Source organism: Drosophila gunungcola, unplaced genomic scaffold, assembly GCF_025200985.1.
Source record: "Drosophila gunungcola strain Sukarami unplaced genomic scaffold, Dgunungcola_SK_2 000001F, whole genome shotgun sequence".
Classification (NCBI taxonomy): Eukaryota; Metazoa; Arthropoda; class Insecta; order Diptera; family Drosophilidae; genus Drosophila; species Drosophila gunungcola.
In genome coordinates this window covers 5090956-5577942 of record NW_026453197.1, presented here as the reverse complement: position 1 = coordinate 5577942, position 486987 = coordinate 5090956, and the positions used below count along the sequence as shown (strand labels likewise).

Below are 486987 nucleotides of genomic sequence, written 5' to 3'. Positions count from 1 at the left end.
TAAAACTAAATTAAAATATTATTTGCTATTATTTTCTTACTTTAGACGCCTAACAAAATTTACTGTCTTGCTACTTAGAAATGTTCTCTTTTCTCCTTTTTTTATCTAGACACAATAAAACTCTTTTTAAGATATACAATTATTTAATACTTTATTAAAAAACGTTGCTTAACATAATTTTTTTTACTATTAATAAAAAGAAAAAAAACTGTTTATGATGCCAGAGTAATAAAAATTAAATGCAAAAAAAAATTTTTTTTGGAATTTTATATATATTTTTCTAAGTTATAACAAATATATCTGTCCTGAATACCAAATCAGGTTTTGTTTCTGTTTACTTGTTAATTTTAGTAACGGGAATTCTTTAAATAGGCTTTACTGTATGAGCTTCCGATTTTTCCATTGCCGCTACTGATACTTCGCCCGTTTCCTTAACCCTTTGCGTGTGTTGAATTTTCAGCTATGTAATTCGTTGCATTTTATTGCGTGCCTGTGAGTGTGAATTATTTATGGGGGTTGCTCCTGGGGACATTGCTCCTGCACTTGCCACAGAGCCAAAACAGAACTGGACAGAAGCTTTTCCTTTTCCCTCAATTTTCCCGCTGCTGCTGCTTAAGTTTAACGAAGTGTTAAATGGCCAGGAGCAGCCAGCCAGGGGTTAAGAAACGGGGTCTGCTTCGATTTCATCTCATCGGTCGCTGGTCAACGCCTTTTTATCGAAATTTGTCACGCACGGGGAAATTTTTCCGCTTCTTTTTGTTGGTCTAGATTAATAGAACGAAAAAGATTTTCATTTGGAAAATGTTTGCTACATGAGTCGCATGAATGACAGCTCCACAGAAAAGTGTCGAAAGGGCAAGGAGTTTCCATGTTGATACGGCTCAAAGCACACGTGTGTGGGCTAATACCTTTCGATGACAAAAATTGCATTACTTTTACTTTCTGCCCACAAAGAAGGAAAGGATGGAGCTTAAGTAGTTTACTTCATTGTTTGCCTATAAATACCAGGATAAAGGGGAACATGATTTTTGGGATTGTCGTTTTTGTCGGTGATAAATGTGAATCATTTCGATAGACGTTTATTGAATAAAGACAGAAAATGTGGATAAACTTTAATCGCCTTAAGTTTAGGAAATAAATTTTGTGGAATTTCTACGCTTTAAAATTTAACATTTTCCAAGATATAAAAAGATAAAAGGAATTTTCGTAAGACAAAAAACTGTTTAGACTCTAAATAAAAAAATTAAAAAAAAAAAACAAGGAGGAAAGAAAACTTTGGCAGTCCAAAGTTATTACAAATAAAATATTCTATAAAACAAATATATTTCGATATTTATTCGTGTGATAGATGTTTAAAATCAATGACCGTTCTTATAGATGCTACATATATTTGACTGATTTTTATAATTTTAAAACAGTAATTGTAGTGCTCCATTACTTTATCTCTAAGTATATATGTATGTAGTCTTCTTCAAAAAACTAAGTAGTGTTATAATACAATACAACTTGCTCAACCAAAAGGTGGTATTATTTTAAACAAAAATATATATTTCTATTTATTACACTTTAAATACAACACTAAGGTACCTAAAGAATTTTCAACATTTTCCCCTTGTGTACTCTTTTCCAGAAACCAGGAATCAATAATGACCACACAATAAGTTAATAGCTTCATTTACCGACAACGAACCCTCTACTTGTGGTTGATAGAGGGAAGTTAGTTGGGTATCTCTTCTTCCCTGGCTTCTTCTTCTGTTCGAATCTAATGACCGGCAATTTGCCAAACACCCAAGGCCCGAACCATTTTAGAGTGTTGCAAAGAAATTAGCCATCATTTAGTGTAATGAGCATAATAATAGCAAATAATGGCCGACCACTAATGCCACCGGGAGCCACAAACCACCACAAAGGAGCCCGAGTCGATCCACCATTTGATTAAACAAAGATTGACTGAAGTGCGATTAACTTGGTGATAGGGCGAAAAGTGTTATAAACGAGCTGCAATTTGTACGAAAAAGAAGCCAGCGATGTAATGAAAAATACATATTAAGCAAAAAATCCAAGGCCATGAGAATTACTCAATTAATTCAGCTCGGTCTGCCAATAATCATAAATAAACTCCCACATAACCTACTCTGGCTACACTTTTTATTATTTTCGTTCTCCTCCTCGGTAAATTTAATAAAGAATAATTACAAGGAAACCAATATCACCAAAGACCCAAAAAGAAATATGTAAAGAGAAAAATAATTAACAAAAAACGCCACAACAGCAGGCAGTTCCTTATGCCAACACCAACACAAATATACGCACAAATGGCTTGTAATTAACATATAAATTAAAGACTAATACATATTTACGTAGCAATAAAATGCTTAAATTGCTGACTGAGCACATGTACTCATTCAACCAGGATTTGAGCAGTACTCGTTGCATAAAAATGTTTAAGATTGTGTGAATAGAAAATATTTACGAAGAATATCCGATTTTTGGTCAAGTCATAAAAAATTAAGCTTTATTTAACTTAACTAATCATTATTTTATGTGAACAAAAATAAAGCAAATATATAAAATTAAGTGCCATTTTTGATGAACAATGTAAATTAAATATAAGCTATAGTGGCGACAATACACACTTGATTCAAAAAACACCGAAAATAAATTTAATTTAAAATAAAATAAATATAAATTCTTTTTCCAAAGGGTGATAATTAAAAATGGAATTGACGCCAAATCAATTTCCGTAGTGACATTTAAAAATCAGCGAACAAAGGCTGAATCAATGGACTGCCTCAAATAATTTTCTCCATATTAGTTGACATTCTCCATACCCAAGGGGTGAGTTGAAAATGGAGATGGTTGGCTGTTTGGTTTAACAGCAACCAAATGCAAGACAGACAGAAACAGCAAATAAAATAAAACACATTTACACCAAAGTCATTCATTTGCGAAGCACATTCGTAAAATCGTCCATCGCATTGTTTTATGTCAGCTTCATCAGCAGCAACTGAAACCGAACTGGGACATCATCGAATGGGGATTCAATTGTGCTGAACAGAAGCAGTAAAACCCACAGTAAGCCGAGAAAGGATATGTCGAATATTGTATTTCCTACAAGTTTTACACAGCTCGACGACAAGTAAACACAGTTTGCTGTTAGAAAACATTAGTATTGCCTTTCATGTAAGACATCAAAATAAAATCATACATGTTTCTTGACAATAAAGTAAATAAACTGCTTAAAAAATAAACACGCAAATGGTTGTAAATGGCATTAGCAATAATTTTTCGGTAATGTATTTATAAGCATATACTTATTATAGGTAAATTATAGGTTATTTTGTATTATTGATTTTTAGTTTATTTACTAATTTTTTTGTTTAATAAATTTGCAAAAAATGTAGTCTATACTTTTAAAAGTCACCACAGATCCAAAACTCTTTCGACAGACCGATCTGCTCTCTATATAGACCATGAACCATCATTTCCTTCGACATCAACCGCATTGATGAGCGTAGGAAGCGCCAATGCTGATGATGACGATGACGTCGATGACGACGATACTTCGGTTTGGCTGCAGTTTTTAACATGGCACGTTCCTTTCTCCCCAAAAGCCCCTCGGTGATTGCAACAAAATGCTGACGGATTCGGCACTTCTACACATGGACAAAACATCGAAAACAAATTGAGACAGCTACATCGAAAACAAGAACCGATTCTAAAACTCAAAGCAATTGTAAAGTTAAAAATATATCAAATACTTTGTGTTCAATGCAATTGGAAAAAGTGAGAGATTTTATTAAATTGTTTCACTGTTTATTTGTTCAAAAAAAATAGAAATACAAAAGCATATACTTATTAAAAATTAAATATAACAACAATTTTTTTTTTTATGTTTAAAGACATTTTTTATTGTTTGTAACAGTATCTTTTTTTTTTAATTTTTGCGCCATGAAATAATTTGTTTAAAAATTTGAAATGTTTATTTACATTTGTTTCCTATTGTGTAAAGGTTATAAAAGGATCTACAGTGAAAACTAAAACCCAAATAGCCTCCAGTTGCCATTTGTTGGTTCATCTCGTTTACGGCTTTGTCGTTTTCGTTAGCGTCGTGTATTTGCAAAGGTTCCTTTTTTCGATGTGTTTTAAAATGCATTTGCTGTGGGCTGGCGAGGACTAAAAAGTAGGTCGCCTCCTTTTTTAAATTATTGAGAAGGGTCCCTGGCGTTTGACTGACGTAAAAATTGAATTTTTTTGGATGTGAAATTAGGCTATAGTATAAGTAAAAAAAAAAAAATTGTTGATAAAAATGTAGAGATAAAATTTAAATTTCAATACTGATTAAAACAAAAATATAAAAGAATAAATTCTGAAGTTTTGATTTGTTCAAATTAAATATTTATAATTATTTTGTAGAACATACACAAATTCTCTCGTAAAAAACAAAATAATAAATTAATTTATTAAAGGAAAGTTGGCTCTTAAATATATTTTTTAAATGCAGTTTTAATTTAATGAAAACAGCATTAATTAAAAATACTAATTTTTTTTCACTTACCAATATGGTATTTTCCAAATCAAAGCTGGAGTAAGCTAACTTTAAAGTACCTATCTAAAACTGTAAAGAACTTAAGCCCTCTTCATTATCAACTCCGAGAAATTTATCTTAAATTCGAATCCGATTACAACTTTATTCAATTTGGTGGCCGTTTTTCCCTTTTCGAAAGATTATCTTTGGTTTCCCATCAACCACATCAAATGCTTTCTGTGCCCCTTCCGCCTCGCAAAACTTCAATCAAGCAAGGGACCGCAAATCCCGAAAATCAGTCACAATTATTACACCCACTGCAAAGGGAGGTTATCCATCTCCTCTTCCGCCCCTTTTTATTAAGCCTTCTATTTGAAAACAAAACCAAGGAGGAAAGCCTCTGGAACAAGGCTAAAACTATCCCCTATAACAAATAGGAACCGAAAGTGGGTTGGTTTTAGGGGGTAAAAGTTGGTTGGCTGATTGATAGACAAGGAGACAGTCACCGACACCATCGACGTCTATGGTTCCACTCTATCCCGGTCTTTTGAGCTACGTCCCCCTCACCGCTCTCCGCTCTCCGCTTCCCCCTCGGTTGTTGTCAATTAACGTACGAAAATGACTTCCGCTTTGATTGTGCCCCCCGTCCATTTTCCCTTTCCCCTTCGTCCTTCGCAACCTCATCCATCGATCGAATGTCAACTGGTTGACTGCCTGCCTAACTGTCACAGCCTGTTTCCGTTTCCGATTAAAGCTTTGGCAAATAGTTTTGAGAGTGCTGCCCTCGATACTCCTCCCTCTTTATTGTTGGTGAAAGGTTTCATTTGAAATGATTTCTGTAATTGTTGCCCGGGCCTCATCATCATCAATCGCTTGATTAATGACCGGTTAATTGTGCATTTTATAAAAGGGAGCTCGATACATTCATTTTTTTTTTTTGCTGGTCCCTCAAATGTTTATTGGAAAACGTTTTGTGTAAGGAACTGAAATTAAATCATGTTAGCTTGTTCTTCAAAATTCATTTATTAAATTTCTGCGATTAGGTTAAGTACTTTTTTCAAAGGGATTCCCGTTAAACTTGAAATCGACTATTATTTTTAAAAAGGACACTTAATTTCGAGTACATCCGAAAAAAAAAATTATAGAAAAGGTTTAGCTCGTTAAGCATTTTACAGTGAGAAGCAGACATTGAGCTTTCAGTTTCTGTCATTTTTATACCCTTGCAGAGGGTATTATAATTTCAGTCAGAAGTTTGCAACGCAGTGAAGGAGACATCTCCGACCCTATAAAGTATATATATTCTTGATCAGCATCACTAGGCGAGTTGATCTAGCCATGTCCGTCTGTCCGTCTGTCCGTCTGTCCGTCTGTCCGTCCGTTTATATGCAAACTAGTCTCTCAGTTTTAAAGCTATCTGCATGAAACTTTCCCAAAAGTTGTCTTTCTATTGCAGGTAGTATATAAGTCGGAACGAGCCGGATCGGACGACTATAGCATATAGCTCCCATAGGAACAATCGGAAAAATAAATGAAAAAAAATTATAACTTTGCTGTTTTTTAATTTTTTGTTTAGTTCTTCGACATATAGTAATGGTAAAATATTTCCGATTTACGGTTTAAATTTCATCAAAATCGGACGACTATAGCATATAGCTCCCATAGGAACAATCGGAAAAATAAATGAAAAAAAATTATAACTTTGCTGTTTTTTAATTTTTTGTTTAGTTCTTCGAGATATAGTAATGGTTTAATATTTCAGATTTACGGTTTTAATTTCATCAAAATCGGACGACTATAGCATATAGCTCCCATAGGAACAATCGGAAAAATAAATGAAAAAAATTATAACTTTTCTGTTTTTTAATTTTTTGTTTAGTTCTTCGACATATAGCAATGTTTAATTATTTCAGAATTATGGTATAAATTTTATCAAAATCGGACGTCTATAGCATATAGCTCCCATAGAAATAATAAAAATATATAAAAATAACTATCTAATAATTGAGCTGCAAATTATCATAGTTTCAATGTTTTTTTTTAGCACATACTCAAATAAATCATAATTTAAATGTTTTCAAAAGTATTTAATTAATGCAATAGCTGCAAGGGTATATGAACTTCGGCTTGCCGAAGTTTGCTTTCCTTCTTGTTTCAATATTTATTCGTCTATGACCAAAAATCAAAAATAAATGTACATATATATTTAATAGGATGGAAACAAAAAAAAATATATTATTTTACTCTGTCACTGCACCGTAAGTAATTTCATTAAAATTTTAAAACTTCTGTATAGTAATGGTTGTCTATCCAAATATCTGGATACCATCCACTGTATTTTAGTCCGCTTCATTCCTTGAAAAACTCTATTTAAATGATTCTCGGCAATTCAGAGTCGCAGGGCATCACTTATACCTTAGACGACACCTTTAGGGAACAAGCAAAGCATGAAATTAGGCAAACAACTTTACCAAGCCAAACAACAGCAAAAACACAGAAGAGAAAAGGTCGCGCCTAGCTGAAAAAAAAGATGTCAAAGAAATAAAGACAGTGGCAGACTGCGAAAACAGCAAACAAAACGAAACGCACTGAAGCACTGACAACGCAAGAAGAGCCCAGCAAAGGACGTGCACTCAAAAAAAAATATTATACAAATTTATTTTAACAAATGTATTTAAAAGTATTTAGCTAAAGGAGAACACGATAACAAAAACCTTACGTAAATGTAATTTGTAAAACTTTATTTAACTTAAAACTTCTTTAGGGATATTGGTTGAAGTGGTTGTATTAATAATAATATTTATTTAAATATTTAACATTAATTTATTTATGTTTATTGACTCACTGGCTATGGGATTGGTGCAATAATTTAAATAACAAAATGAATTTTATTCTAAGATCTATGTATGAGTTTTATACTGATGCTGTATTAGTTGAGATTAAGCGTAAAATAAAATTATTAACATTTAATTTAACATAGAGTTTAAAAATATGCATAAAGAATGCATGCGGCTAATTGGAAAGCCGCTTGTCGCTGCTATTTACTGTCGGCCTATAAGTTTTTTAACACATCTTACCTTAATACAAAACAATTTTAAAATGAAAACTTAGTGCCACTGCTTTTTTTTTTAAGTGTGGAAAAAAGGATGGTCAGTGAGAGAAGAAAGGGGTGCTGAAAAGTGTAACGATGGAAAAGTGGGGGCAATGAAAAGCTGAAAACGTTGCAGCCGCAGTGCAGACGACGCAAACAGAACGCCTAAGTAATTGCAGAATAAACAAGCATCAACAAAAGATTAAGACGCGCTCAGAGCCACGCCCATACGCCCACCCACAAAGGGGCTCAGCCAAAATAAATAATCCGAAGAAAACTAAAACAAAAAAACAGAAGAGTTAAGAGCAGCGACCATTGCAAATATTTTGTTTGTTTTGCAGTTGCAACATTTATCTTCCTACTTACACCAAGAATAAAAGATTAAACTATTTATTAACATAAAATGCATGCGTTTATGGAAAAACATTTTTCAGACTTTTTTTGTTTCTTAACCTTTATTATAATAAATAAATATAAATGTAAAAACTTTAAATAAATTTAGCTTTGAAGATCGTTCGTTTATGATTTTGAGTATATGGTCTTAAAATTAAAAATATACTACCATTACATTTTTAAAACATAAACGATTTCACAAAAAAAAATTGGGGTACCAATATTTTGACAGCATTAAAACAAAAAGTTTTTAATACAGCAAAGTTAAACAGCTTGCAAAAGATTTTAAAAGTGGCAAGAGTGTAACGTGCTATATATATGAAGAGATGAGAAAGAAAAATTTAACGTTATGACTAAATGACGTGACTTTTTACAAGACAAGTACAAGAATAAAATAAATAGAAAAGGAAGTGGGAACTTTGTCAACATTTTGTGGTCGATGTGCAAATGAAACTTAACGCAAAAAGTGGTCATTAGACACCCCACTCACCTTCCATCCACCAATAGTTGAAAAACTTGTCGTTGCAAAAATTTGGGCAAAACTCCTTGTAACTCTTCGCTTCCCTCAATCGCCAGAATTTCTTTAGATTTTGGAAAGCACAAATTTTTAGCGCAAAAAAGTTTTAACAACTGCGTTAAGAAAATAGAGGAAATGGAGTTTAAAGGCTGCTTTGAAACGTTAAGCAATTTGCCAGCTTCATGCACATTTCCCCAGCTACCCCTTACATTACCCCTTTTGGATGGGTCTTGGCCTTGGCCAATTCTGGTCTAACAGTTAAGTGCGGGATTAAGAAAATATAAACATTTGTAAGGATTTAGCCAAAAGTTTGCCTTTTGGCCCGTTTGCTTTTGTTGCCATTCTTTTTTTTTATTATTATTGTTTTGGATTATTTTGCTATTTTTACAGAGTTTCTTCCTGTATTTATTTTTCGGAGGTCAAAACTGCAGTTTTTAGTTGAGAGAGTTGAGAGTTGGAAATAAAGTTAATGGGTATTTAAATACATCACTAGGGTAAAAACAAACAGAAAGTGTGTTATTAAAAAAGTATGCTACAAAAAATTGCAAGTGTCTTTCCGCACAACAAATTTTGTAATATTTTAGGGCGCTTTACAAATTTTAAAGATTTGCCTCACACAGCAACATATTTCAACTTCGCTATTTATTTCCCCTCTGTAAATGGTAATCATTTTTATGACCCGAGTGCTAACTCAAGAATTTCATATCCACAAACAACACCCATTGCACTGAATGGACCATTTGGCCGATGACTTGTAGACAAGAATCGTAAAATATCAACGTCAATAACTTTTGCCAAAGGCTGTCATGAAGCCAAAGGATATGCGGCGAGAAAATGGCGGTAGGGAGATTTTCTGCCAACGACTGTCCATGTACGTTGCATCCAGCACATCCAAAACCTAAAACGGAGGCAAATGGAAAATCGTGTGGCAAACGCTTTGCGACACGAAATGAAGAATGAAGAGCCCTTGGAGGCATTTGGTCCATGCCACGCCCCCTGGCAAATGCAAACGCAAACGCAGACAAAGCAAAGAAAAGGGCAGCATTATGCGTGCGGATAACTCTGGAGCGGCAGTTCTTTTTGCCCAGAGGCGTCAGTCATTCACATATGGACCAGAAGCATAGCTACCATATTGATGATGCACTTGCTGTGGCCAATGCACCCCCAGGCGTCGTCTACTGCTCATTTTTTCGCTGCTGTTGCTTCCCCGAAGAGCTACACTTAAAGCAATACTAGATCATTTATATATACAAATAATTTTCTTGTTACTAAAAATGAAGAGAAAATGTTGTAAAACCTTAACCCAAATAAAAAAAGTATGAAATTGTCAAAATTAAGTTTTTCCTAAAAGGTATAGTTTTTAGCAAACAAGATAAGAAGCAATCTTCCAGAATCCAAAATTTATATACGCTTGTAAAAAAAATAATATATATGTTTAAAGACAATGATAAATGATAAGAAAAAGAAAAATAAAATAAATAAATATTCATTAATTTAAGACCAAATTTATAATTTTTTCTATGGAATAGATGGGAGGATAAATAATAGAATCTGTCCCCCGGTTTCTGCTAGTGCAGTCGAAGTTTAGTGCATTTTTGTTTTTTTCTTTTTTACGTTATGCAGTTGGCAGTCTGATTCCAGGGGCGTTGGAGTCTGAGCCCTGGGTCTCGGAGGCGCAAAATGTTTGCACAAAGGCTTAAGGCAAACAAAGCTGAATCAGCAGGGCAGAGGCGACTACTGTCTGTCAGCAGCCACTCTCCACTGTACGGGAAAACAATGCGAGGGGAGGGCCTGGGTGACAAAAGCACAGACCGGGGTCGAAAAGAAATATCCATTGACGGGGAACGAGGGTCAACCAATCCTCCCCCCCTTCTATTTTACTTCTTTTTTTTTTCATCGCAAACAAATGAAAGTGGATCCACTTGAGCGCAGCAAATGAAGTGCCATAGTTGGTTGGCGGGACACTCGAGGGAAGGAGTTCAAAAAAAGGAGGTGGACGGACGGGTACAAGGAGCAATAGCAGCATGATCGGACAGTAAAAGTGCAACGAAAGCGAAAAAGCGTACATGAAGCAAAGACAAAAAAATAAGGAAAGCAAATGCACACAAAATGTCGATGTTAGTCATACAAATGATACAAGCAGAGTACAGTGAAGAACAGTTTTGAGGGATAGTATGTAAAAAGATAAGGTAATTATACCCAAATCATATTGGTTTCTTTCCCAATATTATTTTCAATGATTGTTATTTTATTCTTTATCTAATTGTTAGCTTTACAATAAGTTTCAAGTTGTACGTTGTTTAAATGTTACTACAAATGACTTTTATTTTATTTACTTACTACAGCAAAGACGTTGGCAAATTAAAATTGTATTTTTTATGAATTGTATGGTATGTATTTCTAACGATTAGAAATTCTAACTAACTAACGAACAGTAGTTCAAACTTATAGTATTTCGGCTTTCGCTTTTATAAAAGAAAAGGTATTAAGCAATTATACAAATGTACGGTATGCATTTTAAATGTGACTTAAAAAAACATACATTGGAACACCCAGAAGTCAATAAGTGCAGCCAGTTTTCACTGTACCCCTTTCAAAGTGTGGGCAGGCGAGAAAGTTTTGTTGGCAGCAGTGTCATATGTGTTGCACACTAGTTGATGATGCTGCTGACGTTGCGAGGAGAGGATAGGTCAGGATTCGAGGGGTTGGGAAAGGTACAAGTAGTGGGTATATCCCATTGGGCTGCTTACATTGGATGAGCTGCGCTGGAGCACAATTTTCAAGAGATACGTCAATATTTGACAAGTCGTCATTGTCGTTGGCTGCTCCATCCCCTGATTTTCCACCTCTTTTCCCACTCACCAGCCATATTTTCCTGCTCGACGTCATCGTTGTGTATTATGCGCTATATTCGCTTGCTACTTGCTGCTCCTGGTTTCTCGCTTTCCCAAATGTGTGTTTGCTTGCAGTTTCCCTCTGTGTACCGCTTTTATATTTGTCATGGATACTTATGCAGAGTTCTTTTGATTTATAGTTTTAAAATACAAATTGTATTGTCAGACGACTTAAACTTGTATGTAAATTAAATTAAATCAATTAATAAAATATGGTTGTAGCTTTAATGTATATATGAAACAAACTTATTGTAAATCTGTTTTAATTTCTTAAATACTATCATTTGATGATAATTATGGTAAAATGGTTATTGAAGAAACTGTGAAAAACTTTAAATTAAAACCAATTAAGATTTTAAAACTAGATCGACACCCACAATTTGATCTTAAGAATAAACGTAACGCGAGAAAATTAAAAATGTCAGTTTGCCACAAGTAATTTTAATCAAACTCAACAAATGAGCTTGAGCCTTAAAAATTCAAAAAACAATTAAAAAAAAATTCAAAATTTTTAAGGCCAACAATTTTAACATCTCCTAAGTTTTATATGTCATAAGTCATTTACCTTTTTGTACGTGCGGGTTTCTTAACCATTAAAAAGCTTTCAAACAGCTTGGCTTATTAAAAGTGCCTTGCAACTTCTTCCCTCCCTTCGAGGTGAAAAAACACATGAAACCGAACTCAAAACTCCATAAGCCCCAAGCTAAAACTCTATTGAACTTTTTAGTGTGGAGAACTCGTGAGGATGATGAGCCGGCAAATCATTAAGAACGCACTTAAACAATATTTATCGAACTTAACTTTGAGATTGATTGCTTTTTTTTAAGATAAGCTTGATTCCAAACATATATTTTATGATTTTAAATACAATTGGTAGCGATTCTTTCTTAGTTTTAACTAACCATTTGAATAATAATGCGATTGAAGATTGAAGAAATGCCCAACGCGTTGAGTGAACCAATAATAATTTAAACCAATTTTAACATTTGCTTGCTGAATAAAGAAGACTGAAATTAATTCAGCCTGAGACACAGTTATTACTACGTTTTTTAGATAAAAATATTGTTTTGAGTGCATTGCTCGGGACTGAAAGGAACACCTCAAAAGCTGCTACTCAATAGCGACAGAGACAGAAACCAACATATACAGGCAGGCAGCCGATGAAGAGGCAGCATCTGGTGGTACTCATGTTGCATTTGTTGCTGTTCAGCTCACCTAAATGCAATGGCAAAAGTTTTATGTTCGAAACACGAGCCGGCAGACAACAACAGCCAGGACTAGGACTAAGCCCACTTCCGCAAGCATTAACGATGCACGCCCATGGGTCGGGGAGATATAGCTGCATAATGGAGTCTGGAACCAGCCAATGACCATTAGATGGGGCCCAGTTGCCGGGGGCGAAGTTTGTCTAGCGGAGTGTCCTGGCCATTGGAGGGACAATAAGGCAAAACGAGTTATTAATAAACAAGATTGGGATGTCATCGAAACATGACTGAAATTAAAATACCCTTTTCTGGCTTAAGCAGGTCAATACTTATTAGAACAAACAATTAGAAAAATTGCCTAGGTCCCATAAGTAAAGGTATTTTTATACCGAAACCTGGCTGGTATTTTTGTTGTCGGTTCTGTCCATTTCTTTATTTATTGCTCATTACAATTGTCTTATTTCCGTCTTGCTCTCTCTTAAGTAAAAGCGCATAGTCCGAAAAAAAACTTCTGCAAAGAATGAGGCCAATGTGGTTATACATTATTAATATTAAACTTCTCTGATTCGAAAGCATCAAACACAAACAAAACGGAACTACTCAATAGGTATAATATTGACAGCAGTTGATTATGGCATATAGATCGCAGGGCAATCTCAATAATTTCTAACAAAACAAACAACCCAACAATGCCTGATTGGCTTATGGTAAGTGTATTATAAACAAATATGAAGTGGGATGAGCAAAATACACCGGCCTAATACAGGAAACGGAAGTGCCGACAAACACACACACATTTGAGCAACAGCACACAGAGAGAATGGAAGGATGAGAGACGAAGGGGAACAGACGGAGTGATAGGCAAACTAAATGCGAACAAATATTGCAAAAGTTTTTGCTATAGCACATAAATTTCTGTCATGGGCATCATTAATTAGCGCCCCATAACCAACACCACCTCAGCCAAAAAAAAAAAACGAGATACATTAGCTCAAAGCGGAAGTACAGTCGCGTTAACATAAACAAGCAGGCGACGAGCAGAAAAAACCCAGAGTTGCGAAAAGTTAAATTAAGTTGGATAGTTATTTTGTTTTTTTATTTTTCCGTTTATGAATATCCACTTGACATGAAATTTCAAATTGAAACCATCAATCATGGTGCTGAAAGTCACAGAGATGAAAGGATTCTAGCAACTAATGAAAACCAAACACAGCAGGTGATGGTGATATGTTATTAGAAAGAGGAGCAGGTGCAGATGAACGAGGAACACAAAACGCTGTCGTTGCATTTTGTGGCGCCTTTTACTTTACTTGACTTTTTGTTCGTTTTCCTCTTTTTTTTGTGTTCAGCTGGTTGCATTTTTTTTTTTTTTTTGCATTCTGTTTGCGCGGCGGTATCAGTGTAGTAATCAGAAATTTTAATCAAGAGGAGAGTTGCCCTTCTCGTCATTTGCCTTCTGATGCCGCCTTAACGCTTCACTTAGCCTAGGTCCCAGCATCGAGGTAAACATTGCAATTATGTCGAGCACAAAAGACTAGCGCGATCCAGGTGTGTTATGATTAAAAAAACAGGGTATAAAAGAGGGTAAAATGAAAGAAGTCTGTATTAGTACTTTATGAGAAGCGCAGAGAGGCCCTGCAAAGGCCTGCTTTATATCAACGATATCGTGTTGCACCCATAGGAACGATCGAAAAACTCATGGGAAAATCGACAAAGCTTTATTTTTTGTTGACGTAGTTGCTTGCATAAATACCTAAATATAGTCGTTTAATAAAAAATTTTACTTTTGTAAAACAGCAAAAGTATATAAATTTCGGTTTCCCAAAGTTCTTTGTTTATGAATTAATAACTGATTTCATGTAGCGTTGTTTTTTTTTTTGAGTGTAGGAATATCGTACCAGAAAGATTAAAAAATATTGTTTAAGAATAGTCTATCTCTTACACTGCGCAAAATATTGGGATAGATCGTATGGTTAGTACGGCGATATAGTCAACCAATTTTGAGCAAATATCTATGGATAGGTTTTAAACACTATAAAAACGTTATTTTTTGCAAGCACCAGCTTTTTATACTCAAATAAAAAAAAACAGTGAAATTATATAAAGCTTATGTTGGTTTGAATACAAAAACAGAAGTTATTTAATGCATTGCCTAAATCTCCTAATTACTAGATTTTAATAGTACATAATACCCTGCTCTCAAAGTGTCTTTAAATTCACCTTTCGGCAAGAAAATCCAGCTCACAAACCAAAAAGCGAAAATTCTTGTGGTTGACCACACATGCACACCCAACAAAAATACGGCACCCAAAAACAATTGAAGAAAAGTAAACAAGGCAAACCAAAATAGCAAAATAAACGCATTCGAACAAAAGTCGCACGAAGGAAAGAAAATCAGGAGCGGAAGTATAGATATAGATGTGGCTGGGAAGGGGGGGGGAGGATGTTTTCATGCAAAACAGCCACGTGCAAAATGGCGCACAGCTGCCAAGCGGAAGTGGATGTGCCCTCAGCCCCTCGTCTGCATGGCGAATTTTCCATGTGGAGTGCCTTTTGTGGTTATGATGAATATGAATGCTATGTGATTGCATTAGCAACTTCAACTTCTCGTCCGACCCCCAGCTCTCTGGCATTCACTACACGACATGACAACACACTCATTTTCACATAATGCCAAGCTAAAGGAGGGGTAATTGAGGATGGGTGGCAAAATAGGGTGGGGAGTTTCAAAATGGAAGGCCGTTGGCCAACAAGCGGAAGCGTTTTGAAAAATGTGTTTAGTGTGTGACAAAAGACGGAGAAAGCTTGGTCCGAATGAATAGAAGTGCAAACTTCTTGGGAAGACTACAAAAAAAGGGTAGATTTTCGTCCTAAAAACTAAAAACAATTACCGATTAAATATGTATTTTTTTTAAAAACCTTTTAATCAAAAACTTTAGATTATATATATTTAAAAGAATAATAATAAAAAATGGCATTTTATTTTTAAAATTACTAAAGATGTTTTAGAATATTCTGCAAAAAAATGTACTTAGCTGTTGAGAAATCTGTTCATTCGAATTAAAGTTATAGCCTTTTAAAAATGTTTACCCATTACAGTTTCAATTTTTGTAGGGTTGAAACGCCTTAAACTAAAAAAAACTTTTTCATGAAAACTTCAATTATTACCAAGAAATTATTTTATATGTAGGTGGCCCCTTGTACAGGTCTTAAAACCAGATATAGTTCCAATGTGGTTCACAAAACGCACCTCGAAATACTTTCAGATTTATCCACAAGCGGAAGTGCACTGCAGGAAAATGCAGCGCTAAATAAACCGGAGCCCATATCCTTGTTTTGCCTACCCGTCTGGTTAGCGTCCTGTTTGCGGTCAAAAACTTCACTTAGTGGCATTTTAGTTTACTTTTTCCCATTCGTTTGTGACTTTCTTTTTTGCATGTGTTTATTTAAATTATGTTGTGCGATTTCTAGACTTCCGTTGGCTCAATTAGTGGTCGGTTAGTTACGGACACTGCCTTCCGCCATCAAAACACACACTAAAAAAGGAGAGGAAACGTGTGTACACCCTCGCACACTCATAATATCATTCGAGCAAGTTTCCGACATTTTTGCTGCATTGCGTTTCATATTAAATGTGATTACTCCTCGCCCAATGCCCAGAAGATTGGCAGGACCCAGGGACAGGAAGTCCGCCATCCAATGAACCGTTAAGCAAACGCATTGTGGGCGAGGGGTGTGGCAGGCGGAAGGTGGAGGGCAGAAGGAGTTCCCTCCTCACGCTCGCCCTCGAAATAACCGCCAATTCATTTGAGTGCCGTTGTCGAATTGGCAACATTTGCTGCTGGCCTCCCCGTTTTTGGTCCTGGGGGATGTCGGTCAAAAAGGGTTATGGTTTACCTTACACAGATACCCAGGTACGATAGCGGGTAAAATAATAGAAGAAAACAATTTTAAAGAGATTTATTATACGGGATAGCGTTCCCCCAGAAAGTATCTAAAAAGATATTAGGAAAGCATATATTATATTTATGGTACATTGTCTTTTTTTTAATTGGTTATTCTTTTTATACAGCAGATTCTTCTTATCCAGACATAAAATTCATTTTTTCATACATTTAAAGACACTATCTAGTTTAAATGCAGTTAGCCCAAATCCTTTCATTCTAGTTTTGAACTGTTTATTTTAAGGTCTGATAATATTTGTTTTATACCTGTCTAATATTTGTTGTATACCTGTCTATTCCTATATTATCAAATGTTGAACAAGGTGTATAACTAGTTGTTTTTTAAACCAGCTTACATTTTTCCGAATGTTTTCCTTCGAATTTTTATATATCAGGCGTAGTTTGGGTTAAATCGGTCTAGTAGCACTCTTGGTGACCTTTAGGAACAGAAAATGATTTTCCTCGCTACCAAGATCTCTTTTGTCGTATCCACTGCATAATTTAGTTTTGGAAAATTTATTTAGAAATTAATGTACTATTGATTTGACCGGCACTGTTCATTCACATGTGCCTGAGTGGTGGTGCACAGCCAAAACAATCATAAAAATGCCTTAACCCAGTGACTGGCGAGCCATCAACATTTGATTGAAAAAGTCTCCGACCCCGAAAAGCAAAGGAAGGGCTGGAGAATCGTCATCAGTTGGAGATTTGATTGCATTTGCTCAGCCCACTCTCCTCCACAAAAGAGGATATCATATTCGAACGCCTCTCTCCTAAGGCACTCAAATTTTACGACACTTAATTTAGTACTGCATATTAAAAAAGATAATAAATGCTTCCGCATGTGAAAGATTTTCCCGTTTTTTTCCTGGTGAATTATTAAATTATTTGTTGATTATGAATATGTAAAAAGGTCAGAGTGTTCCGAGGGGAATTTTATTCAAAAGGTAATGTTCATTAGCCAATTGAGCTGGGTAGTGAAATTTTATTTACAGTGCTTGGGCTGCATAAATCATGAATTGTTTACAGGGAATGAGTGAAGAATTTTTTAGGGTTCATGTTATTAAATCCACTTTTGTCGCAGGGATCTTCGTCACAGTATTGTAAACTTCTAACTGAAATTAAAATTCCGTCTGCAAGGATATTAAAATAGTATGTTAATATGAAATTTAAATTGTATATATGTTTATTATTAATTTTCAAGCATTATTCTTAAAGAGTTAATAATTACAACAAAAAAAAGGTAATGCATTTTTGGCCGACCTTGACCAATTTTTCTTTCAAATATAAACAGCTTGGTAATTAAAAATGACGACCAAAAAAGGCACTATTTTCAGCTCATTGTGTTTACATTTTGGCAATCAAATACAGAACACAGATTTAACTCAGTTACTGACCTCATTCGCTCCCCCTATATCGTTATAGTTATCTGTACCTCTCTTTTCTAATTCTGTGTGAGAACATATTGTGTTTTGCACACGCGATGCAGTCGAAACAAATTGGTTTCATTAACTTTTACTATAGCATTTTGGCCCGCTTGATGGCAATAAATTGTTATCTACTCCACATGATGTTCCCTGTTGCTGTGATCCTCCTGCCACCTTTGAAAGCCCTTCTAGCTGGTAGCTACTTCAGGCTAAATGCCAATACATATTCATTTTGTTGCAAAATTTTCGCACATATGCAGTTGTCCTGCGGAGCGAGAGAGACCGGACGAACGAGTGAGTGAGTGGGAAACAGAGTGTAACGGTTTGAAAATTGTGTGGGGAATCAGTTTTACAAAATTGAATTTATTTCGCTTGCGATGCAGCAGCCTCAGCCAAGGGGACATGCATTGTAAGAAATAGTACAAGTTTTCTGAAAATATTGTTCAACAATAAATGTTCAGCATGTTTTATAAAAAATTGGGTTAAAAATGAAAAAATACCAATCAACCATAAATAATTGTTTACGACCTGGCTCTATAGAATTGTTAAGTGGCTCAGACCTAACATATTAAAATAACATTCCTTGTAAACTTAATTTATAAAGGCAATTATATCCAGGAACGTTTTTTTCGATCTTATTATTACTATGTTAATTTTAAATTCGTCAGCTAATTAAATACAAAAAATGTGTTCGCTTTTTGCACAAAACATAGTTGTAAAACTAAACTGTTTATCAGAGTTTTAAAGTATAATACAAATCATTTTTAAATAAGGAAGACATAGGCGCCACGGTATTGGCCTTAATTTTTTCGTAAAAAAATTTTAAGAGCATTGCAAGTTACGCTTGCTATGGCGTGTCTATTAATTTGCTAATACACTAGCACAAAAATGAAAGTGGTTAAAAAAATACTAAAACTAAAAGATTTCCTACCCTTAATTTTGTGGCAGTGTATGCTAGAGGGAGGATCCCCTCGATGTGTTTGCTGGTGTGTGGTGCTATAAGTATCAATAAGTCCAACGGCAACATCAGCTGGCGTGTAACTAAGAAGGATAAGTGCTCCGCTCCGCTCTGTTCTACTCGAACCATTCCATCGAAATTTTCATTATTATTTTTACGGGGCCTCTATCTAGCATATGCATCCATCTATCTGGCCATCTTTTTTCCGTCCCCTGGCTCTATAACAATTGTTTAGTGGCTCTGGAATTTATAGCTCTGTTTGTGCGCCACCAATGGGGCTATAAATTGAAATGTGTTCCCCGCGCGGAAGCCACCGCATAATGTGGTAAATAATTGCAAAATTTAGAAAGTCCTTAAATTGAAGACTACCAAAAAAAAAATTAGAAAAACTATTATTTGGTTTTAGAAGGGTTTACAAAATAATCGAAATAATTTATGCTAAATACTAATAACATTTTAATATCTAAACTAATTTAATTTGAAGGATATTTTCTTGGAGGATATTTTAGTTATTCAAATTGGTTTAAAGGAATAAGCAGTCCAGCCATATTATAATTTTTCAAGAGATCAAACGAAAACCGAGTTATTTTGGTTTTGTTGTAAAAAATAACTTCCCTTACGAGCAACATATGAACCGCAAGGATCTCGAGGAGTTAGGTACACACAAAGTCTATAAACAACTGCGAAAGTTGTTCCGGGCCGCAGCCACGAAAATACCAACAACCAGAAAGGAGACACAGAAAGCTTTTAATGCCCAAAGTGTAGTAAATATCAGACAGGATGAGGAGTAAGCAGAAGGAGCAGCATAAAAGCCACAGACAGGAAGTAAACTCACAACGAGTCTGTGTTCCTGGCAATGAATTGCAAATTTCATAGAAATTGTTTTCAAGCATTTAACATGGCGTATGCGTAACGCATTCTCAGCCTGAGCGTTCGAACTCCTTTGTTTAACCCGTTCCACATACCCTTAGCCCTCGAATGATTCCATTGACTTGATAACAACAGAGAAAAGAGAAAAAGCAACGGATGCAGACGTCAACTGAACATCGTTTTTATTGGTTTGTTTATTTGTAGCTCAAATTTTTATGATTTTTCCTCACTTGTTCGTAGCTGCTAAACTGATTTCCATGGGGAAATCATAAGGATACGCTCGGCAAGTACCTTATTCAGTTTCGGTTTTTGTTGTTTTTGTGTTCCTTTGATTTGGATCCCTGCTATCCGAGATGTTTGATTTTCTTTAGTTTAGTGAGCTGCTTTATCGCAGTTTAAGGCTGCTTTGATTAAACAAGATTTTTGTTCGCGGGATATTGAATGGATGCATCGTAAACAGCTAACAAAAAGGATCTAACGACAACAAATCTTTTGAGAATAGACAATATATACTTGGGGTTCGCGAACAAAAATAGTTTTTTAAATTTGTTTTTTTGTATGGTTTAATTGTTTGTTTATGGGACATTTTGAAGCTTTCTTAAATATATTAAATATGTAAAATATAAAAATAATTTGTAGTCAAACACACAAGCACAAAATAGTTTCATAACCCTGTTCTTCTATTTGAGCATATAACCAAAGAATAAATGCGTTTTGAGTTATTTTGTCGAACAACCGCATACAGTAATTTTTTACATTTTTAAATCCCTAAGCTTGCCTGTCGAAAATGCGAAATCAACTTTAATTAGCTAGAAGCGCCGGGCGGAAATGCATGCAAGGGCTTAAGTAAAATGGACTTTTAAATCAACCGCACAGGACTTTGATCCCTCGTTCCTGATGCCGGATAATTGCATCTTAGCCACGCCCAGTTGGTTAAGCAGAACGCCCAACTCAATTGAGCCAAACACTATTAAGGAACAGATGCCGGAGGTAGACTGCTCTCCCAAATGAAATGTAAAGAAAATGTTATTTATGGCCAATTTCACGAGTGTCTGGCGCTGTTCCTCCTGCGGAAAGTGCAACTCCTCCTGTTGCTCATGTCCTGGCAAGCTGCAGGGGATAGCTTTTGGCCAGGAGGATTCTCCCCTCTGATCACCTCGAATGCGTGCGTGTTTGAAGCCTCCACATCGACGAGGAATGCAATCTGTAATGCAAAAGGCGAATCAAACGTATTTTGCTGAACCTGCGCCAGCACCACTGTTGCCAATTCAGCTCTTTTTAAGCCAAGTCTTGCATGTTAATCTTTGATTGCTATGATTATAAAAACATTAACTTATATTGTAGTTACGGCTTATGTGATAGATTTTATATTTGTTCATACTTACATTATAACATATTAATTGGTGATATTTAAAATATAAAAAAAAACAAACTAAACCATTTTTTGTTTAACAAAAAAGAAAACAAGAGAGGAAAAAAACACAAATAATAACATATTATAAAATATAATGTATACTAAATAAAAAGGCAAGTTAAAATATGATAAACCTAAAATATGTTAAGTTTCATTTTAGTTCTCAGTCATCTCTACCACTTTTATCGCTAATCATTATTTGTCTACTGGCAAAATGCAGGGAAAAATTAAAACATGTTTAACATATTTTATACCTGGTTATCGTAGAGTTATGGTAAATATAATTTTATATACTAAATACATCGAATACCGCTCTGATTAAATACAATTTTTTTTAGCAATCTGATATAAACCTAATAATTGTTCGCTGTATTTTAATTTTACCGATTATTTGTGATCGGCGTACTTAGTAGATTACTTTTACAAGTGATTTTAATTTGACATTATAGGGATTTCTGTTTATCTCAGTGCACACATGTACGCACATATGCAGTCGCTGTCTGTGGATCTCTCCATCTGCCTTCACTTCTCCGATTTCCTCCCTGCCTGTCGGATTCTCTTGGTGCTTGGGAATCGAATGCAGGTTAAATGAAAATGTTATTTCATTTGGCCGCCACTTAGAGTGTCGGAAATTGAAATTTATATCCGTGTTTCTGGCCAGAATGCGAAGGACGACCCAACTGGGAAGTAGCAGCGGAAGAGAAGTAGCCCATTGAGGACCGAATTCATTCCATTGTGGTTTATTGCCCCGATTGCTCAGCTGCTACCAAACTCAGACAGCCAATCGGCCCTTTTGCCTTGCAAATGTACAATTGTTGCCACGCCTCCCTTTTGGGCTCCAACGCCCCGCATTTTGAGGCTAATGCTATGTGACATTTTTAGACGATACATTAATAACGAATTTATTCCTCAACTTTGTTTAAATTTATTGTTCTCCGATATTCTCTCATCTGTGACTCGATTTCAAAGGGATTCTTCTATGTACAGTGGATAACAACTCAACTACATATAAAAATAATAAAACAAACAAAAAAAAATAATGCAAAACAATTTTTTTAATTGGTATGTTTTAAATAAATCTTGTCTTAAAAACTTTAAGAACATAAAAAGATCAATAGAGGTTTTAATAGTTTGAGTTAATCCTTATTCATTAATTTGATTCATTGATTATTTAAAATCCAAATTAAATATTGAATATACATAATTAGAAAACATTATTCAGCTACTAAATAAAATTAATTAAAATAGACTTTAAATATTTATTGATTTAAAAGAATTTATATTTAGTTCTAAGTCTGAGATTTGCATATTGTATATTTGTATATTTAATTGTTAACTTGTTAAATTTTATAATAATTTTAATGTATTTCTCTTTCGTTTGCAATATGGCATGTGTGTTTTTGAAATTAAGCATATGATAAAATCTTGAAATAAGTTTTATTTTTATTTAAAAGTTGTAGTAGACCTGTTTAGAAATATAACTTTATCAATCATTGCTATATACTTGCATCCTTTGTTTAGATTTATTGTTATTTTCGGATTACTTGCATTATGTAAACATAATGGGCGATTTCACCCTTTTAGGAGATAGATTCGATCTACACAGCACTGCTGGATATAGATTCCATTTTCCGACTGGTGCCTGTACAATTTAATTAACTTTCAGCAGATGTGTCTCCTATCAATTGAATTGCCCTGCTGTTGTTCTTCTCGGTTGATTGTTTTAGTTTAGATGTGAGAGGAATTTCATTGTCACATGCTGGTCAAATGCCCGTTCAGTTAGTTACATATATTTACATGAGCCATGCAACGAGATTACTCCTAATTGCATTTGGGACCAAGACAACAAATAAAATGTTTAAATGGCATCTGTTTTCAGATTTAACCAAATTTAAACCGAACCCTTAGGAGGAAAAGAATGGAATGGAAATCGACGTCCTTTCAAGTTTATTATTCAATTTTCTTGTTTTGTGCCGGTTTTGGTAGTTTAACTAGTATGCAAAAAACAAAAAAAAAAAAACAAAAAAAAAATAAAAAACAAAAAAAAAACTTTAACTAAATAAATTTATTGTAAAACTTAAAAAATCAAGTTCTTAGAAAAGACCAAGGAATTCTTTAGGAACCAGTTTCGGATAATCTAAGAAGTATTTATGTGGATATTAGTTTCAGAACGAAAATAATATTTATTTTTAATTTATGTTTGATTGGCAATCATATTGAGATTATGAAATTGCCATTCTAAGCTAGGTTTTTGTATACCCTATGTTAAATTTCGAGATCTAAAAAGTCGTACAAGACCATATAAAAAAAAAATGATAGTTTAGTTTAAGTCCCAATGTCTAAACATAAGTATTGTTCAAAATGAAATGTCTAAGCTGCACGCTTTTTTTTTTTTTGGCCAAGTGAGCGAGCTGCTGATGTTGTCAAAACAAATGCGCACTATCAAGTTGGCCCCTGAAAGTCCATAAACACGTGCCACTTTGGAGACATCATCTCGTCTGCCATTTCAGCCCGGCTAGCGCCTGAATCCCTTCACACATTTCTCTGAGCCCCTGCTTTTATGCCCACGTGCCAAGCGACGTGTTGCAAATTATTTCGACATCTGATTTTAAGCGGAAAACAAGAGATAGAGAAACCAAACGGGTCGAGGGAACACTGGACAAGAGATTTTCGCCTTCACTCTTCCTGGGTCTAAGCGCAAAATTACTGGCCAAAAGGGACAACAGTTGAGGAGGCCAAACGTACAGGGACAGGACTCGAATTCTCCATTCTCCATCCTCGATTCTGCCATAGCTCGGTTTTTTGGGGGCCACTTATGGCCTTTCTGTGTAAACTTTTGAGTGCATTTTTCGTTGCAGTCCAAACAAAAGACCGGAGAGCAGTGTGGGACTGGGATACCCGGCAAAATGGCGCATTATGGAACGTTAGTCCACTTGCACTGGGAGAAATCCACAACAAGAGCAAACAAATATATAACTTTTGTCCCAAGTGACGCATTAAATGTATGTACTTTCTAGCAGGTATCCAAGGTACAAGGTTATTCGACTGTATAAGGTTCCCAGCCAAAACTCAATGAAGGCGAGCCCTTTTCGATGTCCTCAGGTGATATGAAATCGTGACCAATAAAGCTATTTATTTTCCACCAAAAACGAAAACCCAGCGTCAAAGATGAGTCGTCTAGAGTTCCGTCCTTATTCCACTTAAAGCATTTTACGGGCTTTTTTCAAAATCCTTGGGAAATTAAATCATCTTTTCAAAAATGACTTAAGAAAATGTTCAAAAATGTTCAAATATGTTTCAGCCAAAGGTTTAAAATTAAATAAATTATCCTTAACATAAGTTCAAACAGAAATATACTTTTTCCAAAAATTTTGGGAGACTTAATAAGCCTAGCTGAAGTATCCTGGTCCTCGATATTTATTTTGCAATTTCTACGGGATTACAACCGGAGTTTTATTTGAGTTTAATGTTCTTCCTCTTAAAATCTTTATATCACGTGCTATAATATAACGACAACTGTCATCATCATAAATCATCTCTTTTGACCCAAACTTTTTAGCCAATCTTACATTTGGACCACTAACTTATTTTTAATTACATTGTTACCTAAAATCCAAAATAACATAACGACATTTGTTGTTTCTTTCAGTGCTATCAAAAGTTCGAGTCTTCACAGCTGAAGTCCAAGGGGTGAAGGCAAAGGAGCGGCGCCAAAAGAGGCGGTACAGTACTGGCGAAGCTCCATCAGAAAGTGGTGCAGTTGGTGACATTTGCATGAACATAAAAAGCTCATGCACAGCAATTTGCGACTTTGCCAGTGACATTAAACGTGGACAGCAGCAGCAGTTCAGCAGCTCCAAGTTTTGGGTATCTGGAATGGGTTGGGATTTTGGATGGAGCGGTGCATAAATGCAGAGTGGTCAGGGGCTCATTTCAAATAAGACAGAGGCGGGCACAAAGGGGTTCACAAACTAAAGCAGTACTAAACAAATTAATAAAGAAACAGCCGTACCTTTCGACGAAGTGGTTTTCCTACCATCAAATTGTAGGCCCCATTTCTGAAGGGAAACATGTTTTCTAATTAAATATTTAGGTTTTTAAAATACAATTTTAAGCCAAATAAATATTGCATCATTTAATGAAATTATGAACAACAAATAAATTATATTGCAATTTAAATAAAATTAATAACATTCATTTCAAAATTTAATAGAAACAACACTTTTGGGAATTTTTCATCCTTATAAGAAACAGGCTAGTTTGCTTAGATCAAGATTAAATTATGAGCTCGGTATACAATGGTATACAAAAATATATAAAATTTCCTTCCCCTTTAAAATAAAAAAATTCGTACGCATCTGCTAATCGAGACTCCCTCGCAATGCATACAAATAGACACATGAAGGTGGGGGTTTGTGGTTGGGCAGACAACACTTTGCACACTTCATTAGATCGCAAGTGAAAGATAATGGAAGGCGACCGAAACAATGCCCCGAAAAATGATGTGTTAACTGCAGCGTTAAAAATCTAGAAAAATAAGCGAAGCAGCGAACGTTAACCTGAAACAGCCACGAGGCACAATTTAGTACATACAGTCCAAGGGAAGCGAGGGTGGAGAAATGGATTTCTTTGCCTTTTCATTCTCTGGATTTTCTGCTGATGTTGCGTAAAATAAAATGTGCAATTTATGCCGCCCCCCAAAGTGTTGAATTTTAAATTTCCCTACAAGTGCGAGGACTTAAAGACCCCAACACCCTTCAAGTTCAGCCAACAATGGCCAGACATTGATTTCTTATCGTGCGCCTGCCTCGGAGCTCGGATACTACACACATCCTGCAAAGTCATTTTGATTTATTGGCAATGATTTTCCAACTTATTGAACAGATTAGATGGGCGTGTTTTAGTTTCCCTGCAAAGTGCCAAACAATTTGTTTATGTTTGGACTTGGACTTGGCTTCCTCGATTCTTCTTCCCCGCCATTAAATGCAGGAAAATCCTGAGACGAAATTGAAAATTTTCAGTTCGTTTCTGGTAGAGCAACTTTTCCAAATGAAATGACAATTGGCCAGACCAGACTGAGCCGAACCCAACCAGAAAGGAAGACAAGATGCATCCCCTGCCCTGAGCTTATTAAAATTGTGCAGGGCAAGTCAAATTTCGTTGAAGGGATTTTCTCCAATTTGTTGCTGTCCGAGTGCAACGAAAAGCAGATTGAATATAATAAGTATGAAATAGCTATAAATATCATATTGCGAAAAATAGTCAGCAGCAGGCAACAGGACACCGCACACCGATAAAGAAGTAAAAATATGAAAAGGAGTAAGGAGGAGGACACATCATCAACCTCATCCTGATGATAATGTTGATAACAACCAATAACGCTGCAGACAAACGCAAAATGCTGGTTAAAAGATCTGGATTGTTATTTACCCTGCAAATATATCTTTACTGTTAAAATACATTACTTTGGTAAAAGAACAAAAACTATATTTCCATTTCCATATTTAATAGTCGGTTTGCAATATTAATTTTTTTCCAATACAATAGCAGTAGGGAGAAAAAAAATTGTTTATTTTTCATATGCTTTTGTTTGTCAATACATAACATGTTTTTTTGAGAAGAGGGTATTAACAAAAGTACATTGAAGTCGGCTTTGCCATTTCCATTCACTTTTAGCCATGCTTTTCCCCAATATATAATTGAATTCTAAGCCAACGCAAACATCTCCAGAGAAATAAGTCGACGAAGGATGCAACTGCAACTTCCATACCCTCTCCTCATCTAAAATATAATAGAAAAAATTCTATGCTGGCTATACGGTGGCGCAAATAAAAAAAAGATAAAAGAAATTCAATCAGAATTTGCTGCTGCAGCTGACCACAGAAGAAAGCTGAGAAAAGGGAGATGGAGATGTAGCGAAAGCAAATCGGCTCAAGATATTGTATAAATCATGAACCACAACATTCGACTCCCTGCCCCCAAGAACCCCGCGTGTCGGCATCCATAATTATGTGGCAAATTGGCGGTTTGACAATGCAATTGAATGCAAAATGTTTGAACAATGAACTGCAAAAACTCGCTGATGGGCCGGAAATTGAACATTTTCTATTCCCCCCTTAAAACCAAACCCCATTAATGAATGTTTCTCATTTTACTCGTAATTCAGAGTATCGGGAACATTGTAGCCACATCGATCCAATGGCCATTCGCTAATTATTCACAATCGGAAAATGTGCCAAGTTAGATGGTTGAAGGGCAGGCTGAAATAATTGTGTTTTATAAACACATTTTGAAATAGAGACTTTTTGTAAATATGGACTACCAATAATATTATCTAACGGTCTTTACCATTTTCGGATGATAATTATGATGAAATTGAGAGTTTATGTCCATTAGGTTTTATATCCGTTTAGTATTCGTAGGTATTTTCAGCAACGCCAAATATTTAATGGTACATACAAATTTATAGAGGTATCAAATAACATAAATTATCAAACCACAACTGTTTTTAATGCTAGTATATAAGTCAATGTTATTCACATCACAAAAACTCTACTTCTCTGTATAAGAACATAGCTGTTTTTTTGATAAAACATATAATTTTAATTTTAAATATTAAAAACGGCTCCTATATTAGATGCAATTTTTAGCCAGTCAACCCACATTAATACTTATCACTCTGGTTTAAAATTTTGTTTATTCATTATAATTTGAACGAATTTGCCAATCAACTGTTTAAACTGAACTTAGTGTGGGAATTATTGACAAAGTTGTCGAGTTATATTTTTGTTTTTGCTGCGCAATTGAAACCAGTTGAGCTACACTGTTAAATTTTACTCACCAAAATTAAGCTCAAAAAGCTTCTGGAAGCGAGAAGTTAATTTAGCATGAAGAAGCTGCAAAAATGTGACAATTTGTTCAAGAGAATGCAGCTTTTAATGCCAAGGGTGACAGAAAGGATTGATAATCTTATCTTTTTTAAATAGCAAGTTTGTAACTTCAATACAGAAAGCTATTTTTCCTTTCAAAAAGGATTTGTAGCTCCCCAGACGGCTGCTATTATCGCAGAATTTTCCTCTTAGACCGAAAATTGGCATGGCAACAGACAAAAGAGGTAGACACAATGAGTCGATTGCTCAAATAACATGCAACACAACAAGCAATCAGTGTTCACAAAAAAAAAGTAAAGGAACAGACAGCAAGTAAAGTTGCAAAGGACGAAACAACAATATAGAAAGGATTAATAAAACTACTCAAGGTCTTTGAGCTCTCGCCAAGATAAAAACCCACATCGATGGGAATGTATTTGTGAAAACATTTATTTTTAAATGTGTAAATTAAGAGAGATCCTCTATATAAATAACAAGATTTTTTAAATTCATAAAAATGTATCTATGATTAATAATAATTTTGTAGAAACAAAAAACAAAAGTTATAAATATATACATAATTTGAATAAGTTAATATTAACAACTGAAAGAAAAAATCCGTTCAGTTTTTATTTGAGTTAATTTCAGTCAACTAAAACTTAAGATTCATAAATTAAATCAAGAATAATGCAAACAAAAAAATGCTAATCACATAAAGCTTTCTTTTTATTTTCTAAGCCGTTTGCCAATACAATAATAACTCTCGTTTTTAAAATACACCTTTCGATCTATCGGATGAGTGCAAAAACGCACGATCAATTGTGTCTCTCACCTCGCAAATAAAAGTTCAATAACCCAAATCAGAGAACTGTGTCACTATGCAATTTAATTTCATTATCTGAACTAATTTCAATTTAAGAAAAAATTCAATAGTTCAACCGTTGTCAATTCACAACACCAACAACAATCAATGGACCCATAACGGCGGTACAGATATATATTCGACCGCCTACGAAGCTGCTGATCAAAACAAAATAGTTTTATTTTCAGCGACCCCAATGCGTGGATCGCTTATTTGACATAACAAACAAATAACTCGTTCCGAGTTTCACTCAACTAATGCCAGTTGGTGAGTGAATGAGCAAAGCTTTTCTTGGCGATCCCACTCGAAAACAAGTTGCAATTGGGGAGAGCGCGAAAACAAACCCAAAACTAATTTCAGTTGTTCAACGTCCGCCAAACTGATCAAACTGAAAGAATCTCGTCTATTTTTTCAAACTTAAGTTCATAACAATTTAAATATTGTAGCAAATATGCTGAAACAACTGGTTGGTGTTCTCCTTATTGCCTTGTGCTTGATGCACAGTGGTAAGTGAATTTTCATTTTTGGTGACATTTCTGACGGGAAGTAATATATACATAGGTATATGTAAATTACAAATTAAACTAATCTGTGTCAAAAGAAAACCAGTTTTGAGTGAAAGCTTAGAAAAAGGATTTTAGATATGGGCTACAAGAATGTATTTAAAGTGTATTTATGAAAACTTAGAAATATTATTTATAGAATCATTCTATAAGAAGTTAATAAATACTTTTTCAATGGAAAAAGAATGAATTAAATGGAAACTTTTAATGGCGTTCAAAAATTTCCATTAATTAACAAAACAAAATAATCAATTCTATTTTGTCATCCAAATTAAATCATCATTAAATCAACCAAAAAAAAAAATAATTTAAAAAATGTTTGCCGCCAGCGATTTTTAATATAAGTACATATTTACGCAGCTTAACAAGATTTAAAAATACATATACTCACGTACATTTGCGTACGTTTTTAAATTGAATATAGGAATGACTTCATAGTTGAGAAATTACAGGGGTCTGGAGAATCTTGTGGGTATTGAGTTATTGTTTATTCGGCTGAGGGCGTTGCATAAGGCAAACGAGTGAGATCGAGAGGGAAGTGGAGATCTCAAACTGGTTACAAGCTAAGCAAATTCAAAGCGGCGACCTTGACAAAGCCTTTGCGGTGAATTTATAAATATTTACTGATTTTTCATTCATTTCTGTCTACTCCAGCATCGGCCATCAAATGCTACCAGTGCAAATCCCTGACGGATCCCAACTGCGCCAAGGATAAGATCGATGCCTCCTCTAACATCCGTTCGGTGGATTGCGATAGTGTGCCCAAACCGAACACCATGGATCAACTGCAGCCAGTGACCAGGTGCAACAAGGTGGTGACCAGCGGTGAGTGAAATTTCACGAAGATTACCTCTTGCATACTGATTCCAATATTGGAGACGCACGCACCTTGAGCGCAATAAACACTTTTATAAGACGTGATGTCACCCGGACGAACTACTCAAGATCCAAAAGAGGGGGGAGGTCGCGTTCAAATTAACATATGGCAAACAAAACACAAACTGAGAAATCGTATGCAAAGCAGATACAGTGCGTTGCTCAAGCGGAAAAAGATGGGATTTGAAAACTCAACCAATATAGTTTGTCAATACAAACTTATGCTAAACTTTTAAGAAGTAAAGTTAATGGTTAAAAAAAATATAAATAAAAATGACTCGCTTTTTTGGTAAATTTAAATAAAACTCAAAGACCGTATATAGTTATATTGAGTTAATAAGATTAAAAAAAAAAATTAGAAAACACTTTTAAAGTGTGACAAGTTTGTTGTTCCAATTTTAAGCGAAAATGTATTTAATCATTTGTTTATAGCTTTAGGTGTACTGTGTTATGAGTCATTAGAAGTAAACAATTAACTTTCAATACTTTATCACATATAGAGCTATAATTTGCAGTGCATTGTTAGGACCCGTGTGAAGTATGACCTGCTAGTTGTTGTAAAAGATGCAATATTTGAATATTAATATTTGTTCAACTGCAGTCCTTTTATTGCATGTCTTAGCGGCGTTTTCAAAGGGATAGATACAATTGGTATCTTAACAAATGAGTAATACGCAATACAACGCCTTTAATTTAGCACTAGTAAATTCCATTTCTTTTGGTTTTAATATAAAATTTTTTACTGTAAACTAAAATGTTGGCAAAAGCAAGGCAATGATTGTTTCAAAGTTATTATATAAGAAAAATTATATTTTTCGAATTAGTAAACAATCATTTTTAAAAATCAATTCTTAAACCTTTGGGTTTTTTAAATAAAAACAAAAATAAATATAAAATTTTGACATTTAAAGACCATTATTCATACAGTTCCATTAAAAAAAATATTGACTATATTAATGGGGCTGTTCCTCTTTAGTAAATATTCTATGCAAACATAATATCTATGAATTATAAATTTCTTTCCACAGACCGTGCTGGAACTATCGTATCCCGGGATTGCCACTTTGAATCCATCGGGCAGAAGGAGAACGAGTGCACGGTGACCCACAGCCGCCAGGTGGAAAGCTGCTTCACCTGCAAAGGTGACTTGTGCAACGCCTCCGGTGCAGGACGCTTTTTGGCTATCAGTGCAACTGCCATCCTGGCGATTTTCGCCCTTCATATGAGCTTGTGAGGCGATTCCAAAACCGATCCAGGAATTTTAAAAATAAATGTTGATAACATACCTGTACAAAAAAAAATATAAATTGTTAATTAAAATCTTGAATAAAATAAAATAAAGTTAAACAAAGGTTGTTTTTTTATAAGATTTTCGGATATAGTAATTGGTAATTAGCCGAATATGATTAAAATTGCTCGCAGGATAGGATATTTAAAAAGTCTTTCTGCTAGAAAAGTTGGTTCTTCCGATGCAAACTAGCTAAAAAATCAATAAGAAAACTTTATTTAGTTATTTTTAAGTGTTATATGTTCTTAGTTATATTTTTGTTGGTCACACTTACATTTTATATATAAAACTATAAGCCTGAATCAAGAAAGACAATTTTTGATTAATGTGCTAGCTAAACAGTAAATAAATATTTAAAAATCTAAAAAAAAATTGAACAACTTTTAAAAACTTGCACTTTTAAAAAATTTTGCTTTTTCTAATGAAAGTATTTTTTTTCTAATAGACAAAGGTCAAACCAATTCTACCAAGACAGCGTTTTTAGTAATTTGATACAAAGTTAAAAAAAAACAAGTATTATTATCAAAAATAAACAATCGGATATATTTTCGTTATTATTTGACCACATGGCAAAGTGCAAACATTTGGCTTTTGAATATTATACTCGAAATACTTTAGAGATATTTGTAGCGCAGGTTGGTTGCAGAAAAATTTGATTCAAATCTCAAAAATGTCTTTTAACAACAAAAAAGGGGAGGCACTGATTTTCTAATAACTTCTCTAAAAAAAATCTAAAAATTGTTGAAGGGAAAAATAACCAAATTACTTGCTGCAAAAAAAAAAAAAACTTTTGACCCTAGGAATAAATTTAGATTTACAATTCAAAATTTGTTAAACAAATATGTATATACTTTACTTAATGTGTATTTTTAGTGTAACACACTGTGAATAATCAACGTTATTTTCCATACATTTTGAATCGTTCATGAAGCTTCGTCTTTAATTTCTGCCAAATATAGGGTACAATAATTCGATCCGCGAGCTTTTGAAAACTATTTTGATTCCGGTTTTACCTACATATGTACAATGTAAATTGTACATAAAAATATTGACTGTGCAATATCTTGTACGGATATTAAAAGATGCAAAAGGTTTATCTAGGAATTCAGACATGCCTTGTATGTACATATGTGCTTAGCATAATTGATCACATTTGACAGCTAAATAAAAATAATAAATAATATTAACCGCTTTAAAGGATTTTCTTTTAATACCTGTTGTAGTTATTGAGCTCCATGCGCATCTGATCAAAGTTTAGCATAATATTGCTAAGAAAATAGTCCATATGCATGAGTCTGTGGTCAACGTCGAAATCGATATCCATCAGTCCAATAGAAGTGTTCATTCCAATTAGTTACCGTTTATTTGACACAAAAACATAAATAATACTGCGGACAAAGTCTACAAAATAAAATGGCGACAACGGGACTTGATACTTCGCAACTGGAAAAAAAAAACACCCAAGGCTCGACACAAAACGCCCACAAACAATTCTTTAAAAAAAAACACTTTTTAATCCTTTACCTATAAAATCCTAAGCATTTAAGCTGTTCGTATTAAAAACAATTAACAAATTAAAATCCGAGCCACGCGCACAAGAAGAACAAAAGGAAAGGAAGAAGGAATTAGAGATGGGAGAAAAAGTCGCACAGCGAGGCTTTTATCGACAATGCAGCCCTGCATGCTTCCACTCATATGAGGCAAATTAAAAATATGTAGCATATATGCTGTTCCCTAAATTAAGGAAATATAAGAGCTTTGGAATCTGACAATTGTTTATACATTCATCTAAATGAAGTTAAGAAAGAAAAGTTTGACAATCCAATAATATTTTATTTTTTAGTATTTTCTTGGTGCAAGAGTATATTGTTACCGATATTTGGTGGTTCCCTAAACTTTCATCGCCAGGACAAGCGTAATTTTGTCTTCTTTGAGAAGATAATCTTTCTTTTCAAATTTTGTGAATTGTAACAGTCTTATTGCAAGCTCTTACTAATTGTAAAATTTTCTACAAGGAAAAAAAATTTTTTGATGCCGGTAGCCAATTTCATATTGCATTTATTTTAAATGTTGTATCTACAAATTTTTGTTTAGCTTTCGATGATTATAAATTATTTGGCAGTAATAAAATTTTAAAAATAGTAAATATGATTTCCTTTCGTAATGCCAAACAAGTAAACGATAACTGGATAGTTGGTGTGTAAATCTTTTATTTCAATTACAAAAATGTTCTAATTGTCTTTGCATTACAATAAAAAATTGTAAGCCTGCTGGCGACTACAACTAAGGGGTTTCTTTGTAAAAACACGTTACAAAATACAAGTAGAGGGTGGAGATTACAAGGTTGAGCTTACGAAATAGGGAATGTCACGTGCGTAAGATACTTGTGGACGGAAATAGGTTTCCAAGCTTAAGTTACAATTCGAGTCGTTTATAGAAAGGCACTTGATTACACATCGCTCATTTTTGCAAGACTATCGTACTTTAAAGAAGGGATAAGCCAGATTTAATAAACTCTGTTGGAGTTCCTAAGTTGAATTGCTGAAACAAGGAGTTGGCAACTGCTGCGATAATACTTTTACAGAACTGCTTATCTACTGACTTTCGGCTTTTTAAATAAGATTCCAACAATTTAGAAACATAATTTTGGACAATGAGTAAAGTTGGTTATTTTTGTAACAGATAGCAAGTTAAAGTTAAAAAAATATGATATGATATATTAAATACTGCAGTTCCCAACGGTTGTAATCTCTCATTTTGTTTACACTCTAATACCATGTCACCTTAAGGTAACGTGTAAGGAAGTTTAAAAATTGCATTGATTGTTAAGTTTTTGTCATAACTCTTGTGATGCAAATTATGAAAGCTTTAAAAGAAATCAAATCTTATTAAACATGGAATCCTACGTTCAGTACTGCTGTCCCTAGCTAATATGATGCATTATAGATCTGGAACTTGTTTTTAACATCTGGAAAATCCATTTTTTAAAGTCAAGACAGTCTTGTTTCAAAGGAGCGACCAAAGGAGGCGTGGCATTGGCTACAACTGGAGAAGGTAGATCTCTCCAACTATTGCCGCAGCAGATGCGCCACAAGCACGGAAACGAGTGTTCCGGAAAGGACTGCCATCCAGCCCAGGCGATGAACTCCCGCCGAATTGCAGCCGTCCTTGCTGTTGCACGTGCAGAACTCCATGAAGATGTTGTAGCTGCCGGTGCGCATCAGACAGAAGCGTTCGTCGCCCTCGATTCCGGGCTCGCCCATGTAGGCGCAGCTGCGGAAGTAGCGCCACTCCCCGTGCACCTTCTGCCGGATCTTGCGGCACATCGTCGGCCGCACGCCCTTCAAGTGCTCCAGTTCCGGCGCCTGTTGGCAGTCCGTGATCGCCAGGGTGCTGTTGTCGAAGGGATCCCCGCATTTTGGGTCGTTATCGCTGCGGCAATCCCAGCATTTGATCGCCTGGCCTGCAAAGTAGCACATTTTCGGGTTTCATTCGGTCACCAACGGTTGCGCAGGCGCAGGCGCAAGTGCAATGTTTGTCTTTAACTAACCTATTTGCAGCAGACAGCAGAGCACAAGCACGGCCAGCACACATTTTTCCAGGGATTTCATCGTTTTATTTGGGTTTTTCGTTGCGTTTCAATTGATTGAATTTTTGGGCGTGTAAATAGCAGTGTGACCGCGGCAGGGATGTTTAATAATACCACAACTTTTATCGCAGACACGAACCATGGAGTTGAACATTGATTAACAAAAACTGGGTGGCAATATTGTTCAGACATAAAGCCATCGTTTTGTTATTTAAAATGCTATTTCAGTTTTATAACTATTATGTCATTTTAAATACAAATTGATTTGTAACAGCCACATAATAATAATTAGTAATTTGCCAACGAATCTTTGAAAACATATTGTACAATTGCAGAAAATGTTATTTTAAAAATTAAATTCCGACATAACATATTATTTTTTTCGCATCTTCAGATAAATTACAATAATATAGGAAGGCTATATTTAGTTGCTGGAGAGGGGTCAATTGGTTACATTCTGTTGCTTTGTTATGAAATGCATTATCTAGTTAACCATTCGGTCTACTTTTTGAAATATTTCGCAGACCGGTTGAACCTTATCGATAGCTGCAGGGAAACCATCGATAGTATCGAAGAAGCATCGATTTTTGTTCCATCTCTATCAGTCCACCTTATTTGTTATTTTTTTGGCCTAATCGCATTTTATTTAAGTTAACCGAAGCGCACAAAGCAGTTTTAAGTTGAAGATGACCTCCCTGACCCGCTGCGCTTTCCTGCTCCTCACGCTGGCCATCTGCGGTGGGTAATAGCGCCCCAGTCGTAAAAATCCCAATTGCCACCTTTTAATCTCGGCTTTGGGTGTGGCTTGGCAAGTGTTTTCGAGCAGGGCAGTTGGAATTAATCAGCGAATCTTTGCAGGCAGCCTGGCCATTCGGTGCTTCCAGTGCTCCTCGGACCAGGACCGCAAAGGACACGACAGCTGCGGCGCCTACAAGCGATTCAACCGCACGGAGCACATCTCCATTGAGTGCAACAGCGACGAGAGCCACATGCCAGGATCCTTCTGCATGAAGGTCGTGCAGCAGGGTCCGAGGGGATTTATCTGTGAGTTGGGGAACTTTACTACTAATTCCACTGATTCATGGCTATTGTGATACTAGTAAATAACACACTTGATTAAGACTAAGCCGTCCATATTAGATGAGTGCCACTTTCTTCCTAACCTTCCTTTAAATCGATTTGCAAGACGTGCAGTCCTCATAGGAATGAATTTATCCTTTATTATTAGTTCCCAGGAAAAAGCACGCTTGTTTTAGGCTAAGACCGTTTTCTCGACCTCACCGTGAGCTAAACGTTTTAATTTGATGTTTCTTTGAGATAAATAAAACCAAAGGAGAATCTAACTACTTTAAAAACCTTTAGCTGATTTGGTTGTGTGTTGTCAACTAAATGTTTTTCTTATTTTCCATAGGGGACGGTCGGTGGCGTCAGGTCATCCGACGGTGTGCCTCCGTTTCCGATACCGGAGTGACAGGCGTCTGTAACTGGGGCGTCTACGAGAACGGCGTTTACTGGGAAGAGTGCTACTGCTCCAGCGACAGCTGCAATGGCTCCAGTCTTATCCAAATGCACGGATCTCTGCAGCTTCTGTTGGGTTTCCTGCTAATTGGCGCCATCTCCAGGATCATCAGAAGTTAATAGGAAAGATAGACTCTCTTTCACCAAAAATAAGAAAACAGTGCCTTTTCACCATTCCATTTGTATTATTTTTTAAACTGAATTTCACTTTTGATAGCAGCAATGTAATCCGTCCACTTATTGATGTCTAAAATTAAGTTAAAATGTTATACGCGCTTGTATACACTAAGGATAAGATAATAGAACACCGCGGCAGGTCAATTTTAAATATTATAAAAGCGTAAACTAATCTTTAAATAATTTTAAAACTTTTTGTTATGACACGCAAAAAATTTTACCATAAAAGAAAATCGCTTTTATATTTAAATATTAAGAATAACAACCTGCCTTATAAAAACCATAAACTGCAAAAGTTTTCCACCCTTTATACACACGAAATCTCGATATAAAAATCAAAACAATCGAAATATATACATATCAAGCTAAAGCTACTTCAGTATTTATCACTTTGGCTAAGAGCACAACCAGTTTGCGTTTCCATCAATGTTCTCAGGCCATATTCTGACCAACCGGCCCTCGGATCTTTGGTTACTGCGGTAAAAACGGTGGTGGAGCCATCCTCAAATGTTTTCATGGCATAAAAGGACTTTCCCTCCTCCAACCAAACTCGCACTTCACCAGTAGAATCGGCAGCCAATGATGCATCCTTCCAATCGTTACCGAGATTTTGTCCATACTAAAATGGAGTTAAAGTTAATTTTAGATTGTGTACTTACCTTAAGAAGCACTCACCCATTGCCTATATAAATCCAGGGGCTGATTCTTTTGGGTCCATCTTAGCACTTTCAGATAGAACACCATGAAATTGTGCACATTCTCCTTGATCCTGATCGATGGACTCTGATGGAACCTGACCAGCTCCTCCAGGGTGCTCCTGCATATCTCACGATCCTTTGGCCTTCCGAGGGTCTGGCAAATGGCCAGTGCAATTCGACGCAGGCACTCGAACTCCTCGTCCAGCAGCTCCTGCCTCAACATGGAAAAATTTGGGCTGTTGTACAAACTTAAAGAAGAATTTATAAAGTATAGTGAAATGGCAGGGTTTTTGTTTGTAGTTTAAGGAAAAGGGTGTCTGAAGTAAAAGACTTTTGTGTCAATTAAATATATGGACTTATAACAAATATATCCATTTCGAAATCATTAGCTTATTGCTCTGTTGTAAAACATGAATTTTTAGTGAAAGATTTCTATGAATTTCCATAATGAAACAAGAAAATATTTAATTTTTAAAACATTTATTTTTTATATGTCTTTGATCTTGTCAGGTTGTTTCCTTTTCAATATTTTAATTTAACATTAACTTACTTTATTTTGTTATATTTTGGTATTCATTTTTAATTTTCTTTTATTTTTATGTTGTTATTACTGAATACTGTTTATTATACGTATTGCCCAACTGTATGAAGAAGAATTGCGCGTCTGTTAACACTTTCACATCTTAAAATAGTATGCTAAAATTTCAATTTACTCATTTTTATATCAGTATATATGCATATGTCTTCTCGTACACTAAAATCGACTTTTTGCTAAGCTTAGATGGTAATTTATATAGATCATATGATGATAAAAATCATGTAAATTTACCTACATAGCAAAGAATAATTTTTCTATAAATGAGTGCAGAGAGAACAAGGAAAATACAATTTATTTCGCTAGGTGCATGAGAGACAAATGAGATTTTTTAATGCCAAGTCCCTAGGGGTTACCGATGAACTCTTTGAGTTCCATCGGACCATCTGGCTGTCTACCGTTCCCTATACAACTTCCCTTTTTTTGCTCCGAACGAAGTGAGAAAAATTTGCTCAAAGTTGATCCTTTTTTCAAAACTTATGAGATCATGAATGATGGGATAATGGTTTGATGTAGGGTTAAAAAGCCAAAAATTAGGCAACCTAACAAATGCATTAAGATTGCGTTTATGCGGTTGAAGTTAATGAGAAGCTTGTAAATGTTGTAAGCTGGAAAACAATGTATTGAACTAAGCGATTGATAATTCTCACTTAAAATAGGAATTAAATGAAAATGCACGGAAAATGAATATATCTTGTGAATTCATTGATTTTACATTTTATGGAAATGTTTTGAAATCAAATAATTTTTGAATTTATTCATATTTATTACAATTTTTGGTTTATTTAAAAAAAAAAAAGCTTTGGGAATATTTTTCACAAGATTTTAATTCCGATTTTCTATAAATAGCATGAATTCCGCATAAACGCATTTAATATTTAAACAACATTGACAGACACATACACACAAACATTATTTAAGACTATATTAAACATTAAGCGGTTTACTTTTCGCTAACTGTTTGCTGTTGTCCCTAAGACTGTGTAAACAAAATCACAAGTTAAGCAGATCGGGGGAGAAAATCCACTACACCACAATGGGGGTACGACCATCCAGGGTTTTGCTATCCGTCAGATTCGATGACAGCGAACAGGATGTGTTGTTCTCGTCCTCGAGGACCTGCAGATGGTACGGAGGATTATGCAGCTGCACCTGCTCGGTGATCGTGATGGCATCACTGCAGGACAGCATTGGTGACTCCAAGTTCTGGGGTATCAAGAGCAGACCGCTAGGATGAGCCGGTGATGGGGTGTGGATCGCAAAGAGGGAGCTACTGGCCGTGGATGTGTTGCTGGAAAGTGGCAGCAGTAGCTCCACCTCCACTGGCGGCGATGGGCTGTTCACCTGGGTCACCATCGTCTCCTCCTCGCTGCTGGTCAGCTCATGCATCTGGGCCACCGTTTGATGAATCCTCACGTGCTCCGCGTCATCCAAATCGTTGAGTTGGTAGTACAGATTCAAACTGTCATCCAAAATGGGCGCAAAGAGGCGGCGAAACTGGGCGATCAAGGCCGCCTCCTCGGATCCTGGCTGCTCTCCCTTCAGGGTAATCATCTCCTCCGGTTCTGCTTGGTGGAAATCAAATTCAATGGCATCCTCCAACACGGTGGTGGTGCCCTGCCTCTCATCCACTTCTATTGAGCAATCTTTAACACTTCGTTGGCCTCGTCAGACTTTGCCCTTGGGCGATTTTAATTTGGTTGGCGTGCTGAAAAATTGATAAATTTATTGTTATTTATACAAGTTATTATTTTGGTTTATTTTAAATTTGAGAGAGAAAAATTACAATGGTTCTTATGAAAGCATTCTTATAACCTGATATAAATAGTAAAGATATTGATTTTCATTTATTGACTTGCACTATTTATAATGTTCCAAATAAAAATTAAAACTAAAATTGCATCTAAAATAATATAATATATAATATAAGATTGTTGTAAAAACTATATTTCTATTCTGTTTTTACCAAATTGTATTTGAGTATAGCAGCTACATCAGAAGATACTTTGTAGAAAATTATGTTGTGTCATATATGACTAACCTGGTCTCATCTTTGCCAGTTTGTGTTTGCGCCGTGGAAACCGTATTCTTGCTATAGGGCGCTTGAAACGAGGTTGACGTTATGGTAAAATATCCTCCCGGCTTTGGCTTCAAATGCCTGTTGTTCATCTGCATGTGCACAGTCTTCATGAACTCGATTTGGTGGGCCAGCTTCTGGACTTGTTCCTAACGAAAGATGCAATTTGATTGACTTTTACATTTATTTTCTTTATTTATTATTAGCTTACCTTTAGTTCCTCGTTCTCCTGATAAAGATCAGGCGACTCTTCTGGGACCAGACCGACTCCATTCAGGGAAAAAGAAGCTGTTATGCTCCTAACCTTGGCCTTCTGATCCCACTTGTCGCCCTGTCCCTTCAAAACTCGCAAAATCTTTGGCCCGAAAACAAGGGCAATGGTGGTGGTCGTCGAAAGCTGGGTGCGCACAAATCCCAGCATATATTTGTAATCGGGTCCGGCGTTTGGAAAAAGCATGACACTGTTGGGAAAGAAATTAAAAAATAATTAATTAATTTACAAAATATTTTAGAGTATATAATAGTTGCAAGTCATTAAGGGGATTTGCAATCTGTATGAGAATTTTAAAGTGTAGCTTTTTGAGAACACAAATTCGCATTTTTAATGTATTGGTAATTTTATTAAACAACAAAAGAAAGGTCGAATATTTCTCAGTCATTTTTGTTTTTATTTCCAATTTTTGGATCATGAATTAACAAACATTATATTGACATTGACATTAAACTTAAAATGACATTGCAGAAATTAAAAAAAAAGTATAGTTGTGATGTTTACTTCTCATTTAATTAGAAATAAAAATATTATTTTGTAAATCAACTTTTAGAAAGTTTAAGCAAGTTCTTAAAAATTTAAGAGTAAATATTTGTTCGTCTTGTATAATACCCTTTTAAAACCATCCCTTCTATCCAAAAACTATTTTTGTTGAATAATTTTTCGCACCTTTTGTAGGAGGCCAATTAAGGCTATCTAGAATACTAACCCAACCCGATGTGGATTGGCTTAGGTGCGTGTCATAGCAAGTGTTCCAACAAATTGCATTAATTATAAGGACTTCATCAAAGGGATTTCTGTTGCGAAACGCATCAAACCAGCAGACAACTTGAAACCGGGTAGAATGCCCAGGAATGTCTATGTAAACAAAGCGGCAGACAGATGGAAGCCCGTATAGTGGGGGACCGGCATGCGAGTCCTTCCAGACCAACAAAAAGGATTACAGTGCGAGCACGAGTGCGCACAAAGCAAAGGAATTTAATTAAAAGCGCGCCGCGTAAGTCGGGCAGCTTTACATTTCCCCTAATGGACGCGACGCGTCCTCCAACAAGTGTCAACTGTTATAATTCAATTCAGTTGAGGATTCCCCTTTAGATCAAAATAAACAAAGGGGAACATCTAATCGATTTAAAGTCATTTTTTTAAGTTGCACGTTGAAAGCTCTTAGTTTAAGTATAAGCTAAGCAACTTTCGGCAAGCCGAAGATTTTATACCCTGCAAATATTCCTAAAAACTGTTAATTTCAAATTAAATGCGATTATTATTTGATGGCAGCTATATTATAACGTCTTTCGATATTAACAAAATTGAATGCGTTATTCTGATTTATTAAACTAAAATGTTAAAAAAAAATTTTCGATTTCCATTGTTCCCATAAGAGTTTTATTATATAGTCATCCGATTTTATAAAAAAGAACTACAACAAAAAAAAAATTAAAAAACAGCTTACAATGCGTGACTGCTATAGGTTGTAGGCAACTCAAGAGATGGATACCATATCATATAAAACAAAGATTCAAAAAAGTTATAAAGTTAAAAGTTAAAATTTGTTTTTCAAATTTGGACTCTGAGTTTTGTTGCTTCTTATTTAGATTCTCTATTAAGATCTTAGGCAGATTTCAATAAATCCAGAATAATATTTTAAAAAACAAATATTTTCAATATTATTTTAAGGGCCATTGTTGAAAACTTCTATTAAAAACCTTGTTGTTAATGTCTAAAATTCAAATATACTCGCACATAGCACAGAATGTTTCTTGATATTGAAGCTTACCGAAGCTGATATAGCTGCTTTTAAACAGCGTTGATTAAAAATCAGTGCTAATGCTAATAGGTACAGCCCTGATAACAATGCTTTTCGTTTTTCGTTTCGTTAAGTGATCTTCTCTGAGGTTATCATTCGAAGCTATGCTTTAAAAGGCGACTTATCATTTGACAGAGACCGTAGTTTCAATTTCGCCACAAACAAGAATGCGTCGTCTGCAAGAAATACTTTCAATCCTGTGTCTTCTCCTGGCCACTTACCAAGTTCTTGGAAATAATTGCCTTAACTTTCGAGGCCACAGTTGCGTACCGCGTCATAGGTGCCCGCATTATATGGGTTTCACAACTCTAATACAAGGCAACTATGGATGCCCATCCACGAATATCTGCTGTCGCAATCAAAATATATATGTAAATTGCCATTGTATGCGGTTATGTGAACGAGTGAACTAACATTTGGCTGCCATTTTAGTCTTACAGGTCAGACGTGGTCAGCAATGAGGCGGTGAGCCCCGATTGCGGATGGGTCAACAGCAGAGGCGTGACCTTCGCCATAGATGATCTAGTAGACCTGGCCCAGGAGGCCGAGTTCCCATGGATGGTGGCTTTGCTCGAAGTAAATGGCAAATATGTAGCTGGCGGCGCCCTGATCTCTTCCGATTTGGTCATAACGGCCAGACACGTAACCCATAACTATAACGCAAACCAGCTAATTGTGCGGGCTGGCGAATGGGATTTTGAAACGAAAACCGAGCAACTGTCTCATGTTGACGCTCGCATCCGGTTGATTGTTCGTCATCCTGATTATATCGAAGAAACCGGAGCCAATAATGTCGCTCTTCTGTTCCTTGAAACACCGCTACGACTCACAAGGCACATTAACCCAATCTGCCTGCCGGCGGAGGATTGGCACTTTGATAACTCCCGCTGCATCTTCAGTGGGTGGGGCCACCAGTCTTTTAGCGAATACAGATACATGAACATTTTAAAGAAGATGGAGTTCCAGGTGGTTCCCGGCGAAATGTGCCAGGACCAAATTTGGCCGAATTACTCAAACCGTTTCCAGCTCGACAACAGCCTGATGTGCGCGGTTGGGAGACGTACATTAGGCGGTGGCATGGTTGGTTCTCCGCTGGCCTGTCGCCTTCAAAATGATCCCCAGCGGTACGAGCTGGCCGGCATTTTCAACTTTGCCTTTAACAGCAAAATCCCAGTCGTTTATACCAATGTTGCCAAACTTCGAAGTTGGATTCTCCTGGAGGCCCTAACAAATATCTTTTCAGATAGGGAACAAACGCAAATTAACGCGAGAAATAACGTTTAGGTCAGTCAATCTACAATAAATAATTTCAGCTTGAGGCCTCCAGAAAACAAGTTTTTTAATTTAGCTGAAAAATGCTGTTATAAATACAAACATGTATAGACAGATGAAAACGGCAGGATCGACTCAGCTGGTGATGCTGATTACTAATTTATATACTTTATGAGGTCGGATATGTCTCAATCCAAACCAACTGTTCAGTTTGGAAAAAAAAACTTCATAAACTTCGCTTATATAGTATTCTAAAGGCCTTAAAATCGGAAATCCAAAAATGTAATTTGCCCTAAAAATCTTGTACATTTAATATCACTTGAATGAATCGTTGGATTGGGATGATTTTGGGTTTTCTTAGACTACATTTTCTAAATAAAACTTTATTTTGTTTTACTGCAATCTCTAGTAATCCAACAGACTTGTGAGAACTTTTGTATTCTTATTTGAATTTCATTTGATTTAAAACCTTTTAGGTTACCATTGAAGACGATTCACTAATCCGTAAAATGCCAATAAGTAACATTTTTCTCAGAGTATACTTACTGGAACACCACCATGGCGATATTGACAAGGGCAATGTTGTAGATGGCATACGAGATGAGCCGCGCCTCGTTGTACAAACTCTCTGCATTCCGCACGTTATAACACACCCGGATGCCCCAGGCCAAAAAGAATACTTCTCCGATGGCCAAACTGTGATCCCACCAATTGTAGGAGCACTGCTTGAACTTCAATCGACTCTGATCTAAGATCTGGAAAAATATAGAAAATAATTATTAATGAAAAAGTAATTCTGAGTATAATACATCAATGTGAAAAATCACAATCTATCATATATATATATATATATATTTAGATACTATAACATTTAATTATGTTGAACCGAGAACATTTAAAAAGTGTATTAATTATTACGGGATATATAAGTGTTGAATGGTTGACACAAATTAAACTAAAGTGCTTCTATAAATGTTATTCAAACTTTTCAAGCTAAACATATAATTTACTTACCACTTCAGCGTTCGGCGTGGCTGAAATAGTCCAAGTTCCCAAGTAGATAAGCATAACTAATAGAATGGGAACCATCCACTGCAAAAGTTGCTGGTCATTAAGTTTTATTTTGTGTGCCGACTTGACGCGATAAGTCAACGAAACTCTGTAAATCGATTAAAAACTTAAAAATCAGTTTGTCACTATAAAGATAGTCCTACCGCCAAGTTTTCATAAGCAGCGAAGTGTAGGTGATGCAAAAACCCATGTGCCGTGTCCATTTGGTTGCAATACACCAAGTAGTGTCCAAATAGGGAAATATGGCTACCATCTATAAATACAATTTTAAGGCATTACATATAACACAACTAAACAATGATGCGGTTGTTATTAAGAAAGATAAAACAGCGCAGGAAAGAAACTCATTTACAAAATATTTCGAATAACTAAGTAGTTAATATTGGGCTTTAAAAAGTAGAAATTCAACCAGAACCCATATAACAATATAATCTATTGTTTTGTAATAACATATATAATATATAATTTGACATTAAAATTTGATATACTTTAGAAATAATCCATTCAATTTTTTTAAGTTTTTAACCATTTTCCGGATCCTTTTTCCGGTCACCACCGCCTACGCCTTCTTCCAAGTCCGATGGCCTTCGATCTTCCGTTTTAACCGAAGGACGCGAGCACTGCTCGCAGTTCTTCATATCCGGCGAAAACTCCTCAATCTGGATGGTGGACTCGAAGAATCTGTACCTCTTGTGTATGAGGGTGGTGGCCTCCTCGAGGATCAGCTGGGGATCGGCGTCCTTGGAGATGGCCAAATGGGCGGACAAAGCAATCTTATTGATGGACAGGGCCCAAATCCTCAGGTTATGGACATGCTCTACACCCGGAATGGAGAGAAATGTTCGCTTCACTTCCTCGTAGTCCATGTAGTCCGGCGTGGCCTCCATCAGGACCATGAGTACGTCCTTTAATATTTTGAATGTGACTACAAGAACCAGCACTGAGAAGACGAACGTGCACACGGAGTCCATAAACGCCCATTTCGGCTCAAAGTATATAATCAATGCGGCCACAAAAACCCCAATGCTCTGAATAAGATCCCCTATCACATGGATCAATGCCGCCCGCACATTGATATTTTGTTCAACCTTCACGGGGAATTGGGCAGACACCGACCTTCCCATCAATATGAGACCCTTTTGAGAGCCCAAGTCAGCTTCTTTCACTTGCTGCGACTCAATTGCCTCTGACCGCTTGAACTTGCCCGGAGTAAAATGCGAGTGCCCGTGGCTTAAGTGCACTGCCATTATTATGTTAAATAATATGGCCAACGCCGAGGTGATCAGCATAATTTTGGCCTCCAGATCGAACTCTTGGTTTACCCACCGCATAATGGCCATATACACAAGGATGCCTGCGATAGGATGAGAATAATTCAAATTACAGATTGAAAATTATTGGGAGGTTTATTCTATAAAGTTTTCTTCAAGAAGTAAAAGACAGGACAAACGCTTTTCTTTCAGAACCCCGACTATTGGATAACCATTACTCTGTTATTTCAATTTCAAAATAAAATGCCTCCGGCAGCAATATATTCGTTAGGCAAAGTCAAAAGCGTCATCTTTTGTAGATAACATAAAAGTAAAAAACAATTTCGGAAATAGTGGTTCGATTTGAACATTTTTTGCTGTGTCAAAAGATTAAAATTAAATATTATTATAGCGTGAGCGTTTCGAGTTAAATAATTTTAAAATTAACTAGCGCTGATAGGATCTGTAGCTTGTATAGTTTTCACCCTCTTTAATTTTAGAAGTAACGATTATTGAAATTAAACTTTGTTAAATTTAAAGCATTTTATCTTCCGGGGACAATATTTACCATTCACCTGTGATTACCCAGATAAAAAATACGGATATCATGGCTCCGATGACCTCCGCCCGATACCATCCAAAGTTGAGCCGCTCTGACGAGGGCCTGCCAGCCAGATACAAGGCGAACAGAGAGATGAGGAACGAGGCCAGATCCGTTAGCAAATGGGCAGCATCCGTGGCGATGGCCAGACTATTGGAAACAACGCCTCCGACAATCTCGACAATCATGAAAACGAAACACAGAATGCAGGCGATTATAAGCTTGCGTCTGGCGGGCTTATCCACTCCAGTGTGTTGCGATTTCTTGAAGTGGCAGTGGTCTTGCCATTTCGTGGTAATATGCGAGTGCCCCGTAATTGTGAGAGTTCTTTGCGAATCGCTATTAGCATGCTTTTTTTGCTCGGAATTCTCTAAAGTCTTTTCTGCACTGTTTTTTTCAGGTATTTCCGCGTTCATTTCTTCAGTTTTTTGTGGTCTTGTTTGAGGGTCTATTGTCGTCGTATCTACATCTTCAGGTGTTTGATTGAATGTCGGTTGATTGATCGTCTCATTTTCTGCTGCATAATTAAGATTACGACAAAATGGAACATTTAAAATATTTATGTACTTATGCTTTTCTTCATTATCCGGATGTGGCTTCGCCTCCACTTCATCCGCTTTCATTTTAGTGGTGGCAGAAACCTGTTTGGGTTGTATGACAATTGGTTTTGGTCTTCTCCAAGATTTGGGCTTGGAGGCTTCCTCAATTTTTCGCAATTTCTCAAGAAACTTAGCCGATTCTTCCCCTGATTCGCCATCACTTATTTGTTTTTGATTGGATTTTGTTTCTCCAGTTTTTGATTGTGAAAAACCATAATGATCTGTTCGTACGAGACTTTCATTTGAACTTTCTGTCGAAGATTTTATATTTGCCGTTTCATTCTTTTTAAAGTTTTTTCTATTTTCTGAGACATCCTTTAATTGAATGTTTGTAGTAGGATTTGCCTCGTCCCTTTTAACTAAATCACTTTCGGGCGGAACGGTTACAGTTTTTGAGTCCTTTGTCCAGGAAAACCTTTTTATGAGCAGAGTAGCCCAACTTTCTTCACTTTCTAGTTTTGTTTGTTCAGGCCTTGATGATTTAGCTTTTTCACGATTCTCACCCGTTTGCGAACCCTGCTCGGCTTGCTCTTTTGGTATCACTTTTCGGGTTGACATTTTGCTATGTTTACCTTCTTCTGGACGATCCTGCCACTCGGAGCGACGTCTACTCGTCCCCGGACTTTCGTCTATATCGGGAGTCTTGACCATTTCCTTTATCGCCTCATGCAAGTCCTCTTCATTTTCCTCCTCAGAATCTTTATCTTTTGAATGACCATTTTGTTCCTTCAGTGATTTCTTGCTCATATTTCGTTTCTATCAATTTACAAATTTTTTTTTTTTTGATTTTCATTTGTTCATTTTGATAAGAAAATCGGGTAACAATATTATTTTCGCACAACTCTTTAAGTTTTTTTTTCAATTCAACCTCTTAACCCATTTGTCGTTTTTGTTTGAAACTACTAGTGTTGGCATTGTGTGTGTGTTTTTTTAGGGTGGTTTTTGTTAAATGTGTCCACTGGGGGACTAAGCATTGTTGTGTAGCTAATTTAACCTAATTCTTAAAAAGAGAAAGGGGAATTGGAAGCCAACAATTTTAATTAGGTAACCGCTGTATGCTCTTCTTTGGGTAAAATCGTACAGCTTTTATTTTCAAAGCTTTTTTTTAATTGTTAAAATATTAATTTAATTTAAAATGGGCCTGACAAAAAATCATACTAATTTTTTAGTGATATAATGAGATAGATGATAGCTTACCAATTATAGTCTTGTGATAAAATTTTCTTAAAAATAATAAAACACAAAATCTGTTTCTGCTTGATTTGCATAAAGAATAATCAACTAGATTTTATGTTTTTGTATTATAAGACCGACAATTGTGTCAACTACTTTAATCAACAAGCTAAATCAAATAAAAAACCTATTAAATGGTTGAAAAATCTAAAAAGAAGAAATAAATATTACTCATCCGCCATTCCATACCCTTTCGAAAAGTAAGTGCTTAAAAGTCGCATTTAAAAACCCATAAGTGGGACTTTTATGTTGTGGATTGTTCGCAGATCCCTTTACCGCCAGAAATAAGAGTGGGATAAGGACCAAGCCAGGAACACACATGTGGGTTAATTATGAATGAGCGCGTGCCGACCACGTTGGGCCTTTTGTCGCATTAGCAACATTGTTTTCAAATGGCCTTTGTGTGTTTGTCCCCTCCCTGCGCTTTCAGCCGCCTTAATGTGCTAAGAGCGTTGTCCCAAATGACCCGAGTACTCACCTCCAGATACATGATGGCGCAGCCGATGAGCGTGATCATCAAGAAAATGGGGCTGGCCACCTTGAAGACCTTGACGCGACGATGCCGGAAGAGATAGCCGGCGAGAACGAAGGTGCCACAGGCACAGCCAATAGATATGGTCAACAGGGATATTCTGAAGGAGCGGAAAGAAAGGCATTTACAAGGACGATGCTTAGCTTTGATGTCAGTAAACATACACTAGTGATGGGAAGTCGTTACCTGGATTTCTTTGTATTTTCTTGGTATATTCTCATAAGTAGGCAGATAAAACGAGTGTTCTAACTATAATGTACTGTCTTCAAGCTTACTTTTAATAAAAACCAGCCAGCTAAGAGGGTATTCCATTTAGGATATGATTAATTTTGTTTGATTTACACTTGTGCGTTCAACTTTATACTTTATTAGGTTTCAATTGGTTTTAAATATCTTGTTATTGGCTGTTAAATGTATTTCCTTTAAGAAAATTCTCTTTCAATTCATTTTTAACTTAAATTATTATATTTGATATTACCCACATAAAGCCAAAAAAATGTATTTATAAAATAATACTGCATTGCTCCTTTTCTCTTTATTTGTTTACCGAGTAGAACAATTTACCTTCTCTTGCAATATCATGCTGTAAACCTTTCACTTTAAGTATGCCCACTCTCCCCACCACTGGTAAACAATCAAGGATACCCACCTGAATGGCCAGTGGTAGTTGGCCAGACATGGCTCCGGACCCGTGCACGTGTCGCAGCCGGGGGCGCAGGCCAAACACTTGAAGACGTCCGTATAGTAATTGCTTATGTTGTCCTGCTGCTCCTGCCAGGCAATCTCCATGATGGTGCCGTTGAATCCGTCCGGATGCCGCAGCGAGTAGTATCCCGCGCGGCAAAGGCACTGGTAGGAGCCCCTGGCCCAGCTGCTGCTGCCGCTTAAAGTGGTCAGTAGTTTGCCGCCGCTTATAGACGGAGCCTCCGCACTCGGCTGACGGTAGTCGCACTGTCAAAAGGCAAACAAATGCACTTAGACTCAATAATAGTTGTGAAGACCATTACCAAAAAACTAAAGTTTTATATACAAATAGCCAATTTTAGACCAATAATTGTTTATAAATGAACTTGAATTGCCACATTATCTTAAAGTTTCTAAAAATGAATTAAGAATAAATAATTAAATACATATGCAATTACACCATACTATAGAAGTAAATTTAAATTTTAAAAATAAAACAAAATATATCATAAAAGGTGCGGTTTTAGTTTTTTTTATGTTTCATATTTTTTTTTTGCTAAATAAAAATTAAATAATATAATAATATAATATAATAATATAATATATATAATATATATATATTTTTTTTTTGCTAAATAAAAATTAAATAATATAATAATATAATATAATATAATATAATAATATAGTGCCTATTTAAACTTTCAACAAAAATCTGGTCTTGCCCCAAGATACATGGTATTAATTCAAATTTAAATAAAGTTCAGTCACTTACCACCATGGAGGTGCGATGACACTTGTGGGAGCTGTGGAAGGCCTGCAGATCGTTGATGGTGCCCTCGTCCAGGACTCCCATCCTGCCGCCCAGGAACGGGGATCTACGCGCCGTGAGTCGATGCTGTTGCTGCAGCTGCTGCATTTTCTGGCGGCGACTGCCGAACTGATAGGGCTCCGCCTCGCACTGGTTAACCCGCAGGGTGGACACGTCGATGTCGATGCTGATGAAGCCCCTTAGTCCGTGGCGACCAATCGGCGGGATGGCGATGCTGTAGGACACCAGCCAGCGGCTGAGGGAGCACGAGAAGTACGGAAAGGTCCACCAGCCCTTGTAGTAGTTGTTTGGCGGACTGGGCGCGAATTTTGGCGAGCGAAGGGTGGGTGAAGAGCTCTCATCGTCGAACCTGTGCAGGAGATTCAAAATTAATTTGGTGCTGCCATTTTTGCAAAAAGCTAAAATATTGTTAAATATTTTGTAAGGGCTTTTAGCATCTTACAAAGTCACCTAAATGTTGATGATTTTATTGACTAATAAATACATTCAAAATTATTGTAATGGGTCAATTTTGGAGAGCAATAATACATATGTTTGAATGGCAAAAAATTTGATTTATTGTTTATTCAGTAAGAATAACACTAAAGCCAACAAATGGTTTCTTTAAATTCAAAGTATAGTAGTTTGAGCGTGGAACCATATAATTTGCTCTAGAGTAATTCGCAATAAAATGCAAAGGAAAAAATGTTTTGCTTTCAATTTTTGTGTTCAATCTAAAATTCCGCCAGCACTGAATGTTTGGTACCTACCAGGGATAACTGCCTGCGGGTTTCTTCCCAATTTGCAGACTGTCCTCGTCGTAACGCTGCGTTTCCGCCTGTCCCCCCTTCACCCACCAAACGTACGACTGCACCACTCCATTCGTCAGATTAAGGGCCAAAATGCGGGCTCCTGTTATAAAGTCATCGGTGAGCAGTCCCTTCGCCAAAGCATCCGACAATCCTGCAAATTATAAGAGACATACAGACAGTACATAAGCATTCTGGGTCAAAATGTTATTTCAATAATTGGTGGCGGAAATTAAATGAAAGTACGCACAAGGTAATTAAAAGTCGTACTTGGATTTCGCATGAAAATGAATTGGTCGTGTCACTTCGCCACTCGTAATTGCTGATTATAGCGCTCGAATTGCCAGATTTTAATTATTTATGGCGCAAAGGTTGCGGCTCGCAATTTTGGCCTGGCATCATTTCGATCGCCAAGTGGGAAACTCGATTCCATTGTTAATTTCGCTACTGCCGACGTAATTCGTTTGATTGCTTACGTATTTTCGCAATTATTCATACGTATTTTTGTAATTTGGAAATTTAATGTTACTAACTCTCTATTAACAATACTAGTAAAGTATATATTTTTAGTCAGGATCATAATTCGAACCGCTCTACCATTGTCCATTCTACGCAAACTAGTGTCTACAACTTGTGAACGAGTCGGGGTTATTTGGTCTTAAAATTTTACTCTTTTCGACACATTTCTACTATGTTCAAATATTTTCTTATATTGAAAATTTCAAACATTTTAAATATCGTTCCTGAAACGGGAAAATAAATACTAATATTTTATATCCCTCCAACCAAAAATTGCCTTTGATTTGTTAATTAAAGCGGAATTTTAATTAAATAAATTCTGAAATGTGGCCAATTTGTGGGATGCTATGATATGCATGCACATTTATTATGCATGTGCAATTAAATGGGTTAATCGCGTTACGAAGGCTTGCGCATTGTTAGCCTATCTCGATGCAATTTCAGAAACTTAAAGCGCTTAACGCGAGACATCTGTTATTGTTATTGCGACCTTGGAACAGTCATTAAAAGCCACAGCTGTTGTTGCAGTTCTGCTTTCGGCCTTGGCGAAAGTGTCAACCCAACAACAATGATTAATATGCGCGGCAGGACATCAGAGGCCTTCTCTTTCTTCGCCTTTCCCTCTCGCTTTCACTCCTTACTTTGCGAGTATGGGAGTGTGTGGGCGGTGACTGTCAAAAGCTAATATTTTTGTAAAACACGCTCGCCCATTGCTTTCAGTGCTGACAGCTTATCAGCAAAAAAAAAAACCTTAAAAATAGCTAAACTTCAAACACTGCGTAAAAACTATATTTTTTTTTTCTTTTTTAATTTATTTTTATATGTTAGTTAAAACCAAATCTACTTTATAACGAAAAGTGAATGGGAAAAATATGGTTTCCTTAATGTTTATTAGCCAAAGATTAATACATTTCTTATTATATAGTAAAAAATAAATAGTTAAAAAAATTAAATAAATAGGAAGGAAAAAAAAAACTAAATTATTATAGGAAGTAGGCTGATAAATAAATAAAAATCCATTTTTTGAGCTATATTGCCTTTATATTTGGTTAAATTATAAAAAAACTCAAAAAATTTTAAAAAAATTAGCACTTTTAGCAAGAACAATAAGTTAAATTTTCCGAAAAAAAAAGCTGAAGCGAAATCACTGATGTTTGACTTTTAGAGAAAAGGGAAAAGGGAGGGAAAGAAAGCGAAACGAGAATTGTTTACAAAGTAAACTTATTTAAATTCGATTACCGCAACTTCCGTTGTACTTTCTTTATTTTTATGTTTTAGTATGTATAGGGTTTGCTTATTTTCCTGTTTGTTTTTGCTGTTGCTACTATGGAAGGTACGCGTAACATCTCGGAAAGTTTTCCTCCCCTTCATCCGGGAGAAAGCAACATAAACGTGCATTTTCTTAGTTGGTAAACTTGTTGGATACGGCGGAAAGGGAGTGAAACTGAAGCAAAGGATCTGTGATATGTCAGTTTGGCACGTGAGTTAAACGAAAGTGTATGTTTATTGTTTACAAAGCTTACTTTCATTTCTAGCGTTATAAAATTAAGTGTAAATTGGGGAAGGTTTGGGCTACATTATATGCTACATTGGATATTTTTAAGCGCTTTTAAAATAAAATAACGCTTTTTAAGACAACTTTGGTACAAGTCAATGTAAATGCTTTTTAGTTTTGGTTTTTGGTAATTTATTTGTATAGAAGTTATTGTAGTGAACTGAAATTTATATTTAAAATGTTCATTACTAAACAATAAATATAAAATTAAAACGGCGGAAAATAGGTTTAAGTACCGATACAACGATTTTTTCACTGTATAGACATATGTGCACACTATCTATACTGTCTATCCGTTTCCTTACCGCTATCGTGAAAGATGTGGTCGGGACAAAACGCTTATGGTAAACAACCTTTCGAAATGGCTGTCAGTCGGGTTTCACTTGAGAAGGTAGCATACTGCGACAGACGAAAAACGGAATGATGTGCTGTCTCATACGTGTGTGTTTGCAGATGTCAGGTGTTTCAGAAATAATTAAATTTACCCGAGATTCGGTTTACCTGAAAACGGAGTTCAGGGGGCAATATTCTGGTGCTCTTTCGGGACTAAAAGCGCAAATGAATTTTTTCCATTTACAAATTGTGAGGTGTTTGTATTTAATAATACATTTAATAGTGCTTCTGTTGGGTACATATTTCTAAATTTATTTACATTTAACATAAGTTTTGTTCTTTACAAAAATTAATTGGTTAAGGACAAAAATGTGAATTAAATACGAAACAAAATTGCAAGTAAGTTTTTATACAAAAAGACAACCCTACTAAAAAAAATGTTAGCCCCAAGTTGTTCTCAAGCAACGTAGGGGTCGAAAATGTTAAGGAACTCGGTTGACCTTAAAGAATTTTGACCTAATAGTTTTATGTTTCCTTAAAATTGAAAGGACTATTTAAGCCTTAAAGCTCGTTGTGCAGTTGGGCGCTTGTCAAGCCGGTGATATCCCTTTGAGTGGCTGCCGCTGTTACCCCTTTTAAATTGGCTTACATTTATTCGATGTGCGAGGGCACTTAGGAATAATTTATGCGCCACATCAAAATTTCAAGAGTCAAAACAGTCGGCCAAGGGTTAGATAGAAGCAAGTGCCAAAAATGTGTGTACAAGTGGCTTCCCTCCTGTTGCTCCTGCACTCAACAGGATGATGGAACAATAACAACGGCAGCAACAAAAGGCACCAATTTGCCTTCCCTTTATACGATTTTCACTGACACGTCTCACCTTTTTGAGCACGAACAGAGCGAGTGACGGCAAGAAAACCCAGATATAGCTATATGGCAGGCGAGAGGCTGACTGCTTCGAGGCGGTGTGGAAATCATGACCATAATGGCAACTTCAGCGCTCAAACACTTCCAGCTCCCCTTATTATCCCGATCCGAAGCCGACCCAACAACCAGAGACCCAGCGATGAGTTCATTGTGCGTTTTGTGCTCCGGCTCGCCCTTGACTATGCATGACACACTGATATCATTTTATTGGTTGATTTATACACTTTGAGAAAAATGCGACATCCATACCACTAAACATAAGAGTTGATGAAATTGTCCCACATTAAAATCACACAAAGTTTTGAACCTTGCAGATTCCGTTTGAAAATTGTTTAAATATGTCTACTGTCTGAATTATCCTGTAGATAATTCTGTATAATTTTGTTTAAAAAAAAGAGAACTTAACTCAAGATATGGTCCTCTTTGATAGTGGGCAAAACTTTTCAAGCCAAGTGAAAAGGGGACATGTGTTTGTATTTTGTATTTAAAATCGGAAAATAAAAAAAACCGGTTTGGGTTGTGCACAAAGAGAAAAAATTTACTCTCAACTTATAATGTGGTATAATTTGGTGTTTGATCTCGAAACTTTCGGTAAGATCGACATTTAACGTCAGTTAGAATGTTTTTTTTATCAAAGGCAACAGTAGGTATGAGTGATATTTTTTGAATCAAAAGCGCAGAAGTAAAAGGATTTTAAAATTTGCATACAAGTTTTGACCACCGTTAACCATTTTTCTACATGAATAGTATTTAAAAACAAAAACCCATTTTGTTTTTTATAAAAATAAAAATAATAATTTGAATTTAAAAATTTAATTTCTAACTTTTAAATAAAAATTGTAACTTAAAGTATTCCGAATTTCTTTCAGTCCATCACTTTGTTGAGCATTGTCAAGGCTGCTGTTGGGCGACTGGCAACTGGGATCAGAATGAAAGTCTTGTCCTGACAGTCGCGCGACAGCATTGGGGTTGACAACGAACGACGCACTTGTGGCGCATCAAGCAATGCCGACGCTTCGTCCTTTTTCCAATCTCCCGGCGACCTCCCCCGGCGGCCACAAAACACCACCCCTACCTCTCATCCTGCCCCACACTCAGTTCACATGCACTGTCCTTAGCCGTTGTTGGTCCCAATGTTAACGTTGTTGCTGTAGATTTAATTTAAAGTTCACATTGTGCGTTGTGTCATCTGTCGCATTCGTTCTTGTTCTCCACTGTGATTTAGCCACGAAGCTTTTACAGGAACATCGCCAGCGAGAACAAATGAGGGGCGGTAGAAAACAGGGGATCCAAAAGGAACAGATTTTTGTGAAATTAAGCAGGGACATGTATGGCAATAAGTACAAATATACACAGCGTTTTACAAGGTTCGAGGGCTAAATGAAATCTTTACACAACAGAAGGGAATCAGATTTCCACTTAAGGGATATGAGAAATTGTGTTTGAATTTGGGAATCCAAAAAAAATTTTTGTTTAAAATAAGTTCTCTGAATTCTAAGAGGATCTTTAAGAAAGCATAATACGAAACACAACGAGTTTTTTCTGACGTCTACGGGGACTTTCATTTGGTTATATTAATTTGGAAATGGCAAAATATGAATGCAATGAAAATCTTTTTATTTAATAGTCCTATTTAGCTTAAAATTAAACATGAGACTTTGTACCTTGCTCTTCCGTTTCACTTAATTTCATCAAACTAAAATCTGAAAACTCTAGAAAATCCTTAACTGTCATAAAATAAATTCCCACCGGGCCCAAAATAACTTTAAATGTCCGCCATTCAATAAAAAAGTTGTGGAACTGAATCCATATCGATACAGTTAAGTCCACGCACACTTCTGAACACGCGTATTGACTTTGGTGTATAAATTTTCCCAGCGGGAAAATGACATTCTGCTGCGATAGCAGACCAAACATCGCCCACACGCAAACAAAAACAAAATCAATAATCGATGATGGAATAAAAAATACATATGAGGACAGTAAGGTAGGTGGGATTATTTCTGTAAACACTCACCGCCATGTCGAATAATGCCGACTTCCTGGAGTATCGAGGCGGCCAAATCGGCTTTCTGTCTGGAGCTCTCAAATCTTTCCGAGTTGATGGGCACTTGAAGGGGGCGAAATAGGGTCGAGATGCACAATGTCCCCAAATTTTCGGTGGCAATGTCGTGTATTGTAACCAGCGATTGTTCGATGGCCGTCTGTTAACGATAAGGGAACCGGCCATTATTATTGTTATTATACATATCTGAATGGGCTTAAAATGGGGTTGAATGAGACTACATATGCATGGTCAAAAAAATTCTTTTAATTAAAAACCTTTAAACTTTTAAAGAAACCACTCAAAAATAAAATATTCTTTCTAGACTAGACTAAAGTTAAACTCAAATTACTATTGTAATAATAAAAATTGTAGTTAATAAGTAACATTAAAAAAAAATGTTTACACATGATAATTAATGAATGGATTTTCTAATTTTATTTAATTTTAATATTAATTTCCTTTTTTCTTAAGGAATAGAGCTTTAATCAGTATTGTGTTTTAAAATTTTAAACACAAATCTGTTAGATTTTCTATTATTATTAATTTATTTTCTAACTTTTTTGCAGTGCCTATTCATATTTTGCGGCTACCCTAATCATTTTTTGTTGTCTATTCAAGTCTTGGTTTTTTTGCGTCGGCCTGCCGCTGACAAACGCATTAAAAATACATTTTAGGTTAAACAAAAATTCATGGAGCTCGACCATTATTCCGTCATTTTTCTTTTAGACCCTTTTATCGTTTGAGTGGAAAATTACGTTATTGGCCTTTCTTTTTATTCTATAATTTTTCGTTGCCGTCTAGGTAGCCAGAAAGTTTGCTTTGTTTTGACTTTAAATTGTTAATAACAAAAGAACAACTTTAAATTGAAAAGTTAAGTCGGAATTTTCACTTGAAGCCTGTATTGTTAGGGGAATGTTTTGTCTGCTGTTGAAAAAGACAATCAGGGAAAGGGGAATGAAGAGCAAGTGCTGGTGTTTAAGTCCAATTAAGTTTTCCCTGAAGAACTTTCCACAATTAAGTATCTGCACCATATTTCGCTCGGCTTAACTGCTAACCATTTAACCTAATTAACTGGGCTCATTATGTGCACACAAACCGCAGGGCAATACGCGAAAATCGTTTTCGAATTCGACTTTGGGAGCTATAAATAAATAAATAAATAAATATAGTAATGAATTTAAAGTGTTTATAAATAATACGTGAACAGTGTCAAAAACATAGTTTTCAACATAATAATTTAAATGGTAATTATTTTAGTTTTATTTTTATATTGCCTGGTATACTTTTCTAGAACAAATGTATTCAACAGCTCTTATCGTCTTTCATTGAGCATTATTAAGTGCACACTAAATAGTCACTTGGTAAATTTTGGTTTGGAATGGGAAATTTCAAGAAGACTTGAGTCTGCAATCGCAATTCAATTAAATTTAGCTGACGGCCTTAAGGTGCACCTCTAACGCAGCAATGGGTTTAAAGTCCCCCTTTCTCGCTCTTGTGAAACACTTATTCTCATTATCTCAATTGCACTCCTGTGTAATTGGGGCTTAAATAAGGTTAGCACTAGGCAACACAGAATGGCTGGCATCTGTGAATACACTGTTCAATTTGTGAACGTTTTTAAAACTTTTACTTTTTCATGGCTTTTAAACTAAAGCAAATAATTACAGTGGTTAGATGGGTTTGAAAATTAAATTATGATAACAACTGGCAATTAAATTGCTTGATATAAAATTCAGTGTCTACAACCAGAACAGAAATAAACTGATTATAGACCGATACCGAAACGGAAAGTTTAATTTTAACACCTGGTACCTATTCATTCGAATGAAGTGTTTCGCGTGAAGTGTTAATGATGAAATAGGTTTGATTCGTAGATAAAAAATGATAAGCATAAATTAAAACATTTTAGTAAAACCAAAAACCCAAACGAAAATAACTAGATGTTATGTTTTAAATAACTTTATTCCTTATATTTCATAGATTGGGTACCGTTTTCCTCCCATAAAAGTGCGAATGTCAATGTCGTTTTTCATACATATTTTTAATAGCTTCATTCGAATTAAGGTTTCTCTTGAATTTTAGATTAGCCTTTGAGTATAAAGTTGTTGTCCGTTGAATTAGATAAGCATACAAACTTACCCGTGTGACTGTGTTGCCATCTCCGATTCGCACGAAGTTCTTAAATGGATCCTCCAGAATATCCCAGTTGCCTGGGGACTTAACCCCTCCGACTGCTGATGTCAATGACGTGGTGGCCGTGGAAGATGTTGCTCCGGCTGCCGTTGTAGTCGTCGTGTAGTTGTCCAACGTTGTTGCGGTGGCCTCGGGATTTGTGGCAGTTGTTGCAGCAGCCGCTTGTTTTGCAAATGCGACCAACAGCAACAAGTGCAGCCACAAAAGAGGGACGGACCGCGTCGTTAGCCAAGTGTCGCTGGCCACTTGTTGCTGCCCCTGGCAGATGACATCTGGAGGACCTGCCACGCCTCCCGCCCCTTCTGATCCCTTGCCCGCCGCCTGCTTCTTCTTCTTGCGCCTTACCGCATTGTGCCAGCATCTCATTGTTGTTTTCGCATTTGCAACTGCAAGAGAAGGGCACAGAAAGGGTATAAATGATTTATGTTTAATTAACAAAAGTAGATTAAATTAAAATATGTTATCTTGGCCAAAAAAAAGTTAAATCAAATGTTATAACCCTTAAATATATATTCCAAATAGATAGTGATATAGCCTTATATTTAATTTCATAGATCAAAGTCTTAAAGCAAACCTTTTTTACAATATCTCTTAAACTTTTTTCACATTATTTCAACAATAACTCATAGGACTTGCACAAAAAACGAACTGAACTTCGATCGACTGGGTGCACAAATGTACATATTTTTTTTTGCCGGGCCATTATTATGCCTTCCTACAAATGACAGCCATTTTTCTGTGTTTAAAAGCACTGCAAATAGAAGGGAAAAAGTGGCGTTTTTATTAAAAGGATGTGTAGGAGTTACCTCTTTCAATATGGAAAAGCCATTTTTATGGCAGCCCCCATTCCTTTTGATTGAAACATGTGCAGACCGAAGTGGTCTGAAATTTAAGCCAAAACTTTCTTCCATCCCTCTCAACTCAAATGCAAAATATGTGTAGCTTTTCCATCTTTTCTACGCGTTTTATTTGATATTTACATTTCGCTCGCTTTCACTGTGGCGAGGTGGAAATGGGTCGTGTCTGAAAGTGTTTTCCACCCATTCCACTTATTTTATTTATGTCTTCGGTATTTATTTACGAGTTGGTTTCATTCAGAGCCAGGGCGTTTCAGGTAAGCAAGTCGCTATCTGTCCATGAACTTACTTCCCTGTCATCTCTTTCTTCACTTTATGACTTACTCGAGTTCCCTTTGGGTTTTGTTTACACTTGTCCTGGCCACAAATAAATAAATCAACAATTTATTTATGTATCGGCTTAGTCATTTTTTGTATGCCAAAAGCAAAAGTGAAACTGATGACGGATAATTGGGAATGGAGAAAGCAAATTGGCAAATGTTTTCACTTTAAGCCAGCTTATGAGCATATACATTTAATTTTTCTTTTCGGAAAATAAGTATTTTAAAGTGGAATAGTAAAGAGATTTAGACAAAGCCCAATTAGTCTTTACTGCAACTGCTAGCTGCATGGTCCTTAAGCATAAAAAATGTTTTTAGTTTTGAGCCAATATATGAAAGTTTATGAAACAGAAATGGTTTTTTCTATATTCAATATGTATTTTTCTTTCCATAAGAAGTATCCGCACAGACAGAAATTTATATATTTTAATTGAATCCTTTCGTTATGATATATACTATATACAATTTAAAATGCGTTAGCTTATATCTGTACTTTTATTAACCTCAAACATTGAGCTTTAAAGTTATCATTGAGTGTACTAGGATATTTTTGAATGCGATAAAAGGGATGACTTTCATACGGAAAAATTATTATTAAAAAATAAAAAAATTTTTGTAATTTTAAAAGATACACTTCAAAATGCCAGAATGATTCCTTGTTTGTGCAACAACCCCTTCAATCATCTCGTATCCAGTTTCTAATGCTGTAAGCACCATTTTGCCCCAAACTCTATTTGCTATGGCCATTTCTTGATATATGGTAAATATTTATAAAAAAAATTTGCAGCCATTTGAACTTGACTGACGACAGCATGTGGATTATGATGATGATGATGGTGGGGTGGGATTATTATTATGCCGCCCACAGCGCTCCATGTTTATATTTATTGTTTACATTCGGAAAAGCCCCCATTTTCTATTGCTGGTCGCGTTTTTTTGCGTTTCATGGGCATGACTAAGCAGCGATCCCTGGAAAAGGAACACACACATACCAAACGCTCTAGACAGGCAGCGATGCCGAAGAAATATGAGCAATAAGTGGGTAGCTTTCGACTGGCTTTGGCACCAGGAGTTCGTGGCCAAACTGGAAAAAAAAAGACTTGTAAGCGGAAATGCTGTTGAACATGGCTGCCAGTTGTTGTTCATCTTTTTTATTTGCAGGCTAAAATAAACATGAACAGGGACAAAAAGACGAAAGCCCCTCTAAATCTGTTCCGAGTATATATGTATATATGTATGGATGTGGAATATATTTATATGAATTAAACACTCTCTGCAGCGAATTCCAGGCTAAAGCAGAGTTTTTTTAAAATTCCTACACTTGGAAAATTTCGTTTTTTAAAGAGCACCCTTTTTTCAGAAATATATGAATATCAATTAAGAGTTAAGAAAAAAGTCGGAATATTTGGAAAATATTATAGAAATATTTTTTTTTAATAATTTAACTCAAATCAAGTATGGTTGATACTTAAAAAGCATTTCTGGTTCATTCGTAAGGCAATTATGAATTAAAAGTGATGTCATGATTCAAAAGTTATCAGTATTTTAATAAAATATTTTTAATCAGAGTAACTTATTGATGATGTGTACACCTAAAATAAGTTAAAAAAGTAGCATTTAAGTTTAAAGTTTTTACCTACAGATTTTATTTTGGAACAGAAAAAAAACAAAAAATCTAAGCTGAACTAGAAATTTGAAATAAATACAATTGTAAAATATTTGTGATCTGGACTCTCTGAAAATGTTAAATCTTAAACTCCTTATCATTATCATTATTAAAAGCAAAAAAATTTTATAATTTCAAAGCATCAGCGTAACTAAATAAAAAAGTTATGAGAGATAAGGAAGAATGAAACTACCATATGTAAATGAGAATAAAAATACATGCAGTTCGTGTCCCTCAAAAACTTTTTTAATGTTTTTATTTTGAGTCCTCCAGCTTGTCTCATTTGTTGTAGCTTGCAAAAACATTTTTTGGTCTTCTTTCACCCTTTTTTGACTTTATGAATAACGAATTTTATTTATATTTCGCCAGATTTGTGGGATATGTTGCAAAAAGGTGGTTTGTTTGGTTGAAGCTAAAATTCATTTGGGGTGGTTGCATGTGTTTTCGATCCTATAAAGTGATCAGAACCCATTGGGAATTAAAATTTTTTTTTGTTATTCAGAAAATAGCAAACTTCTTTTCGATCCTCCTACTTTTCTAGAAAATGTAGCCCATCTGAAATGAAAATCATTTTCCACTTTGCATGCTATGAATATAATCTAAGAAAATGTTTCTATTTGCCCCATATTATCCAAATTAAGCCTGTGGCTAATGCCTATACTGGTCCTTAGGGGTCCTGCCAATCATTTTGGCAACGCCTATCAAGCATTTCAAATCTTTGGGACAATTTTCCGTTACCGGCTAAATCCGGTTTTCCCGTTGAATTAGCCAAGGTCGAGAAAAACTCCTGAGGCTTGCATTAATTTAATGAGGTTCCTTCTGCCTTTGATTTGCCTGCGGTTTTTCTTTTTTACGACCATCCCAATTTTTTTTTGGTCCGAGTGTCGGCAGACGTTGAAGGAAATGAAACGTTTCAACGCCTTTTCACTGGCTTTTCTTGCCGGCTTTCCTTTCCTTTGCCTTCATTTGCCAACCGCCTGCGGTCAGAACGTCACAACTCAACTGGAATAAGTGAAGTTGTCAGTTGGCTGTTTTGTTGTTCCTGGGATTCCTTAAGCTGTTGGACTGTCATGTCATGTGTTTTGCATAATGCTCTGGACTCGATTGAACATTTGATTTGACATGGATCCACTTTGGCTTTTGTGGGAAAATTAGGTTGTAAAGATTGGTTCGAAGATTAAGTTTATCAGTGCCCGATTTGCCAAGGGTCTTCAAAATATGTATGCAACTTATTCTGCCAGTCTAATATTTGGGATAATATCAGAAATATGTTAAACTAGCAAAATCGAAAATATACTGCCAAGAAATCTTTTAACGATCGTATGCATAGTAAAAATTCAAATACAATTTTGAATAAGTTTTTTAAGTCTTTAAATTACAATAATTAAAAATTCAAAAATTTTAGTATTATTAGGCATTATTTACAGACTTTTAATATTTACATATTTCTTTTCTCTCTAGATGACCTAACCTCTTAACTAAATTGCCATTTATCAAATCAGCTCCGAAAATATACAGGAAAATATACAGGAACTTAGATAACAGCCATTTTATAAAGTCATAAAAAGGAAAACTCACAATAAGCTAAGCGAATTGAGAATGGTCGGCAAGAATAAAATGGGAGGCAAACCAAAAGTCATAAAAATCAAATCATTGCAGAGCTGAAATCATCGCATATGAGCGGGATAAATGCATTTCAATGGATTGCCAGATGCTTGTCGTCCTGTTTAGCGGGCACTTTCCGGCACATAAAGCACATGAAATTATTATGATCGAAAATCAATGACAAAGAAAACTGACAAAATCAGCAGAATGTGACTAAATCGCACAATTGCTGAGGGAGCGGACTGAATGAAAGGAGCTTTTTACTGGCGATCCCTAAATGGGGCTTAAAGGACGCTTGACCCTCCCCCAAGCACTGTTCCCATTTTAAGAGACGCACAAATGTGTAAAGCAGATAAAAACGTGCTTATGAAAAGGTCCCAGAAGGCATAGATATAGTTTATGCGATGAAAGGCAGCCCCATGGACCCCAAAATAAAGCCACTGGCCGAGAAGCAATGGAGTGGGAGGGCTGCCAAAGAGCTCAAAGTTTGTTGACTTTTTTCCTCAAATGAGGAAGTAATTTAACCCGTTTCCATTAACAAAAGTTAACTTTCATGTCTGCAACTTTGGACAGGTGCAAGTGTTTTTCCTGTGGCCTTTAAGGCAAACAAGTCGAAAGGCAACAGAAAGTGTCGTAGAAGCTGCAATGATATCAACCGAGAGCAGCAACAGCATATCAATACTTATTAGCTTAGTTAATAAGTTATGTTTTGATAAAAACGAGTGTTGTAATTACAGAAAACACTAGAACATGTATTTGGTTGTAATCTGTTTTTTAATTTCATAACAAAGTTATTTAACTATGAAAACTAGTAAATCTAAACTAACATCATATATATATATATTTTTTGTTTGGTACTTAGACTTGGCATTTATAATTATATTTAAGTAACACAATAAATTGTTGAGTAACTACTGTTGTTGAGTGATTATTAATGGCTGCGTTTTGAATTTCTCCGATTTGGAGTTATTTATTCATATTTATAGTAACTATTCCTACCTAACATAACTATTTTTAAAGTAACAAAACCATTATTTTTGAAAGTAAACTTTTAACAAAATCAGAATCTTAGCGGTCTGGCATGAAGCATCTTTTTTACCTCTGAAATCCATGCCAATGTCAATTTGTTAAGAACTTATGAAGGTCAATTGAAAAGCAATAGTAATATTAACAAGATGTTGCAAAAACAGACAAACCAGCTCAATAGACAACTGTAACAGTAAGACCAAAAGCCAAATGTACAATATTTTTCTAAAACGCAGCAACTTATAAACATGTTGACAAATTTTGTCTCTGCTCGTTTTATTCGCATTTTATTGTTTTTCCTTTTTTTTTGGATCTCGGCCCTTTTAAACGCATGATGTCATGTGAAACAAGAAAGAAAGCAAACTTCTGCAAGCCGAAGTTCATATACCCTTGCAGCTATTGCAAGAATTAAATATTTTTTAAAACATTAAAATTATGATTTACTTGCGTATATGTTTGAAAACATTGAAGCTATGATGATTTGCACCTCCATTATTAGATAGTTTTTTATATATTTTTATTATTTCTATGGGAGGTATATGATATAGTCGTCCGATTTTGAAATTTAAACCGTAATTCTGAAATATTTTACCATTACTATATGTCGAAGAACTAAAAAAAAAATTAAAAAACAGCAAAGTTATATTTTTTTTTTTTTTTTTCGATTGTTCCTATGGGAGCTATATGATATAGTCGTCCGATTCGGCTCGATCCGACTTATATATTACCTGCAATAGAAAGACAACTTTTGGGAAAGTAGCATGCAGATAGCTTTAAAACTGAGAGACTAGTTTGCGTAGAAACGGGCGAACAGACGGACGGACAGACGGACATGGCTAGATCGACTCGCCTAGTGATGCTGTTCAAGAATATATAAACTTTATAGGGTCGGAAATGTCTCCTTCACTGCGTTGCAAACTTCTGACTGAAATTGTAATACCCTCTGCAAGGGTATAAAAATGCGCTGAAGAACACAACTTGAAACTGGCGGGAGGAATGCGAAAAAAGTAGTGGGTGGCCAAAAGGGGAGCCTCACTAAAAAAGACTTAGTACAAGCAGCTGAAATAGAACGGAATTCGGGAGCAGCTGCTTTTGATGTCTTTACCCAGATAGCTGGAGGCGCTGGTCGGGAAGGAGGTTTTGACATTGCATTGCCCTTACGGCATAAATATTATGTATAGTGTACTTTATAGTATAGTATACACAAGGAGCAGGAGCCCACAAAGCTGGGTAATGCTAAGTAATAATACTGAAAAAGTTTTAGGCATTGCGATTCCTATATTATTTTCGTTTCACGAAAGAACCAAGAAAAAACTAGGTTTTACCTATAAACTGGATATATACTTATAAATTGTCAAAATTCTTTTTTATAAATTCCTACTTTAGTTTGAATTGTTAAAATATTTTATGGTACAATTGAATACGCTCAAAGTACATTTAATATATAAATATATATAAAAAAAATAGTTAGTGATTTTATTTCCATTTGTCCCAATTTATTTCGTTCTCCATCGGAAATCCTCTTTTAAAATATAAATCAAAGTTCATTCCCCGTGGAGCTCCAAAAATTTTATAGCTTACGCATGTCTTTTTATTACCTTACTATAAATAAAAAAGTTATGGTAATATTAAATTATTACGACATATCCATTCGACAGCTCAAAATACAATTACAAGTTACTTATATGTAAATTGCATGACCCACCAAAAGACTCCAAATATATATTTAAGTAACCAGCATGAAAGGGTCTTCGTTAGACGACAGCTTCAGTGTCGCCATCGTCGCTGTCGCCGTGTCAACTGCAGTTTGCATATAAATTAGTGTAATTAAATGTCGAACAAGCAATGCTATAAAGTTACAATAACAAAACTGTGGTTAATTGTGCTTTTGATGCTTTGACAATAAGTATAAAGTAAGGAGGGAAAAGGAACAAAAAGTAAGAGTGTGGTTATAAAACGTAATGACTCAACTTGATGGTACTTCAAATGCAGCACCGCCATAGCTCAAGTGCAGTCGTCGCTTTGGCAAGGAATATTATGGCCTCGCAAAAAGTTTTTTAAAACGAAAGAGTAAGGATCAATCGTGAAAAAATTATTTTATTTCAGCCTTGAACAACTTTTTTGATTTAAAGATAAGGTAAATAATTTCCCGAAAACTACAATTTTTAATATGTTTTTATTGTTTGATTTTATTAAATGTTTTTTTAACCAAATGGACACATAATAGAGAGATGTATATATCTATATGTTTTCTTAAAAATGGTATCCTAAAACCACTTTTATCAATTAAAGAAAATATTTATTTAAAATTTCTTTAAAGCCCAAATCCAATGTTTCAAATCTCGAATAACCAAAAATTGGTATTAATTTCTCCACTTTTCGCACGTTTCGCACTTTGGCGACCATTAAGTGCAGAAGCTGCCTTTAGGGACAGAAGACTGGCTTGTTTGCAACAGCTTCTTGGCACTTTTAAAAGGATTTTCCAACGTCAGTGTGTAGAAGGCAAGCAAAATTAAAATGGAAGCGCAAATTTGTTTCTGTTTGAAGGCAACTCTTTGGCGTTTGACTTTAGGGCTACGCCCCTGGACGCCCACTGGGAAATGCAAATGAATCTGCCCAAACAGTTTACAAAAATGCACGCCCTTGTGGATGCCACGCCCCTTGCTCTGGGTTTTCGACAAACCATTTTTGTTCACTTTGTCGGTATTTAGTTCTTTGCCTTGTGTAGGGAATAAAATGCAGATATATATATATATATATATATATAGATTTGAGTAATGAGAAAAGTTGGAATTGAGGGCAGCAAGGATTATTCATTAGCAGTGGCTGTGGCTCGGTTTTCAGCTGTTTTATGATTGTTTTTTGAAGTTTCCTTGCATCGCTAATTGCTGAATTAATTTGCTTTAGATCACAACTTATTCAGAAAAGTTTACCTTAAATGTAAATCATTAAAATTTGTTTTTCTTATAATGGTTATGCGGTAAATAATATTTAAAAGCGTTGCAAATCTTTTTAAACAACGCAGTAACATATATATATACAAAATTATAATACCCTCTGCCAGGGTATAATTTGTAATTCAGATTTTAAAATAACACTTTAAGACACGGCCTTTAAAATATTAATTTTAATTTAAAAGTAATGAGCCAACATAATATTAAAACTATTCTAAAATAAAAGGTGCACAATAAAATATAGTATTACTTGTTGCCCTTTTAACAACTACTAAAATATGTTCAATTAACTAATTATTTTTGCAACCTTGTTTCATTGAATATGTAAACAATTAAGAGCTATGTAGCTTTTCCCATTTAGATTATTGTTTTTCATTGCGGCCCATGACAGGACAATAACATTGTTATGCCACTTTGTCGTTAGGAGAAAACAATCGGCACATAATAAAGAAAGCTAATATAAGTCATTTGAGCTGAAGTTTGAGGGTTCGTGTTGACTGTTTCTTTACATGGCGATTAAATAACAATTTCATGACACCATACAAGAAGTAACATTTGTTTAAATATCTATTAATTTCGTAAGTCATTAATATTTATTGTCGATGCCAGGCGGAACCATGTGGCTCTTTTTTTTTTTTGTTCTTTACTGACGAGTATGTTTAACACCAGGGTAAACTCTGCCGGGAAATGAATAAGCAGCTAATAAGCCTTAAGAACACAAGCAGAATACCAGCACAAATGCACAAACACTCACGCCCATAAGTTCGTATACACATATGGCCTTTGCGAGGTTTATTATTTTCCCATCTCCCTATATTTTATCATTCCTTGTCAGCTGGTAGGGCATTATCGTCAGCCATCGAGAGCTATGATTGATGTGGAAAAGCGAATAAAGGCAGCCATATACTTAAACCAAGCAAACAAGGCTTTGTTTAATTAAAGGGCTACGATTTAACATCAAAGTTATACGGGTAACAGTGACTTGAGAAGATTTCTGTTGATCATTAATATGACATGAGTTTTCATTTGTAAATTTTTTATGTAAGAAATTAAACCAAGCAAAAAATTAAGGTCCAATTTAACTGTTGCATAAAGTCACACAATCATGTTGTTTAATCTTACGGAAACTTAGTAAATAGCCATTGTTACGGCACAAGATGGCAAACAACATTTGCCTCTAAATAACTATATACGTTTACGTATCTAATTTCCGACTCAGATATGACCAATTAGTTATAAAGCCTGGTTCTACAAATTTTCAACCTGTTAATATCAATGAAATAATTATTTTCAATTAAATCTTTCCCTTTTTCTAATTTTGCCATCAAACAATACTTTGTTATTATCAACAATAGCCACTAGCACTAGCCTTAAAGGCAAAATGATTTAATGCGATTAAAATTAGGGTACGTCAGGAAATAATCTTGTGACACAAAATTAGTCTATTAATAATGAAAGTGAATTGTTCATGTCAAATATTATTGCATTAGTTTGAGTGCAACTGGTTATATTAAATGCGGTAAATTTGAAGTCATCATAATTTGTAGCAGCATATTGTTTGAATTTAAAAGGTATATTTCGGATCATTGGTATGCATAATTATACTAAGGGTTGAGTCTGGTGGTTCAAAGTCTTCTCCAGGATCACAGCCCTGAATATTTATTTTAGTCTCAAGTGGAAAAGAAGGTGAACGAACGCATACACACAAGCTCGCTAAAATCCATCAATATTTATGTTAAGCATTTGTAGCATGCTTTTTCGCCAAGTCTAAGCCTTAAAGCCATTTAATTTTATTACACTTTGCGGACTTTAAGGGGCCAACGAGCGGTTAAAAGGTCTCCTCTTCTACAACCCCAAAAACTCATCGAGTAAATAATTTAACGGATTCAATTATGTACAATAATTTGGCATATACTCCACCCAAATTATATATACCCATGTATCCTGGGGCCTGGGCTAAATTTAAATCTCTTGAGGGGTGGTTGAGGCTCTCATTTTGATAATACATTTGATGAAGTTGAATATCTATTCCATACTTAGGGTAGCTGCTTGAAGTTGTTGAATGAATTATGAAAATTGGGTTAATTGTGTATTTTTGTGAATATGAAAAAAGGTTGTGGGCTGTTAAAAACCCTGACTTGGAGAAATGAGCTGGAGTTTTATAAGTTAACTTCATCAAGTTAACCTACAATTACGATTTATATTAATATTAATATAACTTTCTAATTAGCTTTTGTTATAAAACAATACCTTTTAATGGCCTGATTTTTCGATTGCATAAGATGAGAGTCACAGAAAAACTCATCACTTTTCTTATTTCTATTAACTTACCTCCTTTACCCGAAGCTCAATTCATGACTCTGACTTTTCTTTGCCTCTTTCAAAGTCAAAGACAGCTTTTCTTCCTTTTATATTTTTTCGTATCGTTTTATTTATTTGATTTCTTTGTATTAGTTATCACTGCCTTTGTTATTTTCACTCTATTATATTCTTCCACTTTAACGTTTTTTTTTTATTGTTTTGCGCTATACAATTTGGTGTGGAGCTGCTTACTTCTATGGTTACACAAATATTTGAATACATTTTGAAAATGGTATTTACCATTGTCAGCCTTCTAAATGTGTGAGGGCGTAGATTTGGCTCGTTACTTTGAAATAGGCATTATTTCAAGTTATGCTTTGTTTGCTTATTGAGTTTATGGGTAATTTATGCTGAGTTTATTATTGGCTTAAAATTCATTGAAGTGTAGCAAATATTTGTAGATTGTGTCAATTTTATTTTAGGAAAACAAATTTCTTTTATAAAAAACTTTTAGATTTCTGGCTAATAAATACATAGAATTCCAAATATTTTGCAAGGTTAAAACTAACACTTGAAAGTTGATCATGAAGTTGAACAATTAATGTTTTAAGTTGCTTAATCTTTACAAATATCGAGCGACATTTTGTGTAACCATTGTCTTTGTGGCGGCTTCCCGAACGCTCTTTACACCAAAAATGTAACACTGACAGACAGTTTTAAAAGTTCACTCCAGTTGATCTGGTTACAACCGATTCATAACTAAGTTATTTTATTTAAAAATACTTCCCTGTCAAAAATCGCATTCCTGCTCTTTGCAAGGTAGTTTGCAATTAATTGCAAATGCCAGTGGCATTTCTTAACTAAGCATCAGTGGAGCCGAGCACATATTATCGTTAATAATGAATGGAACTGAAAGTTTCGCACAGCAGACAAGGACAACGGAGAAAAGTTGTGCAAAAACTTTCTGATAGAGCAAAAAACTTTTAAATATACTCAAAATTTGCCAGCGGCAAATCTCGCGAGGAATTTGTTTGCTGGTTAGTACTTCGTAAATTGCCAGCAGCTGAGCTGATATATTTATGAATATAGCCGTGAACTGTCGCTAATTAAAAACCTAATTGAAGCTGCCGAGGAACCTGTTGCCGCCTCATTAGTGCGGAAATTTTCATCGGTTTGCCCGTCGGCAGCAAAGTTAATTACAATTTCTCATTCCGATGTAAATTTTATAGCTCAACAAATTGCCAACAGCGCATTAAACGCAATAAGACAAAAAATAAGAAAAAGGCAAAATAACACTGAAGAAGAAATGGAACAGAAATGCAAAGCAATTTGTAGTAAATAAAAAGCGGAATGCTGAAATGGCGCCCAAATACGCAACTCAAACAGGAAGACAAACTTTTCACGCCCCCACAACAAACTCCCTTATATTATACACGTGTATGTATGTATATACACTCACCCAGGGCCAATCCACACAGATGGGGCCAATACATTGAAGGGGTAGTCGGGGGACTTTGATTTTCATGACCAAGTGAAAGCAAGACGTGAATAAGAAGACGAACAAATGCTGGGAAAACCAGTAAAAGCACTTTCTTTTTGGCATGCAGAAGGTTGAATGCTCTTAAAAACAGTGAAGTTTGTTATAGGGAAAGTTGCAAGGACTTCCGCAGCGGTAAAAGCAAAAAAAAAATATTAAAAAAAGTGAACTATTGAAGGAGATGACTTCTTTCTATAATATGTGGTAAAAAAACACAATAGTTTACAATAAATTTAGCTTATGGAATTGAATTCTTTAAAATGAGCTACAGTCAGCTACGGTCAGCATTATCGAAAAAGAGGTGTTCATTAAAAGGCTTCGTTGATATACATAGTTTTTGGGGTCTCATTTTCTTAAGAGTATCTTAAAAGTATTTTGAAATCCTAAAAAACCGGGTTAAGCTTTGAACCTTTTAAAAAAGAAACTTGAAATAGAAAAAAAATTGTGTTTACTTAATCTTTAATCATGCCAATGTATTTGAATTTATTGAAATAAGACATTGAAAATTTGAGTAAGGCTAATGAAAGTACAAATTTATAATTGGAACAGGTCCTCCTAGACTTTAATGCAAAGCTTGCGAAATTCTTGAGTTTAACAAAGCGCTTCAAAAACAACCTGCAAATAAAAGTCAGAGGCAGACACACCATTTCTGTCTAGGTGAAATTTATGTATTTCTTATTTTTTCTGCCGTTTTACTTTTTGTTTTTTTGGGCAGACGCCCACACGGCGCCAAACTGCGCAGTCTGCTTTTCTTGGTTATTCAACAGAGGTTGTAACAAAACAATTTTGTTATTTCTATTTGCTTAAATTGTTTTAGTTTTATATTTGGTACTTGTTTAATATTTACACTAGCTAAACCTTTTTTTTTTTGCCGATTTTTGTTAGTTTTTCTTGGAACTTATAGGAAAAAATTAAATTTTTTGTTATGTTATTATGGTTTCTTTAGTTCTTAAACATTGGTTTTCAAAGCGACCGCACAAAAACTTTCGTTTTCCTTAACAACAACACGAGCCACTGAGGCTGAAACACCCACACACTCACTCTCGCACACTTAGGCTCTCTTAAAACGATATAGTTTACCGTTATTCCGCTAGGGCACAACCGACACACTCGAAACTCCGCCACGAACTGTCCCGTTATCCATGGCTCCTGCTGAAGGAAAAGTTGGCCTCGTGCTTTTTCGCTCTCTCGTCATCTTTTTCCTCCCGGCAGCCCTCACCCTCTCTCTCTCGCTCGTCTGTTATCAGTTTGATTTGATTTCGCCACGCAGTCCTCGCACAATTTGCCTGCGCTTGGCCAAGGGTGACTGCGTCCTCAAGGATGTTGGCAAATTCACCACACTTGTCGCTCGGCTCTCTCTCTTGCTCTTTTTTGCCGCCACCTGTCTCTTTTTGGCGATTCTGTCTCGCTCGGACAGACACCTGTAGTGTGAAAGCTTTCAATTTGTGTCAGTGTTGTCATGATAATGTCAAAAATTTGCTTACATCAATTTACATCCTTAATTCTGACCGATACTTACAAACAAAACTAAATACTCCAAAATTCTTATTAAAAAAAAACATGTTTTTAATTGTTTCAAGATACAATAGACAATACAAATGTCTAAAATTATTGAACGTTAGAAACAAATATTTTTTATCAATTTTAAATTCCTATATTTTTGTTTTAATAATAATGATTAAATATTTCAGAATTAAAATCGGGAGACTTTTTCATACAGTTTAGTGAAAAATCGGCATAGCTTCACTGTTTAGTTTTGAATAAATAATGTTTAATTTTTTGCAATGGCTTTCCAAACTTTGCTTACTTTCTTGTTCTTTTTTGTTTAATAATATCTAAAATAAATGTTACAAGCGCATCACTATAAAATGTAAATTTAGTTTTCTAAATTTAAGAATATTTTTTTTTCTCCACATGTAAATTAAGTACTACCGAATTCTTTATTGAACTAACCGAATAAAGAAGCCGAAGTGAGGTTGGCTTACCCCAAACGATTTATAAATAAAATTCGCATTCATTCAACACACTAAAATGGTGGACCCACCGGGAGGTCTTTTCATGAACTCCTTTCCCCGAAAAACCATTACATTTTTAGCCTCAATTACTCAACAACAGCAACAACCTGTTGTCATTTGTCTGCTTGGGCTCCCTTCTTTTCTGGCCCTCCGTGTTTCCTGAATGACCACTGCATCAAGCGTTTCAGTATAAAATTCACTCCCGACCAAATGAACCCTTAAAAGTGCTTTGACATTTCACATTGCCTAGCTGGGGTCACGTGGCTGATGCTGAACTCTTCACTTACTACTTAAAAAATGGCGAAAACGTTTTCCGTTATAAGGGAACAAACAAATGCCTGATTAATTATTATTAGTTTAAATTTTGCTTATGAATTTTGATAAGTTTTTAAAAAATATGTAGCATACTTTTCAACAAAACTTTACTAGAGCTATATTATACCGAACAATTACAAATTTGGACTTGTTATGTCTTTGAAAGTACTTTCATTAACCTTGTAATATTTTCCCAAATATATACAACGCAAGGATTATTAGTATTTTATTTTAAAACAATATGTATTCTTGCATACTAAAATTATTTTATACTTATTTGTGATAAATATTATTATTTTAAAGAACTGAATCTTAAATCTGGCAAATTAGAGCATATTTTTTTAGGCTGCCAAGATCCTGTTCCCACTGTGATTTCATACCGTTCTTATTTCGTTGAAAAGCAAACCATTTTGGCTTTAACCTACTCTGGTTTTGACTCCCTTACCCTTACCTTAGCTAACCTGACCCCTTGTATCCAGCCATGTCCCAGAAAGACTGCCAGCAACAGTTGACGTAATTTGCAGGTAATATGTGTGTTGCCTGTTGCTTCTGTTTCCAGCCATTTGTGTGACCAGGACAACCACATTTCATCCCCTGTCTCCCCAGGTCCCTGTGGCTCTTTATTTATTTCTCCTCCATGGAGGGCTCGTGTGCAAACGAGCCAATCGAGCCACATATTGATTTACATGTTCAGGATGTGTTCTAGTAGACATTGAAACCAAACAGATAGCAAAAAACCATACCTAGTATAACTTATAATTAAAAATATACCATATTTTCACATAACATTTCAATGGTAATTTTAAAATGTTATAATAATCATGCAAGAACAAGGTGTTTCTTACATATATGGAACAGATTATTTTTAACACAATTTTTTCTATATATTGAAAAGACCAAGGTATATTGCAATACAAAATTTCAAGAACTCTAACTTAAAATGTTTTTTTTGAATAAGTTTTTAAATTAAAATTTGTTTATTGATCGTAAGTGTAAGCCTTTCTGAACATTTTCAGTGCATTAATAAATTGTGAAATGTAAGAAACGCAGTATGTCTAGCTGGGAAATGTGTAAGAAAAAGAGACGGAAAGTGTAACAAAAAAATCAATTAAATTGAATACTCTTTGCACATGATGGCAATTAATTGCGTTTCTTTGCTACACTTAGGTGGTCAATTTGCCCTATTTTTTGTGACAATAGAATCAACCAAATCGTAATGCAGTTTACAATCTAACCTCATTCCTATCAAATGATTTGCATACAAAATGGGAGGGAAAACATATTTCTGCTCACATTTCCGCTGCACTAAACGTGATTGAAAGCGGAAATTGCTTCATGTTCTTTTTTTTGTTGCCGCCGAGCATCCTTTCTCGTCCCTATTTTCAATTTTCCCCCTGTTTCTGGCTTCCGTTTGATGGCCGCAAACTGTGGACTGGGTGCGGAAAAGAGGCCCTGACTGATGACTGGCAAATCGGGTTTTCAATTGACATTTGACAGAAATTGCGTTAGTAACCTCTGGTGCCAAGCCTCACCCCTCTTTTGGCATTCTTCACGGGGAGTCCAAAGTGTTGGATGATGCGATTATCACGGAACCTAACAGAAGCCTTCGTTCCCTTGTAGATTAACTCTGCAGTTCGTTTTGGGTACTCTGAAAAGTTATCTTGGGCTGAGTGATTTATGGTAAATGTCGGAAATGGTTTTCAAATTTATTGGCTGTCCCTATAATTAAACAGTCAAAATTTACTCAGCAGATGTATTAATCTAATCGAATGTAGATTTTAAACGATTTCGTTTTAAAAATACATGATCTAATTTATTCCCTCTTTGATATAATATTCTTCAAGCATTTCGGAGGAATAAGGTCATGTTTTTTTATTTGTCAGCATTTATATTTAACAAATCAAAGCAATTATAAAGTTCTTCTCATTTTACCAAAAGACCCTTTCTAAAGCTAAATATTATATTGGCAAAAAACAATTGGTTTTCATATTTAAAAACAAAATGCAAATATTTTTTTTTGTTTATGATAGTTTAATTTAAAATTGTAGCAATATTCTTGTAACTGTATACTCAAGCCACATATATATAATAACATTAATAAATTTCATTTTTAACCGATTCTCTTTCACTGTTCCATAATTAGTAGAGTGTTTTCTGTTCGACTTTTCACAGATTGTTTCATAAAAGGGGGACATAATAAGGGATAAAAAGTTAAATTTAAAAAACTTTGTAATTGAGTTTGACTGGACGCTTTACGACATCAGGCCCTCGTTGCGCAAAATTGCAGTCATGTCAAATTGCAGCAAGACAATCAAATAGGATGTGGCTGCACTTACAGTCTGAAAAACTAAATGTATGAGTTCACCGAAATTAAAGGTGTATGCACCCAAATTCTCACCGAGAAAATAAAAGTGTAGTCCAGGGCAAACAATCCTATGCCATTGAACTGGAAAAAGCCCTCCCAGTGAAGAAACTGAAGTGTGAACGATTTCATTTTGTTGTAGAAGAGATCGTTGCTCAGCATAAAGGCCGGTTTCTTCTGCATTATTTCGTGGACTATCATCGCCGATTGTTTCGAGTGATTATTGGCATTGCAGCACAGTCGAAGCACAATATATGCAACAACCATGGTCGTAAAGCTCCAAATCACATACAAATAGGTCATGTAATCGAGCAGCCGACTCTTTCCGCCGACTATAAAGTTGACCTTGGTCTCCAGAAAAATCCCAAAAATGCTCACGACAAAACAGGCCGCCATATAGGGTACGCACTGTGGACCAAACTCGCCATTTGTAATTACGCTGAGCGACAGGATTTTGTCGTGCAGCTTGAAGAGATCTGGTAAATTGGCCTCCGAGGTAGTTCTAATTTTAAAGAAATTAATTGAGAGATTTATAGAAATTTATCAGACTTTTATTAACTTAAGGCTGTATTTTTAAAATAATATCGGGTAGTAGTTGCCATTTAGTTGCTAGTTTATTTGAATTTCTTGGATAAATAAAATAAAATCAACTTAACTAAAACAAAACAAAAACAAAGGAACAAAAATCAGACAGATTATAAGTTGCCCAGTGCAAAGGTTCTCCGGTTAAATATAATAATTATCCTAAAAAAAAAAAAAAATAATGAATATTATTTAAATGTCCTCTTCTGCAAAAATATTTAAACAAATAAATGAAAAAGTAAATAAGTATATCATAGTTGCATTTTAATATAAATTGAAAATACTAAGAAAAACTGGTAACCAAACAACGGTTGTAACCATTAATCAAACGTTTCTATTGTGAAACCTTAGCCGCCAAATCGTTTTCCCTCTTACCCTGTATTTTCGGCGATGGTGGCATTGTCATAATCAAAATCATCCTCGTCCTCGTCGTTGCTGGTGTCCATTTTGTCGTCATCGTTCTTTTGTTGGCCCACTTGGCGTTTCATTTCGCCGGCCAACTTGTGCTCAATGCCAAATTTCGTCCTGCCGTCCATGGACGTAATCGGCGTTATGGTCTTCCGCTCCTTTTTGCCCTCGCTCTCGATATCGAACACGGTGAGGGGGGCGTGGCGATGGCGCGCCTCCTGGTTAATCTTCTCGAACAGCGTGTTAATCTGCTCGAAGCGCTGCGAAATGACCGACACATGATAGATGAACTCGCCCTGGATGATGCTGCCGGCCAAGTACGGGAAACTGGACACCATGAACGGAATAAAGGCAAAGTGGCCAAAGGTGCTGTTGGCGGAAAATGCGGAAAATTTGGCTTTGGTTAAAGAGCTGTAAGATTGGCCATTGATGGTCGCGTTTGAGTTTTTATGCAGTAATTAATTAATTAATCACCGAAAAATTTCTATAAAACAATGTTCAGAAAATCAAAAGTTCGAAAACATTGTGTGGTAGTTATTATTCTACAAATTAAACATCAATTAAAACTCGTAGGGATATTCACTAAAGATTTTCGGCAATGGGGTAAAAATGCAAAACAGGAATACTCACAGATACAGGGATCTAACGTCATAGTACAAGGCAAAGGTAAAAACGCAGAACAGGAACAGCCAGGTGAAGTGGTAGATCACACTGTGCTTCACCGCGGTGACCTTGACCTTGTTCATTTCCGCCAGCCGCTGACATTTCTGGACATCAGCGTCGATGACGTTCAATCGCTCGTCAAACTGCAGGAAAAAGTCCTTGCGTCGATAAAGGCTCATCAGGGTAATTGTGAGATATAGGAAGGCTCCCAAGTGCATGAAGAGGTGGTTGCTCAATTTGCAAACACTATTGCACGCGTCCAAAAAACATAGCCCAAAAACATGACTCAGGTTAATCAGAAGGTAACAGGCTATATACAAAACAGGCACAATATACATCATGGCATAATCGACAATAAAGTTGGTTTCCGATTGCTGGCGATTCAGTGGTATGAGGCCTATGACCTGAAATATATAGAAAAGTCGTTTAAATATATAATTATGTATAAAACGAATTATTTGTTACCATTGAAAACCAATTTATAATTTGAATCATTTTGCTGGCTTTATATTGAACGCCGTAATTTGGTAACCTTTTCCCTTAAGATCTCTTTTTGTACTGCCGCTGCCTGGTCGGTTATAACTCCAATAGGGTTAGCAATTACCTTATGTACTCGCTCAGTTATTGGCATAATGAAAACGCTTATACACAGTGTCAGTATAGAATAATGCGCATATGTTTATGATAAATATCTTCAGAGGGGAGCCTAAAATGCTTTTAGCTTATTAAATGTGAACCGAACTGTACACCATGAGAAATTATTGAGTGGAAATTAAGTTTGAAGGCTAGTGAATATTATTGTGCTTACATGGTATTTTTATAAAATTTGTTGTATCTAGGAAATATTGTGTCTAAGCGTTTACAAGACTTTGTTTTGTTTTTTTTGTTTTTATTTATAAGATTCCAGAAATGTATAATAGAACCAATAGGAAAAATAGCTAAAAATTTGTCTATTTCATAAACTTGAGCGGACCACTCAAAAATTGAGTTCATATTAATTTTTTTGAGTGCTTTAACAATTGATCAAGTAATTTATTGATTAATAACATTGTTGGCTAGTCTACACTGCAAGGTATTTGTTATAAAGATAACAAACTATTAAACTTACTCAGTTCACAAATTAAATTATTTATAAAGTCCTGTATTTAAAAATTACCTATTAATCTATAATGATTTTGTCATCTGCAAATTCCCAGGATATTTACACACACTCGTGTTCCTTTCCTGGCTTTTGTTTTGAGTCCTTGAAATTTAATAATTTCCACATATTTTCACCGTATTTTACTTGCTAATTAAACAATTATAAGTAAGACCCGCCTAACACTAAATTAACAACTAAGACAACACCGACAACAACCCCTTCCCTTCGCTCTTAACCCTCGTCTTGCCAACTAGCTAAGACGTTTCTCGCCTCAGAAAACCAATTAAAAGCAAAGCCCTTCCTGGCAGCAATAACTGGCGACAGGGGACGCAGCAAGGTGGGGGAATGTGGGCCCAAGCCATGAGATGATAAAATGCAAATTTCCCCTGAGTTGGGCATTGAGCAGGGAGGCGGGGGTGCGGATAGAGGGGCTGATGGGGCTTACAACAGTTACAACTAAAACAAAACGGCAATGGCAACGTGTAAGGTGTTTGCCGCCTGCTGTATGCCTTTTGGCCCTCTTAGTTAATAATTGAGTTTGCATCGTAGGCACGCACCAACCAGCATTCACGCACACATATTCAGCAAGGGACTTTACGAAGAAATGGGTAAAGAGAAGGACGAACGTCCTTAGCATCTTACTTATGCTCATGCACGCCCCATGGACCGCAGAAAGGGCGGGATGAATATGTTCTAGAGATGGAAAAATAATTGCCACGCTGCATTAGGGAATCTATAAAAATCGTAGTACTGTAGTACTAGTAAATACTGTTTGTTCGTATGGCTTTAATAATGTTTATATTTATTGTATATTTGGCCTTATAAGTTCTGCAGTTTTTGCCTGCGCGACTTCTTTTATTGTGTTGGGATTTAATTTTTTTTTACCTAGCCTGGGCATGTTACCATCTTTAGGCCGTGGACACATGCTTTGCCTGTGAAACAAAGCTTGTTAATATTTGCCTGTGAAGAATGTCGGCCCCGAAATGCGTATTTTGCTCAACGCCTTATCATCGGAGGCTTTTCCGGAAAGGTCTTTTAAAACGCTGCTGAGTTGCTGCTGCATGCAAATTTGATGCGCACATTAGATTAGTTTATTGTAGTGCTTGGTAGTGATTGTTATTGCCTGTGGAGTCCGTAATAAAACCGCCCATCACTGCTGGCAAACTCTCGAAAGTGTTACCACTGCGCTTTATAGACGCCAATCCGTTGAGATTCCTTGGGGCCTCTCGGATTTACCCGACTTGGGTTGCTTTATTTTGTTTTGTATTCGCTCCCCTTGGCGGTATCAATAAAATTGCGGTCATAAACTGTGACCATAATGGTCTTCAGTCGCTGCCACGCCCCCTTGGAGCCAAGTCACTCAATAATGTGGCACACTTAGTTGCCTCTCTTTCAACATTTGCCGGTCTTATATTGGCTTTCCTTTTTTTTTGCATTTTGCTGCCCTGTAATGAGCTTGTTTGCTCAAGATTTGTATCCAAAGATTTGCCTAAACGTTATTTGCTTCCTTCAGTTGGCTGTGGGGGAGTTTAGGATTTGAATTTGGGTGCTGCTAAAGTGGAACATCTTGGTCCTGTTCAACCAAGGAACGAACCATGTGGGCTGGGCAAAAATTATTTTAGGCCCCTGGGGTTTCACTGGCGTGTTGAAGTATTTCGCATACTTGCTTTATGGGAGACCCTCATTTGGTAAGTTATTCGTAGGCGAAAAGTTCTTAAGTGGTTGTAAAAACATGAAAATTATCTTCTTAATGATTGAAATCTTCTATCTAAATCTTCTAAATTTAAAACGAAGAAATTTAAAACACAACAAATTCATTGAAGATGTCCGTTTTGAAATATATTTTTGAATGTTATTAAAACTTAACAAAATTAAATTTTGTTTTTGGTTGTGTTAAACCCGTTTATTGGAATTTAAAAAGGGATAAATATTACTTGCTTACAATAATAACAATTGTTTAAAATAGTAACAATTTAATAATCAATTATATGACTGCATACTTTTGTAATGTTTTATTACCTAAAAAGGCATAATAGTGAAACAAATTTGTGTCGTGTTTAAAAATTTTCAAGTTATACCTGAACGTTTTAAAGCTTAGTCGATTTGCTCCTTCTTCCGGTGGCTTAGTGACATGTAAACCGGGTTCGAGCTAGTAAAGCCACACAGACATATCAGACACATCAGCCGAGATAGGTTTAGCCAACTTTCCCGCTCTTTTTGGCCTGCCGCATTTGTCAATTTGTTGTTTTGGGTGCGTTCCCTGCTGTTGTGGCAGGCAGCCGTTGACTGTTAATGACTTTTGGCAACTCAACCAGTCAGGGAAGTTTATGACAAATACTAATATAAATTCACTTAAGTACAATTGCAGTTAAGGATATAGTAAGTGTGTAAGGAAACTAAACAAGAGATTACCAACTACTATTGGAGAAAACCGAATTTTGATTTATACAAATAAAATATAAGGATTAACTAATTTAAGTTATTTAAAAATATATTGTGTTAATACAGAAAATAACACCGCATTTAAAACATTTCCCGACCCCGAAAATAAATGCTACTTACAAAAAATCAGTGTTTTTTTAAAGGACTTACATATTTAACCGCGGCTGTATGATGTGACAAGTGTGTGTTTCCTCGTTTATGTGTTTGCTTTATCTTAGTTCAACGTTGCGTCAAACTTAACTAGCCAAACAATTATTTCCAACGCTCTTGTGTTATACCCGTCTCTTTCTGCATTTCTATTCCGCATTGCTGCTATCTCTTTCGCTTCCGTCCAGAAGCCAAAAGTGCTTCTTATTGCTTGTTACATAAATATTTCATTAAAAGCCATTCATAACCAAGCATTCGGTGTTGACAGCCGCCTCCCACCATTATCGCCCACCACGTGTCCAGCCCGAGCGAGGCGACGAAAGAGACGGCTGCAGGCGAGTGAGAGAGACGGGGCGAGCGCGGAGAAAGGCAGAGAAAGCTTTTCACCACAATTCTGTGTAAACAAGTCGCTGGTGTGTTGGGATTGTTCCTGCAGCTTCTGTGCAACGCCGTTCACATTAAAATGTCAAATGCCAAGGATGGGGCTGGGCCAAATTCAATTCGAGCTACAAGTTGACTGGAATATAAAAGTGTTTAGTGGTGGCCCCCTGGGTATCTGTGACATTTTAGTTTTCAGCCCTCGAGACTTATCAGCACAGTCTATAAAAGCTTTCAATTTATCTAAATGTACTTCACCCAATTGAAAAATATATTTTTTTTTTTTGGGGACTTTGAGACTTAAATGTAAAATTAATTTTACAATGTCAAATTTTTAGTTGATTTAAATTTTTGAAATATCAAACAAACAATTATGATTATAAAAAAAAATGTTCGCTTATTCTGTATTTTGGAAAATTTCTACTTACTCAACAGCATTAAAGGTAAAAGTGACTTTCGCTTGAAATTTGCGTTTCGAAATGCTTACATTCAGTTTAAAAAAAGTCAATCCAAAAAATTGTTTGGAAAATATTGAGTATTCCACATATACAACTTAAAATAAGTTATAGACAATACTCGAACCCACGCTCGCCTAAAACTATGCTATCTGAGATTCTAAAATCAGTTTTATGGCGAAAACTTTTACTGATTTGATTGCCGTTGCCGTCAGCGTCAGCTGATCGGAATGGATCGTGGGGTTTCGGAAGAACAATCACCCATCGGGCCTAGGCCTAGTCGCGCGTTAAGCGTTCAGCGCATCGGTTGTCGCCGACTTCAAATCGCATTATGTCTGCCCAATTGGAGGGTAACAATGCCAGTGAAAATAATAACAATAGCGTCAAGGATGTCAGACTCCTGCTGCTGCCAGAGACTTCATCGGTTGGCAATCCGACAAGTGTCATTTCCCGCACTCAATTGCAGAAGATTTTCATTGATGACCTGACACGGCCTGGAGATGTGGGGAATGTGAGGAGGAAACGTGTGTGGCGGGTGCCCTGGTTTATTTTGCTGATGTGTTTAATGCAGGTTCGATTTTATGCAGTTGCTCCACTTGCTCGATTTCGTCTTCTTTTATTTTTTACTTGCCCGCAACGTGGCGTATGAGTGATGTGTATATAATTCAGAAAATAATTTGTTAGCGATGGAGAGCTTTAAACATATAAGAGAATATATTCATTCTATAAGTTCGTAATCTAATAAATTACCTGTTAAGGTGCCAAAGGTGAAATTATTTGTAGTGCGTTTAAAAAACGTATTGATTGCGAAAAATTCAATTGTTAATTCAATGTCGTGTGTGTTTAAATGAAACTTGATTGTTGCAAAGTGTAGGATTTTACTTTGATTATATAAAGAACTTAATTGTCAGAAACATGTAACTCTAAGAATTTAATTTTATTCCGACTCATATTTTACTAAACAAAGTAAGCAGCAGTTTTCTTAAAAATGTTTGTTTATAATAACGCGTCTTATAATAATGGCTCATTGATTTGATTTGTTTTAAACAAAACCATTCCTTTGTTTTGTTTGGGTTACCGGCGCATGGTGCCACTGTGTGAGTGTTTCATAAATTATTCCTCCTCAATTCATTTGAATTTTCATTCACTGGAAAATTGTTTCAACTTTTATTTGTTTGTGGTTTGGACCAAGCGGAAATTAATTGATAAATTGGATTTATATATATTTTTTTTTTTTTGAGATGCTGGCTTTTCTTTTTTGATTCAGATGCTAAGTTAATTAAACCGTAAACAACTGAGAGCCAACAATCTTATAAATTAATCAAAATGTACAATTTTGAAATTTGTATGTGAAAGTCTATTTGATTGAATTAAGGCAATCGATATTGTTAATCAAACTTTAGAATATGAATTTATTTGTCGTATATAACTAATACAGTTTTTGAAGTTTTTGACTTCTTAGTAATCCAAATTTAAAGTGACATTAGTAATATGTTTAAGACGACTTGGCCTTGCTTAATTAGTTATTGAAGCTATTTTCAGTGATTCTGCCATCTAGTGTTCCACCGCTTAATCACTAATGGGCTCTTGGCCAATACCGCTCCCTAACAAAGTCCCACAAGTGTGACCCATTTGGTGCAAGACTCATTAATTGATACCACGATGCATGCGTAAAATACTCAGTCTGCACACTCAGTTGTGCCGATCGGTGATCGGCAAGGTTTCATTGTGATGCCCAACCCACAACTCTGTAATGATTGCACAATCGAACGCGTCGCTGGACGGATTTAGCTATATTGCCATTTTAGTCATCGAATCGATCGAATGTTGCAACTTGCAGCTCTGGCATTTGTCATATTTGGTGGGATCGGGATGCATGTTGCACCGATTTGGTGTCACAGCCGTGTTTTGCGGCTGCTGTCAAGTCATGCGGCGCACATTGTGCGGCATCTCAACTCAACACTCGCACTTCTCAGTTGGCCAAGTGTCGATCGGTTGAGCGAAAGTGACAGGCAATTGCCATGACACTGTTCAGCAAAGTTGAGGGAGCTTCGATATGGCAAAGGCAACTGACTTTGACCAAGTCAGATAAAAGATAAATAGATCTTATATTTGGCTTTCCATTATATACTGCGAAAATGAAGTACTTTTAACCCTACATTGTTACTTGTATCTGCATTTTACGATAGCTACCATTACCAACAAACTCATGTGTAGAAAAATGTCAGATATTGTTTATCAGAATTTTGTGAATTTTAAGGCTATCAACTGATTAATCATTAACTAAACAGTTACGTATAAAAAAAATGTACACAGCCTGTTGAATAGAATGAATAAATTTTAAAAACGGATACTAGATTTGCATACTTCCCTGTAGTTGATTAATAAAACAGAATTTTGATTTCAAATATCTTGTAGTACGGTGCGGTGTAATTAGAGTTCTTCCCTCTGTCTTTTTTTACAATCCACCAGATATCATTGCATTCGATTGCTAATGAGTGCATGCAAAAAAGACTGATCTTTAAGCCGGAGTGGAGCGGGGAGTGCTGGCGATTACTGACCTATATGCTGCTCCACTCCGATTATTGGCATCTGACCCTCAACATTTGTCTACAGGTGAGCACGAACTACCGGTCGAATGCAAGTTATTGCGTTAATTTAATACAAAATTTTGGAAAATTTATTTTATGTTACTGTATACATATAACACATGTATAAACATTAATTTTATTCTTCCTTTTTGATGGAGGAACCGAAAAGTTTACACAGTCAAATATTTTTGTTAGGTGTCAAGAATATGTAAATATTTGCCTTTGAATGAAGAAACACCATAACATTGGCATATTTTCATCTAACGTTTTAAGCTTTAAGTTGAAGCTTTAGTGATTAGTCTAAGGTAAAAAAAATAAAACAATATATTTTTAATTAACTTTCAAGCTTTAAATTTAAGTTTTTAAACCTGAATCTTAGAGTATTGTTACATATAACGTTACTTTTGTTGACTTTTTAAATGAAATAACTATATAAAAAAGCTTATCGATTGATTTTAATTTAGTAATGTATATAACTTTATTATTTTCAACGTGTAAATTAATTTTTATTAACTAAGCCCCACCCAATAAGGCTGAGAAATACATTTGCAGTTTACATCTTTGTAAAATTCACCTGTTGTTGCTCCGCTAGTAATGGTTAATGTCCCTGCCAGTGCTTTATAGGTATCTGTCTGGAAGTGGAGCAGGGTCACTGTCGCCTGGCCGTGGTCTATATAGTGGGAGGCGGTGCCGGTTCGTTGGCCAACGCCTGGCTGCAGCCCCATCTCCTCCTGATGGGGGCCTCCGCCGGGGTCTACGCCATGCTGGGAAGTCATGTGCCGCACCTGGTTCTGGTCAGTCAGCTGGAAACCGCAATTTAATTTTGATTTAATGTTTACACGATTCCCACTTCGTCGAATAGAACTTTTCGCAGTTGTCGCACCGCTTCGCCCGCATCGCCGCCCTCTTGATCTTGTTCCTCAGCGATGTGGGCTTCACAATATACCACTTTCGCCACAATCACAATCGCAATCCGCGTATCAGTCTGGAGGCCCATATTGGTGGAGGCGTGGCCGGAATTCTGTGCGGTTTCATCGTCTACCGACGCGCCCGACAATCATCTCAAAAGGCCATTTACTTTTAGTCTCAAATTAAATAAATTATAATAAACTGTTAAGTTTTAGAATAAACATCTTTCATTCACAGTCAGTTTCCCCTTAAAACTTACTTTAAGTTGTTTATTAATTTTTATTTGTATTTATATATATTTGATCTGAACATGTTAATCTCATTTTAAAAGGCCCATAAATATGCAATATGAACATTTGTAAACAAAGTTTATCCTAATCACTTAATTAAGTCCATCAAGACGGAAAACTGAAAACTTTAAAAAAGAAAACATTAAAATTATTTTTCTATGTAAAGAACATGGTGTGCCATTATACTGAACTTTAACTTCAACAAGTTCAAAAACTATTTCTTTTTGTTATTATTCTGTCAAGCACACTGTCTGTCCTGAATTGAAGAGTCAGCAAATATTCGTTTTATTTCTATTATGGACTGTCTATATTGTTTGGTCACAAAAACCGTTGTAAACTTGTTATTCTTCGGTGTTTTGAATAAACAATAATTTTACACCTCATAAAAGGGTGGGCAATTTTTTATTGCTGATTTTTATGTGCTGTTTACTTGCCACTCAACTAATTGGCCTACACTTGTTAACTGAATGCCTTCTATGGTGAATTAATTGATTACTCATCAAGTGGCTTGGTTAATTAATGATATTGGAGACAGGAATTTAGAGGCAGGTATTTCATAAATATTCTGTAAGAAATTTCGATGTGAAATGTAGCTATGTGGCTGACACTGATGCATTAATATTAATTTGTTGCAATTAGTTATGTGGACAAATTTGCAACAAGGCTAAAAAAAATAAATATTTATAAAGCACTTACCCTGTTTATTTTAGAAATCATTTGGATTTTATTCTTTTATTTTAAATGTTAATTTAATGTTGTAGTGGCGACTCATTCATTATTATTTAATTATTATTCAGCACGTATGTTAGTATTTTCTTTTCCAAACACTTGTTGTTTTACTTAATCCTTTTGATAAGAGCAATTAGAGCCAGTTTTAATTGTTTGTATTAAATGAATTTAATATATATTTCTCCTTATTATAAACTTAATTAATATACTTGTATGTTATAAATGCCGTGCAGTATGTCTTATGTTTCGTTTTCAAAGAAATAACTGTAATTTTCTATAATACAACTTAGTGTCTAAATAAGGCCTAAATTACCCCTTAGTTAGCATGCAATCTATAAACTACTGCTACGAACTGACGCTTAAGCACTATACACTCCCTGGGGGACTACAATCATGGAGGATATCTAAACTAACAGTCTAATGGGCCGCACTTGACGCCCACTTCGGTGCACTTGCATTCCAGGCACTGGCTGGATAATTCCACGATAATCCTGCCAACCCGATACATGCGTCCGTATATGTTACAGCCCGCCAACTTGAGCTGACCAAGGGGATCATCGCCCCCTAGAAATCCTGCTGCTCCTCCAGTCCTTTCCCCCGAACCTGAACCTGAACCTGAACCCGAACCTAAGCCCAAGCCCGATCCCTGGAGCATATCCTCCGGGGATGATGCTGCTGGTGGAGCTGTCGTCGGCGGTCGTGTTGCATGTTGGTAATGGTGGAATTGCTGCGGTGGGGGCTCATGTTGCTGCTGTTGCTGCGGTGCCTGCAACGCCTGCTGCTGCGGCTGCAATCGGTGCGGTCTAACCTCATAGCTGGTATCCATGAAGGGCAATTTGTCGAACGGTGAGTTTAAAAATGGATGCAGTGTGCCCCTCGTTGTTGTGGGCTGCCCCGTGGTTGTGGCCGCCGATGCCGATGCCGTTGTTACTGGTGGGGCTCTAGTTGTTGCTGCCGTGCTCTGGCGTCGCGTGGCACTCTGGACTTTGCGTCTGTTGCCGGTGGTCTGTTTGTTTTTCGTTTTACTATTTCCCTTTTTGGCCGGAGCACGTGTTGTCGCTGGTGGCCGACCTGCGGTGGATTTTGCTGCCGTGCTTGTCGTTGTTGTTGCTGTTGGTGTTGCTGCTGCTGCTGTTGTTGGTATTGCTGCTATTGTTGGCGTTGCTGTTGGCAGTTGCTTAAATGCCGGCACTGTGCTGCTCACCACTTCCTCTTTGGACAACTCCATGCCAAGCAGCTCTTCCAGTAGCTTATCTAATTTATTGATTTCATATTTATCTATCGAGGTGGCTTCCTTTTCCTTTTCCGTTGTTGTTGTTGCTGTTGTTGTTGGCTTTGTTGTCGTTATCGTTGTTGTGCTGCTGGTGGTTGACGATGTAGATGATGCTGTTGAGTTGCTAATACTGTAAGTGACAGTCTCAATATGCTCTTCAATCGGCTTCTTGTTCGCCTTGTCAACGATTAGTTCATCGAGATTGGGCGAAGGCTCTGTGTGTATGACATCTTTAAAGGGATCGGGTGTAGTGATTTCTGTATAAAAAAAATCAAGACAAGTGGATATTTTTAGTTAAACCTGGATAAGGGTAGTTTTTCAATCGTTTAAATTTCCAAAGCACCATACCCCAAACTAACACTTAACTGACATAGATTTTTAGAGCTTATTTTTCTTTGGTAGACCTAGACACACTTTATAATCAGCTGTGTTATTGACGTTATAAAATTATAAATAATTACTATTTTAATTCATTACGATTAATATATCCTAAAGAATGGTTGGCGAATTATATATATTTATTATATATATTATTAAAAGTTAGAAAAACCTCGATTGAAGTCAGAGTAGTTTGCAAAAACTTTTGTCTTTGAAAATATAAACCCAAACCCAAATTTAGCCAACTGAATTATTTTTAGATATGATACAAGAATAAAATAATTCAATTTTGCTCACCTATCGAAGCAGTGTCGTTTGCTTGTGTCCCCGATGTTGTGATTTCGATAATGTGATGCGTCACATGGAAGTTGTCAAGAGGCCCATTGATTTCACTTGAGGTGACATGTTCCTGAAGGACCTCGCCATCGATGACCAGCGGTTCCTTGGGCATGAACCCTCCCTCCGTTTCGGTGGGTGGTGAGAACCCATTGTGAGGGGGCGGCACCACCGGCTGATCAAAATCAAAGTTCACGTAGGCAGCACTGCCTTCATATTTACCACCCACATGAACAACTGGTTCTGGGGCGGATTCAACTGCTGGCACTTCCACATTGAACTTGTACTTATAGGCAGCCTGATCCGGCTGAGATTGCGAGAACAGAGCTACCGAATCATCCATGGTATCATACCCCACCACATCCATTTTATCCGAGGCCACCGTCTGTTGATAGAAGTTGGGCGAATACTTCTCCTTGGAAACCGTTTCCACAGCATCGGTTGGGAGAAAAGGGATTATTTTTAAGTTCGGTAGACTGGGTGGCAATGTGGGTTCACCGCTGGTATCCAAAGGTTCGGCTTCCAAAATACTCGGGTTAGTTTTGATTACCAGAGGCTTTGGAGTGCTTGTAATATAGGGTTTAGGCTTTGGCTTAAACTTGGGTTTGCCGGTGGTTCGAATGGTGGTTGTTGTTGTCGTCGTAGTTGTTGGTTTTGGATTGGAAGTTATCGAAGTTGTGGGTATTGGAGTTGTGGGCTTTGGAGTGGTTGATTTTGGAGTTGTGGGCTTTGTAGTCGTTGGTTTAGGTGATGTGGGTTTTGTTGTCGAAGGTTTCGGAGTTGTGGGTTTTGGAGTAGTAGGTTTCGAGGTGGTAGTGGTTTTCCTTGTGGTCTTTAGCTTGGGTTTAACCGTAGTGCTTGGCTTCGTTGTGGTTTTTACATTGGTATCTAGTACTGCTCGCTGGGTGGTGCTGACACTTGGTTTCTCTGTGCTTTTGGTGGCGTTGACCCTCTTTTCCGCTGTTCTGTGGGTCACCGGCTGACCATATTTGCTGGTCACCACCAGCATGGGCGGTGTAACCGTGAGGTTGGCCAGTTTCGAGTTTATTCGCGTGTGAATTGGCTTGCCACTAGCCAACGGTCGGAACATGGGTGGTGCATGCACAGTGGTTGGTCTCTCAGTGCTTGTGGTTGTACTTGTCGAGGTCTGATTGAGTGGCTCTTCGAGCATACCAGACAGACCATCCATAAAGGCGTTGAACAAACTGGGTTCTTCTTTTGCTGGGGCCACCACATCCTTGGCTGGTGCTGGCCAAATTCCGGCATTCGCCAAACCAATTTGTTGAGCCTCCGCTGGTAGTTCACCCACTGCCATTTCTCCGTTGTCCAACTGTTCATCGAAATCCTCTGCAACGCGTTTTATACTATTTGTGGAAGGAATAACGCCATCTTCGGGCGAATTAAGGGTGGTACTGCTCTCCAGATAGGCTTCTGTCTTGGGGCCCAGCTCCTCATCATCGGGACCCAGCAGTATGTCCATCCAGGAGAGTGTGTTCTTGACCGTCGTTGATTCTGGCTGGCCTACTCCTTCGTTTTCCGTGGTGGGACCCAAAATCAAGTCCAAGAAACTCAGAGCTGTAGTGCTGCTCCCCTCTGCACTGGGTTCTGTTCTCATTGAAGGTGGTGCCTGGGTGGTTCTCATGCCCACAAGGTCTAAATTGTTGGCCAGCATTTTGTTGTTGTTACCATCAATAAACTCGAGACCTTCGCGAAGAGTGTCCATTATGCTCTTTTCACTACTGGCCTCCACGTGACTTCCCGAGGCAGCTCTCGTGGGATGACGATCGTGGGGATATCTTTCGGCCATTGAGTCTTGTGGCCTTAAAGCTGGCACCCTTTGCTCCGTTGGCTCATCCTTGCCGAAGAGCATGTTGTACAGATTGAACTGTCTGGAGTTGTGCGATCTGCGATAATCCCGCTGGCTGCCACAATCGTAACTGGATGGACAGCACTGACCCTTCGGCACCACCGGAATGCAGTTCTTCAGAGCCGGCGAGCACTTTTTCGGAGCACAACGCCGCGTTCCACGGATGCAGAAACATATGTCGCACGGCCTGTCCGCATCCGACCGCATCTTCTGACCCTCCGCGTAGAACTGGGCGCCCACAGTGCAGCCTCGATTGCGCTGCAGGCGCTGCGACATGCGCTGGAAGTGCTTGTTCGAGGTCTTCCTGTAGCGCACTTCCTGCGACGATTTTCCGGAGGTTTTGCTGCTGCAGTCATACCTCACCGGACAGCAGGTGGAATCCACAAATATGGGCTTACAGCCCTCCACGGGCAGCATGCATTTCGGCTTCACACATTTCTCGGTACCGCCTAAATATGAAGATATAAAAAATAAAATAGTTTCCATATTACATTTTTATACCACAGTGTATTTAATTCAGAGCTGCTCCAATGCTGCCTTATGGCTGTACCATACTAACAAAACTGCACGCAAATTCAAGGAAAAGATAAAAACAAATTGGCGATTGAAAAAAAAACGCAATAAAATTGTTTAAGCTTTGCCTCGGGCTTATCAGTAAAGAAATAATTACTATACAACACCAATATACAATACTTATGTTAATAGTTATGTTAAACCTACATATGTTAAGTAACATGAACTGTAAGAGGATCTCTCTGAGAGAGTCATTCTGGAACTTTCGATGTGAGCGAGCGAAAGCAATATGACGTGTTAAAATAAGGAGACATATGTATAAAGAAAATAATAAAGAATCAGTTGATAAGCGCCTCCCACAAGTGTATATACATATGTACATAATACCAATGCTCTCATTGTACATGGGCTTGAGCACCCCTTACTTAAATAGTTTTACCTAGGTAAGTACATTAATATAAGTAGTACTTTTTCACAATGGGTAACTTTGGGACTTCGGAATTTGGGTACTTAATTAGTTTTATTGTTTTTCTGTATATGCGTAGACAAATAATCCCGCCCCATTTGTAGGTTATTTTAAGTTTTCGATTCAAATGATTGCATATTCAGAAACATGAGAAAATATAATTCGGCATTTAAAAGGTTTAAGACATGAAAATTAAGTAATTTGTGATTTGAGTTCAAAGTGGAATCAATTAAATCAAAAATAAAATTTAAATTTAAAATGAATTAATTAAAATAATGTCTACTGTTATTTGTACCTAGAAAATGTTGTTTGCAAATGGACTGTATTTGAATACCACTATAAAAATGGGTTCTGTTTTTTTTTTTTGTTTTAACTCACCTATGCAATAACAGTAGCTGCACAGATTCGAAGATGACATCGCCGAGCCAGATTTATAGACGGTACCATTTTTCACACAGACTGCAAGACCCATAATCAATTTAATATACTATTCTCCATTGAAAACATAGGTAATCAATTACATACCGAACAGATCCGTGTCGGAATCATCGGAGCGTCTTTGAAGCATATTATCGTTGACCACCCGATCGATGGACTCCCTTTCATAGTGATCCAAGTAGGCGATGATGCGGCGCTTGGTGGGTATTTTGTAGAAGGCATCCAGTCTGGCGCAGGATAGATATGGGCAGCAGGTGCTCTTTTTCTGGACCACCACACAGCCCCTGGGCGGCGGCATGGGCATTTCGGGGCAGACCTTCAGTCGACACACTAGCGTCTTTCGGTTACACTGGCAGTTCAGGCACTTCTCCATGCTCGGCACCACCGATTTGTCCGCGAACCAAGTGCCATTGTGATGACAGCCTTAAGGTAAATGGAAAAAAGCATTAATAGCAGATTCCATCAAAGAGTGTTTTGGGTAAAAATGTTAATTTATGTGATATGTAACTTTTTTTTTTATTATGTCCTGAACTGTTCATTTAACAATAACAAATCGACCTTTCCCAGTAACAGCTTTTAAAACAAAAACATTTTTGAAGATTTTTAATCAGTTGATTTTAAGATTTTTTAAAAATTTTGTGTTAATAAAGTTTAAATTAATTTAAAATTGTTAAATTTTCTAACGTTTTCAAAAATCAATTCAAAGTAATTAATTTTGTTTCTTTTTTACAGTCTAAAATAAATATATTATCAAAACGGGCGCTAATTGGTATTTCTTAAATGAAACTGGAATGGTAATCCTGACAAATGAATTTAAAATATGTGATGCAAAGTTTTCCCCTTAATCAGCTTCGCATCTCACTTAATTCCACAAAATTTCACAGACTTTATCCGCTAGTACCGTACTCACCTGTATTCGGCGTGATAAACGCGTCCAGCTGTGCGGGCCAAAGCAGAAGTAATGCCGCCGATAATATGCTGACTAAGCGCAGCGTCATCTTCGGTCGTTCCCGTTGCGTGGATGTGGATGTGGATGTGGATGTCGATGCCGCCGAAGAGCATGAATAATGCAACAAAGTCAGAGCCAGAGCTAGAGCTAGAGCCGACTTTGGACTTGGGCCGGCCAAGAGTCCCGACTGCGAGTCCCCCTTGGTATATCTATAACTACGTCTTCCAGATGCGGCAGGGCAGCGCTCCGACTTGTCTGGCAGAGTCCAACTCTAATGCTCCGAATGTGTGTCACGCAGAGGCAACTTTCGAATGACAGCGGCGAACGGTGCGCATGCGCATGCCCATTTGGCTTAGACCAAATTAAGCCGAGCTGGAAATTACCCGCACAATTTGCCGGAGCATTGCCACAGGTCGTCGATCGTCGCTTGTTGTTCGTTGCTCGTTGCTGGTTGCTGGTTGCTGGTTGCTTGTCGCCAGTGCCAAAGTTCTGCCACACTTTTAATGAACCATATGCGCGGCGTTACAAAAAGAAAATTTGTTCGCTTCACAGCTGCAAAGATAGGCAAAGACGGAGACGGAGATGGGGGTAAGTGGTAGTCATTAGTTATACGAGGTTGGATAATGCCAGCGAAACTATGCAACAGGTTGCCTGGGCCAACAGCTTCATTTGAATAAACATTTTTAGAGAGCTAAATTGACGCGCGTACTACAAGATGTGCGAGAGATGGCTGAGATTAGGTAAGAAATGATATCTAAGCAACTTCTGTAGAAGCCAAAGTTGGTCTAGTCTAAGTTACAAACTTGTTTTTATAGTTGGCTTATAAGTTTATTAACTTAATTACATTTTACAGTAAATATAAAGCCGATGATTTTATATATAACTGTTTTCTTATGGTACTTTAAACCTAATGAACCAATTTATTTATAAACACAACTGCATTTACAAATGCATCTAATTATTTCTCTAAATAAACAGTTGAAAAAAAAGTAAAATTCAACTTTAAAATGTATTCCAATCATTTTAGACCATTTATGAAGATTAAATCTCAACCTAACATTAATAAAACTTGCAATTAGTTTTCCCTTAAGCTTGAGCGCTTGTAGTTTTAGGCCAAGGGATTAATAGTGCTTAAATAGTTAATTCACTTATACAAGTCTTTCCTGATACTCCAGCTTTCTATTCTTACTGAAAATAGCTGAACAAGAAACAGATCTTTCAGTATTTCCATCTTAATTCCTCCAATAACTTCACCTCATTTTATCGCTTTGTTTATCCATTTGCCCCTGCACTCGAGTGCTTGGCATTAATTCTCACACGGAAATGGGCCAAACGCAAATGCTGCCAAAATCTATAAATAAATACACGAATAGAGAAGGCAATGGCGTCTAAGTGACACCGAGCAGCAGTCATAAATAATACTACTCAAAATGAGAGGGGCTTGAAGAACTAGTCTGGCCGAAGAAGAGTTTCAGCCTGCAAGAATCCACTTCACACTCCTCGAAATCCAGCCAGACGAGAGTTGCATGCAAACGCAACAACTGGAAAACAGCCAAACAAACATGAAAATCAAATAAAGCCAGGCGAATGGCGGTCATTGCCAGCGCAAGATCCACCGACTGCCAGACTTCTGGCAACCGAGTTGTCCAAGAACTATCCCCATCCAATGGATACCAAGTGCCAATAGCCAAGAGCCAGCTAGCAACTAACAACAAACAACAAACAACAATGTTGTCCACGGACCACTCCGAACTGGCCACTGCAGCCACTTTCATTAAGAACGTGATTAGCAGCGAAAACTCACTGGCATGCAAATGCAAACGAAAAGTCTGGAAAGAACCGAGAACATTTTGGGGATCTGCATTAGAGGAAGTTTGGATACTCTGATGAAAATTAAAATACAAGCCCATCAAGGGATTAAATTTATATAGCCCTCTAAGTATATTAAAGTCAAATTTCAAAGAAACTCGTTCAAAAAGCAAACACCCAGGGAAAAAAATTTAGGCTCATTTTTAAAAAAGGGAATTTTTCCTAAAATCAAGAAAATTTGATTTCTGAGTGAATTATTTAGGTATGTTAAATACCATTAAATTATTTGTATAAGTATTTCTTTATTTTAAATAACCAATGTTAGCTTACAAATATATGTGTTTCTTACATTTTCCCCCACTAAATTTTTAATCATCGTTATTTACAAATCGACAATGGTTTCCTCAATTTACAAGCTGTATTTAGCGCCTTAATTATTATTATTAATTTCGCAGATTATTAATAATCTATAAGCTGTAACGACGAACCATTTAATTTATGATTTATTACATAATTTATTTCAAATACATTATAAAATGTTCTAACAAGTGGCACATAACATGGAGAGATATGGTATATGACCATTTTTAAACTAAGAAATCATACAATTTATTATACTTGTTTAAAGAAAAATTGTTCAAATAGTCAGGAAAGGCAAGTCAACAGCAATACCCCGACTGATCGCTGAAGGAACTTAAGCTCGAATGCGCAGAGCTTCTTCGCTTAATTGGAGCTCTCTTTGCATACTGGATTGGTGAGTCCGCTTCGGTCGTCTTTTGGCCTTGCACAATTTAGTCGCAGCAGTTGGTTCTCATGACAACTTTTAATCAAGTCATTATCTGAATGTCAGGCCACAGCAGATCTATGCTGGAGAAACTTTCACGAGGCACGAAAAAAAAGCAGAAGTCACAGAATACAGCCGAACGGCAAGCACCGAAAAGAATTTCAGTTTCACACAATAAATCAGCTGCAGTTGACTTTTATTTTGTTGTGGTTGACTCTGCTTTTAATTGAGAGCCACTTGAGGCTCATTTGCATGCCAGTCTCGTGTACTTGGCCATGAAAGTGGAGGCATAGAACACAGGCATTACAGGCTGCAGCTGGGATAATTGTGGATCGAGGCGAAATCTCTCTTTCGCTGAGGTTGGCCTAGGGCCTCAAATTGCAGCCGGTGAAAATCCGCAACTTAATTACAGATTTTCCAAAAGCGATTTGCATCGGGGCCGGGGCCAACATAATTCCATATTTTCCGCAGAAGAACTCCAGTTCGCCACGCACTCGCAAATAATATCAAGAATCTTCATGGGTATCCCACTCACTACATTCAGAACGTGTGTAAACCCAGTCGCCTCATAAATAAATTACAGTAATTACATGGGCAAAGACAAAACCAAGCCAAAAGAAAGCGAGGCTGTGGGAGCAAATGCCACTCAGGTGTCCGAGACCAAGAACCTCCATAATGGGGCCAAGCAATTACGCCCAGACAACTTTATTTATACACCTTTTTGTATTTTGGCCTGGCCATACACTGAGCCAAATAAATCAACTCATTTATTAGACTGCCCCCGGTATCCAAGCGAAAGTGTTGAGATTAAAGCTCTTTGATTACTTGATTAACTAATCACAATGAAGAGTTAGTTTGGCATCTTCAACGCAGTTTACGGGTGCTTCGAAGAAATTAAAAGTTTTTAGGGTTTCAGTTTCATTAACCTAGTTGGAAGAGTTTGTAAAGAAAATTTTGGACAATGGTCTTAGAAAATAAATTCTGCAGAGAACTGTAAATGGCAAAGACGAATTCGAATTAAAGAATTTCTCCATCGAAAGTTAACCAGTGTTGTTTTTACATTCGTTTAGGAAAATGGTATGTCATTCTGGGATTCCATTCGAAAATGACATTGTGAAACTTAAACAGAAAAAGAACACAGTAGCATATGAAGATAACATTTTTACTGACATTCAGTTTACATTAAATTAGAACAAAAATAACATGTAACATATTCTAAGCAGAAAAATAAGTAATTTACTAAAATCTGCAATTAATTTAAGCATTAATAGCTAGAGCTCAACTTAATTTCTCCTTCGAAGAGTGAAGACACTGATGCTCAGCCAAAGAAATCAACCCAATTAACTAGTTCCACTGTCCCAAATCGCCACAAAGCCACTTGGCTGACAATAAATTCTCTATTTGAGCCAAAATAGAGCTCGAAGTCGAACTGTAGCCGTGACATCGATTCGGCAACAATAAAATTGGGTATTGAGCATTCGCATCTGATAGATACTTTGTTGGCCACTCCGACCATTTGACACAGTAGCAACGCCCCACTGACAGATTTATTTATCTTGCTTTTCGGGAAGGCGATGGAGAGCACACCCTCCATATTTGGACGTTGATTTGTGAAAGGCGAAAAGGGAAAAGCAAAACCAAACTGGAGTGCAACATTTTGCCTTGTTTTCAGTTGGCTCTAGATCTGGGCTTCGTTTTCTGACTACTGGGCATATTTTTGGGCGCATTCTAAACTTATAATTTGTAACAACTTTCACCGAGCGATCGTGGCAGGCACAACTAGCACTTAGGATTATGTAAATCTCGCCCAGCTAAAAAATTTAATAACAATGGAAAGCTCAGGAAAGAGAAGTATGGATGGCAAGAGAAATACGACGCCCGAGATCGAGATCGAGATCTGGGCCTATTTTCACTTTTGCAAATGGTCTAAGAACACGGAACATGAATAGAAATCGAAGTCAGTGCGAGTCAATGAGCGATTGTTCAGAATTGAAACGTGAGCATGACTACACTAGTCAGCAAAAATAGCAAATCTATGTCTGATCACATTCTGGAGTTGAAAAAATAAGGCATTTTACCAAATGATCACAAAATTTTAAACTAATTATTGAAAATGTTCTATATAACCATTAATTTGTTAAGGCATATCTTTTCCAAACTTTTTCAATAAAGCTTTCTTGAAATTATATTATTATTATTATTATTATTAAGAATAATTCTAATTTAAATTAATTGTTTTACATTGAAGTGTAATTGTCTTTCCTTTCCCAAGAATTTATAATGCTTTTAATAACTACATATGCAAATGAGCTCGTGTGTGCGGCTTCATCATAGAGTGAAATTTGTGTCATCATAATTGAAGAAATGCCAACACGCTTCATCTTCAGTTCCACAGCAAGAGAATAAATTTGGCAATACATGAGCCGTTGAAATAATTCCAGCATGAAGTATAAACTTCTCTGCTACAAAAAAAAACTAAACAAAAAAACCTGACTACAGACTGTCAGAGCCATCAACATGTGTGGCTCATTAAATATGCTGCGAACACACAACACACAAGTACAAGAAAAGCAGCAGAGAACGAAAGAGTTTGAACAATTTTCATGTCCAACTCTATTGATGCAACTACCTCTTCTGGAGGCTTACACGAAAAACAATTTTGTACAAATATTAATAGGTTTAATACTCAAATAAAATTTATTTTAAATAATATGTAAATACAATAAATTTAAAGATATTTAAAGGACTCAATTTTAATTTGTATATTTAAAAAAAAAACTGCCAAACAGTAACAAGTAAATTTTATCTGGTAAGCTTACTTAAACTATAAATTGTTGAGCCAATTTTGCAAAACCTGTGTTCTATGGGTAACATTCTTAACCTTAAATATTTGGTACATCTTTAAAGAATACAAAGAACTTTTGTAAAAATGTTATAAAAAAATGTATATGGATAGGATTGTATCCATCCATAATTTAGTTGTGTTTAACAATAAATGCAATATAGTGATCATAAAATCTTTAATTTCGATACGGTTTAGCTAGCTTCACATTAATAGAGCAAAGGTTCTAAGATGTAAGCTTGGTGCTGTTTTTTGGCGAGGTGTACCCATATACCTCTCCCTGGCCGCAGACAAATGCCTGTCATTTAGTGGACGTCAAACATGTTCGACCTAGCCCCTTGAGCTCCTGATTCCCCTGAATCCCGCTCCTCCTTTGCCTTTTTCCAGCCAGCGATCGACTATCTGGCTCCGCTCCTCATCCCAAGTTATTAAAGCCGCAAGGGCCCAATAAATGGGCGTCGTTTATGCACCTCATCATCAGCGATTGCACAGATCGCAGTTCTGTGTTTTTTTTGTATTTTTTTATTCGCTCGCCCTGCTGTTGTTCGGCCAAGCGGAAGTTGTTAAATGAAAAGGCAGAAACGGGCATGAAAATGGGAAGAGGTGTCGCCGTTGCCTGAGCGGAACGAAGAGCAAATGCTCTTGGAAGAAGCTCATGCTCATGCCCATGGACATGTCCTCGGGAGGAGTTGGTCTGGTGTCTGGGAGGTGGAGATGTCATGTTAATTCCAGATTCCTGGAAGCCGTGAATTTGTATGTTAGACCTAAGTAAATGCAGGTAAGTGGGTTTGTACTGTTTTAAAAGGAAAAATTCTAAAAGGAAACCCTTACAAAAGTTTTAAAATTAAATTAATTATTAAATACATTACAATAATAACAGAGGACCTTAAGGTAACCAAGTAAACCATTTTTTAAATAAAAAAAACACTTCTGTATATAATTTTCATTTGTAAGCAAGTCGAACATCTTATTTAGTTTAATTTAAAATATTTTATTTAGAAAAGTTAAAACTTTATATATTTTTATAGGCTAGCGCTAGCATTTAAAGATCATACCCCTAAGCCTACTTAAATTCTTTGCATTTCATAGAACCCCATTGAGCTGGCTCTTGCGTACCATTAGTCATAAAATTTAATTGAATTTCTTTCGGGCGGTTGAATGAAGTAATAGTTAACTTGTTAATTAGGAGTGTCCAGAGGCCGGCAGTTACATGCAGGCCAAACCCTCAGCGCGCAAGAAAGATAACTAAACGTGGAGATCGGGTGAAAGTCAAGTCAAGTCGTCGCCGTCTCCCGACATCTCCTTCACTCTAATGAAACTAGAACAAACTGCACGATTGTGGCAAATGGATAAAAAAAAATACAGAAACACTGCAGAGCTGGGAAGGTTTTTGTGTCGTCCAGCTAGCACCTTTCACAAAAGCCGAAACCATCAGCGAACCCACAACGAAAAAGCGCCAAACAATGAACTCAAAGTTCTTAATACCCCTAAATACCTATTGGCAAATCGATGTCGCCCTGCTCTGGTTCTATTAGAGGGAAAATTATCGATTCGTGATTCAGTCCGAACAGCGTAATAAAATTGTCAACATGACAGGCTGCGATTCCTATTTATAATGCATAAATCAAGCAGCAGACGGAACGTGCGCTTTTATGTTGCATTACTTTTCCCACAACTTAATGATGCGACTCCTGGGGCAAATTCCGAGTGATTTGAGCTGGAGATGAGACTTTGATAGCTTCTGGCCTAAATTGTTTTTATTTAGTTAAAATTAACGTTAAGTAAATATAAACATTACATAGCTGTTTGATGATTCACTTTAAATATCTATAAAAAAAACTACATTGTAAAGTTTTTCGTAAGGAAAATTACCAATATTTATAAATCATACAATAACATTAAGACATTTATAAAGTTTTTGGCTTAACAGTTTTACCTTTAATGTAATCTTAAAATATTAAATACATATTAAACAATCAAATAAATTCCTTATATAAGCGCCATGCAATGATACATCCCAGAAAGCATCAACAAACATTAAATACTAGTAAATTAAATCACTTATGTTGTTTTAGATATATGAAAACTTCATTTCGGTCACAAAACACAATCATAATTCTCCATAATTCACGCTCATCTCTAGGCCAAAGCCAACGACCGGACAGAGTTTGTGGCAAACTTGTTCTGACTTTTGTTACAATTGGTGACTCCTTTCTTTTTGATTCTACTTTCTAGCGCTGTAAGACAATGCACCATAAAACTGCAGTGGAGACCTGATCGCTGTTTTTGCCCACTTGATTCCCACTCCACCCATTTCCATTTCAGTTGCCATGCAAATTTCTGCCTTGTGTTTTGTGTTGTTTCCCCGTCTCGAATGTTTTCCTCTTTCCGGGCACATTTGTCAAGGTGTCTTGTAAACATGGAACCCAAGAAACCCAAGGAACCCAAAAGAACCCAAAAGAACCCAGAGCGAAGCACCGTTAGATCAGATGCAGAAGGCATGCTTATATAACGCATTGCGCCAGCCGAATTTGTATGTTTTATTGGTTACCTCTTTAGGCCATAAATGGTAGTGACAAAAGTCGGAATTTATGGCCTGCTGACAGTTCTGATAAATAACCCAAGGCCCGGCTTTCAGTTGGTAGCTGGGGTACGGGACTTTAGACTTGGGCCAGGGCGTGTTGCAGGTGGGGAAATCACCTAAGAAAGCCATAAAATGTTTTATCTCCTACTATGTTCTTGGGGCACATCGTCGTGAGGAGCCTGGAGTTAATTAGTTAGGAATAAATGGCTTTTAAAATTCCTCCTCTTTTGGGGAGTTAACTGGGAAGGCGTTTCGGGAAATGTGCCTACAGTAGCTAACGAAAATTCATGGGTTCACGTTTTATTGGAGAACAGAACACAACTCATTGGAATGCTGCTTTATTCTCTTATTTATTACACTAACATACTTCTTTTGGAACCATAATGTGCCTAGGACAAGCAATTTTGAAAAGAAAACGTATTAGTAGTACAATATATAATTAATGAATGGTTTTGTTTTATTTATTTACTTTAATCATATACCCAACGAAGAATTTGAACTGTTGTTATTTTGAGGTTATCAATAAAAAGGTAATTATGTTAATATACCTTTCACATAAAAGAAACCCGCTCAGACAATATTAAATATAGATAAATTTAACAATTGGCTTGGTAACATAATACTTTTATTTATATTCACGAATAACTTTTTAAAAATTAGGGGCTTTTCTTGTTAGTCCCTTATAAACTTATATATATAAATAACTTTGGCTGGATATCCCTCTGATTTTTTTTTTGAGTCTACACTCCATAAATGCTTTCCTTTTTAATTTTAATAATAACACAATAAAATTTGTTTAAATATATTTATTGAAAAATTAGAGATATCAAAACAGTTGTAAACAAATCCTGATTGTTTTCCGTGTGCTGTTCTGATTTTGTTCGGATTGTGGAGACACAAAAGAAAGAGTTTCTCCTCATATGGCCAGGCTCAGTTGGTTCGGTTTTTTCGCTGCTTTATTTATACGAGCACTCTTTTTTAGCTGGTTGCCTCACCGTTTTCAATATCAGATTACGTGCGGGCTATCTTTTGTTGTTGGTCGGCGACCGGGGGCTTTCCTTAAGAGCTGCAGCGCTTTTCGGCATATCAGATGTTGCTAATGTGGCTCTGCTAACTGGGGTCCGGGCTCTAGCGCTCCACTTGAAAAGAAGAGCCTAGAGTCGAGATACAAGATACTTTTTTCGACCTTGAGATGGCGGTCGAAACCAAGCACCCGGCCCTGATAATCGCATTTGTGGCACACCCTGTTCTACAAGATTATCGCCAAATGCAGCGGGGCGTGGACTGATGACCAAAGGGCATCCAGGAAGTTCATTTTATATCCTAAAGATATCGGATGGCTTATATCATGGTCATTAAATTTAATATCTTACTAAGGTTTTTGACTTTAACTAACAAGCTTGTAAACTCGAAATAGAATCGTATATCTTATGAACAAATCAAAGTTTATTAGATTACCGCTAGATTAAACCTGTCCACTGAGATAATTTATGTTACCCTAAACTTTTCTCAGAACCAGTCCTATTTGTTATAGTCTCTACTTTCTTTTTTAAAAAACAATTAAAGTAAGGGCTTGAAAAATGATAAGTTATTTATAGATTTATTTGCCAAGATGTTAAAAGTTTTCCTTTTCGATTTAGGTCATGTAACTCCTACCTATGACGTATGTAGTGTATTTCGACTTCGAGTTAAAGATTTTATATGGCCTAATGAAGCTTTCTTCCCGTCTTCTGCCTTGAGCTTGTAGATTTCCTTTATCGCTCGGGTTCTTTTTCTACATTTTCAATTGCAGGCAATTAGCAAATTCTCTTTGGGTCTGCTTTAATGACCGTCTAACGTAAAATGTCGTCTACACTGGAGTTTTATAGCTTCCGCTTTGCATTATCAAATATTATTGGTGTTGTTCTACCGCTTCTTATAACCTTTTCCTTCTTCTTATTCCTGCTGTTTGCAATTGCATGTCGTCACGTCAGGCCCCAAGAAGTGGCAAGAAGAAGCTGAAGAATCGGCGCAGCAGCTGGTGGAAAAAAAAAACCCTTGGATATCTAATGATGATCATTAGGAGCGGTACTGTAATCACACAGAAGCCAAACTCCCAGCTAAACCTAAAGTCAGTCCCCCTTCTTCTTCATCCTCTCCGACAGCTTCTTCTTGCTTTTTGTCAACATGAAACGGTAATTTCTTAAACAAAAAAATAACAACAACATCGGAGGCAGCAGCTGTGAAGCAAAAGATTACTCTAAGCATTTTAACACAGAAAAAAAAATCGAATCTAATCTTCAGCGTGATTTTTATATCCATATAGGTTTATGTTTCCCAAAAAGTATTTATGAAATGGAGAAAAGCCAAATTAGTTCTGAATAAGTGAACTGATACATGACAATAAATTTATTTAATAAAATATTTTATTTATTTATTTTAGTATTAATTTTACATTATGCTTTCATATACTATCAGTATCATAAATGCACATTTAGAATAAATTATGAGCTTGGCAATAAAATGTGAAACACACTAAACAGTTAAAATTGGAATCAATGATAAAAGTACATTTTTAAGCAATTTAAAATAAATCAAATAAAGAGACATTTTTCTTTTTGCGCAGTGTAATTAAAGCCAATGCAACCTACATTCTCTCCCTTGAATCTCCACACTCTCGGTCTCTTTTCCTTCTGGTTCCTCTGGTTTTCAAGCGCTCAGTGCGTTTTTGCGGCTGTGCGACCAACGTAACGGCTTCGATTAGTCTTAGGAAGTCGCCTAAGTTTTGTCGTCGGCGCGTTGGGCTCATCTTCCCCCTATCTCCCCCTTTTTCTCACAGTGCGCCCCACTGATGCGACTTTTTCTTTGGTTTGTTTGCCTCTGCTGCTGGCATTTTAACAGTTAAATGCTTAGTTTACATCATTAGCATGCCGTTTTCAGATGTTTCTTCTCTTTTGCCTAATAAATAAACAATTTAGTACCAGCTTCTTCTTCTGTCGCCGACTATGGATTTAATTGGTCATACTGAGCATTATTTAATTTGCGTAGATTCGCAGAGAATTAGAATCATTTGATTAACTTTGTACAGTTGGGATTTTATTTGCGGTTGAGGAAGGGAAAATTACAGGAGAGTTTCTAATTTTGAATAGAAAGTGATCAACTCATTTAGAAATTCTTAAGAAATTTTAAATAATGACTAATAAAACAATTTATATTTATTGGGAATGTTAGATTTTGAAATCTAATTTTGTCTGTTCCCACGAAAATAATAATGAATTCACGTTAATTTGATAACAACAAAACACATAAACAGAAATTAAATCAAATAAAATATATTTACGTATATAAGCCGAGTAAAATATGTAAAATAAAAATGTACATTTCCAGTGTAAGTTAAAAATCAAACACCTCAAAAAATTTGTATTTATTCCTAGTTTTTCCTCAATTGTTGCACACTCCAGAAAGTTCGTTGCCTTAGTCTTTCGTTTGTGCTTGTAAATTATGAATTTTCATGTTTTTCTTTACGCTTTGATAAGTTCATGAGCACGTTATCAATTTATTGTTGTAGCACTCCCCCTTCCAGAATATCTGATAAACAAAAACTTGGCCTCATTATGAGTGTCTTCCAAGAACTGAATTAAATTGTAGATTTTCTTTTACCGCAGTCATTACACCCAGATTAACACACAGGAATCATTGCCTTCGGTTAGTTCGTTGCCTGAGTCTTTCGTTTCTGTGTGACTTAGCTTTTGTTTTTGTCTCCGCAAGAATGGGTGCACTGAAGCATGGACTTTTGGCTCCGGCTGCAGGTTTGTATGTTTATTTGTTTATCTGGCCACCAACTCGGTGGGTTCTATTAACATTGTAAACAATACCGTTAACACGAAACGACACGTAAGGCAAAAGCTTTTGGCAGAGTGAGCGAAACAGCTACATGAAATGTGCCGCAAGAATTTGCCAAGTTGGTGGGCAAAGAAGGAAATGCCGACTTGCCAACTGCATATTTTACCAACCCCAACTCCCCGTGGCAATGCATCAAAGAATTGAACAACAAGAACGGCTACGTAAAAAAAGCGTGAAAAAGAGGCGACAGGAAAAACGGTTTGAGGAAAACACTTATTAAATTTTAGCATGCCCAGAGTGCGCATAGAGGCGGCCGAGAACCGCAACAACGACCTCAGAAACGACTGGGAAGTTCCCGTGCTTGCCCAGCGATGCATTCCCGGAGTTCCCCGCCAGTTCACATACCTGTCTAAGGTGAGGTTTTCCAATATCCACTGAACTGTTGTGGGGCACCAAAACAAAAATATGACTCCACCGATTGCTATTCTGTCGATTTTTGTTGTTTGCTTATGTTTGCTTATGCTTGCACTTCACCGCCACTCGGGGGTTCGATCATCCTTGACCACAAGAAGAGTCTTTTTTTTCATTAATTTATTACAGTCTCCACACACTCCGATCCGTTTTGTCGTTCTGAACGCGTCGCGTGCTGTTTTCCAACTGAGGCCCCAGCAACAAGTTCGAGTTGCTTTTAAGAAAAAGCAGTCGAAAGAAAGTTGTCTGCATACTGAATTCTGTTCGAGCGCGCCAAAGATTCTCGTTCGAAAGCTGCAGCGAAAGAGATTCCCTGAAGAGAGAATCTGCTAAGAGAGTTTTCCCCCCAAACGAAGGGAGATTAATTAGTGGTTGTGCGGCTGATAAGCATGAAATGTCCACAATCCACAGTTTGTTGGCCAATTAAAAATTAGATTTCGCTTAAGATTTGTCCACGAGATTGGGTAGAGTTCGCGGAACGATTGCAAAGATAGATATTTCATGGTGTATTTTTTTTTTGGGAAGATAAGCTGTCAACAATATTTTAAAAAGGGTTGAATGACCTAGAAAGTTAAAAACTATCTATACTGGTAAAATTTTAAATATTCTGTAGTAAAAAATAATATAACTTTTATTTGATGTGAAACAAATTAAAGCTTCAAACCATTTTTAACTTTTAAACGCATGCATTTTAAAAGTTTACTAACATTTTAAAAGTATTAGGCTGCAACTCTTTTATTAAACCAGAATTTTAGTGATTTGCCTAATTTAATTTCAATAAAAATATCTACCTTAAGTATGACTTTCGTTCATGGCTTACTCACAACTCATTTTAATATTCCGTTCACCTCTTTACCAATTATAAAAACCATTTTGAGTTTCCCAGCCACAGAAACCCGGCAAAAAAATATATAACAATAAAATCGTATGTGTGTATATACATATAAAAGACCATAAAGCACAGACATTCATTCCGATGCCAAATGCCGACGCCAATAAAGCCCCCAAGTAAACAATTCCAGGCATTACTCCATTACTCATAATGGCGCAGCCAAATGTCGCGGTCGCATCCTCATCCTCATCTTCTCCAGCGATTGGGGGAGCAGCGAGAAGGGGGTGGAACGGGATTCTGGAGTCGAAGGAGCACCCGCCCATGTTGTTCCCCAGGTTGCATAAATCTGCTCGATTCATAACACGAAGATTGCAAAGGAAGCAAAGAAATCTGGCCTTGCCTTGACTTTGGTGGAACTTTTTTCTTTTGTTCTGGCCGGTGATGTGATCGTGAACTTGTTGTTTAAGAAAAATATATTTTCGTTGGTATTAATAGATGTTTTATCACTTTATTAAGATAAAATAATACATTTTGCCATTTGCTAAACACTTTCTTGACTGAAAATTTTAATACAATATTTTCTATTTTCCTATCCACAAATTTAACTATTTTAAAAAGTCTTTTTAAATTTTTCACTTTTATCTCTATTTGTATTATCAGTAATAAATAACTTTAATTAATTTTTTGTCTAATAAAAGCTGACCTTAAGGTTTTTAAGATTGATGAATAAATGTATTTCTTAGTAGTCAACCTGTCTCCATTTTCATAAGCAAGTTATTTGCTTTACTTTCGTTTTCTTTAAAATAATTGTTTATTAAGGTAATAAAATCTTATCTTAAGATATTTTTACGGGCTATAAACACTCTTTGGAATATTAAGATGAATGATATGAAACTCTCTCTATGAATGTGGACAATAAAGTTGAGTTTTAATATTTTTGGAATGCCAGTTAAGTCACTGTAGCATCTCTAGTCCCCACCATCCGCTTCCTTTATCAGCCTTGTCTTCATCGATCGCGTCGGAGATTTTGTCTGACTGGTCGCGGGTCCGTCGAAGGGTCTGCCGTTGTGGCTCTTGTTCTGGGGCTTGTTCCTCTCGATCTCGATCTCAATTTTTGGCTCGATCTCCCTGTTCGTTCCCGTTGAGTCTTCGCTTTGTCTTGACTCCTGGCAGGCAGTTTCGTTCGGAATCGGACTGTGACTCGGAATCGAAGGCGTGCCCAGCCTGGTGAATAAAAACAAAATAATATAGAATGAAATATTTATCGCCATTAGAGCCTGATTAGCTGCGGGCGTGTTCTGGTCATCGTTCTCCCTGCCACGTTCCGCTCCCTTGGCCGCCTTCCCCTCCCTGCCATTTCGATGTTCTGGTGCGCGAAGCTGTTTTGGGGGGCAGTTAATAAGCTTTTCTGGTGTGATTGTGATGAGAAATTGATATGTTCATTCAATTATGTGCTCTGGTCGTGTCAATAAACTGATTGCGATCGTGTCCAGCAACTTGTCGACCAATTAGTTTCCCAACGAGACCTGCCCGATCAATTTGATTGATAAAACGGAGGCCGGTTTGGGAGGAGTGGCTGGGATGAAATGAAATCTGGACGTGCTGAAGCCCACATCAAAATGAGCAGAATTTAAAAGCAAAAGTCATCTCATGGGCTAAGTGCGATGCGGAGAATGGTTCTGCGAATGACTGTGCAATAAGAAAATGGAAAGTTGGTTCGAGACTTATATGCTAGAAATAAGATCTTGTTTATTGTATTTAAATTTTCACTTTATAGAAAATATACAAGTTTTTTTTTATAATTTGCCTTTAAGTGTCACAAAACGAATTTTTAAAATCTAAGTTATACCAAGAATCAACCAAAATAAACATTTTAAGCCTGCATGTGATTTCCTGGTACTTTTTTTTTAAATTACCATGACATGATATATATTAATTACATTATCTTGCTTCTTTCGAAACATTTTTAACATTATCGGCAGCTACTTACATTGTCATTATACAATAACTTTAACTTCTGTATATATATATTTTAAGTACATTATCTTAGTTATTTCGAAACGTATTTAACCTTATCGGAGATACTTACACTTTAACTTATGAGCACCAATAAATTAAGTTTTGTAATGTCCAATTAATACCATATTGAGATAAGATTGCTTGGTATGTTCCCAGTCTCTCAGATTTAGAGTTTAAATAACTAAACAAATCTAAAACATTTCCAAATGTTTTCTTATGTTTTATGTAGCTACAGTTGGAATTAAGTTGTTTCGCGACAAAATCTAATTTGGTTATCATTTGGTTGTAAAATGATTGCATAAGGAATTAAGTCAAATTGGTATTTTATTATTTACTTATAACCTAACATACCCTAATATTCCGCAACGATGAATAATCGCTTGAAAGCGGTCCCAAAATAGAAAATATCGTGTGATATAGGCAAGTGGTTTCTGATTTTACAAATGCCTAAAATTCAAGATTTTGTTAAACTGGTAACTCTGAGAAAATACAAATTTTAAAACTTATTTTTTGTTGCAAATACAAGGCGTAAAAACGTAGTGTTAAAAAACAATGGATTAAGCAGCTTGCTCGTTCTTAAGTGTGCTTTTAATAAAAAGCATATGAAAACTAAGAAATTTTTGAAAATACTTTATTCAGCTTATATTTTAAGTTCGGGAATTCATATCTTTTGATTGGCTGCTATCCAGGAAATAAACGAGGATACCTGCACATAGACCGACGGCGAGTTGACCTGACCACAGGGCAGCTTTCCCCAGGACACAATGCCGATGAGGACATTGCCCTGGACCAAAGGACCACCCGAATCCGAGGTGCAGAAGCTAGTGCCCCCAGTTAGAGGTCCCGTGCACAGGTTCGTGTTGTGGACATCCTGACCCTTGGTGCCCAATGCCTTCGCACAGGAATCGAGGCTAATGATGGGAATATTCTTGGCCTCCTGGAGAACCTTCGGATAGGAGGGGCTGTTGGTTTTGCTGGTGCTGCCCCAGCCGAAGAGGTTGGCCGATCCCGTTGGCCTGGCGCCGGCCGCTGGCAGCTTGACAGGAGCCACTGCGGCGGTCCAAACAAAGGCGGTGGGCGTGTAGATCAGGCCGATATCGTAGGGAACGGTTCCGCCGGTATACAGATCGTTGATCACATAGTGAGTTATTTGCCGTTTTTGGGTGGTGCTAGCTGTTCCGGCCACCGCAAGGCTGCCGGCCACCAGTGTGCTGCCCAGGACCTGGTTTCTGTTGGCCAGGCAGTGAGCGGCAGTTACCAGCCAGTTGGCATTCAGGATGCTAGCCGCGCAGTAGTGGGTGCCACCGTACTGCATGGACACAATGTAGGGAGCACTACCAGCCGACGCTGCCGTGCCGCCCACCACGCGTCCTTCGGGTTGGGCGAAGGCGAATCCCGATCCTTGGCAGAGTCCCAGGGCCAGGAGGAGGTAACTGGCCAAGGAGCGATGGCGCCACCTTGAGTTATGCTGTCCGTTCGCAATCATTGTTTTCGCGGAACTGTTTACATCGCCTGCATTGACTTGGCTTTTTAAATGAAATCAAGATAAGGACTTTCACGCGAGCCCACCATAAAATAGATAGGGGTTTCAATTAGGGCCGTTGTCATTCAGATAAGCTCCTAATTTAATTAAAGATTAGAAGACGTCCAAGCAGGTATTTGTATATATAGTATATATACTTTGTTTTACGCTCTTGTAGTGATTGACTGCATAGATGTTCAAACATTGCAAGTCTCAAGTTTGTGATTTTATTCTATATTCACAAAAGTACTGTTATATCTCAAGTTTGTCAATTAATTCCAAATTTTGTTGGAATTCCCCTCCGACACGAAACGTTTATAGCTTTGGCAGATAATTTTTTTCTTTTGTCGGTGATTTTTTAATGCCCCGATTTTTGGATATTTTCTTCCAGATATCAGGAAATGTAATCTGACATGAAAAAATTCCTACTAAAGTGTTTTTTTTAAATCATTTTCATTTTTAAGTAGATTTAAAATCAAAAAAGTTGAAATCTACAATTAAATATAGTTTATTTTTAGGTATTTCATATTTAAAAATAAAACTATATTACATTCAAGAATTTTAATGTTTCAATATACTATGCCGTTTTTCTCTGGGTGTAGATATTATTTAATTGCCAACTAAGCTTTAAATCTTATCTATTTAAAGTAAAATGACCATTACAAAAGTTTATAGAAAAGCTTTTTTCCTTCGTTGACTGTGTTAAAAATGCCTAAAGGCGGTTATTTGAAATCGATTTACTGAAAATGATAAAGTAAATGTTTCTATTTTTTAATAAAACGCAAAGAAGTCCTTTAAATTTAAACAGTATTATTTTGATAGGAAATCGTTTTTTTTTTTAAGAAAAACATATCAGATCAGTAACAACCCTTTGCTCATAGTTTTTCGGTTCCTACGACATTGATAGGATTAACAAACTTTAATGTATTGTCATTGCAATGCGAAGTCTCATGTTTAAGTCACTGGCCACTGGTGGCACAACTTTATTTGCTTTTATTGACGAAATTAATTTAAATTCGACTCTTTAGGGCACCTGTTGGTTGGCCGATATCCAGGAAATAAACGAGGATACCTGCACATAGACCGACGGTGAGTTGGCCTGACCACAGGGCAGCTTTCCCCAGGACACTATGCCGATGAGGACGTTGCCTTGGACCAAAGGACCTCCCGAATCCGAGGTGCAGATGCTGACGCCGCCGGTCAGAGGACCAGTGCAGAGATTGGTCGAATGGACGTCGCTGCCTTTGGTGCCCAGGGCGGTCTCGCAGGAGCTCAGCGAGATGATGGGCACATTGCTGGCCACCTGGAGGGTGTTGGGGTAGGAGGCGGTGTTGGTGGTGCTGGTGCTGCCCCAGCCGTAGAGATTGGCGGTGCCAGTGGGCACCACTCCGGCTGTGGGCAGCGTTACGGCGGCCACAGCGGCGGACCACACAAAGGGGGTGGGCGTGTAGACCAATCCGATGTCGTAGGGAACGGTTCCACCCGTGTACAGATCGTTGATCACGAAGTAGGTGATGCTCCGCGTCTGCGTGGTGCTGGCTGTTCCGGCCACCGCGTTGCTGCCCGCCACCAGGGTGCTCCCCATCACCTGGTTGCTGTTGGTCAGGCAGTGGGCGGCCGTTACCAGCCAGTTGGCATTCAGGATGCTAGCCGCGCAGTAGTGGGTGCCACCGTACTGCATGGACACCGCGTAGGGAGCACTGTTCGTCGCCGCCGCACTGCCGCCCACGACACGCCTCTCCGGCTGGCCAATGGCCACACCGGACACCTGGCACAGGCTCAGGATCAGCGGGATCACACTGGCCAGCGTTGTTTGCTGTCCGTTCGCTATCATAGTTTTCGCGGAACTGTTTACATCGGCCTTTATCGCGGGCGGTTTAAATTAATTCGCGATACTAAATTTCGCCAGCGCCAGCAGATAAGGCTTTCAATTACGGCCCGTGTTCTTCAGATAACCGCTTAAATAATTTAAGATTAAGCTACGCCCGAGAAGTGATTCTTTGTGAGAAGTACGTCAACTTGCAGCGATAGGCTGGGAAAATAACAACATTAATATCTCAAGTATTCCAATCCTCCTTTGTGAACTTTATTATTTTGAAAGAAAAATATTTATATTTAAAAATCATTATACACCTTTTTGGTGTTCCTGCGCGTGCTTTTGTGGTGAATATATTAGTTTACTGTTTACAATTTTCTTGGGATAACCCTTTTTATAAATTATAAACATTATTTTAAATTTCATATATATTAATATATTTTAAAATCTTCTATACATAAATAAAAAGAACAGGTACTTGAACATTTAGCTTCTGCGTTTCAACTTTCACCGAGCTTTTAAATTTGTTTTTTCACCTGTGCACCTTTCTAATATTTATTTGTATGGGCATTCACAATTCAGTATTTTCGGTATTTCCCGCCAGCCCTGGTCACAAGAGGTGGAGAAACAGCGATGTTGTTGGCGGAAAACATAAATGCTTCATCGATGTTTGAAATAAATTAAAACTTGTTTCAAATATGTATTCTTAAACATGTACACATTTTTATAATTTTCTTGACAATAAATTTATATATATCAGGATGGCAGAATCTACACGAAATAAGATTTAACTTTTTTTTAATACTTCTTAGAGAAGGAGAAACATCGATTTTCCCTGTCAAACATCGATAGGACCGATATTTACAAGCATCGATGTTTCTCCACCTCTAATGGAGCAACTGACTCAGAAGTAAGAAGAAGAGACGATTTGCTGGCCGTAATTTTTCCACGACTCAACCAAGCGATTACAAGAGTTTATCCGACCGGAATTCGGCCTTTTTAAAAACGGAATCATTTAGAAAGCAAGTCCATCGATCAAGAGCCGTGGTTCCAGCGAAATCGCAGTGCGAAAAGTTGCCGAAAACCGCTGGCCCAACCCCATTATAAACAGAGAGGAGGGGTGGAGAGTGGAGAGTGCGCAGCCGAGGAGTGTGGAGAGTGGAGAGCGGAGCGAGAAGAGAGGTCAGCCAACCCGTAATTAAGAAAAAGTAGACACGTACGTGGAAGATGTCATCCGGAGATTTCGGCAATCCGCTGCGGAAGTTCAAGCTGGTCTTCCTGGGCGAGCAGAGTGTGGGGAAGACCTCCCTGATTACGCGATTCATGTACGACAGCTTTGACAACACGTACCAGGCGACGATCGGGATCGACTTCCTCTCGAAGACCATGTACCTGGAGGACCGCACGGTGCGCCTGCAGCTGTGGGACACGGCGGGCCAGGAACGGTTCCGCTCCCTGATCCCGTCCTACATTCGCGACTCCACGGTGGCCGTCGTCGTGTACGACATCACCAACACCAACTCGTTCCACCAAACCTCCAAGTGGATCGATGACGTGCGCACGGAACGGGGCAGCGACGTCATCATCATGCTGGTGGGCAACAAGACGGATCTCTCGGACAAGCGCCAGGTGTCCACCGAGGAGGGAGAGCGCAAGGCGAAGGAGCTGAATGTGATGTTTATCGAGACGAGCGCCAAGGCCGGCTACAATGTGAAGCAATTATTCCGACGGGTGGCTGCGGCACTGCCCGGCATGGATTCCACGGAGAACAAGCCGTCGGAGGACATGCAGGAGGTCGTGCTGAAGGACTCGCCCAACGAGACGAAGGATCCGGAGGGCGGCTGCGCCTGCTAGAACCGGTTGAGCCGAACCAACCCGAACCAACAGCAATCCTCCCCTTTGAACAGCAGGAGCAGGAGCAGGAGATCGGCCAACAGCACTAGTGTACACAGGTGTCAGGTGTATGTGGCTGGATCTGCGGCGGATTCCTCAACATCTATACACACATACACACTTTACGTTTAAGTTTATTTATAAAGTAACAAATGATAGCAAAGGCAAATAGACTAAACAACAATTAACGAAATCGGCTAACTAATTAATGTTAATTGAGCAGCAGTGCAGGCGAGCTAATCCCGAGCGTAGGTGAATGCTAACTCATTGACACGAGATCAGGGATCAAGATCAGAGTAATATTTGCGAGTTAGCTACCAGTTAAGAATATAGTGTTGTGCATTTCCGATACCCCAAAAGTCCCAACACCCAACCATGTACTTATGCCAGGCCAGGCGGTCCGGGGTCCTCCGACATTCCAGCTCTCGGCACCTCCAACAGTCGTAGATACCACGCAGCCAGCCTGTGTTCAATGATTCCACCAGCCAGGCACTTTGTTTCCAATTTTAGACCCCGTTCTGTTCTGTTTGCGGCTTTTGTTTCGCCCATCTCGGTTCGGTTTTCGGTTTTTTAGCACAGCGTGCGCGACTGCTAACTGGAAATTTTGGATGGCATAGGACTTGGCCACGTGCATCTTATGAATAAATATACACAGATATATAATATGTATTTTTATGACTAAAACTGAAACAGACAGGCAGCACGAGCAGAGAAAACACTTAACAATATTATTAACGATTTTTGCTTCGATTAGCGAGAGAACTTTGTGCATTTTTTACGCGAAAAGCAAAAGCTTACAAAATTGATAATTGAATAAAAACATAAAACTATGGATGCAATTTTTAATAAATCAAATTATGAAAATGAAAAGTATACAATATATTAGCAATAAATTAAAACATAAAACAAGCCCAAAGCATGACTCATATGGGTGCTGCTGACATCCCCATGCCCTCCCAAACGTACGGTTCCAATTTATTTGGGGCGTCGTATCTTATCTATAAATTTTAGGTTGCGATGCCTATTCGAATCGTTCCTGAATGAACTGCACACCTGTGCTGGCATGACTAGCCCAAAAACTTCTCAGGAGTTCCACCAGAAATTACAGTGTAATGGGCTTAGTGTGGATCGTAAAGATAGGCCTCCGTTTCGTGGGAACTTAATAATCTTGTAATTAACTTGTTCATTCATTGTTATTTTAAATCACAAATTCAATTTAAAAGTCATAAATTATGACTCAAATGTTTACGTTATGTTTTCTATACATATTTTATTTTTGTGCTTTATCTGTTCTGAACAGATGGTAGTTCATCATTTATTCATGAACATAAACTGACCTAAACCAAAACATAACACATACAAAATTAATTAGGTTTGGTTTTGGTTTTTATTTGTGAATTCCGGTTTCATAAGCGTAAATACATAGAAAGAACAAAAAATGCGTACTTGCTTTGCTATGCAAATTTTAAGTATACCTTTGATAAATAGATCGAAGTAGAGTCTTAGAAGCTGTCCTCGTTGGCGATGAATTCGTCGCGAATCTTCTGCAGCTTGGTAATTAGCTCCGCCACGGAGACCTCGCCGTGCACCTTGTTGTCCCGGGTGCGCACGTTCACGGTGTTCGACGAGCGCTCCTTGTCGCCCACCACCAGGATGAAGTTGAACTGGGCCAACTGAGCATTGCGTATCTTCTTGTTCATTGTGTCGCCGGCATCGCAGTCCGCCTCGCTCATGAATCCGGCATCGTGAAGCTGATCCCGGACAGACTGGGCGTATTGGTCGTAGGCAGGACCCACTGGCACCACCATCACCTGGCGTGGCGACAGCCAGAAGGGCCACTTGCCGGCGAAATTCTCCGTGAGAATGGCGATCATGCGCTCCACTGAGCCGAGGATGGCGCGATGGATGATCACCGGACGCTTCTTCTCGCCATCGTCGGCGATGTAGCTGAGATTAAAGCGAATGGGCAGCTGGAAGTCCAGCTGGATGGTGGCGCATTGATGGGCGCGCTTCAGTGCATCCATAATCGTAATATCAATCTTGGGGCCGTAGAAGGCACCATCGCCGGGGTTCTCCTTCCAGGGCATTCCGAACTCGTTGAGCGACTCGGCCAACGCCTTCTCGGCATCGTTCCACTGCTCCAGCTCGCCCAAATAATTGTCGGGGCGCGTGGACAGAACCAACTGGAAGGAGAAGCCGAAGATGGTGTACACGTGCTTCAGGAACTCCAGGCAGCCCTTCATCTCGCTCTTGATCTGCTCGGGGGCACAGAAGATGTGCGCATCGTCCTGCTGGAAACGACGCACGCGAGTCAGTCCGGTCAAAGCACCAGACAGTTCGTTGCGATGCAGCACACCAAAGTCGGCCATGCGCAGCGGCAACTCTCGCCACGACCGGTTGCGGTTATCGAAGATGAGGCAATGTCCGGGACAATTCATGGGCTTCAGCGCGAACTTCTCCTTCTCGGCCTCGAAGGAGAACATGTTCTCGGCATAGTGCTCCCAGTGGCCGGAGGTCATCCACAACTTGGCGTTGTAGATGTTTGGGGAAATGACCTCTTGGAAACCGCGTTTCCTGTACTCCGCCTTGATGAACCCAATGAGCGTATTGTATATGTGTGCTCCTCGCGGCTGGAAAAAGCACGAGCCCGGCGACAACTCATGGAAGAAGAATAGCTCCTGCTCGCGACCGATCTTGCGATGATCCCGCTTGGCCGCCTCTTCCTGCAGCTTCTCCCACTCCTTAAGCTGCTTGGGATCGGGGAACGAGATGCCGTAGACGCGCTGCAGAGTCTCGGCGTCGGCCTTGCCCTCCCAGTACGTGGAGGAGTTCTTGGTAATCTTCAGGGCCTTCACCTTGCCGGTGTGGCGGACATGGGGTCCGCGGCAGAGATCGATCAGAGAGCCGCATTTGTAGACAGTGGTGCGATCGGTGGTCACCTTTTCGTTGAGAATACGCACCTTAAACTCATTGTACTTGAACATCTCCAGCAGGTCGGACTTTTTCATCTCTAGGCGTTCGAAGTTCTGCTTCTCCTTTACGATTTGCTTGACCAAAGACTCCATGGCGCCGTAGTCGTTGGTAGAGATCTAATAAGGCAGCAATTTAGCTTATTTATTTATCAAGAAGGACTGCAACTACTTACACCCTCGCCTTCCAAATGCATGTCGTAATAGAAACCATTTTCGATTGGCGGCCCATAACACAAGTGTCCGCCGTAGATGCGCTCCATGGCCTCGCCCATGATGTGGGCGGAACTGTGCCAGAAGACGGCCTGCGCCTCGGGATCGTCGAATTTGAGCAGCTGAAGCGTGCAGTTGCCCTCAAGGACGCGGTCGAGGTCCCAGACCTCGCCATTCACCTTGGAAATCACGGTGTTGTCGGCCAAACCCTGGCTAATGCCGCGTGCCACCTCGTACGGAGTGCTCTCCCAGGAAGTGGCGTCCACCTGCTTGCCATCGGGCAGGGTGACCTTGATAGCCTCCCTCGTCTTGGCCGCCAATTCGGCCGCATATTCTGCCTTGCATTTCTCCCAGAAGACATTGCGCTCCTCGATGTACTGCGGCAATGGATTTAGTTCTGAAATAGACATAGCAGGGATTAGTTTAATTGTGGTATGGTACTTTAATGCTATTGCTAAAAGGTTGTCACCTGTAACTTGTAAAATTTAAAAGGATATTTTGTTTTTCTGCATGGTTATATTACAGGGAAAAGGGTGTATAAGTTATATAGGTAGTCGATATTACAAGAGTTTTTTGGCCTTATACCTCGGTAGAAAAACGTTTTTTTTTTAACATAGATAAAAAGGGGAACTAAAAGGTGTAGGTGAGTCAGCATACGTGCGACTACTAATGGATTGTAAAGGTAGACCTTTTTTTTCAAAAATACAGTAAGTAAAGGGTATCTTATAGTTAAGACTTTTTATTTATTTTCCATTAGCTAACGACCAAAATATATGAAAAGATTCTATAGGATTTACGCTTTAGATGCACTACGTATTTAACAAGAAGGCAGTGGTAACAAGTATTTTACTGTCGGGGTATTATTAAATTTTATTTTGCATTAACCCTTACCCTTGCGAGTGTCTGCACCACCGGCCGGCTTCTCCTTTTTCTCCTTCTTCATCTTGGCCGCCTGCAAATCCATGGGAAAAAATCAATATGACGAAAATTTAAAGTGGCTGGAATTTCTGCTACGTATGCAATCAAGTAAACGCTTTTTTCGGTATCTACTTTCGACTGATGTTCTTGGTGTTTGAACAATTGTGGACTAAAAGCAATGGAAATGACAAGACGCTTTTAAAGTATTTTTTCGTGGAACCTATGTATCTCTTGTTATCGAGCTGTGTATTTTTAAGAGTATCTTCTTTACATTTTAGCTGATGCAATAGCTGGATTCAAAGTTGAATGGTTGTTAGTGACGTCACATTAACCGGCACTGATTCATTGCACACAAACAAACACACACACACAAAGCATTTACACGTGCCAGTATTAGACACTTATATCGAAGTTAGGGTTCAATTCTTTAGAGCTTAAAACACCAACCAAAGTTGCGTAGTTGTGTTGTTGTTCTTTCAATTGTTGTTGTTGCTGTTGTTTTGGTGAATTCGGCTGCGTCTGAATTTTCGGCAAAATTCGCTGGCAAATGCGGGTTAAGTTGCTATAATATCTGCCGCCCTGGGGCGCAAACTTCAACATAACTCGGCTATCTAGCACTTCTAATACACTCGAATGCAGTCCGAAAAGAGTTTAACATGCCTTTTGCTTGTTCAAATCCAAGTTATTTAGTTCCGTCACCACGTTGTCACCCATTTTTTACGAAACAAATTAAGCAGAGGAGGTGTGGGTAGTGTTACCAGGTGGCGAAAGAGCTTTTGCACCGAAAGTTGGCGTTGAAGTGCATCAGTGCAATTATAAATGCTTAGTTCCCACTTAGTCAATTGATTCATGTTGAAAAAATTTTACTTATCGTACAAATTTGGTCATTTCTATATATACCCATAAAACCTATTCGAAAGTGAACGTGTAATTTAATTTTAAACTCATTTATACATAAAAGTTATTCGATATTTTCGAATTGTGTAAATTTGGTAAATATAGATCGTAAAACAAAAAAAAAAAATAAAGTTCAAAAATGCTTAAATAGTCTAATATTTTAAGACAATCTTCAACTTTTTTATAAAAAGGAGGGCCAAATTTTCATTATGAAAGAATACACCCATCGTTTAAGCTTTGTTTCAGTGTCTTAGCGTGAAAAAAGCCAAGTTGGCCACACTTCGTTTGGAACACCGAAAATAACGGTCAGCTGTTATCGCTTTGGCGCCAACTCGAGTTCGAAAATGGCCCCAATTCGAGTCCTGCCTTTCGGGTCAACTATTGATTTTCTCACAGTGCTGACATAATTTCCTTGCCATCGAGTGCAGTCGTGTTTACGTAGCGTGTTCCGCTTCAAATTGGCCAAGCGATCTGAAAATTTCGGTCTGAGCGTTACGGGAAAAGGCGACAAGATTGCACACCTACTGGAAAACCCCCTGCATCAAGGCAACGGTGGAACGGCGGACCGTCTGGGCGTGGACTTCGAGTTCTACATGGCCTCGAAGGTGCACCCAAGTCCGGGGGCGGCGCGCAGCGTTTGGGCCCTGCCCCTGACCGCCTCCTCCTCCTGCAACATGGTCGTGGCGGAGGAGGATGGCCACGCCCACGCCGACGACATCCACCTGGATCACCGGCCGCACTCGCCTCCCTTAGCGGGACGCGGGGAGGGCGGAGGACACGGCGGCGGAGACGTGGAGGACCATGAAAACGTGTTGCTCTTCGAGGGACTGGATGGGGCAACCACCGTGAATCTGGACGACATCTTCGACATCATCAAGAACGGGGAGGTCAGCGAGGTGGAGAACCTGGTGGACAAGTTCGGCCTGGAGTGTTTGTCGGCCCGGGATCGTCATGGCTACACGCCCGCCCACTGGATAGCTCTGAACGGGAATGTCCAGCTGATGAGGTACCTTATCGAGCGCACTGCCCCCATTGATCTGCCCTGCCTGGGAACGCAGGGTCCGAGGCCCATCCACTGGGCGTGCCGGAAGGGCCACGTCTCCGTCGTACAGGTTCTCCTCCAGGCCGGAGTAGCCGTCAATGCGGCGGACTTCAAAGGACTGACCCCGCTGCACCTGGCCTGCATGTACGGTCGCACAGCCACGGCCGCCTATCTGCTGGGCATGGGAGCGCTGAACAGCCTGACGGACATCAACGGCGATACGGCGCTGCATTGGGCGGCCTACAAGGGGCATGCTGACCTGATGCGACTGCTCATGTACTCCGGCGTGGAACTGCAAAAAACAGACAACTTCGGGTCGACGCCGCTGCACCTGGCTTGCCTCTCCGGTAACATGACCTGTGTGCGCCTGCTGTGCGAGAAATCGCAGCTGGATCTGGAGCCGAGGGACAAGAATGGAAAGACGCCCATCATGCTGGCCCAGGCTCATCAGCACCAGGATGTGGTGCGTCTGCTCTACGGCGAGGTGAAGAAGAAGTCCCGCTGGATTCCCTCGGTTTCGGAGAGCTGGGGCTGGCTCTTTGGCGGTGCGGGAGACTCCAAGGGACCGCTGTTCCTGTTCCTCTTCTCGGTGCTGCTGTGGGGCTACCCCATGTACATGATCCGCGCCATCCCCATCACGTGGAACATACTGAGGCGGTCGCACTATTGCTTCATCTACTGGAACGCGGTGATGTGGATCAGCTGGGCGATTGCCAACCGTCGGGATCCGGGGTACATACCACTCAGTTCGGATGCCTACTATCGGGCCATCAAGCAGATCCCGTACTTCGACAAGCTGAAGAAGCGGAACGTGATGCTGACCAGGCTGTGCCACAGCTGCCGGTGCCTGCGTCCGCTGAGGGCCAAGCACTGCCGCGTGTGCAACCGGTGCGTCTCGTACTTCGATCACCACTGCCCCTTTATCTACAACTGCGTGGGACTGCGCAACAGGATGTGGTTCTTCCTGTTTGTCCTATCGGTGGCCGTCAACTGCTCCTTCACCATATACTTTGCCTGCTACTGCGTCATGATTGAGGGCTTCACGATGCTTTATGTCCTGGGTCTCATCGAGGCGGTTGTGTTCTGCGGACTAGGTTGGATACTCACGTGCACTTCGGTAGGTGCTTATTTTCCAGAGAAATCCCATTGCTCAGCTCTTTGTGCCCCTACAGATCCTGCACGCCTGCATGAACCTCACCACAAACGAGATGTTCAACTACAAGCGATATCCGTATCTGCGGGACAAGCGCGGTCGCTACCAGAATCCATTCTCGCGCGGACCCATCCTCAATCTGCTGGAGTTCTTCGTATGCCTGCCGGATAGAGGCGATGACAACGACCTTCTGCTGGAGGATAACATTTGATTAAGGATCTAGGATCGAGCCCCTGCTCGCCGGCGCAAGCTGCCCGTGCGTGGATAATGATGCGAGGAGGCAGCCAGAGACCCACTCGGGTAGGCTGCCAGTTTGGTTTTGCTCCGCAGGCTTTGTGCTTATTCGAATGCTTCCAAATTCGAACCGCAAGTCAGCAAGTGCGTGTTTTATCATCTACAATTGCAATCTAGGTATCATTGAGGAAGGAGGGGATTACAAAAGGTAGCCCAATTAAAATCAAATCAATTTACACTACTCCAAGTTGCAATTACTTCATTAGAAACCGACAAATTCCCTTCCGCACTGATGTCCAAGCATCGGCCAGCCGAGCTTTTCGCTTTTCCAACTTGTTACCTTAAAGCCTCGGATAAGAATACGCTTCTCACATTAGTTTTTGTACAAAATTGTTATGTATAAAATGTGTTATTTAATGATCTCTATATATTATATACCTACTATAATAATAAATGGTGTAAAAGTTCACTAAATGGCTAGGCAGGGGCAAGCCACTCGCGAGTGCCCGCACCAGTTTGTTCATTTTGTGTTCGGGGAATTGCACAAGTAATACTAGCAGAAGATCAGATCGGAGAATATATATATGTAGTGGGTACACTTTGGCATGTATCTTGGGTGATGGGAGTCTAGAATGAATCGATATTTTGTATGGTTAGTGTGTGCAGTATGCTTAGCTCTCGAAGCAAAAGTCGTAGTTTTCCGGGTCCTCGGGAATGGGCGGTGGGTCCTTGCTGATGTCCACACCCTCGGTGTCCAGCAGGCGCAGCTTAATCTCCATGGACAGCAGGGTGTCGAAGTCCTCGTTCTTTTGCTTGCTCACCATCGGCTGGCAGAGCAGGGCATTAATCCCGTCCGTCCAGTAGTTGAATATGCTCTCGTCAGGCGCCACAAAATCCAACGTGGAGTGCTCCATATTCTCGAACGTAATGGAAAATGCCAGATTTACGGCGGACTTCCTAATGCGAGTTTCTTTCATGTGCGGACATTCCTTGCCCTCCAGCAACTGCTTAATCTCACTGATGGGCAGCTTCTTGGGCAGCTCCTCCATGGTGGGTATGTTCTTCTCATCGCAATCGCCGTAATGAATGACCTTGTGGTTGGGCGAGAGGCGGGCGTACCAGAACTTATCCTTAGTTCTGGTTCCTCGCAAATATTTTGCGAAACGTGTGCCTATCACAAAAGTAATTAGTATTATAAAAATATATTTATTCATGAGAGCGTCCTACCTTCAACCAAAAACGAAAGCCGCTGCTGTTTGATGAGTTCCAGTATATGCGGCGATATCTTCTCTTTAAGCTTTACAATCGCCGAGGCAGTGGAATCGCATTCCTCCTTTGACGTGCGCTCCTGCTGACGCAGCGTTGTGATCTGCTGATAGGTTAGCAAGGCGATCTTGTTGCGAAAATCCTCCAAGTTCTCGGGCCTGAGCTTGAGAGTGCGCTGGATCTGCTCCCGCACCACGCTAAAGGTGGTGGTGAAGTCCTCGGCAGTGGCCCGCATATCCTTCCATGTGCGATTCAGCGTAATCACACAGATGCAGAAGAATTCCTCAAACGGCGAGTCATGGGTGAAGAACATGGGTTGGAAGTCGCCGGATTGCTCTGCTGGCGGCTCGCCAATGCGCAGGATGTCGCACAGCACTTTGACCAGCTCGATGGAGGTGCGTCCGAACGGACACTCGTGCTCGTCCGCACGGCACGAGTTCTCACGCACAATCTTTGCATACTGCTGAGTGTAGTTGCGGGCAAAGTACACCATGCAATCCAACGCCAATATGCCTGAAAGATTAGTGTTTAAATATAATGTAAAGCAACTATAACACGGTAGTGATTTCTTACCCGGTGGTGTCTCAATGAAATCCTGGGCAGGATTGATGTCGCATTTGAATCCCAGCTTTTTGTAGTACTGCGAGAAGTTCACGTTGCCAGCTCCGGATCCACCACCACGTCGGATGTGATCGTCATTCTGGTTCAAAGCGTTGGTATGATCGTCGAAGGCGATCCGACGCAGCTCCTTGATCTTCTCATGGGCATCCTGGTCCTGGGCATTCATCTTCATGCGCATCCGCTTCTCCAGCAGGCCGAGGGTCAGAGTTTGCAGCACATACAGCTGGTGGGTCATCTCGGTGCCCAGACCGTTGCCAATGAGGGCCAGGCGGAACTGCTTGGCGCTGATGGTGTGTGCGATGGTCCTTCGGCGGGCTTCGTCCGCTTTGACAAACAGGGCGTTTAGCAGGGCGATGGCATTCTGGCGCATCACTGGAGAGTTCACCTCCTGCAGAAGTCGCAAAATGTCCTGCAACTTGATGTCCTCGGCAACCAGGACGTGCTTATTGCTGCACATCACAATGTTCTCCAGGTTGGACAGGGCGCTCTCACCGCAGTTCGTGGGATACTTCTGGAAGTTCCTCACAATCTCGATGTTGCGAGCCACGAACGAGTTTTCCGGCACTTCCCAGGACACCGTGCCGTGCTCCATCAGCTCCACGAAGCTGGCCAGGCTGTACTTGAGAATGTCCTCGTTTGTCTGTCCGCCATCCTCGATCATCTTGATGAGCGTGTCGAGACCCTTCTCCTTGATGAACTCCAGGGCGAAGGTGTGATCGGTGCTCAGCGAGGTCAGTTCCTTGAGGCGCTGCGCCTTCTCCTGGGGATTTCCGTTGAGCAGGACCTCCATGGCATCGCTGGCCGTTTTCGACGGTGAGTACTGCAGCCGCAGTACGGAGCCGTTCTTGATCTCATTCCGGTTCTTTTCGGTCACATACTTTTGATTGTTGGACTCGCAGAACTGAAGGGCGTAGTTCTGGTGATCACTGATGGCCCAACCATTGCATATGTCCTGGATTTTGCCTCGAATGGGTAAAAAAGAGATGAGTATACGATAAAATCGACTTCCTGTCTAATTTAACGTTCTGAATTTTAATGAGGAATGGGCAATGGGAGGGCGCTGACATCACGATAACACTTGAATTTATAGTAAAGGGCGTTGGTTTGATGCGTTTTGTCTTCTGTGTTTCTTGCCTTTATATCAACCAAAATTTTAATTTACTCCTTTAAGTTAGCCTATTTAACTTGATTTAAATAAGTTTTCCATAGTAGAAGTGCCTACCAAGCCTGTAATCTTAGTTATTCTCTTTTATTTACTCACTTGCCAGGGGATGCCTTTGATCCAGGTTTATCAACTGCGCCATATGGTTCTCTCGCTCCACCGCTATCTTCACAATGTGTGAATCCTTAACCGTCGTCTTTTTGGGTATCATTTTGAAACTTTTTCAACCAGCGAGAACGGCAATTATTATTGTTTTTTCTGCGTAAACTAATCTCCCGATGTTGATTAATCAAAGACAGTGTGGCCAGATGTTATAGCAAATAAAATGTTGCTATTTTTCTTACCAAAAATACCGTTGCGATATTCAGCATTAGTAACACTAGGCGCGAAGAAATTTTGGTTTTTAAATATCTTTTTCATGATAAGACCAACTAAACATATAAAATTAATTTTAGTTTAAAAATTGTTTAGGTTTTCCTACCTAGTCAATACTTTGATTTTTATATATCAGTTAATATATAAAGACTATAAAATAAAATTGCTTGTATTTTACTTCTCAAAAGTAAAATTAGTTAAGCCTTTGACAACCATTTATTTTAAAGTCAACAATTTTATCAATTCACCTACAACCTTAACATTAATACTATTTCCCAGCAGGCGATACTTTTGTCGATTCGTTGTTTCTGCGGGAAACTCGAATTCTTCGGGAAAACTCATCAGACGGGCCACTTCGCGAGGTGTGAAATAGCGCAGTTTCACTTGATGCAAGAGATCCAATCGCTGCTGCAAAACCTCCTCCGATTTCCCGGTTTCCTGATTACTTTCGTCGATTTCCTTGACCAGCTCAAAGATCCGATGGGATTCCGCCTCTGACAAGGGTGTAAATGCAGATCCCGTGCCCTCGGTATAGTGGGTGTAGCCCTTCGTAAAGCACATGGATCTACTTTGCGTGGGATGGATTATGTCCATGACCATAACCCTTTTGGTTAAAACATCATCGGGCACTAGGAAATCGGAAGTTACATTTTTGTCCAAGATCTGAGATATTTGGGAGAGAATCTGATCCCCGGTCTTGACCCCTGGCATTTCCTCCAAGATCTTGCCGCCAGCAAATGGAAAATCCTGATTTTTGCGGGCAATGCAATAGTAGCGATATCGGGTATTTGGAACATTAAATTGTGTGGGCGTCAGTATGAACTCCCGCCAATGGAATTCCGCCTTCTCCAGAGCCTCAATAAACTGATTCCTCGCCTGCGAGCTCTCAAATCCCTTGACGTTTTCCATGAGGATGTACTGTAGGTCTTTGCACTCCGGAATGAGCGAACAAAGGTGAGTAAGTGCGTCCGACCGCTTGTCCTCCGTGTCCCTTTGCAACCCTTGGCGAGTGTGGGGCTGGCAGGGCGGGGACATCAGAAGCAGGTTGGCCTGCAGTTTCGCAACTTCCTTTGCATTCAGACTCTGGATATTCCTGGTTTTTACGACATTACTGCCGTAGTTATGCGCATAAACAGCATTGGCCACAGTGTTCACATCCATGGCGGCCACAATTTCTCCTTCTAGTTGCGCGTCTGATGAGGAATTTTTTAATTGTATATTTTACTAAAGTTGCCCAACTCACATTTAAATGCATAATGCATGCCGCCAATGCCGCTGAACAGTTCTAAAACCCGAAATCCCATTGCTAATAAATACTTTTGTTTACAAACTACACGTTTCGGCTTAACCGTTTACCAACACTGCGGTCAACATCTGGTTGCCCGCGTTTCGGTGTGAATGAGTTTAGGAAGAAGAAGAATATCAACACGTGCCGCTTACATTTGTTTAACTTTTCTCAATTAAACGCAAAATGATTAAAATTAAGCGAAAACCAGCACCTCCGCCGGTTGAGCAGGACTCGGACAGTGATTCCAGCATTGAAGCAGAGGAGCCGCAGGATGTGGATATCCAGGAGGGGCCAGTTACCGACAGCAGCGATGAGGAAGCTGCCTCCAGCAGTAAAAAACAGCCGAAGAAGGAGGAGTCTGGTGAGGATGTAGACGAGGATGAGGACGAAGACGACGAGGAGGACGACGATGAGGACGATGATGATGACAAGAAGACACGCATTCCGGTCTTGAATCCGCTCAGCCTGATGCGCAACAAGGAGCAGCGTTTGGCCCTCTACAAAAAGATGAAGAAGGAGAAGCACAAGAAAAAGATGCAGGAGCGACGTGCCCGCCGCAAGGCAGGAGTCCCTGCCAATCCGGGCCACACCATAGAGAGCCTGCGCGAGAAGGACCAGACAGAGGTGGCCAATCTCAACGACTCCGACAACGAGGAGCTGCAAAAGGAGCTGGAACTGGACGATTTTAGCTCGTACTTCGAGCGCTCCTACGAGCCCAAAGTGCTGATCACATTCGCTGACAATCCGGTGACTAAGACGCGCAAATTTGGGCTTGAACTGTCGCGCATATTCCCCAACGCTCTGGTGAAGATCAGGAACAAGTCGTCGGTAAAGAAGATCTGCAAGAGCGCGGAGCGCGAGGAGTTCACAGACGTGGTGATCATCAACGAGGATCGCAGGAAGCCGAATGGCCTGCTGGTCATTCATCTGCCCAACGGCCCCACTGCACACTTCAAGCTGTCCAACGTGAAGCTCACCTCGGACATAAAGCGCGACCACAAGGAGATAACCAAGCACAGGCCAGAGGTGATCCTGACCAACTTTACCACCCGTTTGGGTCTGACAGTGGGCCGCATGCTTGGCGCCCTGTTTCACCATGATCCAGAGTTCCGTGGCCGCCGTGCCGTGACGTTCCACAACCAGCGAGACTACATATTCTTCCGCCACCACCGCTACGAGTTCTCCAAGGAGGGCAAGCGCGTCAAGCTGCGCGAACTGGGGCCGCGTTTCACCCTGAAACTGCGCTCCCTGCAGGAGGGAACCTTCGACAGCAAGACCGGCGACTACGCCTGGATCATCAGCAACAAGCGGCACGCCATGGAGTCCCGACGACGCTTCTTCCTCTAGTTGTATTTCGGGGCATTGTATTTAGGTATAGAGAGCTTAATAAACCAACTGATAATACAAACATAATAGCTCGTTTGAATAGAGAAGATGATAACCATTAGCGACCGCCAGATTGTTTTGTCGGGGATAAAATAAAATACAAATTGCTTAGCCTAATAAATGTGCAACACTCAACAGTTAACCAATTGGCACACTACGAGACGACCGTGCTCCGCCAGCAGCTACATGGTGGGGCACTGAGGACCGGGACCGCCGGCGGCTACGGCCGACGCGGGATCGCCGAAGGGCAGGTCGCCGCCCGTCTCGGCCAGAATCTCTGCCGGCGGCTGGCCGTAGTCTTGCAGTTTGCGCATGTCGTCCAGCACCACGCGGAACTTCTCGCGCTTCACGGCGGCCGAATCGTCGGCCTTCTCGCTCTGTAAATGCCCCTCGATCACCTTGTACAGCTCCATTTGCTTCTGGTATCTGCGCATAAGCGATATTTTATAAGTGCTGATCTACTGGAGTTGGTTGAGCGCATACCTCTCCTTGTCCTCAGCCGAAATCTTGGCGTCGTTCTCCTCGAGGTACTTGGGGTACTTCTCCAGCAGCTCCCGGATGCTGGGCAGCAGGATCTCCGCCGAAAGCAGGCTCTGCATCATGCCCTCCATAAAAGGCAGGAACATGTTACCATCGCCTCCGCCAGCCTGCTAGGAGAGGATAAGTTTGAGGGTGTCAAGTGTACGTTAAATGAAGCGTACCCCGTCCAGGTTCAGGGAGCCAAACATGCTGGCGATATCGTTCTCGGAGGCGGGAGCGGCCAGGTCCTCGGAGCCCTCCTGCAGGCCCTTGAGCGCCTGCGAAATGCTATCGGAATACTTGGAGACATCCTCGTCCGTGGCCGAGTTCTCGCCGCTCAAGGTGAGCGCAGCTGCCTCGGCCATCTTCTTGAACCCGGCCATGATCTGGTCGGGATCCTGGGGCAGGGGCGGTATGTCGCCAGTGGGCGTGTTCGGGCCTCCGAAGAGCGTGTTCATGCGATCGGCCAGCACCTTGGCCTGCTCACTGAAAAGCGGGTTACAGGTCAGAATACAAAGTTCAACTGCCCAGATGAAATTCCCCCAGTGACTCACATGAAAAACGCATCGGGATCCTCGGAGCCCTCGGCTCCTTCGGTGGTCGCCGCATCCGAGGACGAGGCCTTCTCCTTCTTGTCGCCACCGCTTTGGTCGAAGTCCTGCAGCGCACCTGTGCAAAAAGTGGGCGACGTAGGGCGCATTATGTAAGGGGTCGGAAATGGATCTCCAATTGAATATCCGGCTTGTACTCACTGTCCAGCAGGTCGTTTAATTCATCGCCGTTCTTCTTTTCCTCGGACATTGTGTAATTTCGGGCAGTTTTTTACCTGATTTCGAGGTGGGTGGGAAATGGTAAAAAATAAAGACCGACCAAACAGTGGGACCGCACAGCTGATCCTGGAAAATCCCAAAGTCAGCTGAACAGGTGTGGCTACACTGCACTCTAAATTTAGTGAGACCGTAAAACGCATAACGGCTTTTCAAATAACTATAATTCTTAAAAGATTATTGCTATAAATAAAAACCGATATTTCGTTAAATGCCTAAAAAAACCACTGGCTTAAAAGGATACTAAAATTTGGCAATACCAAAGCTATTTGGTATCTTTCACTGAAATATCTAACAGCCCTTACAACTTTTTATAATCAACTAAAGCTTTACTTGCTTTATTAAAAGTGGTTTAAGGACAATAAATTCAGTGAATAGTGACAGTAATGTTTCTTAAAGTAAAGGATGTAACTTTAAACTTCTAGTTTAATTTATTTTTAACTTTCTTTAGTTTAACTTTATTTTTACACCATATACACACAATTTAAAGTTTATAATTTTAAATAAAATTAAAATTAAATAATAAGAAAATAATAAGAATATATAGCTTATTTTGAATAAATTTATATTGCTGAACTATAATGAAAATCGATTGTTTTTTTTCATTGCAACTTTAATAAAACTAATGAATTTAAACAGCCACTAGTCGAAAATAAATTTCATGGCAAAATCATAGCTCAACTAAACAAATTTATAAAATAAAACGCATTTAGATTGGAGGATTTTGTATGTAATTGATAGCTAAACAGAAATAGTAAACTTCGTTTTAGCAGGAAGCACTTAAATATCCCTCTTGCCGAACAAAATGAGACAATCCAAGGACATTAGTCGAAGATTATCTAAAATAATCACCCAAAATATTTACGCTTCTTCTGCGAAACTCTCAGCCAATCTCCCCGGGAATCGCACCTTGCTGTGCGTCGACGGAGATCGGCGACCAAACTGCGACCAGAACCCAAACCGCACATAGTGAGTGGTGCTGGGTCGCAAATTCCATCAAGGTCACGGCGCGACGATGATGCGCGACCAATTCCGAAACCAGAACGTTACACCCATGGCCGGGACACATGGATTTTTCAGTAGGGAGTCCACTCCCGCCCGAAGGTCACCTCTCCGGAGGAACCCCGCTTGGTTTTTTCGATTCCTCTCATATGGTCAATTGGCTGGGCTGGGCTGTTTGCGACTCTAACCGCACGGTTTACCAAAAGAGCAAGACGAATCTTCGATTCGGTACGCCCACGCAGCGAAGTATTGTGGTAAATTTGTGTTTTCTTCTCACATTTGGGGCGGAGTTTTCGACGTTCTTGTTCCCGGTTCCCGGTTCCTAAAAATACCCAGCATGGGCGGAGCTTCGTCTGAAATAATGCATAATATGGTGTTTTATTTGCGGCTTAGGGTGGGACAAACCGCCCGAAACTCGTACATTTTCTATAGCATTATGGAAATAGTATTTTTCAAGGGATGTAATCCGTTTTCTTTCACTTTTAGGTACTCTTACTCTTTTAACACGTTTCCCTAAAAAGGGCAAAATTAGTGTTAAACTTCTCTTTATATGCAAAACAATAAAAATATCGTTCAACTTAAAATTACCAGGAACCTAAAGAGTTCAGTAAAGTCAAGACAACCGTCAAAAAGTCAAAAACAAAAGTCGAAAACGTAAAAACCCTTTTGCTGGCTTAAACAACAGAATTGGTCCACACTCACACCCGATCGCAATAAAAAAAGACTCGCTCTTTTTTGACATAATTTTTAATGCACAATTGGTTGGCCATAAAGTTGTTTATTTGGCTATAATTGGTTGCTGGATTTCGGGCTTACCTGTACCTTCGGCCCACGCACACTATATAACTTCCCTGTTCCCCAGAAGAGTGCTAGAACGGAACCCAAAATGCACATCCGAACCGTCATAAAATGCACATCAGCACATCCTCACTAGCAATTCACTTCCTCCCTCCAGGACGAACACATTTTTTCGGGAACTTTGCGAGGATTTAATGTATAACCTTTCCACATATTGGCTGCAATTTCACGGTCGCTGATTGCAACGTTATTTTTTCGACTTTTCCTCATCCTTCCAGCGAAAGAGGCGCGATTTTACGATCCACTGATCAGACCATAATGGATTCCGCGATTGTTTGGTAATGGCAATGATTGAGGTTTTATATCCACATCACAGAGGTTGTAGTTTGTGGCGTGTGTCCTCAAATAGTATTTATGGTAATAAGAGAATAACGATATAAATATATATAAACAATAATATTATTTACCAAGTGATAGTCTTGTTTTTAAATTTCAGTTTTGACATACAGTTTTTTAAATCTATAATTTTAGGCACACACAGAAAACTAATTGCATTTATTTGTTAAATTTCTAGGTGTCATTAAGTGATTAATACATTTTATTTAATTTATCTATATATAAATTATAAATTCACAAAATGGTTATTGCATTAAAAAAAAGGGTTTACAATCAATTTAAATTATGTTTCTTATAACTTCAGTAAACCAGTTATTAAATTTCGCAGTGATCTCTATAAGTTTTTGTATGGTGGTTCCTATTTTTTGACAAATATTTAATGACATGTATTAAATTTAAATAAAATGTATTTAAATAATGATTCATTGGTTATCAGGTGTATTACACATTGTACGGTCAATATAGGCTCTTAATAAAAAAATATATAAAGAAAATATATATTTATAGGTACAACTGGATGTTAGTTTGTTAATGCTATTCATATATTTTTATGTTTCTGATCCTGGCGATCGCGTTATCTTTTGATATTTGGGCCATAGTAAATGCGATTACAAGGCTGGCAGACTTTCCTGGAAAATTCCCAGTTTTCCTTTGAAATCAGCTCCCCCGAAAAAGTGGTGAAGACAACTGGTCGCAGCTTCCCAAAAGATGCAATACCAGCTTCAGCTTCCATCCACATCCACAGCCACATCCACCATTGCGCAATGGGGCGAGCTCTTCATGCTCTGACACCCATCGCTCTCCATCAAAGTGCCCATGCAAATGAGCCCCTGCGTCTGTCGCTGTTTTTCTTTTGTTTTTTTTTTTTTGGTCCGGAGATTGGGGCGGAGGGTCGTCTGCTCCAGATGATGTGGGTTGATGTGACTGCCCCTGGTCGCTGTTCTGTTTGATTAAGCGGAAATTAAGTGTGCGTTTCGGTTGCAGCCTCCCAATTCGCCATGCCCTGCCTTTTTATCTAGAACCGCTAACCGCTGCACATATTTTTTATGTTCCTCGATCGATTTGGTGTGTCACAGTTTACGAAATGTTGCTGGTGCGACCTCTGTTTAAATGCTTTTTATTAAAGTGGTAAAAAATGTACCCTTAATAAGACCAATCTCATTAAATAGAGAGAGTTAGCGTTTGCTTAGAATGCAAAAAGGCTTTTTATGCTGTTGAAAACCAAAATTTTAAAACCCTTTTGTTATTTTAAGGGGCAACCGAAATTCCTCTCTTGCTTCTGTAACTTTTATCTTTGCTAGGCTTTAATCAATATTAAGAAGCACGAGTGGGTTGTATAAATTATTTGTTTAAAAAAATGTATCAAGAATTGGTAAATACCAAAGATCCTTAAATGATTTGTTTTATTAAGATGTTAATAAAAATGTTTAAGATGTCAATTTTTTTATTTATTGCAAGCTGATAATATTTTCAAAAGAAACAAATAAGGACTCGCCCTGGAAATAAGTTAATAAACTAATTTAATAAATTGAAATTCAAATTTTTTACAGGAACATATGCAAATCTATTTTTCTATTCTATCTTCTCATTCCCAATTAACACTATTAAATTTAAAATGAACAAAGCGTGTTGGATGACATTAAAATATAATAAAGAAGTATTTAAAGTGATACTGGCATATTTTTTTAAATATTATCCAAACACCATTTCTTTTTTAACCATATCATCAGACCACCCGATTAAATAAATATAAAGCTCACATTTTGGCCATAAGCAATTTGTTCTTGGTTCACATCCTCGGTAATTTATATCTCAAGACTCTTGCGGACTAATGTATTAATAATCACAGGCTCTGGAAATCATTTTCCATTTGCAATGCATTTTTGAAAAGGAAACGCAGCCCAGGGCCAGTGATTAATGAAACAATTGAATAATTTTATTTAAATTCGCATATATCCGATGCGAGCCGTGGCTAATGGACAAACGCCGCCGAAGATCCCCAAATCCAAGTCCGAGCACAGAATCCAAAGAAAGAGTCGATAGTCGAGAGCCGCGAGATGTGAGAAAAACGGCACCTACTTTGTGGACTCTACTCCGAGAAAACTAATGATGTTGGTTGGATAAACTCGTAATCGAATGTATGCTCGATCCACGATCGATGCTGATCGACTACAAAGCAGAGCAATTACAAATCGGAGAACTGGACAACAGGTTGCTGGCTGATGGATGGAGGAGGGATGGGATCGGAATTGGGATTGGGATGGGAAATGTTTATAGCGATGGTGAAGGAGATGGAACCACTCGGCGGACCCGGCCGGAAAACAAATTAATCTTGTTGACGTCGCGGCCTCGTCACTTTCTTCGGCAGGTCGACGAGGGCCCAGGTGTTTGATCTCGACCTGATGCTGATCTGCTGATCTGCTGATCTGCTGTTGGACAACGATGGGTTGCGCCTACCTTTGCGCCTTCTGTTTAATGATCAATTTGTTGGCCTCCGTCTCAGATGTGTGCCGACAGCGTTTAGCAGTCGATTGGCCGGGATTTTGTTTTGTTTAGCCTCCTCAGCTCCGTTTGTTGTGCCCCAGGCTAATGAGTTTCTCGAAAGTGGGTGTAAGTGGCAGGGGCTCCCCTTTTGCCCCTGGGATAAGGAAGCACTCCTTCGGGCACAATCCCACATGACCTGCAAAATTTCCACCAGACTGTGTGACGTCGAAATACACAGGGAAAGACAACACTTTAATTTTAAATTTTAAATTCTTTTTACAGCATATTTTATAGTAACAAAGGGCCTTAAGTAAGAACGTTTTTAGTTTTGTGTGATAAATTCTCCCCAATTATAGATGCCCTAAGATCTTTTCAAAATAATTTATAAGCCTTTAACTTGAGAATTATAATATATATATAAATAAATAAAATGTATAAGGAAAAATCAATTTTTAATTATTCAATGTTAATAATTAGATAAACATATATATTTGCAAAATCATTATTAAAATTGACCTAATAGTGTTGTTTTAAAACAGTAATGGTTTCTTGTTAGGCAACTTAAATCCATAAATAAAGTACGCTAGCAAATATAATATTTCTAATTGAAAAAGTTTACATAATGCATTAAACGAAAGGTTGCAATATTTTAATTTTTCATTCAAACAAATTACTTTATTGTTAAGACAAAATAGGAACCAACTTTAAATAAATTTAAACAAATTTTAATCAATATAATATTCTAAAGTGAACTTTAACGATTGATTGTGAGTATTCCCTTCTTGTGCATACCCTGCAAAACATGATTTTAACCGAATGTGCAAAATTATAGAAGACCGCAGAGTGTTTTTCCCTGAGTGCATGACGAATGTCGTGCGGTCGGAGTGCCAAAACCATACGATTGTGGGCAGGGGCGCGAAGTTCCTCCGATCGAGCCATATGAAAGATGCTAATTTGCAGACAAAGCAGTTCGGCGGAAGCCACCTCGCGACCCACAAACAACTAATGCCTTCAATTAGCCCGGCTAAACTGCTACCAAGAGCAAGGGTTAATCGCCCGGAGATCGGGAAAGGCCCTCATCCTCGGCCTTCCGCCCCCTTTTTACGGTGGGCGGGGGCTGCGTTAAGCCGCAGCATTTTCTTTTTTTTTTTTTTTGTGGCCCAGACTACCTGAGATTCCTTGGCCCGGTTTAGCGTGTTCCACCCAAAATGCCATGGCAAATCGTTTACAAATGTTGATCAATAAAACGTCGGACTGTAATGCGATTATCCGCTATAATCGTGCGATCAACACTCGAGAACTTTTCCCAAATATTTGAAAAAGTCAACTGGCGATCCGCGGGATCCAGGATTCAGGACGCAGGATGCTGGATGACCAGGATCCAGGGCCTAAGCTGGTGCGACTTTCCCTCTAATCTCGCACTTTGCCGCTATTTGTTTGCATGCTTTAGCGGGGATTTCGATTTACAATCGCTCCGGAGAAAAACTCAGCTCGGGAGTTTCAGAGGGCTGGTCTTGGGATGGGCCGTGACCAGGGAGCCTCTGTTGGGACTCGTATTTACTAAAACTAACTGCGGATTAGCAAAAAGTCAATCGCCGCCTGCCAGTCGGTCGAACGAGTGGAAATATTTGAGGATCAACGCAGAACCAGAGGATCAATAGTGGACTTAAGATGTGAGCCAGGAGGAAAATAAAACTAATGGTGTCTCGAAATGTTGTTCTCTCTAAATTGTTTCACTCTTAATGTTGGATATTTAATAAAACTTAAGTTAATCCTTATCTATATGAATCTTAATTTGAATTACACCTGTTACATACTTTTCAACGAATACAGTATACCTATAACGGGTATAAAAACTCAAAAAGATATTTGATAACTTATGTGGATGTCTTTATAACATAACTATATGTATATATGTTATCATTTCAAAATGATATACAAAAATTAAATTGAATCTTTTTGAAAGTATGCTTAAATATTTATTGGTTTAGATACAACAAATCTTAATTATTAATCAAATATTCATTAAAATTAAGTTTAACAGATTGACTGAAATGTAAAATTATTAAATATTTAAAAAAAACCCTTCATTGGTATTCACCAAACTTAATTTTCGTTGTAATTTGAATCCAAAAAAAAGGTAACTGAGGATAATAGATGATGCTTTTAGACATGGCATGCCATGGTACGTTAGGATGCTCTGTCCAGAAATTCCTAATTTCTAGAAATCATGGCTCTAAATAGTTCATTATCTAAGCATCCCGTAGGGCGTTCTACGAGAAGGGCCTTCTGTGGGCGGTGGACTGTGGGCATGGAAATTCGATGCACACCACACACCACAGCATCCAACGGAGCAGCAACAACAATCGCAGAGGGACTGATAAAGACATTAGGCGCAGGGAACGTGAAACAATCAAGGCCGTTCCAATGTGTGACAACAGACCACATTACGTCTGGCCAAAGCGAATCGATTGCCAAACACAAACAGCAGCGGAAATCGAGAGGAGAACAGTTGGGAGAAATACGTTAAGATGCCGACGACTTGGGCATACCCATCAAATAGAGAATGTTTTTAGTAAAAGCCCCACATTAACATAAAAAGGTATTCTTGATATTGTTTCGTTTAATTCTTAAATCTGAATTTCATTTTTGTTTGTGAATTATATGATTGAACTTTATTACTTTTAAATGGTATTCTTTAGTCTATAGCCTTGCGAAAAAAAACCCATTGCGAAACGTTGCATAACTTAAAATAACTTAAATCATATAAAGCCAAAAGTAAAGGTCAAAGGATCAAAGCTAAAATATAAACAGACAATCTATATATATTTCTGTTTAAATATATGTTTGTACTATAAATTTTTCTTAAGATTTTTTTAATTGACCCATCAATTTAAAATTAAATAAATTTATATCTATAGCTTTGTTCAATTTTTGCAAGTTTGAACGCTTATTTATATTAAGATACTTTTAAACACATAGTTATATATTAAACCGTCATAGTTATAATTAAATTTGGATAACTTTTGATTATAACAGTTGACTTAGTTAAAAAATGTACAAAATTGGTAACTAAAAACTTTATTAAGGTGTCTTGCCCATTTAAATTTTAAACTCATGTTTGGATAAGAGTTAAAAACAAAAACTTATATGCTGCAATAAGTTAAAGTTAAATATAAACTTTAAACTTAACGAGGGTGTGTAATCTAAAAATGGGGACAAAGAAATTGCACAATCTATTCAATGTTGGGATCGATTATAGCGGCATTTGTTTGCGTCGATTGGGCGCACGAGCCTCTCGAGGTAGATCCTCCAAATCAGATGCGATCCTAGGAGTTTGGAGTTTTAGCTGCGCAGGTACAAGAGCGATCCGCTGGCGAAAGTTGAAAGTTGACGATCACAAGATCACAAGGAGGATTTTCATTCATAGCACCCTGGGTGGCATCATAAAAAGTCTCTTAGCATCGCTATTCATCGCACGGATGTGTCTTCATTTTCCCGCTGGCCGATTCGTGGAATTGCGAGCGAAGCTGACTCGCAGCATTTATGGCACCAATGCCTCCTACTGCTTCCTGCATTTCAACAAGGACCGTTCCCTGCTCTAGGGTTCGATCCTGTTGCAGGATCGCCTCTTTCCAGGCGTTGATAGCGCGATATTAGCGTTATATGAGTGGCCTATTCAGCGTTCATTGTCTGGCTAAATTGTGAAATCAACAAGGATCGAATCGGATGGTGGGTTATTGATCGGGGGTATTGAGGCGCCTCTTGATTTCCACTTTGCCTCTCCAATTGAATGTCTAGAGTTGACAGTTAACTATCAAGGTCAACGGGCCAAGGTCGTCGGGGTTTTTGCTATCCTGCCAGGCGAAAATGTCCTCGCTCCTCACTGGGTACTCCGAACTCCTCCCGTTGGGTTTGCTTAACCAAACTCCCAACGGGCAGCCACACCGAGCAGTAGAAACCCAACCTTTGTTGGCTTGCGGCCTCCGTTGTCCTTGCTCGGATCTGCTATGGATCTGCGTCTGGAGGATTCGCATTCGTTACGTTACGTTTCTCTGGGCCAATTTCCTCGCTGGCGTTCCGACCGGAGTCCATCATTAATTCTTCCAACACTTGGCGCTCTTCATTGTTCGCTGTAGTTTCGGCGGCTCGTTGTTATCCCGCTCAGCGCTTTCTTTTCCAGCGGTTTTATTCAACATCTTTTTGAGGGCCTCTGTTGCGTGAAATTCCACAATTAATCAAACTCACGGGCAACCCATAAAACAGGGTCGCAACGATGCCATCACCTTAAGCACCGGAGCATAATGGTTTCAAAAGCGTGACAAGGATATGCCTATGGTTAGGACGTTTTTTTTTAACCCTAACGCTGAACGGTTAATTGGAAACTAACTAAACACAATTAATCAACATAAGATGGTACAAATTCTTAGCTTTTTGTTAAATAATAGTACGATCTAAGTAATTTAATATGTTGATCCACAATTATACGATAATTTTCATTCACAAGGTATTTTTTCATAAGGTGTTAGAAAATCAAATGCAAAGTAAAATAATACTTTTTTAGGCACAACAATTTTGAATTATAACTTATAAGTTCTGTTAACCGGTTCCGTTTTCTATCTTTAACTGTCAGAAAAGTGTCTGCTTTCGTACCTATATAACTTAAACACCCTAATGAGGTATCAATAAAGGATATATTACGCTTGTAAAGAGTGTTAAATGCGTACTCGATTGCATTATGAGTGCCAGTGAATATCTAATTTGATTTCCGGGTTCGAGTGGAACCCGAAAGAAAATCTCATATCAGTATTTACGAAGAATGAACGAATGAATCCGAACTATTTAGGTAAATCATTCGAAACTGACTTGCATTATTCCTTATAACGAGGAATCGATAAAGGATATATTACGCTTGTAAAGTGTATAATGCGTGTTGGATTGCATTAGGTGTACCACTTAATGTTTTCTTTAATTTCCGGAAACCAGTGTAACCTCCCAAGAAATACACCTTATAAAGGCAAAAATCATGTTCAGAATTGGAATGGAGTGCCAAGTGCCAAGGAGCTTGTGTGATATTGGGGTTCCCTCCTTCTCGTATACCCCATCCCAAGTTCTCTCCCAATCTCCCCCGTTCCACATCAATTTTCGTGTTGAGACGCCCCCCGGCGCTGAGCGAGACGGGTGCCCTATTTAGGCTTGCGAGTGGGAGCGAGAGGCCGTCGTCGAGCGGTCTGCGATTGGTCCGCGTGGTGGTTACCTGCCAAGTGGCATGGGATATGGCCGACGTCTGGGCCGCGGCTTCACAGAAAGGCAACGATCTTGGCCGGCGTTCGGATGGTGAAGTCAGTCAGGCACAGACTGCGCAACGAGTCACACCGCATCTCGTCTTCGTCTTAAGATTCTCGTGCCCTAAGATTCTCGATCTGTAACTAATCGGTTAGTCAAGACCTCGCAACGCCAACTTATGACTTTGACTTTGAGTGTCAAGAAATCGTCTAGAACTTAAGTGATATTATATTGTACCAAGTGATACACGAACTCCAAGACTGAGTTTCCGTCGGTTTTGTGCCGGGACAACTTCGCGGTTCTTGGAGCTCCAGAAACTATGACCGTAACCGCCTTTGCTGCCGCCATGCACAGACCCTTCTTCAATGGATATTCTACCATGCAAGGTAAGTTGCTATGATTTTTATTCATCAGCAAGTTCCCAGATGTCTTTAGGTTAATTAGAATGATAGATAGATTCTGGGTCAACTAAATTTATGAATTTTAAATGTAGTTTTTGATTGGAACCACTCTAAGCTTTGTCTTAAGGTTCAAGACTCATTGAGATCTTTTAGATACAAGTTCAATTTCCTTTAAGATTTTTTCTTTATGATTTCTTTTAAAGTTCTCCAAACTTTGTGAGAAATAAGTCTTAATCCACTCGAGAAACTTAAAACTTTAAACCACTCTGAGCTTTGTCTTAAATTGTTAAGTATTTTATAGATCTTATAACTTTAGTTTGTCCAGACTCCTTGAGCATCGTGTTAACTTTTGAGCTTTGTGTTCATATCTTTATAACTTTCTTTAATCCAGATTCATCCAGAATCGTATGCACTTTGAGCTTTGTCTTTGAGATGACATATCTCATCAGATTTCCACCTCTCGTAGTTCCCTTAACACACTGCTCACATCCCTGCCAAAATTCTCAGTTCTCAGTTTGATCCAAGGCCGTCGGCGACTCTCTAATGGCCATTAGTTTGCTCGGCGGGAGAGTCGCGCGCCTCTGACCTTCGACCTTAGCTGCGAGTTTCCCTCTTCCCTCTTCCCGGGAAGTCAACGAAGTCGTAAATCAAGTGACACGCGCTCTGCGCTACCTAGCAAATTGGAAAAGCCTCTAAAATTTCCATTTCGATTTCCTCCTCTGCCATTCCAGACATGAACAGCGGCCAAGGGCGCGTCAATCAACTAGGTGGAGTCTTCATCAACGGTCGTCCTCTGCCCAATAACATTCGTTTGAAAATCGTCGAGATGGCCGCCGATGGCATACGGCCCTGTGTGATCTCCCGCCAACTGCGCGTCTCCCACGGCTGCGTATCGAAGATCCTGAATCGCTATCAGGAGACAGGCTCCATCCGGCCGGGAGTGATTGGTGGCTCCAAGCCGAGGATCGCCACACCCGAAATCGAGAACCGCATTGAGGACTACAAGCGCAGCAATCCCGGCATGTTCTCCTGGGAGATCCGGGAGAAGCTGATCCGCGAGGGTGTGTGCGACCGGAGCACGGCTCCCTCCGTCTCGGCCATTTCGCGCCTGGTGCGTGGTCGCGATGCTCCGCTGGACAATGATCTGTCCTCTGCCTCCGGTTCTCCGGCCGGCGGCGTTACCAAGGCCTCCAGCTCTTGCGGCTCCGATGTTTCGGGTGGCCATCACAGCAACAGCAACAATAACAAGCACTCCGATGAGGAAATCTCGGACTGCGAAAGTGAGCCGGGCATCGCCCTGAAGCGCAAGCAACGCCGCTGCCGGACCACCTTCTCGGCCTCCCAGTTGGACGAGCTGGAGCGCGCCTTTGAGCGCACCCAATATCCGGACATCTACACCCGTGAGGAGCTGGCACAGCGCACCAATCTCACGGAGGCCCGCATCCAGGTGTGGTTCAGCAATCGACGGGCTCGTCTCCGCAAGCAGCACACCTCCGTGTCGGCCGGAGCCCCTGGCGGAATGGTCTCTGTCAGCCATGTGCCCACCGCCACCACGTCGCTGCCCAGTGTGGTCGCCAGTGTGCCCAGCATGGCGCCGCTGGCCATGATGCCCGGCTCCCTGGACGCCGCTGGCTCTGTCTACCAGCAGCAGTACGATTTCTACGGCAGTGCCGCCAACATTTCCGTGGCCGCCGCCGCCGCTCCCATGGGCGGCAGCAATCTCTCGCCGGGAATCACCACCACGCCGCCGCACCATCATCAGTTCTACAATCCAAATGGCAGCACGGCCAGCTACCTGATGGCGGGCGAGAATGGCCATAGCACCACACCCACCGGCAACATCATTGTGTCCGGCTACGAGACGCAGTTGGGCTCTGTCTACGGAACGGAGACGGAAACCCACCAGACGACCATGCCGCGCAACGAGAGTCCCAACGAGTCGGTGTCCTCCGCCTTTGGCCAGCTACCGCCCACGCCCAACAGCCTGTCGGCGGTGGTTGGTGGTGGTGGTGGTGGTGGTAATGGCGGGGTGACCTCCAGTGGGGGCAGCTCGGTAGCCGATCCCTCGCAGTCGCTGGCCAATGCCAGTGCTGGCAGTGAGGAGCTATCGGCCGGTGGCCTCAAGGTGGAGACGGTGGATCTGGTGGCAGCAGCAGCGGCTGCGGCCAGTCAGTCGCAGTTGTACGGTGGCTGGAGCTCCATGCAGGCCCTGCGTCCCAATGCCCCACTCTCGCCGGAGGACTCGCTGAACTCCACCAGTTCGACCAGCCAGGCCCTGGAGATGACCACCCACCAGATGTTCCATCCGTATCAGCATGCGCCACAGTATGCCACCTATCCACCATCGGCAACCGGACATGCCCACTCGCATCCGCATCACGGACATCCGCATGCCCATGCACCGCATCCGCATGCACATCCGCACGCGCATCCGCAGTACGCGGGCGGACATCCGCACTATCCGCCACCCACTTCGTCGTCGCACTTCATGCCGCAGAACTTCAATGCCGCCGCCTTCCCATCGCCCTCGAAGGTCAACTACTCGACGATGCCGCCACAGCCGTTCTATCATTCCTGGTACTAAAATAGGATATCCATATTCCACCTCCTCCTCCAAAAGAAGCAGGAGCAGGAGCAGGAGCAGGAGCAGGTGTCACCAGGAACAAGCCGCCAAAGATGTAAATAGCTGGGGAGGAACATGAACACAACAAAATTTCTGAATGGGGCAGTACTGATGTTTTCCATGTGGCAAAACATCTGACAGACTCGCCCCACTCCAAAATAGTTCCAATTCGTAATCCTTAGCCTAGTAAATAGTACCCACTAAGGTGTAGAACATAAGACATAGGACATAAGAATATAGCCTAAGTAGCAAGTGCCTTGAAAATAAATATCTATGCTAATTTATCCCGTATTCCATGGTCTTTCACTCGAAAATGCTCGCAACCATTCAGCAGCCTTGACACGCTTCTGTTCGCAGCGGGAAATGGAAAATGGGAAATGGAAAATGGGAAATCCTCTGGGCCATTAGAGCCTTTAAGTAGCTGCGCTTTCCACGGACCTAGCTGGAGATCTACAAACGGTCACCCGGGGAGACTCGTCTCGGAACTGGCGATCCAACTGTGCTGCGTGGGCTGTTTAGTTTCCGGAAAAAAAAAGAGAAAACAGCCCAAAACGAGAAAACTCTGATATGAGAGTGGCGAAGACAACTCCAACCAAGGTGTTAATTGCCCCCTCGATTCCATCGAACGGCTGAGTAATTGCCCTCGTTCGGACTTACCTCAAATTCACACCTCATCGCCGGGGATCAGCCCATCCTACGTGTCCGAGCAATGGCAATTGATGAAGTCATTATCCTTGAATCCTCAACTCCAGACAGCTCAGACAGCCTCAGAAGGCTCTACTGGCTCTATTATTTTAATCTAGAAAGAACTCCTTTTCGCAGTTTGTTTTTCCTTTAACCAGAGAGAGAGAGAGAGAGGAAAAGTAAATATTGACTTTGCAATCGACTTAGGAATCGGCGGGACGGTAGTTTTTCCAGGTACACGACAAGATTAGCAAAGAAAATTGCACAAAATCCGTATCTAGATCTAGTTGATTTCGTCCTTTTAAGAACCATAATCCCATAATCTCAAGATTTTCATCTTCATATCTGATCTATTAGGCCATTTGCAGACAACATCTAAGCCAATTTAATAACTGTTATGAGGTAGAAAAAAATCATGAGCTAAATAACAGTCTACATAGAACAGCATAAACTTTAATTATAATAATAATAAAAAAATTTACATTTTGATATTTTTAATGATGTAGTCATTTACGTTATTTTTTTATAAAAATAATAACACACCTATTATTCTAGATTTTTTTGTTTTAAATCAATTGTGAATTTAATTTTATTTAATTAAAAATACAAATAGCTGTTGGTCTTTTATTTTTATTTTGACAACTCAGGAATAACAGTTATTCAATTATTTGTATAATAAAAATCAAAAATACAAGTCAAAATTCGAGTAGCTTTTGAACCTCTTTTAACTTAAAACAATGGAAAACGCACTTTTAATATATGGATCTTTCATCTGGAATATCATGTCCATATTTCCATATGTCCATAATTCTCCATTTAAAAAATCGATCTTGTTATCTGACTTATTTGGTCATTTGCAGACAGCATCTAATGCCAATTTAATAGCACCCAAAGTCACCAACTGGGTTAATAAACCAATTACGGCTTTAATTCGTTACCCACTGAGCTGGGGAGAAAATTCTCAGCAACAGTAGCAAAAAGAAAGCTTCGATCGGGAAATGATTAAATCCGAAATATTACGCATTAATTTTCGGTAGCGATACAAGAATTACCCAGCAAAGCTGCCAGAGGAAAAGCTCGACGATGTGGCCTCCAAAACGCGGAGACAGCTGTGGCGATAATGGAAGTTGGGGCTACGACTGCCCAAAGATCATGGACAGGCCCTGTATGCCCTCCCCTAAGCCATGATTAATGGGCTGGCTGAGTGTTGAACATCAAAGGCAGGGAAAACAGTAATTTACAACGACGCGACTCGAGATGAAATTTAATTTAATTTTTTTATTAATTGTTGCTGGATGCTGGATGTCGGTTCGGATCTGGGGCGGCAGGTCCCGATCGAGATCTACCTGCCGATGATCGGTGATGGACCAATAAACCCAGGCGTTGCCTGGCACATAAGCAGCGCAAAACCTCAAAATATTTACTCGACTGCAAGGCAGACTAAACCGAAAGTGGGATTTGCGAGTTTGCGAGTTTGCGAATCAAAAAGTCCAGTTCCAGGAGTTGGCCAAAAGGTTGCGAAAGGATTTGTAGCGTCGTTGTAGCTGGCTGTCCCGCTCGCACTCTACCCTTGCCACTGCCAGGATTAGGTTTCGTTTCGGAAATAATCCTTTGCTGCCAGGAAGAATGCAGTAAACGCACAGCCCTTCGACCAGGACCAGGTCAACTCGTTTTTGGCCCGTTTACGACGGAGTCATAAACTTTTATTTGCTGTCATTCTTCGTCCTCGTGCGCGGTGCTCATCGCTCAGCCAGGACTCGAACCCCTTTCCGCGCAGGATAACGAGTCCTTTCGCAGGCAAGAGTTAAGCGAGGAGAGTAGGAAAGGCTTAGCTTTCAGTCAGTCAGCCAGTCAGTCAGTCAGTCAGTGAGTCAAAGTCAGGTAGAGGTCCTATGTCGGGTTAGGTAGAGTCCTGTCTCCTCAGTTCCGAGCTGCAGCCGATAATCCCTGCTAATGAGGTGTCCTGCCAAAGAGTATCGAGATATTCGAGGTGGATGAAAGTCCCAAAGTCAAGGATAATAGGGGAATAAAGGGGATTACACAAAATGTAACGAAACAATCCAATTGAATGAAGCAATTATACTTGAAAAATAGTCAATTCCCTAATTGAAAGAGTATTGCTCAATAAAAGCACTACCACAACATTGATAGAGCTAAGTTGTAGAATAATATTGTCCATTGAATTTTATGATAATCTACAAAATAATGGTAATAATATTGAATTTTTTGATATTCTATAAAATAATGGTAATCTAGTTTTTTAGACTACCTCGATTACATTTTAATCATGTGATGCCACAAAGATCAATTTTCTTTTATCTATGCTTCTTATGTCTTGTTAAATAATAGAACGTTAAAAAAAAATCTTTACAAATTTTAATAGACATCTTCACAACAATAGTAATATTGGAAAATAGAGAGTGTTTTAAAATATCCCAGCATTACAATGGCTAAAATTGATTCGCTTAAAATTAAGTTAGTTAAAATGCTATAGAATTTTGTTGACCAATGAGTTCACTTTCAAGGATTTCCTGATTGAGATATTATGATTGTCCTATCTGCAACCCTCTGCGATTCATTTATCAGCAAAGACACTTGCACACCACGACCCATCCAAACAGTTGCCAGCCGTATTGGCAAACATTTCGGTTTGGTCTGTCGGTCCAACTACTCGTACTGTGATCCCTGTCATCGCCGCTGTAGAAGGAGATCGAACAGCGTATCCTGTGTGCCCTCGACCTCGACCTCGAGCTATCCCACTGACTTGCAACGGACTGGGAGTCGAGCGCATGCTGTTAGCGCATAAATTGATTTGTCAAATCGGGGCGCACAAGGACATTGCCATCATTAACGATGATTGCCTAGGACCCTAGGACTCTAGGACTCTAGTACCGGACCCGTATCCGTATCCTGGCGAAGGTCGTTGCGCAGTCGGTGCCAACGACTTGGACTTTGGGCATTGTCAACACTTTGTGCGTACCACCAACTGTTTCTGTTGCTCTGTCGCCGTCTCTCTCGTTCGCCGGCTAGCCGTCTCTTTCGTAGGCGAAATAACGTACATAGTTGGAGTTTTATTAATAAACACCTTGCTAGAGGGAAAGCGGTACGGCTGTATTTCCCACTCGCTCTTTGATCTTTCGAAGTCACATCGTAATCGATTCGGAATGCCTGGCGGGATCTCTTGCTCCTTCTCCTTCTGCTTTTCCTTTAAGAACTTGTCAGCTTCCTTTTGGCATCTGCGCCCAGCAAGTGTCTTCTGTCCAAGTCGGCTGCTGAGCGGTTCCATTTGCACACGGAGTGCCAAAGTTAACGTGGCCGGAACGGTTACGCTACTTTCCATTTCCACCAATTAAGCGGAGCTGCCAGCCGGATTGGCCGGCTAATTTAGGTTGTATTGGGATTGGGATTTGTAAAAGAAGCTCGGCTGGGGGGTTAACAAGGTGTGGCATTGTGAGGAAAGGTTGCGAAAATAATACCTTATGTTTGCATAAATTGACCTTGAGAATTTTGGTCGTAAGCTGATTTACAATCGGTGTTTAAAACTCGTTCAACATTAGGATATTGAGTCGGAAAATTATAATAAAATTATAATAAGCTATAAATTGTATAGCGACTAATCCTAAGATTATAAGTTTATCAAATAATACTTGGATCTAACATCTGTTTAATAGTTCTAGAAAAAAAACTAGTCGTATGATACAAATTTATAAGGAATACAATAATAATTATAATAAATAGTAGCAACATAATCTAAAAAGTAGTAAATTATATTCATGAATTTCCACCTTTTGGCTCCTCTAAGTGGGTTTGTAAACAGTTTAAAATAGGAATAGGTATGTATATATTTAATTCGATTAAACAAATTACTCTCTCATGTCGATAAAGAGTCTACAGACATTGTAACAAAAGCTGTTAATGAAGTAATTTATTTATCTTTTATCACAACTTAAGTTCAGCTTTGCACTCGATTTTTTTTTGTTCGCAAGTGCCTTAGTGTTAACTTAATGTGTGGTAATTTCATTTTATATAATTGATACTGCAAAAGCTTTAAATTACTCCCCATTTGGAAAAGATAGCATCTGTAAGCTCGAACTGAGCTTGTTGCATTTACCTTCCGCCCGAGACAGGTGCCTTTACCACCTCATCCCACCTCATGAACACACACAATAGCTCAAAGCCAATTTCAGGTACAATACAAGCAGTCTAAGCCATCCAATTGAGCATTTGGCCAAATGGTAATGCGCTTGCCTCCATGCCGACATTATTATTAATGATAAACACAAGTCGCCCTTTCGCGGCGGCGGGGAAAATAATGGATAACTCTACTTTAAACACTGAGCAGAAGAAAAGCGGGTTTTCCAAAAAAAAAGAAGAGGAATATTACCTTATTTCCAAAGTTTAGTTTTATTTTAAATATTATGTAATTTCAATCACAACCTGAAACATTTAATCAAATTCAATTTTTCTATTTCAATCTTAACAAATCAATTTATGATCAGGAAATTATATATATATCATGTTTGCTTCCTAAACTTTTTTTTTTTGTAGCAAACCACTTTTTGTAATTCTAAAAATGTAATGAAAAAAATATTGCAAAAGAACAAAAACTGTATTTTTTAATATGTAATTAATTCGATGAATTTTGTTCAAACAGAAAGCTGCAAAGTTGCAAAAAATAAGAACGGCCCCTTTGTGCGATTTTAACATCTAAGAACTGAAAATCTTATTTTACAAACCATTGTTGCATTATAAGATTCAAAACCTAATAAAATACAAATCCTAAAATGTTGAAATGTTTTAAAACTTAAAGGAGAAATAATAGCAAAAATCAGAAACATTAATTTTTGTTTTTTCCGTGTTTCAGGGCTCGTAGTTCGATTTCAATGTAGGAAAAGCGCGCTGTTCTTATCGCCAGGTTTTTCGGAGGGGAACTCGCATATTAATGGTTCATTACGGTGACCCGCTGGCCCGACCCGATCTCGACCTGGCCTGGACACGGGCACAGCCTTGGGTGCAGGGCCCAGCTTCAAAAAGTAGCTCCTTGTGGACTCGGTTCGCTTGAGGTTTCTATGGCTTTGTTTTGTGCCGCGATTGCTGGCCGGGTACTGGGCCTTCCACTGACGCCTGGCGTGACGGTTTTAATTTTATTTTATTATTATGTATATGGTGGCGCAGGGTGCTTGCAGTCTATGTCAGCCCCCCAACCCGCCTATTCCCCCACCCCGTGTACCAGGGCATTTTATCATGAACTTGTTTTTATGACCGGGTCTTGGCGGGCTCCCTCGTAATTAGTTGTGGTGCTCCTGCGGCAGCGCCACCTACCGGCCGTGGCGGGAGTAACGAACGACATTGCCCGACATTTGCAGTCCCCAAAGCTAATGAAGCAACAGCCCAAGTCCCCCCCAAAAGACCCTTCATTCCCCCGGCCCCTTGGACTTTCAGGCTTCACGGACGCGTGCAAATTCCATTGAAAAAGGAGTTAAACTCAGCTTTTTATTCCTCGGCTGCTTGGCTCTATCTGCATTGGCCCAGCAATTTACGTGGTTTGTACTTTGTTTCTTGGCTTCTTTTGTATTATTTTGCAGTTCCGCTGAGTTTCCTAGAGTCGAGGCTCCACACACACACACACCGCACACACACACACACACATTGTGGTAAACTGAAGTTGGCCCGGCAGCCACTAATTTTGTATGCGGAAATTGGAGTTTGGCATGTGCCCATGAGGGCTTCAGGTTGGGTTACTTTGATACTTTTAGGTAGGTGGCTAAGTAAATTATTTTTAAAGACCGAATTTTTGATAGTTTACAAAACAAAAAATTTAATTTAATATCGCCATCTATATAACCCTTTTAAAAGGCAAGATATTGAAATGTAAAATGATTAAAAATCCACGTCTTAAAACTTGTATGTTTTTGATCAGGATCCATTGCCAAGTCGATCTATATGTCAAAATAACCAAAATCCATCGTGGTATAAAGAAAGGATTGCTTCTTTATAATAGTATAGCATAAAAAATAGGCTTTATTCCATTCAACAGTTTGTTTAAAAGTCTAAAATGAAACCCTTGATGTTCTTCGAATAATGGATTCTTAAATTAGAAAGCGAAGAAAATATACACAAAATGTGAAGCAGTCAGCTCAGAAAACCGCCGAACGGCATCGCCGGAGTCCTGTCTTCTGCTCCTCCACCGTGTCCACTCCGAATCCAGGCCATAGTGTATCCGGCGGCTTGTTCCATCGCACAAAGTAGGTTTTGTGGACGGCAGCCAGCGGCAGCTTGGATTTTCCTCGGGGATGATCCAGACGCCGGCGAAAGGGCCAGAGAAACCAGTGGAGTGGTCCCCTACTAATGGGATGCACCGCCAACTTTCCAGGAACCACCGATTGGATCGCCTCCAATTGTAGGGTGGGATGCGGTTGCTCCACTATCGCTGGAACTGGCTGCACAGCCTGACGTGGCGTACCAGTTAGTCTGGTACTGGACTCGAAGACCTCAATCTCGTCCTGGTCACGCGTTGACCAGGGCTGCCGGCAGCTGGATTTGGCCGGTGAGGATTCCTCTTCGGGTTCCTCATGAATAGGGGAAACCCGGCTGCCACGGTTGCATTTGAAGCACCGCGAAATCTTCGACTTTGAGGGTGGAGGAGAAGGATCAGGTGGCGGCATCTTTACCAGGATGAAGTGGTCATTCAGGAGGCAGACATCCGACACCTTTTCGTACTTGGGCTCCTCGCCGAAGAAGGCATCCAGATCCACGTTCTGCTGGTAGATTCGGTAATCCGGCCCAAAAGGATTCGACTGCTTCCGCTGCTGTTCCACCGGACTCGGCATGAGGCATTTTCCGATGGGCTGAACAGGTTGAGTTAGCCTCCAGACCAAGGGTGAACTACTGCCTTGGGGCCGGCTCATAAGGCTGCGGCGCGACGAGAGGATCCTAGCTAAGATTAGTCCATGCAGGCGATGGTTCATAAACATCCTGGCAGAGTTTAAGATAGAAAGTAGACCTGTCAAGGATTGAGATTAAATATTTTAGTTGAAAAACACACGACATTAAATGGAAGGAGAGGGAGATGGCTAAAAACTGTAGCATACTTTCAGGCATGTAGCCAAATTTAACCATGGCGAACAAGAAAAGTAGATTATCATATTCATATGGTTTATCTCTTCTTTTAAAAGCGTAGTAGCAAAAATAAGCTTTTTGAAAAGTCCTTTAAGAAATAGTATAACTTTGCCAAACAATTTAAGATCTGTCGCATAGGCTTAAATAAGGCCAAGATTAGATAGGATGGATTTTGGATACAAGCTACATGAAATTGTCTAACATTTTTCTTGTCGGACAGACACATTATCCTTCGCTTGACTTTTGACACTGCACTTGGCCGAGAATAGGAAAAAGGAAGGCAGAGGCAGATAGGCGTGGATAGTCCTTCGCTGGCTTGTTTCTCGGCTCTGCTACCAATGCCAACAGCAACAACTGGCCGTATTTTATGCCCCACGAAAACAAAAGTTATATTTATTATTTTGACAGGTAAACAAATCACGAGCTCACAGGCACAAACTGAGGGGGAAACAAGAAAATGCAGGCAAGGAGACACTCACATTTCACCGCTCCCCTTTCGCGGTCTTCTTCTTGCTTCCGGTTTCCGCTTTCCGCACTCGATTGGGCGTTGTTTGCCGCTTGGCTCAACAACGGCAACTAAAGCCGCCTTTCAGGCCGCCGCCGACTGCAGCACAGCCACATGCGTGGCAAATTAAATACCCTAAACAATTGGAAGGCTCTATCGAATCTCCAGGCAATTCGCTTTGCTGCAGTTTAAATATAATAACAATTTTTATAAGAGGTGTCAGGATTGTGGTAGGTAATCCAAGTATATCGCAAAACTATATTTTATCACGTTTTGTGAAAACATTGTAAAGCATACTACACAGCATTTGCTAAAGAATACGATTTGAACAAATCAAAATTTAAAAATTAAATTTTCTAAGTGTCTAAATAACTAACTATTTGTTTAATATAATTATCAAAACAAATAAATATTTATTGTAGTTTAGTCAATTAGCTAGCATAAAAAAAATACATCACGCCCATACTTACATAGTTAGTTAGTTAGTTATGAAAGCTTATTAGAATACAAGTTGTAAAAAAATATTTTATCATGCTCTTGTAGGGTATTTTCGTTTCGATTTCCGTCAAATCATAAACTTTCACTTTTTTTGTTTTGCATGTTAAGGGAAGGACGAACAAACGGATTGATGGTTGACAATAAGCAAAACATACCAAGTGCAACGTTTTTAAATATTCTAATAAATAACATGTTAATTTAATGGAACATGTTTTACATAACAATAACTTCTATCCAATGTCAAGGCTAAATGAGGTTTCAGTTTGTTTTAGGTTATTTGGTCAAGTTTAGTGTTTGGGTGGCTGTGCAATAAAAGTTTTTATTATTGACAGTATGACATTTATATTATTTTCTTATTGCATTATATGGTTCCTCATTTGCATATTTTCACGTAATTACCTGATGTATGGCTTATGTTACAATCATACGCATGGCACATTAGTGGCTATTTTCACAATGATTGCATCAGATATATACTTATATACCTGGTCAATTCCATAAATTTTCCACCCCTCTAGGCTTGTCCGATTTCAAATTTACTCCTAAACATATTCAGGTGCCTGACATGTCATATTGATTGTTAATGCACGCCACGTCGATAAGTCAAATGAAAGCAGAAAAGCCGAAAAAGGTGGTAGAATAGAAGACTAAACATTAAGCAACAAGCTGGCTGGCAACTAATAACCCCACCCATTAATCACTGAGCGTGGGCGGGGGAAGTACATAATAATCAGAAATTTGTTGTTTACTTTGATTTGTGTTCAGTCCGATGAATATTCGAGTGACAGGCCGGGCGTTAAAGTTGCGTTTGTTTTCGGTTCGGACTGAGGAGCTTTCGTTTATTCTTAAACATTTTTACATTGTTGTTAATCCAACAAGCTATAAAATACATTTATTTGCTCTGCTATAGCATGTGTATGTGGTTGAACTACCGATTTGATTTTGTTGTATGGCTTAAGTTGTTGCACTCAGAATTGACACCAATTATGTGAACGGGTCGTCGATCGCATAAAATTGAACGGCAAACGCGAGGAGAGCCCTTCGATGACCTTCCCCCAAGCAGATAATGAAACAAGAAAAAGAGATCTAATTAATTGTCCAGACTAAAGGTTACCCATTACTTAAGAACTTATAATCTTTTGTATCGTTTATTTATTGTTTGCCTAATTGTGGGACGATTAAAACTTATATAGTTATATATAAAAAGAAAAATATGTTGGCATACGTTACGTATGAGTGATTTTTATAAAAACTTTTTGCGCAAAATCTTAATCTTAATAATAATCAACCATATTAAACGCAGCATGTATGTACCATTTTTTTCAACAAATAATGGGTATTAAAACAAAAGGGGAATGAAGGAAAATGAAATGCAAAGTAAAAGTGAAATTCGATACACAAACATACATATATACATACATACATACATATATGAACTCTGATTATTAGCTCAGCCAAGGACAAAATTGGATACGGGCATTATCCAGATGACGCTGCGTCGCTCTCTTTCTCTTGTTTATGATTACTGAACTTGAACTTGGAGTCGAACTTAAGCTTACTCATCTCAAAAACAGCAACAGCAAAGTATGAAAACGGTAAATCATGCTTAGCCAACTTGATGTAAGCCAAGTTTTAACTTCCCGGTCTTTTGTTTTCGTCTGGACACCATTGAAGGTCAACTGCGGTTTTTGTGTTTGTTTTTTGTCTAAAAAGATAAAAAAAAGTGAATATCATTTGTCTGTTTTGCGATGGCCTCCAAGGATCGCGAACCGGCTCTCTTCCGATCCGTCGCTCTCTTAAGCCCTCTCTTGGGGATAAGCCCTCTCTTGTGGTTTCCATTCGGGTTGACTTAAGTGTCGGCTTCGTTGCTTGTAAACGGCTGCAACTGGAATCATTTGGCGGCGGACAACGAGACTTATCGGTCGTTCCAGTCTCGACTTGGGTTCGGATATTCTTCACACCCAACGATCCATTGGGAATATTGTGTAATTAATGCTTGCATCGCGGATTACTATCAATTCAAAAAAGTGTTAAGTGTGTATTTTGTGAGACTGAATTGAAATTTCTGCAAACAGATAAAACCACATTTAAAGTCCGACAATAAATAAAAAACTATAGTTTTTATAATCCATAATTTTACATGGCAAACAAATTACCCATTTCTCTTTTTAACAAATTGAAATACCTGATTGCTGAAGACAATGAAAAAAAAAATATATATATATAAAAATATATATATATATATTCCATACATATGGAATTCATAATTCCTATCATAACAATTACTAAAATTAACTCATTAAACTAACCAAGTCACCTCAAGGGTAAAAACATAGTTTAGCCATCCATGCTCTAACTATTAATTCGATTAATCTTAATTATTGTTAAAAAATTCCTTTGAAATCATATACTAACTTTTATGAAAATGTTTGCGTTTTCAAGTTAAACAGATCTTTAAATCCTGTTATGTTTTACGATATTCTAGATTATAACAGCTCTTTTCTTTTTCAGTAGAAGTAAAGCTAGCAAATACATAAATTATAGCGTTAACTAATAAACTTTCCTCAGTTACATTTCATTACGTTCAACTAGTTTAGTAATGCTAGTAACAAAGCTTAGTAAACATTAATTAGATACCTTAGTGATTAGGCAACTTAAAAGGCGGGAAAAGTTTAATAGATACCCTCGTTGCATTTTATGGTTATAGCTTTCGGGTTGTTGCAACAAACATTTGGCTTCCCCATTGCAGCAGGCCATGTCTGCCACTTGCCAAGAAAATAAAAGAGCCAACCGCTTAGACTGGAAAAAATGAAGAGAACTTGCAACAAGAGCAAAAGAGAATTTTCCACATTTTGACACCACAAGGGCGTATGCATTAGTTTTTTTAGCTTAATTTAATTTTAGGTTTGTACCATTAGTACAAATTTGTTTTATTTACTTGATAGAACCTTTTAGTATTTTATTGTATTTAAAAAAACCCTGTGTATTAATTATTAGATTTATTATTGAACCTAGTAATGGTGATAGAAACCATATCAGCTAAAATTATTATTTGGCCTTATATTGAAAGGTTAATAATTAATCGTTGGTGAAGAATTCTTTATAGATAATTAATTTTGGAATAGAAACAATTGATTCTTTTTGTACTGTCACATTGGTAACATTATTTTTTAAGGATTTTAAACTTACATTTTTAAGGACACTAACACTCATAATACCCCCTCTCAACGCCCCTGCAACCCAATGTCTTTGTGTGCGTTTGTCTCTTATTTTCTGTGTGCCACATTGGAGTGCACGTAATTTTCCATTTAGTGGCAACCGAATCGAAAACGAAAGTGGAAATGTTGCACTGCCGTTGGCCGCTCCATCTCCTCGCTCGCCCACGCCGCTCGCTCTTGGAAAGCCGGTTGTAAAATCGGGGAAAAATCAAAATAAAAATAATAATAAAGAAAACCGACTCCTCGCCAAGCTCAAAAGCCAAAAGTTGTGAATAGGAAATCGGCAAATACGGAAGAGCGTCGAGTCAGTCAAACTACCCGTGACTCAAAATAATTATTTTTCATTACAGACACTGAATCGCAGTTGGTTCTGCTTGATTTCGCAGTCAAAGGGCGCCGGATTTTGGAATCCAGGGAAAACATATAACCGACAACACTCTGTCGCCATGATAGAGCGGGAAATTATCCAGTAAGTATTAATTCTTATCGCTTTATATACATATAAGCCAGAGATTAAATGCAGCTTCACCAGTTAATACAGTAAAATAACTATTTGTTCACTTCCTTTAAAAACTTTACTTTAAAAACTTTTACAAGTTTAAAAACAATTTACATGACTGTGTTCAACAAATTACTTATACTGATTACCACGGTCAAAATAAACGTTATAAAGTAAGTAGATATTAAAATAAATTGTATGTATTTGAGATCTAAATCATGTTTTAGATCATTTTGAATTTTTGTTTCCCAAATAAATCACAGTAATTGCCTTTAAATAGAATAAATTTAATGGTAAACTTCAAGCGTAAATTTTCACCAAAGGGAGCTTTTACTGTACTTAGCTTAAACCCTTGAGCATCCGAAAAGAGGCCAAGACCCAGTGTCAATACTCGAGGCAGTCTCCATTACCCAGCAGTCTCCATTATCTTATGTTGTACTATATTATGGAGACTTGGCAAAGTCCACCGAACCGATCGCCTTCTGTCTGACCGCTTGAACATTGCACATGCGCATACAAATAGATAAATTAAATCATTTCGGGGTTTGCCGGACCTCAACTTTTGTTCAAATATTTGCCAACTCGGAGTGGGCTGTAAACGCGACTATTTGTTGGGAAATTCGCATCGATATGTGCACTATATTTGTTCTTTATTTCAGCACGACCCCTGCATCAAAGCGCATGTTTGTTGTGCTCCAGGATGTCCTACAATTCTTGGTGCTCTTTGTGCGCATCCTTCTGGAGTTGTTTGTCACCTCGGTGCAGGCTTTTCTGCCCAAACAGCAAAAGGATGTCAGCGGGGAAATAATCCTGGTAAAAATATATTATTTTGCAGATTTATTGTTAACAGATTATAATTTAATGCATGTCTTTTACTAAGTAAATGCATCGGATATAGTTAGAACAGATCAGACTCTTGAGAATTTAATACCTAAGTTCCACCAACAACATGTATTAAGTTTTATATTATGTTTAACTTAATTTAATTTTATTTTATAATTATTTTTTAACCGCTCCCTAAAGATAACCGGAACTGGACACGGAATCGGTCGGGAATTGGCTCTTCACTACGCTTCTTTGGGCAGCACTGTGGTTTGTGTGGACATCGATGAGAAAAACAACCTGCAGACGGTCGAGAAGGCTAAGCGCCTCAATCTAGGCGAAGTGCACAGCTATAGGTATAAGTTCGGCAATAAGTGTCCAGAAAACATTCAAGTTTTATTTAACTTCCAGCTGTGATGTTTCCAAGCGCGATGAGGTTATGGCACTGGCGGATCGAGTTAAGGCCGAAATTGGACACGTTTCGGTGCTGGTGAATAATGTCGGAATAATGCCCACCCACCCGATCCTGCAGCAATCGGACGAGGAAATCAAGCGGGTGTTCGACGTTAATGTGTTCTCGCAGTTCTGGACCATCCAGGCCTTTCTGTCCCACATGCAGGAGAAGAATCGCGGCCACATCATCTGCCTATCATCGATTGCGGGGCTGGTGGGGATCTCCAACTTAGTTCCCTATTGCGCGACGAAATTTGCAGTTCGTGGCCTAATGGAGTCACTGCATGCTGAGTTGCGGGAGGGACCTTACAGGGATCTGGTGAGTTCATTAAATCTATACCTAGTTTTATTAAATTCACTGCAGACCATTGCAGGTAAGGACCACCACCATCTTCCCCTACATGACCAACACAGGCCTGTGCAAGCACCCGAAAGTGAAGTTCCCCTCGATCCTGGGCCTGCTCGATCCCAAGCAGGTGGCCAGACGGATCGTGGAGGCCCACCGCTCCGATCTCATGGAGGTCACCATTCCGAGCTGCCTGCTGCACATCAACAACTGGACGCGACTCCTGCCGGATCATTGCGGCCTGATGCTCAAGGACTTTATCGACAGTGGCGTGGAGTCGGATTTAATTTAGGTTACCGTCGATAGCATAGATCATAGATCGACTTACAATATGTTGCAGTACAATAAACTTACTTTTGGAGTATGATTTAAAATAAAACCAATTTCCATCGTTTTAAATTTAACGGAGCTGCCATTCAAACTAATGGCCAGACCTCGAACTGCCGTAAGGAATAGGGTTAAGGGTTTTATTATTGTTAATTAATCTCTGTACATATTGAAATAGCCACAAGCATTTTGGGAGGAGCATGTGCCGAATCAATCTGACGATATCTTCAAGGAAATTTTCCGTGTGGACCGAAGTATGTTTAAGATTTTAGTTGACCGGCTTCCAAATCTCAGAGAAAAGGATGAATATCCAAGACAATAAGGTAAAAAATTAAAGTTCTCCAATTAAACAAGAAATTGTTCTATTTTAATAACTATAAATAATTTGAAACAATATTAAATAACCTTATTTAAACGAAAAACGACACAACTCGTCAACTGCAATACCAAAGGATTTATAGCATCATCAAAACAAAATATTTAAATGATGCGCCATTATTTCGTAGTGATTGGCGATACCTGTTGCATGAAGTCGATAATGTGAATGCCGATAACACCAGCGCATAACGTAGTTGTATAAAATGCAGTATTTTGATGTATTTGTTTAAACATAAATAAATAAACGTTAGTACGAATTCTCATTAACGGTTTAAAAATGTTTTTTGTTAGCTAAATATTAATTTAATTCAGGCGAACTGCTGAAAACAGCTTTTTTCCAGCTAGAAACGGGCAGCACTGTCGACAATACAGTAAATCAGCTGTGTAATGAAAACAAAAGACAATGGCTTGCGAAGTGAAACACTGCGGAGAAATCCGTGATTTTAGGAAAGTTCAGGAATACTTCGGACTCGGACACGGTGAGATGACTTGAACGTAATCCCCGGATAACCATAATCTACCTGTTTCGTGCAGATGACAACTGGTTGAATGCGGTGAACCATGCCATATCGCCCACGGGCGAACTGATTGCCCTGGCCCAGGGCGAAAAGTTGGCCTTTTTGTCCACCTGCTGGAGCAGCCATGGGAGTGCCAACACCTACGTCCTCGGCTGGTGCGGCGAACTGGAGGATCGCAACCAAATCGTGACCAGTATTACCTGCCTGCCGATGACCCACAGTCGAAGCACCGATGGAGCCATCGAATGGACCTGCGTGGCAGTGGGTCTGGTCTCGGGCATGGTCATCTTCTACACGGACTCCGGCCTGAAGCTCTTCTCTCAATGGCAAGTACGAGGACAAACACTTAGTCACTAACTAATCGACTATGCTTTTCAGCTGCCAGGAAGATCCGGTCATCGGAGTCAAGCTGGAGTCCGCGCCCCGACATTCCGAAGCGGATTCCCTGCTCTACATCGTTTACCCACGCTGCCTGTGCTTCATCAAGGGCCAGGACATCCTGCCCACGCTGACCAACTGCCGGCACAATGTGCAGCGAAGTGCCCTGGAGCGAAGTTCGTATCCCACGGCGGATGTGGTGCCATTCCAGAAGTACAAGTTCAAACATGAGCGCGAGGGCGTGATCAACGATGCCGCCATATCCAGCAGCCAGCGACCGCCCACATACGACTACATTGTCCAGCAGAGCATCGGCATGGGCTACTTCGCCAAGGTGCACGCCACGCCGCCGAGGAGCGCACAGGTTCTGACCGCCGGAGCGGAGCCCTATTTGGGCTTCTTCCAGGCGGAGGAGGGATACAAAACGATGTCGCTGGGCGAGGTGGCCAAGGATGTGATAGGAATAGCGTACAAAAACCTGCTGGGAGGGATCTTCCGACGCGCTCCAGAGCCACTGCCATCGCCCGAGGAGTCCCCACTGCCTGTGCCCACAAAAGAGGCTCCGATGAGGATCCGCTGTCGCCTGTACGACGGAAAGCGTGATGGCCTGACCTTGGCTGTGGCTCCCAGTGGACGCCTGGCGGTCGTCACTGATAATCTGGACCGAGTGATGCTGGTGGACACGCAGCAGGCCATCATCTTGCGCGTGTGGAAGGGCTATCGGGATGCCCAGTGCGCCTTCGTTCCGGTTAAAGAGCGCAGTGTGCGCGGCATCAAGACGCACAAGAGAAAGGCTTTGTTCCTGGTCATCTACGCTCCTCGAATGGGCTGCCTGGATATCTGGGCCCTGCAAAACGGACCCAAGGTGGCCGCCTTCAATGTTTCGAAAAGCGGGCAACTGGTCTACAACAATCACAGTGCTCTGGGCGCCGGAAGTAGTGGTTCAGCGGTTGCCGGCAAAAAGGCTTTTGCTATCAATCACTGCCTTTTCCTGGATCCCAGCGATGGCAGCCTCAAGGAGGTGCACATTCCCTTTCACTATGCCCTCAGCGAAACCAGTTCGCAGACATCTCGGGACATCCATATGCTGCGGCGTCTAAGAAACCAGTTGAGAGGCTTGAATCATGGCGATGCCAAGGATGCAATGCTGAGCGAGATAGGGGAACTGGCAAGTGAACTACTGACACTAGAGGTCCGTCAACAGTGCCTGGAGATGGTGCTCAAGAGCAAGAAGCTGCAACCACGGGTATTTCAGTGCATCATTAATGCCTTTATTGAAAAACCTCTACCCAACCCGGCAATTTGCGAGGAATTTGTCAATCAAATCGAGAACTATAAACGCTTGACCGATCTCTACTTGGCCCTGAGTCTGGCCAATCAGCGGGCAGACAACGAGCCACCCGTGGAGCACCTGGAGCTCTCCGATGCAGATCTTGTGACGATAAACAAGTTGGTTTTGCTCCTGGACGATGGCACCGAGAAGGAAAAGCCGACCACCACCCGCGAGGTGAGCTTCAAGCTGCAGGAGGAGCACAAGACCGAGGAGTTTGTGGATTACCTGAGCATCTTCAACATTGAGAGTCCAGATGGCATCAGTCTGCTTCCGGAGAAGTCCGACAAATTTGGCGCCGTTAGCATCGATCTCTTCAGTCAGTTTTTTGCCCAAGGTCTGTGCTTTGGTCAATTCAAACAGTGGATCCATCAGGCCTGTCTGCCGAGCAGGGATCTGCTAAAGCTGGTCACTTGGTTTTGGCTGGAAAAGCCATTTAAATACAACAACTGGTAAGAATTACGTTGTGACGCCCTGTTTGATCGCTTGCCTTACCATTTTCTCTAATTAAAGTGATGAAGTGGTGGACGACATGTCTAGGATTGCTGCCATGGTGCAGACCGTTTGCGATCTGGCTGGTGAACATATCCACGACTATGCCTATAATGCCATATCGCCGTGGTGGCAAGAGGTACGCGAACTGCTCCTGGAGAGCAAACAGTTTTCCGGCTTGCTGGTGGCCATTGTCTGCAAAACGGTGGCCAGCAATTTGTGGCGCAGCAGAAAGGAGGTGAGTCGACTGAATGTTAAAACCGATTTAGTTGTCAGTTATGAACTTGTAACAGGGTTCCTGTGATGAAGCGTCGCAAAACGAGGAGGAGGAGCGCTGGGAACGCATCTCACACGACGAGGCCCAGTGGGGATTGCTCACTGGCAAGCTGGAAGATGTGGCTGTGCTGGGAGCCATACTGGGGTAAGTCCAGATTTATTCCCCTTTCGCTCAAGAGATAACCCCAAATTGGTGGTTTCTTAACAAAAAAAAAAACAAAAAAAAAATTAATGTATAACATATTAAATACAGTTCAGTAATTTTGTATTGATTTTGTTTTGCTGTAACAAAAATTGTAGTCATAAAACAAAAAATTGTCAACTAATTTAGCACTATTAAACCCAAAACTTGTCGTTAATCGAAGGATCAGAAGTTTTCAAGGCATTTTAATCACCGATGAAAGTAGCAAACTAAAATTCCGCTTCGAGAAAAACGCGTTTTAAGTTTAAAGTAGCAAACTAGACAGACGTTGGTTTCTTTTTTTCAATGCTCATGGGTTTGTCAATGTTTTTTGGGTCGACATATTTTTAAAGGACCTATTTTTAGAAAGTCCTAATTCAAAAATATGCAAAACAAAGAGTTTTGTAAAATTTCAAAGTTACAAAAGGGGCCATACCTACTATTTATTTCTTTACTTTTCCCTTTGCAGGAAGCCACTCACCTGCAGGAATCCTGTCGGTCCGGAGATGTCCTACGAACCACCCGACTGCAGCCTGAAAAGCATTGTGAGCAGCGGAAAGGGCATCGTCACCGAACTGACGGCCAAGTGGCTAATCAGTGCGCAACTGCATCCCAGTAAAGTATTGGAGATCTCGGCACCCGAATCCTTGGACGACGAAAGTAAAATGAAGCCGAAGGGGGGGCCAAAAGAGGAGCAGACCGACGAGGGGGCAGAACTAGAAGAGGACCTGGAAGAGGACCTGGAAATGGCCAAGGAAGTTCAGGAATCAAACCACGAACCGATTCTCGAGCGATTGGCTCTGCTACGCGCTCACTTTCCCTTCAGTTTGGAATCGGGCGTGCTGCTGAGTCTCATGTCCTGGCAGTACATGGTGCAGTGGAGCAAGCAGCTCTCATCGCTGGACCACCTGAGGGCAGCTCTGCTCTGTTTGACCCAATTCCGGACCCCCGACTGGGCCCTAAAGCATGGCATCTGCTGCATGCTTTGGAATGCCACCTTGAAGTATCCGCTCCAGGCGGCGGCGAAGTTGATACAGAAAGTTGGCCGCCTGCCAGTGGACAAGATGTGCCAGCAAGATCTGGATATGTCGGCGGGTAAGGTGCCAGAGTTTCTGGAACTCAGCCTGGAGTTCCTTCAGCACTTCACCACATCGATGGAGCACGACAAGCGGGAGCTGCACTTCGAACAGTCGCTGAGTGAGGGAGCGCTTCCACTGCAATTCCTCGCCCTCCAGCAGCACCACGCCATGCCGCAGTTGCTCCGCCTGCAGACGGAACTGTGCAGTGTGCTCCACTTCGTGTCCTTCTTCCAGTTGCGCGTTCCCAAACCGCTGACCACGCTCTTTGACTCGATGAGCAACAAGGCTCTGCTGGCGGACATCAACAAGGAACTGCCCTACGTTCTGCCCGCTCCAGATCTCGTCCTGCAACAGCAGCGCACCGACTTCCTATGTCGACTTGTGGCCGCCACCATGGACCTGATCAGAGAGGACCTGCAGCAGTTGTACATCCTCGATCACGTTTTTTATATGGCCAAAATCTGCGCTCTGGCCGACAGCTGGGAGGTCGACAAACTTCCCATCCTGAGAAAACAGGTAAAAATATTGAGTTCTTAAAAAAACTAGTGAAAAAAAATGGCTTAGGGTTTATTGAGAAATTTTAAGTTAAGTAGTAGTAACGTAAACGTAAAAAAAATTAATTACACTGAAATATAGCCTATCCATTTGTGAAAATTAACGATGAAATAACTACAAGAAAAGGGTATTATCTACCAATAGTCCATCTTGCATTATATATATGAAAATGTATGTATAAAAATAGTTACAACAAAAAAAAATTAACTTTAAGCTTAACAAAAATGTCATTTTAATATGATTATTATACATTGCTTTTGCCACCAAATAGGTAAAATAACTACGAATAGTAACGTGACTTAAACTTAGCAGTACTCTTAAGATAACTAATGCAAGTTACAACATACAAAATACTGACATCATTTGGTCAAATGGTCTCCAACAAAGAATTTAAAAGTATAACGAAAATTAAGTCCAAAAACATCACGACCGCTCGTTTTTAAAATATTACAAATTAAATTCCATATTTTAAATTTTTAGACCCATAAAGATGGAGAGGTTCTTTACCTTTTGAGCATATAAAAAATAATTCACATCTAGTAACCCACATCTAGTAATCCATGATATTGATTTTGGAGCCACCTGGAGAAGCCATTCGGTTCGAAGGTTCAGTTTGTTAGTTAGTTCGTTAGAGAGCACAACACAGGAAACACATCGGAATAAAAAATATATTAAATATATTTTTTTCCCTCCTCCAGGTGGTGGAGCTGTACGCTTTCGGGTATGATGCGGAGGCCCAGATGCTGCTCCACGACATCAGTGAGGACGAGGAGCTGGGTCGACTGCTGCTCGAGATAGCCGGCCGCCGGCTCAATCTCTACGCAGAGAGCTCGCAGTCCACGTTCCTCAAGATTGCCTCCGTAGGGCACCAGTTGCTGGCCTACCTAGACAACCTGGTAAGTGCTGCCGGCGTATACCATCCGCAGTACTGATCCACGTCCACTTCTCGCCCCGCCCCGCCCCGCCCACGCAGAAGGAGCCGATGACGGAGCAGAGCATCCAGATTGCGGCCACCAAGCCGGACGAGATCGATGTGGCCGCCCTGGACAGGCTGTTGTCGCACGCCTACAAGTGCCTCTGCCGGCGCGAGTCCAAGCAGTTGCCCATCATAGCCCAGATGTACAACGCCGTGCGTATCCTGCAGAACTGAGGTGGAGGATGACATGGAAACACTTTCGTTGTTCAATGTTTATAGCCAGCAAATCATTGCCGCGTTGCCACATTTCAATGTCTTACGGAAAGACATTCACTTAACCATTAGCAAGAACTTATAGGTAAGACTTGAATAAGAGTTGATCGATCATACATATTGAAACTACAATTTACTTATTATTTTAGCAAGAACCAAACACATTTGATGAATCGTTTATTAGCAAGAACTTAGGAAACGAAATGATACACCTGATGATACCATTAGCAAGAACTTAGAACACGAAATGAAGATACCCATTAGCAAGAACTTGGGAAACAAGATAATATACATTGATCTGAAGCACATTAATTGATCGTTAATGAGCATAATAACGGCTGGAGCTTTCCTCGAGGGAAATATGAATATCTTATGTTTGATTAAATATTATATTTTTTAAAATGATTTAGCTGCTTTTTTTATTTAAAGGGTTCAACATAAAATCTAAAATTAATCTTCAAAGATTTGTATATTTAAGTAATTTTATAAAATTGTAATTTTAAAAATTACCTTACACGAAATCTGCCAAGCTGACAATGTATTGTTCATCTGGAATATTAAACAAATATGATTATTAAATTGGTTTTTGGAAGCTTTACAGGAAACGAACAATTTAATGAAAATAATCTACAAGCTATTAAGCAGGATCTCCGCGTGCCTTGGCAGTTCTAGTCTTTGGCTTTCCCTCCAAGTTCGATTGGATCTCTGCCTGCACTCGTCCAATAGCCTCTGGCGTGGGCAATCTCTCCGGCATTCCGGTGGCGTACACCTTAAGATGGGTGTACACGGCAATGTAGCTCTGGCTGGTGTCCAGTTCGATGGGTTGGCTCTGGTCTGTTCGGCCGGGCAGAGCGAAATGCTTGCCCAGAATCGGCTCCTTCAGGGATCTGGCCAGCAGCTTGTTCAATCCATTACGTTCCATTTCCCACTCGTCGGGACTAAGTCTTGAATTCATTGGGAATTTATTGTAGATTTTGACGTATATGGTGTAATGCCTAGAATTTTGTTTCCTCCAAAGGGTACGACGTCCCGAGTTGCACTAGGTTAGTGGTACTGATTCCGACTAATCGGAAAACAACTTTCCCTCCTTCATGGCAACAAGTAGCTCAATTTGGCATTCCTTTCCCTCCCTTCCACCCACTGCGCCTCGTGCTCCATTATGAGTTATTTATTATTTGTAGGAAAAAAGTTGATTTGCTGGTTTGTTCAATTTGGGAACTCGGATGGGACACGCAAGGCCAAGAAGCAACGAACTTGTTTCGTGGGTGGAGTTTACCATGTTGATAAACATGTAGGATAATGAGGAACGTCGTTAGAGACAGTTTCATGTGGTTCCTTAATGGTCTGAGGATTGCTTTTATGAGCTTACAGTGAACTGTCTTTCTATTTTACTAGCAAAAGCATCGAAAACCTTTTGTATAGATGCACATTAAAGGAAAATCAATTTAGATGCAAAGGCTTAGTTTGTATATAAATGTGTATTGGGCTTAGCTACAGAATGGGTTATTGAGGTTGAACAATCACTTAAAGGGGTACTAGCTTAGGATCTCTACAGGCAGCGGGCAATCAGTTCATTTATAGCACTGCCACGATCACCGTATTCTCCACCGCGTTTGTAGGAGACGGAGACCTTCTTCTGCCAGCCATTGCTGGGACTGGACAACTGCAAAAGAGCAAATTCAGGATAAGGATTGTTGTAAGTATATCTACAAAGTACAAAACTTACCATAAATGAGCACAGGAAATTATTGACAGCGGCAAAGTTCGGCCCGACTGTGCAGATTTCGTGGATAATGTCCTCCAGGCAGATCACTCCCTTGTCGCCCAGCTGCTCCTCCACCATGGTGTTCGACTGGATGGCCGTCTTTTTGCCGTCGATGCGGGCAAAGCCCTTCTTGAAGACCAGCTCGCGGATGGAGCTCAGCGAGGGATTGCCGTAGACCACAAAGGGTTCGATCACGCGCAGCAGCAATTGGTTCTCCTTGGTGTTCTCCAGGAAGACGGCGTTGTGGCGCGAGGCCATGCCCAGGGTTCGGAATATTTCCGCGGTGGTCTTGTCGAAGATCTTCTTTCCCGCATGGCGCATCACGAAGATCAGCTTTGGGTTGCAATCCTCGGCGGCCTTGGCACTTTGGTCGGTGATATTGGTGCGCAAAATGGTTTGCTTGATCCGCTTGGCCGTGCGCTCGGCCTTCAGGTAGCCCATTACGAAGGACTCGGCGCGACGGAACTTGTGGTGATCCTTGGTGGCGGTCCTCTTCTTGATGCGGTCATTTCGCTTTTGCGTGACGACGGACTCATCCTGGAGAATCCGCCGCTTGCGATGCTTCAGCACCGAGACTGTTTTGCCGGGCAATTTGTTGGGCACTGCGTATCTAGTTCGTATAATGTTATGACGTAAGTTTACATTATAATAAGTTAATAGTTATAACTCCACTTACTTGTCTGACATTGCTGGTTTTTGGCTTTTAAAATGCAATCAAAGAAAACACGTGCAATTATCAAAACAATAACTAAAAAGGGATAAAGATGGGCAATGTACGACATATGCTCTGTTATCGATAAACGATTGATGCAACAGCTGGTTGCGATTCGGGGTGAATGGCAAGATCGTTTAAATGTAGGCGGGAGTTTTCACTTATTTTGCAAACATATCTACTTTGTAATTGAAAACTAAACGTGACACCTGTTTTTGTACGATCAAAATATGTACACCCGTTTTCAATGGCAATTTCAAAAGTACACCTGCTCACTGGATTTGTAAACAAACAATTCGACAGCAATTTCCGGTTTTGAGCAATTATTTCTCTCTCAAAACAGCTCGTTTTGGTTTTATGGCGCACACTCGCGAATCGCTCTCTCTCTCTCTCTCTCTCTCTCTATTTCTCTTTCTCTCGGCTTTTGGGGTGGAAATTGCGTTAATTTTAGTATGAAAATGCCGGTCTCGATGCCAACGCACAGTCGCTGTCCGCAGTCGAAGCCGTTTTGTTGTGTCGCGCTTAAGGTAATAAATCGTGTTTTAACAGACGAAGTCCGACTAGATAAACCGAAATAATCAGCCAAACTGCATTCCAAACGTTGCGAAAAAAGGCAAAAAGGGGCAAATGCCAGATAGCACAACTCTGCAACTGCAATTTTCATTGCCACGCGTCGCAAAGTGCAGTGGCGACGATGACGAAATCGTGAAAATTGGCACGCGGGCAAAGGCGTCACTACGAAAGCCACGCACAACCTCTATGGGGAATATTAGGCCAACCCCTGATACCCCGTAAACCCCGCAGTTTAAAGCTTCATTTTGTGTATCGAAGATAGTGGCGGTGTCAGAAAACATAATTAAAGTTTATGTCTGACAATGGCAGATTAGTTTGCTGCCAACGAAGCAATAAGTTACTTCTCGTAAAAAAAAAAATCATTTGTTTACAGTTTGCGCAACACGTGCTGAAACCTTATTGATGGCAAAAGTTTTTCTAAAATTAACAATTTAAATTAACAATTGCCTTTTCAGTGGCAATGTCAGCTATTCGGCACTAGAGGAGAACCAGATCAAAGCACTCAATCATGACGGACAGATATGCCAATGGAGTCACCACCAGTCTGGTTGAGCCCACAAACGGACGCACTGCCTCCGAGGGGGAGGAGAAAATTGTCCTGAAACGGAAGCTAACCCTCATCAATGGAGTGGCCATTATAGTGGGCACCATCATTGGATCGGGCATCTTCATCGCACCCACTGGAGTCTTTCTTTACACCGAGTGAGTGGAATTATGCCCACATATGTACATATAGTATCATCCTTAATTCAATTTATTCACAAAAAAGGTCAATTTAACTGTTAATTAATGGATAGATTGTCGCAAACATTCCTTTGGCGCCAATTAAGATGAATTTATTAGTTGTCGATTTTCCCTCGAAGATTCTTCCCTTGAAATTCTGCATAAATATTGCGTCAGCTTTAAAGTGTTTTTGAGCGTTTTTTGTCTCCAGTTACAAGAATAACGTCAATGAGGCGTGCCAACAGTTAAATTATTGATAAGATGCACAAAAAAGGTGTGTGCCATACGCATATGGCATTTGCATAAAGTTATGTAATGTAAATGTATGTCTTTGTAATGCTTTAATTAATGTTTCTTATGTTCGCTTTAAACCAGTTTATTTACTCAATTATCTCACTATATTGGGATAAGAAATTGAGTTTATATTACCATATTATCTCACTGTAAACGATTTTAAATTTAATTTAATTTTAAATTTACTGCTAATTGAGTTTCTTAATTACTAGTAGTAAATTATAGTGATGGATCTCCCTGGCATTGTCCCCTGACCAAAAATCTTGTTGCATTAGGATAAGATAATGAGTATTGACTTAATACTCTACTGATAGTAAAAATAATAAATTACCATTTCACCATGATAGTAGTGGAACTACCTTCTATAGATCCCTGACCAAATATGTTTATATTTCTTCATAAAATTTGTTTATTTATATCTCCATTTATTTATTGCTTTTCAGATCCGTGGGAAGCTCCCTTTTGATTTGGTCGACTTGTGGAATTCTATCGACAATCGGAGCTCTTTGCTACGCCGAACTGGGAACGAGCATCACCAGATCTGGCGGGGATTACGCCTATCTGCTGGTGTCCTTTGGACCGCTCGTGGGATTCCTGCGGCTCTGGATAGCGCTACTCATCATCCGGCCAACCACGCAGGTCAGTGCCTGGCTTCCATCAATTGAATTACGGAATGTTTATTTGACTTGATTGATGGGCAGCGCTTCGAATTGGTTGTTGATGCAAATAAATAGAAATTTATTAAGTGGCGGCTACCTTCGACCGGAATTGAATTCAATTACGAGATCAACAACTTTCTCCAATGAAAACAAAAAGGGGGAAGGATATACAATATACGATTTTGAATGGTTAAATGCATTAATAGTTTAAAATATGTTTTCGCTTACAGACCATAGTTGCTTTAACCTTTGCACACTATGCGGCCAAACCATTCTTCCCGGACTGTGATCCTCCGGAGAATGCAGTGAAACTACTGGCTGCCATTTGTCTAAGTGAGTAACTTAACAAATCCCCCGCGGAATGAGAAATTTTAATTATTTTGTTTTTTCCAGCTCTGCTCACCGCCATCAACTGTCTGTCTGTGAAGGTGTCCATGAAGGTGCAGGATGTGTTCACGGTGGGCAAGCTGTTGGCCCTCATCATGATTATCCTGGCCGGACTATACTATATGGCCACGGGCAAGTTGGAGAACTTTAGCAATCCGTGGGAGGGCACTTACAGTGCCCGCAACATTGGCTACGCCTTCTACTCCGGTCTGTTTGCCTTCGGCGGATGGAACTACTTGAACTTTGTGACGGAGGAGCTCCAGGATCCGTACAAGTGAGTGGTGGGGCTCGGGGTTTCGTCCTGCCAACATGACAAATGGCTGCAAAAGTGGAATGAGTCGGGACTATTTGTCCTATTCATGCCTTTTGCGTCATGCGCAGGCAGCAACAAGTTGAAACTTGTTGAGCGTCCTTGATGTCATGGGTCCTAGAATGTGTGGGATGCTGCCTGCCGCCTCCCTAACGAATTCAATTTGCTCTCGAAGCGCAGCAATCAATTTAAGTGCTCTACACCCCCTCACAGGCCAAGTGGGTTTCTCGTTAAACAGCACGTTCCTATTCACATAGGGAAAATCTTTAACTTATTTTCTCCTGTTGGCGTAATTTTGCCTAAAGCCAATATTAGTTTAGTAAAAAAGTATACAAATCGTTTTCGTTTATAATAATATATAAAGCTTAGTTGATTTAGCCTGTCTGTCCGGATGGATGTTAAGATCTCGGAAATTATACAAGTCAAAAGTTTGGGATTTTTTAACATGCAGGTTCTAGTCTATTCGAACAATATATATCGATCCACCAAAAATTTTTTCAATCGAACTTTTATTTTACCAGCTATTAGCAAAGTTTTAATTATGACGTCATAACATTAATGGAAAACGGAGATTATGTATGTAAGAAAGCTAAATAACTGATAGTGCTGATCACTTTTAGCATGTAGTTTTAGCCGACATTCAACCAAACCGATTCTTTTTGTTTTTTGTTCTTAATTTTAAAATAGAGATATAATACCATAATATTGCCATATTTTTTCTTTGTGCAGAAATCTTCCACGAGCCATTTGGATAGCCATGCCTCTGGTCACGGGCATCTACGTTCTGGTTAACTTGGCCTATTTTGCAGTGGTCAACAAACCGGAGATGCTCAGTTCGTTGGCCGTGGCGGTGACCTTTGGAAACCGTGTGTTCGGACCTCTGGCCTTCATGGTGCCCATTTTCGTGGCACTGAGCACCTTTGGAGGTGTGAACGGAGTGCTCTTCACTTCGGCGCGACTGTTCGCAACTGGAGCTCAGGAGGGGCATTTGCCCAAGTTTTTCCAGCTGTTTCACGTCAAGCAACAGACTCCCATTCCCTCCCTGATTTTCACAGTAAGTTGGCGCTGGCCATTTCCATTTTACGCCAGAAATGTGATATAATATTTGCATATTTACCCTTAGTGCCTGATGTCGCTGCTTATGCTGCTCACGGATAATGTCTACCAGTTGATCAACTATTTCAGTTCGGTGCTCTGGCTTTCAGTGGTGGCCAGCATAGCCGGAATGTTGTGGCTTCGCCATAAGAGGTAACAATACCTTTTTTACATTAAATAAATTAGGTAGACCTAAGACATTAACCTTTTAAAAACTAATACTTACATTTCGAATTTTTAAGTAACTCACCGATTTCTTGCCTTCCAGACCCGACTTGCCGCGACCGATTAAAGTCCATCTCGCGCTGCCCATTATCTTCATGGTGAGCTGCGTGACGTTGGTGCTGCTTCCGAATCTGGAGGAGCCAGGTAATCTCTTGATTGGCATCGCCATCACCTTGGCCGGCATTCCATTCTACTACGGCTTCATCGCCTGGAAAAACAAGCCCAAGTGCTACGGACGATTGTCCAACTCCGTTGTGGAGATTTGCAGGGCCATCTTTAACACCACCATTATCGAATCGAACGAGACGATAAACTAAATCTATGTACCGCACCCGTAGAACTATGTAAAGGAGAAGGCTTTGTGCATTTAGTTCAAAAAACACTCGTCGTAATTGATATTCGAAAACACTGAGAAATTGTTAAATTTTTTAAACAGTTTTAAGCAAACCCCCCTGCCCCATTTGTATGATATTTTTTAGCTAGGCAATTGGCATTCCTCACAACGCAATCGGCATCGATTAGATTTTAGTTTTAACATATGTATTTATTTGAGCAAGCTCCTCAGTTAACAGGTTTTACACAACCCAAGGCCTTTTTTGGCTCACTCTCCACTAAAGTTTACTCCTAATTCCGTTTTTAACACAATCAGGAAGTAATTGAATGCGCTTTAATGGGAACAAAACTGTAAACTATATAAAATGTGACATGTTTAGGGAAGCCACATGGCAGTACAATAACTTATCGCTTAGCAAATAAATGTATTACTGCAAATTCGGAAATGTTGGTTTAAATTCCCGGTGCTCTACGGTTTCTATCTACATGTAAATCTTACGAGTATTATACTCTATAGCTGTTTCCACCAGTGTGGTGCCCCGTATAAAGTCCGCTGACACAATGTTGGCATTGGTGCCCAATTCATTTCGATACAGCTGAGAGATCCGCCAGTTCACGTTGTCGGCCATCTTGCGTAGTCCTCCGTGCTTGTCAAAAATGACGTCCCAGGTCTCCGGGGTCAACTCTGCCATATCGGACACTGGGCGACTGGAGAACCGTCTGCGAAAGTAATTAGCGTTAATGGTATTTTATCTTATCAATAACTTGTAGATGCACTCACGACGCGTCAAAGTCGTTAACGTTGCGCAAATATGTCTCAAGTTGTGACCACGTCTGCTTGTTTCCCCAACGCTGTTCCACGGATCCGAACAGGACCTCTGGGAACTCCTCCACCATGGTCTCGTGATCGTAGGCCAGGAACACGTTCTGCCTGCGGGCCCAAATGTCGCGCAGGGATGCGCGCCAGGACAGCGAAGGATGAGCTATAAGGTCCTGGAACTGGTCACGCAAATAGCTGATCAGCAGGCGATGCACTCCAAGTCCTTTTCCAAATCCTGAAGGACACGGGAATAAGGGTTTTGTAAGTCAAAATTATGACTAAAATAGTTTTTATAACCTTTCAGAGGGTAGTATAATTTCGATCTAGCCATGTCCGTTTGTCCGTTTCCTTACTAGTCTTTTCATTTTAAAGCTATCAGAATAAAACTTTCCCAAACGTCTTTTTTATTTGTGAAATAAGACGAGGATCTATCATATAGATCCCACATGATAAGGATGCGTTACCATTTTTAAATATATATATAAGAATATTTAATGTTGGCAGCAATGTTTTCTATTTTTGTATAAGGATGATGAAGATATACGCTTTTAATCCTCCTTTATTTGATATTGTTTTTAGAACTCAAGAGTTTAAAGTTTCGTAAAAGGAAAATACCTTAAAACTAATCTCATTTCTTACCCACTGGAAACTCCTTCAGTCCGAAGATGATAATCTCGTTGGTCTCGTGGACAAAGTCCCGCACCTGGTTGATGACCTCCTGAAGGGGACGCTGCTTGGTGATCCCGTGGTAGATGAAGAACGGGTCCGGGGAGTTCCGGTAGTAGCCCACTCTAATGTCCAGGTAGCGAACTCCGTGCATCAGCTGTCCCCGGATGTCGTCGTCCTGGGTCAGGGCGTATTTGGTCACCAGGCTCTCCCTGAGCAGCGGATCGAAGTTGGGCCGATATGAGCCGGAGTCGTGGGATCCCGGTATGAACAGATCTCGCAGGCGCATCTCTCCTATTTTGGACTTCAGCTGATTCATCCAGCGGGGAAACACTTTGAGGCAGGTCTTGGCCAGGATGTTACCCTGTACGTCTATGTAGCTGGCCCAAAAGCCGTAGCAGGAGGTCTGAACGGTCACATTCCTGGACAGGGCGTAGTCAAAGGGCAGTCCGGTGGTGAACCACTGGGTGGAGAGACCCTGGGTGGGTTGAATGGCCGCCACGACCTCGGTGGCTCCTCCATTGGCCACCCAGTACTTCTGTTCTACCTCATTGGTGTCCGATTTGGCTTCCGGTCTGACTGTGAATCCACTGATGGGCACGTAGCTGTTTGGTGATTCGCCGGAACCACTGCCCTCCTCGCTGTGGAAGGTCGCCAGTGGAGTCCGCTTGGGCAGGAGCTTGGTATCGAAGCTGAGGGCATCCTGCCTCGTCACCAGGACTTGGTCACCCATCCGCGCCGGCGCATTGCTCCATGAAACCTCCAGGAATCTCTTGCGGGCACTGATGGTCAGCCAGACCTTGAGACTGTTGGGATCCTCGTAGGGTTCGGTCTGAGCTTGCGTCCAGGAGACGAGGAGAACCAGCAGCGCAAGCTGAAGAATTTTTCCCACCATTTTTCTGATTGAATTACTACTGATGATTCGTGCTGATTGCAACAGACTTTAATCAGAGCAGTAATATAAACACGACACCCCAAGAGATCGCCACAGATCAACCGCTCGCGTCGAGAGCACCGGACTCAATGAACTGAGACCCGGACCCCAAATCCAGTAGATCGTTATATATATGTATGCTATATAAGGTTGGTGGCAGAAACTAGAACCGGACACTAGAACTTAGCAAGAAATCTCTGTGTAAATGAACTTGGACTTTCGTGTTCATTGAATTCTCTATTTACCCAGGGGGTTCCAAGTAATTAGCCCTTATGCTAACTGGAGGATATTAATATTCAATGGCTGCGTGTACAGAACATTTGACCGGCATAACCGATTATATTATAAACAATAAGGGCAGGCAATTCTCAGCAATGTGCAAATTATCAGCACTTATTTGTTCGCACTCGGCTTTAATTGGCAGTGTAATGTTTTGGCATTTTTAGAACACAAAGAGTTTTGGAGGCTAAGCACACATGTATTTCCTATAGGAAACGAAACAATAGAAGCGTTATGATTTGATTCACTTTCGCACCGACTAAATAAATTAATATAAAAAGCAAGCGATCTGCGACAATCCGAACCCAGCGTCGCCTCTCAACTGAAGCTCAAATGCGAGAACCAAAGCGAGAAGAGCTTGTGCATTGGGTTCTTTTGTTTATTAAACTTTCACACTTCCCATGTAAACGGCTGATACTTGAGTGCCAATTGTTGAATAAACATTTGGTTATCCATTAGGGTTGTTACATTTTTTGTAAAGCTTATTTATTTGTTTTTAATCTGACAAGACACACTTTTTGAGCCATAGCTTTACTGACTATTGGGCCTTTTTTGTTGTATATATATGTAATGTCTGACACATTCGAGCTTACTTGCATCCACTTCTCCATTTTTATAAGAAATTTACCAACGAATTTATTGAGATTTAGTTACTTTATAATTTATTTATAAAGATTTATTTTTATAGCTACATATGGGAAAGTTCAAAAATGAAATTGACAGCAAAGCTAAGTAATTTCCTAAAATGTGTTCAGAAACTCCTAAGTTCTTTTGTTTGTTTTGAGAAGTATTAAAAGCAAAATAAAAATAATATGTACCAACAAATAAATTGAATTTTCAAACGGGCCAGTACATATAACGGTCAGTATTTATTGTCAGCATTTTAAGCAAACGGTCGCCTGGTCACACTGTTTAACAGCTGTTCTGGCGTCCTAACAAAAACCTGCAATTACTTTGTTTTGATTGTGGATTAGTGCAATATACAAGCGTAGGAAATGCTGCATTCACAGGCAATGCAATCCATACCCACTCTGCACCAGCCCCTACACTCCAAGGTGTCTAATTACCTAAACAACCAGCGGAGAACAGGACAGTTCTGTGATCTCCTCCTGGAATTGGACTCGGATGACTCCCTGAACTTAAGTGTCCACTTCTGTGTGCTGGCTGCCCAGAGCCAGTTGATAAACACCAACCAGAAGCAGCAGCAGTTCTCCATTCACAATCCGCTGAAGATCACCATTCGGAATTTTAGCTGCACTCAGTGCCTGCACTCCATTGTGGACTTCTTCTACGAGGACATGGTATCCGTGTCCAAAGAACACATGCCGCACTTCCGAGAATTGGCGCAAATCCTGGCTGTCACGGAACTGCTGAACCTTTACCAGTTGCAGCCTTTAGGGGAGGTGAAGGAAACGTCAGAGATCATGGCTTCGGGCGAGGTGGAACAAAATCATGAGCCAACTAGGAAAGCGGAGGATTTGTTTGAGAGTCGACAGAGTTACTTTAAGGTGGGAAGGATGTCCACTATGCTTCCCTGAATCTCATATCACCTTTTCTTTGCAGTTGAAGAATCCCAGGGCCGTAAAGTCCAGCAGCAAGGTTAACTACTGCATTGGCTGCGACTACAAGTGCTACCAGGTGCAGAAGATGATTGAGCACATGGGCAGCTGTGAGCCCTCGCATCTGACCTGCTCCCTGTGCGAAGTGGGTTTCTTGGACTGGCGGGAGTACGACACACATCTTCGCAGGCACTCCAGTGACCTTCGCAAACCGTTCTTCTGCCTGCAATGCGGCATTCGCTTCACCACTCGAGCAGCCCTGCTCGTCCACCAGCCCAAGCACAGTACGGAAACGCCACACCTATGTCCTCATTGCGGAAAAGGCTTCAAGTGGAAGCAGGGCCTGAGCAACCACCTTGTGGTGCACAATCCCGAGAAGCAGCTGCTCTGCGACGTCTGCGGCTACAGCACCACCCATATGAAGGCCCTCAATTCCCACAAACTGCTCCACACCGGGGAATTCTTCGCCTGCACAGTTTCGGGGTGTAAGCATCGAGCCAATCGCAAGGAGAACCTTAAGCTGCACATCGAAACCCACAAGCAGGGACGGGATTTCATCTGCGAGATCTGCGGCTGCAAGTTCAGCCAGAGCAAGAACCTCAAACGGCACGCCTTGAAGCATACGGAGAACGGTCCCAATCGGTACAAGTGTCAGCTGTGTGGGTTTAGTAGTCATCGCTCCGACAAGATGAAAGAGCACGTACAGCGAGTGCACACGGAGAAGGCGGTGCAATTGGAGCTCTCTGAGACAGTGGACAGTTCCTTTCCCGACGACTTTGATCTGCCTGTAATCGAGACATTGTCGACGCCAAAAAAGAAACCCAAGAAGGTTCAGAGAAAGGCGAAAATGGATACAAATCCTGATCGACGACTGAAAACTCTACTGCCTAAGGAGACTGTTAAATAGAAATAAAACAGAAAGTTACTCTGTCTTATGAACTTTCCAAAATTAATTGAAATTATTAATTTAAAATTAAAGGAGAATGTATCAGTTGGTAAACTAGGTAACCGATTTCGAAGAGATCGCTGGTTATCCAACAAATATTTACCATTGGAATATTCTGGAACCGATTTCTCTTTGGAGACAAAAGAGGCACCATTCAAAGCAATCATAAATGGTTTGATGCCAATGATTTGTAAACAAAGTTGTGATATATTGTGGAAGGTTCTTGAAACAACATTTTTGAGGCCGTTCTATCTTATCTAAGAATGTGATAACGATCTATTGCGTCGTTTCTAGAGTTCCAGAGGTACTTTTAGAACGAATAGCTGCTAAATGACTAACCAACACAATAGTTCGCACCTTATCACCGCAAGAACACCACATAACATCTGTTGTTTATATAAAAGCGATTAGACCAAAACAAACTAAAAGCTTTTCGGTTTTTAGAAATAAACAAATGCTATTCGAGTGGGAGGGAACTGGGTCAGCAGATCAGGTTCTAACGCACCCAAATAAAAGTTATGCATTAGCAATTGGTAAAACCTTTTTAGACTTTTCTAGAATTGATTTGTTTTACTATAAAATATTGAATAAATAACATTTACATATCTAAAAGTAGAACTCAAATATATTTAAACAACTATTTTTTAGGGAGGAAAACCAAATTTTTAGCAGTGTAGGGTGTATCACCCAGACTTCATGCTGCATTTATTTTTATATTTAAAATGTGGAGAAATAAATGCTGGGTAAATGCACTTTGGGGGTCGTATTTTGAGGGCCAAAGTGGGCGGGCGTTACATAACACTTTTGAAACGTGTGTATTATGAAAAGTTCTTTTATAATTAAAATAAATGGACAAGGCAAAATATTATGTTTGACGATGTGTGTTTTTTCTTTTTGTTTACCGCGCATTTTGTAAACAACAAAAAATTAAATTGCGCAGCAAAAATGGCCAAAAAGTTTGCGCTCTCTTTGGCAAAGAGAGCAAAAGGGTTGTCAGGCCAAAAAAAAATTAAAAACATTATTAAAAAGGCTTAAATTTGAAAAGAAGTGAAAACGAAAGGTAATGAGCCAATAAAAACAAAGAGTTTAACATTTATTTTTTACGACTTTGGGAAGTAGTTGATTTAAATTCCATTTAACTTATCTTATGGGGAAAGTATGGCAACTCTGACAGTGAGAGAGCTTTTAACGGTGCACAAAAAGCTCAGCTGGCTATAAAAGCGGTTGCTCGTCCGAAAAAAATTCAATTCCAGTCTGCGAATTTGCAGAGAAGAAACCTATAATAAAGCAAGAAAGCAGTTAGTTTGTGAAATTTTAAATCGTCATTATGTCCGAAGCGCACTTTGATGAGTACGAGCACTACAACTTCGACCATGACAAGCACATCTTCTCCGGCCACAGCGGAAAGCAGCGTTCCAAGAAGGAGGCCACCGAGCACACCAATCACTTCGATCCCTCTGGCCATTCCCGCAAGATTCTCACCAAGCTGATGAACACCAACAACAACAAGAAGGCCTCCGCCTGCAAGAACTGATGCAGGGCATCGGAGGCGGGGCAGCGGTACAGAGAGAGCAAAAAGTAACGGGGAAAGAAGGAAAAGAAAACTTCGAATTTAAAAGAAAGAAAAGGAAAATCAGTTGAAATCAATCGCAGCAGTCGCTGGAAGCAAAGAAAAGAGAGAACGAGAAAGAACAACAAAAGCCACCTGGAAATACACTTTGCATTTGGATTGTGCATTGGGATTTCATGCGGCGCAAAACTTTGTGAACTTATAATAATTTTAGTTCGCTTATATTTTCACAAACAAAAAAAACACATATTACTCTTAGCTTCTTAATATTCCTAAACTAATTCAGACTTACACGTTTTAGTTGCTAAGCCTTAGTGCGTTTCAAATTATGAAGTTTGATTTAGGTATTATATATAAAATAAAGAAAAAACCAAAACTAAATTATATTCGCGTTTTTTTGATTTTTTTCCACTTTTACAGCGGCTTTCCAGGCACCAAAAGTCATGCCAGAGAGCTTTTCCAATGCTTTCCCATGCTGTCAGTGTGTTGCCGCTGCAAGTGCATATTTATAGCCTCCTTTTAGTTGAACTCATTTGCACTCAGCTCCTCGATTATCGCCAATGCAGTTGCAGCTGAGTATTTCTTTGTTTAGAGGAGTCGACACGACAAAAAAGTAAACAAAAATGAATTCCCATAAGCAGCTTGACATTTAGTTTCGAAACGGATACGTACATATGCACATATATTCCCGCAACCTTCCATTGAAAGTTCATAACACAGGTAAATAAACTTGCACACACAAGCAGCATTTCTTCCGGTTTTGTTTAGCGCGTGTGGGTGCAATTATGCTTATATGTATGTAAAATGTAAATATGCATTTATGTACATATTAACTTTTTTGGGCTTTCGCTACTTAAACATACTTTTTATTACAAAAGCAAAGTAATTTTCCACTCACAATCACGCAAACATACAAACGCACAAATATAAATAGATCGAACAAACTTTCCAGAAAGGTCCACTCTAATGGTACTCTCTCGCTCTCTTTGCGCCATTTGCCGGCTTTTTAAATTGCGTTGTTGATATTTGGTAAACAATAAAACAGACTCTCGATCAGGTGGTTTTTCTATATGCTGTATACATATATAATTATTTACGTATGTACATGTACATATGTTTGCTGAATATTAATCATCAGCAAGTGACAAATATTTTGGCAATCGAATTTCATGATGCTTCTGTTCGTTTCAAATTTGTATTTTTATTGGTCATCCATTTTGCATACAATATTGTCTATCAGTTTAAAGATTGCATTTTTATTAATGATATACATATTTGTCTAACAATGTATCTTTTCAAAAGTTTTAAGTATCACTAGCTAGAATTTTCTGCTCATCGTTGCTAATTAGTTATTAGTTAGAACACTTTTTATGTTTATTTTTAATCTGTAAATATGTTTTTATGTCTTTCGTAAATGATGCTTATGTATCTAAAATTGACAAATGATAACAAAAACATAACAGTTTATGGGAGGGCTGTGTTCTAAAAATGGGTTGCGTTACATTCTCAAAACATTAAATAAAAAGAAAATCGCGGGAGCGATAAACACTATCAAGTATACGACCAGTGCTTTTTGGAGGAAAACAAGTGGGAAGGCTAAACCATAATGTAAACAATTTTGGGGGTAACGAAACTAGTTTGCTACGGTGCGCTTTGCCGACAAACAAATGACGCACTATTAATTCAGTAAATTCGAGAAACGGCTAGAAGTTACCAAACTTAATACAATACTTAATAAACATAATACAACTAAGTAAATGTTCCTTTTTTGTATGTTATGTTTTTTGTACGTATAGATACTTGTACCTATACATAGGTACTTGCCTATATACAATTCTGTAGCAATTTACCATTTAAAAACAAATGACTTTTTTCTTTCGTTCAACAAGTTATCTTATTTGTATATTTATTTTATGTAAATATGTAAAATAAAATATATATATAAAAACATATGTATGTATGTGCACTTTGATTGATTGTGAATAATATAAATAATGTTCAAAGAATAATTGATATGATATGATATTATATATATGAGTCAATCACACATTTATTTATTTTTTTAAAAACCGTAAGCTTAAAGTTACAAACTAAAACTACAGCGAGAATAGCAGCCATAGCTATATGGGCTTTCGGCCGACGATTACAAATAATTTGATACTTTGGAATATTTCGATTTAACACTGAAATAGAAACTTTGTCAACTTTGGATGTTACCACCACCATATTCAATAACTATGGTATGTGCATTTTTTTTTATGTAAAAGACTTTCAGTTATTAAGAAAACACTTTAAAATTATTTCTTTTATTGAAATTATAGTATTCGTATTTTTTCTTTCAACCAGAAATAAAAATAACTAATTTAAAAATTGTGGGTATTAATACACGGTGAGTTGTGACCGCATTTTTCATATTATATACATAGTTTGATATCCTAATTCAAATGCAAGTTCTCTTAAGAACGCATGTGATTGTTTCCGGAGTCGCTTAGGATGACATTCCATTGTTGTTGTCCAAAAAATATCTTAATAGATTTCTTTCTTATCATCCCATAATGAAAGTCGCACGCTGGCCACGATCTATGAGCACGTGGGGGCAAATACATAAGCTTCCTAGATCGTGAGTTACGCCTGGCACACGACCGACGATGGCGGCCACTCCAACTCCACAGAAATGCAGAGATCATAGTAAATGCGACCAATTACAACTTCCTAAATTCCTCGTGCCCATGTCCCATGTGCTCCCATCTTCTGGGTTGAGAATCATATTGCACACTTTCACCGCGAAAAAAACCGAATTTGTGGCAAACAACAAAAGACGGGGGGAATTACGCATATATGAATGGAGATGGATCGGAATCGGAATCGGAGTACTGGCGATATGCAGACATGGATGGTGCTAATTGCTGTGGCACTCGGTGGCGGATGAACCGTTAAATCGAAACTGGAGCACTGGCCCAATAACGATGATGCACGCGGCCCACGGATTAGCACCTTTCAACGAGCCACTGCGGATAGATGTTCTAGATACCCAAAACCCACCATTAGCACCATCGCAAGGCGGAGTTTTTCTGGACCAGCATTTGGGACTCTACGGTTAGTTGACGATTTAACTCCGAGCCAACTGGCTGTGCGGTTTGTGCTAAAAACAAAAAGGATTCGGAACCATAGAAATCACTTGCCAAACGGATAATGTCATCCTACGAGGAGATGTCCGAGAAGACGCCACGCCGTTTGTCGCCCATTTGGATTCTAGTGATCACCCTGCTTCTATTTGCGACCACTCTTACGGCGGTGGCTATGATCGAAGCTGGACGGGCTCAGAGCTACGGTGGAGAGAACGATCTCCTGATCCTTACCCGCATGTGGAACCACTTCAGAGCTGGTGCCGAAAATGATACGGAAATCGCCACCGTGGAACGCATTGCCAGGGAGGCCGGAAATGCCACTAATCCGAATCCATCTCAACCGGAACAGGGCAGAAACTTCTACGAGGAGCAGCAGGCGGTGGTTGTGAATGCGGAGAGTATGGATCCTGTGATGGGCCAACGGCAAGATGACTACGGTCCACCGCAGAGCAGAGAGGACTCCTACGAGCAGGATCCCTACTACGATGTAGCCGATGACTATGGCCCAGGTCGATATCCATATCCAGAGTCCAAGCAGGAGCCAGCGGAGGAGGATCGCTTCTATGATAAGGACGACCCCTCGGCGGATTCGGACGAGGGAAGGGCGTCGCAGGCCCGACTCCATGATTCCTTCTACGCCCCCTGGTCTATTGGAAGAAATCCAGCTCCAGTTGCTACTCATCCCGCAGCAGAGGGCAACAACAGGAAGCTCCAGACACCGCCCAATAGGTGAGAATTCTTAATCACATTTAAAAGAAAAACTTCGAAAAATATGAACTTTTAGAGGAACACATGAAACTAATTTAGAAACATTATTAAGAAACGAATAATATATATAATATTGGGCAAACATTTGAGTAATGAGTGAAGTGTTTAATAAGGGCTTTTGAGTTGTTGTTCCTGATCGCAACCAAAGATTTCGCATTGCATTGAGAAACGAGAAATGTAATAATTTAAATTTCATATCAGTAAAATTGCAATACATTGCAAATAAACCATATTATAAAAAGTAAACTCAAAAACGCCATTTCAAGATTAACTAAAGGCCAGTAGGTAAAGCCACATATACAAGAACAAAGGTATATATAACTTTAAAACCATATAATGTATATGTACGTAAACAAAGATAGGAACATATATTATGTGACACAATTTCACAACATTATAGACATTTTAAATATGCCAAATAAATATAAATTTTGCAAAAATAAAAAACAGAATTGTACAAATTTTATGACAGGTTTAAATCTATAAATGTCTTGGCTTACAATGTAAATCATCAAGATTAGCACCTCAATAGCATATATTTTAAACATTAACTTTGACCATTTTTAGATCCCCTTATCCCGCCTACGATGAGGTATACGATTATCCCATGGGCTTCCAGCCCCGTCCTCATGCGGAATCTGTGCTGGCCAAGCAATCTCAGCCCGCCTCCCATAATGCTGTGGCTGAGGTCCAAAGCGAATCCAGTCTGGTCACCGTGCTGAAGAGTCTAAAGCAGATCTGGGATCTGTACCAGGCCCTCATGGGTGCATGGAACGCAGTGAGCGAGCGACATCAGCAGAGTACGGAGAAGTTCCGCCAGGAGCAGGCGGCTAAGCAGGCCGAAAAGGATCGACTGCGTCAGCAGGAGCAGCAGCAGCAGCAAAAAACGAGGATTAACTCCAAGAAGCCACCACGAATGGAGGGAAACAAAAAGAACCCGAATAAGAAGCCCACGACAACGACAACTAAGTCGACAACCACGACCACGACGACATCTGCTCCAGATAGCTCAGAGGAGGAGGAGGAAGTGGAGCAGCCGGAGAAGAAGGTAGAGAAAGTTGAGACAGTAACACCATCGGCTCTGTCCACCAAAGTGCTGACTGGCAAGGGCGAGAAGGGCAATCTGAGATCTGTGCGTGGATTGCGCCACAGACGGGATGCCGAAGCGGAGGAGAAAGCCGACTCCGATGTGGGTGAGGGGCGCTATATCAAGGGCGATCCTCTCAAGGGATACTACGATTTTGTCATTACGGAAGGCTCCTACAAGTTCTGGGCCGTATTTCAGGTGAGTCATCAGCACCGAACCACAAAATCTTTTCTTTGTTATAAATTATAAAAAAATTTAATGTAAATAATTGGAACTAAGCTTTGGAAAATAATTCTATCCAACACAAGATCTCATTGTAATGCTTTTATAATGGAACAAAGGTAAAACATTTTTAAGCCAAATAGAAAATGTTTTTCTTCAAAATATTTATGAAAAAGTTCACATTTACAAAAACATTATTAAAGTATGTATAAGACAACACATTTTTAGAATTTAATCAATTGGATTTACATTTTTAAGATTTTTAAATAACTTGGACAGCGTTTTTTAATACTAATTTGGGTAATTATTTGCGTAAAAGCTTTTTATTATCCAAGAAAATTTATTTTCATAGTAATGATATGGAATCCCATCCTTGGGATGAAACTTATGTGTGAATAATTATTTGTAAAATATGTAAAAGGGTTCATCACAATTTTAATAAATTGGATACACATATACTGGTTAATTTAAAAAGAATTAAATCGGGTTTAACTTAATTTATTTCCGTTTAATTAATATTTACCTCTCAATTTTAACCCACAGGTGGGCACAGCACTGCTAATTATCTACTCGACGTTCGCCGCCATTTACTACTCCAAGGTAAATCCACTGACCAGCGACTACGACTATACGGATTATCTGGGCGGAGTTCGGTCTCTGTCCGGTGGCGATGCCGATTTTGTGGACGACGGCGATGCATCGAGTCCGCCAGTTTCGACCACCTCCCGCATCATGGAGTGGCTGCCACGGACGGCGCACTCCATCAAGTTCATCCTGGATGCCATCGACAAGGTGCCACTGGATCATGAAAAGGACAAGGAGCCCGGCTGGTCTACGGGGAAACGGGACACGGCGACGGCCATGAGATAGGGAACTGAATACTATATGCGATATTTGTTAAAGAAAATATAATAATGTTGAAGATAAACTTGGACTGAACTTATTTTTTTGGGAGATGTTTTAAAATTACTTTAGAATTTGGCAGCATTTTAATTTGGAAACATTTTCAAAAATATCAGTAACAAAAACACACACCAATTTCTAAAAATGAATATCAAAAAGTATATTATTTAGATGATCTAAATAAAACAACTCCTATCCGCCTTTTTTTAAATTTTGCTCCGTTAATTTTTTAAAGCTGTTCAAAGTTTTAGGAACCTCTTAAAAAAAACAAATAAACTTTTGACTCGATTGGTTAAATTTTATTACATTTTTACACAAAAATCGATTGTTGTAATCTTTTCAGAAAAAAAAATTTTTTGTATTTTAAATTTAAAGCTAAGACATTTTAAAGCACTTTTCAAGCAAAAGACGGATACTGTTTATTTGGTTCCTCTACCGAAATATATATTTTATTTTTTTGAAAAGAAGTAGAACGTTTAATAATCAATTTTTAATACAGGAATTTTTTTCAATTTCCAAAAATCGAGCTAGGCATTATGTTGCGTTCTTTAGTTAAAAATGTACTAAAAGATTGTTCTGAAGGCTGAATAGTACCATGCAATTTTTATTGTAATTTTTATTTTAATATCTTTTACCTTCTGAAAACATACATCGACCAATCAATAAACAAACAAATTTAGTTTAAGCAATCATTAAGTAGTCATTTATAACGGTTTTTAGTTCAAAAACTTTGTGCATAAAAATAACCATTCACAACGAAAGAAAAACGTCTTCTTCTTCCTCGGAAGCATTCAAAGGGCAAGGGTTACAGTAAACAGCTGTGCATTATTTGTGGAGAAAAACAACACGTAGCATTTACAAATATTTTAATATTTGTCACGGAAAACCTCATGTAAAAGAATTGCGGGTTTTAACACGAACATGGCAAGCCCCTACGTGACAATTACGAAAATAGCACTGCTGCTGGCCCTGATATTTACAGTGGCGTCCCATGAAGCCAAAGATTTTGACGATTCAATTTTGTACAAAATTGATTTTGAAGTGCCGGAGTTGATTGGACAGCCGGTAAGTAAAGTGATAGTGATTATTGAATTGTGTATCTATAATAATACTTATGTTCCGGTCAGGATTTGGGCAATCAGCTACGAACTTTCTACACACCGGACAAGGAGAAATACGATTGTTTGATTCCCACTTTGGAGCGCCAGAAGGAGGAGGAAAAATCCGACAAGCCGGAGTTTTGTAAGATATTTAGGATACCCCCTTATATCCTCTTGGAGTATATATAATTTTGTTACTTTGCAGCTCCCATTAGCCTGCTGCAGCCAATTTTCTCCGCCCTGACCTGCACGTACCGCATCGAAGCTTATTGGTCCTATGAGATCTGCCATGGCCACCATGTGCGTCAGTATCACGAGGAACGTGAGGGAAAGAACGTCAAATTCCAGGAGTACTACCTGGGCAAATGGACCGATGACAAGACCGAGTTGCTAACCAAAGCCTGGGAAGCTGACCAGAAGGCGGGCGTTAAACCAAAGTACAAGAGCCTCAAGATCGACAACACTCGGTATCCCTACTTCGAGATGGAATACAGCGATGGCACAATGTGTGACATTATTGACTCTCCCCGCACCACGATGGTGCGCTATGTGTGCTATCCCCACGGCAAGGATGACGTCTACTCCTTCAAGGAGACCTCCTCCTGCAATTACGAGGCCATTATCCTCTCCTCGACGCTGTGCGTTATCCCTGGCTTTCACGCTGAGGAAACCAAAGAGCTGTCCATACAATGCTTCAACTCCGAGTCGGAGCCGCACAGACCGTTGAGCATGCTGCGATCGGAGCTAAGTGAGTGGGCTGAATCCGAGGCGGACTTGCTGGTTTCCAAGGAAAAGGAGGGCAAGGCTCCAGCCAAAATGTGGCCCAAGGCGGATGGCGATATGGTTACCTTCAAGTACAGCGGCGATATGGACAAAATCATACTGGAGCTCATTGGCAATGGAGACCTCGAGGGAGACGGCGATTATCAGCAACTTTTGCTGAACAGAGCAGCGGCTGGAACAGGGCCCACACCCATCACCGATCTTACCCCCATAAAGGACTTCATTTCGGGCAAGAACTGTCTAACTGGGGTATGGATTTTGATTCGCCTTAAATATTCCGCGAATATGACTCATTGCTCTTTCTTAGGGAAACGGCTGGTGGAAGTACGAGTTTTGCTACGGACGACATGTGCGTCAGTTCCACAAGGACAAAAACAACGAAGTTGAGCTCTTCCTGGGCTATTTCTCAGAGGAAGCTCATCGTGCCTGGGCCAATTCCAATCCGGATAAGGGAGCCCGCCGTTCTGGGTTCTCGTCATCCATCTGGCATCATTACGGGCAGGGCACCCACTGCGATCGCACTGGTGTGGCCCGCGAAGTGGATGTGAAACTGACCTGCACGCCTGTTACCAGCAGCGGCACTGCCGTGTCCATGTATCTGCTGGAGCCGAAGACGTGCCAGTACATCCTGGTTGTCGAGTCGCCCACTATTTGTGATCTCATGCACTACGCGGACTCCCACGGCCTGGTCAAAAGTGAGAATCTGCAGAAAGTTCTGAGCAGCGAGAAGTCGTCTTCTACTACTACTACTGCTTCAGCGCCCATTCCCAGCCCAGAGGAGGAGATCCGCTCTTAGGCTGTCCTGGTGTTCCAATTCTAGTGAATTCTGTACTTTTAAATACATTGATTGTAATTTTAAATCTCTGCCTTATGAGGAACCCTAATTAAGTGGGAGAAGGTGGAATGTATACGCTTCTCTGTGACTGGCTTCAAACAGCTGATAACTAGTGCTTGAGAACAGCAGCGGGTGAAATTAAAGCACTGCCATTAAATGTAATATTGTGAAATTCGACTTTTACTAAAATAATCACTTGCAGAAATATTTAAAAAAAGGTTTCTAACAGTTTTCGATTCAAGTATACCACAAACTTAAACTTAAATTATTTTTTTCTTAAATTGAAGGTTTTTAAAGATCGTTTCAAATTAAATACCAATTTAAACAGGTACTGGGAGTCATTAAAAACAGTATTCTGCCTGCACTTGGCCTTGCTAAAAAAGTTTTATTGACCAAAGTATTAAATTGATCCCGTTATTATTAATTATGCTATGCCTATAGTATTGCCCTTTATTGTAAATCCCATACACCTTCAATTTGATGTGTGACCACTTGGTGGGTACACCAAAAACTCACCTTAACGGCAAACGAGAACACTTGTGCTATCCGGCTTTCGGCCACTCGGTCACACTATACCACCATTCGTGTGCTCAGCAGGCTGATGTACAATAATATCTAAGTTTCTCGAGTTGTAACTGAAAATAGGCCAAACAACGTTCCTTATAAGCCAAATTCACATCAGTGTTAAGTTTCTAAAAAGTGTAAGTGTTTGCGGGATGCCCTGGGCCAGCTGCACGGCGGTGGGGGTTGCGAAAAATCAATTGGGGTTGGGGTTAGGCGGCGAAGAAACGTGCCCCCCGCCCGGTGTTTAGCGGGCTCAAAAGGCGCCGAACGATAAGCCAGCGGAGTATTACACAATTTGTGACGATACCGGCATTGACCAAACTCTTTTCTTGCAGTCCACACAAGACACACACAACCAAACGCAAGGAGTCCAGCACGATGGCGATGACTCTGAACATTGGCTCGGTGAAGCTGACCAAGTGGCAGCTGGCGCTCATCCTGGGAACACCCTTGGCCATTGGACTGGGCACATATGCGGTGAAGCGGTGGACCGCTGCCCCCAAGGAGGTGGACGGGGAGAAGAAGCGGTCGAAGGCCAAGATCGAGAAGCAGGCGATCTCCCTGGACGGCACAGCGCCGGACAAGGAGCTGGAGCGCAAGAAGAAGTCCGCCGAGCTGGGCGAGAAGCTGTCGCCGCTCAAGGAGGCCAACAACTACAAGACGGAGGGCAACAACTGCTACCGGAACGGAAAATACGACGAGGCCATCAACTTCTACGACAAGGCCATCGACAAGTGCCCCAAGGAGCATCGCACCGACATGGCCATCTTCTACCAGAATCGCGCCGCCTCCTACGAGATGCTGAAGAAGTGGTCCAAGGTGAAGGAGGATTGCTCCGCCTCGCTGGAGTTCAATCCGCGCTACGCCAAGGCATACTACCGACGTGCCCGTGCCCACGAGGCCACCAAAGATATGGTGGAGTGTCTAGACGATGTCACCGCTACCTGCATCCTAGAGATGTTCCAGAACAATCAGACCATCATGTTTGCGGATCGAGTCCTGAAGGAGACGGGCCGTGTGGACGCCGAGAAGGGTATGCGCGATAGGGTGCCCGTTGTGCCGTCCGCCTGCTTTGTGAACACCTACATGCGCTCCTTCATCGCGGATCCGCTTCAGTCCTTGCAACTACCGCCCGCCTCGGAGACGGAGGCCCCGGCAAAGGGTTTCGTGCGGGCCCACCGCGCTTTCCTCGCGGAACAGTACGAGGACATCATTCCCGCCTGCACCGAAGAGATTGAGTCCTCCGAAGCCGAAGCGCAGTACAAAGTTGAAGCTCTGCTCATGCGAGGCACCTTCCACCTCCTGTGCGGCTCTTACTTGGAGAGTCAGCAGGACTTTGATGCCATCTTAGGAAATGGTAAGATACTGATAATTTACCCCTTTTGACTTAGCTGTTTGACCATAGTGTTTTTTTTCTACTGTTCGTATCCAAAAGGAAACGTATATAAGTTCTGCAGAATTAACCTAGAGAGTCTTGACTTCTCTAGTTTGTATTTGACTGTTGTTTATTAATTTATATTTAACTTGAAAAATTTATAAAACACTACCTACCATTATTGTTGGAAATTTGATTAATTAAAACTCTAGACTCTAGATTCGATTATTAGTTTTTAAAGTATGAAAAGTGTTATCTTCTGTTAATACTTTTTTACAGCCAAGCTATAACTATTTTTTCGTTTTAAATATTTCGTAAAAGAAAGCGATGATATTAAATATCTTCTTTTTTCTTACAGCTGATGCTGATCCCAATCTGCGTGCTTATGCGTATATTAAGCGAGCCGCCCTCTTCATCCAGCTGGACGAGCGCGAAAAGGGCATGGCGGACTTCAATGAGGCGGAAAAGTTGAACCCCGAAAACCCGGATGTGTACCATCAGCGCGCCCAAATCCTACTGCTGCTGGAACAGATCGACGACGCATTGGCCGAGTTCGACAAGGCGGTGCGCATTGCGCCCAACCACGCCATCGCCCTCGTCCAGAAGTGCTATGCCGAGTACCGCCTGGCGCTCGTAAACGGCGACCAGCGGCGTCTGGAGAGCGTGATGCACACCTTCGAGGAGGCAATCGAGCGGTTCCCCAACTGCGTCGAGTGCTACAGTTTGATGGCTCAGGTTCAGGCCGATCAGCAGCAGTTTCCCCAGGCGCAGCAGTACTACGAGAAGGCCATGAAGCTGGCGCCCAAGAATCCGGCACTCATCGTTCACCAGGCCATCATGGTGCTGCAGTGGCGCGGAGACATTGAGACGGCCGTTCAGCTGCTCAACAAGGCCATCGAAGTGGACCCCAAGTGCGAGCTGGCCTACGAGACCCTGGGAACCGTGGAGGTGCAGCGGGCGCAGCTCAAGCGGGCCGTGGAACTGTTTGAGAAGGCGCTGCTCTATGCCAAAAGCCAGGCGGAGCTCGTGCACGTCTACTCGCTGCGCAATGCGGCGGTGGCCCAGATCAACGTTACCAAGAAGCTGGGCATCGACATGAACTCCGTTTCGGCCATGGCGCAGTCGGGATTAATGCCCCAGGGCGTAGTTTAGGGTTCGTTTTGCGGAGTGAGCGCCCGAGGAGAGAGATAGCGGAGCATTTAGCTAGACCACCACCAGCAGACCTACTCTAATTAAGTTAATATCGACCATACCTGTTATTTATATATATACATATATATATATATAAAGCTTGTTTACGTTTATGCTCCTAGCTATAGCATAGAAATTGTCATGTATTATGATGCTACATACATATGTAATTTAGAATCTGTTGCCTAAGGAATCCAGTAAGACAAAACCAGTAGCTTATGTTTTTTAGCGTAAGATTAAACCAAAAACAAGCGATTGTCTTTATTGTGGCTCTGGTTACTCCGGTTCCTCCGGTTGGTTGAAGGCCTGCACATCGCCGGAAATGTAGCTGGCACCGATTACAACCAGGGCGGTCCTCACGCCGCTAACCAGCGCGTAATCCGTCTCCAGTTGCTCCAGATAGGGCATTAAAAGGGCCGGCAGGGCGCCCAATCCGCCGGAGATGCCCATCAGAGTCCCGGCATAGTTGGGGCTCATATCCAGCGGCAGCAGCTTGATGCCACCATAGTAGGCGCCCATGGCCAGAACGCTCCAGATCCGGGCTCCGTCCTCCTTGCTCTGCAGCATGTACATGGATCCGCAGATGAAGACCAGCCAGGACATAAGACGGCGGCACTGGGTGCGAGTGAGGATCTGCTGGGCGATCAGGTGGTCGCTAAGGCGGCCCGAGCTTAGCGAGGCCAACCAATTGCCAATGTGCGGGGCGATCAATGCAAATGTGGCGGGCAGATCGTCCCACAGACTGCTGCCCCGGGAACTCACTTCCTCCAGCAGAACCTGCAGCTCCTGGGGCAACTTTTGTTGGAATTCCAGCTGCATGGAGGCGGAGATAAGTGCCCAGAGCGGAGTGCTGGTCAGCATACTCCTCCATGGAGCTGCAGTTCCTGCTGGGACCTCTGCTGCGTCTAATTCTCTGTTGGATTCCTCTTCCTCAGCTTCTCCCTGTCGACGTTCCCTAACTTCTCTGCTGGAGATCAACAGCAGGGAGGCACTTGTATTGCATCTAATGTACTCTCGCTCTTCGTTTTGGATAAATGGACAGTGGTCCGGCGTACTATAGCAAACAAGGGTCTAAAATGATAAAAGGCATAACATTAAATACATTTTTGAATTATATTTTTAATATATGTATATATATTCGCCTTTATTTTGGACCCTTAGTCCATTTAAGCCATACACTCTACTTTTGTTAAATACAAAAATTAAATAAATAAAATATATAAAATTAAAATATTTAAAAAAGTTCTGTAATAAAAAAATCAGATAAACTCACAAATCCCAGGAACCAGACCACTGCGCCTCCGCCAACCAAGTAGTAGACCATCGGCCAGTCCTGCTCCGCAATCAGCAGTCCGCTGACCAGCTGGACCATCGTAATCCCGATTTCGCCGCCACTGAGGACGCAGCTGGCCAGCATTCCGCGTTCCTGTTCGGGAACCCACTGGGCCAGAAGGGCACACACAGCCGGAAAGCAAGGACCCTCGCAGAGGCCGACTAGGAGGCGGACGCCTACTAGGGCATACGGACCGCCCCGACGAACTGCAGCGGGGGTTAGAAGCGTCAGCATCGCCGACGTGAGGATGGCGACTCCCAGGACCCACTTGCCGCCGTATTGCTCCGCCAGACGACCACCCGGCACATGGGTGAGCACATAGCCGACATAAAAGGCCATCACCACCAGGGATTGGGTTTGACGGGACCACAGCTCGGAGCAGCTGATCCGTTCAGGTGGATTTGGCTGTACAGGAGGATTTACTATGACAGTTCCCCGGCTCTTTAAAGGCCTCTTTTGGATTCCTTTCTTGTGCTCCTGATCCGACTGCTCCTTGCCTGCTTTTAGTCTGCCCCTCATGGCCAGTTCCAAACGCCAATTGGGCAGGGCCTTGGGATTGAGCACTTGTGGCACTCTAGAACTCTGGTCCACCTTGTCGCCTCCACATTCCAAAACGATCTGGTTCAGCGAAAAGTCCAGACATAACCGCATGGTATAGGCATTGATGATGGCCAGGAAGGTAAAGCAGCATAGCACCAGGCGCTGTCTCACTTCCAGATCTGTGGAAACGGATTGAATACCACCTGGTTGTAATGGTTGCCTTGGAAATCCATGGAGAATGCTCACATATAAACATATGGCTCAGCTTCTGCTGAACGGCTGGCAGCATTTTACTGACTTATTTAATAGGAACTTTCGTTAACAAAACCCGCCTTCTAAGTTGTATTGCGATAATGACATTTTTGAGATCTCCTGGATTGAGTTTCTAATTTTTATAAATTAGCATTTACGCCTTTGGAACAGCCTACCACATCACTTATTAACTATTAGGCGCGCATCTCAGTTTAAATGTAACATTAAGGAATATTTAAAATAAAACGAAATATATTTAAAATCAAAAGTATAAAAAAAAAATTATTAAATTAAACAAATAAACAGAAAATAATTAGTTATATTAGAAAGGTTAATGCAACTTATTAATATTAACAATTAATAATGAATTTATATAATATAATATCAATATAAAATATAAAATAAATATTAGCTTAACCTTGTCGCACTAGGATAGTAACTAAATAAAATAAGTTAAAAAAAAATGTAATTAAGACAAAAGCTGAAAAGATACAAAGGTCGAAATATAGACATTTTGAACGAAAATGTATTATTCTTTTTATAAAAATTTGACATTTTTTTACCCTTAAAACAACACATTTTGTTTTACCAATCAGCTCAAGTTAAAATTGTTTTATCTCTCTCACTCTCTCTTTAAGAGCCTAAAAGTATGCTAAAGAAATAAAAGTTGTTCAAATTATAAAGACGTTCGCTAGAAGTAAACATATCAATAAATCAATAAATACCCCATTTATTCATAAATTAAAATAAGTTTCCATAGGGCTTTAAAATTTTACGAAAATTTTTTCCGTTACAGCATTAAAAAACAAGAAGTTATTTATATTTTAATTTGCTTTATACACTTTATTTGACTAACGTCATAAAAACAATAATGTCTTAATGGAACAGTTTAAAACACGTTTCACTTTACACATTGATCAACAATCTAAAATGTACAAATTATTTCATCATTTGATTAACAAAACGGCAATACGAGCTCTGTGTACACTAAATCCTAAACGTGAAATCGCTTTTCATTTAAATACTAAATAATAATTAAGAGAGTACGTGGCGTTCGCGGCTAGGGCAACTGTATGGCCATCCCAGCCAGGACAGGAATACACATAGAAGTACACGGCGCACGTTCGGGAGTGTAAGTAAATTCGCTTAAATTAGTTGGTTGGCGCCTCTGCCAGGGATCGGCCAGATCGGGATCGGGATTGGGATCGGGAATACTATAAAACTAGCAATCTGAACAGCAGCCACGGCGTATACAGTATGACAATGGCCTTGGGATCGCTCGTTTCCGGATCACGAATCCACATAGGCAACATTTTAACTAGATTACAATGTATATATATGGCACTTTCGTTGGCGATCCGCCCTAAGAGCTGCGCTCCATACCCCTCGACTTTCCGGCACCGTACTTTCGCTCCTGCGCCTCGAAATCCACGGTGCGCGGCTGGATGGGTGGGTTGTTGAACGGCTGCACCTCTCCGGATGCCCACATGCAGTAGATGACGGCCGTGATGCAGAGCACACCGAATGCCACCCAGAACACGAGACGCCACTCCAGCAGCGAGGCCTAGAAGAGATGAAAATGGGTAAGTTGCAAAGCAGAAATACAATTTGTAAAATGTATATATATTCTTTAACTATCCTAACCGCGACATATTGAAGTTGAGATGCTAAAAGTTTACATCACCCCTATTATGGCAAGATATTAATAAAAAAAAAAAAAAAGAAAAAGCAAACGGAATTCACCTTTAAACGGCCAAACCCACCAAAGGTGAATAGGAAATTTTTAAGGTTCTTTAAATTCACATTGAAACAAAAAATCTATTTTAAATTTCTTGTCTAGAAATTAATATTTAACTTAATAGGTTTTATAGATTTTTTTAAAGTAAACTGCCTTAAAATACATATTTTAAATTTATTGTCTAGAAATGAATTAAATAAGTTAAATGAATTAATCTATGAGCTTTAAGTTGCAGGTTAAACATTTAAACATTAAAGTAGTTCTAGTTGTCACTTTATGGATTATTTAATTTTAATAGAGTGTGTATAATGTGATCCAAGTTGAGTCATTTTAACTCCCCCTTTTATTAAAAACCAAATTACCATGACGGATGTTGAACAGTACACAGTTGAAAATAACCTATTACTCAAACCAAAATCCCACTTTGAAAACGTGAAACAACATTTGTTTATATAAAAGCTGATTGCAAAGAACATAATTGGTCCCTTTCATATATATGATGACTAAAACCGACAGATATAGCAACACAGTACAAAAGTCAAGTGAAAATTTATCTTATTGAGAAGCGTAGGGTTCAAAATTCAGTTGTTACAACTTATAAAACAACAACATCCAGCTGAGTGTACTTACATTTGGTGTCATCACGCCCACCAGATAGGGAGTAATCACTCCAGTGATGGCTCCAATTCCGTTGGTGATGGCCATCAAGGTGCCAGCGTAGTTGGGACTCATGTCCAGAGGACTGAGCTTCATGCCAGCGTAGTAGGCGCCCATCAATCCCATGCAGATGGTGAAGAGCACCACAACGAGGACTCGATCGCAGCCGGCGTAAGAGGCGCCCACCATAAAGATGGCCGGACCGAAGGCGGCCAGGCCCGTCATCACCTTTCGGGTGTTGGTCGTGCTCATCACTCCCTTGCGGATTAAGAAGTCGGCCACAAAGCCACTGCCCACGGACACGATCCACATCATGATGTAGGGCAGCGAGGAGTACAGGCCGTTGGCCTTGATCGAGAACTGCAGTACGTCGGCCATGTACTTGGGCAGATCCGTCACCATGATGTAGAAGCCCCAATCGTGTCCAATCTGGGCGGCCACCAGGGCAAACATGGGCAGGTTCGTGAGGATGGCCGACCACGGTGTGGGGGGCAGGTTCTCGTTGCGGCTAATGGTGCCGATCTCCTTGGTCAGGTATTCGCGCTCGCTGGGCTTGATGAAGGGATGCGAAACGGGGTCGCTGTAGCAGAGGAAGACCTACAGAGGAGGATACATTGCATGAAATAATATTGGCGCCATTGGGAGTATTAAACTATACTTACAAAGATGGCAAACCAGATACAACCCAGACCGCCAAAGAAGTAGAACACAAACTCCCAGCCGTAGGCGTCAATAAACACTCCCGACAACAGGTTGCCCATGATGGTGCCCACTTGACCACCACCCAGCACCAGAGCACCAAGCTTTCCACGTTCGTTGGCCGGCACCCAGGCAGCCAGCAGGACACTTAGAGCAGGAAAAGTGGTTCCCTCGCCCAGACCCATCAGAACACGGGTCACGATCAGCCAGTCGGAGCCACCTTTTTCGATGGCCAGAGGCGTCAGCATGGTGAACACGGCAGTGGAGAGGATGCCAATGCCCAGGGTCCATTTACCACCGAACTTTTCGGCCAGCAGACCGCCGGGAATGTGCGTAACAATGTAACCGATGTAGAAGGAGGACAAGATCAACCCTTGAAGCTCCTCGGACCAGTCAAAGTTGCCGCCATTCTGGAAGGAATACCAAAGTATATTAGACATGATTTATTTTTATTATTCGAAACTTATTCTAAAACAATGCTTTCGGTATTATTCAAGTATATTCAAGTTTCATTAAGTAAACAAAACTCTAAAGCAACTTATACATTTTACAATGATAGCTATCAAGTTGGTATTTATGTTTATTTAAGTAAAATAATAATACTCAAAATAATATTTTTACCCTACTTCTAAATGTTTTTTTAATAACATGTCAGAACACTCAAAATAAAATTAATTCTTAAGTTTGGAAATTAAGAGAATAAAATAGGGTGAATATCTTATTTAAAGGGTTAATTTTATATTGTACTAAGAGTTTTTCTTATAAAGAAGGATGTTCTTAACTTCATCTGTAAATGATCTTGCTTGATATTTTGTTAATGATATTTGATAATGGATCTCCACTTACGCTTGCGCCCTCGTCCAGGTTATCGGGTTCGCAAATAGCTTCAGAGTCGTCGTCCGTGGAGTTCTTCTTGATGACCAGCACCGTAATGGCCTGCGAAAGACAGACGCGCATTGTGTAGGCATTTAGGATGGCCAGGAAGCCCATGATGGCCAGGATCACTCGCTGCGGGATCACGAAGACTGCGGGCGAGAAGATCGAGAGCGGAATTGACGTCAGTGCGTTTCTCTTCTTTTATTAATTAACCGGCTGGGCAACATTTGTCAACCACTGAGTCAAGCATTTTTCGAGCGGAATGGATTTGCGTCTCACATATTGTTTAAGCAATTTACCTATTTAATTTGGTTAGCGTGCGAATAAATAGTTTGACGGGTGGCTCAATTGGGTACAAATCAATTTGCGCTGATAAACTTCAAATTGCACTTGATTGTTGTGGCACTATATCAATTAGCGGAGCTGCCGGACCCGATTCGACTAATGTTTTAATATAAACGATGGGATAATATTAAAAAAAAAATTGTTCTTATTACTGCAAAATAACAATAGCAATTGTTTGCCATCAGCTGTGGAATCCAACTTTTTTCTTAAATCATTTTTTAATGATGTAAGGATGTAATTCTAAAATCACTTAAGTGAAAAATAATCGATACTCTGTGATGTGCAATTTCCTTATTCTATAGTTTAAAAAAACATGCAGATGGCTGATTCAGCAGATTTCAACAAAATATAATTTAAATATCTAATAAATGTAAAAAACAACCGCGATGCCACCTCCATGAGTATTTTTAAGGGTGATGTCTGATCATTAAGTTTAAAACCAGTTTTCAATTAACTAAGCTATAGACTTAAAGGTCTCAGAATATGTTAGGTTTTTTCAATTTTTTGTTTATCCAATAATGGAAAATTTGTTATATTTAAATTTCTTTATATGAACTGGATAGTTCTAAAGTTCAAATACATAAATACATTTGAACTGTAAATTAAAAATACTAAAGTGTATGTTTTGTTCTTCAATTTTCCAGAAAGTGATCTTTAAACTCTTTAATATTAAATGAACTCTTAACTTATAATAAATCAATACAATGCCTTACAATCTTACAACAATCTTAATGCAAACAACGAATATTGTTAAACACCATAAATAACTATTCTTCACATATGTTGATTAAATATTTTGATTAAATAAACATTTCATAAACCATTTGCTGATATATGGTGGTTCTCAATCGTTTGAACCCAAAACTGTGGAAATTTATTTGCTTTCATTGATGGACTTCATTTATAAATTACTTTATTGCTTATGTAGTTAAGTGAATGGCATTTAAAGAATTCAGAAAATTATAGCCCCGCTTTTGTGCCCACTTCCTGTCTCGTGAGGTTTATGGCTCGTGTTTAAGTTTAGTGTGAGTACCCTGGCCGAAAGATTAGGGTCTATATTAACGGCGCTATGCAATTGTGATCACAAGTCCCTCTATCAATCACCAGGCACCGATCGGCGGGCGTAGTTTATATGATCGCCATATCACAATCAAATTGTTAAGCGGAATTACGCCCAGATAACGCCATGTGTGGCAGATCTGCGATAAATAATTGGAGTGCAGCTCGCGCAATCTCAAGTATTTCAAATTGGCAACCAAGACCAATGATCATAAACCAATGGCGGGTGGCAAAGCCATTTAAGCTATGTTTACTACAACTTTACAGGGCTAAAAGGGAAACGACTTCCATATAAGTTAAAGGTTGAAATGATCAAGTTCTCAGACACGCTAGGTTAACATTGACCCATTTCATCCAAAAAAGATCTAACGAGAACGGCACGCAAAAGCGTTTTGCTAACAATACGGATCTCTGCATTCGAAATGAGCAAACAGCGCGGGTTCTTGGGTAAACACAGAATCAGAATCCAATTCATGACGATATTATTAGATCACCCACAGCCACCGACTGCTGTTGTTATTGACATTTAGCCACGACTCCGCCTACGTCAGATCCATCCAGTCAACCACCCGCTCCTATAAAAGCCAAACAAACATGTTTGTCTTCTTAATGGATCGCAAAACTCCCTTAGTTTATGAGGGACAGGGACTGTTTCGCAAAACCCATCGACGTCACTCACTGACAAGTTTATTTTCCCTATAAATTAACATTAATAAATTTGCTGCTGGCAAATTGAAGTAAACCAGTGACCGGAGCTGGTAAAATTAACAGTATGTCAATATTTGACAGGTTGCTTAACAAATTTCGACAAGAAAATTTATTCGCGCTCGCTCCACGAGTGTCAAATAGAAAACAATTCGCCTAATATGATTACCATGCGATAAGTTGATAAGGCCATAACTCGCCGGGGCTTCATATATGTAAATGGGTGCTAATCATATCGCCGCCCGCCAAGTATGATAATATTTCACCCCACCAATCACGCTTAGTGGCGTTAATATATGACCGCTCTCGAGTTAAAGCCCATCACACACGATAAGCCGTTTAAGATTTAATCAGAATTTAGTAACGCACTTATCGCGTAAATATGTAGAAAATGAAAGCTAAGTGGGCACCTTGCTGGAGGGAAGGGGAAACTCACTTTGCAATAAGATTTAATCAGTATCACCTATTTGTCATTTTAATTTCTAAGAAATATGACTATTGCTTTGAACTGAATTTTATTGAATATTTTATGGTTACCACGTCCTCTAGTTTAAATTGTCTATACCAATAAAGCCTAGAGAAACTTTCTAATTATCTTGATTTAACAATTTTGTAAAAAAATATAAGTCAAACAAATTAAAGTAGATTCGATCTATGTATTTGTTATTTGAAAAAAAACTCTCTAGTGCTGTATTATTTGTTGTTTTATAAAATAATCTATTGAAATATCTTTAAAACAATATGTGTACATTCTTTACATATACATTCTAAGATTAATTTAATCTTTTATTATGGGTTCTTCAATCAAGATCTTGTAGTGTACTTAATAACAATTTGAAAAATTCATATATATTAAGAAAGATATTAAAGAAAGTCGATTGCAGTGCCACTGTCCAGTCATAGTCATTCATATCCGTTGCAGTAATGAGAAAATGAAAACAATTTCTTCTGTCTCTCTGTAGTCTGTTGACATTTCTGGGTCTGTGGCTCTTTGTCCGGCAATCGGCAGTGTCCAGTTGATAGCACGGCACGAATAAACACCATTTCTTTTGCTTGCCTTTCCGCGGTCTTGCGAAAATTATGTCAATGGGTGGGGTGGGGGGTGGCAGAGGGTCGGATCGGATTGGATCGGCTCGGCCGTAAAGTGCGATTGCTGCATATGAATGCCAGATAGGCCTATGCGAGGCCCTTTCCATATGATAATGAGACTTTGAGCAACTCGGAGGGGCAATAGAACAAGGCGATTAGTCGAGGGTTAAGCGGTGCCCGCTGGGGATCGTTATAACTCAAAACTAATGCGTAATGCTGACTGCCAAACGACTGATTTATGGCCAACTTGTAAAGTTTCAGCTCATTAGGCGAGCCAAAAAATTAGTTCAAAATAATTACTCTTTAATTTACATAACTGTTTTCCGTTCATTAGACATATTATTTAGTTTCACTAAACCAGGTAGTTGAGTAAGCGCTTACTACTTTTTGTTAACTTGCACAGAATAGAAAAGTATACATAAGTTTAATATTGAATTTTCAGAATGAACTAAGTAGTTGAAAAAGCTTACAACTTTTTGTTAACTTGTACAGAATAAAAAAAAGCAAACATTAGTTTAGTAATTTAATTTCAGTATGATCAGTTAAAATTAGATTTTAAATGCTTACGTGATATTTCAAAACTTATTTTCGTGAAGCTCTTACAGAACAAATGGATTGCCCAATCGGACGAAAAAAGCCAGCGGACGGAAATCTTTATTGCATTGACCTTGCCCAAAAAAGAAAAAAACGAGATGGGGCGAGGAAATGGGCAGTGCCATAAACGGTTCTACAAGTCCATAATAACTGTTAACGTTTTAATGGTCGTAATCGAGGAGTTGAGTTCGAGAACCGAAAATCAATGATACCCTCACTAGCTTCTAGTTGCTAGCTTCTTACTGCTATGTCTGCCATGTTATAGCTTCTAGCTTCTGGCCCAACCCACCGATTCATATGCAAATCGTATGCAAAATATTTACCAATTATGTGTGCCGGGAATACATATTAAGAGCAGCACCAACAAACAAAACCCAAACAAACGTGAAATGCGAGACACGAAACACAAAAAATCGGAAGTGGCAAAAGCGTTTTGTCATTGTTTTCATTTATTCATTATACAGCATACACATGCGCGTATACATTTAGGATTTTATATATTGCTGTCGGTCAATGTCGGTAAACCACTGAAATATTTGCGTAACCGCCTCAAGAATGCCCCTTCAATCGGATCGCAGTTCAATGATCCGCACATTCTGGATTCCGATTCCGCACTTCCTTATACGATAGCACCCGAGAGGATTTTTTTTTTTTGGCTGTTCATTGTTTCATTGGCCAACACTTACACCTCGATAGGCTTATGCCCCATTGTGGTTGTTGTGTCATCTCGGGACTGTTGGTCTGCTGCTGCGTCAACAAGCTGGCCAGTTCCTTCGCCACGGTTACGGGTTAAAGGACAACGCCGGATCCTTAAATCGTATAATAGCGCGCGCGCACTTAACTCTTCGTTTTTTTTTTTTCCCCCCGATTTCCCCGCGATTTCAATATCGGTTTCTATGTATATTCCTTGCACTTGGCGCACGCGCAATTATGAAAACGGAGATGGAGCGAGATGGGGATATGACACTTTCGGTTCGGCTGTCGCTTATTTTCGCTCTCCTGTCAAAAACAACTGTAAAGCAAGAGCAAGTGATCTCCCGATACCGGTCGCTAATGCCAATACACTCTCTGGGTTCTAATTCTCCGAACCGCGCACGCCGCCTGCCAAATTACAAATGAGAAATTATTCCCGCCGACTTTAGTTTATATGAGAGCAGATAAGCGCCGCTCCGCTGCTGCTGCGCTGCCAGCGCCTCTGCCGCTGCCGGAGTTTTTTTTTTATTAGCCACCGGCCAACGATCGTGTATCGCTATATTGACAAGGAGTTGACTCGTTATACTTGTTGTACATACTGCCACAATTGAACACTGAGAAAAAATAGTTATTACAAATTTTTAAAAGCTTTTATCTGGAAACAGATAATTAATCCTACAGTTAAATAGCAATGTAACTAATTGAAAATTCTATCAAGCCATTTTTGACTCACATTCTTGATGAATATTCTTCTTCTTAAATATTTCCCAAAACTATTGGGCACTTAATAAAGTTTAATAAATTTCGATTAATTATAAAAAGTTTGCTTCTTAAAATTAAGTTCACATCCTATCCCAAACTTTATTTCAAAAGCGCCAGCCACCTAAAAAAAATTTAATTTATAGAAAAAATTAAGTTGGGTAAATCGAACTTATTTCAGTATTATAAGCATAAATTTTAAAATATTCATTTTTTTATTAAATCAAAAGGAATTCCTTTAGAAACAAACAAACAAACAAAACATTTTATTTAAGAAGACTTCGTTATAAGAACACCAATTAAGTACATATTATGATATCCCAGATGAAGATGACTAAATGAAATTTCGAACTATGTATAAACTGTTTTTTCTCTGTATATGTACGGATGAATGTTTGAAGCACTGGCACCTCATAAAAACTCTCGCTATCTTGGCCGATCCGATTCCATCGACCATCGGGCCTCCGCATGCGTAGAGCATTCCAACAAATGCAACAAGTACTAAAACTTTCAGCTGCGTCGCCAAGGAACTTTGGTTTATTTGGCCATTTGAAGCTCGATTTCGATTTCAGTTGGTATCAACGAACAACCAACAATCGATCCAGCGCTGAATACTTAACGGTTTTTCGCCGTCGCAGTCGCAGTCTCAGTCGCACTTGCACGCGCTCACTTTATAGTTAGCGTTATAAACGGCTAAGTCTAAAAAACCCACCAGACTATGTGCCAAACCGTGCACCCTGCTCTAGTTAAGAACTAGCGAAACCGGAATACACGAAACTTTTGCCAATACAATGGCCCAGACAATAACGCCATTCACCACCAATATTGGTGGCTGCACCTAGAGAAATATGCCTTTATTACCGATTTCCCCAAGATATGGTCAATTGGTCAATTTTTCGCAGAACTTTCCACTAAGCGAACTTTATCTTTGGTGTTTCCCAAGTATAATCATAGGTATTGAATTTTGAATTTCCATGTTGCAATTAATGACAAAGTAAGTTAGCAATAAAAGCCATAGATAAAACAAGTAGTCTTGGTAATTAATTAGGCATATTTATTTTTATACATATTTTATGATAGTTTCGTATAGTTTTAACAAAACAATAGCATACAAGAAAGCTTGCTGCCAACAGACTTTGCTTAGTATATGTACGTTTTTTTATAAATACAATTTCAAGAACATTTACATTTTTTTATACACGCGACAAGGTATTCCGTCTGGATATAAAAACCATGTATACGTATATACTTTTTAAGAAACACATAAGTATGGCAGATTATTCTGGGGAACAACAACACATATCTTTGTTTTCCCACTCAACCGTACCATGCATAAAATGGAACTTTGATGTTCGCAGACTGCTGATACTATGTTCCATCTTGAAGATATACTACAGCGATGGTACCCTACACTCCGCTGTGTAGGGTATACTTTAGTAGAGAGCGACAACTTGTTGTGGCTCCAATAGAATTAGTTTTTGTTGCAGTAGTTATTACTGTTTTTGTTGCACGTTTTGTTAGTCAGCAGCGTTTACCGGTTAGAGGCGGGTTTTTGACTTTATGCAATGCAATTAACTACGAAACAGCAGGCGAAGGTGGGCGGAGGGGGCAGGTGGGAGGTGGGAGGCTGGCGGTCGCGAGAATAGGGAACGCTTATCGTTTTAATCGGGTGAACCACCTCAAACCGCCCCTGACACTTCTATTATACGATCCGTATGCATTGCAGGCCACTCGAATGCCATTTCAGTTTCAGTTTCGATTTCAGTTTTATTTCGCTCGATTTGTATAAATACAAATACAAATGTACATCTGCATAACTTGGTGCACACACAAAAATTGACGTCTGACTCAACCAGTTACAGATGCGGTTCAATGCAGCTAAGCTCCGGCTTAAATATACATCCATATTTTTCGTTCTATATATATATTTTTTAGGAGGTGACTGCTTTAATTGACTGGAGCATTGTCAGATCGGTTAAAAATGTACGCGTGATATATATTCTGTTTCCCAAGCTAAATACTTATTAGGTGTGCCGATGAATGTTCTTTCGTACGTCCGTTTCCAAATGAAGTTTGCTTAAGATTCGACATGTGCATTATCTGTACTGCAATCAGTCCATTATCGCCGGAAATCTAATCCACTGCCAAGCACTCTTTAAGCGAAGTATGCCATGTTTATCAGGTAAACTTCGCCATTCTTATCGATGGCACACTTTGTCCGGACTTAAGATCATCTAGGTGACAACTGCACACCTAGTCTAGATAATTTATTAAGAACTCGAAAACTGGCATGAACTGGGAACATTCTATCTCTTGGCTAATGAAAAGTGACAAACTTCAATTAATGCGCACCCCATCAATTAGGCGCACGCACATATGATCCAATCCATTCCGGACGAGCCATGCAATCCGATAGGATCCAAGCACTAAAACCGATCCGGACTGATCTTCAAACTCGTTTTTTTTTTTTTGCGTTGTCATTTTGAGTTGACTTTACCAAGTCAGCGAACCATGCTGCGCAAAATGAGACTCTGCAATTGAAATGTTTGTCCAAATAAATATATTAATATTCAGAATATATCAACAAAAATGTAAATTCTACCGACTGGGTCTAGAATCTAGCTAAAACTGGCTTCAACGTCCATGACCGAAAACGCTACCAGCTTGAACTGGTAATCGGACATTTGGACAATCGGACGGACGGACAGACGTCGCGGCAGACAGACACATAGCACTCAATATTTAACTCGCATACCAAATATTTTGCGTTATATACTATACGGCAAATTAATTGAAGCGGCCTGAAACTCTTTTATATTTGATGTCCATTAATGGGGTGCGACGGGCGCCAAAATATTTATATCAACACAACATAATACTCTGGCTGAGGGCATTTAACAAGTGTCATATTTAATTGCGGAAAAACTATACAAGAGTTTTATGGTGGCATATTTACCATTGGAAAAACAGAGTAATCAAAACGAAATACTTTTTAATGAAATAGGTACACATTAGAAACAATAATTCCTTATCAATAAAGCAATTAAATTCATGGTTTAGATTTCATATTAAGTGAGTCAAAAATATTATGCTTTTTTTATAGATAAGGATTGAAAACACAAATATTTACTACGTTTCAAGTGTATTTGAGACTTCGCTTTGCAGTAAACCAGAATTTTGCTGTCAACATTACTCCCAAGACCTTTAATTCCATGGGCGCACAGCATACATATGTATGAAGAAGAACCCGACCAATTAAAGCCACGAAGTCAAGTGGAAATTTCATCTTCGCATTGGAAACAGTGTGTGTAGAAGGACAAAAGCCAGGGTATCAATCATAAAAATATGTATATTAATTATATAAAAATAGCATTGATGTGTTTATTATAAAGCATTTGTGTGCTGGGCACCGATTCCCCGAAAAGGCAATTGAAACTGGTTAAAAAAGTTAAATTTCTCTAAAAATTGTCATATAAGAGATAGCTAAAATTATCATATACTATCTTTATTGAAGGGATCAAAGATAATGATCATATAATCTAAAAACAAATTATATATGTCAAGATAAGATATGGTATCCCCATCACTTGATTCCAGCTAAGCTGATCTAAAAAATTCCAAAGTTTCAGTGCCAAAGTATGATTGTATTTCCTTACACAGAGAAAATATAACTCTTAAATTTTATGGTGCAAAAAACAGGACAAAAACATACAAAAATTGTGTGTGAAAATACATTTGTATAAAATGTTTTGACAACACAGCAGTTAAAACTTAAGTTTGTTTTCCCTGTCTAGCTATGTTGTTTAGCTCCATACATTTCAGACACATGTCTCTAACGAGTTTGGTTGAGTTTTAGTAACAACCATAAATCATTCAAGCGAAATCTTAACAGGTGATCGACATCTGTTAAGGCGAGAATAGTTTTAGCTAAATGCAGTAAATAAGCACTTAAATAATTAAAATAGCTACCACAAATAAAACGAATCATCGAGGCAAGGAAATTGCCGCACAATTGACATTTCGAGGGTCATCGATGACGGGAAAATACTCGAGATCTCACAGAAATAAAAAACGGAGACCGCGAATTCATCACGAGACTCGAATTATTTGGCTAAATTGGAGTGTTGTATTGGATTGGATTGAGTGATCGGAGCGAGGAGATATGGATGGGGTTTAAGTGATTGAAGGCTGACCACCATTGGGTCACGGGGTTATGCGAATTCTGGGTTTTTTTTTCTGTTCTGTAGGGTAGGGAAAGAAAATAATATTGCCATATTCGAGGCGGTCATAAAAACCAATATAAACTGCGGAACGAGACGGCCAAAGTTGGCTATCTTAAATATGCCATTTACAATGGTACTAACCATAATATCGGTCCTAATCTTTATAGCAGCCAGAGGCTTTAAATTGCGACTTTTGTACCAAGGCTCCAAGGAAAAGATAAGATTGTCCCTGGGGGGAGGACAGGCGGGAATCTTCGCTCCAACTGTGGACAAATAGAGCTGTCAAATCTAAGGCATAAAGCTAAGCAAATCACATGCCGGTTTAAAGAGCCCACACTAATACCGTATAATTCTATATATATATTCTATATATACCTGCATATATAATGTGTGTCGGACGAGTCCCATTGATACAGATTTATGGGTTGGAGTGCGACCATTTGGGGTGCGTCATCTACAAGGTGTTTTTAATAACTTAATTGGTAATATTCGTTCTGATCACAGGCAGTCGTGTGCGCCGCTTTATGAGTGCGCTTTAATTCGCGATTCGGCAAGGGAAAGTGCCAAAATCAATTGCCCCCCGTCGTATATAGGGGTATTTATAAAAATTCCATTATTCCCGAAGCCGGGGGCTGGCATTCTGCATCGATATATGTATGTACAACAAAACATGTAATAAATAAGCACATTTTTTACTTATTTGCACAACTCATTAAAAGTGTGAAAATTGGTAAGAACTTTTAGCGAGCAAATACGTCTGATCATACGAAACACTTAATTGTGGCACTTTGCAAATATGGAGTCCGGAGTGAATTTCCTAAGAACATCTGGACAGGTGAACCTGGAACCGGAGACAAGCCTTTAACACGTGATTCTGATATTTATACACAATATTTAAGCCCGCTAATTTGTGCAAAACGGAAGTGAGTTGGTTGCATCGGCTTGGGAAAGGTTCGCCGGATCGTTTTGGGGCAGCAAAACCAGTTGGATGCCAAAATCGCACTGCTTATACATAAATTATATTGCTACTGTAATCCGATCGCGAGTAAACAAAGTAATCGCATAAATTTTGGCCCCCGAAATGGTAAGATGTGAGAATGGCTGTGCATGACCTTAAACTTGGATGCTATTTTGTAGTTTCTTTCAAGTGCCGATCGCAAACAAAATATGTAGAGGGAGATGGTAAAAAGCGGTCTACATTACCACATTGATAAGATTAGGATTTTAGATGAGAATGCGGAATGCGGAAAGCTGAGGTAGGGGAGCGTGGGAATTTCCATGAGGACAAAAAACACATTAAATGCCAACCAAACAAACACTTTTTTATTTTGTTAAATATATACATATGTATGCTTAAAAGTGACACTGTAAGTAAAGATAATTTTAAAGTATAAGTATCTGTTGATATGGTAAAAATGAAAATGTCTTACGGTATTTACTCATTTCTTGTTGTATAATTTAATTTAATTTGTTAGTTAAGAAAAAATGATATGTCAAAGCTTAAAATACTTAGAAACTGAAACTTAAGTTAGCAGATCTGTTCTCATCCTAGTACTAACTTTTGTTGACCAATAATTTGTAAATATTTGATTTTTAAAGTTCCCAAAGTTGACCGCTGATATCACGCCCTTTGATTACATTTGCGATTGTTATCGGTCAAGTGTTTCTCACATGCGACGCATGCCCAACGTTTACAGCTGCCATACAGGAAAGTATTGACATTGGTTGAAAACGAAAATGTTTGCTCAGCAGTCGCAAACACAAATATCGCTTAGCAAATTCCTGGAATTGTTTCTTAATAATAAATTAATAATATCATAATGTGTAAGAGAAAGTTTTTCTTCTTTTTTTCTTTTCTTTGTAATGCACCGGAAACAATGGACATCAGTATTAAACATTTAAGACATCATCTACCTTTAAATTTTTACTATTTTAATAGACGGAAGTAGACAAAATTTACATTTGTATTATTATGAAATAAATATTTTTATCAAGGATTTAGTGATTTTTTTTATACATTTTGAATTGAAAATTAAATCTTTGCGGCTAATGTTCTAAAACAAAACGGCAATAAAAATCATGGTTTATTCAGGATTTTTACTCCCTTTCCGGGAATGCTTACCAATTAAAATTATTGCTCCTTGTGGACCATTCATTAATTATTTATTATTAATTATTTAATTTATTTAATTATTTTAAATTTGAAGTTCGTAATAGTTGGACTAAAATGTAATTCAGTATTTTGTTGTGGTATATTTTAGAACACCGCAGTTGGTCACACTTTTTGAACAGCTGATGGGTGCTCTGTCTCAGGTTCGCGAAAAAAATCGCAGCGTTCTTTGATAAGATAACAGAAAATCCTCGAAACACCCAACAAATCGAAGAGATTAACCCAAAAAAGCTAATGGCGGAAGGCGGTCGAAACCCGCCCAGTCGAGAAATGTGATTGGGCCGCTGAAGCAGGCAGAATCGCAGGATTGCAAAGTTTTCCGGTTGGAGCACCCCCGCAGAAAAATGGACGACAGCGAACTGATTTGGCCCGAGATCGGTGTGGATCCGCAGCATGTGTGCCAGGCGGGCGGCGAGGGGCGATTCCAAGTGATCTGCGACAAGGCCTGGCTGCAATCGCTGGAGCGGAACAGGCGGCTCACCCACTTTCCCAGCTGGCCACTGTTGAATCGCAGGGCCTATCCCACGGGACAACTGGAGCACCCGTGGACCCGGATTCTGGTGCAGACGTACCGCAAACAGCCGCAGTCGAGGGTCTACCCGCTGCCCAGGATCTCCGCTGAGGCGTCGGCAGACTTGCCCCTCTCCTACTCGCAGGCCGTGTCCTTTGTGGCCCACAGCAACTTTAAGCAGCTGTGGGAGGAGGCCTACAGGAAGTACAATGGCGCCCATGTCAAGCTCTGCAAATCTTCGCCCACGGCATCCTCGGCAAAGCCACCCAGTGGCCAGGGGCAGGGACAACTGCAAGCTCATGATGTGGTGCTCAAAGAGCTTATCCAACGCGTCTATCAATGCCCCGTGCTGCACTCTCAGTTGGATCGCGAGGGAAATGGTGACCCACCTAGCACTACCACGTCGAATTCCACCGGCAACTGTCACGCCAACGTCTTGCCCGCCCTGGTGGCCATCGAGTCCTCGACGCACTTCAGTGTCTTCTTTTATCCACCGGCTCTGGAATGCAACCTCTACGATTGCATCACCTTCAGTCCGGCACTATTGGGAAAGAACTACAATAAGACGCTGTTTGTGATCTACCAGATCCTCCAGCTGGCCAAGCATCTTCAAGGACAGGGCATCTTTCTGGGCGATCTTCGCCTGCAGCATATCGTGCTGCGCGAGAATCTCTGGCTGCAAGTTTTGCCGCGGCTCCAGTGCAATCTGCTGGAGGATGATCCAGCCGGGGAGGATATGTCGCCACTGACGCCCATGGCCAGCGAGGATTTGGGAGAGACGGGGGATCCGCAGCAGCAGCCACGGCCCTCCAGCAGCACCATGTTCGACCTGCGATTCGCCTACGATCCCGCCCACTTCAATCTGCGCGAGTATGCCGAGATGTGGTGCAATGGGCAGTTGTCCAACTTCGACTACCTCACCATCCTGAACAATGCGTGTGGCAGGAGTCTGACCAATGCCGCCCACCACCACATCATGCCCTGGGTGACCGACTTCAATGGACGCGGAGGAGCCAATTGGCGAGATTTGACCAAAAGCAAGTATCGCCTGAACAAGGGAGATGTGCATCTGGATCTCATGTACGCCCATGCAAGTCAGCATGGAAGCGGAGACGGCGGCTACCAACCTGTTGGCGATCAGGCGCCCCACCACGTCTCCGACTTTCTCTCCGAGATCACATACTTTGTGTACATGGCGAGGAGAACGCCCCAGGCCATCCTCTGCGCCCACGTGCGTCCCATTTGGGTGCCCGCTGAGTATCCGGTGTCCATTCAGCGCCTACAGGAGTGGACGCCAGACGAGTGCATACCCGAGTTCTACTCAGATCCCATGATCTTCAAGAGCATCCACGAAGATCTGCCGGATCTGGAGCTGCCCGCCTGGGCCACCTGTCCCGAAGACTTTATCTGCAAGCACCGCGAGGCTTTGGAGTCCCAGTACGTCAGCGAACGACTGCATCATTGGATTGATCTCAACTTCGGGTGGGTTTTTTTTTGGAGCAATACATATATATATATATATAACTTTAGGGACTTAAAAGCACATGATCATTGAAAATTTTTGATTATTATGTGTTCACTGCTTAGAAAAGATTGATTTTGTAGCTTTCTCTTACTAATTTTCCTATTTCCTTCAGATGCAAACTAAGTGGCAAGGCGGCGGTTAAGTCCAAGAATGTCTGCCTCACGCTGGTGGATCAGCACAGGAATCTCAGCCAGCGCGGCATCGTCCAGCTCTTTGCCAACGCCCATCCCCCGCGTCGCTATGCCACGCCCTGGTTTAGCAAAACCGCCCCCAGGCTAAGCCAACTGTACGCCAGTCCCTCAAAGCGTCTGGCCAAAAGTACGGAGAACCTGCAGGCCGAGACTGGAACTGGATCGTCCCACCTCTCGCTGCGTCTGGGCGATGATGGATCCAGCAGCTCTGTTCACAGCAGTTCGGCCTCCGCTTCGGCGTCGAATTTCTATGCGATTACAAACTTTATTGAACTGCCGGAGAACTACAATCCCGCGCTGCTGCTTCAGAATCTGGAGACTCTGGAGGCGTTCTATGCGCGCACCTTCCCCCAGCAGCGGCCGACGGTTAATCCTGAAGAGAAAATGATCAGCAGTGATCTTTTATTCGAACAGAACTCAGCGGAGCACTCTTTTACAAACCAGTTGTTTGCCAGTGGTGGAGAAATCACCACAAAGTCAAAGAATCTGCTGAGAGAGAAAAGGAATTCGCTGCAGCAACTTGTGAGTGGCAGGAGGGAGCGGGATCTGCAAGTCCTAGGATGCCTCATGGTGGAGCTCTTCGCCATGCAACGTTTGCGTCCGCTTCTGATGGGAAATGGTTTGAGTGCCGCCTTCGAAGCTCGCCTCTCCGCCTGCCGAACGGTGGCCCAGATGCATCGCCAGGAGTTGCCCAAGCCAGTGCGCCGAGTGGTGCGTCTGCTGCTGCAACTGGAGGATGCCGGAGAAGATGATCAAGGGCTGCCACAACCAACCAGTGCGGCTCAGCTGGTGGAGCCGATGTTCGCCAACCTGTTGCTCCCATTTCCCAGCCACTACATGGCCGTGTATGCTCTAGTCAGATCTCTGCACGCTTTCGAGGCCAATGCAGTGCTCCTGGAGCTGCACACCCACTTCAGTTGCAAGGGCGGAAGGGAGTGCGCCAGGTACACGGAGATGGACCGCCAAAGAGTGCTATTCGAACGGAAAATCGCCGAGTGCAAGGTCATGTCGTGCTGTGCCCATGTGAAGAAGCTTCTCGAACCTGTGGCCTTTGCCTACGAGCAGTTTACGCCAGTGGAGCTGCTGCTGCCCCACATCATCGATCTCTTGCGGGACGAACGTACATCGATCTTGACCGCCTGGAACTTGTTCGATCCCATAGCGCAGGCTTTGGGCGTGGCCCAAACCCAACAGCATCTGCTGCAACCTCTGCTGAAGCTTTACGACGTTGAGGGTGTAACTTCTCCGGAGGATGGTGGTGGCTCCAATGGCGCCAGCAACAGTGGTGGCCATCTTCGCTTCTCCGCCAGCAGTTCGTTCAAGTCGAGGAAGTCAGTGAAGCTGTATCACCACAGTTTCCTGCTCCGTTTGATCGTTCGCTTCGGACTGCGGTGCTTTCTGCACCACTTTATAGCACCGCTCATAGAAGCAGTTGGTGGCTACAAGGAACCGGAACAGGGCAATGGCTATCACTACCACAGTGGCGGCAGCAGAAGGACGAGTAAGAACCTCAACTTTGCCGCCGCCGAGGAGGAAGTGCAGCACGCAAATGAACCGGAACCGAAGCCCGACATCGAAGAGCTGTTCACCTTCGAGGATGATCATGACAGGGCGTCCACCCAGGATAGCAAGTCCATCGACTCCTTCGACATGCGTCCCAGCACCAGTGCCGCCAGTGCGGAGGAGGCCCGTGAGTCGGACGGATCGCCGGATAAACTGGTGATCAATGAGCTCATCTACGGAGCTAGAATATCGCCAGATAAACTGTCCCTAAGGGAGGGTCAAACGCCGCCTGCCTTGGTCCCACCTCCACTGGGACCCCGCTCGCCCACCATTGAGATTCCAGTGTGTCCCACTGCCGGTGGCATTCGTCGCAGTTTCCAGCTAAGCGCCATCGACTGCGACATTGGCTCCCGCAAGAGCGTGGACAGCTTTGAGCTGATCAGCCAGGCGGTGGAGCAGCTGCCTCCGCCAGCCGTCGACACCGAAGCAGAGGCCACGGACTCCCTACAGGCATCCGTGATCTCCCGGCTGTCGGAGGCCAAGGCCGTGCAGAACAACCGCATCAGCGAGATGAGCGCCGAGAGTCTGGTGTGGCTGTCGCATCGACTGGGTCCGGTGCTCACCTCCCGGTTTATCACCAGGAATCTTCTCAAGCTGCTCTCGTTGTGCTACGTGGGCCAGGAGAACCTGCTGCCGGAGTTGGACGATGGTGGCTTCAATGGCAGCCCCGAGGCGGCCAACCTCAACTACTTCAGTATTGCCAATGCGAGGGTCGTCGGGGATCGCAGTGCAGCTAGAGTTCTGGAGTGCCTCATGTCCATAGCGGGTGAGTAATGCACAAGTGAAAATCATTGACTACGTCCATGTTCTATACTTAAAGCAAACATTACTCAGACCTTATCAAGTTATTTAACTTAAACTCACTGAAAAAAACGTATGAAAAATAATTTTAAAAAAAATCTGAAATAGATAAGAAAAATGTGATAAATGTCTCAAATTAAAATTAATTTTAACAAATAACTTGCAGCACTAGAAATATAAGAAAATAATCTAAACATAAACAAAAAAAAATAAAAAAAAATTAAATGCAATAAGTCCAAAAAAATCATTAAATACATTTTTATTGGATTAAACAATTTTTACAAACTATGATTTTCTTTAAATTTTACCATGATTTTCAAAATAAAAATTTGCAGTTCTTTTCTTCTACATAAGTTTATATTCTTAATGATATAATCAAACAAAAGAATAAAAAATGTGATTTTCCTAAATTAAAAAATACCCAAGTACCAGAAGCTGATGAAATATACATAAGTGAAGTGGGAAGCTATGCTTAACATACAAAAGCCAAATTTATCATAAACAAGTGCCTTTTAGTCTGCACAACGAAAAAAGAAAAATTTATTTAACAAATATGGAGTATATGTTCTATTAAAAGTCCGTGTTCTTATCCCTGACCTCCTTCCATTCCAGCTCTCTATGGTGAAAACTTCCTCCTGCTGCAGTACTTTCCGCACATCAGCGAACTGATTGGACTGTGCTCCAAACGCATAACTGGCAGCCTGGAGGGAGCCATCATCAGTTCGCTGCAGCTGCTCAAGTACATGGTTCCCTGTCTGACCGATGCCAGCATTATGGAGCATCTGCAGCACATCCTGCTGGAGGCCATTCTTCTGCCCATTCTGCGTCTGTTGAGCTCCACCAATCTGCTGATGCCCAGTGGTTATTTGGGACGCTCGTTGCTGGCACGAAAGTTCCTCGACGCGATTTATGCTCTAAGTGTGCGCCTGGGATCGGACATGACCCGCGAGCATCTCTGCCAGTCGCTGCTCAGTCCGTTCTTCCTGATCTTCAACAAGGCGTTTGGCCTGCCAAATGACTTTGCCTGCGATCTGGCCAATCTTTCGCTGGTTGGCGGTGCCTCGCAGCAGGAACGTGCCCTGGCGGAGTTAAGGGATGTCTTTGGTCCGGAGCTGGCGCATACGGCCTATCTATGTTTCCTTCGTTTCCTGGGTGAGGCCAACATGAAGCGGACTCTGAGCAATCTGGAATTTGTCCTGACCCTGTGCCACGAACACGAGCAGCCCAGTGGTCATGAGCCGAGCAAAACCCAACTGGCGACCAGTGTGAGTTCGGGACAAGATGTGGACTCTGTGGATGCCAGCTGCGAACTGGCTGCCAATAGCTTTGGCACCCAGATCGTTGGAAATCGCCTGCAGGTGGCCAGGAACAATGTGGAACTGATCGACATGGTGGCCTACAAACTGGACCAGATGCCCAACACTCGACATCTGAAGGGCAACTGGTTGGCCTACTGGCGCAATGAGACGACGCGCAGTGAGAAGGACAACCAGACGCTCAATCTCAAGCAGATACGGCTGCAGTCCTTTGTGGGACACACCAACTCGGTGAGGGCCATCTATGCCCTGGATAACGAGAATAGCTTCATTTCCGCCTCCAAAGACAAAACCGTCAAGCTGTGGTCACTGCGCAGCGAGGGCGATGGCCGAAAGACCAGCGCCTGTCAGTTCACTTACACGGCGCACAAGAAGTCCATTAACTCGCTGGGCTTCCTGGAATCCTTGCGCTATGTGGTCTCCTGTGACTCGGGCATCCATCTGTGGGATCCATTCATTGGCAGACCTCTGGGCATCCTCGATGCTCCTCGTCACAGTGCCGTCACGGTGGTCAAGTGCCTGCCCTCGCATTCGCCGCTTGTAATAGCCGGCACAGCAGAGTCCACGGTGAAGATGGTCGATGCCAGGAGTTTGGAGTACGTGAACGAGTGGCGGGTATGCAATGCGGCCCTGCCCAATGCCACGGTCCGTTGCCTGGCGGTGGCTCCGTCTGGGAATTGGTTGGCCGCAGGACTCTCATCCGGATGCATCGTTCAGCTGGACACGCGCACTGGGATGGTGATCAACTCGTGGCGACCCATGGAATGTGATTTGCTGCAGTTGACGGCGCCGAGTGATCAGTTCCTGGTGAGCTCCGCTTTGGATCACAGCCTGGCCGTTTGGCATGCCCTCGATGGCATCATGCACTATCAACTTAAGTGAGTTTTCGATCTACTCAAATTGGATAGTGTCTAATAAGTGTATTATTATTTTGAATAGACCTCCTCCAGAACCCGCCCATTTCCTGCAGAGTGTTGGCTCTTCTTTGGTCTATGCCACCACTGGCAACCGTGTCGGCGTCTATGCGGATGTGGCCCATTGCCACGCCTTCAACACGATCACCAAGCTGCGGTCCGAGACATTCCGGGGTGTGCTCACCTCCCTGGCCGTTTTGCCCCTGAATCGAGCCTTTCTCGCCGGCAACGAGAGCGGAAACATTGCCCTGCTTTGCTAGAAGGAGGGGCTGTTGCTTGTACCATAATATTATAATCTAATTTATTTTATATCAAATTGCACCAAATATTACTTTAATGAAGCCAAGACAGGTTGGATGTCGCCGAAAGACCTACTGCCTGACCAGATGAACCTATTTATTGAGTTAGAGCGCTTGCAACACAACATTTGAATTTACTACCGCACAATTAACCACTTTTAGCGACGTTCTTCATCCATAAAGAATTTAGTTCTTTTACTCGAAGCTATAATTACACCATGTAAGCATTCCACATCCACACTTTGTGTATAGTTATATTTATGTCTGTACAAAAGAAGACAAAATTGTATTTACAAAATATCACTTAAGCTGGAAAGAGGTAAAATATTTATATAGAAATATACGAACACAATACGAAATAACCAATTAATTCTTTCCATCACTTAGTTTTTCTCTGTGTTTTACTCGTTGTTATTGCCTACATTTTTCAGAATTCTTTCCAAAATTTTAGATCTCGATTTTATATCGACTTTTCTGTTAGGTTCTCGTATTCCAATTCATATAATTTGTTTTAATTCCAATTTCTGTAACTATATAGTTTGAGGTAGGCCAAGAAAACTGAAAAGGGAGTGTATTATAATAGTTTCGATCGGAAATTTATATTATAATTTTTAAGGGTTTTTTTGCCCTTAATATAATTGTATACTTTTTATTATATACCGTTTACCAGCTTAGTTTAAAAGACTTTTACAACAATTAACTTTTTTATTTGTACAAAAATCAAGTTGAGAACGCCGCTGATCGGAGAACTATGCAATTAAATTATATATCATTTGAGATCTATCGAGTGACAGCAAGGGTATTAAAACAACGTCTTACGGATTTATTTTAAATTATCGTAAACGGAAAAATACTCATTGCACTGCCATGTGAATATCATATACGCGATGCAACTTTCGATCGAAGTCGTAACCCTGAAACCAGTTTGCGGGACGCAATCAGAATGACTTGCTCGTTCAATTTTCGCAGTGCGCTCTTTTCTTGATTTCCTTTTTTTGTATCGCCTTGAGCTGGGCCAATGAACTTGCTGGGAGCAGCAGCAACCACAGCACAGCAGCAACATCCCAGCAGCAATATCACCGCAGCAACATCCCAGCAGCAACGGACATTGCATCCGACGGGTTGGGATCTCGATTTCCAGGGTTTAAGCGGGATGTGGGGCGAGTGTGAGTACACACAAAAAAATTAAATTTTACTATAAAACGTAGAAAAATTATTACTTTACAATGTGCAAAAATTGCATGTATATTGTTGTTTGGTTTTTTAAGTCGTTATAGTATTATACAATCTAAAATAGTAGAAAAACCTTTATTTTGTGGTATTGCATTTTGGGTCTTTAAATAGTAATATAAAAATTAAAATTAAAAATTAAATTTAAGATTACCTATTTTAATAGACATTTGTCTATAAACAGCTCAGTGTTTAGACTAGTAATCTATGGGTCCCGAGCTCAATTCCACCAAATAAAAATTATAATAAAAAATATAACAAAAAAAGGATATAAACTGTGCAAAAAGAGAAATAACTATTTAAATAGTTGAAGACAAACTTACTTCAACATTTTATAAGCTATCTATTATTTTCAAGGCACTTACCTACATATATGATATGGGTTGTGGGATTTTTTTTTCTGTGTGTAGCTGGGGATCGTCCATTCGGAGGCGTTGCATTTATTTTTGGGCGATGCCGATGAGGAGATGGAGATGGGGACGTTGTCGTCCGTCTCTTTATGGCAACTTTTTTGCATTGGCATTTCTGTTGTGCTGCTGTTGTCGCTGCACTTTCCGCAGTCTGGAGTCAGGTCGACTTATGCGTAAGGCAATGATTCTGGGCGCTTGTTACAATGAGGATTTACAGAGGACAATAGTGCGTCTAACTCCAGCAGCACCACTGCCACCCACTTTTGGCCAGTGGGAGTGCGACCCAGCAAGGTGGCTCCATTTTACGGATCTGGACGGGATTCGGTTGCTCGGTGGAACGACAGCGATGTCACCTTGAGTTTAAGGAGTCGATGTCGGTGCAGTGCGTAATCTGCGGAGGGGATAATGAGGTGATTCCCCACCAACTCCCTTCCACTCTGATGGAGCAAACTAGTTGGGACATCGGCACTCTTTTCGCCATATGCTGCCAAGCAGCTCTTTTTGCAAAGCAGTGCTTAAACGATTCTCTGTATAAAAGGGTATGTCCGGGGAAATTGTTTTCAGTGTGCGCCCCTTAAGATCAACAATCCATTTTGATTACAACTTTTGCCAAACACAAGAGGCTAACTTTCAGTGAAATTGTTTTTGGCTACTGAGAAATTTCTTTGATTTAAATGTAATCATTATGTATTACATTTTTAATGAAGAGTTAAACTTATTTTAATTTGGGTAGTCGAACTTCGTTTCTTTTTTATACAAATTGTATTTTAAAACAATAAAAAAAATCACTTTTTGCAACTAAGTGATTATTAACCATTGGCTAATTTCCCAAATATTTAGTTTTAGGCTTATTCGCAAAAAAAAAAACATTTTTAAAACATAATTTTGCATAAAGAATTATTTTAGCTGCTTAGTAATGTTATCTTGAAGGCCAAAATTATTCCTAAACAGAAAAAAACAGAATATAGCCCTTTTTGATTTATTTTTTATTGATATCTACAAGAGTTGTATCTCGGCGGTTTTTTTTTTTTATTCTCAAAATGTGAATAAAAAACATATAAAAAATTCCAGCTTTTGCACCTGGAAAAGTGACCTGCTCCATTAATGAAAAAATCAACGCGCTCGGGTGAATAGACGACGGCAGGATTTCCGGGGTCAGGCCAATGGAAAACGCGGGGCAGCAGGTGAAGGGAATTTATTATTATTATTGTCTAACGTCTAGGGAATTTTTAATGCAGAGCTCTACTATACTAAACAAACAATGCAGGCGCAGCTAAATACTCTTCGTAACCAGGACAGCCGAAGCAATGTCTCCAGAAGGAACTCGCCCAGCGTTAATGCAAGTGGAACAGGAGGAAGTGGCAGCCACGAGAGCAGTACTTGCATAACGACCTGCTGAACATGGAAAACGTGGAGAAGTACTCGCTTTAACTCAGAATCAACGAGAGAACCAAAACAATCTCAACAATTCATATCAGTTTTACAACTCGCTGCCGGGCAGCGTCAATCAGCGCAATCAAAATATTAACAGTGGAAGTGGAAGTGGAAGAGGAAGTGGAAGTGGAAGCGGCAAGTCAACCACCCCAGACATAACGTCATTATCACGAACAGTGAGAACGGAGCCAAAAGTAACACAAATGCCAACGGCACGCCACCCACGAAAATATGTGGGGAATTCGAAATTTGTGCATGAAATTTCACTCAGCTGCCCGAACAGGCAAGCAGCGCAAAAAGCAGACGGCTTTGTTATGCTAGGAATGCCATTGGCTCGTGGAACGCTCGACCAGGGTTGCCGTGTGGCCGTCAGACCGACGGCCACCTGTCGCGCCTCGATCCCGTCCGGTGGCCTGACAACCCTGGCCTCGCCCACAGCGGAATGCCGAGCGTTACGAGATTCGAAATATGCGGTCGGGAATGCCGCCCCAAAATTCCGAACCGAGGCCGTTCGCGTCGAAGGGAGAGAGAGAGAGAGAGAGAGCGGGATAGCGAGAGAAGCGTTGCCAGAGCTGCCGCTGCCGGGCTCGAACATTTTGGGACCACAAAATGTTACCAACATACAACCGAAAATTATTACCAGGCCTCCAGAAAAATGGAGCGTGTCCCAGTGCAAAACCACCCCCCACAAGTACATCGCACACTGTGAGGCGCATAAAATGACTACAAAATGTTACCATACACTCGAAAAAACCGCCTAGGCGCCCAGGAAATGCAAATGCAAGCTGTCGGCGCAGCGGGCCGTGTGTGTTTATAAATTCAAGACAGTTTATGCCATCAATTTTATAACTCACACCCCCAGCTGGGGGCGTCGAGTCAATAAATTCTCGTCGGCCGCATACGTATTTTATAGTCGCACATTGCAGATCTGACATAATAACTAAGAGGCGCGCAGAATGCGTAGCAACTGGGCTGTTAGCGCAATTCCAAAGGCCTCTTGTTGGTTTCGGTTTCGTTTTTGGTTTTGGCTGGGCTTGGGCTTGGGTTTGCCTGTGTAATTATCTGGCAAACACACTGCTCTTTTCCCGCTCTTCGGGGCGTTGCTGGAATTCTATAAAATCGAATTTTTAACGTTCAAATGATAACAGAGCCGCAGGATAAGTGGGTGGAATCCCAAACATCATCTGTTATTGATTTCCGTCATGTTAATGCTGTAAGCCTGCTGCTAGTTAACAGGCGCCCACCCCATGAATTGGCATTATTAGGACGATCATAGAAAGACGATTAATGCCGCCAGACGGAGACAGAATGGTGGGCTGTCAGATGTCGCTTGACTGCAACGGGAGCAAGCGAGATGACAGAAGGAAAATGTGGGTGCCCTGTGGAAAATGGGACGGATACTCAGGTCAGAATGAGAATTTTAAATTTGGTGGTAATAATTTGTAAGATGATTCGAAATTTAAAAATTCAACATTTACTGCTTTTGAAAATGAGCAGCAAGGAGTTCCCTTTTCGGAAATAGAAATGTCAATATAAGTATAATAACAAAAAAGACTTATATAGCAACAGAAAACATGAAGACAAGGCAAATTTTGTACCAAAATTAACTAAAACTGCAGCTGCAAAAAATCAAAAAATAAAAATGAAATCAACTAAAACTAGGTGTACCGTTTTTGTTGGTCTAAAAGAAAGTAATATTTTTGTATCCTTTCACTTTAAAATGTCGTTCATGGTCAATAAAATAGGAGAAAATTCTTAGGAAAATACTTTTTTGTTATAGCATAATATTTTTAAGGAAGAAATGCTGAAAAAAAAACGATTTTTGATTTAATACGTATGATGATTTTTATTACTTATTTTATTTGTAACTATAAGATGTAAATGCAAATTTATTACTAGATTTTATAAAATCGTTACCGAGTCAGAACGATTCTGTGCAGCTAATTCGCAAGAGGGCTTCAAGGTGCTCGACAAACGAGTGTGGAAGCGAGACGACCGTAGAGTGCCGCCCATTCAGTGGGCAATTTAAACTCGTATGGATTTCAGTGCGAGAAACGCAGCGGCAATAATGGCCGACCGACCGCCTCTGCGGCGCTGAGCGCCTGTTCGCAAACGATTAAATTCAGTTTAATCATCCACTAAACAGCTACGATACCGTTTCGTTCGTTATTATTATTATTACACACACAATAAGAGGAATGTCGAAAACGACACACCAGAAAGCCAAAGCCCCGGACGCAGGCAAAGCAAACGAATCGAATCTCTCCGAGGCAACAGCACTTCAATTCAACGCGCAAATTGGATTATCCGGAGAATCGAGTGGGATGTGGTGGGAGGGAATGGGGATGGGCGGATTCCACACCAGGCAGATGCTGCATGCACATCTCTCTATCTCTCTAATCCCTCACTCTCTACGCTCGTCTCGCTCGCACCTGTGGTCGCCGCTTCTAACAGCGTTTCTATTGAGTTTCCATTGGAAATCTAATCGCTCGCTAGCCACCCAGCATGCTGCTAAATCTCCTGGAGACCTAGTAAAAATGTTTGTTGTTTCTTAAAGAGCAAGAAGAAGCCCCACTTCGCGCCACTCGCTCGCACCGTAGTGGTCGTGGTCGTCGGGGTTTTGGTCTATATCTACATTCATATATTGAATTCCCAGTGGTGCTGGTGCGGAAACAACTGCAACATTGTTGCCATGCTCCTCGCTCCGGATTCGATGGCCCACCACTCCCACTCGGCCAGCCAATCACGCCTTCAACGGCCGCGTTTAAATGTTGTAAACCGCTGCTAACGGCTCTGTTCACCTGGTACCGTGTGGAACATTCGCTGAATTGAAACGCCGCTTTTCGTTTTCGGATTGGTTGGATGTGCGCAAGCAACAAAGAAGCACAACTTCTTCAACCTCGCCGGTGGTTGGACTGGTCGACTGGACTGCCACTGCCACCACCACCTATTGAAATCGCCGTTGCCGCCGCTTTTCGGTCTGCTTCTGTTTCCGATTCCGTTTTTCGAGTGTGCGCTCTTTGCGGCTGTCAAACCCAATTGTTTTCGATTAGCCTACTGTTTTGTAGATAGGAGGGGTTCATGAAAACCCCTAACTCCAGTTTGATTTTGGGGGTAAAATAAATTAGAAATTAGAACAGATACAACCCGAAATACATTCTATTCCACCATTTTTAAAATTACATATTTTTAGTAAGAGGGGAAATGTCTTTTTATATTATATATTATTATATTAATTTTATTCTGTCTTGTCCTAACACTTCTACCCCAAAAGTGGGGAACAACAACCCCTGTATGAATAAAATGTATCGTTCAAAGCCATTATAAAATATCGTTTTAGTAATTCTCGTTTTTTGTTTAAAAAGTTTTAAAATTTTTTTTTTATAAAAATAATTTGTTAAAATTTGAATAATCAATTATTTTGGACTGCAAAATATAGTTTTTATGCAGAAACTTTACAAACACATAATTTAATTTAATTAAGCAGGTCAAAAGTTACTTATTTTCTCATCAATGCATGAAGTTTTGATAGACGAATTTATTTTGGAGCTTAAATATGTGTTTCTTTAATTGTTTAACACGGTTAAAAACGGTCAATAAGTACTAGCAATTTTTGGATGCGTATACAAATTTAGTGATTAATCATTAATCATTTTGTAAAAAATAAACATTGATTCCGCCCAGTTTTTTGTAAAAAAATGCCATGTGTTATTTTTCAATGCCAACTTTTTTTGGTTTGTATTTTTGGAACTCTTTTAGTTCATTGCGCCTTAGAACTAATCAACTTATACACTTATAATCATTTTTATGGTGTCACTTCGTTAATCCATTTGACGTTCCATTAGTTTTGCACACTGAGAGCCAGAGTATCGCCGCTGACACTGGCCACACTCTCCTGGCCAGCAGATGAGCCGGATGCGGCCTGCTTCTCGCGGATTCCCAGCCATGGCAGCCGGCGCTCCAGCTCCAGACGATACTTGGGATGGCTGGCGGCATAGACCCAGGGATCCAGGCAGGACACCGACTTGCAGGCCAGGCACGGAAGCATCGATACGATTGGCGTGATTATCTGCTGCTCCCCGAAGCATCCGATCAGCGCCACCACCGAGTACGGGGTCCAGGCCACGATGAACAGCATGTAAATAATCATAGCCGCCTTGGCGATCCGCAGTTCCACGCTCATGATGTCCGCATTGGCATTGGCCGACAGCGACTTAACGTTCATCTTCTTGGCCTGATCCGCCAGCATCTTCTCGTGATCGCGGACGTGGGTGAAGAGCTTGTAGTAGGAAACGAGGATCATGGCCATCGGAATCACATAGGACCACACGAAGATGGTACCCCCAAACAGCCGGTTTTCGTCCGTGTTGGTCAGGTAGTCAAAGGAGCAAGTGGTCAGGAAGCCCTCTGAAAATAATTACCATGTTATTCTTTATTTTTATACGAAACTAAACTATTGTTACATGAATTTAAACATATTGGGTATGGCAATTTTCTCAATAAGATGAGTGCAGTTTTTAGATAATTTAATTATGAAAAAAATTATTTATTATTATTATTTATTAAAATACAAGACAAGAGTGACCCAAATGGAATCGAATGTATTCCGTATCATTTTTTTTAATGATTTAAGATTTTAAAATTGTATATTTGGTTTAAATTATAATATAAATTTTAAAATATATTTTAATATATAAATTGTATAACTTAGCCATTTTTTCAGTGTTCAATAGCTCAGAAGCCTAAAAGCATGCAAAGAATTACAAAAACTAAAGTAGTTTCCACTCACCTGGTTGAAAACGTCCCCAAATCTGAAATAGGGGCAGTACTGAAAATGGCGTGGCCCACAACCAGGTGAACATTATTAGCAGAACAATCTGGCCATAGCTCAACCGTCCGTCTATCGGGTTTGATATTGTCTTGTACCGATCGAAGGCAATAAAGGCATTAGTTATGGAAGCTCCCATTCCGGAGATGCCTCCGTTCAAAGCGTATATATCGCATCCCAGATCGCCTCCCACTATATAGCCAACTGTTGCGTTGAGCAGATAATGGGGCATATTGGTGCAGATGAACAGATCGAAAATAGCCAGGTTGAGAATCAGCAAGTTAGAGGGAGTACGCAAAGATTTCGATCTGCATTTTCATGTTTTATTATCAAAATGTGGTTTAAAAAATGTTATACTTACGTGGAAAAGATCCAGAGAACCAGGCCATTGCCGAAAAGATTTAAAAGCATAAGGACGACAAAGGCAATGTAAAATCCAACATGATAGTAGATAGGCGCCTCTCTGAATCCCCGCCAATGGGAGTGCACCATGTGTTGGTACTCCACCGGATATCCATGTCCCATCGGGAACACTCCTCCTTCATCAACGCTTTCGTTCACATAGGCCTGCGGCCCACTTGGGCCGTTGAGGTGCATCCTGATCCTGCTTGGTCCGCTTCCGCTCCAAAATTCAGTTTCCTTTGGAGCCCAACATGCTTGCCCCTGACTTGTGTCACCTATGGCCTGGGGCAAGTTCTGTCAAAATGCTTTTATAGCACGGCAAAGAATCTAATTAAGGCGGCTTAAGAGGTTCAAGTTTAGCCTTGGGGTGCGTGTGCAGCTTAAGGCGATAATCCCAACGTCTTATTTGAGACTTAAGACATTTTTGCGGTGCTCAAGTTACGAAAGTGAGCGTCAGCGAAAAAAAAGGTAAACTAGTTTTTCAGAGTTTTTTAAACTTACAATTTTTTTGGTATGGCATTATTGGAAATGTATTATTTTAATTTCAACTAGATACATTAGATATATATTTGCTATATATAAAAATTCAATCTGACGAATTTATTTTAACTATGCATATATTACGTTTAATTATTTTTATGGTAAGCTGATGATAACTTCATCGGCTAATTTAAATTAATAGTTCATTTTTTAATTAATAATAATTAATATTCGTTAACTTATTTTGAACAGGGTAAAGATAATATCTTCAAGATAACTATAGTTACTCAGATTAATTTGAAGTGTTTTTCTGGTTACAATAGTTATATTATTTAATAGTTTCTTTTTTCTTCAATTGGTAATTCGGGTCCATAATACGTTACTTACCTGAACTTAATTTTACTTCATTTTTATATTTTCGTCCCTTTTTTCTAGCTGGGACTACATATTTAAGTGAAAAAGTCGCCACGTTTCTCCATTTTACACGCGATTACACGATTCGAATTTCCCATTTTACTGTACGACCAGCGGCAACAAGCCAAATTCGAAATGTAACGTCTCCTTCTGGCGCTTGCAGCGACAAATGCGGGTGCGAGCGAACACTTGCACGACATTTTCCGACATCGAGGGACCGGAGCCCAGAATCAACCGACTAGCGGATTTCGGCATTCGCCTCGAGCGAGCGACATTCACATTAATCTTCGTTTCCGCGGGTTTTGGCCGGCTTCGACCTGTTTCTTTCAGACGCAAAAATGCGCACCGGCGCCCAGCATTCGAAGACGGGCGTCAGACAGGGATGGCACTAGGTTACAAGCCACCCCCGAACTGCATGGCTCTGCGGGCTGTCTCGCTCTGGCAACCGGAAAGAGCGAGTCCTGCTTGCGCATTCTGTGCGCCTGGTTGGTTCGGCGCTGTCATTTCACAATGACCCACCTTCACGACTGACAGCGACGGCAAAAAACGCGTCGCGACGCGACGCTTCGCCTCGCTCGATTTGTGCAGTTTCCGTTTCTGTTCTGTTCTGTTCTTGCGGCTGCGGCCTGTCGTTTGATTGTTTGTACAACAAAACGGTGAGACGGCGGCGACGGTGTTTTATTATATCAACAACAAAAAACAAAAACAGCAACATTTTCATTAGGCGGCCAGAAAATATCGTACACATGACGACAAGAACAAACCGACAACAACATCTCATCGCCAACAGAAACAACATGGCAAGTCAAAAAACCCACGGGTAAACAGGCGAAAGCAACAAAAACAGGAGCAACAACAACGAGCCCCACTTGATTCGCTTTCGCTCCGCCTTTGTTGCGAGGCGGAATTCGTTTTCGTTGTGAACTAGTGTGTGTGCGTGTATCGCTGACGTATCGAGAATCGTGCGAGGGTAGGCGGTACTCTGGGCACCCTTCTTTTAAACAGAACGGTAAGTACACTTTGTTGGTTGTGTTATTTTTGAAAATTTAGATTCGGTTCTTTACAAGTGATCTTCAGTTTAAACTTACCTTTGCGTTGTCACTTTTGAGTGTTAAACATATAACAAACATTGGTGATTTTTTTATGATAGGAAAATGTAAAAAGTGTGATAAAAGTATTGTTTGAAAAAATGAAAGTTGTGCTCTCTGAACTTTCAATTTTAAAAGTAACTTACCATACAAAAAAAACATTTCAAATAGCCTGAAATAAAAAAAAAAATCTATTTTTTTAAGTTTCTGTGTTTGTTGCACGCTAGCACTAGAGCTAAAATACCCCAAGTTTTGTAGCTCACCGCGAGAGCGAGACCTCTGCTGACACTCAGTCAGCCTCGATCTTTTTCTCTTTCTGGCATTCTCGTTCTCGTTAGCCTCGCCTGCAAATATTAACCTTCGGCTGGTTTAGCGCTCGCCTTGACCGTAATTTCGGGGCCGTTCCCATTGCCAAGTGAAGGACGCACCTTGAAACTCAAGGATTTTGCGAATTTTGCGAAATTTCGCAAACTTTTTCGGCAATCAGTAGGTCAAAGCGAATTTTTGCAAACTTCTGAGTGGTGGTGGGGGAATATGGGGGGTTTTTGCTCGACTGTCGATGACATAAGCAAATCGTATAATCTCAAAATGGCATTGAGATGTGCCGAAACAAGTTCGCCGTGTTTTGTGAGCGTTTGGTTTTTTCGGTTACTAGTGGGGGAGTGGAGGGGAGGGGAGGGAAGGGAAGGGGGTCGATGGGGAGGCGGTATATTCACTCGATGCGTGGCGGGTTAAATGAACTCTCGCCGGGTTTTCCTCGACGTTGTATTTTGGGTGGCCCGGCAACCAGCTAAGCACTTTGTGAGCCTCATAGCACAGGTTGTGATTTGAGCTTTTTTGGAAGCTAAGGTTAAGGTTATTCGCTAATTGTCGCCGCGTAGCGGTAACTAACCACAGTCAACCACCCAAGTGGGTGTGGCTGCCGCGGTCGGTGGTGCAATGGCACTGGTGCGGTTCATTTCGCAACGGTTCGATGGTTGATTGGTACATTGGCAAGTGTCAACGCCTCGCTTGTCCGTCCCGGCACTCGATAGTGCGGTCAGTCAGGCCCCAAAATCCAGTTTCGGTAACAGGGGCGCACGAGCGAGCAGCAAGTGGACGACGCCCCGGCATTGGCGTCATCGCCGGCAGCGGCAGCGGCACAAATCACATCCACTCGAAGTTCCCCAAGCATACCATTTGTGTTTGGTCAGGGCGTGGTCTGCCAATCGACTGGCCAGTGGCTCTCCGCTTTAAAGGGGAATGGGTTCGGGTTTGATCGGGGCTTCTCCGGGGTAAAGGGGCTGCTCCACAACGCGGACTCAACTTGGCAGGCGTCCAAAAAGGCCAGGCATGAAGTAATTTAGAGCGTCGTCAGTGTCAGGGTCACTTGAACTGGCCCTGGCTTGGAGTGTATTTGGTTCAAGGCTGTTCCCATGGCTCACAGCCATGAGAGCTGGTCAAGTTCAAGTGTACAGACTGTAAAAGGTTATTGATGTTAAACTTTTAAGTGCTAATTAAAAAAACAAAAATATTAATTATGTTGGAATTTAAATTATTTTTACAAATTAGTATAATGAAGCAATTTAGTAAGTTCACCAAGTTGCTTCTCTTAAAGAAATATGCATGGATTTTTGCTTAACAAGAACCATTTCCCACATAATGGTAATTACATACATAAAAAAGGTGTTTTTTTAATTTTATAGATCAAAATGTTTTAAAATTATTGTTGCACTTTGGAATTACAAAGAGGAATTCTTATAAAAATAAAATATGTCCTTTATTTTCTTTCATGTATGAAAGTTTTATAAAAGACTTCTGTAAATGTGAAAATGTTTTAAACTTAATAAGGCAAATAATTGTTTAATTTTAAATAAAAAAAAAAAAAAACATGAAATTTAATAAACAATCAACTAAACAAAAACTATTAATGCAGCGTTAACATAAAAACTTGTGGTTACAGACAAACCCACATTGCCTCCATAAAAAATACTCACAACTGGACGCTTAATTTGTTGCCCACTTAAGTTGCGCCTGTTAAGTAGCTCCCGATTGGAGCAGTAGGGTTGCTGGCCGTAAAAAAAGCCAAGGCAAACATCAAAAGCTGACCACACACTGTCCAACTGACTGACCGACCATTGGCGGCAGAACGGACGGACTCGGATTCGAAATTTGGATTCGGACTCTTGGAGCAACGCCAGCACACACGCAGGCAAAACTGGTTTCCCCCCCATTAGCCCCCTTTTCAGATGCTTCTTCTTTTTTCTTGGGGCATTCACACACATACACACACAAACACACATACAAGCGAGGCGAATAGTTGTTGGATCTTTTTGCGCTTTTTTGTCAGATGTGGAGACGCTCTTTGTGGCCCGCTGCTGCTTGCCTGTTATGATTCATGTGGGAAAACGTTGAACGCCCACAATAATGGACGCTTTTAGTCCGCTCTTTGCCTTGGCTGTTAGTTAATCGGCGGTGTTAGGCGATAGTTTTGGCGCATAATGCCGAACGAGTGGTGCCGCTATTGCTGCGGGCCCAGTAGAAATTTGTGCAATAAGCAAAATGACGGGCACAAAACAAAATGTCCGGCCGGAGTGGGCGCCCGCAACTTCCGCCGACGGCGCTCTACATGGTCCGCGCCGCCATCATGCAGTTTCTAGGCCCTCGCCATCTTATCGCGAATACCATACTATACCATGCCATACCATACCATATACCATATACCAATACAATATGCCACAGGCCATATAGTAGTTCATAGTCGTAGAACAAGCGAGAGCGTTTGGGGGCAATTTTCCGATTTCTGTTGGCCTGTGATGTGAGCAAACAAAATGACTGCTCAAAATTGAGCAAAATGTTCGAGCGATTGCAGGGGCGAGTGTTTGCATTAGAAATTGCGGTTCAAACAAACAATGTTTTGGTGTTGTTGTTGTTGTGTTTTCTCCGCTTGGTGTTGCACAGTGGAAACGAGAGCGAGACGGCGAGACGGCAAGAGGGGCGCAAGAGGGCTCGCATTTGTGGGCGTGTAGCATTGGGATTTCTTGGCTTTTGCCCTGGGGTTTTTTTTTTAGTTTTCACAATCCCCCTTACCAGGAGGTGGCGCCCTCTGGAAGTCAGTCGTTGAACCAGCCAATTTGCTTCGATTGCCCTTGGTCCAAAAAAAGTACCATAGAACTAGAGCGAAAGGGAGAAAGAATACAATTGTTTGCTCAGCTTAAAGACTTTCAATAATCACTGGTTTTGGCCTTAAACTGCCGCAATTTGTCAGCTTTGGCAATTTCATTGCTCACACACACACACGCACACACCGGCGACCAGTCACATTGAAAACCCCTGCCATTGCGACACTACCGTCATCTCGCTCGCACTCAAACGTCCACCGTTCGTCTCGAATTCGCTGCCATTTCGCCGCCCTGCTCGTTCTGGGCGCCTGGTAAAAAAGAGGGAATTCACTTTTGGCGGGGTTCTCGTTTTTCCAATTTTGTCCAATCGGCCTTTGTGGGCGCTGCTCTGTCTGAATTGCCGCTCCGCCCGTCCAACGAGTCCGGGCGGCGATTGCTGATAAGGCGGGCAAGTTGATAAGGCCTCGGCATTTAGGGGAGTAGTTAGTAATTTGCGTTAAATGGGCAGCAAGCAGCAGCGGCAGCGGCAGCAAATTAATTCGCACGGTAGGCGTGGTTGCAGGCCTCCGCCCACATACAACAAAACAGCACGTGCCGTGCCGGCGATGCCATGCTTTCGGAACAAAAGTTCCAATTCCGATTGCGATTCACAACGGAATTCGACAACGGCGACAAGCGATTCGCTCCACGGCTGGGGAACAAAATCGCCCCACACACGCGATTTGGCAGGTGGGGACGTGCACCGGCCCGTGGTGGTGGCGGACTTTTTCAGACACGTTCGGTTTTCGGTTCGGTTTCCACCAGGCGATCAGAAAAAGCCGACCGCATGCTGGCTCATCGCATAAACCGGCTGTCGCTCGCTGAAAATCATCAGCTGCCGGGTACAATGGGGTGCGATACCATAAATATTGCTTGAATTTAACGTGTATTTGGCTGGGCACAATGGGCTTGGCGTTATATATAATTTTTTTAATTTCCTTGTTGTCTAGATCGTAAATCGTAGTCATGAATACATTTTTACGTTATCTATGTAAATAATCATATATGATTTGACTTTAAATGGGTGCGGAAATCAATTTTTCCTCAACCTAGTATTAAATAAATGATAAATGTATACGTCGTTTTTGAAAACATAGAAAGTGATATAAAAATATTTAATAACAAATCGCATACAACTTTACCTTCGTTCAACCTTTATTTTTTATTTTTGTTTTTTAGATTCACTTAATTTAAATACAACGCTTCAAATTGCAACTTACTTATTTTTTTAAAAACAAAATTTAATTGTAAAATAAGCATTAGCCTTGTTTTGTAATTATATCCCAAGGTTAATAAGGTGGTATCATTGTGGGTAAAGGGTAAAATAAACCTGTTACCGATTTTGACGTTGCAATAGAAATTTATAAATCAACACTATATGTAAATTATATTTTATCTGTGTGACTGTGGCCAACATCATTTAAAATTTTATTTTATTTTAACAATGTAAAATATTTAAAAAATATAAACGAATTTTTGATTTTAAAACGGCTAGGGTATTAAAGGTCGGCTTACACCAGTTTTAGTGTACTTTCGGATTATTTGGGTGTTGGCAGTGCGGTCACACTGACCCAATCAGGTGAAAGCGACTTCGGAATTATCGCGCGACAGAGCGATAAGCTTGACGACTTATTAGTTAACTAGCGGCGATCGTCTAGGTGAAAGTTCACGCAGCTCCAAAATGTCAGCAAAGGCAGTCAAGTCCAGCAAGCCCAGCGCCTCCAAGGAGCCGTCGGCGGTCACCAAGCTCTACCTGTTCGCCTACAACGCCGGCCAGGTGGTCGGATGGAGCTACATCCTGTGGCAGCTGGCCAACTACTACCTGCTGCAGGGCCCCGAGTTCCGGGCAAAGGTCACGCTGTGGGAGTACACGCGTCTGGCTGTGATCATCTTCCAGAACGCCGCCTTCGTGGAGATCCTGAACGCGTCCTTCGGCCTGGTCAAGTCCAATCCGGTGGTCACCGGTTTCCAGGTGTTCAGCCGCATGATGGTGGTCGTCGGCGTGGTGATGGCCACGCCCACTGGCAAGGTGTCGCCCGGTCTGCCCATCGCCCTGCTGGCCTGGGCCATCACCGAGATCATCCGTTACGGCTACTACGCCCTTAACATCATCAAGGTTGTGCCCCACTTCGTGGTTTTCCTGCGCTACACCACCTTCATTGCCCTGTATCCCATTGGCGTGACCGGGGAGCTGCTGTGCTTCTGGTGGGCCCAGAGCTACGCCCGCGAAAACAGTGTGTGGAGCGTGGTGATGCCCAACAAGTGGAACGCAACCTTCTCCTACTTTGGATTCCTGTGGATCGTCATGCTGGGCTACATCCCCATCTTCCCGCAACTGTACCTTCACATGTTCGCCCAGCGTCGCAAGATCCTGGGCGGCGGATCAGCGAGTTGTGCTTCACCCCAGAAGAAGGGCAACTGAACCTTGACCAGCGGCAAATGCAAATTATTATTGCACCATTTGCATATCTTTGGCCGACGTACTTTGGAGTCGTTTTCGCTTTTCGGGGTCTCTCTTGCCTCACCTATTACACAAGCGCACATTCATTCGTTCGGACTAAGCGTAGTTTTAAGTGGTTTTGTGTACAAATAAACCTAGATACTCTTCCAACTAATTTATTTTCCCTTCGCTTTCGACGAGAGTGGTGTAACAGTAACGGCTTACATATTAGTATATTAGTGCTGAGACCACTGGATGGTCTTCAGGTCGATGCCCTCCTGGACCATCTCCCACAGCGGCGACATCTCGCGCAGCCGCTCCACATGTTTGATGCACTTGTCGGCGGTGTAGTCCACCTCCTCGACGGTGGTGAAGCGGCCAATGCCGAAGCGAATGGAGCTGTGGGCCAAATCCTCGTCGGTGCCGATGGCCCGCAGCACATAGGAGGGTTCCAGGGAGGCGGAGGTGCAGGCGGAGCCGCTGCTCAGGGCCACATCCTTGAGGGCCATCAGCAGGGACTCGCCTTCGACGTAGGCAAAGGATAAGTTCAGGCAACCATTGTACGTGGCTACGGCATCGCCATTCCTAATGACATGCGGCAAGGCACTCGAAATCCTGTCCAGCAGGCGATTGGAGAGAAAGTCCACCCACTTCTTGTCGTAGTCCATCTCATGGAGAGCCAGTTCCGCAGCAGCTCCTAGACCCACAGCCAGCGGGGCTGGAACCGTGCCGCTCCTCAAGCCACGCTCCTGGCCGCCGCCACTTTGGATGGGCTCCAGACGAACCCTGGGCCTGCGACGCACGTAGAGCGCACCCACACCCTTGGGGCCGTAAATCTTGTGACCGGAGATGGACATCAGGTCGATGTTCATGGCATTCACGTCCAGCGGGATCTTGCCCACCGCCTGGGCGGCATCCGTGTGGAAGAATACGCGACGGGAGCGACACAGTTTGCCGATCTCATCGATGGGCTGCTTGACGCCGATCTCGTTGTTCACCGTCATGATGGACACCAGCGATGTCTCCGGAGTGATGGCCTCCTCCAGCTGCTGGAGGTCGATGAGTCCGTTGACCAGCACAGGCAGGTAGGTGACTTTGAAGCCCTCGTTCTCAAGTGCTCGGCACGAGTCCAAAACGCACTTGTGCTCCGTCTGGGTGGTAATCACATGCCGCTTCTTGGTGCCGTAGAAGCGGGCCACCCCCTTAACGGAAATGTTGTTGGACTCCGTGGCGCCGGATGTGAAGATGATCTCCTTGGGATCGGCCCCAATCAATGTGGCTACCTGCTCGCGCGCCTTTTCCACTGCCTGCTCCGTTTCCCAGCCGTAGGCGTGGGTGCGCGAGTGCGGATTCCCGTAGTAGTTGGTCAGGTAGGGCAGCATGGCGTCCAGCACACGTGGATCCATCGGCGTGGTGGCCTGGGCATCCAGATACAGGGGTCGTCCCTCGGTCTGTTCGTTCTTGATGTTGAAGCGCACCTGTCTCTCCCGAAATTCTGCGGATATTATGGATTTGTTAAGGACTAATCCCACACTTTGGAGGACTCGCTTACCTTTAGATGTGGCCGCCGGCTTTGCGGCTGCCTTGGAGGAGCTAGCCTCATGTCTGACCACTGTGGCTACTGCATTTGTAGCGCGGCAGCGCAGGACCTGCGTCTGGAGTCTACCCAGCACTTTCTGCATTTTGATGGAATCCAAGTAGTTTTTGTGTTTTTCGTTATGTTATCAATGCGGATTTCACAATCAGTGGGACCGCGCTGCGAGGGGCGCAATATACCAAAGGACTCGCGAAAATATACTAACAGAATACTATTATCATTAGCTATGTTTATGCGGGAAATAACAATTTTTAATTTACGATTCTAGTCCCAATAATCTCCATTAAAAAGATTAAATTGTGTTAAGGCTAGTGCCATTTATTTATTTTTAAAGTGTTTTTCTTACTTGAAAACGATCTTTGGCTCCACACAAAAGATGTATTATAAAACAAAAATTAAACTTGCCTTATATGATTATTTTATTTAATTATTATTTTAATAAAACATAAATTATTAATTTTTTTTGGAAAAATATAACTGATTTTATCTCGTTGACTTATGTTCTTCCAGCTCTTTGTGATTTTATTATTATTTAATTAGTGTATTTCAATACACGATTAATTCATGAAATCCACGGCATAAACACAGTATGCTTGCATTTGAATGTCAAAATACTTAAATCTGGTATTTTAACGGCACAATACATTTCGTATGTTGTTTTCGAAGCTCATATCACATAGCCTTCAGTTCAAATAAAATAATTGTTAACAATTTTAAAGAAGATATATAAATCTAGTCAAGTATGGTTGTGTGCCGGTTTTTTCAGCAAGGCGCATGTCGCTATGGTACAAAATGCCACAACGAGCACTTTGATGTCAAGTAAGCGCATAGAGGTTGTACCATTGAGATGAAGTCTTAAGTCTCTTTACTTATTTTTTAGGCAATGTCTTAAGGCCGACATGGAGGCCAGCCTCCATGGGATGTGGCCTTTCTCTGCCTACGGGCCCTTTAAGGACAAGGCCAATTTCCCCAACTTCATCGAGGACCAATCCTTCGAGGAGGTACGCTTTCTGTGCTACGAGGCCAAGCGGCAGAACAACTTCGACCAATTCCAACAGCAGTTTAATCGCGAGGTTTTGGAGGCCACCAACAAGATGAAGACCATGCTGCAGGGGTCGCCCCAGATATTGGACATGATGATCAAGATCCACGAGACGCCGGAGGGCGGGAGTGTGACGGCTGCCCCGCAGCAGCCCAATAATCCCTTTGCTGCAGCTGCTCCGGCGGCCAATGCATCGGCCTCCATCTTCGGCAAGCCCGCTTTGTCTGCGGGTAATATTTTCGGCAATGCCACCAACCAAGCGCAGAACACCAATAGCATTTTTGGTGGAACCATGGCAAATGCCAATCCGGGCAACAGCATTTTTGGCGGGGGAGCTGCGGCAGCCGGAGCAACAAGTGTCTTTGGACAACCCCAACAACAGCCGGCAGCTCAGGCCTTTCAAGGAGGCAACATTTTCGCCCAGGCTCAAGTCCAAGTGCAGGCCCAGCAGCCCGGGAATCCCAATCCTTTCGGTGGCTTCCAGCAGCAGCAACAGCAGCCTCAGGCGGCCGGGCTTTTTGGCCAGGCAGCTAATTCCAATGTGGGAGGACTCTTTGGCCAGGCGGCTCAACAGCAGCAGCAGCAACCTCAACCCGGGCTATTTGCCCAGGCAGCGGCAACCGGATTTCCAAACCAACAACAACAGTTGCAGCAGCAACAGATTCAACAGCAGCAGATGCAACAGCAGCAGATGCAACAGCAGCAGCAGCAGCAGCAACAGCAGCAGCAGCAACAGCAGCAGCAGCAATTGCAAATGCAACAGCAGCAGATGATGCAGCAACAACAGATGTTGCAGCAACAGCAGCAGCAGCAACAAGCTCAGATGGCAAACGAAGTTCAAACCACAGTTTATAGTCGCATGGAAGATCTCAACGAACAGGAAATCGAAGCCTTCAAGTCAGATCAGTTCTTGCCAGGCGCGTTGCCCTTTAAACCACCGCCACGAGAACTTTGCTGAGCCAACAAGTTGCTTGTTAATGTATATATTTCGTAGAACTAATGTTTAATAAGTACATCTAATAAACTAATGCATCATCATGTTCAGTCGCTCCATGTTGATAGAGTAAACAGCATGGGAGCCGATCAGGTTGCGGTCCCTGAAGGCCAGCTGGCAGTCCTTAAGGGTGATCACTGTGCGCTCGCTGGGCAGGCTGCAACAAATAGGGAACAAGTTATTTGTAAAAGTAAAAAGACAAGAGCTAGGAAAAATAGTACTTATGACAGCTAAAACATGATGGGTTCATGCTTTTGTGAGTCTGAATAAAGCAATAAAGCTACGTTATTGTGCGCGAAATGTCATAATATCCTATGAATAATTGTTTACCTAACAACAAAAAGTTTCCTAGAAGCTTTCAGATACATGAGGACTTTTATCAATAATATAAATAAGAAGCAGTCCTTACACTTCTTCACAGGCGGAGAGGAAGGTCACATCGTCGTTCTGACGCCGCATGAAGTTGGCCGTGTTCAGCTCCTTGTCCAGCTCCAGGGGCGTATCGTCCACCTTCTGGCGGGTGACCGTGTTGCGCAGCGAAGGATCCCGCAGCGGAGCACCCACATCGTAATAGAAGTTTCCCTCGCCGCTGGTCTTGTAGTGCTTTCGCTTCTTGATGATGGCCGACAGGAGATCCTTGAGCAGGACCTGCACGGCCATGGCCACGTACTCGGCGACGTTGTCGTCCACGGAGACCAGTCCGATTTCCCAGGCGCCGATCAGGAAGCGTCCCATGATGAATCCAGCATCGGGCAGGAAGAGTTCCTGGGCGCAGTAGCGCTGCGAGGGGAGCTGCTGCTGCATGGGCTGCTGATCCACCGCGGAACCACCGATAGTGGGTGGAGGTCGGATAACCTGCATGTTGTCCTCGCCCACGAACTCGAGGACCTCGCAGAGCTCGAAGTTCAGGCGCTCGGCAAAAGTGCGGGAGCTCCTCTTGCGCCGCTTGCTCCGATTCCCGCTGCTGCTGGTTTGGACAGTCGGTGGATTCTCCACAGGTGCGAAGGCGTCGATCTTGTTGAGCAGCGCCAGCAGGAATTGATTGTGCAGATGCAGTTTGTCCGGCGAGAGTATTTTCCGCGACTCCGCATCGAACTCCTCCTTGGACCAGCGGCTGCGGAACCAGTTCTTCATGTTGGCCCGGTAGCGCTCCCAGTTGTCACCCAGAGCCACTACTAGCGCCTCCTTGGTCGCAAGTACTCGGTCGGTCAGCATTTTGTTTTCGGAATCTTACAATGAAAACAAATTTTAGCAGCAGCTTAGTGTGACCATTTAGCAACGTGCAAAAAATACCAATGACGGTTTCAAATAAATAACCGAAATCAATTGGAAGTGTTAAAATGTTGATTTAAAAGGCTTTAAAATTATATAATATTCCTTTTTGAATATTAATATTAACTAATAAGCTGTGAAAGTTTGTTTAAAATAAAAAGGCTTTAGCTTCACGTAAATAAATAAATAAAACATTTCTGTATGGAGTAGAAAATATATAAAATATATACTATTACGTTATAATTACTTTTTCAATTTTTAAAAATGTTTGTTTTTATTGAACACAGCTATATATTTTTATAATATGTTTTTGAACATAAATATTTGATTAAGATTACATAAATATTCATAAATTACATAAATATATGTGCAAAGTTATTAGGTACTGTAAAACAAATTCTTATACACAGTTTGAGAAGAAAATTAAAGTAAAAAACGTTACAAACATGGATTTAATATGCGTCCGCAGCCTTAAAAAAATATATACTTAAAAAAAAAACTTAAAAAACAAATTAAAATAAATAGCTTAGCCAATTATTGATAGATAGTATAGAAAAAGATTTCAAATAGAAATTGTATATTCTATTATGAACTCTGGAACAGCTAATAAACATTGCAAAAAAAAATGCTGTTAATACATGCCAATTTATGCAACTAGGTATTTCCAAAAGGAAACATTACTCTGAAGGAGATCTGTGAATTCAAACTATTTTAAATATCCCAAGCTTACAATTTCCTAATTTACGCGATCCCATCGCCACACAGTGCTGTCATCGCACACGCAGACCAAAATAGAGCCGTCTTTGGAGAAGGAAGTCTGCCGAATGGTTGAGGTGCTCTTGGGGTGGACCAGCTGACTGCACTTGGTCAGATTGGGATCGTTACAATCGAGTTCCCACACGAAGGTGGTGCCCTGTTGGTTGCCCAAGGCCAGAATCTTTTGCCAGGCGTTGAAGGCGAAGCGCACAAACCAGATCTCGCACATCTTGTAGTCGAAATGGTGCAGCACCGTGGTGGCCGACTCCTGGGGCTTGATCTCGTGCCAAGGGGCTGACAGTTTGCCCGGCTTCCAGCACACAATGGAGTTTTCGCAGGATTTGGAGAAGACAAAGTCGCCGAACCACTGGACGCAATCCACATAGTTGCGATGAATGTCCCTCGTGGAGAAGTCCGGAAAGTGCTCCTTGATGGTTGGAAACGGAGCCGTGTTCTTGTTGGGGCTAAAGCCAGAGCTCAACTCAATGGCCTCCTTAATATCCGGCTTGTCCAGGCGCCACAGCTTCAGCGAGTGATCCATTCCGCTGGACATGATGCGATCACCGCGCAAATCAAAGTCAACTGACAGCACTTCATCCCGGTGACCTTCCACTCCACCGAACACAGCCACACACACGTCTGACTGGATGTTCCAGAGCCGTAACGAGTGATCCTTACTGCCGGAAAGGAGTAACTGCGGCCTAACCGGATGGAACTTGAGCTCATTGATGGCGTGCCCGTGGCCAATGTAGTTCTTGCTGCATTGATGCTTCACGGGATTAAAAATGCGGATGACACCGCGGTAACCAGCCGCTGCCAGGACAGGATCGCCGGTCACTGAGTCGTAGGACCAAGCGCACGTGTAGAAGCTTTCATCGGTCTTGAAAAGAATAAACAAAAATGTATGATATGAATAAAATGCTAAGTATATACGTAGGAAGTCCAAAAAAAAAAAAAAATGGTCTAGTTAACATATTGAATTGAATAACCATCGACTTTATGTATCCTGTTCTATAACAGCATAAAATTAAAATGAAAATTCAACAAAACGTAACAGTGATAAATAGTGCAAAGCTCATAAGAATGGAAGCAAATAAAATAGTTTTAATTTAAGAGTTTTTTCCAAATATTGTAATAAGGAACAAGAAAGTAAACAAACTTCCGCTGGTTTTCAATATTTCTACCCGTTTAGTTTTTGCGGCTTGGCTGACTATTTTATAGAAATGCCACAAATCTAGATATAGTTTTACATGTTTGAGTACCTACATCTGGATCTGCATAGACCTGGAGCAGGCGGATGCCTTCGCTGGACTCCTCGCCGTTGCTCCTTTCGCATTCGTAGATGGAGACCCGATCCTTGCCAACGGTGGCGAAAACCTGCGGTTGGGCTCTGTCCAGAAACGGATTGAACTGCACCCCGAAGATCTGGTGGTTGTGATCCTCTCGGACATGTGAGCTGCAATGCATCCGATGATTAATATATAGAAATCTAGTCACACTTAGGCAATCCCACCTGTATTTGTAGAGCGGTGTAACCATTTTTGGAGCCTTAACCCGTCGGCACAGGCGGTTGAGTTTTCGTGTGTTGGGCGACTTGCTCCTGGTGGTGGTTGTGGTGGTGCTAAACAAACTGGCGGAGTCATCGCGGTCCACGGAATCAGCTTCCTGCTCATCCTCCGGATCCAAGACATTGCCGGCATTGGAGGAACTGTTACTCAGGAGTGCCATTGCCTCTGGTGGGGATTGGGCTTGTGAATCATCCTCCGCGGATGGCTCTTCCCGGGGCGAGGCCAGTTCACAAGGATTTGTTTCATTCATCGCCAGTTAATTTCTGAAAACTTTAAAGCTTCCTTTTGTTTACAAATGGTTTGCTCGCCAGTGTGGCCGTACTAAACGTCAGCCATGTATGACCAGCGTTGCCACTCTGACTACAGTACCTAGACAAACGACCCTGTTTCCTTAACAATTCTTATGTATTTTAATCTAATTTACATAGTTATATTTTGCTTTATCTACTTTTTGGCGGCGAGCAGCTCGTCCAGGTGCGCCTCAACCTCCTTGTGCGCCTTTACACTGTATTCGGTGCGGGAAGCTGCCTCGTGGACAAAGAAACCGCGCAGAATTTCAGCTTTTGTTTGAACGAGTTGCGCCTGCGCCTCTTGCAATTTCAGTTCGTTGGCCAACTGGGGGCCCAATTTCAGTTCGGCGGTGTCCTTAAGGAGCGAGCACTTGCGTCCAAGAAGCTCAACCAGTTGCTTCAGCCCGCTGCGATGCTCCTCCTCCAGCCGCAGGATCTCCTTCTGGTCGCTACTCAGGTCCGCCTCCTGTTCAAAGGCATCCGGAAACTCATCGCGCATCCTGTCGCCCAGTTCTGCAATGGGTTGTAGAGTGGCCCGAAGTTGGGCAGCTAACTTTGTGCGCACCATCTTGCGATCCGTATAGCTCAAGGGCGGAAAACTGCTGGCGTGCGGCAGACCTGTGGGACAGAGAACAAAAGTTAGAGATGCCTCTGAAAACGTTTTCCAAGTCATTTTACCCAGCACTTGCTCCTGACCACTGCCCTCGAGCTCGCCCAGTCGCGCATAGTTCCCAATGGAAACCAATTTGAGAGTTCTTTTGATTTCCGCACTTGGATTTGGACCCAAATCCAGACGACGCAGCTCGTCCAGCACTAATTTCAGCTTGAGCACCCTCTTCAGTTCGGCATTGCGCGCCTCCCGCAGATCTTCGGATTCGCCGGGCAAGAGCGTGGCGGAAGGATCATCCATTTAATAGTTGCGAATGCTTAGATGGTCCAGAAATTGATTGTTTAATTCGAATGGGCAAGCGCATGGCCGCGATACGGCAACGCCACTCAAAGTGTGGCCAAAAACCAGTTTGGAGAAATACCGAAGTCTTGAAAAAAACAAACTGAATTTGATGGTCACTCCATTAGAACATTATTTAAAGCGCAGAACTTTCAAAAGAAATGTTGGATTTCGATTTAAATATGGAGCAGATCCAAAAGCATCCCATTGTGGCCACCATTAGCATTGCCGCCGGCGCCATTCTGGCATCCGAGGTGATCTGGAAGATGGTCACGTTCCTTCAGGGCCAACTTTCCGGCAAGAAGCCGCTCCGCGTGCACGAAGTGCTTACCTTCAATGAACTGGGCGACATTTGTGCAGCGCAGCACCTGCGGTCACCGGATTTGTCGAAATCGCCGGATGCGGTGGTGTTGCAGTGCCGGAACCAGCACTGCACCCTGAGGAATGTGGGCAAGATCGTGGAGCAGATCGACCAGGCGCAGTACTCCATCGACATAGCCATCTACACGTTTACTTCTCTGCCGCTGGCGGATGCTTTTAAACGGGCCCTGCAGCGCGGCGTGAACATCCGGATCATCAGCGACCGGGAGATGGTGTTCTCCGCCGGATCGCAGATCAATGTCTTGGCCAGCCTTGGCGTTCCGGTGCGTACGCCCATTACCACGTACATGATGCACAACAAGTACTGCGTAATCGATGGGGTGGAGCGAGTGGAGGAGATCCGGCTGCTCAAGAAACGCAAGTGGATGCGTCCGTGCTGCAGCGTCGTGGTCAGCGGTTCCGTCAACTGGACGCGGCAGGGATTCGGAGGCAACTGGGAGAACTGCATCCTCAGTGCGGACGAAAAGCTGGCACGTATGTTCCAGGCGGATTTCGCCCGCATGTGGAAAGCCTTCGAGAATTCCGAAGATAAACTTAAGCCCAAAATCTAAACCAGAATTCATTACCAAACGGGTAAAACTTCAGCCCAAACATATTACCAAAAGTTCCTTTACGAACATGACCATCTCACACTTGTAATTATACTACATTTTCAGTTCCTACCCTAAACTTTAAATGTTAAACATTCTTACAACAATTAGTTTAAAATTTACATTAAGAAATGCAATGATTACTACCACAAGTAGCAAAATGAAATAAGCAATAATTTGTATTCTCCGTTGTTAACTAGACTTAAATCTTTTCATTGTTTTCGGCTTTAAGTTAAACGAATTGCTTATTAAGACATCGGCCTAATATCCTGTGCCAATAAATTTTTGTTATGATAATTTAAGTCAATAGCAGACAGTGTTAACTATTATTGTTCAGACTATGAATTTCATTATATTTCTATTGTTTTCTTAAATCAAATTGAGTTATTAACTACTTGTCTTGTTGTTTCAATTTGTCCACACGGCGCAAAAATGTCTCCTTTAAACCATTGAGTCTTTCGATTTCTGCACGAATCTCCAGATATTCCAGGTAGGAAACTCCAGATTTTAATAATATCTCCTGTTTTAAAGTGAGCACGCGGGCAACTTCCTTTTGCTTGCGGTGCAGGGCCGTCAATTTTATCGAAACGGCCGATTCCTTAACACTTCTTGGCGACTTCGATTTCTTGGCGTTCTTTGATTTCTTGGATTTCTGTGGGTCTCAATGGTTAAGTTTCATTCTAAACATTGCTTATCCTACTTACTTTAGTTAATTCCATTGTTTATTTCAATTTCCGCGTGTTTGTTTTGTTATTATATGCCAGTGTTGCCAGATGAAAAATAAGCTATTGCCCTAAATAATCTCGCAGAACCCCGAAATCCCACTAAACAATTTCGATTTACTCCTTAATTACTAAATTTTACCACAATCTATAATTTTTTTAAATGATTGCTATAAAAAATTAAAAAATTTAATTTAATTTTATTTAGTTGACTTATTTTAATACGCCTCTTGTAACGCAGTATTTTTTATGTATAAGTTAGTATTTTTATTTCAGTATTTATTCAATTTTCATTTGTGGTCACACCGGCGTCGTTTATTGCTTTTTTTTTGTGAAATTTTCTCTTCTTGTTGAAAAAAATGGGTTCCTCGTCGTCCGGAAAGAAGCACAAGAAGGACAAGAAGAACCGCCATAGGTCGCGATCGCCGGAGCGCCAGCGCCGAGCCACGGAGGACGAGGATTTGACCCTGGATTTGACCGACGACTCATCGTCGCGTCACAGACACCACAAGCACAAGAAGCACAAGGATCACAAGGAGCATCGCCACAAGCACCACAAACACAAGGAGCGCGAGCGGCCCAGCGAGGTCATCTCGCTGGAGGAATCGGACTCGGACAGTAAGTGTTTGCCCGCTTTTGCCCACAGGTGCAGGCCAGGCTCATCGCAGGGCGATTGTCGTGGGCGGCGGATCCGGCGGAAAAGCGATAATCTGATTGACGGACCGCCAATGCCCGGCAATCGCTTTGGACCTGCACTTATCCCTTACCGGACGTACTAAACCCATCGTGGCGTTTCTCCTCGCTTCTCTTTTTCTTGCAGGTTGTCCGCTGCTGGAGCAGATTGTGAGTGGGCGAGCAGAAGTGGTTGAAGCGATTGTCCTGCTGGTGATTCAAACACTTCTAACCGGTGTTCCCTATTTGCAGGTTCCGACTGCGTGGAGGTTCCGGTGCAGGAGCAGGCCAAGGTCAGGGATGCCAGAGAAGTCCCAGATCGCGAACGGGACCGGGAGCGGGATTCTGGACGGGAACGTGATCTTCTAAGGGAAAGGGAGCGTGAACGCGAAAGAGATCGTGAAAAGGAGCGGGAAAGGGAGCGGGAGAAGGAGCGCCTCAAGGAGCGGGAGGAACGTGAAAGGGAACGTGAGAAAGAGCGTGAGAAGGAGCGCGATAAGGAGCGCCTCAAGGAGCGCGAAAGAGAACGCCTCAAGGAGCGTGAGAGGGAACGGGAACGTGAGCGAGAACGGGAGCTCACCGCTCCCCCACCGCCGCAAATCTCTAGGCATGCCGAGTATGAATCACGGCGAGAACGAGAGATCGAGCGCGAGCGGGAGGCTCGCAAGCGATCGGGTAGAGAACGCGAGCGGGAGCGCAACCGTGAACGCTCCAGATCCCAGTCGCCTCCGCCGGCCAACCGCAAGCCCGTCGCCAAGGAACGCGAACCCTCCTCCCGTTCCTACTCGCCCATTCCCGAAAACGGTGCCGGCGATGTGCTGTCCATTACGGAGACCAATAAACTGCGCGCCAAGCTGGGTCTCAAGCCACTCGAAGTGGAAAGTGGTCCCAGCAAGGTGACGCCGACCGCAGCAGGCAATGGTAGCCAGTCCGAGAACAAGAAATCCTCCGGTGGCGATGCCGATCTTTCATCGTACAAAGATGAATGGGGCGAATTCCTGCACAAGCCGGCCGACAACCTGAAGGAGAAAAAGCAGGCCGAGAAGCTGCGCGAGAAGCTTAAGCAGCGCAAGGAGAAGCGGTTTTTGGAGGAGCGACTTGCTCGCATCAAAACGCTGGGCGAGTCTGACGAGGAGACGGACAATGTGTCCAAATGGGTGGACAAGAACAAGCGAGTGGTTAACGAACGCGAAGAGGCCAAACGTAAGGTAAGCGTAACATCAACATCTATTAAAAGCCAAATTGAAATTAACATGCATTCAATACAGGCCAAAGAGCTAGAAGAGCTGGATGAGGCCTTTGGCGTTTCAGAACTGCTCGAGAAAGAGAAAACCAAAGCCCGTCAACGGGCCTATGGCGATAGCAATCTAAAGGGACTGCGAGTCGATCACGACATGGATGATTTCGGCGAGGGTCGCACCGTCATCCTAACGCTCAAGGATCAAGATGTGCTCAACGAGGAGGAGGGCGACACTCTAGTCAATGTCAATATGCTCGACGAAGAGCGCTACAAGAAGAATGTGAGCAACAAAAAGCAGAATCCGCTCAGTTATGGCTACAATGTGTACGAGGAGCAGTACGATGAGCTGGGCAATCCCATCGAGCGTTCGGTGCTGGAGAAGTACGATGACGAGATCGAGGGTCAGCCCAAAAAGCGCAAGAACTTTGTGATCGGCGAAAATATGGATGAAGAGCGGGAGCACAGACGGAAGCTCCTGGAGATTAAAACCAAATTAGCCGGCAAGCGGTTGGAAACCTTGGAGGACACCCATTTGCAGCTGGCGTCGGACACGTACAGTACAGAGGAGTTGGCCAAGTACGTTTGAATGCTTTTAAATAAAACCCATTTTGATTTATAATCAATGTATATGTTGCAGGTTCAAGAAGCCAAAGAAAAAGGTTAAGAAACTTCGACAGAAACTAAAAGCCGATGATCTTGAGCCTTTGATGGAGCCGGGGACGTCAGCTTCCTCAAACTTTGGCAGTCGTGGTGGACGTTATCGTGATCACGAGGATGAGGACATGGAGCTGGAGGCGGTTAAAACTGAGGTCAAGGTGGAAGCGGAGGATGATGATTTAGAAAGGGTTTTAGCAAAGGCTCGCAAACTGAAACAAAAGGAGAATATCATAAAGAAGCCATTACCGGTTGATTTCGAAAATATTCAGCGGGATATAAAACCCGAACCCGTAGAGGAAACCAGTTCAGGGTTGCTTCCTACCGGCGTGGATGCCAACATCGTGTTGAACGCCACAGCGGAGTTTTGCCGTACCTTGGGTGACATTCCCACATACGGTATGGCGGGCAATCGAAACGAGGACTCCAACGACATGATGGACTTTGACAAGACCGATCAGCCGGAGGAGCACATGGACACGCAAGACGATGAGCCTGCCCTGAGTCATGGCACCTGGAATTCGGTCAATCCCGACGAAGTCATGCAGCCAGCCGATTTGGACAATCTGGGAGAGGACCTGGAGGATCGGGCTATTTTGGATGAGGAGCCGGATGTGGGCGCTGGTGTAGCGAATGCTTTGCGCCTGGCTCTGTCTAAGGGATACCTCGAAAAGGAGGAAAAGAACAGGCCTAGTAACACCAAAATGGCCCATCTGCAGGCCAAGAACTATTCCATTGAAGACAAAGCCGCCGGGTAAGTTAGACCAGTTATCCTAAGATATACATTTTAATAGAATGCACTATCTCTGCAGTGAGGACGACAAGGTGGGACGTCGTGATCGGTTCCACTTTGGGCCAATTACGGACTTCAAGGACAAGGAGACCTTCAAGCCCAATGTCAAGCTGGACTATATCGACGACAATGGTCGCATATTGAACCTCAAAGAGGCTTTCCGCTACTTGTCACATAAGTTCCACGGCAAGGGACCGGGCAAGAATAAGATTGAAAAGCGTCTGAAGAAAATGGAGCAGGATGGGGTGAGTTTATTATTATGGGAATAAATAAAGGGCATTCATTAATAAACTACTTCTCTGCAGTTAATGAAGACCATGAGCTCGACCGATACACCATTGGGCACTCTTACCATGTTGCAGCAAAAGCAAAAGGAAACGAAGACCGCTTACGTGGTGCTCAGTGGCAGCAACAAAAACGCGCCAGGTGTCAGCGGCTCCTCGATAGCCAAATTCAAATAAAGAAGGAGGAAGCAGGAAATCGATTTCGATTTCGATTTAATTACCAAGACAACATAACCAAATGCAATAGATACTTTCTAATCCGCGTACTCAATAATTAAGTTCAGAACTCCTACGTGTGCATCCGGCCCAAATATGTAATTCTCTTCATAATTATTCAAATACACTTTGGACTTAACTCAAGAAGCTGATTTCGATGGGCGGATCTTCGTTCCTATGGGTCACTGAAAAGGACAAAAATAGGTAACTTAAGAACAAATATGTATGAAACTCCAAACTTACAGTTAAAGGATCTGCCAAGCGAAGTTCTCCGCTGACCCTGAACCTTCTGGAAACCCGGACCAAAACTATCCCAACAGACAATTTCGCAGGAATGGTTCCTGAAAGTCAGGCTGCACTTAGCCCTTCCATATGGAATAGAGTTGATATGGACCTCGTCCACGTTTGGCGGCGTCCTAGTTGGACCTATAATCATCAGGAACTGGTCGTCAAGCCGGCCAAAATCCAGGCCTCCGTAGCCGAAGATCAAGGCCTGCAGGAAGCCACCGATGCCGGTGAGGAAGTTCGCCGATCCTTCGTAGCCCAGAGGCGTCTCACTCCACACCTTGAACTCGGGTCGAACGTAGCTCCTATAGCCACGCTCAAAATACTCGTTGGCCAATTTATCCTGCCAGGAGGTAAGATAATTAAGGGCGAACATAGACCAGGTCATCGCAGGACCCGATTCTCGGGTTACATTGGCATAGAAGCGTAGGTCATTCAAGTGTGTGGCGCTTTTAAAAGGTTTGTAATTACCAAGTGTCTTATCAACCATAAATTGTTATCTTTACCTGTTATCAAATCTTAAGGGATATCCCAGTAGTATAGTATCCGCCTGCTTGACAATGGTGTTTGGCATATAGCCCTGGTGCTGGGGATGGTAGTCAAGGACCTCATCCCGCAGAATCACTAATCGATCGCTAACCTCACGCCAACTTTCAAAGAGTGCGGTGCTTGTGTTACCACACATTGGACCCAGCCATTCGGCAAATTCCAAGGCGATTTTGGCCACAGCATTCGTGTACACATTATCATTCACGTCCGGGTGATCCTCATCGGGTCCCATTACCCTGAGGTAGTGGCACATATTTTGGGAATCCTCACAAGATGCTCGACTCACCAGGAACTCAGCCACCTCAGCGGCAATGGGCCAAGCTGTCTCACAGGCCCACACCTTATCCGCCGATTGGGCGAAAAACTTTTGCAGCGCAAAGGATATATCGGCCGATATGTGGATCTCCTGTTGAGCCACTTCGGGGCAGCAGGGATTGGTGACCTCAGTCCCAGTGTAGGCACTCTCCCAGGGAAATCTAAGGATAGGTGGGAGAAATAAAACTAACATTATACACCTATTAAGTTATGATACATTTGCAGTCAAGGGATGGATCCAAAATGATATAAAACCATCATGTTAGGCAAAAAACAGCAGAGATATACGCAGAAAACTTTGAAAACTACCAAATTTAGTTAATTTAACACGATCGTTCCTGTGGCTGCTATAACAACCTTATGGTCAGTATGTCAAACACATTTAGTATATGCCAGTTGTAGGATATAGTCAACCGATTTTGATTAAAACTCAAGGGTTATGTTCTAAATACTAAAACAACATTTGGTGCAAAAATCAGCATTTGAAATCAAATCAAAAAAAGAAAAATGTGCGAAAGTGAACAATTTTGACCTGATTGATCCTATAGCAGCTATAGGATATAGATGTCCGATCTGTGTCCCCTTTTTAAACAAGATCTGCGTACACATATAAGCATACGATTGCTAAAGTTACAAATCTCAAGTTTATAAGCTGAGCTCGCAAACAACATAGAAACAGAAAGGCATGGCTATATTAAATCAATTATATACAATGTATATACATTTTAAGGTACAAAATGTCTTCTTCACTGCGTTACAAAGCATCTAACCAAATTTAAAATAAGGGTATATAAATCAAAAGACTCTATCCAAGATCTTACCTGGCGCCCTTATAGCCAGTAACATTCGCATGGTATTTTGCTGCCTCCAATTTGCTCTTTCGGTAGTCCAGCACCTGTTTTGCATACTCGAGGCCGAATTGAGAGACTACCGGCAGCATCCAGATCTCGGTGTCCCAAAAATTGTGCCCCTGGTAGTCCGCTTCCAGATTGCCACGTCCCAAACCGGTGGGACTTAGTCCATAGAAGGGCTCGTTTTTCTGGTTGGTTTCGATTGACGGAAGAGAACTAACCAAATAGAAGATACCAGCGTTAACAATGTGCGACAGCTCCAGAGCATCACCCCTTAGTTCGATGGAGAACTCGTTGTCCCAAAAGCTGTTCCACGATTCCGTGTGCTTCTGGAGAAGATTTCCAGAGCTCAACTCGAGCACAGCCTGGAGTTCCTTTCGGGCAACACCTTCGTCTCTATCGATGGTGATGATAATGCTGTAATTCAACTGATCTTGCCAGGTGGGCCATTGCAGTTGTAAGGGCTGCTCCAAGGATTCACTGAAGAGGACAAAGATCTCCTGGGGATCCGGTTGGAATTTTGCAAACTCAAGCTCCTTTGTGCGACCTCGAAGTGTGCGATAATCTCCGCTGGAGGAACCGCCATTGTTCACGACGACAAAGTCGAAGGCATCACTCGATTTACCAGGATACTGGGTGAGTTTCAGGAACTTTGGAGCTAAAAATAAAGAGCAAATCTTGTGAATAAGTTAAGTTAATTAAAATCGAAACTATTGTGTTTTTTCAAAAGAATTTTTTTAACCAGTTGAACCTTTAACTCAAAAACTTGAAATTTCATTTCATTACAATTTTTTTTACAAATATTTAATGCAAAAAAAAACCAGATGCATTAAGCAAAAGCATTTTTTTAAACTTCATTAACCAAAGTATTTAAGTTAAGAACTTTTTAATTAAAATAATGTTATTACATCACAAAATGTTCATAAATTCTTTTAATAGTGCACTAAAATGTGTGCTGGCATGTTTAAAATACTACTCAATATGTTTTTTAAATGTAAGATTTATGTAATATTAAATTTTAGGTTTACCCACAATTAGCTCTTGAATTTTTGTTGTCAATCCTGGTAGCTACAACTTCATAGACCAAAGCGCGATTGTAGAACTTGTGCGGATAGGTTCTCTGTTCCACTGAAAATCCCAGTTTTCTGTAGGTTGTGCGTTCGCGGAAGTAGCCATCTCGCAGGTCCATCTCATAGCTCGTTCCATTGACATCCACATCGTCTGCAGAAGCACATCCGAAACGATTACAGGCTTCCGTGCTTATGTTTATCCAGTTGGGGATGCGAGCACGTTTGCTATTGCCTCCGGCTCCGTTGTAGACTCCGTTCATAAAGATGGAATCCCCGAATACCGTGTAGCCCAGGTGGCCATTTCCCAGGGTGGGCATAAAATTTAAATCCGGAGGAAGACTGTAAATAAGATTTATTTATTACTTTTATTGAGAGTAATGAGTGTTAGTGCAATTGGGCAGGGAAAAGCTGGCAAAAGCGTTTAAATATATATCTAAAATTGTGAACAATATTATTTGGTATTGAATTCCTTTATAATCATAATATAGTTCATTAAAACCTAATAAAACGAATGTACTAAAAGTATACCTATTCTTTTTAATGGAAATATATATATATATATTTAAAAAATAAATACAGTTTCTGAATTTTAAGAGCTTTGTATGCCCAATTTTTAATGTTTTTACCATTATTAGTTAATAATGTACCTGTGTGATTTTAAAAGATATGTTTCCTTAAAACCTAATAAAATGGGTGTACTAAAATAATATACTATTATTAGTATTAATAGTAATATTAATTAAAATAATACTATTATTTTTAATAGAAACCTTCATATATTTAAATAATAAATACAATTTTTGAATTTTAGGAGCTTTGTATACACAATTTTTAATGTTTTTACAATTATTAGTTGATAATCTACCTGTGTGATTTTAAAAGATATGTTTCCGGTGTCTCGGCGTAGCAGCTTTTAAGAAGTGCTATTAGTACGACAAACAAAATACGTTTCAGCATATTTTCGCGATCTACTCAGTGGCAAGGTCCGAAGTATACTGATTTTTTTTCTCCCTTCAGACAATTGCAAGTCTCTTGAATTTGATAAGAAAGCTGATAATAAGATTTAATCGCTGCGGGGAGTACCGGGGTGATTCAGCAGAGGCGTACAATCTATGGGGTTCTAGTTTTCTCTGGTCACTTTTCTTAGTATTGAGTACCCCCGGTGATTTACCCAGCTCTTAAGTGCTTTCTTATCTGTTCACATTTTGCAATAGAACTTAACTTTAATAGCTTTTAATTAATTGTTACAAAAAGAGATTGCACTCGCTAATCGATCAGTTTTATCGAGCCGGAAACGCTTTCTCCTTAATATTTTGTTTGTGTCTTATCTTGCACTATTTGCAATAAGGCCTTTCTAACTTTTAGTTTACATTTATTTTGTATTACTTATATCTTTTAGTAATCCAGCCTTTATAGGCTTGTATTTAATACTATTTTCTAGCCATAAAATTCGATTAGTATGTATTTTCTTTCTGTTGATCACCTCATTTTGTAAAGCAACATTATAATCTCTGTCCATGACTAAGGATGTGAGAGGAAAGTGCTCATAAAATGTGGTTAAAACTTGGACCAGAAGAGAACGAAGTCTTTGGGCATTGAGCTGAGTTTTTCTACCTCAATTCCGATAATATTGTCCCATGTCCAAAGGCAATTGGCATTCTTCCCAAGCACTTGAAAACAATAAAAAACTAAAACACGGCGAGAGAAGTACACACAAGTGGCTGAGTTTTTATTGCATCGCAGTTAGAGACCCGAATGGTCAGACAAGAAATCGACTTGGATGGGCCGAGATTATCAAGACGGAGATTAGACGTGACCCAAAGAGAAGATGCGAGTGCTGAATGGAGGCACAATCATGGGAAACCCTCTAATGTACAGGAAAAACTCATGAAGTAAAATAAGAATAAAAGTCATTAAAGATTGACTACTGTCAGGTGGCTAAGACCTGATCTCTGCGGCTGGGTGGCCCTAGACTACATTCTTTTCGCTATTTTTTCAGTCTGTAGTTTTTTTTTTTTTAATGATATTTTCATAATTCCTAGTTACAAGGTAATTATGGTCTTTGTTGTCGACTCTAATTACCTGGGAGTCAACGGCTGCCCTTTCCCACATCGGATGTTGGCGGTACTTCAATACTGAGCTTTACATCTGGCTGGGTAGGATCGGATCGTATCCGAAATACTCAACGCCATCTTAGTATCTGACAACCAAGCGTAACCAGGCAAAGAACCGACTAGCTATAACCGATATGCGTTCGTGACTGGAACCCCATTTGACGGCTTTGTTACCCCAATGTATATATCTGTATCGTTACACTAAAAGTAATTGCATTTTGTGTGGCCCTCAAGCTTTTTTTATTGTAGGTTATAGATTTATTATTAAAAAACTTTTTTTATGATTTTTTAAATCTGTATCAAAAACCCAAAAAGTTTATGCTTAACACCTAAATTTATGTATGTTTCTCCTGACTTGAGTAAACTTTAATCTGTGAAGGTTTGTACCTAGGTACAATTTTTGATAACCTATACCTGACCTAGCGAACAAAATATGAGGCTACCCGTGTTCTGTTAGATATTAAGGTACTGAAATATTCGTATTTATTTTTGTTTTGATATGAGTATAATACAACTGAATTTAATGTTGTTAAATTTTCGCAAATAACATAATTTTACTGCCACATGAAAATAAGTTAATTTTTTTAACATGTTTCTACAACAAGACTTAATGCCAGCGCGTATACAAAATATCACAACTCAATTGCAACTTCAAAAATAACCTCATGACCTCAAAATAATAATTATAAAAAAATGTCATTGAAAATTTTGTTTGTTTTTAACTTTATACCTTAGTAAGTATCTTAAAAAATTAAGTATCCTTTACCTTTCCTAAGACCTTATTTTTGCAAATACCTTGAGCCTTAACCAAATCAAAAAACTTATACCTTTCTTAACACTGATTGTAATCCATACAAAAATTAAACGTTTGTAAAATGTAATTTTTAAACCGTTTATTTGAACTACAGTATTGAATTTTATTTCTAATCTTGTATAATGCTTTTCATTATACATAAAAACCACGTTACATATAAACCTGTCTCACACCATTTTCCAAAATTTACATTTATAATCTTAGTTTTTTGCTGTTTGCTGGCATTATAATTTTAGAATAGTTTTTAGGAGTGTATCTTTATCTGAATCTTACCGGGCTATAGTTCTCTCTCCGGGGCTCCGAAGTTCGGTTCAGCTGAGCTCGGCACTAATTTTAATGGCGTTACGCCGCGATAGGTTTTCTGCTCAAGATCCATAAAGAAATGCTCAGGTGTTCGTTCCCCAGTTCGGTCGCCTCGGCCTGGTAGAGTCTTTTACGGCTGTGGTTTGGGTTGGCACGAGATCTCCATCGACGAGTATGTGGGGCTCCTCCGTGATTTACCCTTTTCCAGTTCATCCACATCCCCGCCACATAGAGTGCATATGTGCTATATGGTACTTTTCAAGAAGTCAAAGTCGGGGGCTCTATCGCGATGTGGTTGCTTGCCGAAGCGTAACTGAAATATTAAAACAAATTTTTCCGTTTTTTTGTATTGTTGTTGTTCTGGCTTTTGTTATTGTCGGCCATTTTGCTGGCGGTTTTGGTTTTGGTTTGGCGTCAGATTTGTGTTTTCTTTCTTGTTTTATTTGACGTGTTTTTTCGTTGTTTTTATACCCTTGCAGAGGGTATTATAATTTCAGTCAGAAGTTTGCAACGCAGTGAAGGAGACGTTTCCGACCCTATAAAGTATATATATTCTTGATCAGCATCACTAGGAGAGTCGATCTAGCCATGTCCGTCTGTCCGTCTGTCCGTCTGTCCGTCTGTCCGTCTGTCCGTCTGTCCGTCCGTTTATATGCAAACTAGTCTCTCAGTTTTAAAGCTATCTGCATGAAACTTTCCCAAAAGTTGTCTTTCTATTGCAGGTAGTATATAAGTCGGAACGAGCCGGATCGGACGACTATAGCATATAGCTCCCATAGGAACAATCGGAAAAATAAATGAAAAAAAATTATAACTTTGCTGTTTTTTAATTTTTTGTTTAGTTCTTCGACATATAGTAATGGTAAAATATTTCCGATTTACGGTTTAAATTTCATCAAAATCGGACGACTATAGCATATAGCTCCCATAGGAACAATCGGAAAAAATAAATGAAAAAAAATTATAACTTTGCTGTTTTTTAATTTTTTGTTTAGTTCTTCGAGATATAGTAATGGTTTAATATTTCAGAATTACGGTTTCAATTTCATCAAAATCGGACGACTATAGCATATAGCTCCCATAGGAACAATCGGAAAAATAAATGAAAAAAATTATAACTTTTCTGTTTTTTAATTTTTTGTTTAGTTCTTCGACATATAGCAATGTTTAATTATTTCAGAATTATGGTATAAATTTTATCAAAATCGGACGTCTATAGCATATAGTTCCCATAGAAATAATAAAAATATATAAAATAACTATCTAATAATTGAGCTGCAAATAATCATAGTTTCAATGTTTTTTTTTAGCACATACTCAAGTAAATCATAATTTAAATGTTTTCAAAAGTATTTAATTAATGCAATAGCTGCAAGGGTATATGAACTTCGGCTTGCCGAAGTTTGCTTTCCTTCTTGTTTTGTTTTTTTTTTTCGCCAACCTGTTGGCCGAAAAGTCGCTTCGAGAAATTTACGCAACGAAGCGTTACCAATGAGTTTCCGCTTTTGGAGGCATTGGGCTTAGTTGTTGCCATCCGATTTTTGTAAAGCCATGCGTTACCCAGAACTTACAAAAACAAAATATAAATGAAGTTAAACCGAGCCAATTTGGTTTTTAAAGAGGGAAACTTTACATTTTGAATGGCTCAAATTAATGATGAAAGAAATGTACTTAGTTATTAATGAACCTAAAGTTCTATTCGGGGGGCCATCGAATTTAGTTCAACCAAATTCGGGTAGTTTCTACATATGATGAACATTTTAGTCGAATTTGGTTGGAATTGACAACTAGTTTAAATTCTGTTTCAAGAATTGTATACGTTTGCTAAACTCAAAATGAAACACAAAATATTGAAAGTGAAAAATTTATATTTTGAAGTAATTTTATGCTCATAAGCAAACAAATCTGGGTCACAATGTTCTTCTATTTTACGATTCCCAAATCAGTAAAAAATATATTTTATAATTTATAATTGAGAATTTATTAAAATTATATTAATTTACGAAAAAATATGACCGTTAGACTGTCGAATAAAATCTAAAGTGATACAAAAATTTATAAAAATGTATATAATAATACTAAGAAAATATGTTTGAGAAACATTTAAAGTCTTTATAAAAAATGCAAGTCTATCAAGTCTTTTATATGTTCGGCATAATAGCGTGGCCAAATATCCAGTTCATTCTTCACACTACTTTCTAATCGAAACGAAATTACGAAATAATCTTGAACTTTTAAAATGTTTTTTCCCCCAGCCCTCGCTACCTGCTGTGGCTAAAACCATTGCTCGCGTTTTAAAGTTTTTTGGGCCGAGTGTTTTTCTGCCTAATTTGTGAACCGAAAATGAAACGCGTGTGAAAATCATGTTTATTGTGCGGCCACCCGGCCATTGTTACATGCCATAGAGTGTACAATGTGCCAAGAGGAGGGACACATTAATACAGGCAGCCAGCAATCATTTGCTTTCCCCTGGCATAATTTGGCTTTATTTTTTTTTCTTTTTTGGGTTTTGGGCCAAAGTTTTGGGTGTTTTCCAACTGTGAGCCGGGAGCTGCCTAATTGTTGTAATTTGCCTAGATATTATATTTATTGTTTGCCAGATAATTATGATGATTATCTATGAAACGGAGTGTTTAAAACATTTTCCACTGGCCTGGGAACCAAAGGCCGAAAAGTACCGAGAGCCGAGGACCGAGAGTCAACCCCACCGAGCATTTGCAACTCAATTATGGGCTGGCAGCGGCTACTGGCTCATCTTCCTCCCCAGCTGCTGCTTCATTATGCACCTGACCACTCGTGCAATTTCTAGCTGATAATTTGCATTATTTTGTGCGCCCAGGTGGCTGCAGTCGGAGCACCAACATCCATTCCACGGCTATGAATTATGGCAGTGGCGATGGCGATGGCTGCCGCTTCTGCCTTATTCATGGATGATCTCACGCGTTGAGCACTCGCTTTAATTACACTGAACAGAAGGGATATTTTAAGATTTTTGAGTTCATCATTTACAAGCCCAAAAATAAATTTTAACACTAAAAATCCCTTTACTGGAGCTATTAATTACATGAAATATTTTTACATTTATAGGTTTACTACCAGCATTGTTTGTGTCATTCTCTTAGCTATTTTAAATTCAAGATCTCGGCATCTATACAAATATTAAGTTCTTCTGCAGGTTAAACATTGGCCTAACTCGATTGCGTTTTCAAAAGCGGAAACATTTTTGAAACCATATTTTTGATGGAAGCATATATGATATATTTTAGATATTAGGAACAATATATTTATATATATTTTTTCAAAATAAGAAAGTATACCCTTTTTTAGTTGTGTCTAGCTCTAAGTTAAAGTGTAACCCCTTTGCCCTAGAATAATAAATAATAATCACAATTTAGTTATAAGCCAAAAACTGTATTTAAAGTAAATAACTAAAATTATAACAGAATTGTAAAAAAAATGTATAAACATAAATAACTAAATATTTACTTCACATTTAAAATTATGTTGAAATAATATTAATTTCTGTTAGCTTACTATTTTATTTTCAAAATTGCGGGAATCTTTCTGTTAGCTCGAACTTAAGATGAGAAACGAATTTTCTCGACTTTAATAAAAATCTGACTTTCTAAATAATAAAATACTTGTGTTGTAAAACTACTTGCCCATAAGCAAAAGCTAAAATGGTTTTATCATAGTTTTTTATTATGTATGAAAATATGTTTTCTAATTTATTTCCTAAATTTGGAAAAGTTTTGCAAGCTCAATGTTTATAATTGCGTAGAATAATTTATTAAAAACTACAATGTGTTAATCGTTGCCTTGTTGTTTAATGGATTTCCTTAAATATTTTGCAGCTTGATGTTGCTGGTGTTTTTCGCTGACTGTGCTTGCCATGTGCAGTGTCTGTGACCTTTTCGCGGCTGCACTCCAATTCAATTACCAGCAGCAATGGAAAACCGAGAGAGAGAGACAGGTGGAGAAATGCAGAAAGAGAGGGGGGACCATGGTGTGCAAAGATAATTATCAGCATGAGGCGCAGGTTTCGGGGATTGATATGTAAATTTTAATTTGCTTCATTTGTAATGCGTAAGTCATCCACCAAAAAAAAAAGAAAAGAAAAAAGGAGAGGAGCTGCAAATGCAACTGGGTGCGACATGTGGAAACGCTTGGCTGGCGTTGGCTGTCTAATTAAGGCAGGTCAGGAGTGGCGGGATCGTGGGAAAGGTCTCCCGGTATATGGGTGTCCCAAAGGACTCTGCGGACCAAGTGGCGTATGCGTAATGCGCAATGCGTAATGCGTAGTGCGTTGTGCGCATTTGTCTTTGAGGCTGGGGCTAAGGCCTTCCATCCGGGAACGCCCCACCTCCCCAATTTCCTTCGAAGGGGTTGGTTAAACATTTGCCGTAATTTTACAGCTGCTGGTTGAGTTAATGCTTAGACAGCCGCCAAGCGTAACCGCAGGCCAAAAAGTATCTGCAGAATACATCTTGGCTCGCGCGCTCACTCACCGTGATTAGGGTTTTGTGGAAAAACCGATTTCAATTATTACACCTGTTGTTGCTCGGTCTCCGAAACCCCTCTCAAGATAGCCAACTTCTTGGCCTTATATCTCTGCCCGCTTTTTCTACATTTTCATAAGTTACATGGAGCGTGCTTCCTGCTACGCAAATGTATACTAAGAAAAAACGAGCTAATATTGAAAAAATCTTAATAAAGAAATGCAATGAAAATTCTCTTTTCGAAAATCTTAATTTTAAATAATTCGCTGGTTTTTAATCATGAAATATTATTAATAATATTCTTTTAATCTTAAAATGTGATTTTTTTTTACTTACAATTTTAGAGAGCCGATTGGGTTTCTATTTTGTAAATTGTTTGGAATCACAAGTCAGGTAAATTGATGGTACATTTTTCATAACCAACAAATTAATTCAATGTTAAAACTTAAATTGCCATTGAGAAATCGGTTCTTACTAAAGGTTTCAGCAAATTTAAAGGGCCTGCTATATATTTTTTTAAGTGTACTATCCATCAGTGCTTTTCTGTGGCCTTTTGCGGATGGAGTGCCGATAGAGTGAGAGGAACTCCCCCTAGATGGCCCATCGATAGTCCATTCAGCTGGCCAGCAGCATCCATTGATGCTGAGGATCTGCCGGGGCCATCGGTTCATAAATATTTCTCGCTTCTTTCTCAGGTAATCACAGGCTCTCGAGTTACCAGTCGCCATTTAAGGTGTGATCGGGCTAGAATGGAACATGAATCGACATCTACAACGACTCGAATTCGACTCAACTTCAACTTCAACTTCAACCGGTAGCCCAGGTCCCTCGATTGGCCTCAACCTCAACACGTTTACGCATTACTGCCTCTTCTGCGAGTCGGACTTTGTGGAAATTGATTTCAGATTTTTATTGTTTTAGAGCGCTTCATATCTCACGTCATCTCGGCGAGTGGACGACGCTTATTGATACAGCCATTGGCCAATAATAGAGTTGTTATTGCACTTTAATTGAAGACATGTCTAAGGCGCCATCGCCAGTTCTTAACACCTGTCTGGGAAATATTGTGAGGAATACTGGGCAATATTTAAAACAACTCTGGTTTTATATTCGATTATAGAGAAATTGTTAAAAATAATACCTTATATGCATACAATAGTGTATCAATAAAATAAAGTGATAGTATTAATATTCGTTCCTTCACATAAATTCTTTATATTATAATTTTTCTTAGGCTAAGTTAAGCTTAGTCAAATTAAATTCATTTCATTTAAAAAATTTGTTGCACGTTTTTGGATTAATAATGCAGGTTAAGTTTAGCAAAGATATTACAATGACGTTTGGGTAGCAGGTAAATTAAAGTTTACTAAGCTGGGTTAAGTTTAAATTAATTAACTTTATCAAAACATCTTTTTTTAAATGAAAAACCAAATATCTAATTTATTTATCTTTTTTATTTCTCAATTTATTTCGTTTTAGCCAAGGATTTGGTTGCCCAGTGTAGAAAGCATTAGACAGGCATTAGTCCAGAATGTGCTTTATATTTTGTGCTAACTGTACTCATTTAGACTGCGTGTTTAGCACATCATTTTTCCTCAGTTTTCCATTCATAGCAGCGGAAAACTGTTTGCATTCTACAGAGGAGATGGACTCAGATCCGTACCATATTGCATGTTTGTTGGCTCTATGAAGAGATAACAGTCTAAATTATTATCATACTTGTAGGTTCACCAGCTCTTTCTATCTCTCTCGCTCGCTTGGCAGCCATCTCTTTTGCACCCACAGACTTTGGCAACCTGTTGATGTGTTCTGCCTTTTGCACTTTTTTGATTTTCTGCTCCGTTGAGCTTGATATGTTGCATGAAACATTTGGCTCCGCTTGCATCCTCCGCCAAACTCAACTGTACCCCCGGAGGTTAGGCTAGTGGATCCCCATCCCCATTAAAATGTGGAAAACTATAACGACTTGGAAGTACTTGCGGCAAACACCCTAAAGGAAAACACGTGCGACACTTGGCTCGGACTGGAAATGGTCGAAAAATTTTCTTTTTTATATTTCGCTACCGTAGATCTGTCAAAGGCAGCCGTCCGTAACCAGAAGTTCATATGAAAGTACACTGAAAAAATTATTTTAAATAGGGTTCGATTTAATATGTTTCGACTTATAAAGTTAATATTTAAGCGCAGTTTAATTTGATCAATATTTATTTGTTTTTTTTTTAGATCAAAATCTTATTTTTTATATAACCTGGCAACTTTTTTTAAATTTTAACTTAGAAAAAGCATATATAAGTTCATCGTTCCATAACATGATAACATGATTATGTTGAGTGTTTAAAATATGTTCTGGTGGTTTTTTAGAAAAGATTTTTTCCAAATCTAGGTTTTGCCTACTTAAGTTCAGTGAATGCCAAAATATTTTTTTGATGTATCTATTGAATCCATTTAATTTCAGAGTTTTTTAGGAGTTTGCCTGTCTCCCGTGAAGTTTTAGACCTATTAATTTCACTTATTAATTTACATATAATCCGAAGTTAAGTAATAAATATAGTTTTAAAACATTTTCTCCTATTTGCTCTGTGTACAACCAAGAGAGAGAGCCCTGAATAGTTATGAGTTGGTTATTCTGGTTTCAGTTTGGTCGTAAAATAATTGCCGACTACTAGAGCTGCGATAGAGCGCGACACATATCATTGCCCTGATGAACGATGAACGATGAACGGACTTGGACTTGGGATCAGAAACAGACCCAGAAACAGAAACAGCAGAAGAAGTGCTCTGTAATTATGATGAGGCCAATACAAGAAGCGACCCTAAACGCGGCGATTGTTGTTGTCTCCCCGCCGCTCCTCCGCCCCCTTTTTTTGAGTAATTAAGAAATCCTCTTTACGGTTCAGTCCATCTCCCTCTTTCCGTAATATATATATATATATATATATTTTTTTTTTTTGTTTTTTGTGTTTTATGTCCGGGGCTGTGTCAAAAGTTTCACAGAATTCGGTTCGTTTTGTCGCTGATGCGGCCTGTTTTGATGACTTCACTTAAAGTCAAATGGTCTTACATACCGGTACATGTGGGTTATTATTATTATTATTTCTAGTATTTCGGTACCACAACTAGTCTGCTTTTACGTTACGAAAATAAATGAAGGTTCTTCTTTGGGGCTGCCACAGTGTGGGCTTACTGATTAAATATGGTATATGGTATATGGGATACCTTGGCAGATAAGTTTGAGCGTATGATATAAATCTTAAAACCTTTATTTTTTGTATTTTAATAATTAATCTTAAAATAACTCAAATATCAAATAAATTTTGTTTAAATCATTTACTCTACTGATACAATTAATTATACTATTTTTTTAAAGTTATACCCTACAGGGTATTTAAAAGTATACACCTTGCTTAGAATAACCCGTCGACTGGTCAGTGGAACCTTAACCCGACTTCTGTTCCCTTTCTGTGTCGTGTTGATTTGGAATTAAGCTTTGGGCCCTTTTTTCGAGTTGGTTGTTCTTGCTGGACCCGGCCAATTGCTTTTGACCCGAACTCGAGTTTCCCCACTTTACACATCCGTTAGGTTCTGGAAATGATTTTTCCTGTTTTGTAAATTTCGGTGAAAGTTCACTAGACTGTTAATTGCAGTGAGAAAAGATGGTGCGAGGAGAACTTCATTTGCAGGATTGACTGACTGATTTGGATTCATGAGGTGAAAGTTGAGCGAAAAAAAAGCTTTCCCGAAATGCAATTTGCCAAATGTCTTTGCCAATGATTGCAGCAAAACAGCAACGAAAGCCAGCTAAAAACAATAACGAAATCAGAAAATTGCACAATTGGCCCGAAAGCAATTGACGCTGGCTCAGCTGACTCATTTTCGTGGAAAAACTATATCATCTACGGCACATACACCCCATATGCTTAGACAACAGAAAAGGGCAAAACAATATCATAAGCGAAAATTTTGTTCTTTTTCCAAACGACAACTTCCGCAGTTTCTATTGGGGAGGGGGAACCCATGAAATTTTCTGCCCTTTGCGCCTCGTCATTTCCTTATCGTAAGGTGAAAAGAAAAATGTCACCAGCAGCAGAAGCCGCGGCATAATTAATTATCCCTTTTTTCGGGGCTACCGTTTCGATACAACTTCGATGTCATGCAGGCGCTCGTATCCACATTTGGGATCGGGTTCCGATCTGCACCCCTATATAATCGAGTTCTGTACTCGATGCGAGCCCAGAACCGACGGCCATAAACATTATCGCATGTTCTACACTTAGATCATCAGCTTCTGCGGGGGTTACATTGCCTGCATATTTCTATATAGTATATGTAGGCACAGGTACATCGCAACAACAACAGCAGCAGCAACAACAACAGCAACGCATCGTCACGGTTCGATGACAATGTGAAAAACAAAATAAAACGAAAATGAGCATTTCAAATACAAATGGAAACACATGAGCTGCGAATAGCTCGAGTTTTGTGGGCTGTTGCCTGGCCAAAATGATAGTTGCGTTCGTTCACCACGCTAGCTCTAGCTGTATAATGTATAATGTGAATTTCTAAAAATATATATGTAGGGGTTTTAGAAAAAATATATATCAACAGGGGTGCATACGCCATTGGTGTTTTATCATATTAACTATTTTATTTTATTGTAGTCACTTCTTTGTTTGTCAAAATAATAACTAAGTATTTATTTATATGCAAAAAGGTTAAAAGTTTTAAGAGTTTTGAACTAAAACTTAATAAAAGCAACAAATATAATTTATAATTTATAATAAAGTCAAAAACAGTTTCAAGTAATGCCTAATGAGATTCGGATCGAAATTTAAATTTAAATACAAATTGTGGCTACTTAAAGTGTATCCAACAACCTTTTAACACATGAAAAAGTTTCAATTTGCCATGCCATATTAAGTGCAACAAAAGTTGTGTTTTTAAAAGTCATATGCATAATTCTTTTCGCAACAAGAAATTTGAAATGTTTTGAATTTTATAAGAAGAGATCTTAATTCGTCTTAAAATTAATAAAATTAAATTAAAAATGACACTATTTTAGCTTATACATTTTTTCTTGTAATAAAGTGAAGATTTAATTATAGTTTTATCCATTGACCAAAGGAAACTGAAAAGTACCAATTTACCATTTTACTGGCGAGTATATAAAGTAAATTCAACAAATTTCCAAGCAAGTTATCGAATTCACATATAATTTTAAAAAGCACTTAAGCGGGCTCCTCTTTGGACATCTGGGTGGAATCACATCATTAGACGGATAAATGTCTTTCGCCAACTTCCTTTATTATATTTTGCCAGAGATCATTTGCAGAACGCTCGTATTTAGGCTGCTGCTTAGCCAAATGGAAAGCGGACCGCCGTGCCCCTGCGAATGTTGCTGCTGTTGCTGTTGTTGCTGCTGCAGTTGCATCCTCGCCCCACAGCAACCACTGCAACTGCAAATGCAGCAGCAGCAGCAGCTGCAGTTTGTTGCCGCAACTAATTGCATTTGGCTGGGATCGCCGGCAACAGCTTGGACTCAGATGCAGCTATAGCTGCATATAGCTTCGGATCCAGCCTCTAACGGTTGCGACCGCTTCCGTTAAGCAGCATGAAAAACGACAAATGGAGTTTTTCTTTATTTCTCAGCATGTTCTGTCGCTGTTCTGTTGTTGTTTGCTACGAAATCAAAGCATCGAACACCCCATCGCAAAACTAACAGTAGCGCGCAAATTTCCAACTCAATGCACACAGGTGGTAAATAAAAAAAGCCCCAAATACGCCCAGTAATTTGGTAGCTTTTAGTTATAAAACGGTGTTTTGAAAATGTAGCTAAAATATTTTTTTTAAATCATATATTAAGTTTTCTACCAACAATCTATAAATTAGTTTAAGTAATATCCAATATTACAAATGTCAAAAATTAAATACAAATACATATTAAATAATAAATAAAATTAAATAATACATAAAATTAAATACATAATACATAATATTATTGTGATCTATTCTCTCTATTTTTCTTATAATTAATTATATTCATATTATACTTTCAAAGAAGTAGAAAGAAGCGGTATTGGGAAATATTAAAGGTCTTATTGCAAAGTATTGTTTTCCGTTGGAAATGATTTTTATATTAATTACTAAAATGAAAGGAATGTGAAAATTGAGCAAGCCACATCAAACTAATATTGTCCTGTTCATTTTTCTAAACACTTGCAAACGGAAGTTTGAACTTATTACAAAGTAAGCATCGGCTAGTTGGAACCTTTATTAATGATAATAGGGATCGATTAAGGCCTCGTGCTGGGACTTCCGATGCGCCCAAAGGAAACTAGTTCCGGTTGGAAGTGCGCATAATGATAAGGAGTGCGTATGGAGGCTGCTAAGAAGATTGCTCTAAACGGTTTGGTAATGGCCAAACAAATTATGTCTGATCGTCCAGCGGATGTCTTGACCAATGAAAATGTCATCGACAGCGCACTGCGAGAAAATATTAAAAAATAAGCATAGAACAACTAATTTAAAGTGTACCCTTATTAAGATCTTTATAAAAATACCCTAAAACAAAATATACTTATTTATTGTCTGAACGCTTATTTTGCCCTTATGAATAAAATATGAATAAAATAAAATAAAAAAAAAATATTAATAAAATTAATTTTTAAAAATACAATTTTGAGTAATATTTATCTATAATAACAATATGTTATTTGGAATAAGAACAGTTAATTTTTTATTAATTTAGTTAGACACTGCTGGGAAATATTCAAAACAGTACATAAATGACGCCTAAAGTAACGCAAGAAGAAATCAAGAGATTAACGTGACATTTTAATATTTTGAAACTGTTATCGTTGAGCGATTAAATTGTAATCAAAGAAACGCTATGCTAATGCAATATCATAATATGATGCTTTTCCTGTGTGCAATGCAAAACGCTATGCAAGGTACATATATCGGAAGAGACAATCCAAGAACGACTTATTTTCAGGTGACTCAGAGGCCTAATGATCATTACGCTCGAAGAGCGCGGCTCTCTCTTAGGCCCGTGCAAGCGAGAGGAAAGACAGCCGAAGAGAGCGAGTGACTGGGAGAGCACGAGCGAGATGGCTATATCCCGCTGCAGCAGATAATTACACCTGTGCTAATACGGTTCGCTGGTTACCCCAAGTGCGAGCGAGACGGCTGGCCCCTCGCACTTTTGGAGAGTTCGCACCGCCGCGAGGTTACAAAAACCCCGTGTCGTCGTCGTTAGCTGGCAAGTCGCAAAGTGGAACGCAGAGGCGATCGAGCTCAGTGGAAAGTCAGTGGAAAACAGTTAAAACGCGGTGCCAGGCCAGTCACTTTTTGTTCAGTGGCGAGGGCCCCTGGCGGCGGCAGCGGCAGAGGCACTTATACCCTTGCCTACCTGTCGTGTTGGCCACGTTTGTGGCGATCCGATCAGTGCTCCGTCAGCCAGCGACGCGCACACACCGAACCGCTCTGGAAAGCAGCCCCACACCATACCACCACTATCAACAGAAGTGTTAGATAAACTGATAATACTACGGAGCCAACAAAAGCACTAACGTGGCGTTAACTCTATTAACTAAAGTTCACACACACGCACTCACACACGCACACACACAACCCAAACCCAACAAAACGGCAATAAGCTGGCAAAAAAAAAAACAGTAAAGACTATAACCCAAGTAAAACAAAAACGAGTCAGCGTCAGCGGCAAAGTGTCAATAAAACTCTCGAATTCATTAACACAACTCAAAACGTTCTATTAGTAAGCACTTGCAAATTTCGACCAAACAAAAAGGAAAAAAGCTAAAGTTGAACGGAGAGACAGAGATGGAGCGAGAGCCAAAAGGAGAGGGGACTAGTAGACACAAATTAGCGTGGCCAACAGTCAAAAGGTCTAATAGAAGCGCGTGTAAACGGGTAGATATGCGCCCGTATACACCTCGTCGAGGCCCGAAAGCCATGATCGTAAAAACTACATCAACTGCAACGCCACAAAAAAAAAGGCCACAAAAACCAGACGAGGCGGCCGCCATGTCCTTGGCCTGTAAAAGGGCAGGTGAGTTCAAAATTAACAAAAAATTTTATATATCTAGGCGTTGTATTTTTTTTTTCTTTGGTTTTTTGTTATTTTACGATTATTGGGGTGCATCATCATTAATCACCGCCGCAGTGCGGAGTAGCCCCAGGCTGGAAAACCTAATGGATCTCCGGTCAGAGCAAAGAAAATCTATTGAAAGCGATTGTTCGCTGAGAAAATTGAAAACTAATTGATCTGGCCACAGTCGATTCCATTCATTGGCCTGGTCTGGATGAATGGTTTCGAAAGTTCACCTTGGTAATAGATGGGGTTTTTGTACGAGAGAAGGAGGCCTGTATAATTGGGCTTATAAAGTGTAAAATCTTAGGGCAAGTTAGAAAATAAGGTATATGGTCTGTGGTTGTAAATATACTTTTTTTGGTAAAGGAATGTTAAGGAATTTTTAGGATTGAGCGATAATTTACTTTTGTCAGTTGAGATACCCAGAGAGTTTTGAAACCTTATTTTAAGGCCAAAAATCCTCCTTCAAGAATTATATGTTGGAAACACTTTTAAAATCCCCCTTTCCATTTTTAAAACGCCTTTTCTTTTATTCCAAGTTCCAAAATCATAGCTTACCAATCTGCTTATAATTTTCTGGCCATAATTCGAGCTGTCAAAGCTGGCAAAGAACTGAAAAACAGATATGGTGGGGGAAAAAGGAACTCAGTTTTGTGCTCAATCACTTCACATAATTTGTAGCATAGCATTTGAATGGCATGGAAAACATTTAGCGGCGCTTTAAACAAGTCAATAAACGATTAAAATAATGATTTTTCAAAACCGCCTTAAAGAAGTCGAGATCCCACACACACACAGCAACAACACACTGAATAAAAGGCAAAGCGGCCCACAAAAATATATTACAAAAGCACTCTCAGAAAACGAAAAAAAAAAAAAAAATTAAAAATAATGAAAAGGAACGAAAATGTTTATAACCAACAAAAATGATATAATATAAAAGGCAACCTCAGTGAGCTCAGTGCTCGGAGTGTTGGCTATAATTGCGAGTTCGAGTTTGGGCCATCGAGTGACATCATTTTTGGGCAACTTTTATTTTGTTTTATAATATTTCGAGTGTCTGCGAGCGGTTTCGGGCCGAGCAGAAGAGATATTGCCAAACAAGTTGTACGGACACTCGGCGGGAGTGTGTATATTTCCGAGAGCTTTAATTGCTATGACTTTATTAGGTTATCAGACAGAGCCACCGTCGCCAAGCAGCGTCGAAGTAAAGCCGATCTTGATGCCTGAGTTATGTCTCATTAGCAACACGTGTGAGTCGCAGCCGGATCGAAGACGAGTGCGCTGGAGCTGTAGCTGTAGCTGGAGCTGAAAGAATGGCCAGCGAAAGAACCCACGTTCGCCCCCTCTCGCTCTGTCCGCCTGCCCTCTCACTTGCACGTCCTCCATCTGTCCCGCTCAACACACACAGTTGCAATATCAATTACAGCATGCCACAGGAGCAGTAAGCAGTGAGCAGTAACTGGTTTCGGTTAGGGTACTTAATAATGGGGCATATCGACTATATTGAATGCTTAATGGACAGCCTCTGAATATGATTATATTCGATGAACACTTCTTGGAAGTGTTGTAGTTAAAAAAAAAGACCCGTTGAAGTAGTATTTTGATATCTTGTATATCCTCTTAAATGTCTAACTTGTATTTATCAAAAACATATCTAATTTATAGATATATTCAGTTGCAGAATTCACTTTTCAAACTTCAACATCTTGTTCAAAATACGATTAGAGACCTTCAGATAGAAAAGAAATTTCCAACGAAACAAAAACATATCTGAATAACAGATACTTTCCGTTAAAGAATTCACTTTAAAATCTTTTAAATCTTGTCAAACATAGTGAACATAGTTGCTTCAAGCATTAAAAAGTAATAATTATTTTATATAAACTTCATACAACTTTCAATATCTTAATGAGCATTTATATTTTGTGATATTCTTGTGGATAGCTCCATTTAGAGCACAAAAAAGTCGATCAGTTGCCCTCGCAAAGTGGCAGTCGCAATCGCTGGGACACCTTATGCTCCTTGTGCTCAGAGGTTTCATGTTGCATTTGCCCTGACTGCATCCTCTCAGAAAATGACCCAGAGCTATCGCCACTACCACGACCACGACCACGACCAGTACCAGTACCAGTACCAGTACCTACCACTGCTAAAATAAGAACCACTGCCAGCGACGTGCCCAATACCCATTGCCATAAAGTTGCAGCAGGAAACCGAGTCAAACCGGCAGCAGCGGCAGCAACAATTTGCAAACTCATGATGCAGCCTTAAAAGGCCGCCTTATCCGCTCGGGCAAATAAAAAGTGCGTGATTTGTGTGATGTGCCAAGCCACCAAAGAGAAGAGAGCCTCTGTTCTCCATTCTTAGGTCTTGGGTCTTGGGTTCTGGGTCTTGGGTCTTGGGTCTCGAATCTCAAGTCTGGAGTCTTTCGAGTCCCATCCAGCAATCCATCAGGGCAGTCAGGGCCGACAGTTTGCCGGAGGTCTGTTGACCCCTGAGTGCTCTTCGTGGCCCGGCAACAGCAGTTGCGCATGTCTAATTGCAGTCAAGTTGGTAGTAAGAGGCTCTCAGGGTTCACGTCCCGGGGTCCGTGAGAATTTGCCACCTGTCAGCCAGCGATAATTGCCAGCGGGTCAGGCAGCAGCAGCAGCAACAGCAGCAGCAGCGGCAACATTTACGGCAGCAACATCAACAGGTAACTTGAGGACTTGAAGAGCGCTCAGCACACGAAACCGACATAGATTCTACTTATGAGTGCAAAGGAAAAAAGATAGAATGTGTTTAATGTTCAGGCGCAAATATCTGACATAGATTCCACTTACAGTTGCCAAGCAATTAAAAGGGTTAAATCATCATAAATTCTATTGTTTTGGTTATGAAAACTAACTTCCCAGTAGACAAAGTAAGCGAACCTTTCGTTTATGATAGCTCGTCAAATATATCTTATAATAATTGTTTTTTGCGAGACTTTAAAAACATTTTTTACTGTATAAGGCTCATAACTTAGTTCTCTTTCAATAATAGTACAAGCTTTAAAAGTAAATAAGTATTTTTTTTTCGATTTTCAAACCGTTTGCCAACATTTTGCTAGCCAACGTTTGACTCCCGCTTGTTTGGGCCTCTGAGTTTGCCTTACATAACTCACAAACTGTCAAAGAAACACCTATTTTTTCCATTCTTCCCAAGAGCAACTATTTTTTGTATTTCATTAAATATATACGAACAATTCCCTCTGCCCTCTGTGACAGTTGACAAATGAAAGATTTGAGCTTTGATTCGCTTACATCATTATTTTCAAGCTAATCGCCTGTCTGAGATTTTGGGAAGTGAACACAAAAACCAGAATAGTGGCTCTGGCTCCGCTTCCGCTTAAATCTCACCCCGCCCATATAAAAGAGCTCAGAGTTCCCAACAGCAGCTACAACATTTTTATTAGGCTGACTGGCCAAAGGTTTCCCATTCAAGTGGCTTGTCACTTGTTCTGTTTTCTGTATTGTTGGGCTTGAGCTTGGGCTTGGGCTTGGACTGGGGCTGAGGCTGGGGCACTTCTAAAAAAGCTGTTGGGTTTCCTGGAATGGCCCCAGCTCAGACAATCTCTCCGGCTGTCTCCGTTTCATTTTATGTTACTTTTTCTGTACTTTTTTATATGTTTGCTTGGGCCAACGCTGACGGTAGCTGACCTTTTTGTAGCTGCTGCGGTTGCCGTTGTTGTTGCTGGCTGCTCTTTTCGGGCGAAGTTGTAAAATGTGGCTCAAAGCGCCGCAGCAAACCGTTGGCGTTAATGATCGCCGCTGGGCATGCGACGAGGATGAGGAACTGAAAATCATTCCTAATAGCTGAAAGGAACTTAAACCCAAGCCCAAACCCAAGCTCAAAACCCAAACCCGAACCCGAACCCTCCTCAATCCAAGGAAATCGCAACGCTGAACGTTTTTGGGCTACCGGTTGCGTTTTCACGCAACAAATGGCAACATTTAAAAGTCCATTTCGCCTGCTCATCTCCTCGGCTTGGGCCTCACCTTCAGCTGGGCTCATCTTCATCCACGTCCACATCCACATCCACATCTCCGGGCACAGGTGCACAGCGGGCAGCAGTCACAACATAGCTCTGGCTCATATATCTTGGGACTGAATGGTTCGCCAGAGGAGATCAGTTCTTGGGAGCCATCGGGGCTCAGCTTTTGCGGTGTGGAGCTGGCTCAATTGATGCTGACAGCAAATGAAAGGCTCTGGCCGAGAGTCTGCAACTGAGACCTCGGCCAGAACAGCAAAACCCACGGCACAGTGGTGCCAAATGGTCCAAGATCCTTTAAAATGTCAATTTTTATATATATTTAGGGATCTCATTTGTAAGAAATAAAATAGGGCTTTCTTTATGTAAACAAATATTTTTACCTTAAATTCAATCTTAGATAGTTTCTCTATTTAGGTTTTAAAACGATTTTTCATCTGTTTTATTTAAACCGACTTGAACTTGCCATGGTAAATTCATTAGATTAATGTTATTACAAATAATAATCCTTTAAATTTTGTCATTGCTGGCATGTATGATAGATAATTCAATCCCGCCTAGATTCAAAGTATTCATAAAATATGGTTTAATGGCGTTGGAAATGGATTTTTTTAATAATCCCGGGCCGTTAGCTTGTATCCCAGTGATTTTATGGGTTTCCCCGGGACACTGTTCCTGGCTAAGCTACTCTGCCGTTGGGCTAACTTCCTTGCCAGATGGGTAAACCAGTTTTTTGGGTGCCCATTCGAGGCGAGCGATGCACAGCAACCACAGCCGCTGCCGTCGCCGCCGCCGATGACTTCGACTCCCCACAAGATCAATTCTAGCAGATTTCACTTTTTCCTTGGCCCGGCTCAAAGTTGGGATGTCAGTTTTTGTTTTTGTTTTTGTTTTTATATATATATATATATATATATATATGTGTGGAAGGTGCAGCCCGAAACGGTTGCAACATTTGCTGGAGTGCCGTGTGTGTTGCCTGCCTTGTCGTCGTTTTGTTGCCAGCCTCCCCGGATTCCTGGGTCTCTGCACATTGCACATTGCACATTGCATTTTTATCTCAATGAGTTGGGGCGAACATGTTGTTGTTGTTGTCGCTGGTTGCATGCCACAAATGTGCGATTGGCATGTCAAAAGAATTATGTATTGATTTTTGATTTCTGCCTAAAAGCGGAAGTTTCTCCGCAGTGCTCTTCCCGCTAATCCACCCCGTCCCCGTACATGAAAACTTATTAAATTCGAACAAATTAAAATCTATCGACGGATGTGTAATGCCTAAGAGGTGGAAACGAGTTTCGCTGCAAGTGGGCGCCGCTTGGCCGCAAAATGAATGACACTAAACGCTCTTGACAGCAAACATTTGTCCGCAACAGAGGTAGTTAATTAGTTTTGCACGAAATTATGTTAGTTAATTGATTAACTATCGAGTATTGAAGAGGGGCACAAGCACAGGCACAGGCACAGGCACTGGCACAGGTTCAGGTTCCAGAGATCGATCTGGTCGGTCGGTCGGCCAGGCTTAAAGGCCCTGCCTTAAAAGCCAGCGCGCATATAAATTGCTATGTTTTCTCTCCGCTCTTTTTTTTTTTCTTTTTTTTTTGGATTTTCGATTTTTTGTGAGGAGTCTGGTCTGCGATCTCTGGGCCGGCTGCACCCACGCAAGAGATCCGAAAAAAACCGCAAAATCCAGGCTAGTCGAGACCGCGCTGGGTTGTGTGCTGTCTAAATATGGACATGGGCGGCCTGAAATTTCGAGGGGCCGATCACCGAACACTGAACACTGAACACTGAACACCGAGCACTGAACAGTGAACACTGAAAACACCGAACCCAGTCATCGCGATCGCTGTGGAGGAGTAACCAGGCATGGACTGGTCCATTGGTCCACCGCTGGGGAGTCAGTGATCCGAGAGGAGCAGAAGCCGATCTTGAGCCCCATGTTTGCCCCCCTTCGGAGGTGAAATAGTGAATTTTGTGGAATGAGTTTGCCCAGAAAATGGTTACTTATGGTAGGAAAGGAAAACCCTAAACGAAATGGGACATCAACCAATACCAATGCGAACATTCAAGATTTTAAAAAGATTTAAAAATGTATAATAGAAATATAGGAAAATAATGAATAAAATATATTTATAACCTAATTAATTAAACTTAATAGTTTAAGTTGGAATGAAAAAAGTATTGCGTTGATATTTTGAACAGTTATAAAATTCAGATGCAAACAAAAATTTTTAATGATTTTTGATTTAATTAATTTAACATAATAATTTAAATCGGAAAAAATAATAAAAACTCAGAAGCTAGAAAGATTTTAATGTAAATATTGCTGGTACAGAAATATATCTAAATCACATTAAACCTTATTATGGTCCTTGGGGAAGTAGTATAAATGACTTAAGATGCTTAAAATTAAATTTAATTTACAACAATAAACAAATTTTTACTCAAAATCCTTAATAGTCAAGGCAAGATCAGATGGTGAAACAATCTAAGCTGCACACTAAAACAAAGCTTTTGAAATCCGAAAAGAGAATGTTTCAAGCTGGCCCTCAGATCGAACTATTGTGCTAAATTGCGCCCGAGGAGAGGGCCAGAGAATGGCAGATCTCGTAGATAAAAGTGGCCTAAACTATGAAAGCCATCAATGCGCTGTAACGTTTTACGAGTGGTATACACAGAATCGATACGACTAGAATGCTGGTGAGCGGCAGGTTCCGTTTCGATTAACTCGTGAAGATCGTGCCAGCCAACACGTAACTCTGAGGAATGAGATTCGTCTTTGTTTTGGGCCTCAACTATAGTACACTATTATATATTTCCTCACCTCAAGGCGCTGTAGGCCGTAAGCTGCTCATCAGCTTTGTTTGAGTCGCTAATGAAGATCAGAATGGCCAAAAGCGGGATGACTGTTTGCTGTGTGTGTGTGTGTGCCTTGGTAATTAATAAAAATTTCAACAAATCCGACACGACACACGGCTCAAAACAGATACAGAAAACGGCGAAAAAAAAATCGGATAGTAGATGGGTAGGAAAAAAATTAGAGCCAGTCAGACAATGGCCCTAACCGTGCCAAGCTGCTTTGCCAACGCATTGAAAATTGTGCGCATTGTTCGGATGACTATACAATGTGCTTGGTGGTGGCTCTCTCACTGTCAACTACTTGAAACCAGAAAGGCAGAAGGAGGCGAACAAAAATAAACGATATAACCGACACAACAAAAATCACATACACGACTTTTTCGTAACAGTCACGTTTTTTATTTCATTTATTTACTTTGCTGACAAAACAAGAAAAGTACTGGCCAAAAAAAAAAAAAAAACGAAAATCGAGCAGAGCTCGCGCGCCCAAAGTTGACGCATCGTGCCAGCAAACAAATCATAAATATCATGAAAAAGAAGCCATCCAGTAAAAATGGTAGCCGACGTGAAGAGGCATAAAATCAGATATCCAGCAAATCTGATTAGGAAAAAAATAGTAAAAATCAGAAATAAATGGCGGTTAGAAGGAGTAGGAAGTGGCGGGCATTTGGGGAGGTATTATGATGTAGCAGTCGATTTAATGACAGCTTCAGGTTATAACTGCCCCTGCTGCAATTAGTTTGTTTAGTCTGCCTCTGTCCCAGGTGGCGTATACGCAATATGCTCATATATCATTCGCTGGCAACGTAGTTGTAACTACGTGTATACTGCTGATGCTGCTCTCCCCGTGTGTGAATGATGAGTGTTGAGTTGCAGGTAATAATTGCTACTGGTCGTCATCGGGCTTGTCGTGAGCTCAGCGCAAATATATAATTAAGATTGAGCTGCGTTCCCGCTCGAGATGAAGTCTCCAAAAAGGTCACTGTCTCTCTTTTCCTCTCTCTCTTGGCCATAACTTAAAAGGCCATATTTTAACAAAAAAACAAAAAAAATAAAGAAGCAAAAAAAAAAAAAAGAAAAGAACTGCATAGCTTGGCACAATTATGAAATATTTTTGTGCAAAACTCAAAAAAGAAACAACTTGAAACCGGTTCCGCCGGGCGTAATGAAGGATAATGATGATGATGATGACGATGCGCGGCCCAGGCGGCTCCAAGCGAACCCCGATCCGCAAGATCCGCAAGATCCGCAAGATCCGCCAGATCCGAGATTCAAACTTCAGTCCCAGCCCAAACCCGACTAGAAGTGGAGAAAAGATTTATGCCCAGAGCGGCCAAAAGGAGCCAGCCGGGCATCTACAACACAAGATGAAGATGCCACTTGCCACTTGCAACAAGCTCGACTTCGCTAGCCCGCAGGCCGCAGTCCTCAGTCCGCTTTATTTGTCAAGATTAATTACAAAAATTTGCGTTAAATCATAATTTTCAATGTTTTATGAGCCAGCCGCCCGCCTAGAACAGTGAGGTGGAAATAAAAGAAGGCAAAACAACACCTTTCCTTGATTTACGACTCATTGTTGGCTGTTGGCCCGGCGAACAAGTAAAAAGCTGTTGACAAGCCCATGCTGGGATTGCTTTTGGCATTTTGCCTGGGAATGACATTTATCTGAAGCTGCGGCCAAATGCAATGCCGGCTATTGGTGCTTGATAAGATTTAGTGGCGAATTATTTGGCAACTCCTTGGCCGTCTGGTTGATAATGTGCAAATAAATAGTGAATTTCGTGGGATAGGTATTCAGCCATTTTTTGCTGGTCATTTTGGACTGAGAAATAGAATTTATTGAGAATTAGATTTAAAAAATTTTATTTAATCATTTGTGACAACATAGCTATTTCCGACAACAGTGCTAAAAATTATGTATATATATTATAAGGGCACTCATTGTCAAAAAAAAGACTCGATTATGTAAAATAGAAGTCAAAAATGTAAACTCTTAAAAGAGCCCATATTTATATTTAATTTAATTATTTTAAGATATAAAGAACATTGGTTTTTGCCTATTTGATAAAGAAATCTAGTTAAACTATAATTGTATACCTAATAATACACACCCAGTTAAAACAAAAAATGCATTTCCTTTGCAGTGAAATTCCTGGCACTCCATAACAACATCATCAAAGGCCCAAGCGCGACTCCGATTCCCAGGAGTCCTTTCAGCGGAACCGCGTTGCCGGTGGAGTACAGAATTGCAGAATTACAGAATTACAGAAATTCAGTGCCCCCCCGCTGAAGTCAGAAGTCAGCCGTCTCTAAGGTAAGCCAAACCGATGCTGTTTATGGTTTTAATTAAACGGGGGCAACATTGGTGCGCCTCATTAGCGGCAATTTGTTGGGCATGCCGCCATCAAATCGAACGGATTGCTTTTTCACAGAAGTCCAGCCACAGGTCCCCAGATAACCCAGACCCCTAACCAGTGTGCAATACCTACTACCCGATACTGGGACTGGATAATCCAACACCGAAGTTTGAGCCCGATCTCCATCAGTTCTCAGTTTTGCCGCCGACGAACCTGCTAATTATGCATGTGTGCTGTGACGGCCTCACGGGGTTTCTCAGCGATTTTTTTTTTGTCTTGAGGCACACAGCCTTATCTATCAAAGCAAAGCATTGCGGGGCAGTAAATTCAAATTGACGCTCGGGCCAGTGAAAGCGTGTGAACTGAACTTGAGACGTGGCACAGATAAAGATATACCGCATAGACCAACAGCCGACAGAGCCATTGAAATTAAACTAAAACCGCAAATAAACATGAGGTTTTCCAAGGGAAACGAGCAAGTGAGAAAAAAAAAAAAAGATAACGAGACAGACAAATGGACGCGTGACAAATCCATGGAGTTGCTGTACAGAGTGTGTTCAAATGTATCCGGAAAAACACAATTGCTCTATATCATAGATTTAAAAGCACATACCCAAAACATCTTATAACTTTTCTTATAAAAAAGTTATATGTCATGGGCATACTGTATTGCACTCAAAACAAATTTATATATAGTAAAAACACTTGATACTTGACCCCATAACTTTACTCACGCACCAAGTGGGCCACTTTTTATGCATATGCAAACAGGGGAAGACAACAAACGCACAGAAAACACACATTTAAGAAAAACAGCAGACACAACAAAAGACGCTGCCACAACAATCACTGGAGCAGCTTAACCCATAAATCTACACATGTTTACATTGGCTTAGCCACTCGCTCGGCCGGTGCGCTTCCATATCAGTTGACAAATTTGTCAACTTGCCTGGCAACTTGAATGACGTTTTCCAATGCAATTGCAACCACCCAAAGGAAATCCAAAACAATGGCCAAACAGCGCACAACTCGAGTCAGCTGCGGCGCTTTCAATTCATGAAATGGACAATTGTTGTCTCGGCCCGTTGACTCAATTGAACGGGCCCACCGAAACGGGTAACAATATTGGCCATCAGCCGGAATGGTAGCAGTCAACAACAGTAATTACTCCGACGGCGATAAGACAGCCAAAGTTGAAGTTGAAATTGAAGTTGTGGCCGCACTTGGTTGCACAAGTCTGTCTTATCAGCCAGTAAATTGCAATCGGATGAGTCAATTGGTTCGGCATTTGTGAGTTTACTTCTAACTGCTTTCCAAAAAAAAATAGACCAGTTTTTCTGAACTCTATCCATTTGAGAAATAATTAAACAATAAGGAAATATCATTAAAATATTTTTTACTACCTTTATATGCTTTTGAGGCAAGTCAAAAGTTGGTCAAGATTTTAATTACAATTAATGAAGTAAAATAAACTTGATTTTTTCCTTTCAAATACCTTGTACAAGTCCACCAGAAATCAACTATTCGCCTATAAACCAGCTTAGCAGCCAAATAATATATATAATTAGCTATGATTTCGAACTAATAACTCTCTAGTTTCCTGTGGTTTATATGTTTTCGAATGACCAAGTAATCAAAACGAATTATAAAGGTGCAGTATATGTGTAACCCTAAACATTAATGTGGGCTCCGCGAGTAGAGCATAAATCGCGGCCATATCTTCATCTTCATCTTCATCTTCTATCTAGTATCTAATGCCTTCGATGCAGCTGCTACTGGCCAGAAGTCGAAGATAAATGCGACCGCGAAAACTTTGACAAGCGATTAACTTTACAATTTATCGCCCAGCAATTTGAATCGTCGTTAATCTCGGCAAGGCAGGCAGGCAGCGCACCTATGTAAGAACTGGTGCCCCGGCTCATGTTGCGTCATTAATTTAACCAGTTGTTGCAACAAGCTCAGCTTAGCTCAGGCCCAGGCCCAGACCCAGGCCCAGCCATTTAGCCATTTAGGCATTGGGTCAGGTTCGAGGCGCTCTAAGAATCGGAATCGGCCTGATTAAAACATCAGGCTCTGGCCAAAGTAAAGTTGTCCGGCCGGTCCCCTTAAACCATCGGCCTGGTTTTTATTTATGCATGTTTAAACATATTTAATGTCATTACGGGCACCTTGCCCAGCGCCCATGCCACAAACACGCATTTAATTATCTGCCCGGCTCCACATGCCCCATGCGCATTAATTTAATGAACGCATGCATTTCACATTTTTATCATGTCCAATGGGCGGTTGGATATGGTGGATATGGCGGATATGGCGGATCGGGGGAGATCTGGGGGAGATCGGCGGTGTATTCCGGTAGCTGCGCGGCCTGTTCCAATATATTTATTGCATCGTCGCCTTGCCGTTGCTCTCGTTTGTGTCTGTGTTTGTGTTTCTGTTTGTGGTGTTTGTGTTTGTGCCTCTTGTGGCGTTGATGTCGTCGTCGTTATCGTCGTCGTCGTCGCGTTTTTAATCGCATTTAATATTTCATTTTATTAAGCCAATCGTTAAGTCCAGTTGGCGGTGCATCTGCATCTCGGCAGCATGTGCACTGATGTCTGCTGATCGTCTGGCGAACAGCGAGCATTGAGCAGTGAGCAATTTGCTTAATGCTGTCATAAGGCTGTCAGTTTATCATTTGCATTGCGGCGCCTTTGGCGACATGGAGATGACACTTAATAAGTAGCCAACTTACTTACCACCTTTTACCAGTCGCCAGTTGAATGTTGGGTGTTGGGTGTTGCGAGTTAAGAGCTAAGAGCTAAGAGCTGGTAGATCCGTACAAAATGCCAGGCATTTCATTACTGTCATGTGGCTGCCACAACACTGCAGCTGCAAACTGCAAACTGCAAACTGCAAACAGCAAACTGAAAACCAACTGCATTCCATTGAGCCAGCCAGGCGAAGTGTAGCAGAGCAATTGTCAATTGCACCACCCTATGATGTATGCACAGGAAAAAAGAACTTTGTTTTACCTAATGGTTTTAAGAATATATAACAGCCAATATGAAATTTTTTATAAACATTGTTGTGATACAAGGACTTGGCTAAAAATTATAATTTGTAGTTAGGTGCTGAGGCATCCTAAATAAGCCTCTAAGTTTTCTTTAAATGAATGGAAAGAGATGATTTTTTTGTATCGTAATGACAGCTTATGTAGTTAGTGTGGCATTTAAGACATTTAACATTACCCGCTTCAAAATGATTTATTTTTCTTAAAAAGTTTTAATTTTCCTAAAATATTTCAAAAGAGTTTACTATTTAACAAATAAGATTTCGTAATGAGATATATAACAAGATATCGTAATGAAAGCTTATGCATTTATGTTCTGTGTAACATTAGTATGTGCAGGGGCGTACAGGGGGTTCTTAATTCAGTTGACCCTACTCCACACCCAGTCGAACAGACAGCTAGTTTGAAGTATAAGGTTCCAACCCCAGTCAATATTGTTGGAGCTACGCTCATGGTTTGGAAGTAAAAAGGGGTAAAGCAACTGTTGCAAGTTATTGAGGCAAGTTTTTGTTGCTCCTGCTGCTTCCTGTCGTTATAGGAGCTGTAAGTTGTAAGTGGATAGCATGCGAGGGCTGTTTAAAAATGTATAATTATACCCTTGCAGAGGGTATTATAATTTCAGTCAGAAGTTTGCAACGCAGTGAAGGAGACGTTTCCGACCCTATAAAGTATATATATTCTTGATCAGCATCACTAGGAGAGTCGATCTAGCCATGTCCGTCTGTCCGTCTGTCCGTCTGTCCGTCCGTTTATATGCAAACTAGTCTCTCAGTTTTAAAGCTATCTGCATGAAACTTTCCCAAAAGTTGTCTTTCTATTGCAGGTAGTATATAAGTCGGAACGAGCCGGATCGGACGACTATAGCATATAGCTCCCATAGGAACAATCGGAAAAATAAATGAAAAAAAATTATAACTTTGCTGTTTTTTAATTTTTTGTTTAGTTCTTCGACATATAGTAATGGTAAAATATTTCCGATTTACGGTTTAAATTTCATCAAAATCGGACGACTATAGCATATAGCTCCCATAGGAACAATCGGAAAAATAAATGAAAAAAAATTATAACTTTGCTGTTTTTTAATTTTTTGTTTAGTTCTTCGAGATATAGTAATGGTTTAATATTTCAGAATTACGGTTTCAATTTCATCAAAATCGGACGACTATAGCATATAGCTCCCATAGGAACAATCGGAAAAATAAATGAAAAAAATTATAACTTTTCTGTTTTTTAATTTTTTGTTTAGTTCTTCGACATATAGCAATGTTTAATTATTTCAGAATTATGGTATAAATTTTATCAAAATCGGACGTCTATAGCATATAGCTCCCATAGAAATAATAAAAATATATAAAATAACTATCTAATAATTGAGCTGCAAATAATCATAGTTTCAATGTTTTTTTTTAGCACATACTCAAGTAAATCATAATTTAAATGTTTTCAAAAGTATTTAATTAATGCAATAGCTGCAAGGGTATATGAACTTCGGCTTGCCGAAGTTTGCTTTCCTTCTTGTTTTTATTTAGCTTAAATCTTTCTTTACTCAAAATATGTTATAAACATAAAATTTGTTTACTTTCAATGTATTTTACACTTTTAAATTGCCATCTATTGACAGAAAAAAAAAAGGTTTATATCAAAGTTCTTAAACCAAGCCTCTACCAAAAGAGCACCCTTTTTTTGTTTTTAATGTGAGAGCCAAGATAAAACATCGTTTAAGGCTTAAATACTCACCAAGCTACCCTCGTCTTTTGTGTCCATTGATACTTATGCCAATTACCATTCTCCGTACGCCTCTTTGCAGACTAATGCCATGGACTCGGTTACAATTTGGACTCGTCTTGTCAATCAGTTGGGATCGAGTTGGGGCCTAGAACTGGAAATGGCCAAGGATGACCGGCGAGCGCTTCCTGTTTGGGTAAGTCGATACTCGGACTAGGCTTTGGCTTAATTAGCCACACGACAGAAGACAGAGGACTGAAGCCACACGACCCCGACCCGAGGTGACCTCATAGCTGACGGACACTGCTAATTTATCAAAAAATGGAAAGAAAAACTGAAATAACTCTACGCATAATTAAAGCAAGACAAGACTAAAGAAAAAAAAAAACAAAACTAAACGAAACAAAACAGAAAGATAGCCAAATGCGTTTTTAAACCGTTGCGCAACGCCTCTTTCTAACAGTTTTATTTTTCGAGAGTTTTCTAGATTGCCTTTCTGGAGTTTTGTTTGAATTTTGAACCTTTGGTTAATTGCCGCTTATTAATCTCGGCTCGGTTAATGGTCTCACAAACAAAATTCTAATTAATGAAATATTTTTGAGCCTCTTTTGCTTGCATTGTCTAGGCATTCCAGCTACCCAAAACTATAATCAATCATAACCCAAGATCCCAGATCGCAGATCCCAAAGACGCTGGAGTTTGAACTTTTAAGTGTGTTGACAAATTTGTGAGTGGCCGGCAGATTGACAGGGAAATTGAGTAATTAATCATCGGCTATCAAACGAATTCGCCGCCGAAATGGCCTTCTAAAGGTCTGTTTGGCTAGCTGTCCACCAAATCTTATCAAGCGACGATGCACGTCTAGGCCATTATTTAAATGCTAATGTTAATTCACGAAATCACGTTAGTCGGGAATGCTGACAAAATCTCACAAATCAGGGGTGAGTTGAGCAAGTTGATTCAGGTTTGCCTTTATTTTTAGTCGCCGTATCTCGCATGCGATTGAAATGAAATATATAAAATTACATTAAATTACCGGATGTAATTGCGGTGGTCGTGCCAGTCGCCTCTCTCGACCTGGTCAATGAATCACGGCCCGGCGCACACGAAATGCGTCGAAACAAAAGACTGTGGCAACGAACTCGATTTCAAGCATCGAGCACCGAGCACTTATGCCCAAATCAGGGAGAACAGCAACAACCCACACCGAATAAGAAGCGTAGATGGGCCCACACAAACGAAGTTGAGTGGTATCTTATCAGGGCTCTAACGATTTTGTCAAATGACAATTTTACCGACCTCATTGAATGCCTCTTTTTCACGCCATTCACTGACTTTTGAATGCCCATTTAGTTGTCAATTATTTTTGATAGTCGCCGCCGAGGCAGCTGATAAGAACCGAGACTTGTTTAACAAACGAAGAAGGGGAAAAAAGGGGGATGGGGGGAGAGGGGAAAGAGGACCCAATCCGATCTTGGCTGTGGATTCAACTACTGCCTCTCTCCGTTTTGGCCACATTTGCATATTGAACGGCAGTTTGTCTTGAGCCTGAGCTTTTAGTTATGGCCAAGCATTAAATTTAACTATTAAGCCATTTTCGGAGGCCAGTTTTTGTGGAGCTCGACTTTCCAAACATTGTCCCCTGACAGTAGTTCCCTATGGGATTTTATTTTTGCTGGAATTTATGAGCCGAATAGACACAAAAGATAGACACAATGATTAACATGAAACGAAGAGGCATGGGAACTACGGATTGGCAAACAAAAAGGCTTAGAAAAATCCAGTCAATGTCCCAGTCAAAGTGAAATGTTGAGAGTTTTATTGGTGTTGATGTCGAGAAAATGGAAAAGGGAATGGAAGATCTAGTTTAGCAGTGGCAGCCAAAAAAAAACAATTGCCAGAGCCGACATCATTTTATCGTAAAAATGCGAATTACCCCCAGATGAAAATCATTTCTTGCAACTCAATCAAGAGGCATGCAACTGAGGCTGCTGACCTATATATGGTTAATAAGAACCAACTTGCATTGCTACATTTGTATGTAGGAATGCTTGCAGCCAGACAGATATATATATCCTCGTTACATATTCCCCATATTGATATCTCCGCCTCTTGCGCTGGGGTTCGTGCAACAATTTTCGTCGAAAACAATTTTGCACAACACGAAACGGCAGAGGGGAAAGATCAGCAGCGGCAAAATGCATCATATGCCACGCACGTAGAAACCACACCAAACGAAACAGTAACAATCAGACAATCATGCACATAATCATGCCATCAATATATGGCAATTATCAATGAAATTTATAACAATCCACGAAATGTAACGAAAACTTAACCGACCAATAAAAATTTTCTTCTTTTTTTCTTTTTGCAAAAATGCGCTGCACTTCGTCATCCTCGATCTGCAGCAACAAAAAAAAAAAAAAAAAACAGACAGAAAACAGAAACAGCAACAGCAACATGATCATGATGTTTTAGCCCCGTTCGCTTCGCCTTGTGATCTGCATCATAAAAACGTGCCAGATTGATGCGTGATTGAAATGCCAATTGGTTTCCAGTTGGACTTGGTCGGTCGGTCGGTCGGCTCGTCTCTTTCTGATTGGAGTGTGCGTGTGCTGTTACCGTTACCCACCCAATCTGCATTGTCATCTTGGACAATTAGAACAGGCCGAGATCCCAAAGATACATTTGTTTGATGCTACATTGTTTACCTAAGAAAAGAAAAGTGGGAGGAAAGAGTCTTTTTCTCGCTATCTGACTGACAGCATTACCCCAAAGATCCCAAAGAGAGAGAGTAAAATCAATCCGCTAGATGGCTAGATGGCTAGATAAACAGTTAGAGCTGGGGAAAGGGGGCGGGGCCGGGTTTCCGTTGACCGCTTACCGTTGGGAGAGGTTTTGTCGCCATGACCATGACTTGTGGTGTCCGTATGTGGGTCACACGCTCTGACGAGGGTTACCACGATTTCTGGACGGGATTCGTGGCCTAACGGAAGCGGGAGTCACATTACCCACTTCAGTTCGATTGTATCTCTTTACCCTTTTGATTTGGCCATTGTGCATTATTCAAGCCAAAATTAATTGCACTTGAATCTGTTTTGACAAGATGTGGCCTTTACAATCGACTTGTGAAATAGGGTCAATTCCATTGCCTTTTTTAATAGAGTTAATTCAAAAATGTATATAACATAAATTTGGTTTACAGAAACAGCATTATATAAATGTTTACTGTCTTAACATATACAAAAAACATTTTAGTTTGCAAGTAATTTAAGATAGTAAGTAAACTATGCTTGGAAACCTTTAAATCGAAAAATTTTATAGCAATGATTAACAATCTTGAACACACTTCAGTAATTTAAATTTAAATATCATTTCAGAGCCTACGAGTTCTACTGCTGATTGAGTAACTAAACTTCAGTGATTTCCAATCGAACAATTTGATTTGCAATACACTCTTTAAGTGGGTAAATTAGCACTTATGCTTATCTAATAGAGTGTTTCCTATTCGTCTAGCTGACAACCCATAAATATGCATGTTGTAAACTCTCTCGATGGCGTGCTGTCGCAGTTGGCTGATGAATGGAGTCTGCTGGCGCCACCGGGAACAGCAGAACTATCAAACTCCTCCGGATGGCTGGCCATCTAGGGCAACTTGATCGACTGGGACTCGGACTCGGACTTGGACTCGAACTCGGACTTGGACTTCAAGCTCGAGGTGGAAATATCAATGCAGTAACAACTGGCGGGGCAAAACAGCATCGCAATCTGCGATGAACAGCTTCTTTTACAGCGTCTGCAACTTCCTCTCTTATCGCTGGCAACAAATTGACCATTTCAATTAATGAAACGCACTTAAACACTAAAGAGTTTTGTTGGCCGCTGTTGCCAAGTGTTGCCGCTAATGAACATGGCGAATCGTAAACGCCAACAGCGAGATCGTCCTCTTGTATTTGTATTTGTATTTGTTCTTTTTCTGCCGCTCCTTGGGCTGCGTATCGTCTCGTCTCGTCCCGCTCACATTTGCATATTTTGTTGTCGAGATTAAGCGCGTAAATTTGTCGTTAAAAATCATGTTTGAGATCGGCCACAGAGACACACGCGATTGAAGAGGAAAAAAAATCGTACAAAAATCGAAACACAGGCAGCTGTTGAGTTTTTTTTTTTTACTGTTTCGGTTCGAGTTTGTTTCTCGTATTTTGATTGCGGGCCACTCGATTTGATTGATGGCTGTCGCCTCACGGCGCATGCGCGGCATGTCTATGCCACTGACGTACTGATTTACCGTTGCCTGATAAGCAAACTAACAAAAAACCAAAAAAACGAGTGGCAATTACCTCAAGTGGAGCAGCATTTGGCATTTGCATAAATTGGCCTAAAACAAAAAACAAAAAAAGAGGGAAAAAACCCAGCCAAATGAAACAAAACGAATCGAAACGAAACGAGACGGGCAATGAAATTGGAGCTTTCTTCGTGACTGGCGACGTTTTCCCAGCGATCCGAGTTGAGAGTGGCCCAATAATGAGAGGTCCTAGGGGTCATAGATGTCCAAAGCAATTGGATGTTACAATTTGTTTTGGCCAACGACAAGTCAATTTGGGGTTACTCGCCCTCAGGAGTCAACTACTACTACCAACCTACTTGCAAACCCGAAATCGTTTGATTTAGACTCTTAAACATAAATAGAAACTTATTTTATTTTAAAATTCAATTTAAAATTCATATTGCAAAGTAAGGCTGTAAAAAATGATTTAATTTTCTAAAAATTGAAAAAGAAGCAGGTCTTTAAACCTTTCCCATCATAGTGTTATTAATTTTTTAATATATACCATCCATTTCCACCAAGTAGAGCATGGAAATGCTCTTAATCTCTCACTACCTAATTAGTTTATCTATCATTATAATTTTTAATTGGCTTTGCCCGCCGCAAACAAGAAGTAAAATACTATAAAGAAGATGGGAAAATATTCAATTGTAATTTTATGCAACACGCAGCCGCAAAATGATTTTCACAGCAAATTATGCGGCCAACCGCAGTTGGATCCGTGGAACATGCAACATGGATTTCCCACGCATGCTTCCATGAATGGAAATGTAGGGGGTCCCATAATATTATACATATATATAGCGCGCAGAAGCAACTTCCGCGAGTTAACCTGCCGCAGAAAAAGAAGAAATAAAATTTGCGTTTTTGATTAAATCGTGGGATAGATCAAAGCCACCTTATCACAAGTTGGCCAAGTCAGTGAACTGGTCGGGGGCAACGTTTTAACAAACGTGGGACAAAATCTGCTGACTGTATACGTTTTAATTTTCTCTATGGGAGACCTATAACTTTTTGCCTTAAAGCTGAGTTCTAAGAATGACGGAAATAGTGACTGATTAAGGGTAAAGATTAAGATTCGGTGTTGGTAATTTTATGTACCATGGCTTAACTCTTTTTTTTATAAATTTAATTTGCAGGATTTAAAAACTAATATGATGTTTCATACCGAACGCCGAAAGGTAATCATGTAAGTAATAAATATAAAACAAAGTGAATTCAGGGTATAAAATACTCAATCTTGAAAGTGTAACTGCATCTCGGCACAGTTAATGGCACTGGAAGAATTCACGGGGTAATTTTAATACCACCCGTGATCTCTTAGTGGCATCTATGGTGCGGGAATAAAACATCTAATTGAACAAAAACTCAAATCAATCAAAGGTTATAAATGTGTTAATGTGAACTGCATTAAATCGGTTGCCCAAAGTGAAACCATTTGTTTTTTGTTGTGAGACAGAAAATTAACAATTAGAGCGGAATCATTAGCACCTCAAACCTCAGAGCCAGTCCACAAAAAAAAACAATCTATTTCATAAATTTCGAATCTACAGCAAGAGAAAACCCTTCAAAAAGTGAAGAAAAAAAAAATTTGTGAAAGAGAAGTGAGTGGAGCGGATCGATGTAAGGGGGAGTTTACGGGGCCGGACATGGAGGCAGCCTTGAAAAATCACCTTTCACACCGCCTAGAGTTCCCGCTTCTCTTTTAGCTGTTGCCCACAATTAACAGTTCAATGAACCAGGCCATCGCATCGTGGTCCCTTGAAGTTCCAGCCCAGCGGATGGAAGAAGAAACGAACTCACAAAGTACCAATCTCCCGGAGAATAGCGCAAAGCCCATGGATAATAGCCCAATGGAGCTGTTGGGCATGCCATCACAGCAAAAAAAAAAAAAAAAAACGACTCACATACAGGCACAAATAAAAAAAAGCGGGAAGAGAGGTAAAAAAAAAGATAATTAACTTTTTTTCTTTTAGCACTAAGTATGCCAAAGAGGAAGCACTAACAACAGCAACATCAACAGCAACAAATTACAACACATTCAGCAAGTGTGAGAGAGTTCCCTTAAGTAAGGGCTCGCCACCCGTCTCTTTCTGCCGCAGTACACCCCTCTCTTTCTACCGCTAAACGCTTCAATGATTTTGTCATGCATAAATTTTGCAAGTTTTGCTGTTGTTAAAAAATTCTGCAGTGTGCCGCCGAGCAAGAGAATCAAATAAATTCGGGCACAAAACTCTTTTTCCCTTCTGGCCAAGTTCCGCTCGAGCACTTTTAAGCGGGAAAAAAGGGGCCTTACAATGATGATGCTTCCTGTTTGTCAGCCGCACTTTATATATATTTATGAGACACCTTTCGCGTTGATAAGTCCCGTCCCAGGCGGACCTACAATTGAAATTTGTACTTAATTAAGTCTGCTACGTCGAATCGGCTTTCCTCTGATCTTCGACTGAAAAGGAATTCTGAGAATTGGGGATCTTGGCGATTTGTCGAAGCAATTAACATAAAATATTTAAGATTCTGCCAATATTTGATAAATATAATTATTATTGCTTAACGTTATTTGTTTTCATCCTAAATTTACTGGATCTATGACAAATGCGGTTTTGCATGAGATGCTTGAGCCAACGTATGCAAAAAATCCAGCGGCTTTGTGTCATTCATATAAATAAGTTTAAGTTATCTTTTTATTTTTTTATTTTTATTATCCTGACATTACATTTATAATACTTTAACATTAATGCGTCACTCCCAAGAAATGTTACTTAATACAAAAATTGATTTACACGTTTTTACTGGAAGTGATTTAAGTTTGTATGTTTTTATGTGTGTGTAAGGATAAGTTTTATGTTTGTTTTCGAATTGTGATGTGGCTTTAATTGATTGAAGTTGGTTTGGTTAGTTGCTTCCAAAGTTTAGCAGCATAAAAACATAAAAAAAAAGTTTTGAAATAATTTTTTTCTTAGATAATACCAAATTAGCGATTTTTCAATTCCAAAATTCAAAGGCCATCACTGTTTGGTTCCCTTTTTAATTGTATTTACGTATTAAAAAACATATAATATGACATTTATACTAAACGAGCTGTTCATAACTGCATTTATTTCATAGATATAGCGAATAACTATAAAAGTGGCTAACGAGCTTAACAAGGTTGCCCATACTGACTTTGTGGTAAAAATAATTATATTGTTAATACGATCTGCATTCCATTGTTCTATTACATCAGTTACGGAAGAAAATTTCGCCAGATTGCAAGGAAAACAAATTGATTGGCGGCAAATGGTTTAAATTTCTGCATAATTCAATGCGCACGCGTTCTGGTTTTAGTTTCGGCAATTTTCTTCCCCTTTTTTCTCAGCAGTCACAGCTGCAGAAAATGGTCAAGAAAACCAGGCGGAAAAGGGGAGGGAACGTTGGAGGGGGAAGTTGTTGGGTCTGCTCCGATTCGCAATCATTAAATAGACGACAGGCGAAATCGAAATTGCAGTGCCAAAGCTGCCGCCTGCTGTTGTAGCAGTTGTTTTGTTTTTTTAACAGTGGTGGGAAAATAAATTTTTACGAGGTACTAGTAACAAAATACTACATGATTACCAAAAAATTCACCAAGTACCAAATACCGCTTTTGTACTATATAATATTGTATAATCCGTGCAAACCCAGGGATGTTTACTACAGAAAATAATAATAATATTTCTTAAGAGGTCCTAAACTTTGGTTTAACTTAACTTCTCAATATAACACGTGTGTTGAATTGTTAAACTAAATTTGAATTTAACTCTGTTGATGATTAAACAAACATGTTTTATTTTAAAATTTTAGTTCTTAAGGACTAGCATTATAGACTTCATTAATATAATATAATATAAGATATATTAATAAGGGACAAAGAAAACGTATACATATATTATTGCGCTCCGACTTCTTTATATCTTAAATAATATTTTTGTAAGCACAAACTAAGAGTTTGCTTTTATTTAATTTAATTTAACGTGCAACCAAGATAAAAAAAATATATATTATTTCTTAAAAACTGGTAAACAAAATTTGTACAAAAAAGTTTGTACCTAGATCCTTCTCATCACCGATTGTATGTTGTTGTTGCTATTGTCGCAGGGTTGTTGGGAAAATTTGAAAATTACCTTTAATCAGAGCGAAAATGAGATGGTTAATTTGAGTGTGCCGGAATCGGAATCTGGCTGGAAAATGGAAAATGCCGACTGTGGGAATTGCCGTTCCTGTCATTTCGGTCAGTGGGAAAACTTTTTGGCGTGGGTGGGCGACGGGGAGAGCAGCTGTGCGTTGGAATGCCCCCCTCATGCCTGCTTCTTTGATCTCAACTTGATGAGAACTGGACTTGGTTCACATAAACAAAAGAAGTTCCTGGCCATGTTATGCAAATTGCCACACGGCAAGAAAATAAATTGTGTCCAGGAGCAGTTAAGTCATGCACATGTTCTGGATTCCATATTTAAAGCTAAAAAATAAATATATTTTTAAAAACTTATATTTACCCCGAATCTTTCGGAATCATACTCAAGTTATAGCTTTAAAAAAAACAGTGAATTTTTAAAACAAGGTTATTTTCAAAAATGATGCTTCCATTCTAGCTAGAAAAAAATTCTTTCCAGTTGACAGTTGAATAAAAGGAAAATTTGATAATGGTTCTATGCTTTTTAAATATTTAGGGAGTGATTTAAATTTCTTTCTGTGCAGGCAGAAAGAGAGGCAGCTAGCACGCGTTTCGCCCGCCTGTTTTGATCTATGAGCTGCGATTACGAGGCGCAGCTAAAAGCTGCACAAATAAAGCGCGCCGATCTCCACAAGTTGATCCCCAAGTGAGGCAGCTGCTGCTGCTTTTTCCGATGCTGCCAGCAGTTGCAAATGATGATGAGGCAGCGGCAACAATAACAACGACAACCAGGAGGCCATGACAAGCGACAAGTTGTCGTTAGGCCCAAAATTAGATGCATTTTGTATGCCAGACATAGATCGCCAGCGAGAGCACAGAGCGAAATAGCTTACACCTGGAAAAAAACTGTGTTCAAGGTATTTAAATCACTTGGAAATAGAGCTAATTTAAAGAGAAGTGCCGGATAATTTAAGCAACTTATATGCATAAAATGTAAATTGACTACTAACTATGTTAATTAAAAATACAAAAATTAACAATATAAAAAATGGAATAATATTAACAAAATCGATTATTATTTTAGACAATTTTATATTAAATGATATGATAAAGTTACAAAATTTTAAATCAATAGGATATATGTTTACATCAATGCCATCTTATATAGAAAAGAAATAGAAAAGTTTTCAAAATGATTTAATATATTGCAATTTCAAGGCAAAAGATTTTTCTACAGTGCTTCCATTCTGCTATGTGGGAAAGAGAAGGTTAGAGAGCTGCAGTTATGGGCGTAGGGTAAACATTTGGCGACGCATCAATGCAGCTGGCCAAGAGCAAAAAAAACAACAACAACACGAACAACAACAACACCATCGACAACACCATCCAACCAACAACAACAACATAAGCTGCGACTGCAGCTCAGAGCTTGTGGAGTGTGCAAATATTTTAGCAGCAATTTTCAGCTTAAATGCCTGCAAAACGAGGCGCATCGTGTGCCCAACAGCTTTTGGCGGCTCAGAGGTTTTTCTTCTTTATATTCTCATAGGGTACGATAATTATGTCCAGAAGTTTACAACGACTATAGATGCTATAAAGATTACATACATAATCTTGATTTGCATCGGCAGCTGTTTCTCAATTTACGGAGTAGAAAAACATAAATTTATTTATTTAGTTCTTAAAGTTTCCTTATCCATTTTATGTGAATACGTTTCGGTCAATCACAACTGATTCAATAAAGAAGTTAATTTCATAACTCACACATCTAAATGACTGTATCTAGTCAAACGATGTTGTTTATTAATAGGAAATATCAAGGAATAATATTATTCTTAAGTATTTAGCTAAAGTAATGATGATTTTTAAGTCATCTATGAAAACAATCTCATCGCATCACAATTCCTTTATATTTTAGTTAACATAATGCTAATAAGCACTGAACCGTTTTAAACTAGGCTTCATCTATATCGTTTCCACCCATGATGAAATCAATAAATATATCTTATGAATAACTATGTCTTGTATAACACCCAATTGATAGGGACCACACCCAAAAGGGGTTACTGAATTCGATTACCTGGCAATTAAGTAACATTTCAAATGAGTTATAGAAACAGTCTTAGGTCTCATAATCAGATAGATAGAGTTAGGCGGCCCTCTCCCGTTCTGAATCCCTCTCTTTGGGGTTTGGGATCGGGGAATTTCCTAGCGTTATTTAGTAAGCGGCGTACACGTGATGACAATGACTCTTGCTATCGGTTCATAGAGATCAATGCAAAACAGATATATAGATACCCAGTTCCCATTTGTCAGTTCCCAGACTTCTCAGCACACATCTCGCGACAATGTCAATGTGTTTCGACCTCGAGGCGGATCTTCAAAGTTTCCTTAATCGCAATCAAGAGTTCGATTTTGTTTTGGTATTAAACAGATTTGTCCCTGAAATTGTGCACCAACCCCGTTCCCGATTCGGGTTTCCGTTATGCCCCGTTGTACAAAACTGTTGCGTGTTGATTGATTTTATGCGAATTTCTGATACAAATTTATTAACAATTCAAATTGAAAGTTGAAGTTAAAATCTCAAGGCAAAAACAACGGGAAAAGAGAACACGGTTTGAAATTCAGTAGCTGTAAAACTGTTTAGGTTCGCGTCTGGTCTATGTCGACTTAGTCATGGCGCCAACCTAAGTGGTGTGTTCATTTTTGTTCTTGTCCTGGCTGTGGTGAATTCACTTATATGATATTATTTTATATTTGACCTTCTCATTAATCTGTCCTCCTTTTTAATTACTCTGATTTTTTTTCCATTTGCAATTAAATCTTATTTAATTTTTTTTTGACTTTTGACACCACCTAGGTTTTTAAAATTATCAAAAAAAATGTTGCCTAAATAAGTGTATAACACCGCACAAAAATTTTGTGATGGAAAAGAATTATTGAAAAGAATATTTTTAGTTTAGCTGTTTAGTATTCTAAAATATTTTTAGATATTTACTATTTTATTACATTACATAAAATTTAAACAGCGTTTTGATTCATACACCCGAAAACATTTGAACTAACAAAACTACAAACATTTTTGCTTGTTACAAACTTTGAATGTAGTATAGACATTTAATTGGAATGGAATTAGTTGCCTAGTTGCGCTTCGTCACCACGATGATAGCCGTCGACACTGATAAGATACAATTACTTCTCGGAATTTTGTTTTGATAATTTTAATATTACCGTGTGTTCTTTAGAACAACTACTTTTTCACGTATTCAATCTGTAACTTTTGCATTTGTTCTATATACTTGTAGTAGTCGGTTGTCGCCTGCTTGGCCCGTAAAGTGGCCTCATTTAAATCGTAAATCGAAAATGAATGATAGTTGTAGGTGAACTTCTTTCCTTTTCCATTCGCAAGCTGATTTTGATTTTGAACACACTTCGAGCCTATAAAATGGGGTACTTTCATGGTGACCGCTCTGTCCTCCTCCTGAGAATGTGATTTATTTGATGCGATATCGGATGTAGCCAGTGCCAAGAATCCGCGGCAATGGGTCAGTGGCCAATTAGTGATTTTGATTTTCTTTGCGTTGCTCCTCAGCATGGTCAACATTTCTTGCCACCAAGTGCAAAGAAGAGAAAAAGTTGGAAAGGTTTTCGGTGTGATGGCTAAAAGTCAAATGGGGTCGCTTACCATGTAGCTTAGTTCGTTTCGTTTTTTGAGCTCCTCGGATTTGGTTTTTCTATACTTCCTTGCTTGTGTCCCATGGACTTGACATTCGCAGCGGAGGCAAACTGTTTTTCAGTTTCCCAGCTCTTGTTTTCCATTTCTCGCTTTTCCTTCCACCAATGTCAGCCCATTGTCGAGCCGAAGGGCTTAAGGGAGCCAGCCGGGGTGCGCTTTTGATGAACTTTTAAGTGATTTCCTGGGGAAGGACTCACGGCTGCCATGCACAACAGCTGCAAATAGCTCACCATGACTTGGATGTTCTTATTTAATTTACTGAATTCTTGACTTAAAATTTTTAAGCGCTTTTGTGGAGTCGGCTTTTAAATCTATGATGACGATAAAAACAACTCATGCAGAGCCACATGGAGTATAACTTAATCGAACATTATTAATATTTTAAAAACTTATCTCAACATTAAATTCTTATTTAACAATTTAAATTATGTGAATATGCAACTCTATAATTTAAAATATTAACACAAAATTGCTAGCTCTGTATAATTTTCTTACATAATTTATGTTTTTTGTATTAAAGAAAGAATACTATGGTATAAGGACGATAAAAATGACTCATGGAATATATCTAAATCGAACCCAGTTTCACTTGACCGCAATTTTCGTTGGCCTCTGGCCGGTTCATTCATTACCTTTGGCCAAGTTGTTATTGCGTTGCCATCCTAACAACCTTGGCCAAACTCACCTTCCACCCAACTAAACACTCAAGAGCAACTTTATTTTTAAGTGTACCATAGAGTAACTTTATGGAACGGAGAAGGAAACTTTTTCAAAGCTTTCTCCTCGTCCCCGGTCGAGTGTTTATTATTAAAAAATTTGTAGCCAAGAAACTTGGTTCGGGAGTTGCGTGCACACGTGTCCATAAAGGTTGAGTTGTGGAAAATGGAAAACGGGGGGAAAATTCATGTGTGGAAGTGCAGCATCCATGACCAAAGTGTCAGAGTCCATGAGAGGCGATTAGGGTCAACTGGCTTTGGCTAGTTGGCCAAAAGGAGTGGAGAAGCCAAAACGAATATAATCTCTGACCACCTGTGGACACTTCTCAAATCTGCTGGGAAGTTTGCCACACTTAATTGGGCGATGCCATAAATTAAGTTACGAAACTTTGTTTGCAAAAGAGCATGCAGCCGTCGTCCTGCAGCCTTCATTCTGTATTCTGTATTCTGTTTAGTTTTTTTTTTACGTTTTCACATTGATGCAGTTGACTAACAATAAAGTAACACGAAGACAATTAAACTTAGGGCTAAAGTTAGCTAAAGCAGAAAAGAAATAAAGCGTTAGAGCTTGGGTTAAGTTCTTGGCAAAGTTTGCTGTATGCTGTAAGCTGTATGCGTTAGTTGAACAAAAAGCTGAGAGAAATGTCACCAAAATCCCGATTCTAGGCTAGGTAAACACAAGATTCAATCTAGTTCTTAGGGTCTAGGCATATTCGTGGTCCGGTTGGCAGATCGCTGAGGTCGCTGGTTAACTTTCGTTTGAGTTCAGTTGAAGTTTGGGCTTGTTTTGGTCACATGTCGAGAATCTACCAGTTCTTGGAGCGCCTTTCGGCACTGGTACTGGTGGAGCGCAGTTCATCGCCCTCGCGGCGGCCATCCTCGCGCTCATCCAGCCTGTCCAGCTGCCAGAGATCATTGTTCAGCAGCCGGCGGCCATTGGACCAGCTTAGAGCGGCTCCAGCGCGGGCTGCATTGCCATTCAGCCGAGTGGTGATCAGCCCGTTCAGGTTTCCTGCCTCCAGGATCAGTGGTGAACTGATCAGCTGGGCCTGCACGCTGGCACTCGACGGCTGGCTGAGGATCAGGTTCTGGCTACTGCGATCGAGGGTGAGGCGTGCATTGGGCAGCTGACGCCAGGCCTCCAGATCGCGTTCCCTGGTCAGCAAAGTCGTGGTTCTGGTGGCACTGGGCAGGCGGGAGGTCAGCAGTGTGGGCGGATGGGAGACCACGGTGGCCTGGATGCTGGGCAGGCTTTGGGCCAGGAGCAAGGTCTGCTGGTCAATCAATCGCTGGTTCTGGCTCTGCCGGCGCTCTGCCTGCTGGCGGCGATCGTCGCGATCCCGCTGCTCCCTTTCCCGCTGCTCCCTTTCCCGCTGCTCCCTTTCCCGCTGCTCCCGTTCCCGCTGCTCCCTTTCCCGCTCCTCCCGATCGCGCTGCTCCTGGAGGCGCTGCAGATCCCTCAGCTGCTGCTCCTGCTGCTGCCGCTGCTGCTCCTGCTGCTGCACCTGCTGCTGGAACTGCTCCATCAGCTGCTGGGCCTGGTTGCGCGCCTGGTTCTCCGACTCCCGACGACTCTGCGCCTCCAGCTGCAGTTGACTGGCCTGCTGGGCCTCGGCCAAGGACTGGGCCTCCGCTATGGCCTGGGCAGTGAGACGGGTCTGCAGCTCCTCCAGGCTGTTGAAACGCGAGGAGGTGGAGGAGGAGGTCGAGGCGGAGAGCCTCTGCTCATCCAGACGCTGCTTGGACACAATGGCATTGAAGCCACTCACATCGTCGGCCGTGTACTCCACAATGCGCCGAGTGCCGTCGGGCTCGATCAGGGAGTACTGACCCTTCACCTGGTCGCCGTCCCGCTTCTCCTCCTGCCGCTTGTCGTCGCCGGTGAGCGAGTCCCGCACATCGTAGGCGAAACTGTACTGTGGACGGGTGTCGTAATCCTCACTGGAGTTGGGTGCCAGAGTGGTGGCATCATCGTCATCCTCACCGCCATCATCTCTGTTAAGCAGTTGCTGCTGTTGCTGTTGCTGCTGCTGCTGCTGTTGATGCTGTTGAATGCTGGAGGATTTGGTCAGTTGGCTCAGATCGAGGGGGCGCAGGAAGGCCGAGTTGGCCACATTGCAGGTCAGCAGGCTCAGGCAGAGCAACAAGTACGTCTGGAATTAAAGGGATTCACACAGGATGCGAATTAAATGGCTGCCAGTTATAAATCACCCGTTGGCCTCATCAATTTGTCATTCCGGAATGCGTTTTCCCTTTTATTTGTTGGTTGCACAGAGGGCCATAAATTTAAAACGACAACAAGTGACTCATGTTTCTGAACAAAAAGTTGTGGGGATATGTTGGTTTGCCGGCTCTATTGGCTGTCAAGTTTACAAAGATGAAAAGCTTAGCTCTCTGAAACAATACTACAAAATACACTGATAACTGGCTAATGTCAACTGCTTTTTTAAATTAAAGTCAATTTAATTAGTTTCCAATTAATTTCGAATAGTTTCCTTCGTAAGACCTTTTCTTACTCATTCATTATTGCTGATAAGTATTTTTTTTAATTTCTTATTTAATGCATTTTTTAAAAATTTAAATAATTTAAATAATTTTAAAACAAGTTTAATAACTTCTAGAACCAGAATTGAAAATCTGTGATAAATGTTACTCAATTGCCGTAATATTTTAAAACCTTTGTAATCCAATAATTAAAAAACACATTTGTATATGTAATTTTCTTTTAATATGCTCTAAAGCATTTAATGGCTTCATAGATTTTTCCCCAATTTCCATGGGGGTTTAGCCTTCCTTATGCCAACTAAACTCAGCTGATTTCCATTTGGTTTATGTCATTTCTCTGGCCTTTTAAATTGGCCTAATACGCTGTGGCCCAAACCGTTTTGTATTTTTGATTATCCTGATTTATGGGCCCAACTTTCACTTTGCCGGATTACATGGCGGCAGAATAACAAGGGGGCTGGGAAAATTTATGGCCGGCAGCGGTTGATGGAAAACTTACCCGTTTCATGGCTGCTGACGTTAAGTATTCGACTAGTTGGCTGCTGGTTATTTGTTTGGCTGCTACTGTTTGCTGCCGATGGCGCACTGATGCCACCTCCAACGCCCACTTGCCGTTTTATAACGGCCAGAAAAAAGGGCCATCGCCAGAACCTGACCACACCTGATATGCCGGAGCCCCAGCTTTCAAATTTGTTTAGTTAAGGTTACAAATGACCTTGCCGAGGAGGCACAGCTACAGATAAATTGGAGCTGCAGTGCAGCATTCACTTTTCAGCCGTTGCCTCAGTGCCACCGACCAAATTGTCACCCACTAGCCTAAAGCCAAAACCAAAAACCAAAACCAATGGGGAAAAGGCAGGGAAATCGGTCGCCGCTTATGAAAATGGTCAGCCAACATGGCCTACGGAAATTGGAAATAGGCCTGCACCGGAGACAGTGAGTCGTTGTTGCGTTTTGGTCTCATGAATTGGAAATTTTGTAATCCCTCATCCGTCCGAGCTCCGATTGCAAAATGCTCAAAACTAGGCAAAGCCAGCAAAAAAGAGGAAATTTGATAGCTGGCCCTAAGTAAAAGAGGCGGCAGGCTGGAACGGTCACCTTAATGGACTTCCACTGTAACCAAACCAGGCACACATCATCGATTATCTCGATTCGTTATCCGACACGTTTTTTTTTATCATGCGTAGTAACAAGAGCCGAGGCTCATTTGTTTTCTTTTGCGGCGATAGTGTACTTTTAGGAAGTGCAGACCTGGTCAGCGGATGTGGGTTTTTAGGGCTCTTCGGCTTCTGTTTCTTTACGCAATGCAGGTGATTTATGTTTTAATAAGTGAAATTATGGAGATCAGTGTGTTTTTAGCAATAACAGAAATTTATTTAGAAATAGGGTTTCATTCCTATTTACTAACATTTCAATACACACATACTAGACAGATTTGAAAAACTATATTGCAAGAAAGAAACCCTAGAGTCATTTATAAAGTACAATAGATAGAAAACCATTTCGATTTGGGTCAAAAAATAAATTTAGCTAATAATACGCAAATATAAATGCGCCCAACCTTAAAGTGCTTCCTTATGAGTTACTCATACATATGTGAGGCAGACTTATTTATGAGGCAAGTTAACGCGGCTTCGGATGCGACATTGGAGCTGGCAAGCGGGCTAGCTTCATCAGCTGTAAAAACAAAAGTAGCGCCAGCATCAGGCAGAACATCTGTGTCAGTGCGTATGAAAACAAAAAGAGTTTTCCATCGTGAGCCAAACAAAGGGAACAGCAACAATAACAGGAGGCGAACCAAAGGAAAACCCAAAGCAAAAAAGGAAACTGGCTGGAAAAAAATTGTCATGCATGAGTAAAATACAAGAGTAAGAGCAAAAGTAGCGGTACACATAAAACAAAACAAAACTTTAAACATAAATTTAATTGTTAAAAAAATATTTGGTAACATGACTTTTTAATTACTTATAACTTCTCATAATAATTTGATTTCAATTACTGATGTAAGGTTATTAAGGTTATATTCATTGCTATTATAGTACTTTCTTATCGAAAGGACGATTTTTTAAGCATTTCCTAGCAGATTTTTATATTGTTAAAAATTATATTTTTGATATTTAAATTTACCATTATTCTGCTAATACATTTAAATAAAAGCTTATAAACTATGATTTATTAGCAATCTGATTATTTAAAGTCCGATCGTCACTAGTCTGTTCCTCCTTAAAAGGTGTTTTTGTTAGCTTTAAATAAGGTCCAAGGCTGGAAATCAAAATATGTAAGATGCGTAAATTTGGATTAAAAACACCGCTGAAACTGGAAAGCTTAATGTTTTTTTCCAGTGCAAAAACTGCGAAACAAAAAGCTGAAGGCCTGATCCGCTCTGTTATTCATGCCGTAGAGCATAGTTTTAGGCGCCTCTAGTTCGGTTGTCCGCCCAACACGCTAACATGTTGGACACTTTTTCAACAATCCCTTTTCCAGCTCACCTCCCCCACGCCTCCTTGCCAGCATTGTTTGGCTTTGATGCGCGTTTTCCGCTTGCTTTTCTCGCTGGACGGGAAAAATTGAATGCCCAGCAGCCGACAGTTGGCCACGTTGTAATTGAGTTGGCCGCATGGAATGGGAAAATAGTTCTGCCAATTCCGACACAAATCGCCATCCAGCTGTACACGGAAAATCCCTATCCCTACGCGAAAGTCTGGGCCAATTTGCCAGCGGGTAATTAATCATTTTTCACTTTTTCACTCGAAACATAAAAGTGCGCTCAACAATTTCTCACAATTTGCAACTGACAAAAGGAAATTAGAGTCGACACACTTACAGTATTAGCGTTCATTAAATAACTTAATTGGAATTGCCACTACGATTTTAATTAATTTGCTTGTGTTCGTCGATTGAGCTTTTATTAGTTTGGATTGATAAATTAAATTGCAAATGATTTAAGTTCAATTTTAAAATTACTATAATGATTTACGCATTGTTTTAAGCGATAGGTTATTCGTAGTATATTTTTAAAAAATACTTTAGCTTAGCGCAAAAACTTAATAAAAAATTCATACTATTGTTATGTTTTAAAATACATATTAGTGTTACAAAAAAATGGTTTAAGCTTTGAATTATTTTAAATTTGAATGAATCAATTGTTGCCTGAAAGTTTTTTTTTAAAGTGCACTACAATTGATTTAACACTTTACCACAAATTATGCTAATTGAAAGCTAGCAAAAACTGTCAGTTTTGAAATAAATATTTATTGCTGACATTGAAATGCAACAAAAAATAACTATTTTTTTGATTTGTTTTTTCTTAACTTATTTTCATAAAACTGGTCCCAATTCATTTCTAGCCATTAAAAATTAAGCATTGCATAAGTTATAACTGACCTGAAGCATGTTTTGTTGAGTTATTTGGAATATTCTAAAACAAAAACAGAAGAGAAATGCAACGAAAATTGTGATTGGTTTACGATGGCATCTATGTTCTGAATACCGCTGGGCTTGGCAATCAAATTGCGTTTTTCGGTCAGAGGAAGCAGCAACTCAATCTGCGGCAGGATGGTGACCAGATCGCAAATCTGCTTTTATTTACAGGAGGGGCATGGCTTTACTTCGATGCCACCAATGCCACAGCTCTGATTAAGTGGAAGCCTCTTCTGGGACTTTTCAGATAGATAGACAGACAGACAGACAGCCGGGCCTGGTTGAGTGTTTCAATTTATTTTTCATATTTTGTTTAACCGCTTTTTGTTTTACTTTCCTATTTCAGTCTGGCAAAATTCCCTCGGTTCGCGTACAAAATGCCAAAAGTTAAAATAAACAGGCGAAAGGCAAGAGAACCAGGAGCCAGGACAACATGCAGGAAGGCAGGAAACACTTGAAAAAGTATGCCAACAATATTTCTGCCATCTCTCGGCTCGGTGTCTGTGTGCTTTTGTGCTATTGAAAAGGAAATGAATGGCAGGCAGAAAAAGTTAAATCACCTCTAGCAATTTGGCCTGCTGTGGCTCCCAACTCTAGGTGGGTCTAGTGTGTGTGGTGGGTGGCTGGGTGGTGTGGCTGGTGTGGGTGGTGTGGGTGGTGTGGGTGGTGTGGGTGGTGTGGGTGGCATTTTGAGGGCTGCTCTCTGGGGTGGCGTATGCGCAATATTCGCGCATCGGCCTCTAAGCTGCGGCCTGAGCCCCGGCATTTGTCGCATTTTCTACTGCTTGCTGCGTGCTTTTATTTTATTTTTCGCATTCTTTTTCGATTTGGTTTTGTTTTTCGATTTTCTATTTGCCATGGAAAATTGCTTTCAATAATGACGCAAAGTGTTGCTGGGGGGACATTTTAATGGATGGTTGGGAGCGACGCGTTCCACAGATAGGACAAGCGCCATCTGGAGGCGACTCCTTGAACTGACACAACCCCTTGTCGCACTCCTTACACTGATAAAAATTCAGTCTGATGTGATGAGCACTGCAATTGACAAGTTTGAATGGGCATATATGTATACACATTTAAAAAAAATAAATTTTTTTTTTTTTAATCTCACTATAGGATCACCCCAATGTTTCCGCCATCACTTCAGGCAATTTGTATGCACTCATTGGCATCAATAAATTGCCACAAGCGCGGTGCGAATCCTTGCGTGTCCTTGGTCACACCCTCTCTCCCGCCACACCTCGAAACCTTGGCCAAGTGTGTGTCTACTTTTGTCCGGCGCCTCTTTCCTGGTTACTTATGCAGTCCGTTATCCGTTGCACTTTTCCGGAATGCAACGCCAAAGGCATATACTCATTTGCATTTCGGGCGTAAAGCTCCCAGTCGAGAGCAATATTTCTATACCCTTTGCAGGGGGTTTTATAGTTTCGGTCAAAACACATAAGTTCTTGATCGACAAGCTTAAATTGTACAACTCAAGATGCAAATATTTTGTTTTGCAATTGCAAACATTATACTTGAATATTTAAAAAATCAAACAGCCATGTTTTTAGAGCTGCCTTTATAAAGACCAAAAAAATGTACCACAAAACCGACGCACATGCAGCAAGCATAAACCATGAGATTTATAGTCTTGACATAATCGTTTTATTGTTTAATACTTTTTTTTTATAGATTAAAGTGTATATAAGCTTCGGCTTGCTGAAAACAGCTTGTCTTCTTATTTAATACATTTTTCGTTTTCACGGCAGCACATTCTGGTTTTTCGTTTCGAGATTGCTGTCATATCTCATCTTCACAACATCATGTCGTTTCCTTTGCTCTCCATCCCAAACTTACAGACTTTATACGATTGTCAAGGATCAACCACAAAAAAAATCTCAGGAAATCTTTTTTTTTTAAATATTAACTTTAAGGGAGTGATTACAAAAACCCTTATTTTGTAATCACTTGTATTTTAAATTTTGAAATTTAATTTAATTTTCAAAAAGGGTATGCTGAATAGTTTCATACACTTCCATCAAGTATGACCAAAATGTAATGCAATGGAAACATTTCAGAATTCAATTATTCTCGCATGGTAAGAGTTTTAATTAAAAATCAGTCATAAAACGTGCGTGTGGGGCTCCGGATACTTATAAATTGAACATCGATTTGCGTAGGCTTTTAAGCTTGATTAAAAATCGTTGGAGAAAAAAAGGTCAAAGCTTCGAAAAATATGTTTGGATCACGTACACATTTAGGGTGCCTCAGGAAAGCCCTACAAGTGGAAAAAGTCTCTTGTCATAAGTCAATAAACAGAAAGAAATTGACGAAATGGGAAAACTCTGTCATTTTGCAGTACTGACAAGCTGTGAATTTAAAATATTGATATATAAAAATGCAAGAACAGATTGCAGACTATGATAAATACATTTTACAAACATTTAATTTGTTATTTTCGTTGTTTGGCATACATTTTAAATGTTAATTACAACAACACAAAGCAACCAGATTCCATTCAGATTTATGCAAAGCTTACAATAACAAAAGGTGCAAACAGAAAGGTAAATAAAAATTGTGTATACATAAACAATACATTTTAATTTAATGTTCCATTGTTCGGTTAAAAGAGCTGATTCTGCGTGGCAAACTGTTTATTTGCGTATCGCGACGGGGCCAATCAATAAAATCTTATTTTCAGCGCGTTGATTGCTCCACTTTCGCCCAATTTTTGGTGGGGGCGAAACCAATAACAATACGGTTGCCAGTTTCCAGTTGCCGGGGTAGCTATTTAATTAACCATCCACTCTGTATACCCTTCATCTGCACCACAACAGCAAATAGGGAGTAGGCCATCTTAATGTTTGCGAAAAAGGCATTTAGATTGAGCTCGATGATGCCGCCCGCCTTGATAACCAGTTGGGTAAAGGCGAGCAGGTCGTATCGATGAGCCCGCGACTGTTCGTACTATTTGCCACCTCCTCACCCACCTCGCTGGCGAAGAAGCAGCTGGTAAAGAGCTGCAGCGAGATGGTGTCGAGATGGTGTCGCTCACAAAGAACAGCACGTAGGACACAATGATGCACAGGGTGACCCCGCAGCCGCCCAACTGGACGAGCTGCACTTCGCTGATGGTCCGCGACTGCAGGTGGTGGAATCTGGAAGATGGGAATGAACCAAACATTTTTATCCTGGCTAAGCTGGATAAGTTTAAGCCTACTTGGCTACAAACATTAAAGTCTCTTTAAAGAATGATTTTGTAACTATTAAAAATAGAAAATAGGCGGGATATATAAGCTGCCAGTTGCCGCTAATGACCTGGACGAATAAACCAAATAGGAAAACCACATAAATCAGGCCAAAACTTATGTAGAGGCATTGCGTTAAGCGTTTAGCACGTGAGCCGGGTAATAACGATGTTCCTGTTCGCTCGAGATAAACGTATCCAACTGTTCGATCAGGGATTCCAGCTCCACGATCCCCGGCAGGTAATACAAATGGGCCACATGCTTCAGGCTGCAGGCCACACAGGTCAAGGACATGGACAGGTTCATCAAGAGGTCCTCCGGAGACAAATGCCCCAGAAGATGCAACAGCAGATGCAGTGGGAACCACAAGGTGACCAGTACATGCAGCACCGCCACATAAAGCTGGACACGACGGCAGGAGTCGTTGAAGAACGTCGGCACTAGCACCCGAATGCAATACCAGAACGAAGGATAAAAACGAACACTATCGATGATGACCATTGTTCTTTTAATGGATATTTGCCGGTGAGCTTGCAGTTTTTATGCAGTTTCCGTTCCTGTTACACTGAGGGAAATCAAAACACTTTGGACATATCCATTTTGACTTTTAATATTAAATCATCACATATGTATGCAATGGTGACAAAATGATCTATAGATTTGTTTTAAGGACCATTTTATATTTCATTTAGAAGCAAGCTGAAGCTCAAGAAAAAATGCAATTGTAACCCATTTATTGTATGACTTTTTACTTAAAAAAATCAAATTCTAACTTAAATGTAACCCCTTTCTATATAATTTAGAACATAGCTTAAACATATAAAACATGTAGTCCAGATATTTATTTGTTTAAAGGATCATTATTTATTTAACTTCCCAAATTGCCAATGTTTTATAAAGTTTTAAATCATTTTCTCTTTGAAGATCTTTCAACATAAGCTTGTTTACGCTGCCATTTTTTTTAAGTGCATAATCCAACGCTAAATGGCATTTAAACGATGCCAATGCAATTTTCATAAAGCCTGCGTTAATGACCGCCATCAGTGGTAATTTAAATTAAGCGAGCATGCAAATGGGTGGCCAATGACGCCAGGGGCCCACTCATTATCGCAGCGACATGGCCAGTGTGAAGAAGGAGTAGGCCATTCGCACGGTGGCGAAGAAGGCATTCATGCCGATGCCAATCATGCCACCGGCCTTTATTTGCACCTCCGCCAGGGTGAGTTGCATGAAAATCAGGAGGGTGCGGCAGTATCCCCGCTCCATTCCCAGCCAGTTGCTCGAGTATATCGCGTGGGTCAGCCTGCTCATCTCGATGGAAATCAGGGTGCCGTAGTAGCAGCACGGAAATAGTTCTAGCACCATGGATAAGAAGTATACGCCGTAATAGGTCACCGCAAAGTTATTTTCCGCAAAAAACAAAATATTGACGAGCGTTATGGAAATGTTGACGCCACTGGATATAAACTGGCCGAGCTGGGATATGTTCATGGTGCTGCGCAGCAGTTCTACGATTCTAAAAAGAAAACATATTAAATAGACAACTTAAAAAAAAATTGCATTAAAATAATAAGTCGTAATCATTATTTAAATTCGCATATTCTTTGTGTATTTTAATAGAACTTAAAGTGTATTATAAACATAAAAAAAGCAACTTCGGCAAGCCTAAATTAATATACCCTTTCTACTATTGCCAAAATAAAATATTCTTCAAATTATTCTATATTGGGTTATGCTTAAAAAGAATAAAGCAAAGTCAGAATTTCTCGAACGGTCCAAAAAAAAGTTTCAAAATGTGTTTTTGATTGAAACCTATGTTTTTAGCAAGTATTACAAATTTAAAAAAAAGGAATTTGAAAATTTTTTATAAAAAAACTGTTTGTCCATCTTAAATGAAAGTTTTTTGTCATTTTATTTTCAAAAATGGACTGATTCAAACAAATCCAACGGATTTGGAAACGTTTCTAAAAACTCATTTAGAAAAAGTTTCTTTGATCAAAAAGTTATTAACAAATCCCTTTTTTATTAAACTATTTACATTTTGTATTAAACTAATAAAATTAAGGGCTGAATGGATATTAATAACAAAAGTAAAAACATTACTTCATGAGTTTCCGGTGGTCCTCGATGCTTTCGATTAATTTCCTGGCGACTGACGAATTTGATTCCTTTTGATCGTGGCCTATTCTACTCAAACGCATTGCCAAAAGTCTCACATGTCCAGCAACCACGCAAAATGTCATCGGCGGATAGGAGTCATTAGCCAGGTTCTGGAGTATTGCCAGACTCACTCCGACTATTTGGTATGTTACACTTAGCCAAAAGCGTAGCTCTGAGGCCTGCACATCGTATGGAAACCAGGCCGGATATAACAACTTGTGACCACCGCCAAAAAGAACGGATGCTATCGCCGAAGCATTGGACAGTCCATAGGCCACAATAAAACTTTTCCAAATAAAATTCGCCTCGCGTCTTGTGTTTTTATCAAAAAACTTGCATTCCTCGTCACTCAAAGCTCGCTGATCGAGCTCTTTAAACAGGACTTCAATTGTTTTAATCTCTGACAACTTCGCACGGAAACAAACAAATTTAAAGCTGGCGAAAAAGCAGGCAGCTGTGATTGGTAGACCTTTGCAGACATCGCCAAGTGTTCTTTCCATAAATAGGCCGAGAATCAGATGAATTGGATACCAAAAGGTCACAAAGACTGTGATCAACACATCCAGCAAACGGTTCAGCGGAAAATGGCTCTCCAAACCCAAAAGACGCCAATATAACCAATAGGCTCTATAGATATGCTCACTTCTGATGACTGGCGATTTCAACTCCATGTTCGACACAATTGGCCAAGTCCTCAAGCATTTCCTCTTTTATACTCGTATCTTGACTAAATTACAGTCAATCGATGTTCCGCCTACCAATTTGCTGGCTCCGTGATAGCCCTATAATTTTATTTACCCAATTCACACCTCTAATTTAGTAACTGTTTTGGGAGTAATTTATTTATTTAAAAATGTCTCAAAATTGTAGCAAGGTTTAACACTTTCAGGGTGGCAACGTAAATAAATATTTAACGGTTGAGTGACAACAGTTTATTGATTGACAATTGGTGCATAAGTGTAGTGTTATGAAATATAAAAATACCTTGCTTATTAAAGGTAGCAATAGTAAACGTTTGTATAGTGTAATATAATTTTGCCTTGCAGGGTTTTACAATATTATATTGTGTTCTTAATCGTCATCACCACAAATGTGATAATTTTTTGAAGCTTGCAATAATTGGAATGAATTACTTAGAATCTAAATGACATGGCCAAGGTGAAAAACGAGTAGGACATTTTGACTGTGGAAAAAAAAGCGTTCATGTCGATGCCAACAATTCCTCCAGCTTTAATGTTCACAGGGACAACCGCTAGCTCCATTAGTATTATCAAAGATCGGATATATCCACTATCCATTCCAACCCAATTGCTGGAGAAAATGGCGTAAGGTAATTTATCGAACTCCATCGACATCAGAGTTCCGTAGTAACAACTTGGAAATAGCTCTATAAACATGGCCGCAAAGAACACAGAATAGTAAGTCATGGCAAAATTGTTTTCCGCGAAAAATAGGATGTTGACGAGCGTTATTGAAATGTTAATTCCGCTGGAAAGAAACTGACCAAGTTGTGTGAAAAATAAAGTGCTGCGGAGCAATCGAATTATTCTGCAATAAAAAGTAATTGAGATATTTAAACTATTTGACCATTTTTTGTCAACAATGTATTTAAAAAAAAAATTGAAAAACATCGAAGTTAAATATATTTCTAATGAATTTTTTGTCATTTGTCTTACTTCTTTGTATGATATTTAAAAGAGGGCTACTTACTGCATAAGTTTCCTGTGATCCTGGATGCCTTCGAAGAGTTGCCTGGCACTATCCGCTTTTGATATTTTCTCGTCATGCCCAATTCGACTCAAACGCATTGCCAATAGTCGCACATGTCCTGTGACCACACAAAATGTGATTGGGGGATATATGGCGTTGGCGAGGTTATGCACGATTAATAAACTGGACCCAACTGCTTGATAAGTAAAACTAATCCAAAAGCTCAATGCGGAGGCTTGAACATCGTAGGGAAACCAACCCAAATACATTAGCTTTCGACCACTACTAAATAAACCAGCGGCAGTTGCAGTAATTATGGCCGATATGGCAGCCACCAAATAACTTTTTGAAATCATTTGTGCTTCACGTCTTGGTCCTTGATTGAAATGTATACGTTCCTCATCACTCTCAGCCCGCTTATCCAACTCTTGGAGCAATCTTTTGATGGCTTTAATCTCAGCTAGCTTCCAACGAAAGCAAACAAATTTAAAGGTGCAGAAAATGCACTCTGTTGTGAAATGCAGGCTCTTTAATACATTTGCTACCGGCTGATTATATATTCCAAGTAAAAGATGCATTGGGAACCACAAGGTGACGAAAAAAAACATTGTTAGATCCAGAAGCCATCGAAAGGGATATTCGCCCTCGACTCCCAAAAGTCGCATATAGAGCCAGTATGTTTTATAGAGATTTTCACTTTTGATTACCATGCGGGTGGACTCCATTTTTAAAATAGTTTACCAAGCGTTGCTGCCGCCTTTTAAATTAACAGATAAAACAATTACAATATCTGTGTGTGGTAGGATTAAAAACTCTTTTCTTTGCTAGATTCTTCTTGCGATCTTTACAATTATAACAAAGTTCTGTTTTTTTTTTAAATCCGATTTTTGTTTACAATAATTTGTTAAACAAAAGTGTACCCATTTAAATTTTAGTGATCTTTAAAACCACATTTTATCGATTTCTATGCGTTGTTAAAAGGTGTGTGCCTTAAATGCAGATGTGGTCAGAAATTCCCACGAGCGAATGCAAAAAAAACTCGAGAACTTTGTGGTATTACGCGACGAGCGGGTGTTCATCTTTACACCTGTAAATCAGAACTAACATAAGCTAACTAAACCAAAACGCTTCGGAGTGGGCTTTGACTCGGATAAATGGGAGCGAGCAAGATGGAGATATCTCGACACTGCCACAAAAATTACTTGGTGTGTCAATCTATATTAACAAAATAAAATATTTGTTTTTCAAAAGTCCTTTGAATTTATGTATAACACAATTTAATAGTTATTTTTCAAAAGTCTTTCGATTTTTATAAAACTGAAAACGTATTTTCAAACATGTAGACTGGTAAAAATGTTATGTTTTAAAATTTAGTTTGACTGTCTTAAAAAAGATTTCATTATCCGAAAACGATTTTAATGTAATATATAGATTTGAGAATTAACTTTTTGTAAGTCCCCTAAGGGAAAATATTCAACAAATAAATAAAAAATCACAGCTAAAAAAAATTATTATTAAATTACTATTAAATCTTCGACCTTCCCAAGGTTTTTTTTTTCTCAGTGAAGAAAATTTGTACAGTCAAGGTACAAAGGGATAGGTGTTAATTGCTCAGCACCAATTATGTGTAAAAAGAGGTCAACAATTACCAATTTATGGAACGCCGTTTTAACATTACATATTTATTAAACCAAAACTGTCTCTAAAAACAATGACCGTCATGCGTCGTTTTCAACTGTCTGAAAAATGGAATTGGATTCGCCGGGTGTATTTCCGTCTGTCATTTTCTATTGCAGGTAAAATACAAGTCGTAACGGGCCGGACCTTGCGAGATATGATTTCCCATTTTTTATTAATCTGAATCCAAACTCTTGCAAATATTTCTTTGCTATAATTTGTTCGACACAATTGGCCAATTCCTCAGGCATTTCCTCTTTTATACTAAATTACAGTCAATCAATGTTCCGCCCACCAATTTGCTGGCACCGTGATAGCCCTATAATTGTATTTACCCAATTTACACCTCTGAATAAGTAACTGTTTTGGGGGTTATTTATTTATTTATTTAACACTTTAAGGGTAAACGTAAATAAATATATAAAGGTTGAGTGACAACATTTTATTGATTGACAATTGGTGCATAAGTGTAGTATTAAGAAATATAAAAATACTTTGCTTAATAGAACGCGTTTTGGTAGCAAAAGTAAACTTTTGTATAGTGTAATATAATTTTGCCTTGCAAGGTTTTACAATATTATATTGTGTTCTTAATCGTCGTCACCAAAAATGTGAAAAGGTTCTGTCCACTTATGGAATTTATTCTGAAATCTTGCATGATGCTTGTAATGGATGCTTGTATGAATTAAAGAATGGTATGCCTTAACAAATTAATGTCCTTATAAAGCTTCTGCTCAGTAATCTCACTTACAATTTGGATCTTAAATAGTGTTTCTAATATATTAGTTACGCCTTTAAGTGAAATACTTATAATAATTGTTTGAAGCTTGCAATAATTGGAATGAATTACTTAGAATCTAAATGACATGGCCAAGGTGAAAAACGAGTAGGACATTTTGACTGTGGAAAAAAAAGCGTTCATGTCGATGCCAACAATTCCTCCAGCCTTAATTTTCACAGGGACAACCGCTAGCTCCATTAGTATTATCAAAGATCGGATATATCCACTATCCATTCCAATCCAATTGCTCGTGAAAATGGCGTATGGTAATTTATCGAACTCCATCGACATCAGAGTTCCGTAGTAACAACTTGGAAGCAGCTCTAAACACATGGCCGCAAAGAACACATAATAGTAGGTCATAGCAAAGTTGTTTTCCGCCAAAAATAGGATGTTGACGAGCGTTATTGAAATGTTGATTCCGGTTGAAAGGAACTGACCAAGTTGTGTGAGATATAAAGTGCTGCGGAGCAGTCGAATTATTCTGCAATAAAAAGTAACAATATTTAAACTATTTGACTACACAGGCATTTTCTATAGTTTCGTCCCACAATTTGAAATCAGAAACTTTACTTATTTTATTTTAACAAAATACTTTATATACTTTTAAAAAATACTTTATACCTTTACTAAGAAGAAAGGAAGCAAATATTTAAACATTAATTGCCAATAAAGAATTTAAAAAAAGTGAAAAACAGTGTCTCTCTACTATTTTCTATTCGAGCTATATGATCTAGTCGTCAGATCCGTATTTTAAAAAGGGCTACTTACTGCATAAGTTTCCTGTGATCCTGGATGCCTTCGATGAGTTGCCTGGCACTATCCGCTTTTGATATTTTCTCGTCATGCCCAATTCGACTCAAACGCATTGCCAATAGTCGCACATGTCCTGTGACCACACAAAATGTGATTGGGGGATATAAGTCATTGGCGAGGTTATGCATGATTAATAAACTGGACCCAACTGCTTGATAAGTAAAACTAATCCAAAAGCTTAATGCGGAGGCCTGAACATCGTAGGGAAACCAACCCAAATACATTAACTTTCGACCATTACTGAATAAACCAGCGGCAGTTGCAGTAATTATGGCCGATATGCCAACCACCGTAAAACTTTTCGAAATCATTTGTGCTTCACGTCTTGGTCCTTGATTGAAGGGTATACGTTCCTCATCACTCTCAGCCCGCATATCCAATTCTTGGAGCAATCTTTCGATGGCTTTAATCTCAGCCATTTTCCAACGAAAGCAATAAAATTTAAAGGAGCAGAAAACGCATTCTGTTGTGAAATACAGACTCCTAAATACATTTGCTACCGGCTGATTATACAGTCCAAGTATAAGATGCACGGGGTACCACAAGGTGACGAAAAAAGACATTGTTATATCCAGAAGCCATCGAAAAGGATATTCGCCCTCGACGCCCGAAAGTCGCATATATATCCAATACGTTTTATAGAGATTTTTACTTTTGACTACCATTTTTAAAATAGTTTACCAAGCGTTGCTGCCGCTTCTTTTATAGTATGCGCCTTTTAAATCAGCTTATGTAACTTTAATTGCTTTAATCCTTTAAAATATTTATGTATGGTAGGGTGAAAAAACTCCTTACTTTGCTGGATTCTTCTTGCGATCTTTACAATTATAACAAAGTTCTTTTTTTTTAAGTGCGTTGTATAAAAAATTCTATTGTTGACAAAGCCAATTTTTAATTGCCACCAGTATTTATCGATTTTTATGCGTTGTTAAAAGGTGTGTGCCTTAAATGCAGATGTGGTCAGAAATTCCCACGAACGAATCAACAAAAAAATCGAGAACTTTGTGGTATTTCGCGACGAGCGGGTGTTCATCTTTACACCTGTAAATCAGAACTAACATAAGCAAACTAAACTAAAACGCTTCGGCTTTGACTTGGATAAATGAGAGCGAGCGAGATGGAGATATCTGGAGATACCGCCGACACTGCCACAAAAATTACTTGATGGGATCAATATTTTAGTTATTTTTCATAAGTCCTTTGATTTTTTGTATAACACAATTTAATACTTCTTTTTTTTTTAAATTTTTTTTGATTATTATAAAATTGAAAACGTATTTTTAAACGAGTACACTGGTAAAAATTATATGTTTTAAAATTTAGTTTTAATGTAACATACAGATTTAAGATTTTACTTTTTGCTAAGAAAAGATTCAACAAATAAAAAAATATCAAAGCTGAAAGTAAAACAAATTTAATCAATATTAAACGTAGATAACAATAATGCAATTTAAACAAAGAGAAATATAAAATTTTATATTTGTTGGTTTGTTTGGTTTTTTTCTGAGTGAAGAAAATTTTTACAGTCAAGGTATAAAGGATAGGTGTTAATTGCTCAGCACCAATTATGTGTAATTAAAGGTCAACAATTACCAATTTATGGAACACCGTTTTTAACATTACATATTTATAAAACCAAAACTGTCTCTAAAAACAATGACCGCCTTGTTTCGTTCTCAAGTGTCTGAAAAATGGAATTGGATTCGCCGGTTGTAAAATGTCCGTCTGTCTGTCATTTTCTATTGCAGGTAAAATACAAATCATAGCGGGCCGGATCTTGCGACTATAAATATAGCTCCCAAAGTTAAACTGTTTTATACATTTTTAAAATGAAGTCGTTCGACTGAACCATAAAGCTTGATAGAACCGATATCGACTTTACTTTACTTTTGGTAAAATTAACGCTTTAAAATATAAAAAAAAATCTGTTCGTTCCTACTTATAAAATACCTGCAACTGAAAAAAGACTTTTGGATAAGTTCCATAGTTTCTTTAGACGGGTAGCCGAAGATGGCTAGATAAAGAATAAATATACTTTGGCAAGGGTATAACGAAGAACTTGACTTTTAAGTAATACATCAAACTTGGACAAAATTTACCATTTTACTTGCTAAAGGAAAGCGTACTAAATGGGCAATAAAAATGCAGTTAAAAAGTCGAGCAAAAATGGCTTTTTAATCTTTCTTGCAACTGCAGGGACTTAGTTGCCATAATTTGACATTAAAATCTCCAAGCTGCAGCTGCTGGCAAATAAGAAAAGGAACAAAAGGCAAGTTTGCCTTTAACTCGTTTAATGTTTTATGGCTGACATCGATGACTTCTGTATGCAAATGTTTATTCAGGAAAGCTACTCAAAAAACATTGGCTTAGCTTACATTGTCTTTTGTGATTTAAAAAATACTGGGTCAAGGAAGTTTCCAGCGACTTGGTTTTTGTGCCTTTCTTATTTCCACACTCTAAGATTTTTCACGATTTTTTGTCAAGCTTTTGCCCTTACATTTTCAGCCGATAAAGTCAGTCAAGGCTAGAAACGAAAAATGCCTGTTCTTTGTTCCAGCAAACGTTGCGTATACGTAATGCCAAAATGAACAACCATGACAATGACGAAATAACAGCGCGCACAAAAAAATGTTACAAAAATAAGGAAGTCACACAATTCTTCGGATACGCGTTGAACAGCTTGAAAAGTGTTATTCATAGAAATGTTGTGCCACTTCTTTGGACACTCTAATTCTCTTTAATTTAAACACTAAAAATAAAAATAAAATTTTGATTTAATATAATTCCAAAAGCATTATTTTAGCTGCATGTGAATTAATTCCGAGCCCTAAAACAATTATTTAGGGTACTTCGTTACAATTTTACATACTTCTAAAAATAAACAATATACCCGCTTTGACTGACGGGTATAATTAAGAGGCAGCTGCAACTTTTTTGGCAAACTTTTTGTGTTTTTTGTTTGCGGTCGGCCCCACTCCACCGGAAGGAAAAGTTGCAAAGTTATTTGATTTGAAATTTTTTTGGAAAAGTTTCTCTTTTCTATATGATTTTTTGGCTTCGACTGCCTTCTGAGTGCGTGTTTATGTGCCACTAAATTAATGAAAATCACAACAACTGTGTGCAAAATGTAATTTAATCTTATTTTTTCCCTCACTTAGGCTCGAGGGCAACTGGCGCGTGGCCTGTGATAAACTTCTCGAAAAGATTTCCGGGGGCAGGAGTGAGTTGGCAGATGTATTCTGGTTTTATCAGGCGAAACTGACAGTTTTCAAATTTATCAAGCAGCCGAAGGCGGACTCATCTGGGCAGGGTGTTCAATTTGTGATAGGCAAGGTCACACGGTCTTGAACTTGTCGTTTTGTTTGTTCTGTAATTTATTAGACTTTCCTTCGGTCCATCTTAACTGCTTAGCATCAAACGTTTAGTTTTTATTATCCTTTGCGAACTAATTTTCCAACCCAAGATAAACACCAAAGAAACTGTGTAAACAACTAAATTTTCACTGGGAAATTTGCGCAGAAATTCAATTTTAAAAGCCAATAAAACACAACGCTTTTATCGCTGGATAAGCACGTAGTAATGTGGTTTCCCTGCTCAGTTGCATATTCGCAAAAATCTCGGTGCTATTAAATCCCCGAAATGTGGAGAATATCAAAGCAATAAAATGCAGCATAAAACGAGAATTTTGCTATGTCTTTGCTCTACACCACAGACAAAAAAAAAGTGCCAAAGAAGCGAATGTCGGCAGTGTCAGCAAACTTTGGTTCACCAACCATTTTTCACTTGTCATAAAATTGCATAAATAATTTTTAAAGAACTCTTTTATTGTGGTTCAAATTTTGTATTAAGCAGAACAAGTTCGTTGTGATTTAAAAAGCTAATACTGTTTTATATTTGAGTATATGGCATGCCCTATTTTAAGTTTTAGCATATATGTTTAATACTATTATAGTTTCCCACAGTCTGTGATATGAAAACTCCCATGGCATTCACCACATCCAGTCTTTGTTTAGATTGGACTCTAAGGCATTGTGTCAAGTAATTATTGCTTTATCGCTGTTCTTTATGTTTCGTTCAACTAATTTTAAACGATTTTTCACAGCGGAAATATTTACCAGAACTGCGCCGAAAACGGTTTGTGTTTCTTTCGCTATATGGTTTTAAATTTTTTTGCGTTTTATTTTGTAGACCACTAAAAGGTCACGGGGCTGAAGTGAGTTGGGGGCACCAAAATCGAGTGTCGGTTGTCGGCGGCATGGAGCTTGCATGAACTGCCAGCTGCGTTGCCCGTTTGTTTACTCAGTCTAGTCGGGGTCTGTGGATGGACTCGGGTCTGCTCAGTGTGTTTTTTTATCAGGGGCGTCACCCAGAGGGGCCCTGAGTTCTTTGCCCAGCCAACAATCAGATCATGCGCGATTTAACGATGACCGGAGTCAATAATTCCGTTAAACAAAAGGAACAAAAAGAAAGTGTTAAATAAACTTCAGTTATTCTAAAATAATCGGAAGTCTGCATAACATAGCCGTCATTAGAAATTACATAGCTTTCGAACAAAGGCGCTTATATGAATAATAAGTTCAGCGTCATAATAGTTAAAAAATACTAAAACTTAAAAAAAAACTGATAATTTTAAAGCAGGAGACCGTATTAATTTATGAAATCTATTAAAAATGCTTAAAGGTCCAAATGTATTAGTTGAAATTTTAAAACTAAAAAAGAGTAAGCCGGTTAAGATGCATCTTTTAAACCAACATAAACCTTGAACAAATCAATTTTACATTTTTTGACTCCTATAAAACCACTAATAATTATAACCGTTAATGTCATTTTATGTTATATAACATTAAAAAATAAAGAACCCAAATAATAAAAGAATACTTTTAAAATATTTTTTTTCATAATTCTTTTTAAATTGTTATTTTTTGATAGTTCTTGGAAAATAAATCGCTTTGATAGAAAATGTATCCCTTCTTAGTACGCCCCTGTCTACTAAATACTTAATGCCTCAGTACGAGTGTCTATGTGTCTGAACCTGCGGCCACTGCTAATCGTCTAATTTTATCATGTGGTTTTTCCCATTTAAGTGCCGCCAAGTGTTGAACGATTTGTGTAGTTTTTCCTAACCAGAGCCCCCGTTTTTCCCGCCCAGCGTGGCAGTGGTTTCCTTTTCTTCCAATGGCTAGCTTTTCTTGGAATTTTCGGTATGGCTCTCGGCTCGGTGGCATTCTTTGCTTATCATTAGACTAAGTGCTTGCACATTTGACCTTGCCACGCCCGCTCATTAGCCGGTGAATGTGTGACCACGCCCAGTTGCACCTGAAAGCCTTTTGTCGTCTGCCAAAGAGATGCAAATTAATTGGACTTGGCTTCTTTGAAAAATGCGGGGTGAACATGGCACAGCGGTCACGCGTATTTCATATATGTAATGTGCTCATATTGCGCATTCGCCTGGGTGGCCGGGCAGACAACTCTCCCAGCAATCAATCAAATGCCTAAATTAAGCAGACTGCTTCCCAATCTGGCCGATATTCGGTCTGGCCTAGCCGAATCCATGGCTGCGAACAGCGTTTCCGGTTACAATTTTGCTTAGGACGCTCTACGCTTGCCAAACAAAAGTTTCGCATACTCAGCTTACGTTTGGCAATGGAACAATAATGTTTGAGTCCAAGGATGGCTTCGCAAAGTTTGCCAACCCTTGGAGTTACATTATGAACTTGGACAAACGCCCTTAAATTTAACTTATGCAACTTGTTGTTAGGAAGTTAATGCGGACTTGAAAATGTAACACCTTTCATTTAGAGTTAAGTTAAGCAAAATATCCCATTAGTTAAAACTTTAAGTGTTTAATGATTTTTAAATATTAACTTTATAGTACCTTTGTTTCAGCTTTTTTTCACTCGGAACAAAAAATTTAAAATTTTTAAAAACCAATCATTTTATTTGGATCAAAAATGAGTTTATCACGTGTAATGTGTTTAAAATGCGTACTTTGTGGTACATTTTGTTAAAGATATTTTTCACTGGTAACATACATTTTAATTTAAAACATTTTTGAATCTTTCTACAAAATCTACCATTTTATTTGGATCAAAAATGAGTTTATCACGTTATTGTGCTTAAAGGCATTATAGCTTCTCCTGCCGAATGGAACTCTGTTATTGATTGCTCCACCTGAATTAGGGCTTATTCAACACGTCTCGATCAGCTGTTGCCTGGGTAAGTGCATTTCAATTTCGGCCTGTCAAATTATGAGCTCCCTGGGTGCTATCTCTTTCCAGTCCACACTTCGCTTTCCCCTCTCACTCTGGCGGTTTGCGAGACAGCCAGCCCCATTTCCGTTTAGCCAGCAGCGCAGTTATTGCACGCCCACAAATGCTGACATTTCAATTGTTCGGCTGGGCTTAGCCCTGCTGTCATTGCCAAATATTGTTTGGGTCAAGTATTGCGTTTTGGCCATTAGTTGAGCAGCCCAGTGAGGAGGGGATTGGGGGAGAAGAAGAGCCTCGAACTTTAACCTTAATTCCTGCGCCTTTGCCTCCGATTTCACGTCTCGACGTAGTCGTCATCGCATCCGTAGCTCAGCCTATAAAATATGAACCAATTGACGTGAAATTGATTGTTCTTCTCCAAGCTGTGCTTCACTCTGTTTCCCCTTTCCCGTTCCCTCTCTCTCTCTCTCTCTCTCTCTCTCTCTCTCTCTCTCCGTCTTGGGGCTTTCCGTTTGCGCTTTATTAACTACAACCACCATAAACTGCAGGCAAAGCTGACTACTCCACAACCATTCAGCCTGTGCACTGCCATAACAGTGTGAGCTAACTAAATTTTAAATATTTACGAAAATTATTTAATATTTTGAAATAAAATAGTTATACAGACAAAATGCTACCTTGAAAATATACTAAAAATAGGGCAGAATTGAAGAACTCTACAAAGCCATAACACGGCCTTAAATTAGAAACAGAATCTTTCTTTAGTGCTAAACTATCATTAGGCAAATTTTTATAAAATTTTAATATCAATTGTAAACGTCAAAAAGTACTTATTTTTATTCAAAATATAGATAATTTTTTTTAATTGTGATGAAATACTTTAATAACTATAAACTAACTAACTCATATTTTTGAGAGAAACATAAAAGCAAATCTCTAAACTCAAAATATGTGTGCGGAGTTTCAAAATATTTTTTAAATTCTTCTTCAAAGTCTGCAAATTTGTCTTCTTATATTAATTATTGTTTCCTTGCAGAGTGTATTCAGTCAAAAGAACATGTAATTACTAGAACATATATTTTTCTGTTCCGAAATATGTATTTATTATTTATTAATATTATTATTTTTTAGCCTATACTCATACATATAAAAAAAAATCGATTTATAGAATATATAACTATTGTATTAGCTGCAAGGGCATATCAAATTTGGTTTGCCAAAGTCAGCTTTCTTTCTAATTTTAAGTGATTGTAAATCAACAATGTTTTTTTTTTGAGTGTGCCCTTATCCTTCTCTGGCTTCTTGTACCTCCTGCCGCATTCCCTCCCCTCGCTTATCGCTCATTTTACACGCTGCCAGCTATGCGAGGCGTTGCCGCAACATTCCTTACAGTTGGCATATTTTACGTGCCAGGCCAAGGGCTCAGGATACGCCGGAGAATGAGCATCGGCAAGGATTAGGAGTTGCCTGGATCCGGGATCCATGCCCCACCTTCGTGGCTCTCTTAGTTCAATCGAAGTATTCGAATGGGATTTCTTGGCGTGCTCGTAATTAATGTGATGACTTGCGGTCAGACAAAAGGTCCTGAGCATCATCAATACATGACAGTGGGCAGTGGAAGGTACATTATTCAATATGAATGAGCAGCAAAGTGGATGGCAATGAATGCAGCTCCAAATTTTGGAGTAAGTTTGGAATGACGGTCATTAGTTGAGAATTTAAGCATTTTAAAAATGAGTAATAGTTAAAGAAGCCACTCAAATATATAAAAATAATACAAATGTATGTACGAAAACTGTTTATTCTTATGTTAATAAGTATAATCTTGTAAATAATCTAAGCAATTGCTTAAATTGAAAAATTGGTTTAAATGTGCTTAATTGGCCGAGTTAACTAGTGTTATAAATTATCAACATATTTGTAACCTTTGTAAAATCTGAATAAATACTTTTCAAGCCTATCATTAGCTGCTGATGGGCTCGGCACACACACATAATCTTTGGACGTGGGCCATATGTCAGGCATTCCTCACCTGTCCGTCGAGCAGCAACAATGGCCATTTATTTGATGTCGCTACTTACCTTTACACACACGCTTCATTTCCATTTGTAAGCAATTTTTCAGATCCACAGAAGAAGCGAAATCCTCGCCCGGAAATACACTTCCCAGCGAGAGTTTTCCCACGTAGAAGGGCCATTTGTATGCCAGCTGCAGCATCTTTTTGGCCTGGACGGTTAGGTGGCTCGTGGGTGGTGCTTGGTGGGTGGGTGGAAAATGGGGAAAATCCACTTCGGGCCGTGCAATCGGCTCGCTTCGAACCCAAAACACAACAATGAAAACGCCGCATCGAGCGTGTTCGAAGCACATGGCACGAACCGCAACCGAGAACGCAACTTTGAAAAATGTTTTCAAAAGCGTTGGCGGAAATTCAGTTGTTTGGAAGCCACTGCAGCTAACGGTACACTTGGCGGATTTCCCAAGCGGACGCTTTTTATTGTTTGACTTAGGCTGTTCAAGAAACGTGTGAAAAACCAAAAACTATTGAGTGTGTGTGTGTGTGTGTGAGTGTGTGAGAGTTTGCTTGTGACAAAAGTGAGGGATAATCCTCCATAAATCTAGCGCAAGCACAAATTACAAAGCAAGGAAAAGTGCAAGATAAATAAGTGGAAAATGTAACGAAAAAATTTAAAAAACAAATAAAGACGAAAACTTGGACAGTGAAAGTGAAAAGCTATGCAATCCTTCAAATCTATTTCAATGCCACATAACAACAGCAGTAACGACTTCAAGCAATGGTTACCTTTTCTATTGTCTTTCTGGCCATTCGCCCTGCAGCCTGCTTGTATGGCTTCAAAAATAACCATAATTTGTCCTTGACCAACGGGCGGCTATTTTTATTCGTAGTGCTGGTGTTGTTGTTTTTGCTCATACAAGTCCCACGTACCGAGAGACATAAAAAGTGAAAGCCAATTGCAACGAGATTCGCATCGCAAAGATATATATTTAATTTAATTGATCAAGAGATGCCCTGCCAAGTGGCTAACAGAATCTTGTTTCTCCGATTGACAGGGGAGAAAAGCAAGTCTACTGGACTCTGATGGATGGCCCCATGTGACTTGTGTTTACTCCTGAATTTATTTTCTTGTTGTTAGTACTATTTTCTATTGTTTTTCAAAGTGTCACCACGGAATGAAAGCGAGGGAAAAGCTAATTTGATGCGTTGGCTGGTTGTCAACGTCAACGTGGCTGGCGATGTGTTGACGGATTTGTTTTTCATCAGACAGTCGGCACACGGCGTATGCGCAATTTACAACGAAATTTCCTACGCTTAATAATTGATGTGAGAATTGGATTTCCAGCCGAATGTGCCCCGGGGATAATTGTCAAGTTATATATTTATAATGGCTTATTCAAGCAGAAGGCTCAGCATGCGAGTGGTAAATAAATAATGAAAATGGTGTGCATATTTAGAAAATGGGATTCGTCTTAGAAAACTTAGTTGGTTATAGGGACTTTTACAATGCCAAGCAATTTTGAAGGAAATTTCATTTGAAAACCAAAGGAAAATTACTTGCTCAGACAATCCATGTATTTCCTCTATCGTGTCTGCAAATTTTATTATCAGGTAAAAATGACAAAAGATCCACGACCTGAATGCACATGTGGTTAATTGCTTGTCCTCAAACGCACTCATTGTACAAGTGAAGCCGAGCAGCAGAAGCCATCACGTATACGCCATGAGCTCCCGACCTCCGACCACAAAACAAGCGCCTTTTGCCTACATACGGGCAATATGCTTAATAATTTGAAGCCGAGCCTTTGCCAAGCACGTACCTCGTCGTAATGAATTTATGCAATAATTTTTCATTGCTGACATAACTTGACAATTTTTCCTGGCTCCCCCCGAACGCAAACGGAAAATTTTTTAATTTTAGAATTCGTTTGCTCCTTTGGTTTGAGCCATAAACTAAAGTTGCCACACAGTCCCACAAGGTCTGACTCCTATTGCCAATAAATTTAGCGTTGGACAATTGAAGGAGTTTCGGGCGGACAGAGGGGGCGACCAAAAGTTATGATAAATGACAAAAGACAAGGCACATAAAAGCCTGGACAGGGGCCAGCCAAACTTTTGAGCCGTCACGAGAGGGAAATGGCCATGAATGCCGGTCATTAGGTTAACTGAACGGGCAGGAAGTTGGCCGGCGCTTACACCACTATTTCCTGTCGACTGCCCCATACCAAAATCCCCTCAATTTTCGTCATTGTGCTCGGCACTTTCTTTTTTGGACACTTTACTTTTGATGATTGGCGGCGCCACTCGAATGAAACCCAACGCAAGTAGCTACAATAGCAGTGAGGCGGTGGAAAACGCAAAGGGGAGTGGCTGCGACAGCTGCGCTTTTCGTGCGACTGCTGGAAAACTCAAGGAGCATGGGCAATCCGGGAGCTCGCACTTGACAATTGCCATCAAGGACGAGGAAATGCCACGTTCTTTTTGTACTTTTGTGTTCAGACACGCTATGCGATTGACTCGCGCCCGACAGGGGATACTAATCGAAAAGGTTATTGACTAAGCCGATTGAAACCTGAAGATCTGGAGTCCAATATAAATGAACTTAAATGTTATTCTTTAAATGCAATGGTATAATATTGTAAATACACTACATTTCGTTTTATATATGTTTCCGCACAACTATTAAAAGTTGTCCTTGTAAAATCATTTATTAATTTTCCGTTTTCGTACCCTTGCAGAGGGTAATAATAATTTTAGTCATTTCCGATCATATGAAATATATGTGTTCTTGATCAGTTGATCAAATAAAGGGATAAACCGTTTCAATTTCTATCGAAGATAAGTTCAAAGCTTTGTTGTAGATTTCATGTTCTTAAACTAAAATCTTACATTTTACCTTGTATTATTTAAACTGAACACATATTTAAAAATTAATATAAAAAAATTATTTTAATTAAATTACGCATTTAAAGTAGTAAAAATAAATTTGAGCAAAATATAAATGTAATAGTTTTCATAGGAGTCGCTCTTCTTGAGTTAAGTTGGCTTAATTCCAGTGCGTACGTCATTGATTGCTGTCTGCTTTCAATTTGAGTGGCACCAGTTTGTTGGGGCCTTTTTTTTCCCCAAAAGTAGAGGGTGGCCTCTCACCGGCGGGCCTACGGGTTATTGGTTTTTGGGAGGCTTGCGGCACTAAATGTCAAGTGCACGTGCTGTACAAAAGCAGCTTTTCCTGACCGCTGCCGAACGAACACTTTCCCTGTCGCTTTCCTACCCCTTTCTACCCAAAAATGGGCAACGTGACGTATGAGTGATACAAGCATATATTAACTGCTTGCGAGTGTGTGTCTGAGTGGGTGGGGTGCTTATTAAATACTGCGCATTCCCGGCATGTGTCAAAGCAAAACTTTACGACTGTCGAAAAATGAGCCGCGATTCGGCAGCTGTTCGCTTTCATAACTAACAATAAACTTACTTCAATCAATCAAAATCAAAGTCGGATTTTACAGTCGCAACCAACTAAGGAGCAATATAAATCACATCAATTTTCGGATGCCTAAGCTCGGCGGACATAAACGCAAAACAAAAGTGTGCAAACATTGGAGCCAAAAATAATTACAATTTGATCTGAATCGAAGCGGGGAAACCAAACACAGCGGAACCCGGAGAGAAGCTGAGTAAGTAAAGCGGAATAAGAACGCTGATGACCTTATCCTGCGCGTCGTTTCGCAATCGCAATCCCAATTCCTTTCCAAAACCCGCAGACCAAGTAAAAACTGAAACAGAACAAAAGCCAAACCAAAGCAAAGTCATGCATAATGCAAATGCGAGTCAAGGATAGTTTTTGGCACTTTCCTAGCCCTCGAAAGTGGGAGAAGGGAGTGCTGAGGTTGTGCCTGGCGTCGGACTGACTTATTCTTTGTCTCGTCCTGCACTTGGCACAGTTTTAATGCACTTACAATAGATATAATAAAAACTTGGAAAGCAAGAAGTAATTAACTCTTGATATAACATTTAAGTGATCAGATAAAAGTCAGTGCCCGTAAATAACGATTTTGATTTGAACTGCCAAAATAAACCACTTCGAATAAACCATGATTAATCAAAATTATTATTTTTTCGTAAGCTTACACTATTATTTTTATTTTTAAAGCAAAACAATTAAAAAAGGTAATCAAAATTAACTTTAAATATTAAATTGTTGGTTAAAGTATTTTGTACTAATGGTTTTCCGAGAACAGTTTTTTTTTTGCAAAATCCTAGGCAATATTTAACAGACCATATTGTGTTTACCTAAAACACTCAATTTTCATAAAGTATTTATGAAATCGACTCAATGGACTCCAAAATCAATTAACAGGTGTTTTGTTTTTTTGGTACATCAAAACAACATAACCAACGAAATAAAAACGTAATAAACTGGGAATCTGGAAAGCAAACATTTGAAATAAGCCACAAGAAATAATAGGAAATGAAGTTGTTTTCCTTTGTTTTTTGTATACTATAGAACAATAAGAGAATTCAGAAGAGCTATGGGATTTAAGACAAGCCACATAAGAAAACGAAATATAACGAAAATTTTAAAGTATTTTTATTTTAGCTAACTATTTAAGTTTCCTTTCTGTATTTTATTGCCTTAAATATTCTGCTCTTAAAAATGTCTTAAAGTTTAAAAAACCAGTACAACGAATTTTTACAAGCAAGAGTGTATTTAAAAGAGGACCAAACTTTTTTCTAAGTGTTTTTACTTTTCAGTTTACTTTTGATTTGTTTCTTGCGCGGTATGCAAAGCAGCAAAAACTAAACAAGACCCAGCAAAACCATTTTTTTGCTGTGCCTACCCTGTATAAGTGGGGAATATTGGCCAAAATTAAAATTTTAAAGCTAACAAAAATACATTATTAAGGGCATGTTATTTGCGTAAATAAATATTTAAAAAAATAAAAAAAAACCACATATAGCTATTGAACTCCCCTTAAATACATATTTTAAGGGTATTTCTTGGTCGCTTCTTCGACTTTAGGTGTTGTTTGTTTTGCTGTGTTTCAATTGCTGTTTTTGTTTATTTTTGCGCAATGCTCCAATTAGTTATTTTGCGCATCTTTGTAAGTCTCACCCTGCACTCCGTTTCGCCTGGCTCACTACTTAATTATCAACAAAAATGTATTAGCAGAGGCTGAATCATTTTTCAAATCTGGACAAACAACAAATGAATGGTTTTTGCTGGCCTGCTGGCCCTGGGCTCCTGTTAATCACCTGCTACCTGAAACCGAATCTGAGGTGAACGAAGCGGGAAAGATGGCGCATTTTCCTTTCCTGGCTCTTTGAACTTTCGAACACTCGAACAAAAGCACAGAAAAGTTTCTACCTTCCTGGCAGCCCGTGTGCCGTCTGGCCACCCAAGAAGTTTCCATTTTCTTCTGCTATTTTCATTATGCATGTGAGCGGCGGCGGAGGCCTTCTTGTGATTTATTGTATGTCCTGCTCCTGGCGAAGAAACTTTTGATTTTTCATTGTGATTATTTTATGATAGTTTAAGCGCAGACTTTGCAGAAACCGAAAACTTTTGTGCACACAATAGCCCGCATCTCCGAAATGAAATGAAATCGGTATGTTGAACGATGAATGTAGAATGCTGAATGCGAATGGCAGTGAGTGCCAAGCAAATGCATTGAAATTTGTAAAGCTGTCAGTACAAGAATGAGTGTGTGGTGTGTGTGTGTGGTATATGTGCTATATGTATTCAGCTGAATGGCGGAGTTCCTAAAATATTATTTATTTTTTCTCCCAATTTCCATTGATAAATCGTTTCCGTTTGCTAGCAAGGGTTGCAGAAATATTTATCCTTCTTCTATGCGCTGAAATTTTCGATTTTCAAGAATATTATTTATCTGGAGCAGTCACAAATTGAGTATGTATATATATATATATACATTCATAGATACAAAGCATTGGCCCCATTGAATGGCACTTGTCACATGAGCATATTACGTATACGCGACGTTGTCATCATTCATCCAAATTTTTGCTGATGACGTTGTAGCTAGTAATGAGGGCACGTGGCTCTCCACATCCGCAATTACACATTTAAGCGGTGTGTCATGCATATTGAGAGGCTCATTAAAATATAGTGCGGACAGGAAACTATCTGAGATGTAAAAGATATGCTGATGCTGCTGCTGCTGCTGCTGCAGCCTTATGAATCTATTTATATTTCAACTAATGACTTTTGCCGCAGAGTGGTAAAATATGACTTTCTTCCATTATTTTTCAGCGTTCAGGTGATTAAATTGCCGCCTCTGGCGTTTGGCCTGGCGTCGTTATTTCTGGTCTCCCAAGGACGTGACGAGCTCTCGAGAACGAGATCTACAACAATGGCCCGCTGCATACATTTCAGGGCATATTTCATGAGCTGTTAATTTCGCGCGGCGGAAAAGTCATGTGTGAGTGCGGGAAAAGCGCCTTTTAATTGAAAATTCACAAGAGGTGGGTGTGGCGCGCAAAGAGGAGGAAAAATGAGAAGGAAATGAAGGAAAGAACGAAGGGAATGTGGCTCTTAAATATTTTGTTTTCATTCTTCCGTTTCGGCAAAGCGGCAAACAATGGAGGCGCCGCTTAAGTGGGCGTAGATTGTCCATGTAAATGCTGGGGGCAATGTAACAGAGTAAGATGGAGAAAAAGCAGAAAGTGGAAAAGAGACGAGCAGAGCTAGAAAAGGAGGTTAACAAGTTGAAGCTGTTTGCTGACGTCCCAACGACCCTTCTCGCCTGCTCTAGAAATTTTGTGCGAAAAATATTTTCACAACAGAGAACATTTCAGCAGCATACGCTTAGCAGTGCTGGCAACTTTAGTTTACAAAAATAATAATAATAAGTTTTCAATAGCTTTAAATCAAACAACGCTCGAATCCAATTACCATTATTTCTTTCATCTTAAACTTCAGTGGGTCGATTTGTATAGACGCAAAAAAGGGTTAAATAGTAAGGGAAACGTTAGCTGTCGACAAAGTTAAAAAAGTACCAATAGGATTGAACCAATTTAAAAAATTCTATAACAGAAGCAAAAAAACTAATATGGTACTATGATATTAAAAAAATATATTTATTTAAATCGGATTATAGAAACATAGTTTCTTTATCAATATTGTTAAAAAATGTCTAAAGATTACGTTCCCCTAGAAATCGGTTTTTATGATTTTTAAACGAAATTATTACTTGTTCTTAGATGGAAAAACTAAAAAAACAAATACAATTATGTACACCCCTGCGAGCTCAGTTGCATATATCTAACTTTTTTTCCTAATATGGTTTTATATCATATTAAATTCGTTCCTTGACTTCAAAGGTATAAAAGCATTGGCTTGTTGAATTTATTTTCCCTTCAAGATTAGTGTTAAAGATAATTTTAATTTTTAAAAGTTATTTTTAATTTGCCTTTAGTGAACTACATTGATTTGTTAAATCAGTCAGATAGGACTATAAACGAGCGGAGCAGGCAACTCTATTGTGCAGAGGTGTGGCTTAAAAACGCGGCGGATGGGACGGGAGTGACGTCCCTCCATCAAGTGGTCCAAAAGTGGGCTTAGCCCGTCCGTCCGTCGCCGCCACTCGAGGAATCAACATGGCAAGGCAAAATTAGACGAGTTGCCATCGCCTCTCTCACATTTGCCAACGTTAAACATATCTCCTGAGTGGAAACTGTTTCCACATTCACTTTTCCCCTTCCCCTTACCCGGCCCCTCCCCCCGCCTTCCGGATCCATTTCCCGCATTTTCCCCTGCAGGCTACTCATGTCAAAAGGTCTGCTGGCTAAATGGGCCACTTGCATTGCCTGCGACCAAAAAGGCGCATGATAAGTAGAAGTTCAGCGAGGAAGAGGCGGTAATGTGGGGAAATTCTTTCACCCCGTGTTCACCTTGAAGTCGTGGCGCCAACACAAATATTACCGGGTAGACGGTTACGCAACATGTTATTCCACCCGGAAAAGTTTAAAACGAAACCCAAGCCATACAATTAGAAAAATAATTAAATGCACATGTGGGAATCTCAGACGTTTGCAGTTTCGTGAAATTGTTTTTTCACTTGTTTCTCAATTATATTTCGCTATTCGGTAAACGTTAATGGAATAGCTAAGAAAACTAAATAAGTTTGGTTTATGTTTTCTTTTGGCTAATTATTTAGGAATTATAAGTAAACGAATGTGTTTGTTTTCTGTTAAATTCTTATTTATCGCTTGATAAGATAGTTTATTGCTGAATACAGTTAATATAGCTTAAAAATTTAAAACATAAAGTTGAAAGTTCTTACCTTTTAAGTGATGGCAAGTCAATTCTTACAAAATTTATTCCTTATAAAGTTATATACCTTTTTTAAATGAAAATATAGCAAATGTACCATTTAAATACGTTTGGCTTACTTAATTTTATGTTTAATTTAAATACAACAATTTGTAGACGTCAGCTCAATGTCAATGTATAATTTGCTTGAAACTGTTATTTAATAGCACACCCAACTCCGTGCCATCCTTAAAAAAAATCTCTGAAATAAACACATGTCACGTATTTTACTTTGCCAGTTTTTGTTTTCTTTAACCTTTTACTTTTTGCCACTGCCCTCGGCGGATTCGAATCATCGTGGCCCGAGGATTTTCCGGCTGTGGATGTGGATGTCGTCGGACACCTCGTGGCTGTGGCCTCGAAGCTCGGGTCTTGGATGTGTCATTAATTGCCTGGCCGCCATTTTGGCTGTCAGAATATCCGCTGCTACCGGTTTTTCCATAACCCCCTAACCCCATAACCCGTAACCGTAACCGTAGCCGTATCCGTGTCGCCTGCAGGCCAGACTCTAGTTAAACAAATCAACGCTTTCATGGCCACTAATGCAATCAGGCCGCAATAATTTTAACGCTCAGCGTACTAGCAATTTGTCATTTTCCAATCTGAGCCGAGGAAATGGGGGGGCGGATAGTTTGGGGGCGGGGCAGCAGTCAGCCAGCAGCTTTGGCATTTTCATTTCCATTTTTATGCGCTTGTCATCGCTGGAATGGAATGGAATAGGATGGGGTGGGCTTAAGTGCTGCCATTTGCAGCTAGAAGCGCCTTAGTTTCCTTAGTCTCATTTGAGACACACACACACACACCCAGATGTGCTTACGTTAATGTGTGAGTGTGTGTGTGTGTGTGTGTGGGGACACACGTTGAGATGCTTTTTAGTTGATGGGATTGCTTTAGTTTCTCCTTTGCTTGCTTTTCCCTTCTTCCTCAGCACTTAAATGTGACCAGAAGGTTGCAGATTTCTGCAGATAAATATATTGTCAAAGACACACATTTTTCTACTAAATAGTATCGTAAATTTAACGAAAACTGGAACTATCAAAAAATTTACAAGTACAAGTTGTCTATATATAAAAATAAAAATACAATATAATGCTGAAGGCTAAGTTTTTGCCCCTCAACTGATGCAAATGAATCACTTCCTTTTGCTGGTGTCTAAGTCATTTGGAATACAATTATGTCGAAACCAATAAAACACAGAAAATCAATTTAATTTCTGTAGCAGCAGCAGCAAAGCAAAGCCAAGCCAAGTCAAAGTTATTTTTCCTCTGGTTTTGTCTTGTCTTTTTGGACTTTTTGGGTTGTGGTCAGCCAAGCGTTCAATAGATAACACACTGACACATCTATCTAACACCAAGATACACACACACACTTATACAAAGCTCACACACACTCACTTAACATCCATTAAACACTTCATAAAATGGTCATTTCTTGTTCCCTCGTTTCTTGCGTTTCCGTTGTCTCTGCCTTTTTGTTTCGTTTATTTTGTCATTTTATGGCGGCATACTTTCAGGCTTTGGATCCCTTTTTGTGGGGGTTTTCCATATATATTTTGGGTGAACCTTCTCCAGTCACTCGTTTGACGGGAATTTTTGGTAGATGCCGCTGCCTGAAATGCTAAACATCAGTCAATAAATCGATTCCTATGCATTATTTATAATGAGTGCGGCACGCAGTTGGTTAGTTAGCAACCAAGAACCGAAAAACCCTTCGGGATCCAAACCACCTTTTCTTTTGTTCATCGTTACAATCAGTGCTTTTGGTATTTTTGTGGTGCCTTGTTCGTTAATTGCTTTGCCTTGACTGATTATTTTTATTGATTTCGACTGAAACGACCACTCTGATTTGTGATTTATTTAAGTTATTGGATAAATTAAAATTACCATTTTTGGTTGAAATAAGGTCAGATTTGTAGTTCGTTTGTTGGCCGACGTCGTTTGTTTATTTGGGAATAAATAAATATAAATTTATCTAACCAACCACATTTCAGAATGTGATGCCTTCTGGCTCAAATTTAATTTCAAATGAAATACATTTTCCGAACACTTTATAACAAGTTTGCAAATGTATTCAATATTTCTCCTAGACATGCATTTCTGCTTATCTTCTATTCACCTTTGCTTAACATCTGCTTGGCAAATTGTATTTTATTTTATCTGTAAACATTTCACTGAGTGGCATAGGCAAGCAAGTTGTCTTGTTTTCTACCATTTTAAAGCTTTTCAACTTGGCCGAAACTCAATTAGAGTTTGTTGTGATTCCATTTGAAAGCCGGGCTACGAATTCTGAAAAAAAAAAAAACAAATTTCATCCATCTTTGCTGGTCGTTGGGGCCTTTTGGTTTTGGCTTTTCGATTTCAAGGCTCTTGACGCTCTTTGCCAAGCACTTTGCCAGTTTTGCCTGGTAATGGGAAAAGTTTGGCATTTCTTTTTGCTGCCGCCATAGTTCGGGTTTCGAGCGTGTGAAATTTGGTAATTGGCTGAGAGCGAGATTGAGTGGCGATATTGCGATACGGGGGAGACCTGTTGTCGATAATGTGTAGACAATTGGCCGGGCATTTAAATTGCCTTTGCAGTGGCACTTGGATCCCTTCTGCGGTCGAGCGAGTCATACATTATGTATGACATGATTGGCGTATTTGTGGCGGCATCAAATGGGATTACGGCCTTGAACTTTTTCATCCCATCCACCCACACAAGGGCCAGCCCAGCCTTCGCTGGGCTTGTCATTGATTTATTGGCTTTCAGCTCTCAGTATCTGTCCTCCAAGTCATGTGTGTGTCATCACACACACACTGTGATTGAGTGTGGGGGTGGAAAATTCATTTAAACTTGTTCTTCGTATATTACTTTTATCTAGCAGCTCCCACTCCGTACTTTGTTTTAAAAGCTCAAGACACTGGGTGACGTGCCTCTTGCCGCAAAAGCAAATGCCGTCTACTCTTGCATAATTAAAGAACGCTAGGACAGGTGCGAATGGAAGCAAAAAACGCCCGTAAAAGTTTGTGCCATGGCACACTTTTTGTTGCGACACTAAGCTCCTTTTGGTCCTTTAATTATGCAGTTGACAGGCCACTCCTCCCACTCCTCTTTTTTCTCCCAGCGTGACATTTCCCATATTCCCCCATTAGGGCCCAACAAATTGCCAGCGATTGACATAATTTATGTCAAACACAAATCGGGTACGCTGTCCCGACTCCCGAGGGATCAATAAAAATGCCCAACAGGGATGAAATACTAGCCCTGACAGCCAAATGGACAAGGCCAAAATCCCCTTACAAAAAACGAAAAAAAATAAATAAAACAAAAGGATTTTCGCCCTCTCCACACAGTGTCCAATCATCTATGTAAAGTATTCCAAAAGCTGGTCAAGCTTGCGTCCTTGGGACTCGCTCAGCATTGATCGATCTGCCATAAAAAGGGAAAAGTATAAAAATATATAAATGCTTGTGTCAAGTGCTGACAATCAATTTCGCTTTGATTTCACCAACCCAGCGAACGAGTTTGTTCATCAATTCATTTTTATTTGAGTGAGCAAAATAGAAAAATCGCTGCCTTGACATTGACGAAATACAATTGCAAATTGGATTGAGGTTTTGCGACATTTGTATCAAATCAAAAAATACCTACACATCTCCTTCTCCAATGATCAAATTTTTACAGAGTTCTGATTGATTGGCTTGCGTTTCAATTGAATGGTAACGGCTTATATACCAGATGGGGTTATATGCACAATGTTTTTTGGGAAATGTTTAAAAAAAAAAAAATTGCATGGAAGTTTAAGCAAGATTTTTGGTCTAACAGTTAAACCTTAAAAGCAGGGTATTATTTACGTTTTTCTAAAAGATTTTCTTAAAATGTTCTCTAAAATTGTCAGCATCTTTGGTACAGCTTAATCTGCCACGAACGCTTGTGTTTTTTAGTGTATATATCAAGGTCAAGCTCTGCTTGCCTATATTATTCCATTAATTAATCACATTGATTATTAATTGTTCCCTTTAAATTTCCTTTATAAAACTGTCTTGGGCTTTTTTGAACTGGAATAAATGATGTACAAGTCTTTTGTTAAAAAGACGATTACTATTTTTGTTCGTTTTAGATGCTAGCAATGTAACAAATTCCCTGTGTTGTGGCAAACAATAATGGGAAGCCAAAACAATGGACCTTTACCGATTAGATCACATTTTTGAAAACAATCCATTGTGTTGTCCTGTCGGAGAGCCTTCGTACTTCATACGCGGCGCCATCGAATGAAATGAGCGAAGAAGGTTCAGTTGGGCCGATGTCATCGTCCATCACCCGTCAGTCCATTCCATCACTCTGCCATCAAATCCCGTCACTGTATTATATCTGTAGAATGGGGGCTCCCCAGTCCGACCAAAACACCCACTGATGTCCGCCCAGTCGCTTAAAGCAATGAACTTTAAGTAATTTGCTTTTACTGCCTGACAAGTGACGAGTGAAACAAAATGTGGCGTTTACTTTCCTATTTTTTATTTCAGCTAAAGGACATGGCGGGGGCGGTGTCGTGTTATCAAAATCAATTTGCGGGGTCCGAGAATAAAAGGGAAGACTCCTATTTCGGTGCTCTATTTTTGAGTTTGCAACTTGCCCCCTTCTGCTGTGCCATTTTATTGTGCAATGTTCCGGAAGGCTGCTTTGTTTCAGCAAAATGCGCCATAAACAAGAGCAGCGTATAAAAACACAACAAAAGTGTTTTCACCATTTGCTAGATACATATCTCGGCGAGCTGGAGCGTTCTCACCCACATACAATGTTTGTCAGATGATTGAGTTGGCCCAGCTGCAATTTACGCTCCGACTTGCTACCGAGTGCCCGGATGGGTATTTTTCTTACTTTGGGCTGTAAGTGCCAGATTAGCCCGGAAGCAGCCTAGAAATGTTGGGGATTTCAGCCGGAATAAATGGTCAAAAGCTATGATACTTCTAGAAGTAAGTCATGTTTAAATTAAGGGGCTTGCTATGAGATTTATATGATTTATGATTTATTTAATATTATATATGGGAACTCACAGTACATAGGATCGTACGCTTTAAATGTACAAAAAAAGAGAACCAACATTATTACAGCACTTGTTTTGTGCTCTATGTTTTTTGATGGATTTTATTAAATTTTAGCTGTTATACTATTAGCAATAAGTATGTGATTGCCAACATAAGCCAAATACTAGTATTTACACTATAAATTTTCTCTAGTTTTTTATTGGCCCGTATTATGATTAAAATAGGATTAAATATAAAAAACAAAACTGAAAAACATGAAAAATACTAACAAATATTATTTAAATTAATGATTTAAGTTAAAGAGAACTAGAATAGTTTTGTTTATAAAAGAATATAACACCGACACAAAATAATGAAGAAATTTTATATGTTTCCATTAAACTTTGAGTTATTTATCATGATTGGTCTATTGACATTACACATTAATACATTAATTTTATTTACTTTGTAAGTGCTTTTATATCAAACTTCTATTTGATGGCAAATGAGTAACAATAAAGTTATTTAAAACTAAATTGGTCTACATTTTGATCCTTCAGTGATATTACTTATTCCGTATTTCCTGCCAGATTCAAAATAATTCATATCAAGTTACACAATCTTTTTTAATAAACCTAGGTATGTAATTTTAATCAGAGTTTTCCTATTATTAAAATCAAATTATCTTAATGCATGTTTAAAACTCTTTAATAGTTTTAAATTTAATGAGAAAAGGGTCTTTCCTATAAATAGCTATCACCATTTCCAATCTGACATTCTTGCCCTCTCTCAGCCTACAGAGCCCCTATTTATATTTACTTGATTAAATGACGGCAAAAATAAGAGCTTATCAACGAAATTCCTCGTCACATTGCCACGCCCATTTCGCCCTTATCTTGCCCTATTCCTCCAATTTAAACAAAGTGTCAGGTGAAAGCAGAGCAGACAAAGGCCTCGCATTAAAGATTGTTTTTGGTAAGCTGCTTATTACAGCTCAAAGAAATACGCCCGGCCGGCAATCTTGAAAAGTCGCAAAATTGTCAAATATTTTTGGAGAAAAAAATGGAATAGAGTTGGCCCCAACGTTTTTTGTGAAATTGTACTGTCCCCGCAACGTCCGAGGTGAGCTCGTAACATTGTTTTAAAATGGCAAACGCCTTTCGTATTTGGGTCGAAGAGCACTCAGACAGGGCCTAGAAAGGAAAAGTAGAGTGGCTCCGAGTGGGTGCCCTCTTCAAAGAAGTGGGACTCCACGCGTCGTCAGTGGGTTGAAAAAGTGGTAGCAAAGGGTGTGTGTGGGTGTGTGTGTGTGGGTGTGTGTGTGTGTGTGTGTATGTGTGGGTGTTAGCCAGGTGACAGAGTAAGCGCCTTAAGCTGCCTGAGAGACCACACACACACACTTACACACCACCGGGAAGGAGAACAGTTGCTACATGGAAGAAAAAAGAAACCTACAAATGCTCATGGTACATAGAAAAAGATATTATGTTCGTAATATACTGAAATATTTTGTTGCTAGACTTTTAATATTGTGTGATACCTTAAGAATGGTTGGCTTTTTATTTTGCCTTTCATTAATAAAGACCCTTTTTGATTTACCTCTTCACTTAAACAATAAAAAAATAAAACTTGTTTCTTCTAATAAATTTGATTGGATTTTTAAATTTTTTCTTACATTTTTTTCCCAGTGTCTTAATTTACAAGTATTAGAGCTGACGGACTGTGAGGGAAAATATGCTCCGAAAAACACAGTTTATTAAAATCAAGTGCCTTTAAAACTGCTTTACATACGAAGGGAAATTTTATTAATATTTGTTAAATGTGTTGAAATTATATGTATTTATATGTATGTATGTCTAAAACAAACCTTTAAGATATATTCTTTTGTAAAGAAATTTGTATACTTCCTTAAATTAAAAGTTAGTTAAAAAACTACCTATTTAGGGAAAGACCTTTTACAAGTTTCTTTTATCTTGATAAATGTAATCGAATAAATAAATAAATCATAATAAATACCACAATTTGGTTTGAGAAGTACTTAATTTAAGTTCCAGAATAACACAAATGCTTAATTTTACTTTGATTACTTTCTAACATTTTAGGGATATGTTTGTTGTATTTAAAATGTCAAAACATGAAGTCAGACAAAACTTAATAAACATTAATGTTTTCAAACATCTTGTCCATACATTTATTAATATAATATTTGTAAGTTTGTAAAAAAACACATATTAGTTTTCCGTTAAGGATTTATTATTTTTTTCAGTGTGCCAAGCTTCTATCTACGGCCATCTTTTGTCCTCGTGACATCCTTGACAGAGCAACCTAAATTTAAAACTTTTCCTATATGTGGGTAAAAACTTTCTACTAAATTGAATTTTCCGTGAGCTCAAGTGGAGGAATGAGGAAGGGATAATAGGACTGTGGGCACTGCATGCATCTGTAGCATCTGTAGTTAATTTCCACTTCCGGTGCAGATTGTCTAGCAAATTGAGTAATTTAAATAAAGCGCAGCGCAAATGCGCCTGACAGCCTTTCGCCATGCTTCCAGCAGCCTGGCTGTATGGCTGGAATTCCCTGAACAATGTGCTGGCCATGTTAGAAGCAAGTCGGCACACACTCGTGCCGGCAAAAGCCGATACAGAGTCAGATACAAAGATACATTCCATACAGAGTCAGATACAAAGATACATTCCATGGTGTGGCACACAGCCACAGCCACAGCCATCTGCTCGATGCAGTTGTGCTGACGTTTGGCTATTTGATACAATTTGCCATCCGGACGTTGCTCAATTTTCGGGGCAGTCAACTGTGCAACGTGTCGTCGGCAGAAAGAGGACGAACGAAAAGACAGAGGGGGCTGAAAACAATCTCATAGATGCATATCTGCAACTGTGTCTCTGTTGCGGCCGCTTTCATGTAACCAGGAATAAATTTGCATATTTCCGGCTCACGGTTCTGCCACTGCTGCACTTAACATCACGTCGACGAAAACTCAGAATGAGAACTTGTACATTTCCCACTGCATAAACAGCACGACACGAACACAGTGCCAAATTGAAAGAAACAAATTGTTTCAAAAAGAAAATAGCTAAATAATAAAAAAGCAAGCAAGGGACAAGTAAGTCCTTGCGGACTCATCAAAATTTCATGCGTTAAAAAGAAATTGTTTCTTCACTCCCCAAAAATTTTTCACTTTGCATTTTTATTTTTGTTTATTGCCTTGCCGTGTCCGTTTATGCGCATAATTTATGCATAAATTTCAATTACCTAGCGCTCCAAAGTACGCCACGAAAATATACTCAGCCCGTGACTCGCTTTAATTCACTTACCCTCGAGTGTGCGTACCAAAAATGCCAAAAAAAAAAAAACATTGTCATAGTCATGGTGAAAACAGACAACGTCAAGAGTCCTTTGCCAATACTTTGATTTGATTTATAATTTGCGGTGTTTTGTAAGGAACAAAGCGCGGAGTGAAGCTCATTTTACCATTCCATGGGGAAAAATTAAGGTGTAACACGAGTACACAGTACATTCAGTGATGCTTTACACATTTAAATAATTCGAAATGTTATAGTAATTCAAGCAATGCAGGGCTAATGCCGTTAAAAAGGTGTTTTAATAAAACAATTGGTGTTTTCGTTTACTTATTAAACAATTTTCAGCTGTAGGGTATAAGCGTACTTATTTGTAGCTACTTTTCTATTTTTTTTAAACAATTAATACAATTAATAAATGAATGCCTCTGAAATGAACTAACTTAAAATAAATTTTTAGCTAATTGAAAACGACATTATTCTTTAATTTATGATACCAATTCAACTTGTTTGAAACATTTTCAGTTGAACCCAACTTAATATACGATCATTTAAGTTTTAACAAATATATGTTGTTTAAGACAACGTTAATTTTATAAAACTGCAATTTATAAAATTTATTTCAACCCAAGCCATGTTTTATCTACTTCTGACTATAAAATCGCTTAATAAATTTATATTTCGGCCCGTCATTTAATTTCAATTATGCTGCGTTTATAGCAATTTCGAGTGCTGTTATCATGCGATCCATTAATTTTATGCCCCAACATAATGTTCTTAAAATTCATATGCCTGGCAGGCCCCAGTCAAATTTAGATCTCGTTGGAACCTCGTCTATTTGCACACCCCTCCAGTGACCTATCGCCATGTTCATATTTTTGGGTGAGAAAAACAAAGTGAAGAAAAAAATGAATGAAATTTGAAATTCAAAGCACGTAAAATGTGCCACGCGTTGTCGCTGCCACGCAGATACGAGTATGTCTGTAATTTATATGGGCAAATATTTGCGTGCCCCAATATGAGGATAGCCCCTATCCTTATGTGGGCGGAATGAGGAGTCACGAAGCTGCAGTTTGCCAGGACCTGCCAGTTCCCGCTTCCTGCGAAATACCCTTGACTCATTACAACTTCATTAAAATGTTGGGCCCTGCCCTCGTGCAAAATGTTGCGAGATCGGCAGAATTTTCGACCCCAGGGAGAAAGGATTCCCACACACACACAGTCATGTGAGCACTTAATCGAATAGCAGACCCTGTGTGTGTGTGTGTGAGTGGGCGGCAGCTGCAGCTTAACGCAATCATTAAATTTTTATTGATGACCAGGGCCTTCGATGTGACAAAGTTAATGGAAATCCAGCCGAAAGGCGACTGGACAACTGGCGTGAAAATATGCAAAGTGACAAAGCGAAAGCCAAATCCGCCGCTAATTCTGATGGATAATTAATTTTGTCTGACAGTGTAGTGCAAAAAAAAGGGCAGCAATCAAAATTGTTGTAAACTTTCTAAAAATGTTAACTTTTAAAATGCCTTAAACAAGATAATCATTGTATAAACTTTAAAAAGCTTTAGCTTAAGCTTATATAATGGTAAAAAGTGCAAAAAACTTTTAAATAACTACGGTTTTTAAGCCAAACATAACTTTTAAAATGGCTTAACTATTGTGGCTCGTGGTTCAACCAACAATTTAATATTGTCATAATTTTTTAAAGAACGGTGGCAATCGGATTTCGAGTAATAATTTTAAGTGAATTAACAACTCTCACCAAATATTCAAAATTTTTCAACGATATCTTTATTGCTTACAAATAATTATTACTTTTTGATAAATATGGGAAAGTAAAAAGTAATCACAATTTCTAAGCATTTTCAAATAAAAATCAAGTCAATATAATCTTTAACAAGATTATCTAAGAACTTAGTAACATTGCTTATAAAAAGTGCATGATTCTTTAGTAAATTAACAAAAGCAATGTTTGTTTTCCATAACTGCTCATTGGTATTAATATTTTTTTTGAGTGTATGGTTTCTGTCCCGATGACCCTCTTACATTGGCATTAATGAATTTTCACAGCCCCATAATTAGATTGCGCTGGGGGTGAAAATGGCCAAGAAAACGAAGTCGGAAAGGTTGGGCTAAATATACAAATTCACAGGCAAATAGATGCAAGGCAGTGTGTCTGGTCGCTGGCATTATGCAAACGCTGCGAAAACCAAGACGATTAGCAAGTAAAAGAAGAACTGGGCTCCCCCCGGCCAGGACTTCCCGTGGATGTCCTTTGGGCTGCGCTAATGGGTGTCATTACCACGCCGGCCAGCAACAACTTTCGGTCTGACCTCAGCATGGCTTCTTGCCCCCCCCCTCCTCATTAGCCAACTCAGCTTGTTCGGGTCAAGTTCTCGGGGATATCTTTGTCCGAGTTGGCCAAGAGCCATTAGGCAGACGACCTGGCGGACAGATTCAAATGCCACATATGTTTGGTTGGTGGACTGTCATAAACCCCAGCTGCCCAGCATCAATCCATCAGTGGCCACTCGAGTCACACTTCATCTGCGCAAATCGGGGGTGAGGATGCTAATGACTAATGGCTGACAATCAGGACAAAGCTGAGGTCCTTTGGCCATAAGCTTATTGAGTCGCAACATAATATTTATAAGCTGCAAAAATATGCAAGTCAAGTGTGTGGTAGATGTCCAGGGATTCGGAGAAGTGTTGTAAATACAAACAGGCTCATCTCTTGAGCCTTCCTCGGCTACTCAATCTCAATCTCAGTTTCTGTTTGTGTTTGGTCTAAGCTTTTAGTTCTCCATAATTTGATATTCATGTGTGTATGCGAATGCTGTTTATGCAGTGTTTAAATCTCTGCTTTGCTTTCCTAATCGACTTCTCTACTGTTCTTCTACTTGCAGGCGACGATAAAAGGCGCAAAAAAGGTAGGTCCTGGCCATTTGATGCCCATTGTGATCAAGGGAAATAACCCCTTCTCGGGGTCAACGAGGCAGACAAACAATTTGCATATTTATCACGCCTGACGAATGTTTCACTTTTTGCCCCCGACATGGGTATAAATAAATAGACCGTATAAAACCATTTTTCATCGTCAATCTGCATTTGACATCTTGCTGAAAGATTGGTGAGTTCATAAATAAGTCTCGGAAACTATAAGCTAAGTGACTTTAACGGCTGGAAAGACAATCACTTGGATTACTTAAGACAGAAAAGAAACTGAAACCTTCATATATGGTTATTGAATGAAAACCAACTGCAAAGAACAAATTTGATATTTAAATTTTACAAAATTAAGATGCATGTTAGAAAATAGGCTGTGCTTCTACAACATTAATTTTTTTGAATTTTTAACTCTTTATAAATTTTTAAAAAGATTGATTTGGATCCTTTTAACGCATAGACTTTGGTCTCGTCAATTTAAATTTCATGATATAAGACAATAATACCATATTTTATAAGCGGATTGCCCTACCCACGACTTTAGTATGTACATTTTTACTTGTTGGCATTGATGCGTGTTTGCATTTGATAATTAAAAAAAATCTATAAATTAACATGGCCGCGTGTGATTAATTGTTCCTGCTCTGTCAATATTTACTAAGGCCCCTCTGGGAGCAGCCAATGATGATTTATGAGGCCAGGCAGGTGATTTTTCATTTCAGCAAACAGACATCGGCAAATTGATTCTGAAGTCGTAATTAACAAAGATTTTGGTCAAACAAAAGGGCAACAATGGCTGTCAATGCATAATTTGCACAATCATTTCCGTTGAAACCTACCAGAATGTTTTTAATCGCTTTTTGTTTTCTTTTCACTTTATTATTGGCTGTCACAATTGAGAGCTTAATCGCAGCGCACTTGTGCGTGGGAATTCACTATAAGTTTTGTTTTTATTTATTACGATTTAAGGCTGCAAAATTAAATTAATTGTTCATTTTTGTTTTGTTCAATTTTCTGATTCAACAAACGCCATATTAACGGCTTATATATAAAAAATTGCCATTTATTAACCATTTGTTCAAGTAATTAATGTAATTTTTTAAATTTATTTACTATAATAATGTTTTAATGGGCACAACAAATACTGAAATAAATATCTTACACACAAAAAACCAAATTGAGCTAATAAATTGGCATAATAGCAAAAATTATGAATAAATTATCAATATACCTTATTAGTTTAATTTGTTTTTGGATGCAGTTCAAGTTTAATTTATTTTTAATTAAGACGAGACATAATTGTCAATTATTTATAGCTAATGAATTGCGTATTAATTTAATTTAGTGTTAATTTACTTTTAAATATGAATTTTAGTGCAAATAAACTACACAAAAATTAAAGCAAAGACATCCAATTTTCCACAACATTAAACTAGAGATTGCAGCATCAGCAAGAATATTTTCCATCCGCCAAATGATTAAAGCTGCCGCATGAAATAAAATAATTATTTCTGCATTAAACTCCAGTGCCTCACGATTTAACGACACAATTCCCAGTTTAAAGCTGGCATAAAAAAGGCAAGCCGGAAAGAAGGCGAAAGGCACTTACTGGGCGTGGCCATAAAATGAAACCGACAGTCGGGAAAAGCCTCAAAAAAGGGGGGCGTTGTGTGTTGACTTCTGGTTTCCCGGGAGTATCCCGGAATCCCCGCCTCTTGGTTGCTGGTGTTAATTTTGGGCAACACCAGCGAATCGCGAGAGCTAAATAAGTTATGTCATTTTGGGGCGCATTTCATTTTACTCGGTTGCCATAGAAATTTAATAAAGCAGCGTCGAAAATTATTAGCATATTTAGGGGGCCAAGAGCTCAGCACAAACACGAAAGTGGGCCAAGGATCAAGGATCTATCCGATTGCTGCTCATGTGAGGTGGCCAGCCAAAGGAGCAGTTAATAAAATGAGGCGACCGAGAATTGTCTTAAGTTATGCACAGCTCCAGCTCTGAGCTCTGAGCTCTGAGCTCGAAAGTCAGGCCAAGAGGTTTACCTTCCTCACCTGCAAACTCCTGCACTTTCGCTCATGCATAGTGGAACGGATTAGCAATGGAAATGCGAACAAATTGAATTGATGAATGGGAAGTATCATCATTCACCCGGGCGGTAGCTAACTTAATTTAAATATCCCCTTTATACTTTTCCAGCTGTGGAGCGCTGCTTTATAGGATTGCGTTTTCATTTATAATGAGCCATATCACAGACTGCTTGAGTTCCTTTCATACACCCAGGCACTTTAATCTTGTGTTTATTTTGAATTCAAAAATGTACACTCTCTTTTTTCTGCATTATGGCATTATTGCTGTGTGCTGATTTAAGATTTATTATGGCATAGATCACAGTGTTCTTTAATCTATTTTTATTTGCACTTAACTCTTGTGCTTGATGCATTTTTGTGTTATTAAAAAATTCTATGATGGTGGATAAGATATGAGCTTATAAACGAGAAATCGGGCTTATAATAAAAATCAAAACTTTCCTTCTGTCATCAACCTTTGGCTGATGCCAATTGCCTTCAGGAATATTCAAATGCACTGTAATTGCTTCAATTGCAAGCTGATTTGCCCTAGGCTAAACATAAACAAAGCTATTTGTGCAGGAGTGGCCAAGGAGTTGCTGAGCAATATCGATGAAGCAATCTGAGGAAACTGTGGCTGTCTTGGCATATTTGCCAAATCCGAAATCCATTAGCCATGCCGATTACTTATGGAGGCCTTTGGGAACTCTATAAATAGAAACTATGCTCGTTTGCTGGGTCAAGTAGCAGGACTTGACAGTGGGAATACAGGAGCAGCCTGGCCGAAGATAACTGACAACAGATGTTAATGCCTCGGTAGGCAAAGTGCGTTTTGCTGTTGGCCTTTTGTGTGCTATTTGGCCGGAGCTCCTTCTCCTCAGACCAGTTGCCATTCCTATGGCCATCGGATGTTTGTGGTCAGCCTGGGCTTTTGTTGTTGGCATACGCAATGTGGCCGCAAAATTGTATGGCTTGGCCGGTTTTTATGACTAGGCACGCAGAGCTCTGGACTCGGTGTACCGCTAAGGGCATTATATCGAATTATGTTATAAATATGAAATATATTTGGGCATTCCCGGCCAAACGTGTGAGCATGTTCTCACTCCGGTCCTCCGGTCCTCCGGTCCTCTGCTCCTGGCCCCATGAAAAGTGCTGTCAATGGCATTTGCCAGGCATTTATGGTATTTTATGTGATGTTCGTGGCACGGAGAAAGGGAGGCTTGCTGCATAATTAAGGCATTATCATTGCGCCCCCTGTCACATTCTGTCCGGCTGATGGTTGTGAGCGACACTCATTTAAGCGACACGAGCATACATGAATATTGAAATATGAAAATGGGCATAACGAATGATACATTAAGTACAACACTGCCTGGCATAAATTTTAATTTTATCAATTTTGAAATATAGTTTTGTGTATAGTTTGTCCAACCGTTTTATTGACATGTAGAAAATATGGTATATATGAAATATTTTAAATAATTGGAATGGAAATAAATTGGAATGGCACAAAATTCAATCGAATAATTTTTCATTAAATAAAAAGAAAAGATAATTATTTTAAAATATAACAAGAAATACATTTAGTCCAGCATTGCCTAGCAAACATTTTTATTCATCAATTTTGAAATGTAGTTATGTTTTCAGTTTATCCGAACGATTAATAGAAAATTTTTGCAATTGTTATGGTTATATTGTTATGGAAATAAAAATGGGGATTGTTATGTAAAACTTTTTAATGTGGCACAATTAGCAACCGAATAATTTTCAATTAAATACAAATAAAATTAATTTCTTTATGTACGCATAAAGCCTGTTGTACACATAAATAGCATTTTGTGGCTCATAAGTATTGCACAATTAAATTTCTCAAAATGACTTTTAATTTAAATTTTAACAATTATCCCATATGGGCCCCTATTATTAAACTAAAATTTAATTACAGCAATTGTACTGTTGACCTCTTAAAGCATACCATATATGGTATGTAAGCTTTGTTATCCTCTTACGGCTGATAAATCCTCTTATGATTGTAAATTAGTTATCATGAACATTTCCAAATAAAAGTTATCGTCTGGCCATTGGTTTCTGGTTTTTGAAAATGTTGAAAAATTTGCGGTTTCGCAGTAGGGCCAAAAATAGCAATAATAAAAGCACATAAACCGCAGGAACGCAGGCAAGGAATCTATAAAACGAATCGATTTGCCATTGGTTGTACGACATTATCGTTGCATAATTTCCGCTAATTTGTGTGTCCAATAACGCAGAGGAGCGACAAATGTGGGCCAAACCGAATGCAGTGAACTCGATTCTCTGGTGAGTGGGTGGTTTCGGTGGATTGGGTGGCTTGTGGGTGGGAATGGTGAAGTCAATGCCACCATCTGTGCGGGTCATTTGCTGGTTAATGCTGACCCCTGCCTCTTTGGACCGACCCTTTTACATAATGAGCGCACAATAAGTGACTCATAAATGTTGTATTAATATTGTGCCACAATGACTTGGATTTCAGGGTGAGCTGGCGAAATACGACCGGCAATACATAACTCATCCGGCCAGGGGACTTGTTACTTGTCGTTTGTCGCATTAATCAGCTCCCATAATAATAATGCCAGCAATTACAGCAAATCAATATTTGGATTGCATTGTATTACATCGAAAACCCAGAATACAGTTTTGAGCGGGCAACCAGCCTCGAGGTTGATCCAAGTGGACACTCAAGAAACGAGACCGAGAAACGCTCCCGAGCCCCACATCTCGGCCCAAGAGTTTCTCATGGCAGCCTCGACAACATTTTATGCCTGACCATGCTTTAGTTTTATTGATTTATTTCTTTCTGCCTCGGCTCAAAAACAATTTACAAGTGCCTGTTGCGGTCCACTTTTTCCGCTCTTCTATTTCGGGGAAACTATTTTGATGTACTTGTCGGCTGGAGGAAAAAGTAGAAAAAGGAAAATAATCTGGGCGTTGGCAATGTTCGCTGAGTTCAGGAACTGCCTGGCTCCCACAGAAACTCGAGTAAAACGAAAATTTAATGTGGTCATTATTATTTCTAGGAAATTTTGTAAGCTTAAAAATGGGTAACAGTTTTATAACATTAATGTCCACAGGCAGCATATGCTGAATTGAATACAACTAAATATTATCGCTGATAGTTGTCTACAGGAATTATGAATTTGTATGTTAAAATTGAATTTTTAATTAATTTACATTAAAATTCAGCAAAAAGAATTCCAGTTTGGATGGCAAATTTGCATTGCAAATTTTGTGTTTAATTTTTTGTAACCAAAACCACATTTATTTAAATGATTTTTATTTGGCTTATTAAATTAAAATTCATAACTGAAAACTTCTCAATATTTTATTTATGGTCGCAGACATTCATAAAAATATACCATTGCTTTTCAGCTCCAAGAAATGTATCAAAATATAAGTTATTTATTTATTCATTAGCATTTCGACTTTAAAGAAAAACAGCTTTAAGTCAACAAACAATTTAAAAAAATGCATATTGTTTCAGCGCTTTTTTCATTGATTTATTATTTTTATTTTAAGTGCTCGGGGCGATTGTGCAACTTTCTGGCCACTTACTATGTTGCATGTTGTCTTTTCACATTATTTTTGGCTGGCTCAAGCTGGCATGGCAATTTGTCTTGCACATTTTTCGTGTTTTAGTTTTGTTTTCCGCTTTTTTTGCCTCTTTCGGGATTGTTTTGTTTTCGTTTTTCCGAGCTCTAATTGCTGCGGCTGTCGCTGTTGGGGCTGCTGCTCTCGTCCCCATTGTGGCAAATTATAAAAACACGAGCGGCAGCAGTAACTAAGGGCGGCCACAATTACAACAACAACAACAACAACAACAGCAGCAACAACAGGCGGTGGAGAGCAGCAACAATTGTGATGTCGTCCTTGGGTGACCTTGCGCTTTGCGGGACTTGCGTGAAATGCTCATTATGCGATGCCATGTGGGTGGTAAGTGGGCGGAAACCGTCGAGCAGCGCTTGCATTTTAATGGTTGCAATCAAAATTTAAATGCATTGTTATGAGAAGCTGACGAATGAAAAACGGGCCAAGGCAAAGCAGTGGCGGTAGTAATAACAAGCAGCTGGAAAACTTTTTGCCATGCAAAGAAAAAATTGTGTCTGGCCTACGCTGCGTATACTTAACCTTCTAATTGGAAAGTTTACCGAAAATTATGGCCCTCTAAAAAAGAATTGTTGCAATCTTCACTTTTACGGCAGCAACAACGAAAAAGTTCGCCAAAGCTGTAATTAGACTTCGGCCCTTGATGGGATAGCAAAGAAAAAAAAAATAAGAAAGGAAGGAAGGAAGGAAAATGGCCGGCCCATTCCTCATCCGCCCTGTGGGCGTGAGCGAAATGATGAGACAAATGAATGAGAATTTAATAGTAAAGGCAAATAAAAGCTGAGCAACTCAAGTCAAGGACCAAGGGCGGCGAGAGCAGTTTAATTTCATCAGAGGATGATGCTTCCTTTGTTGTAAAGAAGCGAGGGGAGATGTGTAAGCACATCAGCAAATGCCTGATGATAAAATAAAATGCCAAATGTGCTCACATTATTCAAATGTCATGATAGTCTAGTGGAATACATAAGCAGAGGAGGCAGAGCAGACAGCACAGCTTGAGACCGAGCAGTCACCACTCCACACGACTCGACTCGACTTGACTTGTGGCCAACATGCGAGACTTGATATCCAGCTAGATATATGGCCAGCGTCAACCACAATTTTTAAGAGAAGCGGGCAAGTGGGCGGTGATACTCGGAAGCAGAAATTTGAACTATTGTTTAATTTTCCGTGAAATTTCCTATTTAAAAGACTGAAACAGAGGAAATTGGCTTGGAAAGATTCATAAAAAGTTATTAGATGGCAGTTAAAAAGTTCAATTTTAAATTTGACAGAAATGTCCTTTAATAATAGGGAAACACTTTAAGTTAGTTTTAAAATAAATTGCCAATATTCTTTCCAAGTCTTCGAATACTTATATTTTTAATATCATAAAACATAGCGCTGAGTTATGAATAGTCGCATAAAAGATTCTGTATTTATACGTTTTTCTGCCAATAATGTCGTCCTGCAGAGATTTCGAGTTTGGGAAGTTCGGGCTATGAAAGTTAGAGTTTCTTGAAAATCTGTTAAAAGCTTTTCGAAAAGGCAATTAAATTTCAAAGTTTTCAATTAAACGATGCAATCTGCACAAATATTCAAAGTCATATCCTTAATTATGGATCACAAAACACTTGGCTCCCCCAGACAACTTTTTCAATTAGTGCGGTGCATATTTTAGCAGTCACATTATATCCCGATAGGCAACAAACGTCTGCTTGTAAATGAACATTCCTTTACTTTGCTGAGGCAGCTGCTCAAATCTCGTTTATACGACCGCCCAATAAATGGTTTTATTCGAGCATTTTCGGCACTCGCAGCTCAGCGTTTGCAGAGCGGTTTAAATGTGAGAAATGCGACAATGTGGCTGAGGAGGCAAAGATGTTTGGGATTGGGTCAAATCCTTTATGGCTAAGCTGGGGACACCCATTCCGGTGATGTCTGCACGCACTCAGCACGGAGCATTTGTTTTGTCTTTCGCATGCGAAGTGCAGACTCCGTGTGACAAGACATAAATAACTAAACACCTGCAGAATGTTTGGGAGACCCCAAACTTTTTGTCCTTTTTTTGTATATGGCTTGGCTTGGCTGTCTTCGGTCGTTTGTCGTGTCTGCATTGGCGTTATAAATTACATACGACTCGTCTGCGTTACGCCTGCCATTTGTCAATATATCGTTGGTGCCAGGACTAACCAAAACGATGCGTTCAGATTTACCGCCAAATTCTTTCCTAACGAGCTTGGCATTCCGTCGGAGCCTTTACAGCGCCATCCTGCGGCAGGCAGTGAAAAACTGTATAAGAGAGTATACGAGCTTTTTGTGGTGAAAAGCTTTGAGAGTTAAGAGATACAGTGAGGTACGAGTCCTTTTTAATCAGCTGTTGCAGGAGATAAGCAAAAACAGACGCACATAGTTAATCAATAGAAAACTCAAGGCTATTCTGGATGATAAGATATGTGGGGAGAGGGAGAGTGCTTGAAATATGTTAATAGACAGGTGTATAATGTGAATTACTATCAAAAACGGAGGGCTGTTCTATAAATAAAGCGGATGTGATTGCTGAAAATATTTGCATTTATTTTTGATTTGTTGGGTAAGTTCTTGTACTAATTGCTTATTTCTTTAACCATATAAATATTTCAAAACATGTTACATTTTATAATAATAGCTTTAAATTAAAAAAAAAATTTTCTGTCTGTCTTTTAATAAATAATAAGCCAAGTTTTAAAAGAATTCGCATTCTTCATAGTTAAGCGTATTCTTCAATTTTAAAATACATATTTTCTGGCAAATCTTAATATTGGATAAAAAATCTATTAGATAATCAATTAAAGAATTTATAGACAAATAATATATTTGAGCTATAAAAAAAATTTAAAATAAAATAAACTATACAAACGTGTATAAAGAATTGGTTATAAAATCATATCAAAATATTTCAAGAACCTTATCACAGTTTCCGAATTATCTAGATACTGATATACTTATATTTTGATGAATTTAAATATTTGGTCTGGATTAATTAGTAAATGTATGCACACAAATTAATTGTTCTGTTTTAAGCAAAGATGCAACTAAAATGTAAATAAACAAAGGCGTTTAAATTGTATTTCCTATAATTAGCCAATTGTGAATTTTCATGTCAGTTGATAAACAACTGAAACAGTGGCTTCTGGTTTCATTGCCACGACTCTCTTCCTCGGCGGGTTTCCTCTCTTTTTGCTAAGCCCAGAGCTTTTATCGGCGCTTATTGGTGCTCTTTTCGAGGAGCTTCCGCTCTTGAGAGTCTGCTCTTCCCTCCGTGAACGGCAGCCAGCTGAAGGCAAGGACATGATTTGCAGCCAGTCAGTTGATTGGCAACACGTTTGCCGGAAGGTAATACGCCCAGCCGAGAGCAACAGGAAGTGCCTCCCATCGGGGCTGCCATTTCCATTTCCGCCGAACTGCTGTCGCGCTCGTAGTTGTCGTCCTTCGGCTGCGCTGGTGTCCTGTGTGTATGCATAGTTCGGGTGCCACCAAGTGAAGTTGCTGCCTGCAAAAAGTGATTCGAGTGGCAATTTTAATTACTCGGGAAATTGCTAAAAAAAAAAAAATATATATATATGTTTAGTATATGTGTGCGAGGAGGAAAGAGGAAAATTGCGCTGGGATTGGAGTGGCTGGCCAAGTCAACTTGTTGCATTGAGTCCGTTCAGAACCTGTTGCCCTTCTGGCTGATAGCTGGCCGTAATAGAAGCCAAAACAAATCGCTGGCTAACAGCAAATATTTGCCCAGCAATTTGTTGGTTTTGTCTTGCTCTACCCCTCGATAAATTAACAGCTTAATGCTCGAGTGGACTAGGACGACGAGGTCGCCGGCAATTGGGGCATAAGGATAACTAAATTTCGCATTAAACACACTTTAAATTAACAATTATGTAACCCAAAGGAGAAGAAGCGTAACGCCACCCGGCGAAGGACACCTGATCCTGATGCCGCTGTGTGCCAAACAATAACAAAAGCGGATTAACACTTAACTCGACGGTCATGATATGACCCACCAACCTGAAACAAAAGTCCCCTCCGTTGGCTTGACCCGACCCTTTTGCTCGGTCGATCTAACTGGGGTTAGCAAACCCTTTTCAGGTGTTGGTGTTGGTTGGCTAGTGGAAACACAACTCCCAAATTACACTGAGCAACAGGAAATGACGAGCGAAGCGACAAAAAAAACAAGAAAAACTAAACCAATTTGCATAGGTCTTTGATCGTATTTAGGCAAAACAGGCCAACAGGCCGCCCAACATTTTTGATTAATTTTCATTAGAAGTTCAAAAGTCGCTGCCGTCTGGCTTTTGTTGCCCAGTGCAAGGAAATGAGCAGCCAATTGTTGTCCTTAAGCCGCAAAATTTACCCAAAGTTTACATTTGCTTGCCCTTTATTTTTATTTATGTCCGCACATATATATATTTCTGGGTACCCGGCCTCAACAATTTGCCTTTGTCCATTGCGGGTCGTTTTTCCTGTTTTTTTTTTTTTTTTTTTTTTTTTTTTAGCTCAGTATATCTGCTTCTTCCGGCAGTTTCCTTTTCAGTTTCAACGCGAAAATGTTTCCAACTGAGTTGATTATACTCGGCGCAAATCAAAGGCTGCCAACAGCCGCCCTCTTTGTATCCTTACATATCCTGGGATCCTTAAATTTCCAACATTCTCTTCAGTTTGAACTGGCGCCCACTCCGTTTTTTGTGCGCTCTTTGTTCGATACATATACATGGCTCAGTCTTTTATCTGCGACGAGCTTCCTCACGCCGTGACCTTGTGCAAGGGGTTGGGATTTCGCGGGCGGGGGGCGTGTGTCCGCGGGGGTTGGATATTTGCGACCTAAATATTTCAGAATTAATTTACCAAATTAAAGCCGGTCTGCTTATCCAAGCCACTGAGCATCGCAATTTATCTGCAAACATGGCCGCACACACCCATACACTCGCACACACACTTGTGGGCACGCACACCTATGCACGACGAACGCCCAAAGGTATTAATTAGTATGGCCCAGCGAACAAAAAATTAAGTGAATGCGCTGGAAAACACACAACTATAACTCTCCACTTGCACAAAAAAAAATTAAAGTTCCATTTGAATAGATTTTGAATATTTAACTCAGATATTGAATATTTAACATCACCAAAAACAAGAAGGAAAGCAAACTTCGGCAAGCCGAAGTTCATATACCCTTGCAGCTATTGCATTAATTAAATACTTTTGAAAACATTTAAATTATGATTTACTTGAGTAGGTGCTAAAAAAAAACATTGAAACTATGATTATTTGCAGCTCAATTATTAGATAGTTATTTTATATATTTTTATTATTTCTATGGGAGCTATATGCTATAGACGTCCGATTTTGATAAAATTTATACCATAATTCTGAAATAATTAAACATTGCTATATGTCGAAGAACTAAACAAAAAATTAAAAAACAGAAAAGTTATAATTTTTTTCATTTATTTTTCCGATTGTTCCTATGGGAGCTATATGCTATAGTCGTCCGATTTTGATGAAATTGAAACCGTAATTCTGAAATATTAAACCATTACTATATCTCGAAGAACTAAACAAAAAATTAAAAAACAGCAAAGTTATAATTTTTTTTCATTTATTTTTCCGATTGTTCCTATGGGAGCTATATGCTATAGTCGTCCGATTTTGATGAAATTTAAACCGTAAATCGGAAATATTTTACCATTACTATATGTCGAAGAACTAAACAAAAAATTAAAAAACAGCAAAGTTATAATTTTTTTTCATTTATTTTTCCGATTGTTCCTATGGGAGCTATATGCTACAGTCGTCCGATCCGGCTCGTTCCGACTTATATACTACCTGCAATAGAAAGACAACTTTTGGGAAAGTTTCATGCAGATAGCTTTAAAACTGAGAGACTAGTTTGCATATAAACGGACGGACAGACGGACAGACGGACAGACGGACATGGCTAGATCGACTCTCCTAGTGATGCTGATCAAGAATATATATACTTTATAGGGTCGGAAACGTCTCCTTCACTGCGTTGCAAACTTCTGACTGAAATTATAATACCCTCTGCAAGGGTATAAAAATGTGCACAAATTTTAGAAAAACAAATAAGTTTAGGTCATTTTTCTTTTTGGGTGGAGAATTTAAACTGCGACCATGAAAACATTTTTCTTTTTGGAGATATGCTATATGTCATAAAATTTGTGAATATTTTATTAATTAAATCTCAAAACGAATTAGGACTAACAATTTTCTTAATTAATATTATTTAGTCTGCATTGACAGTTGATATTGTAGCATTTTTGTTCCGTGTACTGAAATATAACATAAAACATTCGGCCAGAAAAATCCATAATCCAAGTCTCACCCTTATTTTTTGCCGGAATCGGAACCGAGACATTGAGTCCATCTTTCAGGGTGTTAACACGCCATAAACAAAGGTACACACGCGAATGAGACTGATAATAAGCCCAGAAGTATCTATATAGCAAAGTAATATTACAATTTCTTCATCCTTTCTCGCACGTAAATGAATGAGAAACAGAACTGATAAAAACCAATTGAAGGCAGGCAGACAAAGTGATAAAAGCGGGACAGAAAGTTGAGTGGTTTTCTATGTGGATTATGATTTGTGCGCTGTTGAAAGTTTAACCACTGGTTGGCGCATTAAAATCCTTTGAAAAGAGCTTAAGTGTAGAGAATTATTCCGGTACTCTGTCATTAGCAACGCACATTTCATGGATAGTCACCCATCTGCGTTTGAATTTATTTTTATTGCCATTGTTTGTCTCTGGTTTTTGGTCTCTGGTTTTTTTTTTTTTTTTGTGGCATTTGATGTGGCAATTCCCGGCGCCTTTTCCGTAGCGCGATAAGCGGGAAAACAGCAAAACCTCTAATGTATACATTTGAATGCCATTATCACAAAACGCTGGCTGATAGGCGGTGGGCAATGTAGCCGCAGAAAGCCATCCACTCATTGTCTGGCGGTTTTGCCTGTTTCTGCCTCGCTTCGCCTGTATGTGTGTGTGTGTGGGTGTGTACTAGTGTCTATGCGTATCTAGGCTTGTGTGGGTGCCGCACTGGATGTGATTATTTCCAAGCAATTTACTTTAATTCGTCGCATTTTAGAGGGCCAGAAATATGCCAGAGACAGACAGACAGCGGCAAAGTCATCAACTCAATGCCGAAGTACCTTCAATTCCCCCGACCCCCATTTAACCCCTCTCGACGTACGTTTAACCTGTGCCACATGCCACCCAGCAAAACGTCGGTTCAGCCTGGGTAATTCCCTTTTTATTGACTGCAATCATCATCTCCATCAGCATTATCGTTGATCATCATCGTTGCCGCTTTGCTTGCTTTTCGGTGGCACTCGAGACATGTTTGTGTGTGGACACTCATTTTGCAGAATTTTGCTTTTCCCACAGTCACAGTTGTAATTGCAATGTTGCTTAAATTTTTGGTGAAAGCAAATTAAAACTGTGGCAGAACTACAGCCAAGAGGGTTGCCCAATAAATTGATACAGATCTATTGTTGGTCCGCCCACAGAAGCATTAACACACATTCCCACACACACACAGATACACATTGGTGAATTGCAATTACGGCAAAATATTTTCGAAATTTCAATTAACTTTAGAAATGAGACATTCGGACGTTTTTTATTGCTCAATTAAATGTTTCAAATTGAAATTGGGTTTTGTTTGCATGCCTGCGGCGACTCCACAAATATTTCCAGTTGTGAAAACCGAAAGTGTTCAGGCCCGCATTTAAACTTCTGAAATAACAATTGTACTTTAAGAAAATATAATCATTGAATGGCCCAAACAGTTTAATAGAACTGAAACTTATATTATTTTACATACTTTTTTTAATTCAATACGTTCTTAAGAAATACAATTATGTTACATTTTATTGGAATAAATTTTTGAAATATATTTCAAAACTGCGCTTAAGGACAAATTCCTCCCAAATCCTAAAAGAATGGTTTATTTTTCAAATTTTACTTGCGACCCAAAAGTTCGCTTGCAATCCTCGTCCAAGGCAAACAAATTTTTTGCTTGCCTTTCAATTTCCAAACGTTAATTGCAACAAATTGGCTTGGCAAAGGTCATAACTCTCCAATAACAATTTTGTTCGGATGAGCAGGTGCCTAATTGATACCCTGACCTTTGTTCAGTGTCCAGTCAAAATGAGTGTTATCAAGTGACCTGGGCCGGAGGAAAAAATCGACATAGCAAAAGGGAAACGAGACGCGCGAGTGTGCACACAATGTCCAATTTGAATCTGTCGAATGCGCCGCGCCGTTTGGCCCCCGGAACAGCCACACCTGTTATGAGCAGAGGTCCTGTTCCTGTTCCTGTTCCTGCTCCTTTTCCTGCTCCTGCTCCTGCGCCAGGAGCCACACCGGTGGCACCAGCAGTGCTGACGGCACGGCTGACCTCGGACAACACCGTGGCCAGCGGGGTGGTGGCGCCGCAGCAGCTGTTGCAGCAGCAGGTGTCCCCCAGTTCCTGTCCCGATTCACCCATCCGCCGGGTATCGTCGAGCCTGAAAAATTCTGCTTTGGATTTCGCCTCGCGGTTCTTTAATAAATGCAAAGCGGCCACATTCACGGTGGATGGTGCCACCTACACAATAGGTAAGTAAACAACATTGCCTTCGGATAAAATCGACCACATTTGTATGTAAAAGTGAATTAGAGGTTATTTTATATATGTTTGCTGCAACTCAATTATTTATTCATAGGATGTCCATACTCAAAAAGAGTTTTTTTTAACTCAATAAAGTTTTTTTTTTTTTTTCCTGTGGTCCTTTTATTCTTTTTAAGGTTTGTTTTTTGTTATCTGAATATTAAATAAAACTATCATTGGTTTTTAAAATAATTGAGTAATATAAAAAAAAAAACTTTAGTGACTTTTTGAATGTTGAGTTAATTATGATTTAACTAAAATAAAAACCATTTAGCATTTTGCCATGGAAATAAATCTCCTATTTACCTGAGTAAATTGAAAATGTAATAACAAAAGCAATTATGAGATTAGAATATAATATGTTTCAAGTTGTAAAAATAAAGTGGCTTCTTCAGTTTTAATTTTCCAACAATTCAGATAAAACTTATTTCTTGGCTTCAAAAATGTTTGGATGGTATTACAACTTGTTTAGTTGCTGTTTTGTATTGCTTTGCTGTTCCTTGAGGTTCTAAAATAAAAAGCTTAAAACATTTTATAAACAAGTCCTTTGTCAAAACTAACAAAGTTAAGTCCGAAATGAAAATGAAATCCCTTTGTTTACCGGTGTTCATCAAAGGTGGAATAACAAAAGCAATTACGAGGTCAACAAGTGTCTGTGTAGAATAGCAAATGTGTTATTTCGGCATTTCTTCCATTGTTTTACGTGCCAAACCCCATTTTGTCCCCTCGATGCACTTCTGGCATTGTGTGCAAGGTCATCGATTGACATTGGCCAGGTGTTTCCTTCGCCCCCGTTCGATTTTGTTTTCGCTTTCCTTATCGATTCGCTGCAGCCACAGCACAGCCAAGTCGGTGAAATTGGTAATTCAATGTGAACCGACGATGACGCTTCTTCGACTTGTGCGTCGCGTTCTAGCGAAAGATTGATTGCAATTTAATAAGCTGGTTATAGTCCCTAGCATGAGACGCGAAAAGAAGGGAAAATTGCAAGCACCTCATTAAACAGCAAAAATGGTTATTGAAATCTCGAAAAAATGCAACAAAACTTTGTTGATAAATAATTTGTCTTATGTCCAAAGAATTTATCATGTTTTCTCTAAACACAGAGTTTTGTTGTTGGACGAGTATTTTGAATTTATAAAATAAAATTGCTGAAAAGTGTTTAAATCGAAAAAGTAAGCTTTTAATGTAGAAACTCTCAGCTTCTCAAATCTCTTATTACCCAAAATTAAATGGATATTCAGCAAAACACTTTAAATTTATGTTTTATTTAATTTAAGAAATAAAAAGAAAAAAAAAATTATTTTGACATTTTACCCCATGACAATTGAAATAAAATAAACGAATTTGTATATCTTCAATTAATTTAATTCATAGACTCTCACTAAATTCAATCCCAAAGTTAAATTCGTCACATGAAGGCAAATATAGATTGAAAGACTGCTCTCGCCATTTTTGTTGAATTAAATTCGATGCTTTACCTGGGCAGACGTGTGTTGGCATAGCAATTGTCGCCGAAATTGGAAACTCACGTGCCGAGGTGTTAAGTGTGTCTTACTGCCCCAACCCTGTGTCCCACTTTCTCCAGTGAAATGCCAAGAAGACAACTTTGATACGGCACGCAACTTTGAATCCTGCCAAGTCCCAGGAGGCGAATATGTAAACAGATTTTGCTGACTGAAGAGGATTTCCTTCGAATTCTGAATGGGTGTGCGTGGATGTTTATGTCCCAAAAATCTCCGTGAAATCATCTGCGATATGCAAATCGTTTGATATCGAACTGACACTCTGTGTTGCCAAATGGAAAATAAATTGCGAGCAGACGTAAATATTTTTTTAATTGAGGCCGTGACGTGTTAATGAAATGCATCTGTTGTTTCATCGATGTATCTGTATCGACGACACACGATCCACTTAGCATTTTTTAATGATGTCAGGCCGGTTTTATTTATGGTCAGACAATCAGTGCAACTCTCAAAGGAAATTGCTTGGAAATATCCTTGATTACAATGCCTCATCCTCAGCCTCAGCCTCAGCTGTGTGCCATCAATTAAAACTTGAAATTGCAAGGGGAGGGAGTGCGGGGCCTCGGCTGCATGCTTTGCAATTTCCACAGGGCGTAATGCAATTAAGAGTGTCACCAGTGGGACAGCTAAAGAAAGCTGAAGAAATTCCCAAGTCCGGCCAACTTGGCAGCATGTGCGCCACTCTTCGGACCCCTTTATTAATAAGCCTGCCTGCAGGCCCAACTTTGTCTGTGGCGTTTTAATCTTTAATTGTTGATTATGTATGCACAAGTGGCAGTGGCGGAGCTGACACACAAGTGAGCAGCCAGTGCAACTGACAGGAAGCACTGCCCAACTTAGAACCCAATCCTGCGTCCTTGCACCTCGACTCACCCCTGTTCCTTGGTGTTATTTCACTTTTCGCACAGTGTCTTCATTTTATGTCAATTTTATATATTATTTTGACGTTTTATTTTTAATTATTACACAACAAATATTTTCATTAATTAATTTTCTTAAGAAGCTAAAATTGCAAGCATACATATTAAATAAATAAATTATAAAAAAATCGTTTAAAAGTCAATTAACTAATTAAATTTTTTTAATAATTGAAAAGTAGTGAATATATAAAAACTTATCAATCTGAATTAACACTGTATTTAACACTGAATAAATACAAAAATCAATAGAAACAGAAATGCGGCGATTCATAACTGTGTGGATAAACGTATTTTTTAAGCGTTTATAGCAAATTGGGTTTTTGCAACAGTTTTCTCCGTACTGCTGCACTGTGCGTCGTCGATATCTTCTTGTGTACTTTGCAGTCGGCGGAAATTGCTTTGTCAACGCTGCGAGTGTGGGAAAAGCAGGCCAGTCTGCAACCAGAGGTCCTGGACGGTGGTCTAAGCTCAGGTCCTGCAGCTGGCCTCCTGGCTGACTGATGTCACAGATGCGCAAATTAAAAATAATGACAACGGAGATTTCCCAGTTAGGCGACGATATAAGGTTGCTTTTCTCTGTCTTGTGTGACAGGGATTTGCTTCCATAAAATATTTGAAAATCAATTTTAAATTTAAAATTATTCAGTAAAACCGTAATCAGTTGGGAGTCTTTTACCATCAACTGGGTCAAGTAAGGCCTGATCGAAATTGAAAAGATTGAGAACATGTTATTATTTTTTAGTATTATTCCAAATGTATTATTACTGGAAGAAGAGGCTTAACTTAAATACAATTTTTCCAAATACACATTCTACTTATTTTAAAATGATTTTCAAGGCAATGTTTTTATTATTTATATTAATTTTTGTTCTTTAGGCATTCCTAACTAATGAGATTTAATTAAAAGATTTTTTTTTGTATATTTTTATTACCTTCTTTTTATTATTCTGTTAAAATTGAAAAATTTGTACGCTTTCAGTGTGGTCTGTCCTCTCAATGATTCCTTTCGTTACGTTGTAACTCAAGAATATTGCACAATCAACGACACCGTACAGGTAATCGAATCGAGGACTTTCTGCACCTTGATTGCAGTTTAAAGCAACAACAAAAAGGACAAGGGAATAAAGTACAAATCCAATCCCGACGCAGTGCACATTCCATTCTACACCTTTCATCCGCCGATCCATTCCGCAGAGCGACATTAATCAAGGCAGTAAACGATGGTGCGATTGGGCTTGGATCGGGCATGACCAGCGCCATTACCATGACAGGGTCGTTGATTTAGGTTCTTTCCACCGGCCAGTCGTACCTGTTGCAATCGAGAATCTATCGATTTTCGCCGGAGGTCCTGGCAGTCCTGGCCATCCTGGCAATCCTTATGGCGAGCAACAAGCGAGTGGGAGAAAAATGAAAATCGATTTCACGCTCAAATTGATTTGGTTTTTATTGCCTTGGCCATTTAATTTATGTTCCCTCGACAAAAGCTGACTGCTGTGGCAGCTTGCGAGGGATAACAATGCAAAATGCTGATCCGACGGAGGGACTCCGAGTGGAATTCTTTGTTGCGTTACGCTTTGTCAATATTAGCGCTTATATATTTAAACTGCTTGTGGGCCAGGAAGGGGCCCCTGTAGGGAAACAAGGAAACAAGTCGGCTTGTGGGCGGAAAACATTCCTTAGGCATCGAGGTGACGGCCCTGACAAGATGTCGCTGCTCCCCATCCTGTTTGTCCTGTTCGTCCTATTTTTCCCGTTCTTACCACTCTTCCTGCCAATGCTGTTGTTGCTGGCAACATTGATTTTATGCTCTGCCACCGACTGCCACCAGCAGACTATGAGAACTCCCCAACCAAACCAAACCATACCGAAATGAACCAAGCAGAACCCAGCCTTTTGGACCCACGCACAGCCATACATTATTTGGTTGTGAATGTTGGTTTTTTTTTCGGGTGAAGAGTGTACAAGTGGATTCGGCACTAACTTCAACCCCGCCTGTCTGAAAATTCTGTTGAGGTTTGCGGGCATATTTTGGCAAAAACGTTTTTGCACCAAGTCAAACAAAAGATGCAGGGGTATACAGGACTTTCGGAAGCTTGTCTGTCGAAGTCTTTAATGGCATTCTAAGCTTGTCTAAGCCGTGACATAAAAATGCTGTTAAATTGCAGTACTAAAAAGAAGAAAACTGAGGAAAACAAAATTAATATTTAACGATTTCTTGGCTGTTGAGCACTTTTCATTGAGTTGACATAGTTATTTCACCAATGAAAGCTGGGAAGTTAATTTATCAAAACATTTTATATTAATTTTTTATAGATTATAAGAATCGGAGTCTTATGAAAATATGTATAAAATATCATTAAAAATAATATTACAAATTTTGCAATGTTAGTTAAGTTTTGAGAATGAGATAAAATGCGTTTTCGAAAACATTTACTATCGTAATATAATGTTTGAGTATATCTGACTTAAAGCTTTTTAACAATATGACAACGATAAGTGCGCCAACTTTTATTTTTCAACCTGACATTGAGAAATCGGCCCGAAGTAGAGTATACGAGGGTACCCAGCATGTCCATAACTACCCGCTCATTAGTTTCCCCATAGCTGTTCTGCGTCAACGTTAGACATCCTGTTGGCATCCTTTACTTCCTGTCCCTGTCGCTGCCTGCCGCTGTCACATTCAACACTCTGCCACCGCCTTTTGCAATTTGTTTCGAATTTGGCATTAATTTTTCACACAGAACCTGGGAAATTGAAATGTTACCATAACGGAAAATCGTTAGGAAGATGGTGACGGGAAATTTTACAGGTTTTCTAGCCTCAGTGAAGGCTTAGAATTCAATTAAAAATTTATTAGTCGAGCCGGAGCGTAGACTAACTTAACTCTGTGGCTAAAACTGTGTTAATCGAATGAAACTACTTAGGCCGAAAGTTTTTCAGCTCAACACTTGCTGCCATCACCGGAGGCAGCTGACGAGCTCATAAAACGCTCAGACCAGATAGGATAAGTACGTTCAGAACAGGCCAAAATAAATATCCATTTCCATCCATAACACCGCTGGAGCCTCTCATCTTTAATGGCGCTGGCATTCAATTTAATTGCCATCGTTTCCGCAGCTGATTGCTCTCAATTTCCAGCCTCCGACTAGGCAAAGATCTGGGCCTGTTTCTGGCCTGGCCAGGTGTTTGGCAAGTCATTTGGCAACTTCAATCAACGGAAATTGAAACGCAAACGTCGAGCATCCATTTCCCCCGCAAAACGTGCGAGTGATGAAAGTGAAAGTGGAAGTGAGAGCTTGTCCCAACCCGCTGCACTCCCTATACTGCCAGAAGGCAAACATTTTGTACTCTCTGTGGCCATATCTATTCCGGCGGTTATTGTTTGCCCAATCCATTGCTGGCTTCATATTTATTTTATCGCTGGAATAGTGAATGAAAACCCAGCCACTCCGCACCTACTCACTCGACCACGTGGACTGGCAGTGAGGATAACGAACTTTTTGTTTATTTCATTTGCCCAAAACTGCAGAGAAGGAAACAAAAAATGTAATTTAAAAAACAAGCAGCTCGATTGGCGTGTGAATGCGGCTACACCCTAGGGTGGCCCGAAAAAGGGAAAATAAAATAGAAATGTTTACATTTCATGGCCCAACGCCAAAGCCTCTTCTCGTGGCGAGTGACAACATTTCGCAGAAAAGAGTAAAAAACTATTTTCAATGGATTGTCTATGGTGTTAAAAACACGTTTCGGGCTTAAGCTGATGGGGGATCAAAAAAAAAACGAGGGACTGTTTTAATTTGTCGCAGTTAATCAAGGGAAAAAACGGAATAAATTAAATACAGCTTTTTTACAAAGGACTAGCACTCCTACAAAGTTTTGCCCAAGCACATTTTAAACGAATTTAACCTTTCTAAGAGCTCAAAAGGCATATTATATTGCTTCGTCCAAATGCCTGCGTGCTTTCGAACAAATATTCACAATATTTTTTTCCATTTCATTTACATCTCAAATGCACAACCATATATAACCCCACGTCAATGGGTGGATAAAAATATCGTGCATGACGGGAGTTCATCTTTCCGTCGGGCGGACCGCAACCTAATTGAAATTGTAGTAGCATCATCAATCATAGCCACATAACGTATACGCAGCGTATGCGCACTCCCAAGCTCTCCAGCATAAGCAATATTCTTATCAATTTACCAAAACACTCCACACACCAAAACCACCTTGTGTCGGACCGACAGCCTCCATGCTCGATATAAATTATTATGGCAATCATCGGTGACTTTTATTCAGGTCCCGAGCCAGCTGGAAAACCCTAAGGAAAATTGCTTCGGCCAGCAGAAATGCGCAAAGAACTGAAAAACAATAACACAGCAGGTGATATTTTTTATGGCCTTTCGGTTCCTTTTTTTTTGGATACATTTTATGGCTTTCGCCGACGGCGACTTGAACCTGAATGAAACGTGCCAAAGATGTGGCGGTCCTTGCTTTTATTTTCAACGTTGGGCCTCTCTCTTGCTACTTTACTACTTTACGTGTGAATTTAATTTAAAGAAAACTTCTGGATGCGAAAGTGCAATGCGGGGAAATCTCTCAGCTGCAGCGAGCGGAACTTTGCCACGCACAATGGCGGCATGACTGGCTGGGCACTTAGCGAAAGTGCTTATTGAATTTACCACCTGGACGAAAGGAATCGCCCCCATTAAGCTGGTACTGCCAACATTGTTTGGCACATTATGTACGGTCTGTCGGTGGTTGAGAAACCAGTTTATCCCTGAGCTTATCACTTGCCTTTGACTGCTAGCTGGCCATTTGCATAATTTGCAGCCCCGGGCCACTTTTGACTCGTCCTCGTCCCCGTCCTCGCCCTCGCCAAATGTCTTTATCGGGATTTAAGTTTATAATGTCCATAGACAGTTTTGCTATTACCAGTCTCCCGCAATTTATCTGAAAATCTACGCGACAAAGAAAAACTTTCTGCGTTGAATTTGCTCCTTTTTTTTTCGATTTTTACCCAACCAACTTGTTGTGGGCGAACTGAAAAATAAAAAGGGATGCGATCTGGGACTGCTGGGCTGGAATTGCTGGGTGTGTCGCTCATTGCCATCGCACACGCTAGAGAATTGTGTTTTAGGGGCGTGCCGACCAAGTTAGTGCGGCACTACTTGGGCTTTAGCTTGTTTACTGCCCTGCCCGCAGTTTTGCCCTACTTTTCTCCTCTTGGGCGCTGATAAAAATCTACTAAACTTGGCACCGCGTAATTGAAAGACGGAATGGACGGAGATGCAGGCAAGTTTTGGTGGCTTTTGTTCAAACAGAGAAAATGCGAGGAATGTCTAGAAACATTCTGATTGCAAAAGTGTGTATTTTGTGGTCTCATTGCTTGCTCAGGGATTATGTTAAAGGAACTTAGTTGGAATTTTCGGTTGTATAGTCTGAAGACACAGAACTGATGTTTATCTTTCACAAGTCCATAAAGTTAAGTTTAAGTTTGATGGTGATAATTATAATGGCTAAACTTTAAAAGGATATCTTAAATAGATTTAATCTCTTCAGTCTTACAGACCCACAAATTGAAAACAAAATCATTACAAACATTTTTAAACAAAATTTTTAATTTTAAAAAGCCATTCACTCTTAAAAAAATATATCAAACAAACCAAATTATTTGTATAGATAAAATGTATCATATTTTATTCTTGTGAACTAGCTAAAATTAACAACAATGTGAATACAAAAAAGACCCATAAAAAGGACAAGCCAAGCCCTCCATTTCATATCTCTCACCACCCATCCGGAATCAATCTTCATTCCGTTGTCACACGCTGCGTATACGTTAAATTTTTTTTACTTTCTCTGTTTTATGGAACACAAATCAAATTTATGCGCTGGTCAACGATTTTGATGGCCCTCAGTCGACACTTCATCCCCACTAACGTGACTCTAGTCCAAACTCACCCCCTGAAACACTTGCTACGTGTTTGGAAAACTGATTCAGCTACTGCAGCTGCTGTTGATGTTATTATTATGACTATTCGTACAATTTTTGTGTGGATGTGTATTTTTGATGTATACATGTGACCTTTGATGGTTTCTATTCCCATTTCCGCTGGATCTGATCCCGACATACACACTGGCCCGGGCAAATTGAAATTGAATTGCGAACTTTAAAAAGTTTATGGCCAAAACGAGGCGAGTGGGCTGCTAGATGGCCACAGCGCACTTAGCGGTACAAAAAGGGGATACGGAGTGGCTTACGGTAGGGATTCCGATTCCTGTATGCCAGCAAAGTTGTATTCTGCTCTTCGTTTTTTTCCCGTTGGCAAGTTTTGTGGGCTCCTCTAATTCAGCTTCAGCATCCGCTTCCAACTCTTCCAACTTTTCTATATCCATCTAGGTACTGGATAACACTTACGTCTATATTTGTTTGTCTTTCCACTGTAATCGGACAACACGCAACCGAACAAACAGAAATTCATTTTTATTGTTGACTGCACTCAATTACTTATTTATTTATTTTTCTCTTGCTCAGAACTCGACGGGTCAAATGTGCGCAATGATTTTGATTTGATTTGTTTGCAAACTCATTTAGATAAAAGTGAACGAGAGATATGTGGGCGGGTTAAGGCAGAGGATGGTCGAGAGCTTGTGGCTTAAACACGCCAGTTGAGTATCTTTAATGATATGTGGGTTATAAGGCATACAAGCTCTGACCAATGAACCGATTAGGAAAATACTTTCGATCAAAAAGCCTCAGCCTTTGAGTTATCTCAGTGCCTTTTGAATATGGGTAAAGGGTCTGTATAGGGTGTTCTATTTGGTCGTTGAACTCTATACATTTTCAAGAAACATATTTTTAGTTGGCTTTTATTGTACCCAAATCATTTCATTTATGCATGAAACCAATAAAGAAAATAATTGCAATTAGGAATTTACTTGGGAACTGTAGTCAAGACCCGATGAAAATATAAATTTTTTATTACACTCTGTTACAAAGTTGCACATATATACCTACATGAGTACTTAAATAATAGATTTTCAGATTCTGAACGTTACCAATGAAATTTTAACCACGTTTGTGCTTTCCAAAAAATCTAGTCTTATTTATTTTTTGGAACTAAACAGTACAATACGTTTTTGTTTTAAGGTTAAACCGCTAAAGAACACATTTTAAATTTCAAATGTATGTTGTTTTCCCTTAAAGAAAAACTTCCAGCACCCTGTATTTGAAGGACAGACCAATAGCTCGGACAGTAAATCATGCATGAAGAGAAACTCACTCGCCGACTCAAATTTTCCGTCTGTCGGCCTAGTGAGCATATTGACCAAAAGGTTGGCAAAGGACCTGGCGGAAGCCGGTGGAAGGATATTTACCCTGCTTCTGCCGCTTCTTTTCCAGCAGCCCCTCTCAGTCTCTGTCATTGATTTCTGTGATCTGAACTGCATGGGAATGTTGTTTGCTTTTTAAGCAGGCGACTAACCAATGCTCCGGTTGGATCAGGAAACGCCCCAGCGAGTCCATGATTACATCTGGGCCTTGGATTCAGGATTTACAGCAGCAGCAGCCTTCACACACGCACATTTACTATCTTTTACTCACTCTCACGTCGAACCGTACGCATAAATAATCAAAAAGATGCCATGTTTCCTCGCAACAAGTCAATAAATTAAAGCTCAATGCTAACCAAATCGATTGCCATTCCGAATGCATGCCAAACTCGTTTATTTTCTGATTAATTTACAATTTCACTGATGTAGCAGAAATGCACTTAATACGGTTATAAAATGTGATCGCATTCCATATGCTGAAAATATGTGAAAAAGGCCGAGAGAAAATGGAAACTTTTTGCTGACTGTTAAATAAATAATTTTTATTTTATAACCAGCGAAATGGGTAGCAACGAATATGTGTGTGAGTGTGTGTGTCAGGATTGCGGGGAAAGGGCACTTGGGTACTCGAGGCAAACTAATTAGGAACAAAAATATAGTATTCTCGAGCTTGTTAATGTGGCCAATGTGTGTTTACCCGCTGAAGGCAGCAAATGTTTTCCGGCTACTGCACCGAGCGAATTTTTGTTACCTTTTTACGAACTGATTTAATGAGATCTCAGAAATTGTGTCCTTAAAAAAGCATCTTAAATGGGAATAACATTTTTAACAAAAGAAACTGAAATACAAATTTAAAATAATATAAAGTGGTAAATATTCATAAGTGAAACTTCATATGCAAGTGGCATTTGTTTTGTTTTTTCTCTGCATATTTAGTACTTCCTGCTTACCCAAAGTTCGCTTTAGAATTAAGCCAATAAAGCTTAAAGGCGGAGCACTTGTACACATGCTCCCTCCGTGCCAGGTGAATTGCTGTCAAGTACCTGGCAGCTCTTTAACACTCTCTTACGGCACTGCTGCTTGTGCCCAGCACTTTTAAGTGCATTAATACATACAGTTGCCCTGCGACTCCTTGACCCCTCGACTCCTGTTTCTCGTACTCGTAAAGTCAAGTGGGGCTGACTGTGATTTAAGAGATGAGTGCGGCGGAGATCTCAGCATTTCGCACGTAGCATCAGCTGGCCCGAGCTGTCACATTCTGGGCTACTGTGACCGAGTCCCAGTCGAGAGCATCAGAACGGCACTCCGATTGCATCTGGCAGCTTTACAGGCCACGGTCCTTAATAAAACTTTTATATTGCATGCCAATTCAGAGCAAGCGAACCAGGCGAAGTGCACAAAAAATATATGAAAGGCAGAGGGAGGGATGGCAAAGGAAAAGTTGAATGAAGTTGGGATGCTCTTTGTTTTGCCTTCAAATGATGTCCTTGAAGTTCGAGCACTTAAAATTTATTAAAGCCTAAGCGAAAGTCATTTTTAATTAAGGTAAAAGTCAGTTAAGATATAAGTTAAAGATTAAATTATTCCATTACCCATTTAATGTAATTATTTGCATCTGAGGAATTTGCATATTGTATCAACTGAAATGAAATTTAAACGGACACTCAATTAAATAGCATTAATATTACTTAGATTTAGACACCAAAAATAAAATATTTAAAATTCATCTTCCCATTTTAACAACCTTATTGTACATTTAACACATTTGCGTGTTAATTTTGTAAACTTGTAAAAAGGTTAACTTTGATTTAAAGCTGTGGTGTTTAAAACTGAGTTATTACGAATGCTTTTTGAGCGAATAAAAAATATTTTAAATTCTCTCTTTGAACACTGATGAATATTTAACACCTTTCCGTATTAATTACATTCCATCCCATAGCTTGTTTCGTAAGTGCTTCGTGATCAAAGCTATTTGTTGTCAGCTTTAAAAGCCTTTAGATGAAATTAATACGAGTTTTTGCATATAAAAGATTCCTTTGGCGAAGGAAAAATCGATCGAGTGGGGTGGTTGTTATCCTTTCGGATATCGGCATCTCTTTGCCGGCAATTCAATTTAGACAATTTTCATGCTAGGCTCCGATTGAAAGTGCAACAAAGTGGCAAAGTGTCGGCCAATTGCCTTTAAATATTCCCCTCGGCAAATATTGATTTATGTGTGTGCAGTTTCTTGCCAAGGCCTTCCCCGTCTGGATAAATTCGAAATATGAAATTCCAAATGCCGAGCAGAATCCGCTCACCGTTTGCAACTGTTGGCTCCAATCCTATGGGTTTTCCGAAGCTGGGGACCTGCAACGGGATTAACATTTGTGATTGCAAAAAGGGGGGGGGGGGGGATGGGGGTTAGTCAGGAAACAGGACAACGTCTTTCAGGATTTTCCCCCACAAACGAGGCCATACAATTGGCCAGCAATTGTTGCTGCTTAGCCGTGGGGGTCTGGTGGTTTCCTGGCCTTGGCAGGCACCTGGCGGCAAATGCGAATGCTGTTGAGTTGTGGCGACAGTTTGCCCATTTCACCATCAGTTTGGAATTGAAAGAGCCGCTTTATTGGCTTGTCTCGGGCTGACTAAGAGCCGTTAGTTTTTACCAAAATATTTGTGGCTCAGTCGACCACTTTCTTTTCCCTTGACCTCATCGCATGTCTGGCTGCAGTACATGCATTAACCGTGGCCCATTCCGCCTGATTTACGTCCTTGGATAAGCATGCAAATGGCACCAGCTTTGGCATAAATTGCGTCTTTATTTTTAATTATTAAACAACGTCGCGGTCTGGCAAGTTACGGGCTAAGGTGGATGTCAACGAACTTGCTCATTAAGCTGAGCTGAAGGCAATCAAAACTTTTCTTTTTCGGGCCAAAGTTATACGCCCGTCAATTATTGTACTTTCGGTAATGCTGGCCAAGTTTGCCGCCATTGACTTTTACTCTTTAACTGTCATCTGTCCGGAAATGTTCCCCTGGGGCATTCGAGACATCTCATTAATGGAGCGGGGAGCTGGACGAAATGCCTTAAGCCGGGGGCTTTGCCTTGGCCCTCCTCTTGTCCTTGACATAATTTACAATTTCAATAACATTTCTTGTGCGTCTAAGCTAGGGAAATGTCAAGCAATTTATTTAAGCATTATCTTTTTGGCACAACTCCTTTGTCGTAAGTCGCAATCATCATTGTCGTGACGATGACGATGACGATGACAAGGATGTCGGGTGGGGGCGACTAGCGCATTTGTCATCATTAAGGATGGTTTGCAGGACTCAAAATTAGTCCGTTGTTGCCGGAGACCCTTGGTCCAGGATACGATTTATGCGTGTGCAGTTCTCCTCGAGAGTCACGCCCCGGCATTCGTTGTTGCTGCTCATTATGGCTTAAAAAAATGTTGAGCACGTCGACGCTTGTTTGCATGGAAATCGTCCTGCCTCCTGCTTCTTGCCTTCTGCCTCCTTCCTGTGGAGTCCTTAGTCCTTAGACCCTCGTCCTAGCTCTCATTCTCGCCATGTCTTGGACAGCACTTGAAACCGGTCGCTGGGGTCCAAGCCTAAGTCCAAGTCCAGGCAGATCTGCTCACCACTGCGGCCACTTGATAGTCAGCGCTGACATCTCATTATGGTTGTCTGCCCGTCACCAGTGCGTATGCGTGATGTCTTCCTCCCATCACCGACGGCCTCATTTTTTATTCGGTGCGCTTATGTGTTGGCAAAATGTCTACAACGCGAATTATTTTTATGTGCCATTGAGGACCAATTTCTGTGTGTGTGCCTCCAACAAATCTATTTCTTTTTATTGGAGTCTCTGTACATTTCACTGGAATGTGACAGGGAAAAAATAAGGAGGCAAAATGAAAGGGTGTATGTATAGAATATGTAGCTACTATTTTTAATACAAAATGTACGCAAAATTCTTAAAATGCTATTCATTGCACTTGCATTCTATTGCATCAACATTCTATTTCTGAACAGAATTGGTATTTATTTTACTTCAACCATTTGGTTTTCAAACTGCCAGTTGTTTGCCTTGTGTAGAAAACTTTGCCAACAAGTTTATTGTAAGGTCAATTTAAGCAATCATAAACTACGAAGTTTTGAGAGAGATTCAACTATCAGATGGCAATTTGAATTCAGGCCAAATTGTTTGCTATGATCAAATATTTCAATGGTTGTTTTGTTGCTTAGAAATTACTGAAATTAAACTGCCTTAGATTACGGTGAGGATAATTTACATATCCTGACCGTTACCCAGAGAGTTTTCATTTGAAGATTCCCCAAATTCCTGCTTTTAGCCCTACGCCTACGCATCCATCTTCCGTTTGGACCTTCATGCAGCCAAGTCAATCATGGCCCACTTGACCGCAGCCACTAAATCACTTTGAACGAGCCCGTTCCTCTGTGTTTTAGCCTGGCCGGAGCCACTTATCAGATGTTTATCTTGGCAGGGAGGAGTACTCAGGGACTTTGGGAGTGGCGGGCTGTACAATCTCAGCCCTGCATGTTGACAGCGACATTTACATAGGAGGACCCCCGTCGCAAAATCAATTGCACTGTTGCCCCAGAGGCGGGGTCTTTGAGCAGTCGCTGGCTCCATTGACAGCACATTAACCCGCAGACAGACAAAATACACAGGGACGCATGCATTATTTATTAGCATTTTCCGCTCGAAAGACAAAACGAAAGAAAAAAAGAAGACAGCAACCTTAGAGCCAGAACAAAGGCAACTTTCAAGTAGCTGCCGCTGCCGAAAAAGTGCTCAATCAGCAGGTCGAATGAATCGCTGACTGACTTCGTTCGTACGCACGAATTGACACTTGAGATGGATTAGCATGGGGCCCAGAGCGAAAGAGACAGGAGAAGCGGCAGAGAGGGACAGCCTGAGGCGCCGTGACAATAAATCAAAGCTATTGGAAATTTACAATCCCGAGAATGTGAACAATTTTAATTCTCCCTCACATGAGCAACATTTATACAAAAATAAGCTTTTTATCACAATTTGTATTAATAGGCATTGGTTAAAGAGCTCCGAAAATAAGTATTAAATGGTTTTTCCTGCTGACTAGATAGAAAGCAACATTTTTGTTTCCATGAAATTGCTTCTATTACTATAATATTAATACTACCAGAAAAATAAAACAACATTCCTGGTAGAAAAAAGTGCTTCTATTAGTCATTGAAAATTTCAAGTATTTCTATAACTCCAATTTCCGCGTACATAATATGGTTTTTTGGCTTAACCTGACATGGCGAACAAACAATGTTTTAAGCAATTTTTCTTAGTCCATATTTCGTGTTTAAAGTTTTTACTGCCAGAGTTTTTACTGTGGCACTTATGTTTTGCAAGCATTGCTATTTCATTTTTAAGCCTAACTTTAAGTCTTCGTTAAAGTTTTAAACATAAAATGCTAGTAAAAACACATTTATTTTCTCCCGTTTCTCCCATTTCGCAGCTTTTCCTTTCCCGCAAGCCTTTGTTATCACTCATTGATGGAGAAGCGAAAGAAAAAGCAAGAATCCATTATTTCAAAAACCCAAAAAATGTGTTGTGTCTTGTGGTCGCAGTTGGGGCGTTAAATTAGAACAGCTGTTCTCAGTGGTTGCCCTCCTCGGATGGCTGATGACTTTGGCTCATTTAGTCCGGAAGCGCGGCGCTGGCAACTAACCACTTTCGTTGTCTTTTTCCCACTCATTATCCTCCGTCTCGAACGGTGCCGTCATGCTATTTCCCGTTTCCGGCAGTTCCGCCTTTTGCCTTCTGATATCACAGCGCCAGCAACAACCATTACGCAGCGTTTTCCCATTATTCTGTAAATTATGAATTAGCTTTGAGTGGGATCCTTTCACCGCTGACGCATCTCCATCTCCATTGCCATTCTTGTCTTCGATTCAACCTAACCCAACCAATAGAAATCGTAAGTCTCTTAGTGGATCTCTGTCAGCGTTAATTTAAAATTAACGAAATCCTTAAACGTATGTGCTGGATCATATAAAGATGACTGCCTGTCGATAAAATTGTCACTGAATTGGAAATAAAGGTTGTATAAGCTTATAACATTAAAACGAAAACAGTCAAACATATTTTATATATTAATAAATGCTCAAGAACAATCATAATTAAATATTTAAGCAAACGTTTTAATTTACGGCAATTTCAGAGTCAAGAGAGTTATATGTATTTTTACCTTTAAGCAGTCTTGAGCAGTCTTTTTTAGCGGTGTATGGTACGTGTATTTATAAAATCCCTCAGGTTTTGCCAACATTACAGACACGTCCCTTATTTCTTGGCTCGTGTGCTTGACTTGAGCCTATGTTAAATGCTTTGTCGTACATCAAAATTATGTCGGCATTTATTAATGAACTGTAAATGTGATTGATGCGAGTGTTTTTGGCCCTGTTCATTACTTTACTCTGGTTTTTATTGTTGTAGACCGCTGCATTTGTGCGTGGCTTGACTATAATGTACGCAGAAATATAAAAGGCGCTTTAAATTATATTGCATGCAATTTATTTAATTCCGGATGAAGTGAAGCGAAATGAATCAAAATGAAATAGAATGGGAGCCTGTCTGTGACTGCCCTCCGCCAATTTGTCTGTCTGAGTGGATGCTTGGATAGTAAATTGATCAGGATAAGCTTTAGGGATACATTAAAGTTAGCCCCTAAAGAGCGTAGGCGTTTCTGTTGTGTTAAGAGAAACTACAATCTACTTAACTTTCCCATTATTTAATTAATATTAACATCCTGCAGTTCATTTTACTGTTTTAATTTAATTTTTCTTTAACAATCAACACTTTAATTAATCTTATGAAAATGAATTTGTCTTGAAAAGAAAAGAGATAATAAACTGAAAGATTATATATTATATTCCCAAATAATAGGCGTTTCTGTTGTGTTAAGAGAAACTACAATCTACTTAATTTTCCCATTAATTAATCAATATTAACTTCCTGCAGTTCATTTTACTGTTTTAATTTAATTTTTCTTTAACAATCAACACTTTAATTTATCTTATGAAAATGAATTTGTCTTGAAAAGAAAAGAGATAATAAACTGAAAGATTATATATTATATTCCCAAATAATTCATAATGCGCACATGAATTGTATTCTGCATTAAATGTTTCTCTCAACTTGTGAATTCAATAAAAGAGTAAAAAAGTCATCTTTCAATCAAAAGTCCCTGCTGTCTGCTTTTTTTCCTTTGGGTATATAACAGTCCATCACATCCTTCCTGTTTATATTTCTATTCTTTTTTTCATTCCCTTCATCCGCACAATCTTGTTTTCCCGTCTCTCATTCAAATTCTTCTACCACCTGCGAAACAAGAATAACTACATTTCGTAAGCAACATAAATCTGACAGAGGTAAATAAGTAAAGCTTAGTGAGTGAAAGGAAATATAAAAATGCAGCTCAACACGCTTTCCAAGTTTGTTGTCACAACTGTTGCAACGCAATTCCAAAACAAAGCATCTAATTCTGGCTTAAAAAACTCCCCTCATTCGATGATATCCCGTTGCCGTCCCTCATGTTGATGTAGTGTAATTACACGTAGTCAATTAGTCAAATCATTAGAGCCCAATCTGGAGAGCTGAGACAACAATGGGCCAGGCAAGAAGATTAAGAGGCATCCTGTGTCGGTAAATAAGAGTTGGCCAAAATAAAACCCCTATTAACCTGAGCAAGGAAATCTCTTAAGCGGTTACAGAAAAGCTGGGACTTGGCTTGGATTTTTGGGGTCTGGTGCATTAAAAGTGCATTACGACAGCTGCGATGTGGGTGGTGGGAAAAACAACAGACAACAAACTAAGTGAAACAGATTGCAGCTGCAGCATCTGAAGGACCTTTTTCCTCTTAATCCACATCCTCCTCCAAGACCCGCACAATTTAAATTAATTAAGCTGGCAGGGGTGCGAGAAAGCAAGACATTGTCTCTATTTTAAATGCATGTCATGTTTAACCCATTAGCGTTTTAGGAATAACAACTAGAGAGTTTCTAAATACTTTTAAACCTAAAAACAAAAAAGCAAAGTATAAACAAACTTATTTTAAACAGTGATTGAAATGCTTTAAAACATTAAAAGTTTAAGTATATAAAAGCTTAGCTTAACACTAAGCAGCAAAACTTACTTAGAAATTTTAAACCCTAATATTTACATTTTTTAATGGAACTTTTTAAGAGTCTATCTCATCAGGTTACAAAGCGCACTATATTAAAATATATTTTAGTCGCTATGAGAAAATGCGTTTTTTTTGGGTATATTTGCTGTGCGTTTAAAGTGACCGATAACTTTTATTTATTTTTTGCTTAGACTATTTACTGTCCTAAAAATTCGGAGCAAAAAAATGAAACTCCTTGAGACAACAAATAAATTTTGCCACTACGAATCGATGATTCGTCCTTTGCTAATAAAGGGGGTTAAGCATACGCACCGTGCTCAACGTGGCGAAGAGGGTATTGCGTGGTGTGGCTTACCCAACGATAATGGCATTTTTAGCACCTGACATAATTAAACAATCAAGGCCCGTCGCAGCCCCTGCCAAGGGATTAGGTGTCAGCTTCATAATGCGAGCGCTTGACCTTCGCCGAAGGAGCGTGAAGTGAATCCAAGAATCCGGTAAGATGGATACGCACACACTGGGCATTGTTTGCAAGGACCTGGCAAACATGACACAGGGATACATAAACACACACTACACACACACGCCACACACACACACAGACCGCCATGGAGGGCACTAAAATGCGCTTATGAGTTTTTGCGGCAGCCTCGACAACGGCAACAACAACACCAGCAACAACTTAAATATGCAAATATTTGCACAATGGCAATGCAAAGACGAGATAGGAAATTCAGAGGGGGTTGGGGGTTGCTCGGGAAGGGTGTTGATGATGCCACAGGACCGCAAGCCCGTCATCATGTGGCTCAGGCGACATTTGGCAGCGTCGAAATCCCGAACCATCCAACCGTTTATGATTTACTATATTCCTATTATCGCCCATCCAGCCAGCAACTCTATCCTCCTTTTATGGCTTCATCTGGCCGAAAAAACGAAAATGAAACAAGTTTATGAACATTAGAATTTCAATTTGGCCAGCACACACATAATGACTGCAATTAAGACGGGTTACATGATGAGATTTTAGTGATCCTAGTCGGTTTATGAAATTTTTGGGGTTTGGGAAACTCTTATCGTTATCAATGCTAATGATTAAGAGAGTAAATTGGCTTGTGAAGAGAGTTGGCCCTTAAAAGCTTTTGATGAAGCTCCACAAGTTGACAGTGCTGTCTCTCTTTTATCTCTGTTAACAAAGCTTTTCACCACTCTGACTGCTTTCTCGATAGTTGTCACTAAAGCTGTATTTGTGTCTTGGTTACATTTGGTGCCGAAAGATGGCGTTTATAGGGTAAAAATAAAGCTTTACAGCTTTTAAAAAGAAAACCATTTTATTACTTTAACCTTCATAACTGTTTTATTAAAATTTAAAAAAAAATACAACATTGCGGAAAACATGCTCAGAAAAAACTTGTTTTACCAATATATTTCTCCCTTTTTTTGGTTTATTTTAATTTAATAATTAATTTTAACTAATTTAGTAAATTGTGTTTTAAGACTAAATCGAATTTCAGAGTTTTAAATAAGTTTTTAGTAGAAGAGACTTTAATTCTACTTCAAAACTATATTTTTTATTATTATTAAAAACTTTACCTATTAACAAGTTAAAAAGACGTGACAATGGCACCTTCAACATACAACATTTTGTGACGAAAAACTAACAAACATTTGACTAAAAAAATACACCATTAAAATGTTCCAACTAGAGCATTTAAGTTTATAAATACTCTTGGTATGCACACTATATTCTTTTAGCCATACTTTTTGATTGGTGTCTTACTCGTTACGATCTGTCAGCTGTAATTATGCTTTATATACTTTAAAATTTGCATGTGCAATTCACAAAATTATTCTAGTTATTGTCATATCAAAGACACTTTCCCACTTGTTGCGTGAATGGGTCTAAAAACATCACCCTATCTTAAATAGCATTTGCCACGGCGAACTTAGAATACAGGTTGGTAGGCCAGCACTCCCACAGTCATTAAGTGGATGGCGGCGCACCTATTTGAACGGCATTTAACCGCCCGTTGACAATCGGGCGATAAGGAAAAAATGAAAACCGCCAACTTGCTGTCAAGTGGTGTCAAATAATAGGCCGATGGCCAGATTTTCGATTTTCGATTTTTGATATGGCAACGCAGCAGCGGCAGTGCTCTGGTACCGCTGCTCATTAGGCAAAACATCGAAAGTTGCTGCGATCCACAATTTGTATCGCCCGCTGATCGGCTGGCTTATTGAATTAAATTTAATTGGAGCCCAGGTAAACAGTCACTCAGTCAGTCAAACAGTCAAACAGTCGGTGGTCAATTTAAGGCTTCTGCCCCCTTCTATGGCCACATATAGCACCCCGCTTACACGCGCTGCCCGGCCATATAAACGGCAATTTCGGATCGGATACTCCTCGCACCCTCCCCGAACCAAAAAAGATACCCTCGCCCCCTTTCATCCCCTGCGTTTCTTGGGTCTGCGCATGCGTGGCGCGCATATTTCATGGCAAGGCGATAATTAATGCAACCAAAAACTGAAATACAAAGTGTCTCTTGTTGTTGCTGTCCAAAGTTGCGACAAACAAAAAATCCAAATATTATTTTTATTAAATTTGTTCGTTTATGGATACGCTACATAAAGTTGATTGAGCCGGCATTTCGTTTTTGTGAGGACAAGCGGCATGTATTTCAGCTTGCTAAACAGAAATGGCTGTGGGTTATAAAAATATTTTTTTCGTTCTGACAATGAAAATGGAAAAAGGGTGAACTTAAGCTACAAGATTTAAAAGTCAACTATTATCGTTAAAATACGATTTTTATCCGTACATTTTAACTAAACTGAACCACAGGGCTTGCAACTTTTTTTTGCTGTTCGCAAAAGTCATTAAATTTGGTTTCAAATTCCTTTCAGTCAACTAAATTCGATTTTCAGGCTAATCATGCAGCTCCGTAGGGCAGTCAACAAATCGGTCGATTGCAACCAGAAATTGCTTTCATGTCTGTCAACAGGTTTTTGACGATTAACTCTATCGTGCGGAGCGGTTCACGGGGCAAATGTATCCAGACTGCGACTGCAACGCGACTCAAAAATCTGTGCATGATGATTTATTGCCGGTGGCCCGCTTTTGGCATTTGACGCATTTGTGCAACATGCGTTTTGACATTTAAAGCTGATTTGTGTGAAATTTGAACGAACAAACAGCAACAACGCGCGGCGAATTAGTCTTTTCTTTTTTTTTTTTTTTGCACCTCGCATTTGACGCTTGTCTAGTTCTAATTTTAATTAGAATTTGTTATTGATTTAGTTGTTGATTTATTAATAGCAGTGATTAAGTGCACGGCTGCGGACTGTGGCGCCCGCAGCTTATTTGCGTGGCACGCAATGCCAAGATCTGATCCGATCCAGGCCGAGCCTGTCCAGTTTTGGGCAAGCCTCAAACCAGCTTTCTGGCCAACACGCACCACTCGGAGCTGGGGCAGCTGCAGAAGTCCAGCGGCGCTTAAGCTGAGCACAAGGCTCCGCTCGCGTATCGGTCTAACACAGAAACTATTTTGATAAAGTCGCACAAGCCCGAATTGTACATACTAATTAATCAGGAAATCGACTTGGGCTTATGTCGAGTCAAATTTTGGATAACCCTGAGGTGAGTGAGAACTCTGTTGGATAAACCCTGTGTGTTTTATTATTAATGTCTGAACGTTAAATTTCAATCAAAAACATAACTTGACAACACCATCAATCTGTGATATTATGAAACTATCGGGGCAAAATCAATTAAAAAACCCGAAATTTTCAAAAAATGTTTAATAAGTTTATAAGAAATGTTATACACATAAATGAATGCACGATTGTTTATTTAAACAATCACACACCCTCAGCACAAAGTATTTTCCTATGTACATTGATTTGATTTTAGATGTATATAATTTAATATGTTGTTTTACTTAAAGGATCTTAACTATGACTATTTGGTAAAATTCTCTCGGCTCAAAATATCGCGTTTCAAAGTACAAAAAATGAAAAGGCTATATTTTTTGGTCATCAAATGCCAAAGTGGAACTAAACTTCAATTGTAACACTTTAGCCAAGAGGAACACAAAAAACAAAAAAATTAAATTTATCCAAAGCACGGCTCAAGTTTAAGCAAGCTTTGTCTTCAAAATACCTGACCTGAGTTATCTGATTGGACAGTTCGGTTACACATAACTTGGTCCAAATTCCCCTTATCCTGCAATTTGGCAATTAGCATTTGGATAATTGTTCCACAGCAAGCCAGAGTTACTGATGCTCTTTACTAATTGCTCTACGTAATTGTTAATGCCGAGTGCAGGCACATAGCCCGCAGAAATGGAATTCCAGTCGCCCAACGCTGCGTATGAGCAATATTTACATTTGTGCAGCTGTAAATTGCATTTCGCACTGCTCTGCACATATTCCAAATTTAATTACGTGTTTGCCGAGCACAAGTCATAAACATTGAGTTAGCCAAAGAGCCAAATATTTAATGGATGAAATCATGAACTTAAATTCAATTTCGGCACATTCCAATATATTCAAACATGCAAATGCAGTGGCTGCTAAATTAAATTTCAGAGCAAAGAAATTTGACAGGGTCCATTCATGTGTGTAAAGCAATTTGTCATGCACTTGATCAGCTTAGGAAAAGCAACTAAACACAAATTTTAACCAAATTACTACGAATAATTTAAAATGGTTAAGTTGCTGGTCGTTGCATCAGTCAAGGCCAATACAATTTTCTGCCAAACAAGATGTTCATCCATTATTTCCTGAAAAGGAGAGTCTGTTGGCAGTCTAAGTTGACTGCGAATACTTAAATCTCCTAAAAAGAGATAATACAATTCAAATGTTTTTAAACATCAATGCCGTCACGCTCGAAATATTTTACAACATGTATAAGTTTTTAATCGGGCTTAATTAACTTTTGCTTAGTCTAAATAAGTAAAAATAAATATTAATAATACTAATTATGTGGCTTACAATAAATTCAATAAAGCATTTAACTTTTTAAAATATAAAATTGAAACCATTTAACAAGAAAGAGTATTGAACAACAATAAAGCATAAGCCCTGCAGCTATTGCAAAAATTAAATGTTCTGTAAAAGTATAAGAATAAACGTATTGTTTGAAAAACATTGAAGTTTATGTTTTCTTCATTTTTTTCCAATTGTTCCGATGGGAGCTTAATTAAATAGTCGTCTGTTCCGGCTCGTTCCGACTTATATATTACCTGCAATAGAAAGAAGACTTTTGGGAAATTTTCATTAAGACAGCTCTAAAACTAAGAGACTAGTTTACATAGAAATGGCCGTCGTTCGGTGGAACAGACGGACTTGGCTAAATCGACTCCCCTAGTGATGTTGCTCAGTAACAGCATCGGAAATGACTCCTTCACCACTTTGCAAGATTTTGACTGAAACTACAATACACTCTGCAAAGGAATAAAAACACAACCTTTAATATAACATGATGTGAGATTAAATGCGCTCAAGGCAACAAAGGCAGTCTTAATCTTTCCTTTTGTGCCATATCTATTAGAATATGTATCTGAATAACACAACTCCTCTTTAATTTGTTCACGTGATGCCACGGTCTCATGTTTCCCCTCAATTAATGCCGATAGCCTGACCGCCTTCATCTGATGCCTCATTTTGCGGCCTTGGCCCAAATTACTCCACCCTCTTGCAGGGCAGGGTTTTCCATTTCAAATCCCCGATAAGGTTGCTACAATTATTACTCGTATTATAACTGTTTTGCTAACTGTTTACCATCTGCTTTCTTTCAGGTAAGTTGCTGGGAGATACATTCTGCTACTTAAAATCTTTGAGAGGCTTTGTTTATTTTTGATGCCTGGTAAGTCAGCCCTGAAAAGCAAATAATATGCAAAACAATGCCGCACGAAGGGAAAATAACGAGAGTGAGGGCAAGGAACTGAGGAAGGAAGTTCCAAACACTTGTTCAACTTAAGGGAAACAAGAAATTTTTAGAATATTTTTATTTCCCGGGCACCCCAAAACGGGTGTAAGTGTGTGCGTGTGGGGTATATTTTGTGAAAGTATCTGCATGATTATAAATGAACTAGTGTGTGTGTGTGTGTGTGTGTGTGTGCTGGCCCCAAGGGTCGCACTGTTGAAAATGCTTTTCATTTTGTTTTGACTCCGGAAAAGCAGCAGCAGTAGCGAAAAACCCCTCATTGTGGGTGGCAACCTGTTGAAGGCGCCCCTCTGTACACAACAACACAGCGAAGGAAAGAGACGAGAAACAATGCTCCGAAAGCGAAGCCACAAGCAAACAGAGAGACCTTGATTTTAGGAGAGGGAAAACAGGCGGATAATACTGGGAAATTCTTTCAGTTGTTCCTCCAATAATTTTCCTTTAAAAACACCTTTAAATTCTGTGTAAAATAGTTCAAAGTAGAATAAAGCACCAGCCTAATACGAAACCTTTTTTAAGATTGGTGTATTATTTTATTTTAACTAAAAAGGTGTAAATTAACCGGTTTTGTCATTCAAATTAAATTGGTGAATTTTAAGATGGATTTTAACATTTTGGCGATTTGCGGGCCAAACTTTCGGTGCCAACATTTCGCCATTGACTAATTTTCCTTTAAATGTCGCTACATTTATTTACCTGTTAACTCCTTTTACCAACATTTGTATGACATATATCATACGGCATTTACATAAATAGTTGCCAAATTCAGGTAAATGGATTATGTTTAATTTTATTATTGTTTATGAAATTTTTATAAAAATATTCGTCTATAAGTCAAAGCTTTTCTTAACTTTTGCTTAGCTTTCCCTAACCATTAGCTCGTTTCCTGACCAAGCTTTTGGGCAATTTCCTCGTGAAAATAGCGGGAAATGTGCGGCTAGCTTTTTCCGTGGTGCCATGCTCCCATTCTCTCTCGCTTGGCGAATTTTCATGCGCAGATTTCTTCGGGGGCCTGAAAGCTTTCGGTGTGGGCCAAAATGGTTGTTGTTGCTGCTGCTGCTGCTTCTAACCCGTCCAGACACGGGTGTGTGTGTGTGTGTCTGTGTTTGTGTGCGTGTGTGTGGTGTCTCTGTTTTGGATCTCGGTGTCTCTGTGATTCCGCTGCTGCTCGGTGCTATCAACTCCGAATCCGAAAAATCCAGTTCCAGTTTATCCCCAGCAGGCAGCATGTGCGGACGTAGTGCTGCTCCTGCTGCCGCATTTTCTTATCGCGTTCGCGGGCTTTCCACCTGAGCATCCACCGGCTTGGCTTATCGTGTGTTTATCGGACGCAGATCGAAATCACAGATTCAGATATCGAAGTGACCATAGCTGTGACCAGTGTTTGTCCAAAATCGATTGTAATAACCAATAATGCAATAACAAAATATATAAAATATTAATTATCACTTGAGCAAGTGCATAACCTAACGAGTGTCTTTCCGCTGTTTTTGTTTATAAATTTCGTTTTGTAGAACTTTTCGTTTATCATTATCAAAAAAGCGTCCACACCCTTGCCTACAATTTGCTTTTTATACAATTGACTTTTTATCTGTGTGTCGACTTTATTACGCCCTCACACACCCATCGAAAAACCGATAAATATATATCTCCCAGTATTATTTCTGTTATTTCGCTTGATTTATGTGCGATGCAATCAGCTAAATGCAATTTGTCAAACTAACAAACACAAATCGATTGTATCAATTACTTAATTCCGTCTCTCGAAAATATTTTAAATAATTTTGCAAGCCAAGTGTAAAATATAGCACAACAAGAATTAATGCTAATCAAATGAATATTTCTCTGCTACTGATTCGCTTGGGCTGGGGAAATCAGTCTGTCAGATTTGACGTCATTATATTAGCATAAATAAATACAATAATCCACGCCACTCCATTAAAAAACACTTAAAAGAAATAAATAAATTTATACAAATGATTAACGCAAATCTGGCTCTCAATATGCTACTCTGCCTCTTTTATGATATCATAAAAATCTAGTAAATACAATAATATCGTTTACGCATTTGAGGGCCTCGAATTTATGTGTATTTTATCGCATAATTTGTTCGCTGACTGAAACGGAAACTTTACTTCCTTCCACGGGCCATTATGTCTGTGGCTTTTGCATAAATCTAAAACCAAAAGAAAACCGACATGGAAAATTAAAATAAAAAATAACGAAAATTAAAAAATCAATTTTTAATCATGCTATGCACTTGCATCAGCTAACCAACTTGATTTTAATGTGTAATGGACGGGACATATCGTCAAAATCACATCTAAATGTTGCAAAATGCGCTGCTCTGCGCAAATTGTTTATACAAATCTCAGAAATTGTGGCCACATCGTGTTGCCGCTTTTATATACATACGTACTTCAATGCAAACACAGTTCGACCGTTCCGTCCCCCCAAAAATCCCCCCATTTCGTAGTGCTGATCAAAGCCAACTGCGCACCGGACGCACGCGTCTACGCTGACGTCGAAGTCGAAGTCGGCGTCCAAAATAGTTGTCCGAAAATTCACATCGTTTGCATTCAGCCACACACACCTAACGGATGCAGTATCAACAGCGCACGCACGCCACAAAGAGATACCGAGATACAAAAGTATCTAGCACGTTTTCAGCATTTCGCCTACGTCACGCCGCCAAAAGCAGACAGTCGAAATATACGAATAAGCAATATCGTATATATAGATATTGTTAATTGCCCGCAGCAATTGTCGCCCCCGAAAAGTGGCACAGTGGTCGCCGACGGCTGGCACATGAAATCGATCCCACTGTGCGGTGATCAAATTCATGATGTAATAGAAAATAATACTGAAAGCGATGTGGAAATACTCTTTATATTCATATAAAGTGAATTATACGAACGAGATTGCCTAGAAACATCATTTTGACTTTTTTATTGCCACAATCACTCAAATTAATTAAATTATACGATTTTTAATTATGTGAATTTTTTTTAAAGGTCTTTAAGTTTAAATCTATAATTCAAAAGTGTTTAATAACTATTATGTTTGTTAAAAAAGCATGTGATTGGATTAGCAAGCAGTCTCATTGCTTTAAAGTTTAAAACTGTTTAAAAGTTACAAGTCACAAAACAAACAAAGACAAATCAAATCATATATAAAAACCATAACTATAAAAACTTCGTTTAGTTGTACTATTCTTTTAACAATTGGCAATATGTTAACTTAAATTTACCACTTTGATTATTTAAAATATTATACAAATTAAATAATTTGTATTTTATTGATATGTTTTTAAAAGTTTCCCAGATCTTAGCAAGTGCAAAGATTTATAAAATTACTAACTTAAAGATCCATGAAAGCAAGGAACGTGTGGTAAAACCTAGCAAACACTCCTCTTCCAGTCTTACGCTTTCTGAAAAACAAACTTCCCCAGCCACTCAACCAGAATCCCTCTCCTCCGACTTACCGCCAAAAGTATAATTACGGCTATTGCATTTGCAAAAATTTGCAATGAGAGAATGCTCTCCGAATAGGTATGTCATAGCTTTCGGACACGACACTTGTTGCTATTCTCGTTGCCTTTGTCCATTCCACTCTCGATGACGACGTCTAATTTGGTCTATTGTTAGACATGGTCAAGATCCAGTCCAGCAGCAGCAACTGCGAAAAAAGTGGCACCGAGCTTTCTGAGTGTCTTGAAGTGGTGGAGTGTTTGCTTTGGACCAACAAGCCAAGTTGGCCAGCTAATTGCGCCCATGCCCAGGGGATCAATTAGAGCCACTGCTGCTGGGTAGTGCACTCGTGATTCGGCTAGGCCTAGATGTGATAGCCAAAAAAAAAAAAAAAACACAAATCAAAGTAATGCCAATACTTTGGAATTGGAATGCAATTCGAACAACGCGTGTACATTGCCCGATTTCGGTTACCCTTTTAAGCGGCGACAGGCACTCGAGAAATGCCAAAAATGTTTGACCTACATTAAGAAAACAAAAATTAATACAAACAGTTATGATACAAAAACTGAGCCGAACCAAAAGGCCAGACGAAAATCTCATTAAATTTCATGCAGCATTCGCCGCAGATACAGCGATACAAAATGCTACAAGACAGCCGAAGATATTGAAGCGGCCCATCAATTTTCACTGCCCATCAGGCGGCGGCTGAATCTCCGTTGGCCCGAACTTGTTTCGGGCTTACACGCAACGTTGCCAAAAAACTACATGGCCAAGAGGGGATCGGAAAGAGGAGGAGGAGCAGGAGCTGGCCACTCAGGACAGCAAGACGGGCAATTTAATTAAAGGCATTTACGTTTTTTACTGCCAGCTGCGGCTGACTCTTCCTTTTCTGAGATATTGTGCACATGGTTTGGGCAACGTCAAAGGAAGACTCCATACAATGTATGTGCAGTTATTTTTTGTACATTTTTAAAAATCAGGAGTAAGTGTTCCTAACCATTTAATTATGTTTTCTACAAGCCTTTTTTGTCGGTAAAGACCATTTTTCCTAGATTGCCAGCACATTTAGTCTATGTGTCTTGTGTGCAACATGAAATTTGTTTATATGACACTTTAGCTTCACATTGAATATTTGGCTGTTAATTTTATTAATAAAAGTCATGAAACTACAAATTGCAATGATAGTTTTACTTTCCCTCATTTTTATTAAGCAAAAATAACAAACTAATCTAAGTATCTAATAAATATACTTATTTAGTTATTTACAAACTCTAAACCTAAATTCATAAAATTGATATGATAACTAGTTTTGCTTATTTAAAGTTAAATCAAATAATTGTGAATTCAGATTTTAAACTTTTTTAAATCATTTCTCTATCTTACACATAAAACCAATCAACCTGTTTAAAGGGTATTACCTTGTCGATGGTTTCGCTCCACATTTTTCCAGTCCACCGGGCACTTCATATTCCAATTGCCCTTTGTCATCGTATCTGCATTGACCACTTGCCATCTTCACATTCCTCGCGATGATCACAAGTGCAGAGGCAGAGGCAGAGGTCCGAGCCAAAAACGGGTTTTAATCTGGCCAAAAAAGGGAAGTGTGGACCACTCGCTGTGCGCTTTTCTGGAACTGTCTTAACTGTCTTAAATGATGTTAACGATGCCCTTTGGGTGTTAATTACGAATACGATTTAATCTGGACAATCGAGTGTCATTAAGTGCAGAGCAAATGATCCACAGAAATGTGATAATTAAAGCGACAGACCTTGATCAGACCACAAAGAAATAAGCGGAAATTTGGTTCGTTCAGTTTACATTCTGAAAAGAAAACAAAAAACGCGTATTTAGATGTGTACAAAATTAACATCAATTCAATTAGCCTTTCATAATGTTTTCGTTTTTTGTTTTCAAACGAACAAACAAGCAAAAACAAATAATGAAAAGCGTAGATTTGTTGCCCTTGTTTATAGATAAATTTAGATGTCAGCGAGCAACCTGAGAAAAGTTCAAAACAAAAATTGCTGACGCCACAAAATGAGGGAACGCTCTTTTCCGAAAATGTTCTCAAAATGTTTTAATGTGCGGCTTTTCTTTCGGCTGCCTTTTCCTTCTTTTGTTTCTCACTCTCTTTTTTTTCTAAAAATTTGGTTTGTTTGCTTGGCGACGTGGAAATGACGATGCTTTTGTTTTGTTACTTTCCTTCGTTGTTTGGCATTGTTTTCGCTGCCTTTGTTTAGCTTTTTGCAAGTTTTTCTTTTCGGATTGGTGAGTAGTGAGGCGTAAAAGCGTCTGCTATAAAAATTAAACGCCATTTCGACTCTTTTGATTGACTGACAGAAAGTTTGAAAATGTTGGGCAGGTGTCAGCCAAATCAGACATCGCATAAAATCATTTATGCTGCTTGGCTTTCTGTGACATTGATAGGAATTTATTATCCCTGTATATCCACGTGGCGCTTAAAATAAAGTTTCCTTTAAGAAATAAATATAAAAGACAAGTAAATTGTATGATTTTCAATAGCTAAATGTATTTGCTTAAAGAAAGGTCTTTCAATAAAAGTGTAATGTAATTTCCTGTTAAAAACATTGCACTGCAAACTCTAATAAAATATGCTCTTTAAACTTAGAGCAAAATAGTCGATATCCTTGCTGCTCTGTATATATTGTTGTTACAACTTCGGATTAAAGTTTCTTTTCTAATCAAGAAGATCTACCCGCTGACTCAATATATAGAATGTTGTCATTGTCTAATTCTCACCCACTCTCAACTTATCGAGTAGATAACAGTCGCTCCCACTGGCCAAGTTAAGTGACTTAAGTGCCGTCAAGCTTGCTTCTTTTTCTTCCTTTTTATTTAAGCTTTTACGGCGTCGGCTTTACGCTTCCTTTGTTTTTGTTTCTTCCAGCCTGGTTTGTCGGGGCTTTCTTGTGTGTTCTTATCTAATCAATAATCGCAAAAAATGTCCGAGAAGCAAACGTGCAAAACCGTTGGGAGCATCGACAAGGCAAGGACGTGCTTGGAAAAAAAAAAGCAAGGAAAAATCAAACGCTAAAGCCGAAAAGCAGACAATGCTGACTTTGGTGTGTGAAAAACTTTTGAGCAAACAATTGTTCAGCGGCCTAATAAAATCAACACTCACTCCCACTGTTCCATTGGCCCTTATGTACACACGCACACGCACACGCACACACTGCCGCACTTGTGCTGACGATAATGGAATATTGGCGAAATTGATGAAGTTATTTCGCCGTTTTCCGTAGCATACTTCGCCGCGCAGCCTTGCAACGAAATTCGATATGCAGAGGCGTTGGCTTAATGGTCCTGGCGACGCTGAGCACACATACACACACACAGGCAAACAAGCACAAACACCGCCAAGTGCCAATCGACGCCTAACTATATGCAACGATTTTTCGATCCATCAGGCCATATACTCGTTTATATAATATAAAGCTCCCAAACCGCTGCGGCAATTTGACGGCTTGCACTTAATGGCATAATCAATTTATGGCGGCTAGTCTAATTATTCAGATGAGAGTGGATGGGTAGCAAGAACCAAGAGTGGCAGAGACAATAGCGTTATGAGCTTATTGGGCGGGAAAAGTTGGGGTCATCTTTTTGAAGGATAATACAATTACCATAAGTGAGAAGAAATATAAATAAAATCCATTTAAAGTCAAATTGTAACCTAAAAAACATTTTAAAACTTTAAGAGCCAAGCCAAAATGTTTAATTTTAAAAAATTCAACTAAATATTGCCTCTTACTCAGCATTTAATATCAACAAAAATATGTCTAATTTGCATTCATCTCCAATTAGCCATTATCCCACAAAGCGTATGCTTCAATATATATTATGGAAACACACAAGATGACTTTAAATTGAAGCCCAAAACTTTTGGATAACTTTAGTATGCTAAATTGATTGCCACTTGAAATCACTACCATAAAATTCGAAATAGAGGAATCACAACTGCAAAATGGGAAACGAATGAGCGGTGTGGATGTGGATACCGAATCTGTAAACTTTTTGCTGACAATTTGAAACATTTTGTGAGGCTCGGGACAAATTCGCATTCATTGCCTTTGTTGTTGTGTTTGTGTTTGGGTATGTGTTGTATTGTGTGGTGTGGTGTGTTGAGGAGGCCCAGAGAAATGGTTTCACATTTCAGCGCGCCTAGAACTCTGCCATATTGTGCGTTTGTGTGGGTCTGCCTATACGTATGCGTTTGTATCTGTGTTTTATCTGTGTTTTGTGCCAGCCACAGAGGCCGCAGAACACAACGCAGTCATTTGTAGCCGCGCAAAAAGGGTCCTGCAAAATGTCCTTTTACTTGTCGGGTAAACATATTTAAATTTTTTTTTCCGCTGCCCTGACAGGTCCTTGCTGTTTCTTCATTGACAGTTTTGGCAGACGCTTTTTTCCATACCGATTTTGGGCTGCGGTTTATTTTGAAAGCCACTTTAATTGGGAAAACTTCGGTTGCCGTGGCCCAGCTGTTGTCCTGGGAACTCGGGCAGGTGGAAATCAGCGCAGGCGGGTGAGGAAGTCGGCGCATTTGAATTGCTAATCAAGTTGTTGATTCTCCCAGCTAAAAGGAAAAAAACAATTCTAAGAAGTTTTTAATGATGCTGCAGCTAAAGTTTTTCTGTTTTCAGAGAAAACAAAAAGCAAGTGTAATTTGCTTTTAATTAATGCCAACAAAGCAGTTGAGAATAGCACGGCCGAACTTGGGCAGCCATTTCGCAACGGCTCTGTCCTGCTCGTCTTGGCCCTCAGCCAATTGGGCCATTTCAACTCGGTTCGGGCGAGGCGATAAACATGCCAAAAGCGTCAAAAGCCGGTGCTGCACAAACTGCTCAGGAAGTTGCTCATGAAGGGGGGGAATCGAAAGGGGTAAATAAATCCGGACTGGATCGGTAGTAGTTTCTGGCATTTGGAAGTTCCTTTTGCCGTTCAACATTCTCGAAAGCTGAAAAGCTGTGCGAAAGTGTTGCACACTTTTTCGGGCTTAGCCAAAGTTTTCTGCACCATGCAAACACCAAGAATTTGTTGAGGCCAGAGCGGCAGAAGGCAAGCGCAATTTTCCTGGATATACATAATCATAATTGCAATACCTTGTTCTGCAGCAGGCGAAAGATAACCGCAATTTTGAGCCATTTCCTGTTTGGTAAGCCCCAATCCAAAAAGCCATGTAACCCCATTTTCTTTATATATTTTAAAACTTTTAATTACAAATTAGTGCCGGAGTTTTTGACAAAAAATGAATCTAAGTATTGAAAAGTTTCCAAAAAGGGAAGACAAATAATGCCAGCTTAATATTTTGCCAATTCATTCCATTTACGTTGTGTACACCTAAGGTGCTTTTCATTATATTCCCCATGTTCCAGACATTGCATCATCCAAAGGTACACAAATTTATGGCTACACTTGGGTATGCATTTGATGATGTCACTAATGTACGTTAACGCTCCGGGGCGCTCCAAAAATGCTAAACATACAACCTCATAAATCGCATTTAATTGCTCGAATACCTTAACAAATGAATAGATGTTTTCCCGACCCCCTCCCCTAGTAATTTTGGTCCGCTAATAAACTTGATAAATGACAATGGCCGAAGGCAAAACCTCTGGCGCCATTTTGAATTTCACACCATTACATGTGAGAATACTGTTCAAATCGCTGTTGTTGTTGCGTGCCCGAAAAGATTTGAGAAATGGCGCATCATTTGGCAAGGAGCAGGCCAAGTGGTGTCGAGTGCCAGGACTCTCAAAGTGATTCGCCAAATCGTCCGCAGAGTGATGGAGCGACTTTGGGGGCGAAGGCAGGATGGGCCTGTTTATTTACCCAAAAAGTCACAACTTTGTGTGCTGTGTGTATGGCAAACACAAATAAGCAAACATCAAAACGAAAATTGCTCAAATACACACAGGGGGTGGTATGAGGTGGACGGAAAAAGGGGAACGAGTTGTAGGCCATCTGGAAAAAGAAAATTTCAGTACACGATAAGAGATAACCCTTTTTATAAGCCCGTTCAAGAGAAATCCTTTAAATATGCCCTTCATATAAATAAATATTAAATGCCTTTAGTTGTATAATACTAAAACCAATTCCAATGCTATGAGGAGAACGGTTTTAAAAATATGCAATTCTAAAAGGTTTATTTAAATGCCCATAGTTGTATAAAACTCAAACAAATTCCTGAGACTGATGGCCAATTTAAGTGCCGTCAGTCAGGCATAAATTAGAAGTAGCATTTCCGAAATGCAAGCAAGTTCATTCCATTACTTCGATTCCTTGCCATTTTCCGCTTGAGTGGAAAAAATTTCCCATATTGCCAACTTTTTTGGCCAAGATTACGACTCTTACACAAACGCATACGTACGACTCTTACACGGAGCCACGTTTATGGCCAAAACAGTTAACAGACTTTGTTGGGGTTCCTGGCCAAAGTTGTTTGGCCATTCTGGCACTAATCGAAAGTTTTCTTCGTTTGAGATGGCCAAATGAAGTGTTTGCATTTAACGGCCCAGGCAACAATTGTGGGGCTTTATGCAAAGACTGTTGCAGAAAGTTTGCAATCAAAAGAGAAATCAAAAACCCAAGAACTTGCCACAAAAGCAGCAACAATGACGTCGCCGCCTTGATTTGTTTTGGACCACACTCGGTTCCAATGAATTGCACAAGAACCGAGCACAACTTCCAGACAATCAACGGTGGGTGTGCGGGTGCATTGTGGTGGGCGGTTCGGTGGCTCAGTGGTTCAGTGGTTCAGTGGTTGGTTGGTGCATGGGGCTAAATTGGTTGGTGGCAGCAACAGCTGCAAATGTAAACAGAATGAGGTCAGTTCTAGTGTTGCATGTTGCTCGGGCATTAGGGTAAACTGTTGATAGACGTTGGTCGACGACTAATCACCCACTGCAGAGCAGCAGATAGGGATGTAATAGGGGGGAATGGACAGCAGATAGAACGTATGCAAATGAAGCCACATTAATGACTTTGAAAGCAGCGCTGGACTACCTTTTACCTTATAATATGGTAAACCATGAAGAAAGATACAAAACTGGAATAATGTTAGCTTCGTTGCGGCTCACAAAATTTATAGATACTGATTTTGACCAGTTCTGATTTTGACTACTAAATTTTTTTAAAATGTTTCTTAGCCATGAACTTCAATCCCGCTTGATTCAGGCTTATATATACATATTTAAAAAAATTGTATGTAAGGCGTAAAATAAAATAATTTAATTCTCGAATTTATCTGGAAAATTCTTTTAAGGGTTTAAACGTTTAAAACACCAGATAAGTTTATTAAGTATAAGGTAATGTGTGAAATATCAACAATTTTTTTAATTCTTGTCTGGTATCTAAAAACTTTGTTAAGCGTTCTAAACGCTTAAGGCAAAACTCAGTTTATTTTTTATTAAACCTTGTACAAAGGCGATGAGATTTATGGCACCATATTCAGCAACTTAAACTTTTCCCTCCGGACGGGCACAATCCTTCTGCAAACTGCCGCCCTCCTTCGCCTAGGTTTTCAATTCTCCCCTTTCTGCACTGCGTATGTCATAAATAATAAATACGTGGCACATCGCCACCCCAGAAGAACTTTTCTGCAGTGCGTTCTGAGGTTCGTTTGTGGTCTTGCTCGGTGCCAGGCCCTAGGGCAAGCTCCTCTCAACCTTCCCTTTAATTGACAATTGTCTGCAGCTGAACAGGAATAAGACCATAAAACATTGACAAAGTCAACAGCGTGAAAAAGTATCCAAGAAAAGGAAATGTACGAAAAAAAACCCGGAGGGAAGCCTCGAGAAATAAGTTTTGTGCGGCGGTCCCCAGCGCCCACGAACATTTCTATTTGTCGCCCTGGCAAGTACATAAAGCAAAGCTAAAATGTAAGCACCATAAACGCATCTGAAAGTTACTCCTCTCGGTTCCCAAGCCCCTGCCACTGCCCCGCCCCCTTTTTCGGCACTTTCTTACGTCTTTTTTGCTCGCACATTTTTTGACAATTTATTTATGCGTTTAATAACGACATCATCAGCATGTAAGCGAGAACAGGCATAACGGACTCATATACATACTAACATCTACATGTATGATCTGCTCAGTGGGCGGAAGGGCGGCGGAGGGGGCGTGGTTCCCGCTCTGGGTGGCAATAAAAATGTCGCTGATTTGACAATGTTCTTTATGTTCAGAAAGTCGCCCGAAAAGCTTTCAACGCCCCAGTTTTCCCCCACCGCTTGGGAAAGGTAGCTCAACTCATTATGCAGTAATTTAAAATGACTTGGAGCTGTTAGCAGGGAGAAAACAACCTTGGGAGTCGCTATAAAGGGTTGGAAAAATGCTTCCTGTTCCCCATTAAATATTTAATATATTTTCATCAGCAATCAAGCCAAATCCTCGCTATAGTTCTGCTTACCGTATTACTTACTCATAGAGATGTGCGAGGAGTGCAAGATTATATCGGAAATATCATATAGATTTTTTCGAGATTTATCAAGCCAAATCTCTGCAGAAGCTAACTAAAGTTATCTAATGCAGAATTATGAAATCAAAAATATTGCAATTGTTTATAACAATACCGATAAGATATTGATTAAAATATTTATTTTCATTTCTAATCCAAAACAGCCCATTGACTTGCTTACACCAGGCAATCAATTTCCCAATGCTCATGAAAATTTAATTATAATTCCATATTCAATTCCCTGCCGATAGCCCATTGATTTTGCCCCAATTGACCCTGGGCGACCTGTTGCATGGAGTTTCGCATGGTTGATTGTGTGTGCCAATCTGTGGCAATTATTTCATCCCGGGAAAACGCCAACTCCCCTATTATCGTTTTCGCATTGTTTATGCGTCAATGGGAAAACGAGTAAACAAACATGGCTATAAATAAGCGGCTAATAAGGATAATTGCCTGCTTTACAAATTGTCGCAGAGCAGGAAGAAAAAGGAAGAAGGACTCAAACCACAGATAGGAAAGCACCCACAGACAGGAGGCAGCACATCTACAAGTCAAAATAGTAATAAATTGCTAGAGAAAATTGCGTAGAGCGTCGGAAGAAAACGCCGAGCCGCAAAAGCGAAACATATGGACAAGGATGCCGAGGAGGTCCTTTGAATTATATGTATGGGCAAAAAGCGCGAGGCGAAGTAGGGCGGGGGCGAGGGGGGAATCCGAGGACAGACATCCTTATTTATGGTCGTGCGGTGCGGCAAATTAATAATGCGACTTTTCTCATTTGTTTGCCGTTTCGCCTCCGACGCTTGTCCCTCTATGTAAATGGAACTTTGTAGCAGAAACTGCATTTAACCCACAGCTGGGAGTCGTCCTGGGTGTATAAACAACAAAAAACAGAAACAATTTGCAATGTAAATGCTGATGATGATGTGGTTCCCGAAGCCAATAGCAATGATGATGATGACGATGATGAGGTGGACAAAGTCAAGTCAGCCTGACTGGCTTCCTCTTTCACATTTGGCCTCATATGGCTCCCTGGTTTTCCTTTTGCCCCAAAATGCTAATGAGCCAAGTCAAGGAATTCTCACTCTATCTCCTTCTCTATTTTCTCCGACTTTTTCTCCGACTTTCCCGCAAAGTGTCAACCCTTCAGGCTGTTGGTAAATTTATTGCACACTTCCTGTCGCTCAGTTTGTTTTTCCAGCTCCCCTTCAATTACATGCAATTTCTTCTGTTTTTTTTTTTGTATTGCATTCCGCATCGATCGAACGCAGAATGTGGTGTGTGATTAACGGGTGCGATTCGCCGAGTCCCGAGTCCTTGGCTCTTCGTCCTTCGTCCTTTTTCCTGGCAGGCCTGCCGTCCTGCGCAACATTCTTGGCCCCAAACTATCGCACTTTAACTCATCTTTTATTTACCCGAGAGCCGAGACAAGCCCGCAACGGCGACGCTCTGGCGCCCCCCAACATCGGGCCAAATTACACCAGCGAACAACATGGACGGGTCGTGTCAAGAGGCAGCAACAACACAAAATTACAACAATTAAAACGGGGGAAACCGTAGCGCAGGCATAAGTATATACACCCGTTTATATGTGCAAATGACATGGGCGACAATGCAGCTCCATTTAATATGCACTGACCGAAACAAATAGCGACTTGAGATCAAAACATGACATTCATTTTAAAAAAGTATGACACCATTCCTAAACTAGTTAAGCAATTAAATGAATAATCATTAATAGAGGCTAAAAAGGACATAAAATATAGGAAAGACTATATATTTTGCTTTAACATTTTTAATTTTATTTGTTTGTAAAACTTGTTTACAAAACTTATAAAACTTAAACTTAACTAGATAAATGCCTATATTTAAAAAATATTGTTTATGGTAATATTTTTTTGATTTTTTTGTTTAAAAGTTGCAATAAAATATAACATTTCATTATATAAAATGATTTAAATTGTGATTTTTTAATAATTTTTGAGCCATATTTTTTCCGTTTCAAATATTTGAATTTAAAATTAATTTGACAACCTTTCAATTACGAGTCTATTATTTGTGGCTGAAAATACACATTCTATGCTGCACACGAACAAACGGCTTTCATCAAATAATAGCTTCCTAAAATTGCCTATCTTAATTGCCTGTATCGAAAGGTACTTCCCACTATTTATCTTTGATCCCAGCTGCAATAACACAATTGTTTTAGCATGCCAGCCACTTTTGTGTCTTGTGTATGTTTTCCTATGCGCCATTTTGCTCTGCCCCTTTTCCAACTGAATTGTGTATGCGCTTTTAATTATTGCCATGAGATGGTGTTGTCGCTTCACTTTTATTATTCTCCTGTTACTTGCAATGTTTTCCTCCGACCAACAACCCTCATGTCACGCCACGCCTTGACTTGGCTTCAACGCCCACATTAACCGGCTCCATAGAGCTCTGGCAAGTGACAGCTTTTAATTAAATAATTGACTATGCTACGACTATCTATCTGAGTTCATTTGTTTCAGCCGCATCCAGCTTTCATCTCTCAGATCAGAGAGGCAAAAAGCTTAAGGCAAACAAGTTGAGGATGGAGTCCTTCGGATAGACATGTTTATGATGCTGGCTTAAATGTCTGACAGACGAGAGTTCATTGAAACTTTTCGACTGCTGGCTGACTTTTGTGGCCCATCATCGGGAGAAAAGTCGAACAGAGGACCATATAGTATAAGCTGATGTACAGATAAATGAACAAAAACTATAATAAACAGCATTAGTAATGCGGGTCGCCAAACTTTGCTCCCGAAACCAATAACAAATGTGGACGGGGCGGGATAAATGGCCAGGACCATTGCTGTCCGATGCGTATACATTTAAAATGTATTCCATGAAAGGAGTTCTCTGAACCCGCAGGGTTATCCACCCCCCTCTGATCGCAAAGATAGGGCGAATTTCGCGATTTATGATGCCACAAACAAAAATTGCAACGCAAAATGTTCTCCACCCGGTCTTAATATTTTTTTTTGGGTGTTGCTCAGGGCATTGATTTCAGCCAAACCATCTTTCGTTAATTGAGTCATAAAGGCGCTGTTATTGATACCTCATTAGGCAGACTGATAAACGCGGCGTATGCGCAATATTTTCGCTCCTTAAAGAGCCAACAAAACTTAAAGCCTCCTTTCGGCAGGATTACATAAGTCCTGTCAGCTGCTTCTGACATTTGCCTCTCGATTTGGCGCCTCTCAATTGAGTGGACAACCCAGCAGGGGCAACAACAATAAGCTCAACCACAAAGCGCTCGGCAAAAGGACAAAAGGGCAGGCAGGCAATTTTCAGTTTTCACCCAATGCGGGCATTCTCAAACAACAACAAAACGAATATTATATGTGTATTTATGTACATAAAAGCTTAATTAAAATTTTATGATTATCATTTGGAATTCATCTGTTTACCTTCCAGGGGTCAGAGTTCAGTAAGGGAAAACAATCTCGGAACGAAAACAATTCGGCTGTGTTTGTTGATTAAAGTCTATAAACTACAGCAAGGCATTTTCTCTTTATAGATGTTCCAAATTATTATGACATGATATTAGCCCCATAATATAAGGTTTAAGGCAGCTATTTCATTATCTCTAGACTCTACAACAAATGCAAACTATGTTTTGGAAATGTTATTTTAATTACAGCCAGACGAGATAATATAAATTAAAATAGTTCATAATTCATTGCAGACTCTCAACTTTTGGCTTTCATAGCTTTGCATATTTCAGTGCGCTTATTAAATGAAAAACCCCGTGGCTCCATTTGTTTATGTTTTAATTAGGTGGCTAATGATGATAGAAGCCCCCTCTTTTTAGCATTGAACTAATAATCCTTCTTCAGCAGCAACGAACTGCAAACATTCCCAAAAGACGGCACGTATTACACCTGCCTTTTTGGCCAAGTCAAGTCAAGTCGAGTGAAACGCTTAGGCCACGTGCCAACAGCAGAAAGAGTTGTCTCCTCCGTTCCCTCGAGTCACATGTCGCCTTAAAAGTGTCGCCATTCAGTTTTATTTGCTAAACGTGACGAGCCAACGACTCGGAAAAGTATATATACATTTTTAAATCAGTATAAATATATGTTTATAGAAATACATTTGGGTAGGCCACACATGAAGCACAGTAACAGTTGAAACGCTGACATCCGTGTTGTTGAAACAAATCGTTTCACGAAGCATAAACAATAACGATAAAGGAGGACACGGAAAAAAGAGAAAACGAAAATCCATTTGGCAGTGATGGATTTTTGATAAATGGACGGGCATTATGACAAATATGCAAAAAATCCAATGACAAACTGACCAACGAAGGGCGATAAAATCCGAATCAAATAACGCCAAACAATGTCAGTCAAAATGAGTAGAGTGGAGTGGCAGGGCCATAGAGAAAACAGACAAGCGAACCAAATAATTGACGGCAGCTGGAAAAAAAGTGCAATTAGAGTCATTGCTGTGTACGTCCACCAAAAAAAGTAAAAATAGACTGTCATTCCCCACAAATTGTGCATAGTAAAATCTCAAAAAACACACAGTGAGCAAACTGAAAAGAATAAATTGTCAACAGAATTATTTATTACTGTGTGAAAAAAATTTAGAAACAAAAGTCGATTTTTAATTCTTTATGAACTATATACATAAAAATAAACAAAATAATTCAATCATTAAAAGCTGAATAAAAATATTTTATGACATCTATTTTTTGTTAAGGTAAACTCACGATTTATATTCTCCCGTGTACTTGATTGCGTTATTTTGGTTACCTAGCGAATGCACAACACTGCGTATGCGCAATACCAATCAATTGTTTTGCCTGATTTAACTTGTACCATTTAATTTGTGAACCTGATTTCAATTTAATTTCGTCCAGAAAGACATCATAAAATTCCATAGCGAAATGATATTGTGATTTAAAGTGAATTTAAATAGTGAGAAATTTTAAAATATTATTTCAATCAAATTTAAATACAACTGGCGTACGTCGACAAGGCAAATTGTTTCCCACGGTTTCGTAAAATGCATTTCGAGACATAACAAAAATCCACCGATTTACCGAAAACGTGTTGATCAGAATCGTTTAGAAAATGGGCGACACATTGGACGAGACGCTGCCCACGCGACGCGACAAGCCGCAAACATTGAACGTTGGCCAGGAGGAGGAGGGTACCGCTACCGCTACCGCTACCGCTTCCGTTCCCCTTCCCGCTTCCGCCCCCACCGCCATTCCTGCTCCCCGCCTACCGCGCAACCGGTTGCGTCATGCAGATCGCGATCAGAAACGCGATCACTCGAGCGACGGTGTCCTTGTGTCCGGTGGCGAACGGCGGGACGAATTCGTGGGGCTCGACGCCCAGCCGCGCCGCGAGAGTCTGAATAGTTGCGAGGCCGGCAGTCCATTGGCCATGTCCTCCAGTCCCGGCAAGGCGAACCGGCTCAATAGCTCCAGGTACCCGTCCGCCGGCTCCAGCGGCATCGGCGTCAGTGTCCTGGGCGGCCTTGTGGGCACCACCACCCGCAAGTGCGTCCTCACGCTGGACGGGTACTCCTACGTCATAGGTAAGTAAACCTGCTCCACCAAGCACAATGAAAGGCGGAGCAAAAGTAGTGTTGTAAGAAGGAAGTGCAAGAGAAAACTGTTTCTGAATGGGTTTAAAGCAATTGCTTAAATTTAGGAAAATCTTTAACACTGCATTGACGTTTTTAGGAATTGTGGAGACTTCTAAGAATAATAAAATACTTAATTAAATATTTAAGTGCTTAAAAATGTTCAGAACTAAAAGAAAATCATGACAGGAAATTATAATAATAATAGCAAGTTTTATACAATTTAATAGTAAAAAGTCATGGAGTAGGTCATGACGAGAGGAAAACAAAAATACAAACCATAAATAAATTGAAAAAAAAAATATATATTTAAAATTTTGATTTTAAGTATATAACATTTCAAACAAGTTGATTTTAAAAATGTATCATTTATTTTTTGCTAACACGTGAAAACCACTTTATACTAGTTGGAATAAAAATTGATATATATCCTTAAAAATATATAAATATTATTCTTAAAAAATCCCAAATGGCTAATACATTGTAAGCTATAAGCCATAATATTTAATAAATAGTCTATGTTGTTTTTAACAAATTATTACATAAAATGTTTACATCTCTTGCATAATGTAATTGTGGGCAAGTAAAGCATGTTTAAGACCAGAACAAATGCGATGCTTGGCATTATCTATGAACCACAGTCAATGTGCAGAAAGAGTCATCTTGAATTGCAGCTGGCCTTTGTTCCCGGCTTTGGCTTGGCCCAGCCCTCACCTGAACTCTGTGAACAATAAGGAGAACAAAAGCTGAAGGAGACGCCAGCTCTAGTTTTAATTTCGAGCTACTCATTTTTCTTCTTGAAACTCATAAAATAATACGCGTACGTACGGGTCGTCTGTTACCTATTTTTCTATCATTTCATTGCAGGTAAGTCAATTCAAATGGCAACAAAAAAAAAAGCTCTACAAAAAGCAGTAGATTGAGGGTAATTCTCTGCAGAGCAGGTACGTTCGTGGCCCGTTGCAGCATTAAATTGAAAATGAAATTGAATTTCCAACGAGTTGGGCTATTATAAAAGTTATCTCCCCCGATCCCTATGCCATCCGGGTGGCAACAATTCATTTAGGATTCTCGTCGTACCGAGCCGAGTTGAGGTAAAAATTTATGAGAAACTTTTTATGCCTTCTGCATATGCCACGCAGAATTTCCTGGCCACCACCAACGCTTAGATTCCCAGCAAGTTGCGTACATACGGAGGGTAAATTTAAAAGTCTATTGCCAGGTAAACAAGGTTCTTCGGGCCTCGTCCATTTTGAGTGGCAGCAGTTCTGGCCAGCTTTGATAGCCGCCTTCTGCTGGCCATATGTACGATGGCCTTCCGTTTGGCTTAGTTTACATGGCTGCCGCCGGTCTGTTGTGTTTTGGCTAATAAACTGGCCGGGACCACAATGTAAGCATAAAGTGGGTGTGCAGGGCCACTTCAGATTAAAATTCATGAATTGTGTTCGGGGAGGAAACGAAATTGCCAGGTACCGATGGAATGCATCAGATATTCAACAAAATATGCATGCAATTTCGAACTTATTTTCTGGCAGCTTTGGAAAATGGAAACGTCTTCTCTTTGGATTTGGAAAGCATCAGATTAATGTGAGTTTTAATTTAAACTTTGTTATTACTTTGGTTTATTACGCTAGCAAGAGGATTCATGGACTATTTTTGAGGGTCAATTAGAAAATGTAAGTTAATTCTATTCAGTTCTTAATGATTATTAAAACTTATAATTTGATAAACTTTAAGGACCTGTTTTTGAATTGTTTTCTTTTATATCTTATTTAATTTTAACTCAGTGTGCTAAGTAAGTTAATTTTTTAACTCAAAAATAAAAAGTATAAGTATCATGATGTTTTAAATATCCTTAGCCCATGTAAGTCGGAGACCATTCATAAATAATACCAAAAACCTAAACTTAATTGAATTTATAATGAGAATTGGCTACCCAAAAGCTTTAATCCTTTAATTTCTTGAAAATCCTCAATATTTTAAACCTTATCCACCATCGCATTTATTTTCCTTTCCCATCGAAATAGCCAGCACAGACAAAAATTAAACATTGGGCCCGAATACTATTGGCAATTCTTTTGGCCCAAGGTCAGGTCCGCAGTCGACAGCACACAGCCCCCTTGAGTTCTCGAATGTCCTGGCATGTCCTGGCATGTCCTGGGGTGGCTCGTTTGCCCGGTCACGTAGTGGCCACAAATCGTGCGGCGATTTTGAGACAAAGCCAGGCCAATTCTTGCTTGAACCCCAGTCCCAAAAGCCACGCCCCCCCCCATTTGGGGGCCTCCTTTTGTGCCTTTTTAGCCAAGTCGCTTGGCGGTCCGCCTGGCTTGTCCTTTTGGGTTTCAATTTATGGGCGCTGCAATATTTTGCAAATATCCGTAGCATATCCTGCGGCGACAGCGCAGACAGCATTGCAATAAATAGTCAAGGGTTTACCGGAGTGTGTGTGTGCCTGTGTGTGTGTGTGTGTGTGTGTGTGTGTGCGAGTGTTTGGCTGGAAGTGTCCTTCAATTGACATATTACACTTGTTGTTGTCGGCCTGGTCGCGGCTGTTTTGTCTTTAGCCCCTTTGCTGGTTATGGCCCTCGATTTGTTTGCCTCGTCTCTGCAAGGGGGCGTGTCTGACATGGGGCAGATGGAGACGGAGACGGAGATGGATGGTTCTGGGGACGAGGTGCTCGTCTGCTCGAAGGCACCGCTTGGCTGATCAAGCGTTCGGCGGACAAGTTGGACGCATCGACAAAATCGACAACGTCGACCCACAGGCAGCAGTCTAATTGATGTGCCGGCAGACAGCAGATGGTCCTTCTCCTTATATTTAAAATGTTTCTCTCCCACAAACCCTTTCCTCGTGAAGAAAAGGGTTAAGTGGCTCATTTAGCTTGTGGTTCAACGGGTTTTCCTTTTGGCCATTGGCTAATTTTGGAAAATGGGTTTTTAGTAATTAAATTTAACAAGAACAAAGGAAGCAGTAATAGAAGCTATTAATTAAGATCGATTAAGAGACGTCGAGATTCGATCGAATTATAACTCATGAAATAATAATATATTTAGTCCTAAAAAATAAAGCTGAATAAACTAACTTTATAACTTACAAAGGCCATTTTAAAATAAATGGTAATGGTAAATTTAAGTTTTTTTTTATTATTATTTGTATAAATTAATTTTGAAACCAACCCCTTAAAGTTGATTAATTTTTGTACAATTTAGGCATTTAATAATGATGGACTAGGGGCTAACTGATCCCCAGGGACTCAAGATAAGAAAAGAAAACTTTTCTCAAAAGAAACCCATTCAGTTATAATTTAACCCAAATTAACGCGTAACTCAAGAATATTTCCACAACTTCAGGGTTGGATCCCTGGAAGAAAACTTCCAATCGTGAATTACCAGAATCAGTGGCATATTCTCAGGCGTGGCAATGGGGACCGCATAGCTAAAATGCTTCGTACTTCAGCCTTTCTGGCCAAAAGCGACAAGGAAATTTAATAAAATTTGCATAAATACCGCTCGAACACAAAACGCTCAAAAATTCTCCGAATGCTAAGGAATGCGACAAGGGCACAGCTCAACCAACACACACATGCGAACATAAAGTTTTATTGTCATTGAATTTTGCCTCTCTGCCTTGGCCAAAGCATACTTTAAAGGATAATATATGCATCTGCTCTGTGTCCTTTCTGTACCCCCTGTGTTTTCTTTTTGGCAATGGCCTCTCAATTGCCAATCAATTTGCCTTAGTCTCTGCGGGCCAACTTTTTCCTTCGAGTGTCAGCGACAGCCATAATAATAAAACGCAAAAAAGGCTTAAAATCAATTTTCGTTAAACCCTTCGAAAAACGCACAGACAAAAGCAGAGACGACATAAAAATGATTACCAATGGCCCGAACGTTGGAAATTTTTTAATTAAAACAGTTAAAAGCGGCGCCAGCGACTGTCTGCGAAGAGTGCTATATATGTAGTCGAAACAAAAAAAAAAATAACAAAAAACATTAAATAAGGCAGAGTCCAAAATGGCTGCTGCCAACTGCAGAAACACGCGCGCCGAAAGGTCGTCTAAAGTCTGGCGAAAAGGATGCCACTTTTGGCATCAAGGTGCACCGCCTCCTGTCAGAGCTTTTCCACCATGTTTTCTACAATTTGGCTAACTGGCACAAAGGCTTTAACACACACACATACACACACACTCGCTGGCCAGTGTGTGAGTGTGAGTGTGTTTGTCCTCCCTGTTTGCCTGCTGCTCATATGTCAGAGAACAAAAGCCAGACTGCGCGACGTCGTTGTCCTGGCATTTCGACAAGGTGTTCTTGCCATAATTTGCAACCGAATTTCGCCCAGATTTTTGGGGCACTTTTCAGTTAGACGCACTGAAGTTTCACTAAGTAAACTTAAATGTAATTTAAACTTTTTAAGTACTCCTCAGCAGGCTGCGAATTTCAGTCGCTAGTTAACTTTTTAAAGGTTCCAACTTGGTTTTTTGATTGAAGTTTCAAAGAGTCTTGTAATTTTATTTGTATTTTTAACTTGGGGCCTATCTATAAGCATTCTTTGAACATTGAATTTTAAGTTCACCTAAAAGAATATTGAACATATAATTGCCTTGAGAACTAAAGGATAATCCAAACAAGTATTTTGACCATATACGTCATGGATCTCAGAACACATTGCCTGGCTAATCTGAACGCTCCAGTCAATCCTTCACTCATAGGGGTGCTTGTTGTCTTTGCCAGCTTTCCGCACTGGTAAATTGGCAGGCACTTTGGTTTAATTTCATTGGCATATCCGCTTCCTGGTGCTGCTGTTTCTGTTGCCCAGGCTTCTGTCAATGGCCCAACTAGTCAGCTTCGAAGGATGCCTTCTGTACGGAGGCATCAATGCGTGAAATTCGCAGAGACGCCTGCCAACTGCGGCAGTCCTTGCAAATCGCGAAACTGCTTGAAAGCGGCAACAAATTGAATAAGAACGATTGTTGGCACTTTCCCCATTCAGAGCTGAACTCACTTCAAAGTCTCTCAGGCAAATATAATTTATCAAGTTTCCTAGTATTCAAGTGCAGCTGAAAACAAACAAAAAAAAATAGTTCTTCTCCGACCCGAGACCGAATTTGTAAAGTGATATAGAGGGATGCAGTTTCTGTCGCAGGATAACACTTTTGCCATCGCATAGTTCCAAAAGCTTAGCAGGAAGATAAGGGTTTTTACAGACACTGAAACGAGGAAAATCTCGGCTATTTTATACTATTGAGGGATGACCAAGTTAAGACGAAGGAATAAGAGCCATTGTGGATATTTATTTAACCGAAGTAGTTTCAGTTTCTTATAAGTTCAGCTAACAAATTAGTTACTAAACTTTAATTCGTAAGCTGTAAAATAATTACTAAGAAACGAAATGTGTTAAAGTTGGACGAACCCAAATATATGCTACAAAACTAATTGACATTATCAACGTTTTTCCCTTAAAACGATTAATAAATATTACAAATATATATGCTTAATCGAAATCACTGCAACCATTTGGAAATCAATTCCCCATCATAGTCCTTGCCAAAACGGAAAAACCCATCTATCACCATCGCCCCCTTACATTTCTTGCCGCATGACAGATCCGCCGGTAGAGGAAATTAAATTTGCAATTCCCATTGGCCACATTCAGGAGTCGTTAGGCCCGCCAACTGTTAATGACATTTAAGTTCGTTCGTTTTATTAATTAATTAATCAATCCATCAATCTATCACCACAATCACATACATTTGGCGAGCGTCCGGGGAACGCCGAAAATCAATTATAACCGATGCTGGTTGAAATTCACTTTGGTCCATTTGTGACGCCACAAGTTGTAGACCAGCAGAGCGACCAAAATCACATTGGCCGACTTGACGAGCTGCTTTACCAAGGCTCGACGCTGTTCGCTAAAAACAGGAACATTATCACTGTCACTTCGCTTGGAAAATGTTTTAAAAAAACATATCCACGGGCGGAACTCACCTCATTACCGTCGAGCTCCGCTCGCTCAACACATATCCGCTTTTGGGTGGCAGATTAAGTCCAGTAGCCTCGACCGGAATGCTGTCGCTGAATTATTCAAATAGTCTATATTTAATACTTCACTCGATTCCCGATCCAGGCAGGCAAAAAAAAAGAGCACGAAATGAAATGCAGCGGGGCATAAAGACAGCAATATATATGTATATTCTTAATCCGATGAGACCCTCTGTTCAACGTGGCATATTGGCAATGAAATGTTTAAACTTGTGTGTGAATCTGTTAAGCCTCAAGCAATTTTTAATTTACTTTAAATGCAAATAAACTTATCGTTAAAAGCTTTTTGGTTTTAAATGTAAAACTGTTTAAAACGGCATTCAACTCTTAAGCTGGTACGAATTTATACTCTTTATGAATTTTTAATTTAAAAACCAAAAAGGATTTGCTTCTTAACTTTTGCTATTCATATATGCATAAAAAACCACTTTTGGCATTTTTTATTAAAAATCTGTAAAACGCAAAGATTAATTTAAGTTTGTCTAGAATGAACTTGTTTAACAAACAAAATTTAATAGAACTTCACAAATTGGCATAACATGTTCTACAATTCCTAACTATTTTCTTCTTATCCAAACAACTGCACAGTTTTGGCAAAATGTTTGTGTAAGCTTGAAGCAATCAAAAGTTTCCAACAAGTTTGCGATAGTTGCCATTCTCAAGCATTTAATTCAGTTATTAAAGGACATTTAAAAACTTTTCTATGTGATATTTTATGATCCCGGCTTGGCGACGTTTTCCGGAATGGTGGGAGGAATCTGCGCCACTTCCATAAATCTTTTTTGGGACCGTGGGTGTGTTTTCCTTCCATACATGAAAAATTACGTTGGCCAAGCGAGAGTGAAATACAAACATCAGCAGCGGCCAAAATGCTGGGCAAGTTGCCAGGAACTGGCGACGATGTGGCCACTTTTTTCCGGTCAGGACCCGGATCCGGTGCCCGAGCCACACTTCCCCCTTTTCCCCCCCTTGCCTTCATTAGCACTTGACAGCGTTAAATTCAATCTATCCTGCTCGAACGAAAAACACACACACACTAGCCGCTCGACGGTCATTAATTTTCCCCCATTTTGTATTCAATCGCGTGACACTTTGAGCTGGAAATGCAATTAAAGAGCAAAGTTGGCCGCCATCGGCTGGTAATTCCTCTAATCCCGTTCCGGCTAGACGAGCCGACAGACGATACCCTCGCGGGCGGCCAGGGACAATGCACTTGCGGCAAGGGGTTGACTGCAGCGGGAATACACAGAGAAAATGAGTGTCAAGTTAGAGTGTCAAATGTAGCATGAACAATGTCGAAAAATATATTTTCAAGTAGATCAACATTTCATTACTTTTAAATATCTAAATATTTTTAAAATTATATGAGCTGTAATACTTTAACTTCTAAAATAAATGTTTTACTTTACCTTAGAACAGATAAATTTGGGTCTGATTTCATTTGAAAGCCAAAGCTAAATGAATTTAACAAAAGGGGTAAATTTTTTAAAATTTAAACTCAATTCATCTTTCTTTTAAAACAAAAACTGTAATTATTATAATTATTTAATTAAAATAAATAATAATAATAAATAGTACCATTAACCTTTATCTTCATTTAATTGTTAATTTATTTTTAACTTCGCATACTTTTTAAATTTCAAAAATAGTTGCAAAGCTCTAAAAATTAAGTAAAATATAACTTATCACGGTCTATACCAAATCAGCCTCAAAACTCTTTATCAAAATGTTCTAACGTTGCTTAAGTAAAAACATTAATATATACAAAGATTTCTTGGATCAGATTGATTTTAGTTTTGTTTAGTTTCTTGTGTTTTTTTCGGTGTAAAGCGGGAAATGAATGACCGGAAATCGAATGGGCGAACTTACCCAGGCTGATAATTGGAATTCACTCCGGAAACTTCAACAACCAATTTCTTTGGCCGGTTGAGAAACTCCGTGAGATTCACCAACTGTTCCTTGTCGCTCACATTAATGATGGTAATTATCGTCTCAAAATTGGGGTAGGACCTGCAAAATAACCAGCAGACTAATCAAATTGTCTTTAGGGTTTAATTTGGTCACCCACCGCTTAAAGGCAAAGACCCAACGGGAAATTGGTTCGATGTTAAAACGACCTAAACGCATAATGGCCGATTTTCGCAGTTCAATAAGGTCCTTGTAAACCTGATAATGGCTCTTATGGGCTGCCTTCTGGGCCTCTAAGTTAAGTTCCAGATAATTGGGATGGACTGGCAGCCAGGTTTTGGGGGCACTGGAAAAGCCTAAACGAATGGAGGGAAATTGTGAGTTATTCATCGAAAAATAAGACAAAATAATATATTTCTATACAAGAAAAAAAGTGTCGTGCAAGTTCAGAGTCTGACTTTTAGCATTTGTGATAGTATAAATGAAAAAAAAAGCAAAACTAGGCACCCTGAAGTTTATATGTAGCTATAAAAAAGGTAGTTTTCTTTAAAACGACTATATACCTCAAGTAATAACAACGAAGTTATGTCGATTTTAAGATACATTTGTTCGATCGTTTCTATAGTATTAAAAATGTAAAAATGAACTCGAACTTACAAGTCCAATACCAATCATATTTTAGCATTAAACAAATTGATACATCTTACTGCGATGAAACTAAAGTAAAATAAAGTTTATCTAAATTTAAATTAAAATAATAGTTTTTTATGAATATAGTTTCTGATTTTTAGTTTGCAAGCTACTTAAAAAAAAAACTACCATATTTGAAACTCTTTTTATAAAGTTTAGGAAACAAACACAAAGTAAATAATAAGTTTAATAAATTATTCACAATAATTACTTAATAAAAGTATTTAATTTTTAGTACAAGCTTACCAGCATTTTTTTCATTGCTCCACTGGAAAGGCGTGCGCACTGGATCCCGGGATACCTCCTTGTAGTGCTCCTCCCCCACATTTCTGGCCGGCGGATCCACCGTGTCCTGCCAGCTTATATCGCGGTAGTCCTCCATGCCCAGCTCCTCGCCCTGGAACAGCAAGAAAGATAACCAAAACCAAAACCGAAAACCAAGGGCACCCAGCCATTTAGAACCAAAGGGGAACTCACATTGTAGGTGACGGCGACGCCGGGCAGGGTCATCAGCAGCATGTTCATGGCGTCCACGCTGGCGGAACCGAATCGGGAGGCGACCCGCGGGTTGTCGTGGTTGCCCATGACCCAGTTGGCCGCGTGCCCGCGCGGCATGTAGATCAGCCACTTCTCCACGTTGTAGACATAGTCACGCGCATCCGAGTCGCCTTTGACGTCCGTGATAAAGTGGAAGTTGAAGGGCAGATGGGAGCCCCGTACCCCGTTGGCGTCCTCGTAGTAGTCCGACAGTTGGGTGAGTCCGGCATAAGCCTCCGTCATCATGATGCGTGTGGGTTTCTCGGGGTGCTTGGCACTGAAGTCCTCCAGAAGTTTCCTCCAATGCTGAACCATTTCCAAGACCTCGGGCAGATCCCTCGAGTAGATGTGTTTGGTGTACTCATAGGACAGAGGGTCCGTGGACTTGCCGCTTAACGGCTCATCCCTAAGAGATTCATCCTCAAAGAGATGATTCACTGCATCAATACGAAAGCCAGCCACGCCCTTGTTCAACCAGAAGAGTATCACATCGTCCATGGCCTGAACTACCTTGGGATTTCGGAAATTCAAGTCGGGCTGCTCCTTGGTGAACTGGTGCAGGTAGTACTGCTGGCGCCCTTCGTGCCACTCCCAAGCAGAACCATAGAAAACCGATGGCCAGTTGTTGGGAGGAACTCGAGTGCCATTCTCCTGCACGATGCCATCTTCCCACACATAGAAATCCTCGTAGCCAGGCTCCCTGGCAGCGGACTTCTTGAACCATTCATGCTGATCCGAGCTGTGATTGGGCACAAAGTCCAGGATGACCTTGATGCCCAGTTCGTAGGCGGTGTCAATGAGCTCATCAAAGTCCTGCATGGTGCCATATTCCGGCTGGATCTGCTTGTAGTCCGATATGTCGTAGCCAAAATCGACCATGGGCGACTGGAAAATGGGACTCAACCAAGTGGCCCTAATGCCAGTGTCCGCCAAATAGGGCAGCTTGGAGGTGATGCCCCGCAGGTCGCCGATGCCATCGCCATTGCTGTCCTTGAAGGACCTCGGATAGATCTGATAGAAGACCGTGTGCTGCCACCAGTCGATAAAGTCCTCCGATTCGCTCTTCACCAGACCGGCCATTGTGGAGCCGGAATTTAGCAGACTAAAAAGAAGGATTTGGATGAGTGGAGCGAGCATTTCGGCCAAGTTTTCAATTCGTTGTGTTCGCGATTTGCCAGTTTGGCAGCCACTTTTAAAGCGAATCTGCCGTATAATTAAAATAATTTTTGCATTAGTCGTTGTCTAATTATCAGCCTATTATTCAGTGGAAGATTTTTATCAGCTCCAATCAAAACAAATTGCGGCGCGAGTTAAATGAGTAAACAAAATTGTTTCTCCCAATTTTACGGCACATTGCACTTAACAAGCAAATGTATATTATAGCGGCTGATGGGTGGAAGCATTTAAGGCTTTTTATAGAATTTGTCGTCGACCGATCTAGACCAAAGTCACTGTGCTCACCTCAAAGAAATCAGAGTAAACTAAACAGCATTTTAATTTTCCACATAACTAAGAGTTTTTAGCAGCTGCCGGCGTTGAAATAAAAGCTTTTGTGGACGTGATTGCCACCAGCTGATCACAAGCTTTAGATCCACAAACCAATTGAAGCAGATCATGCTGTATAAAGCGCTAGGGTGGTAAACAAAATATTTAAGGGATCATTAATTAAACAATTTAATGTAACAACACTACATAAAAATACTACAAAATATATTAATAGTGCCAACAAAACACATGCATACATGAATAACGCTTATTGCAAAACGATGAACTAAAGACAAAATAGGTGTTCGCTTTTTACCTGCATCTTAAAGTAATTTGACAAATCGTTTGCTATAATTCAGGCTTGACATAACCCACTATATATAAAGATTGAAAAATTTACTCTTGACAACTATAATTATAAAATCAGCGCAAAAAAGAACTAATTACTAAATGAGATAACGCCAGAAAATAACACTTTTTGCTTTAAAATCACTTACTAATCACCTTGCTCATCTGGTTCATAACAGCTGATTTGAACAGCAATTTATATAAAAAATAATTGACAAAACAAAGTAGGGTCCATCAGCAACCGAATTTATTTATGTCATCTCTCTTAGGGAAATTTAATTAAATGTGCCACCATTTATAAGCTGCCCTTAACCCCAAAAGGGTCAACAAAAATTCCCGACGACAATTATGAAATACGACTTTCAATTCGAGAAAGGGCAGACACCAAGTGCTCTCAATTCAATTAAAATGTATGCGAAGCACTAATGTAAGTGGAAATGTGTTTTGTTGTTAAACGAAATGAAAACTCGATGTACATGCAAATGCGAAAATAGAAAAGCTCCGCTGTGACAATTGGAAAGTTTTTTTTTCTAGTACTTTAATGTTGAATACCAAGTAGTGTGTGGATTACTTTCGCTTGTTCAGCTGAATGACCAGGCCCTCGTAGGGTGCCAGTTCGATGGCCTCGGCCTTGAGCCGATCCCCCACCCTGTGCTGCGAATCCACGCCCACAACAAGGACGTTCAGCCGATTAGGCTGATCGATATAGTGGCTGATATTGACCACTTCAGTGCGGTTCTTCACGTTTACGATGGTCAGCAGAGTGTACTCGCCCTTCAGCTCACTGCAGATGAGATGAGAAAAAAATAAGATTAATAATTAATTAATTTATAACAAATAATTATTTAATTATTGATTATACAGGACAACAAAAGGAGACAAATTAAAATATGCTGGCTTAGTTTTAGTTTCTAGCAGGTGGAATACTTGATATCACGATTCGAAAAAAATAATAGCTTTTAATGGTTTAATTTAAGATACCATCGAGTGTGGGTATTTCCATTATGTTGTAAAAATATAAGCATCAAGTAATTACTGAATTCAATTCGAAAATAACTTCCAAATAAAAACATAAAATTAAATTAAAAATTCTATTGTACTATTGAATTCAACACAATATATTTAACTATTTAATAAAATATTAAACCATAATATTAAATACAATGCATATTAACATTATATTATATTAGTTAATGTGAAAAATATTGCATTTAAAAAAATTCCTATTTGATTTAGAGAAAGATTTCTATACTACTACTTAGATTTTTTAACCATTGTAAACATTTTAGCACTATGCACTCCGAAACATTTGACAAGAAAGAATTAAATTTAAAATAGTTCCTATTTGATTTAAAGTACAAAAGATTTTAATTTACTTAGCTTTTTTTTAACATTTAACCAGTGTTAATATTTCACTACTACACATTCAGAAACATTTGATAAGTACTCACCGTTTGAAAACGAATACCCTGCGATTCACTACTTCTGGAACAAAGGTGCCATTCTTGAGAACCGGCAGCTGTCTTAGCTTCAGAAGGGATTGATAGATCTTGTAGTGACTTTGCCTCGCCTGCTGCTGGTTGCGAAGATTCAGATCCTTGTAGTTGGGATTGACAGGCAGCCAAGTGCGATCGGCAGTGGAGAATCCAGCGTTGGGATCACTGCTCCATTGCATGGGTGTGCGTTCCGGATCTCGAGAGACCCACTTGTAGTTATCGATGCCAGATTCGCAGGCAGGCTGGTCCACGGTATCGCTCCAGCTAATGTCCCTGTAATCCGTCATACCCAACTCTTCGCCCTGAAATGTAAGGTACAGCCAATAAAGCAAACCCCAAACAGATAGGTGTCCATACACACACATTGTAGGTAATGGCAATTCCGGGCAGTGTCATCAGCAGCATATTCATGGCGTCCACTGTCTTCTCACCGAATCGCGATGCCACTCGAGGATTGTCGTGGTTCCCCATCACCCAGTTGGCCACATGACCATGCGGCATATAGATGAGCCACCTGGAGATGTAGAACACAAAGTCCGCAGCTGTCGAGTTGGCATTCAGCTCGGTGATAAAGTCAAAGTTGAAGGGAAACTCTGGTCCCTGAACTCCATTCGCGTCTTCGTAGTACTCCATTAGCTGGGACACGGAGGCGTAACCCTCGCTCATCATTATTCTCACGGGTCCCTCGTGGCTGGCCGTGTAGTTGTCCAGCAGTTCCCGCCAGTGCTGAAGAAGACCGTAGTCCTCCGGTTGGTTTCTGGTATAGATGTGCTCCAAGTAGCTCTCAGAGTTGGCATCATCGGTGGTGCCACTTGGCGGCTCATCCCTCAACTGAGCATCCTCGTAGATATAGATGATGGCATCGATGCGGAAGCCGGCAATTCCCTTGTTTAGCCAGAACAGCATTACATCGTCCATGGCCTGGATTACGGCCGGATTTCGGTAGTTCAGGTCGGGCTGTCCGTAGGTGAACTGTCTCAGGTAGAACTGCTGCCGCTCCTCGTTCCACATCCAGGCGGATCCGGAAAAGACCGACAGCCAATTGTTGGGCGGCACTCGAGTGCCGTTCTCCAAGAGTACTCCATCCTCCCACACATAGAAATCCTCGTAGCCCGGCTCTCGAGCCACTGACTTGATGAACCAGGGATGCTTGTTCGAGCTGTGATTGGGCACAAAGTCCAGGATGACCTTAACGCCCACCTCATTAGCCCTGGCTATCAACTCGTCAAAGTCCTCCAGGGTTCCATATTCCGGCTGAATGTTCGTATAGTTTGATATGTCGTAGCCAAAGTCCATCATGGGTGACTCGTAGATGGGACTCAGCCAAACTGAGGTGATACCAGTGTCCTTGAAGTACTGCAACCTAGAAGTTATGCCCCGAAGATCGCCGATTCCATCGCTGTTACTGTCCTGAAAGGATCTCGGGTAGATCTGGTAGAAGACCTCGTTCTGCCACCAATTGTACTTGGCATCCTGCTCTTTGGACTGATGATTGTGGGCCAGGATACCCACTAGACACACAATTAACACGAAAACTACTTTTACTACACCCATCGCGGTCAACAAACAAGCTTGTTTTCTATTATCATCCCAATTTGGCCGGCTTTTTATACTGTTGCCCCCCCGGCATTACAATTCCGGTATTGTTTATTTGACTTGGCGATTTTATCGCTCCAATATTTGACCAATTTTTGTGGCATTTTGAAGAGTGTTTAAATGGAATTAAACACTTAAACTTTTTTTGTTCCACAAAGCTTTTACACTGGCCAGTTGACCAAACAGAAGAACATTTTTTTAATTTTCGAGTTGACACAATCGAAAAATAAAACGGACGGAAAGAAATATCGAAAGTAAATCAATACTTGGCTACGATATTTAAGTAAATTACATTCTTCATGCAGCTCAATTGTAATGGAACTGAACAATGCCTTAGGGTAATCATAAAATTTAAAAACAAAAGAAACCATATATTGTATGCTCTTGAAAACAATTAAATTGAATGCATTCATTTTTTTATAATTCAACATCATGTTTTTAAGGAATAAATCTATATATTTATATATATATATATTAAAAAAAAATTATTAAATTTTAGAAACTAAACGATTTTACAATTTGTGATGTTTTGACTTGGACCTAAATTAAATTTTATTGGCGTATCTTTTCCTTTTATTTTAATTAGCAAGAATTACTGAGACAATTGTAATTCAATTTTTAATCCATATTTTAATATAAAATATATTAATTGGTTGATTGTATAAATATATACTATATTTAATCAACAGATTTTTCATTTTGTTCTAGATTTTCAGATTGACTTCCAACTTAAAAAAAATTTTAGCAAATTATATTGTATTTATCAAAATAAAAAGGCCCAAAACTTCACAAACGCCCATTAATTATACGGCGAATCAGCTTTTCAACCGCAACTTCTGTTGCGTGACCAAATGGAACACAACCCCCTTCCCTCAGCCAATCCCCCTGCAGACTTACACCAGGCTGAATCTGGCAGCTTAATTAAACATTTTAGCAGCAACAAAGGTCTGCCATTGTTTATAGATGCTGCGGTTGCGAGTGCGTGTGCTCCTGGCTGTCTAAAAGTGTATTGGAAATTCGCGCACAAATGTGTGCAGAAGTCTTCACTTATGTTATAGCCCAGCAGACTCGGCATAATTTAGCCTTAGCTTTCACCACGACATGAAAAGGGTTTGACAGGGGGCGTGGCTGCTCGCATTGAGATTCCTTTGCCGGCGAAATCAAAGCTGTAATTTGGAGGCCGCACCCACGGTGAAAAGGGCGGGGTGAAAGTGAAAAGTTAAGGCGAAATGTTTTAGGGGATCCGCATCCACTTTCAGAAGCTTCGGCTAATCCGCCGTATGTCTCCCCAAACTGGGCCAGCCCTCACTCACCTGTCTTACCTGTCTGTGGGCTCCTTGCAGGACAACGGGGACTGCCTTTCATGTCGCGACGCTGATTGAATTGCCTTCGCGCGGCTAAAGGACGAGATTCAGAGGCGGCAGAAGCCTTTTGTGTTAAAACATTCTGAGAGGCAGGAATTCTTTTTTTTTTTTAAAGCACTTTTCAATTTGGCTTTTGGGGCTCCTCCCAGCTCGAATAAATAAAAACACGGCCTACATTTTTTATTATGTAAATATTTAATCATATCTGGAAATTTCGGGTGCTTCGACAGCTTGGCATATTAAAAATCAGCTCCCACTTAGCCGGTGGGCCGAGATATTTACGAATTTAGCACACGCGCCTAAACATATGCTTCGGTTTTTCGTCAGTCGCATTTTCCTCTTTTCCGCCCAATCCATTTTTTATATCTTTGACAACCCTTAAGCATCAACAAATTTGAATCGGGCGGGTTCTCTCTTTGCTTTTTATTTTGGGGGAGGGGCTGCTATTTAATGTCAATACGTTTACGCTTATCAAATACTTGTTATCACAAATCGATTACAACGACAGCGGCAGGAGCGATTCGGGTTTGTTGTCGTCTGTAGAGATTGTCGTTGTCATAAGTAGGTTCCACATGTAAATTTCCGCATATCTATCCCTGTTTACTTGCCTGTTTTTCCGATTGCAGCCAATCCAACCTTTACTATCTGCTGTTATTGTTATGGCTGTGGTCGGGGAAATCCTCTTTTGACGGAATATTATCATATTATCTACTTACGATTCTGTTAGATAAGCTGTCAGTCAAGACACTGACTGATATAACACTCTCGGTATTGGCTCACTTTTGTACATAATAAGTATAAGTAGCATAGAAAAAAACTTAAAAAAGTTATCAGCAAATTGTTCGTTTTATTTTATATTTTTGTGGCTACTTTTGCATATTTTTATAACGATTGTGGCTGTTTAACATCTCTCTACGTTAAGAAAGCAAATGCCAAATGAAAAGTAAAAACGATTAAAAACAAACGAATGATTGAAAACACTTAATGTTCTTAATTTTTACATATCTAATAAAAAAAACTACTAACTTTAATATGCACAAATTAAGTCAGCTAATCGTTTAATAGTAAGGTAAGTTAGTAAGTAAAAAAAGTAAGTAACATAGAAAAACAAAATGTAAAATTTTTAAATTTCAAGCACATTGTAATAATATAAAATCCTTTTATGGACAAAAATTTAAAATCTTAGTATTAAAACAAACATGAATTTTGTTGTCATTTTTAGTTTTTTTTATTTCGCAAACTTATTATTGTGAATTGTCTTGTTTGTCTCGTCAGTTGTATAATCTCTAATTTGGACGAGTCTTCTCACCCCGCCTGAGATAAAACCCATTTACTGCCGTGATTCAACCCGTTCGTTATTATCTTTTTAATAACGTTCTGGCTAACCAAATTCCGGGCTGCAGCTGTCAGCTTCCTGTAATAAAACCAACAGTAGTCGCCAAACCTCATCGCATAATTGTGGGCATTACCTTTATTAGACTTGCTGTGGGTCTTGTTATTACTTGGCCTATTGTATTGGTCCGGTGGAGTGGGTGGCTTGTTTGCACCCAATTTCGATGTTTGTGTCGCACGTATTGAGCTTCAATTAGTCAGGCCGCTGTGCAGAGTTAATAAATCACATCCCAGCCATCAGCAATCCCCTAGGAAACCGAATAAATGCTGGCGAGCGATTAATTATGCATAAACTTGATTGATGTGCGTGAGGCGACTGTTAATACGGTGCCAGAACCGCCTTCGAGAAACAGCTCCACCCAAAGTGTCAATGACAACAAGCTCTGCCTCAAATGCCGCCAATTGATTTACTAAGGTGATGACGCACTCGAAGTAGCTTTTAATTAGCATTGAATGGCGTTATTTGCATATAATACAGTCCGATGCGCCTCGTCGAGAATCAGATTTAAAATGGGAATGAAAAGCTTTTGTTTTTAATTACGACTTAGATAATACCTTTGAAATTAAACAAGTAAACAAAAATAAATTCATAAACATTTTAATCATTTGTGCAACAATTCTGCTGCCTTTAAACTATATACTCAATGAACCTGTAAATATATACATATACGAATATTTAAGAATTATTTGCTACATTAGTTTGCAAGATTTAAACACAACAACTTGGAATCTCTAGTTTTGACAAGTGTGCATTTCAAATGTGTTTTAAGCAACCAGAAGTCGACCATTTAGTTAATTAATCTTTTTAATTATATCCGTTTGAGTCAGCAAAAATGACTAACTCAAAAATAGCGATTATCTTGACAAGATCCCAGCCGGCGGATGTTTAGATTTCGTCCGAGCCTCTTGTATTCCCGCTGCGTGCATTCAAAAAAGCACCGGTTTTTGTAGGTTACGCCATTGGTGCCGCACACCTCCGCCTTCAAAAGGTTGCAGGGACAGTAGCTGGCCTCCGTGGATGCCCCAAAAAGTATAAGCGAAAGGCCCAACAGAGCCACCAAAACCTGGCACTTCATACTTGTGCTGTGAAAGTCCTTATTATATCAGAAAAATGCGGAACTCGTTGTCCTATTCCAGCAGGTGTTCAGCTAAGACTGAGTTTTGTTTAAATTTATTTGGACTATCTCAGCTATAAAGTAATTACTGATAACAGATTAAAACAAAGATTTTATGTTTGATAAGAGTAAATAATATTTGATAGTAATTTATTAAATTTAAAATATTATCTCACAGCACTCCAATTTAAATTGGAGAAGACTGCTGACTCACTGATACTCGTATGAAAAATATGCTTGATTAGTATCCAAAATCGACAAATTTCTATAAATTGCATGGCCCATCGCTTCGGATGTTTAGGATCCTTCCAAGCTTCTTGTAATTTCGCTGCGTGCACTCGAACTCACAGCGATTCTTGAAGGTGACGCCATTGGAGCCGCACACCTCCGACCCCTTTGTTTTGAGGTCACAGGGACAATAGCTGCCCTCCGAGGATCCCGCAAAGAGGGCGACCAAAATGGCCATGACGACCACCAAAGCCAGGCACTTCATTTCTGCTCCGTGGATCTCTTAAACAAATGAGATTTATGGGGGGTACACTACACTTCGCTGCGAGTGTTCAACTGAGACTGAGTGTCGGAATCGTTGTTTCTTCCGAGTTTGGGTATAAGATGGTGCCTTTGTGTGTGCGTAAGTTTTGCTAATTAGCCAAACAAGCTGCTGATTCTTTTTGCAACGCTACCGCTCCCCCCCACCTCCCTCTTTTCTCACTTTTCTCACTTTGGCTGCGTGTGGGTTTGGTTTGCATGTGTCTGGCGGGCCTCCAGTAATTTACACGGCTGGCAGTTGAGGGCCCGTGAAGTCGCTATGGCAAAGAGCAAGAGCATAAGACTCAGAAATAGACCTCGCATGGCGGCACTTACTCCACAACTGGATAAGACTTAGTCAAATTTCCCCAGGGTCTGAGCAGCTCAACTAATTGAAATTGAATGGCAATTGCAATTGAAATTGAATTGAGACAGCGGCGTCGTGTAAATTGCCTGACAAAAAGAGTGGCGTTCCATTAATTACTGGGTCTCATATAAAAAAAGCAGAGTAATGTGTATGTAAATGTTTTGCAGAGAGGGGAAATTTCCACCTGATCGCCGATAGGAAGGCAGAGAGAAAAGAGGGAAAAGCTCTTTAGCAAAGTGAGTAAATTATAGCTTTTCGCGGAGCTTTTTTTTTTACTTAACTATAAACAACTGCGTGTTTGGTTCCGCGATAAGCTAAGTAAGTAATTGAATTGACAGTGGCTAAGGCCCATAAATTATTCAAATAATTTGCAATGCATATATCTAGCAAGGTTAATTCTTGGAACTAGGCTCGGCTAATTGAGCTCGCATTTCTACGGCATACTACCAGTCATCACACTATAAAAACTTCTCTACTCACAACTCCAAAGCACCCCGATAACTGATAAGATAAGCGAGCAAATCGAAGCCAAAGCTCCATTGTCTGGAAAAGAAGTCGAGCAGCAGTGTCGAATCAGTCTAGCAAGTGGATTAACCTCGTCAGCATGAAATTCCTGAGCATTCTTCTGGCCCTGTGCCTGTTCCTGGCCCTCGCCGTGTCGCCAATTCGCAGTGATGATGATGTCGCGGAAAAGGAATTCTGTCCCTGCCCCAGGAACTTCGATCCCGTTTGTGGCAGCGACCTAAACACATATCCCAATCGCTGCGAATTCGATTGCAAGCGCCGAAAAGTCGAACGCCAGGGACGCAGCATGGGCATACTTAGATCCGGAAACTGCTAGTCCAAAATTCCCGATTGCAACAAACCAAAGAAACATCCAGAAATATATTAAATCAAATAAAATATGTGCCTTGTATTAATCATCAATGTGGAATATAAAGAAATAAATCAGCTTATCAGCCAGAGCATTTGGCATTGCAATTGATAGCGTTTCAACACCTTATCGCAAATACGAATCGTATATGGCGCAGCACTGGGAAAAACTTATAACTATTTTTGCAGCGATTTGCGAATCTGATAGTATCGAGTGGTTGGTTTAGGTGGTTGGTGGTTCAAGATACCCAAGAATGCCATGCACGCATTGGAAATTTATAATTTATGAGTCATACCTTAAAGTTGTGTTACAGTTTTTAACATAGTTTCTTTTACAGTGTTTTGAGTAAGGTAAACAATGTTTTAAAGAGCTGTAAGGCTTTTTTATTACTCGGTAAATACGATTTTAATATTGAAGGCACTAAGCAAACTATAAACTTGCATTGAAAATAAATATATTTATATATTTTTATTTTAAGTTCACAAATGTTTATAACCTTAATGAATTATGAGTCATGGTGCATTGTTGACAATATTTAACCTTTTTCATGGTAAGTTTCTTAGCCTGACAAAAAAAAAATAAAAAATAGTTTTGTTTATTAAAAAATGTATATTTTTACTGTGGTTACTTTCAATTACAGAACCAGGCGACCCCAATTTATGTACGCAGCCCTGGTTTGACTTTTTATTATTATTGTTGCCTTATTTGCTTTGCTAAATCTATGGCAACATTTGTTTAAATAGAATCCAAGCCAACAAGAAAAGTCGTTAAACAATTGGGTCAATAACAGAAACATCAAAAGAATATACATAGAAATCGAGTTCCACAAGGAAAGTAATCTATTTTTCATTTTAGTTAAAGTATTATTTTACCACTTGAAAAAAATCTAAAGTAAATAAACAAGTTTGAAGTTTTGCAGAGGCTTAGGAATGGAAAAGAAATAGTTAAAATTCCCTTTTAGAACCTTATTTGTAGATGCATAAATGTTTTCCAAGTTTTATATAAGTACACTAAAAGCTGAGCCCTAGCTAGAATATTATAATGTATTTACACATTTTTTCACAATCGCCAAGTATTTATTTCTCACTTTTCATTGTACATGTGTATCGGTTACAACCAGTTTGATTTCCATATTCCGCTTACTAGCACTTTCCACTCTTAGCGACCGTAATTTCACGTCCTTGGTTTTTCGCTGCGCAGTTCAAGTCGCACAGGTTGCTGTAGGTAACGGAGTCCGATCCGCAGACAGGATCATAGTTGCGAGGACATGGGCAAAAGGCCTTGGGCTCCTGGGCCGCGGTCAGGGCCAAAAGAGCGAACAGACAGAGTGCGATCAGAGCTAGGCAACGCATGGCTTTAGTGTTAGACTGGCTGGGCAAGACTGGAGCTTTCACAACCGGTCGGCACTCATTATAGATAATAAGCCAAACCAGCACCCTTCGCAAGCCACAGTTCGTCGGAAAAACTACAGATTTGCAACGTTTAATCGTAATTTCAAACCTTGTTTTATAAATAAAACGTGACTTTTTACACCGTCCTGATTATTGACAACTTGTCATAATAAATAAAATAAAAACCAAATATTTAACATATGTATTGCCACTAACAGATTACTATAATTTACACAATTTTCAAGTGTTCCTGTCCGTTTAGGGCTAACGTTTTTTTGAGCACGTGGCGTATACGCATTATTCAAAATAAGCGAATAAAACTGAGTTCTTTCTATACATAAATAAACATTTATTATGCCCCTGGTTTGCTGGTAGCGCGCAGCTGTTAACCTTGGCAACGTGCGCAATAAAGAAACGATATTAGCTTGGCCTAATAAAATCCTTTCAAGGCACAAAAGCAATTTCAATCTAATCTTGTAGTGCCAAAAGAGGCGGCTAAGCCTGGCCAAATAAAAGGAGCGGATAATACAAGATGAAGCAGAAAAAGCTTAAGCGCAAGAAAAATGGTTGCGGATTCCTCTTTATATTTAAAAGAACGTGTTATATATGTTAAGCAAAATAAATATTTATAGATAGAATTTTTTTTATTTAAGGAAAATTAAATTTTTTTTTGACAATTACGACTGTGTATCTTATGAAACAGCTTTCCCTTAAAATTAAAACGATTCTTAAAGTCAAAGATACGCATTTTCAATAACCAAAATCCGCAAAAACTTTTTCCTACCCTTCTGCCAAAGACGCAAACAAAAAACACAACACAAATACACTTTAGCTAAGCCCAACAGCATTAGAATGAAGGGATTTGCAAGAACTGAAAGACAACAAAAGGATTTAGGGCTCACATAGATGTGTACACAAGCAGAGATAGTTTGAATACTGATTGCCATACAGATACCTGTTGGAGCAGTTACACATGTGTATACACTAAAAAAAAATCTATTACTTCGTCTATATGATACTAAAGATCTAAATTTTCGTCAATACAATTGCGAACTGGTTGCTGAAAAGACTTAAGTCACACAGAGGAAACTGAGCTCTTAAAATCGACGTTTAATGTGTTAAAACTGGTTAACAACATTTTTAAAAATAAAAAAAAAATTAGGAGAGATAAACAAGTGAAAATTACTTTTTAAAAGATTCGTATTTTTTTCTGTAAAACTACCAGTATATTTACATTTTTATATTTTATACAACAAAGTTAACTGTCAATTACTAGATTATTCAGCAAACGCCAAACAAAGTCTTCAATGGGTAGTTTGTTGTGTTACAAATTATGTAAATCATTTTAATTATGGAATATTCCAAATTTCCCTATCCAATCACACAAATTTCCATTAATAATATTATCCATTGAGTAGAAAATCTTTGTTTTTTATTTAGGGAACAATGACTCTTTATTTTCAGGGATCTTTAAACTACCTTTTCCTTCATTTATAATCAAAAGCGTCTTTCAGTGCTAATATCTCTGCGATATGATGAGAAATTTTTTAAACTAAGAATATTTTGTTGACAAAACGTAAAGAATGGGGCTCTTTAAATGTTATATATTTTTGGCTTTTAAACAAAAACTAACTACTTATGTATTATTTACAAATTCCCAATTTAATCGCAGAAATTTCCATTAAAATGAAAATTGATTAAATTTTTTTAATTTGGGAGGTCTAAATATATTTGAATAATTTGTTCTGTGTTTAAGTACAGGGATAACATTACCGAGAAATCCTTGATACTAAGTCTGTTTTGCATTACTTTTGCAGTTGCCAGCACGCCGGAGAGTTTGCCCAGCAAGCGGGACGAGGCCAGTGTTGGGGCGGGCACCACCGGCAGCAGTGGTGCGGCATCGAGCAGCAGTGGTGCAGCGAGCGGTGCGGCGAGTGGGTCAGCTGGAGCAGCAATTGGATCTGGAACTGGAGCCGGAGCCGGAGGAGCAGGTGGCGTCAGTACGCCAGCCCAGGAAGCCTCCAGTCCCACAGTCTCTGAGCTCAGTGGCAGCGGCTCAAATGCGACAATAAATGGTCAAGTGGCAAGTAAGTAACGTGCAGTACATGGCATTATGTACCCGACCACCCCCGCTGTTGTGTGTTTGTGCTTTACTCGTTTTTTGCATATTTCATCATCTGATTCGCATTATAATTTCCATTTAGAGTAGCGGACAGGAAACCGCACCGCCTGCATAATCCATGCTGCACCAGCTGCGGAGATTGCGGTGGCTAAGTCGGTTTGACATCGCTCGGAAATTGCAGGAATTTAGATAGGAGAGGACTTTGTGGACAGTTGCGGTTAAGAACTGAATTGGCTAATTGAAATCGTGGCCTTGTGAAACCTATTAAAATTAGCAAATTCTCAATTAAACTAATAAATATTTATTTAATTGATTTAAAAAAAAAAAAACTATTTAAATTAGCCAAGGCTATTTAATCAATTTAAGATTAATATTTAGTGAGCTTTAGTCAAATGGAATGAGTTTTTAAAAACCACTTAAATTGGTTATCATTCCATAACTAAATTAAACAGCATGTATATTAAAATATTTTGCAAAAATTTAATAAAGCAGACTTTTTGTTAGAAGTTTGGTTAAACATTAAAGACTATAATGAACTACGATCTGATTTTTTGGAAATTTGCAGAAAGCTCAAGACAACATATATTCATTTCTGCATTTGGTTAATACAACAAATTTGATTTCCAAATTAGATTCCAGTATATAACTGATATCAAACTAAATTGTCGAGTAGACAACTATCTTAGCTTTTCAAAAGAGATTGATGGGAAAACCATCGATCATATTACGCACGTTTATTTAATTGCCGGCCATTTCCACCCACCGCTCACATGGGTCAAATCAAGCGGATTCGGTCTTAGCCGTAAGCTGATGCCAGGTGGGGCCAGCACAGCATTTTTCTCCGGTTTCGCCTACATTGTGGGGTAAAATGAAGCGTTGAAAGTCATTAAGGACGTGAAGAGTCGCCAGTAAAAGGAGCATAAAACATTTCATCCAAAAACTCGAGTCGATAAAGTGCCCGCGTATCTAGCAGTTAAGCAAAGGAATCTCGGGTGTAACATAAATTTAAGTGCAGCATAAAGCGGATTTTATGACTGCCCCATCACCTTGTTCAGGAGGTGATTGCACTGTCAAAATAAATGGAATGCAGTTAAGATTCTCGCAGCCAAGACGAAGGCACTCTGTGGCGGTGGGAAGGTTGGGGAATTCGCAGATAGATTGCTCCGTGGCCCCTCTTCTCGGCACTTGACAAACACCCAAACAGTTGAATCCTTTGCACTTTTTCGGCACGCCCGGGATGAAAACTTGGGGCCAACTGAGGATGATGCCACTCAGCCAACTCGAAGCTGTGGGGCCACAAGGAGATGCCTCGCAGGAGGAACTTCTTCAAGGGCTTTTGTTTGCTGCTCGTTAAGCATTTTCCCCTCACTTGGGGTTAAACTAAATAAAGAATTCTATGCTACAATGGCCCTAAATGATGGGAATAAATTATTGATTTCTTGTCGACTGTATCAAACCATTTCTGACCGAAGAAGAAAGTGAACAGTGGAACAAAAATGGAGGGGATATGTTTATTTTAAATCAATTCATATCGTGGGTTGCAATCAGTACACTATATTTCTTTATAACAAATTTAATACCCTAAAATTTGGTTTCTTTGAATATTTACCAAACATAATATTATTTATAAATTGTATATTTTTATTAATCTAGCTTAAGCAATAATCTAATTACATTCTATAAAAGTACTTTGAAATAATTAAATTTAAAATTGTCACGTTCAATTTTAGCTCATTGGGTATTTATTTTATTGGATGAAACGTTATAAACCTATACATAATATAAATTTTTTACCATTATTGCCATTATTTATATCTTTTAAAAATGTTTATTTTTATAAAAAAATGTTGATTAGTATTTTAAAGAGTCATTAAATCATTTTCACTCTCAATTTAAAGTTATTATTTCATTTTGGTATAAATAAATGTATTTCTGTGCCCACTGTGTTCATTGCATCTGAACCCTTTCCCTTGTGGCCTTTGTGTGCTTCGTTAGATCCCAGTAGGGCCTCAATCAATGTGTCAACAGTGAGAGTGATATAACTAAATAAGCAGCCGGCAACTAAATCAGTTTCTTCCTTCCCAGGACACGGCTCACTGACGATTATCCGACGCACGAACAGCCGGAACTTTACGCAAATCGACGCCCAGCTGGCATCGCCTTCAGCCACCGCCTCCAGCTCCACAGTCCCAGGGATTGGCTTCGCCCAGACGCCGCTTAGTGAGCCACTCGCGGAGCGCCTGAGCTTCCGTTCCGGCAGCAACGGATCCGCGTCCGCCGGCGACAGCCGCTCAAGCAATCAGGGCCCCAGTACCGGACCATCCGCCACCGCCACCGCCGCCGCCGCCAAAATGCAGCCATCATCGCCGAACGCCACCAACTACCTGGCCGACAACATTCAGATCTCGTCGGCCAACCTGTCGCAGACCGAAATGGTCGGCGGTCGCGATTCGAACGACTACACGGCCGCCCACTCGATCAACGTCGCCGGCAACAACTCGTTCCTGCGCGGGGACACCGATATTCCGCAGGAGTCGGGACACTCCTTCGAAACGCCCTCGAGTATCTCGTTCGCCGCCGGGCAATGGGACACGGAGAGTTTGCCGCCAGTCGACACGCCAGATGCCCTTAACAAAGCGGCCGGGAGGTGAGTTACCTATCACTACACTACACTTAAAAACCACTTATTTAGACACTGGTAAAGTGTCTTACAAGTTCAGTCAAAAGTTTGCAACGCAGTGAAGGATAAATTTCAGACCCTATAAAGTATGTTCTTCAACAGCACCACCAGCATCCATCTGCCTGTTTCTGCACGGAAATAACAAATTTAAATGAAATAATACTCGTTTGAATGAAACTCCGTATCAAATCAGTCTTAATGCTTGGCGTATTACTTTGATATGGTCGATTGCCATAGAGAAAGCGAAATGTTACCGTTTTTATACCCATTAATTGTAGAGAATAGTCGTTGAAAGTATGTAAAGGGAAGAAGAAGGAGTTTCCCACATAACAAAAAAAATATATTTATATTATTGATCAGAATCAATAGCAGAGTCGAGATAACAAAAAGTATAAATACCAGAGGTGCAGAGTTGTCCTAAGCAGCGCAAGTTTATTTCAAAATGTGGCGAAAATGGAAGGGATCTTTTGTAAGCTTTATATGTTCTTTTTCGGTGAATACCTATCGACTCATACAAAAATCTTTTAAATCAAACAAGATTATTTTAGATGTCGCCACCTAATACGCAATTTTTTTCTAGAAGCATATTTTTTTGAAGCTGAGTAACGGGTATCTAATATTTGGGACACTAGACTATAGCATTATTTCTTGTTTTAATACCAATTTGAATACCAAAATAATCCTGGCACCTTTTTCATGAAAATATTCCAAAAGGTTTCATTCTATTGCAGGTCAGGGGATTATACCATTTAGCTTTTATATAAAAAATGTTTTTTAAACATGTACGTAAATCAAAATATAGCCCCTTTATGATATATTTATTATTTGTAAAAGATGTAATGGTATATAAACTTCGGGTTGCCGAAATTTCCTAAAATTTTTGCTATTCCTAATACATAGGGTGTAATTCCTTTCGGTTAGGTTTTGTTTTGTATTCATACAAAACTGGCCGTGGCAGTTAAAGGCATAATTTCAGATCTGTAACGAAATTCGTATGCTTGTTCAGCATCTGTTATTCATCAGGATAAGCACCAAGGTCTCGAGACTTTAAAGAGCTCGGTTCTTTTAGAACTTGAGTACAATCATAAAACCTTGCTCTTTCCATTAGTTTCCACTAAATAAAAAAGCTAACAAATACAAATAGGTTGTTTGTCTGACAACTTTATTGGCTCCTCGTACAGTAACAGGAAAGTACTTGCGTATTATTGCTTTGCTATGTTGTAGTTCCGAAACGTACAAATGGTAGATTATAATATCCATTAAATCCTTTGCAAGCTCCTTCATGCAACACTTCGAACCCAGCGCTTTTTAAAAAACACGTGTTTGGATAGGTTTTGTTGTTCGTGCCGCAGACATTAGATATATTGAGGCGACACATACTGGGATGCCAGCATACAGTGAAGTCCATAACAGCGAACAGGAACAGGGCGATCAACACAAGGCAACGCATGGCGATGGTGGCTTAAAATTTAGGGACATAGCACCATTATTTATATATACGCCAGTACCAGAAAATCGCAAAAGTTTTAAGCGTTTAATCATAATTTTAACACTTGTTAATTTCAAAAATGTTTTCCTTTTAATGTTTATTAACTTGAAATTGTAAAATGACTTATGTTTAAAAATGTCTTAACAAATATCAAATGTGAAATATCTATGTGATTACTTTATATCGCTTGAATTTGGAGTAAGAAGATTTTTGTTGTCTTATTCTCGTTTGTCAACTTTAAAATCAGTAATACCTGAAGGGTAAATTCGAGTAAAAAAAGCTTAGCCAGCATTTTCATATCCACAAAGTGTTTTGTATTTTGTTTCAAAAGCCAACCAGACAAGACGTTAGTTGATTGGTATTTTAATAAAAGTGACATTAATACAATGATATAAATACATTCGTTCTTAGAGCTAGCTTTAAATACTTTATGTCGCTTAAAATGTTTTTTCTTTTTTGTAGGCATCCCTTTCAAGTGTAAAAATAAACCGAATATCTCATTCAGAATTTCTAAAAGACTACCAGTTCCGATTGTTAGCAGATTCCCTTCTTGACCACTGCTATTTTAGATCTAGTTCTCTTTGATGCACATTTTAAAACACACTTGTTATAGTAGGTATTACGGTCCGATCCGCAAACACTATCATAACGCTTAGGACATGTGCAAGTCTTGGCAGCAGTCATGGCCAAAAGCGCAAAAATGCTAATGGTGATTAAAACGATTCCTCGCATGACTAAAGTGTGAAACACTGAAACACTACCGATACTCATTTGTAAAAGAACTAGTACAAATTAATAATTTAAAGCGACAAATCGTAATTTAAACACATCTTATAGTCAAACAAACATTTACTTCCATTTACTTTAATTTTGTAATAAAACTAATGGAATTACTAAGATAATCCATGACAACGTTTGTATATCCGGCAAATAAAATACCGACTATTATAAATTTTTGTAAATCAAATGATTTAATGTAGAAATTTTTTTCCCTCAGTAAACACAAATATTATAAGCCTGCTGATTGATAATTGATATTGTTATTTGTTTGTTTTTGTTTTATACGTCAAAGGTACAAGAAAACTTTTCAAATCGGGAAATATTTGGATCATATGTAGGTCATATGTTTCTGGGAATTTTATTGGCACCATTTATATATTGAAACAATGAAGTTTAACGCGCACAATTTATTATACATATACATTTGCTTATCCCGGTTACTTGCACTCTCCGTTTTGGGCAAGTTTGACACCAGCGCATTTTAAAACGCACGCGCTTGAATAGGTTTTGTTGTCCGTGCCGCAAACAGGGCTATATTCTCGAGTACACCAACAGGCCCCAGTGAGGTCCAATGTAGAGATCAGGCAGAGGACGATCAACGCAAGGCAAGGCATGGCTACAGTCTATAATGATGTAGCATAGGCACCCCCTCCAGTACAAGATAACGCAAAGATTTAAAGCGTGAAATCATAATTTAACACTTGTTTATGTCAAAATGAATAAACGAATTAAAAAATAAGTCTTCAATTTTCAGTAAAATCATATTATTCCGTATGTAAGCCATTTATGCACCAAGCTCATAAAATTAGATGGACCTTGTATTTTTCATCCATATTGTGAATTATTGGTTTCTTTAGTTTATAAGCTTATGGTATTAGCTACCAAAAATAGGTTGAAAGCAATTTTTGAAAATAAATGTTAATTTCTAAACCCTTGCAGAGGGTATTATAATTACAGTCAAAAGTTTGCAACGCTGTAAAGGAGACATTTTCGACCCTATAAAGTATATATTCTTGATCAGCATCACTAAGAGAGTCGATCTAGCCATTTCCGTCTGTCTGTCCGTTTCAACGCAAACAAGTCATTCAGTTTTAAAGCTATCCGCATGAAACTTTCCCAAAAGTTGTCTTTCTATTGTTGGTAGTATGTATCTAATATTTGGGACACTAGACTATAGCATTTATTTTGTTTTAATACCAATTTGATATTATTCAATGACCTATGAATACCAAAGTAATCCTGGCACTTTTTTGATGAAATTATTCCAAAAGGTTTCATTATATTGCAGGTCAGGGGATTATACCATTTAGCTTTTATATAAAAAATGGGTTTTAAACGTGTACGCAAGTCAAAATATAGCCATTTTCTCAAATATTTAGTATTTGTAAAAGCTGTAATGGTATTTAAACTTCGGGTTGCCGAAATTTCCTAAAATTTTTGCTATTCCTAATACATAGGGTGTAATTCTTTTCGGTAAAGTTTTGTTTTGTATTCATACAAAATTGGCCGTGGCAGTTAAAGGCATAGTTTCAGATTTCTATCGAAATTCTTATGCTTGTTCAGCATCTGTTACTCATCAGGATAAGCAGGTCTCGAGACTTTAAAGAGCTCGGTTCTTTTAGAACTTGAGTACAATCAAAAAACCTTGCTCTTACCATTGGTTTCCACTAAATAAAAAAGCTAACAAATACAAATAGGTTGTTTGTCTGACAACTTTATTGGCTCCTCGTACAGTAAAAGGAACGTACTTGCGTATTTAGTTAAAAACAGATATTTTACCCAATTGGTATAGTTTGGTTAACAATATACTCATACAGTCCATTAAATCCTACGCAAGCTCCGTCATGCAACATTTTCATGCCAGAGCATATTAAAACACAATTGTTTAGATAAGTTTTGTTGTTCGCGCCGCAAACACTTTTATGAATGACGTCACATACACAGGCACCAGTGAAGTCCAAAAACGCGAACAGGAACAGGGCGATCAACACAAGGAAACGCATGGCGGTGCTGACTTAGAATTTAGTGGTGTAGCACAACTATTTATATACACGCCAGTACCAGAAAATCGCAAAATAAATTTCACACTTGTTAATTTCAAAAATGTGTTCTTTTTAAGGTTCATTAACTTTAAATTTGTAAAATTACTTGTTTAGCAAGAAAGGAAGCAAACTTCGACAAGCCGAAGTTCATATACCTTTGCAGCTATTGCATGAATTAAATACTTTTGAAATCATTAAAATTATGATTTACTTTCGTATATGTTTAAAAACATTGAAGCTATGATGATTTGCAGCTTAGTTATTCGATAGTTCCTATGTCAGCTATATGATATCGTTTTCCGATTTTAATAAAATTAAAAGCGTTATTCTAAACAGTCAAATTATTAATCAGTCTAAAAGAATTAAAAATCAGCAATGTTATAATTTTTTGTATATTTTTTTCCTATTGTTCCCATGGGAGGTATATGATAAAGCTGTCCGATTTTGATAAAATTTAAAAGAACTAAGAACTAAAAAAAATGAAAAACCTCAAGCTATACAAGTAATTTATTTTATTTCTTTTTCCGATTGTTCCTATGGGAGCTATATGCTATTGTCGTCCGATCCGGCTCGTTCAGTCTTATATACTACCTGCAATAAAAAGACAACTTTTGGGAAAGTTTCATGCAGATGGCTTTAAAACTGAGAGACTAGTTTGCGTAGAAACGGACGGACAGGCGGACATGGCTAGATCGACTCTCCTAGTGATGCTAATCAAGAATATGTATACTTTATAGGGTCGGAAATGGCTCCTTCACTGCGTTGCAAACTTCTGACTGAAATTATAATTATAGCACCAGTAATTAGCACTAATATATGCACATAATATATTTTTAAATATTTCTAAATACTTAAATTATCTGAATTCGTTATACTAATAATAATATATATATTCATTGAAATCCACAGAATACGCAGTCTTCTCCGCCGCATGGATCATGAGACCGTGGCCTACGAGGACATGCAGCGCAATCTGCACTACGCGGCTCGGGTACTGGAAGCCGTCTTCATTGACGAATCAAGGTAGGTGACACTAGGGGTCTGACACGATAAGACAAGACATCCCCCAAAATCGAACATTTTGCAAGCTTCTTGGCGGGCTAGCCTAACCAAGAGGATAACGAGTCGGGTCGAAGTGATCTTTGGACAACTCTGCTTCAGCTTGGGCTTCCTGGGGCCTCCCATCGAATTGGTTTAGGCTTTGTAACCTGTTTTGAGTAGGATCCATCCGACTAACGCTGCGTAGTTGCCAAATTTCGGATTTGCACCCAAGGCAATCTTTCCATCAACCGCTAACCAAGTCCATTTCCCATTTCCCATTTTCCATTTCCCATCAAACCATCTAACTTCGTTAGTTAACAAGAGAACTTTATTTGAGGCCCTTGATACCAATTAAATGTATACATATATCTGAATATTTTTCTTTTTATATCCGTTCTGTTACTGTTACTGTGTGTGTGTCTGTGTTATTGAGCAGAAGCCCCACATCAGGTAAAACAAAGTTGGGGCAGATTGCGTCCTCATCCGTTGAAAGCGAAGAGTAAGTGTTCCCATCGAGTCAAACTTGTCGCTTTGGTTTTGTCGTTAACTCTGTTGATTTTAACTCTAACATCTCTTCTATAAAAAAAAAAAACATACCCAAACTTGCGCCCACATCATACCCGATACCCACAATAACCACATTTATTCAACTCTCTCACCTCTTTCTTCTTCCAAACTTCTTTCTAACTCTGTTGCCGTCTATTTCTATTTCTAATATCATACTTTGTAGTGCTCTTCAGTTCATATGATATATTTCGAAAATCGAAATCTATTCTTTGCCTTGCTCTGCCAGTAAAAAAATAAATTTTAGCCCATCATCATTAATCACATCTATTCTGTCTTCTATCTCTCATCGAACATATAATCATAAAACGTTTGCAGAGATCGAGTATTTCTTAGCCATAGCCTAGCGTTACGTAACGTATAACTGTGTACTGTATTCTTCGGCTCCTGAGAGTTACCAAGTTAGGATTAAGACCCCGAACACCGTCCCCTAACGAATTGCAGCACCGTATATAATTAAAGAACTGTCTCTAATTTAAGAAACCTTGACTTTTTGCTCGCCATTTCTCTTGGTGTATTTGCATTATACTCAATTCGATTGCCAATTCACCATATGGTGAGTTCTCTGTGTGCCTCTTCTGAACTTAACCGTATTTTTCTCCTTCCGCTATAACTTCGCCTCTGAAAAGCTATTTGTTAAAACTTTAATTCCCAATGGTGCACATTGTTTATGATGTGTTGAATTTTAAGGATGGAAGTGGAAAGTCGTTTTATACATGGTATATTAAATATTTTAATCATGATTTAAAATACGAATCAAAGATAAATATATTTGAATTTTAAATGTTTCAAGATTATTTAATTGAAACAAAAGCTTTTCGTTTTCATTTATCTCCAGAATAATTTATGCATTCTGGATTAAGCAGACAAATTTTAAAAACAATTTAACCTTTTTCCGGAAAGCTTTACATTTCCCAGCCCGATTTTGGTTTGCTTTTCAGCCGCAGAAGTGGACTCTCCACAAAAACAAGCCCAATGCATCAGGGCACTTTTACTATTTACCACACTTTCAATTAAATCCCGCACCCCCCCAAATCCACTTCCGAATGTCATCAGCATATGTATGGAGTACGAGGTATCCATTGTGTTCTATACTCGCACTGGGACACATGAATTATTAACATTTTCGTACCTACCAAATGACACGGTTTTCCGATTTGCACAGCCAAGTGGGGTTGGCTTGCCTTTTACCCCATTTGATTTATTCCCTTTTTTTTGCCAGAAGTACTAGCTTTGTAAATTGTTAAGAAAATGGTTCATTGTTAAATTTGCCCTGAAGGGAAAAGTTTTGGATTTCAGTTGGTTGGCTCCAATTAAGAAATTAATATATTTAGTAAATTATTTTCCAATATATTTTTTTTTAAATACATATTTTTAACCATAAAAGATTTGACCATTCAATTTGATAGTAAAATAGTGTTCCTTTAGGGCGAATTTAAAAATGAAATCCTAGATTTGACTTGTTCTGTCGATGGTGATATCTTCTTTGTGGGAAAAGTCCAATTCTCTGCCCCTACTAAACCCTAAAGCTTTACCACAATCTCTCAACTGATTTTCTTTTTATATATTCTTTCTTTCTATTGCCAAAACTTTTTACCTAAAAAAAACGTGAAAACTAAATAAAAAAACTCTCACACACAAAACACACAAACAAACCGAATGCAATGCAACATCATCGTGGTGGTGTCTCGTAACCTAACAATTGCCCAATGCACGGGTTCGCTGTTACTCACTGCCAACTGCTGGATGCCTAAAAAAAAACACTTGACCGCCTGCCTTGGGATTTGAAATGGCTCCCAATTCTGGGGTCGTGTCACAGAGAGGGCTGCAATGGCAACTGCAAGAATCTGAACTGCGGGCGCCATAGCCACGGACGCGATGATCAGCAGCAGGATAACAATAACTCCAACAGCAGCTGCAGCCTGCAGGAGGCGGCAGCTGGAGCGGGAGGTACCGCACCGGCGGTTGTCAACCAGGAAAGCATAGAGGGTCGCACCAAAGGCGTTTCACTGGCCCCGCAGACGCACAGTGGACCCACCGGTCCGCCGCCGGCGACAGATACAGCTCCCACCTCAGCCCCAAAACTACAGCCCGCCCTAGAGACCGTGAGGGAATCGGTGATGGAGGAGGGTCCAGCCAAGTGCCTCGAGCCAAGTGCCAAGGCGGCGGAGAGTGATGCCAAGGCGGCGGAGAGTGCAGACAGTGCTGCCAAGGCGACCAGCAGTGGCAGCTGCAGTAACAGCAACCCAGCGACCGTGCACCGGCAACGGCGCCTGCGGACACCCACCTGGGCCAGGTCCATGTCGACGAACAAAACGTACTTGAGATTTGATTTCTAAGCTAACCGTTTATCCGTTCCACCTCTTCAGTTCGTTCGATTTGCCTTTTTCGTTTGACGTTTGCGTTAACCAAAAAACACAGCTCCAGAATGAACAACTCTGTCTATAAATCTTTCTCTCTATCTCTCCTCTATCCAACTACTATCTGTCTGCTGACCTCTGTCTGCCATTTCCACTGCTGTAAACTTCTGTCTAGCCTCTGTCCCCTTTTCCCAATCTTTTGCTCGCTTCCGTTGTAAATAACTATTTTATTCTAGACTAACAAAAACAAAAAGAATACACTTGTTTCGTTTCCCACCCGCGCTCTGCGTGATTGTATATTTTCCTTGCCGCGACTTTTGTACAAAAAACTTTGCAAGTACAAATTAATACTTACTTCGTTCGAACACAAACTGATTTTTAAATCGTGCTCATAAACTTAGTATGTCCTTAACAACCATTTTACACAGGCGTAGAAAATGGAAAATATTATAGTTTTTTAAATTAGGAATTGTTATGTATGTTTAGAAAGTTTAATATAATTTAAACAGTATTATTTTTTGCATTAGAAGTTTTGTAACTGAAGAAATACAAATAATAAAAACAGCTAAAAAATAATTGAAAAATAACATTAAAAAGTCCATTAAGTAAAATCATATTTTTCATAAAAAGTAAAAATATAAAGTTAAATTTGGAATTCATTTAGTTAACTATTATCATCTTTAAAATGATGTCAAACCTTAAAAGGTACACATTTTAGGTACAGTTTGTAGATAAAATAATTAACTATTGTTTAAATACAATTGTATTCGTGAATTCCATATTTCAAAACATAAGTTCGTGAAACTATAATGATTTCCAACGTACAGGCCTGAAGCATAAAGATATCCCTTGTTCGACCAGTGTAATTTTGTACATACCTGTAAAAGTTTGTCTACCACACATGAATCAATGGCATGTTTTCTGTCCTACATTTGTTTGTTTTCTTAATAAAACTAGCTTGCGCATGTGTTTTGTCATTTCAAAGTTTGATTGTGCCGCCTAAATGTCTAACTTATCGTCTTATCGATTAATGGCTAACCAACACTGGCCAGCTGATCGTGACCAGGTGGCCACTTTACACAGTAGTAAGACCGTATGGCGTAAAAGTGCCACAGTATTTTCCGCGATCTGTGGCTGGGGTCACACTAATGCCGCCAAAAGTGACGGAAAACATTGTTTCTGCCCATTTAAACATTTTAAGCAACATAAACTCATAGTTTATTGCAATCAAGGGCGTAATTTGGGGCTCAGTTATCCGTGAAGACGTGCTGTGCGTTCGAAATGAGCAGTGATAAAGTGAAAAACGGCAACGAAGCCGAAGAGTCAGAGGAATCATGTGGCGTGAGTAGCGAATGACAAATGGCAGTGCGGAATGAGAATTAATGGATAACTTTTGGGGCCCGTGGCCCGTGCAGGACGAGTCGGCCAGTTATACGACCAACAGCACCACCTCGCGCAGCAAATCGCCATCGTCCAGTACGAGAAGCAAACGGCGTGGGCGCCGGAGCACCAAGTCGAAGCCAAAGAGCCGCCCGGCCTACAAATACGAGTAAGCCACTAATGAAATATTGAGCTGGCAACTGATTCTGACCTGATTCCGTCCACCCGTGTTTCTCGAAGCACCCACGTGAAGGAGAACCACGGAGCCAACATCTTCGGCGTCTCCTTTAACACGCTGCTGGGCAAGGAGGAGCCCCAGGTCTTCGCCACCGCCGGCAGCAACCGGGTCACGGTCTACGAGTGCCCCAGACAGGGCGGGATGCAGCTGCTCCACTGCTACGCCGATCCGGATGTGAGTCCCTGGGATTCGGACCCATTTTCAAGACCCCATTGTTCAGTTGGTTAAAGTTGTGCGTTGCTAAAGAGACTGTTAAAACTCATTCTGTGATTAAAAACCAGTTTAGCTTAGGGCACCCTTAAGTGGGTTATACTATATTAAAGAGTTCAGAGGTCAGGGAAATAACTTCAAATTGAATGCCTATGGCTGTAGGCATAATCATATCCATATTGATTGTAAATCACTAGAATACAAACCCATTTGCAACACCCGATTGCTTTTTTGGTTAAAGTAAGGCCCTGCAATGAGAGGGCTAGGACTCAATATGTGATAATATCAAGCACTTAATAACCAGTCTAGTTTATATTATATTGTTAAAGTCTAGAGAAAATCTTGAGTCACAGACCCATTAGGGCTAAGGAAATTCTCTAGAAATTAATGCTTTTACACTTCTTTATCACGATTGAGACTTGTTATTCAGTTAATTTCGGTTGGTTCTTTAAGGGAACTCTTTAGTTTAAAATATTTTATCTAAATGATAGCCTTGTATTCACTTTTGGAGATGAAATTAATCACAAATGACAAAACTCGACATAGATATATGCAATTAATTTTTGATCCACATTCAATGGACTGACCCTTAAAGAAATAAACGTACAAGTTGATTTATATTGTCTTAGAATTGTAGGTTTTAAGTTTGCGTAATGCATACAAAAAACTCTTGATTTTGCTCCGCAGCCCGATGAGGTGTTCTACACGTGCGCCTGGTCGTACGACCTGAAGACCTCTGCTCCACTTCTGGCCGCGGCTGGATACCGCGGAGTCATCAGAGTAATTGACGTCGAGCAAAACGAGGCGGTGGGCAACTACATTGGCCATGGCCAGGCCATCAACGAACTCAAGTTCCATCCGCACAAGCTGCAGCTGCTGCTCTCGGGCAGCAAGGATCATGCAATCAGGCTGTGGAACATCCAGAGCCACGTCTGCATTGCCATCCTGGGCGGAGTGGAGGGACATCGCGACGAGGTGCTCTCCATAGACTTTAATATGCGTGGGGATCGCATTGTGTCCAGCGGCATGGATCACTCTCTGAAACTGTGGTGTCTGAATACGCCCGAGTTCCATAAGAAAATCGAGCTGTCCAACACCTTTAGCCAGGAGAAATCCACGCTGCCGTTTCCCACGGTCACCAAGCACTTTCCCGACTTCTCGACGCGGGACATACACAGGAACTATGTGGACTGTGTGCAGTGGTTCGGCAACTTTGTGCTCTCCAAGTCCTGCGAGAATGCCATCGTGTGCTGGAAGCCGGGTCAACTTCATCAGAGCTTCGAGCAGGTGAAGCCCAGCGACTCATCCTGCACGATCATCGCGGAATTCGAGTACGACGAGTGTGAGATTTGGTTCGTGCGGTTCGGCTTTAATCCCTGGCAGAAGGTGATCGCCCTGGGCAACCAGCAGGGCAAGGTTTACGTTTGGGAGCTGGATCCCAGCGATCCGGAAGGCGCCCACATGACCACCCTGCACAATCCGCGCAGCGTGGCCACCGTGCGCCAGATCGCCTTCTCCCGGGACGCCAGCGTCCTGGTCTACGTGTGCGATGACGCCACCGTGTGGCGCTGGAATCGCAGGCAGGCGGCTGCCATCTGATGCTGCACAACATCATCGCCAAACCACACACCAAATCTCACGTGGCCAAAACTTACGACATTTCCCTCACTTAGTTACTAGTTCCTAGTTGGTTAAAATTAAGCTAGAATTACCAATACTTGAAAGCAAGCAATTGTCAGTGTGCGACTCAGAAAATTCCTATTAAATCGATTAAACAATTGTTGAACCAATTTTAATGCTAAGTCCTTTGTTGAAGCAAAATGATAGCTTAGTTACAAATTCTATACCTTAAAAATGTACAATCCACTGCAATGGAATCGAAAATGCTGCCCTTTAAGCCATGTCTTCAAGTTGGCTGAGTGTCCCCAGTTGGCAATTCTAATTGTGGAACAAAGCAAAGCTCTGCATAACAAATGGCTTCCAATTGCTACGTCATTTATATGCATTGCTGCACTGTCGTGGCGCTCCAATCTGCTGCCGTTGCCCGGGTCGCAATGTGGGGAGCAAAACGCGACGAAATTGAAACTGCCAACGGGAATCGGGATCAGGATGAGGATGAGGATGAGGATGAGTATGGGGATGAATGAGTAACCAAGCGGCGGACAGCAATCCCAATGCCAATCCCAGGCAGCCATAACAGCTCCCAGCAGACTGATTAAGCGAGCAAAGTCCCACAATGATTTGCCATACCCTAGCTGAGTTTTTATTGAACACTTTCGTCTGATGAAAGTGCAGGCCATTTCTGTCATGTCAGCCATTTTTTTCTTTTTTTTTTTTTTTTTTGGTTTTAGGTAATGGAAATTTATGAAAATAGCTTGTTCCATTATGATGAGAACCTTAATGGGGCTCCATTTGGTACACGATATTCTGTACTATTTCTGCAACACAATCATGAAAAGGAATTTATGAAAAAGGTTTCGCTATATTTCCTTTTAGTGTGCAAATAGTTTGTCCTTACTTATTTTTCCCACCGTTTTTATAGCATTGGCTTAGCTATTTGTTTTTGGTTGAAGAAAGTATATATAGTTTTTGTGTGGGTATGAAAAAATTAGAATTTAGCAAGTTGAAAAGGCTTTAAGTAATTTTAGTAAACTTACTTAATGGATTTACAAATAAAGTCAGCTCTAAATATTTTTTTTATGTGCCCTAAAAAATGATTGTTTAGTTTTACTAAGTTTGTTTTAAAAATAAACTACAGACAGTATAAGTTCAATACTAAATATATTTTGTTGTTTAATTTTTATACTAAAAAACCTAAAACTTAAACTTTTTAAACCAAAAAAGTTTTATTTTTATACTTCTCAATGATATTTTTCTCTTCATATTGAGAAATTATTTATTCCTTTATTTATCTTTATAAAATTTATCTATAACAATTTTTTTGGTTGTAGCTATAGAACAATGAAATTTAAGAAATTTAGCTAAGGGATACACAAGGAAATTCAGCTTTAGAGCTTATTATTTTAGGAGGATAAAAATATATGTAGTTTTTGTGTATATAGAAATATTAGATTTGAGCAACTTGGAAAGGTTTTAAGTTTTGTAAGAGCTTTTTTTTTTTGTTTTTATTCCTTTTAATTTATTTTTATAAACTTACCTAAGGTATTTAAAAATAAAGTCATACTCTTAAGATAATAGTATTTCAGTTAATATTAATAGCTTATCACAGGGTATCTTTAAGCTCACAACTATGGATTGTATTGTATTTATGTTTGCTCACATCGTTCTTGGCTGATTGGGTTTTGCATCTCCTTTGTCCGCCGTTCGTTGACCGCACTCCTTTCATCTCTGGCCAGGCCAGTTTAGTTCAGTTTCAGTTCAGGCCGGGCCAACGCCAACGCCAACCCAACCCGGTTCCACTCCATTTGATGGCTGTGAGTAATTAGCTGAAGTTGGCTCGGAACGACTTGCCATCGGCATTAAGTTGTCGAATGGCGATTCCCAGAACTCGTCGAGAGCTTAGCCTTGACACGCAAAGTCAGACCAATCCGGAGCCATTGTTCTAGTTACTTCTTTTTGGCATGGGTATATCGGGTTTGGGGGGCCATAAATTAAATTCAAAATTGAAGCCAGAGGGCAGAGAGCTGCATCATGTTTGTCACTTGTACTTGTTTTTCCGTCCAGATGCAACTCGGCACGCTCCTCGGCCTCCCCCAGCTCCACGCACGTCCTGAGCTACGCCCGTCGCCACAGTCACATCCACGAGAACGACTACGGCGACAACGCCAATAAACGACGCATCATCCGCCTGCGGTTTGTCCTCCCATCATCTGTACCTCCATATCTGTAACTCCATATCTGTCTGTATTTGATGTTAATGCACTCGGCAAATGTAGCACTAAAGGCGGAAAACTTGTTACAAATTGCAGATAAATGCCTTTGGGTATTGGTACTAATTTGCCTTCATTTGTATTAAAGCAGTGGTTCAATTATTTTAAAAGCTTAAACATGTAACTTTTTTTACAAAAATTCAGGACATTTTGATTTGCTTAATTTGTTGACAAGATTTAATAATGATAAGTGGCTTGCACAACAATTTAATTTTCATTCCAAACCTAAATACATTACAATTTTAATTTATACAATTTTTTTTTATACAATGCACTGAAGGGTATTTACATTATATTTTATAATAACAACTCTTTTAAATTTTTAGGCTGATTAACGTTCAGTGTCCTTTTAAAATTGTAATAAAATAATTATAAAGTGGTACTAAAAACTATTGTGGGAATTTATTTTTGGACACCAGCAATCCGTAACTCTTAATGGAAACATTACATAAACTTTCATTCCAAATTTTAACTTTGAATTAAATATTTTGGCTACTGATTTAGCCCCGAAATGTGTTACACTTTCATTTTTATTTTAAAGATGAAAAATGTATTTTTAAATAAAAAATCAAATTTAAATCTAAAATTTTTCTATTGGACATTATCGCGTTTTTAGTTTATTTTAAGTTTAAATTAAAAAAAAAAAACATTGTTACATTGAAATAATTTAGTGTTTAATTTTACTGGGGTTTTTCTCTGGGTAAACGTTTTATACGTAATAAATTCAGTTGTCCATTGTTTTCCTCTTTTACATTATCAAATTAAAATAATGTTTAGATCGTACTTTTTCCGAGTGCATTTGTGTGATTGCTTCTGCTGTCTTTTTGTGTCTTCACTCGCAAAATACGCAATTACCCGCACCCTGCACTTCGTCACCACAAAAGCCCCACACACAGATGATGATTTGCGTCCCCCACTTGTCGGCCAAAAATTAATCAAGCCAAGCGCCGCTGGTAAGGAGCACGGAGTACGGAGGATGTGCGTCCTCCAGGAGGCAGGCTGTCACTTTAATTCGGTTTACATGTGCCACCGTCGCCAGCGAAATTAGTTTAGCGTGTCAGTTTTGGCAAAGCTCGCAAGTCAGCCGGTTGTTTCTGGTTTTTGGCAAGACAATCTGCGAGGAACTGTCCCCACTAAAAGCCTCCCAAATCAGGCCAACAAATCCCAGGCTTTGGTTTTAAGCTCTTAAAAGGTGGGCGTTAACGTCGCCCACTTTCGATTTATAAAGACAAATCGTCAAAAAGGAGCAAAGATGATACAAACTTTAAAACTCTGGGGAATTTACTAAGTTATTTAGAATGAAATTAAAGCCATTACCATTAATAATTGAATAAAAGTTGTTTTATAAACAAATAATATAATAAAAAATAAATATAATAAAATCTAATGAAATTATAGTAAAAAAAAAGATCAAATTTTTTGTATTCCCATTTACTAGGCTGATATTCAATTTGCATAATTGCTTACACTGAAGTCCAATAAAAGTACCCACAATATCCAAAGTATCTTATCATTGCCGCCGTCGCTGACGCAATTTTGGCTTTGTTTAATTATGATAAAAACAAATAATAATAAAACTTCAAAAAGAACAATACGGAGAAGTGCAGGAATCAGAAATTCTGTAAAATTTGAGGTAGATATCAAACTGCTCATGGGTATGCGTGCATGTGAATGTCGTAATCAACGGCGCAGATATCTATTGTTCAAAATTCACAAATTAAATGCCATTTTGCGGCTTCATTCATGCCGATAAGGTGCAAATAAATTTAATGTGTTTTCGTTTTCGGACTCTGCACACACATCGCACATCGCGCTGATCGGGCAAAACAGTGACAAAAAATGTGAAAAAAGTTGGGAGCACTCCAAAAAAAATTTATACCAATTATTCAATAAATCACAATTAAAGGGAAAATTCTGCAATTATGCCCCAGGAGCAGAAGAGGCGTCAGCGGCAGCGACAGGGCGTGGCAAGCAAGTAATTGGAACTAATAGTCATTACCTCTGATTGGTAGAGTGGCGAACTGTCCGTTCGCGTTAAGTGATGTATGTGCATTATAATTAATAGGTTATACCTGCAGCTGCTGCAGGGCGAGAAACCAATTAAAATTGCCAACTACTTATATTCAAATGAGTCAGAGGCAAACCCCCATCGACCGCACAAGAATTGGGTCAACACCCATTCCCAATCCCCCGTGGCCCCAAGTTGAAGGTTACCATATATATATATATATATTATATATTGGGAGTACTATAGTGGCTAAACGTCGTCCACTCTCATCAATCATCTTCCGGCGAGTACAATGGGAGTGACCCAAAAAAAAGCAAATAGCCGCAGGACAATCGACCCCACCTTGAGGACGAACGTATCAGCACAGCTGATACGCAATGCGAAAATCAATAACAAATGATGTTAACTGCCAATTTCTGCCACATCGGCAACTCGAAGTGCCGAAGGATGGGCCAGTGGGTTGGGAAATGTATCCAAAATAGTCGCATCAAATGAAAGGACCTTCGGGCCGTGCTGTTGTCCTGCTATTAGGTCTTCTCCTGTCCTGTTTTGTCCGTGTCCTGTCTTCCGCCTTGCTGGTAATACAAAGCGAATACGCACTTTAATCACACAAAGCCGTGGGCGTACGTTGACATGCGAGGGTTGCTATAGAAAGTTGTTGAAATTTAAAGGGATACAAAATATAAGTGAATAGAAAATAATGTAACTAAACAATTAGAACCGTTTTCCTGCTCTCATGGTATTCTAAAAATATATTTTATGTCTCTTCAGCTTAAGGACTACTATTAACTTAACAAAATGAAAAGAAAACGGTCCTAAGACTCCCGAAATTTACAAGTAAAGGCATTCTAATAAAATTATATACATTTTTGGAGATTTTAAAAAGTTTAAAAGTATACTTTTATCAAAGATTTCGGTGTACTGAATCCGAATCTGTCAACATAAACATTCCATCAATGTGTCTATTTTGCTTATAAAATATTTAAAGCTAATTAAATTAATTAATTTTTTTTTTTTTACCAATCCATTTGCTCAAATGCCAGACTTAGAAAAACAGTTATATTGACTGATTGCCTTTATTAATACAATTTTAATTTCAAGGTATTGATCATCACTAAAAATTAATTCCGAAAGCAACCCTCGCATTATACCCAAGCTTGCCATGAGCCCTTCTCTTGGCTTTTGTGTTACGTTACGTTTGTTACGTTACACGGTCGTCCTTCCGCCTCCTCCGCCCATTTCATAACCATTGGGGAGGGAAGTGGGTGGTGCAGCGTAATGGGGGACATGTGAGCCTAGTTCGTGGGTGAGTTTTCAAAAGCCGCCGACAACACAAAATCATTGGCACAAAACAAAGCTGTCAATTTGCCAGCAATTTCCCGTGTGTCGTCGATGGCGATGACAACCAGGAATGCCCCACAAACTCATCATGGGAGCGACGACAAAGCGCTGGGGGCACAAGTACAGGAAATTGCACGCATAACTATTAAGTAGCATGCTTCCCGGCGAAAGTGATGGTGGATGGGCAGGGAAAAGCTGGCTTTCAGGGAAACGCATTATCATTGGCCCCTTTATGGGGCAATAGTGGCAGCATTGTTGCCCCAGTTCCTGTCATCAAATGACCCCTAAAATCAACCAACACCCAGAAAACATTCAAGAAAATATTCCAGAAACTTTAATGTTTAGGGTTTGCAAAAAAGGTTGTGAAAAAAATGTTTATAATTATTTGACATTTTTAAATAGTTTGGTAACAAAACCTAAGAAACCTCTAATTTTTTATAGGCTTTGTTTAGGCTTCTTAAACTTTGTAAAACATTTTTCCAAAAAGTTTTACAAAAGCACAGCAATAACAATCATTTTTAGAGCAATTTAAATGCACTTATTCGAGTTCGGCTGCAACAGGTGCAGACTTAAAGGAATGTTTTCAAGTTTTAAGCTCGCGTGCTGGCCAACTGCATATCATGAAATGCTTATAGAGAATTCATGCAAATGTGCCAATAACCGATGCAATTTATTTCAGCCAACGCCGTGGCACGCAATTCGCCGCACGCCGCAGAAATGAAAATTGAATCAAATGAAAATAAGAAAACAAGTGAAGCGCGCACGAATGGAATGCAATTGGTGAAAGAGCCGGAGAAAGTGGGGTTGGCTTGTTGGCTTGTTGGTATCGGATTGGACCTGTTTTTATGGCGGCCTACCACCCAAGAAGCCTTGAACCACTACTTCCCTCAAACCCACTAAAATCGCATAGTAAAAGAGGGGGGTCGTGGCAAGTCATTAAACAAAAGGCAAACGCCAAGGACTCAGAAGGAAGTTACTTTCAGCCACAGATACTTTTGCCGGTTGCTACGAATTCTGGTTAAATGAATTCGTGACGTTGTCGTGTTTATCAGGCTCCCGTAATTCCCTCTACTTCTGCTGGCTATTACCACTACTTTGTTGCTATTGTTTTGTAGATGCCTTTTAGCATTTTGTGTAATTGTTTTGTGGGAAATAGTAAAAATATATATGGGAGTGTATGTGCACGAGTGGACTAGCTCCAGCTTGGGAATACGCGGCGAGAAAGGGAAAGAAAGGGAAATCTTTGGGATAGAAATTTGAAAAACAAAGGATATAATAAAAAACTAGCTTTAAATTGGTTTGCAAATCTTTTAAACCATTTTTTTTACTAATTTTTAAAATAAACTATAATCTTTAGAAGCTTATAAAATAGTTTAAAGGTTGAATTACCCTTCGGTTCGTTTTAAAACACAACATAATCGATTTTTTCGAAGATCCAACAGAGCCTTTAAACAACAAAATCTATAAAAACCGGAGTGGTTCTCTGCAGGGGAAAATAAATATCAAAAAATGAGCTTTAAATTCGTTTTAAAATATTTTAAATGGTCTTTAAACTAAGCTTAAGGAAATTATAATACTTAGAGCACTATAAAATAGTTTCAAAAAGTCAAGACTAATTAGACCTGTCGGATTATCGATTGAAGGTTGAAAAACACAACTTGATCGAATGTCCAAAAAGTGTTTAAAACAGAAAAACCTATAAACTGTCTGTCTTTTTTTAAAACAATCTTGACGTAATTTTTAAAGATTTTTAAAATAAAACTACTTTTGATGCTTTTAGGAAAATTAAAAAAAACGAGACTTCTTCCAAAAGTACAGAAATTATATTAATCAGTTTGCTGTTCCCATTACTTAGAGCAGAGGTTTCAAAGCATATAAAAGAGAGACGACCAATTCTCTCAGTGTCTTTTGGCCTTTTGGTACATAATAGTTCTCTGTTTGGGCTTGGCATGACTCGGCGATGTCCTACTGCTGACATAATTGATATGGGCCACCTAGCAGCACGGTTTTGCTCCCGGCCATACACTTTTCGTCCTGCAGTTGGCGTGTGTTCAGCCCTGTACACGCAATCCTGCTGGGCCAGGACTCTCCGCATTCCATGGGCACGCAAGTGGGGAATGGCTTCTTTTGGCCAAATTTCGCCAACCGTTAGCGGGTTTTTCGCTGGCGCTCTTCGCAGCGCCGGAGCCATTCAGTTTAAACTTAACTCGCGGCGGACCAAGTACACAAAAGTCGGGTAACGAGCGGAGACAATAAAGAATTCCGTTCCGTAAAGCACAGAAAACGGGTGAAAAAAAAAAAAAAATAAAAAAAAGTGCTGCACAAATATTGGCTGTTGTCCCGTCATTAAAAGCGCATTTTGTTTTGCCAGCTAATTACGAAAGTGAAGTGTGGAGAAGGGGCGACGGGCAGAGCCCCAAATTCAAGGCCCAAAGTGATGTATTAATTTCAAGTGCCAAAAAGCGGGCACGACATTGCCACAAAGTCAACTTCCACTTGGACTCCATGTCCCAACCGGGTTTCCGTGCGGAGGGTGTTGTATGTGAACTGCCTGTAGTGCCTGCACTCCTGTCGGTGCCCAGCGTAAAAGTACCTGAACCTGAGGAGCCATCGGCGAGCCGCTCCAGTCGGCTGACCATCATTACCATCGTGGTTCGCGCCATGAGTCGTCTGAGGCGTGAAAGCAGCCGACAAAGCGTCATCACCGTCGAGCTGATACAGTTCATAATTCAGTATCGCGCCAAGGAGACGCAGGAGAAGAAGAAAAGGTGCGATCTGCCATTGCCAGACTCTAAAAGTGTTCCCTTAAAATCAATTCAATCCAAAATCAAATCAAACCAAAACCAAATCAAATCAAAGAAAGCATGTTTTGTGTCTCTGAAGCGGAGCATGCCATGCTGAGCGAATGGTATTAAATACAGAATAATTCTACAGCAACAGCCAAAAACCAAAAACCAACACAGCCCCAGCCCAAGTCCAAGCCCAAAATAAACCAAACCAAACCAAACCAAACCAGTAGAACAATGCAAAGCTCAGTGAATTATCTTGCTGCAAAATAAACTACCCAACCGCAACACTTGGTAGGAAATGCACAGAAAATAAATCCACATAACAAACTGTCGCCACAGTTTATAGGGATTGTTATGCAAGAACGATGATGGTAGGGGTGAAAACCATTTTTGCGAATTTAATATTTAATAACTTAAAAATTGTATCAGGAAGGGGTACTATTAAGTGAAAGTAACAAAGTTGTGCAAGAACAAAAAAGTAAAGCGTAAAACGCACTTTAATTTTCTAACAAATTGTCAAGATAATTCTGTGACAACAAATTAAATAGAAATAATAACAACACAAACTAGTGGGTGTTCTCTTTAAATTTGTGTTTAGGATTTTATTAAAATTGAACTTCAATTAATTTTAAATAAAACAAATAATAAACTTGTGGTTTGTTATACAAAAGTAGATTGTTTCTTAGCAGCACTTGTAAAATAAACCACTAATCTAACAATCTCTCGTAAAAAGTTTAGCTCTTTTTAAGTTTTGAAGTTACATTTAAAAATTCAATTTTTTTAAAAAATTGTAAAGCATGTGGTAGGAATTCTGAAAGTCTCATTAACGTAATTAATGTAAATATTACCTTAACTATTTTAAACGCATCGTCAGTTGCTTATTGAAATCAAGTATCTAAGAAAACTTGTATAAGGCATCAATTAATGCCTTCTTCTTAAAAATCGGGCCCCACTCAAACTCACCGCTAATTTCTTTGGCTCGTCATTAATGTTGTGGCTCAAATAACTCAATTTGGTATGTGGCATCATCTCATGTCAACCCAGTAATCCAAGAGCCACTCGAAGATCTCGAAACCAACACAACACTATAGAAAAGTAGTTAGAGCCCGGAAAATTGTCTAGTTAACCATAATTGAATCTTTCGCTAATTTGCTTAAGTCAAAAGCGCTTCAGACAGTCGGTTTTCCCAACCTCCCCACCTCTCACTTAGTGCCTGTCTCATTTTATCTGAGAGTTTCAGTTTCTATGGAGCGCTTAAGTGCTTTGAAGCTTTGGCTAAAAAGAAAATTGCAAGTAATGAGAACAAAATGGTTTTCTAAGAAAAATATCAAGTTTAATATTCACAATCTTCGACTTCTGTAAAATAATTGGGGTACATTTGCTTAACAAAATGACTTACTTATTTAAAGGTGCGTTGAATTGCAGTTTTTTTTTTTAACAAAACGATTTTAAACTCTATGTACTAAACCATTTAAACTCCAATTAAGCTGTAAGTAAAGGAGTAAGTTGTTTAAAAAAATATACAGTTTTGTTATATATTTTTACACCAACACCTTTAAGCATAAAATTAAAAACAAATTTGTTATGGTTAAAACTAAAAAGTAGCACCATAAAGGTGTTTTTAAAGTAACATTCGGCTCTGCCATATTTCAGAGTATTTTTAGCTAAATGGCAATTGTTTAATTTGGCAGTTAGAGTAAGTGAAGATCTGTAAATGGGTTTTATTCTTTTGTCATGTCTTAGGTAAAATTCTTCTTTCTTTTATAAAATATCCTCTGCCTTTTAAACTGTATTGTGATAGGGCACCATTATTATTTTAAGAAATTTAATATGGGTCACACGAAAACGGGTGGAAACTTTGTTGCTATGGAAAGACATTGAATAGGCCAATTATTGGAGATTTTAGAGACAGTGCGTGGGTAGCCACATGAATGTGTACGAGGCCAATTAGGAAGTTTATAGGATCCTTTTGTAAACAAGTTGACGACTTTGGCACGAAGTCCTGCTGTTGCTGCTGTTCTCGTTTTTGATGTTGCACATAAAATTCACAGATACTTGGCATGCAATTAAGAAAATCCGTTGACTCGCCACGACCACGCCCATAAGACACACACTCAAGATACACCCGCCCACATGCCACACGAAGCATGCTGCACTCTGCCTGAATTTGCCAGCTTTTTGCATAGTAGCAACTTTTGCACCACTACCACTACCACAACCCCTCCCACGAAAACACTAAAACACTCCCACAACCGCCTCCAAACTTCTTGAGATGTTAAGTAGCTTATGCTAATATATATATATATATATGTACCAGATATCTGTATCCGTAAATGTTACTTTAACCAAAGAACTACTACTTATTTTCCTTGCTCACTAATTAAACTTTTACACAAAAACTAAACCTTGTTTCTACTTTCCCCCCAAAAAGAAAACTTTCCTTTTTCCGTGCAAAATTGTAACCCACACAAAAACTCAAGACTTTTTGTTTTAATTTTTTTAATGTTCCGACTTGGCTTTTGTTTTGGTTGAATTTAACTTTAGCTTGCCGAACCCGAAAGCAGATAACCACTTAAAGATTCGGTTTAATTTTGTAAATTTATTGAGTATTGTTTTGGTAACTGATTAACCCGGAAAAGGCTGTCCAAATGCAATTGAAACTAATGAATTCCATCTCTTCCACCCCCCAACCCAACCCAAACCCAAACCCCATCGTTTAGGCGCCTGGCGGACGAGGACGATGAGCTGTCGGAGGTGCAGCCGGATGCAGTGCCGCCGGAGGTGCGCGAGTGGCTGGCCTCGACCTTCACCCGCCAGATGGCCACCAGCCGGCGCAAGAGCGACGAGAAGCCCAAGTTCCGATCGGTGGCCCACGCCATCCGGGCCGGCATCTTCGTGGACCGCATGTACCGCCGCGTCTCCAGCTCGGCCCTCACCGCCTTCCCACCGGACGTGGTGAGGCTGCTCAAGGTGAGTCAGAGAACAGAAATCGAACACAACAAATAAATATTTAATACAAAAAAATATTAGTGCCCCTCCTTGATTCGAGACTCTTTGATTTCAATTAAGGAAAAGAAATTCCCGATAACCAAAGCGAAATTATGAATTTTTAAATTTAGAAAAATTAATTCGTGATTTGCAGAAACAAGATACATTTGATTATTATATTGGTTTCACTATATCAAAAAAAAAAACACCTGTTCACGGGTTAAGAAATTAATGAATTTAAATATTTTTTATGATTTATTTCTTCTAAAGTTAATTGTTTTAAAGTCACTACGTGGAAGACCGTCCACACTCATTAAACATAAAATTAATTTAGTGAACTTTACAGGAAGGGTTTAGTATTTAGATATTTAAATTGTTATGATTCTTAAAATATAAGGGCTTGTGAAGATAAATCAAATATTTTCTTCAATTCCCATATTTTAACACATTTTAACTATCAAGAAAACATCGGCCAGCCAAAGCTTATATTACCCATCAGTTCTTAATTATAGAATTGTTGAGCTAAGATTCTATATTAAACCACATACGACAAGTTATAAAAATGAACATATTATTTTAATTAAAAACGAGTTTTCTCAGATTCAAATAATTTAGGCGATAGTTCGTGCGTTTGCTTGATGATAATGTCATTGTATATTTGCTTTATGATCATTATCGTCCGATATTAAACGAACTAAAAATCTTTCAGTTTTTAAAGTACTTTTATTAACTGGCTGATGCTCAAGAATATTTATTCTCTTGGTGGTCGGGAATGTCTTCTTCTGCGTTGTAATCTCCCGATTAGAATTATACCCTCTGGAAAGTTAAAAATGACAGATTTTAAAGTCAAATTCAAACAATATACTTCTTAAGCTTTAAAGTTTTAAAGAAATCAAATTTTTTTATCTTTTTCTCAACAAAATGAACTAAGATATTTTTAGATTAAAGAGAATATAAATTTTAATAAGAAAAAGTTTAAATAAAAATTAATTCCGTTAGGAATTCAAACTTCACCATTTAACAAAAAATAAACATTTATAGAAATTGTCACCTATTTTTAGATTCTTTCCGAACTGATCTTAAAACTTTCACCTGACTTAATCACCCGCAGAACCTGGACGACTGGACATTCGACGTGTTCGCGCTGACGGAGGCGGCCAGCGGGCAGGTGGTGAAGTACGTGGCCTACGAGCTGTTCAACCGCTACGGCTCGATCCACAAGTTCAAGATAGCGCCGGGGACGCTGGAGGCGTTCCTGCACCGCGTGGAGGAGGGCTACTGCCGCTACCGGAACCCGTACCACAACAACCTGCACGCAGTGGACGTGATGCAGACGATCCACTACTGCCTGTGCAACACGGGTCTGATGAACTGGCTGACCGACCTAGAGATCTTCGCCTCGCTGCTGGCGGCCCTACTGCACGACTACGAGCACACGGGCACCACCAACAACTTCCACGTGATGTCCGGATCGGAGACGGCGCTGCTGTACAACGACCGAGCCGTGCTGGAGAACCACCATGCCAGCGCCAGTTTCCGGCTGCTGCGCGAGGACGACTGCAACATTTTGTCGCATCTGTCGCGCGAGGAGTTCCGTGAGCTGCGTGGCCTCGTCATCGAAATGGTACTGGGCACCGACATGACCAACCACTTCCAGCAGATGAAGGCCATGCGACAGCTGCTGACGCTCCAAGAGGCGACCATTGACAAGCAGAAGGTGCTCTCGCTGGTGCTCCACTGCTGCGACATCTCGCATCCGGCCAAGCAGTGGGGCGTCCATCATCGCTGGACCATGCTCCTGCTGGAGGAGTTCTTCCGCCAGGGCGATTTAGAGAAGGAGCTGGGCCTGCCCTTCAGTCCGCTGTGCGACCGCAACAACACGCTGGTCGCCGAGTCGCAGATCTGCTTCATCGACTTCATCGTGGAGCCCAGCATGGGCGTCATGTCCGACATGCTGGAGCTGATCCTGGCCCCCATTGCGCCGATGAACAAGGGCAAGCCCTCCACTCTGGTGGAGCACGAGGCCACCGCCTCGTCCACTGGCATCCACCCGCCCTCGGGCATCACGCCCAGCATGGGCAAGCCGGTCGACGCCCCCGCTCCCGCTCCCGCACCCCCAACTGCCACCGCCAACGCTCCGAAGCCCACCGCCGAGTTTCTCGCCCGCAAGAGCGCCACCGGATCCACCGGCTCCAAGTTCAACATACCCAAGCCCTGGCTGGCGTGTCTGGTCGAGAACAAGAAGATCTGGAAGGAGCAGGCCGTCAAAGGTGGGTTTTTGTAGAATTTAAGTCGCCTCTAAAAAGAACGCTTTTAGGAATGCTAAAGAAATACATTCCTAAATTTAAAATCTCAAAGCTAAGGAAATGTATTTCTTAGGAAATCGCAACACTTATTTAGGTCTTTCAAATTGCTAAATATTTATTTAAATTTGTCAAAAATGTTGTTCAAAAAAGGTATTTGTGACTCTAAAAAATAAATTTTATTACCTTTATTTCAACTATCTCAGTTCAGTATTTAAGAAAACAACTCTTCAAAAAGTAACTTTGAAAAATATTTAAATATTTATTTAAATATTTAATATTGACTTTTAGTTACACAAAAATATAAAAAATAATGTATATCTTTCCAATCTAAAATGTCAATTGAATTATTTAATATATTTGTTTCATTAGAAAATATTTCTGTGACTTTTAATATTTAAATATGTAAATTTAAAAAAACTTATAGTAGAGTTTAGATTTTTCACTTTTTATTTTTTAAGTGAATACATTTTTAAATTATAGCTTTACATTTCTGAACAAATTTTTTTTTCCTCCTATTGAAACAAAAATTAATTTTTTCACAGAAATTTTACTTGAAATAATTAAATATTTAATTAATGTAATGTTTCCTACCATTTAAAGTAAGCAATGAGAAAAAAAATAAATACCAGAAAACTTTTTTTGACAAAAACCTTAAATATTGTATACCATTTCCCCGAAAATATTAAATTTTGCGTACCTCGAGAGCAGTGTTTCTTTGATTATCATATTAATTGCTTGCCGACTTGGCCCGCTTTTTGTAGTCACATTAACAGAGCTAATTGAGTTTGACCTGGCCTTCGCTTTGATCTCTTTGGTCTGCCAGTGGGCGTTTATAATTCATTCATAAACCTTCTTACGCAGAGCTTATGGACAGGCGCCGAAAGAGCGGCCATTAGGCGATTCAAGAACCCCTCCCAATCAAATACAAGCCCAATCCTATTACCAACTAAAGTGAGTCGCAAGTGAAGAATTAAAGGATTTCGCGGGCTGTCAAATGCAGTTGCGAACGAGGAATTTCAAATATCTGAATTTGTAAAAAAATAAAAAAAAATATGGTGTGTTTGATATCAATTAAATTCCTGTAAAGAGCTAAAAGCGGACTGCCTTAGATGTGACATTTTTAGTTTTAAAGACGCTAATAGAAAATTATTAAAAATTATTAATTATTATTGTAGACAATATCTAGGCCATGTCCACAGATCTGTTTGACTTAAAAAGTTGCATATAAAATGCTGATCAAGCATCTCAAACTAAATTTTAATACCTAACTTGACTTTTTATAAAAAAATATGTTATCTACAATTTTTTATTAAATATAATATTAGTTGTTTAAATATAATATTGATATATGCTAAATCCAAATTTATTTCTCTTTATATAACGTATATTAAATTTATAAAATTAGCTATAGCTCCATTCCAAAGTATATAAAAGTTAACCAATAGAAATTTTAATTTTTGCCGACAATTTAAAAATAAAATAGTATAAAATTCCTAGTACTTTTCTAAAAATAAAAGTCACAAAACTAATTTTTTCAATCCCTGATTAAAACTGATAGCCTTCCTAAGAAATGTTTCACAAATGGGTGACTAGACCTAAATTAAATGTGTTCTAAACAAATATAAGGTGTAAATTTGTACGTGTTAAATCTTAAAAATTTCTTTATTTAATTTATTAATGAGAATTATAAATACTACAAAAATGTTTCCTTTTGCAGATGCCGAGGCCCGAGCTTTGGCCACAGCGGCGGAGGAAGCTGCAGCCGCAGCAGCAGCGGCGGCGGCTGAAGAGGAGGAAAACAAGTCGGCTGCGGCGGAAACGGAAACGGCCGATGGCGAACAAACTGAGGCAACTGCGGAGTCGGCAGATGGCGCTGCCGACTAAATTGGCATCGGCGCCACCTGCCGGGCAGCGGCAGCAACCTGAAACAGAAACGGAAAAGCAGAATTAGAATACAAAATACAGAAGGAAATTTCGGAACGAATTCGGATTGTTACACTGAAAGAAACTGGGGGGACGGTTCCAATAATAATGTTTACTAAGCTTAGAAGCAGCCTAGAATATTAATTACAAACCGCTTCTGATGCGCTCTCTATGTGAATTGTGGTAGAGTTAGACTAACGTACATCATCTATATAGGCCTAGTTGCGGAACATTAAAAATGATATATATATATATATATATATATATATATATATAAATATATATATATATAAATATATGTATAAATACTGTATACTTTGTTGTTGCAAGCGGAAAACAAACAAAAGAAAAGAAAACATAAGGAAATATTAGGGACAAGCACAAAAACAAACAGACAAAAAACGAGTAGATGTAAATAGTGAAGAGTTCAACCGAAATTTGTTGTGAATTTGTTGGTTCGTTGCGAGCATTTATACCTAGACTTGAGTTGTACTTGTCTTTTATTAGTTTTAGTCAAATGTGGAATTTATTATATGATTTCTATAAGTTCGATGTATGTAATTTCGTTATCATTAAATACATATACTTTTGTAACCGTTTCCATATTTTATTTTCGCCTTTATTTCTGCGTTTTGCATTTACCAACCACTCAAATTGCTCAAATTAGTGAGTGGTTTTCGCGAAGGGACGACAAATTCGTCTAGAGCTGTCTAGATATTAAGTACCTAAATAAAAACTAAACCAAAAATTACCTGACAACTAGTTGTACGACTTGTATATACTTTCCACTAACCCCTAACAGACTTTCCCCAAAAACCAAAACGAAGGCAAAGGATTTCTATAACTTTCCACTCTACAAATGCACATAGCTACCTATACAAAAGGATATTTAATATGTATTGTTAAGGATATAATAGTCACGTTTCTACAAACATATTTATTTTTATACGAGAGCGAGGGACGAAAGTGGGCGGACGACGGGAAGGGCTTGAGTCGCAGGAGGATTTGATTTCTTTTCGTTTCGGTTTTCCTTTCTTTAACCAACTTGAAATGTTTTCAAACGTTTTTCAAAATGTCTGATAGCGGGACCATTCTTTTAAGATTTACCACTGCTCTTTACCACCAAACCGGGAAATACCATGGGTAATACAACCGGATATGAGGAGAAAGTGGCGAAAGCGAAAGCGAAAGCGAAAGGGTGAACCCAACAGACAGCGTCAAAGGGCAGTGGTAAAAGTGCTTAGCAGTAAGGTACCAAATTATCAGCTGAAATTGGGATCATAGCTTTATTAAGGTAGTCGATAAATGTACGAACCAGTGGTGCAGATGTGTATAGCGTTGGGTGGCGGCATACCATGTCTACTAGTAGCCACAAATTAAAAACAAACAAACAAACAAACAGAAAGAGAAACAAAAACAGAAACAGAACAAACGTACACAGCAGAATAATCTACTCCTAAACATTAATGGGATAAACATAGCGACAGAATATCTATTATGTGGAAGTAAATATTATTGAACAAACATGTATGTTAATGTATATCAATATTGAACGCTCAAAGCGATGCGCATATATATATATATCGTATATATATAGCGACCTCTCTCAAAAATCTGTACAAAGTCCTGATTAACCTAGCGTTAGTTGCTGTAACACAGGCTGCAGACCTTCAACCAAAAGCAAAGTTGTTATTTATCTCTGTTGAAAAAATAAGCAAACTACAGAAATACTAATCGAACGTATGCATATGGATATATTTGAGGTTTACGATTCAATGTTATTAGCAAAAAGTAGTCTAGTAGTACCATAAACACACAGAAAAGACAAAAATATATATCATAATTCCAGCCAACGTTTAAAAGAGGTTTGTGACCAAAATTTTGGGGCAGATGCTAATAAGCCCTGAGCTGATGGAACGACATGGATACGAACACACATGCATACAGTATATAAGTTGAAAGCAATCATTACATTTAAATAATATAAACTATTTAAATATAAAGCCCCTAATAATAATCTAAAAAATACATTTTGTGTAAATACAACTTGCACAGGATGCAAAAAGATGTAGGAAATTAGCAAAATGCACATTAACTAAAGGTAACAAAATAGCCAGTTCACACCACCCAAACAAAAGCGAAGTCGCATATTACTGAAATCTGTAAATAACCTTGTTTCATCTGTTCATTTCTAGCCCAGTTATTTATATATCGAATAAGCAAACTAATTGTGTACTTTACAAGTTTTCGCAAATCAAAAGCCTACTAATGAAACGTTTTTAATTTTCCTACTTTGTTAAACTCAACATTTAATATGCATAAACTAACGGCGGTGGTAAATAAATGAAAAGAAATTTGAAAAAAGGAATATGGCTGAGATGTATGCTTATTACGAAATACTTTCAAGTAAACTATAATAACACCATATGACTTTTAATATACTAATAAAAATTCTTATTAAACCTAATTGGGGGAAGTTTTTTTTTTGATAATTTAGTTTTTAGAATCTTCAACGTATTTAATGCTCTATAAAAGTAGTACGCATTAAGCCTAGTGTACATTTATATACGCAGGGATTCCCATGAGGCTAAATGCCGAATTTCAAATCAATTCGATAATAAAGTGCGATTAAAAGTCATTAGCTGAACTTAATCGCTTTTGTTATCGCATTTATTTTAAACGCGGCTTTTAGCCTTATGGGAGTCCCTCTGTAGGTAAATGCGAATTAAGCTAAATGCGTTTTAATGCGCCATTGGAATCAGGCCATAAGAAACTATCTAGAGTGACCTTTTCAGTGATGCCAAGTAGGGGAAAAACGAAACAGAGCAGATTTTTTTCTAGAAATTTGGATGGCCGTCATGCAAGTTAAAACTGTTTTCTGCCAATAACTTAGGGCTGTACGGAAAACCCATTGGTTAATACCTAAATCCAGTGGAACGGTTGGCATTTTGACAAATGTAGAACTGGTGTTCACACCGAGCATTTATTAATTTTGCTTTTATAATTTTAAACGAAATGAGATAATGCTGAAAGCTTTGCTCTCCTTTTATATAGTTGTGTTAATACATTTCTGTATAAATTGCTGCCTGGGAAGCATGAGCTTCACAGAAATTAAGATGTTTTTTCACTGATATTGTTAATTACTAATACCGAATCAAAGTTACTCCACACCTCCAATTCTTTAATATTAGCAATTCAACCGAAAAGTTGAGTACCCTTAATTTTTGTATATATTTTTAGTATGTTTTTGTTTAAATAGTTTAGTATTTATTTGTGAGCCGGATGGTATATTCACACTAAGCAGATGCAGCCACACTATCGTTGATATCGATATTTATAAAATACGATACATTTCATTTTCGAGCAGGTAATTAAACCAAAAACGCGAGAAAAACAATTAAGATGTGTGAAAATAGGCGGAATAACTAAACGCTCTGCTGGCGGACATCAACCGATCGGAGTGAGGCCGTCATCGATGCTTAAAGTCGGATTAGTGGAGTTCAGTGGCCGTTCGTGGGTGTTTCTCCGGGCAGAGGCAGAGGCCGAGCAGCGCTGCCCGCGTCGACAGCGGCGCTCCATTCATTCATTCATTCATTCCAATCCATGATTAATGTGCGGGGAAAAACGCTGCAACGTTTGATTGATACGATTGATACGGCAATCCCTGGAACTGGGCCATGCCATCAGTTCCCGGCGACAATGACAATTCATCCAAATAGCCCCGTAAACACAGAGTCACAAGCTTTCAATGCTTTCAATGCCCCGCCCACTCCCAAAAGTAATCGTATTCGTGCTCCTCCCCCCACAGAAATATTAGAAAATAACACAAAGACCTCGCCAAATTAGGCAACTTGCGGCCACTGTCGTGCCTGGGTTTAATTAATTTTTAGCTTTTTTGCACAACAATCTGGCCGGCCTCTAAGCCAAAACGATTCCGCCCATAAACAGAGCAAATAAACGGGAGATATCAAAGATATAGAGGCTCTGAAGTCGAATTCTGAAACACCCTTCTGTAGATTCCTTTTCAACGATATAGTCTTTCCACAGTGTTAAACCAGATTCGAATAGATTTTGGTGTCATGTGACTGATTTTGCTCCACTATCTTTAAAAACAACAAAATTATTATCACATCGTATAAACATTTGCCTTTCCTTATAAATATAAATATATATATAAAAAATATGATACGATACATTTATATAGGAATATTACTGAGCTATATTGGTGTTGCTAAAGCTTTTTAACTAATTTAATATTTATATATTGAGACTTTAATGACCAATTTGTTATTGTCTTCATTTTGTTTAAAGATAATTTTATTTGATTGTCTCTCTTTAGTTGACCAATAATGTTATCGATTTTAGATGTATTAAAAGGTCTTTAAGAATATTTTATACAAATCAGTCACTTAAATCTATGATATAGATTCTCTACAACATTTACTGTGGTATCAACATGTATAATTTCTATACAACTCATTTAAATAATCCTTTCTAGGTGGCAAACTTAGTCTTATACTTGCCATACCCTTTTCTTCAACACCATAATTAATAATAATGGGTAGTGGTTTTGGGATGGGAGATGGGAACAGAATGGGAGATAAGATCGAATAGAATCCGGCGCTAATCGTTATCTTTTCTTTGCAGTAAACGCTCGCCGGCAGCGGTAATTGTGGAGCGATAGAAACGCCAGCGCCATGCCCATAGACATAGACGCCCGACGACGACCAAGTGCCAAAAGCGAGAACCGAGCGTGAGCGACTGCCAGGAGCAGGATCCGATTCGCATCCGTTTCCGGTGTCCGGAGTCCGGAGTCCATCCGCTAGTCAAGAGAGATAGAGAGAGAGAGAGAGAGAGAGTGAGAGATCGAGTGCCAAGCCAAGTTGCATTTAGATTGAGCCCCGACCCACGCAACTGAAAGCCACAGCGACATGGGCAACAAGAACTCGTGCTGTGCGTACTCCAGTCCGCAGTCGGACCGCAAGTCCAAGGACCTGCCGCCGGTGTTCGAGGAGCGCCACCAGCTGAGCCATCCGCCGCACACGTCGCAGCACCAGCTGGATGGGCATGGGCACCATGGCTCTTCGTCGGCGGTGCACCTGCACCACCATCACCATCACCATGGCCATAATCAGCAGCAGAATCAGCCAGGCGGCGGCGACAACTTCGAGAATCAGCAGAATCTGCAGCACATCTCCGAGCGCGAGGCGACGGAGGGCGAGGAGGATCCGTCGGTGGACCCCACGGCGGCCACCATGTTCCTGGAGCGATCCAAGGTGGAGAACGGCGGCATGACGCGCAAGCGTTCGCAGCAGCAGATTGCCCAGCAGGCGGGAGGAGGTGGCGGCGGCGGCGGCAGCACACCCGGTGGCAATAGTTGCGGCGGAGGCATCGGCGGTGGCGGCGGCGGCATGAAGAAGAGCTCCTCCTGCTCGACGATCTATCTGGACGACAGCACCGTGTCGCAACCGAATCTGAAGAACACGGTCAAGTGCGTCTCGCTGGCCATTTACTATCACATCAAGAACCGGCAGTCGGACCGGCGGCTGGACATCTTCGACGAGAAGCTGCATCCACTGACCCACGACCAGGTGCCGGATAACTACGACACTCACAATCCGGAGCACCGCCAGATCTACAAGTTCGTGCGCACGCTCTTCAACGCCGCCCAGCTGACGGCCGAGTGTGCCATCATCACGCTAGTCTACCTGGAGCGGCTGCTCACCTACGCCGAGCTGGACGTGGGTCCCTGCAACTGGAAGCGCATGGTGTTGGGTGAGTGTGGTTTCGGCCTGATGCAGCAGTTATTAACTAGTGCCCTGTATGATTGAATGCGTAGCTACATACCTTTCTTATAAAGCTCAAGGCCCCTAAGAATCATAGCTCAAACATGAGCAATGATCTATGTGATTCATTAGAAAACAACTCAGTTATCAAGTGACTCGTATAACTCACCTAGGATTCATGGGGTTTATTGTCAAAATAGAAAACCTGTGTACTGGGGGGACTAGATTAGAGCTTGTTCTAAAGAATTCATGATTTGTGTTCGACTTAGCTTGAACCGGATATTTTGGGCTATATATAGTGACTATATACCATAGAAGTCATGAGACCCATGAGCTTTTCCGGCTTAGATCAAATAGATCGTTGTTAACCGGTTATGAGCTGAGTTTGTGTCAAAAGGTCCTATGACTTCACTCGCTCAGGGTTCCAATTTCCAAATGCTGCCGGCAAGAATGTAATACCGACTCAATAAGCCTTACTTTTAAATTTAATCTAATCAAAACTGACTGATATATGTGAATTCAAAAGAAGATTTTATTCCGTTCAGGATAAACATTTAGTTTTTAAGGGCCTTTCGTCGTAATAACTTTACATCAAAATCAAAGGACCAAATTGTATGAAATGTACTGAAATTATTCATTAATAATAAATGTATAATGTTTCTATTTTGGCATTTTGTCATATTGTTTAATAGTTTGATGAAATAATAGTTATTTAGGCCAATCTAAATCCCAAACTAAAAGTGTATGCTTCGCTTCTATCAATAAGTATTTTTAAGATAGTTTTTTGGTTGGGAACATTGACAAACTAAATGTACAACAAGTATTTAAATGAATGTATCTGTGGCTGATTTCTTGCAGGTGCAATACTGCTCGCCTCGAAGGTGTGGGACGATCAGGCCGTTTGGAATGTGGACTACTGCCAGATACTCAAAGACATCACCGTGGAGGACATGAACGAGCTGGAGCGCCAGTTCCTCGAGCTGCTGCAGTTCAACATCAACGTGCCGTCGTCGGTGTACGCCAAATACTACTTCGACCTGCGGACGCTGGCCGAGGCCAACGAGCTGAACTTCCCCACGGAGCCGCTGTCCAAGGAGCGGGCCCAGAAGCTGGAGGCCATGTCGCGGGTGATGCAGGACAAGGTCACCGCCGAGGCGCTGAAGAATGGGATCAAGAAGTGGTCCTCCATGGACAACATCAGTCAGGGCGGGCCGCGTCGCAGCGTGGCCATACTATCGTGATTTATATTAGCTAACTAAAACAGCAGAGCAACCATCAGCAGCAATGAGTCAAGCGATCCGTATTCTGTGTGTAGAAGTCCGTAGGTCCGATCGATCTTTACTTGAGAACCGTACAGCTCCCCCCTCTCTAATTCAGAGATTCATTTCGCAGGCCACCCGACGGAGTTCACTCTGCGGGAGGGTTTTTAGCCAGCACCTGATGCCCACAGCTAAATATGTGCAGAATCACACTATTATATATACACACACACACACACACACACAAAACGTTTTAACCACAAGTCTCGAATTAAGGACCACTTTTTACATATACATGCCAACGGATGTATATTCTTGTAAGCGAAACTACCGATGCAGTCAAGGATTTGGGGGGATTTTAATGAGATACAGATGAAGGAAGTACTACAGCAACGCGTAACCAATTGCCAAACGATAGAAAATCACAGAAACCGTAAAGAATTGTTTGTAAAAAGGCTTAAATATTGTAATTGACTCGGCCACCCTGCTGGCAAATGGCAATTAATCAATTTAATCTCAACGCTTGGCCTCGGCTGAGAAATCGTCATTCACTTAGCGTCCGCTCCGCGCCCACAACATATTTCCCTGTACATTTCTTACGAATTTAATTTGTTTAGTTTGCCCAATTTTCTGAATACCTTAATATGATTTCGTGTGATTCTTATAGTTTCCATTTAGCTTTATACGATGAACGTTATTCATTATTCGGCTTACCCGCGTCAGGCTTCAGGCACAAACGAAAGGGGGCGCGGCCTGCGGCAAGTTGATTTGTTTTTTATTTGGTTCTTAGCATTAGAAAACAAACATAAGATGAGCAAGAGCAGGAGCAAGAGTATGAAAGAGCACAGCGCAATATTAACCCAAAAGATTTGTGAGTAAATTAATGTACTAGACATATAAGGATACGAATTATATGCAAAATGTATTTTATTTTGTAATTTATTTTACGATAAAGCTAAATAAAAGCAAATCAAAGAAATAGACTTTTCTCCGTGTTTGACCTTTTAATAACTTAATTAGATTCAAGCGAAGTTTTAAAACAATGAAATGTTATATTTCTCAATTAAATTGACAACTTGAAAATATGCTCACTATTGTTTTTAAAATCACGCCAATTTAAATAAATCTGTATTTGGTAACAGATCTTAAAAATTACAAAGGATTAAAGGATTTGTTCTTCAAGGAAGTCAACAACATTTCAATTATATACTTTCTTAAACCAACAGCACAAAATCAGCGGAAAACTAATATAATTGAATTTCTTTCCGCCATATATTACAAATATTTATGTTGCAAAATGGTAAAACTATGTTCCTACTATTCAATTAGAAACACTTATATTCAGCCAAAATCCTTAAAATAAATTTATTGGTTTTCTAGCGTTTAAAGTTTACCAATAACTTTATAGCAATATTATTTTGTTTTTATGTGCCATAATTTAAGTGCCGGATGTTTTAAGTCCTAGGAAGGTTATAAATATATAAATAAATAATTACGAAATCGAAATAATTCGACATATTTTTAAAGTTGGAAAAAAGAAATCAATGACATCCTGTCTTAACGGTATCACTATCGCTATTTGCGGTTCTTAAGCCGGTTACACTGCTTGAAAAACATCGACATTTGCGGGCATCGATGTTTTCGATGTTGTTAGCGGAAAATTTGAATGTTTCATTGATGTTTGAATTAAAATGTAAAATTTCAGTTTACCTACTTAACAATGCTGTAGCTAAAGACAAAGCGAAATAAAACAAGCGGGTTTTTACTTCGATTAATACAAACATTTTTGTATAACTTAAGTTTTTAATAATATATTTCGGCATATGGATTATCAAACATTTCTACCAGTGTGTAAAAATCTGAGTGAATTTAAACGGATTGTGAACACAAAACGGAGTGAATAATTAAAATTCATGATTAAAAATTGATTTACACGGCGAATTCGCCCTTAGTAGCGAGAGGGTTAAGTCGGCGAATAAGGATCCTGGAACATCCCAACTTTCTGTGCATTCTCGCTGGTCAATCGGACGTTTTATATTAATTTGGTTGGACGAACACATATGTATATCTTTGCAGCGACAGACCAAACAAAATAAGTTCGTTACAATGTTCAATTCAAATTAAATAACATTGTTTACATTTTCCACATGAGAGCAATTTAGCATAAATAAACAACTTTAACAGAGGGTGTGCAAGCAGTGGAGTGAAAAGTTAACAGTGTGCAAGAAATCGTGAAATATCGAGTGATGAATATCGTTAGATCCCCAACAAACATCGATAGGATCGATGGTGTAAAAACATCGATTGCATCGATGTCTGCATCGGTGTTTCGCCACCTCTAGCTCTTCCGCCCGCAACTAAAACTAGAATCTGGATACGCGTTAAATGTTAAGAAAATAAAGACACCGAACTAATTAATGAGCCAAATATAAGTGAACAGTGCGCGCAATGTCGTTAGTGACTAGTTGGCAGTGGAAGTAAAGATCGTGAGGGATAACATAGATCGCCAATAAGCAATTCGTGAACAGCGTCTGCCGAGGGACGCTGCTGCAACCAGAAAAAGGAGTGGTAGCTTAGCTGCTCGTCTGTACTGTGGATAAAACAAACTCGAACGCTGGTGAGTGCAATTGGAATTGGCGAGTCCTGTTCCACATTCAAATTGGCCAGTTGGACCCGGTCGAAATTGTGTGCTTAACCATTTTGCCGCCTTTTTGTGCCCAAGCCCCGAAAAAGCAGCACCAGTGAGGGGGAGGGGGATAGAACGAAAGACAGCGAATCGTTAATAAGAACAACGCAATCGCACACACACATATACAGGCTGTAGCACGCATTGTATCTGTATCTTGCGGTGTCTCTCGTGCTCGCTCTCTCGCTGCCTCCACACCTCTTACCAGCGCTGCCCATTAAGCTGTTTTACAGCCAAATTCGACAATTGCATCAATTGCAGGTTCCTGCAATTTTGGCACTTACTGGGTCAAATGCAGGTGTTAAATATCAATTGAATTCTTAAAATTGAGGCATACAATACTAAAACAATTAATCTTATTCAAGACCAAATTTCCTTACTTGCATCATTTGAAGTTGGTTTCTCGAATTTGGATTAATACTTTTCTTACCAAAAACAATTATTAATTAATTTTCTTGGTGTCTTATGTTAGCCTATTACCATTTGGCCGCGAAGCGATTAAGAAAATGAGACAAAGACAGCTAAATAAAGAAACTTAATTAAAGAAAACCAGTGTACACCCTTTAAATTTGTCGTGAAGTTAAAAAACCCTAATTGTTTAAACGATAATTAGTATAGTTAGCATTACTTTTTCTTACCATTACTGCGTGAGAAGGGCATCCACATAACTAAAACAAACATAATTCAAATAAAAACAATACAATAATTGTTAAATTGGGTTTGTTTTTGAACAACAGTCTTGTAACCAAAGCATATTTAAAATACTAGCTTGTGAAGTCAATAAAACAAATAATTTGCTTATTTTGTTTTGTTTTGTTTGTTTATCATTTGTGTTATTACCTTACAATGCACTGATTTGTCAATATTGCAATTTAACTTTATTATTATGATTATTGCGCTTTAAAGGGTCATTTGTTGTACCGGAATTCAAAAGTTATCTTTTTACAAGATCTGCACAGATCAAATTTGTCGTTTGTTTGTGCTTTTTAAGCATGGATAATAAATGCATTTGTTACATTATTTTTCGTAGTTTGATAGATGTCGATAAACTGTTTGTTTGGGACCAGTTAAAAAAAACTGTCATCCCAACAAACCTTCTCGACCATATACAGCAGATCGCCTTTAATATGAAAAGAATGAACTTTATTTCCCTGCAGCTTCGTGCGAGTCGGAAAGAGTATTTAGTCAAGTTGGCAAGCTGATTTCCTACTGTTGTGAACAAGCTCCCATTTTTAAGCAAGAACAAGCATATAAAAAAAATAACAGTTTTCGATGCTGGCAACGATGTTTCTCCCTCTTTAGCCCGAATACTAATAATATTATCAAAATATGAAGTTTTTAACTTTAAATAAACTGAGTTACTAGATCCTCTCGCCAAACCGGCTGCACTGGCTCTCTGCCTCTCCCGCCGGACTTTTGTGCTTTCGTTTCGGGCGGCAGCCCGAACCGAACGCGGCGCACGAAACGAAGAACTTTACATCGGTCGCCTTTGCCTGCTCGCCTTCTGCTGCCTCCGCGTCTCATTGAGTTTTCAGTTTTCAGTTTGCTTTGCTCTGTTCGTCGTTCACCACCGCCTCTCACCCGCGCGGCGTTTCGATTCTGATTGCCACTACTGTTGCACACACACACACGCGGGAGAGTGTGCCCGCCACCACCACCATTGCAATATCAAGTAATTTTCATATACTGGCGTCATAAGAACAACCGTACTTTTTAAAGCTTGTAAAACTGCAGTGTGGGAGGAAGGGGAAGGGTGGCTGAGGGGCTGATTGGAAACAATTGTGTTTATTTGTGAAATTCGCAGGCAAAAAGAATGCGAGAAATATTAATCAAATGACTTTGCGGTCGACTTTGCTACCAGTGTATTGGTGCGTGAGAGTGTCTGTGTGAGCTGCGCACATCCACAGCCACAGAGTTCCCATTAACGTCATCATCGTGTCATTCTTGCAAGTTGTGAGAGAGGGGCGACGCAGGGTTGCATTTTTAAGAAATTTATTAACATTATGGCACTTTAGGCGATCGGTTACTCTCTTAAATTGGCACTTTTCGCCGCCATATGTTATGTTTGAACCAAACTCACGACTCCTGTGCCTTTTCCTATTGTGTGTCTGTGTGGGTTTTGTTTAACAATTATGAAATGCACACTAATTGGCTGTAATGAAAATGTGACTCTCCAGCTCGATCCACCTCCTCATTCTCTCCTTTCCAATTCGCCGCTCTCTCGCTCGAAATTTGAGCGACAGCCAAACAAAATTAAAAATAAAAAGCGGCGGCAGCGGCAATAATTATAACTATAACTCGAGTTTCGGATCGGCATATAGAATGGGAGCCAAAAGGCAAAACTTGTATCGACGCGCCGCCTGTACTCGTTCCTCTCTCTCGCTCTTCGCTACGCTCTCAGCTTTCATTTTTTGTCTCGCCTCGCTTTATTTTGTACTTACGCTTTGCGATTCAATTCGTTTTTATTGGTTTTCCGCTTTAGGCGGCTGGGAATTGTACGTAGCGTCGTTCGTGCAAAACGTTGTTGTTGGTCGGCGAGGGGGTTGGGGGTTCAATGAATAATGAGAGACAATGTATGGCAAAGAGAGCAGGAGAGAGAGGGAGAGAGAAAGAGAACAAAAAAAAAAGCAAAGCCGTGTACAAAAGTGCACGAAAAGCAATGGGCAAGGGAAAGAAGAGGAGGAGGCGGAACAGCAAGAAAGATACAACTTTTTTCCCTGCTGGCAGCCGAAAGCAAAGCAAAGACAGGGAGAGAAAGAGGAGCGGCAGAAGCAGAAGAGCCCCCCGTCTAGATTCTAGAAGAAAAGCAGAAAAGACTGGCGGAGATGCACGCACATACAGCTCTTCTAGATATAGATACAATTAATTTGATTTGTTAGCACCACTACGAATGGGGAATAGTTGGAAATGTAAAATTTGCAATGCCCCCGCCCCTTCCAGTTCCTAATTCCATTCCCTTTGCCTTTCCAATTAGAGTTAGAACATTTTTGCTCTTCTTTCCACGCAGACGCAGCTTTAGTTTAGATGTGTTTGTGACTTTTGCATATATTGACTGCAAATAAATTTTCGCTTGATTTGCTTCCCACATCCACCATTTATGTGTGTGTGTGTGCGTGGAAGTGGAACCAAAACCCAAACTAAAACTGAATCTGAATCTGAAACTGGAAGCAAAGTGAAAAGGAAAAGGGGAAGACTGTACCGCGGCAGTTCGTACTTTTCGCGTAAACATAAACACCGCAAACAAACTGTTGCTCACTGGTTATTATTGTTGCCATGTCTCCTTTCTCATTTCTGCTTGCAGGTGGCCCCAAAGGAACGTCCATATATCCATATAAATATACTCTAAGTCCGCTCCTGGCGAGCCCCCCAGAAAGAGGCAGAATCGGGCCAAAAAGAGAACCACATGAGGTAAGTGATTTCAATTGCTTTCACATCAAAATACAGGGTGACTTTGCCGCTTACCACCCAAAGGGGTTATTCAACCCCATTCATTACGGAATATTTTATTGTGCCATATGGTCTATTGTTTTTGGTTAAAAAAAAACTGCGTTTTCAAAATTGTAATCCTTTCTCTACAAAAAGGGTGTTTCTGATTCTTTGGAAACTTTAATTACGCATTTTAATGTTGAGGTTAAATATGTGTTAGGTATAACGTTTTTGTTCTCGTTTTTCTTAGAAATATTAAAAAAAATTTAAAAAATAAAATTGTATGGGTTTTTTTTTCTTACTTTTGGTAGAATTGTAATAAAAAATAAACGTAAAAACTTTATTTTGTATCTTTCTAAATCCCAATTTTTTTTTATACACTTAAAAATTAAATGAAAAAAATCAAAAAAAGAAAAAGGGAAAATTGTTTTCATTAATTTTACGTGTCTATCTAATAAAAAAAATCCATTGCATTCTGTGTTTATGTTATTTAAACGGTTAAGTCCATATTTTGATTTGAAAAATTTAATAGCTGAATTTTTCAAAGACTTAAATTTAATAAAATTAAGAAATTAGTTAGACTAAAAAGTTAAAAAGGACGCTACATTCTGGGGCTTGACGGGCTGTTCTTAAATACAAGTTGATATAATTGATAAAATATTCATTTTTTAAGCCCAGAAACCACAAAAATGTACATTGATCATTTAACCAAGTGCTAAGGTTTTTGACCCGGGTTGAGGATTGCAATTGATTAATTCGTTTTATAGCTAAGCTTGAGTTACAGTTACATTTTTGGGGGAGGACGGGAGGTCCACCCCGTTTGCAGATTGGACCATTTGTCTTGTGTTTTGTTCTTGGCTTCATCAGCACTTTACTTGCCTGAAACCCGCCCACTTTTTTTTTGTTTTTCTGCCCGGGCTTGGCACTGCACACACACACACTTGTGCGTGTGGAAGATGTATGCATTTGCACACACATATCCTATCCTATATTCCTACCTCACCACATTAAAAGTGGCGCCCTTTTTTGGTGTCCTTTCTCCCGTTCTGCGCTCTTCTCGATGTTTGCTGAATTATTTGCTCCAGAAAAACAAGAGAGTGTGAGAGAGCCCTCTTCTCTCGCCTCCTTTTGCTTAGCCTGTAAGCTGTAACTGTAAAGCGCTTAGCAAAAAGGGACAAAACCAGGACCTATGCAAACACTCCCCTCCTCTCCCGCTCATGCGCGGGCTTTCCCTTTCTCCCCCTCTCTCTTACTCTCTCATCCATCTTTAATTCGCAGCTCGGTTTTTCCAACACACGCACACACTTACGCGTTGTCTTTAATCGATTTGTACTTCTTGATATTTACATTACATCCCCCGGCCCCCACTCTACCCCCTTTTATCGGTGCGCTCTTTCTCTCTCTCCTGCTTGCTTACTCTGATTGGATATCTAAATCCTGGATCCTGCCCCTCCCTCAGTTTACCAGCCTCAAATTCCCAGCTCCACTCCCTTTTTTTGTGTCTCTTGTCATTCCTCTTCCTGCCTTTTGCCATTTACAATTTATATAAAGTTATTTCATTGTGCTCACTCTGGTTTTGGCTCTTCTTCTGCTGATGAAGACATACATAGCAATATGGCTATGTGTTGGTGTGGGTCCTGTGGTCCGCTAATGGGCAATTTATATCACTTTTAATGCCCAGCAGCAAAATCAATAAAACGAAGAGCTTCCCAACATCTTTTTACGAAGATTAGCTCTGGGTGATAATTGTTTGCGGGTGCGTGTTTGTGTGTTAGGGCTCAACTGTACTTGTGTAATGTGTGTACACACATGCAGATGGCATTTGCATTGTGAAAGGGTTAACGGTCGCAAATTTCGCTGCAAACCCTTTTTGTCCTTTAGCAGCAGAATCCCAACAACATGCCGTCGTGTGACCAACACCCCCGCCTTAGGTTACCCTTTGTCCGATTGTCGGCCAGAGCAAAAGATGATAGTTTAGGACGTTTTGGCGGAGCAAACGCCTTAAGGTATGCAGTGTTGTGTGTAGTAAGCAGTTTTATATTATTTTAACAAGCTTATTTTGGATTGATCCAAAGCGATTGACTAAATCTTATAGCATGGACAAGAATATTAGGACCGAACTAGATTTTGTTTATTTTTTAAAAGAAACCGAAAATTAAATCGATTATAACGGATTTTGTAAGAACCTAACTAGTTATATTTATTAGTTATTAATCATAAACTACCATTAATTATCGGTGCTTTTATATATAAGGTGTTAGGCTTCTTATTGTTTCGATATCCTGTCGTTTTTCTATATTTGTTAGAAGCTTGAAACTCAATAAATTTACTTAGATGTACAAATATTTTCGAACAGAACGAACAAAAATTTAAAAATGCTTAATAACATGAGTTTGATTTGATTTATGAACATAAGACTTCTTTCTCTCTTACCGTCAGCTTTAAACTGAACGATAAAAAGGAATAGTTTCTAATAAGAATGAATACAAAAATGTTCAAATATGCTTTATAATATCATTCATTATCTAAATAATTTTACACATACACTTTTCCTTAATCCAATAGATTTGATTTCTATAAATTTTATCCATTTTCCAGGTGAACGATAGAAATTGGCTGTGCGCCAATCACACACTCACACGGATCAACTGTTACAGTGGCAACACCACCACCCCCACAGGAGCAACAGCAACAGCAGCAATTTCATGGTAATTGTCCCCCGTCAGCGTCGAAAGAAAAGACCAAGAAAAATAACTAAGCGGCCAGAGATTAAGTGACACCACCTCTCCACCTTCCACTTGCATTTTTTGTTTGTTGTAGCCACGCTCAGCGAAAGCAGTCGACAGCAGCAACAACAGCAATATGTAGGCGCTCCACAGCAACACATGAAATACAACCAAGAACAGCAGCAACAACAACAACAACAACAAGAACCCCAACAACAAACCAATAATTCCCAAAACAACACAACAACAACAACATTAATAAGACATATAGAAATCAGGGAAAAAGCAACGCCACAACGATAGCCCGGATCTGGACACAAGAATGCAGCACGTGAGCGCTGCTAGCTCGGTGCCATCGGTAGTAGCCCCTGTAGTGACCACTGGTGGGACGACAATCACCTTGGGCGGTCCACCGCATCTCCCCAAATCGGAGCACAAAGAGGATGGCAAGCCGCCGCACGGCATTGAAATGTACAAGGTGAACATCGAGGACATTTCGCAGCTCTTCACCTACCACGAGGTCTTTGGCAAGATCCACGGCGATGTGGTCAACCATCAGTTGGCGGCGGCCCACGGCGGACAGTTGCCACCACCGCCGCCGCTGCCGCCGCAGGTGCACAGTCATGCGGCGAGTGCGGCGGCAGCCGCAGCAGCAGCGTCCACAAACAACGCCGCCGTGGCAGCGGTAATGGCCTCGGCGAATGCGGCAGCGGCCGTCGCGGCAGCCGCCTCGGCGGCGGGCGGGGGAGGAGGACTACCGCCGGCCACCAGCGGCAATGGGGGCCAGCAGGTGACGGTGACGACGACCAGCAGCTCGACGAGCAGCGGCGGGAGCACCACCAGTGGGGGCACCACGACCACGGCGGGTGAGTTGCTTTTGCCTAAAATGGAGGGCGGCATTCATGGCGTGGACGGCAGCGGCAATGGCGGCGGCGGGCAGAACGTGGCGCTGGCGCCGGACGGGACGCCCATTGCGACGGGGACGCACGTCTGCGACATCTGCGGCAAGATGTTCCAGTTCCGGTACCAGCTGATCGTGCACCGGCGCTACCACAGCGAACGGAAGCCGTTCATGTGCCAGGTGTGCGGCCAGGGGTTCACCACGTCGCAGGATCTGACGCGCCACGGCAAGATCCACATTGGCGGGCCCATGTTCACCTGCATCGTGTGCTTCAATGTGTTCGCGAACAATACGAGCCTGGAGCGGCACATGAAACGGCACTCGACGGACAAACCGTTCGCCTGCACCATTTGCCAAAAGACCTTTGCCCGCAAAGAGCACCTGGACAATCACTTCCGCTCGCACACGGGCGAAACGCCCTTCCGTTGCCAGTACTGCGCCAAGACGTTCACGCGCAAGGAGCACATGGTCAACCATGTGCGCAAACACACGGGTGAGACGCCACATCGTTGCGATATTTGTAAGAAGTCCTTTACGCGCAAGGAACACTATGTTAACCACTACATGTGGCACACTGGTGAGTGTGATTGATTGGTGGGGGCGGACAATGCGAGCGGCGAGCGCCACAAACAAAAAGACAGATCAGAATCTCTCAGAACCAACTCAGAACCAAAAACTCCAAGACCAACTCCAAGTCAGACCAAATTATATCCAAATATAGAGTACAAGAACAACAACAGCCATCACCACATCACACCAACCAAGAACCAAAATCAAAAATTCAACCAACCAAACCAAAAACCAATCAAAAAAAAAAAAAAAAAAAAAGAATTGACAACCAAGCACCGCAAAAAATTTATATAAACTTCATCGTGCGTCCTACGTCTTCTTCCTTCCACTCTCTCTCTCACACTCTTCTATCTCGCTCATCGCTTGTGCTTCTTCTAACCGCCAACTCCCACAGTCCCACCCACTGTACTTACACAGAGAGAAAAACTATTACCTTAAATTGGTACTTGTCCTTGCAAAAGTATCTCGTTTTTTCTGGGAATCACTCGAAACATACCAACTCTTGAAAGTTAAATTTTGTTTCATTCAAAACATAAAAATTCACATTAATTAATACCAATGTCTGAAAAATAATTTTTAACTATAATTACAACTTTATAAAAGCCAGGATATGTTTGAAAAAAAGTTTATTGCTAAGTTTACGGCACCTTAGTTATTGTTTTTTAATCTTTAGAGTTTGAGGACCGATCTAAAGCCTTTATTGTTCTGATTTTTTTTCTCTGTGTCAACTAACGCTTAATGCGAGCAAACCTCCAGAGAATTGGAGAACGCTCCGCGCCTAATCCCGCTACAAAATCAAAAGAAAACACGCTCACTCGCTCATACCGCTCCATTTCCCCCCAACCATGATCTCTGCATCACACATCCCCAGCTTCACCAAATCTAAATCATGCTCACATGCACCACCAATTCAAACACTTCATCCAGTGCTCGCTCCACTCCACTATTCCACGTCCACGACCACGTCCACGTCCAAGTCCAAGTCCATGTCCAATCCTTCACTCCCGATCGATTCGATATTTAATGCCTGTGTAACTTTGTCTACGCTCTCTCTGCTGTCGAACAGGGTGCCCAAAAAGCAAAGAAATGTCAAGAAAGTAATGAAAAAGTTCGTTGTTGCTGCTTGTCGATTGCCAACGTCTCTGTGTAACTGCGACATTTAACACAATCAATCACACAAAGCAATTGGAACACACACAACAACACAAGACACGCCACACACCATACACACATACACGCACACACATCCCAGCTCACCTGCATAATTATCTGCTATGTAGGGATCTATCAGTACCTTTAGCTCTTTGGCGAAACTTTCTTCCGGGACTGCACGTTCCACTTAAAAAAAAACAAAATAAAAGCATCCTGAAGACCAGCATTGAGTCGAAGCAGAGTTGACAGGCACACACAAAACAAAACACACATCCAATGAACATCCACACCACATACAATCCACACCACATCTGACACCACCACCACCACCACGCCCACGTCCATATGCCCGAGCCAGCAGCCTCCGTTCGCTTCGTTCGTTCGAAACCACAACAACGCAAGCCACGGCCAGTTTCACACCAAACAGCAAAAAAAAAAAAAAAAAAAAAAAAGAAACAAGAAATTGAAAAGAAAGATTTAAATACAAAACCCACCCACCCACGCAGCCACCCAACCACCACCAAAAAAAAAAAAAACACTGAATGGTGCGCGCGGATGGGTCGGGGATCTGAAATTTTGTTTTTTCTCAGTTTCGATTCGCCACTATTTCTCCAAACGTTTCGCATCGATCCTTTTGGGGAAATAGCTGCAAAGTGCGAGCTATACAACATATGTATATGTATGAGAAAAAAGAAAATGCTTGCGCTAATGCGAATGCGATTTTGTCTTGTCGAACGAGATCAAACGCCATTCCCTCTATACAACAATTCCGTTCTGTTCTGCTACCCTCTCCCCCAAAATGCAGGTCAAACGCCACACCAGTGCGATGTCTGCGGCAAGAAATACACGCGCAAGGAGCACCTAGCCAACCATATGCGCTCCCACACCAACGAGACGCCGTTCCGTTGCGAGATCTGCGGCAAGAGCTTTAGCCGCAAGGAGCACTTCACCAATCACATACTCTGGCATACAGGTAAAGAGACAAAACGAATCGTAAGCACGATCATCCCTGATCCTGATCCCGATACAGAACAAGATTCAGATCCAGATCCAGATCCAGTTCCCCGCTAATAATTCCTCCAGCTACAGTCCACAACACATGAAAATTCTCGTATACACAGACACTTGGCGGCGCAATGGGTGCAAAAGAGCAGCGATAACGAACTCTCGCTAGGATTGGGGGTGCTAGGAATGCTAGGTGCAATCCACGGATCTTTTGAAGTTCAGTCTGGTATTTAGTTAGTTTTGTATTAAAGCCTATTAGCTCATCTTATATCTTTAGGCTAAAATATGTCAATATCAAGAAAATTTATTGATACTTATATTAACTATGATAAGACCTAATCCCTTTACGATTAATTCACTTGATAAGCAATGCCTGAATCATGTTCAGGTACAAATAAAAACTAGTTTCAGAAAGTACAGATTTGATAAGAGGGCATTAACTTAATATACAAAGTTTAAATTTCTAGTTTTGTTTGAATAGTTAAAGTAGAAGTATCCTTTTTAAACTAAAACTTGTGAGACGCAGCCAAAAACTAAGCCACGCCAGTTGTCCTTTGGTGGATGCACCTTATATCCAATTTATAGCATTTAGCTAATTTCGTTTGACCTACTTAATATAGCTGCCATTTCTAGTTGCAAATAAAATATGCCAAAATCAAGAAAATGTATTTATAATTCTATTAAGGTAAAGAGGTGTATTTTTAGGTAGAAACAATAGTTAGTGCTTAGGGTTAATAAAAGAGCTCTTGCTTTCCCCAAATATATATTTTTTTAATATCTGCTAGTATTTGTGTATTAAATATAAATCGTAGAGACTGTGAACCCGTCGTCAAAAGCAAGCCACGCCAGGTGTCCAGTGACCCGCATCCAGCTAGTTTGCTAGCTAGCTAGACCATACCATGACCGCCCCCCCAGTTCCAAGACGATGATTACTAATCTCTAAACGTTTTCTCGTCCCATCCGCGCGACACACACACATTTGCCACGCAAGCAGGCGAGACGCCGCACCGGTGCGACTTTTGCTCCAAGACGTTTACGCGCAAGGAGCATTTGCTAAACCACGTGCGCCAGCACACGGGAGAGTCGCCGCACCGCTGCTCCTACTGCATGAAGACGTTCACGCGCAAGGAGCACCTGGTCAACCACATACGCCAGCACACGGGTGAGACACCGTTCAAGTGCACGTACTGCACGAAAGCGTTCACGCGCAAAGATCACATGGTTAATCATGTACGGCAACATACAGGCGAGTCGCCGCACAAGTGCACGTACTGCACTAAGACGTTCACGCGCAAGGAGCACCTGACGAACCATGTGCGCCAGCACACGGGCGACTCCCCGCACCGCTGCTCCTATTGCAAGAAGACGTTCACGCGGAAGGAGCACCTGACGAACCATGTGCGCCTGCACACGGGCGACTCGCCGCACAAGTGCGAGTACTGCCAGAAGACGTTCACGCGGAAGGAGCACCTCAACAACCATATGCGCCAGCATTCGAGCGACAATCCGCACTGCTGCAACGTCTGCAACAAGCCATTCACGCGCAAGGAGCACCTGATCAATCACATGTCGCGGTGCCACACCGGCGACCGGCCCTTCACCTGCGAGACGTGCGGCAAGTCGTTCCCGCTCAAGGGCAACCTGCTCTTCCACCAGCGCAGCCACACCAAGGGCCAGGAGATGGAGCGGCCCTTCGCCTGCGAGAAGTGCCCCAAGAACTTCATCTGCAAAGGTGAGTGTTGTGCGCTCTTTGATTGCTGCTCTGCGTTGCATGCATCCAGTGGAGGCACGCGTGGCGTGGCGTCAGCATAGTGTCCCAGCCCCAGCTCCAGCTGCAGTCACAATCCAAAGAACCCGAGCCCAAAACCGAAACCCGATCCCATCCTGCCCACCAGTTGCTGTTGTGGGGATTGCTCTCACGTCGTTTTGGGTGTCACGTCTAGTCAGAAAAGTACAAAACATTTGTTATCTTTTAATTTGTTTATTTTTGATGCGGTAAACGATTCATTTTTTTGTGTGTTTATTTAATACTAACAGCCTTTGTTTACCATTTAACAGTCGCAAGTGAAATCTCAGCAAAAATGCCATTATCTTGTGTATAATTTTTTAGTAGCTGCCTTGAGAAGAAAACGTATTCTTACGTTTATTTAAGCCAATTATAAAAATACATTTATATCTATCTTATGGAATAACAATAATTTTTAATAGAAAATGCTAATCAATTAGGGTCACAGATTTTGTATACTTATGTAGCCTTAAAAAAATCAAAAATCATTTACTAAAACCATTAAGCTCACTGTACAATTAAATTAAAAAGGGTTTTGAGTACTTAAAGAATTCTGACCAGACGAAAACCCCACTAATTTGAATGCAGACAGCGAACTGTGAGAGCGAGCCCCCGAAAATTGACCCAAGCCGTTTTCGAAATTCGAGATCCCCGACGATCAGATCTTCATGTCGCTTCCATTGTCCGTTTCGCAGGTCACTTGGTCTCGCACATGCGCTCCCATTCGGGCGAGAAACCGCACGCGTGCACTCTGTGCAGCAAGGCGTTCGTCGAGCGCGGCAATTTGAAGCGCCACATGAAGATGAATCACCCGGATGCTATGATGCCGCCACCACCCGTGCATCCGCATCCGCAAATACCGGCTGGCGTGCTGACGCAAGTCAAGCAGGAAGTGAAACCGATCATAAGTGAGTCGGCAAACACGACTGCGCTAGCGCAAGCGAGTCTCCGCGTGCCCAAGTCGCCCAACTTATCCGGTCCTCCTACCGTTTCAGTTCCCCACCACTCGGCGACCACCACGATGCACACCATCCAGCAGATCACGGCGGGCGCGGCGGGTGGAGCCGGTGCAGTGCAGCTAACACCGGGCCTGGTGCCCCTGGTGACCTCCACGCTCATCTCGCACAACGCGGCCGCGCAGCAGCAGTCGCAGAAGCAGCAGGCAGCGGCCGCAGCAGCTGCCCAGCAGCAGGCCGCCGCAGCGGCTGCCGCGCAGCAGCAAGCAGCCCAGCAACAGGCGGCCGCCGCCCACCAGCAACACCAGCAGCAGGTGGCCGCCCAGCATCAGCAGCAGGCGGCAGTGGCCGCCCACCAGCAGCAGCAACAGCAGTTGCAGCAGCAGCAGCAATTGCTGCAGTTGTCCATCCAGCAGGCGGCGCACCATCATCAGCAGGAGCAGCATCGCCAGCAACAGCAGCAGCAGCAACAGCAGCAGCAGCAACAACACCAGCAGCAGCAGCAGCACCACCAGCAGCAGCAACAACAGGGCCATCCCCAGGCACCGCCGCCGCAGCAGCAACAACAGCCGCCGCCCATCGCCCTGATCAGCGATCCCAGTGCTCTGGCACGCGCCGCCATTCAGCTGCAGCATCTGCCAGCGAACGTGGAACAGCACCCGGTTGTTTACTAACAGTAGCCCCTCCTGCACGGCTACACTCCCACCACAGCCCACTCCAGCAGCACGACCAGCACCTCAATAGCCGCCACAGCGGCCACTGCGTCGACGCAAGCGGCGTGGTGAGGCATCGTGCCACCGTGCCACCAGTGAGCCCGTGGGCTAGTGAGCTAGTGATCTAGTGAGCCGAGCTGATGCAACATCTCTATATAGGACACACAACACACAACACCATAACAAGCACACCACCCCATATACGCAGCTAGTTGTATGTACAATAGTTTTAGCAGCGCGCTGGTTACGCAGATCTGTGGCTCCCCACGAGATAGTGGTATGCAGGGGTTCTAGGGTGTTTCGATTTTTATAGGCAAACACAGTCGAGCCATTTTATCTCAGTAAGTGCAAGTGCAATATCGCTTTTTTAATAGTTAACGAAAAATATTTAATACGGGGTGCCAAGGAAACGCCTTAACATTTAAAACAAAAGAAAATTAGGTGACAATGTGGACTTTTCTTTCGAGACTTCTGTGGCATCCCTGTATTTTTAGCAACATTTTGACAATGCTTTTATTCTTGATATATTTTTTTACTCTTTTAAAATTCTAGAGAAGAAAAACCAATTTGTAATCGTTTTTGATCCCCTAAAAATCGAGACATCCTAATAAATCAAATACAGCAGATTTCGCTCTGTATTCCCAGATGCAATACCAGCTCGCCAATCGCAAGCAAACAAAGTCAATGCTCCTCTACTAGTCTGCCGCCGCCAGCTTTAACGTGCAATACGAATCATCTCATAGTATGTTCTCTCTCTTTGTGTATCTTTAATGCTTAGGCGCTTAGCGTCTAATTTTATTCACGTGTTTTCTACATTTCTGAAATGTGTGCCAGGCGGCGCGTGATTTTGGGTGGGTCGATCGATAGGTTCTCAAGTGATTGATCTGATTGTCATTTAGCTGTGCTCAGTGCTACCATCGATCGCGAGGACTGTTCGACCCACCCACTCTTCTCGCTAGACACTTCAAAGAAGGGGTTTTGGTGGCCGTAACCAGCGAATGCGCATCATCTTGTATTTTTATTGTGTTTCGACTAAGTTATGATTATACCCATACGGAGCGACATTCATAGAAAGCATCCTCATCATACATAAACATATGCAGATATGCATAGGCATACGATTATAATATTATATACTTTATAGTTTGTAAATAACACGCAACAAGACCCTTGGAAATCTATCGAAAATTATTATCACGATTGTATTATTTTTTGCATTTTCCAAGGAGGATCATTGAAAACGAGCAAACACGCGTACACCTTCACATATATTGGCCAAGTGTAGTCCTTAACCCAGTTTACAATGTCAAGCCCCCATTGTGGGGCTGTGATTTTGATTATGAGATATATATATATTATTATATGACAGCGGAAAAAGAAGCAGCATAACAGCAGCCACAACTAACGAGATAATGAGAAGGGATTAAACAAGAATTATTATATTTAATGTTAGTTGAACTACTAAAAGTAATAATTGAGAACGTGGATCGCAAAATTGATGATAATGATAAAGAGCGAGTAGTTTTTAGTTGGGCGTTGTCGCCCAATCATTATGATTACAATTACAATTACGATTATGATATATGAATACTAAACCTATAACAACAAGTTATTACCCCACTATTAAAGTTAACAAACAACAACAACCCATACATATATATATATATACGACTAGGCACAACTCTAAAATTAATTATAACCCTTAACTGTGCTTATGTTGAAAACAACAAACATTAAGATCAAGTTAAAGCCGTAACGAAATAAATGAAAGAGAAACAATTAACGAGAACGCCCCAAGCGCCACAAGCAACAACATATCTGCTTTAAATTTTACAAAAAAAAAAATAAAACTTAAAATCTAAAAAAAAATACCAATATATTAAACACGAGTCAACGTTTAATAATTTAAAGAGGAAACACCACACACAAACAGACACACTGACAGACGAACACGAAACCCACACATTATGCTTCCTTTTAAATGCAACATTTTACACATTTAATTGTCATGAATTAAATGATTAAAATACGATTTAAATATAATTTAACAAACTGTAACTGTACACGAATAAACGGAAAATGTAAAACTGTTTGTTTGACCATTTGAAGACACGACTTGGTTTTATTTAACTTAATCTAATTCATTTACATTTATTGGCAGCAAAGTGAACGTTTTAAATACACTAAGAATGCAGGGAACAATTAAAAATTGTAAAAAGAAAATCATCATTGAAACATTCAACATGTGCAAGTATTTTGCTTTAACACACATTATATATGAGAACTCTTGATTTTGAAAGTCGCAAACACTATCATACATCTATAATTATGTAGTTGATTATCCGTGTTAGTTTTCGGTGTTTTTGGATTTTTGGTGATGTGTATAGAGCGCAGTATATAAAACGCATATAGAGATATATATTATTGTACGAATATTAACTAATATATAGCGGATATGTATGTGTAGTATGCGAAAGGCAATTTTAAGTACGACTCCAAGGATAAATTCACTTGTGTTGCAATATTAACAAAACGAAATAGTTTATTTGTAAGTTGTGTAGCGCATAACGTGAGAATAGAAGTAACTTACATATACCCACACTCACTCACTGACAGACAGACACGCACCCATTAACCTTAATTATAAATTGTTCGCTGGGAGAGCGCTAAAAATGTTTCCTAATCGCAGCGAAATCGAGGAGAAATTAACAGAAGCTGAAGAAAACGCTTGGAACGCCCCAATTAACGTAAACATTAAAAGCAACAGACAGTAACAATACTAAATAGAAACAATAATGTACTATAAAGCAGATACAATACAACACTATATATACCTAAAATATATGCCTATACGACAGAAATTGGACAACAAATGAAATGCATATAAATATATATATATATATATATTATATATAGTATATATTGTACAAGTTACGAGTAAAATGTAATTAAAATTGATGAAGTAGTAAGCACTAAACAAAAACAAATAAATGAGCAGCAAACAACGCGCAGCATAAGCATAAAACCTGGTTTTGAGCGAAATATTTGAATGTCCTTTGCAGCTGGTGGATGGTATTTCTAGAAAAAACGGTTTCTTTGTTTTGATTTAATATTTTTTTTACATTAGAATCTGATTGCAAAGGATGCATACAAGTTTTTTGTACTTGTCCTTTTCAAACCGATTTACGAAAACAATGTTTTTAAGTCGTCTTGTTTTGTTCCCTCGATGATCAAGACTGAAAATCTATTCAAATCTTTAGATTGTATAGAAACATGACTAAAAATTAACTCGAAAAAATATTTACTTATATGGCGAACGAAAAAAGAAAATATCTTTATGATTATAGGAAGGTTATTTTTGTGTACCCTTGTGCACACTGAATAATTTTAACATATAAGCTAATTAGAGAACAAAAATTTTTTTATTATACAAAATATCTTAAACAGCTTTTTTTGTGCGTACAAAATTATAGTACGCTTTGAAAAAAAAAACATACTCGCCCATACTTATAAAAGTTGTCATATTAAAGTAGGAATGTAATATATACTGATCCAGACAGCTGATAGATCCTTACCTGCTTCAAAAACTATCGTTTCGGCTGACCATCTCTATAAGGATAAGGAATTTAGGTAGCGCGAATTCCGCCCGATTTGCATGGAAATCCACCCCTAAATGACCTTCGGCCTAGGTAGCCATCATCTGGCCGTGGCAACGGAGTAGATTGGTTAGTACTTCAAACACCGCGATCGAGAATACACCACCGATGACAACCGATACAGGTAAGGAATTTCCAAAGAATAAAGAGAATATAACCTTGAATTAAGATCCTTCTCCTTTTCGCAGCACCCACTGCAGCATCGCTGCTGCAACTGAACGACGATGTGCTGGCTTTGATCGTCCGCCAGCTGAATGTGTACCAGCAGTACGAGATCGGCAGGTTGAACAGGCGACTGGAGAGCATAGTGCAGATGCTCTGGCGGACCCGGGTGCGCAGTGTTGTCCTGCAGGACGAGATGTTCCGGCGATCGGTGACCAGTTCCCGGCACTTCCTGTCCTTCATCCTGTCGTTGGCGCCGCACATGGAGCGATTGAGTTGCCACCAGCTTGATGTCCGCAGATTGCGGGTGCTAAGCTCCCACACGTTGGAGGGCGTCCAATCTCTGGAGTGGCTGGGCGATGGCAATCGACGTGGACGCGTTCGCTTCGTGGACGAGGATGTGCGACTGCTGCGCCGGGTGTTCCCCCATTTGAGGAGGCTCAAGCTGCGGGGCTGCCAAATCACCGGAAAGTATCTGTGCGACCTGGAGCACCTGAGCGAACTGTGTCTGGACGATTGCCAGTTTCTGGAGTCCCAGCACTTCAGGGATCTCTTCCGGCAGCTGCGGCTACGCAAATTCGATATTATGGAGGACTGCGACGAGGTGAACTGCTGCGATCTCGCTGATCTGCAACTCTGCCCCACATTGGAGCACATTAAAATTGCCGATTACCATTTGTGTATGGAGTCTGATATCACGCAGCAACTGCTGCGCCTGCCACGCCTTCAAAAGCTGTCGATTTACTCCAAGAACTTTGTCTTCGATGTCCTGTCGCGTATAGCGCGACCCAGCAGCCCGCCAGGATCGGCCAGACTCATAGAGGCATTTCGCTTCAGCGGCGTACTGCATGATTATGCGCGGTTTTTCCGAGAGCTGGGAAACCTTAGACAGCTGACGAGATTGGAGCTCCATGGCCAGGTGGAGGAGGAGGAGGGTGGTCAGCTGCAGTGCCTGGAGGATCAGGCGCTGCGACAACTGGCCCATCAACTGCGTGAGCTGACCGAATTGCACTTGTGTGGCTATCAGCTGGAGAGTCCTTTGGGCCTTCTGGAGTTCGTGATCAATTGCCGGCAGCTGAGGGTCCTCGACGTCACCCGATCCCGGTGCCATGGCGAGTCCTTCGTCCGGAGCTGCATTGCCATTCTGGCCAAGCAAAGGTGGCGCAGTCAGCCCCTGGAGCTGTGGATCCGGCACAGCGACATCAGTCCAGAAATAGTTCACACTCCACGCTGCCTGGACAACATAAAGCTGATCAAGATCGATTCCAAGCAGATCGGACCCAATATGGACTATTCAGCCGGCGTGCTCAAGTTCAGCTTCGCGAGGTAATAGAATCCATTGTCCACCGATTGATGAAAGACTGAAGAATCTATAAACTGATTACCACTGATTACCACTGATTACCACATTAACTGATGAACTCTGTACTGCTCACATTAATTGAAAAGTTTTAAACTGACATCTTATTATCTACATTTATTACTTGCGATCCAAATAAAACGATCTAAAAAAAAAACGATAAGTTCTGTTTAATCTCTGGTGCTTAGAAAACTGCTTATCTTAAAGCAAGAAACCATGGTATTCAAAAATATTTAAATAAAAAACTTTCGAATTTCAAACTGCTGAACTCAAAACTACTAGTTATAAACTTTAATCTAATTTGGCGTACTAACATTTATCACTTGAAATAAAATTGAAACACTGATAAACTGGGAACTACTGTTACTTAATAAACGAGTTTTCAACTGAAATCTACATTTGTACCTTGCGATAAAAAAAAAAAAACAATTTAAGTAATTTTGTTCTATTTCTCTGGAGTTTAGAAAACTATTATTCAAATTATATTATTTCAGCCGCTACATGACATGATATAGGTATATGTAGTAATGGTTTAATATTTCAGACGTTTTGATTTTATTAAACTCGTACAACCGTATCATACAGTTCTTATTAGAACGATCTCTAAATAAAAAATTTATAAAAACAGATATAACTTTGTTGTTTCTCACTTCATTGTCCTTTAATTTAATTAAATTTACTTCGGGATAAAAAAATGGTTTATCATTTCAAAACTGCGGTTTCAAATTTATTAACGATCGAATAACGCAGAGGAAAATCATTCAATGTTTTTAAACACATACGCATAAAAATCGAAAGGTTTTACAGAACATTTGATTTTTGAAATAACTGCAAGGGTGTTTAAACTTCGGTTTGCCTGAATTGGCTTTTATTCTTGTATAATTGCTTTTTAAAAACATAAATTTTTCACTATTCTTATTAATTAGTAAATATAGAGTTGAAATGCCAAGCATACGGAATTTCGTATAAAATCGTATCAATTTTTTTTCTGTGTACTGTAGACGGTGCGGACATATGGAGCAATCTTAGCAATAGCCGTCAATCCAAATGAAATTCGAGTTCAGAGCTGAAACCTCGCCGACAAGCCAAACTTTCGACCGATGCTGACGAGGATGACCAAATGCGCCAGCCCTTCCGCCGAGCCTCCTTCTACGTGAACCTACTGCTGCTAACCGAGGCCGTGATCGGACTGCTGATCCTGGCGGCGACCGCCTACTACCACGCCCTGTTCACCGGCTATCTGTCGGAGATCGAGTGCCGCCTGGTCTGCGGCTACCTGTCGGCAATCTACGTGTTCGGGGCCCAACTGCTGGTCACCTTCCTCTGCAGCATCGCCATGTGGCGGCGGATCTGGAGGCGGCGCTGTTCGCCCAACGTCCGCCTTCTGCTGTCCATGTGGGGCTTTTACTCCTGCATTATCATTGCCTCCGGCTTCGGGTGCATCTGGAGCCTGTACCGGGGCATCGATGTGCTGGAGAACGCGGCGGAGACCTCGCTGAGTCGCGGCATCGACATGTACTACTCGTGTCCGGAGTGGAAGCTCCTGTGGGACGAACTGCAGTGGCGCAAGGAGTGCTGCGGGGTGCATGGCTACAGGGATTGGATGGCCGCCGACTGGATGCCGCGGCTGGAGGACAACTACTCGTCCACAGTCCTGGCCCCGTACGCCTGCTGCAGGCAATCATGCGAGAGCTGCTTCAGCAACTTCTTGCTCGGCGAGGGGCAGTCCATCGGAGGCGACAGCCGGCAGCCCTTTCCCGCCCTCACCGTGGACGCCATCCATGCGAACGGATGTCTGCCGGCGTTCGTCGATGCGGTGTGGAGCCTCTTCTACGTCCTGCTGGCGCTATGGGTCCTGGCCCTGAAGTTCCTGGTGAGTAATGTACACCCTTGCAGGGGGTATTATAATTTTTAGTCAAAAGTCAGTCAGTCAGAGTAGAAGACATACCAATGTAGTATTTTAATTCTTAAAAAATGCCGTTTTAATGTTTTTCAAATCGAACAACGATATTATAGTTTTTATATTTATCAGTATATAACAATATATTTATTTATTCGCATTATTTATGCGCTGCAATACCCAATATTCCTTCTTAAGATCGGCATCTGCCAAAAATCTTAAAAGCTCTTTTTTTTACAGGATATCAAATTTAAAGTTCCAAATAGTTTTAACATATTTTGACATGTTTAAACCTATTTTGACCAAAAAGAAATCATTGTGTATTTTTATTTCATTAAAAACAAAACAAAAACACGAAATTACAGATAATCCGACTTGACGATTTATACGAGGTTTATAAATTTTCATATTTCATATGTATTTGGACATTGTTCCCTTTGATTAAAGTATTTCGGAGTACCATCAAGTTTGGACCGATTAGTTATGTCAATTAGCAGTCTTCAATCATGATACGTATTTCCAGCTTCCAAAGATATCCAATTAATATCCTAACATATTCAGAAAATTAAATAATGGGGGTATACGTGTATTCCAAGCATATGTTTTTAAACTACATAGTCCCAATTTCGTAGATCGTGCTCTGTTGTATGACCAAGTTCATACTTCACCGGCAGAATGAGGCCGATGGCTGCGATAATGTGGCACTCACAGACGAGGAAGGGCATCCGCTGGTCGTGGTGGTGGGTTTGAAACACTTTCTTTTCCCTAAAAACCATCTTAGTCATGTGATTCCCACAGAAATATCCCTCTAATGTGCGTTGTGTGACTATTGGCGAGGACGATCTGGGCTCCGACATCGCTCATGATGTCAATTACTGCCATTGCACCGAATTGGATAACGAACAATGTGGTCATTAGGCTGTTCCTTTGTTTCGAATTTGTTTTTATATTTTTTATTGATTTTGAATTGAACCTAATATACGCATTTGGGTTTGTTCGATTTATTCAGAAAATATACCATTGAATGTAAATTAGTTATGTATACATTTTATGTCAGTCAAAAACAAAATGCTAATTTCTAAAAATTAGTATTATTTTATATATACAGATATAGCTAACTCAACTAATATATAATTAGGATTTATTTGATTTATTCAGAATCTCTGCGGTAGACAGGCGCATATCTATGTATGTACATTGTACATTTTATAAAAAACCAAAATATATAAACTACATAACTATATACAAAAGTTGGTTTCAGTTATATTTTAATGTCAAAGATGTGAACTACTTAAAAGGGTGAGTTTAAGTACCATCTAGGGTTTATTTATTTGAATATACATTTTTGAAATTTTATGATTATACAGAAATTGTACCATGTAATTTTATGATTACTTTGTAATTTTCTTTTTCAATTTGAGCCGTTTGGATTCGTTTGAGGATTGGGCCACCAAGCTATCTATGCGCTTGCACAGGGCCAAAAAAGGCTCCTGGCAGACGCGTTGCTGGATGAGATTAGCAGACAGTTGGTGGAAGTAGGCGGTGACATCCAGTGGCTTGGCCAGTTGAGCAGGCGGAGCTACATTTGGAGCCACGGTTGCTGGTTGGACTGCGTTGAAGAATCCCATATGGCTCCTGCTTCGTTTGGAAATACGTGCTCCAATAGATTCCTGTGGAGGAAAATAAGCCCCACGCTGCGGAAGTCGTGGTGCGCGAACTGTATACAGTGTTGCTGCCTTTCCCATTAATAAAATCGGACTGCAACTAAATACCAGTTATTTAATAAGGGAACCTCCACAAGATTCAAAATACAACTTACGGTCCTCGTGCTGTTTGGGTGACATTTTTTAAGCAATTTGAACCATCCATATCGGTCCTGGAAATACGAATTTTTTTTACATAAAAAGATCGCATTGCATTCGAAGTCATTAACTCACTTATTCTTGTTTGAATTTTCCTTATTCTCTTGTTCGCCGTTTCTATAAATAAGGATTAGTAAAGTTTACATTTATATTGTATATACTTCACATATGTATGTATGTATGTACATAAATATATATTGCAATGAAAAAGCAAACTTACAAAGTTTCTTCAAATTCGTCATCATCGCCAACAATGTGTTTTACAGAACGTTTAAGGGACCTGCAATGAAGGAACATTTAATTTTCAAAAATTTGCAACTGAGTTCTAATTTTCCTTACATATGTATTAACTTTTTAATTACTGCGTAGGTGCGAAAAGCGCTGTGAAAGAAAATATAATAAAAAGTAAAAAGTGTGTACTCACTGTTTGTCAGTGTGACCCTTTTTAAACAGGACCACGTGATCTTGTTGACGGCTTTGCTGTTGCGAATACCCTTGCGGTAAATTGAAATATTTCTACACTCTCTCCAAGTAGTTTTCATTAACGATGCATAATGCTCCGGAAAACTAATTTTTCCGACAAACATCTTCAATCAATTTACCTGGATAGGCTCTCTTCCCATTTGATTTTCTTTTGAATTCATAAAATCATAAATCTCATAAAAGTCTCCCAAACCTTTTAATAAGAAACTGAGAATTGCATGTTTAACTCGCAATAATGTTTGGTTTAAAAGTTTATAAACTAAAATGGTTGCGAAATGTTTTTAAATTACAGGGGCTTAATCTGCCAAAAAAATTTGAGTTAAGAAGTAGGTTGTAATTTATTAAAAAATAAATTATATTTATATCGTGTTCTTCTGTGAAGGCAAACTGAAAATTAAAAACAGGTAGCATAAAATATTCCATATTCTGGGATTTACATTTTTTAAAGCTAAAAGAATGCGTCCGTTCTATGAGACAAAATTAAGAGTTGTACATTTATTTAAGACATTAAATTTATATCGTGCTGTTCTCTGAAGGCAAACTGAAAATTATAACAGGTAACAGGTTACATATTCGATATTCTGCGATTGACATTTTTTAAAGCTATAATGAATGATTGATTTTTCTCAAATTGTGGCGCTGCTTTCGGTTAACGGAAAGTCTGGCACTCACAAAATATTGAGCTAATCGTGGCTATGCTCGTTGACATCTGAGAAATCGGAGACTGCAGCGCTGCTGGTGCTGATCAAGTGACGATCGGGCATTTCGCCAATGGATGCCATGGATGTGGATGTGGCATCGCTAACGCTGGAGAGCGACACCTCCTCCCAGCTGACACCCGAATCTAAGTCGGGGCCGGGCGAAACGGGCGTGGCATCGGGATTGTGGTTCTGCTGCTGATCCTCCTCATGGCCATCGCCGATCACTGGTGGTCTGAAGCGCTTGCCATCCTGTTCGATGTCCTGGATGTGGTCCACAGCACTTCGCTTTCGAGCCGGAAGCCGCCTTTCTACCGTGGGACTCCAGTCCATGGCATGATGCACCAAGGCCCGAATGGTCAAGCGGACGGGCTCGCTGGGCGGACTGTCCAAACTTGAGGAATTTCTTCTGGGTACTTGCGGCGACATGATCATCGTGGAGTTGTGCAAAGCACTTGGTTGTGCGGACAAAAACTCCAACTCACTCTCCTGCGGAAATCGATGGAATTAAGAGAGTTTAACTGGTGTTTCAACTGTGGTTTTCCCACCTGTAAAGCCCTTTCCAGATCCTGTTCATCGGTGGTCGAGTTCTCCATGGCTCTGGCCAGTTCGCGCATCTCCTCGATTCCCATGCCGGACTCGTAAACGCCTGCGCCTGCGCAAATGTAGCCCTTAGAATCAGAATCATAACATTTTGTGCATGTACTTACTCTGAAGGAAGTCCACTAATTTCTTGTTAGCTCGGCTGCGTAACTCCATATTGAATGAGTTAAATATTACAAGTTCTAGAAAATAATTAATTTGTTTTCGGGCTTTCGCTCTTCTTTTTGCTAATAACGGAACTATAACCAGGCTGAAATCGATTCTCAAAAAGCGCCATATCGATAGTTGTGATCGAAGGCGAAGGTCACACTTAGAGATGGTAAAATGTCGTTTTTAATATCCTAACTGCACTATACGCTAGTTTCCTATCGTTATCGCTGAAATTCCGGATAAGCTTAGCTTTTGGGTGTAGGGAAATTGTTTTTGTTGTTTTGGTTTGTAAATTAAAACTAACAATAACTAGGAATGTAACAAGTTAAGCTGACCAAAATAAAACAATAGGGAGAAAAACTTCGACAACGATGAAATGCATAATGTAATTCGATTACTAACCAAATTTGTTTTAAATTTAAATCAGTACATATGCTTTGAACATGAAAATTCTACCACTCAACCGGTTTGACTCATGTCTAATACGAAACACTTAAGTACTCTATAATTTTCTATTTCATACATCATTTTTAAAGGCATTCACAAATAGTGAACTACTACAGTCGCTACAATTAATTACATACAATTCTGTATATATTTACAAACAGCCGTACTAATCCATTTTTTATTAAAATTGTAGAACCAAACGAAAGTCGTATTAAACCACCATTAAGAATTCGCGGTCGACATTTTAGAATTAAGTTTTTTTTTAAAGTTTATGTTGAATTGAATGGGCAATGCCAAAGTTCGGCGGTATTAAGCTCAACAATTCGGGATTTTATTGTTTGTTCTTGTGGCTTGTTGGCTCAGTGTTTTTTTTTTATATCTTTCATACTCCTTCGTGACTAGCACATTAAATAATAAGTTTTTAACTTTTAGTGCTAGGATGCCAAATAAATAATTAAATTTTAAATTCAGTTATTGTCAGAAATATTATAAAATTAAATCTGCATACCCCGGGCGGAGGGCTTCCAAAACAATTTATATGTAAAAAGCTTGGGGTCAAAAGCTGGAAACTTTTAACACCAGCTCGGCGAAGTTGAAACGTAACGTGTAAAAAGTGAACGCTTTGCGTACTTTTTGTGTGGTCAACCTGCTGACCAAAGTTGCAGCTTTTCTAGCCCACAACGCTGGCAATTGTTTTTTCTAATTTAAGCAAAAAAATGCGTCTCTCTGCATTTCGTTTGCATGGCCAGCCACCAGTGAGTTCTCTGGCCCCTTGACCCCACCCCTTTTTACGTACCTACCTCGCCCCCCAAAAACCCACCCACTGTCCCCTGCCCTTCACCCCAAACGAGAAACCAGTTGAAATTCAACAAAATGTCAAAATGCCACTGGAAGTCAGTTTGCCTTTTTCGCCTTATTCGTTTTCGACTCGAAAATTGTTCTTTTGGTGGTGCAGTTTTCTGCTTGACTTTCTCCTTGTTGTAGGTTAAAATACCCTAAACATTTAATATCATATTTATTTTAAGGAGATACTGAAATCTCTAGAGATTTTTATATAGTTTGATGTTGCTATAAAACTCTTTTTAATGTTCCAAAGATTTCTGTTGTTTTGTTTTTCAGTACGAATACGTTATCAGAAATTTTAGTAAGGTAAATATATTTTTCCTTTAGTTAAAGATTTAAAGGCTTACATTTTTTTTTGTATTTTTATCAAACCAAAATATTTTTCAATATTTTAAATTCAGGTTTATTAACAGTCTATACAGATGTACTTTTGATATCAATTCTAGATGTATACCTTCGTACCTCGAAACTAAATGCTGTCGTTCTTTTTTCTATATATTTGTATAATTTTGTTTCCTGACACACTTTTCTATTTGACCAAACTCCTTTGCTGGTTAAAACAAGCGCCACCAAAAATAAAATGCTCAGAAATAGGAAAAGTTTCTATGTCGTCGCGTTGGCGAGCGTTGCTTCGTTTGCATAAGAGTCGCCATGGAGTCCCAACTGCAGTTTGCCCCACTTCACTCGCTTAAAGCCTCAGCTTCAGGGGCACATCAAACGCAAATAAAAAATAAAGGAGGAAAAGCTGGACCAAAGCCGTTTGCGTTAGTCCGCATTTTGTGCAATTTTTGGCTGGCATTTAAAGTCCGTTCAATTACCGCGGAACAAGTTTGACAGGGGCAACAAAAATAAAAGAAATCACAAAACCCAAAAATACGTTTTTACCTAAAGGAGGGAAAACAAACTCGCTGTTGGAAATTTATACAAATTTTATGCTTGCCTTTAACCCTTTAATGCCCTTTTTGCAGGCAGTGAAGCAGCTAACACTTATTGGATTAGCAAATATGTGCCGCTCTCGATTTGCTTTTAGTGGCTCCGTTTTATGTTTTCATCACAGGGGGGACTAAAGGATTTTCGCCATTAACTTTAGCTCGCCAGCTTTCCGGCACATTAGGCAGCCATTATTTGGCTAATTTTGCATCTTTCGGCCATATAATTTACACCAAATAACACACGACTGCACACACATACCACCAAATAACTTAGCCACGCCCAGTTCTAACTGCTGCGTGACTGTTGCTAAAATATTCGCGCAACACTCATACGCCATGTTGGCCATAGGTCTGCTTCCGGGGCTTTCAGCTACCCAATCAATGATTCGGAAATCTTACACAACATTAATTTTTCGCTTCGTTCCTTTCCTCATTAGTTTTCAAGCTCCTCTTATTGGCTCTTTTTCACAGTTTAAATTTTAACTTTTATAGATTGAAAACAATATAAATAATTAGAAGTAGAAGTAGAAGGTGCCAGTATACCTTTGAGATCAGCCAGTGGAAGAATGTATTATTAAATTTAAGAAAATACTTGGTTGTTTCAACTTTTTGAGTTTTGTATATAGGAGATTAGAATATTATTAAAAACATTTTTTTGGACATTTTTTCATATAATTAAAAAAAAATGTATAATTTACTAAATAATAAATTTGCAATGATGAACTTCATTTTACATTAAAAAACAGAACGCAAACTACAACTGCCATTATTTCTGGTCCTCTGTGGATATTTTTTCCTATTGCCTTGTCATGAGTTAAAGTAAAAGATTTTTTTTAAATAATCGTAAAACTTATATATTTTGCACTTTGTTGTTCTTTTTTTCCTGGGCAGATATTGGCCACACGCTTTCTGCGATTTCCTGTATTTGCATTTGCATTTTCACAACATACGCTTCAAAAATAAAATATGCAAGCAGCAAATTTGTAGCCAGACACAGTCAATAGCGCAAATTTATTGGCAATTTTTGGGATTCAGCCTGCTGGCTGCTCCCGAACCTTCAGCTCCAGTCCATACGAGCCTTGCCAAGAGTTTGATTGTGCAAAATTGCAAATCAAACATGACTAAGGGACCCATTTGATTCCAGGGCGGAATCTGGGCGGTCTATTTACAAATGGCAAAAGCAGCGGAAACAAAATGGTTCGAACATTTTACTGATGGAGATGGGAGTGTTGCATTTTTCGTTTGCTGTTCGTTTTTATGTTCATGCTGCCCATCTGTTGCTAGCAGGTTGGCGATATGGCAAAGTCATAGGGTAACGACATCTTTTTAGACAAACATTTTCAAAAAAAAAAATATTCATAGCTATAAGCATTAGTATGAGCATTGCTTTGGTTATTATCGATAACAGACTTTCATTGCTATTTATTTTTATTCGAACATACAATAAAATAGTAGAAATTAGATTGCCAAATTTATATACAAAATTACTTTTGAAAACATTAAGATTTGTGTTTTCTGCTGGTCCATATTTTTAATTTGATATGTAATCCGTTTTATAAATGATTTTTAATAGAATTGTGCTAATTCCGTTTAGTTCATATATTCATGTAGTTTTTGGACAAAGTTAAATAAAACTGCTTATTAAATATGTAATTTGGTTTGTAAAGAAATAAGATTACATTCAATTAAAATGAATTCAAATTCTAACTGGTGTTTAACTAATAATTTTATTTAAATATTCTCATTTGAAAATCCTCTGACGAAACTGAAAATAATCGGTTGATCAAAAGAATTTTAAATTTTATTTGAGTTATTTTACCACCCAGCACTTTACTGTTTTGCCTTACAATTTTCTACTTACTTGCCAATACGCAAGTTACTTGAGATTCCTTTGGTTTATATGTATTTGCTAATCAAATGGTAAGCTGCTTATGTGCATACCTAAGCTGTTGCCGTTAACAAGCTCACATGTATATCTATGGAAAGTACATTTCAGCTGGTATTTGGTTGCCGTTGGCAGTTTTCGGATATTTATTTCAGAGTGCAAAGGACTCTGGCTTAAAATTTGAACTTGTCCACGTTCTGACCATTACAGCTATTTGTCTACTAATTTTCCAACCTCGCTCACAGTAGCAGATGCATTTCCAGATGCAGATACACTCCGGGCGCTCAGAAGTATGCTAGCTTTACCGCAAATTTCGCGTGGTGTATGCCGAGATAAATGAGTGTGTTTTAGTTGCATTTCCTCTCCCCTATTTTCCCAGAAAAATAAAGTAAAATGAAATAAAATAAAATAAAATAAAATATATGCAAATAAACATAAATAACGTGAAAAGAAGGAAACCACAAGCAAACATAACTAACAGTGAAAAGTGAGTGTGGAATAAAAATGAAATGAATGCCGGGCCACAACTAATGCATGTCATGGTGTGTGTGAGTCCTGGATGCGCCAGTGTGTGTGCATATGCTTATATTTATGCTTGTGTGCAGCATGTTCATGGCGAAATAAATATGTTTTGTGTGCTCCTCAATGTTGCAAATTTCGTTTCCTTACCCGCATTTATTTCCGCTTTTGGGGAGTTGTTTGATTAGCTGGGCGTGAATGGAAAATATGTGTATTGGGAAATATTATCGTATTTATGCATCCATTTGTGTGCTTCCTCACATTGGAGAAACTACTGCTTCAAATTGGGCTAAAATTTAATCAAAAATGTTTAAATAAATAAAAATATTTCAACTATAAAATAATTTGTTTCGTAATGCATTCCTGTTCAATTTTAATAGTTAATAAGCCAACGGAAAAATTCCAAAAAATAATATATGTCATTTATTTATTTATTTGTATTGATGATATATATATTTATTTGTTATTTAAGCAACTTCACCCCAAAATTTTCCATCACTTGTGGGACCACAAACATTGTGTAAAATATATGAAAAATTACAAATTTTTCGTACAAAGTCAAGAAATTGTGGATGAAAAACAAAAAACTCTTTTAAAGCAGGTAATATGGAAGTTCTAAAACCGTGGATCAACCAATCCGCATGTCAGAATCACCTACTTTTGTATGCTTTCACTGAATTAAATTTTATTTCGTTTTATTGCACTCGCATGTGTTTGGAGTTGACAACGTTTTGCATCCTCAAGTCCTCACATCATCATCCTTCGGATGCAGTTGCACATCCGGAGTGTCCTTTTGCACATCCTTCGGTCCTTCAATGGACCGAATTTTTCCTTGGCATGTGTTTTGCATTTACTGCGGTTGTTTTCCCTTGTATATGCGTACTAGTGTGTGTGTGTGTGTGTGTGTGGACTCAGTGTTTGCAAACATTAACACTTTATTGTTGCTGTTTTCGCATGCACACCAAAAACCTAACGAAGCACAATATTTTTTGGCTGTTGCTTTTTTTTCTGTGTGCTAAATTTTATGGCACTTTTTTTTGTTGTCTTCCCCTTGGCGCTTAATTTTTGTGTTCTTCGTTTTGCATTTTGGCATTGCATATGTAACTCTTAATTTTGCAGAAAAAGCAACAAAGACGGCGCTTGTTTAACAGCTAATATTTGTGCGCTGGTGGAGAAAGGGGCTGGTGGACGGTCTGTGGGAGGCCACATAGTTGATATCTCAGCTTTGGTTGTCGGTTTTGGCTTCAGCTGCACTTTCCCCATGAGAATCAGAGGCGTATCAATGCGGTCTGAAATTAGTTTGAAAATTAAACAAAAGCAACTACCCAAGTATTCTTAACTTTTAAAGGGTCTTTAACAAAAGAAAGTAATATAAAATTGAACTAAAAAATATAACAAATATATTATCTTTAACATTAATGAGTAAACAAGAAACCTCTTATAGAGTTAAAGAACTAAAATAAACCCAAAATATCTGATGTTAAATATGTATGTAAGTATATTAACTTATAAAAACTTATTTTTTGTGGTAAAGTCTTATATTTTTTTTATTTGTAAGTAGGTTTAAATATAATTTGTCATTTTTTTTATGAGGTTTTTCTGTTAAATATATATAGTCGGGATCAGGAAATAAGCTCAATTGTTTTAAAAGGTTATTTTTTTATTTATAAATTGGTGTTCTTCTAAAATAAAATTCAAAACTTATTAAAATGAAATATTTTGTAAACCCTCTTGAAAAGAATATCCCAAAACCGCGCCACTGATTTCGACAGCATGGACATTTTTTGCTGGCCTACAACGTCGACATCGACATAGACAACTTTGTTGTCTTGTTGCTTGCGTGTAATTTCATTCTGTTTTTGCCGCTTGTTTGGCTTGTGGTTGTTGTACGGCTGTGGCCTTCAGCCCTCCCTACATTTTCTTCCCTACATCAGCTGTCTGCCTTTAACGTGCCAATCTCAAGTCCCTGTCTAGGTGCACTTTGATAGTTCCCCCCAGCAGCCTGCTTCCGTTACTGTGGAAAAGTGTCAAACGCAACGGCAAGTCGCCTGGGGAAAAGTCGAGGGGCTTACTTTCACGAGGCAAACGACTCTTTTGATGTCCAGCTGTGGTTTTACCGTCCTTGTAACTGGAGCTTTGCACTTTTCCCTTTTCCGGTTGCTCTGGCTAAAATAGACCATTTATCAATGGATGATTGAATCGAATAATAATATTTTTATTTATAGTAAATATCTTTATAATGCAAGCCCAATTATTGAGCTTCTTGTTTGGCCACATCCGTATTTGATTAGAACTCATACTCTTTTATTCCATGTTACATATTTTTAGTATTAATTCTTGAAATCCGTAAAAAAAGGTTTTTTTTATGATGTGAAGTTATAAAAATGTGTTTTATTTTACATGTGTTTATGTTTTTAACCCTTGCCCTGTATCTGCTATACTTTATAAATATCAGTTATCCAAAATATTTAAATAGCTGAAGACCAAACTTGAGACTGTATTATATTTTGATTTTTATTTTAGGTATTTTAGCACATTAAAAAAATGAAATACTTATTTACATATTCAGCTGTAACAAATTTAGTAGAATGACAAATTGCAAAACAATTTATTTAAATACATTATTAATAAAGCATGTTTGTATACTATTTTACCCGTTACTCGTAGTGTAAAAGGGTTTATTGTAATCGTTGAAAAGTATGTAACAGGTGGAAGGAAACGTGCCCGACGCTATAAAGTATATATAATCTTGATCAGGATCAATAACGGAATCGTTTTAGCCATGTCCGTCTGTCTGTTCGTCTGTATGAACGTCGAGATCTCGGAAACTACAAAAGTTAGAGATTTGGGATTTGGCATGCTGACTCTAGTTTTTTTTTACTTGTTAGCTGAGTAAAGGGTATCTAAAAGTCGGGGAACTCGCCTTTTGCGTTCCTTCTTCTTTTATCTAATTTCGTTGTAGTAGTTGTACAAAAACATGTTTCCTGTTACCGATTTCAAATAACAGACTCTCAAACTTACAACAATGGCAAAAACAAATATTGTAAACAAAAATAAATTTTATTTTCGGCGAAATCAATGATTCATTTTTTAATGGATTTGTAGAAATTTACGTACTTTTGTGCAAATCGCCGAAAGGCATGGCAGGCACTCTCGATGCTGACCCATATAGCTGAATAATCATAATCAATAACGAATTTGCATAAATATTAAATGCCTTTCATCACAATGCGATGGGTTGTTTTACCATTTATATATTGAGTGGATAAGCAATTTTCTGGATGCGGTTCAGTGGCCGAAATATATTCGATTTAAAATGCATAATTTGCATTGGGGTAAGCAAACAAAGTTCATATTTAGAGCTCGTTTAAAGCTTTTTCGATGCAATATTTTCGGCATTAAATCTCACACTGTTAGGTGGCGACAACACTGTTTCGCTTTCCCCCAGGGTTGCCACCGACAGCAATTGAGAGCGCAATTAGCTTGCCCTGTATACTGGCGAACCCTAAAACGTTTACACTATAAAATAAAGCATTTTTTTTTTTAAAGAAACCAAAATGGGGATAATATAAAATTTTTTAGTGCTACTCCAGCAAGGTTTAAAATGTGTCCAGGCAGCGGGAGGTCCTTGTTGCTGTTGTCGTTGGCGTTGTCCTTGTCATTTTCATTCGCCGTTCGCCGTAGCGTTTGCTTAATGTCTTCTTTATTATACGGAATTTATCACCGAAACTGAAATTGGCCTCAACTCCTGCCTCACACTTTTTCTCATGCTTGTGGGTCGTCGTTTAAGCCAAATGTGCTGCAGAATACCAAAGTACAGTAGACGGACTTCTTTGGCTTGTGGGTAAACTTGTAATGGTTCAAATCTTTACGTTTATTTACCATTTGTTTCATTTTTCTGTTGACGTTTTTTATATATTTGATTTATTTTCTTAAGGCTTAGATGTTATCATTTTCTTTAAAGATATAAGAATTCCAACTATTAATTTAATATTGGAGACTGGTAAAATAGCACCAGAAAATTAAAATTAATATACAATTTTGGACTTTAAGCGAGAAAACGTGAATCCCATCCAATTTTTATTATGGTTTTTTAATATACTAAAATGGGTAGTTTCTGGCATATTTTTGTTATCAATCATCGAAGCCCAGAAATGGTTTTTCTCAAATAAAAAATGCTTTATACTTGATGATTTCCCCCGTAGCTCTTATTTTTTGTCGGGTTTTTTCGATGGTACTGCTGCAGTCGTAATGCTGCATAAAGTCACTTTCACATGCACATTTCAGAGCGTGTTAAAACCACGGCTTATATCCTTTATGGCGACAAAGGCAACACACACACTCCAGCATGCATTTTTACTCCCTGAAGATTACACACCCACACAGGGGAAAGAAATTAATGTGTGGGTTTTGTGCTAATGAACGGCACATGAACGTCAGTGTGTGTTTGCTGGCGCTGTTTTTGAATTATAGCATAATTTTTACCACTAAAGTGGGTGGCAGCACTGCCTTTTTTTACTGCTCGCTTGTAGATTTTTCAAGCAAATTTATACCACATATATTTGCCCAGCGCTTAGAAGAGAAAGAGAAAGCGTAAAAGAAAGTATGCAAATGTTTGCGCATACATTGTTTTTTTCATTTACATTTTTTTCAGATTTAAGAGTATTTGATGATTGTTTTTTCTTTATTAAATAATTGAAAATTACCACTTTACCCCTTTTAAACTCTTAAAGTTGTTGCTGGTTGTTTGAGAACTACCGTCTTTTTTCGAATGTGTTAACCAGTACTCCAATATCAGCTCATGTTTATCAAGAACGGTCCGATTTTAAATATTATAAGCAAAAATAATATACTTAACTTTGTCATTATCGCCAAGTCGTTCGACGAAAGCAGAAATACAATTTAATAAACGATCAACGACAGCATTTTAAAGGATATAACTTTGAACCAATAAGTTTTATATTAAAGTAGCTTGAGGTAGCTTGACTTTATATAAAAAACATAAAGCGCATATAAATAAAATATTTGATTTGTAAGATAAAATATTATTTTTTTATCTGTAAGTAAGAACATGTAAAAAATAAAGTCGTTAGTTTTTGTAACTAAAAGGTAAATAAAACCCCATCCAAGCCCGCAACAGTTGCCCTTAAAAACCGGAGATAAACGGAATTTCCTTCACAATGAGTCTCAAAGCGAATGCAGTTGCAAAGAAGCTCAGCATCGCTTTGCGCAGATAAGCCAAAGTCAGCAGATGTTTTGCCCTTGAAGCTAAAGGAAGCGATTGGAGGAAAGCTACAATGGCGGATGCCCCAATTGCACTCGTCATTTGTCGGCCCTTTTTTGTCGACATTGCCGGAAAAAGGGAGTGCAAAAAATAATCAAGAACCTTAAACGGATTTCTGTGTGCTATTCGTACGTACCCTTTAAATTATAATGCAAGGATAAAATAAGAAGTCTACACATTTAGAAAACAACTCAGAGATTTATTAAAAGACATTTTTTAGCATTACTTTAAAAGTAGGTAACAACAAAACAGTCGCATTACAAAAGCGAAACTTTTTAAATGGCATTTTAAATTTGTATTTGTACTGTTTTGAATAGTTACAACACTATGCACCAATCGAATTTATTTAAATAATATTTTCAGAACTTGATGAATAATTACATAATTGAAACCATTGAAAATTGGTGTTTCCCTTATCTTAAATAATTTAGTTTTTGTATAACTTTAAAACGTTGATTTAGTCTTGTTTGATGTTAGTTTTTTACAAATATGTTCTTCAATCAAAAACTTAAGTAAAAAAAAATTGAAGTAATGTTGGTGTCCTAATTTTCATTTCATTTTTAAAGACCTTTGGGAAAAATCAAAAGGAGGGTAGTGGACCTTCGACTATTGTGAAATATAATTTTCTTTCCTGGACTTGTTGTCGCTCCTTTCACCTGCCACTCACTTTGCGACTCGCGACTTTTGAACGCATGTCACCATGTTTTTTCGAGCGTTTTCTTCAGACTCGTCCTTTTGCCAAATTGAATTTGCATGGCTGAAGGCTGAAGTCTGAAGGCTAAGGCCAGTGTTAAGCGGCCAAAAGGACCCAAAAGCTGCAAGCGGAGATGGAAATGGGGAATGGCAATTGTCACTCATTGGGCGAAATGGCATTGCATTTTCCGTGTGCTTTTCCCGTTAACGTAATGAAAATGCATGACGCTTTTTGGCCGGGCAAACGGAACCACTTGAATGGCTCTTTGTGCAGCTGTCGGCCCTTTTGGTGAACTGGCTTGAATGCGTTCGGTGCAATTATTTTCGCATTTTTAAGCAATTAAGTGGCGCCTGGCTCACCTTGGCCACAGGTGTGTGGCCCATCAGCCGTTCGACGGAGATAAGCCAGCAGACCATAATGGAGAACAGGGAGCCAAGCGAAGCAGCTGCTGCTTGCATTGTTAACCTCTTGTCCTTCGCAACCTAAGTGCAAATAAATTGAGGCTGTTCCGGTTACTTGTTCGTCCCATCCCCAACCCTTAGCCCGCTCCGGCTCCTCTTTCGATTAGCTTCTCCGACTCGTTCGCCCCTTTGGCAAATGACATGCAACCAAAGCTGTTCTCCTAGAAAAAAGGGGGGAAATCGGAAAAACTGGGGCGGGAAAGCTGTGCTGACAAGCGGCGCGATAAACCGACAGCCATGTCAAAGACAACATTTCAGTTGGTTAGTTCTGCACTGGTCTGCGACTAGAGATGGTCGAGTTAACTATGGTTGAGGTTAGAAAAAATGCCAGGAAGATACTGAGTACGCTCGTTTGCCTCTTAGTTTTTTCATCATTTCATTTGTAAAATTCTAGCACGATTAGGCAAAATTTGTCCCATTTGAATTGTCCCAAGTAGCTGCGTCCGCTCGGTTACCTCTTAGCTTTATTCAGCTTTTCATAAGTAAAATTCGAGAACGATTAGAAAAAATAATCCCATTTTAACTGGTATTTTTAATAGAACTTTCATTTTGTTTGAAAATACAATAAGAGGAATAATTTTATTTTTAAGCCTG

General features: G+C 39.7%; 67 protein-coding genes and 2 long non-coding RNA genes across 112 annotated transcripts; 30 read left to right on the top strand and 39 right to left on the bottom strand.

Annotated features, from left to right (window-relative positions):
- The first annotated feature begins 29315 nt into the window (after window positions 1-29315).
- LOC128261513 (lymphocyte antigen 6 complex locus protein G6d) lies at window positions 29316-31759 on the top strand. Its single transcript, XM_052995249.1, has 3 exons — window positions 29316-29475; window positions 30187-30357; window positions 31437-31759. The coding sequence occupies exons 1-3, from the start codon at window positions 29421-29423 to the stop codon at window positions 31640-31642; spliced, it is 432 nt and encodes a 143-aa protein (XP_052851209.1). The 5' UTR covers window positions 29316-29420; the 3' UTR covers window positions 31643-31759.
- Window positions 31760-33889: 2130 nt separating this feature from the next.
- LOC128261512 (uncharacterized) lies at window positions 33890-35402 on the bottom strand. Its single transcript, XM_052995248.1, has 2 exons — window positions 35247-35402; window positions 33890-35159 (listed from the first exon to the last, which is right to left on the bottom strand). Exons 1-2 carry the CDS (start codon window positions 35305-35307, stop codon window positions 34765-34767), a joined length of 456 nt encoding a protein of 151 aa, XP_052851208.1. The 5' UTR covers window positions 35308-35402; the 3' UTR covers window positions 33890-34764.
- A 461-nt stretch (window positions 35403-35863) lies between these two features.
- On the top strand, window positions 35864-37387 carry LOC128261511 (uncharacterized). Its single transcript, XM_052995247.1, has 3 exons — window positions 35864-36023; window positions 36144-36329; window positions 36697-37387. Exons 1-3 carry the CDS (start codon window positions 35972-35974, stop codon window positions 36921-36923), a joined length of 465 nt encoding a protein of 154 aa, XP_052851207.1. The 5' UTR covers window positions 35864-35971; the 3' UTR covers window positions 36924-37387.
- LOC128261510 (uncharacterized) lies at window positions 37331-38009 on the bottom strand. 2 transcript variants are annotated; one of them, XM_052995244.1, is made up of 2 exons: window positions 37656-38009; window positions 37331-37599 (listed from the first exon to the last, which is right to left on the bottom strand). In XM_052995244.1, the coding sequence occupies exons 1-2, from the start codon at window positions 37899-37901 to the stop codon at window positions 37357-37359; spliced, it is 489 nt and encodes a 162-aa protein (XP_052851204.1). In that variant the 5' UTR covers window positions 37902-38009; the 3' UTR covers window positions 37331-37356. The 2 variants fall into 2 exon arrangements, with proteins under 2 accessions (XP_052851204.1, XP_052851206.1); XM_052995246.1 differs by having other exon boundaries at window positions 37476-37569; window positions 37652-38009.
- A 170-nt stretch (window positions 38010-38179) lies between these two features.
- On the bottom strand, window positions 38180-39827 carry LOC128261509 (probable G-protein coupled receptor CG31760). The gene has a single exon (XM_052995243.1). It carries the CDS (start codon window positions 39825-39827, stop codon window positions 39300-39302), a length of 528 nt encoding a protein of 175 aa, XP_052851203.1. The 3' UTR covers window positions 38180-39299.
- A 15-nt stretch (window positions 39828-39842) lies between these two features.
- Window positions 39843-72188, bottom strand: LOC128261487 (probable G-protein coupled receptor CG31760). 2 transcript variants are annotated; one of them, XM_052995211.1, is made up of 14 exons: window positions 72166-72187; window positions 69618-69838; window positions 58805-59244; window positions 56636-56822; window positions 51246-51438; window positions 50440-50845; window positions 49633-49934; window positions 48930-49083; window positions 44912-45021; window positions 44712-44856; window positions 44244-44452; window positions 40562-40811; window positions 40315-40499; window positions 39843-39981 (listed from the first exon to the last, which is right to left on the bottom strand). In XM_052995211.1, exons 3-14 carry the CDS (start codon window positions 59222-59224, stop codon window positions 39942-39944), a joined length of 2601 nt encoding a protein of 866 aa, XP_052851171.1. In that variant the 5' UTR covers window positions 59225-59244; window positions 69618-69838; window positions 72166-72187; the 3' UTR covers window positions 39843-39941. The 2 variants fall into 2 exon arrangements, 1 of the variants encoding a protein (XP_052851171.1); XR_008268258.1 differs by lacking the exons at window positions 39843-39981; window positions 40315-40499; window positions 40562-40811 and having other exon boundaries at window positions 44312-44452; window positions 44712-44854; window positions 72166-72188.
- On the top strand, window positions 42583-44210 carry LOC128261497 (phenoloxidase-activating factor 2-like). The gene is made up of 2 exons (XM_052995228.1): window positions 42583-42796; window positions 42858-44210. The coding sequence occupies exons 1-2, from the start codon at window positions 42593-42595 to the stop codon at window positions 43707-43709; spliced, it is 1056 nt and encodes a 351-aa protein (XP_052851188.1). The 5' UTR covers window positions 42583-42592; the 3' UTR covers window positions 43710-44210.
- Window positions 45282-48114, bottom strand: LOC128261489 (proton-coupled zinc antiporter SLC30A2). Of its 2 annotated transcripts, none has more exons than XM_052995215.1 (2): window positions 46594-48114; window positions 45282-46122 (listed from the first exon to the last, which is right to left on the bottom strand). In XM_052995215.1, the coding sequence occupies exons 1-2, from the start codon at window positions 47963-47965 to the stop codon at window positions 45290-45292; spliced, it is 2205 nt and encodes a 734-aa protein (XP_052851175.1). In that variant the 5' UTR covers window positions 47966-48114; the 3' UTR covers window positions 45282-45289. The 2 variants fall into 2 exon arrangements, with proteins under 2 accessions (XP_052851175.1, XP_052851176.1); XM_052995216.1 differs by having other exon boundaries at window positions 46587-46725.
- A 3474-nt stretch (window positions 72189-75662) lies between the features above and the next one.
- On the bottom strand, window positions 75663-78001 carry LOC128261495 (gustatory and pheromone receptor 33a). The gene is made up of 5 exons (XM_052995226.1): window positions 77935-78001; window positions 77437-77873; window positions 76774-77175; window positions 75853-76318; window positions 75663-75793 (listed from the first exon to the last, which is right to left on the bottom strand). Exons 1-5 carry the CDS (start codon window positions 77962-77964, stop codon window positions 75707-75709), a joined length of 1422 nt encoding a protein of 473 aa, XP_052851186.1. The 5' UTR covers window positions 77965-78001; the 3' UTR covers window positions 75663-75706.
- Window positions 78002-82311: 4310 nt separating this feature from the next.
- On the top strand, window positions 82312-86593 carry LOC128261505 (protein rhomboid). Of its 2 annotated transcripts, none has more exons than XR_008268260.1 (4): window positions 82312-82603; window positions 84505-84648; window positions 85248-85417; window positions 85486-85625. XR_008268260.1 is itself a non-coding variant. In XM_052995240.1 (4 exons), exons 1-4 carry the CDS (start codon window positions 82364-82366, stop codon window positions 85705-85707), a joined length of 786 nt encoding a protein of 261 aa, XP_052851200.1. In that variant the 5' UTR covers window positions 82312-82363; the 3' UTR covers window positions 85708-86593. The 2 variants fall into 2 exon arrangements, 1 of the variants encoding a protein (XP_052851200.1); XM_052995240.1 differs by having other exon boundaries at window positions 85238-85417; window positions 85486-86593.
- Window positions 86594-86737: 144 nt separating this feature from the next.
- LOC128261485 (uncharacterized) lies at window positions 86738-105255 on the bottom strand. 3 transcript variants are annotated; one of them, XM_052995208.1, is made up of 6 exons: window positions 105018-105255; window positions 92733-93323; window positions 91910-92245; window positions 91763-91843; window positions 88500-90854; window positions 86738-88081 (listed from the first exon to the last, which is right to left on the bottom strand). In XM_052995208.1, exons 2-6 carry the CDS (start codon window positions 92818-92820, stop codon window positions 86961-86963), a joined length of 3981 nt encoding a protein of 1326 aa, XP_052851168.1. In that variant the 5' UTR covers window positions 92821-93323; window positions 105018-105255; the 3' UTR covers window positions 86738-86960. The 3 variants fall into 3 exon arrangements, with proteins under 3 accessions (XP_052851168.1, XP_052851170.1, XP_052851169.1); XM_052995210.1 differs by lacking the exons at window positions 91763-91843; window positions 91910-92245; window positions 92733-93323; window positions 105018-105255 and adding an exon at window positions 90965-91046; XM_052995209.1 differs by lacking the exons at window positions 91763-91843; window positions 91910-92245; window positions 92733-93323; window positions 105018-105255 and adding an exon at window positions 90907-91032.
- On the top strand, window positions 91195-92019 carry LOC128261515 (uncharacterized). Of its 2 annotated transcripts, none has more exons than XR_008268261.1 (3): window positions 91195-91361; window positions 91777-91824; window positions 91894-92019. It is a non-coding gene; the product is annotated as an uncharacterized LOC128261515 (long non-coding RNA). The 2 variants fall into 2 exon arrangements; XR_008268262.1 differs by having other exon boundaries at window positions 91195-91365.
- Window positions 105256-108548: 3293 nt separating the features above from the next.
- Window positions 108549-109449, bottom strand: LOC128261503 (lectizyme). The gene has a single exon (XM_052995238.1). It carries the CDS (start codon window positions 109418-109420, stop codon window positions 108596-108598), a length of 825 nt encoding a protein of 274 aa, XP_052851198.1. The 5' UTR covers window positions 109421-109449; the 3' UTR covers window positions 108549-108595.
- Window positions 109450-110426: 977 nt separating this feature from the next.
- Window positions 110427-111453, bottom strand: LOC128261504 (trypsin). The gene has a single exon (XM_052995239.1). It carries the CDS (start codon window positions 111288-111290, stop codon window positions 110481-110483), a length of 810 nt encoding a protein of 269 aa, XP_052851199.1. The 5' UTR covers window positions 111291-111453; the 3' UTR covers window positions 110427-110480.
- A 716-nt stretch (window positions 111454-112169) lies between these two features.
- LOC128261508 (ras-related protein Rab6) lies at window positions 112170-114074 on the top strand. Its single transcript, XM_052995242.1, has one exon. It carries the CDS (start codon window positions 112500-112502, stop codon window positions 113124-113126), a length of 627 nt encoding a protein of 208 aa, XP_052851202.1. The 5' UTR covers window positions 112170-112499; the 3' UTR covers window positions 113127-114074.
- Window positions 114075-114533: 459 nt separating this feature from the next.
- LOC128261488 (threonine--tRNA ligase 1, cytoplasmic) lies at window positions 114534-118031 on the bottom strand. Of its 2 annotated transcripts, none has more exons than XM_052995214.1 (4): window positions 117926-118031; window positions 117239-117299; window positions 116311-116744; window positions 114534-116254 (listed from the first exon to the last, which is right to left on the bottom strand). In XM_052995214.1, the coding sequence occupies exons 1-4, from the start codon at window positions 117977-117979 to the stop codon at window positions 114668-114670; spliced, it is 2136 nt and encodes a 711-aa protein (XP_052851174.1). In that variant the 5' UTR covers window positions 117980-118031; the 3' UTR covers window positions 114534-114667. The 2 variants fall into 2 exon arrangements, with proteins under 2 accessions (XP_052851174.1, XP_052851173.1); XM_052995213.1 differs by having other exon boundaries at window positions 117713-118011.
- Window positions 118032-118443: 412 nt separating this feature from the next.
- LOC128261492 (uncharacterized) lies at window positions 118444-121060 on the top strand. 2 transcript variants are annotated; one of them, XR_008268259.1, is made up of 3 exons: window positions 118444-120321; window positions 120377-120799; window positions 120858-121060. XR_008268259.1 is itself a non-coding variant. In XM_052995219.1 (2 exons), the coding sequence occupies exons 1-2, from the start codon at window positions 118756-118758 to the stop codon at window positions 120566-120568; spliced, it is 1758 nt and encodes a 585-aa protein (XP_052851179.1). In that variant the 5' UTR covers window positions 118444-118755; the 3' UTR covers window positions 120569-121060. The 2 variants fall into 2 exon arrangements, 1 of the variants encoding a protein (XP_052851179.1); XM_052995219.1 differs by having other exon boundaries at window positions 120377-121060.
- LOC128261490 (engulfment and cell motility protein 1) lies at window positions 120965-123966 on the bottom strand. Its single transcript, XM_052995217.1, has 4 exons — window positions 123740-123966; window positions 122431-123441; window positions 121819-122370; window positions 120965-121762 (listed from the first exon to the last, which is right to left on the bottom strand). The coding sequence occupies exons 1-4, from the start codon at window positions 123849-123851 to the stop codon at window positions 121263-121265; spliced, it is 2175 nt and encodes a 724-aa protein (XP_052851177.1). The 5' UTR covers window positions 123852-123966; the 3' UTR covers window positions 120965-121262.
- Window positions 123967-124226: 260 nt separating this feature from the next.
- LOC128261500 (tRNA (cytosine(38)-C(5))-methyltransferase) lies at window positions 124227-125363 on the bottom strand. The gene is made up of 2 exons (XM_052995231.1): window positions 125259-125363; window positions 124227-125208 (listed from the first exon to the last, which is right to left on the bottom strand). Exons 1-2 carry the CDS (start codon window positions 125317-125319, stop codon window positions 124232-124234), a joined length of 1038 nt encoding a protein of 345 aa, XP_052851191.1. The 5' UTR covers window positions 125320-125363; the 3' UTR covers window positions 124227-124231.
- An 82-nt stretch (window positions 125364-125445) lies between these two features.
- Window positions 125446-126716, top strand: LOC128261496 (probable ribosome production factor 1). The gene has a single exon (XM_052995227.1). The coding sequence runs from the start codon at window positions 125487-125489 to the stop codon at window positions 126648-126650; it is 1164 nt and encodes a 387-aa protein (XP_052851187.1). The 5' UTR covers window positions 125446-125486; the 3' UTR covers window positions 126651-126716.
- Window positions 126717-126729: 13 nt separating this feature from the next.
- Window positions 126730-128118, bottom strand: LOC128261499 (peroxisomal biogenesis factor 19). 2 transcript variants are annotated; one of them, XM_052995230.1, is made up of 5 exons: window positions 127961-128118; window positions 127763-127877; window positions 127391-127694; window positions 127173-127339; window positions 126730-127115 (listed from the first exon to the last, which is right to left on the bottom strand). In XM_052995230.1, the coding sequence occupies exons 1-5, from the start codon at window positions 128007-128009 to the stop codon at window positions 126872-126874; spliced, it is 879 nt and encodes a 292-aa protein (XP_052851190.1). In that variant the 5' UTR covers window positions 128010-128118; the 3' UTR covers window positions 126730-126871. The 2 variants fall into 2 exon arrangements, with proteins under 2 accessions (XP_052851190.1, XP_052851189.1); XM_052995229.1 differs by having other exon boundaries at window positions 127173-127336; window positions 127961-128024.
- A 9595-nt stretch (window positions 128119-137713) lies between these two features.
- On the top strand, window positions 137714-141309 carry LOC128261491 (segmentation protein paired). Its single transcript, XM_052995218.1, has 2 exons — window positions 137714-138387; window positions 139134-141309. The coding sequence occupies exons 1-2, from the start codon at window positions 138321-138323 to the stop codon at window positions 140984-140986; spliced, it is 1920 nt and encodes a 639-aa protein (XP_052851178.1). The 5' UTR covers window positions 137714-138320; the 3' UTR covers window positions 140987-141309.
- Window positions 141310-147734: 6425 nt separating this feature from the next.
- Window positions 147735-149387, bottom strand: LOC128261502 (uncharacterized). 2 transcript variants are annotated; one of them, XM_052995236.1, is made up of 2 exons: window positions 149308-149387; window positions 147735-148712 (listed from the first exon to the last, which is right to left on the bottom strand). In XM_052995236.1, exon 2 carries the CDS (start codon window positions 148681-148683, stop codon window positions 147847-147849), a length of 837 nt encoding a protein of 278 aa, XP_052851196.1. In that variant the 5' UTR covers window positions 148684-148712; window positions 149308-149387; the 3' UTR covers window positions 147735-147846. The 2 variants fall into 2 exon arrangements, with proteins under 2 accessions (XP_052851196.1, XP_052851197.1); XM_052995237.1 differs by lacking the exon at window positions 149308-149387 and adding an exon at window positions 149031-149048.
- Window positions 149388-151692: 2305 nt separating this feature from the next.
- On the top strand, window positions 151693-155548 carry LOC128261501 (epidermal retinol dehydrogenase 2). Of its 2 annotated transcripts, none has more exons than XM_052995235.1 (6): window positions 151693-151816; window positions 153400-153518; window positions 154208-154361; window positions 154572-154726; window positions 154782-155142; window positions 155198-155548. In XM_052995235.1, exons 2-6 carry the CDS (start codon window positions 153496-153498, stop codon window positions 155459-155461), a joined length of 957 nt encoding a protein of 318 aa, XP_052851195.1. In that variant the 5' UTR covers window positions 151693-151816; window positions 153400-153495; the 3' UTR covers window positions 155462-155548. The 2 variants fall into 2 exon arrangements, with proteins under 2 accessions (XP_052851195.1, XP_052851194.1); XM_052995234.1 differs by having other exon boundaries at window positions 151707-151865.
- Window positions 155549-156205: 657 nt separating this feature from the next.
- LOC128261484 (rab3 GTPase-activating protein non-catalytic subunit) lies at window positions 156206-162277 on the top strand. Its single transcript, XM_052995207.1, has 9 exons — window positions 156206-156353; window positions 156409-156718; window positions 156771-158552; window positions 158614-158830; window positions 158886-159013; window positions 159519-160644; window positions 161382-161579; window positions 161657-161957; window positions 162022-162277. Exons 1-8 carry the CDS (start codon window positions 156278-156280, stop codon window positions 161831-161833), a joined length of 4014 nt encoding a protein of 1337 aa, XP_052851167.1. The 5' UTR covers window positions 156206-156277; the 3' UTR covers window positions 161834-161957; window positions 162022-162277.
- A 25-nt stretch (window positions 162278-162302) lies between these two features.
- On the bottom strand, window positions 162303-163178 carry LOC128261514 (WD repeat-containing protein on Y chromosome). The gene is made up of 2 exons (XM_052995250.1): window positions 162483-163178; window positions 162303-162421 (listed from the first exon to the last, which is right to left on the bottom strand). The coding sequence occupies exon 1, from the start codon at window positions 162825-162827 to the stop codon at window positions 162510-162512; it is 318 nt and encodes a 105-aa protein (XP_052851210.1). The 5' UTR covers window positions 162828-163178; the 3' UTR covers window positions 162303-162421; window positions 162483-162509.
- Window positions 163179-163331: 153 nt separating this feature from the next.
- Window positions 163332-164466, bottom strand: LOC128261506 (uncharacterized). The gene is made up of 3 exons (XM_052995241.1): window positions 164314-164466; window positions 163599-164247; window positions 163332-163535 (listed from the first exon to the last, which is right to left on the bottom strand). Exons 1-3 carry the CDS (start codon window positions 164322-164324, stop codon window positions 163422-163424), a joined length of 774 nt encoding a protein of 257 aa, XP_052851201.1. The 5' UTR covers window positions 164325-164466; the 3' UTR covers window positions 163332-163421.
- Window positions 164467-164790: 324 nt separating this feature from the next.
- On the top strand, window positions 164791-169394 carry LOC128261493 (large neutral amino acids transporter small subunit 1). Of its 2 annotated transcripts, none has more exons than XM_052995221.1 (8): window positions 164791-164876; window positions 165378-165624; window positions 166383-166578; window positions 166829-166931; window positions 166992-167259; window positions 168025-168349; window positions 168419-168543; window positions 168659-169394. In XM_052995221.1, exons 2-8 carry the CDS (start codon window positions 165431-165433, stop codon window positions 168930-168932), a joined length of 1485 nt encoding a protein of 494 aa, XP_052851181.1. In that variant the 5' UTR covers window positions 164791-164876; window positions 165378-165430; the 3' UTR covers window positions 168933-169394. The 2 variants fall into 2 exon arrangements, with proteins under 2 accessions (XP_052851181.1, XP_052851182.1); XM_052995222.1 differs by lacking the exon at window positions 164791-164876 and adding an exon at window positions 165057-165268.
- LOC128261494 (PI-PLC X domain-containing protein 1) lies at window positions 169134-172091 on the bottom strand. 3 transcript variants are annotated; one of them, XM_052995224.1, is made up of 4 exons: window positions 171614-172091; window positions 170408-171550; window positions 169730-170003; window positions 169134-169668 (listed from the first exon to the last, which is right to left on the bottom strand). In XM_052995224.1, exons 2-4 carry the CDS (start codon window positions 171327-171329, stop codon window positions 169431-169433), a joined length of 1434 nt encoding a protein of 477 aa, XP_052851184.1. In that variant the 5' UTR covers window positions 171330-171550; window positions 171614-172091; the 3' UTR covers window positions 169134-169430. The 3 variants fall into 3 exon arrangements, with proteins under 3 accessions (XP_052851184.1, XP_052851185.1, XP_052851183.1); XM_052995225.1 differs by having other exon boundaries at window positions 170408-171544; XM_052995223.1 differs by having other exon boundaries at window positions 170408-172091.
- A 410-nt stretch (window positions 172092-172501) lies between these two features.
- Window positions 172502-174580, top strand: LOC128261695 (zinc finger protein 311). The gene is made up of 2 exons (XM_052995497.1): window positions 172502-173155; window positions 173211-174580. The coding sequence occupies exons 1-2, from the start codon at window positions 172643-172645 to the stop codon at window positions 174111-174113; spliced, it is 1416 nt and encodes a 471-aa protein (XP_052851457.1). The 5' UTR covers window positions 172502-172642; the 3' UTR covers window positions 174114-174580.
- An 804-nt stretch (window positions 174581-175384) lies between these two features.
- LOC128261707 (nuclear protein 1) lies at window positions 175385-176103 on the top strand. The gene has a single exon (XM_052995509.1). The coding sequence runs from the start codon at window positions 175480-175482 to the stop codon at window positions 175684-175686; it is 207 nt and encodes a 68-aa protein (XP_052851469.1). The 5' UTR covers window positions 175385-175479; the 3' UTR covers window positions 175687-176103.
- Window positions 176104-176211: 108 nt separating this feature from the next.
- LOC128261691 (uncharacterized) lies at window positions 176212-181841 on the top strand. Of its 2 annotated transcripts, none has more exons than XM_052995492.1 (4): window positions 176212-176442; window positions 178285-179579; window positions 180186-180903; window positions 181471-181841. In XM_052995492.1, exons 2-4 carry the CDS (start codon window positions 178915-178917, stop codon window positions 181795-181797), a joined length of 1710 nt encoding a protein of 569 aa, XP_052851452.1. In that variant the 5' UTR covers window positions 176212-176442; window positions 178285-178914; the 3' UTR covers window positions 181798-181841. The 2 variants fall into 2 exon arrangements, with proteins under 2 accessions (XP_052851452.1, XP_052851453.1); XM_052995493.1 differs by lacking the exon at window positions 176212-176442 and adding an exon at window positions 178052-178111.
- A 780-nt stretch (window positions 181842-182621) lies between these two features.
- LOC128261693 (endoplasmic reticulum lectin 1) lies at window positions 182622-184573 on the top strand. Its single transcript, XM_052995495.1, has 4 exons — window positions 182622-182895; window positions 182958-183072; window positions 183136-183962; window positions 184021-184573. Exons 1-4 carry the CDS (start codon window positions 182752-182754, stop codon window positions 184507-184509), a joined length of 1575 nt encoding a protein of 524 aa, XP_052851455.1. The 5' UTR covers window positions 182622-182751; the 3' UTR covers window positions 184510-184573.
- Window positions 184574-185089: 516 nt separating this feature from the next.
- Window positions 185090-187933, top strand: LOC128261690 (mitochondrial import receptor subunit TOM70). Its single transcript, XM_052995491.1, has 3 exons — window positions 185090-185249; window positions 185448-186469; window positions 186846-187933. Exons 2-3 carry the CDS (start codon window positions 185491-185493, stop codon window positions 187637-187639), a joined length of 1773 nt encoding a protein of 590 aa, XP_052851451.1. The 5' UTR covers window positions 185090-185249; window positions 185448-185490; the 3' UTR covers window positions 187640-187933.
- On the bottom strand, window positions 187670-189931 carry LOC128261692 (putative inorganic phosphate cotransporter). Its single transcript, XM_052995494.1, has 3 exons — window positions 189798-189931; window positions 188952-189730; window positions 187670-188749 (listed from the first exon to the last, which is right to left on the bottom strand). Exons 1-3 carry the CDS (start codon window positions 189838-189840, stop codon window positions 187955-187957), a joined length of 1617 nt encoding a protein of 538 aa, XP_052851454.1. The 5' UTR covers window positions 189841-189931; the 3' UTR covers window positions 187670-187954.
- A 685-nt stretch (window positions 189932-190616) lies between these two features.
- Window positions 190617-198692, bottom strand: LOC128261694 (putative inorganic phosphate cotransporter). The gene is made up of 5 exons (XM_052995496.1): window positions 198252-198692; window positions 193744-193922; window positions 192861-193307; window positions 192172-192795; window positions 190617-191367 (listed from the first exon to the last, which is right to left on the bottom strand). The coding sequence occupies exons 1-5, from the start codon at window positions 198289-198291 to the stop codon at window positions 191167-191169; spliced, it is 1491 nt and encodes a 496-aa protein (XP_052851456.1). The 5' UTR covers window positions 198292-198692; the 3' UTR covers window positions 190617-191166.
- A 6811-nt stretch (window positions 198693-205503) lies between these two features.
- LOC128261687 (WD repeat-containing protein 81) lies at window positions 205504-212889 on the top strand. The gene is made up of 4 exons (XM_052995487.1): window positions 205504-207403; window positions 207559-209966; window positions 210614-212195; window positions 212257-212889. The coding sequence occupies exons 1-4, from the start codon at window positions 205755-205757 to the stop codon at window positions 212489-212491; spliced, it is 5874 nt and encodes a 1957-aa protein (XP_052851447.1). The 5' UTR covers window positions 205504-205754; the 3' UTR covers window positions 212492-212889.
- A 6423-nt stretch (window positions 212890-219312) lies between these two features.
- Window positions 219313-222320, bottom strand: LOC128261700 (opsin Rh5). Its single transcript, XM_052995501.1, has 4 exons — window positions 221702-222320; window positions 220794-221139; window positions 220394-220740; window positions 219313-220011 (listed from the first exon to the last, which is right to left on the bottom strand). Exons 2-4 carry the CDS (start codon window positions 221027-221029, stop codon window positions 219446-219448), a joined length of 1149 nt encoding a protein of 382 aa, XP_052851461.1. The 5' UTR covers window positions 221030-221139; window positions 221702-222320; the 3' UTR covers window positions 219313-219445.
- A 5176-nt stretch (window positions 222321-227496) lies between these two features.
- Window positions 227497-228571, top strand: LOC128261703 (very-long-chain (3R)-3-hydroxyacyl-CoA dehydratase hpo-8). The gene has a single exon (XM_052995505.1). The coding sequence runs from the start codon at window positions 227638-227640 to the stop codon at window positions 228376-228378; it is 741 nt and encodes a 246-aa protein (XP_052851465.1). The 5' UTR covers window positions 227497-227637; the 3' UTR covers window positions 228379-228571.
- LOC128261698 (cysteine desulfurase, mitochondrial) lies at window positions 228557-230169 on the bottom strand. The gene is made up of 2 exons (XM_052995499.1): window positions 229949-230169; window positions 228557-229891 (listed from the first exon to the last, which is right to left on the bottom strand). Exons 1-2 carry the CDS (start codon window positions 230076-230078, stop codon window positions 228633-228635), a joined length of 1389 nt encoding a protein of 462 aa, XP_052851459.1. The 5' UTR covers window positions 230079-230169; the 3' UTR covers window positions 228557-228632.
- Window positions 230170-230632: 463 nt separating this feature from the next.
- On the top strand, window positions 230633-232079 carry LOC128261699 (alpha-protein kinase 1). Its single transcript, XM_052995500.1, has 2 exons — window positions 230633-230812; window positions 230874-232079. The coding sequence occupies exons 1-2, from the start codon at window positions 230736-230738 to the stop codon at window positions 231991-231993; spliced, it is 1197 nt and encodes a 398-aa protein (XP_052851460.1). The 5' UTR covers window positions 230633-230735; the 3' UTR covers window positions 231994-232079.
- Window positions 232003-233299, bottom strand: LOC128261701 (transcriptional adapter 1-like). Its single transcript, XM_052995503.1, has 2 exons — window positions 232439-233299; window positions 232003-232186 (listed from the first exon to the last, which is right to left on the bottom strand). Exons 1-2 carry the CDS (start codon window positions 233242-233244, stop codon window positions 232060-232062), a joined length of 933 nt encoding a protein of 310 aa, XP_052851463.1. The 5' UTR covers window positions 233245-233299; the 3' UTR covers window positions 232003-232059.
- A 539-nt stretch (window positions 233300-233838) lies between these two features.
- Window positions 233839-235975, bottom strand: LOC128261696 (polycomb protein esc). The gene is made up of 3 exons (XM_052995498.1): window positions 235571-235975; window positions 235324-235513; window positions 233839-234937 (listed from the first exon to the last, which is right to left on the bottom strand). The coding sequence occupies exons 1-3, from the start codon at window positions 235873-235875 to the stop codon at window positions 234038-234040; spliced, it is 1395 nt and encodes a 464-aa protein (XP_052851458.1). The 5' UTR covers window positions 235876-235975; the 3' UTR covers window positions 233839-234037.
- Window positions 235976-236011: 36 nt separating this feature from the next.
- Window positions 236012-236866, bottom strand: LOC128261704 (augmin complex subunit dgt2). Its single transcript, XM_052995506.1, has 2 exons — window positions 236594-236866; window positions 236012-236533 (listed from the first exon to the last, which is right to left on the bottom strand). Exons 1-2 carry the CDS (start codon window positions 236823-236825, stop codon window positions 236070-236072), a joined length of 696 nt encoding a protein of 231 aa, XP_052851466.1. The 5' UTR covers window positions 236826-236866; the 3' UTR covers window positions 236012-236069.
- Window positions 236867-237017: 151 nt separating this feature from the next.
- Window positions 237018-238092, top strand: LOC128261702 (mitochondrial cardiolipin hydrolase). The gene has a single exon (XM_052995504.1). The coding sequence runs from the start codon at window positions 237026-237028 to the stop codon at window positions 237794-237796; it is 771 nt and encodes a 256-aa protein (XP_052851464.1). The 5' UTR covers window positions 237018-237025; the 3' UTR covers window positions 237797-238092.
- A 69-nt stretch (window positions 238093-238161) lies between these two features.
- Window positions 238162-238689, bottom strand: LOC128261706 (uncharacterized). The gene is made up of 2 exons (XM_052995508.1): window positions 238540-238689; window positions 238162-238487 (listed from the first exon to the last, which is right to left on the bottom strand). Exons 1-2 carry the CDS (start codon window positions 238552-238554, stop codon window positions 238227-238229), a joined length of 276 nt encoding a protein of 91 aa, XP_052851468.1. The 5' UTR covers window positions 238555-238689; the 3' UTR covers window positions 238162-238226.
- Window positions 238690-238856: 167 nt separating this feature from the next.
- LOC128261688 (U4/U6.U5 tri-snRNP-associated protein 1) lies at window positions 238857-242555 on the top strand. The gene is made up of 6 exons (XM_052995488.1): window positions 238857-239175; window positions 239482-240437; window positions 240498-241045; window positions 241107-241877; window positions 241936-242161; window positions 242222-242555. The coding sequence occupies exons 1-6, from the start codon at window positions 238917-238919 to the stop codon at window positions 242375-242377; spliced, it is 2916 nt and encodes a 971-aa protein (XP_052851448.1). The 5' UTR covers window positions 238857-238916; the 3' UTR covers window positions 242378-242555.
- On the bottom strand, window positions 242491-246469 carry LOC128261689 (protein-glucosylgalactosylhydroxylysine glucosidase). Its single transcript, XM_052995489.1, has 6 exons — window positions 246352-246469; window positions 245449-245825; window positions 244387-245074; window positions 243208-243726; window positions 242660-243150; window positions 242491-242601 (listed from the first exon to the last, which is right to left on the bottom strand). Exons 1-6 carry the CDS (start codon window positions 246441-246443, stop codon window positions 242552-242554), a joined length of 2217 nt encoding a protein of 738 aa, XP_052851449.1. The 5' UTR covers window positions 246444-246469; the 3' UTR covers window positions 242491-242551.
- A 13911-nt stretch (window positions 246470-260380) lies between these two features.
- On the top strand, window positions 260381-278539 carry LOC128261709 (uncharacterized). Its single transcript, XR_008268273.1, has 3 exons — window positions 260381-261284; window positions 270345-270514; window positions 275417-278539. It is a non-coding gene; the product is annotated as an uncharacterized LOC128261709 (long non-coding RNA).
- An 8288-nt stretch (window positions 278540-286827) lies between these two features.
- LOC128261705 (uncharacterized) lies at window positions 286828-287593 on the bottom strand. The gene is made up of 3 exons (XM_052995507.1): window positions 287476-287593; window positions 287022-287396; window positions 286828-286968 (listed from the first exon to the last, which is right to left on the bottom strand). The coding sequence occupies exon 2, from the start codon at window positions 287392-287394 to the stop codon at window positions 287041-287043; it is 354 nt and encodes a 117-aa protein (XP_052851467.1). The 5' UTR covers window positions 287395-287396; window positions 287476-287593; the 3' UTR covers window positions 286828-286968; window positions 287022-287040.
- A 1037-nt stretch (window positions 287594-288630) lies between these two features.
- On the bottom strand, window positions 288631-291372 carry LOC128261329 (putative cyclin-dependent serine/threonine-protein kinase DDB_G0272797/DDB_G0274007). Its single transcript, XM_052994980.1, has 2 exons — window positions 291247-291372; window positions 288631-290395 (listed from the first exon to the last, which is right to left on the bottom strand). Exons 1-2 carry the CDS (start codon window positions 291253-291255, stop codon window positions 289049-289051), a joined length of 1356 nt encoding a protein of 451 aa, XP_052850940.1. The 5' UTR covers window positions 291256-291372; the 3' UTR covers window positions 288631-289048.
- Window positions 291373-296936: 5564 nt separating this feature from the next.
- Window positions 296937-297898, bottom strand: LOC128263425 (odorant receptor 33c). Its single transcript, XM_052998461.1, is given in 5 exon segments — window positions 296937-297118; window positions 297121-297186; window positions 297189-297307; window positions 297370-297547; window positions 297550-297898. Coding segments are annotated over 5 exon segments (894 nt in total).
- Window positions 297899-298501: 603 nt separating this feature from the next.
- LOC128261656 (odorant receptor 33b) lies at window positions 298502-300228 on the bottom strand. Its single transcript, XM_052995443.1, has 2 exons — window positions 299501-300228; window positions 298502-298913 (listed from the first exon to the last, which is right to left on the bottom strand). The coding sequence occupies exons 1-2, from the start codon at window positions 300226-300228 to the stop codon at window positions 298502-298504; spliced, it is 1140 nt and encodes a 379-aa protein (XP_052851403.1).
- Window positions 300229-300690: 462 nt separating this feature from the next.
- LOC128263424 (odorant receptor 33a-like) lies at window positions 300691-301992 on the bottom strand. The gene is made up of 2 exons (XM_052998460.1): window positions 301268-301992; window positions 300691-301105 (listed from the first exon to the last, which is right to left on the bottom strand). The coding sequence occupies exons 1-2, from the start codon at window positions 301990-301992 to the stop codon at window positions 300691-300693; spliced, it is 1140 nt and encodes a 379-aa protein (XP_052854420.1).
- A 1745-nt stretch (window positions 301993-303737) lies between these two features.
- On the bottom strand, window positions 303738-308759 carry LOC128261606 (odorant receptor 33a-like). Its single transcript, XM_052995387.1, has 3 exons — window positions 308657-308759; window positions 304497-304614; window positions 303738-304209 (listed from the first exon to the last, which is right to left on the bottom strand). Exons 2-3 carry the CDS (start codon window positions 304592-304594, stop codon window positions 303795-303797), a joined length of 513 nt encoding a protein of 170 aa, XP_052851347.1. The 5' UTR covers window positions 304595-304614; window positions 308657-308759; the 3' UTR covers window positions 303738-303794.
- Window positions 308760-332330: 23571 nt separating this feature from the next.
- Window positions 332331-443955, top strand: LOC128262736 (dual specificity calcium/calmodulin-dependent 3',5'-cyclic nucleotide phosphodiesterase 1). 13 transcript variants are annotated; one of them, XR_008268373.1, is made up of 11 exons: window positions 371902-372039; window positions 387474-388159; window positions 411155-411424; window positions 413545-414106; window positions 419360-419473; window positions 419928-419990; window positions 421875-422372; window positions 436992-437241; window positions 438371-439529; window positions 440427-440516; window positions 441283-441410. XR_008268373.1 is itself a non-coding variant. In XM_052997192.1 (10 exons), exons 2-10 carry the CDS (start codon window positions 387688-387690, stop codon window positions 441447-441449), a joined length of 3555 nt encoding a protein of 1184 aa, XP_052853152.1. In that variant the 5' UTR covers window positions 371900-372039; window positions 387478-387687; the 3' UTR covers window positions 441450-443955. The 13 variants fall into 13 exon arrangements, 12 of the variants coding, with proteins under 12 accessions (XP_052853160.1, XP_052853154.1, XP_052853155.1 ...); XM_052997192.1 differs by lacking the exon at window positions 440427-440516 and having other exon boundaries at window positions 371900-372039; window positions 387478-388159; window positions 441283-443955; XM_052997189.1 differs by lacking the exon at window positions 440427-440516 and having other exon boundaries at window positions 441283-443955.
- On the bottom strand, window positions 393734-398962 carry LOC128262737 (maltase 2-like). Of its 5 annotated transcripts, none has more exons than XM_052997204.1 (7): window positions 397322-398769; window positions 397091-397241; window positions 396315-396510; window positions 396116-396256; window positions 394193-394279; window positions 393956-394137; window positions 393734-393879 (listed from the first exon to the last, which is right to left on the bottom strand). In XM_052997204.1, exons 1-6 carry the CDS (start codon window positions 398516-398518, stop codon window positions 393990-393992), a joined length of 1920 nt encoding a protein of 639 aa, XP_052853164.1. In that variant the 5' UTR covers window positions 398519-398769; the 3' UTR covers window positions 393734-393879; window positions 393956-393989. The 5 variants fall into 5 exon arrangements, with proteins under 5 accessions (XP_052853164.1, XP_052853166.1, XP_052853163.1 ...); XM_052997206.1 differs by lacking the exon at window positions 393734-393879 and adding an exon at window positions 398843-398962 and having other exon boundaries at window positions 393892-394137; window positions 397322-398483; XM_052997203.1 differs by lacking the exon at window positions 393734-393879 and having other exon boundaries at window positions 393892-394137.
- LOC128262738 (maltase 1) lies at window positions 399287-402314 on the bottom strand. Its single transcript, XM_052997208.1, has 3 exons — window positions 401074-402314; window positions 400666-401012; window positions 399287-399998 (listed from the first exon to the last, which is right to left on the bottom strand). The coding sequence occupies exons 1-3, from the start codon at window positions 402262-402264 to the stop codon at window positions 399782-399784; spliced, it is 1755 nt and encodes a 584-aa protein (XP_052853168.1). The 5' UTR covers window positions 402265-402314; the 3' UTR covers window positions 399287-399781.
- Window positions 405645-406206, bottom strand: LOC128262741 (serine protease inhibitor Kazal-type 13). Its single transcript, XM_052997213.1, has one exon. It carries the CDS (start codon window positions 406136-406138, stop codon window positions 405905-405907), a length of 234 nt encoding a protein of 77 aa, XP_052853173.1. The 5' UTR covers window positions 406139-406206; the 3' UTR covers window positions 405645-405904.
- On the bottom strand, window positions 406334-406676 carry LOC128262742 (uncharacterized). Its single transcript, XM_052997214.1, has one exon. The coding sequence runs from the start codon at window positions 406668-406670 to the stop codon at window positions 406443-406445; it is 228 nt and encodes a 75-aa protein (XP_052853174.1). The 5' UTR covers window positions 406671-406676; the 3' UTR covers window positions 406334-406442.
- Window positions 406895-407035, bottom strand: LOC128262743 (uncharacterized). The gene has a single exon (XM_052997215.1). It carries the CDS (start codon window positions 407027-407029, stop codon window positions 406895-406897), a length of 135 nt encoding a protein of 44 aa, XP_052853175.1. The 5' UTR covers window positions 407030-407035.
- LOC128262740 (serine protease inhibitor Kazal-type 2-like) lies at window positions 407397-408053 on the top strand. Its single transcript, XM_052997212.1, has one exon. It carries the CDS (start codon window positions 407677-407679, stop codon window positions 407911-407913), a length of 237 nt encoding a protein of 78 aa, XP_052853172.1. The 5' UTR covers window positions 407397-407676; the 3' UTR covers window positions 407914-408053.
- On the top strand, window positions 423271-426033 carry LOC128262739 (polycomb protein esc). The gene is made up of 4 exons (XM_052997209.1): window positions 423271-423756; window positions 423831-423964; window positions 424036-424207; window positions 424931-426033. The coding sequence occupies exons 1-4, from the start codon at window positions 423697-423699 to the stop codon at window positions 425840-425842; spliced, it is 1278 nt and encodes a 425-aa protein (XP_052853169.1). The 5' UTR covers window positions 423271-423696; the 3' UTR covers window positions 425843-426033.
- Window positions 443956-444767: 812 nt separating the features above from the next.
- Window positions 444768-449516, top strand: LOC128262122 (cyclin-Y-like protein 1). 2 transcript variants are annotated; one of them, XM_052996195.1, is made up of 3 exons: window positions 444768-444855; window positions 446136-447263; window positions 448133-449516. In XM_052996195.1, exons 2-3 carry the CDS (start codon window positions 446420-446422, stop codon window positions 448513-448515), a joined length of 1227 nt encoding a protein of 408 aa, XP_052852155.1. In that variant the 5' UTR covers window positions 444768-444855; window positions 446136-446419; the 3' UTR covers window positions 448516-449516. The 2 variants fall into 2 exon arrangements, with proteins under 2 accessions (XP_052852155.1, XP_052852156.1); XM_052996196.1 differs by lacking the exon at window positions 444768-444855 and adding an exon at window positions 444856-444948.
- Window positions 449517-450853: 1337 nt separating this feature from the next.
- LOC128263245 (gastrula zinc finger protein XlCGF57.1) lies at window positions 450854-466323 on the top strand. 11 transcript variants are annotated; one of them, XM_052998134.1, is made up of 9 exons: window positions 452708-452891; window positions 454521-454627; window positions 457244-457353; window positions 457466-458849; window positions 460800-460967; window positions 461991-462161; window positions 462246-462731; window positions 463481-463693; window positions 463781-466323. In XM_052998134.1, the coding sequence occupies exons 4-9, from the start codon at window positions 457694-457696 to the stop codon at window positions 464413-464415; spliced, it is 2829 nt and encodes a 942-aa protein (XP_052854094.1). In that variant the 5' UTR covers window positions 452708-452891; window positions 454521-454627; window positions 457244-457353; window positions 457466-457693; the 3' UTR covers window positions 464416-466323. The 11 variants fall into 11 exon arrangements, with proteins under 11 accessions (XP_052854090.1, XP_052854096.1, XP_052854095.1 ...); XM_052998130.1 differs by lacking the exon at window positions 452708-452891 and adding an exon at window positions 450854-451150 and having other exon boundaries at window positions 461991-462731; XM_052998133.1 differs by having other exon boundaries at window positions 452709-452891; window positions 457466-458765; window positions 461991-462731.
- Window positions 466324-466712: 389 nt separating this feature from the next.
- LOC128263247 (uncharacterized) lies at window positions 466713-469763 on the top strand. Its single transcript, XM_052998141.1, has 2 exons — window positions 466713-468234; window positions 468299-469763. Exons 1-2 carry the CDS (start codon window positions 468219-468221, stop codon window positions 469600-469602), a joined length of 1320 nt encoding a protein of 439 aa, XP_052854101.1. The 5' UTR covers window positions 466713-468218; the 3' UTR covers window positions 469603-469763.
- An 878-nt stretch (window positions 469764-470641) lies between these two features.
- Window positions 470642-472536, top strand: LOC128263248 (uncharacterized). The gene is made up of 3 exons (XM_052998142.1): window positions 470642-471505; window positions 472165-472272; window positions 472331-472536. Exons 1-3 carry the CDS (start codon window positions 470753-470755, stop codon window positions 472448-472450), a joined length of 981 nt encoding a protein of 326 aa, XP_052854102.1. The 5' UTR covers window positions 470642-470752; the 3' UTR covers window positions 472451-472536.
- Window positions 472537-472867: 331 nt separating this feature from the next.
- Window positions 472868-473828, bottom strand: LOC128261797 (uncharacterized). The gene is made up of 5 exons (XM_052995660.1): window positions 473819-473828; window positions 473615-473674; window positions 473470-473511; window positions 473352-473408; window positions 472868-473296 (listed from the first exon to the last, which is right to left on the bottom strand). The coding sequence occupies exons 4-5, from the start codon at window positions 473399-473401 to the stop codon at window positions 472924-472926; spliced, it is 423 nt and encodes a 140-aa protein (XP_052851620.1). The 5' UTR covers window positions 473402-473408; window positions 473470-473511; window positions 473615-473674; window positions 473819-473828; the 3' UTR covers window positions 472868-472923.
- A 460-nt stretch (window positions 473829-474288) lies between these two features.
- On the bottom strand, window positions 474289-475437 carry LOC128261518 (uncharacterized). Its single transcript, XM_052995252.1, has 3 exons — window positions 475286-475437; window positions 475124-475230; window positions 474289-475064 (listed from the first exon to the last, which is right to left on the bottom strand). Exons 1-3 carry the CDS (start codon window positions 475332-475334, stop codon window positions 474561-474563), a joined length of 660 nt encoding a protein of 219 aa, XP_052851212.1. The 5' UTR covers window positions 475335-475437; the 3' UTR covers window positions 474289-474560.
- Window positions 475438-486987: the final 11550 nt, after the last annotated feature.

Bases quoted from the DNA above. Each gene is read 5' to 3' on its own strand.
- LOC128261702 (XM_052995504.1), top strand. From the start codon at position 237,026: ATGTTGGATTTCGATTTAAATATGGAGCAGATCCAAAAGCATCCCATT.
- LOC128261701 (XM_052995503.1), bottom strand. From the start codon at position 233,244: ATGCTGACCGACCGAGTACTTGCGACCAAGGAGGCGCTAGTAGTGGCT. The intron at 232,187-232,438 runs GTAAGGACTGCT...TATTTGTTGCAG, and splicing joins CTCTCCGCCTGTGAAGAAGT to CCTGCCCAGCGAGCGCACAG.
- LOC128261488 (XM_052995213.1), bottom strand. From the start codon at position 117,865: ATGTTGAAGTTTGCGCCCCAGGGCGGCAGATATTATAGCAACTTAACC. The intron at 117,300-117,712 runs GTTGGTGTTTTA...ATGGATTTGCAG, and splicing joins AACACAACTACGCAACTTTG to GCGGCCAAGATGAAGAAGGA. The intron at 116,255-116,310 runs GTAAGTAGTTGC...CTGCCTTATTAG, and splicing joins TGCATTTGGAAGGCGAGGGT to ATCTCTACCAACGACTACGG.
- LOC128261694 (XM_052995496.1), bottom strand. From the start codon at position 198,291: ATGACACAACAACCACAATGGGGCATAAGCCTATCGAGGT. The intron at 192,796-192,860 runs GTAAGTATAGTT...CCTCCTCTGTAG, and splicing joins GTATCTGGTTTGCCATCTTT to GTCTTCCTCTGCTACAGCGA. The intron at 191,368-192,171 runs GTAAGTACACTC...CATCTCTTCTAG, and splicing joins TGGGCGTGATGACACCAAAT to GCCTCGCTGCTGGAGTGGCG.
- LOC128261690 (XM_052995491.1), top strand. From the start codon at position 185,491: ATGGCGATGACTCTGAACATTGGCTCGGTGAAGCTGACCAAGTGGCAG. The intron at 186,470-186,845 runs GTAAGATACTGA...TTTTTCTTACAG, and splicing joins TGATGCCATCTTAGGAAATG to CTGATGCTGATCCCAATCTG.
- LOC128261491 (XM_052995218.1), top strand. From the start codon at position 138,321: ATGACCGTAACCGCCTTTGCTGCCGCCATGCACAGACCCTTCTTCAAT. The intron at 138,388-139,133 runs GTAAGTTGCTAT...CTGCCATTCCAG, and splicing joins TGGATATTCTACCATGCAAG to ACATGAACAGCGGCCAAGGG.
- LOC128262736 (XM_052997192.1), top strand. From the start codon at position 387,688: ATGGGCGACACATTGGACGAGACGCTGCCCACGCGACGCGACAAGCCG. The intron at 388,160-411,154 runs GTAAGTAAACCT...TTACTTTTGCAG, and splicing joins CGGGTACTCCTACGTCATAG to TTGCCAGCACGCCGGAGAGT. The intron at 439,530-441,282 runs GTGGGTTTTTGT...TTCCTTTTGCAG, and splicing joins GAAGGAGCAGGCCGTCAAAG to ATGCCGAGGCCCGAGCTTTG.
- LOC128261511 (XM_052995247.1), top strand. From the start codon at position 35,972: ATGACCTCCCTGACCCGCTGCGCTTTCCTGCTCCTCACGCTGGCCATC. The intron at 36,024-36,143 runs GTGGGTAATAGC...GAATCTTTGCAG, and splicing joins CCTCACGCTGGCCATCTGCG to GCAGCCTGGCCATTCGGTGC. The intron at 36,330-36,696 runs GTGAGTTGGGGA...TATTTTCCATAG, and splicing joins GGGTCCGAGGGGATTTATCT to GGGACGGTCGGTGGCGTCAG.
- LOC128261492 (XM_052995219.1), top strand. From the start codon at position 118,756: ATGGCCTCGAAGGTGCACCCAAGTCCGGGGGCGGCGCGCAGCGTTTGG. The intron at 120,322-120,376 runs GTAGGTGCTTAT...GTGCCCCTACAG, and splicing joins GGATACTCACGTGCACTTCG to ATCCTGCACGCCTGCATGAA.
- LOC128261485 (XM_052995208.1), bottom strand. From the start codon at position 92,820: ATGACGCTGCGCTTAGTCAGCATATTATCGGCGGCATTACTTCTGCTT. The intron at 91,844-91,909 runs GTATGTAATTGA...TGGGTCTTGCAG, and splicing joins TTCCGACACGGATCTGTTCG to TCTGTGTGAAAAATGGTACC. The intron at 90,855-91,762 runs GTGAGTTAAAAC...CTTCATATTTAG, and splicing joins CAGCTACTGTTATTGCATAG to GCGGTACCGAGAAATGTGTG.
- LOC128261606 (XM_052995387.1), bottom strand. From the start codon at position 304,594: ATGCGTTTGAGTCGAATTGGGCATGACGAGAAAATATCAAAAGCGGAT. The intron at 304,210-304,496 runs GTAAGTAGCCCT...TTTTTATTGCAG, and splicing joins GATCACAGGAAACTTATGCA to AATAATTCGACTGCTCCGCA.
- LOC128261501 (XM_052995235.1), top strand. From the start codon at position 153,496: ATGATAGAGCGGGAAATTATCCA. The intron at 154,362-154,571 runs GTAAAAATATAT...CGCTCCCTAAAG, and splicing joins TCAGCGGGGAAATAATCCTG to ATAACCGGAACTGGACACGG. The intron at 154,727-154,781 runs GTATAAGTTCGG...TTTAACTTCCAG, and splicing joins GGCGAAGTGCACAGCTATAG to CTGTGATGTTTCCAAGCGCG.
- LOC128261705 (XM_052995507.1), bottom strand. From the start codon at position 287,394: ATGTTGACCATGCTGAGGAGCAACGCAAAGAAAATCAAAATCACTAAT.
- LOC128261514 (XM_052995250.1), bottom strand. From the start codon at position 162,827: ATGAATTCAAGACTTAGTCCCGACGAGTGGGAAATGGAACGTAATGGA.
- LOC128261513 (XM_052995249.1), top strand. From the start codon at position 29,421: ATGCTGAAACAACTGGTTGGTGTTCTCCTTATTGCCTTGTGCTTGATG. The intron at 29,476-30,186 runs GTAAGTGAATTT...TGTCTACTCCAG, and splicing joins CTTGTGCTTGATGCACAGTG to CATCGGCCATCAAATGCTAC. The intron at 30,358-31,436 runs GTGAGTGAAATT...TTCTTTCCACAG, and splicing joins CAACAAGGTGGTGACCAGCG to ACCGTGCTGGAACTATCGTA.
- LOC128261502 (XM_052995236.1), bottom strand. From the start codon at position 148,683: ATGTTTATGAACCATCGCCTGCATGGACTAATCTTAGCTAGGATCCTC.
- LOC128261495 (XM_052995226.1), bottom strand. From the start codon at position 77,964: ATGATTCAAATTATAAATTGGTTTTCAATG. The intron at 76,319-76,773 runs GTAAGAGGGAAA...CTTTAAAATTAG, and splicing joins ACCATCGCCGAAAATACAGG to AACTACCTCGGAGGCCAATT. The intron at 75,794-75,852 runs GTGAGAATTTGG...TTAGTTTTTCAG, and splicing joins ACTACACTTTTATTTTCTCG to ACTGTAAGTGCAGCCACATC.
- LOC128261692 (XM_052995494.1), bottom strand. From the start codon at position 189,840: ATGCTGCCAGCCGTTCAGCAGAAGCTGAGCCATATGTTTATAT. The intron at 189,731-189,797 runs GTGAGCATTCTC...CCGTTTCCACAG, and splicing joins GCTGAGCCATATGTTTATAT to ATCTGGAAGTGAGACAGCGC. The intron at 188,750-188,951 runs GTGAGTTTATCT...TTATCATTTTAG, and splicing joins TGGTCTGGTTCCTGGGATTT to ACCCTTGTTTGCTATAGTAC.
- LOC128261512 (XM_052995248.1), bottom strand. From the start codon at position 35,307: ATGAAATCCCTGGAAAAATGTGTGCTGGCCGTGCTTGTGCTCTGCTGT. The intron at 35,160-35,246 runs GTTAGTTAAAGA...GCTACTTTGCAG, and splicing joins CTGCTGTCTGCTGCAAATAG to GCCAGGCGATCAAATGCTGG.
- LOC128261509 (XM_052995243.1), bottom strand. From the start codon at position 39,827: ATGATTACCCTGAAGGGAGAGCAGCCAGGATCCGAGGAGGCGGCCTTG.
- LOC128261505 (XM_052995240.1), top strand. From the start codon at position 82,364: ATGTCTGCCCAATTGGAGGGTAACAATGCCAGTGAAAATAATAACAAT. The intron at 82,604-84,504 runs GTTCGATTTTAT...ACAATCCACCAG, and splicing joins TGCTGATGTGTTTAATGCAG to ATATCATTGCATTCGATTGC. The intron at 84,649-85,237 runs GTGAGCACGAAC...TGTCCCTGCCAG, and splicing joins CCCTCAACATTTGTCTACAG to TGCTTTATAGGTATCTGTCT.
- LOC128261484 (XM_052995207.1), top strand. From the start codon at position 156,278: ATGGCTTGCGAAGTGAAACACTGCGGAGAAATCCGTGATTTTAGGAAA. The intron at 156,354-156,408 runs GTGAGATGACTT...TGTTTCGTGCAG, and splicing joins ATACTTCGGACTCGGACACG to ATGACAACTGGTTGAATGCG. The intron at 156,719-156,770 runs GCAAGTACGAGG...TATGCTTTTCAG, and splicing joins CTGAAGCTCTTCTCTCAATG to CTGCCAGGAAGATCCGGTCA.
- LOC128262742 (XM_052997214.1), bottom strand. From the start codon at position 406,670: ATGAAGTGCCTGGCTTTGGTGGTCGTCATGGCCATTTTGGTCGCCCTC.
- LOC128262740 (XM_052997212.1), top strand. From the start codon at position 407,677: ATGAAATTCCTGAGCATTCTTCTGGCCCTGTGCCTGTTCCTGGCCCTC.
- LOC128261699 (XM_052995500.1), top strand. From the start codon at position 230,736: ATGGTTGTGTGCCGGTTTTTTCAGCAAGGCGCATGTCGCTATGGTACA. The intron at 230,813-230,873 runs GTAAGCGCATAG...CTTATTTTTTAG, and splicing joins AACGAGCACTTTGATGTCAA to GCAATGTCTTAAGGCCGACA.
- LOC128262738 (XM_052997208.1), bottom strand. From the start codon at position 402,264: ATGGGTGTAGTAAAAGTAGTTTTCGTGTTAATTGTGTGTCTAGTGGGT. The intron at 401,013-401,073 runs GTGTGTGTATGG...CTTACATTTCAG, and splicing joins GAATTGCCATTACCTACAAT to GGCGAAGAGTTGGGTATGAC. The intron at 399,999-400,665 runs GTGAGTACTTAT...TCTCATCTGCAG, and splicing joins AGGGTATTCGTTTTCAAACG to TGAGCTGAAGGGCGAGTACA.
- LOC128261696 (XM_052995498.1), bottom strand. From the start codon at position 235,875: ATGAATGAAACAAATCCTTGTGAACTGGCCTCGCCCCGGGAAGAGCCA. The intron at 235,514-235,570 runs GTGGGATTGCCT...GATGCATTGCAG, and splicing joins ACACCGCTCTACAAATACAG to CTCACATGTCCGAGAGGATC. The intron at 234,938-235,323 runs GTAGGTACTCAA...ATTCTTTTCAAG, and splicing joins AGGTCTATGCAGATCCAGAT to ACCGATGAAAGCTTCTACAC.
- LOC128263248 (XM_052998142.1), top strand. From the start codon at position 470,753: ATGCGCCAGCCCTTCCGCCGAGCCTCCTTCTACGTGAACCTACTGCTG. The intron at 471,506-472,164 runs GTGAGTAATGTA...CCAATTTCGTAG, and splicing joins TCCTGGCCCTGAAGTTCCTG to ATCGTGCTCTGTTGTATGAC. The intron at 472,273-472,330 runs GTGGGTTTGAAA...TGATTCCCACAG, and splicing joins GGCATCCGCTGGTCGTGGTG to AAATATCCCTCTAATGTGCG.
- LOC128261687 (XM_052995487.1), top strand. From the start codon at position 205,755: ATGGACGACAGCGAACTGATTTGGCCCGAGATCGGTGTGGATCCGCAG. The intron at 207,404-207,558 runs GTGGGTTTTTTT...TATTTCCTTCAG, and splicing joins TGGATTGATCTCAACTTCGG to ATGCAAACTAAGTGGCAAGG. The intron at 212,196-212,256 runs GTGAGTTTTCGA...TATTTTGAATAG, and splicing joins ATCATGCACTATCAACTTAA to ACCTCCTCCAGAACCCGCCC.
- LOC128261707 (XM_052995509.1), top strand. From the start codon at position 175,480: ATGTCCGAAGCGCACTTTGATGAGTACGAGCACTACAACTTCGACCAT.
- LOC128261489 (XM_052995215.1), bottom strand. From the start codon at position 47,965: ATGAGCAAGAAATCACTGAAGGAACAAAATGGTCATTCAAAAGATAAA. The intron at 46,123-46,593 runs GTGAATGGTAAA...ATCCTATCGCAG, and splicing joins TTTTATCTGGGTAATCACAG to GCATCCTTGTGTATATGGCC.
- LOC128262743 (XM_052997215.1), bottom strand. From the start codon at position 407,029: ATGCGAGGTCTATTTCTGAGTCTTATGCTCTTGCTCTTTGCCATAGCG.
- LOC128261688 (XM_052995488.1), top strand. From the start codon at position 238,917: ATGGGTTCCTCGTCGTCCGGAAAGAAGCACAAGAAGGACAAGAAGAAC. The intron at 240,438-240,497 runs GTAAGCGTAACA...CATTCAATACAG, and splicing joins GCGAAGAGGCCAAACGTAAG to GCCAAAGAGCTAGAAGAGCT. The intron at 241,878-241,935 runs GTAAGTTAGACC...CTATCTCTGCAG, and splicing joins ATTGAAGACAAAGCCGCCGG to TGAGGACGACAAGGTGGGAC.
- LOC128261508 (XM_052995242.1), top strand. From the start codon at position 112,500: ATGTCATCCGGAGATTTCGGCAATCCGCTGCGGAAGTTCAAGCTGGTC.
- LOC128261487 (XM_052995211.1), bottom strand. From the start codon at position 59,224: ATGAGATGCTGGCACAATGCGGTAAGGCGCAAGAAGAAGAAGCAGGCG. The intron at 50,846-51,245 runs GTAGGTACCAAA...TCTCCTGCACAG, and splicing joins CCCGCAGGCAGTTATCCCTG to GTTCGACGATGAGAGCTCTT. The intron at 44,857-44,911 runs GTAGGACTATCT...ATCGATTTACAG, and splicing joins CTGCTTATGAAAACTTGGCG to AGTTTCGTTGACTTATCGCG.
- LOC128261497 (XM_052995228.1), top strand. From the start codon at position 42,593: ATGCGTCGTCTGCAAGAAATACTTTCAATCCTGTGTCTTCTCCTGGCC. The intron at 42,797-42,857 runs GTAAATTGCCAT...CTGCCATTTTAG, and splicing joins GTCGCAATCAAAATATATAT to TCTTACAGGTCAGACGTGGT.
- LOC128261518 (XM_052995252.1), bottom strand. From the start codon at position 475,334: ATGGAGTTACGCAGCCGAGCTAACAAGAAATTAGTGGACTTCCTTCAG. The intron at 475,231-475,285 runs GTAAGTACATGC...ACATTTGCGCAG, and splicing joins ATTAGTGGACTTCCTTCAGA to GCGCAGGCGTTTACGAGTCC. The intron at 475,065-475,123 runs GTGGGAAAACCA...CGATTTCCGCAG, and splicing joins ATCTGGAAAGGGCTTTACAG to GAGAGTGAGTTGGAGTTTTT.
- LOC128261691 (XM_052995492.1), top strand. From the start codon at position 178,915: ATGTCATCCTACGAGGAGATGTCCGAGAAGACGCCACGCCGTTTGTCG. The intron at 179,580-180,185 runs GTGAGAATTCTT...GACCATTTTTAG, and splicing joins CTCCAGACACCGCCCAATAG to ATCCCCTTATCCCGCCTACG. The intron at 180,904-181,470 runs GTGAGTCATCAG...TTTAACCCACAG, and splicing joins AGTTCTGGGCCGTATTTCAG to GTGGGCACAGCACTGCTAAT.
- LOC128261656 (XM_052995443.1), bottom strand. From the start codon at position 300,228: ATGGAGTTGAAATCGCCAGTCATCAGAAGTGAGCATATCTATAGAGCC. The intron at 298,914-299,500 runs GTAATGTTTTTA...TTTTCTTTTTAG, and splicing joins GACCACCGGAAACTCATGAA to AATCGTAGAACTGCTGCGCA.
- LOC128261503 (XM_052995238.1), bottom strand. From the start codon at position 109,420: ATGATTGCGAACGGACAGCATAACTCAAGGTGGCGCCATCGCTCCTTG.
- LOC128262739 (XM_052997209.1), top strand. From the start codon at position 423,697: ATGAGCAGTGATAAAGTGAAAAACGGCAACGAAGCCGAAGAGTCAGAG. The intron at 423,757-423,830 runs GTGAGTAGCGAA...TGGCCCGTGCAG, and splicing joins AGTCAGAGGAATCATGTGGC to GACGAGTCGGCCAGTTATAC. The intron at 424,208-424,930 runs GTGAGTCCCTGG...TTTGCTCCGCAG, and splicing joins ACTGCTACGCCGATCCGGAT to CCCGATGAGGTGTTCTACAC.
- LOC128261504 (XM_052995239.1), bottom strand. From the start codon at position 111,290: ATGATAGCGAACGGACAGCAAACAACGCTGGCCAGTGTGATCCCGCTG.
- LOC128261490 (XM_052995217.1), bottom strand. From the start codon at position 123,851: ATGATACCCAAAAAGACGACGGTTAAGGATTCACACATTGTGAAGATA. The intron at 122,371-122,430 runs GTAAGAAATCAC...CTAATCTTTCAG, and splicing joins TTTCATTGAGACACCACCGG to GCATATTGGCGTTGGATTGC. The intron at 121,763-121,818 runs GTAGGACGCTCT...CTTTTGTGATAG, and splicing joins GCTTTCGTTTTTGGTTGAAG to GCACACGTTTCGCAAAATAT.
- LOC128261506 (XM_052995241.1), bottom strand. The intron at 163,536-163,598 runs GTAAGTTTTGTA...GCTCTTTTGCAG, and splicing joins ATTTCCTGTGCTCATTTATG to TTGTCCAGTCCCAGCAATGG.
- LOC128261689 (XM_052995489.1), bottom strand. From the start codon at position 246,443: ATGCTGAAACGTATTTTGTTTGTCGTACTAATAGCACTTCTTAAAAGC. The intron at 243,727-244,386 runs GTAAGATCTTGG...ACCTATCCTTAG, and splicing joins ACTGGCTATAAGGGCGCCAG to ATTTCCCTGGGAGAGTGCCT. The intron at 243,151-243,207 runs GTAAAGATAACA...ACCTTTTAAAAG, and splicing joins CCCTTAAGATTTGATAACAG to CGCCACACACTTGAATGACC.
- LOC128261698 (XM_052995499.1), bottom strand. From the start codon at position 230,078: ATGCAGAAAGTGCTGGGTAGACTCCAGACGCAGGTCCTGCGCTGCCGC. The intron at 229,892-229,948 runs GTAAGCGAGTCC...TAATATCCGCAG, and splicing joins GCCGGCGGCCACATCTAAAG to AATTTCGGGAGAGACAGGTG.
- LOC128263245 (XM_052998130.1), top strand. From the start codon at position 457,694: ATGCAGCACGTGAGCGCTGCTAGCTCGGTGCCATCGGTAGTAGCCCCT. The intron at 458,850-460,799 runs GTGAGTGTGATT...CCCAAAATGCAG, and splicing joins CCACTACATGTGGCACACTG to GTCAAACGCCACACCAGTGC. The intron at 460,968-461,990 runs GTAAAGAGACAA...TTGCCACGCAAG, and splicing joins TCACATACTCTGGCATACAG to CAGGCGAGACGCCGCACCGG.
- LOC128261693 (XM_052995495.1), top strand. From the start codon at position 182,752: ATGGCAAGCCCCTACGTGACAATTACGAAAATAGCACTGCTGCTGGCC. The intron at 182,896-182,957 runs GTAAGTAAAGTG...TGTTCCGGTCAG, and splicing joins CGGAGTTGATTGGACAGCCG to GATTTGGGCAATCAGCTACG. The intron at 183,963-184,020 runs GTATGGATTTTG...GCTCTTTCTTAG, and splicing joins GCAAGAACTGTCTAACTGGG to GGAAACGGCTGGTGGAAGTA.
- LOC128262122 (XM_052996195.1), top strand. From the start codon at position 446,420: ATGGGCAACAAGAACTCGTGCTGTGCGTACTCCAGTCCGCAGTCGGAC. The intron at 447,264-448,132 runs GTGAGTGTGGTT...GATTTCTTGCAG, and splicing joins CTGGAAGCGCATGGTGTTGG to GTGCAATACTGCTCGCCTCG.
- LOC128261510 (XM_052995244.1), bottom strand. From the start codon at position 37,901: ATGTTGAGGCAGGAGCTGCTGGACGAGGAGTTCGAGTGCCTGCGTCGA. The intron at 37,600-37,655 runs GTGAGTGCTTCT...ACTCCATTTTAG, and splicing joins TGGATTTATATAGGCAATGG to TATGGACAAAATCTCGGTAA.
- LOC128262741 (XM_052997213.1), bottom strand. From the start codon at position 406,138: ATGAAGTGCCAGGTTTTGGTGGCTCTGTTGGGCCTTTCGCTTATACTT.
- LOC128261493 (XM_052995221.1), top strand. From the start codon at position 165,431: ATGACGGACAGATATGCCAATGGAGTCACCACCAGTCTGGTTGAGCCC. The intron at 165,625-166,382 runs GTGAGTGGAATT...ATTGCTTTTCAG, and splicing joins GGAGTCTTTCTTTACACCGA to ATCCGTGGGAAGCTCCCTTT. The intron at 168,544-168,658 runs GTAACAATACCT...CTTGCCTTCCAG, and splicing joins TTGTGGCTTCGCCATAAGAG to ACCCGACTTGCCGCGACCGA.
- LOC128262737 (XM_052997204.1), bottom strand. From the start codon at position 398,518: ATGCTCGCTCCACTCATCCAAATCCTTCTTTTTAGTCTGCTAAATTCC. The intron at 396,257-396,314 runs GTGGGTGACCAA...GTTATTTTGCAG, and splicing joins TGGGTCTTTGCCTTTAAGCG to GTCCTACCCCAATTTTGAGA. The intron at 394,280-396,115 runs GTAAGTTCGCCC...TGAATAATTCAG, and splicing joins AATTCCAATTATCAGCCTGG to CGACAGCATTCCGGTCGAGG.
- LOC128263424 (XM_052998460.1), bottom strand. From the start codon at position 301,992: ATGGAGTCCACCCGCATGGTAATCAAAAGTGAAAATCTCTATAAAACA. The intron at 301,106-301,267 runs GTAAGTAGCCCT...TTTTTATTGCAG, and splicing joins GATCACAGGAAACTTATGCA to AATAATTCGATTGCTCCGCA.
- LOC128261704 (XM_052995506.1), bottom strand. From the start codon at position 236,825: ATGGATGATCCTTCCGCCACGCTCTTGCCCGGCGAATCCGAAGATCTG. The intron at 236,534-236,593 runs GTAAAATGACTT...TCTGTCCCACAG, and splicing joins TGGTCAGGAGCAAGTGCTGG to GTCTGCCGCACGCCAGCAGT.
- LOC128261797 (XM_052995660.1), bottom strand. From the start codon at position 473,401: ATGGATGGTTCAAATTGCTTAAAAAATGTCACCCAAACAGCACGAGGA. The intron at 473,297-473,351 runs GTAAGTTGTATT...ACTGGTATTTAG, and splicing joins ACCCAAACAGCACGAGGACC to TTGCAGTCCGATTTTATTAA.
- LOC128261695 (XM_052995497.1), top strand. From the start codon at position 172,643: ATGCTGCATTCACAGGCAATGCAATCCATACCCACTCTGCACCAGCCC. The intron at 173,156-173,210 runs GTGGGAAGGATG...TTTTCTTTGCAG, and splicing joins GTCGACAGAGTTACTTTAAG to TTGAAGAATCCCAGGGCCGT.
- LOC128261496 (XM_052995227.1), top strand. From the start codon at position 125,487: ATGATTAAAATTAAGCGAAAACCAGCACCTCCGCCGGTTGAGCAGGAC.
- LOC128261500 (XM_052995231.1), bottom strand. From the start codon at position 125,319: ATGGGATTTCGGGTTTTAGAACTGTTCAGCGGCATTGGCGGCATGCAT. The intron at 125,209-125,258 runs GTGAGTTGGGCA...ATTCCTCATCAG, and splicing joins CATGCATTATGCATTTAAAT to ACGCGCAACTAGAAGGAGAA.
- LOC128261494 (XM_052995223.1), bottom strand. From the start codon at position 171,329: ATGGTGGGAAAAATTCTTCAGCTTGCGCTGCTGGTTCTCCTCGTCTCC. The intron at 170,004-170,407 runs GTAAGAAATGAG...CGTGTCCTTCAG, and splicing joins ACTGAAGGAGTTTCCAGTGG to GATTTGGAAAAGGACTTGGA. The intron at 169,669-169,729 runs GTGAGTGCATCT...TTACTTTCGCAG, and splicing joins GTTAACGACTTTGACGCGTC to ACGGTTCTCCAGTCGCCCAG.
- LOC128261703 (XM_052995505.1), top strand. From the start codon at position 227,638: ATGTCAGCAAAGGCAGTCAAGTCCAGCAAGCCCAGCGCCTCCAAGGAG.
- LOC128261700 (XM_052995501.1), bottom strand. From the start codon at position 221,029: ATGCACCTCAACGGCCCAAGTGGGCCGCAGGCCTATGTGAACGAAAGC. The intron at 220,741-220,793 runs GTAAGTATAACA...ATGAAAATGCAG, and splicing joins GTTCTCTGGATCTTTTCCAC to ATCGAAATCTTTGCGTACTC. The intron at 220,012-220,393 runs GTGAGTGGAAAC...AATTATTTTCAG, and splicing joins TTGGGGACGTTTTCAACCAG to AGGGCTTCCTGACCACTTGC.
- LOC128261499 (XM_052995230.1), bottom strand. From the start codon at position 128,009: ATGTCCGAGGAAAAGAAGAACGGCGATGAATTAAACGACCTGCTGGAC. The intron at 127,878-127,960 runs GTGAGTACAAGC...CTTTTTGCACAG, and splicing joins ATTAAACGACCTGCTGGACA to GTGCGCTGCAGGACTTCGAC. The intron at 127,695-127,762 runs GTGAGTCACTGG...CCCGCTTTTCAG, and splicing joins GATCCCGATGCGTTTTTCAT to TGAGCAGGCCAAGGTGCTGG.